Below are 503,155 nucleotides of genomic sequence, written 5' to 3'. Positions count from 1 at the left end.
TTTTGTGTTCTTAACTAATTGTTAAGTTTTTCTGTCACACAAGACCGCTTCATGTTGCATTTAGCAAACAATTATACAGGGGGCTGAAAATGGATAGCAAAAAATATCATTTACGGCTGTAATATGGAATTTTAAATGTTTCCAATCTAGGGAACAGCTAAAACGATATTTAATGTAAAATCGTATTTAATGAATTGCAGAGATCTGCAAACTACTTCAGAGGGTACAAATTGTAGTACTGTGCTCTCTGAAAATAGCCAAAATATAATTAGCAAAATTCGACGATCGCAGGAACAGGGAACTCATAAGTAACATTTAGCAAATAAATTAACTGCTCTCATTTCTCAGCTTCAAGCTAATTTGTTACTTGGTTAACATAATTCTAAGAAAAAATTTAGAATTTATATGAATGCATTAGAAAAAAATTCAAACTCACCAGCAAAGCACCTGAAAGGAAATAAAACTTCTTAAGTTAATATGTTCAAAGGTAATTAGCTCATCTTTCTAAATGCCGCAGAATTAAAATATAAATTTAGTTAATATATCATGCAAAAGGGAAGAAAAATTGATAAAATTTCCACATGAATAAAATACTGTAATAACAGAATAAAAAAAAGTATCAGTAATGAAGTGCTATAGAAATGTTATAGAAAATCCTTAAATTAGGCCGAGGCGAACTGAAATAAAATTAAGAGCTCTAAGTAAGAAAAGTAAATATGAATAATTAAGCTAAAAATGTTAAAGAATTTGTTAATAAAAGAGTATTATTTAGCATTTAGCAAATGACTGCACTGACTGTATTTCTACATTATAATTTCGATGTTTTGAAAAGGAGTTTTTTACGTGTATATCAGTTTAGAACTGGTATTTCCATGTAAAAAAATATCATCTCTGTTTATTCAAGGTAAATAAATCATACATATCATGCATTTTCAATAAAAGTTAAGTCTACAATTAATTATCTGCTCAACAGATTTAAAGAATAGCTTCCGAAACAAATTTTTGGTAAAAAACTAATATTTAGAAACTAATCTAATTTTTCTCTGAGCAAGCCCAATTTCACTAAAACGTTTTGTCCATCGTTGTTTATATTTAGAAAAATGATGCTCAATCTAATATGCGTTCGTTTTACTAAAGGAAAAATGCGCTTCTGAGAAAATTAGGTTCTAGCATTAAAAAAAATTAATATTAAGAGAGCTTGATTTATAGAATTGGAAGCCTGAGGCTAAACCTCTTACCCAGTTTCCACCTTCTCTAGTTATTTTCATTTGGTAGATATCACTGGTGCGAATCATTTACATTTCGTGCAGTCTACTTTTCTGAGTATTTTGCTGTCATAATTTGGGTTTATTATATACTTTTTAAAATACTGGTTTATGCATTTTAAAATCAGAATGATTTTTTAATCTGGGCAAAGAGAAAAGCCTAAAAGATTCTTACTGATTCTATTACAAACCGTAATTAATTAAATCCGGCTCTGTTCATTAAATTACAGAAATAATTAAATTGTTTAATAATTTAATGACCAAGCACAAGATCTTGCCTATAATAATTGCAGATCCTCATATTACATGTCATATGATTCTCATGTCACATGTCATCATGAGCTTGTAGAGACATTAGGTAATTCTTGGAAGCAGGAGAAATGAAAAATTTGCAATGCCATCGCCGGGAATCGAACCGCAGACCTCTGAATTACGCCCTGAACGTGCGGACCACTACACCACGAAGGCTCGCTAAGAAGGAAGAAATAACTTATAAGCTAAAAATGTAGTACTCACACACTGGTAGAGATTGGCTAAGCAAAATAATGTTAGTTCAGAATTTGAAGCTTTGCTAAATGATATCTGCTGTCTTTGACAGTGCAAGTAAATGATCAAGTACTTGATTTTTGAAGAAAATTTTAAATTTCATTCTTTTAAAACCAAGAATTAAAAAAACCAGTTAGAGTTACACATATTTTTAATATCATAAAATGATTCGGAGTACTGGAATACATGCCCGTTTTCCTTTGCGTAAATCCGGCTCTGTTCATTAAGCGTATCAAATAAAACTTGAAAATAAAATTTCATGTTTGCGAACATTTTTGTATGTCTTTTGCTGGTTTTCAATTAACAGGTAATGGAAACTGGCAACACAAACAAATATTATTCAGCTTTTTAATGGCTTAGAAATGTTTTAAAAAACGAAAAATTTCATTGTTTATATTTGTTACCATAGTGCAAAAACTGTCCATCCCAAACAAGATATTTGGCATTCGGTAAAGAATTATCATGTAGAACGTCTGTAAGCAGATTCGTATTGTTCAAGTTGCTTCAGGACTGAGGCTTCTCAGTAAAATTTGACGTATCTTATAAGATACAAGCAATATACTTTTACGTTCTTCTTAAAGCTGAAATGGTGCAGAAATATAGCTCTACAGTACATTATTTGGATCAAGATAGGATATCACAGTTTTATATTCTGATATCCTGTAGTCGACTGTGTGTGTGCGCTGGATGTGAAAGTATCTATACAGTTTCATAAAAGTGTGTTCGCAGCTTATAGGTAATATTAGATGCAAATACGTGAATCGCCTGAAGTTGTATACCAATTAGTATAGTATAATTATAATTTGCCACGAATAAAATATAGTTTTCTTAAAAACCTTTTTAAATTTGAATTTGGTATTTAGAAAATATGTTGTTAATACATAAAAGACATTTCGAACAAAGAGAGTATCAGTTTTTTTTTTTTTTTTTTTTTTTTTTTTTTGTTCCCATTACAGGCTAGGTTCGATTTTTAAATTTCTATACACTTTAGAACAGGTTTTCTGCAAGTGCATCGGTGTTTCGGAGTGGTAGTGATAGCTTTGCATTCTCAATCTTCTCAGGGATGCAAGTGTGTTTTAGAAAGAAGAAAAGGACGATATATTTTCAAAAGTCTCCAGATTTCAAATATCATATTATCTCACTATTGACTAACGTCACTGGGGAATGCTTCCCGAGGGTAGAGTTACAACAAATGCTTTAAGAGTTTCTCAAAGCCGGGGAATGGTTCTGTTAAAAGGGAATGTATGAATAAATGCAGCTCATAATATGTGTTTTTTATAAAACTTTCTCTGCTGTTTTATTTCACTCTCCTGAAGATGTGCCTCACTGTCACTGCATTTCATTACTGATGTGTTTCACTGTACTAAAGATCAGAGAAGGGAAAAGTATTTCTCCTGCTTTATTCTGTAGATCTGAACAGATTATTCCCTGTTCTGTTATTCGAAATAATATCAATTCTTTATTCAATCGGATAATCCTATTACCAAAAAATACTGAAATTCAGCAAGGTTGATTCGTCTCTGTTTTAATTGAACCTCATGAAAACTCTTCTCTAAGTACTAAGAATGCACAATATATCTGCCATTATGCGTCTGTGAGGCTGTGTATTTGAGGCTAAAAAAAGTTATTAAAGCAATAAATTGGGAAAAATAAAATAAAGTTCAGCATAAATTTCGACTCTTTATTTCATTTTTTTTCGAAATTTCAAACATCATTTTTTCTCTGGCATAAAAGTCGAATTTGGAAACAAACTGTCGTTAAACTGTATTCATATACCGCTGAGTAGTTTTGGTATCTAAAGTTGCTTATAAATATGTTAAGCATTTTCTTTGCATGTTTCCCATTCGTCTTAATGCTTGGAGAAAGTATTTAAATAACAACGAATGAATGTGAAATTTTAGTTCATCCTGTTTAAAGGGAAAGTTTCCCTAACTTTATTCGATCAATTTCTCAATATCGCTTCAGTAGAATGTTCTATTTAGCTATGCTATATGTAGGAAATAATTGTTAAAATTTGTATAAACACAAAATTCTTATAGCTCAATAGGGGATTCTTAAGTTTTTATCAGGTTAAGTTATGTTATTTGTATATGGCAAAGCATAGTTAAGAGATGAAATGCCTTCATGAAGGATTTTCTGAGGAAAAATGGCTCATATTCATGTTACACTTGAGAGAAACCACAAAAGCCAACCGTGAAGCCATTATATTCGCCTGGATTCAGACACAGAAAGAATTACTAGGATTCAGCACTCTTTAACCGCTCAACCCCTGGTGAGGCCAAGTCTTTTTCAGGAATCATGTTCAGGGCGAAATTTACATTACGTTTGTATAAAGTTTTAGATAAATTCTTTTTAGGCTTTCTACCTAATATTTTATAGCTGCATATGCAGTAGACACACTTTTAAAAATTTTCGGGTAATTTATGAAACGAATATTGCCTTAATATAACGAAAATTGAAATTATTCAGAATATTTTATTTTGCAAGTCACAGTATAATTACAAAGCAAATCCTTCTGCAAAATAGCTGAACTGCTATAAGTTTTCTTAAAGAACTGCAGAATTTATGACAGCAGAAGTGTAACTTTATGCTAAGTTACCATGAGTTAATAAACTGGTACGTTGAAAAATCTTAAATTTTTAAGAGTCTATAATTCTTAGTACTACTCTAAGGAAGACGAAAGATGACATATGAACTGCTTTTTAATTAAGAAATTAAAGGAAACAGAAAACTACAACGAAGACTACAACACCACATAATGTTTATTATTTACAAGGGTGAGGGTAAGTGTGAGAGTGTTAATAATTTTTAAAAGAGCTATATTAATCCTATCATGTTTTAAAAGTGCAATAAGTGATTGACTTCAGTGTTCTGCGCTCGTGATCCTTGCGTGTCTTGGTTTACGAATAAACCTTTCTTTAGACTGGCTTGTCGTGACTTTTGACATCTTACTGACGTTTTTGCATCATTTGAGGTAAATTGTCGAGCTAAAATAAAAACTTACGAAAGATTTTTTTTTTTTTTTTTGGCTTAAATATTCAATCCTGCACGATTGTCAATATTTACGGCTTTACAAAGTGCTTGAATCCAACCATTATAGCCTAAGATTTCATTTCTTTTGTAGAATCTCTTAATCGTAAATCTTATTATAATATTCGAATGATATTTAAACAGTTATGACAAATAATAATTGGCTTTTGTACCAGAAATAAATGTTTAACACACGAACTTCGGAAGCATCCTTCATCCTATGTTCTGAAATATGAAACGATTAAGTGAAATTTCTAATTTTTGCATAAAGAATACTATATTGGAATAAAGATTTATTCATATTTTTTAGTATTTAACTACTTAAATTTCTTTTAAATTAATTATTAAATTAAAGTATCTCTTAAATTTATGTATAAATAATATAGTAGCCCTAACTGAAATTATGAAGTTCAAGTAAAGAAGTTATGAATCTTTGTTTGAATGCTTGAAAGGAGAAAGTAAAGTACGGCAATAAAAACATAACTTACTGTTATAGGCATTTTTGCTCTAAAATTCAATAAACAGGATAACCAGCTCATTTTAGCTTAGCATCAAATTTGTGCTATCAAACACTTTAGTACTTAACCACATAGAATTTACACTATTGGACATTAAAATTGCTAAACCATAAAAGAAGAGTATAACAAACCTGAAATTTTTATGAAAGGTAGAATATGCTAGGACTAACATTTCACGGCATACGCGCATGGCAAGAGTCTAAAGGCACACCTAAAGACAATATGAAAAGTCAGACGGAAATGTCGATTTTTCATTCGCAAATCCCGTTTACTCAATAGTTTTTGTGTTGGAGATCATATTTCATCTCTTGTAATAAAAAGGGGTAGTCATATATGGTTGATACATATGCAGTTTACAAATGGTCCCAGAATTCGGGTGCAGGATAAGTTTAGCCTGCTGTGATTGCGGATTATCTTGCAGTGCAAATGCTATTTATGCTGGTCGAAATCCAATGACTAACGAAAATGTACTATCAATGAATCCAAGAGGCTCCTACAGAGCGACGTAGGAGAACTCACTGTCCCACTCACCACTGATCAAGATGAGAGATATCTTGTACACATCGAGGCCCCCATCAGTGGTCGAATTATTAAGACTACTGAATACTGGTAGTTTGATCTGTGTTCCATCTCAGGTGAAAGGGTTGGTTTTTGTGGTTTTTCCCATATGCAACGTAGATACCAGCTAGTCTCCCTTAGAAAGGTCTTACACGAAGCTATTCCTGCCCTCAGACAGATAGCTCTTCCTTGATTTACTATAACCGATTAATCTCGTCCGCATCGATATTAAGGATGCTATAGTCATATCATGCAACCTAGGTCAGAAAATATGGTGTGTTGCACAGCATCAAATATCCGCATATACGATGTAGTAACATTTTCAGTGTTAAATATTGTCAATAAGACGACTATTGCTTCGGCTTCTGTTAATGCTACAGCAAAAAAAAAAAAAAAAAAAAAAAAAAATCAGAGCTTATAGTGGTGCATTCAAAGATGCACGTGGATGCATCAATTCCATGACGTCGTTTTCTGTGACACTTTTTTTGTGCATAATCCTTCGTCTGCAGCATCATGCTAGCTGTATCCGTATTTAGACATTTTCGGAAGCATGCCTTCTTCTTCGTCTCATTATCCCAGCACCTGAATTGATGTTACAAGTTACCTCTGGTTACACATCCCTTTTACCTCTAGTCAGCACATGCGACACTTAGACCAGCCGCTATTACATTACTGAGGTTATAATGCTCGTGCTTTGCTATATTTTCGAGGCTTCCGTCGTCCTATCAAAAAGGCATTACGAGACCGTATATTTCCTCAATACAAGGGTGTCCGATTCCTTGCTTAGGCGGTGTGTTCTCCAAATCTCTCACAAACTGAAAACATACGAGCAAATAGTTGCAAAGAAAGAGGCACGATACGTCCATCAGGTTAGGCGCTAGACTTGTTGCCTTTCTGCGCAATTTCTGCGGCTGTTCAATTTTAATGCTTTGTGACCTCCTAAATTCTAAGCCTTTTTCTATTCTTAAATTCTGTCGACCATGGCACCTATACCCGGTTGCATCAGCTCTGGTGCCGTCTTTGATGCCCAGCCGTATAACAGTTGTTATGAGTACAAGAAGCGGATATTCTGAGCACTGATTTCTTCATTTGTTCATTTCACCTAACTGCTCTCTTCATGGTATAGTAGTTTTAATGACCAACAGTATGCTTCTGTTCTCCAATATTATGCTTAAATTAATGGAAATATGAAATTTTCTCATACCTACACAATATTTTGTATATGAAAAATCAGCATAATTATTTTAAATATTTTTTATTACTGCGTATGCTCAGAAACGAAAGTAACTTTAAAGTATATTTTATTTTACTCCTATTAATACTAGAGAGATAAAAATAAATTGTATAACAGAGTATTACCTCCCTTTGCTTTGCAACTCATTAAGAGCAAGTTACTGTTACATATAATTATCTTTTATTTGTGTTTCATTTATCATCGTATTCAAGATAACAACTTTTCCACAACTTTTAAATTCATCTCAGTTCAAAAATGAAAATAAGCCGTGCAAGTTGATTCATTCCGCTTTCTCAGCGTTAATTTTATTAAAGAGATTATGCACATAATTTCCCTTAGAAGTGCTGCTCGCCAAAGGATTGTTAAATCAAAAAAATTATTTGGTGACCAAAGTAAATTAATTCTGCTCTTCGCGCAAACGTTATGGAATAGATGATTCAACATTAAAACAGATACTTCATAAACATGCTTCTGTAGCTAAACATAGTTTTTTTATTTTCCCCGATATCACCGTTCCAAAGTGAGGCGCCCACCAGCGGCCGAGCGGTAAAGTCGCTGAACACTGGTAGTTCGGTCCGAGGATCGAACCCCGCGAACGGGCTGGCTGCATGGCTGTTTTCGTTGTTTTTCCCATGTGTAACGTGTATACGAGCCAGTTTCCCTTAGAAAGTTCTCTACGAAGGCATCCCTCCCCTTAGGCAGATAGCCCTCGAGGCTTTGCTGTAATTGAATAACCTAACCTACCACTGTGAGGCACATCTAATTTACCTAGATCGATTTATACTCTAGCCTGGTTTACAAAATTTTAAATGCAGAGGCAAAACAGTTGTTTCAGAGAAATATCTTAAAATCAGTTCTGCATTCATCTAACTTTTATGAATAATATCACTTTTTATGAATGAAGAATTTCAAACAGAAAAGAAAGACAAGACTCAAAGTTTCATTAATTTTTTATATTAAATTTTAATTTGATGATGGTATAAAGCATTGTTTAAATGAGTAATTACTTAATAATTTTGAAAGAAATCTTTTTGAATTACTGATTTTCTAGAAATTACCGATTTGCTACCCAAATCTAATCAGTTAAAATAATAATAATAATACATCAGTTGTGAATAACGTTTACATTTAAGCGTTCACTGTAAAATGCAAAGTATTCGCGAGGAATTAATGGCTAGTGCAAAGAAATTCAAGAAAAATTACAACTTTCGCTAATAAGGAAAAAAAAAAATAATTTCTAGTTTTCATACAGTAGAATGATTTAAACTTTTTTTTTTTTTCAATAGACAACTGTGAAAAATCAACAATACCTACATTATGTTACATATGTAAGAATAATTGATATTTGAAATCTTGTTATGAGTTTTGTTATAAACTACTTCATAAAAGTAACTGGACAAAGATAGAGAAAAAAAAAATATTCACTCCTTGTCTTTAAAAAGCGCAATGTCGGTTCGAATCCTGCGAACGGGATGGCTACATGGGCGTTTTCGTGGTTTTCCCCATGAGTAACGTGTATACGAGCCAGTTTCCCTTAGAAAGTCCTCCACGAGGACATCCTTTCCCTTAAGCAGATAGCCCTAGTATGCTTTGCCTTAATCTCAGTCAACCAAACCAGCTTTTGCTTATATTAAAGGTGTATACCCACCAGCTGCAGAGCGGTAAAAGTAGCTGAACACTAGTAGTTCAGCCTCGGCGAAGGGGCTGGATACATGGGCGTTTTCGGGGTTTTCCATGTGTAGCTTGGATACGGGCCAGTTTCCCTTAAAAAGACCTCCACGGGGCATCCCTCCCTTTCCGTGTAATGTCTAAGGGTGGAGCACGTAATAAATAAAAAAAATTACAGGTGTATGTTTTTTTATTTATTCCAGAGAGATTCTGTGTCAACAGGTATGCTCGCAACTATGCCTGTAATTCAGCTAATTAAATTAAGTTCACTATAGTCTTACTGGTGCACATTTTTAGATAATGATGTTTTCCAGTTTTATTTTTATCTGATCCCAGCTTCTGATGATCTGGACTACTCTCTTTGCATTTCTATGAAATTAGTATTCTTTCCAACGTGGATATTACAGGTGTGCTCTAAATGAGATATTATTTCTGAATATTTTGTTGATGACTTTCCCTTTTCCTGTCTTTTAAACTGCGAGTTATCATCAGTGGCCTTGATCTTACATATTTATAGGCTCAGGGTCATTGATGGAGTCGATGGTCGATCATTTTCTGTTTTAAGTAAGAGTACGATTTTTTTTAATTTTATAAAAGTGTTTTGTGCGCTGTTTCTTCGATTTTGAGCTTTCGATCGGACAGGTGCGAATTTTTCATTAGTATTTTTGACCAACAGATGTGCTTCTCTGTTCATAGGTATTTTTTTTTACCAGCAGATGTGCATCTTTGTTTTACTTAGATTCATTTTTCAAAAGCGCAACCAAAAGTAAATAAGTTTTAGAATGCCGAAAATGATTTTTATTTATAGACAAATGTAAGATCACTGCATGTTAAAAGCACAGTTTTGGAGAGAAAGCTATGGTGAAATTTTTTGTTATTTTTCTTATTTCTTCTTCTCTAATATGAAATGCAATACATAATTACTTCAGAATTCCTTCACTACTTTGTCGGAAACAATAAGAATTTTATTGCCATTTTTTTTTTTTACTTAATGCACAAAAACTTCATGAACATATGAAAAATTAAGTAAAAATCTGCATTAAAATGATTCTCGTAATATTTGTTGGTTTCCTTACTTCTTTTCTTACATGTGGTCATTATATCTTTATGACTGATGTTACAATTTTGTGGCTTGTCCAAGCAAGAAGGTTAGAAACAGAGCTATAATGGAAGACATCTTTCTACATCGCAGTGCAAGAAATGGCTACAAGTGATTAAGGTGTGCAAAGAAGCACCAGCACGTATATATCTCCCTTAAAAAAGTAATAGCGATAATAATGGTAAGGCTTAAAAGATTATTCCTTTTTGTGGAGTTTTTGAAGACATTTTGCAGGAGACATCATTAAAGAGAGTAAAGCCACTCGTAAAATAAAACAATCATTGTGCACTGACCTGATCGCTTGGTTAGCTTTCGAAATGATTCTGTTCTCTCTCTCTCCCCCACCCTCATATTGAGGAATACTAAAAAATTACAGATAAATGGATTTCTGTGCAGGGCATATTAAATTTAAGAGCAACAAAGTTTTTTCGTACTCTTATCTCCGAACGTAACTAAAATTACGTGTGAGGAATCGAATTTTAGAGTTTATTCCTTACTTTTCAGCTACAAAGTCTGAAATAATCTTCTTAAAGCTGTCTTCAGCTGTGTCAACCAGTGTTAATTTCTGCTGCAAAGGTGGGCGTAGTAAATATTTGCGTCTCTTGTTTAATTTCTATTTATTCTTAAAAGAGCTCTTAATTAATTCTAGAAAAGGTTCTATTTTGTTGTCTAACTACATCTGGAATGTGTCTAAACTACGTGTAATACGATTGGTCCTTTTTCTCTTTACGATTATGAATGTATGAATTCAAAGGAGAGATTTGATTTATGCGTTTTTTTAGCTGTCTTTGGATGATATGTAAGATCGCTAGGTCTGTTATATTGCAAAAGAAATTAAAAAGAAATGATCTGCAGCTTCTCTAGTCGGTCGAGGAAAATCTTTACAGTAATAAACGAAACAAAATCTTTTGAAAATTACAAAGAACTCATTATGAACGGTGTTTATTACCGTGTTAATAATTTTCTATTCATGAATTGTCGAGAAGTGGCGCATGTATCTTTCACTCTTATCTCTTAATTTCCTAACCGACAGGTGTAATGAAAGAGGATAATATTTCTAGAAGAAAACAAAAATACTACAGTGGGTTAACTGACTCTGAAAATCTAAGAAAATAACTTAAGTCCAGGATTTAAAAGCCAAGTCTATTTTTGTATGCTGATTGATGCTCTCGCGATTCATGTTTTACTGCATGCTTCGAATATAAAAACCGATCGCCTTTAATTCCCGCAGTTACAGAGAGCATGAGGAATATACCGTGTGAGGTGCCATATCTATTCACAGTTACGTGATATTGTCAACTTTAGATCAATGGCCAAGAATCACGCTATCACGGCATACCACTCAACTCCACCCACCATGCGGGAATCAGGGCTGCCGCAGCGCGCGCCACAACATTCGCCAAATGGAGTAATGCGCTCTCATTAAGAACCTTGAGTTTCGAGTGCCAACTACTCTTCAGACGATGGATCCGCAAGAAATAACTGTAGCAGAGATTAGAAGAATAATTTATAGAACGTTAAACAGCAACAAATATATAATTATTAACGGTACAATTGCTATAAGCATTTTTAAACGCCGGTTTCTCGATTTGCCTGTATTATTCGAAAATTTCGTTTTAAAGGCTAGAGATTTCAGTTAAAGATTTCTTAAATAAAGCTAATACGCAGGCCAGAATGTATGTATAATTTTAAATATGGAAATCTATTATATCTAACTTCTTGGAATTGCACCCCCCCCCCCGTATTAAGTCCCAGAACTGAGATTAAACGGCTTGAGATCATGCTATGAGCTTATCTGACTACTTCATAATATAATTAGACCCTTGGCAACTGCAAGAATTTCTCACATATTTTTGGGAATTTTTTGCAGTATAAAAGCATTTTAAACTTCTGTTTAATGCGTTATTTGCTTATTGCTTTTAAGTAGCATTTTGCGTTAGGGCTTCTTTACCAAAAATTAATATTATCTTAGCAGTATCTGTATTTAGTTAACATTACCTTTTTAGAAATAATTAATATCTTGAAAAGAATATATATTTTTCATATATCAGTAGTATATTAAGGCTTAACATAAAGTATAAAAATTTATGATGAATTTTAATAAAAACTAAAATGAACAAAGCAGGTGGATTTCTATACACTGTTAACTATGTAAAACTTTTACTTTAGTTTAACTTATCGTGTGTCACAAACTGCTTATTTTACTGTAAATTTAGAAAAAAAAAAAGTTTCAGTCTCACTAAAAGAATTTTTTTATCTAAAAATACGTGTATATACATAAATCAATGCTGAGCAAAAAAGAAAGAAGCGCTCTTAATAAAGTATAAATCTTATCATATTAAATCAATTTGTTGCTAAATATTTTTTCAGCATATTTTCCGTAAGATATTAATTTCCGGAAGTTTAGCCAACGTCGTTTTAAAAAGGAAAGAATTTGCACAAGTATTTGGCTTCTGAAAGCAGCCGAATGGTAAAACCCAATTCTAAGCTCAGCGTATGGACGTTGGCGCACTGAGGTCTACAAATTGCAAGACAGCTTTTTTACCCCTCATTTATACATTCTTATACTTACATCAACTAACAAAACTTTCTGAGTGATCCAAATAATGCATCAACATGTCCCGCGGAGAATTGTAATGAGCCATGCAGTTACTGTTTCGTTGGTCTGAGATTAAGAAAAATGTAGAGGAATGTGATAAAGGCGTTGTTAATCAGATATGGCTGTGATATATGTCGATATCCAAGCAGTAATGTTTAAGCTTTTAAATATATTTATTACGTTAGAAATTTAAGCTAGATGGAAATGGACATAAAAATCTAACCCACAAATTTGCACTGTATACAACAATGGAAAAATGGCACTTCCTTTTCTCACCAATATGTATTTTCTCGAGATGTGTGTCTGAATTTAATTTAATATTTATCCCTAGATAAGACGTAATCCACTTTAATAGCATTCAGTCCTTTTCCCAGAAAAAAAAAAAAAAAAAAAAAAAAAGATCCTTTTCGGATTATTTACTTGTTTTTCTAAAGGCTTTCAAGTTTTCTTTCGGTTAAAAGCTGTTTTTTTATAGAATGTAACTCGAATGAAAAGAACTCAGTTCTATTGTTGAAGATTGTTCAAGGAAAAATTTTTTAAGTAAGCTGCATGCAAGTTTTTTTAACCAAGAAACTGAAATGTGACTATGCAATTTTTAAGTTACAGAACGAGCTAACCTGTGATAATATAACATGTGAGAAATAAAAAAATTCATATAAAAGAATTCGTTTTTGATTTTTTTTAATAAAAAACAAATAATGAACCGAAGCAAATTTCTTATGGTTATATAAAAGTGAAACTCTGCGTGCTTGCCATTGAAAAGAGCTCTAAGAAGACATTTTGTCGAATGAAGAGCCAAATGATGTAACCCTGACCTCCTTCTGTACACTGAGGCGCTGAAGTGGAAGGACCCCTCTACGGGCGCCAACATCGGCGTGGCTATGAAATATTAATGATTCGTAGATCTCCGTTCGCGTATATATGCAGAGGGATGAACTAGTTGTGGGAACGATCGGCTGCTCATCGATCCCCCCTTTCTCAGCTTGCGTACCCCTATCAGCCTGAAATTACAGTTTGGGAATTTTTTTGTAATTTTATTTTTAGAAAAGAGTGAGTGGGAGATAAACGAGACACAGAATAAAGTAATGTAGTAATATTTTCAGATCTCAAACGAAGCAATAAATTTTTATTGTTCTATCCGATCAAGAAAGGAGTAGATTTAGGAGTTTATACTTTTTTAGGTTTTTATCTGATGTTTATTACAAGTAATAGCGTTTAATAATAAATACGAATATCTTGGTCACAATTACAAGAGGGGGGAAAGAGTGCGGGAGACATAAAAAACTGTGTACCTGATTTTAAATCCCTATGCTGGATTTAGCGTAAAAAGTCTTCTCAATTTTTATGTCAAAATAATCAGAACGCAACAAAATGCTGCGACAACAGAATGCAAATCCTTCAAATCTTTTCAACTCAATTTTCGGCGAACTCAGGAAACGAAGCCCTCTTGAAAAATGCAGTTCTCACTCGTTTAAACTATTTAAAGAAACTGGTGGTATTGAGAATTGAAATCCCAACATTGCCGTGTGCGCCTTATGAGTTACTGGGAAGCTTTGACATCACCATGCAAAAGAAAAAAACGTTTGCATGCTAAAGTTTACATCTCGGGATTCCTAAGATCACTATACGAAACAATCCTAAAACATTACCTTCATTGAATAAACACTCCCAGGAAATGCCTTTTTTAGATATGTTATAACATTGTGTCTCCCCCAGATAGAAGAAATCGAAAAGGATAAACAAAACTGCCATCTTTTCAGCAAGATAGCACACCTTAGCAGTACGTTCGGGATGTATCCCTTTCCCTAAATACCTTCCCACAGTGATGGAATGGTAGGAACATTCCTATTCATTGGTATGTGTAGGATTGTTTTGGTTTGGCTTATTTCATTACTACAAAGCATCTTGATATGTGGAGGACAACCAAAGTAGCTGATACTAAAGTTTAGTATCAGCTTCTTTGTACTTGTATATATAAATATGGAGTTAAAAAGATAGATAGATAGAGAGAGAGAGACGGTATCTAATAGTAAAAGTTGTTGAGCTTCTTTAAATGCCTTTCCTGATAAAACTGCTTAAAATGAGGTGTTTTTTTTTTTTTTTTTTTTTCGATGACCCTGTATCAGAAATGATCTAGATCAGAAAGGAGCCGAACAAAGTTTCAAATTTTGTAAGGTCTTCAACAGTACCGAAAGGCTTTGATTTACTGTTCTAACGTAAATGCATAGAGGACTTAGTCAAAGACGAAAAATTAATAAATTAATGCATTTTTGCTGCTTAGCCATTAATGCATATAGAGTCTTAATGAAATCAGTTTGCAAAGTGACCCTTTTGGATTAAAAATGACCAAAATAAATTCATTTTCTAATAATGTACGCACTTCTACATTGTTATAAAAATACAGCTGAGTTGCTTTTTAAAAAAAAGGTTAAAACTTATTTCAAAGTTCAGTATAAGTAAGTACTGAGACGATAGGAACTCAAAAGTGCTGATGAATGCCAAATCTTTATGCCACTGCTGTTACACGTGAAGTCTAATGTTACATACCATGAAGTTTCCAAAATTTATGTTAGTTTAAAAGCGAATGAAATGAATAGGAATAAAATGTAAGTTTCATTAATAATTATAGAATGCATCATTTTCATATGATATAAAGAATATATTTCATATATTCTTTGAAACCCAAGCAAAATAGTGTTTTTATAAACATTTTCAAAATAAAACAATTACTTAAAAATGTACAAATAAGTATTATCACCTATTTTTACCCTTTAATACTGTGTTGGACCTCCCATCTTCTTAATAACTACATCAGTTCTTTCGAGCATAGAATCAAATAATTTTCTGCATAAATCAGCATCTATTTTATATTGCTACACTATAATTATCGTGCCCTTTAGTTCCGTGAGACCTTTCGGGTAGTATCTTCTGATTCTTTTAATAATAACACCCCAAGGATTTTCAGTGGGATTCCATATCCAGAGAGTTATCAAGGCACGGATGCATATCCACACCCAGGCTTTCTATTTATCGCTCATCCTTAAAATAAAAATATAAACAATTAATTTGCGTAAAGCCATTTATATCAAAAGGGTAATTGAATACCGTACCTTTTTTTTTTTTTTTTTTTTTTTTTTTTTTTTTTGATGAGATGTAGCTTATATCCATGGCTGGTTTAAGCAATGTCCAGTAATTACTAAAGCAGAGTATCATTTCCAGTATGTAAGAGGATTTTTTATTACGAGATCAATATACAGATCACAATTTAGGATCATCGAGTGAATTATTAGCTGCTTGTACCTTTGGGAAACACGCATTTCTATACCATAAGCGGGTACGGCTATTTTGCAGCTTGGTTGCGATACTGTGAGTCAAAACACTCCGAAGTCGTTCTGAGGAACTTTGAATGTTAGAGAAAATCGACTATCATTAATGAAAATAATAATAATCAGACGTTGATGATCTCAGTCATCAACCGTCCATGAACGATGTTTTCAAACCCACAGCAAACATTTCCTTATCATCGCCTTGCTTAATACGGATTTTATTTTTTTTTAACTTGATTTTGGCTGTTAAACATAGAAATCAGCTTTCTGTAAAGGTCTTACAACCCGCTGATATGGAACAGACCTCTTTCTTTTGTTTGGGCAAGATGCAATGAGAATAGCTCCGCTGGCCTTTATCAATATGTCTTTAACACACTTCTTCTGACGTGATTACGAAGCCAGGCTATATAACTGTACAGATCTTTATTCAGGTACATAGCTTACTTGTACTCGTCATGTAGGTTTGCTTAACCACTTCTCTTTACAGATTCTAAACACACATTCATCATTTCATTTAGAGGTAACGAAACCCAGGAACATCGCTTCTAATGCATTCATTTAATCTTTTTTGTCTGCATTATTTCACTGTCTTTTGTTGACTCATTACGTTCAAAATATGGTTCCTTTTTTGTGCAATACTGAATTCCTTTTTTATGACTCTGAGGCGATATTCGTCCGAAATTGAAATGTTGTTTAAGCAGATAAATTAAGTATGTTATGTACTATGCTAACCTTTCTTTTTCGAACCAATGTTAGACTTTAATTTCTGTTCGATTATAAGCCGCTCATTTTACTCATCAAGCGAATACACGTGACATTAGTTATTGTTAGCTCCCAGAGTTTTTATAAAGATATACTAGGCTCTTTTATGGAGCACTTTTCCATTTCTTTCAGAAAATATTATAAAAGTGTAGGTCTTTCTGGCTAACAGAATAATAAGAAATCATTCGTATGAAAGAGTGTCGCACATTATAGTAAAATTATCTTTGACATTTGATTAAAAAGTTGAAATTTAAAGTGCAGTACATGTTCTGTATTACGTCAATGAATTTTGTAGAATTCGTGGTAAGTTTAAGATGTTAAATTAAAGAGTTGCAAGATTCCTATTTTTTAAGTTACAGCTAAAGTTGAGGAACCTTAAGAACTGATAAGCGAATAATCACTTTAGGTAGGTAGACAGAGAACAGATACTCAAGAAGGGTTAAATACACTTCATTATTCCAAATAAAGTTCACAGAAGACTCCTTCTTGGAGTTTACAATAAAGCCCCCATACGGGCTTGAACTCAGGAAACTAAGAAATAAAGCTTAACTAAAAAAATATAGCCGAAGCTATCAAGATTCTAACAGAGTTGGCCCCTTAACGCTAATTAACGGCGAAGCTATCAAGGGCCTAAGGTATAGCCGAGCGTAAAAATAGCTTTAGAGAGAGTATAACCAAAATACTGCCGCTGCATAGAATCTCTGGCTCTCTAACGAAGTCAGTAGAACTTCACAGTTAAATACTTCTTCTCCTCATTTGCATTTGACCGCGATTCTGAAAATACATTCTGCCCTGAAGCTGTAAGCTGAAATTCAGAGAGGACAGGAAAATAACTTTTAACTAAAAATTAACTGTTAGATAAATTAAGATAAACCTTAAAATGTTGTTAAATATTCTCATATGCCACTAATGTTCATATTTTCTAATGTGAATGTTCATATTTTTAATATATCTTAATATTCATAACATATGAAACCTGCCACTAATATTCATGCCATAAATATTCATATTTTCCCTTACATCACTTATTTTAGGGGTTTCATTTTCTAATAGCAGGCGAAACCAAATGATTTAGTTTTGCACCTTTCGTGTGCACCTCGAGCTATTAAAATTTTCGTATCAATTTCCATAAATTTAGAAGTAAATAATCAACGAGAAATTTTGAAAGAATAAGCAAACTCCTGCTGAAAGAAAAAAGGCTGTGAATAGAAAGTCGAGCAAATGTTTCAATACTCCAAATTTCAAAAATGGATGTATTCATTTCTAACTTTTGGTATAACTTGCATTTTGTGAGGCAGAAGTAAACAGCTCTTAGTTGGATCCTTTAATAAAGTGTGATGTTAAAGTGACAAAAGAGATTACTAGATTTCGCAATAACAGATTAATCTTCCTAAATCATTGACCTGAAGCTTCAGAAGCTGGCTCATCTCTATTATACAGGAAGGATGTCTTTTGGTTGGTTTTTCTAAGGAAAAATGGTTTTCACTCACAGTTTATGTGGAGAAGCCATAAAAAACCCCTGCATTTAGGATGTTCTAATTTTGTGGAAAAATATGATTGAAATTATTAGGATGTATATGGTTTGAGTGAAATTATTAGGGTGTGTATGGTTTAATCTTCGTTTCATTGATAGGACTACAAAATGATCATAACACTGAACAACTAACCTTACCATTTAAAGCAAGAAAAAACGACAACTTACATGTACAGAAGTATTTGGGGCGAGAGGAGCGAACCCCAAGCATTACGCTTACGTCTGCTTACTAAATTAAGATTATCGCCTTAAAAATTCTGCAGTCGGAGGAACTATCACACTCTATGTAGTCAGTTCATATTGTCAGATAAATTTTATACTAATAGGCTGTATCCTGAGAACTTCGAGGACTCCGCGAACAGTTTTAACTAACTTCAATAATTCTATATAACTTATGTAGGTCAGATAATCTGAATTTTATTTCTGTTCGTCATTAAAATATCTCTTAGCAGTAGAAATTTATTGGCATTCCTATTACCTTTCTACATTTGTAAAACACATTATTATTTATTACCTTTGGTACGGAGCAAATATCCGTCCATTTTCTACTTGAGAATAGTCAGATTATGTTTATAAGGTATTTTCTCCTTCCTTTCCGCATGCCTTCGTGGTGTAATTAGAAGCATACTCGAGAGGTCCAGGATTCCAGTTCCTGTGAGGGCATTGCATATTTTTCATATCTCCAGCTTTAAAAAAAAATAACATAATGATTCTACAATGGCTCCCGAACTAAAAGGTGGTGGAAGACTAGATTTGTGGATTGGGTCCCCTTTCTCCCAATCGCTTTTCAAAAGGGGAGTATATAAAGTATTTTCTCTCTCTTTTCCGCATGCTTTCGTGGTGTAATTAAAAGCATACTAGACCCGTTTTCAAGATGTTTAGAGCTCAAGTCCAGGCAACGATACTGCACATTTTTCATGTCTCCTGCTTCAAAAAGGCCTAATGACTCTACAAGTTAATTAACTATGAAAAAGGACTTGAGGAGTAAGAAGTTGCAATGCACTTCACGAAAGACAACTGAATAAATATTAACTTGGATTAGTTTATATTTTAAATTCGCACTACATTCGCTTAAATATAGAATAAATTAAATATAGAACTCATCTAAAACTATAAAAATCTACAACAATAATGTTGTGGACGATATTTCCTTAACAAGGCCATTACGCAGGTCTTTTATAAAGATAAATTTATTTACTCGCCTTACTGATACTCATAGATAAAGTGCTATTATTCAGTTGGCTAAGAATACGCTTTTGTGTGTGTTTTTAAATGTATGGATATTCCGCAAAATGTAAATGTTTAAAGGAGCGGAGATTATTCAAAAGTAAACAAGTATTTTATTAATAAGAATTCTTTTAGAGTTTTTACTTTTTTCACTTTCCTTTACTTATAACCAGAAATATAGTCTACTTATTTTTATAGGATGTAAATTTTGTTCCTTCCTTTCTTCCATCGTAAGGGGTTTATAACCCATAACGCCATCGCGCTAATTGGTTTTCCCTCCACAATTCTTTCAGAAAGCTGAACATTCCTGGTATTTACATTTTAAAAGGCAAAGTGGCGTAAAGTCTGAAATTTTGCATGCACCAAGCCGTCAGTTAATAGGTTATAAATACGAAACGATTAAGGACACACAGAGAGCGCGTACCTCAATTACATACTAAATTGGGGTTGGGGACTGCGATTGGCTCGGAATAACTATAATTATTCTAAATGATAATGATACGAAGCAGGTAGTAGTAAGCAAATTGTTGTGCACTGTACTAGCGCCCGGGCGCAGAGCCTTGTTAATTGACTGAAGGCAGATTCACTTTTGAGTGCCGATAACTTTATAAATCATCTTTAAGGATCATATATTTATCCGATGCTGAACATAAAGGTACTTATCGCTGTTACTTAAATTGAATCAGTTTATACAATTCTTTAAATAATTCCCTACAGCATTGCTGTGGGCAGAAATATTAGAGTTTTTCTCTTTTTTAAGCTTAAAATATTTGAATGTTACAAGATCTGTAAATCCCACCAGGTTTTCAGTAGAAATCCTTAACGTTCGTTAATAAATGCAAATATTTACGTATTTACGGTTTTTTTATAGTATCAAATAAAGTTATGTTAAATCTACAAATCGTGAAGCGAATGAAAAAAGTATTAATACCTCATTATTAATAACAAAACTGATGAAAATTAAAATTACTTCGTAACCATCTCACTTTGCAAATAATTTTTATAAGGTATTTTCTCCTTCTTTCCAGCGTGCCTTCGTGGTGTAACGGCAGCACACTCGTGGCGTATTCGAGAGATCCAGGTTCGAATCACGGCGAGGGCATTGCAAATTTTTTACATCTCCTGTATCAAAATAGTCTAATGACTCTACAGTGGCGCCCGAACTAAAAAAGTGTGGTGGACAAAAATTCGTCACCACCAGGATTTGACGACTAGGTCCCCTAATCCGCAGTCACTATTTAAAGGAGAGAATATATAAGATATTTTGTACCTCCTACCAACAGGCCTTCGTGGTAAAACGGTAGCACACTCAGCACGCATTCGAGAGCCCAGATTCGAGTCCAGACGAGGGCATTGTTTATTTTTCATGTCCCCTGCTTCAAAAACCCTGATGACTTTACATTTTATTAAAGCTTGAAACTAGACTGGGAAACTCAGCGAGCGTTTTAAGCTATGCACAAATGATTGTTCTGTTCCAAGACATATCATGCAAGGCGTTAGAAACTTTCATTATAGATATTAAAAAAAAGCAGGTACATGAAATAGAGTGAAAACGATGAATAGGAAATTAAGAGTGAGAGTTAAAGTAAGAGGTACGTAACAGAAGGTGTTATAATTTTTTTTCCCATTAACTGTGTTAATACTGGAATCGTTCAATTTTTAACCGGAAATATTAAAAAATTAAATTTGTTTCAAATTATATCAATTAGAGAGGTATATCAACTGAAAGAATGAAATCAAAATGTAAATTATTAAAAGCGCGTTTTTTTATTTCATACTAGGTGTACCCGCCCGGCGTTGCCCGTGCATTTAGAAAATGCAGATAAGTGAATAGCGCAGGAATAGTAGTGTAGGACATGTAGACTGTCTCTCTCTCTTCCCCCCCACAAGCTACAAAAAAGAAATGAATTGTAATTAATCGATTTAATGTATCGTCAAAACAGCAAACTAACGCTAGAATAAAGAAATCAATTGTTACAATCGAACGTTATTTGAAAACAAATAATAATATCAGTGAGTCAAAAAAACCGTGATTAATTAATTATAAATAATTTTTTTAAAATTTTTCTAATTCAAAAATCGAAAATCGGGCTTCGAGGTCTGGTGGCCAGCCCCTTTGTGCTTCCGTATAAAAAATTCCAGGTCCCTGCGTGCGATAGATTTGGCTGGAGAGCTCGGTCAGACAGACACATTACACTTGCTTTTATTATTATAGATAGATCAATTTGTTGAAGAATGAATGACAACAATGCAAATTTAGACCTACTTAAACAAAGTGAATTTTAATTTTAACCAACAGAATTTTTTTAATTAAATTGAGCTATTTACTTAAAATTTTAAATTTGAAATAAGTTAAAATTTTTAAACTAACTAACGAGATTTGTTAACTTTCATCTAGAAATTAAGAATAATATAAATTGTGGCACAAATACATTAGTATGAGAAACTAAAAGATACAATTTGGAACCAGGGACATTTGAATCCTTGGATAACATTAATAAGTTTTTATTTCTGATTCCTTTAAGCATTATAAAAGTATAATATGAACGCTAAGGTTATTAATTTTTACTTTAGCTTACATAAAAGTCTCATTTAATATCACGGTAGCAAATGGTGAATTAGCCGAACACAAAAGTCTCAATTAATATTTAGTTTGAATTCAAAATTTTCACAGTACCTGTTTGACGAAAATAGCCGATATGTACTCTGAACCAAATGACCTATTTATAAAGGTAAACGTGTTCCTGTTGCAACCGTGCTCTTGTTGGAAGTTCAAATTCTTAGAAAAAGAATGATGGCAAAGACAAAATTGTGCAACTCGTAGTATTTTAAGCATTTTCTTCTATTGATATTTAAGCCAGAGAAAAGTTTGTCTTATTTAGCGCCTTGGTGTAGGTACAGAACTAAGACAGTCCAATTTATAAAAGTCGTGCAGCTAGTAGAAATCTCGAAACTCCGCCACTAAGCTGTTATCCATGTCATAAGAGCTCAAAATGCTTTTAAATATGTACAGACATTAGGATTTTTGGAAGTCGGAGAGATAAAAAATTAGCAATCGCCTTCGCCGGAAGTCGAACCACGGACCTCTGAAATACCGGCTCAGTGTGATGACCACTACACGACGAAGGGCACGCTAGGAAAGTGGGAGAAATACCTGATATACTTTCCTTTTTAAAGGGCGACTGATGTTTTTAGGGGACCCAATCGCCAAATCCTGGGTGGGGAGAAATCATCATCCACCACTTTTTTAGTTCGGGCGCCACTGTAGAGACATTAGGATTTTTGGAAGTCGGAGGGATGAAAAATTAGCAATCGCCTTCGCCGGGAATCGAGCCACGGACCTCTGAAATACCGGCTCAGTGTGCTGACCACTACACCACGAAGACGTGGTAGGAAAGCGGGAGATATACGTTATAAATATTTGCAGAAACCTAATAGAAAATCTCTTTTTAGGGGTAGAGACTGTGACGGTAGCAAATGGTGGATTTGTCGAACCAATTGTAGCTTAGAATAGGTATAATTACTAGTTGTTTGAAAATGCAGTGCATGTCTTATGCAGGCTATAGGTATTAGAAGGTAGCATAAAAATAGAATGAGAGCAATACTTGTGCATTTGCATTTATTAGAAGACTGCAAATAAATATAATGATTTAATAATAATATCATAATAAAATAAGAGTCAGGTATATAACAAAATAATAGTGTCTGTTTTAATTTAAAGTCATTGTTTCTTGTTATTTTGTCGGAAAATATCGAATGCGATTACAGAAAAAAAAAAGTGTTTCAGAGAAGCGCTTTTGACTAACTGCTTCATATAAAACATCATTGTAACGTTTTATTACCGTCGGTGCATTATTTGCAGTGTAAAGTGTTGGAGACATAATAGTCGTTTCTTGATGTTGCATCTAAGAAGGTTAATATCATTTAAAAAGGTGTTGTATCTGGAAAAATACCCTTAGTAAATAGGTTCTGGTTCTTACTCAGTGCAGTAGCAGCTGAATAGTTTTCACGCTAGCAGATCTCAGGTAAGTAATGATCTAGCCATGATGGACAGGTGACAGGTGACAGCAGGGCCGGACACCCGGACGGCTTACAATGACTACTCGGGTGCTGTCCGGACCCTGCAACTATCTGTAGCTGAAACTTTAAATAGACATAAATATAGTAATTTACAAATAGACTTGATCGTGTAATCGCCATGATGGACAAGATGCTTGAGCACTTTTGCACGTGAATGTACATTACTGAAAAGAAAGAAAAGACTTCATTTTTCGCTTTTGTTTTAATGTTCGGCGTAAAAGTATTTCTATGAGATGATACCGAAGATGATGCTCTCTTTTTATGCATAGATATAAGTTTTAGAAAATAATTTAATACTTACGGTCGGAAACAAATATTTGACTTCAGGTACAAGAAACTGAGACGTACGGCTGAGTTCAGAGACACATATCATCATAAAATTTAAAAATTGAATCACTGAAGTTCAGGTAGGAGGCGATAATCTAAAACTTGCTTGAACTTATAAAAATGCTTGAATTATATGCACGCCAGCTTGCTGTATTTCTAAGTAAAGCATTAACGGATTTGACAATTAATTACTGATATTCAGACTGTAGTTTCTGCATTACCTGAGCCATCACAGGGCAAGAGCCATACACATAATTGCCACAGCTTGAAAACATTGTTGATAAAACAGTTAAGATTTTTTTGTGATTTGTATCTTAGATACCTTCCTTTGAATTTTTAGCATCCTGAAAGATCCTTTGAATTTGTTGGCTAATAAAAGAACAACACTTTTTACAAAATAAAGTCTTCATCTTTTCAATACAGAAGACATGTGCCTCTATACTTTTGTAAGAGCTGCGATCCTATTAGATATTTTGAACCATTGGGATCAGATCTGCAAGCAATAAATGGAATCACGCTTAAGTAATAGGCAAATTAGGAATATATATATATATATAATTTTTTTTGTGTTTGTAAATCACTCTGTGTTTTAGAAGGAATTATTTTATCTTCTCACACTTAGTACGATGTGTTATGACAAAAAGTCCAACAGACTGTTGGTGGTGGAATGTTTAACAGATATTGAGTTGCTTACTGACTTTGGAGGCGCTGTTGGTGAGCTACCAAAGAATGCAAATTTATTTAATCTAACGCCTACACTTGCTGTGCTATTGATAAAAAGAAAAAAATAAACCTGTTGAAAGCAATTGATAATTACCTTCATTTCAACATTTGATGATTGTAAAATTTTATGGCTGAGATCAGCTCATTTATCGTCAATGTAAATATTCTCAAGCACTTTAAATTCGGGTTAAAATTTTTAAAAAACAAAATGATTTTTTTTACTTTCATTTATTTATTTTTGTCCATCCTAAACTCTCATTATTCATTTGAAGTTCTTCACCGATGACAATTTCAAGTTCGTTTACTACAATCTTCCAAGATAATAAAGTGCCGATATTTAATCTCATAATTTCTGTGTGTCACAAATTATTAGTTTAGCACAATCCCAAAGAGAAGACACTCCCATTTTTGTCAGCTTAAGACAAGCTGCACTTTATGAAATGGTTACATAATTCAAATTTTTGTTTGAACATAATATAATTGACTTCCTAAGAGCACCATTAATGGCCACTGCATGTAATTCCTGTACAAGACAGCATCGTTCGTGTCGTCATAAGTGAATCAGTTCCATCACAGTATTTGATTGTTATCCTATACCTTACTTATAAAGATTTTTCTAATGCGCTGCGTGATAGAAGTATCATCATAAAACTTAATTTAGTTATGTATTTATGTAGCCCCAACTGACAAATCCCTATTAATCGATATAATAGCTATAAGATAAGAGCCATAGAGGCTTTAGAAACTCAACATATTCTCTATTGAATTCGTAAAAGCATATAAATATCCCAGATTTTACGCACAAAGTTTTATATAACTACAAATGCTTCGATGTTATTTTCGTAATCTAGGGAACCCGCTTAAAATGTTACTACTTCAGCTCAATCCGGGGAAGACGGTCTTCCGTGGTGAAACGGGAGAATTTCTTGATAAAGTTGTCGTCAAGAAAGGATTACTATTTCTAAAAAAGATTAAAGTCATCTTATATTTCAGTCTACAGTACGCAGTATCGAAGTACATCTCCTACTTGGCCTTTGTTCATTGCGGAAGAATTCTGCTACCTGGTTTTCCAAAATTTCTGTACTTTATCCCTTGCTGAAAAACTAACTGTCAAGTAATCACGCAAGTATTGAAAAGAATAAATTTTGTAATCTTCATTTATGAACGATGGACGACTACAGAAATAGTGCAATCATGTACAACGCTCCATGATTAAAATAATCTTACTGTACTAGGTCATTTTTCTATCCTTGATGACTGATTTAAGCAATATAGACATCGACTTATACTACTTTACTACTGTTTCACACATTTTGCCATCATGTGTTTAATGTGTGCCATTTCACATGTTAAACTAAAGCACCTGCTTTCGTGGATGTAACTAAACATTACAGCAAAGACTTGCCATGGCAGTTGGATAATTCATGCAAATGGATTTCTTGTGCACATATTATCGAAGCTGATAGTTCGAATTTGGAGTGCTTAAAATCTTTCTGCAATCATTTGATTCCAAATTCGCAATGAAGCCTGCTTTGTCAAAAGAAATGTGGGAACACAGAGTTTTGAGAAATGGCTTACCTTGCAATAATTGATAACAGAAAGGAATGATATTTTGCTAATATAAGACTTAGGAATTCTGTCGTCCAACAAAAAGGAACTTCTTGCTATACTTACCTGTTAAATTGATGTATTGCAGCACATTCCATTTTTGTACTATTTCTTCATAACTGACTCCAAGATGAAACATAATCTAGAATTTTTTCCGATGACATGAGAAAATTCATATAATTCGCCATTCATGAAAAAAACGCCATTCAAAACACTTCCTATATCTAGTCTCGAACATTTTATATGTATCTGTTTTGATGAATCTATATACATACACTTGTGTTTTGACAATCTTTCAATACGCACATTCTGTATGTTAATTACTCGTGTAACTCCATGAGATCTACAGAAAGTCTTTTTCTGGAATAAAAATTATTTTGCTGTATAATCCCTGAGAAAGAATCAATCAAACTGACAGATTAAAACCTGCTTTTCTACTCCAAGATTGCTCTAATATGAGTTCCTGTTACATCAATTCCTGATGTAGAGACATCTGCTCTGCTGAGCCATCTAGTGATTCACCTGCCTTGATTGAGAAGCCGTACACGGCCAGATCGGAGACATATTCACCTACCTCTTTAGAGTTAGATGCTGTTGAAAATGATAGAGAAGTGACCGCAACTTAAAAACTCTAACTCAGCACAACAGTAAGATTTTAGTATGTTTCCATAGGCTTTCGCCGAAGCATCGTCTTTTATTCTCTGAAAAACAAACTATTATTAAAAAAAAGAGGAAGAGAGATTCATTCATCTTTGGGAGACCTATGCTCCATTTCTAATCAATATGGATATTTTAAACATGAAACCGGAAATTATTTTCCTAATTATACATCATCTTTCGTTAGCAGATGAACTATATCATTTCAAGATCATTTCTCTTCCACATTGATCCAATGATGATTAGAAATCTTTCAACATATTTATAAGAGTGCTTATAGAACTAATATTTAGATAGAAATAACAATGAGATCGAATTTGGAACATTAATGAGCGTTAAAAAAGTCGCTATCAATAGTTCTCCCAACTTAATACCGTGCTGGCGATGAACAAACGTAATAAAATATGTACACGTATCTCGCAGATAAACAACAAAACTAGTCTGACAGCATCACAACATGGAAGAAAGCTGTTTCAAGAACTGCGACTCGCGTTGCTTTACGAATACCAATGGCTCCATTTGCAATGCTAATTAGGCTTTCTCCGCCCAAAGGAAGAAATTGCTGATCCCGATAAGATCACCGGCCGTTCATTTATCACACGTTCACACTTTTTTCTCGACATACATGTGTGTGTGCGTGCCTGAGTGTGTGTGTGTATATATATGCGTCGCGCACGTGAGCGAAGTAAAATCGCGCTTAACATTTCCATGCCTCAGAATGAGGCGGATTACCCACAAGACGCTTCGAGGAAAGAAAGAGGTACTGAAAACAATATTTCCTATAAAATCTGCCATACGCAAATGCGCTCATAATAAGTAAAATTTTACTGTTGTATTATAAGTTGTAATGAAATTTATTTTAAAGAGAAAAAAAAAAATGTGACTGTGGAAGTATGCATGAAGTTCTGCGATGTAAAGTAGCCAGAGCTCTTATCTACATGAAGGTAAAACTGACGTTTACAGGCAACTTAAACTGCGCTTTCCGAAACAAGTAGTACTAGAAATACATTATTAATATATAGGAATAGGAAAGATGAAACATTTTGAAAATTTTTCTACATTAAGCTTTTAATAAATTAAATTTAACTACTATTTATTTATACGAATATATGGTTTTGGTTTATTAGATTACGGCAAAGCACTCGAAGGCTATCTCCCTTTAAGGGAGGAATGCCTTCGTGGAGGACTTTTTAAGGGAAACTAGCTCGTATACACGTTACACCACGAAAACACCCATGCAGCCAATCCGTTCGCGGGATTCGAATCTCGGACCGAACTACCAGTGTTCAGCGACATTACCGCTCGGCCGCTGGTGGGCCCATATATACGAATATATGAAAAATAATCTGTGATTTGCTTGCGTACTTGAAAGTTAGTTAGATAGAGAATTTAGTTTTACGAGGTAAAACTTGATGCATCTTACTGTTTTCTTCCATGTTTAAGAAAACAGAAATGATTATGTAAAAAATTTGTTGGCCACTTTTTTTTTAATAACTGGGAAAAATAATTTCTCAGACGACATTTATTAGATAACTTTTACTTTCTACATCAGTTACTCCAAAATATCAAATTTCTAGCACTAGGAGAATATAACTAGCACTAGGAGATTTGACAGAAGTTGTTTTTTCTTTTTTTTTTTATATGGGTTTCTCAAATAGAGTAGGCACATAGCACTCACTAACATGTTATTGGCTTCACTTTTATTTGGCATTTACTTCTTTGCATATTTTTAGTTTTGTGCACAGTGATATAGTTTCATCCATCGGGGGGGGGGATCGGAAACAAACACGCATAGACAACGCATAGGGATGTGGCCCGAAAATCCATGATGTGATCACGATATTTCCTGATAGCTCTAATACGTATCTTCACTACACTTGATCAAGGAGAAACAATGCCAGTATACTTAATCTCAAATTAGCTGCTCGCAGCATATGGCGTAGTGACATGAATTTAGAATGTTTGTCCTTTACAAATTCTTACGTTTTCTTCTGTGCGAGTAAACTGATAGCTGTGCAGCACTGAAAATATCTGAAAGTGTACTGCTGAGCTACAAAACGGGTAAATTCTTCGTACCGGAAGTCCATTCACTTTCTGCAAAGAACTGGTTATTATATTCTATGTTTTAGGAAGTTCTTTCAGATTCTTTATCGTACATTTTTTTTTTTACTTCCCTGCAGATTTCTTCTATAGAAAAACAAAACTTTCTCAGACAGAAGGTAATTTCGTATAAACGAATGCTTAAAGCACAGAGGGAACTATCACAAATGGCATGTTCTCATTTTTCAATTTTAAGGACAGAATTGGGATAAATATGTGAAGAACATAAATTCTTTACACTTTTAATCTTTGAAGCAGAAATCAATTTCATAAATTTTCAAAGTTCCCTGGCCTTTCGTTTCGTGGATGAAATTGGGAGATGCTGCACACTTTTGTATTTCTTTCCTTTTCATGCTGTATAATCTGTGACAATTTAATAAGAAGATAAAAATTTAAGAGAATTGTTTAAACGACTACAGCTGTGCAAAAAATTCACCCAAAATACAAAAATATATTGATCGGCAAAAAATTAAATTAAATTAAAATTTTTTTTTTAAATTAGCAGAAAATACAAATTTTAATTTTTCAAGAGATTTAGTTAATAAAATACATTGCACAACCTAATGACTTCTGAGCTTGAAATAGTTTCCATTTCCGATGTTGTTTAAGGCAATTAAAGAACAAATGAAAGAAAATGTCTGAAGCAAACTTCCAACCGTACTTAAAAAAGAATCCCTCATTTAATGCTTCTTACATTTTCAACAGTTGAAGAATTTTCAGTTCCATATGATAAAACCTATAGTTCAAAGTTATACCTACTCTTTTTGTAGTAGTGAGATTTGTCACTCAAACCTAATATGTAAAAAATATCTTTGTTATGATTTCAGGCTCATCGGAGTTTTAATTACTTGTTGTACTGAAGCGAAGAATCATTTTACAGTAAGAAACACCCCGGTGAACGCGGCCTTCGGTAGGGTCATATTTGCGAAAAAAAAATAGTGCCCCCTATTTTGGACGATCGAACACGGTTCCCTGCACAGCCTTTCAAGCTGATAGTTTCCGCCTCGATGGAGGGAACTGTGTGGAAGAGCTGCTGAGAAAGGCAGACCTAAACTCCTCAATGAATAGGAACGAAGGAATCGAGGCAGAGAGAACGCTTGATTGATGGATACACCGGAGGCTGTACCTACGCATGTCATTCCTCCACGTGATCTCATCTGCTATTTAAATGGCGAGGGAAATAGGCGGAATAGAACTATGCATCTCAACGGTATCGGAACCACACATCTCTTTTTCTGGAATCACCATCCTAATGGATTCATTATTTTATCGTTTCAAAAGAACGTTATCAAATCCCTTACTAATTATCTAGTATCCACTGGGCATTTAACTAGAAAATTTATTTAATATTTTCAGATACGCGCTGCAATATGTATGGGATAAATTTGAATGAAAATGAATTTTCTTTTTACGTCAGCTTTCTCTCAGATAATGAAGATCCTTCCGAAAAAAAAAAAAAAAAAAGTTATAGTATTTACTTGTTCACGTTCCACAAAAGGTGTGTTTTAGAAACTTTATTACAGATTAAGTTAAAAAAGTCGTGTACCAGATATTAAGATTAAGCCGTGAAGCCACTTTACTCGAGTAAGCAGTAGCCTTTAATAAAAATGCTTCATTTGTGTAAATACTGAAAGATAGAATAAATAAATTGTAGACGCTTCTGGCTTGAAACTTTTAAGTTCACATTCCTTAATGACTTTCATCATCATTTCTTCTGTTTATCATAGAGGACTTGCGTAATAATTTCGATTTCATTTCGCGCAGATCGTGATTTCCTTGAAAACGCACAGAGAAAGTCTTAAATCTTTGAAATTTTTCAGGTATTTGCTTCATGAGGTACTGGTACTTATTTATATTTACCGATATTTATCAAACGTGTTAAGAAATTCCTTTAATAGAGCATAAATTTTTAAAGACTTGACACTGGATAAAAGCATTATTTTATATCAGAAATTCTCAATGCTGAATTGGCTTTACAAGGGTAAGAGTGGACGATATTCCATTTAAATTCAGAAATATTTTAGAATGAAACTTCGATTTTATGCTAATTCATAATGTTCCGGTAAGTATTAGTTTTAATTTATCCTGCAGGAAAAAAATTAACATTTTTAATGAATGAACTACAAAGTACTTGTTTGTAGATTTGAGCAGATTGTACACGTACAGGAAACTATTAATCAATTGGCACTTTCTTCTGTCATTTATTAACTTCATCACTATTGGCTCTTAGTTTTGTTGTTTGAGTTTTTATTCGATTGCGATCAGGAGACATATTTGAATATTCAAAATACAAATTATACCATTCTACACCTTTAGAATTTTAAAAGTTTTTTAAAAGTACGGCGCAAATGCAGTAACAAATCTTTATTCATTTCTCTAGCCAAATTTGAACATCACCGGGTTGGTTAAAGTCGACACAGGTCTGCTACAGTAAAACAGCTGTCTGCTACATAAAGTCCTGTCCAGATCTCGCTATCAAATCGCTCATTTATACAACTCTTCGTAATTAGTTCTTAGTCCCTACGAGAAAGCAACCGAATAAAAAGAAACAGGTTTCCAAGAAAGGTCCATGACGTCATATTAAAGCGTAAGAGGGGGTAGGAGAAGAGAAAAGTTCGTCGCTTTCTTTTTGTATCACAACTTTTATTTTTTATTTTCATGTTTTCGAATTGTGTTTGATGCGACGAGGCAGCGGCGATGAGATAATTTCGACTTCCTTTGCTAAACGAGGATTTAATAACCCAGTTAGGAAAGGACCGATGTACCCCTTCGAAGGGGAAAAACAGAAATGGTGACGTCACGGGTGAAGACAACAGTTACCGCTGGGGAACGCAAACAATAGAGGAGGAGCTTCTTTTTTATATTTTTATCTTGCATTTAGTATTAGCTGGCTATACTGATGGCATTCCATTTCTCCTAGCATGCGTCTGTCCATTCCTAACTTAAGAATAGTAATGACGAACTGCATCTCTCCTCCAATTAGGTCATGGCCCATGTTGAGATCTAGTTTTGTAACAGTTATAACATCACTACACAAAGATTTTCAAGGAAAAAGAAATTGCTTTTACGCAGCATTTAAAGCCTTCACAGATGCATCAAAATTACTTCGTCCAAGGATTTGACAACATTTCTTCCAAGGATCTGATGGAATATAAACAGATCAAAAGAAGGAGCTTTTAGTGACCTTGAATTGAATTTTGTAAATAGCTTTAAGTTTGCATAGTAAAGCAGAACAACTGTAAATATATCATTCAGGAAAATTCCACATATCATCCAATCGGAATACTGCCCTATTCAAGCAAAATGGAGAATTTAAAATGATTGATAAAAAAAAAAAATATTAAAGAGGAGAATTTGTAAGTGTATGCTTCTTTTCTCCAAAAAACAAATAAAAAGGAATACAAAAGGATCTTTAAACTTAAAAAATAAATCACAGTAACTTCATTTTTACTGTTCTTTAGATACTGACCTTATATTTAGTTAGATGCCTTGAAATTTTTATGTAGAATCTTCGAAACTGTGTATGTATTCTATGCATTAGACGTTTTATCAAAAACAAGAAGATTAATCTTGTATTTCTGATGTGATTTCTCTCCCATTCAAGTAGATTGGATATTTCCAGTGCATTTTCACAAAAGAACTTATAGAATCTAAAGAAGGGAGTTAATAATGCTACCATATCAATTGAAAGTTGCAAGTAATTTAATGAGGGAAAATTTAACCTGCTAAAACAACTTTCCATAAAAAAGGATGATTATCAGCCCCCCCAATCAAGATAGTAATTAGGCGACGCTGACTGTCATACCGAAGGGCCCGGTTTCGAATCTCGGAGAAAATATGGATGTTTGTAAACGTATAGTGTCTCTGCGGCATAAGAGCACTCTAAATATGCGGCGAGCTGAAAATCCTCTCGAGAGGTTGATGGTAGGGGAAGAGAAGGGTAGGAGACCCTCGGACCCGTCCCTCGGTGTGCGCTGCTTCAAAATTAGAAGCGGAACTGAGTAAAGACATCTATATGGTGATCAAGGCTCTTTCTAACGACAGGAGCAATCTTGACGTCTTGCCGCAATGAATTTCTTGGGCTTGCTGTGATACACAGAGCTGATCTGATGTTACTGTTGATCGGGTGGGATAAGAAACAAGCAAAAGGATGATTATCATGATTCCTTCAGCTGAATTTTATGCTACGTGATGCAATAAAAACTACATAGTATAAAAAAAGCATATATGAGCAATATATGTTTTACTACAAAATTTTCTCTCATACAGTGTAATATAAATGTTGCTGTTCTTTTGCTGTTAAGACCGCATTTACGCGCTCTCTTAAACTGCTCATTAATACTAAATGCACATCTCTCTCAAGTAGTTATCTATTGCTACAAAAGTTAAGAAACGAAAAGCATAAAACGAAGCATAAAAATAGCTAACCACCTAATAAGGTGTTTCTCCCGCCTTTTTAGCATGTCTTCGTGGTGTCCTGGTCAGCACGTTCGGATTGTATTCGAGAGGTCAGTAGTTCGAATCCCGGCGAGGGCATTGCTCCTTTTTCATGTCTCCTGCTTTAAAAAAAAAACCTAATAACTCTACAGTGGCGCCCAAACTAAAAAAGGCGGTAGATGATGATTCTCCCCCACCAGGATTTAGCGACTGGGTCTCCTAATCTCCAGTCGTTCTTTAAAAGGAGGAGTACATAAAGTATTTCTTCTGCCTTCTTAGCATGTCTTCGTGGTGTAATGGTCAGCACACTCGGTGAGTATTCGAGAGGTCCGTGGTTCGAGTCCCGGCGAAGGCATTGCTTATTTTTCATCTCTCCAGCTTTCAAAATATACTTAATGTCTCTACACACCTAACGGATAGAATATAATAAAATAAGTGGACTCGTAGTTTATTTAGGCAAAACAAGTCCCTGGGCATAGAGCAGCTGCCCTCATGGAAGGTTTTTCGAAAGGCATTGACTCATATTCTCGCTATGAAAGGGATAAACTATTGGATGTAAATGCCCTTCATTTTCGAATGCTTAGGTTAGGGTTATTTCGACGATCAAGACGAGGCATAAAAGGCCATCTGCCAAGGGAAGGCATACCTTGGTGGAGAACATTTTAAGAGAAACTGGCTCGTATTCGCGTTAAATATAGACCCGAGCAACCAGACCGTTTGCCGGGATTTTGAACTGTGGTCGAACTGCCAATGTTCCACAATCTTGGTAATCAACTGTTATTGAAACAATATTCCTGAATTCTTTTTAATGTATGAGATATTTCTTTTCTGAGGTTTTCAGCTACCAAGATGTCCTTTTGAAGCACAAAACTACCCTTTCTCTTTTTGAATATCACTTGATCACACGGTTAGATTCCCTTCTCTCCCCTGCTGTTATTCCTCGGAAAATCTGTGATTTCAGTTCAAGTAATAACAAATAATAAAAAAATAATTTAGTATTTTCGTTGATGATTTGAACTCGAGCTGTTATTCTAGTGTAACATACAACTGAACATCGTTGCACTATTTGTTAGAGATAGGGGTGTGTATTCATTATTCTGTTGTAAGATGGTTTGCATAATCTCAGAATGAAATCAATAAGTCACAATGCGCAGAAGCGTTGCGCAGAATTCAGTGGACAAATACATACAGGATGCAGTGGAAGATGATGCACAATTTCGAAAGAAGACTATATGGTTTGTTTGAAAACAGGGATACTCAGCAGCACAAATTCACTGGCTACTAGTGGCCGTAGGTGATGAGCAAGCTCCTTCGGGATCTGTATATATCTGACTGCATGCTCTTTCTCTGTATGTACATAAGCCGCAGTACAGCAAGAGTCCAGCTTGAAATTGACAAATTGAAGAAGTATTATTTTCTATGAGTTGCAACATAAAAAGGGTACTGGTAGAAGAACTCTCCATGCGATAGCGTATGTATATTTGAAAATGCGTGAACTCTGAGCTCAAAAAGTGCCCCACAGGCTAATTGATCTGCATAACAATAACTTGGGATAATGTACCGGGAATTATTGCACTGGACTATGCCCTTTTCGATGAGAGGAAGGAGAATCTGCTTGGTCCATGACTCACCAGCAATGATGGATTCAGAAGGCTGTCCATGAGTGTATACGCAGTATTCTTAAAGAACGATTTACTGCAGCCATCCGAAAATTTCTTGGGAAATGAGAGCGCTGCATTCCTTTGGATGGGAATTACCTGTAATATTCATTAAGTGTATTATGTCACTTTACTCATCGTAAACCAAATCTGTACAGAAATGCTGAAATTTTGAGTCTGTTTCTGAAGAACATTTGCAGTTTTTCTTTTGGATTCATAAAAAACAATGCATGTGTAACAGTTGATTTTAGTCATCTGTCTTTCCAAGGAATAGGGATGGCTAAAAATCGTAAGTGAGGTGGACCTCCTTCTTCATTATGACTCTGACGTTCGTGTATGGACGTTAACTGAAATCTGACATGACGCAGTAGAACTATGGCGCAGAGGAAAGAAACTGTGTTACCGTGTATGGGTATAACGTAAGCGATAAAAATGATTTAGTATTTAAGTGGTAGTGATTATGATGATAAATTAGATAATAATTGTAATTAATGATTGCTGCATCCCAGAAAAAAGATGATAAATGAAAGTGCTGTAAATGTAAACAACAATATAATGTTTCTAAAAAATCTGCAATTATTTTTTATTTGTACACATTTAATTTTATTTACCCGTTCATTGGTTAATGAAAAATTTCGTTTTTGTTTCATACTTTGTTTGTCTTACTGAAGAATGGAGTTGTGATAAATTCTATGGAAGGAAAGTCACCAGAGGTAGTGTAAGCGTAACGTGAACATTATAGTAAATGAGGAGAGAAATTTAATGTAAGCATGATAAATTTATTAAATTAATTAAGCTAATTTTACTAAATTATTAATTCTTTAGCATTTTTTCCGGAACAAATTGAAAAGTAGCACAAGTCAATATATAGTTTCTCATCTACCTTGAAATAAACTGGACAGTCTTTTAGATTATTTTCATACCACTGTTTTCTCACTCCTTTTATAATGATTACTAGTTTTCATAAACCAAAGAACGACGCAAAATCTGCTTCCTTATAAAAAAGCGAATGTTTTTCCAGAACTCGTGAAATCATGGAGACAAATTTGCTCTTTCTTATTTAGAATATTAAAAATGCGGTGAGCTATTTTCTACCATTTAATATCATTAGAAAAGTCAAAAATTAGTATATATCAAGACTTTTGCACAGAGTCTTTCTTTACGGAATTTCCTGGAATATTACTCCTTACAGTTTTATTTTCTCTAAATGACCAACGTTCTGGGGGAAAAATGGATAAGTTTATTATTCTTTAAAATTGGCCACTGGTAGTCAGTCGTTTTGGACGGTAACCGAGTATACGCAAACCACTTATTACTGGTCAACGAACATCACTTGTTTAAAAAATTAAGGCTTAGGTTTTACATGTTGGAAGAGAAATATCTTTTCTTTCATACTGGTAATATTTAATTTAAATATATATATATATATATATATATATATATATATAGTTATTTCCTTTCCATTCCGTAAAAAGAAGGGATTTGCATGAAGTAGGCAACGACATGTGTAGTAACGGCAGACAGATATATTATATCAATCATCAGGCCATCTCGTTCAGATGGTGAAAACTATTTAGCTTAGGTTATTTTTCCTCAAAGCGATTCACAGAAGAACGAGCTGGTTTCACGTTTGTTTTCATAGTTTTCTCCATGCATAAAGCAAGCAAAACCCACTTACTGTAGAACATTTCCATAATTCATAATGCCTTACGTGCATAATTTAATGCTTTACATAATCCTGCATTAATACAAATATTTTACATAATCCTCCATTCATACAAATGCTTTACATAATCCTGCATTAATACAAATATTTTACATAATCCTCCATTCATACAAATGCTTTACATAATCCTGCATTAATACAAATGTTTTACATAATCCTCCATTCATACAAATGCTTTACATAGTTATGCATTAATACAACTGAATTACGAAAAAGCTATAGAAATCTTTTCAATGATTTACTTCGAAATATATCACGTTTTTACTGCGTTTTATGAAACTCTGATTTGAAAACATCGCCCATGTTGAAACGCTTTTTATACATGACTTTTTTATTTTCTCTCGACACACTTCTTCATGTATTAATACGCAGTTCAATGAAAATAGCAAGCAACGTCATTATGAGCAACAGCATAAGCAATGAAATCAGAGGCACATTTGAAAGTACCGCTACCTCTACCGGTACACTTTTAGCTCTTTATATCTGTTTGGCAACATCTCGCTTATGAGAATGCCCAAGAAAGAATATTTTTTGGTCGAATTTTGTTGAAATAATATTTAAACAATCAAAAAATAGGTAGGTTTTAGTAAGTTCAGTATTGCTTTCAGTATGCCCCAGGAAAGGATAAAATAGTGAAAAGGATCTGTGGTATTTTATTGCTCATAGCTCTCGTCTACGAACAAAGTTTGGAGTACGTTCGATTCCCAGTATTATGAAATATCCATGCGACTCTTCTGAAATGGCACGAAAATGATTACATGGTGACTGTATGGATAAACATAACATTATAAACTTTTGAGCGTAATTTAATTGCTTTGACATCGATTCCCTGCTCTCGTATTGTTTCGGCAAAGTTCGTGGAAGAAACTAAATTGGAAATATACTTTCGTAAAGAACATGATTGAGGGGAAGAAATTGATCATCCGTTTTTACAGATATGCAGTTACTAAGAAAATGACAGCGTTACTAAAGAACATTAAAAAAGTGTGGATGTGTACGAAAATTTTAAGCTTTATAGTAATGCACGAGAAAATTATTTCTCCTCCCGCAGTAGCATTTCACCTTCAGGTTACCATCAGAAAGCTGCGTGGGCACAAATTACTATGTACAAATATTAAGCTTTAAAAAATATCAGCAGAGCAAAATTTGCAGTAAAAGACCTTGCCCTAGTGCTCTACAACTTGAAAAAAAAAATATGAAACTTGCCATCATTTAATGAATGAAAAAGACTCTTTTTATTATTAATTTCTGATATTGTGTATATTATATCCTTACAACGCGCAAAGGAATAAAATTCCTAAATACGTCAATCTTATAAGCTATACGAAATTTATCATGACCAAGTATAATTACAGTGACACAATTTTGAACGGAAAGTCGTTACCACAACTAAACAAATTGCGTTACATGAATTTTTACGCTCAACAGAAGTAAATTACATGATTTAGAATGCTTTTTAAAGATTTTCTTCAAATAGTAATCGAACGTGAGGACCCTCGGTCTGCAGTATCTTTCTTTCACAAGATCACCATAACTGTTGTCTGTTCTTTCTCAGTTTCCGCTTAAAATCTATTGATCGGCTGTTTCCTTAGAGTATTATCCAATCAAATAGTATGTCCTTCATTAAAATAAACGAAGTTCTTTTCTAATCTAAAATATATTCTTCTTCATTCTCTGTTACTTCTTAATAGTTAAGGATAAGATGTTTTACCATCGGGATTTGCAGGACGTCGTCAATGAGCCCTACAGATTTTCCAGGAAGAAACTTACGTTCTAGGCTGTAGTTTACAACACTGAATTTCTGGAATCTCTACTAATACTAACTCTGAATTTCCAGAATCTCCATCGACACGGACTTAACGCTTATTGTCCGATTCTCGTATATTCCGTTAATATTTTTCTTAATAACTGTTTAATTAAACATGCAAGGGAAAATATGCCAAATATGCCCGTTAATCACTTCAATTTAGATTTTAAAAATAACTGTTAAATTTAAACTTTTCAAAATTTGCAGTAAGAATAAGGTAAAATTACTACATATTTTTTCAGCATCATGCAGGCAGTTTATTCTGTCCCCCTCTGACTTACAGTTTACTTGAAAAACCGCATTATTTATGGGATGACCTAGTGCTATAAAATAGTCGTCTACGATTGCTGTCTGCATTAATATAACTCAAGTATTTTTCTTCGGTCGAACTGAATCTATATTTAGTATTTTTAGATTAATAATTATTCTGAATGAGCCTGCGAATTCCATACGGAATGTCAGTGCTCCATAACTGAATATTTCAATAGCATTTAAGGACTTTCAAGACTTTGTGGTGAAGCTCTTTAACAGAATTTCACGAATGAGTATAAAAGTATGATACTCGGGAAGAGAACAATTACGGAATGAGTTAAAAGCTGCAATTGTGGACACTCTGATTTCTTAAAATTTTTTCCTTGTAATTACTTCAGTTTTTCGGGTAATTTTATGAATTTATCAACATATGTACTGATTTCTCACATTAATTTTGCTACCCGACTTTAATAAACGATTCCCATTAGCTCTGTTCATAACAGAAAAATATATCATTATTCACTTATGATTTGACAACTGCGCAATATGAGTCCTTATCTATTTCTGTAGCTTAAAAATGCAATTAGTGTCATCAGTAAATGTTTATTCTAATTTAGAGAGTATACATGCCGAAATAATATCATTACATCATTAAAGCCAACAAAGAATAGCAATAAATGAAGGATATAAACAGCCGTAGAAAACTGAGTGTGATCAAAAATATAAAAAAAAGGTCTGTTTTGCCTCGGTTGGTTGACCGCTTGTTTCTTTTCTGTAGTTTGCCCTCCGAACAATCGAATATGATGGTAACTTTTTGCCGACGGCACCCAGAGCGATTTTTTAGTTCCGGGAATGAAAGGAAAAAAAAAAACATACATGCAACAGAACTTCTGAACAGCAGTCAAACTACTGAAGCGCAGTAATTTCAGGGAAGTTTTATTCCTTTTCGTTACTGAGGCTATCTTACTTAAAAAGAACTTCATTTATACGAAGTGTCAAATATAAGAGAACAAAACGTATCCGGGTTGTCAAAAGTAAATAAAATAATGAGACAGTTACTTTCTCAGCTTGTATTTCCTATGTTAACAGAATGATCTAATTGAATTTTCCTAAAAATCGTAGATCTTCTTCTGTCGCCCAGCATTTTTTAAAGTTAAATTTTAGCATTAGAAGATGTAAGAAAATAAGAAATTAGAAATCTATGATAACTTATCAAAATTTAAGTAACTGCTTAGCAGAATAGTTTTCAGTCTTACCTCTGTTTACGAGATGAAAACAAATATAAAAGGAGGAAACTATAAGGCTTTCTCATAAAAAGAAAACACAGTATTCGGGGGGGGGAGTAATATTCTTTGCGAGGGAAGGCCAATGAAAATATAGTTGTAAAGTTGTAGATACTAACATGAGAAAATAATCGTTTCATATAGTCAACAGAATAAGAGGCTGAAATTACTAAATTACATATTGCGCTAATTTTTCGTTTCCTTTGACGATAGTTTAATAACTTTTTTATAATAACTATTTTGAACGCTAGTAAATGTTATAAATAATGTTTGGAGAAATCGACACATTAAGTGGAATGGCTTTGAAAAGGATTGAAAATGGAAAGAATTAGTTAGAATGATGAACTAAACTTGTATATCTTGACAAATGCCATCTGCATATGGAATCTAGTAGATGAATTTCTTGTACCATCATCCACAACTGTACTGTAAACAGAAGATGAAACCTAGGGAAAAACAAACTAACCGGTATACCGATTTAAATCTCTCTTCTGGTCAGACATGTATTCGTGAACCAGGAACGCAGTAGGTTTTCTTTAACAGCAAAAAAGCATATAGTACTATATTAGTTCGTTAAGATTGCACTAGTTCCTTTCATTAGCGGTTTTTTAAGCACATAGTGTTTTATTTTTTCCTTTTTTTAATTTATAATAGTAGATTACAAAGACAACTGTAGACAGGACGAACAAAGATGAAAGAAAACAGAGTATTGTTTTCTCAAGCACATAGCAGTTTTCTTCAACAGATGTTTATAAGGCACGTATTAATTTTCGTCACTAGTAGTCTAAATAATAGTTTCTTTTACTGGTCGTTTATTAGTGTTTAGTAATTTTCTTCCCTAGTACTTTATTAAACCCGTAGTAGTTATCTTCATTAGTAATTCTGAGTAGTGGTTTTCGTACTCTTGTATTCAGTTCTATTGACGTGGGGACGAAGCCTTGTTATTCAACTGTTTATTTTCCGATGGCATGGACACGCGATCGAGACACTATATTATTATAAGCTCCAAGCAGAATGAAGTCATAACATTGTATAAAATTAAAGCATAATAACTTATAACGTAATGTAGTCTTTGCTATTATAAAATGTACACGACGTTGAAAGACTGTTTAGTTAATTATCATTGAGTCTTTTGAAGTACTAAAAAATCAGGAGAAGGCTGTATAGAATCCTTTATTAACTTCCATAAAGTTTAACAGGCGGCACCAACTCGTGCTTACAGACGCCAGCACTTTTAGCTTAAATCGAAAGTTAATGGTTAAACTTAAAATTGCTGAAGTTAAGTATAGCATAACGGCTTCACAGTTTAATTACCACGCAAGCTGGCCCTGACCAAAGTCGGCGTAAACAAGCTTAATGGCAAGAATAACTAGAATAATAATAGAATGACAAAAAATAAGCTTCAGAATTCTAATCGCTAGAGAATTAAGTTGGCTGCGCGGTTTTCAAGCAGTCAGAACACGTTCTAATTTTACTCTAAAAAAAAAAAAAAAAAAAAAAAAAAAAAAAAAAAGAAAAGAAAAAAAAAAAACCTTCCTTTAAATACTTCCTTCATTCTACCTAATTTGAATAACGCGCGTACTGGAAATCTGCATTCTGGCAGAGAAATGAAATGAGGCTTGATAAGAAAGGTACTTTAATTTAAAATAACTGATTCGAAAATTAGATACTCTACAAACTTAATACAATCCTAAAACATAATGAAATCAAAATGACTTAATATAATAAGCTGTAAATGTAACGAAAATTTTGAAAATTATGTTATTTTTAGTTACGGTGTAATTTGAGACACGCAGCAGATTTGCTGATGAGGTATTTCGATTGTAGTAGAAGCGAACATTAAAGAACTTTAAATTCCAAGAAACAAGTATCTTCTAGAAATGTATATTCTTAACTGAATGAATATGCTCAATGGTGAGTACTGAAACCCATTTCTGTATGCTCAAGATACGTTATATAAATTCCACGTAGTGTATACTTAAATGACAAAATTCTTAGCAAAAGGCATGCAAAATTCGGAGAGAAATTTGCATTTTTGATTTTGATCCAGCATTCGAATTCAAACGAATTATTCCTTAAATGTACTTCAAGCCAAGGAAACTACTTTAATTTCAGCATTATGCCATTTTAAGTATTAAATATTAATTATACCACTTACCATATCTTTTGAATAATAAGACATAGCGTACCTTAAGAAGCGCCCTAGATTTCTGAGATAGCTTTAGGAAAAAATAAGGTACCTTATATATAATTAAAGTCGATTCTTTCCCATAAAAAATCGTTTTCGAGTCCAAAATGTACTGTAATTTAAAAAATGTACCCAATAAATTTCGATCAATAACAAAAGATCTGCAAGTTGAATGAATGCTCAGTACCTGATACTAAAAACTAAAGAAATCTGATATTTTGTTAGAATTAAACCTGTTAGAAGTTTACATATTAGATGTAAGAGCATAAAAAATGTAAGCTGTAAGTGCAGTAATGTATTTTAAAGAATCAGAAATTTTATGAAAAATGTTCTTGACTTCTCTCTCTGAGTAAATAATTAATTTCTCATACTTAAGTTTGTCTAGTCATATGAAGAGACTTTGAAAAGTGTTATGTTTCAGTTGCACTTATCATATAAACAATATTTTGAAGGAAATTACAGCATACATTTATGCGACATTTCATCGCTCATCTTATCTTGGACTCTCAATTTCCCAATTAATACAGGTTTTTATAATCATTGGATCTAATTTAAGAAACTCAGAAAATTGTTTTGATATTCATTCACTATTTAAAACCCTTGTCTGATGCTATTCTTTTACAACTCTTAGACACAGAAATTATGACCTTTCCAACGTTCTTATTTCTGCTGTTCTTCTTCTCATCTCTCGATATGTCTGTTGAAAAAGCATAAAAAGTAATATTCTCAAACATTTAATTAATGTAGCTGTCTAAATATATAATTTTTTTTTGGTGCAAATGGAGAGAGAAAGAAAGGAGGAGAAAGAAAGAAAGGAAAAAAAAGAAAAGAAAAGAAAACCTGAGAACGAAAACGATAGCACTCTCATAGCAAGATTTAATGAAAACTTGTCGTTCTTTTCAAATGCGTCACAATTTGCAACCTGCCGAATACGACCTACTACGAGTTTCTCAGTTTCGAGTTACTTCCTCCTCCCATATTATTACTTTTAGATTAATGTGTAACGCTGTAGAGGCACATGTGTTTTCGTCATGCAGTACTATTTAAGGTAGAAATATTTATTTCCTTATTGATTTTCAGACAGCAGAGTTGTAGTGTGATTTTAATAAATATTTTTATATAGATGAATATTTAAATAAGTAATATCGAGGTACTAAGTTAGTGTCTACAGTTTACTACCAAATAGTACATTAAACATCTCAAAAACAGATAAAGTAATAAGAATCATTTTAAGTATCTTAAGTTATAACACTTTCTAGAAGGAAATAAGGATTTGTTGTTTACGCTTAGCGTAAAAATTAACGATTTAATATAATTTTTAAAATTTTAAAATTAAATTAATTTTAATTTTTAAAAAATATAATTTTAAAAAAAATTTAAAATAATCATTTAAAAAAATTTAACCACAGCCTCTAAGATTTCAAAATTTACATATGTTTTTATTTTTTCCGTGTACTGTATTGCTAATTATTTGCACGTTTTGTTTTTTTGGAGTCTGATCGAAATAATATTTTTATGTTTTTTAAATTTGCTTATGTTTTTTTCGCTATGATTTTGCTTCGGGCTATAGGAGTTGAACTAATGGCGACACTGATTACTTTGATCATTTTCTGAAATTATGTTAAACTTTAATATGTGTCTTTATATGTTCAGAAACAGACAATTTTATTTATTTATATCGTTGCACCAACTCCCTGATGACGATGAAACGAAAGTGCAAATTTCTGTTTAAATTTGTTAATATTTTACATGCTATAATTTTGTTTCGACCTGCAGAGGTTGGACTAATGGCGACACGGATTACTTTGATTGTTTCTCTGAGATTATGCTAAACTTTAATTTGTGCCTTTATTTGTTCAATAACAGATAGTTTTATTTATTTATTTCGTTGCACCAACGCCTTGATGACGATGCAGCGAAAGACGTAAATTTCTTTTTCATTTTTGGTTTTGGCGTGCTTTGCACCCTTTTACTTGCAGTTTGCAACTGCACTTCTGTTTTTGCCTTTTTCATATGGTTTATTCTAAATTGAATATGGGAAGAATGTATATATTAGAAGTAAGAGGAACGTTTAAAAGCTTATGCTAAAAAATACATTTGACTCCATAGTTCCTTAGAAAAAATGTAAAATCATTCAATAACTAGAAACAATAATAAAGTAGTAAAAGCAGTTTCGTAAAAACTAAATGTTAAAATTACAAGTCGAGATGATTTCAAAAATCAAAAAGGGGTGAGAAAAATTAATAAATTTTAACTCACAAAAACATATTACAAAAATACATGATATGTACAAAAAATTGCAAAATTGAAATCATCTCGACTTGCAATTTTAATATTTAGGGTACTATTCCGTTTCGCCGGCGCAAATCTCGCCAAGCAGACTTTGTTGGCGACAGCATGCAGTATACACATAAAAATGTGAACAAATGTTAGTTCTAAGAATTTTTTATTTTGAAGGCATAAACATTTTAATATAGTTTAAAATTTTGAAAAAAGCCAATAAATAAAGACAATTTGTAAAAAGACATTAATTTAAGAATTTACTATGCTTCATGGTTCAACAGCCTGATTCGCTGGTTCGTATCACATGGCCATAAGTGATCTCAACTCACGTAAACTACGCTACAAAAATCTAATTCTCTCAGTAATTATCTACATTAATTTCAAGTTAAATTTAATTTGGAATATAAGCTGAAATGCAAGAATTATTTCAATTCGTACGAATAGCTTACTCAGAAATTATGTAAAACCGCAGTGCTTTACTTTGCTAGTGCATTCTCATTAGAATTGATGAATTTAACTCTTGACTTTGCCTTTTCTATATTTTCGCCTTAGCGGTGTGATTGCATCCTAATTGACTTAATTACCGCGAATGGTCTTAGGGCATAAAATTTAACTATCTCGTAAAAATTCTATGTAATTGTATGCCAGTATTGAAAGAAGCAATCTGATAAGAAAAGGCTGCGATGTGTTTTGAAAATGAAGCGTAAAAGGTAACCAGCGAAGATATTCCTTTTGGCATCAGTTGTACCATTATTGGCGACTTTATCGTTTGCGCCGGCAAAACGGAAAAGTATACATTTAGTTTAGTAACTTTTACTACTTTATTATTTTCTAGTTATTGAATGATTTTACATTTTTGCTAAGGAACTATAGAGTCAAATGTATTTTTTAGCATAAGCTTTTAAACGTTCCTCTTACTTTTAATATTTTAAAAAAATTGCAGCTCAATGCGCAAAATTCTTGACCACTAAGGTCTCTCGATTCTATTCTCTACTTATATATTATATATACATTTATTTGCGTGCTGTATTATTCCCAAAATTATTTCTTTAGAATTCAGAAATTATTGAAAACAATGATAGTTCTCTCTTTTAATTATTGTTCCAATGGTGACAAATTACATTAATGTATTTAATTAATCTATTCTCCTAATGTATTTCTTTAAAAATGCTGCATTGCAGAAACTCATTCATTTATATGGAAACTATTAAAAATATGCTTAAGTTTATCTTAACCACTTCTAAGCAGACGGAGATTTGGAAGAAATGGAGCTATTTCACCTGCCCATTTTTCTACGTGTATAAGTAAAGACACATATAGTTCATCCAGATATGAGATTCTTTAATACCATGAAGAATTTTAGCAGAATAAAGCATGTCCCCGCGCTTTGTTCATAATTTTTTTAAAGTCAAATTTCCCAGTCAATCTTAAATAATGACAGGCTGAAATAAATTTCAAACCTCTAAGGGTAAAACTGTAGGTAGTATTTTCAAAGTACGCTTTGATTTAAAGGCCAGTAAATATGACAGAAATTTTTGCTTACTCAATAAAAATAATATCATTTATATTATATAATATGAATATTACTTTAAAATTACTCCTATAATTACCTCGTTTTATGATTCATACATTTGTTTGACAAGTTTCGTGTACATTTATTTAAATTAGAGACGAGCTAAAATGTATGGCCGGCAGATACAGTATTTCTGCATGATATCTGTACAGCGCTTCTGTGCGCTGTGTAAAGTTCTGCGTGATACCTGTGCTGCATGGCATGATATCTGTACAGGCTTTTCTGCATTCTCAGTGTCATTAGTTTACGTCTCTATATCCATGATTTCAGGCAGCCTCATAACTTAAAATCGCAGGATTTCAGATCTAAAGATATAACTGTCTATTCATATTGAAATTTACGCCATTTTCATCGAAAATTGAGACTAAGATAATAGGTATAATATTAAGACATAGAGCGATGCCACAAAATGTATTTCTTTATAATTGCATGAATGTCACAAAATCCAGTACCTTATCTTCTTCTATGGTAATGGTACTGTTTCGTAACAGTTCAGTCAAACAGATACTTTTGACAGCTGAATTTCAAAAGAAAAACCATATGCTCTTTATTTCAAGGCATAAGGGCGTCTGATAAATAAAACTGAAATTAAAAAATTTTGCATAAGGAAGTTTCTTAAACAATAATAATTTCATGCATTTTTTTCCTGTTAATTTCGTAAATATGTGTTACAAGTTTCCTGAAATACAATTTTTAAAAATCAATTAATTTCGAAATCACTCTGAGTTTTAATATATTCTATAACTGTTACCGATTATGATCAATAGTTTAGCTCGCAGTTGCTAATAATGCTTTAACCTTTCTAACTAGAATTTTTACTGGCGCAAAGAATAAGGAAGAGGAAAATTAAAACTCTTGTACTAAGTGCGAATTTAAGTAAATTTTTAAGTCAAAAAATGTGTACAAATTATATTTAAGCCAAAAAGAATTAGAAAGTAAAACAATTATATAGAAACTCCTTCAAAAGGAAAAATGTAACTTCCGAGAAATTCATTGGAAGTAAATCTTGTTCGTCCAAGGAACCGCAGAACGTATTCCTTTCATAAAGCAACAATGCACCTCCACCCTCCTCGCCTTTCGCACGACATTTCTGCGGCAAAATAAAATCGACCAACAAAACAAGAGAAGTTCTGCCGGAAAAAAAGCAATGTTCTGCGTGTGTTCTTCGCGTGACAAAGCGCCCATCTACGGGCCTCGTGACAATCTTCTGCCATACAGAGATTTCTCACGAGTTATTTAATTTGGCGTAAGCCTCCCTCAAACTACCCTTAACGACGTTCCCAAACGACCGGTATGCGAGTGGGAGGAGCTGCAGAATGGTCAGAATCTATTTGAGATCACCCCGATCTACCACGTATCAAATAAAACTTGGTCCTCGGGATAGGTTTGTGGTGCGGGTCACGCTATCTCTTCAAATGCGAGCGGCTGCCTGAAACTCGGGATCAGCCCCTACCCTCCGAAGTGTGTGAGCAAATCCTCATCTATGAAACAAATTTTAGGCTTCACAGGAGGATGTTGCGAGGGTTCTTATTCAAATTCCAATACTTTTAACGACTACCAAAGCAGTCACGCGATTGCTAGGCACTATTATTTCCTCCGAGATTTTCGATAGAGTACTCTTAAGACAGTAAAACTTCTCAGCTTTTCCTCTGTTTATCTAAAGATGTTCTTCACTTCAACGCTTTGTTGACTCATTTGTGAAACCATATAAATAACAATGTCTTCACAACGTGCCTGCAGTAGAAGTTGCTGAAAAAGAAAATTCACCAAAAGCTGTAAGAGAAAATTTTCTGATGCCTTTGTATTACCAAGATTGAAATGCTATCTTTTCAAAGAACCTAATTTGTATTTCCAGTCCGAAGAACAGATTTACTAATCTTTGCACTACAGGCAGTAACAAGTTTTGTTTCTCAGCTGTGCTTTCTAATTTTCTTCCAGAATTTGTTATAAAACACACTGCCTTGCAAATCCTTTGTTCTGCTATCGTTGCAGCTAATTAATTATCTTATTGACTGAAGTTGTAATGACTACAAGTCATTTTAACTCATTAGAAAATTTCATTGCAAACAGAAAAATAGTAGATAGAAGCTGCAACCAAATAATTGCATCAAAAGTTAGCAACTGCAACTAATAACGAACTACATGTCTCTTAAAATGTATTTCTGAATTTGATATTCACGCAGGCTTGTCTTAATTGAGCATTATATTTTTAACAAATTAAGTACTTTACATTTTAGAATGACTTATCTAAAACAAGAATACAATCAGAAATGAGTATGTAGGTGCAGTAAAACGTAACATAAATTAAATAAAATAATAAAGCGTCTAGTATTGAGAAAGTACAAGAGATTGTCAATTCCTTTCGACAGTACAATGGATGATGATTTCGAAATATTAGTCTAATTAAGCGTTAGATCTTTAATTAAGTAATGCAGTCTGCAGTTAGATTCGGATTTGATAGGCATGGAAATTTTGAAACTACGTTTTTTTATTAAAGCCAGGAGGATGAATAAAATTTATCAGAAGACTGAGCAAACCTAACCTTGGAAAAGTCGTGTGACAGCCCAAATAGTAAGAACAAAGATTAAGAAATTGTTGCACCGTGGTTTACAGCAAAATTACATTGCCACCACCTGGTACACAGGTTAATATGCGTCTTTTGAAAAGTTCAGAGAATGTAGAAATATCGAAATCTTCAATCACTAGAGTCCTCACCAGTGGCCTAGTGGTTAATGCTGTTTACTACTGAGAGTTCGAAGCGACTTCGATCTCAGGTGAACCGATTGGCTATGCAATTGGTTTAGCTTTGTGTAATATGAGTACGAGCCAGTTTCCCTTAGAAAGTCCTCCATGGAGACACCCTTCCCTCAGGCAGATAGCCTTCGTATGCTTTTTCTTATTCAATTAACCTAACGTAACTTCAATTGTCCCATAGGTAGATGAGGTATTATCAAAGTGTTTATCTGAAAGAAAATAGGTTTAAGTGTCTAGAGAGGATGATAATTAGTCGCCGAAATTTTTTGAGACTGAGAAAGATTAGCCTCAGATTCGTATCCAAAAGATGATGTATTTGTGCATGATTTTCAGTATGATACATCATCTGGTGTTGCCTCTAAGCAAGAAGACATCATATTTGTTGACCAGTGATGGCTTTTTAATTCACAATTTATTGCTTATTTGGCGCATATTTTCAGTGTATCATATGCTATTATGATTTGATACTGTGAAAAAATGAATGGTAAATGTTATCAAAGTTGCGTTGAGCTTTACCTTCTTTCGGTAGGTTAAATGTTTTAATACCTTCTGAAGCTTCCTTTGTCGCAAACAATTAAGACGAGTTTCTATGATTACCATATAAAATCCATTTTTTCATCAAGAATGCAATATGTTGAAGAAATCTTTTTTGTTTCCAGGAGAGAATAGAACACTTCGAAATTTCGCACATCAGATCAATGATACAACTAAAATCAAGCATTTTATTTCCTTACTTGGAAATTATTCATATAATGAAAGATAATTTAATACTGAACATTAAAGTCCTTCGTCATATATTGTGCTATTTAGATGAATCCCATTCAATCGAATCCTTTTTCTGGGGAACAAAGAAGGAAAAGGAGTAGTGACAAGGCTAATTTTGCAGGATTGTGCTTTCTGATGAGTTAATGTTGAATGATTCGTTCGGCAACAATTCATTTACCTAAAGTTTTATTAATAATTTTGGCTGCGGTCCTTGCAGCATAGATAAGTTGAACTCCATAAATAAAAGCAATTCTGAGCTGACATGTTTCTATGCTGATTTTTCTTATTTATTTTCTATTAACATTCGGTTAAGCCAACAGCTGCTGGTGTTGCCTCACTTGAATTTAGTCACCTTGTGTCGTTAGAAATTTACAGTAAGTACTGTTCTGGCAATAAACTACCTCTTCTCCTCTACTTCCTTTGCATCTAACCAATATTAAGACACCATTATTTATTTTACCTTCAAATTTAGCATAAGCAAACAATAAATACATTATAAAAATAAATGCATTGAGCTATTTATGCAATGGAATCCACTTCAGTGTTCTTTTATACATATAACGAATTATTAGCATAAGAAATATCTGCATAAGCATTGTCTGCGTAAGAAAATGCTGCTTTTAAATACTCTTTTACATAACCAAAATTCTTAGTCCCAAGTTAAAAAAAAAATGGATGCCATCTTTCGACTTGAATTTTTTGTTCCATGTGAAATATAGAACTTTAAATACTTTAAATGTTGTTTAGAATTTAATTGCGAACTACGTATCAAGTATTCATAAGCTCGCTATTCTGGAAATTAATATGATGCTTAAGATTGCATGTCGCTTTAAATGGACTACTGAAATTATTCGAGAAAGAACATGACAAACGAACATCAAAAGAGAAACAGAAATATTGGAATATTTCAGCTTAATATTCTTAATGCTGAAAGTAAGCATTCACTTGAAAAACAACTGATGCTAAATATGAAGGAATAAATACTACACCGTTTTGTTTAAATTTCTCAATTAAAATATGGAAGTTGCTGCTTTAAATGAGGCTAAACTTTTCTTACTGTTATTTTCTCACATACTAGATCTGTAAAATGGCTGAACATTAAATTTATACAACTAATTTATGAAATCATTTATGGTAGGAAATGAGAGAAATCATTTTAATTTCTGTCTCTTCCTAATACATATTCACAAACTGAGAAATCATTTTGAAGGCGAAAGGCAGAATGTTAGCACTGATATAGTTCTTCAAAGAAGTCCAAAGTAAACTTTCGATTTTCCCATTGCAGTTTATTATCATCGAAGTTTAACATGTGGTAAGCAATTCTTGGATAAAGTATCTATTAATAACTATAGATTAAGTAATGGTATAATGTTTTGTGGATATTTAAATATAATTCGCTCAGGATCAAACAGTGAACATCATATGGTGTTGACTATTAGCATCAGCTAAACAATTAACAGGTTGTAGAGACATTAAGTTAATTGGAAAAGCCAGAGAGATGAAAAATCAGCAATCGCCTTCGCCGGGAATCGAACCACGGACCTCTGAAATACCGGCTCATTGTGCTGACCACTACACCACGAAGGCATGCTAGGAAGGCGGGAGAAATACCTTATACACTCCCCCTTTCAAAGGGCGACTGGGTTTTTAGGGGACCCAATCGCCAAATCCTGGGTGAGGAGAATCATAATTCAACAACCTTTTAGTTCGGGCGCCACTGTAGAGGCATTAGGTTAATTTGAAAAGCCGGAGAGATGAAAAACGAGCAGTCGTCTTAGCCGGGAATCGAACCATCGACTTCTGAAATACTGACTCAGTGTGCTGATCACGAAGGCAAGCTAGGAAGAAGGGAGAAATACTTTATAAGGTGATTTATGTGCTGTAATTTGGACCTGATAAAGAGGGAAAGTAAGGTTAAGAGAGGCGAAATTTACAAGGTGAACACAACTATCAATTAATTATAAATATTTTCATAAGCAGAAGCTAAGAGAGATTATGGTCAGATACCTGCCACTGTGATCTGCGTGACCAAGCGGCACACAAAACCCATGCCATCTGATTGCAAGCTGATAATTGTCATTGTTCCAGCTCGCGTGCATTATTATCCAATACAATACTATTGTTCTGAGGGGCGAAGGCCACACACCACCCCACGTATTGTCTCAATACCTAAATCTGCTGACTGGCCGGACGATCGTCCTTGATCTCTCAGGAAGGACGGATGGAGGAAAGAACACGCGAAAAGGAAGAAGTCTCAGCCGTGCACGCAATATTATTATAAAGATTATGCAAAAGAATTGTCCACGTCTCGAGCTTCTTCACGAAAAACAAATTCCATCTCACTACGCAACATTAGGCCGAATATTCGCTTCGTTTATTTGTGAGATCATCTGGAACGCTTGCGTCATGAAACGAAATGACTGAGATAATTGACAGTGTGCCAGTGTTTTTCGAACCTAATAAATACCCGAAGTAACAATGACTGTTGGGCATGTTGCCACTCACACATGTTTGAAAACCAAGTTCGCGGGAAGAATTCACACTATGATTTTTGGCAGCATTTTTAACATAAATTCATAAGCCTGAAAGAGATAGTCGAATTTTTCAACTTTTGCTAGTACAGTTGTAGAGTCATTAGGTTAATTGGAAGCAGAAAAGATGAAAAATATGCAACCGATTTCACCGGGAATCGAACCACGGACCTCTGGAATACCGGCCCAGCGTGCTACCGTTACACCACGAAAGCACGCTAGGGAAGTGGGAGAAATACCTTATACACTTCCCTTTTTAAAGGGAGACTAGGGTTTTAGGGGACCTAGTCGTCAAATCCTGGGTGCGGAGAATCATCATCCACAACCCTTTTTAGTTCGGGCGCCACTTGTAGAGTCATTAGATTTATTTTTGAAAGAGAAAAAATGAAAAATATGCAACCGCCTTCGCCGGGAATCGAACCACGGACCTGTGGAATACCGGCCCAGCGTGCTACCGTTACACCACGAAGGCATGCTAGGGAAGTGGGAGAAATACCTTATACAGTTTTTAGTCCTTCTCTACAGTTTCGAATAATTTTAATGCTATCCCGAAGAAAAGATGAAGCAGAGGCTTCTTGCATTTTTTATAATGATAATACTAGAAGAGATATAGTATATACTACAGAATTAAGAATACCTTTTTTTATCAGCTGGCATATAATCAGAAAATAAAATAGATAGAATAAATAGATAGGAAAAAATAGATAGAAATAAAATAAATAGTAGAGTCATTAGATTTATTTTTGAAAGAGAAAAAATGAAAAATATGCAACCGCCTTCGCCGGGAATCGAACCACGGACCTGTGGAATACCGGCCCAGCGTGCTACCGTTACACCACGAAGACATGCTAGGGAAGTGGTAGAAATACCTTATACAGTTTTTAGTCCTTCTCTAGTTTCGAATAATTTTAATGCTATCCTGAAGAAAAGATGAAGCAGAGGCTTCTTGCATTTTTTATAATGATAATACTAGAAGAGATATAGTATATACTATAGAATTAAGAATACCTTTTTTATCAGCTGGCATATAATCAGAAAATAAAATCTCCGCTAGTGTTAATTTTCCGATATTAAAGTGATTCGAAGCTCCACACAAAAGATATTAAAAAAGTATACCAAGAACTTAAGAATATACCGATCATAATACTACATCTCTTCAAAAGAAAAATTTGAAGATGTAGATCACAATGATTTACCAGAGGATATAAGTATACAGAAAAACTTCTTTGTATAAAATGCATTCAGTTACATGAATGCTGCATCAGTTTTATACGTTCATGTAGCCGAATTTAAAACACAAAATTATCTCTGTCTCTTTACCGAAATTCTTCGATTCTCAATCAATCAATCGGAGTCTGTAGTAGCTTTCTCGGAAGAAGTCAGATTAATACACTGATAAACGTCTCTAGTTTGGAAAACCATTCTTCAGTTTAAAAGGCTACTGACAAGAGAACTTCTAGGGCTGACCTAGGGTAATGAATTTTAATCTTCTTTCAGTTTAAAATCAGTATTTCTGATATATTCAGCATGCAATTCAATTTCAACCGTTTCTGATTGAATATTTTTGCCAGCTAAGTAGTGTAGTTTTATACATTTGTCAATTTTATCATAGCAAATTACTACGAATAAACTTCATAATATTAATTGTTAATATATTCAAGCTTACCACAATCCATATACACATGATGAAGTTGTATTGAAGTTCTTTAAAATCATATTTTTAGAAATTTGTCAAAAGGCCAGTCTTTCGTGCAAAGGATGTTCAGGGAGGTGGTGATGTGTTCAGTTATGGCAAAGCACATGAGGGCTATCTGCCTAAGGGGGAGGGGTGCCTTCATGGAGGACTTCCTAAGGGAAACTGGCTCGTATACAAGTTACACATGGGGAAAACCACAAAAACGCGCATGCAGCCAGCCCGTTCGCGGGATTCGAACCTCGGACAGAACTACCAGTGTTCAGCGACTTTACCGCTCGGCCGCTGGTGGGCGGATGTTCACAGAAACTAAAGCTAGTATGCTTCAAATGTGATACATTTAATGCCTTGACGGTTTTCTTCTTTTTACAGGAAAATTCTATTTCCTTTCAGAAGCAATAAATGCTAAATATTTCCAATTACATTCTACTTAAATGTGAACAAATATAATTGAATTTTTTTCTAAATAATGCTTATGAGAACTATCGGTGCATTCGTGGATCGAGATCACCAAAGACCCAACAGCGGCTGAGCGGTAACAGTCGATGAACACTGGTAGTTCGGTCCGAGGCTCGAATCCCGCGAACAGGCTGGTTGCACGGGCGTTTTCGTGTTTTTCCCCGTGTGTAACGTATTATTTGAGACAGTTTCACTTAGAAAGTCCTCCACAAAGGCATCCCTATCCTTAGGCAAGTGTAAATGAAGTTTCAGTTCTTATTTCTTAAGATTGGGTTTATGGGATATGTTCTTAAGTCTGGTTACTATGCATTGGATTAAATGTTACTTGCTTCTTTCTCTTCTTCTTTCATCTAAAACTTGCTAAAGGAAATTAACTATATTTATTCTAAAGAGGATAGTAAAACAAAAATAGATTCCTTGCATCATCCCGCTTTATCTGTCAGTAAATTTAAAGCAAATTACAAAGCTCTGCGTGGTTTATCAATTTTAGATTCTGTTAAATTTAATTCAATCATGAGTAGACTATCAGTCCAAAAGTACAGAAATCAGTGATTAGGCTGTAGTAGTTAAAGTTAAGTTTACTTATTGCTCGAAAATTAAAAAAAAAAAATCGTGAGATATTATTATTCTGGTTTTGCAAAAATCAGAATATTATGAGATGTAAAATTAAAAAAAAAGACTGAAAGTATATTACAGTGGCATAGCGAAACTAAAGTGATGATAATTATTCGAACAGAGATGAGCGAAAAATTTATTCGTTCTTATATAATACGTGAAACTAAAACTTTAAAATAATACCAGGCGTTATATTGTTTTGATTATTTTAAATAACAACAATATCCGAAAAATATCTTAAAATTTTCTTATTTTTAAATGTATAAAAGTGTGTAATGCACATTAAACATCTAAAAGAAAAACATATCAAATTAAATAATTTAAATTACTAATTTACTAATTTAATACTAATTTTGTAAATTTCAAATGAATAAAAAAACTTACGTAGCAATTTAGATAATAATTATTAAAGCAATATATGCAGTTATAAACTAAATAAATAATTCCTATAAATTAAGTGCTCAGAGGAATCTGAGGGTAAGATATTTAATGCTTTCTTATAAAAGAAAATAATATTAGTAAAATACATGAAATCTTAAATGTTTCTAGAGAAAATATTTTGATGCATTTATAGAAACTATTAGGTATTTGTTTCGAGCAGGAAATGTGAAAACTATGGAAAGTCCTTGGAGGGATTCGAACCTCCCGATTGCCAGCTGGATGTGCACTGAAGCATCACACCACTGAAGCACGGATAAGGAAGGAGGAAATATCTTGCATATTTACTTACTTTTAATAAAGATATAAATGTTAGCTGATATAGAACTTAAAATATAAAACATATATTGTTACCAATTTTCTGAATTCATATCTCAAAATTAATGGCAAACGTTTCATTCTTAAACAAATGAATTAATCTGCCATACAGTTTAATGCTCCTTTGTGTATAATGATGTAATTGAAATTATAATATAGAAAGCATTAATCTCCATAGAAGTTTCTCCTTTTTGATTACTTTTTCTTTTCCTTAAGAAGAGTGTTTACTCACTTCGAGTGCCATCATTTCCAGCGAGTTGTGTGTCACACGGATATCGGTGACATTGCGAGGAGGTTAATAATACGGGTAGCAGCGGAACAAGGTAGTGGAATCACTTAACGCTGCACAACCACTTAAGACGTTTAGTGAATGAGAAAACAGAAAGTTGTAAATAACCGATGAGTCACTTAACAAGCCGTGAATCAGACAATAAATGCTCCACCCTCGATAATTACCGAACCTGTTCCTCTCCCGATCCTTCTCCTGACAGCTACAAAATTAACCCTTATCAACGCCTTGCTTTAGTGACGTCACGTCGCACAATTTCACCCTCACCCTAGTTCCCCTCTTCCTTCTGATTTATTTCCATCTTCCCTCTTTGAAGAACGTAATTTACTGTTTTTTAAGGTTATCGAAAGTGTTAGTGAAAGATTCGCCATTTCATATCTAGAGATTTCAAGTGTTGTGTGAAAGACAGGATGAAGGGAATTCGTCCAAATGTCTCCTCTTAACTGGATTTCCGGCAACGAAGCTAAAACATTGTTACTCCCAACTGACGAAAGAAAGTAAGGACAATTATCGTTTGAAACAAAATCACAAACCTTTATGTGATGGATTTATACTGCTTCTCTTTAAGCCATAACTATACAGTATACGTAGTGCGATCCGGAAGAAAAATCTAATATGCAACAAAGTGCTCATTATAGATGTAAAATGTTGTGCGTTATTAAAAGAATAAAAGATCACGTGTTCCCCCTCTCCAGTGGCCAATTGAATAGCATGTATTGGAACTGCCGAGAATAATGGATTTATTCTGTGGAAAAAGGAGGAAATTCGCATCAAGCAAAATATATAGCCAGACAATTGTAACAGCGATTTTGGTGGCTACCAGCATGGCCATTATTTTATGAAACTGTGATTGTGTTCCAAAATTTTACAGATATCAGACCTTAAATAGACTATCTTTGAGCTTCAAGAAGAATGTTGTCAGGCATTAGCGTAATTTCTGTACACGAACTAGTTACCCTGATCTTTTTAATTATATTCTTACATTTACTGGACTAATAAATTGACTCGAATTATAGTTATCATCACAGGAGTTGGTTTGAATAGGAATTTAAACGCTGATCTCAACTTCAGGAGCACTAGAATAATTATCCGTTTCAAATACTTACTATATACACTTTATGATATTTAATGTGGGGCACTTAAAAGTGATAAAAGTGAAAAGTGTTCTTGTAGTAGATTAGGAGCTCTAAAGTTAAGTATTCTCAACGATCAAGTCATAACCTCCGCTGCCCTTTTCTGTCTTCTATTCTTGAATGACGGTTATTAGGAAGCCCTCAATCTCGATGCAAGCTCAGCAGCAACTGCCAAATTACAAATGCCATCAATGCCCGAGTCAATGTGTATGATCTACCCAAATTATGCTAATTATCTCAGGCTTTACTCGTGCAAAGTGGCGCTTTGTAACCAATAGGAAAATTCGAGGCGCCAATTTTCTTGATCTGTTGCATGCCCAACTTGGCCTTAAATATGCAGGAGAGACCCGTTCTGCTGTGATTAAAGAAGAAAAGATGAGGAGAGGATTGAGACGAGCTTTAAGAGGGTCTGATAAACGATAGATCGTGCGTTAAAATGGGATACAGTTTGCCTTTTACAAGTGAAAGAGATTGGATACCCAGTCTTCATTCGAGAAAGACTTACTTTCGTTATGCATCTTTCTCACAGAAAATTCAGTTCGATTTTTTTTTATCAGGAGACGAATAAATGCGTTCTTCCATAAGTATATGTTAGGTAAGTAAAATTTTCATATTTACAATGTTGCAATGTCATGTTGTAATAGTATGTGAAGAAATAAATTCTCTATTTCTCAGTATCTAAAATGATACGAAACGTCTAAGCATTAGCCTAATAATTCAATCGGATGTTTTCTACTAGGTAAAGCTACGCTTTAAACAGATGGATATCTCATAAAGCGTTCAGTTACTGACGTGAAATATTCAGGTACTCACTTATTAAAGTCCGTAGAGGACTGCTCGTGAATTCAATCAATTTAATCTGAGAGTTAAAAAGACTGCAAGTGAAATAAATAGCATTTATTACTAATGCGTTTTAGAAGCATTTACGAATTACTTTGTTAGAAATTTTCTCCTTCATAATATGAGAAAACGAATTTTCAGGGTAAAGTATTTTCAGAGAAATTGTAAGAAACATTTATTCGTATTAAAATAATCAGACCTACTGATTATATTTAAAAAAGATATTTTATATATTGACATTTTATAAATTTTTAATTTATGATATTTCCATCAAGAGAAATAACCAACCGTTATTTTGTCTTAATCGAATTAAGAAATCTTTTCCTGCCACCATGAATAGACCCTCGGCTTTTCAGGCTGCAGTTTAATGCCTATGGTGACTGATGTACCGCAGCCAGTAATTACATCCTTTTAACTATGAATTTTCTTATTTTCATATTAACTGTATAGCATTATAATGTATTTCGCTTCAGGTAACATTTCTTATTTTAATGAGAAAATAAATTGTTTACTTTAAGCATTTAAACGCTTGTACCCTTTCTTCACTATGTAGTGGCAAACTGAAAATACAACAAACGGAAATATTTCTATGAAACGGAGATAATTAATTCTGAATTCGTGTATATTTATAATGAATTTTTCATTTTAGTATTCCCCTACCATCAAATTTAGAAATGCTAGAGTTAGATGTCTCATATGAGATAAGGGTAGGAAATTTCTTTCTCTCTCTTTTCCTTCCTGATTTTCCTGATTTTTCTTTACCTCTTGAAGATGTATTCGTGTTTTCAGTTTACAATAAAATTATTTCCACCGTCATAAATCAGTATTTCTGCAATGGACAATGCATACGATTTTTCATTTATCTTCGATGCTATAAAAAGTCCATTGCTCAATACAACGTTTAGTTAGTCTTTTAAAAAAATCACTTAATCCGGACGTCATAACAATCTGCAACAAGTATGATTTAGGGTCATAAGTGCCATAAACAAAATAAATTTCCTAATACCATATAAAAAGAAGTCGATTGAAAAAAATTCTAACTTTACATCTTATGCACATTACGATCGCATACATAATAAAATCTAATGATGATATTTACAATGATGATGATAATTACAACTATGATGATGATTATAATGAAATGTTTAGAAACGTATAAATTGCAATCTAGACTTTGATGAAACTCTAGTTTTCTCTCTTGTCCTGCGCTATAGCTGCAGGATTAGCTATTTGCATTTTTATTTTTATTTTAATACCAATTTGCATTTTTATTTTTAATACCAATTTGCGTTTTTATTTTTTTAATATCAATATGAATTTGAATTTTTAATTTTGTTTTTAAAATTTTTGTTTTTATTTTTCGTGTTTATTCTACTAATGAACTCTTATATTAGTTTTGATTGTATTTAGCTACAATGTTAGACCTTTTATTCACGGTTGCAATTATTAATATTGTTAGGGAATTGCCTTTTTTTTCCGATTTAATTTTAATTTTGTGTGCTTTAGTTTAATTTATATATATAGAGAGAGATAGAGATTAATTTTGGTCAAATAGTGATATACATTTTTAATATTTTTTAATGTTTGTATTATTTTACATTCGGAAAAGAAAAGCCGAAACCGCTTTCGGAGCATTTAAACTTGAAACTCTATTTGTAGTGAATTTTAATCTTGTTCAACAGTAAGCATTTAGTTTTGTTTCGAATAAGTAGTATATTTGTAAAATTATTATAATTTTAATGGTTAATGTTTTTAAAATTCTTAATGAATTAGAATGTGTTATTTGATTATGACAAAACACATGGAGTTATTTACCTGTGGAAAGAAATACTTACGTGGGAAACTCTCTAAGAGAAACCCGCTCGTATTCCCGCTACATATGCGGGAAGTCATAGAAACGTTCAATGCGATCAGCCCATTTTGAAGGATGTGAGCTATGTTCAATTACCAGTGTTCGGTGTTTTATACATTCAGCAGTTGCTTGGCCTACTATATAATTCCAAAGAGCTAAACAGAAAACTGTTAATAATTGCATTATTTTTCAAACGCATTGCATTGCAATACTGTCTAAAAGTTTGCTTAGAACCAAATTTATTATTAAACATTCTATTTTTATTAATAAAATTCTTTGTACAAGAGCGCAATCAAATTCTAAAAATCTTTTATGCTATTAGTTAGTTACACAAAACTGAATAACTGCTTTACAAACTTGAATTTAACTAAGCAAAATGACTTGAGATCAGCCTGATAGCTTCATCCATTTCAATATTAACATGAACATTGAAATGGCAGCAAAATTATTTGAGATTGTTCAAGGCTATATAATTAAATCTATTCTTTTTCTGTTTGAAAAGAATTTTCTGTTCTTGCTTATAATCTGAAAATGCAAAAATTTTCCATTAGTATCTGAAACCATTTTATGTATGTTATCAGTTAAAGTCGATAGATCTCAAGTAAATGTAAAATTATTTACGCAATCTAGAGATCTGAAAGCGCACGAAATTTTTCGAGTTACCGGGAGATCCAATTTATTAAAAACATAGCCCTTATCTCATACGTTTCTGAGAGCAGTTAAAAGAACAGAACGATAAAAAATTGACCGGTCAATCCGACGAGATGATGCCTATGCGTGTTCTGCGTGACATTAATTCCAACGTTGAAGAGTGTCCCATCATAATTAGTGTCAGGAAATCTTTATTTGGGTAAACGTTGACCACGCGAATGGACACTAGAGGGACAACTGATTACGCACGGAACTGTAGTCCAACAACTGTTGCGCTTTATACCTTTCACTGACATTTTTTAAAGAATCTAAAGACTAGGTGATTTAATCTTCCGAGCAAAATTTGATTAGTGATTTTGCTCGACTGCAAGAACTTAGATTTTCTGTTTTCTTTGTTAAACTTTAATAGTAAATAGCCTAACGAATATAGAAATAATTTATAATTTAGAAGTAGAGAAATCTTCTGGGAGACACAACATGCTTTTCGAGTAATAATCTAATATTTGATCAGTGTTGAAATTCGTTAAAATTGAGTACAGTTCCAAGTTTCCGATATGATTATGAGTTTAATACCTATAAACTGATTCTACCTCCCAAGTTGCAAGAATACATATAAACAGTAGGTGATAGACAAGAACAGGGTAAAAACAATTGCTTAAAACAAAACATATATTTAAAAATTTGTTGTTTGGTATGTTTGATGAAACTCTATGTCTTATTATAATACCCATCGCTCATGAGAACAAAAGTGTCCGCAGCCAAATAAGTAGTTTTCTAGAGTCTTTCAGCTGTAATTAGGCTGGTAGGTCCTAGGAAAAGGGCACCTAGGGCGAGACAGCCGGGCCCGAAATAGGCAGTAACCCGAGAAAATTGTGAGAAGCAGAACTTCTATTGACCTTAACGACTCACCCGCGTTTCAAGCCCTTCATCGAGCCATCTCTACCTCTAGCCGCCGTCGAAAGATACGGAAAGTTGCCCCCCTAATCCCCCTAAAACTTCTTTTAGCAAAGTCATTAGTCTCAATTTGTAGCCGACCTGAAAACAAGAAGCCATTAATGAAGCCGTGGGGTAAAAACAACTTTCTTTTTTCTCTCTCCCCGTCAGTTTTCCTTACTATTCCAGCAACGATCGACAGCAAGGCGTCTGTCCCTCGGGCTTTTATTGCTGGCCACAGCTTTCTCCACTTCACTAGCTTCAGCATTCGATTAAAAAAAAATATCAAAAAGAACGCGGATACCATATTTGAATTTACGCATATTGCACGTGCCATACAAACAGAGGTAGCAGTGGGGTTTGTTTACCTTACGGGCCATTAGCACATTACCTTCCCTATCAAGGAAAAAAAAGTCTTCATTAGATACGTATCTAAATTGCATTTAAAAAAAATATTACTCGAAGGTGCAGCAGAGTGTGTTTCAAAAGAAAATTGCTTTAACACTGTAATCAATTAAGGGAAATAATTGTTTAAATATTTATGAACAATTCAAAGTTTTCTTATGTTCCTGGAAAGCTATCAGGCTTACCTCTAAAGAGACAGTAGTTAAAGCCGAGAAAGAGAAATAGTTGGGTCCGGAGTTCGACTTCAAGCGGCGGAAGGCGTTGGTTGCTGGTGTTTCGCATGGTTTTCTCCTTTGCGAGTAAAACGAGTCAGTTTTCTAGGAAAAGTCTCTAATAAGGTATCTCTTTTTAAGCGGAAGAGGCCTTGAGTGTCTCGCCATAATTAGTTAAATAAATTTAGTTGAACCTTTCTCTAGGAATGTCATTCGAGCATTCTCTAGGGAAAGTGTGACTTAGTAACATTTGGAAAAGTCGATAACGTACTTTACGTGAATCACTATTAGACTGCCCAATAACATTTTCTTTTGCTAATAAAGTCTGCTTATTTTTGACAGTATATAAATTTTTCAAAATTTTTGCCTTGAATTAAAATAAAAAACCTGATATTACTTTTTCCGGATGCAAATAACCTTTTTTTTTTTTTTTTTTTTTTTTTTTTTGTTAATTAAGCACGCTTTTTAACCAAATGGGAATTTATTAAGCTTTAAATTTGTACGTTGCCAACTTGAAATGCAACATAAACGTATCTTAACTAATTTATCTTAACTAATTTGAAGTGAATTACTTCAAAGGCGTCATTCCTTAATTCTTGAAAAACAAGAAAAAAAAAAAAAAGAAAAAAAAGAAAAAAAAAAAAAAAAAAGGTGTCTTTGAACTGTTGAATAAACAGGTATTCTTCTGCAGTTAAGTTTTGTATACATTTTTATGCAATTTTTATTGTCTAAATAGAACAAATGTTAATTAACCATAACTTTAACTATGTGGAATGAGCTGCTGAAGAACCGATATATCTCATATAGTCAGTTACAAATAAGTACTACATGGCGGAAACATCTCAGTTATTCCAGTTATGAGAACTTCATTATTAGGTATTTTATTCTGTTTTGTTGAAAGCAAAGATTTTACTTTTACCTAGAATACTAATTATTTCACAATTCTAAATATAAGCTAAAAAAAAATACGGTATCTCAATCAGTTTGTAATACCATAAGCAATAAACAAAAATATTCAAATTAATCTCTATCAACAAACATATCCTTGTCCCTACAGGCAAAACAGCCGCAAGACGATATTTCTTTATTCGGATGTTATTTTTCTTTCGAGATTAACCCCTCATTTCAACTGGCGACTGTTGTATATTCTTTTGCTTACATAAGAGCCCAGCTGAAATTTTGGCATCTTTGAACAAAAGGTCCATGACAAATCTTGGCAAACATGCGACGTAGCTCTAAGCAGGGGGGATGACGTTGAAGATTCTATTCTCCGTAAACCTTTAGCCGGGGTTGCAAGACACAAAGATCACGCCAAAGTGTTTTGGACTGGCGCCTCAAAAAGAGAACTGACCCGAAGTTTGAGTCCATTCACAGCTGAAGGACACACTGTGAGCATCATGTAAAGTTAGTGGAAATTCTCTTGTCTGGTTTCAATTTAGAATATTATGAAATTTCATTTATGAAACTCACAGAGAGAGAAATAATTAATGCACGAAATTTTAAATGCATCGCAGACTTGTAAAAGCGAAGTTTTGACGAAAAGAGGTGTGACATAACGAATATTTCGTTCAAAATCAGTGTTCTGTTTTCCCGTCACCTTTTCAAAGAAAGAGCCTCGGGATTTAAGTAAGTAAGAGCAATTAATAAAATTTAAAAAAAATAGCATGTAACATCATAAAACCGCAAAAGTATTTTATTAAAAAAAAAAAAAAAAAAAAAAAAAAAACTTTTCGACAGATAAATAGAAAATTTTAATGACAGATACACAGATGCGGATTTTAATGATTGATCGACAGATAAATATAAAATTAATTTTGATCTTAGTATCAATACAAATTAATATTCCAGGGTTTTTGACAGAAAGCGCTTCTTCTTCGGTAGCAAAAAATTACTAATACAGTGGACTCTAGTCTGGGTACGGATTATCCAGCTTGCGGATTGCACTCAGTGCTATGCGGAAAGTCTCTAAACAATACACACGCACAAATTTAAGCGCGGGGAAAGTCTTTTATTAATGCAGACATCTAAGATTTATCTAATTTTGAAGAAGTTAAAATAATAACTGAAGTTATTACTATAACATATTTTTTTTAAATACTTTGGGATACAAATTCAGTTGTATGCCAAAAAATTTAAAAAGTAAAATTCTTCGAAAATGTAGATCGCGAAAAATCGAGGAATGGTTCCATAGTTGCTCTACTGAACCGGAGTTTGAATGTTTGAGTGATGCAGATATCGTTTCAATTGTCACAAGAACAGGAGAGGAATAAAGCATTTTTTCCTTCTTTCGGCATGACTTCGTAATGTAACGGTAGTACACTTAATGCGTATTCAAGAGATCCAAATTGGAGTCCCGGCTAGGGCATTGCTCATTTTTCACGACTCCAGCCTCAAAAAGCCTAATGACTATACAGAGGCAGAGAGTGATACTGAAGATACAAGCGAAAAAGATCCTAATAATTCATTACGTTACTTCCGAAAGAGCAATGACTGCTATTAAAATACTATTGGAATTCGTCGGCAAAAAGAGATTCGCATAAAATAACAGTATTTCGAAAAATGCGCAGCGAAATCCGACAGATATTTAACCGTTTTAAAAAGCAAAGTAATTACGAAGTAATTTTTTAAGAAATAAATGCATAAAGTATGCATAAAAACTGTTAACTTGATTATCCAGGTTTTTCAGTTACCCGTGATTTGCTTCTCCGGCATTAGCCCGGATAATCGAGAGTACACTGTATATAAAATAATATAAATTTATCACAGCTCGAGTACTTACCTTATCAATCACAGATTGCTTACCAGCAACCAGAATGAGTTACAAATGGAATAAATGATAAATCAATAAAACTTAAAATCAATCACATTTTCAGAATTTGTTTATTTATAAATTTGAAATTCGTATATTAAAAGAAATATTAAAGGGATATGAAATTATTTTTAGGGGCCTCTCTCTATGGCATTACTTCAGACTTATGTTTGAGTTAAAAGAAATTTGTCCCAAAACTTAAACACTGCTATATTTTGTTTCCTTTTAACCTTGTTCCCACATACTACATCGGAGCGATATGACCACCGAACGCTGATAGTTTGACCGGTGTTAATATTACAGTGACAGACTGGCTGAATGAAAGTTTCGTGTTTTTTCCACTTGTGTAACGTGCATACACGTCAGTTTTCCTTAAAATAGTGCTCCTCTTCCTTGCCAATTTCAAGCATAATCCAGTATTTTTAACTTAATTAATTAATAATTTTTCGTTTCTACATTTCCAAAGTAAAGTGCAGTTTGAAATAATTCAGTAGAATCAGTATTTTCTTTTCTTTTTTTTAATAAGTGCTTGCGTAGAAGTAAAGATTAGATTAAAGACTGTAAAACTTTCAGCCTATCTGCCTAGAAGGAAAAATACCTCAGTGCGGCTCCTTTCGAAATCAGCTACCATATATTTTCCTTATACACTTAGTAAAACAGTTAAAACTCTAGTCAAGTAGTCAGCTTTTTCCGACGACAGAAATCGAATCTAGCACGCAAATGCAATGAAACGTATTGAATTACTACTGAAGTAAAAAAAAAAAGTAAGGATATCTACAATCTGTCATCAAGGTCCAAACCCATTTAAGAAATTAAGTCCCTAAAGGGTATGTAACTATTTCGAGAACACATTAAAATGTGTTTATTAAAACTGCGTTCAATTAAAACTGCCTGTGTTCATTAAAACGTGTGTTCATAAGACTCTTCCTTGAAAATTCCTTTAATTTAGTAAAAATAGTTCATGATTTATGTTTCTATAAAGCAGGGTTTCTAACAAAATCAAGGGGCTACGAGAGGGAATTTCAAGGGATGTAATAAAAATGTTTAGTTTCGTTTAGTGACAGTTTCTTCAGCTATTGATTCTCTAGGGATGCTGCAAATTTTGTAAGGAATGCGTATAGTATAATCAGACATTTATTAGTGTACGAGATAAAAAGTTTGGGAATCACTATTTCAGAAAATGTTTTTCATACTTTTACAAAATTTTAGTATTTTTCATTACAATAAATTTTTAGCATCAAGCACTTGATTCAGTTCCTTTTTGGTGGCGTAAGTATATGAAGTCTTTCCGAAAGGACAGGCGATAAAGAGCCTCGTCTGGAGCTCTTAGAGGATCTCCTCGGTGACTTGGGAGCTCCTAGTGACTTGTGAGCTCCCAGGGCGTGAACTTGAACCCTCGCTGCGTGCTGCCCGCAGTGTTGACGGAGTCTGCCTGCTGAGTTCCGCCTCCCCCTATTCGGAACTCCCCCCATCCTACATCACATCAGCCGCTAATGGGGGCATCCAAAAGAGCATCCCCTATGCACTAAATGTCTATGACAAAAGAGAAAAAAAAAGTTGCGTAGAAAATATTTGCCATTTGCTGTGATCTTTCTTTTTTTCTTTCCTTTTTATTAAGAGGGTATGCACTTGAAACATTGGTTAAGACTGTACATGACGCAATTGTGACCATTACAGAAAAATCATAACAGACCATCAGCGAGAATGAATTAAGTACTTCAAAACAGGATCTCATGTATTGAAACGCAGAAAGCGAATAACCTCTGTTTAAAATCTGTTGATGGCTGTTAAGAACAGAAACTGTTTGTTTTCGCTCTTGTTATTTTAGTATTTGAATTCCTAACTTGTGTACTTAATAATTCATTAACTAGAAAATATACACTTCCTTAAAGAATACAAAGAAATTATTTTCTCGAAAAATTTCCATATACATAAACATTTCCATATATATATATATAAAATATTCCCATAAAATTAGTAGATATGATGCAAATATAGAATTTTAAAAACATCTTATTTATCAACTGGTAAGTAGTATTTAAAACAATTGCAGTTCAAATAAATATCGGTATAAGTTAGTGCGTAAAATCTTCATATTATTCCTTCATAATATAAAGATTCATTTGAAAGTAATTCCTTTATGCTTAAAATGTTGTGCTTTTAACTACAATTTTTACGAAAAGAATAGGTAAGCTTATTTAAAACAAGCTTTGCACTCGCATTCTTCTATTCAACAACTATTCCATTTGAATCACACATGGAATCCATCCATTGAGTGAAAGAACATGTCTTTGCATTGGTGTCCATTTAGGTCTTTAGTGCATAAAATATTCCCGTAGAGATAAATCTGCAGAGATCGGAAGGCTTAAATAATTCAGTAAAGTATATAATTACTATCAATTTCTCTCAGGTTCATTATCTAAACGGAACGAGTTAACTACTAAACACCGTTAGTTTCGTACTAATTTCGATACTTTTCGGAAAGAACTGACGCCATATGTGTTTCGGTGATTGTGTTTATACGCATTAGCCCACTAGCGGCTGAGCGGTTAAGTCGTTGGACACTGGTAGTTTCGACCTGAGTTCGATTCCAGGCAAACGGTATGACTGCATTCACGTTTTTGTTGTTTACTCCATGTGTAACGTGTATAAGAGCCAGTTTTCCTTAGAAAGTCCTCCACGATGGCATCCCTCCAATTAAGCAGATACCCCTAGTGTGCTTTGTTGCAATCTCAATAAGCCAAACATAAATCTTATGCGTATCGTAAAAGAAAGCTAGTCATCATCACAACATCTTTCACGAAGATAATATTCCACGGCCAGACCCGCAATGACCATTTATCTTATTTGCCATATAATCAGTTAGCTTAATTTTTAGTCTGGCTGAATGGGGCTTCTGTAGTCATCCATAATAGCCTAAATAAGATTACTTTAGAAAGACCTCCATGGAGGCATAATCATAGAGAGATAGTCTTTGAATTCATGTGCCTTAATGTAAAGTACCATAACATAGCGTGTCTATCAACTGCACGTCTTTTAATTAAGAGGGGTGTTATCAGTATACCAACATTTTTGAAACAAAACACAGCTTTTCGTTTCCTTCTTTTAATAGACGAAGGGGATCCCAGTAAAACAAAAGGCTTGAAAAACTACGGGGGAACTGCACGACTTCATTTTTACCTTCCTGACAATTGCCTGATATGTTCTTTTACTTTCCAAATTAAAATTTTATCTAGCTTTCTAGCTGAACGATTTTAAAGCATTGAACATGCATGTTTGACTTATTTCCATATACAACTAACGTTAACATATACAACTAACGTTAACTCTTCTGCTAAGAAAAATTTGATAGTGGTTAGCGAAGCTGGCTGCCGTGGCAAAGGGCCTGGGCTCGAATCCCAGAGAAGGTACGGATGTTTGTAAATGTACAGTGTCTGTGCGGCAAGGGGCATTCTAAATATGCAGCTAGCCAAAAGTTCTCTCGAGAGGTTGCTGGTAGAGGAAGAGGGATGGGAGACTCTCGGACCCGTCCCTCCCCTAAGTGCTCTCCATCAAAACTGGGGACGGAACTGAGCAAAGCCGTTCTGTCATCTGTATGGTGCTCAAGGCTCTTGCCAACGGCAGGCGCAAACTTGCAAATTCCTCTTAGGTTCTCTTAAGTTAATCTCTTAGGTACATATCTCTTAGGTTAATCGAAACAAAACACTTTTTTATTAAGTTTTTTAATTGATTCCTTGCCATGATGAATTTTGTGGGCTTGTTCTGATGTTACTGTCAGATAAGTGAGGTAAATCACAACAGCACTTAATAGCTTTTCTGCTATCGATCAATACTCGCCAAACAATTTTCTGTAGCACGATATATGACCCGACTTTCTATTTCAAGTGAGAAAGAGTACTTTTGTCATAAGCTCATTTCGATTGCGGTAAAATTTCCCAAAACTTAAGAAACATATTTCTTAGGTTAATCGAAACAAAACACTTTTTTTTTATTGACTATTAAAACCTTTTATTGATGATACTTACATTAATACTAAGAAAACGCTTACAAGGAATGAGAACAACACATTTCATATAACAGTGGCCAAAAGGTAAAGTGCATGCGTATATAGTCTTTCTCAAATTGCATGTATTTGATTTGTCTGTTGAAAACTGCTTGATGGATGCTGTTCTATAACGAAAAGTTCCAAAGTTTTTTCTATTACATATTTTAGCTTCAATTTGGCTTCAAAGCGTATAATTCATTAGTCATTTTCTCAAAGTCTCTTGAAAGGAGGTAAATTTTTTTCAATGTCGTTTTCAAGTAGTTCGAAGGCCCTTACAGGGATTTAACAGGAAGAAAAAAACTTTCGTGCAGCTGATTTTAAGGGGATAGAATATTACTCGTGCAAACTGATAATTTTTTTATTTTATCAGCAGTTGGACAGCACTGAATATAAGCATAGACTACCAATTAGTAATTTATTTATTATTCAGATAAATATACAAACAAATTATTTTCTTGAAAACTTTTTCTTCTTGTTATTACTTAGCATAATTTGAAAGCTTAATTAATACATTTTTAATCTTAATGGATTCAAAGCAGGTTCCGTTAAAAGGAAAACTTTGTTTAGTCCGATTAGTTAACCAGCTAGTTAATAAGCATTTAACAAAAAATCGTATTAAATCTATAAAAGGCAGATAGCTCTCGAGTTCTGTACTAGAATCAAATATTCCCAAATTAAATTTATACAAATGAGCAATAGAAATAATTATATTCTTCTCTGAGTTGGCGTAAATCTGGAGAGCGAAAAAGCTAGCTATATTAAAGGGTGTGTTTGGTTTATTTGATTACTCCAAAACATGCTGAACCTAGGAGAAAGAATGCCTTTGTGGAACGATTTTTAAGAGAAACTGGCTTATGTCTATGTTACACACGAGGAACATCATATAAACGCCGATGTAGCCAACCTGTTTGTGTGAAATCGAATGGAATCGAACCCAGCTCGAACTACCAGCGTTAATCTTCCTTTACCACTTGGGGCCTGCTCTATTAGAGGAGAGAAACTATCAAAATTAATAAAAGTTCATTGCTAGAATTTTTGTATAATATATAGCATTTTATTGACCTTACTTTTTAAGAACAACGATTAAAAAAAGTTAAAATGTTTGAACAGTGCTGAATAGTTTTATTCTTGTCATGCAATATGCAGTTATTTGATCGTTTAAATGGACTTTGAAGATTCGTTCCGTATTAAGATCAGTATCAAGCAAAAATTTCCTAGCATGATCAGTGTGACTGAAAAAGTGTTAAGAGTCATTTGTTAGATTCTTTTGTCTGTAGACTACTTTTAGGCTTAATATTAAGTAACAAAATCTTAATGGCATTTTTTTTTAACCATAACGAGAAGGAGCTCTACATTTCCTTCATTGACTTTTCTGCTGAAATTTTTCTCAATCCTACGGCAAAATAAATACCATTTATGAGGCTTATACATGAAACTAAACTCAGTTTTAAGCATTCAGAATCAATAGAACAGTAGAATATCAGCAGAATTTTTTTATGTGTCTTCTTGCAATTTCCTTTTTTTGGGGGGGGGAGAAGGGATAAAAGTGCTTTCTTTCTAGATGTTCTCTGAAAAAAGAAAGTTTGCATAGCCTTTGCTTTCAGCTGTAAACAAAGTTAGTAAATTGAAGAATTAATTTCGTAGAGCAGGGAAGTATGTAACTTCGCACTTCCATATTTAAAAATAAAATGGCTGTATTTATAGCAAATGAAAATTCACTATGCTCTATAAAATGGAATAAATATTATTTCCACGAATAATGGATTAGATTGCATTATTTAATTTTAGCAAAGCACACGAGGGATATCTGCCTAAAGGGAGGGATACCTCCGTAGAGGTGTTTCTAAGGGAAACTGGCTCGTATACACATGGAGAAAACCACGAAAACGCCCATGCAGCCAGCCTGTTCGCGGGATCCGAACCTCGGACCGAACTACCAGTGTTCAGCGCCTTTACCGCTCGGCCGCTGGTGGGCCTCCACGAATAATGAAAATACGAGTTGAGCTCTGAATCATTCACATATACATATGTTATTACTTTCATGTAGCTAATAATGATTAACAAAGATTCAATTAAACAAAGAATTTATTTAAAAGTCTCATAAAACTGATGCCTTTTTACTTCCTTGTACGAAGTAAAGGAAGTATTGTAATCGCGAAAATTTTCGGGTATCATATTACAACGAAAATATCCATTTTGACAGATATCGAATGCAGTTTAACGATGTTTTTGCGTGGCATCTGTACGTAAGAACAGAAAAAAAGGACTCTTTTTCCCAAAAACGGTTGCAAATAGGATTTAAAATTAATTCAGAAGAGATTTTTTTCAGTGACATCTGTACATACGTATGTATGTATGTATGTATCTGGCATAACTCAAAAACGAGCAGCATCAGGACGTTGAAATTTTGTATACAGGACTTTTATAACATGTATTTGTGCACCTCCCTTTTCGGTTGCAATCGGCTTCATCTAGCTATAGATATATAGAGTTAAAGATTCTAAAGTTAAAAGTAAATTGGAGTCAAAGCAAGGTTATTCTTCAACAGTATTAATATTAGCAATCGTGTATGAGATGTTTAACACAAAATCCAAACATATCAAAATAAAAATAAAAATTCATAGTAGTACAAACTCTAAAAATAAAAATGAAAACGCAAAAGGGAAAAAAATACTAGATAATAAAAATATAAAAATAACAATTAATCTCCTTTTACTGAAACTCCAATTCAGAACTCATTTGGAGAAAATTAATTAAACCTTCACAAAAGTCTATTAATATGTTTCGAAAACGTGTTTCGTTCTCCTGGTTCAGTTGAGATCAAAAACCGAAAAAGAATCTACTAAATTTTCATTTAAGACACTAAGATTCATATAAAACCGAAAACTCGAATTTCAAATGTACCGGGATTTCCACTACACGCCTTTGAAACATTTGGTAAAACGAATCAAAGCATAACATATTGCTAAAAACTGAAAGACTCTGAAAAATATATCTCTAATGAAATTCGAGGAAATAAGTTTAAATGAAATGCAAATAAAAAATGAGTATAATTTAATATTCCGTACAAGGAAGTCATGTGGTGTATACATCAGATTTTTATATACCGTTTTATATGTGTATATACATATACAAACATGCTAAAATAAATCAAGTAAGTTCTGATGAATTTTAATTTATAGTGACGTTGAGAGTATTGGCTTAGTGTGAAACTTGGTTTCTTATTAAAAGAGCTTACGTACCACTCTGATCGCCGTACCACTCTGAAGAGAAGAGACTAACGGCTAATGGCCACGTCGATAACCAAGTACTAGTCGGGAGGACACACAGTCTTCTCACTCACACATAGACACCTTCTTGTCTTCTACTACGGGACTATATAGCGCTGAACTTTACGCGTCTTCAGCACTAAGCAGCCGCAAGGGAGAAATATAAATTTCCCAAAAAGTTCAAAATAAAAAAAAAAAAAATGTTGTAAGAAAAGAGCTAAACTCCGCAATAAATTTGATAGCAATAGTACTATAAAAGAAATTGTAACATTTCCGGAACAGCCAGAACTTTGTATTTTAAAGTAAAAAGATCATGATACATTGAAGTGTAAGAGGAAAGAGAAAAGAACGAACAAAAGAATTTTAAAAATAAATAAAACGAGGCTCTACATATCTCCCAACACCATTTCGAGGGTTGTTGCCATGAGATAATGTAACAGAACGGATATATTTCTAAGTTTCTAAATTACGCAATAAAAAATTTAGTATAGCCAAAATTTGAAACAAACAAATTTGTATTATTTTGCAAAAGAAGTCTGTTTCATTAATGTAGTCTAATAACTACATGACTAAAAAGAAGTATATTGTTTAATTCCGACCAAAAATGCAAAGCATAATGGCTAATAACTAAGCAAATGGAGGAAATCCGACCAAAACTGCAAAGCAAAATCCTGTAAAAAATTAAAATAAAATACACAAATCAACAAATGTAATCTGTAATACATATCTCAACAGAAATAAATGTACTGCTGATTATCCAAAATTCTACACTATGAAAAGCATAACTAATTTGGTTAAAATTACAGCCAAGCTTAACTTGAAGAACCCGATAAAATCAGTGTTTCGTCCAGTCTGCCATAATTGACAATAATTCCTGCGAAACGTTTCAGCATTATAAGACAGACACTTTGGATGTGTGCTTGGGGTATGTCAATCGAGGCTGTTTCCAAATGTTGCTGTTTGAAATGGTATATCCACGATTTACGATTCTTGTCATGCTAGACTACTCGTTTTCCGAATATCTACCAGACAAGTTCGATGAACATTATATCAGCCAAGGCAGGAATATGAACACTCAAGGGAAAGAGTCATTACCTAGGGTATTTTCGCCTTTGCATGTTCTAGCACATCTTCCGAGAGACAATCCACGTGGGCACAGCCCCCGCAGTCAACTCCGGGCTTTGTACATGGTCAAGTTTTTATTTTCTAGGACACCTTGCGACACGGGTCACCACTCCAACAGTAAAATTCGCAGGCTGATACATTGATCATACGTAGGTCCTGACACGAATTCAGTCCCCCTTGAGAGGACTGAATGGAGCCAAACCCTTAAAGGTCATCTTAATAATATCTGTCATGTAGCGCAAGACCACAGCCAAGAAGACGACAAGACAGCACCATATGGTGTCTGACGAGCCTGATCCTACCATCGCCAGCGATAGTTCTGGTCTTCTAAAGACTGATCTTATACCCCTGATACTGAAGTTGCCTAGATACAGATCCTAATCAGCAAGTAAGATAATTCTTGCCGTCGATCCTCGGGCTGGGAGCGAATCATGTAGAAGTGCGAGCTGGTGGGTAATGAAGAGCAGCGGAACGTTGTGTACCGCATACAATCCCGCATTATCCTGTTTGTTTAATCTTAGCCATACGGAAGCCTTGAAGATAAGGGAAGGACAACAGGCTACATTGTAGAGTCATTAGGTTTTTTGATGCTGGAGACGTGAAAACTGAGCACTGCCCTCGCGAGACTCGAACCTGGACCTCTCGAATACGCGCCGAGTGTGCTATCGTTACACTACGAGGGCATGCAGAAAGGAGGGAGAAAATACCGTATAACATAACTTCAAGTACGTAGCAGTAACCGTTGAGCGTACTGGGAATGTGTGTTAAATGGAAGAAGGAGTAAAATCCAGTTCTTGATAATCTGGGCAAATATTTTAGGTTTGAACTGTTTGATTACTAATTGTATTAAATATTATATACATACTGTAAACGTTAGAGCATCATTAGGGGGGGTGTTAGTTTACTAGTTTAACTATTGGACTAGCACTCCAAGTTTTACAAAAATCTATTCAAATATTGCAACGATACTCTAACATTTCCAAAAATAAATAAATACTATTATAGTTAATACAATTATTTATTAGTCAAGCAATTAGAATTAAATATATTTTTGCAAATTATCATTCATATCTCAAAGAATTTAAAGTAAGTATTATCAGGTTCTGTGTTCCTCCTTACTTGCTGTGGGAACATTAAATGACCTGACTCGGAACAGGGAGCTTACTAAAGCTATGTTCAATAAATGTGGGAAGTAGACAATACGCACAAGAAGGGTATACGAAACCCTTTATTTTTCTCTCTTTACAATGAATTCCGGACTTCGGAATACAGAGACCAACCACTTGTGGTCTGAACGTAAGAATATACAAATATTAACTAAATTCTAACTAAACTAACTTTGGATTAATAAACAAGTGTCTACTTGAAGATTGGCCGTATATTAGCAGAAAGGCCGTATGTAGTACAGAGGACTGTTAACACTACGATACGTTTAAAATTATCAAGGGGATTAAACCTCTGACCGTGAAGGCAACCAGCAACCGAGTAAAACTGCTATGTCAAGCGGCCTGCTCCTAATCACTCCCTCCTCTCTCTTGCTTGGCAAAAAGCCACAACTTAAGTACTTGGCGTTCGCAATACAAATTTGCTTAAATAAGTTAAAGCTTTTAATTCTGGCCGGAAGTAGAAAATAAGAAGTGATAGTAAAGATTTAAAATAAAATAAACGTTAGTAAAACTTAAGATCCTTACATACTTCCCGCCAGAGTTAATTAGTTTGAAACTGAGGTCTAAAACGACCTTGTTGAAAACTTTTAGCTCTAGAATTTAACGCGAGGCCAATCTTTTACAAACATTTCTCACTAGAAACTAGAAATTAAAAAAAAAAATCGTTTTTTACATTATCAACTTCATGGACAATTACTTTTCATCTGTACTGCATCTAAACAGGAGCTCTTAGTTGAAATCTGGTTCCTTCCAGAGATCTGGAAGGAAAACTAGTTTAATGAAATGTTACACAATTAAATGGCAAGTAACATGAATATTCATATTTCTCTTAACATTCTTATTTCATTCATGACTTTATTTAATTCTCTCTCCGTGCTCTCTGACATGTGTTGTAAAAGAAAACACCAAACACGAACGTGTTTATATACAAGTGTTCAACACTACCGCCTGCAATCAAAACACTAATGTGTTAAAATTCAACATAACAAGACCTCATAACACACCTTATATTCATCTCTAAACCCTGAGGTACTATTCTGAAAGTGGCTAACTCTGAAGTGTAGCGTCAGAGAGCCTAACTACATTCATTGAACCTTTAACACATATTCAGAATAATTTTCTCTTTTTACAGTCACACGAATAAGTTAAAAGTTTTTGGCATTACTTTCTCTTTTAACATATCACAGTATTTCTTAACGCTTAAAAGAACAGTTCACATTGTATATAAGAACATATTAACATGCCGTTAATTTTACACATTTTAAAACATACATTAGTAGTACATTGTTAACTTCTATTCTTTTCCAAGCAAGTGCCAATTCTTCTACATTGAAATACTACATTTCAAAAGTCTTTCAGACTAAAACTTCTTTCTTGCCAGAATCTTTTAAATAAAATTTTATACAATAACTTTTACAATATTCAAGTATTTACACATTCCTATTATATATTAATTTTAGTTTTACTCGCGAGTAATTGAAAAACATAATACCAAAATAGGTAACAACTCATTTCTCGCCTTTTTGGCGATAAAGGTAGACCTCACATGAGGTAAAACGTCTTGAATTCTGCCACTTGCAGTAAGAATGAAAGATTAACTTAAGGTCTCAAAGTAACATAAAGTTTTACTTATCTTTGTGATATTCGGACATTCTTTTTTGTGCCCAGTCCAGGAAGGTAGCAAAGACTAGCGTTTGGTTCATCTTCCTTCTTTTGCGGGTTCGCCCTTCAGTTCCTTCCTCTATGAGCTTTCTTTTCCTTCCAGTTCGGTCACCCTTGAAGACCTTCTTTTTAGCCTCTGCCTGTGGTCTTGGCCGTTTGATGGCAGCTGGTCTTGGCGGAACCGGGACACTTCTCTCACGTTCCTGCTTGAATCTCGTTGCTGGCCGATCAAATTTTCCTTGTTTCTTTGCTTCCGCAGCAGGTGTTCCTTCCGCAATTCGTCCACATTTGCTGCATAGACTCCTGTCCGATGGGTAGATCTTCCGTTTGGGAGCCGGGTTATAGGTGCCGTTATTTCTCCTGGCTCTCTTTGCATTCGTCGTACTTCTCCCTTCTTCATTCTGGGGGTGGTCGTGCTCTCTCTTTTCTGGTCGGTGGAACGGCTTCTTTTTCTTGTTACTTTCAATTTTCCAACGGGGAAACTTTCTTTTCAATTGCTCCTGCCTCCTAATGGCTTGCCCTTGTGATTGTCGTTGTTCCACCTCTGCAGCTTTTGCCTGCAGTGCCTGCCGTGCCGGATCCTGCAAAAGATCTTTAAATATTTGCATTTTATTACGGCCATAGAATGGTTTTATCTGGTCAATGTTTGCGGAGCATGTTTCACCATTCCTGGCTTTTAACACCACTACAGCGTGAGTTATTTTTCTATGACATATGGTCCTTCAAATCGTGGAAAAAATTTGGCGGTTTTATCTTCTGTTGCTGAAGAAAGTGAATGCTTAATTTTTAATACTTCATCTCCTACTTTATAAGTTACTCCCCGTCGTTTCATATCGTAATAAAGTTTCTGTTTTCTCTGTGCTACTTCAGTGTTCTTTTTTGCTTCTTTAATTAATTTTTCTATATCACCCATTTTAAATTCTGGGGCTCTTTGTTGAACATAAAGTAATTTATCTAACGGCGTTATAATTTTTCTGCCTAAAAATAACTCAGCAGGAGTTTTGCCCGTTGTATCATGTTTTGCGGTCCTAAGGGCGAAAGCTAATTCATTGACATAGTTATCCCAGTTTTTATGAAAATTTTTAACATTACTACGGATAATTTTCACTATATTTCTATTGACCCGTTCCGCTATATTTGATTGCGGCAGACACGGGACCATTTTTAAATGACGTATGCACAGTTTTTGGCACATGTCTTCAAATATATTACTTACAAATTGAGGACCATTATCCGATATAACTTTTAGGGGCGCCCCGTATTTTAAAATATATTTATTTAAAATAGAATCAGTAACTAATTTCGCGGAGCCTCATTTTAAGGGAACAATTTCGGTCCACTTACTAAAATGATCAACCATAACAAGGAGATAGCGACTTTTATTTAACTGACTTTTTGGGAAAGGGCCCAATAAATCGATGCCAATTATTTCATTTGGAAATTCGGATTTAATGCTATTTAGAAACCCGGCCGGGCGGAAATTAATACAATTAACTGCTTGACATGTTGGGCAGGAGTGGACATACGCCCTTGTTAACTTTTGCAGTTCAGGAAAGTAGACTGCCTCGCGTACGCGTTGGATAGATTTTCGAATACCAGCATGAGAAACTAAAGGGCAGTCGTGTAACTCCTGCAGGATGTTTAATCTAAGACTAGCTGGGATAACAGGTCGAAATTCGTTGTTGGAATTTGTAGTTTTTGTATAAAATAATAGACCATCTATTAGTTCGTAATGGGCCGCCCTATTTCTTATCGCCACAATATCTTGGTGGCTAAAATTTTCAGGATCCTTTAAATACTCATAAATGTTTCTAAATTGAGGATCCTTATCCAGTTCCGTTATTACAGTTTCTCTGGAATTTATTGTACATGCTGTGAGCATTGCCACCTTTACAGTATTACCTTCTTCATCTAATTTTATTCTGGATAGGGCATCTGCTACGATATTTTCCTTTCCGGGGGTGTGCTTGATTACCAGATTATACTCTTGTAACTTGAGTGCCCATCTTATTAACCCTGAGGATAAGTTTTTCCCTGAGTACAATCTAGTTACCGCCGCATGATCAGAATACACTGTTATTGGCGCCCTTCCAAAATAGACTCGGAACTTTTGCACTGCTAATAGAGCTGCAAGTGCCTCTCTCTCGATCGCGGAATAATTTCTTTGTGTTTGATTTAAAGTTCGACTAAAAAATGCCACGGGCTGCTGATTTTGCGAAAGTACCTCTCCTACCGCATAATCCGAAGCAACCGCTGAAATTTGTAAATTCTCATCCTTTTCAGGAAATTTCAAAACAGGGGCTTGCGTTAATGCTTGCTTTAATTTTTCGAAAGCACTACTGGCTTCGGCCGTCCACGAGAATCTTGCCTTTTTCCTTTTTAATTTTAACAATGGTTCAGCAATAGCTGCAAAATCTTTTATAAAGGACCTATAATATGAACAAAGTCCTAGAAAAGAAGAGAGCTTCTTCGCCGTATTTGGCGCCGGATACTTTTGCACAGCGATTATTTTTGATTCGTCTGTCTCGATTCCTTTCTGAGATATTTTGTAACCTAAATATTTTAATTCAGGGACTGCAAATTTGCGCTTTTCGACATTAACTTTTAGACTGGCCTCATTTAATAATGAAAACACCTGCCTTAAATCCTGTACGTGTTGGTCGAGATTATCACTAGTAATAATAATATCGTCTAAATAGATAAATGTGGACTTTCCAAGAACAGGCCTTAGCACAATGTCCATACATCGCTGAAATGTTGCCGGTGCCCCTGAAAGGCCAAACGGCATACGCAGGAATGCACAAGTGCCAGACTTGGTTATAAAAGCAGTCTTAGGCACATCTTCCGGTCTAACCCCTATTTGAAAATAACCAGTCGTTAAGTCTAAAGTCGTCATGTATTTGGTAGAAGTTATGTTCCTTAGAATTTCTTCAATAATAGGTAACGGATATACCGGATATTTAGTCACGGAGTTTAATTTACGATAGTCAATCGCAAAACGCCACCTTTTTGGATGTGTTACTGGATAGTCATTGTTTTTCTTTCGTAAAACAACCGGGCTAGCATAACTACTTGAGATGGGCGTTATGATCTTTTTACGTAACATATCTCTAATGTACCTCTCTATAATTTTTTCTTTATTCTTATCATATCGGTATGGTTTGTGGCGAACTGGCAGTGAATCTTCGGTGTCGATACTATGGTTAGTAACTTGAGTAAATCCTCCAATATCACTAAATAACGAAGCAAATTCATTTACCACTTGTCGGATTTTTTGTTGCTCTTCCTTAGGCAGGTGGTCAAGGTTTAACATTGGTGGTTCTGTTTTTTCTTCTCGAACTGGTTTCATCGTCAACTTAAGGGACGCTTCGTTAAAATCCAGCGTTGCTTCTGCCTCTGAAAGAAAATCTATCCCTAAGATGATATGTGCTTGCAAATTCTTTACTATAAAAAAACATCACCTTTACTCGTTCGTCCTTGATACGGATATACAACGGTACTTTACCTACGCACTTACATTTTTCTCCTTGCGCCGCTAACACTGTCGTATTATCCGAATTATATATGCGGTATTTCCGAAAATACTTCCTAAAAAAATCTTCTGCCACACAGGAACACTGCGCGCCTGTATCCAGGAGTGCGGTGTCTGGGATGTTATTCACCAACACTTCAATCTTTGGAAGAGTCAAATTTTTCACCATCACTGTATTTAACTTGAAGGAAGAGGGGTTTTCTTGGCCTTCGGATTTCCGCACCCTCCCGTCAGCAGAAATCCGTTTTAGTTTAAATCTTGTTTTTTCCTTTCCGTGCTTTCCTTCTTTTTCCACTGGCCTTCAGACTTTTTTCCTGGATTAGTATTGAACTGTCGACGTTCGCCGGTTGTTTTTGGATACTCGGGTTTCAGCGTCCACTGATTCGCTTTGCTTCCCTAGCCATGTTCTTGACTTTGCTGTGGTCTTGGCGCACCAAATTGGTTTCGTTGTTCATACTGGCGTCTTCTTTCAATGTCCGCCGTTCTTCTACTTTCAAACTGGATTGCTAGCTCAAATAACTTTTCCAGCGTAATCGGATTCCTTAATTCAATAAAGTCTTGTACTTGGGGAAGTAACCTCGCCAAAATCACTTGAATTATCTCAGGATCCCGACGGTTTCCATACAAGAGTTTGAAGATGAATTTTTCTTAAAATAAAGCTTGAGAGATTTTTAATTCGTTTCTGGTATATGCTGAAAAGTTCCGCTTCTAGTATTGCACGATCTCTTACGACAGGGAAGGCTTTTACTAAGGCAGTCTTGAAATTTCGTAAGTATAGGTGGGACTTCCCGCTTGACCCAACAGGCTTCTGCTGATACATTTGAACCAATTAAGCGCTTTTTCCCTCAAAGCGCTGGTAGCTAAGGTGACTTTCTGGAACTCATGCACGGGATACAGCATGAAGTGGTCCTCCAATTTTTCCAAAAAACTGGTTACCGGTGAGTTTCCATTAAATGTTGCTTCTGGTTTCATCGATGCGCGCATGGTCTGGACGATGTAACCAAATCCTTCCAGGGCGGCAGCTGGCATTCCTGGATTCTGAGCCGTTTCTGCAGGCAGCACAGGTTCTTCGTGAAACTCGGCCATGGTTATTCTTCTTTGTCGGGCGCCAATATCAGGTTCTGTGTTCCTCCTTACTTGCTTTGGGAACATTAAATGACCTGACTCGGAACAGGGAGCTTACTAAAGCTATGTTCAATAAATGTGGGAAGTAGACAATACACACAAGAAGGGTATACGAAACCCTTTATTTTTCTCTCTTTACAATGAATTCCGGACTTCGGAATACAGAGACCAACCACTTGTGGTCTGAACGTAAGAATATAAAAATATTAACTAAATTCTAACTAAACTAACTTTGCATTAATAAGCAAGTGTCTACTTGAAGATTGGCCGTATATTAACAGAAAGGCCGTATGTAGTACAGAGAACTGTTAACACTACGATACGTTTAAAATTATCAAGGGGATTAAACCTTTGGCCGTGAAGGCAACCAGCAACCGAGTAAAACTGCTATGGCAAGCGGCGTGCTCCTAATCACTCCTTCCTCTCTCTTGCTTGGCAAAAAGCCACAACTTAAGTACTTGGCGTTCGCAATACAAATTTGCTTAAATAAGTTAAAGCTTTTAATTCTGGCCGGAAGTAGAAAATAAGAAGTGATAGTAAAGATTTAAAATAAAATAAACGTTAGTAAAACTTAAGATCCTTACAGTATTATTTAACACTCAAACATAATGAAATTCCTTAGTTTTATCAAAAACAATCACCAAATTACACCAATTTAATTATTATTTATTAAACTGTTAAAATTCTTAATATCTTACATTTCTAGAGACATCTATAATGTTAGAGTAGCAAACAGGAGAAATCAACTAGAGATACTTCTAATCAAGGTTACTGTACAAGATTTGCTCTTGCATGACGTCATTGACTCCTAGTCTGCTCAAAAGCGCCTTCTTTTCTATTCCTTTTGTGTTTTCGTTTTTGCTATTTCTGTAAGTAAGTGGCGTCAATGTTGGAAAGAACCCACCTTTGTTTGTCTAATGACCTCACTTTCGATTACACCACGAAGGTACGCGGTAAAAAGGAAAAAATTCCTTACACATTAAACCTTAAATGAAGTTGTAAAGACGATTATTTTATTACGCTTGATTTAAACACATTTTAAAAAATATTATTTCATTTATATATAGTAGGACTTATGAAAGGATAGTTTTAATTATAACCATAAATTATTTGCTTTTTAATAAACCTTACTCGCATTTCTAGCACTTACACCATGAAACGAGATATCACCCTTTCGACAGTTTTCGACTACAAGTTCGCATTCAAACTTAAAAAAACAGGGCGCATTAGGCGAAAAACAAAATTGCTATTTCTTTTATTAGTGCTCCCAATATATATTACTAACTAAATATGTGGTTTGATTTGAGCCACGTGCTTGGTTTTTAGACATTTCCCTTTACATTTTGGTCAGAATTGCATTACATTCTCCCTTCAAAAAAATGTACTTAGTGTACGTAAGATGAAAATTTTTAATAGCCTCAAAAGTCTTCTTTTTAATTTGACGGTTGCTCTTTTCCATTCTAAAAATAGTAAAATGCCTAAATTAAATCTTTCTGAAGAGCGCCATTTCAATATTAGACACAATACGATTCTTTTTACTTCCTTGTACGAAGTAAAAAGGAAGTATTGGAGTCGCGAAAAATTTCGGGTATCATGTTTCAAAGAAAATATCGATTTTGGCCACTATCCAATGCAATTAATGATGTTTTTGCATGACGTCCGAAAGTAAGGACAGAATAAAGGACTCTTTTCCCCCCAAAAATTTATAAAACTGATTTTAAATGAATTCTGAAGAGAATTTTTCATGGCGTCTGTGCGTACGGTACATCTTACATTTAGATAATTCTTCAAATTATATAAGTTTATATGCATTCTGAGTTATAATATGGACGAAATGTAACGCTGTTAAGTGAACCTAGTGCCAGAGTGTCGCTATGGTAAACAAATATAGTGAATTTTAAAAAGTGCATTTATTCTACTGTGGTTTATGCGCTATCGACGAAGTAGATTTAATTCAGTCCAATAAGTTTAAATGAAATGCAAGAAAAAATGCGTATAATTTAACATTCCGTGCAAGGAAGTCGTGGTGTTATACATCGGAATTTTTTTTAATGGCGGACACTAGCCATTTTTAGGCTTTCGCCGCTACTAAGCCCAGAAGTGGTGGTCATTTTATTATGGTAGTATCTAATAGACTGCCACTGTTATCTCCTATGATAGAACAGACAATTTAAATCTATGCCTTCTCCGGGATGCGAACCTGGGCCCTTTGGTATCACAGTCGGCTTCCCTAACCACTATACTGTCTGACGTATGTACTAACATAGCAGCAAAAGAGGAAATAAAATTTTTCATAAGATTATTATTAAACAGCAACAACAACAAAAAAAAAAAACAAAAAAAAATACAGGTCAATAGTAAGAAAACGATACTCTGTTTCTCTGTTTCTTCACTGGGGAAAGAAAAAAAAAAAAAAAAAAAAAAACTGAACACTATTGAATTGAACCAACATAAATCTAACACCATAACGTAAACTTCGTGTATTTTCGCTTCTGTTTTTCCTAAGAAAACATGTACTCTGTAGCATCATGTTTTCTGTGAAAAGTGCGTTTGTAATTATGGAATAATTGTCACATCTCTTATGCCAACTTAGCTAATATATTTTTACTTCAATAATGCTAAGAATGCTAACTGAATTTTGGTATGGGTATCTATAGCTGAACGAAATTAAGAATTTTTATAAATAGGAAATTTTTTAGCTTCTACTAGATTTAATAATTTCATTTTCTGCATAGTACGCTGCAAAATCAATTAATTAATCAAAAGATCAGGAAATACATATCAAAATATAAACATTTAAAAAATTTAAATGAAACAGTTCAATAAAATTAATAAAATTGATATAAAATGTCAAAAGCTGTCGAAAATTCCTCCCCCCCCCCTTAGGGTGATGGCCAAATATTTTCAACGGAGCTAGGTTTCCTGTATTATATCTAGATGATTATTAATACTGGAAACATTTAAGAAATTTAAAATAAATTGCCAATTAAGATAAATTAAAATGAAAACCCAATTAAGATCATTTAGTTAAGATGCTTAAATTGCTTTAAAAGTACAATAAAGTAAATTTTTTAAAACCTTTTATAAATTTAATTAACCATCAAGATATAACATGTTCCGATGGGACCCCAAAATAAAAATTACAAAAATTCTTGAAAAGATAAAAAATAATTCTAGATTAAGAAACTAGAAAAACCATTGGGTAAATGAAAGTTAACTGATAAAACTATAAATTAAATTTTCGAATAAGAAACTAGATTAACTTTTGGGTAAATCAAAAGCAAAGCACTATAAAAACAAAATAAAAATATTATTTATAAAAACAAAATAAAATATTATTTACTATAAAAATAAAAACAAAAATATTACAAAAAAATTACCATTGGGTAAGACAGGAAATGCTAAGCAAATGAAATTTATCTTTTAATATATTTTTCCAGCGGTTTTCTTTAGGCGTGATATAAATCAGATAGAGCTTCCTTCAGGAAGTCCTCCAAGAAAGCATTTCTTCCGAGGCAAGTAGCTCTCGAATGCTCACTATAAAGCGTAATCTAACTGAAATCTGTCTAAGAAAATCGATATATAGACGTCATTTTGTGTAAAGAAAGAACTGCACTTGCCCCGAATTCTTTTAAATTACATTCTTTGATTAAGTAATTTTTATAACAAAGAGGAAATTTCAGTAATCATTCAGACTTTCATTCAAACTTTTGCAGATCAGGTGGTCAGTAACGCATAAGGTATGTATGTTTTTCCGATATTTTATCTATTTAATGTTCTGCAATCCAATATTTTGAGAGTTTTCTTTTGTTTTCTTTAACGATATTTATTATAAAATCATACCTTAACGTAAAAGACCACGATCTTCTTCGAGCTTGCATTTCTACATATCTCAAAAAGAAATGCAAACTCTTAATCACGCGGAAAATAATGCAAAACAATCCCTTACTAAGAATCCCGAAAAATTATACATCATCTTTCACGAAGATCTCCATCTTCTTATACTTTCTAGAAAGTGTATTTAACATTAACTAATTGTTATGCTGTTTGAGGTTAAGAACCAGTCAATAAGACTGTCCAATCTGCTGATGTCTCTCCTTTGCTAGTAACAAAAAGAGTGTTAATAAGTTTGGAATATAATGTAAGAGAAGTTCAAAAATATTAACTGCAGTGAGAAGAAAAGTGGGAACGCTGAAAAGAAATCAACTTTTGATCAGGAGCGAAACCGTAAAAACGCTTAGAGGGGAATTTTTCATTTTATCTAAAGCTGTAGATCGCAACCACTGCTAGTAGAAGGATAACCCAGAGGAGGGTGCGCGTAATGTCCACCTCATAATTGATAAAGGAAAGAAGTGGGGGAGCTAATGCGGAAATGCCGTGCAGCAAAAATACGCTTTTTTCCCCCTTTTTTTAACAGCATTTTGTTTCGTACGTCAACGCCTTACCGTGTGCTCGATTTGTGAAAGAACCAAGCCCCTTTCGTCCCCACCAGTGATTAATAGCAGACTTTCCCTCATAAAGCTCACGAAATTCTTTTGTTAAAGGTTTTACGAAGTAGTTCTCAATAACTTCTAAATAAAAGATATCACTCGACCTTCTGAGATGCTAAGAAATGAATATTTAACAGCCCTTTTTTATATATTTTTTTGAATGACCATTAAAAAACTAAACGGCCTGCACTTAGGGTAATTTTGACAGCCCCCTTGAGATTTCCCCCCCTTTATAACTTTTATTTATAGATTTGAATTAACTCGTGCTAGAGCGGTTTTGAGCACGAAATGAAAGTTTAAGGTGGAAATACAAATCATATGAATTTACAAAACTAGATACTTCTTTTAATTTTCAGTTTAAATGAGTACAAAATAAAGTAAAATTAACAGTAACTGTAGATTTTAATTTTAATGCAAAACTTTCAAGGCCTTAAAAAAATCTGCAATGTCATTTCAATTTTTTTAAGCATTTAAAAGATCGGAGTAATTTTGTAGCCTTCTGTTCTTAAAATTTATCCTTGAAAATTGATTAAAACTAATCGTGGTCACGATAGATGATATCTACAATTATAATTTTATGATTTTAGAGACTAAACCTCTCAGTGAAATATTCAGTAGCTAATGTGCCAATTTTTATAACTTCGTGGATATTTTAGACTAAAAAGGGATAGCTATTTCATGAAATGCAAAGCTGATCTTAATTATCTTAATTAAAAGATGAAGGGTTAGCTAAGGAAGATATTTTGTACGTGCTTTCCGTAAGTCGGATAGATATCAAAGTCAGCATTTCCCTATACACTTTTAGCTGCCTAGCAGCTGTAGAATATATGGCTTCAGTATGCCGCCGCTGAAGTAGTGGGGAAATTTGGAAAGCATACGGTATCCTGGGCAAACTTTGAGGGAAACAAAAATCAAAGGGTCAAATCTTGAAAAAATGGGAAACTAAGAGCCCAACATACGGCTATTCTTCACATTTTTAGTGACCTAGCGGTTAGGAAAAAAGTTATGTTCAAATAAAACATCAAATTTAATTGAATACGGGGGCAATCCTGACATTTCTTTTTAACCTGTCAAACGTTGATCTTATGCACCTTTATATTGCAACAAATAATAGTTTGCTCATTTGTAACATAGCGTATAGGACACTCTATGCATTGAAACATCCCCCCTAAAATAAAAGTAAAATTTATAAATAATATTTAATATATTATGGAATTAATATTTATTATGTAATACTACCTCTATTCGAAAAGTTTATCACATTAAAAAGTGTATGCCTTTAATTTTATTCAACCTTTTGAGTATTCCGTTTCATACTGTGCCATTGAATTATTTTGATTCTTGAATAGGTCATTCTATAATTTTAATTTTCCGCTCGTTTTATTAGTTTACTTCAGATTACAAAATTATTTATACTGCTTTACTTTCATTCAGGTTATAATGTTATTAAGGCAATAACTTTATCATAAAAACCTTTCCCAGAAAAGTTAATTTTCTAGATTAATTTATAAATTTTCTAGAAATTATAGATTTTTATAAATAGTAACACTAAAATTCTCCAAAACGTCATCAGAACATCGTTAATTTTACCATTATTGCAATTCCTAACAGCAATACTCAAAATTTCTAGAAACCTTGAATTTTGTTGACATCGATTCGAGACATTCTAATAAGTCTTGAAGTTATTGACCTATGATCTTATGGCTTATTTGTACCTTAATTTATACGGATTTTAGTTCAGTGGTTGACTTATCTAAATCCTGTTATTAGTTTCCCTCAGCTTAAGCTTGTAGAGAATCATTAGGTACATCTAATGCAGCAAACGGAAAATGTACAACGCCCTTCCGTAGAATTCGAACACCGTACCTCCCGATTGCTACTTAGACGTGCTATCCATTTACACCATGAAGGAACGCAATAACGAGGACAAAATATTTTAAAAGCTGAGTGATAAAAATCGCGTATCACTGGCTGTTTTATCCTGAGTTTAAGTTCTGGTAATGTAAGACTTTCTTTGTATTTACTATTTTGGAAATTTCTCATGCTTGATATATGGAATATGCATATAAGGACGTTTTCCTTAGAAAGACATTTGAAAATGTATTTCTTCTCAGGCAGGTGAACATCAAGTGCTTTATAGCAATTAATTACTTATACAGATTATCACTATTTTTAAAAGCATTTTATTAGAAATGCATTTTGGGATGGATTTGATGTGATCTTTAACTAGTAATTCGGCCTTATATGAATGCGGTTGCATACTTTACATTTAACACAATTTTGCAAAAAATAGAAAACTGTGAAAAAGATGGGTAGAAAATTACTGCTGAAATGGGTCCTGAAATTTTGAAATGAAATTTGATTCTAGCTATGAAAGCTAGGATAATAAGTTTAATATTTACAGACATATATCTGAAATCCCTTCATCAGTTCCTTCAAAATAAAATTGAAAAAAAAATCTTTTAAGCTCTGTCCAAAATATGAGACATGAAACTGTGACTTGATTTAGAAAACACTTCATGAAGAAGCATTTTGCTTATTCTTTTAATGTTGCTATTGAAACAAATCGTAAAGTTAACCTCAGTTGCAGCCTTATATAAAAGTTTATTTACGACGTAAAAAAAGAAAGTGAAGCTATCACCTGTAATAATCGTCTATAGGCCTGAAACTAGCTGCATTACTGAAAGCATTTACTGAAAATATGTCACAGAAAAGGAGCAGCTAAGGCTAGAGAATACTGATACTTACCTCCTCCGTTCAAATTCTGCCCATCGAACGATTTACCATTAGATGTTTCTCCGAGAATAGTCGCTTTTCCTCAGAAATTCCAAGTCCTCTCTTCCTAAGGAGATAATTCTGAAGTGCTTTGATGCAATTAAACAGCCAGTCAAGAAATAAAATAATAAAAAAAAGCATTTTTCGAATAAACAGCCTACTATTGATGAGTTGTTCAAATTAAGAGTTATTTTCAAGTTCCAATTTAATATTACTCAATATTACTCAATAATCAAATTCAATACGCATCGCATTTAAATCCGTGATAAAAGAATTTGTAATTTCATTGCCTTATAAGCAAAGCCTTGTTATCAAGCATCTAATTACCTATTATTCATGCTAACTAACCACATTAAAGATGATTGCCAGGTACTTACAAATAATAAAACTATAATTGACCTGATTTGATCTTTTTTTATTAAACCTCTTATGTTCTATGCCACACCCACTCTCAAATTAGTATACCTAACTGCAAATAAAAGAAATCTATTCCTCTTTTCTGTTTACGATTTCTACCCCCCCACTTCAAACTTTGATGCAGTCTTTGACCTAATAACCTAGACATCATTTTTGAATGGATCATTCTCCCACGTTTATAACCAAGATATTTTAAGCTTTCATCAGATTAATGAAATTCCAATAATTATTAGTTATTTTGTTTCGTTTATAATTTTTACTGTACTTCTAAGGGAATAAAATTTTATCTAAGGGAATAAAAGTTATTTCTAAGGGAATTAAAATTATTTCCTCACATACCCGAAATTATTTATATATTCCTCTAGAAATACATATGAAAAAGCATACTTTTCATTCTTTCTTTAATTATACTAAAATGCAAGAATGTCAATATAACTCGTTTTAGTTATTATAAAATGAATGTGTATGGGTCTAGTGTCTGTAATATGAATGCGAGAGATTTAAGACATATCACATACGGGGGGAGGGAAGTCTTTTCATTATTATATCTACTGTCACTCCAGCATTGCCAAGCAGACCCTGCCAACAACATCAAATATTAAATGACTGGTAATAAGATTATCTGCAGCGATCACATCAGCTTTCATTATGAAGTTAGGAACCTGAATGAACTCTCATTAATAATAATATTCAATTGGAGACAATCCAAAAACAGCTGTCAAAAATACTGCATCACGTCTACCTCGTAAAGATTATATTTTGATGATATTTTACGCTTTTATAATTTGAAGTATAGTTCATGTGTGTATTATTGCAACAGCATTTCACTACGTTACGCTAGCAATTCAGTGAGCCAATAGTAAATTATCCCCAGTTTTTTCCAGACTACTTTTCTTCATTGTTTCACAAAGTAAAGAAGAAAACATATTTCATAGAGAAAACAAACCATTTATTTGTATTTTATGTAGATTTAGAGGATTGCAAAATTTCTATTTATAGATATAGAGTTTATATATCGACAGCATATCATATCCAAACGGTGCTTTTTACCTCATTGATGGATCATGGAATCTAAAATTTATCCTGTAAGCTAGTCAAAGCATAAGATGAAAAAAAAATATTAAAACTCGAATATATCGTAAATATTTTAAGAAATTAAAAAAGCATTATTTCCCAAGTAAGTTTTTGTCATTTAATAAAGAAATTTGTCAGTGCATTATTACTTTTGGGGAGCTAAAGAGCAGAAGATGTCCTTTTGCTCGTAGGGATATTACAAAATTATGTGTTTGTTTCCCCATGCTTTTCTTTCTTTCCTACCTCCATTTACTCATATCTAACTTACGACAGTATTATTGATAATAATATGTGTTTTCTTATCTTCATCCACGGAACACTGGTTTATTATTAACAAAGCAAAATCAACTTTTAACTTGGAGCTGATTTTATAGCGAAAACTCTACTCAATTCCGAGGGAGACAAACAACCATGTCTCTCTTCTTAAAAGCTCTAAGATATTCTGCTTAACAGAAAATTAACAACGTCAAAAATACCGATAAGCAAAGTCAACTTTAAAGTAACTTTGATTTTATAGAACACTTCATCGATTTCGAGAAAGTTAGACAACACGGTCTTTCTTGTTTAATTAGGAAATGTCTTCTATCAGATAATTTTTTCCTTGCAGGCAGAATATCGTTGTTCTTCCATCCACTAACTTAGATGGGATAAATGTGTTTAGAAGCAAAATTTAACTATTTAATGATATTATAATCAGAGAAAAATATTATTTCTTTCTGTTGATTTAAATGATTTGTTGAGTGAAAATAAAATATTTGCAACAAGCATATTCAGTTTTAATTCAGACAAAATATATCTGATAGTATTATTTTCGAGAATGATCTTGTACACTAATGATCCATTTTCCTTTTGCACGAAGATAATCCATCTCCAAGTCAGAAAAATATTTTCGGAAAAAATAACTATCCCTATATTTTGGTCGACTTTAAAAAAGTCTTTTTTTTTCCCGTCTCCTCTAATACTGGCTTTGTAGTCTTTTGAGTTTTGACTTACTATTTCACATAAAATCCCATCCTTAATACATTTATGTCCAAATTTACCTTTGTATATGAAAAAAAAATAATATTCTATGAAATATTCAATCCATGTAATCCATTTTTTGCAGGAAATTCGTGAAAGGCAAGCTTAATTAATATTATGCAATCAAGAGTGTTGACACAGTCTCTGATATGCAAGTCAAGGCGTTACATCATCTGAACGTCTTGACTTGCATATCAGAGACTAATAACGATGAAAATAAACGATTTAAGCAAAATGGATATCTGAGTGAATTTATGCAATACAGCATTTGATTTCAGTTTATAAATACTAAAAACGGTTTTTTAGGCTCCCAAGTATAATTTGAAAGAACCTGTATAGTGAGTCGCGAATGATCGGCCGTTTAGAAGCAGGGCAGATAATAATGGAAGCAGTGAGATGTGTGAATATTTCAAGATAGATAGTCTCTACGATACGGAAACAATTTCAGAGCTCTGGAACTTTTGTAAGGAGACCTGAATAAGGTCGTTAAACGAAAAAAAAAACTGCTTTTGAAGATCGATGTTTAGCAATCACTGCCTGTCGTAACAGGAAGTTCTGTGGAGCTCGGCAGCTTGCAGTCACCATTGGAAATGTTGTATAACGGCAAACTGCATGCAGAAGGGTTAGTGATGCCAGAAATCTAAGGTTATGCGTTTCATTGTCTTTGAAAAAAAAAAAGATCGCTTTAATTGGTGCAAAGAACATCAGAACAAGGAGTGAATGCCAGTGGTCCTATGTTTTCTTTACTGACGAGTCGAGGTTTAGTTTAACATCTGATTCTAAATGTAATCTAAATGTACACATTGGAGGAGTCAGGAACGTGAAATTTTCCTTGTAACGTTATAGAACGTAATCGTTCAGTAGTGCAGGCATGATGGAATGGGGAGGAATAATGATCGATGAATGTACACCCCCACATGTTTTCAACAGAGGATTTGTCACCTGCCAGAGATATTAGAATGAAGTCTTAGAACCTTATGTAGGACTTTTCAGAGGTGCATATGGGATCTGACGTTTTATTTATGGAGGAAAATTCTCATACACATAGAGCTTATTTTGTTGACAAAATTCTTGAAAAATGAATATGTGAGTGAATACTGTAGCCACCAAAATCTCTTGATTTTAACCCGTTAGAGAACTTATGAGTGCATCATGGGAAAGCAATTGCACGGAGACATCCTTCTGTTAAATGTATAAATGCATTGAGGACCGCATTATTGGAGGACTGAAACTTAAATCCTCAAACTGCGGTTAATAAAATTATTTCCAGCATAAAAACATGTCGTGATATATGTGTACATGCCGAGGGAAATACCATTCCGTATTAAATTTAAAAGCTTTAATTTTTTCCTGAGTTATTACTTTTTTTATTTTTCTGAACTCTTTTTTAACATATTATTACCACTGTTATTTGTTATAGTTTTATATCATATGGAGTGCTGTGAAATTTTTTCTTCGCATTTATGCGTTGTGATGTTATGTATCATTCCACACAAATTCATAAAAGTGTAATGCACAGTTTTTGAGAAATCCATGATTGGGGGAGGTCCATGAGAGGATTCATGAGAGGTTGTTTTGGATACGTGTGTACTTGACTGCGCTAAACGCAATCTTGTTTCCGCTGTCAAGATATGCTGATGGAAAAGTTATGAGGAAAAGCTATATTAAATCACACAGATTTTGCTTAAATTTATATTTAATTAATTTTTTTTTTACTTACCTATCAGGATACCTACTTAGATTTATTTCACTTCTTTTTATATAGAATGTTTCTAACCTTCAGGGGAAGCCTTCTCCATTTAATTTAGCTTCATAAGACGTATTTTAGACTATGAGATGTTTTTTTTAATTTTTTTTTTCAATTTGTGTACTTACTGTAGGATAATTAGTGACCCAAATAATTTGTTATCTACACCTGCTGTTTTATTGACTTCATTAAGATATCATACTTTCTTTATTGGGTTACTGGGAAATTTCTGCACGTTTCAAGACTTTATGAGAAACTGCTTCATCAGAGTGCTTTTTAAATTTTCGTTTAAGAGGAGATGAAACAACGCAAAATCTCGTTTGGATTTATTGCAGCTTTGAAAGCTGAGCAATAATGAGCCTTTGCCTTACTCTTCTTTTCTCTGCTGTCTGCTCTTCTGGTTCAGAGTTTCCGAATCATTTGCTTTAGTTCCATATTCGATGACTGTATTATGTAGGAGTGCAATGCGATCTGGCACTCTTTCGTAACGACAACATTGATCTCAGAGAACGTACTCAACCAATAAATTAGGCGATGGATTGCAAAAGTCTCACTTATACGCATGCTTGCAAAGACTTTTAGAGGTACACTAGATTATACCCATGTTCAAAATTAAGAGAAATTTTACATTTAGATGGTATCTCCAGAAATGGACAGATAGATTTTAGTGAAATTTGACATGGACATATATTGAAATAAAAGAAAAATATATACTCTATAACAGTCATAATGTATGTGCATGATTGCACGGAAGAAGGCCTACAGGTCTGAGGTTGCAAGATCGAGTGAAATAGGAAACGGAGGTTAAAGATACTGACTTGAAGATACTGACCTGAAAGATCATGCAGCTCTCAAAAATGTTACTTCATATTGAAAATGAGGCTGCACTTACGCTCCTGTAATAATAGGTTTCACTCCTGCAGCAATGCTGATTTCATGTCCTGAAGAGTTTGGGAGAGAGAATATGAGTTACAGGTGTTCTTTCAAAAGCGTCATGTTCTATAGGATTTAGACTTGGAAATCTAATTTTCCAATGCATTCGGTTAATAGGCTCACTCTCTAGAAAATCCTCCACCATATTAGCTCTATGTGAAGAAGCATTTCCGTCCATAAAAATGATCAGAGGGTGACTGCACCCGTGAAAAGGTAAGCATAGCGTTCTAAAATTTCATCGTCATGCTATTTGCGTTCTTTATATCTACTTCAGCGCACAAGACAGCTTGTTTAACATATGGAGTAATAAACATCAGCTTTCCAGGTATCAGGGGGGACAGTTATCTTCACAGATGAGTACCGATTCACCTTAACCAGTGAACAGAAGCTCTGTGACATATTTAATAAAATGCCCAATGATAATCCATGCCATTAATCCAGGTACAAGTCAGCATCGTGATGAAGAATGCAGGCTTCCAGCATTTGTTTCCTATGGTGCCTGATTATTGGATACGACCATCATGATAAAGAAAGCGGAATTCTTCAGAAAAGATCACTGGTTGCACCATTATAGGTGCAATGATGCACCATTTAGGTGCTAAAGCCTGTGCTGCAGTATCAAGGAAAGATGAACTAATCACCTTGCTCATAAACTGCGGCATTGCAGAGTTGTCGCACCATACGTTTGGATACTTGATGCTATAGAAGACACCCAATTTCCTGGCCTTGAGTACGTGATGCGGATCCATGTAAACAACACGTCCGATGTTCCGGGTGTTGGAGAGCAGCGGCCATTGAGATGCCGTACGCCACTATGTATGATCCTTCCTCACCCACTGACTGCAAATTTTCATAACAGTCACTGGATCTCGACCAATACGAGCAGAAATTGTGAGATAAGATAATCTGAAGACTCAGTTAGCCACAATTTTCCCACTATCAGAATCTTAGAAATGATGGTTAAATTCCTTCTTTTGATACGAGGCATAACATGACCTACAACATAAAAAATAACAAGTAAAAATTATTTGAGTGAAAAATCTTTATTTCAGTCTGCGGTTTTATACTACTATGAGATGTTATTATACTTCACATAGGTGGAATGCTGATCATTTGCATATCTCAGCATGTTTTAACTTTCAAGCAAGTTTCTCGTTTGTTCTGCGCTTCATCTTTCATGGTGTAGCAGTTTTAATAGCTAGTAATGTAAAATGATCATTCATTAATATAGAGTCATGAAAAATGATGTCTATATTAGTGAACATGAGAAACGGATACAAATGCTCACTCACTTTGTAGAGACATTAGGATTTTTTGGAAGCAGGAGACTTGAAAACTGAGCAACGCCATTGCCGAGAATCGAACCATGGAGCTCTAGAATACGCGCCCAGTGTGCAGACGACTACATTACGAAGGCTTGAGAAATTCCTTATATACTCCCAATTTTAAAGGGCGATTGGAGTTTTTAGAGGACCCAATCGCCGAATCCTGGGTGAAGAGAATCATCATCCAACACCCTTTTAGTTCGGGAGCCACTGTAAAGACATTCGATACTTTTTTGGAAGCAGGCAAGATGAAAAATTAGCAACGCCTTCGCCGAGAATCGAACCACGAACCTCTAGAATATGCGCCCAGCGTGCAGACCACTACTTCACGAAGGCACGCTAAGAAGCGTCAGATATTCCTTATAACACGACTAAAAATTATGCAATGAAATATCTTTATCTATCTTATAATGTAATTGTGTTGGTAAAGGCTGTCTCATGTAACCTTTGTTTAGTTGATTTACCCTGACGCACATACTGATAAATCCTCGTTGATATAATAAACAGACACGTGGAAAGTAATTATCTTCAGTGGCGTTATTAGAGCCGTCGAATAGGGGGCCGAAGCTCCAACGAGCCCCTGAATGTTCTGCTGAAACCGATTTACATACAAAACTTTAAATTTAAAAAAAAAAAAAAAAAAAAAAATCTGTAAACTGACTTTGACAAAACTTTATGAGAGTATTTTTAATATTAAGCATAGTTGATTTGTTTTTAATTCTAACTGTATGTACTTAACACAAAATATTAAAGATGATACAAATGCACAATAAGAACGGTTAAATAATTTATTGTCTCACGCTTAAAACTGATAAGACATATATATAATGCAGATACACAGTCCTTCAAACAATATAGAAAAGAAATTATTCCTTTGTGCTGTGCACATTAAAACATTAGTTCTTAATCGACTTGAAGTTTTATAACGTCTGAAAAATATACCTGTTAATCTGTAAAATATAAGAAAATGGTGCCCAACAAGGTGAGATGTTTAAACTCTAACGGTTGTTGAAAATATATTTTCAGTTAAAGACAGTAAATTTTTATTATTGCGTATTTTAATCAGTTAAAAAATAATTTAAACAGTTATGAAAAATGATGATCTAAGAATAGACTTCTAAAAATGGAAGCAGCACAATATCAGTCAAAGGTAATTAGAGAGATAAATGCATAACAAAAAGATCCTCTTTAGCTTGCAGAAGCAGTTTTTAAAAACACACAAAAACTCTATAATCGGGACACACAATAAAAGGCGTCCATAAGTTTCAGTTACATCGGATGACCGTTTTATACTCTTAATGGCGGGGGGGGGGGGAAATAGGCAGATAATAGCATAAAAATTTGTTGGGCAGCTTGCTGCATTTACAGGATGCATTGCAGCGAAATTTATTTTTCATGCAAAAGACAATCTACATGAGAGCTCCCACGGGATGTGTTTCGCTCATTTCAGCAACACGGGATGCCTGTTTGAAATGAACATATAACATTGATATAGGAGTTCCTTAGACTGGAGTCGAGTTTTCTTCACGGAAGAGCCCAGATTTGCCCGGAAAGAAACGTATACTCATCTGCAGGCAACTCAGAAGGCTTCCCAGCAACATACAAGAAAGACAAATTTTAAAGCCAGCGGAATGGGGGGGGGGGGTAATATCAGATGTCCACACAGACTTGCATATTTTTCGAGGTGGGTTGTTAAAATGATGTGAGAAATGCTAAAGGTGAAATATTGGATTCATATATGACACATTTTTAAAGCGGTTAAGCACAATGAAATCTCTTTAATGGAAAATTAATGCATAACCTCTTCGAGGGATCTCTGCATATCTGATAAATGGAGGTATCAAGTTAGTGGACGGACCTGCTCATTATCCGAATTTATACCCGACTGAACATATTCGAAACTGCTTACAGTACAAAATTTCAGAACTCCAGCCTTTTTTTAGGACATCACAGTAAAGCTAATACCATTAATGAGCAGCAGAAGTTGGATGTGCAAAGGTTTTCCAAAAATCGTGTAAACAACATGAATGTAATCGTTTCCGTTGAAAGTCCTTTCTGTAGTAGAATAAATTATTAGAGCAAACATTTTGCTTGATAGTTTCAACAAACATTTTGCTTGATAGTTTCAACAAACATTTTGAAAATATCAGAATTCTAAATAAGAATTGCAGAATCTTAGAATTTTTAATGCATATCTGCGATAACAAAGTGGAGAGTTTGTTTTCTGCGTGCGTGTATCGCATTGCGCGGAGACGAATGACATAGGTCCAGCTTCGAAATCTGACTCATATTTTGTCCATTCAGGATCTCTGGGTACCTCGAAACAGTGCTTTCAGATTTCGATTTAGATATTTTTTTATTTAATGATGGATTTTCAGTTAGTATTTGCTGATCATACTTTTTCTGAAATATGTTTTCATTAATTTCATTTTTGGAAAAGACGTTTCACCTGCTAAAAGAGTTAGTGATAAATATAATAAAACTAAGTTACTCAACAACTCAGAAGAACAGATTGTCATGTTCTAATATATAAAATATTTATTTATATTTAATCCTTAATGGATTGCAAGCCCCCAACAGGTATAGTGGTTAGCGCAACTGAGTGCCGTGCTGAAGGGCCCGGGTTCGAATCCCGGAGAAGGCACGGATGTATGCAAATGTATAGTGTTGATGTGAAACGACGGCACTCTAAATATGCGGCGAGCCAAAAGTCCTTGCGTGTGGTTTGGTGGAAGGGGAGAGGGGTGGAAGACCCTCGGACCCGTCCCTTCTGCGGGGTGCTCTCCATCAAAATTAGGAGCGGAACTGAGCCAAATTGCACTGTCACCTGTTAGGTACTCAAGGCTGTTGCCAACGACAGACGTAATCTAGCCCTCCTTGTCACGAGGAATTTCATGGGCTTGGGCTGACTACGCCAGACAGGTGAGCAAAAGCAACAGCATAATGAATTGCAACTTCTGAATTTCTATTCTGAAATTCCTTATAGTAATTATATTTGCAGTACATTAATGAAATCGTCTTTATATATTTCCTGAATTTTTGAAAGAGTTATTAAGGATTTTTTTTTTTCTGATCTATACTGTCATCGTGCTAAGCTTCCAAAATTAAAACTTCTTCAGATTTTGTAATTCCGTTGAACCTTTTGTCTTAAATAAATATTGTTGCGAAATGCCCAGCCACTCCGGGGTGAGATAGCTTCGCTGCAAAGTGCATCGAAACAGAAGCTCCTCCAGCGAGGCGGAGAAAGAACGCTGCAGGCTGAGCAACGTGAGTCAACAGCGGGCTTAGAGTTGTTAGAAAGTGTCGGGCAAAGGCAGGGTTACCAGATGGCGCGAGATCTTCAATTTGGCGATATTTGTTGAAAAATTGTCTATATGTCATAGACAGAGCGAGAACATTCTAAAATGCATTTTTAGCATTTTTCTGAGGAATATTCTCGAAGGTAAGTTAAAGCTATATCTATCCTGCCTGTACGGGGCGAAAATAGTGTCTTGATTTCAGAGATTAGCTAGAGAGCGGTTGACCTAGTCGGGAGTTGTACTTAATGCATATCTGTGAAGTTGTCTTCACCGTTATAGACTGAAGGCTGTGTTTCGGATTGTTTCAGTGTGTTTGTCGTAGTTTTTCGACGAGGTAAACCTGTTTTTGGAACTGTCCTGTGTCACAGTATTTGCTGGCGAGTAAACTGTGTTTAGATTCTTCATTCAGTGTTATCATCAGTTACTTCAAATCCTCGAACTCGTAGAACACAACAATACTCTGTTTACTCGCAAACTCCTTCCCCTCTCGCGCATTCTCCTCCCAGCTTTTTATCACAAGGTTCTGAAAATTTTATTTGCGTAATTTTGCCTTCCATAGGGCTTTCAGAAAAAGAGCTTTCTTAAGATTTAAAATGGATTCGTCTACGTTGTCGATGTTTGCTCATTAATTTGCTCGTGGATTTGGGGTGCATATTCTCTTACTGATGAATAACAGTGAACAGCATCAAGAGAAAGGGAATATCTCGAAGTAAATTAAAGTTCACACACTTGATAACTTTGAAGATCACTGCACATGGGAAGACAGACGGAACGGCGACGAAGATGATGGCAATGATGACGATGTCGACGACATGAAAACTGTAGCAGATGACATAGGCAGTGCCAACAGTATTAAATTATTTGAGGCCCAGGAACTAGCAGTGGACAACAGTAAGAGCCGCTGAAATTCAAGAAACAGAGAAGTGACTATATTGAACATCCTGCTCACCTCTAGTACGCATATGGCCAGATACCGATACATTTGTGAGATTTAGTTCTGTCATATCTTCAGGGCTACCGTTCGTCTTATCGTTCAATCCGGAAACATATATTGTTCACACTGTGCTATGTTTCCTCGATACCTAGGGTGTTAGAAATGAACACATAATTCATTTAGCAAGTTATGAAAATATTATTGCTTGTTCCGTAAAAATGTTTCCATGTAAGTAATTATTTATACGAATGCTGAATTATAGCAAAAAGAGAAAACAGTAGAGAGGGATTAGCTTTCGTTTTCTTCTATGTACGATGTCTAGTAAGTAATAATGCATTAACTCATTTCATCTAGGACTTCTTGACGAAATTTATTAATTTTGCTGGTAAAGCAGAGCAATCAGTAATCTTTCGAGAACAATTAATTGAATAATGTCTGTTTTCATTTCAATACCACTGATTTAAAGGTACAAGCACTAGTGCATAACACAAGGTCTAAACATAATTCTGCGCTGCCTACCTTCATGTAGATTAGTAGTGTATTTAGTTTGAGAGAATATGGAATAGTATATAAGAATTTTGTATATATGTAAATAATTTTAGTGAAATTATATGTAAATTGTAGTATGTCTTGTATAATGTATCACGAAACCATCGCTGAAAAAATAAGTTTACAGGGGTAAGTCCATTTACATTGAGGTAAATGATTATCTCTCCAAATTGACGAGATAGCGCCATGCTGGCACAAAATTTGACAAGTCATAGCCAAAAGTCGCCAAGCTTAGTGACCATCTGGAAGCATTTTGGTACTATCCTTATGTAACTGTAATTCTGCATATACTCCATCAATTTCGAGAAATCGAAGGTACTGGAAATTTTTCGGCACACGAGTCAAAACTGTATAAGACCGCAGCGAGCATCAGTTTATTCCAGAGTTTAGCACAGAGTATTCAGACTTCAGAATACTGAGAGATCACCGTGCCAGCTTTCGCATTTGACGTTTTCTGCATTGCCTTGTGTTCAACGTTCTTAGTAGTTTGAAGCGGTAACTACTGGTAGTATTCTGTCGTACTAAGAACAGCTGTAGAAGTACTTTCTGTGAAACGTTCCGCAAAATGCAAAGTGTTTTTCTTGGGAGAGGGGGCAAGAAATCTCATCAAGATTTCATCGGTTCTATGTGCATTCAATCGATTACGACCCTCTATGAACATAATAATTTTTGATTTTAGGAGTGGGGGTTAGATGCCGCTAATAAGACCGTTAAAGTAGAGATGACAGTGGGAAGAAAATAAGGCAAAAAGTCAAGATGAAATGTAAAGCAAAATTACTGCCATGAAGAAGACAAATTTGAAGCTGGCAGAAGTTGTAATATGGAAGGCAGAATAGACACGATAGAAAAACTGAAGAAATCGAAGAAAGAAATTTCTGCTGCTGAAAAACAAATTGGAGAACGTGTTGTTTCTGATGTGGAACAACAAATCGAAGGAAGAATTGTTTCTGCTGTCGAACAAATAATCGATGAGAGAGTTTATACTGTCGCCAAGAAAGTAACATACCTTCAAAATACCAAGAGTGACAGCTGAAGACAATTCAGACAGCTTTAATTTTCTACCGATATCACCTCGAAGCCTTCTAAAGCTACACATATGATGAAAAGACCCCTCGACAAGTGTACAAGACTCAGTTATCTATATTAGAGGACACAAATGGCTAGAAGTGCTTAAAAGGCTGTAACAGGCTTCAGTTTAAATGTGGCAAACAAAGGTCCAAATAAACACTATAGAAGCCCGCCACAAATGTTGAAACTTTGTTTTATCTCTCCCAACGTTTCGGATTGCCCATCAGAAACAACGGAAATTCTATATCTGCAGTACTTCGCGGATACATCTGGCATCCTGATATTAAGAAAACCCCGTGCATGGCTCATGATAAGGATCTAAAGAGCTGTTTGTGTCCGCCATGAAATTCAAAGAAGTCCAGCAAGCAACCCAATGAGTTTTCTACCCAGTCAGAGCTGCTCGTGTCCAGAAACTAGTGGATCAAGTGATGGCTCGTCTAGACGGTTTAACCAGGCAAGTCATTGCCTTAATTAATATGCTTAATATGATTTGCAGCAAATCGATCCTGAAGTGTTGTAACTGAAGTGGTGAAGGCCACATACGAAAGAACTGCAGAACATTCCAAGACATGGGAGCTAAGAGCGCTCCCAGCATGAAGCAGGGAAACTAATTAGTGGCCATCTTGCGGGCAGGATGTTATGAGATATTGAGAAACCCCATTTTTAAAAGCTCCAGTTTTTGCAGTGATTGCCCGAAGTAATGGACATGTCTTCATCATAAAACATATAATAGAGTTCCTTGCAATATGGCCATCGATGCAGGAGCCAATGTTACCATCATCCGAAAAGATCTGGATCAACAACTGGTAGGTAAATTAAGCAGAACGAAAACCAGATGACTGTATCCGGTGATAAAATAGACATCGAAGAAAAGTTTTAAAGTTCATCACGTTTTGACGTGCCGCCTACCATCACACGGCAAATGTGACAGACATTACAGACTCTTGTATTCTCGGATTAGACTTGCTAAGGAATGAAAATGTTTTATTAAACATTAACAATAATAACCGGCATCCTGCTCCTCTGAGGACATAACCCTATTCGGAACCAAAGATAAAGGAGTTAAATACGCTCACCAAATAATAGCTTAAGACGCTATCAAGATACCAGCAAGAGCCGAATTTTTCCGTAAACTCTAGAAATGTAAAGTGTTATTTTGTTTTTGAATAAAATTAATTTCATCAAGTTTTTATTTATTCTGTGTGTATTATCCATTACGAATCCACACAATTTCATTTTCTGTATGTTTGGGAATGCATGTAGCAGTATTATACGCGATTTACGCTAAATTATATTAGTAATTTATCAAATGATTGGCACTCTGATACAGTCACCATCATACTTTGAAAAACTTACTGATCTACATCTACACAACAGGAAACACAAAATGTAACAAAATACTGGGAAGCCAGATTTTTTTAGTTATAGAAGAATTCTTGAAAAAATTATTTCAACACTCTAACGTTTTTTCTAATGTTACATATATACATACACATGGAAATTTCAAAGTATTGTAATTTCGTATCCAAGCACTGTAAAATAAAATTATTGAATTATTTCAGATTGATGTTAAAATTTCACTCTGTTACACTGATCATGTAATTCTTGCATTTGTCAAATCCGGATTTCTGAAAATCTTATACGAAATAAATTCCCCAGAAATTTGCTATTCCTTTCCGGAGATAACCTATTTATTGAATCAATAGCATCAGTAAGGCTATGTATTTTATCTGCTTCTCAGCACAACATTTAGAGTCGATTTGTAAAGTGGAAAATGCCATTTATAGTCAGCCCCCCGTAAGCGTGGGATATTTTGAAGTAGGTTCTCTTTTGGAAAAAGGTGGGCGGGACTGCATTGTCCATCATCCCTTCTTTCTAGTGCAAGCTGTTGACGAACTGATGGCCTTAACAAGTTTCAGCTTGATGCAATGTCCTTTTCATTGTTGAATGCTAAGTAACAATGCAGGATGCTCTGTTGAGTGCGGGGAGGGATACAGTGGCGATTTTTCTTCGCTTACTTTTCCGCAGCGTAAAGGGCAGGGTCGGGGATTCAAATCCATTAGTCCTCGTGGTTACTAGATTGAAAATTGGAGCAACAAAAGGAGTTTTTTTTATTTACATTTATTCGGATTTCATATGTTCATGTCAAGTTCTTAGCTAATTCCGTGTTTGGGAGAAATAAGATGGAAGTTACAAACCTCAAGTCTTCTTTCCTCTCCATCTCTTTTCTCTTTTCACTACATATAACGTCACTCTTCTTTTAAAACTCATACTTTGAATTAGATGCTTCTTCCCCGATTACTTTGTTGAAAAACCTCTTTATTTCTGCTGCAGTTTTAAAAATTTCGCATAGCATTAGGTTTAGTTTGATTATTTTTGATTCCCCTGCATTGTACGATCTTTTATATCCCCTGACACATCCCGTGTCTTTATAAAGAAGAAATGTATTATCAGCCTGAAAACTTGTTTTTAAAAGCCATCTATATCTATTTCTCTACATCTGTTTTTCACACAGAAATACTTTTCTTTCTGTATGAGAAAAAGCACAAATTTTTGACAGCTCATTCAATGGTACTAGGTTCGAATTACTTTAAAAAGAAGCAATGTGAAAGTTAATAACATTCTAGAGACAGATCCTTGATATCTGATTTAGCAAGAGCCTGGAAAACATTTGATTCCGCTGTTAATTAAAATAAATTTTACTATTAAACAGTTAAAGCTTATAATAGTTTTATTTCCAGCTGAGCCTTAGACGGAAGGATTCAATAATTTTATTCCCAGTTGAAACTGATCAGGAAATATCCCCTCATTTCATTTGCAACACAGGCAGTGTTTTTACACCCCATTCTATAAATAAGAGAATGCAAAGTTAGTGCTTTCAACTGTATAAAACCTTTTCTTTTATCGTGTTCTATCTTGTTGGGATACGATTATATGCGAAAATAACATTTCAAACATATTTCTGTTTTATTTTTATTTTTATTATTTTAGTTAAAGCTTTTATCCCCATTTTACACGTTTCCACGACGTACCACAGAGCAGCTTGTTATTATCTTTCAAAAATCTTATGGATTCTCAAAAATCTTAAAATTCTTGTTATATTTCGTCATTATGTAGAAGCTACAAAATAACTTTATTTAATTCCATCTCTTTCAAAAGTAAAATGTTGATTTTTGAGAAAACTTCAGTGTATCACTTGCTATATCAGACGCTGTAAAAGACCACTTAAAAAAAAATATCGGATAGGTGCACTTCGTAATGTGCATTACTTTGAAAAAATGTCTGACTACTATTCTTTTTTCAAAAGTAAAATGTTGATTTTTGAGAAAACTTCAGTGTTCCACTTGCTATATCAGACGCTGTAAAAGTCCACTTTAGAAAAATATCGGATAGATGCACTTCGTAATGTGCATTACTTTGAAAAAATGTCTGACTACTATTTACTAACTGAAAAAATGGAAAATTTTCAAATGAGATATAACTCGTTTTAAGAACATTAAATACAAAATTTAGTTTAATAGCCATTTGCATTGAATTTCTTACTACTTTCTTATTTGAAATATGTCCATTTTAAGGTAAAAATATAAATTACGAAAAACCAAAAACATATAAAAATATGTTTGTAGCTGAGCTTGGATTAACTCACAGAGCCGTCAAACTTTGCGCTGCCACTCTATGAGGAATAAATTTTGCAGTTTATTTTTCAAGACGTAACAAAACTACTTTTAGCAAATTGGGCGAATTAAAAATAATATACATATTTTTAAAGAATATTATTAATTTTTTATCATTACTACAAAAGACAAACATTATTTCTATATACTATACCTTCATTATAATTAATAAATGATGTGCAGAGCAGCATATTATTTATTTCCGCTACAAAACTCTCAGTATTAAACTCAACAACGAAAAGAGGCATAAAATGATATGTAAATTCCCTAGTTTTTAGTAACAATTGTTTAAGCTCCCAAAGTGCTTATGGTTTCCCATTTTATCTGATTTAGCATCGGCCTTCACTTCCTTGAATAACAGAGATTATACTAAATATAATTTTCAATTGTAATCATCCCATCTTGTGTTTGGCGCGTTATAATCATCTTTGGTTTTTGCGCCATAATCACTCACTCACTCACTCACTCACTAAATATAATTTTTTACAAATGTAATAAAATGCTTATCGTATTAGGGAAGTGCTCCTACATTAGCACAAACATATAAAATAAAAACATTACTTCAATATTTCTGTACATATATATCCTACAGATTCATATTCAATACAATACCAATCTACTCAGTACCAATAGAATACACTGCAGTTTCTTTTGTATTTCAGAAAGAAATTAGCGAAATTTCAGAAGAAATTAGCGAAATTAATTTTTTAATTAAATAATTAAAAAAAGTTAAGTAAACTACCCTTTTGCTCAAGAAATAAGCGAAAAGGCAAAACACAGAATAAAACAAAAACTATTTAATACATATACGCGAAATTGATCCAAGCGATTGGTGTGGCATTACTGGACCACATAGCCAACAATAACGCAAAGACGTACAAAAATGCATGTAGTATGACCATCACATCACGAAAGACCAAATGGATCGGAAGAATGTGCAATGGAAACATTACGCTAATAACGAGTGTGATACCTTCTAGCTGAAATGCACGCTTAATAACGGCGAAGTAAGCTGGCAATAGTGTCGTGGATAACTTGTTGTGGAAGTATTCCTGCATTAATGCATGTCGGAGTTCGTGAAAGGTGCGTAACAGAACAGTGCGACCTGCTATTTGTCGTACCAACATGTCTCACACATGCTCTATGGAATTCACTTCTGGTGATCTATCAGGCCAAGGTAGATGTGAAATAGTTTCACTCTCCAGATAACTCCGCAACCCCACCCCCTCGAGCTCCATGCGGGTGAGCGTTATCCTCCATAAATATCGCGTCGGTACTCAATGCAGCAATGAAATCCACACAAAAGGATGTAGAATTTCGTCGCGATATCGGACGGCTCTGATGCAACCACCAGCAATCACTAGAGATCAGTGCGGCCGTTCGTTGCTCGTACAAGTTCGGTGTTCGATACAAGTAAACCTAAGATATAAAATGTCAATCAATATTCATTGGGTAAAGGCCCATATTGGTATCATTGGGAATGAGAGGGTGGATTCCCTGGCAAAGGAGGCTGCCCTGGGGGATGGGATCTCTGATGGTGATCTACAACATTCTAAAAAAGTTACAATTAGCAAAATGAAAGATCACATGTATATCACCTGGTCTGATCAATGGAATGTGTCTCCTAGAAGATCAGAGGCCTTGTCAAATATAATAATTAAGAAGAATATGCCTATATTTTGCGATAAAGACTATAATCAATTAGTAACAGGGCATGGACGCTTTCCTATGTACTTACAGAGATTCCACCTCCAGGGGGTAAATTTATGCCTTAAATGTGATACTGTTGGTGACTGCATTCATTTTATTGAAAGTTGTACACTCACCGGGGGGGGGTTAAGAGCTTTACATGGAATCGGAAATGTAAGAGAAATGATTCAAAATTATAAAAAAGGTGTAAAATTTGCACAAGACATTATGAAAGTCATCAATTCTCATAAACATGTCATCGGTATCTCTGATTGATCGAGCTAACATACTGAAAGCGCTCAATTTATGGAATCTACCCTTAAAGGGAGAGAAAGACTTTATATGCAAAGGTGCAGGGAAAACTTGAATGTTTTTATGTGCCGTATTATTCTTTTTAGTATACTAACTTAATTTTATTTTCTTTTTGTTAAGCTGCTAAATTGATTTTGTTTTTATTTGGATACGGCCGGCTCGCCGGCTCGTGTCATTTGTTGTTGGAAGGGTTGCGCCTGCTTTTCTCCATGAGGTTCAACAAACCAGGCGGAAGGGCTGCGCCCGTATAAAACAAAACAAAACAAGTAAGCCTGCTCCTCTGTAATGGTCTCTTTCGACGATGTTTGGCATTCGATAGCGTTTCCTTGGACCTCGCTATGTCATTGCTCTTCGGGAATCGTTCTGGATGTTAAATTGATATTCATCCGTAGAGACTGCGTGGCCCTACTGCTTTGATGTCCAACGGACCCAATTCATCTGCGCTCTGACGTGCGATGGGGACAAGAGAACACAAACCACAGGTCGTCGGGCGTACAGTCCACCTTCAAACAGTCTACGCGACATAGTTTGGGGGATTGGGGCGTCTTGCATCAGCAGAGATGCGACGCCAGCTGTCATGCAGTTAGTGATCTACGGCTCTTGCATATAGCAACAGGAAGCGATTGTCGGCCATTGTGGTAATCCTTCGGCTTCCCAGACCCACGTCTTCAACTGGGCTTTTGATTCCTTCAGTAACGATTCCACAGCCTATTGATGACATTACGATGCACATTCATCTCTTTCATAGCAGCGGAGTTTTCTTGCACCAGATTGTAATATCCCGGCAGCCGTCCTCATTGTGTAAATGGTGTCTTCGGTTAATGCTTTCCCCTTTGACTATCTCGGATTATACGGAACTATTACTGCTTGCGAATTGACGCAAAGGTCCGACATGCTCCTTTTTCAGGTGTGGTGATGTGACCGCGGGATTGCATTTTATGCCAATTTTGGTTGCCTATTTGCATTCAGCGATGAAACATCTACCTCATATGTAAATTCTAGGTTTTACATTCGTACCTTTTTCTTTTAGCATTTGTTGCTATTTTTTTAATATAAGTTTAATATTTAACGTAACTATACTGTCATTTTAGTAAGTCAAAAAAATGCAATACTTAGAAATGCAGCAAAAGAAATGGTTTCCTAATATTTGTTTTATTGAAATTTGTCATTCATTTCGTCGGATTTCATAAAATACCTTAGCATCAAAGTTGGTTACTCAGTTTCTAACATTTTTTTAAATTATAGCTTGCTATGTAACTTGGTTACTCAGTGTTTAAAATTTTATAATATAGCTTAGCACTTCTAAACATTTTCCAATGGAAATTTTCCTCTTTCTGAACGCTGGACTGTCTGTTTTATTCTTTCGTCTGGGACATTCTTTAATCTCTTTTAAGCGAGAATATTCATTTCCACTTTGTTAGGAAGAAAATTGTAACACACAGCTTCTTCCTTTAAACGCAGAATAAATTCAAATATATTGGGGCGACTTTTCCTTAAATTTCATTTATTTTGCTACTCCAGCTTTCTAAAACATCCGTTGTTCTGTGGCGTTCATGACAGCAGTTCCGTATATCACTAGTAAAGTAATGTTCGACCATATAATTATTGAAAATTTCTGTTTCTCCTTTTTGCAGAGATTCGTTATACATAACCATCCGTCGTCTACTTTAGTAAAGAGATGTGAGCTAGTGCAGAACACATTCGAATGTGAGATTTATTTTCTGAATAACTTTTATAGTGGTTTACTAAAACTAAGTTTATAAGATCTAGCCGTTTTAGGCCGCATAAACTAATCTAAATCCTACAAATGAACCTGTAGAATTCTCGCACAGACGTGAAGTAATATCAGCCTAGAAGAAGGGTGAAAATAATCTTTTTTATTTCCAACTATAAACAGAAAAGGCACGTTCTTCGTGATTTACAATAACACCGACGATTTGCGGTGGAACTTAAATGTTATTACATGAATCAATTCAAGTTTAGAATAGAATAGCGCTGAATTAGTACGTTAAGTTACGGTTAACTTAGGTTGACTCAGCAAACCTAACAGGCGTGACAATTATTCGAAATGGCCAAAGATAGTATTAGCGTAACAGCAAGATCAGCAACGAAACGCTGGCTAGCGAAAACACGCTCTGAATAAACTTCCAAATTCACTCCTAATAGTCACTTCACTTAACTTTAAATTTACATCCTGAGATAGAAATGCGAGAGGAAGCTGAGGAGATTAGGAAAGGTAACAAAAATTTGAATAAAAAGTTAGTTAACCAAGGGAAACTCTACAAGTTTTGCACCTTTATCCACAAGCATTGGCTGTGATGGGAGCTGCATCATTTCACGTCAATATAACGAAAAACTTTACAGTGCTAATAAAAATAATTCAAAATCGTCTTTAAATGATTTGGGGAACCATACGGTATTTTTTTACTCATTAAAGAAAACAGAAACTCTGATACATTTCTTTTTAGTCCAAAGGGGCTTTGTCCGTGAAGGACTATTGTTTTCGTTTTGCGATTTTGCGTTGGTTCACTATAAATGTCCGTTTCACTTTTCAAACTGTTGCCACTAAATGTTAGAGTCCTGCGTTATATTTGAAGAAATTAAATAATGAAAAATCTGCATAAATGTATGTATATTTCTCGCATTGTGATAAAACAACGGTACATAGAGCCATCGAATTTTGAATGACGTAATCCTATTGCGAATATAGGCATGCGAAAGCGCAAATTTGGAATTTGTTTCATTATCGATTTCATATTTTGTAAATCTTTAACGAATTTTTGATTAACAAACTGAAGGATTTCAAAGCGAGCAATGGCAACGTTGTACAGCAAAAACATTTTTATCTCCAACGCGTGAGACTGCGTATCGGAAATTCTAAAGATGTGCTCAATTTAAAACTATTTTGCGATATTGCTCTTGAACTGAATTTTATGGCTTAAGTGCGAAGAGCGTGATATTTAATAAATAAAGGTAACAGACAAAATGTTAAAAAAAGTCCCTTTGGACGTAATTTAAAATCTGAAACCTTTAAGATTTTTATATTTTTTTATTCTTATATTTATTTATCGGAGAAAAATAAATATATAACTGGCATTATATTTGTTACATTGTGGGGTTCACCCCTTTTATCTAACAGCTAAATGTGTAGGAACCTCGTGAACAGCTAAGCGAATAATCGCCTTAGTTCAGGAAGAGAGATGTAATCTCAAGAAGGGTTAATTACCTTTTATTTCTCAAAATAAGAATTAAAACAGTCGGCCCCCTTCTCAGGGCGTACAACAAAGCCCCCACCTTAGGCTTGAACTCAAAGTAATAAGAAATAAGACTTAACTAATGCTTAGCTAAAACGATATTGCCGAAGCTATTAAAATTCTAAGTAGTTGGCCCCTATATCCAATAAATTAGGGAAGCTATCAAGGGCCTAACTCCGAGGCTCTCTCCCGAAGTCAGTGGAACTTCTACTTAAATACTACTCGTACTCATTTCCATTAAACACGATTTTAAAAACACATTCTGGTAGGAAATTGTAAGCTGAAATTACGAAGGACAGGGAAGTAGCTTTAACTAAAATTAGCTATTATAAACTTAGGATAAACCTTACAAAATCATCAGAATTTCTAGCACCTACATGAATACTGTAAAGCTAACCAAGTTGTAATAGACATGACTTGAAAAGTCCGTCACCAAAGACTCTGTATCTGTTTTATACTACTCATAGTAGTTTTTTTTTTTTTTTTTAAATGCAAGAACTTTATTTTTTTTTACAGTCATCAAATAATAAAAAAAAATTCAGAATAATTTTCTGGAATAAAGGTGACGTCTGCTTTATCTTTATATCCAAAGGCTTTACGCGGATTCTACACATTGATTTTGTTAATTCAAAGTTTGGTACACTAGTAACGAAATCTAAATGTTTATCTAAAACATGGGCAAAGGTTTCTTTATATATCAACGGAATGGCTGCTAATTCTTCCCGACATCTTCTAAAACAACTCATTTTGTCTTTTTGTATTTCAGGTTTTGCTTCATCTCTTGTGCATATCAAATGTACAAAAAATGAAACAAAAAATTGAGTATATGGATTGAAGCATACATGACTTTTCTGACCAATGACTTTAACGTCGGTACTTATAAGAATATTTTCATTGCAATTGCTAAATCGGCAAACCTAATGCCTATTTCTACTTTGATATGTATGCTTCAATATCACGAACTAGGGTTTTTCGGTGCTTCTGGGGTTTCAATATACTCTATTTTTCTTTGTTAAAAGAACTCTTAATGTAATCAGTACAGTATAGTGAGACAAGCTAATGAAAGAAAAGAAATGAGATGGGGGAAAATTGTTACTAGAAATTGGTCTTTATAAAAAGGCCAAATGCGAAGATAGATTAATGCGAACCATGTAAGTCTTTTGTTAAAATGAAAGAATATGAAGTATCATAAACTCATCCCACTTTACGTTTATTTGAATTGGTGACAAACGCTTATATGGAAATGGTAATCAAAAGCCATATCAGTTTCGGGCTAAATGGAGAATAAAATCATCAAGCCTGTCTCAAAATATCACTCTGGCACATCACTCTTTTTCCCACTGTATTTGATAAGGGGTAATGCAGGTTATTTTCTTCTTGTATTTGATAAGGGGTAATGCAGGTTCTTATTAAAGTGTAATTTCTTTTAGTAGTTACTGTTATGAAAACATTCACTTTTAACAGAACTTTCGTACGAATTGCTAAGGTAGGAACGCGGTCACGCACATAATTGTATGTGATTTTAAAATTATTCTGAGAGACCCATGTGTTTCGTCCCATTCTAAGACGAGAAGGTCAACTTCATCTGAAAAATATTTCTACTTCCTTCTTTCTACCATTCTGTTAGAAATAACATTAATAAAATTACCATCCCTAGAAATCGTAGCATTTCGAAGGGCATCTAACACATTATATTTCCGGGGCAACTCTGTTTAGCCTTCAAAAGGCGGACCAGATGTCGCGTAAGGAGTGCGCTACAGACTAATGTCAGACTTAAAAATAAATAAATAAATAAAAACTGGCAGGTTACGAAGAAGCGATTTCTTTTATAAATCCCAAATTGGCAGTAAGATATCGTCATACACTACGTTGATACTTTACAACATCATTTCGCTTTAAATAAAATAATCCTTAATAGGAAAATCTCTTTGAAATTCTTTCCAATCTATTACATACTACTGATGGTTTTACAAAGAACGTTATATAATTTAGTTTTGACATTAAAGTTAAATCGGGTACCTTTATATATAAAATTTTCAACTTTTATATTGCTATTCAAAATAAAAACTGATGCACTTCAGAACAGGAATGAATTTAAATTAAAAAAATAGTTTGTCCTAATGTACATAAGATTTTGTTCTTTGACATTCTGCTCTCATATCGGCTGAATTCACTTGATGTATTAAATCAAGTGCAAAACCTGAAGATTTACAAATTTACAAAATTATTGCTAGTAAATAAAATATCATTAAACTCAACATATAAAAGATATTTAAAAAAAAGAAAAAAGTTATGACTTCTCTTCCCTTTTATTCCCACAGGCATAATCAAACTAAATTAGAAATGCAACATAACTAAATTTTTTAGTTATGCGAAGCGCAAACTATATAGGAAAAAAAAGGAAAACATTTAAAACAATTATTTTATGTATTTAATATTCTGAAATACTGTAAGTGAATACTGTAATATGTTAAAATAATAGAAAATATATCTTAATGCAATAAAAAATTATATTAAAATGTGTTAAATGATTTCAAAAATACTTATTGTGTATTAAAATATTCATCCAATAAAGTTTATATTACTGTTTTTCTCTTTTAGCTAATAGATTCTTTTTTCTCAAAAAGCTTAAATTTAACACAGTAAATTAACAATTTTTCTGCTAACGAACATTCATAGTAATTTTTCTGGCAACTTCTTTTCTGACATACCGCCAGCAGCATCTTCAGTAACTTTCAGCATCATTTCTAAATTTAATACTTATATATTGCTTTTTCAGCTATCTTAATTTAAATTTGCTGAAACTCATGCATACAACGAACCACGAAATTTGAACTTCGAATTTAACTTGATCGATTGCAATAACATTTAAAACAGAAAAATAACGAACTGCCATGGCACTACTCTAATATTGCTTTGTTATAAGTTACCAATAATGTGGCCATGAATTAAAAAGAAGTAGTGCCGAGACTTTAGAAATGTAATGATTCAGTTAAAGAGTAATGTATGATGGTTCAAACCTGTTTGATGAATTACATCAAACTGATAAAGGATAAAATTAATGTTTCGCAGTTTATGAACTCCCATTTTACAAAAATAATTTAGCTATTTTAATGGAAAAACGCAATTTTATTATTAACAATTGTGATTACAGAAATAATTATATCTTTTTTATTTGCTTAGCATACAATATACTTGAGTTTGATGGCGAAATTAAGCGTTTTAACTGTTGTCATGCTGGCCTTCTTCTTTAGAAAAAGTTTTGTCCTAGAGAATATTATAATTATCAATAATGAATTCTTAGAAGTACTGGTAATTCAAAGATGGTCGTCATAAAATGTAATAGTTGCAAGAGAATCATTTTATATACCTGTTTCTAGTGATCGTGCTTTTGCGAAAGTAATTTGAGATAGTCTTTGTCAATTCAACTAAAAATGAAACATACCTTATTTCTACAATTACTCTGCAATGATTGCAGTTTTTGAGTATATGTTATTATTTTATATGATTGTGTAAAAGCGGTGCGGGTGCGGTATTTGTTATACAACGCAAATTTTCATGTAATACAAGTATGATTTTGAGAGAGAGCAACATATATCTATCTAGTGAATGAGACTTAACCTCTGTAGCACTGCGCTGCAACCTCCAAGAGTTCATTTAGAATAGTTAAATCAAGCACTTGAAAAAAGAAATCAATTAACAAAGAGAGAGTGAAGCAAGCAGCAATAAATCAGTAGATCAATTAACGTCGATACAACTTCCAGGATGATCGATTAAGATAGCCTTGAAGCAGAGGTGCACCATTACGACTAATTGATCACGCGTAAGGACTGAGGAGTGTTATGAAATGCATTGTCTTTATCCATGTAGGTATATACACATTTACATAGATACACATACATATACAGGGTGTAACAGAACTGATGGTTACAACTTAAAGAGTTGATAGAACATTATAAAAGCAAGAATTTTAGCAATGCAGTACGTAGTGGAATGCAAAATGTGAACATGAAACGCAATAAGGGCGAACAAAATGGAAAACCATAAAGTCATTTTAATCACTGATATTTACAAGAAATAACAGTTAACTAGCGGGCAAGCCCGCCAGCTGAGCGGGCTGAAGCCCATTACTTCAGGGGATGGATGCCTTCGTGGTATTCGAAAGTTGGACCTAACTACCAGTGTACAGCGATTTTACATTTGCTGCGCCCGCTTTGTTAACGTATGCATGCAGAAGATACTGCATGCGGAAAACCACGAAAACACACATGCAGCCAGCCCGCTCGCCGGGATTAGAAAGTTGGACCGAACTACCAGTGTTCAGCGATTTTACCGCTCAGCTGCTTGTACGAAGTGTAATCGCGAAAATTTTCGGGTGTGATATTCCAACAGTATACTCGTTGTTAAAATTCCTTTATTTAAATTCTTTTTGGTAAACTCCAACTGCTGTCTATATATTTTATACTTAACATCTCTTTTGTAATTATGTTTCATAACAGTAAATATATACTGGCATTTAAATGCCTTTAAAATAGTAGAAAAGATTTAAAAGCATTATGTTACAATTTTTTCATGCTCGGAAGTAATACTTTTAACTGCGAGCAAACCTTTGATCTTAGTCGTAACTGTAACTGCTTTCGGCGGCGTTTGTTTACATTTTTCAAGCGTGGGTTTTCGAGCTGATCAGTTTTCGTCAGTTATCTTTGTTTACCTTCTAAAAATGTTCTTCGAAGGGTCTTCTAAGACTCTTGATAATATTTTAGTCGTGAATTTGTTCTATTTTGATTATACTGGTAATTTTTTTTTTTTTACTTATGCTATCATAATGCATACTATTAGCAAGTAGTATCATAAACCCAAAGCATCAGCGGTTCTAAAATAAAACTCGTGCATGTGTGAAGAATATTCATGGCAGATGGTCATTTGTAGATGCTGTTACCGCAGAAAAAATTGCTGACACTTAAAATTTAGCGGATATGACAAATGATAAAAGTCCAGCGTGAAAATCAATTGTGAATACAACTGCGAGTGTAAAGGCAGCTGAGTTGAAAACAACTTTTCAATCTACATCAAATTCTAATCAAAATTTGATTGAAAAGTGTTCCTATATTTTAATGAACAGCGAAATGTTTGTTGCATAATGCTACAACAGTTCTTCAGATGTAATATGAAAGGGAATGTTTGGCTATTGAACTCGTTTGCAAATTGTGTAAGAAGGTGTTAATTTTAAAAAATCAAAAATTGTAAAACCAAAACTTGCAGATTATAAAATTGCTGGTAAATAACAGAATGTTAAATAATAATATGTGCAATGCTATGGAAATTCTAAGAACAGATAACAATTATCAAAATATTTTGAATAATTAGGCAACGACCACAGGAAGTGTCATTTTTACTTCCGTGTGTAATGTAGTGGTGTAGCGTATTCAGCTACGGCAAAGCACTCGAGTGCAATCTGCCTAAGGGCAGGGATGCCTTCTTGTCGGCTTTTTAAAGGAAAGTGGCATGGGGAAAATAACAAAAACACCCATGCAGCCACCCCATTCACTGGGATTCGAATGTTGGGTGTTTGTAAAAGACGCAACTTTGTGGAACAAACTCATTTGCTCATTACAGTCCTATCCCTCGAGTATATCAAATATCATGTGAATCATGCCCATGTCTTGCATCTGCTGCACACCTTGTTCCATCATTGTGTGGATATAGCTCATATTGTGTCAATAGTGTTGTATGTGTCCAATATCCCCTGTATATACATTTGAAAATATATATGTACATACATATAAACCAAATTAGTTAGTCGCCTGTTTTTATCGCATTCAAAATAAATAAATAACAGAAAATAATTTTTAAAATCTACCGAGTAAGTATTGCAGATGGGTGGGCTGCACCCACTCAATTCTTTGCTGGTGTCTAAAATAGTTTCTGTGTGAAATTTGTGGAAATATTTTGTATTTAAATCAAAAACAGAAAAATAATTTTAAATCTATGATTAAAATTGTTTTTCTCACTTTCATTATTATTAACACGAAACCGAAGGGACTGAAGAATTTTTTCGTGTTAAAGGATACTGAAAAAAAAAAAAAAAAAAAAAAAAAAAAAAAACATATTTTCAACAAAATTAAGTTTATTAGAGTACATTTTATTTGCACAGATATGCATATAGGCATGTATTTAATAAAAAATCAATGAAACAAAATCATCCACAAGAACTGCATTATTCATTTCGTTTTCTTTGTCGGAATCTGCATCAATGATATTTTTTTAGCTTTGAACAAACTCCAAAATATCCTTGTCTCCAATTATTTGGGGCTGTACACACATTATCATCAACTACTGCAACTGTTGTTCTTTGGATAACACAGTAGGGCAGCACACAGAAACTTTTCCAAACGTTTCATAAAATGTCAGTCGTGTGAACCCGTAAAATATTTTACTGTACCTATGTCTATAAAAGACACAACTTTGGGAAAGACATTACAGGCCTATCCCTTGAGTATATTAAATATCATGCAAAACAAAATATTTTATATGAATGAAATCAGTTATTGCCTCAATAGTTCAAAGAAAAACAGAAAATAATTTTTAAAATCTACCGAGTAAGTACGCCAGATGGGCGAGCTACAATCCGTATTTATCTGAAAAGAAATAATAATAATAATAATAATTTCTTAGTTATAAGTTTATATTAAACACAAAAACTTGAACAGAAAAAAAAAAAAAATGTAAACAGAAAAAATTGGTGGGCTTTTGACGGCATAAACTGCCTGACACCTGGGGTCTCCTCTGCAACCTCATCGACCAGGGGGTTATTTTTTCTCCCAGGTATCAGCCCCTTCCCTGGTCTGCTGTTACAGAATCATAGACAAAATTGCATCACTATATATAAATATGTATATATATATATATATATTGATGCAATTGTATATACATATATACACACACGCACAATTAAGATATATATATATTTGTATGTGTTTACAAAACTGCAAGCAATGAATAAGAAAAATTATTTACAAAAATTTACATGTTCTATGTACACCTGAAAAGAAAAACATTTTAATTTGAATGAAATCATTTCTATATACACCTGAAAAAAAAGTATTTACAAGTTCTATGTACATCTGAAAAGAAATGTATAAAAACATTTTAATTTGAATCAAATCATTTCTATATACACCTGAAAAAGAAATATTTTTATGTGATTGAAATCAGTTCCATAAATACCTAAAAAAGAAAAATACATAAAATGTTTTAAAATTAATGAACGCAATTGTATGTAGACCTGAAAAGGAAAATTTATAAAAAATATTTACAACATTGAAAAAATAATACAGCTTCCGATTGCCTAACTACTACAAATTCCACTTTGTAACAACAGACATAAAAGCCGACTAATGCATAATTCTCAAACTGTTTCAGCTTCATCTTGACTTGCTTCAATTTATCCCAGTCATCCAAAAACCTCAAATCTTTTTCATTTTTGCTTTGGCTTGATTAACTTCATTTTGTGTTGCAAAAATCTCACTGTTTCAATGTCTCGAGTAACTTTTTTACTGCAGAACCTCCCTGTAAACAATATTTCTTGTGAATACTTTAGAACATGCGGGCATCAAACGGCCTTGCTTCTTGGTGTCTTTCACTAAAACACGAACATTCCTCATAGACGAACATCTTGAAAAAGCTACGTAAAGCATTCCATGACTGAAAACTGGTTGCGGTAAATAAATCCCAACTTTCTTAAGTGTCTGTCCCTGTGACTTATTAATAGACATACAAAATGCAAGCCTGATGGGAAACTGTCTTCGCTTGAGCTGAAAGGGGAGGTTTGAATCTGATGGTGAAAGTTCAACACGTGGAATGAAAACTCTCGATCCAGCATTCTGTCCAGAGATGACTTCACAATCTAAAACGTTTGGCATAATTCTCTTCACAATGAGCCTTGTTCCGTTGCAGAGTCCAACCGATGGATGTAGATTTCGTAGAAGCATAACTATAACTCCAACTTTCAAATTCAGACGATGAGGTGGCATTCCAGAAGGCGTCAGGCTGTGGATGAAATCCAGCTGATACGTTTCTTGTTCTTCTTCGTCATCGCAAATAACCGAGTCTGCACTGTAGTGCGTGAAAACTTGACCTGGAAACGTGGAAAGAATTTCTTCATTAAGCTTCAGAGCTTCCTCGTTCTTTGGACATAAAATCGCTTTACTGGCCAAGTCTTGTAAGTCGAATTCATTACCGCAGCCAAACATTTCTTCTACTATCGATCTGTTGACCACACACAAAGATGGAATTTCGATAATGTCTTCGTCCAAGCCACTGTCATTTTTAAGACGACCGTCTCCCAACTGCAGAAGCCATTCTGAAAATTCTTGTTCTTCCGGATTCAATCGCATATTGGTGGAAAGCGTGCATTGTTTGAAATGTGGCCACAAAAAGGAGTTCCTGAGGCAGCTCTCGATCGCAGAAGTTCGGTTTCCATGTGCGACAACAGGTAATGTTTGTCTCCAGTCACCTCCTAAAACTAAGGTTTTACCGCCAAAAGGAACATCCAGTCCGGTCAAGTCTCTCAGCAATCTGTCGACAGCTTCCAAAGCGTAATGAGGCGTCATGGTGCATTCATCCCATATGAAAAGTTTCGCAGTCTTCAAGTACCTTCCTTCAGCGCTATCTTGTCTCACACGGCACGAAGAATTTTCCAGAAGTGGAACGGGCAACTTGAAAGTAGAGTGTACAGTTCTTCCACCGGTCAACAGCACAGCAGCAATGCCTGTCCACGCAACGGGAATGGCAACGTGGCCCATTCCTCGAACAGCATGAAGGATCGTCCTAAAAAGGAAAGTTTTTCCAGCTCCGGCAAACGCATTAACACAAAATGTCTTCGGTGTGTTAGGATTCTCATCTCGTACAGCTTCCAAAACCAAGTCGTAAACTAATTTCTGTTCAGGATTCAACATCCCGTTCAACACTTCGGCTTGTTCGTTTTCATACTGGACATCGAACTGCGGGACTTCGAGAGAAACAGCATCAGTCAATGTTGGTTGCGGGAGACCAAGAGAACATAGCGAAACATTGTGCACTTCTAACTGGTCTTCTATACTTCTCAGTGCAAGGCTGAAACTGTCTTCTAAGGAGTAAGATCTTGCAAAATCTTCAGAAAGGGACTCTTTGAATTCATTCCACAAAGCGACGGGTTCCGCAGGGTTGCAGAAAACACAGATGAAGCAAAAAAGCTGTCTTAGCTGCGGTGGCATTTGAAAAGCTGATGCTTCTGCCAGAGTATTTTTCCATTCTTCGTCGTCTTGCAGCAGATGCCTTGCACGGCAGGCTTCCTTGAACCTTGAATACTCCACACCTTCGTAAGTTCTTAAGTCGGCAAAACTCTTCGCTCCTTTAACGTGACACAGCAGCAACCTCAGATGGAAACGCTCAACATCTTTCGGGCTAACAGAATACATTCTTGAAATGATGTAATCTCCAAGTCTAACTCGTGTCTGCCAGGCATGATTCCTCCAGGTGAAATGTTTAGGAATTTCGGCATACAGGTAACCATTCGCTTCGGGAACTGTCCTGTTCAGTTCAAACCATCCGGTGAGCATGGTATTTTTCTCGGCAGCTCTCTGGAAAGCATTCCTTTCTTCGGATTCGGCAAAATAGACGGGCTGCAGGTTTTCCAAATGAACCGGTAGTCGTATGATGGAGTGCGACTTAGAATGCATTCTTTTTTCAAACAGCCTCCACGCTGCTTCAGGGGCAGACACGTATCTTGCATTTAAGAAGCATTTGATCTCGTCCCACATTAAAGTTCTATCTCCAGATTCTTCCAGAACAACTTTAGCTGCATCATGACCCTTGTACACGTATTTGAACAAATACTTCACCGATTTTATGGAGCTGCATACTTCAACGTTTATGTGGGCGTTGTACTTTTTCGATAAATACGGATTGTAAGGAACGACCCATCTGTTATCGATGGCATGACCCTTGATCACGATAAAGTTTCCATCGTCCCTTCTTCTGTAGAGTGGGTAGCCATTCACGTTCTCTTTAGTTTCTGCCTGAAACGGTTTCGGAAATCCTTTCGAACATACACCATCACTCATGCAGGGAGAGTTTCTATTCAGTTCACCGCAGGGTCCGTGAATCATCGATGACTTCACAATGTTGTGTAGCTCCGGATGTCGAGTAGCATCTGGAAGTTCAGCACACACCAGCGAGTCGATGCACTCTGCATCTCTTATTTTGTCTTCTTCCGCTAAAAACAACAAAAGGTGCATATGAGGCAATCCTCTCTTCTGAAATTCGATGACGTGTATATCTGCAATGGTCGCACCTAAGATGTGATTCTTTGTCAAATCTTGCATCAAAGCCGTTTTCTTCAGGTCAAATACCCTCGAAACGATGTCCGGGCGATCGTGAGCCTTCTGTCCTGGGAATAAGTTTTCTGTTATTTCCGGCCATTTAGGGTTGCACGTGAAAGTCAAAAACAGATCCGGTTTACCAAAGTCGCGCACAATGGCCATCGAGTCCTGATAGTTTTGCTGCATGCAGCGAGGGCTTCCTATAAACGTTGACGGAAGTATAACCGGTATTCCAGGGCGGACGCCCGTCTCTTGACCAACTCTGTAAATGTGATCGGCAAGACCCATGTAAGTTTCCACTCTCAGATTCGTCTGATGGCTCCGGAGGTACGCAATCCTGTTGCCTTCAACTTTTACGTATGCATCCACGAGATACTGCTGAAACAATTTCCGGCCATACAAAATCGGGTTGTAGCAATCTCGTCGTACGGACACCCTGTGACTGTAAAACTGTAACTCTGTGTATTGCTGTCCGACTCTGAATCCTTGCTCGCCGTGAGGAAAGAAAAGTACGTACGTCATGGGTTCCAAGTTGGGATTTAAGGTACTGATGTTGATGAGACCGCCACCTCTCGGATGGATCACGATGTCTCGGTTTCGATGGAGGAACGCCGTCCGTACTCTTGAAGACGACTGCAACTTCATTTTCTTTCGGAGCATTGTAACGTCCCCTGTGCTCGCCTGCAGCAACACTTTCACCCTTGATGTACATGCGGATATCCGCAGCAGTTTCGGCACCTTGCTCTCGTACAGTTTCTTCTTCGAATTCCTTCAGCATCTTGTAGGCTTCCGCATATGGATTAACGTTCCTTAAAACTGTGTCCAACTGTCTCAGGAGTTCGGCGTTCAGGGCAACATTTCCAAATATGTTCATTCTCTGCCTGAGGGCTTGATCCGAATCTAAAATGTACAGCTGAGCATACTGTTCTTGACCGGGATGAGGCGGATGAAGGTGGCTCGTTCGATGATATATGGCACCGTGAATCCTGAAGCAGTAGGGACCCGAACCCGAAGGCATTTCTATATTGGCACCCAATGAAGCAAAACTGAGCAGGCAGTTGTAAGTACGTATGTTGGCAAAAAACTCTTCAGATAACGGGTGGTTCCCATTCATTAAATTGTGCCATTCTTCTGGATATCTTCTTTCAGCTTCGACAATTTTCCCATTGTTACAGCAGTGCATGTATCTTCCTCTTGCATTCCTTTCTCCCGTAAAGAACAATCCGTTGCAGAGATCGCAGGAAGCTTCCATTGAACCGGCGCTGTGTTGCTCAACATAAACTTCGAGTCCACATCTTCCTGCATTGTGAAGAGTGCTGCGTGAACGTTGTGCTGCATTCATGCGTAGCCTGTCTTCTCGTACGGACATTGTTTCTTCGGATAGGACTTGTCTGTGGCGTGCAGCGTCTCGCGTTCTTCGTGTAGCAGCGTCCTCTTCCGACTCTTCCGCTCGAACTTGACGATGACGATGAGAGTCCAGTCTGTGCCTCCTACTGGTTTCTTCTTCACTTTCTTGAGCACGCAAATTTTCTTGACATTGGGATTGCCTGCTGAGTCTCCTAATGGTTTCTTGTTCCGTTTCTGCAGCACGTAAATTTTCTTGATGTTGAGCTTTCCTGCCGAGTCTCGTAGCGGTTTCTTCTTCCGTTTCTTGAGCGCGTAGGTTTGCTTGCCGACGCGCTTGCGTGCTCAGTCTCGCAGCAGTTTCTTCTTCATTTTCTGCAGCTCGCCGTAAACTCTGTGCTTCAGCTCTTCGTCTTCTTGATGCATCTCCTGTAATGCCTCTTTTCCGTTTCGGCATTTCAGTACGTTAAAAAAAGCACTACTAAAATATTAACTCGACTCAAAAAATTGACTACGCAGATGAAAGAAAAAAATTGCTCATTAAACCAATACTGCTGGAAAAAAAATTAATGCATTCTATATGTATACAACACAAATTTTAAAATAATCCTAGACTAAATGAAAAATTTTCCACTTAAGAGCAAATTAATTTTAAAAAATCAAAAATGTAAAACAAAAACTTCCCTGTTAAAAAACTGCTGGCAAATAAGAAATAATATGGGTAATATTATGAAAAATTCCAAGCACAGATAAAAATTATGAAAATATTTCTAATAATTAGGTCAATCTGAGAACAATGCACATAAACAGAAAATGAAAACCTAAACACAAAATAAATAAAAGGTATAAATACAAATATAAATTAGGAACTTCTGAAATCAATTCTGAAATTCAAATAACAAACCTAACAAAATAACAAATCTAATAAAATATAGAACATTCGATCGCCTTAAAACGATAATTGTTATCGCACACAGGAAAATGTCAAAAATATAAAATGTAAATGCAATTTATCGAGCAACAATAACAGAAATATAAAACACGAATGAATAGATCTTTAAAAAAATACAAAATAATACATTAAATATATAAAAAGAGTCACCAAGTTAATGTTCCGAAGAATTCTCAAGTTCTAAACTAACAGGAGCATATAAAAGTCTAAAATACTACTTTAAATTACTAAAACTACAAATATAAGTGCAAAAAACAATCAAATATCCTGTAAAAAGAAATAAAGATTAAGTGCAATGAGTAATAATAAGAATATTTACGAAATTTGAAATGCTGGAAAAAATTGCGACGGTCTCCTTCCAAATCCAAAATTCGTAAATAAATTTTTTGTTGCCAAACCAGGAAACTAAACTTTTGATTCTATTTGATCTGTTGCCAGACCGGGAAACAAAACTTTTTATTTTATCTATGACGTCATTTACTCGACTTATCAAGGGCATAAACCAATCTACGTTCAACTAACGACAACTAAATGAAGAGAATGTTTCTATTTTTAGTTTTATTTTAGCTTTTCAGTTTATTCCTTTAAGTTATTTTATATTTTTATTCTTAGTTTGTTAGTGGCGAACGGCCTTGGCGTTCCCATAGCATTTTTATCTCCGACGACTGCCGAGACTGTTGCCACTCGGAAGACTGAGTGCCGAAATTATTGTTTTCGCAGTTTTTAATTAATAACTCCGCGGATTATTGTCGTACGAAGATGGGACCGGTATCGATGGATTTGTTGATTTTTTTCGAATCCGGAGATATGCGTTTCGAATTCCAACTCGGCGCCGTTCCCAAGTTATTCGAGAAAAACGAATTTGGCACTCGGTCAAATCCCTAAAACAGGGAAAACGGGTGAAAGAAAGTGCAAAACGTAGGAAAACGTAGGGAAAAAAGCAGTTTTTAATTAATATCTCGGCTAATTAAAGTCGCACGAAGATGCCGATGGTCAATATGGCGAGCCACGGGAATTCTGAATCCAACGGTACCTTCCGCTAAGCTCTACACCCAGCCGTTCTTGAGAAGATGATGTTACAAACACACAAACAGACAGAGGCACACAGATTTTAATAGTATAGACTAGCGGGCAAGCCCGCCAGCTGAGCGGGCTGAAGCCCGCTTATCATTGTTCGTTTTTAAAAGATATCCTATGTTAAATTTGGCCGGTATTGAAAAGTTGAACCGAACTACCATTTTTTAGCGGCATTCCGCGGGCTTCCCCCGCTTTTTTCACCTATGCATCCAGAACTTACCGCATACACTATACATATGCGGAAAATCACGAAAACACCCATGCTTCCAGCCCTTTCGCGGGTATTCGAAATTTGGACCGAAATACCAGTGTTCAGCGCTTTTGGGCGGGAGCCCGCCCAAAACAGTGTTCACGTGTGCATGCAAAAGATACTGCGTACACCGTACACATGCGTAAAATCACGAAAACACCCCTCCAGCCAGCCCGCTGCCGATTCGAAAGTTGGACCGAAATACAATTTTTCAGCGATTTTGCGCGTGCTGTGCCCGCTTTATTCACGTATGCATGCTGAAGATGGTGCATAAACGATACATATGCGTAAAATCACGAAAACAAACATGGAGCCTGCCTGTTCGCCGGTATTCGAAAGTTGGACCGAATTACCAGTGTTATGTGGCTTTGAGCGGGCTCTGCCCGCTTTATTCCCATATACACCCAGAAGATACTCCATACACTATACACATGCGTAAAATCACGAAAACACCCATGGAGCCAGCCAGTTCGTCGGGATTCGAAATTACCGCATTACCAGAACCGCATTACCAGTATTCTGTGCCCGCTTTATTCACGTATGCATCCATGAGATACTTTATATACGATACACATGCGAACAATCACGAAAACACCCATGCAGCCAGCCCGCTCGCCGAGATTCGAAAGTTTGAGCGAACTACCAGTGTTCAGCGGTTTTACCCGGTATCCGCGCGCTGTATTCACGTATGCATCCAAATTTTATATACAGTACCCCGGAATTCGAAAGGAGGACCGAAATACCAGTGTTCAGCGATTTTGTGGAGCGGGCTGCGTCCGCTTTATACACATAAGCATGGAGAGGATACTGCATAAACGATACACATGAGTTAAAGCAAGAAAACACCCGGGGAGCCAGCTCGTTCGCCGACACCGAAAGTATGATCGAACTACCAGCGTTAACAGGTTTTGAGCAGGCTGCGCCCACTTTTATCACATATGCATCCAGAAATCACTTTATACACTATACACATGCGGAAAATCAGGAAAACACCCATGCAGCCAGCCCGCTCGCAGAGATTCAAATGTTTGACCGAACTACCAGTGTTCAGCGGTTTTACCCGGTATCCGCGCGCTGTATTCACGTATGCGACCAAATTTTATGTACAGTACCCCGGAATTCGAAAGTTGGACCGAACTACCAGTGTTCTGTAGTTTTGCGCGGGCTGCTCCCGCTTTATTCAAGTATGCATGCAGAAGATACCGCATACACGTTACACATGCGAAAAATCCCGAAAACACACATTGAGCCAACACGGTCGCTTGGATTCGAAAGTTGGACCGAACTACCAGTAATCAGAGGTTTTGAGCGAATTTCGGCCGCTTTATTCACTTATGCATCCAGAAGATGCTGCGTACACGAGGCACATGCGTAAAATCACGCAAACACCCATGGACCCAGCCCGTTCGCCGGGATTCGAAATTAGGACCGAACTACCAGAGTTCAGCTTTATTCATTTATGCATCCAGAAGACACTGCATACACAACAGATATGCGTAAAATCACAAAAAACATGAGTGTAGCCTGCCTGCTCACCGGGATTCGAAAGTTACCGTATACCATCTCAAAGGAGCAAAGAAAAATCTTTAATCTAAAAAAAAAAAAAAAAAAAAGTGTGAATTTAATTTTTATTGGTGCGAACTTATTTAAAATATCATTTGCATTAAAAGATAATATCTAAATTAAGTGCACGTATCTAATAACATAAAAAAATATATTATTCCAAAAAATCAAATTTATTATTAAAAAAATAACAACATATTTTTAAAAAATAGCTTTTTCAGATTTTTTAATTAATATCCCAGCTGATTAAAGTTGTACAACTTCAAGAACGTCATCATTTAAATTTAATGTAATATAATAACTTTTATTCAATATCAATAAAAGAATTAACGTGACAATCATCCTAACCTGAAATTAAAAAAAAATTGTGAAAAGCAGCTGTTTATTTAAAATGCCTACATTAACGAAATATTTTTAAAATACAGTTAGGTAACATGCAATCGCGTGCTTTATTCAACTTTAGAATATAACCTTGATTTGTATCTGCGGCGATTCAAGAAACTGTTGCAATCGGAAAAATGAGCCCGAAAATTAGCGTTTTCACAGTTTTTAATTAATATCTCAGCTGATGAACGTCCTACGAAGATGAGAATGGTATCATTGGATTCGTAGAATTTTTTGGAATCCGCAGACACCTGCCTCGAATTCCAACTCAGCGCCGTTCCATAGATATTTAAGAAAAAAGAAATTGACACGTGACCTTTCGCCAGCACAAATTTCGAGCGGAAGCAATTGTCATCCCCCCGGCGCTTTCGAAAAAGCAATTTTATCTCAGCTAATTCCGAGACGGTTGCCACTCCGAAAAATGAAATAACGTTTTCGCAGTTTTTAATTAATAACTCCGCCGATTATTGTCGTACGAAGATGGGACCGGTATCGATGGATTCGTTGATTTTTTTCGAATACGGGGATATGCGTTTCGAATCGCTACTCGGAGCCGTTCCGCAGATATTCGAGAAAAACGAATTTGGCACTCGGCCAAATCCCTAAAATAGGGGAAACCCGTGAAAGAAAGTGCAAAACGTAGGGAAATGTAGGGAGAAAATCAGTTTTTAATTAATATCTCGGCTAATTAAAGTCGCACGAAGATGCCGATGGTCAATCCGGCGAGCCACGGGCATTCTGAATCCAACGGTACCTTCCGCTAAGCTCTACACCCAGCCGTTCCCGAGGAGATGATGTTACAAACACACAAACAGACAGAGGCACACAGATTTTAATAGTATAGATATTTAGAAGAATTGTTCAAATAAACGACCAACAGCTGCAATACATGCCCCACTACGACGATAGATCTCGTTCAAGAGACGAATATTGGCTCTCCTGAAGACTTTGTCGCCATAATTACAATCGCTACTGCAGAAATACGTCATATGCGGGACATCCAAAGAGTATGCCAATCACTTCGTAGTCGTAAATTAATTTTAAAATGAGAAAAGTTAAATGCATGAATACTGAAGAAGGTAACAATGAACGACAAATTTTTTTAATAGACAACAAGCTATCCCTAAAAGCATGAATTTACTATATCTTATAAGGTATTTCTCTCACTTTCCTAGCGTGCCTTCGTGGTGTAGTGGTTCTGCACGCTGGGCCGGTATTCCAGAGGTCCGTGGTTCAATTCCCGTCGAAGGCGTTTGCTCATTTTTCATTACTCCTGCTATAAAAAATATACCTAATATCTCTACAATCTAATATTAAAAAATATAAATTTCGTACTATTAATTGACAGAGTCAATTAAGAAAACGACAATTTATTAAGGAAATTTAAATGTAATTATTTACATTAAAAATTGACAACTAAACAAATTTTATTTTCGTAGAGATCAGACTCATGTTTTTGCTGTGAGATGCAAGACACCTGTTTTTGAAAAAAAAAAAAAAAAAAAGCGATTACCTCATACAGTTATTTAAAAGTAACCTCATACAGTTCAGATACTTTGCGAATTAAACTATTAAAAGAGCCGCCCAGATGGTATAAGGGTTAGGGGAGCCTACTGTGATACCGATGGGCCCGGGTTCGAATCCCGAAAAAGGCATGGCTGTAATTGTCCGTCCGTTCATAGAAGATAACCTATTAGGTGCTTCCGCCTAGTAGTGACTTAGCCTAAGTCGGCAAGTGGCCGCCAATGAAAAAAAAAATGCTAAAAATATTTGAGAATTTTCGATATCTGATACATTTTCAGGTATAACAGTTTAAAATGGTTTAATCTTGATCTGTCGTCACAAGCTTGATTAGATTATTGTAACTAACTATAAGTTTTGTCTGTTGTCAGATTTTCTAAAAAACTCTCAAGCCGTAAACCAGAATGGGGTGAAAAAAGGTTGCAGATTTCAGGAGAATTTAGCAGAACAACGGTTTTGTTGTTATTGCTGTTATCATTATTTTTCGTATTTACATAACAGAAAGTCAAACTTAGACACGCAGACGTGAAACGCGTCAAAAATCGAAGAGTAAAAAAATTTCGAAACCAACAATGAATTCGTTATATTTTTTATGTTACGAAGAAAAAATAGGCTGTGCAATTATAAGTAAATCAAAAGATTTCAGAGAATTTAAAGCTTTATAGGCAAAAGTGCTTTCAGTCTCACTGAATTATTCGAACCTGGACTTTTTCTCTTTTCAGAGCAGAAATTATTCACGCGCGCATTCTTCAGAAGAGGTCTTTACAAAATAAAATTTTCAGCGATTATCAGACAGCCATTAAAAAAATTTCTAGACCACTTTGATGTTAAGGTAGCTAGGTTTCTGATCATTTACAAATAATGTGGAAAATATTAAAAATTGATAATTATTAATCTATTTAGATTTTCATGGAGTAAATTAAGTAAATTTCGAAAAAACTTTAATTTTTGACGGAATAAATTTTTTATGGGAACAATAACTTCAAACTATGAATTAGCTAATTATGTAAAATTAAATGTTTGGCAAAATTCTACCTTCGGCACAAATTTTGAAATAAATTTCCATGCATTTTAAAAGACGAATCAGGCAAAGTACATTTTCCAAAATCGAATTAATCTTATCCATGAAAAATTACGCTTTTACATTTCGAAATACGTTTTTTTATTTAAGGTAAACGAAATCTATTGTCAAACTGGAACTAATATACGACACATGCATCAGTTGTAAGAGGCATAAGTCTGCTACTCGCATTTATGCCACATTCTGGCCTTGCCGTTAGAACTGTAGAAAAAACAAAATTGTTCTTATTGTAAATCCAAGGCAAAAGCAAAATTAGAAATAGTTATTTACTTTTAACGTACAGGTAAAATTATACTTATAATTATTTCATAGGCGTAATAATTTCTCTTATGTTTCACTAATTAGTTACAAGAGATGTTAGTACTTATAAAATTAATAACTATGTGACAGCATATGCATCATAAATTTTAATACTTATTCTGTTTGTTTCGATGTTTAAATATTTAATATAATTTTTTTACTAAAATACTGCATATACTTAAGGTCAGTCATACATTTGGAACGCATGTTCGCTTCATACATTTGGAGTAGCTCCTTCTCTTCTATAATCCGCAGAAATAAGAAATGAGATAGATGAGCAGAAACTTTCAGTAAAAAACATTCGGGGGTCAAACGTTCATTCTTCTCTCATTCTAAACACAGCTCGCATCCTAACCGGGAGAACTTTGTTTTTTGATGTTTTCCGAAACCATTGATTTAGAGTCGCATGCATCGAAGCCCGGTAATCAAAGGTGTCCCATTTCGGCTACCCCTAGTAGGGGGATCAAAGTGGGGAATGTCATCGATTTAGGATTTCCCCCATCTTCCCGAGAGAGCGAGAGAGGAACTTTTATTTGAATCCCCAATCGCCTGTTTTTTGTTTTCATTTCGATGGATCATAACGTTTCCTTTGGAGATGTCGCCATTCCATTGGACTATGCGATACAGGTATTATTTGATTCAAAACTACTTCGGATTGAAAGAGTTACATCAAATACGTCACGTTTCCGGATTTGAATTTAGTCTTTCGTTTTGAATGGAAGACGAAATACTACATATTTAAATTATACATCATTACTGGAATAAAAAAAATAGTTTCATTGTTACCGCAGATTCAGAGCTTCTTAGTTGTCGAATAAATGTTATTACACTCTATTTTTTTTCAATTACATGGTCAAATTTCAACCTTTTGATATCTGTTTAATGCAGTTATCTAATTATCCTTACACAGGCTACCGAAAAAGCTCCAAGTCATTCGAAAAGTAAAGCAGTTAAAAACATTCGCTACTTAAGGAGCTGAACCACTTTCGTCCAAAATATGTCGCATTTCGTACTAGTATATAAAATATCTTTCAAATTTTGCAATGTTTAAAATTAGTACTTAAAAAATAGTACTTACTACTTGTATGTAAAAAGGAGACGAAATATTCATTCTCATCTTAGTTTAACCAAATTTTGCAGTTCCTGTAAGTAAAAGGTCAGCTATCGTTTCGATGACTTAAAAGAATTCAAAAGCTGCATTTAAATATTAATTTATGCATTTTTTCTTACTTATTGTTTACTTCCGCTATTTTTAGGAACAATGTTGATCAATTGCAGTAACTGCCATATTGTTGGCTTCCTAGTCCTGTAAATTTATTTCATAACTTTCGTTGATACATATTACAATCTAACATCTTGCAATATTCAAAGCGAATATTACGTATAATATCAGGAGAATCTGATTAGAATATTTGGGGAATATTAACTTTATTTATGATACGAAAAATTCTCAGTGATGCGTGTAATCACATGGGAAACAAAGTAATTAAATTTTAAATTGAATGTTTTGATTAGTGCTCGTTTTAATGAAATGTCTTAAGAGGTAAAGAAATCTTTGGCATTAGTTGGGCTTATCTAAACAAGCGCTTATACAGGACACTATGATTTATTCCTATCTCAATGGCATTTTTAAACAAGCCTCTCTGTTTCTTTCAGTTCAGAACTCCATTATAAAGTTAAATAACAACAAAGTGCAAACTGTCTGAAATTGATCAGAAAGACAAGGTTATAGGTCACGCCTAAATTATGCGGGGGTAGGAAGACCAATATTCCGGCGTAGTTATAAATTCTTGTATACGTTTATTCACCTATAAAATGTTTTGCTACTTTTATAGTAGTATGTAACTACAGCTATTCATAATATCTCCCTCAGATGGGAGTCAAACCGTCATTTACATTGTTGTCATGCTGAAATAAAGAAATAAAGAGGCAACTTAAGCTCAAGCATTGAACTTTGGTCAACAAAATCATCATACTGACATCATTAGCTTTTTCTCACGCCCTATGAATAACTGTGCAGATTTTCAATAAATTATAAAATAGAGCTCTTCTTCACCGTACATACTCCACTGATTTCTCTCTCACTTTTCAGTGGTTTTTATCATCGCTTGTTGAAGCAGAAAAATTCATTGATAGCAGAGATATCGATCTCGCTGTCGACAACTTTATGATATAAAGAACAATCTTCCGTCTTTCATCATAGAATTCGAATTTTATTAAAACGACATTAAAGGTTCTTGGAGAAAGGAGGGGGATTATATTGGCTAAAGTATTATTGCTAAAATCTTGTCAGCATTTGTTAATCTGAATTCGTGCTGATTCAAAGGATCACATTCCAACTATTGTGCAATGAAAGAGTATCACTTGACAAAATGTATGCATAAATTATCAACTAAATATTCGGATTTGCTACTGATACCATTGTAGATGCATGTATTCTAAATTAAAATGGCTGTTTTAAGTTATTTATCTCTATCCACGACTATATAAATAAGCAATCCAATAAAATGCCGTTAACAATACTAGAAAACATATTGACTGAAGCAACACCTGACTAATTAGATCATATCATTGTAACGTATACTTGAAAAAGACATCTTTTTAGCTTCTTATTCGTTATTATAATATGAATGAGTGTCTACTCATAATGCTTTCATGATTTCTGAGACCGTTCGGTATCTTAACTAAGGAAGAAAAGGGTCAAAATACTTTATTCTTTTCAAGAGTTAAGTTATGAAATTATAAACATCAAGAGAGGCTTTGAGAGCGGCAGTAGTTGCAGGTGATTGGTGACAGGTGAATGTGGTCCGGACACCCGGCGACTTACATAGACTATTCGGGTATTGTCCGGAGCCCACAACTGTTTAAGACAAGCAGCTCCTGATTCTCCAAGAACACCGCATCGAAAGCTCATTTAGAGATGTTTTATATAAAAATGTACCAGGCATTGATTTCACTGAATTATACTAAGTCATTTGTTAGGAGACATGTTGATACGCTCAAATAAACTGAAGCATACCTGCATATGCGAGTAAAGCATTATATACATACAATCTCTAAGTTATTATATCACTTATACTGATATAGTAATCTTAAAAAATGTCCAGTATCTTAAAAGAACAATGAAGTACAGTCAACAGTAGCATCGAAAATGACGCGCTGCTATTTATGGCCAAGTGATTATTAAGAGGAGATGTGAAGAACAATGTAGCAAATCTTCCAAATATGTTTTCAAAAGTTACTTGCTGTAAGCATAATCTGAAGATAAACTGCACCTAGTTTTATGTGAAGAATAGAATTTAGTGGAACTCAGTCATTTGATATTCAGTTTCATGTCTGGATTGACTTTAATGCAGAATAAAAATCAACTAACTTTCAATTTATTTATCATTTTCATATTTAGATATTTGTCGCATTGAATTAAAAAGTAGTTTAAAATTTACTTTTCTTACAACTGCCTGCTTAAGTAAATCGTATATAACAGTAAGTAAAGTTATTTTTTCTTTTTTCGGGCGGAAGGGAGTACGTAAATTTATCAGGTTCAGTGTTTCTGCTTACTTGCTTTGGGAACATTCAAAAACCTGACTCGGAACAGGGAGCTTACTAAAGCTATGTTCAAAAAAAATGTGGGAAGTAGACAAGATACACAGGAAGGGTATACGAAACCCTTTATTTTTCACTCTTTACAATGATTTCCGGACTTCGGAATACAGAGACCAACCACTTGTGGTCTGAACGTAAGAATATAAAAATATTAACTAAACTCTAACTTAACTTTGGAATAATAAACAAGGGTCTACGTGGAAGATTGGCCGTATATTAACAGGAAGCCGTATGTAGTACAGAGAACTGCTAACACTACAATACGTTTAAAATTATTAAGAGGATTATACCTCTGGCCTGGAAGGCAACCAGCAACCGAGTAAAACTGCTAAGGCAAGCGGCCTGCTTCTACTAACTCCTTCCTCTCTCTCGCTTGGCAAAAAGCCACAACTTAAGTACTTGGCGTTCGCCAGACAAATTTGCATAAATAAGTTAAAGCTTTTAATTCTGGCCGGAAGTAGAAAATAAGAAGAGATAGTAAAGATTTAAAATAAAATAAACGTTAGTAAAACTTAAGATCCTTACATACTTCCCGCCAGAGTTAATTAGTTTGAAACTGAGGTCTAAAACGACCTTGTTGAAAACTTTTAGCTCTAGAATCTAACGCGAGGCCAATCTTTTACAAACATTTCTCACTAGAAACTAAAAATTTAAAAAAAAATTATTTTTACATTATCAGCTCCATGGACAATTACTTTTCCTCTGTACTGCATCTAAACAGGAGCTTTTAGTTGAAATCTGGTTCCTTCCAGAGATCTGGAAGGAAAACTAGTTTAATGAAATGTTACACAATTAAATGGCAAGTAACGTGAATATTTATATTTCTCTTAACATTCTTATTTCATTCATGACTTTATTTAATTCTCTCCCCGTGCTCTCTGACATGTGTTGTAAAAGAAAACACCAAACACGAATGTGTTCATGTACAAGTTTTCAACACTGCCGCCTACAATCAAAACACTAACGTGTTAAAATTAAACATAACAAGACCTCGTAACACACCTTATATTCATCTCTAAACCCTGAGGTACTATTCTGAAAGTGGCTAACTCTGAAGTGTAGCGTCAGAGAGCCTAACTACATTCATTCAACCTTTAACACATATTCACAATTATTTGCTATTTTTACAGTCACACGAATAAGTTAAAATTTTTGGCATTACTTTCACTTTTAACATATCACAGTATTTCTTAACGTTTAAAATAACAGTTCACATTGTATATAAGGACATATTAACATGCCGTTAATTTTACACATTTTAAAACATACATTAGTAGTACATTGTTAACTTCTATTCTTTTCCAAGCAAGTGCCAATTCTTCTACATTGAAATACTACATTTCAAAAGTCTTTCAGACTAAAACTTCTTTCTTGCCAGAAACTTTTAAATAAAATTTTATACAATAACTTTTACAATATTCAAGTATTTACACATTCCTATTATACATGAACTTTAGTTTTACTCGCGAGTAATTGAAAAACATAATACCAAAATAGGTAACAACTCATTTCTCGCCTTTTTGGCGATAAAGGTAGACCTCACATGAGGTAAAACGTCCTGAAATCTTTCACTTGCAGTAAGAATGAAAGATTAACTTAAGTTTGCAAAGTAACATAAAATTTTACTTATCTTTGTGATATTCGGACATTCTTTTCTCTGCCCAGTCCTGGAAGGTAGCGAAGATTCGTGTTTGATTTATCCTCCTTCTTGTGCGGGCTCACCCTTCAGTTCCTTCCTCTAGGAGCTTTCTTTTCCCTCCAGTTCGGTCACCCACGAATACCTTCTTTTTCGCCTCTGCCTGTGGTCTTGGCCGTTTGATGGCCGCTGGTCTTGGCGGAACCGGGACACTTCTCTCTCGTTCCTGCTTGGATCTCGTTGCTGGCCGTTCAAATTTTCCTTGTATCTTTTCCTCCGCCGCTGGTGGTCCTTCCGCAATTCGGCGACTTTTGCTGCGTAGAGTCCTCTCCGATGAGTAGATGTTCCGTTTGGGAGCCGGGTTATAGTTGCCGTTATTTCTCCTGGCTCTCTTTGCATTCGTCGTACTTCTCCCTTCTTCATTCTGGGGGTGGTCGTGCGCTCTCTTTTCTGGTCGGTGGAACGGCTTCTTTTTCTTGTTACCTTCAATTTTCCAACGGAGAAACTTTCTTTTCAATTGCTCCTGCCTCCTAATGGCTTGCCCTTGTGCTTGTCGTTGTTCCACCTCTGGAGCTTGTGCCTGCCGTGCTTGCCGTGCCGGATCCTGCAAAAGATCTTTAAATATTTGCATTTTATTACGGTCATAGTATGCTTTTATCTGGTCAATGTTTGCGGAGCATGTTTCACCATTCCTGGCTTTTAACACCACTACAGCCTGAGTTATTTTTTCTATGACATATGGTCCTTCAAATCGTGGAAAAAATTTGGCGGTTTTATCTTCTGGTGCTGAAGAAAGTGAATGCTTAATTTTTAATACTTCATCTCCTACTTTATAAGTTACTCCCCGTCGTTTCATATCATAATAGAGCTTCTATTTTCTTTGTGCTACTTCAGTGTTCTTTTTTGCTTCCTTAATTAATTTTTCTATATCACCCATTTTAAATTCTGGGGCTCTTTGTTGCACATAAAATAATTTATCTAACGGCGTTATAATCTTTCTGCCTAAAAATAACTCAGCAGGAGTCTTGCCCGTTGTATCATGTTTTGCGGTCCTAAGGGCGAAAGCTAATTCATTGACATAGTTATCCCAGCTTTTATGAAAATTTTTAACATAACTACGGATAATTTTCACTATATTTCTATTGACCCGTTCCGCTATATTTGATTGCGGCTGATACGGGACCATTTTTAAATGACGTATGCCCAGTTTTTGGCACATGTCTTCAAATACATTACTTACAAATTGAGGGCCATTATCCGATATAACTTTTAGGGGCGCCCCGTATTTTAAAATATATTTATTTAAAATAGAATCAGTAAGTAATTTCGCAGAGCCTCATTTTAAGGGAACAATTTCGGTCCACTTACTAAAATGATCAACCATAACAAGGAGATAGCGACTTTTATTTAACTGACTTTTTGGGAAAGGGCCCAATAAATCGATGCCAATTATTTCATTTGGAAATTCGCATTTAATACTATTTAGAAACCCGGCTGGGCTGAAATTAATATAATTAACTGCTTGACATGTTGGGCAGGACTGGACATACGCCCTTGTTAACTTTTGCAGTTCAGGAAAATAGACTGCCTCGCGTACGCGTTGTATAGTTTTTCGAATACCAGCATGAGAAGCTAAAGGGCTGTCATGCAACTCCTGCAGGATATTTAATCTAAGACTAGCTGGGATAACAGGTCGAAATTCATTGTTGGAATTTCTAGTTTTTGTATAAAATAATAGACCATCTATTAGTTCGTAATGGGCCGCCCTATTTCTTATCGCCACAATATCTTGGTGGCTAAAATTTTCAGGATCCTTTAAATACTCATAAATGTTCCTAAATTCAGGATCGTTACCCAGTTCGGTTATTACAGTTTCTCGGGAATTTATTGTACATGCTGTGAGCATTGCCACCTTTACAGTATTACCTTCTTCATCTATTTTTATTCTGGATAGGGCATCTGCTACGATATTTTCCTTTCCGGGGGTATGCTTGATTACCAGATTATATTCTTGTAGCTTGAGAGCCCATCTTATTAACCTTGGAGATAAGTTTTTCCCTGAGTATAATCTAGTTACCGCCGCATGATCAGAATACACTGTTATTGGCGCCTTTCCAAAATAGACTCGGAACTTTTGCACTGCTAACAGAACTGCAAGTGCTTCTCTCTCGGTCGCGGAATAATTTCTTTGTGTTTGATTTAAAGTTCGACTAAAAAATGCCACGGGCTGCTGATTTTGCGAAAGTACCGCTCCTACCGCATAATCCGAAGCATCCGCTGAAATTTCTAAATTTTCATCCTTTTCAGGAAATTTCAAAACCGGGGCTTGCGTTAATGCTTGCTTTAATTTTTCGAAAGCACTATTGGCTTCGGCCGTCCACGAGAATCTTGCCTTTTTCCTTTTTAATTTTAACAATGGTTCAGCAATAGCTGCAAAATCTTTTATGAAGGACCTATAATATGAACAAAGTCCTAGAAAAGAAGAGAGCTTCTTCGCCGTATTTGGCGCCGGATACTTTTGCACAGCGATTATTTTTGATTCGTCTGTCTCGATTCCTTTCTGAGATATTTTGTAACCTAAATATTTTAATTCAGGGACTGCAAATTTGCACTTTTCGACATTAACTTTTAGACCGGCCTCATTTAATAATGAAAACACCTGCCTTAAATCCTGTACGTGTTGGTCCAGATTATCACTAGTAATAATGATATCGTCTAAATAGATAAATGTGGACTTTCCAAGAACAGGCCTTAGCACAATGTCCATACATCGCTGAAATGTTGCCGGTGCCCCTGAAAGGCCAAACGGCATACGCAGGAATGCACAAGTGCCAGACTTGGTTATAAAAGCAGTCTTAGGCACGTCCTCCGGTCTAACCCCTATTTGAAAATAACCAGTCGTTAAGTCTAAAGTCGTCATGTATTTGGTAGACTTTATGTTCCTTAGAATTTCTTCAATAATAGGTAACGGATATACCGGATATTTAGTTATGGAGTTTAATTTACGATAGTCAATCGCAAAACGCCACCTTTTTGGATGTGTTACTGGATAGTCATTGTTTTTCTTTCGTAAAACAACCGGGCTAGCATAACTACTTGAGATGGGCGTTATGATCTTTTTACGTAACATATCGCTAATGTGCCATTCTATAATTTTTTCTTTATTCTTATCATACCGGTATGCTTTGTGGCGAACTGGCATTGAATCTCCGGTGTCGATACTATGGTTAGTAACTTGAGTAAATCCTGGAATATCACTAAATAACGAAGCAAATTCACTTACCACTTGTCGGATTCTTTGTTGCTCTTCCTTAGGCAGGTGGTCAAGGTTTAACATTGGCGGTTCCGTTTTTTCTTCTCGAACTGGTTTCATCGTCAGCTTAAGGGACGCTTCATTAAAATCCAGCGTTGCTTCTGCCTCTGAAAGAAAATCTATCCCTAAGATAATATGTGCTTGCAGATTCTTTACTATAAAAACATAACCTTTACTTGTTCGTCCTTGATACGGACGTATAGCGGTAATTTACCTATGCACTTGCATCTTTCTCCTTGCGCAGCTAACACTGTCGTATTATGCGAATTATATATGCGGTATTTCCGAAAATACTTCCTAAGAAAATCTTCTGCCACACAGGAACACTGCGCGCCTGTATCCAGGAGTGCGGTGGCTGGGATGTTATTCACCAACAATTCAATCTTCGGAAGAGTCAAATTTTTCACCATTACTGTATTTAACTTGAAGGAAGATGGGTTTTCTTGGCCTTCGGATTTCCGCACCCTCCCGTCAGCAGAAATCCGTTTTAGTTTAAATCTTTTTTTCTTTCCATGCTTTCCTTCTTTTTCCACTGGCCTTGAGACTTTTTTCCTGGATTGCTATTGAACTGTCGACGTTCGCCGGCTGTTTTTGGATGCTCGGGTTTCAGCGCCCACTGATTCGCTTTGCTTCCGTAGCCGTGTGCTTGACTTTGCTGTGGTCTTGGCTCACCAAATTGGTTTCGTTGTTGATATTGGCGTCTTCTTTCAATGTCCGCCGTTCTTCTACTTTCAAACTGGATTGCTAGCTCAAATAATTTTTCCAGTGTAGTCGGATTCCTTAATTCAATAAAGTCTTGCACTTGGAGAAGTAATCTCGGCAAAATCACTTGAATTATCTCAAGATTCGAACGGTTTCCATACAAGAGTTTGAAGACGTGAATTTTTCTTAAAATAAAGCTTGAGAGATTTTCAACTGGTTTCTGGTATATGCTGAAAAGTTCCGCTTCTAATTTCGCACGATCCCTTACGACAGGGAAGGCTTTTACTAAGGCAGTCTTGAAATTTCGTAAGTATAGGTGGGACTTCCCGCTTGACCCAAGAGGCTTCTGCTGATACATTTGAACCAATTAAGCGCTTTTCCCCTCAAAGCGCTGGTAGCTAAGGTGACTTTCTGGAACTCATGCACGGGATACAGCATGAAGTGGTCCTCCAATTTTTCCAAAAAACTGGTTACCGGTGAGTTTCCATTAAATGTTGCTTCTGGTTTCATCGATGCGCGCATGGTCTGGACGATGTAACCAAATCCTTCCAGGGCGGCAGCTGGCATTCCTGGATTCTGAGCCGTTTCTGCAGGCAGCACAGGTTCTTCTTGAAACTCGGCCATGGTTATTCTTCTTCGTCGGGCGCCACTATCAGGTTCAGTGTTTCTCCTTGTTTGCTTTGGGAACATTCAAAAACCTGACACGGAACAGGGAGCTTACTAAAGCTATGTTCAAAAAATGTGGGAAGTAGACAAGATACACAGGAAGGGTATACGAAACCCTTTATTTTTCACTCTTTACAATGATTTCCAGACTTCGGAATACAGAGACCAACCACTTGTGGTCTGAATGTAAGAATATAAAAATATTAACTAAACTCTAACTTAACTTTGGAGTAACAAACAAGGGCCTCCGAGAAGATTGGCCGTATATTAACAGGAAGCCGTATGTAGTACAGAGAACTGTTAACACTACAATACGTTTAAAATTATTAAGAGGATTAAACCTCTGGCCTGGAAGGCAACCAGCAACCGAGTAAAACTGCTAAGGCAATCGGCCTGCTTCTACTAACTCCTTCCTCTCTCTCGCTTGGCAAAAAGCCACAACTTAAGTACTTGGCGTTCGCCAGACAAATTTGCATAAATAAGTTAAAGCTTTTAATTCTGGCCGGAAGTAGAAAATAAGAAGTGATAATAAAGATTTAAAATAAAATAAATGTTAGTAAAACTTAAGATGCTTACAAGTTGAGATTATAGAATTAAGCAAACTGCATTAAGAATAAAATATGTTGGTGTTTTACATGAGCCCAAAGATACTGTGCGTGACTAAAATGTGAGGAATATAGAAGGATAAGCTTTCGATCAATTACATGTGATAAGGTGATCTCTCTATTAAAAGCGAAATCCGAATTTCCAAAAGGCTTGCCACAATGTTCCCTAGATTGCAGGTCTTAGGATAATTCAGCTTAGTCATTTTTATAAATAAGTTGACGATAGGCAATGAGTGGGAGTTTATTCGTTGGTCATACAATTGTTCGTGTGAGTGGTAACAGCATGATTGGCTATAGTACTGCCTCCATGACAGAGTTGTACGTCCTTTTCCCTTACATCAAACATAGCAGAAGATTCAAAATTTATATCTAGAGATTTGAATTACCCAGCTTCTTGTAAATGTTAGCTCAAATTTATAAGCCAAATCACGGATACAAGATTAGTCCTTTTGATTTCTGGTGATTTGAAAATTCCTGAAACGAAATTCTCTTTCGAAAATTCTCGAAAATCTTAAGGTTCTTAAAATAAACTTTAAAAAAAGTGTCATCCGGAGATTGCAGTCTGACACCCCAAAAATAATTTAACTGTTAAATATTATGAAAAAATTAAAAAACTAAACATTTTCACCGATATAAATATTATAAAATATATGTCGCTACTAAAATACATATCGCTCCGTACAACTGTATTTTGTGTTTTAAATATTCTGCACGTTTCGAGGTTTGAAACATGTTTGCATCAAACAGAATTTCTGATTTTTGATAGATCACGATTTCATGCTAAATTGAAGACATCAGGAAAAAGAATTTAAAAAATAAATGGTAGATTTCAACTGTTCCTTATCAGTTCTACTACTTTGAATTCTAGAAACAGGACTGTATCTTACCTGTTAAGTACTTAACATTCTAACACACCTATATTAGTATTTAACATTCTAAAACACATCTATATTAGCACTTAGGAAGAAAAGGGTCAAAATACTTTATTCCGTTCAAGAGTTACGTTCTGAAATTATAAAAATCAAGAAGGGCTTTGCCAGCAGCAGCAGCAGTTGCAGGTGACTACAATCTATTCATTTCTCTTAGAAACTGTTATTCATTCCTCGTAAGAAATTTAATAACTGTGAAAAGGGAAGTAGTTCACAAAGAATGAATTAAAACACCTACAACTTAATTATGTTATTATCAATTAGTAACTGGTGATGCATTTAACTTAACAGTTATGTTATTATTAATTAACAAATAGAAATCGAAAGTAGAAATATTAATAGCATAATAACATTTCATTAAATTCCAGTCTGAATCTTCTTTTGGAGTGCACTACAACAACAAATGTAAAGACAATCAACAAAATTACTATAAGGTAAAGGAATCCAAAAAATCATCGTTATTAATTTAAAATATGCACCGATTCTATTTAATTTTAATGAAATCAATATTATAGAATAATATATCTTTCAAGTATCATGTAAAATAAAAAAACACTAATATTACATTCGAGCTTTTCTTCTTGCCCGATGTTACCAATAATGATTTTCATTGCTGTTGCTGGGAGAATTTTAATTCGTTTGGAAGTTCAAGCAACGCGTAGTGTTCGAGGTGCTAAAAATGCTCGCTAAAAAAGAATCCGTTTTATTAAGAAACGTGTATGAAACGAGGAAAAACTTCGCAAAACAGTAAATATTTGACTTTTGTCTATATTTTTTATAATATTTTAACTGTGTTCAAAACATAACACTATTTTATTTACAGTTACTGGCAATTTTTATAAAAATAACATTTCAATGAATTTAGTCTAAGAATTTATCCTCTAAATAAATCTCAAAAACGGAGAAATTCTTCTTTTTTCACCTAAACGTTCGTTCAGCATTTTAAAATTCTGAGTTATTTTGCTGATTGCCTTCTAAATATTTATTTCGTTGGCTAAAGAACTGATATTGTCATCAACGGTTTTCATAATTTCCAAGCTTTATCAAACTGACTTTTATTTAATGTGATTCGTTTGCGATAAAAGTAGAACTTTCTAAACTAGTATCACATATGTAATTAAAAGTCATTGTACCAAAACCATTAACTTTAGTGTCGTAATTTTAGATTTCACTTCTAAATCGTTCATCAGTTTTTCTGAATTTCATTTTATATTATCAAATAATTGTCATATTAAAAGTTTAACCGAACGAAAAATAATTTGAAAGCAAAAGCAATTTTCGGATTTTCTAAATCAAAAGTTATCATACCAGCGGAGTTTTTTATTTTGGATTTTATAAGAATTTTTCTCGAGAGCACTATAATTTTAAGAAATAAATTCTTGAGAATAGGAGTTTGAGACTTTCTCACGACTTTTCACGAATTTTCGTGACATACTTTTAGCATTAGCTTCGCCATGCTTTTTAGTTATAAAGATTAATAGAGAGATTAGATTGCTCATTATAATTAGACTTTATTTTTCCCGAATAAATTTTGCTTTTGAGTTTACTTTCTATAAATAATTGGATATTATAATTGAATATAAATTTTCTATAATATCATTAAACTATATTTTATTAAATAAATCATCGAGCATTAAAAATTTATTAAAAGGGCACATGACAGTAAATTGAAGTTATTCATCATTCATACTTAAGAGCAGTAAACAGAAGCAGAAATTGCAGATCTTTCTAAACTAAGTTACGTTGACGTGCTTCATACAAAGCCCTATATGCACAATTTTTAACCAAACCATAAATTACTTCGTTCGTTGCCAAATTTTATCTTATTTAGATAAAAAAATGCTCATTTGACAAAGAGAATATAAAATAGAAAATCAGCAATCCTAGCAAAGATCTATAACAAAAAGGAAAAGCAACATCGGAGACTCTCTGGAAACGCACGTGGCTATTGTGAGTAACTCATTATCAGCATCAGCAAGTAACAAGCATAACAATGCAAATGAAAATCATAAAAGAAAAGAAAAAGAATAAAACAGAGAGATAATATCAAGATTATCTCATTCAAGGTAAAGGATATTTTTCGTTTTTCTTTTTCAATGTTCCTTACAAAACTCTCGCTTCTCTAATATTTCTTTCAGCAGAAGATTTAATCTCATTTAGACTAGACTGATTTTTTAATACCCATTTTAAATGAATAAATCCATTCTCACAGGGTATATTAAACCACTCGTAAATGCTACCAGTCTCTAACACATTTTTTCAGTAATCCAAGTGTGACTTTAATATAATTATTAAAATTAATTTAAAAGGAAGGCTGTTGTTTGGAAGATCTTTCATTTACAGTATTAAATACACTGAGTGTAGAAATTATTCGTACAAGAGTGGTTTCGCGAAAGAAACTATTATTTGGACAAACTAATTCTATCGAAACTTCTTTAAAATGCAATAACTAATAAAAAAATGCTTGTGAAGTACGAATACAAAAATTAATACGGAAAAGTCATTGAATTAGTTTTTAAACGTATAGGAAATTAAAAATTGGGGATTTATTGGTGCGTAAAAAAGTATTCGTACATGCAAACAAATGCAAAATTTTAGTAGCATTTTCTAATCGGTTTAGTCAGTTTTTCGTTGATAATTGAAGTTATTTATCTTGCGGGTTATATAAAATGATTGAGTATACCTTTAAATGTGATAAGAAACGTAAAATTTTAATATGGGTCTTCAAGGTGAAGAAACAAGTGCTTCCGAAAGAGAATTAAAGCTTCGTAAAGGCGGTAAATTGGACAATAAAATTTCAGTTTTATTCGGCGGACCACGTTCAGCTGTGCAAAATACCGCTCGTACAGGACTAACATATCTACTTACATTCATTAACAGACAATTTCTGGCATGTTCGTTGAAGTAAGATCAGAAAGAAAATGTTTCTAAGCTTATAGCAGAATTGAAAAACATGGGAAGATCAATATCTGTTCAGTCCCATTCGAAATACATGCAGAAAACAAGGTTTCCATGGCCGTGTTGCTATACAAAAATTCTTTGTGAGTGAGAACAATCGGAATTTACGATTATTCTTCTCCAAAAAATACGTGAATGAAAGCCCAGAGCTCTTGAAGAACATCACTTCTTTAGATGAAAGTAAATTCAATATTTTTTGGATCAGACGGGAGGCAAATGGTGTGGAGAAAACGAAAGAAAACCGGCGCCCAAAGAATTTACTACCAGCAGGAAAACATGGAGGTAAGGCATGTAGGTTTGAGGTTGTGTGAGTGCTTCCGGCGTGTGTGTGTGTGTGTGTGTGTTTATGGTAAAGCCTCGAGGGCTATCTGCCTAAGGAGAGGAATGCCTTCATGGAGGACTTTCTAAGGGAAACTGGCTCGTATACACGTTACACATGGAGAAAACCACGAAAACGTCCATGCAGCCAGCCCGTTCGCGGTATTCGAACCTCGGACCGAACTATCAGTGATCAGCGACTTTACCGCTCGGCCGCTGGTGGGCCGAGTTTTTCCGGCGTCGGTAATTTAGTCATCATTAACGGCATTATGAACCATCTGTTATATATTGATATTTTGAAAAATGATTTATCGTCTAGAGTGACAAAAATGGGTTTTGATGCTGCATATGTTTTCATGCATGATATTGATCCCAACCATACAGCCTAAATGCGTGACTCTGAATATTATATAACACCCCAAAGTTTATGAAATTTTCTCCTTAATCACACGAACCCAATTCCATTGAGAATTTATGAGAAATTCTTGACAAAAATGTTAGATCGAGGAACATTTCTAGTAAAAAATGACTTATTAACTGCTCGTAAACGAGAATGGGGAAGGAATCCATATCTAGCTTAGTAATGGCAAATTTGATCGAATCGGTGCTAAGGAGAGTCGAAGCCGTTATTCACTCTAAAGGATATCCTACAATGTATTAATTTAAATACATTTACGAAAATATTTAATATTTTGCATAATGTGCGAATACATTTTACATTACAAGATGATGGATTGTTTTTGTTTTGTAAATGTCTCATTTATGCATGCATTTATTTTCATGCAAATTTCAAATGGAAATAATAAAGTATATTTCATTATACCTATTCAGTTACTTATTGGGAAATTGAAGTTTACAGCTTTTATCAAAGAGGTATTTTTAGATCAAAAGACTTACAGTACGAATACTTTCTACGCTCAATTATTATTCCTTCACCCTTTCACAGTTTCACCCTTTCACCAGTTTTTCATATTTTCATTATTGGATTTTTAAACAGTATTCATCGAGTATTTATTTAAAACTATCGTTGAAGATGAAACAATTAACCTTTACGTTTCGTGTCGGATGTTGGGTAAATGGGATGGAATGAATACCAGAGTATGGTATTTTGCAGTAGATTAGAAATCCTCTCAGATAAATACCGCAGTCGACGTTGATACCAAAGGTTATCATTATATAATTATCATTATAAGGTGGTATATGAAACGGACGCTGACCGATCTGAATTTTTGCATTACAGGTGTATCATAAATGAACACACTTTATGCTGATTTTGAAATTTTTATCGATGCTGATCTTGATCAATTTACCATAGTCATAGGAATAACATCACAAAAGTTTGAGACACATCTTCATTATTGATAGGCATTATACACAGCAGTTTTAAACATAGTTTCATAACTTAAAGCATCATAATTTTACTTTTATTTCGCTGTAATATTCACTTAATTCGATGGAAACGCTTATACGGCAATTGTCCTTGAAGCGTCAAGTATCACAACCAAATCATCAAAATTTAATGTAGAAAATATATGCTGATGTAAGTGCAGCCACACATTTGAAATACACTGCTAGCCATTGAAATTGCTACATTAGGAAGGAAAGTACACATCAGAATTTTATTTTTTGCACTTATAGAGTATGATGAGGGGGAAACATGATTAAATTTGCAGGGGGTTGGGGGTACACACCATGCAGAATTCAGTACATAGAGCTAACACCTCAGGTAGCTATGACAACTGTAATATGGCTAGATATTGAGTCAAACTGAGCTTGGATGACAGGTATGGGTATTTTATTCCAAGCGACTTCCACTCTTCATTAATCATAGTGGTTGTGTGCTTATCTCTTTTCAACTTTCAACCAGATGTTCTCAGTGAGTGAGAGATTTGAAGAATGTGCTCGCCAAGGCAACAGTCAAAGAGTCAAACATCTTCTGTATTGAAATAAAATAGGATACCGTAGGCAACCGGCATGTGGTCATGCATTATCTTGTTGAAAGATAGTGTTACATAGAAAAAAAGAAGTTAAACTTTAAAATGTTGTTTAAATATTTAATTTGAACCTTATTGTTGAATCACTGAGACAGCTGGTGACGGACACATAAATTAAAATAAGCTCATATAAATCTTCATCTAGAGGCTGGTGATTGTACTTAAACCAAAACACATAAATTATCAACATTGTACTCAATTGTGTTACTCGGGTGCTTTTGACATTTATGGAAGTAATAGGTGAATGCCTGTTTTAGCATCTGACTTAAAATGACCATCTCATTGTTTCTGATATTTTGAACAACCTGGAAAAACGTACTCCATATAACCATGCTGATAAAAGAAAACAATGGGCTTAGAAGGCGAAAAATGTGGTTAGAACCATTTTCTGATAAAAAAATTCCAAGCTTTTTTAATAAAAAAGGCCTTTGCTCAAAATACGACATTATGTTTAACAATTGAAAGAGGCTTTAATTCCATTTAACCTTCAACACAAAGTACACTGTTTCGGATGCTGTCATTGCACTTATTTCTTCTGTATAGAGCTAGATTCAAATTCAAATATTGCCCATTTGAGGCATATAACATATCTTTTCCACGAATTCCTTGAATGGAGAAGTATACTGAGATAATTTTATTATGCTTTAACAGTTACCTTGCGTGAGTAAATTGTCAAAAAACATGATCAAAATACATCAATATTCTCTGACGAACAAGTTATGAAATTCAAATTGTTGTAAGAAACAAAGGATCTCTTACACCCTAGGTCAAAAAATACATTGCGAAGCACAAAAAATCTTTACTTTTTATCTAGTAAGAGCAATGAATAGATAATCGTGTGTTTGAGCGGCAAGTGAGCTCGAGTCTTCTAGTTTCTAGCTGGACCTGTTGAACACTAGACGATAACAGCTACAACAGGAGAAATTTCTTTAATTCCTACATTCTCTCTTTAGCCTAAACAGCGAAACTGGGTAGGAAGCTATATCTAATTCCATCAAATAAAGTATCCATATCAAGTTGGTGTGAATTATTGTCCATTACATTTTAGTTCTGGCACACTGTAAAGTAACTATGACTTTTGTAATAGCAGTTCTTGAAAAACAGTTGGGCCTTCGCCGGAAGATGATCTGAGGGTTTCATCTGGTACCAGAATCTACTGACCATTATGTTATGAGCGCATATGAGGTGAATGCCTTTAATTCCTTTCAGAGGTAATTTAGATTACTCTAATTTAAATTGTTAATTAAGAAGTACCCTGTTTGAAAGAAATTGCTAAACATTATCATAGCTTGCGAAATAAAAAATTAAAACATTAGATAAATAATTTACGGTCAAGTACTGTACAGCTATATTCCTGCGGCAGGGAATACTTTCATCGAAACTGCATGAAATTGGAAGAGGGAAATCTGCTTCACAGTACCAGAATGTGCTGCCCAGTTATATTACATAGAGAGAAAACACGAAAATTACCATGAAACCAGTCTTTTCCCCTGCCAAGAATCAAATCCGGCATATAGCTATGAATGTTACGAGATTTAAGCAATTATGCCACGCATAAGGAAAATATTAAAGGAAGGAAAAGTAATGAAATTATAAATATGGAAACTCATGATGTTTGCCAAAAAATACTGTTTACTTGCTACTTTGTTACTTTGTTTAGTTGAAATTTACTCATCTGTTATTCGAAGACTATCAGTTTCAGTCATTAGTTATTCTAGCTTAGAGTGCCTTTACCATATTAAACTCAGCCCTTATATTAAGCTGTGGTCTTTTTTTCACAATAAGCTACGGGTTCGGTTCCCGCAGTTTATTTGCGATCAACCCAGCCCCCCAAACTATATACACAACTCGGTACAAATGTAAGTCAGGGCACAGTAAGTTATTTTAAGTAATTTTAATGAATGTGATAATCCATGCATGTCACGTACTCACTCGCCTAACTTGGGCGAGCAAAAATAATCGAAGAATTGGAGGAGCGAAACTCGAGACGTGAGCGAAATCATAAAGATCGTTGGGTTGTTTCTCGGGAAGTTGGCAGCAGGCGTGAGAAAGCAGCATTAAGTTGATGAGGCAAAATTTAAGAAAGAAAAAAGTGGGGGTGGGTGCTTACAAAATGATGACTACCGAAACCCGAACCTCATCCGGTCACGTTTTCTTCTTCGAGTAAAGGGTTTCTTAATTTAGGCTCCCACTTCAGAAATCTAGTTTAGTAAATCGATGGACTATCTTCCTTGATGGATAAAGAAGGAAACAAATTTGGCCTTTGATATAGGCCTCTAAAGGCAATTAACTCTAGTATAGAGGTAATGAGGAAGCAGTGACATCTATGAGCACATTTATTATCTACATTTGTGAGTTACTGTGGCAACTTAGTGTACATTATGTAGAAAGAAATATATTTCACCCTTGAAATGCACGAAAGTTAAGGGCGCCAACATTTCGCTTACCTCAAATTACAGTATAATTTTTGACACCTCAAAAATTTAACGGTTAAAATCCTGCTTTTAACCTTATCAATAATGCAAACAGTACATTAACACACATTATGCATATTACTTATATTGTAGCCTGCTGTGTAACAGTAAAAGGAGCTAAAGGATAGAGAATTTCCCTGAATCGACCATCATTACAAGATGAAATGTCTCTCTCAGTAGCTGCAAGCTGCATCGCAGATGCTACACATATCGTTAACAGTAGGTCTTAAAAATAAAGTTTTACAACAAATGAAATGCTTGAAAAATTTCTTCAAATTTTATGACTTTTCTCTGTACCTTGCGAGCAATACCAGCATAACTACACTGCTGGCCATTAAAATTGCAGGAAATGGAAGGAATGATCTAACGAACTTCAAAATCACATGAAAGGAAGAAGAAGTTGGGATATGCAAATGATTAGTACTTCAGCGCATTTAGACGAAACATGAGAGAGAAAAGACATCTAAAGCACTGCATAAAAGAAAAGTTGTGTAGCGGATTTCTCATTCGAAAAGTGCTTTATAAGGTTGAAGTTTGCTCAGAATATCGTGTTATGCCTCGAATAAGAAGAGGAAATGCTTACCAGCAAGTTTCAGAATTCGGTAGTAGCAGGATCGTTCCTATCGAAAGTGTAGATTATCGTCCCATGATATCTCCCGTCGCACTGGTTGACATCCAACCTCTGTCATGCGAATATGGAATCCATGCATTGCTGAGAGTTATATTGAACGGCATGCAGGATCTCAAAATCACAAGATCTGGTGTAGTCAAGTAAAATTAAATAAAGCTAAAATCTACACCTAAATTGTTATGAATAATATAAATGACATATCTTGTAAATTCAGTTGCTCTTCCATGCTTTTAAAATGATATTTCTATTGAAATCTTTAATTGCAGCCCTGGCGCTGTGTGTGCTTGGACAGATCTCGACAACGTAAGTTCCCCCCCCCCCCCAATTTGCAGCTGCTAGAAGTTTACAACCCAAATCTATTGAGATTAGCCAGAAACTGTCTATGTCCAGAAATAAGCTGATTTAAATCTATACCATTTATTATTTTCATTTTTTATTAATTCGAATATTTGTTATAGAATTTTTATTTTTCACATTTTGTTTCTCATTCTCTCCTACTGTCTAAAATATTGTTACGAATTTTGCATATATATATATATATATATATATATATATAATTTTACTGAAATTATATATAAAACTGTAGTACCTCTTATATAATTTAACATGAAGCTCCACCGGAAAAACAATGTTGCAGGGGCAAGCCCATTTTAAGCATTAAGTTAAATTGCTACATCAACCTGGCGATGGTTTTGGCGACTATCCGGTCCTATATGTAACTGTAACTCTCTTTCCAGCAATTTGCAGAAATTTCTCTCCAAACAGGGGAAAACTATATAAGGATACTGGATGAATGGATGGTGTGATTAATGGCGCATAAACTTGCAGGTTATAATGCGCTGTAACAATATTCACACCTTTGGTAAACTTTTGCTTAATTAGAAGAATTTCCTGCTTGTCCAGAGACTAATTTTTCAGTTATAACTATCTGCGGAAATGAGTTAAGGAAATCCTCTGGTCAGTTTCCGGGCGAAACTGTCATTTTCTATGCCGCTAAATGACCAAAGTGCTAAAAAAAATAATGTCGTAAAAGACCCCCTTTGAAGCGTTCCCAAAGACTTTTAACTTAAAAGGAAAGAAAGGGTTTGTATGCGATTTTTTATGCAGAGAGAGACTTGAGTGAAGTCGCGCCAGCGACCGGGTTTTGTATTATGGCTGTACTGTTTTGATTATTTACTTTTTATAATTTACGAAACCTTATGAAGTTTTAAATAAATATTTAAAAGACAACTGCTCTTTTTCCTTCATCCATCACGGTGATCAAACGTTACAGCGACAAAGAAAACTATATAAGATCAAAGAGAGCATCAGTTTATAGTTTAATTGTTAGTTCAGAGTTAGTTCAGTTAGTTCTGAGTTCAGAGTTAGTTCAGTTAGTTCTGAGTTCAGAGTTAGTTCAGTTAGTTCTGAGTTCAGAGTTAGTTCAGTTAGTTTAGATGTTCTTTGAAATGTATGTGTTTAACGCTGTTAGTAGTTTGAAGTGGTAACTACTGATTTGGCTCTGTGATACTGTATAGAGCTATAGAAGTATTTTTGTGGGAAGTCCAAAGCTGTAAAGTGTTTCTTTTGGCAAAATAAATTTTATCAAATTATCATCGGTTCTGTGTGCATTCAGTCTATTGCGAACGCGTACGCAAGCAGCAATACTGTTCCATGATAATAATTGTCCCTTTTGATCCTTGGATGTTTAGGCTCTATTGTTCACCACTTCAAGACTGCCTCTTCGGCTAGTGCATCAGTCCTTACAAAAAACATACTAAATGCATTAAATAATTACCCTGAATTGCGCAAGATCACTATTTACTGCAATATTCACTTTACTAGGTTGGCGAAATTTGAAGGCGGAAATGACCACCGTCATATCGTGCGTTTTAAATTAATACTTAACAACATCTGAGTTGCCCAAATAATAGCAGCAGAAAGAGACTGATAGATTTTTTCATGAGCAACAAGTAACACATTGAAATTAATTTTACGGTTTTCTTCATGTTTGCTTCCATTTCAATCACTGCCATTGGTTCTATGCGACGTCTGCATATGTTCGTGTGTTAACATGTTAGTGGATTTTAAGATTTTATAAAAGTTTTTGTTTTATCTTATGGTAATAAATGATATGATATGCCAATATATATATATGCGTGTGTGTGTGTATACGTACCCACACACGCACATACATACATTTTATGGATTCATGACGCATCTAACTTTTCGAACTCCACATTCTTAGACTACATAATATGTCTGCTATACTGCTATATTTTTACTTGCTGTAAAACTTCAAAGTGTTTCCTGCTAATTTCTTGAAAAATATGCGCTTATAATTGCAACTACAAAATTCTCATCCTCATTCTTCAGATACTAATTATAGTGAATAAACGTCTGGTTGTGAGTGTAAACGGAAGAATTAAAATTGTTGTATGTGTCTATGTGTGGATGTGTATTTCATATTCCTTTGCCTAGATGTATGTACATACACACCTACACAAATATAAGGTATACACACATCTATACATTGTATAATAGTGTTGAGCATGTATTACAATCTATCGTATTATCAGTCTTCCACGTATTGTGCTTAATAATATGACTACCCTTAAATTTCTGTTCTAATAACAATGATTCTTTATTTCTTTTTTCATTCTTATTTGTTTTTCAAAGTATGAAAATGTTTGCTTTACCCTAAAATTTTATCACATTTTCTTTTATTTCTGCTTAGGAATATAGAGAATGATAAAGAAGAATGAAGAAAAGTACCATAAAGTTCTTTACTTTGATAGGGCCCGCCAGCGTCTGAGCTGTAAAATCACTAAATGCTGGTAACTCGATCTTGCTCAAATCCCCGTGAACGGGCTGGCTGCATGAATGTTTTCGCATTATTTACCACGCGGAATATTTATACGAGCCGGTTTCCCTTAAAAGACCCCCACGAAGGCATCTCTTCCTTTAGTCAGAAAGCCCTCAATTGCTGTGACGTTATTTAAAATTTTGATTAATACTAATACTATTCTTATTTGCAATACAGAATTTCTTCATTCGCATAAATTCTGAGCATATATTTGACGCATATGCAAATATTTATTGGCGCACAACGCACTAATACTCAAAAACTTTAAACTAAAAATATTTAAACTTGATAACACGTCTTTTAAATACTAATATACAAATGAAATCACTTAGAAGAAGCAATATGTTTTTAGAATGTCTTTTTTACCTCATAATCGTCTTTGCTCACCAACGGCTGAGCGGTAAAATCGCTGATCACTGGTAGTTCAGTCCAAAATCCCGCGAACGGGCTGGGTGCATGGGGATTTTGTGGCTTTGCTCATGTATAACATGTATACGAGCCAGTTTTCCCCAGAAAGTCCTTCACAAAGGCATCCCGCCCTTCGGCAGATAGCCCTCGAGGCTTTTCCGTAATCCCATAAATAAACAAACAAACAATTTCTTATGCACTTTTTCCCTCAGTAAATCCATCATTTTTTAACTGTGGCCCTACCAGTGGCGAAGTGGTTAAGACCGCTGAATGCGGGAAAATCGACCTAGGCTCTATCCTAGATATACGGGATGGCTGCAAGGTTGGTTCTTGTGGTTTCTCCTAAATGATACTAGTGATAGTAGTATAAAAATACGGGTTCTGCGACACGCGGTGTGCGGTGTGGGCGTGGTCAATGACGTCACAGAGGGCGGGGCCAAAGGCAACGTCATCACACCAAAGGGGCGTGGTTTCGAGTGGAGTTGAGTTGTTCGTAGACTACTGATTGAGTTGTAGACCTCCTGCTTTTCATTTAAAGTTAGTTTTTTTTAATTTGGCAACGGGAAATATTTTCTGCATCTTAATTTTGATGAAATGTCGATGCTGCCCTCTCTTGACGAAAAAGTGAATTATATGTTTTAGAAATATATTTTTTAAGTCTGGTGTTAAAATTATTCATTGCGCGACTCTGAAAACAATGTAAAAGAAACAAATATAAAAAAAAAAGACTTTCCTTTAATGAAACTACAAGATAATTTTTTTTTATTACTCAATTTTATTCTGATACTTTTATTCTTTCTAGTTTTCCATGAAACTTTAACTTATTTCTCAGGTTTTCTGTTCATAATAACATATTTATTTACTGTCATATTTTTTTAATACTTAACGTTTCTAATTTGTAATATTTTATTTAATTTCCACATACTAGTTTTTTTTATACCTTTCATACCATTTCAGCATACCCTGATTTTTAACTTATATATTATATTTCACAAACGTTCCCGCACATGCTGTTTATTTGTTACATTATTTAATTTTAGATGCAATTTCACACTTTTTTTAACGTTATAATGTTCAATATATTCTGAATTTTAACTTCATTTACTTTTTTTAAACCATTCTAGTATTCTATACACACTTTAACTTAGTGGTTTGAAATTCTATTTAAAAAGAAACGTTTATTTTTCGTGATCTTAGTTCTTTTACTAAATTTTCTACAGAATTTCTAATTTCTTTTACATGTTTAACAATATCTTCCTTACATTACCGAATATTTTTTTGAAATTAATGGGACTCAGTATGTTCCACGAAGAAAAGTACTCGGTTTTGGTGATGAAGGACTTAGTTACGAATTCTCTGGAACGAGCATTTGTGCAGAACCATGGACTCAAACTCTTCTAAATGTAAAAGATTATGTTGAAACGATAACTGGCAAAAAATATAATTTTGCTTTATTGAACTATTATCCTGACGGAGTGGCGAAAATTTCAACGCATAAAGACAATGAAACTTGTCTCGAACCTGAAAGTGATATACCTATCATCAGTTTAGGTGCAAAACGTCAAATGGTATTTACCAGGCGAAATTTCACATCTCGAAGCGTGGACTTAACTCATGGAACTCTCCTTGTAATGAAACACTCAACGAATCAATTTTGGATGCATGGAATACCCTCTCAACCTGACGTTAAAGATCCTAGAATTAGTATCACATTCCGAAACATAAAAATTTCGAAAATTAAAAAACGACGCTTGGAAGATAATGAGGATGAACTTCCAGAGGATGACTGGTTTGCCCACTATATGAAGTCTGTTCCTGAAAATATCTTCATGCCGAATAATCGAGAACAGAAAAAAAGAAAGTTCGAAGTTGATTGCACAGTGGACTCTTGGTTGGGGATATTTTGTGTCCATAAATCAGTTTGAAAACAGAATGAACATTCATCTACGTGAATGTGTGGAACAAAATAAAATATTATACCCTACTACACGCAGTGTTGTTATAACTCCTGCAACATGGCAAGAATTTTCTTCAAAAATATATGAATTTAATCTTGTCTATACGACTGCCAGCATCATTTGCAATAATGAGTTGGTAGTTTTCAACAAAGAAGGTGAGTGTATTTTTCAACAAGTTTTTAAACAAGATGAAAATTCTTTTAAACTAAAACCTACATACCTAAAAGTAAACTGTGATATTTTAAAAAAATTGAAAGAAATTATTCCTGATGTATCTAATACTTTATATAAAAGTATTTTTGAAATTATTTTACCGTTGCAAATCAAATGTAAAAACAATTGTTCGGATATGGTAAGTGATGATGATGAACTTTTTAAAGAACTCATAAACTCTATCAAAACTGAATTAAATTCAGTGATTAAAAAACTATTTAAATGCGAAGGTTGTATTGTAAATCATCCTTCACAAACAAGACATGATTGCATTATAATAAGTTTTGAGGATAGAATTAAATATATTGGGGAAGATATATTTTTATGTATTAATTTTAAAAATATAAGAGATTCTTTAAGGCAGAAAAAAATGTTTCATTTATTTTGTAATAGGTTTTTTGAATCGAAATGTTATGAAGATTATAAAAATGCACTAATATAAGTACAGCTATTCTATTTAAATTTCTGTCTTTGGTTGATGTTATGAGTATTTTTTTTCCTTATGTTTTTTTTAATAGAAATATATTGAAATTTTAGTTTTAATTTTAAAGCAAACATGTATATCAAATATCAGTAAATGGATATTGTTGTTAATTTGATATTAACTAATGAAAGAAAATTCTAAGTATATTTTATGTACAATACAGAAACTTGGTCTTTGGAAATAAATAAATGTATTTAAATAGAAAAGCTTCTTGGTGAAATGAATGTATTTTTATTTTTTATAACAATTTTTTTAAGTATTGTATGTTTACAGTGCAGTATATGCTTCAAGTGATTCACTCGTGTTGAAAATTTAAGAGTTTATGAAGCGATTATTCGCTGAACTTATGTGATATATTTGTAAGGTTTCTTGAATACGAGTAATCTGAAGAGATATTTGAAATCTCATGAAAGAAACATCAGATGTAGTGTATGTCCTAAGAAATTTAAGTTTGTAGTTTGAAAAGTCGCGAAGCTTCTCGTCTTAGAATTTTGTAGTGAATAATCACAAGTTCTTTTCATGTAAAAAGGATATGAAAACTTATAAAGTTACTTTTAAGAGTAAATCGTGATAAAAAATATTTAGTGAGCATAAGAATTTAAAACAATATGAATCTTTACATCGTATTGAATGTTCGGACATTTTTTCAAGTAAAACAGAATTTGAAGAAAATCTCACGAACCTTTTTTTTTTTACTTCTCTTCTTATAAATTGCATCCATTGTTTACAAGTGTTTAAAAGAAAAAGTTATCTCTTACACCACATTCGAATGCGACATGATTTGATGTGAATCTTATAAAAACGAAGAAACGTTGACATCGTTAATACATGCAAGTCTTCTAAAATCGCAAGTCTTAATAGTATGTTCGCAATTGAATCGATTTGCTAGAACATAGAAAATGATCATGTCTTAGATGTACTTCTTGAATATATAAAATTGTAGTTAGTAGGGAAAAAATGAGTTATGATGTAGTTTTACACTGAGTTATGAAATCGGTGTTTGAAATGGTAATCAATAGTTACATTTAAAATGTGTCGTGAGTGTGAAAATGCAGAAATAAAAGAGCTTTGGCGAATTTAATAAACTTGGTTCAATGTGGTTAATGGAAAAATTTGTTCCATGTGAATTAAATAGTGTAAGATATGAACCTCTTTCTCTCAATAGTTAATTATTCAATTGTAAGACAATTAAACTTTAAATATATATGCATATAGTACATGTAATGATTAATATTACATTGAATTATGTAAATAACTGATGATATGTGTATTAACATAGTGAATGTTCGCTTTTATGAAGTTCTAAGCGTTACTTTAAATATCATTCATAAAACTTTTATCTCATATATACAAACATGACAATATCTATTGAGTTTTCGTTTATTTTTTGGAATGTATGAAAGTTTAAATATTTTTTTAATTTAATGTAGATTGGAGTAAAATATCTGTATCTTTCTTCATTTCAATCGGTAATATCTGTATGCTGGTAAAGGTACGTATGTTCGTAAGAATTATACTGTGTCACATTTTTGACAATCTTCTTTCATTCATATTAGCTAATAAGAGAATTATTGAAATTAGTAAAGTAATGAAAATCAACATTATTGAAAGAAAGAAACTCTAAAAGCATTTACATTTCCAGAAATATATCAAAGTTCCTTTTCTTAAAAACACCAGGTGTATCGTAGTTTTTATTTCGTTAAAAGCTGAACTTGTAAAATAAAAATTTTCTATTAGTGTAAGGTAAACAAAAAAAATCAAGAGACAATCCGTATCATGAATGAAATTCAAGTCTTACATCAGATTAAAAAGAAATATTCTGAATCTAAATGTTTATGCCTATTTAGCACAAAATGTGTTTATTTGTCTGATAAATTTAACTAAAACTATTCTTATAACAGTATGTTGCCTCTAAACTGGGTAAAAATGTCAAGTATATTTTCTGATGGTACTGATATACTTGCCAAAGAAGTTCTAAAAACCTCAAATGTCGAAAGAGCATATGATAAGAGTCTCCTTTCCTATCGCTACGTCAGTTACAGGTTAAAGGGCATCTTGAATGGATGAAGGTAAAAATATAATAGTTCTATTTTGAAATGAGAAATAATTCGCTTTTTGTCAATTAAGGAAACTTGTGGTATTATTAAACAGAATGTCAGTGAAAGACATTGCGTTTGCATAGTGAATTATGAAGGTACTGAAAGGTAGTAAAGAAGGTGAATGAAAGAATTAATTTGAACAAATAAGGTAAGGCTATCATTAAAAGAAAAAACTGTTTAAAAGATGTATGTTAGAATTAAAAGTAAGATGTTAAAATTTAAAAAGATGTAACAGAGTAAAACCAAAGAATACTGGTAATTCCCATCTGGAAAACAGTAATTTGAGTACGATATTGAAAAAGTTGGTTTTAAGAATTTCTTTATGCATGTGATGCAAAACAGTTGCTAGTTTATCATGAGTGCTGACATAGATGCAATTAGTGCAGGAAAAATAGTAAAATTAGTATAATTAGTGTCTCTAAAACATGAAAAAATAATAGTGTGAGCAGTGTAAATTCATTTGAAGTACTGAAATATGACATAGACTAAATATCAGAAAATGTAAGAAATGTTTTGGTATGTGTGGATGAAACAGTGAACGTGGTTGCAAAATTAGAAATGAAAATTATCAACACACTTAAAGGTAATCGGGATTTAAAACTAAACATGATGTTAGAAACTTTGAAGACCATAAAACTATATGAGAAAGAAATGCATTTAGATATAAATGATATTAAACTGTAAAGTTGTGAATGGAAATTTCTGAGTAAAACCTGTAGATGATCTATTATGATCGGAGAATAAAACAAGTATTATAAAAATTGTAAGGAAATATTTGAATATGGAGTAAATGAAAACAATCCATATCGTTAAAATGAATAAAAGGAATAAAATGTTGGAATTACGAGTGATGAGACGGAAATAAAAACATTATAATAAATAAGTTAAATAAGAATTAAGAAATATAAACACAGAAGGGAAATCATGAACGTAAGAAAAGCAATTAACAGTTGTAGACTTAAGTTTTTTTTAAAAAAATATTCGGTAATGTAAGGAAGATATTGTTAAACATGTAAAAGAAATTAGAAATTCTGTAGAAAATTTAGTAAAAGAACTAAGATCACGAAAAATAAACGTTTCTTTTTAAATAGAATTTCAAACCACTAAGTTAAAGTGTGTATAGAATACTAGAATGGTTTAAAAAAAGTAAATGAAGTTAAAATTCAGAATATATTGAACATTATAACGTTAAAAAAAGTGTGAAATTGCATCTAAAATTAAATAATGTAACAAATAAACAGCATGTGCGGGAACGTTTGTGAAATATAATATATAAGTTAAAAATCAGGGTATGCTGAAATGGTATGAAAGGTATAAAAAAAACTAGTATGTGGAAATTAAATAAAATATTACAAATTAGAAACGTTAAGTATTAAAAAAATATGACAGTAAATAAATATGTTATTATGAACAGAAAACCTGAGAAATAAGTTAAAGTTTCATGGAAAACTAGAAAGAATAAAAGTATCAGAATAAAATTGAGTAATAAAAAAAAATTATCTTGTAGTTTCATTAAAGGAAAGTCTTTTTTTTTTATATTTGTTTCTTTTACATTGTTTTCAGAGTCGCGCAATGAATAATTTTAACACCAGACTTAAAAAATATATTTCTAAAACATATAATTCACTTTTTCGTCAAGAGAGGGCAGCATCGACATTTCATCAAAATTAAGATGGAGAAAGTATTTCCCGTTGCCAAATTAAAAAAAACTAACTTTAAATGAAAAGCAGGAGGTCTACAACTCAATCAGTAGTCTACGAACAACTCAACTCCACTCGAAACCACGCCCCTTTGGTGTGATGACGTTGCCTTTGGCCCCGCCCTCTGTGACGTCATTGACCACGCCTACACCGCACACCGCGTGTCGCAGAACCCGTATTTTTATACTACTAGTGATCTTCTGATACGTAAATATGAGGCAGTTCCCTTTAGAAAGCCTTCTACGAAGCCATGCTACCATTAGGTAAATAGCCCTTATGTGCTTTTCCATAAATCATTTAAATAAAATGGAACGCTTAAGTGTAGTTTTTAATCTTTAAATGTCATATCAGGCTTTCTAAAACCAAAATCTACTATTTCTTGCTCTACCAAATGAAATGGAAAATCATATGGCAAGTATTTTATTAAATAACAAATTAGTTTTCACTTAAGACTTTGGAACAGTTTCCTTGCTTTATACAGTGAATGACGCATTTCTAGTTTTCATCTATTCACATTTAACGTTAAAAATATTCAGACCATCTGAAAGAAATATTTTATTGTAATTCGAGCAAAAGAGCTCGTGATTCAAAGCACAACATCATACTGCATATAAATGTTTGCTTTCGCTGCTCGTTAAAAGCGAAAGCAGAGGTCCTTGTCATTCAGTAAAAGCGTTTTCTTCGGGAGCCGCAGAAAAGGGAGATAAAATATGGGCATCTGTTTCTTTCTTGTCTCACTCCGTAACAAAGTATGAAATCATTATTTTCCCCGTCCGACCCTCGTAATAACGTGAGGCCGATGAAAATCACAGGCATTTCCTGCAGAACTCTTGTAATCATCCTGCCCCAGTCTTCAGGCTTTGACGCCATAGCTCTGTTATTTAAAACGCTCGCTTCATGTCTGCAGATTTGGGTGGAATGAAACTGAGAAAGCTTCTAAACCATAGTTCTGCCGACTAGAATCGTGACTTTCTCGGCTCGATGCTGCTATTTTGGTTAACGAATAGGTCTATATTAAACTCATCTTGGACAACCTCTTTCATAAAGACTGCCACTCCCGTTTGTTCAACAGCTCACGTGCTTCTTTTTAAGGACTCACTTTGCTAAGGCTACTTTCAAAGAGCATGGTGGTCACGAACGTAGGAACGTAGTGGTCTATCGGACTTTCGCAAATGAATCCAGTCTCGAAATCTGAAATAGTTTATCCACAAAACGACCAATTATTTTCTTTCTTTCTTCTTGAAATTGAATCGAGTGACTGCTCTAAATCTTTATCCGTGTCAGTATGTTAAACCCGCATAAAGAAAAATTAGTATTTGAATTTTAACATAAGTACTATTTTAAAGAAAGCACAGCTCCGTTGTGATATTTGTTTGCTATTATATACAAAAACAAACTGAGTAAATTAGAAGCACTTCTTTTAATTGTTAAACTGAGGAGTGTAATTTATTTATGACTTTCTGTTCAATTTCTTTTAGGTCCATCCTGAAGAAGTTAACTCTTTTCTTAACATTATGCTTCCAATGAAATAAATATGACTATTTTATCCAGAAAAAACACGCTGTTTGAGAATAAAGTTAAAAAATGACATTTAAATATTTCAGAACTGAATACATAAATTAGTAGTTTTCAGGAAAATGATACTTTTTTTAAAAATTTTGTCAGTTAATTATTAAATATTAATGTAAATGTTGCAGCAGTATATTTATGAATATCGCATTACAAAAAATTTAAATTTAGTATAATGCATTGTATTATCATGCATTTATGTCAGAATTTTTAACAATGCAGTGCAAAGTCTTAATCAATACAAAAAAATTGCTCATTTTTTATGTTCTTTAAAGCGAGCTGTTTTCTCTCCTGTGCTTTTAAAGCCAGACGTGCCCACCAGTGGCACTACGGCTAGCAAAACAATGATATTTCGCTCCGGGTTCTATGATCAATGATTGAACAACGGGGTTTTCCCCACGTATAGAGTAAATACGGACCAATATCCCCTTTTAAGTCCTCCATGAAAGCATTTGTCCTGAGGCAGACAGCTTTTGCTTGCACTGTCGTTGTCGTAACACTGGGGGGGGGGCAACTTAGAATGATTCAGCAGTCAACTAAGGTACCTTATTGGGTATGATCGATCAGAAATTTCTTTTATAAATACCTTAACGAAAACCTTAAAGTAAGAGTTAACATGTAAATCAAAAGTTGAAAAATTAAAGAAAGAAAAACTTGGATAATTAAACTTTAAATGTTAGAATTCTTGATTATATATTTTCTTTGAGCTTCAGCTGGAGTAATAAAGTTAAATTTTCTAATAAATATTTTTTATGACGAAGATGACAAACACTATCGAATGGCGTAACTCCTAAGAATTTCCGTGTCTTGGCTTCTGATTTAAGAATGCTTATACAGCATTTTATTTGAGATTATCAAGATTTCACGCAATTTCCGGTCTCATGGAAAGAGTATCGTTCGGAGATAAAAACTGCGATCAACGAAACAATTGAAACATTAAGTAAGTTGTGGACTTTCCGTCTTCAAAATTTCCTTGAACTTCTGAAAAGAGATGGGAAAATGAATAAAATCGGTTTTGCTACGCAACCAGCCGTGCAGTTACTTTTTAAGAAAGCAGTGTTACACGCGACACACGTAATTCTAAAACAAAAGCCTGATATGACCTTGATAAACTTCTTTGATGCTTTTTGTCTTGTAATGCACGAAACAAATACTACTTTACAATAGACGAAAATTGTGCTACAGGGCGCTGCTTAACGAGTGTTAACTTCGTATTTATGGTTTAGAAATTAGAGAAAAAGACATCGCTCACATTCTTGACAAACTTTTTTAACTTCCCTTCTCTGTGTTCAGCTTAGTTTACTGAAAAACATCAGTTAGTATTTAAAATAAACAGACTGTGATCTGTAATTTTGAAATCTTCCTTAGGTTTGAGAATTCGACATCTAAGAAAGACATTAGATGGATTTGATTAGACGAAATGAAATTTCTTGAAATTTATTTAAACTAGAAATGAAGAGTTCTAGAGAAACAATAAGTTTTGAGCCTACTATACGGTAGGTAAAGGTTGTAGTATTTTATTTAATCAAACCAATGAGGTTATCGAGGTAGCTTAATTTTGGTTTGGTTTGGTTTGTTAGATTGTGGCAAAGCACTCGAGGGCTATCTATTTAACGGGAGGGAAGCTTTCGTGGAGGACTTTCCAATGTAAACTGACTAGTATACACACGAGGGAAACCACGAAAACACCCATGCAGCCAGCCCATTTGCCAGGATTTGAACCCCGCACCGAACTACCAGTGTTCAGAGACTTTACTGCTCTTGCATTGATGGGTGCAGCGTATTTTTTAATGAGTGAAACACGAGACAGTTAGAAAACATTAAATTTTTGTACCAAAGCACAAGAAAGCAATTTGTTAAGGGGAGGGATGCTTCCATGGAGGACTTTCTAAGGGAAATTAGTTCCTATTCACGTTATATGGGAAAACTACGAAAACAAGTCATGCAGCCAAACCGCTTGCCTAGTTTCGAACCCAGGTCGATCTACCAGCATTCAGAGGTCTTAAAAGCAAACACGGTTAGGTTAAGACGTTGGTTAAGAGCCGGAGGAGTATATAAAAAGTAAAATTTATTTTTTATATATAACTAGTATATAAGTAGTTTTTTATTTAAAAACACAAAAACATGAATATATGTGTTATTTAAAGCATTTTTATAACTGGGAGTATATATATATTTACTACTGATGATTGCAGAAACAAAGGCCGAATAAATACTTTGTGGGCAAGGTGTATACTATATCCATCTGTGATGTATGACTGAAACTTCTCTCCTCCCAGATTCATGGCTTGACGAAACATCTGTGAATTCACTTACTGGTGTATTATCTAATCCCTTTTCAAAAGTGACAAAACAAGAAATTTTTATGTTACTGCATTAACTATAATTTGTGGTTTTCGCTTACAAATTCTTATAAATCTAAGGAATCAGATTTTTATGTTAAATGTCTTGTTGCGTCAAGTCTTTTAACTCTAGAATGTATAATCTCATAATAATATCCAGACCGCATTGGATATATTTATGCCTATATATACCCCCCCCCCCAAAAAAATTACTAAATAGTGGCATTACAATATTGGGGAGTCTGTATGTTCTCAAAGGGAAAAAAAAAAAAAAAAAAAAAAAAAAAAACTCTGAGAATATTTTCTTGACCCAAAACAGTTGGGAGAAAATAAATCTTAAGGAGGTTCAAATTCCGGCAGAAAGTTAACATATGGTAGTTGAAAAGTTGTTTATTTCTTTCAGGAATTAAGCTGCTAACTCTAATTCAATAACTTTCTTTTTCAAGGTGTAAAATCCATTATATTCTTTTCCGAAATCTGCTTAAAGTTCACATAAGCAAAAATTGCAGTTTTACTGAAAAACCGAAGAAGCGTTCTCGATAAAAGATTGAACTTATTGGAAGTAAATCAATAAGCAGAATGGCTACAAATGCTTTACCTCATTTAGAATGTATATAATATTAAAAATTTTGACTGCTAAATCAAAATGAACAGGAAAGTGAAAATATACAAAACTGACTACATTTGACGATGCAGCTCTTTTTTGAAATTATATGAAATTTTAAAATTTCGTCAGAAAGTTCGCTATTCCTGATCAGATTTGTAGACCGACCACTGGCCGAGTGTAAAGGAGCTGGTTCCTGTTAGTTCGACATGAGTTCCTTCAAATAGGCATCCCTTCCTTCAGACAGACAGTGGTCTGTGTTTTGCCATAATGATATAAACCAAATCAAAGCTATCAAATTCGGAAGAAAATTCGCCATTGTTGGCCAGAAATCCTATTTTAACAATTACTTTTCGACCTTTTTACACAATATTAACAGCTAATTATTTTGTTATTGTACGATTTTTAATTTTTAGATTCATATATATTCTTTTGAGAAAAATTATAGTTCAACTTTGGAAGACCTTCCCAGTAGAAAAAAAAACGTTGATCCTCACTTCATCTAAAGGGATTCTGGGGTTTTCTGATTATCCGCAGCCTTGTTTCAACCATTCAGTAGAATTCCCGCATTTTTAGTCTATTTTCGAGTATATGTGCGATAATAATTAACTCATGCATCTAAGTACCACACTTTTGTTTTTGTAAAATGTTTTATGAGAAAATCTTTTACAATGTTTCTTATAAAACACTTATAAATGTGTTTCTTATAAAATGCTTTTTTATAATAGTTACTTGTGAAGAGTATAATACCTATGAACTGTAAAGGTAGCTAAACAAACCTTTAGTGCCAATTCACAAAGTCACCAATCAGTTGGCGTAATTTTGTGAAGGTGCGGATAACCAGATAGAACAAGGTTTCTTATTACCGATTTGCTTTTCTTTCGAGTTGTTATTATTATGCTTTAAAGGTATTTTTAAAAATAATGTAACGAAGTAATTTCAGCCATATGATATTTTATGTCTTATCTCCTTTTAACTAAGGTACATAATTACGCTTTATTCTTGGCAATAAAATAATCAAATTTGAATCTTGGGTGTAATATTTCATCTTCCATTTGTTGTTTCTATTTAAGTGCTTGCTTATAATTTTGTCATCCAAATTTCGTAAGCAAATGTAAGCATACGTATGAGAAAAAAGACTTATTGGAGAGCCTTGCAAGTAACAACTCAGAATCACTGCTGTTATAAGTGAGGTATAAATATTCTTTGAAAGAAAGTTCGCTTTATTTTTCAATAGTGCCACTTTCAAAAAGACGGTACCCATAAAAATGTTAGTTCTATTATTATTAAATTAAAAATAACGTAGTTTTAAATATGGCATTATTTTACTACATTTGCATACAGCATATTACAGTTAGCTTGGTTGATTGCAGGAAACACGCGAGAAGTATTTGTTTATTGCACTAAATGTTTGAATTTAGCCATTTCGCTAATTTGCAAGCTGATAACTTCGGGATTCCACCAGCTGTTTCTAGATTTGACCTAGATTTGGTTTCGTTTATTTAATTATGGGAAAGCACTCGAGAGCTATCTGCGTAAGGGAGGGGTACCTTCGGGGAGGTCTTTCAAAGGGAAACTTCCACGTATTCACTTTACACATGGGGAAACCATGAAACGCCCATGCGGCCAGGCCGTTCGCCGGATTTTGAACCCGGGCCAAACTACCAGTGCTCAGCAACTTTACTGCTCGGCCGCTAGTCGGCCATACATTTGGCCAAGATAAAGTTGACAAAGTCTATACCAGCGGCTGAGGGGAAAAGTAACTGGTAATTCGACCCAGTTTAATATACCAGCGAATGGGTTGGCTGCATAGAAGTTCTGGTGTTTTTATAAGATATAAAGTAGATACGAACAAGTTTCTCTTAGAAACGTCTTCCACCAAGTTATCCCTCCTCGTGGCCGATACATTAGTTTGCTTCACCTCAATAAAAAAAGAGACTGGCTAAAGTTAGGCACTATCCTTATTTAACTTTTAATGATTTTTTAAAGATTCTTAATAACATTAAGTATTCTCGAGTAAAGATTAACTACTAGAGTCATTCTGAAATTTTTTAGGTACAGCTAAATGATACAAGTTTAAACTTCCCAAAACTTAGGTGTATTCAAAGAAGTTTCTTCCAATATTAGTACACTTTTGTAGGCTTATTTTCCAATTCTTGAAATTGATGAAAAATATGCTTTTTCATAAGCCGCATATTGGAAATGAAAACGATGGTTACGTAAATTTTGTTTTACGTTTAAAAATAGCTAAAGATCACACATAGCAAGATAAAAGGAAGAGGGTGGATACTCTAACTCTCTGATGTGATTTTATTCAAGAATTTCGATTATTAAACTTCCTGAATAAGAAGATACATTATCTTGAGGAAGCCAAAAATCCATAATAATTTCTTAAAGACACTTAGTAATGTACCAGTTATCTGTAACTGTCTTCTGTCCGTTTAACTTGACAGCTTTGATTACACCTGTACTCCTGACGAAAACGGCATACATTAAATTTTCATTGCTCGTTGTCTTTTCATAATTGTTGGTTAGAAGTCATTTCTCATACTTTAGCTTCTTGATGTGTTCGAGCGAGAAATTAGTATGTACTTTCATCATCAGTTATATGATAATGCGTTGTCCACCATCTTTAAATAATGTTAGGATTTCTTCTCTGATTCTGGCACGCCCCGGATTTTGGTGTTCTGCTGATTTACGGGGAAGCAAACAACAAGCTAATTTTTTTCTTCATATGGGCCTACCAGCGGCCGAGCGGTAACGTCGCTGAACACTGGTAGTTCGGTCCGAGGTTCGAATCCAGCGAACGGGCTGGCTGCATGGGAGTTTTCGTGGTTTTCTCCATGTGTAACGTGTATACGAGCCAGTTTCCCTTAAAAAGTCCTGAACGAAGGCATCCCTCCCTTAAGGCAGATAGCCCTCGAGTGCTTTGCCGTAATCTAATGTACCAATCAAACCAATTTTTCTTCATATGCATTTCTTCACGATGGTTGGTTTTCGTAGTTTTCCCCATGTGTAATGCAGATACGAAACATTTCCATTAAAAATTCCTCCACGAAGGCATTTCTCCCCATAAGCAGATAGTCCTCGATTTGAGTTGTATTAATCAATTAACCAACCTAAAAGTTCTTCACGAAATATTTTATGTATGGCCGAGAATTCAATGCTAAATTCCTACTGGTAGGAATTATCGTTCATTAATATTTTTCGTATGGGTAAAGCATTTTCTGGGACTACAGCTAGCTAAGATCTTCCTCTATGTGTTATTTACCCAGGAGAGAATTTCAATATGTACGAAATTCTGTAAATCACCTGAATGCAGTGGCACGAGAGGGAGGTTTGGTTTGTTTGATTATGGTAAAGCACTCTATGGTTATCCGCCTAAGGGAAGGGATGCCTCCGTGGAGGCATTTTCTAAGGGAAACTAGCTTGTATACATGTTACATATGGAGAAAAACACGAAAACGACCAAACAGGCAGGTCGTTCGTCAGGATTCGAGCCCCGGACAGAATTACCAGAGTTCAATAACTTTACAGCTCGGCCGCTGGTGGACCACCTCGATGCAGACTCATTTCCGTGAGCTAACTGTAGGTGTTGAAGGAATTCTTATTGATTTAGTCCAACTTTAAAATTATAGAAAATCATATCTTGATAATGCTCTTGCGTCAGCTCCATTTCTATTTCTTTGAAAATTTGTTCTACGATTGATAACTCTCAATTATTGTAAAAAATCATCGTCTGGGAACATAAAAAAGTTCAAATTTACATATTTAGCAAATAATTGTTTTTTAGTTTATATTGTCTGCCTCTATCTCAAAAGATTCAAAATTGCCTACGTGTTGTCAAATGAAATGTGTATTTGCTATTTAATAATGCAACTGTTCCTTTTCCATCATTAGTACAACCGTTACAATATAATTAGAAATATATATGACGATTACTTTTTGCTTTGCAAAAATAAGATGAAATTAAATAAAAAATAAATAAGAAAATCAATAAAGAAAGATGTGTGCTCTTTAAAGGTACAAAAATAACATAAAGTAGATAAAAATATGATGATCTTAATACTCTAATATGTTTTGACCTTAGAAACGTGCTTTACAGACTCTTTGAAAAATTTCTGCGCGTTATTGTTATGTGTTACTTTACGCTACTATATACTTATCACCTGCTTTTTCACAACGGTTGCCACTGCAACACATTAACTGTTTACTCAAAAGTCAACAGAGCCAAGGCTTTGACGGTCAAATGGGATCTAAGATTTAATTTAATTTTAACAATCTTTCTTAATTTATTTTCAGTACTTTTTGTGACAATTATTATTCCCTTAGTAATGAATTTTGAAATACAATGTTTTATGACCTGTTGAATCACTTACAATCATCCTGTAGTTTCCTTAGTGATAATCATATTGAACACGTTTTGAAAAGGTTAACTCTCATAGTCGAACTAACCCAGGCAGCACGTCTCCAAAAATATACGTATAAATTTTGGTGAAATAAGGGTATGGTATTTTTTGCACGTTACTTTTACGAAATTTATACAAATGAAAAAGGCTGAAGTTACTGTTGACTCTTTATCGTTATTTTCCAGACGTTATTTTTACGAAAATTATACGAATCCGAATGTACCTTTTTTTTTTTTTTTTTTTTTTTTTTTTTTTTTTTTTTTTTTTTGTACACTGCTAAGGAGGACTACTGACCGGAAACAAGCCCTTGCAGTATGATGTCCGCCCTGCAGAAGCCATAACGGCATTTATTAAGTCTAAATTTAAAAAAAAAGATTACAGAGTCACATCTAGATAGGGAATACAAAGGACTACCTTGAATACATATGACATTCTTGATAGCATAGATTAAAAAAAAATACTTAGAAGTACAAAGCTGCATTGATACAAAACTGGAAAAAAAAAACAGTAAAATTTAAGACTAACAATGGAATTTCAAGCCTGCAGTTATACATCACACTGACTTACTATTATACACTTACTACAGTTCCGCACATTACTAAAAAAACATATTATGCAACACACTAACATAGTAAAACTGATACTACAAATAAAACACACCATATACACTGCTCGTATCAAAAATGTACACACTGACATAGTAAAGCTGATACTACAAGTAAAACACAACATATACACTGCTCGTATCAGAAAAGTAGACAATTTTGTACATGGTGCTGTACTGTAACGCTAAAACTAATCAAAAGAACACGAGACAATAACCTTTGGAAACAGTCACAGTGATAATTAGGAAGATAATATATTGTAGCAGAGTTAAAATACGAGTCACTTCAAAACATTAAATCCAGCAAAACATTTCAATACATATTTACAAAGTTCTACAACCAAGAAAGTCTGGTTCAATACTACTATTATACATCACACTTACTTATCATTATACAAACCTAAACTATTATACTCCACATTAATACAAAATAAATTATACAAGATACTTAATGGAATACTGTACTTACACTGAAATGAAATAGCGAATACTACAAAATAACAATCAATATACAATGTGCTTATCAGATAGTTGGTTCTGCGGCCACGAATATTTGTTGAAACTGTTACATTTTGCACAATACTAGAAACTGTAACAAAACATTTGCACACAATATTTCATGGTACTAGCCGAGAGCTCTATATATGTATTTACTATTATACCGCAAACTTAATTTGAAAACATAACACAACGCACTTACTACTTAACAGGTCAATACACTAAGACAATATGTAAATTGAAATACACAGAATACAATACAAAAATTAAGTAAACACAATAAAATTTAAAGATTAATAATGTTTCGAAGCGACACTGAAGTACAAATAGACTGACATTGATTGTGGTAATCTGCATCTAGGAGGTAACATGTTGCAGCAAAGTTATTCATGTACTGCACTAAACATGGCTGCCATGCATATACGTAACATAGGTACAATGGCATGCCATTAGAGAGTTGAATATTATCGTTTATAGTAAGATACCAAATTTGTAAGGTAAGAATTATGAAAGCTACTGATCTTCTATAGTTGTTGGTTTAGAATTGTCTGCTGTACCTGCTGTTGACACCGCTTCTGTTCAACAGAATTCACGAGCACAAATGTCCATTATTCGATGAATCTGATTAAATGCGAGCTTACTTCTCTTGAGGGTGGCTGACCACCTGGACCAGTGTGCTTCAGAGGTTTTTTTAAATGAAATGGTATCGTGAGAGAGCATTCGAAAGCAAAGTGATCCGGATCACCTAGTGTTCCACATCTACAACTGTCTGAAGTAGCTAATCTGAAGCGCCGTAAGTAGCTTGGAAATGGTCAGTGTCCAGTAAAGAAATGTGTAAGATGAGCACTACTAGTGACCAGATTCAGACCAACTTTGGGGAAGAAACGAAAGGTTCTGCGGACTGTGGTGGAGTTGTTCCATCTCTGTTGCCAAATTTCTAACATTTTGAGTTCGGTAATCTTTTAAAATAGTAAACTGGTGCTTTTAGGGGTGTTACTGGCATATTCAAGTCGTTAGCTGCTAGCTTAGCAAGCCTTTCGGCCTCTTCGTTTCCAGCAATGCCTACGTGCGCTGAAACCCAGCTCAAGTACGGTCGTTGGGACTCGGGGATCTGAAGTAGAGCATCCCTAATAATGTGGACAGAATCTGCTTTACTGCTGTGTTCTTTTCTGGCCAGTAGTCTCGATGCTGAATCACTCAGTATTCTGACTGGTCCTGTTAGATTTTGCTTAATATAATCTAATGCTGCCTTAATTGCTACAAGTTCCGCCTGAAATACACTATTGTAATCTGACAGCCTCTGTGACCAAGTAAAGCAGATAGTATTGCCTCGCATGACGCAGAAGCCGCTACTTGTGCCAAGCTCCGTTTTAGAACCATCCGTATAAAGACAAATTTCGTGCCTAGCCGGAATTAAGGGCTCTATGGTGACTTTGTCATCATAATTTATGTCCACCGGATGTCCCAGAGAATGAGGGGAATGATCCTCGTAATCACGAGAGCGGTAATGGGTAACCCACAAGATAAAATCTTCCTTTATGCGTAGAATCCGTGCTTGTCCAGCCTCCCTCTCCACGACAAGATCCAATGGTGGCAACCCAGCAAGCACCTGCAATGAATCTGTCGAGGTGGCCCTCTAAGCTTTAGTAATCATGAGGAGTTGGAGACGCTGAATAGAATTGAGTTTCCTCCTCAGGTTTCCATTGAGATGAATACCCCAGGCTGAAGACCCGTACAAAATCACCCTCTCTGTTATTGTGCGATACCAGATCTTCAACATATCTGGTCTAATGCCCCAATACATGCCAGTAGTTCGTCTCATGTTATTGGTAAGAGATACTACTTTCTGGTAAGAGTGTGTGTGTGTGTGTATTTAATTATGGCAAAGCACACAAGGGCTATTTGCCTAAGGGGAGGGATGCCTTTCGTGGAGGACTTTCTAAGGGAAACTGGCTCGTATACACGTTACACATGGGGAAAACCACGAAAACACCCATGCAGCCAGCCCGTTCGCGGGATTCGAACCTCGGACCGAACTACCAGTGTTCAGCGACTTTACCGCTCGGCCGCTGGTGGGCCCTTTCTGGTAAGAGATACTACTTACTAATCCGAATGTACTGAAAAAAAAACTACCGCCTTTATGGTATATTTCATTAATCACATTTGCGGATATTATACGAATCCGAATGTACTGAAAGAAACTACTGCCTTTATGGTATATTTCATTCGTCACTTGAAGAAAATGAAGTTTATTAATTCAAAATATTTAGTGTATTTCTGGCATTTTACTTTGTTTTCCTTTTTCCACAAACATGAAAAAGGGTATGCAAATATTTTTTTTTCCAACAGCATTTTAATGTGTTATCGAAATTGTTTCTGTTTTTAAATAGTCTTTACGTTTAAAATTGATTTTCCTCTGGTTAAAAGCTTCTACGAATTTGAAAATAATCATGATATTTTACATAAATTTAAATAACTTTAATCATTATTTTAGCATTCATGTATGAGGCTAAAATTTTTCTATGAATTTTAACATGTGAGCTAAATTTTTATGTGCATTTTTGCAAAACTATATATTTTCCTAATTTAAAGATTTTCAAAATAACTTATTTATTCTTATATCAAATTTTTGTTTATTCATATCAACACTTACATTAACTTACACAATTTAATTTCTTTTATGAAAATATTATTACCCATTTACCTGGAATAAGCTGTACATTAAATTTGTGTACGTACTGAGTTTGGTACAATACTCGCCTTATTTTATTTAGCAAATGTTGGCAATTAAATTGGAACAAGACTAGCAAATCTTTCATGCCGAGGAATAAAATAATAAATGGAACAGAAGATGCTCGAAAATGTGTGACTTCTTGAACAGTAGTTTAATGTAGACCAATGGACCATTAATTATTATCAAAGATATACTAATATTTTTATTTAATAATAATAACTCTACGAAATTTCAAGCTGAATCCTGATATTTTACATATATTTCAGTTCCTTTAATCTTTGTTATAAAAATCACATGAGGCTAAAATTTTTTAATTTTGAATGATACAGCGATTTTAATGATTTTTGTATGAGGAAAAAAATAAATAATATAAACAAATAATTATATTATATTTTATATTTTTCCTGAAACAGTTAAAGACATTCTTAATATGGAGATCTACAGAATAAGTACAACGGTCCAGTTAAATGAACTCAAAATTTATATGGTTAATTTAACGCTAAATTATAAATTTAACCAGATTTACGATTATACACTGAGCATACGCATACACAGACATTTCTATTTTTCGTAGAAAAATTGAATCATTACTTTAATACAGAGGTGCTGTGAATATAAGTTTATATAATGCAAAAATAAGTTTATTTCATATGCTAATTTAGAGGCTCTCTTAATATGTTTAATTATAAAGGAAAAAAAAGCGCTGCAATTCTCTTGTGCACTGACCAGTGGCAAAGCAGACAATTTCTACATCCGGTTGTGGCTGGATATTTGTGAAGTCAGCAATGGCAGTCAAAAAGAATGGTGAAGTCACAAAGAATATTGTCTATTCGTGGACTGGCGTTTGTGACTGAATCCATGCATGTTACTAATTATTTGAAGAAAGTAAGTGAACATTTTATATTTTCAGTGCTTAATAGTCATACTTTCTTCACCTATGTAAAATTTTATGAATAGCATCTGTGTAGGAAATTAATACATTTATAACGATGTTAGAGAAAAAGTCACATGATATAAATATTTAAAAACTTTAATAATCCTAAACAAATTAACTTTTTAAAATTTCATGTGGTATATAAGATAAAATAAAGAACATATTTATTTAGGTAATTTTGAATTTGCATAATTTTGTGAACGTATTTATAAATTAACAGTTACATTGTAAAAAGGAACTTTTTAAAAATGCCTCGATAAAGTATTTCTTTTGTAGAGGTGAACTGTTAGTACTGATATTTACAAGATTTAAAACTGAGAAAGATAACAATAATAGATTACAATACATTGCAAGATTCACTGATAAATGCAAAATTTTTACATATCATAATTATGTGTGTAACTAAAACAGATTTTTAAAACAGAAATTACTCTATTAACTTACATGCAAATTAATAATATTTTCTTTAACATGTTTTTGATAGACTTAATTTTAACAAATGAATTATATATATGTATTTAATAAAGAAATATTGATTATATTATCTCCTAATATAAATTTAGTAGAAGTATCAAAAAAGAGTGAACCCATATGTAGGAAGTTTAATTCCGAAAATTGTGTTTTTCGAACTAAATGAATTTAAGATCATTCAACATGTGATATATATATATATATATTTGTATTATCTGAAGATATGAATGCAATATTTGAGACATTAAACATTCATCTTCAAAAAAAATAAGCAAAAAAATCATCTTCGTAACTATTGGAAAAGGTAAGTTTTCTACAATATCCCTCCTGGTCGCGTAATGGCAAACTGCACATTTAGTTGATCAATGTTAAACGAATTTCGCAATCTGCGCATGCCCAGAGGAGAATTTGACGCAATTTCAAAAGAGGATAAATACAATGTATGGTTGATATTCTGTTATCTGGGCGTAAACAGTTCGGGTTTTTAAAACTTGTTAGTTTGTAAGTTGTTTCATTATTTAGAGTGTAAGTACCGATTGTAAATTAACAAATTTTCGTTTAAGAAGGATTTTAAAACAATAAACATTGCAAGATATATTAGCTGAATTTTTATTGAGTATACTTCTGAGGAATAAAAGCAAATGAGTATTTGCCACACGTTTCATTCATATATATTTTAACAAATTAAGGAATAAATCCAGTTTAAATTACTGAATTAAAGTCAAAGAATTTATTATAAGTAACTGATATTAAATGAACAAAGTAAACCAAACTGAAGTGAAACAAAAGCAAATGCAATAAGCAGAAACAAATTTCCATAGTATTGTAAACAGTCGATAAGATTTACATGACGAACAGGCCTTGTGTACGGTTGTTGCTTATGCTTAGTCCCCAGTATTTATTTCCTCTCACGTCTATGGTACGCCACTGAGCATGCGCGCTAAGCGAAATTCGTGAACATTGATCAACTCAATGTGCGGTTTGCCATTACGCCTCCTGGTCTATATTTAACAATTTTAAAATTTAGCATACTCATTAAAATAATCTAAACGTTTGATATTTTCTTTTGCACTACAGTCGTTTACTGAATTCGGTAATTAACTATATTGTACTATATTGTACTATATTAATTATATTGTAACTACATTGTAGAGGAGAAGACATCGGACTAAATTTTTACCAAAGTCATTCGCATATGCAAAGAAAACGTAGGGGAGATTTAGGTCAATTACTATCAAATATATACGTTTTTGTACCGCAAAATACGAGAAATATCTACGTTAATTTCTATCTAATATATACTTTTATATAAAGTAAAAAATCGGGGAGATTTACGTAAGTGTTTACTAAATATATACGGATACGTGAAGCAAAAAATTGGAGAGATTTACGTATATGCAATAAATATACGAAAATTATTACTAAAATATACGTAAATCCCTGAAATTTACGTATATTATACGTAAAAGTTACGAATGAACAGCAGTCTCTCTCGTAAATATACCTAAATTTTACGTAAAACTTACATATATTATAACATAAAAATATACGTAAATACCTAGTATTTGTTACTGGACACTTTTTATGATATTTTTACGTTCAACTTGAACGTTTTTTATACGAAGGGCCATTCGTAAATTGCACGTATTTTTCTCGTCTCGTGCAATTTACGAATGCATGCTGCCTGGGAAATTAACAGCACTAACAACTAGTTCCTCGTTACTGCCATAGAGAATCAAGCAACTTGTATGACTCTTTAGGGTGACTAGATATAATCCACATTCTGACGACGCCTACGTGCCCTTTGAAAATCGCAAAATAGAATTAACTCGACGATATCATAACGAGAAAAGTAATCAAATGTTTCGTAAGATTTCCCCCTAGGCTCAACCTTATGGAACTTAGTGGATAGTTCAGTTTCTCAATTTTTTCGAGATTTGAATCACACTAAAATTATAACGCATGCAGACGATTTTTTCATTGTGGAAGAAGCTTTCTGAAAAATAATCTCTAAACAGCTTAGAGAGTCTTCGCGATATTGATTAGGCAACACAGGCTCAATTCCACTAATGCGAACAAATAAAAGCACTTTCTAGTTTCACCCGGTGTGCTATTCTACAACGGATTCTAAATACTAAGATTTTGTGATGCTCAATTAAATACACAGTTCTCCAAAAAGGCAGCACCGTGAAGAAGAAGCAATATCACAGTCATATTTACTCGACAAATAATATAAGGTATAGATAGGTTAATTTATTGAGATTACAACCCCTTTAGACTTGTGAAATTGAAGAACTTAGTATTTTGTTAAGCCTCCATGGCTGAAAATAACTACTGCGACAGGTGTTGGCATTGAAAGGAAGGGCTTGGGATTTCTACTTGCCATAAGTCAAAGCAAGTTGGATCCGTACTTCACCAAAATTCATTTAGAGTAGTCGCTAGTGATACACATTGGGTTACTTGTTTGACAATTATCGACTACTGATGCTCGATTGTCAGCATTTCGAGGGCATTGAAGAACTTTTGAACGTGCGTGCCACATATGATCGCATATTGTCTTTTTGAAATTAGATCACAGGTAGTCTTGAAATAAAGGGAAACAACAAGTTTTAAAACTTCAGTAAAGTAGATCTGTCTAGTGAGTGCACCAGTAATGTGTATCAACGGGCACAGAAGTAAAAGGCAATTCACAAACCATAATTACCAGTGACGAACCGATAAGACGAAGCATAATGAAAGGGTCATGATGTCTGTCACCGAAGTGCAGCCAAACATGAAAACTGCAACTGTGTGTTGTGGGTAGAATCGAGAAAAAACAATGGTGTGCCATTTGTTTGTTCATTTCTGGTATTGAATGCACTCCATTGCAGCCGAAGATACCTCTTCTGCAGAGTCAGTCAGTAATCACAGAAATAGAAGCTTTGCTAAGTTTCCTTTCTTTCACAGACCACGTCGAATGATAAGTCGTGACATAGGTTGTTGGACATCGGATCCCAATTCTTGCGCTAAGATTCTTGATACTGAAACGTGATTGCTATGCTCAAAGCATGCATTTCCTCTCGGGCGGTGCACTAATAAGACTCGTCAAAAATTATCAATGTCGGTTGGATGTTCGCATCACTGTGGCTTAACTTTGCCCAACACTAGCATCGATTTTTTAGGTAGATAATCAGAATATCAAATTCAGAAAGTTGATTGGATGACTAGTATTTTTTGTGAGCCATATTGAAACTTTCAACGCATTGGAACAGAGGGAAAACACATAATTTCAGTTATGTGTTTTCAGTTTATGTAGAACGGTAGGCTCAAAGCAGCGTACCGTTCTACTTTTTTTAGGATGGTTGTAAATGAGGTTACCAGTGAACAGGGTTCTGCATATGCGTTGCAATACCTGTCGATATTACAATGCCTGTCGATAATATATGCTTTGAAATGCATTTGCTTGTCCTATCGACTTTTACCGCAAGGTGCAAATTTCAAGTTTATATGATGTTTATTTCAGAGAGAGTGGTGGATGTTTGGATAGCCAGCAAAATACGTTACACAGCTGAAATAGGTCAGATAGAGACATAACAGAAAATATGTTCTTCTGTATTCCCTATATCCTCAAACAAAATGTAGTGTAACTCACTGGCACTTTGCAGCAAATACTTTGAAACAGGCATTCCTTCGCTTTAGCTCAAACTGTTGTACCGCACAGTTACAGAACGAATAGCGCTACATGGTGTCTCTGTATGTGAAAACAATCTGATCTCACATGTGAGGTAAAATATAAAATCACTACATGACCACATGTATTGCCAATCTGTATAGCTTATTCCACTATATCGTCTGCTGTATTACAAGATTTTGTAAGCCTGCCCTTTTAGAAGGTATCTGAGGAAAGGAGGCTACAAATGCCAGAATCATAAGATCAGAACAGATATGCAGTTTTTGAGGTTCATACTTACTCTCTGGCCCACCAGCGGCAAAGCGGTAAAAGCCGCTGAACACTGGTAGTTCGATCTGGGGCTCGAGTCTCGGCGAACGGGCTGGCTGCATGGACGTTCTCATGGTTTTCCCCATGTGTAACGTAGATGCGAGCCAGTTTCCATTAAAAAAACGACCTCCACGGAGCATCCCTCTCTTTCCGTGTTGTGCCTAAGGGGAGCACGTAGTAAGCAAAAAAAAAAAAAAAAAATACTTACTCTCACGTCGCTTTTAGCAGCACAAGTCAACAAATGATTGACATACAATAATTCAGTTTGACATGCAATATAAGGTGCATCTTAATCCACCAACATACATTTATAAGGCTATCTTCACTATCGGTTATAAAAACAGGCATTTTAAGTAATTTTTTGCCGCCTGAGGGTGAGTGCGATAACCCATACATCTGAATATAGATTGTAGAATTCCCTATTCCATGCTTAGCTCACTGAACTACATGCTCTCATTACTTATGTTGAAATCCATCACTGTTTTATACAATCAGCTTCAAGTTTTGCAGGGCTTTTTGCTCACATATAACACAAGCACATCAGATTGCTTCTTCCCTTCAAGAATCATTGAAAGTAGATCTAAATTTTGCTGGTTTTCGGTATTAATGGGCAGTAAATAATAAACATGCAGATAAGTTTGCAAAGAGAACACTAAAAATGCACTGGTTTGAAAAAATTTAAGAAAGAAGTAGAGAATTTACATAGTAAACTGAGCTAACAGACTGAGCAGATCGAAAAAGCGATCAAGAGAGTGCCTAGGATTCCGTAAGATAAAGCATGAACATATAAATAGCATGGCATGCTACTGGCATGTGGAAAGGATCTAAAGCACGGGTCGTGGTGTATGCTGAGCATTTTAGTGGAAGTTACACCATGGGGCAAATCGATTTGAGGGATACTAAGTTGATATCTCAGTCAGATACGTCCAACAACAAAAAGATCTACACTATCTTTGTTCGAGATCCAGTTTTGCGAACTCGCAAGTCAAAGTCGAAATGTGACTAGTGTTGCTGAAAAGTCTTAAATCGTAGATAGCATTGTTACACGGGCTTGGACGACATTTCAAACTATAGAAACAGTTGTCCGAAAGTTTAGAAACGGTCATCCACGAACAACCACGGCGACGGAGGGCCATTAACTTCTCCTATAGGCGAGGAGAGGTGGTTAAAGTTGCAAGATATATGGATTGCACTGCCATGCGCTATATGCAAGATACACTCATGTCCATAAATTAAGGATAATGCAAAATCAGGCAAAGGAAGAGTTAGAAGCAAAACAAATTTGACTTATTTGTTAAGCTTATTTATTAGACAAAAGGTAAAGAGCAAAAAAAGATGCTATATGTTTGATATTATTAAAAAATTTAGCGATTTTTTTCTCCCTGGAGCAAATTACAAAAAAAAAAAAAAAAAAAAAAAAACCTATTTACATCAAACCAATATTACATGGTTGGTATGATTATTAATACATTGTTTGTCTCCCAGATGATACAATACAGTCCGTACAACGCGTAGGCATGCTGAGTATTAAATTATCGATCTGATCTTGGGGGATATTACACCACTCAAAAAGCAATGCTCTCCGAAGTTCCGGTAGACATGTAGGAGGAGGTTGACGGGCTGCAACTCGTCGGCCAAGCATATCCCACACGTGCTCTACTGGATTCAAGTCCAGTGAGAATGCTGGCCAGTCCATACGGGTGATATCCTCGGATTGAAGGCATTCGCTTACGATGTTTTCACGGTGAGGACGTGCGTTGTCATCCATAAACACAAATTGTGCGCCCATGGCACCCCGAAACAAACGTACATGTTGCTCCTGAATGACGTCCCGATAGATTTGACTTGTCATGGTTCCAATTTGAATATGCAAGGTCAGTTCTGGACCCAGAATAATTCCACCCCAAACGAGTACTCCTGCACCACCGTAACGGTGCCTTTCAATGATGTTTTCTTGGTGGTAACTGGTACCTGGAGTTTTCCATATGAAAGTCCGGCGAGAATCAGACTGCAAGCTAAACCTGGACTCGTCGGAAAACATCACACAAGCCCACTGTTGCGGTGTCCGCAATGCATGCTCTCTACTCCAGGCTAACCGCAGGCGACAGTGAGTTGCAGTAAGTGGAACGCATCCAGCAGGTCTACGAGCATATAGACCAATCTGCCCTAAGCGTCTGTACACGGTCTGCCTTGAAATTGTCGTACCAGTGGCTGAAGAGAGCTGACGAGACAGGTCTGAGGCTGTGCTCCGCCTGTTTCTTTTGGCAGTAACTGCTAAATACCGGTCCTCATTCCGCGTTGTAACTCTGGGGCGACCGGTGTTGTAACGTCTACTCACATTACCATCATCTTGAAATCGTTGCCAAAGCCTGGAGATAACACTCTGGGCAATTCCAAGTTCGTCTGATATTTCCAGTTGGGTACGCCCACATTCCAGACAGCCGATAATTCTACCACGTAAAAAATCATCCAAATGCGTCCTTTGTGTCATAACTATTCGGTTATTGCACTGAAATGCTTATAAAGCGCCTGCGAACAATTTTACTTTTTTGCCTGTATTCCTTATATATCACTCTCTTACACTCTCGTCATTGTGACGTACCATCGGTGTCATCTGGTTACTTCCTGAAATTTGCATATGATTCTTGAAGATGTGTGTAGTGATTTTACAGGTGATATATTTATTTTAGATTTCGATTTCGGCGTGACTCCGAATTATCCTTAATTTATGGACATGAGTGTATATGGATTGCGCTTTACCGAGGCCAAGAAACAGCATTCAGGTGATTGATTTACTCGACGATCACTCATGCGAGCCTACCTATGGGAAACGGCATTTTCTGTGGCCCTGAGATTGTAATATATAAACTGTAATATGAATAAATATGCGAATCTATTTAACGTATGTATGTATTTAATGTATTTAATAAACGTATTATATATAAATATATAAAATAAATATATTTATAGGAAATGAGTGCTCGTTACAGATGAAAGCTGATTTACTCTTACTAGTGATTTTGAATATTTATACATCAGAAAAGGACAGGAAGTATGCGATACCATTGAAAGGCACAGGCTTTTAGAGATGGTGGATTTCTCGATTGGAAAGGCTGGATTGGTTTGCTGGATATAAGGTCTTCCAAACAGGTTAAATACTGGTGACCGTTATTGTATGGAAATTCTCGTTCCTCACGTGCGTCTTTAGTGAGGTTTTTGTGGTTCCTGACTACTTGTCCAAGGGTGAAAATGTTGAACTTTATGGAAAAGCAGTTGTCATTGAACTGAGGAAGAGTGAAGATATTCGTCGCATGAAATAGCCTGCTCTATCATCGGCCCTTAATGCAATCAGGTGCGTGCGAGACATTCTCAGGATTCGCTGGTGACACATCGGCAATCGCCAGAAAAGATTCTGCAATAGCAGTCAGCAACATAAGAGAAATTAACAAGCGAATGTTACCTCAAGAGCTCATCTACGATCTTGTACTGCGCATCAGCAGACAGTGCACATGCTGCAGTCTCAGTCAGGGTTGCTCACATCCTTTACAGACATTATTACCATTATTTACGCGTTCCGCCCTAAGCACTACACGGAAGGGAAGGATGCCTTCGTGGAGGTCTTTCTAAGGGAAACTGGCTCGTATAAGCATGTTACACATGGGGAAATCCCCCAAAACGCTCATCAGCCAGCCCGTTCGCGGGATTCGAACCTCTTGGACCGAACTAACAGTGTTTTGGAACTTTACCGCTCGGCCGCTGGTGGGCCCTCTACAGACAGAGGACTGTTTTTTCTTGTCTGCTATCTATTGCATGGATATCATTCATTTTTGATTAAAGTCTCTTTTCATTCTTCTTTCTTGGTCAATGTCTGCCCTCGTCTTATATCTCGACGATGTTATAGTAAATTTTGCATTGATTTGAACACAGCTGCGCAGCGTTACATGTGAAAACCTGTCCTGTCTTAAATTTTTGTATATATGCGCATACAAGATAAGTAAGTCTCCAACATTGTTTCCCATTCCACATTTATGTTGGATAGAAACAAAAAAAAAGGATTAATATCTGGCAAGAGCTGTGCGACAGTGCTTTGAGTGTCACCATCAGGTTCTATCAAAGGTTCAAAAGGTTACAAAAAGACAAGTACAAATCAATGACACTAATTACGTAAATTCTCTTTCCGCCGAGGTGTTCGTCGATAACATCGCGGCAAAAGCACCGCGGACGAAAACGTCGCGGAGAAAACAACGCAAAGTGAAAACGTCGCAAAGAGAAAACATCCCAGTTCTAAAACATCGTAGTACAAAATATTCGGCGTCGAAAATAAAGTGGTTCAAAAACTTCGCAGTTTAAAAACATCGCCGTCGAAAATATCGTGGTAAAAAACAAAGTATCTACAAATCATCGCATGACGATAACATCGCAGACACGCTTTTTTCAGGCTTTAATAATTGTAAATGGGTATTCTCATGATGATTTGTGAGCGCAAGATGAAAAAGAAGGATAATTTCTACTTTCATATTTTTTATTCACTAACAAATTTTTGCTAATAAAGTAAGAAGGAAACTTAAGCGTAGAAAATTAATGCAACTTATAGCACTTAATAGAATTTTAAACCGACATAGTTAACTAACAAAGGTCATTAATAAATCATTTTTATAAAGTTTTTACTGGTAATTTTTATGAAAAGTATAACCTAAAAAAGATTAGAAAAAGGAAGGTAAGTAACTGCATCACCTTAAATATAAGAAAATTGCTAACTTAATTGTGAGATTATATTCTTCACTTTTGTTTGAATCTAATACGCTTATAGTGAAAATTATTTCTTATTTTGTTGCAGTTTCTTCTTAAAGTGTCACTAAAATTTTCATGAACAGCGTGCAGTCAGTTACTTAAATGTCGATTTGCTAGTTATGACGAAAGTCAGCTATTAATAGTTCAGTAGTGTTTAGATTTATTAGATTATGCCAAAGCACACTACGGCTATCTGCTTAAGGGGTGGGATTCCTTTGTGGAGTACATTTTCAGGAACTAGTTCATATGCATATTATACTTCAGGAAAATCACGAAAATCTTCACGCAGCTTTATATGTATATAACCTTCAGCCGATGACTACTCTTCCTAGAAGACGGTAGGAGAAATGCTACAATTTCAACGTACTTCTTATAGGCCTCCAAAGGATCTATTGCACTGAAACTGAAAAGATAGAATTTGTAGCATATGAAATTTCAACTTTGCACAAAAAACATTCAAGGCAATTCAACAAAGAACACAGTTTCAAATCCTATCTCACAGTGCACTACATTTCCAGACACAGCAACCAGATTACTCCAGTCTTACTCCAGTCAGGGCGTCTGGCTATGTTATAAATCTTCGGATCGAGAAAAGCCCTGCCATCAACAAAGTCAGTAACAAATGATTAAGAAGCTTTCCTCGAAAATAGGTTCAAACTTACAAAGGTAATCAACATTACCGGATTATCTGTACTTTTCAAGCACACATAACAAAAGAAGTTGGAAAATGCTTCGTTGTGCTTGTCCTGCTTAGAATTACTCTTGTTGCACCGACATAAAACAACTTCAGTCAGTTAAAATTTGCACGTTAAGACAAATCTCTAATGATCAGTGGTATATACGGAATAACTGATTATGAAGAGATGAATAACATTTAACTCCGAAATTTTTATTACCACCAAGCAAAGAAATTCCATGACAACCTATCACAGACCAACAAGCATCATATTATCAAACGTAATTGGATGTAAACAGTTTTGATAATATCAAACACCTCAAGGCAGTTCTAAATAAAGTATTAGTTAAATATAACGTTTAAGCTTATTACTTGTGATTAATTACAAATTTTTTTAGTGTTAATTTGATCACCATCTCTACAGTTTCCAAATTTCACAAGTGAATGTTTGCAGAAACATTTACTATTGCCGTGCATATAAATACTATTTAAAAAAACTATTAATAACTTTAAGATTGCATTCATTAATCTCACTACATAATTCGTAACATGTATTCTTTCTATACAGGTAGGGTCTCAAGCTCAGGAACTCGGATGTTGCATCCTTTATAGTATTAGAGAACCTACTTTAATCCCTTCAGGCTTTAGAAATACAGGAACATGTTTATAGTTAGCAGGATTTGGAACTTCATATGATTTTGGTTTTGATTGTTCCAAAATAGTAATATACCGTTTGAAAACACCTGGGTTTGGTATAATTGGTCAGCATAGAAAAAAAATATGTTTTAAAGAGCCGTAAAGTATTCTATAAATTACTGTGCAAAAGTATATGAGAGAACACTACATCGAACCTTATAACCTACCAGTGGCAAAGCAAACACGTAGAAAACATTGTATAAACCCACGAATCTGCTATAACACAGGCATCCCAGACAGAATCTCCATCTGTAAATCAATTAACATACACACAGTAAATCGTGTTTGCGGAAGTATTATCATCATATATTTTCATCTTCCTGTATTTTTGTCCTGCACCAAAATCGCATATGTTATGTAGTACTATTCGTACGTGACTGTAACATATATTCTAAGTATGCATTTGCCTTTTATTACGTAGTACTAGAAAAGTAATGCAAATCTGTACATGTATCTGTAGCTGTAATTTACTGCGTATAATATTATAACTGCAATTTGTGCAGTATTTGTAATTGTCTTATATATTGTATTTGCAATTATAATTTTTGTGTCAAATGATGTTCTTTTCCAGTTGTACATCGTGTAGCCTTGTCATGCGTGGATCTGCGGGACTTGCATATACGAATAATCTCAACTGCATCCACTTAATTTGTCCAAGCTATAATGTTACTAACTGCAACGCAATTGGCTGCGAAGGATTTCAGATATAGTTGGTTTGGTTTGGTTTGTTTAATTACGGCAAAGCACTCTAGGGCTAACTGCCTAAGGAGAGGGATGCCTTCGTGGAGGACTGGGGGACTGAGGGAAACTGGCTCGTATAATCGTTACACATGGGGAAAACCACGAAAACGCCCATGCAGCCAGCCCATTCGCAGGATTCGAACCTCGGACCGAACTACCAGTATTCAGCGACTTTACCGCTCGGCCGCTGGTGTGCGATTTTCAGATATAGAGTAAGTCAAAGAATGAATCGAAAAATGGAAGAGTGAAGAATTGGATGATCTAAAAACACGAACCGATAGTAAAAACGGTTATAATGAAGTTAAAGTGCCTTTAACTTATGAGAAGTTAAAAGAATTGTTAAAAAAGCGTCAGGAATTGTTTAATTTTGCAAGGGAGATTGAACCAAATGAAGGGGTAAAAAAAGGAGAGTTTATTGATGACACTGAGAAACTCTGCTCTCCTTACCGTGAAACTTTTAAAGAGATACGTCAGTCGGTGTTACAAGGAAAATCACTAGCTTTTTGAAAAAAATAATTTTATCACATATTTATTAAGCAGTAATAAAAATTCTTTAGATTAAAATTTCTTTTTTTTGTTTCAATTACATAGTGTTTACGTTTTGTTTAAATACACATACTCTTTTAAAGTGAATTATAAATGGCACATTTTTTCCACAGAAAGATGACTTTGCAGGGTGCGAATTTGACTTACGTGCAGTGTATTAATGACGTACCCCCCACGCATTCCGCAAAGATTTACAGCACACCTAATTTCCATTTTGTGAAATGTTGTGTTTTACTGCACTGTATTTCAACTGTACTGCATTTTAAATGCATATTTGAAACTGTAATTAATACTGTATAATTTACTAATCATTAAAATGCATAATCGCATCAATTAATCTTGCATCCGCAATTTGCATTACATTGTACGAGGTTAACATACAACATATTTTCCCAGCTGTATGCTTATAAATTCTATTTATGCTCTACTGCTCTGTATTAGCTTTTTTGTAGTAGCAGTTTTGCAGTTGTAATCAGAATTATATTTGCAACGGTAATCAGAATTTTATTTATAAGTGTAAACAAAATTTGTAACTGTAATTCCTGTTGTGAGGCTCTGTCACTCAGTCACATAATACGAAACTTCGTTCAGCTCAGTGTACTGTACTTTAAACACACTTGAAAACTTTGGGCGAAAATTATTGTATAATTTCAAGCTTTAGCGTTTTTACAACAGTAATAGGTTCTTCATGTGTCTGTGTAATCTGTGTAACATAATATTGTCCCTAATTACATAGGTGTATTTTTCCCTACTAAGTACTTTCTTGTGCTGTAATCTATATGCGAATTTGTAGCAATTCTTTTTTTAGCATTAATTTAAACTTCACAAAGCATACCACGAAGTTTACACAGGTAAGTTATAAATAAAATAAATAAACAAACGTGCAACACCACTGAAAATGGGGAAAAATTATAAAAGAAAAAATAACAAACAAATAAATAAATAAATAAATAAATAAAATAAAGTCGCAATAAACTAAACTGAGGATGAAATTCCGAAAAGTAGAGTGTGTGTGTGTATTTAATTATGGCAAAGCACACTAGGGCTATCTGCCTAAGGGGAAGGATGCCTTCGTGGAGGACTTTCTAAGGGAAACTGGCTCGCATACACGTTACACATGGGGAAAACCACGAAAACACCCATGCAGCCAGCCCGTTCGCGGGATTCGAACCTCGGACCGAACTACCAGTGTTCAGCGACTTTACCGCTCGGCCGCTGGTGGGCCCGAAAAGTAGAAATTGTCTCTTTAATTCAAAAAAGTTCTGATACAATTGGTGTCCGAGATACAGACAGGTACTTCAAGATTGCCTGAAGTATGTACCTTCCTCTACTGGACATGATGAACGCACTCAAGAAGAATATGTTTAACATCTTCATCTCCGCTACCACAGTTACACAAAACAACTGAAACAATTCCAAACTGCTTTAAATAACTCTTAAAATTGCCATATCCAGTGAAAAAATGAGATAATCTGTGGCAAATTGACCAACTTTTATTCTGTGAAAAATTGTAGGTCCATTGTAATTTTGGTCCATTCTGATCTTGCTGAGGCCAGATATTTTCTGTTTCATGTACAGATAGCATAGTTTCTATAAAAGCGCTTCCAGTGAGGAACAGGTATACGAAAATTTTATTTAATGTGAAGTTTTGTAGCTAGCTTTGCTAGAGTATCAACTCTCTCATTTCCAAAATTTCCTCAGTGTCCACGAACGTAAATAAAATGAATATCGATATCAAGAACTTACAAGGTGTTAATAATAACCTGAATTTCAACAGCACGTTTCTCTGAAACACTAATTTTCTGTAATAATTGTAGCGAAGAAAAAGGATCACTACATATAACACTTCATATAAAGGAATATAAAAGCATCACTTAAAACGAGCACTGATTTCAAATCACAACGATGATTTTGAATTCATTCCATGGCAAGGTTTAAGCATAGCAACTCAGCTTGAAAAAAAAGAGCATTTATCACTATTTATGTACTGTTTGAAAACTCCGTAATAATAATTAATAGTTAAAAACTTAGTAATTATGTTGAGTTTAATATTTGCAGCCGCAATATGTTTTACACTGTAACAATATTCTGTGTTTTGTAACTTCTTCTCATATTTATATTTGTAATTTATACGTTGTTATGTTTTATTGCATTGCATTTAAACCTTACTGCAATTTATATGCTTGTTGCAATTTGTATGCTCCAATCAATACAATAAATTATGTGATAATAATATTAAGGATATTAGCAAGTGTAATTGACTATATGTTTATGCGTAATTTACGTTTGTTACTTAATTAATGTTTTTTTTTAACTAATTTACCCTGAGTAACATTGTTTGTCAGTTATGTATAAGTAAGTTTTCTTTTAGATTGTGAAATATCAACCTATGTTGTGCTCTATCTCAGCTTCACTGTCAACATCATATGAATGTACAATAGTTATTATTGTATAATTTGTAACTGTAATTCGTATTATATAGCTCTTAACTGTGCGCCCCCCTCCCAAAAAAAAGGACAGTTCTATTCTCCCGTTCTACTGGCCGATTGACAAAGTTTTTCATGTCTCGAAAGCGCGACTTAGGATATATATTAGATTTATCTATAGCATTTTCCTAACGTAGGCATTTTGACACAAAATCGGAATTTTTCTGAAAAAACGTGCTAATTTTTATCCATATTTCGATTCTACGACTCATATTATGCCTAGATATTAAATTTTGTAATTTTTGCTGAGAAATTTTAAAATTTATCTTGGCGGATTTTTTTCAGTTTGCGCCAGGAATAATTCACTTAACGAACTTCTTAATTTATATCAACCTATTTTCCTTTCCTTTTTTCCATTGCCCGCGAGCGAAAAAAAGTCGTCGTTCATACTTCCAAATAATTTTAACAGAGTGCGTAAACCACATTTAAGTTATTATTGCTTATAATAAATACACCAAATTTCAAAAAGCGCCAAAATGTAAATTCCCGTATATCTTAGGAAATTTTGAATAAAATACACTCTTTTTTTGCAGGCATGCTAAGATGTACATCTACTTTAAGATGATGGCAAAAATTGTATAGGTTACAATTCATTCTTCGAAAAATTTATGAAAATTATCTTAAAATACAAATTTTAAAAAATAAATCCTAAAAAATTGGCGAATTTTATTTGGAATGAAGCTAAATTTCGAAATGTGAAAGGAAGAATCAAATAAGTTTAATAAAAAAAGAGATATTAATAAATATACACCAAATTCAATTAACATTGAGGAGCTAATTTTTTAAAAACTCCTCATGCGAGTTTTGCAAAACTTGGCAGTTTGGCATAAACTGAGTCGTAGAATCTAAATATGGAACGAAAAATGACATTTCATTTCAGAAAAATTCCAATTTTGTGTCAAAATGCCTATATTAAATCAATACTATATATAAATTTAATACATACCCTAAGTCCCGCTTTCGAGACATGTAAAACGCAAGCTGAATTTCGTCAATCGGCGCAGTAGAATAGAACTGCCCCCCTTTCTTTTTCGCAGTGTACATACAGCATGTATGTATTTGCAAAATACCTCTATATTACAGAACTTCGTTTTTACTCCCAATAGCCATCGCCACAACATTGGAAGGGCCCGCCAGCGGCTGGGCGTCGCTGAACACTGGTAGTATGAAACAGCCAGCTAAGGGCCAAGATTTCAAAACTCACAGGCAGAACGCAGTGCAAGCTCGCAGGGGCTGCTGTGTGCAGTCTGCTAAGGAGGGGGACCGAGACTTAACGTTATAATTTGATAAGAAATTATTTTTCATTTATTTTTCAGCGCTAGTTTCTATTAATTTTAGAATTTCTAGCTTTTGCATTTTTCTTAGTATATATTATTACGTAACTGCTCATACATTTGCACAATTTCCTTCTTATTTCCGAATTTAATGATTGATTCACAGGGCCTTAATTTTAGGTGTAAATTTTTAATTCTTATTTTACATTTCTGAACAACATACTCTGAATTTAATTTATTTTTATATTTTCAGTTCATAATGACATGATTATTTTCCATAATATTAATTGAATTATTAAATTTTTGATTACAGCCGAAAACATCGCGGACGGAAACGTCGCGGAGAAAACAACGCAAGGCGAAAACGTAGTAGGAGAAAAGAAAGCAAACAGAAAAAACATCGCAGTTCTAAAACATCGAGTTACAAAATATCATAGTCGAAAATAGAATTACAAAATATCATGGTCGAAAAGAGGTTAAAAAACTTCGCAGTTTGAAAAGATCGTGGTAAAAGTGAAGTACCTACAAATCATCGCATGACGATCGCACACATGAGTTTTCAGGTTTTAAAAGTTGTAATTGCATATTCACACGATGACTTGGAAGCGCAAGAAGGAAAGAGGAGATTTTTACTTCTATATTTCATATTTTTGAACGAACTAACAGATTTTTGCTGAAAAATAAGTAGGAAACTTAAACATTTAAAAATTGAAAATGAGTAGAAAATTAATGCAACTTGTAGCACTTAATAGAATTTTAAATTTACATAGTTAATTAAGAAATATCCTTAATAAATTCATCCTTTTTTATAAATTTTTACTAATAATTTTTCATTAAAAATACAGTCTAAAATGGTTAGAAAAAGGAAGATAAATAACTGCATGAAGTTAATTAACTATGTAAATTTAAAATTCGATTAAGTGTTATAAGTTGTATTAAATTTCTACTCATTTTCAATTTTTAAATTCTTAAGTTTTCTTCTTACGTTTTCAGCAAAAATGTTAGTTCATGCAAAGATATAAAATTCAGAAGTAAAACTACCCATGTTTCTTTCTTGTGCTCCCAGATCATTATGTGAATATGCAATTATAACTTTTAAAACCTCAAAACTCATGTGTGCAATGTTATCGTCATGCGATGATTTGTATGTACTTTATTTTTTACCACGATATTTCTGACGATGATGTTTTTAAGCTGCGAAGTTTTTGAACCGCTCTATTTTTGACCACGATATTTTGTATCACGATATTTTAGAACTGCGATGTTTTTCTCTTTGCTTTCTTGTCTCCCCCGATGTTTTCGCCTTTGCGTTGTTTTCTCCGCGACTTTTCTCCTTGCGTTGTTTTTTCTCCGCGACGTTTGCGTCCGCGATGTTTTCGTCGGACACCAAATTTTTATTGTTTTATATAATTTTACACCGATACTGTTTCATAACTTTTAAGTTATATTCTTAATTTTAATTTATTTACTAAATTTTACGACAGCAATTATTCAAATAAGGTTTTCCATTTATATTGTTATTTAATTTTAGATACAACTTTTAACTTTTCTTGTACTTTTTAAAGTTTGAAAATTTTTAACATATTCTAAATTTTAATCAAATTGTTATATTTTACGAATAAAGTTATTCAGATATGCGTTTTAATTTATTATATTATTTAATTTTAAATGTAATTTTTGACTTAAACATTTTAAAATTCATAATTATTAACGTACTCTAATTTTTAACTAATTTATTATATTTTCTAACGATATACATGACTTTTATTTAATTTTAAATATTATTTTTAACTTTTCGATAGTTTTACCTTTTTAGCAGTCTCCAACATATTCTTACTTTTAGCGTATTTCCTATATTTTCTGACCATGTACATGACTTTTATTTAATTTTAAGTGTAATTTTTAATTTCTTTCATATATTTTAACGTTCTCAATTTCCAAAGTACTCTAACTAATTGTTAACATATTTCCTATATTTTCTGACCATGTACATACACATTAATTAATTTTAGATGTAATTTCATGTTCTTAATATTTTTAATTTTCCGGCGGGCTCCGACATTTTCTTACAATTCTTACATTTCTTACAATTACAATTTTTATGATTTTGGATCGTAAAAATGTTTTTTATTTATTTTACATGATTCTTCACATATTTTACTTTCTTTACAAAGTTCAATATTTTTAAATTAGGAATTTTATTTTTCATATATTATTAGTCATTCAAATCTTTACTTAGTCTATATTTTACAGTTCTATTTTAATTTGCATATACAAATTTTAACACTTAACAGACTTACCGTTACTAATTCTGCTATTTTACTTCACTTAGGTATAATTATTAACTTCATTCGTTTTTCAACCTTAATAATTTCCTTACAATTTTAACTTTCCCCTTACATTAAAGAATTTAATTGATCACCTACCTGATTTTATCACACTTAAAACAAGTCTCCTTCCATACCTTTAAAGATACTCTTTACTATTATGTATATTTGAATTCGTGTTTTCAAATTGCTTGATCTTACCTGTCTTTAGTTTCGAACCTCGATTACTTTTAATAATGAACTTAACATATTCAAAATTTTTAGAATGGAGTCTCACTTGTAATTTTAGGATCATATTAACTGTTTCATACACTCATACTGAAATTTTCTTTATTTCTTATTTAACGTTTAATTTTATACTTTTTTGTATTTTTTGTTAATACACATCTAACCAATACTTACCATTTTAAATATATTGGTTGTGATATTCCTTCTTTATTGCTTTATTCCCCACCTAAATAACTCCGGCTATTTCTAATTTCATGGACAGCTTTGAAGATAAACTAACAATTATTTACTTCACATGCACAAAGAAATTTTTAAACCAACATTCTCAGAGCCGAATCAGAGGTGAATTACCAATTATAACCCAATTGGTTATGGATTCATTTTTTTATATTTTGTTTTATTGATATACTTCTACTTCTAGCATACAACTTTAGCTCTTTTTTTACTCAAACTTAATTCAGTCCCAACCTAATTCATTAGCCAACAATACTTATATTCTGTTTTATACTCCCTTGCACTACGAATTTTACGAATTGAAAAAGCGAACATTTCATTATGAATATGTTTCAGAATAGCATTGACATACTGAACACTTTGTTCAACAATACCTTAAGGTGTAATACGTTTGCGATATGAAGAACTATTATGCGATATCCATTTGTAAACATCCTTTAGGGTATCTGAGTTTTAACACTTATTTCAAAAGTTTTGGGAAGTCATTAGGAAGTATATTTGATATCATTACTCGATTTAGAGGTGACGTAATGTTATAAGGAAGAATTTTTAACTAGAATATTATGCCTATATATATATAATAAATAATATATATATATAATAAATATTTTAACTAGATTATTATGCGCTAAATATGCTTAAACACATAGATTTAGAATATTCTTTTACTATAATACAAAACACGATTTTTGTTCAGAAATGCCAGTTTTTATTAATTTATTTATCAAGGTGCACTTCCTTATGTGCAAATCTTATTAAAGACTACTATACCTTTCACAACGTAACCATTACCAACACACATATGTTTAGAATATGAAACAAAGGTACTAGTAAATACTGCAATCCATAATTATTGCACTTTTAAGTGCTTACTATTTAAAAAACACAAATATTTTTTTATTAATTGGAAATTTTAGTTCTGTTACCTTCCTACTGCTATTTATACTTTCAAACACTACTAGTTCATGTTTTTTCTTAAATAGTGCTGTCATGCATGTTGCTTGTTAGGTTATTATTTCATTTTAGATATGAATATGGGAAGTTATTAGATTTAGGTATATTTTTGATCACATTTATTAACTACTTTATACTGTCTTTTATTTGCATATCTTGCAGATATAGAAGTTAATGGTTATATTTTTTACTGTAAAACGCGAATAAATTTATACTTGACTTCAGGTAAAATACTGATTATGTTACCTTAACAACCACTTCCTAATTTATCATGACAGGGGCAATTTTCAATGCCTCTGAGATTTAACAGAAATAAATGTGATAATGCTGTTAGCACAAACGCTCTTTTTTACCTACATATACTTTTATTACTTTACTTTACTTTTATTTATGTCTAATTGAATTTTATTTACTTAAAACCTACTATTAATGTTATATATTTATAATAGCCACTTTCATAATTACTTTCACTTAAGGAAAAAAAATGATGAAGTCTTAAATAATCGTAACTTAGAATTCAAGTTATTTAAAAATATAGTTTAAAATGCTGAAAATAATTAAGGCTATTTATTAATTATGCATATTTAGACTAAAAAGAAAAAAATGTGTTATCTTCCGGTTTTCGGGAAATGATAAAATATTTAAACTTTAGATAAATACAAGGAATACAAAATTTAAAAAAAAGAAGAAAAATATATTAATTATTAAGCTTATTTTTCTGCATAAATCTATATGTAACACAAGGACATAATTACGACATTTTCACAACTGTTGCAAATAGGTAGAATTTGGCGAACATTTAGGCGTCTTTAAAACGTCGTGATACGATGCTTTCACAACCAAAATATCACCTGCGAAAGATGCAATAACGACGTCTATGAGACAAAACCTCATCTGCAAAGACGTCTTTGCAACGGTTGCCAAACAGTGGATGTTCTCGGACATCTGGGCGTCTTAAAGACGCCATATTGCAACGTTTTTGCAACGATATCCGCGACGAGTTTGCAACGTCGTTACGACGTTGCTGTGCTACTTGGGATACTTGTCATTGTTCTCAAAATTTAATTTGGAGTACTAGATTTCAAGAAACCTTTTCCAAATTATGCAGGAAACGATTATGTCTAGAATGAAAATGATATAAAAGTTGGTGTCGAATTCTAAATGATGTGTACAGTACTAAAAATGTTTCTCTTTTCATCTACTTTTGAACTTCTACAATAATAGATATCTTATGTAACATAATATATACTATTTGATAAGAGATAAGGGATAACTTAAGGAACATGTCGTTAATATTGTACTCCACGTACTTTTCGTTATCTATTCAATACTGCTTAAATTTGAATTCTTTTCCAATAATATTTTGTCAAATAACATACTGCGCGAAGTTAAAAACATTTTATAAGGTCTATTTTTTACTGCACGAGAATGTGAAACCTTAGATCCTTAGTTCCTTGGTGAGAAGTTTTTTTTTTTATTTCTATCTTTTTTTTTTTTTTTTTTTTTTTTTTTTTTTTCGAAATTTCGTTTATCGTACTGCCTGAAAATTTACTTGTTGTTATTTGTCTTTTATAAATGTTAATACTTTAATAACCTCCTGAGCAAGAAATTCTTCTATCATTGATTTCAATCTCATCTTGATTTCCCCAGTTTTAATGTAATGCTTCATAACATGTAATGAAATAGAATTCGTGTCTTCAGAGGTTTCTGGGAATATGAACCGAGAAGGAAAGAACTCGTCGCTAATTTAAAGAAGTTAAATTCTTTTTTAATAAAATATCAGCAACTAGTATTCTTAATCGTCCTCCTATTCCATTTTCCCTATTTAAAATAAATTATTCTTAAATTATTTTCTTACATATTTTAGTCTGACATCTGTATTTTTTCTTGAAGCGTTAAAGCTGTGTTAAATCATTAAAAAAATGTACACCATGTTATGAAATAAAAACATCAGCAAGAAAAATGATTTTAATAAGTTTTATTTAAGTTTGCATAGAATTTTTCAAACTTTGAACAGTGTATGTGAAAGTTCAGGAATAAATTTTATTTACTCTGATAAACACGTGATCCGAATTATCTTTCCTTTTCAATCAGGAAAAATCTCTTACATGTATATGATCTCTTAAAAATTTGGTAAAAAAGTCAAAAGGTCTCTTAAAAGTGTATTTTTTAACCTTAAGCAAGCAGTCACATTTGGAACGAAAAATTGGCAAGTGACCTTCATTTTCATAGTCTATCGCTAATAGATTCAGTTACTCATAAGCAAGGCGATTTTCATTTGGCAACTCATGAGCAAGGAGATATTCACTAAATGCTCAAACAAAGCAAAAAATTAATTCTCGTAATTGATTTGTCTTTTGATAATAATCGATGTAGTAGGTAACTGCGGTTACTTTATATTATTTATTTTCGTTGGAAGTATTCATTATATGTTTGTGTCGTTTACTAGGTAACTAAAGACCAGTAAAATAAAATATACTGAATCAAAAAAATCAAATACGGAAAGTTCTCCATTTACAGAACCATGCAAGTAAAGCACTCATTCTTGAATTTTCTTTTCCTGCCTTGAGGACTCTACTGCTTTTTGCCATCGTTGTAACAGGTTTTTCAGAATTTTATTAATTTGTCAATTTTATTGGTGTCATGAGTGAATTTCAAAACTTCTATTAAATGTAATTAGCTAGTATCTGTTACTAAAAGTATTTAATTCCTTATACTCATTAACCTTCTTTGCGCAATATCACATTTTGCCAATATTTAATCTTGAATAAAAAAAAAAAAAGAAAAGTAAGAAAGAGAAACATAATGTCGAAAGGAAGCATGAAAGTCTTAGAACTCGTTATAAAGATTGTAGAGACATTAGGTATGCTTTGGAAACGGGCAAGATGAAAAATTAGCAACGCCTTCGCCGGGAATCGAACCACGGACCTCTGGAATACCGGCCCAGCGTGCAGACCACCACACCACGAAGGCACGCTAGGAAGGCGGGAGAAATACCTTATAAGATGAATGTTGAAAAAAAAAATGAAAATAAAATTTTACGACAATTGCCATTCTAGGTTTCGGCAACAACATCCATATGCTCTTTGTGTTATACTTCTTAGGCAACTCTTAAATATACATTTGAAACTTCATGAATATATATTTCTCAGATTTAAGTCCAACTCAACTCCTGTAACCAAATTCTCTAAAAGTGTAATTAGCTTCTAAGCAACTAGATTATGAGTGAACTATATTCTTTAAAAGTTTTAAATAAAAAATCTGATGTGTACACCACATGACTTCCTTGCACAGAATATTAAATTATGCGCATTTTTTTTTTCATTTCATTTAAACGTATTGGATTGAATTGAATCTACTTCGTCGATAGCGCTTAAACCACAAAAGAATCAATGCACTCTTTAAAATTCGCTGTATTTGTTTACCACAGCGACATTCTGGCGCTAGCTTCATTAATAGTGTTACATTTCGTTCATATTATAAATCAGAATGCATATAAATGTTCTATTCAAATGCTGTAATAAATCTAAAACGATATGTAAAAGAAATTAAGCAAACAAGACAAAAAAAGAAACGGTTTTTTACAGACGATTCAGTATTTCTCATTCAATTAATTCATTTCTCACTTCCGACAAGGCAAAAATACATAAAAACGTAAAATATCTGTATTAAAAATTACGAAGTAAATCTTAAACACTTATTTTCTCAAATAAATTCCAGAATGGATTAAACATGATTTAATTCGCAATAATAAAAGAAGGCGTTATCTTTGTTGTTGCGAAGCTTAGTTTCTCTAGATTGGCAACAAATCCGCTATTTTGCCAAGTTTGAAATGTAAACAAACATGTCCGCCATCGCAAAATTCATTAGGCTTAGCTGCACTTAAACAGCTTTTAAATTGTTGATAACTCCACAAATATTGCATGCAGATTTATTAAGGCATAAAAAACTTAACCGGAAGATAAGAACAACATCATTCAATCATTTTTTAAGCAAAAATGCACAACTTACAAACATATAAGAGTAAAGAAACTGAGATCACTGATATATGTATATATATATATATATATATATATATATGTGTGTGTGTGTGTGTGTGTGTGTGTGTGTGTGTGACGTACCAGCTTTTGTCCGGAATAAAGAGATTGGTGAAGAATCATAGATGAAGTCGTAGCTTAAATTAACAGACGATAAGTTTAAAAAAATAGGATCCATTTATTATATTTCAGGAGAAAATAGCAGTTACAAAAATTAAGATCTCCAGAGTAAGTAAAAAAGAACTACTAATAACTTTTTGTATGAAGTTTACTGCATCGTTACATAAAAGAAAAGCCCCCGATATTCCCTTGCGAGTCCTTTTATAGCCTCTTGAAAGGCGGAGCTTCCAAGAAATGACGTCAGCCTCGTCAGCCATTCCAGCTCGCTTGAAATATTTCAAGAACATTCTATAACTGTACGTGTAGAAAAGGCGGGAAAAACAACTTGACTACGGGGCTGTGGATTTAATTCCACGTACTTTCAAATAAGAGACCTTCGCCATTAAAAATGAAATGAACATACAGTTAGAATTTTAAGTGTATTCTTACATATATATATATATATATGCATATATTTATATACTTTTGGTGCGGCCGATTGCAACCAAAATACGAAGTGAACATCTACATGTTATAGCAGTTCTACATACAAAATTTCAACATTATGAGGCTACTCGTTTTTGAGTTATTCGAGATACCTACGTACGTGCAAACGCCACGAAAATTTCTCTTCAGAATTCATTTTAAATCATTTTTATAATTTTTTGGGGGGAAAAGAGTCTTTTGTTCTGTCCTTACGTACAGATGTCACGCAAAAACATCGTTAAATTGCACTCGATAGCGGTCAAATGGATATTTTCGTTGAAATATGATGCCTGAAAATTTTCGCGATTACAATACTTCCTTTTTACTTCGTACAAGGAAGTAAAAATGTAACTTACCAAAAATAAATTAATGTCTTCCCATGATACGTACTCCTTCCTATCAGAGAATGAGATGAAGAAGAAATAAATATTACAGGAAGGCTACAACAAAGCAAAACAAAACACAAGTTTTTGCAAACGAGATTTATACCCCTCTCTCTTTTTAAATAGTGGATAAAATATTGGTGATCAGTAATACTGATTAATGAAACATACAGCCTGTTAATTTCCATATAGCTTGGTATTTCAGAGCTTAAAGTATGAAGCTTTAAATTCCATGAAGTTGTTTTTTACAGGATAATTGAATCATAGTGAAAGTCTTAAAGAAAGGAAATTAGAAATTAGTGATAAGATTGGTGTAGCGAACATATTCTTGCGGCATCAAATGACAAATCAGGATAAGTTTAACGTGATTAATTAAGTTTAACGTGATGCTAAAAAGCTTTTATTAAGCCCTGGACGGAATTCGGAAATTTTGTTTCTACCGAACATTACCGCGCTGCAGATTAAGCGATTTTTAGCAGCGAAATACACTTGGCAGGAAAAATGTCCCTTCTTAAACTAGAGATAAGACGAAACTCACTAAGCACACATGTACATTACAAAAATTATGAATAATTATTTTTATTTTGAGGTTTTACAACGCATTTTTGCGCCTATGGGAAAATAACGAAAATTATTTAAACAAGTCACCTACTTTAAAGTAATCCGCGATCTGCAAGTTATTTCAACGAAATTTTCATAGTTTGGCATGCTTCGTGACAAGTAGCTACTCAAATTGCTGCAAACACAAAAAGTATTTCAGAACTTCTAAACATTTCAAAAAATTGATTATTTTTAATGTCGACTGGGCTTTATGCATTTTTCAGTTTCCTGTTTGTTCACAGGGACGAAGTCATATCAAGAAATATGTCTGAAGGAAAGCTATTTCAGGATTTTCAGATATTTAATTTTCTCCTTTTTTTTTTTTTTTTTTTTCCTCTCCAGGATTTCATTTTTTATTACTTCTTTTCGTAACCTAGCTTCTAAATTTTGAACTTCATTTTCTTCTGCTCCCTCATTTTTTCTCCTATTCCTTAGTGTAAATATTCAGATTTCTATAATTTCTACTTTTAAATGTATGTATTTTGTTTATTTCCATGTGCTCTTTAAATCTTGTGGTGATCTCCCCTGGCTTAAGTTTATTAATTTCAATTAAAAAGACCTGCCAATCTTCAATCCCTTTATACAGCCAACTTTGAAAATGTCTATGCTTATTTTTAAGTTCATGATATAGATATTCTAACTACTTCTAATTATTCTTATATCGACCTTCCTTTGCATAAATGTTTGCAGATATCTTTAAAACACTGTTTATGGCTTTTCACACAGTAATAACCTATGGTCTTCCATTTTGTCTTTAAAATGGTGACTATAAAACTAAATTAGTCAAAGAGTCATCATTTACCACCAAGCAGCTATTTTCTGAAGTCTAATTTCGAAGTCTACTTCTTATGAAAGCGCAATATTTAAGAGAAAATTATAGCCCTGATGCTATTTCAATCTACAGATGAATTTGCTTAATTACAACGTCAGAAACTACACAGAATACAGCTTACAAATTGACACATAAAATTCAATTTCAAGAACGCAAAAACACACAATATATAAACCCAAAACACAAAGGTTTGCGACCTCTTTTATGTTTTTGTACTTCAGTCATTAGAGTAGAAATTTTTAAAAGAGAAAAAGGGGAAAACATTCATTATTGAATGCCTTTAAAAGTTAATCTATGTGTTTTATGCATATGGTTGGAATTGAATTAAGCTAAAGAAAAGATTTTCTTTATCTAATACTGTAAATTGTAATACATTCGTAATTTACTTCATAGATTGTTTTTCCTGTATGTATGTATGTAAAAGCACTTGTGTCTATAATCAACTATGTAACATACACATGTACACATGTATATTGTACACATGTATAAACATACATGCACATACGTATACATGCATAAAACCTACACATATATTTGTGACTTGAATTTCATGTCAATTTGACTTTTTGTGTTAAAAATTGAAGATTCCATAGCTAGATTGCAAACGAAGAGCCTCTACCGTCGGGTGAGACAAGAGGATTTTTTAAGTCTTGACAGACGCCAGGGGCGGATGAGGTGAGCTCCCGATACTGCATTGTTGACAAGTGACTGCGGAGTCGGCGTCTTTAATTAAAGGCCTGACTCTCTTCCCGCTGCAGGTAGTCGGTAGCTGAAATGATCTATTGCCTTTAGTTTCAAACCTTTCGCTGAAGACCTGTGCGTTTTTTATTTACGGGGCTGGATCAAGTGTAAAAAAGGAAGTGTTTCTTACTGATAACGTCATTCATGATGATTTCTTCACCATCGCCTCAGAGAGATTGGGATAACGAAAAGAATTTTATTTAGAGTAAGGTTCGCTTTTACCTGCTTCATCTACTTCACGATTATGTTTATACTTGACACACTTCTATATTAAAATGCCATTTAGACTGCAGGCAAAACTGTTATGCTCACAAATATCTTAACTAATGAACTTGTATCCGTTTTCGATTTGCATGTGTTGGATATGGAGAGTTTCTGTCTGCTTGCAAAATACTGAATATTTAATTTTTTGGCATTCATTTATATAATATAAGGCAATTTTCGATTTGATTTCGATTTATAGATTCTAGTCCATAGGTTGTATGTAATTCACCAGAGTTCTATTTATCAATAGAATGATTTTTCACACTGCAATAAATAAAAAGTACAGACAAAAAATACCAGCTCTGAAAACAACGTAATTTTTTTCCTATATAGGAATGCTTTATTAAAAATTTAAAGTCACGAGCAACAGCTTCACTGACATAAATAAAAATCCTTGCTTCTGCCTAATATTGAAGTACTTTTTTTTATTTGAATCCAAATTAACCATAGAATATAGCTTTAATTTACGTTAGAGCAAAGAAACTTGCAAATATTGAGGCTCTTTTCATGAAATCCCTGCAAATGGAATGTGGAAGAGGACCTTTTGCTGCTTTGCAAAGTAGCTACTTTCGGCATCAATGGATTAAATATTGGAAGGTTGTTCTTATTAGTTTCGGCAAATATTTCTTGTCGGAGTCTATAAATCCCTTAAGAGAAAAAATAAATAGCTACTGAAAAATTCTCTCGAATGGAAAGTTGTCCTGGTACAGTAGTGTCTTAGTGATAGGTATAAAGAAATACGTAAAATGTAGCACAACACAACCAGAATATTCCAAGCTTGATCTTCTCAATCTATATTGGCTTGATCTAAAGACTCATAAACGTGGAAAAGCTTCAGTATTCTAGACAGACCTAAAGTAGTTAAATATACATGGAAGGAATTTCAAGAGGTAACTTCGAATGATGTTTGAAAGAAACCATTTCCATATTTAAGGATGATATTTGAAACTTTTAATGTCGCATTGAAGAAAATCAGTTCAAATATTTCTGATAATCTGACTGGAATTTTCAAATGAGTGGCACGTGGTACATTCGGAAACAGTTTTGCCACCAAATGCTTCATTTAAGTTCGTAGTTGGTTTGAGCCTAAATATCCTATTTTAAACCCAAAACGAAAAAATGAGAGTATCTGGCTCGCTTCAGTGACACACATCAGCTTACAATTAAGTACACAATAGATAAATAGTGTTACTATTACATCATTCAGACTTTATTTTTTTCCCTCCGGATGTTATGCAGGGTAGGTTCTGAATGATTCTTCAGCACAAATAGCTTCAGACTAGGGCTTGAACTATTCTAGCTTTCTAGGGAAGCGAGAGTAATAGACCGAATTTCCAGTTATAAGGTATTTCTCTCACTTTCCTAGCATGCCTTCGTGACGTAGTGGTTCTGCATGCTCGGCCGGCATTCCAGAGGTTCGTGGTTCGATTCCCGGCGAATGCGTTTGCTCATTTTTCATCTTGCCTGCTTTCAAAAATACCTAATGTATTTTTGAATTAAATATATTACAGAGTAATAAATCTCAGAATCTGCACTCGGAGTTACTATTTCTCGATCTTAAAAAAGGCATTTGGTTCTCTGTGGTGGCCTGGGGTCTTAGATACACTTAGGCACATCAGATGCCCAAAACATATCTACGAAACCTTCCAATGCTTCTTTGCAGACAGAAAAAATATTATTATTATCAATAACAGACTAACAGAAAAGAAGCAAGAAAGAGGCTGTCCTCAGGGCTCTTGCCTTAGCGCGGACTTCTTGAATCTGGCTTTTGATAAAATTGTCCAAAACAAATGGTCCTAGCACATCAAATGCATGGCCTTTGCTGACGATGCGGCCTTTGTTGTTAATAACAGAACTCGAAATGTGCTTAAGAATAATATAAATAATACATTAAACTTCTTTAAAGAATTATATAAGCAACAAAAATTAATCATACCTCATGAAAAGTCACAAGCAGCTATCTTCAACAAACCATTACAGAAAAATTCCAGACTCCCAAAATTCCACATCGAAAATAAAAACATCAAAATCTTCAAATCTATAAAATATCTCGGCATTATTATAGATAATAAACTAAACATTTTGGATCATCTAGATTATTTCAAAAACAGAATATCTAAAATAGCAACAAACTTACGGAAAATGCAAGGAATTGGATGGGGCATAAACAGAAAATACAAAAGCTGATTTATTTCTCTGTAATCGAAAAAATAGCTCTATATGGAGCAGCACTTTGGGCAAACCCAATGTCTTCCCGTAAACTGAGAAAATTGCAAACAATTCAAAGACGTTTTCTTCTTAATTACATTAGAGTAGCGGTTCTCAACTTTTTGATTAACACGTACCATCTAAACAGAAATTGAAAACCTTTAGTATCACAACTACAAAGTACTACTACCACCACCATTCTTGAACAAAGCTCAGATCTCATAAATTTACGAATGTTAGAGAAAAAACTGAGTCAGGATGCTGGGGTTTTAATTTTTGAATTTAATGGTTAAAAATACTTTCCTTGTTTGCGTACCACATTTTTGTCTTGTGTATCACCGGTTGAGAAACCTTGCAATAAAGGATACAGGACAACATCGAATGCTGCATTGTGCTATATTGCTAAAATTTCCCCTCTCTTTATAGCAGCAGAAAGAGCAAGCAGCTGTACTGCACTTAAGAAAGAACTGCACCCATAATGGAAAAGAATTCAAAGTAGAATGTTACTCAATTCCCTAACACCCGTATGAGCGACGTCCTGCTGTGAAGGACAATATAACTCTCTGCATTAATAAAGAGTCATTCATGAACAATTCCCACAAATTTACACAAATGTCTCCGGCCTGGAATGTAGAAAGGGATGTGCCCTAAAATTATACCTCAATAGCCAGTCAACAGAAGAGAAAGCGTTTCGACTAAGTATAGAAAATAGTGTTTTCCAAACAGAAGCAATTGCGGTATTAGAAGGCATCAAATACAGTATTCACTACTCCTTTAAAACCTACCATCTTTTTACAGATAGCTTATCCGCCATGCACGCAATAGCCTTCCCAACCGATAGATCAAAAATAAGAAAGGAAATCCTCTACACTGCCTCTAACACAACCAACCACCATTTCATAATATCATGGATCAAAGCGCACGTTGGAAACGAGGGCAATGAAGAAGTGGATGCTCTAACAAAAGAAGCATCTAAAGGTATAAATTCAATGAAACTAATCGTTCTATGGCCAAGCTCCCACCTCAAGATGCAACTCAAAAATGCGTTTCAAAACGCATGGCGACACTGGTGGGATTCTGCCGAACAAGGCCGGCGCACATACGACCTATATCCATAAACTCCACCCCAAACATCATAAGCAGACAAATAACATGGCTGAGCTCAGGCCACGGCCCTTGTGCCACGTATTTCTACAAGAGGAATCTCGCACATTCAGAACTATGCGTATGTGGAGAGAGGGGCGATCTGGAGCATTGCCTGCACACGCATCATAACAACAACAAATCTGCACCTGAGAAGATCAAGACTAGAACAAAATGTGCATCCGTACGTCAAATGCGCAATCAGCAATAGCCATATGAGGAAGCGCACAACCCAAATAATGGATATTCTGGCATCAAGGGGTCTAGAACTTTGCAACACAGAGTGATCTCAGCCAAATCATTATGCAAAGAAAAGCCCTCAATGATTATTGTTTGAATTTCTAGTTGAAGGCGGTCACAGCAAATAATGAAAGCATTTCAAATGACCTCCGATCTCCATATAAATGGTATGAAGCGCCTAAGTACACCAGCAATTTAACGATTCAATATGAGTAAATCACAAATGCTATAAAAAATCAAAGTGATGATCAATAACCAAAAGTGTGCAAAGGAGCTAAGTATATAGATTGTGCTTATGAACGATGAATGGCTACATAAGATGAATATGCAATTAAATACTCTACTAGGCCAAAATAGATCTGGACTTACGAATGGACAACCGCTGACACCGCCAGCGGTGGCAGAGCTTGCGGTGTCGGTCGCACAAGACAACAGTAGCACCTGGGCACCATAATGGCACCGTGGGCCCGAGGAAGGTATAGCTAATCTGGATAGCTAGTGAAAGGTTCCTATACCTACTTAGATCAAATAATAGGTGGATCCTGCACTTATACCTAATCTAACCTAACCTCGGCAGAAGCCTGAATTCTTGATCCAGAGATAACTTGCTCTAGAAAATATCCAGTGCCAGAAACTCGCTTGAATGTAAATTGATTAGATTATCCACTGAAGTAAAGGCTTTAACTCCATAATCTGGGTGTACTTTCTAGAATTAGACTTTTTATTTTTCATTTTATGTGTCTGGTTCAATAATTTATGACTCTTGTAATTTCCTGATTGACAATGACATCATAAGACTGCCCAAGAAACACGGCAGTCGCCAAACTCGTACAGCCTATAAGTAGCTAAAATTCAGAATGCGTTTCTCTTGCTGTTAACATTAGATAAGTTTACTGAGATGACAGTTCAGTTTCAAAGTTGTTTTCGGCTGTAACATCGCGGCAAAAACATCGCGGACGAAAACGTCGCGGACAAAACAACGCAAGGCGAAAACGTCGTGCTACAAAACATCGTGGGAGAACACATCGCAAAGAGAAAACATCGCAGTTCTAAAACATCGTGGTACAAAACATCGTCGTCGAAAATAAAGCGGTTCAAAAACTTCGCAGTTTAAAAACATCGTCGTCGAAAATATCGTGGTAAAAAATAAAGTATCTACAAATCATCGCATGACGATAACATCGCAGACATGCTTTTTTCAGGCTTTAATAACTGTAAATGGATATTCCCATAATGATTTGTGAGCGCAAGTGATGTAAGCAAGGATAATTTTTACTTTCACATTTTTTTATTAACTAATAAATTTTTGCTGAAAAAATAAGAAGGAAACTTAAGCATAGAAAATTAAATGCAACTTAATAGATTATAATTTTTATGAAAAATTACCTGTAAAATCTTTATAAAAATTATTTATTAATGGTCTTTGTTAGTTAACAATGTCGATTTAATATTCTATTAAGTGCTATAAGTTGCATTAATTTTCTATGCTTAAGTTTTCTTCTTATTTTCTCAGCAAAAATTTAATATTTAATAAAAAATATGAAAGTAAAAATTATCCTTCTTTACATCTTGCGCTCACAAATAATTATGGGAATATCCATTTACAGTTATTAAAGCCTGAAAAAAGCATGTCTGCGATGTTATCGTCATGCGATGATTTGTAGATACTTTATTTTTTACCACGATATTTTCGACGACGATGTTTTTAAACTGCGAAGTTTTTGAACCGCTTTATTTTCGACGACGATGTTTTGTACCACGATGTTTTAGAACTGCGATGTTTTCTCTTTGCGATGTGTTCTCCCACGATGTTTTGTAGCACGACGTTTTCGCCTTGCGTTGTTTTCTCCGCGACGTTTTCGTCCGCGATGTTTTTGCCGCGATGTTATCGGCGGACACCCGTTCGAGCACCTGTATGCGAGGCATAGTTACTGTCTACCAGCGTACACGGAATGAAATTCGTGAAGAATTTATGGCCTGGAATCGTAATTTCTCCTCTTAAATATCCTGCCAATTGCGCAGATTAGAGGCGCTGTAGCGAAAACCGTTCATTCATTGGCAGCCAAAATGTAAAATTTTGCATTTTCCGTCGAAACCTGTATGCATATCAATTTGTGTCCAATTTGCTTTATATCTTCTCAGTGCGTAGTTCCTTTTTTTTTTTTTTTTTTTTTTTTTTTTTGGTCTTAGAGTATATTCAATGAAGCACAGTCATTACTGAAGCACTACGTGATTCTATCCCAACTGAATGGGACTATGCTCTCAAGTTTTACAGTATTGCCAACTTATGCTACTGAACAAATCGCCAATTACAGAGAAGAACATTTGAAAATTTGTTGAAAGAAGAAATGGTTGAAGAGATGAATGGCATTGTTATAATAAATTATACTGTGCATCCTATTAATTGTTTAAATTAAATAAATATTTGAATTGTAGTTCATTGTGTTGCTTTTAATCTCAAAATCATTAGATTCCTGAGTCACATCCTGTATTAAAAGTTTGCTGCTGGAATACGGTTTAGGTTAAATAACCCTGACGAAATTAATCCCCCCATGATTAAATCTATTGTCCAATTTTTAAAAATAATTTTACCTATCTCACTGCGTTATGCAACTCTAGCACGTCAGGTCACCAATCGAAAGATCCCGAGTTCGAATCGCAGCGACAGCAAACTCATGTTTCCATCGAAAAATCTAATAAATCTCCACAGTGGCGACCAGCTAAAACGGCAGCGGCAAATAATACTTCAGCACTTGAATTTGATAGCTGAGTCTCGCTTCCCTCTCCTCAGTGGCCCCTTTATTGGAAGAGACTATAAGGAATTTTCTCCTTAATCACTGCGTTCTCTCTTGCTGTAGCTGGTAGCAGATCCAACTGGTAATCAAAAGATCCGGAGTGAAATCCCGGAGAGAGCATCATTGAATTCTTGCGTTTCTCGCTCTGAAGAATCTTAATGTGCCTACAAAGTGGCACACAACTAAAATTGCGGTGGACGCTAGTTCGTTAACATCTGAGTTTGGCACATTGGGTCTCGTTTCCTTCTCTCCAATTGTTTTTGACTGGGGAAGAATTTAAGAAATGCCGCCTTCTTCCCTGTGTCTCTAGCAATGCAACCTGTAGCATGGCAGACTAGCAGTCATAAGATCGAGGTTGGAATCGAGTTCATAATGGTTTACTGAAAAAAAAAAAAAAGGCATTTTGGAGTACTGATTTCAACATATTAAAGGAATTCTATTTTCTATACAAATTCTCTATTATGTACTAAAATTTCTGTTCGTAAGCAGAAAATTTAATCACTAAAAACGCAAGCTTTATACATAACTACAGCAAGGAGAGTTTTGACATTTTTTGTTTCATATTTCTCGGACATAAATTAATCTAACAGTTTAAAGTTGATTTCATCTGTAATAACGAAACAGTAATATTCCAAAGTGCTTTAAAGAAAGTGAAATAAAAGCAAATATAATTTTATTTTCTTTGCACCTAGAACCTTTTCTTGCATGAGTTAGTATGAAATATTTTTGCTTCGTTGTTACCTTAACCTTCTTCGTAAGCGCATCTTTCGAGAATGTTGGCTAGTTGTGTCATTTTCCTTCCCCTCTATCATGACACAACGTCAGGCACACTGTAGTGAGTAACTGGAATTACCTGTAAACGCTACTGCACTCCGTTTCTGTCTGCTCTATGCTGGCTGTATTAACCATCAAGCAATATAAGCACGTGCTTAGGATATCAAGGAAAAGGGGGAAAACAAGAAAAAGGTCATTAGGTATTCAGGAAAGAGGGCACCAAAAATTTTCCCATTGCCGGGTTTGCTATGGAATGCATAGTGTAACTAAACCAAAACCAAGAGAGAGAAGAAATGAAGAAAAATGGCGTAAAACATATGCGGGAGCACCAAAAATCTTTTAAGTGCTTAGGGCTTCTAAATGTCTTCATCCGGCTCCATGTGACGTATTCTCTTGCTTAAAATAGCCGTGCTGCCTCGTATGAATCAGTCACAAAATCCAGTATAAAAGTCTTGTATCATATAGTCTTTGTACATTAAGTCTCGCTGTTGAAACAAATAACTAACTCTTTTTTTACTGAAAAGTGATCGGCAACAAGCTAAGAAACAGTTGTCTGGAGAATGAACTGGGACTAAAAATCGATCACGAAGAATGTTTTTAACTGGTAAAAAGACTTTTAACAATTTTTTTTTTTTTTTGTGATAATGTAGACTTGCTAAGGATCAAATTCCGCAGCTTTTTTCCCAATATTTAACCTTCATATTGCGTCAGCATGTAAGAAGCTAATTCTCGTTCAGCCGTATGCATACCATGATCTCCGGGACATATACATGATATTATGGACACAGAATTTAAATACTTGTTGTGACTTTTTCTGGAGTTAAATCGTTCATTCAAATGAATGTTTCCGTGGCTCCCTTTCTCTAAAATAAAGCAACTTTGAAAAAAATTAATTATAGCCTCCAGTTGAGTCAATACTTTTCTAAATTTGCATTGTAATTCATTGCATGTCCTTATTGTTTTTTTAAGTGCTTAAATGATGCTCCTTTCTTCTTCTTCTCCTCCCGTTTAAAACTGAACCTCTTTTTTTAATAATAGGCTGATATATCACCGCACCTGAATTCTTAATCATGTAGTTGGAAATAAAGCTTGTTTCGGGGTGACTATAGTCAGCGAGCTCTCATCTAAGGACAATTTTGGACCGCTAAGTTCCTCCACCAATTTTTTATATGCTTTCATTGTCACAGACGGAAGGGGAGATTTTTGAAATCTTGCACTGCCAGTTTTATTTTTATATCTAGTTACTTTTGTTTGCCATTCACTCTTAGTCTATTAAAATTGAAGTTACGAAGAGCTGAAATTATCCCTTTTGAACTCTAAATCTGTTTACTTCTTATAGTATCTGCACGCGAACGATTCTTCCGAACAGTTCGCTTTGAAGCAAAAGTTTTCCACCTCTGCAACCATCGATTTATGGGCCACCCCTTAATACTCGAAAAGGGCACTTTTTGAAGTATCGTGCCTTTTCGGTGCATTTCAGACAAGGAGTGCACAGGAACGTTCCATTATGGGTTTCTGTGAGGATAAAAATCAATAACCATCGATTTCGTCCTCGATGAGAAGACTTTTGAAAAGGGAAAAGAATGAAGGAAAAAGGGGGCGGAATTAGTTACAGGTTTCTTTTCTGAAAAAGAGAGTGGATTTTCTTTCCTATACTTTTATTTCTTTGCATTGCTTTTGATTAAAATCGGTTGCAAGTTTCTCGAATTATTTTGCCGCAGAGTGGAAATACTAATTCTTGCTGGGTGATAAAATCGTTACAATAATAGAAACAACAAAGTAATAGAAGAAAATGAGTTTAAATAATCTTTTGTAGTTTTACAAATGTACTTTCCTTTGAAAATTGTTAAAATTCAGTACTACTCACATTTGCTATACTTTTAAAATACACTTTTTTATTGTTATGAGGTTATACAATTGTTTATACATTCAAAAATTAATGCCGAATTAATATTTTAAAAAGTGGAAAGAAAACATCTCGTGTTCCAAAATGATATATCGTTCGACTTTTAATTTAAAATATAAAATCTAATGTAAAAGAGCTATCTATCTATGGAATAGTTGCCGCATTCTCTTTTTTTCTTCTTAAAGAATTTCTGAAAAATTCAGCTCCTATTATAGCATATATGAGGAGAAACAAGGAACTATTGCTCAATATGTTCAGTCTTATTTCGTCTATTCTATCAAATCGCGAATTATTCTTCCAGGCTTCAGAAACTGTGCCGAAGTTTACGTAGCTTAGTATTTTCACGGTTCGACTTTTTGTACGCATGAGACAAATATCACGAATTAGTCGCACAAGCCACCCTCTTGAAATTAACGCGTGTCATGTTTCTTGAAAGCCTTTATAAGTAAAACCCCGAAATAATGAAAATTAGGCGAATGATTTTCCATATCAAACAAACCGCAATTTTAGACACTCTCATATTTATCCTTGGCATATGAGCATTGTCTGCGTTTATTAATTAGTATTACTTTGAAGCTGAGATTTAAAAAGTTATGCTATTTCGTGAATTCCAGAAAATATACTCTAATATAACTTAATTTTAATATAGTTTACCGAAATCATGTATAAAGAACACCGTAGTGATAGAAAACCGCCTTCATCTAATGAAAAGTGACTAATTTAAAGTAGGCGCTTTACGTAAGGAGGACAATCATTAATCTTTAACTCATTAATCTTAATCTTAGAAACGTCATTTTGCAGTTAATAAATTCATGATTATTTATGATGTTCATTCAAAACTGTGTTGCAATTTATGCGGTTCATTCAAAAATCATTTTGCTTATTTCGGAATAAATTACAGTTTAAATTATCTCCGGAGACTAGATATTAGGTAATCAAATAATACAAGAAAAACTTTCATAAACAAAAGCCTACTTTCCCTTAATTAGGTAACTAAATATATTTATTAACAAATATATATATTTTTGCATTGTTATGTACGCTTTTGCTTAAAAATAATTCAGGACCAAATTGTAGATATATTGGTTTTATTTACAGAAACTCCACTATATGCTTATTTATTACATGCATATTTTCTTTTGCTGCGCAGCACGCTCCATAACGTGCGGACGCAGCTTGCTAAGTGTTAAAATGTACATACTGAGAGGTAGACAGCAAATGAGATATTAACATTGGAGATTGTGAATAGGTACGTATTAAGTATTTTTCGAGTTTATTTTTTTATTTCATTCGTTTTTCCTGAATCTTAGTTATTCTGTTAGCTTATTAATTTCATACCTACAAAGGCGGATGGGGCTTGTTTGACTCACGCGGCCAATTTGCAAAACAATGCTGGCATCTTTTCGCCCGTTGGCCACTGTTTGCCAATGTATGAAGATGTCTGGCACCCTAATGAAGTTCAGTTTATACCATGATGAATATGATCTTCTTCAAGATACCAGGACTCCATGTGAAGATCTAAGTGAATTGTCGCCAGTTAGGATAAATGTATTGGCACCTTTCGCAAGTTGGTTGCAAGAGCGACTGCTGCCCTTATGAAAGTCAGTTTGTATTCAGAAGACTGTAATTTTTTACCAAGTTGCCAGGACTCTTGCGTGAAGATCTTTATCTAAGAGAATAGTTGCTGAGTTGCATAAAAGTGCATTTTTACGAAATCGTCGGAATGGTAGGTCATGAATTTTACCCGATTTTATGCTATGAAATAAAGAATTAAATCGAAGAGTTATATGATTTAGAGTTAATGAAGGGTTAATGATGAAGGGTTCAGAGGATGGGCTTAAAACATTTACCATTCGTTTATCTTTGAATATTTTTTTTTAATGTCGTTAAATCTTTTTCTTCTCTTTTTTATTTTTTTAAATTTATCTTTTGTTGAATAATTCTGCAATTATGATTAATCTTTCATCCATTTTTAAATAATCTACATCAAGCAATAGGGCGAACCATGTGGCCACCAGCATCTAGAGAAATTTGCCAAATTTCCAATAGCCCATTCACCTCTGCATGCATATATTTTAATTTTCTTTCAAATTTTTCATCTCGTAATATTTTAATTACTATTTTCTTTCAAATGAATTTGTAAAACACATTATTTCCTATATTTTCTGACCTACAGTTTTGAATCTGCATTTTCATTTTTATTCAACAGTTCTTATTTCCTAGTCTTATTCCAGTTTCTTTAATCTGTTAATTTATATTATTTATCTTGTACATTACACACAGCCTTCTAATTGAAAACTTTTAACTTTACTTCATGTATTTCCATCTTGGTATCTGTTAATCCATTGGTTTGTTTTTGCCGTGTTTCCTCATTTATCATCCTGTTTCACCAAATTTTAAACATGTTATAATTTCTTTGAAATTTAGACTTTCAGTGAAACGTGTATTCACGTTTATACTTTAATTTCGTCGTTCTGATTTAATTAATATCCCTTTAATCTATCATTTGTTTCGCCTTTTATTTTCAAATTTTTAAAAATTTTTGATAGGATTAAAATGATAGGGTGATCTTAAATTCCTTAAAGATACTGAGTGACTATCATGAGCCATTTAAATATGCGCAACTAACTCAAATTACCAAAAATTGAGGATCATGATTAGAATTCCATATACATATCGTTCAAAATGGACTAAACAGTAAACATATTCCGTTTCCACTAAAATAATTATCATTAACTCAAAAAGGATTGACAGATCATTCTGCTGCATTTATAATTTCTTCAAGGTGGTGGAATAATTTAAATAGAAGAATTGTAGTTGAATAAACCATACTGGTATTCCAAGTTGAGTTTATTGCATTATGTAAATTTGCTTTATGAATAAAACAGAAATGCACTGTTAACTATTCCTACCCAGTCAAAGCGTCTAGAAAAGCTTGAATTCTTTTAAACGTGTTCAAGCCCCATTCTTTTTTTAAAAAGGAAGCTCAACTTTAAGATATATTGGGTGACATTTCAGTACTTAAAGAACAGATCGAAACACGCAGCGACAAAAAGCGAAATATTTTTTTCTGCTGTCAGGAGAAATGATAAAAATATTTTTTAAATTTAAATAAAGGTACTAGAAGTATGACAAGAGACGGAAAGGCCCTCCTCACGAATGTTTCACATTCAGAAACTTTTCTAGTCAACTAAAATACCTAAAAAATGATTGTCTGCTATTTGAACTATTAATGAAATCATGGGAAATTTCCCAAAACGTCATGAGATACCCCCTCAAGTGCGTACGTTGAGCAAGTGGATCGATAGCTGATGAAAAATTCTACGTTTTGGATTGCGCTTTGTGTAATGACTGATAAAGTATTCCTTCCTGCCTGTTTTTGAAGATAAAATAAAAGTTCTAAAATTTAAGCTTCTTCATTCAAAGAACTCAATTAATAAACTTAATCATTAATTAATTAGCAGTCTCTAAGAGATTTTCGATAAATTAACATACATAAACACGTTTTTTAATATTGCCCTACTTTCGTTTCCGTAAGTAAGTATTCGTGTTATAGTAATTTGCCCCGCGCAACATTAGTTATATATTCTTCGATTTATTTTTTTCCTTTGTATTGAAAAAAATAAAGAGCCGAATAGGACCCAAAGGCGAAGCCAACAGAATTTCCAAACAAATTACCACTCGATCGCTACCCAAAAAATAACTATAAGCCTAGATGTTATGGCTAATGTTTAGCTCTAATTTCTAGTTTTATTGGCCAGTAATAGAGAATGCTAAGAAAACTAAATTAAAAAAAAAACATAATTTGCGTAATACATAATTGCAAAAACAAAATAATTGCATAATAATAAAAACATAATAAGAAGGAAATTTTCGCCTTCCCTAGTGCGTCCTTTAATGATGTCATTGGTAGTACGCCCGCCTAGCAGTGAGAAGATCCAGAGTTCGAATCCCGGCGAGGTCATAACTGATTTTTCATAATTTGGGATTTTAGGAAAAGTATCTAATAACTCTACAGTCTTCAATATTCTTAAATAATTTTCATTTTGTAAAATGTATGCATTATATTAAAATAAAAGAACATAATTTCTCCAAAAAATAATTCCTTTGAATGATTCTCTAAAGATACAATATTTGCTCCTGTTATTTTCATTAGAGCTGAAATTTATTTAAAAAATATTGTAGTTATAGTATAAGCAAATATCTAATATAAAGATAAATCTCTTATACGTGCATTTGAATTGATGCTACGTTTAGTTATTTTTTCTAGATTTTGTTGGAAAATATGTACACGAATTTTAACTTTAAATAGAGTTTTATATGCAAAAATCAAACTCATTACTTAAAGACAAGAAATTTAAATCCATGTATTACAAGTTATAATTTTATGATGTTTTCGTTCTAAAAGAAATTGAAAAAAAATTTGTTGAAGTACAAAGAAAATAGACATAAAAATCTTACATTTTCGAAGAAATATTTATGAATACGTTAATTCCACGCTTAAATTTGTAAGGTTCCTTTAATTTGAATAACCAGTTACTTTATGTTTTAAATCTGTACTATCATTTCTCTCTTACCGTTTTCCCGACAGAATACATTAGTTCGCGCGTATTTATAGTAAGGTTTAAGATTGTAGTAAGAAGTAAGGTTTAAGACAGAACGCGTTCTCCTACTCTTGGCCTCGTTATTAGGTTTATTACTTTAGAATGAGCTCCCGTCTTCGGCATTACATTATAATTGCCGATAGTTGAAATCCAGGCCAGTGAATTTCTGAATCAGCTTAGTGTTAAATTGCTATGTGGGGCCTTTGGCTATTAGTTTATTTAAATTTAAGCTTTGCATTTGACTAACTGATTTTGAGTTCCTCGCCATAAATGTTGGCGGAATTGTAAGCACCAGGATTGCCTTCCATTCTTCTTATTTAGTTTTTAATAAAGTTTCTTTTACACCCTTGCCTACTTTCTGTTGTACTTAAAACAGCTATAAGTCACTTACCGTCTATATAGAGTTCATTGGATGTTAGCCAACAGAGTTAAACTTTAAAAACCGTTGATTCGGAAATCAAAAAGCCCGAAAGATATCAGAAGGAAACTTTTACCTTTAACACTATGCAGCAGCTTGGATTCTAATTTTGCAATGAACTGCCATCACATTAACAGAATTCATAATTTGAATTGAATACTCCAATAAGCATTCATAATTGACGAGTTTTCCACTAGAAGTAGTTCCCATGTCTAGTTCAAGACTTATTTACATTACTTCAAATGATACTTTTACGGAAATGAATTGTTTGCGTTTCCTGCGCACATTATCAATTTCTAATTAAATGCACTCTTATAAACTTATCAGATGTTAATTAACAAATTTTTAATATTTGTATTGCAGAGTAATAATATTCATAAAAGCTTTTATTTTCGATAAAATTTTGCTGCTGCTCAGTGTTATTTACTGAATAGACTTATCTATGATTTTCGTATAAAATCCATTTTTTGTTAGGTATTTCTGTTTTGAATAAAATATTTGTGCATCTATAAAAAGGCCAAGCATAGTTTATGTCCTTTTTCCCTTTTCCTTTTTTTAAGTGGAAAATAGTTATAAGAAATATACCTTTCTAAGTCGTTCACTTTCCTTCCAATGACTAAAAAATATTTTGTATTAATAAGAAAATAATATAAATATAAATAAATTATACAATAATCAAAGAAAGGGAGTTGCTTAGTATAATAGTATACAATAATTTTGTATGCTATTATAAAAAATTTGCGTACTGTTATACGGCTATATTATTCTAAGCTTGCATATTATTAAGTGCTTATTTGTACATTATTATGCGGCTACATTACAATACTAAACTTTTATATTATTAAATAATATGTTTGTATATTTTTATACGGTCTTATGTATAATAATATGCAATAAATTTGTATATTATTTTGCAAAACATTTGTTTATTTTGCACAATAATATACTAAATACTGAAATGTAGACAAATTAATGGACAGTAAATTGTTCATTCATTGTATCGCAATCAAGTTGAATTAGAAACTTTAATTATATTATGAATTATTCTTCAATATTAACCAATTCTGAAGCTTTGCCTCATAAATTACTCACAAAAGAGTGATATATCCTGATTAGAATATTTAAAGTAATGTTTCAGTATTTCATTTTGTAGGTCACAAATAATGCATTCAAATTTCGACAGCTTTTTACTACATTATACCGTAGTTAAATTCATATACTAAAAGTTGACGAGTTCGGCTTGGTCTATGTTTCATCTTCTTAATTAAAAAAAAAAGTATCTTTTATTTTGGAGACCATATTTTTCAAACCTCTGTTAGTATGAAATGTTCACAGCATATTTTATATTTGCATTTAAATTTGATTTATGGAAAGTATCATTACGCAATTATTTTGCACTAAATAGCTAGTAATAAGCATTAATAATCATATCTGGTTTCAGAATTCTGTTTGTGAAAATTCAGCTGGAATATTTCGTACGAGTTATGATATTTATTCCCCCCCCCAGCATGACAGGATTTGGCTGTATAGGGTTTCTGTTGTAACTGGAAGCTAGAATTAAGTTCTTGAAGATCCTACTATACTAATAGCAAGTCATCGCGAATTCAACAACTCACGAAATTTGTGGATATTTAAAGTAGCATAACAAAGTTAAATTCAAACACATAAAAGGAAGTCTAAGACTACACATAAAATAGGCTAATTTAACCTGGCTCTGATATTTTACCGTCGCGTATTTTAAAGCATCGGTTAGCGAGATGCTAAAGTCGGAATATAACTTTTAAGCAGAGCTGGCAAGAATACAAATAACAAGACGCGGTTGTCAGAAATTCTCTCAACTAAAAGATTCAGTACCCACAGCTGAAATACACAGAATACTAATTTACATTCCATTGATTACTACATAAAGAAGAAGTTATAGTGAAGACTTAAATCTTTATAACTGGTTAATTTACATAAAACGCCTTACAACTATTTAAAAAAACTATGGGAACTATCTGTGAGAAGAAATGCCTTCGTAGAGGACTTTTTACAGAAAACGTTAGACCTATTTGAACTATACATGCGGAAAATCACAAATTCCTCATGCAGCCAGCTCATTAAACTTGGAATAAAAACCTAGGGATAATTAATTACCTATATTGCTCTCATTTAATCATTAGGTCAGTGGTAGGCGTAATTCTTACGGAGCTCATTTAATAAGCATGATTAGCTTAGTCATAATATACGAAATAATGTATAAAATATTGAAATAAAATTATATATATAAACTAAACATTGATTTATGTGTTGAAACCCGCGTTACTTGCCCCGTTTACTCATATTCTGAAACACTGACTAAAGAAGACTAAGACAGTGACTTTGATGAAGCCTCATTAATCATTTTTTCGCCTTTTTTATTTCAGCATGTTTCATAATCAAAATTTAACAGTTTACACTTAAAGAAGACCTCATCTTTTTTAAAGTTTTAAGATATTTTCTTTGTAGAGTTTCTAACAAATATTTTCTACACATAATACTTATTTTTAGGTAGTAAAACTAGCCAATCGTCAGAATTGTAAAGCCATAGTTTACAATATCAACCCTTGAGAAATATTTTCTCTCTCTTCTACCTTCTACTAGATAAACGGCTCGATCTAACTCATAAAATGAAGAGACATCACTTCATTTTCCTTCACTCTTAACTCTGGCATTCAGATAATTTGCCTTAAGTACTGAGTGCAAATTTCGTTCGAAGATTTGAGCATAAAAAATATTTTCAATGCTGTACTGTAAATGTGAAATTATTCTGTATATTACAATAAGAAATAGGCAAGTATATGTTGTCTTCATATCTCAATGCTCAAATCTGTATTTCAGTTTACCATTTCAAGACATTTATTTACCATTTCCTAATTTTATGAGTATAATTTCTGATCTTCTCTTTCCATTCTTATTTGGTGACTAAACTGAAACTTATTTGGTGACTAAACGAAAGATCATTGCTCTGGAAACGTTTTAGCAGTAGTAGCATTTAAGAAATGAAAAGGTACCTACTTCATTATCACGAAATGTCAGCATCTATTAGACCTCAAATTATATGCCGACCTAATGCCCGGTCTGAAAGAAGCTGACGTGCATGAGCTTATATTCAACAAAATGAATTTTAATAAAATCTTAAAAAATTAACTAAATTTTAAATTTCACTTCCTAAATATCTGTCAAAATCTAAATAAAATTTTAAATAACAATGCAAAGGAAAACTTCAAATTCATGTTTATTTTCTATCTAAACTCTGAAATTTTTGTTGGCTACGCTTTGTAATTCAAACGTATTGAGAGCTAACTGCTTAAATATTAAGCCCATGTTATTTCAAACAATTCAAGGTATATCGCGTCTGATTCAGTGATTTAAAAATTAAATAACTTGCTTTTAGCTCAAATAAACGAAATCTGAAAACTTTCGAGGTTTCCGAAAAACACTTTCCACGTGAGATAAAAGTTGGAATTAAATAACAACAACCTATTCTCTTTTTTTCTGTCCATTAAATTTTTCTTGAAGACATGCAGAAAAAAATTCATATTTGTTTATAAAATTTTTATTTCTGGCCCCAACTTGACACTTTATAGCGTTTCTATCCTGATAAAATTTGTAATCTTGGAAGAAAAATAAATATACAATGGATAAAATATACAATTTTATTGCTCACAACATCACAAAAGTGTATAATCCTGTATTCCTCTTCAAAGCCTTGTAGTTTCGTCCATTTTTTAATCCATTGTTTAAAACATGGTTTTTGCAGTTTCATCTCTTAAATAAAATTGCTACTATAATTTTATTTACAACTTTAATTTAATAAGATTAATTTTCATATGGAAGCAACATAAAAAATTACACACAATTTCAAACAACAGGTATTGAAATAAGGTATAACTCACAACCGCAAATAAGCAGTTTTTATAAGCAGCCCATTAAATTGTATCCATCTATATAGCAATACGAACTCCAGCTACAGCAATCTATATAGCAATACGAAGTAAAGTATATATCAGAAGTGCCAACTCGATAATAAAGATTATAAGGTATTTCTCCCACTTCCCTAGCGTGCCTTTGTGGTGTAACGGTAGCACGCTGGGCCGGTATTCCAGATGTTCGTGGTTCGATTCCCGGCGAAGGCGGTTGCATATTTTTAATCTTTTCTGCTTCCAATTAACCTAATGACTCTACAAGATAACAACTCTGAAGCCTCATGAACGGTCGGCTGGCAAACTAAATTTAACTGACTGTATCTGTGTGGGAAATTGTCCCATCTTTCCTCAGTCACTTGGCCTGGCATATAAACATACAGTGACAAAGTTCCAACTTATTCATTCTATATTTTTTACCTTCAACAGCAGTCTCGTGCATGCGCTCAGTTCATATGGCTTTAAAACTATTGCATAGAGGCACTGAGATATTTACAAGACTGAAATGTATTCGCGAGTCGTGCAAAAATTTTCCTAGGGCCACATGCGGTCCGCAAGTCTCCGGTTTGAGACCACTGTCTTAGACTATTAATTCGTATTTGCTGGTGCTGAAACATTTATTCCCTCTTTTATTTTGCATTCACATTTTTCTGAATATAAATTCTATTTTTCATTCGAAAATTTTTCATTCTCCTATTTTTCATTTAAATGCACAATGCTAAAAAAATTACATTGAATAAGCCTTCGTAATAAATCGGCCTATTTTATAGGATGAAAGAACTAAGATCAAAATAAGGTGGAAAAGTCTTGAGCCCATTCTAACCCTGCCATATGTTAGCAACATAATAGACAGAATAATGCATGCGTTTTCTTCTGTTTAGGAGATGAGCCTTTTTGATAAAATTCCCTCAAAAATGTGGTAAATTTACATACAGAGAGTATTGGAAAAGTTGTATGCTTGACATTTTGGAAAGGAGATCGATATATCTTATCCCATTTGCAGTCTTTCATGTTGTTTATTCGTAAGTTCTTCCCCTTACGTAAAATTCCTGTCTTTTCATTTGGTTGGAAAGATTTCTTACAGTTGAATTAATACAGTAATTAATCAGTGAGGGATTTTCCATTATGAATGATTAAATTAAGTCTTTTGAAGAAAATACGCTATTATTTCAAATTTGAAAGCAATTTTAATTAGCATCTTGAATTCAATATGTACTTATAGGGAAATTTTCCAAAACTTATCAAATATTTTATTATTATGGATATTTTTAACTTACGCTACTAGCACATTTTACCTCAATACCTCTAAAAAAATTCAGATTTCGAATATGCTTGAGCGTAAAGAAGCCAATATTATAAATATAATCGATAACTTTTGATTCTCAATGTACAAAATAATCATATAATTTTTTAAAATATCTTTTAAAAGCTTCTATAAAATTTACAATTCTCATTTTTTGCTAAATTTGGGTATATATATATTCATTCTCGTTCGATTAAAATATGTGACTATTTATAAATTTCATCATTTTAATTCTAAAATGATAGATTTTTAATATATATAGTAAATCTAAAAACACTCTAAAAATTTAAAAGCCAACATTTTTCTCAAAAAATATTATGTGTTACTTTCACAATTGCATATGATTACACTTTTCACAAATAAGAAGAAAAAAGTAAAAACTGGTGCTCAGATATAAGTAATTATAGTGCGAAGAGTTACTTAATTTATTATAATTTAAGTTATTATTTTTTAATTAATTAAAACAATTCCGTTGCGTTGCAAAAAATGAACTCCATTTATTTATCAAATTAAAATATTAATTTTTTTATGATTTTCATTTAAAGAAGTGCTGCAAGGTGGCACACAAACAATCATTCTGTGGCATAAGGTACTTAACGACATAAGAAACGACTTTTATTAATTACAATAAAACAGTGACTGTTCGTAAAAACTATCAATTATGTATATCATAAATTACGTGAACTAGAAGTATTATATTAATTAGCGATATTGTTAAAAATAAAATAACGTGTGAATTTTTGTTTCTTTTTCAAATGAAGGGTCACTTATTTCTCATGCCATTTGTCAAGAATGGCTGAATCTACTGGCAGTACGTTTCTACCGGTAGTTGTTTCATCACATACACAAGAAAGGAAGCAAACCGATATAAAGCCTCCGAAAACGGGAAGGCTCCGTTCAGTTTTGATGAGAAGCGCTGAAGAGAGCAGATTGGAGGTTCTCCTACTCCTCTCTCCCTACTACCATTCTCTCGAGAGCACTTTCTGCACGAAAGTGCTTCAAGTGCCCCCTTTTTGCAAAGACTCACAAACATTCATCCTTTCTCTCGGATCATGCCTCTTTTATTTTCTCGCATTTGGGCCCACTCTCAACAATATGGCATAGCTCTCTTACCAGTGCCCTGACTCTCTTACCAGTGACCTGCTCTCTTACCTGCCCTGCTGGTAAGAGCCTGGCTCTCTTACCAGCAGGGCGACAATTATTAAGAATTATATATAACGGGTTAAAAAAACTGGACCTTTCCTTCTAGGTGGCTGATCTACAAAATTTAACTTCTGTTCTTCACATCTCGAAATCGCGACTATATTAGGTTTATACGTACCACTATTCTATGCTACATATTTTGGTACAAAATCGAACTTTTCTGAAACAGCATGCCAATTATTTTGGATTCTAAACCTAAAATTATGCACGAATAGCAAAAGTTGTAACAATCATACAAACCATTTCCGATATGTTCGAGTTTAAAACTTGGCGCTAATTTTCATACTGCCCCCCCAAAAAAATCACTTGTATGCTCAATATGTATTACCGTTTTAAACAAAATTTAAAGAGAATGAGAAGAGAATTTGAGTACGTATGTTTCGCATTTGTTTCGGCAGAATTTTATCGTTACATTTAAATTTAATTTCGAATGGCGACAGTAGTATACTAAAGTATTGCAATTATAAATTTTGCAATAACGGTTTTTATCTACGACATTAGAAATAATTGCTTAAGGTATTAACGCACATTTTATTTCTCACATTCAGGATATCAATACATATTTTCTGTAAAATTTTGTTCAGAGATGCAGATACATGATTTTTTTTAAATGATTCACTTTCTTACACTGATGGGCAATGCAATTTTATAGTGCTGAAGATCAGGGTCGGTACTAGGGCTTTCAGCGCCCTAGCAGCCGCTCAGAAAAAAGAGCTGTTTAATGCTTTATAACTTTTACTTTCTTTTCATTTTACATCAAATTTTTACGGGAATATACAAGTAATAAATTTATAAACAAACTTACTAAAATTTTTGTGGAAACTTTTATTTATTATATCTAAAGCTCCATACAGAAATTTCAGCTACTAACCTTACTTACGAGCTTGCTAACCTTACTTAGGAGCTAATTTGTGAATGCTCATGTGAAGAAACTGAACATTTCATTATGAATTTTAAATCCAAAATTTAAATAAATTACAAAAATCTATAATTTAAACAGAATCAATATTTTACAAATTACATATTAAAGTATTGGATAACTTAAGTTTTACACGTATAGTATCAAGTAGGAGAAACTCAGTTTCTTCTCTACCATTTTAGGTTTTTAATTTATCCTTGCTGCAACTAACTCTTTGATCACATACTCCGTCGTACACTTAAATATATGTATATATTTTTATTACCATCATTCAATAGCGTAACAGTTTTTCCCTAACTTTCATTACTTATTTCTAACAGATTATATAGGAAACAAAAGTTATGTTCGTAAATTTTTTAACTTCAGTTCAAGTACGAAACACATACATTGTCCTAAAGTATATAAAATATGTAATTCTCAATTTGTTTATGGGGATACATCATGAAGTTTGTAACGAATTTGCCACTTTCCTTTATCGAATTTCAACGGCAGAGCTAAATTAGGAATCTTTACCTATGTCTTTCTTACTAATATATTTTTCCTTAGTTTCAAAGATAGCCTTGTAGTTTGAAGCTATTCTGCATTCTAATAATGCGTTTTGGGCCTTTCAGTGTATTTTAAAACTGTAATAAGATTCTAATAATGTGGTTTGGACTTTCAGTGTACTGTAGTAGTACAGGATATTACCGTTAAAACAAATTAAATATTCGTACTTCATGATGTAATTATTTGTAAAATTTTTCTCCCTTCTTACCATTTGACGTCTTAGTTTAACTGTAAAGCACATCCGGCTAGCATCAGAAGGTCCGGAATTCGAGTCTTGGTGAGAACATTGGTACATTTTTTATGGCTCTTGCTTCGACAAAAACTAGTGACTCTACATATTTGCTGGCAGCATTTATTCTGAAAGGAACAGGGTGTTAAATAATCAAAAAATAAATTTAAATTTTTTAATTTTAATTAATATTTATAATTTATTTATCATGTTTTAACTTTTGATTTCAATTCCTAATTTCATTCAATATACCATAAATTTCTCATGAACGTCTTCTTTAGCCCTACTGTAGAGGTAAAACAACTTTCTTTTAAGTGCTCCCCCCCCATGATAATTTTTCTTGTTTTTATGAAAAGAAAATAGGAATACGAAGATTTATATCGTATTTGGCCTTATAAAACCTGGAGAATTCTTGGCCTAGGCAGTAATCAGGATCTTGCAGAATCACTAAAAGGTTTTCACTAATTTCAATTCCTCCATCAACATGCAAATTAAGACCGATATAGGATTATCAACTTCTTTGTGTATTTTTATGAATAATTGAATATTATTAATTATATGAATTATTAATTTAAACTGTATTATTTATTTACTTGTTTTTAGGGCTGATAATGTTAAATTGTTTAAACGCATTCATATCTGGAAGTAAATGAAAAAGTTTTCATATGATCATGGCAAATGATAAAATGATAAAACTTGTTGACGTATATTTCATCTTTGCCATGTTTTTTCATTTTAATTTGTCCTGTGAGAAAATAAAATTTTCTATCAAGAGGATCCAATTAGGCAGAAATCGTTACTATGTAAATCTAACACATTAGATTTATCATAACGGGTATTTCAGTAAATACCATTAAGAATAATTATTGTATTATATAAGTAAATGTTTGCTGAATAAAATTTAAAATTTTTACTTTATTTGTGTTATAGGGCGTACATGATTAATATTAAATTTGAAACAAAATAAACTGGTTGTCACGATCTTAACGACATAATGAGCAGAATATATTATAATTTTCTCGTATTCAGTTTTTTCTTATATAAAACGTGCAGCCAAAGAACCTGGAATATACAAATATATATATACCTTATTACAATATTAAATTTGTAAAATTTCCTTTTGACTACCTACCATAATAAATTAACAAATGCAGCAGTTTTCTTATAAAGCTCTTTCAATGTAAAATTCTTCACGACACTTGCAAACACCGTGCTTTCGTGTTTCTGGGCATTTTTAGAAAAGGACAGGATGTTACCGTTTAACTAAACAACATCTTTTTGAGGGGTTAACTATTGCGTTGAATATTATTAATAGTTTTATTCTCTAAATATCTGCGCAGAAGATCACAATCTTCTGGAACTCAAAATGTTCTTTAGATGACGATACTGTATAAAAAATCAAACTGAAAGACTAATTCTCATAGGTCTTTAATATTTGACATAGTTTCTTTTCATATTTACTTCACGTGAGGCAAAAATTAGTGAATGTTTATGCTTTTACTGGTATATGGTATAAGTCCTGGAAACTCGAGCACCACGTTTTACTCGAGAGTGTTTTGTACAGCCTAAGTGCTATTAAAAACTGCTGGCCTTTTAAACTGCTACTCCATGACGGCGGCATGCAATAAATGTCAAATTTGCATGAAAGGCACTACATGCTGGGATACGAAAATGATTATCATTCAAGCGCACGCATACACAGCAGATTATGAGCTCAGTTTTTCAGGCTGAACTGATCGCATTAAAAGCTGCACTTGTCTACGCACTGGAAAATAACTATTCCAGTATATATTCAGACTCAGCCTCTAGCCTCCAGGCAATCCAACGCACATGTAGTAAAAATCCACTCGTCAGGGCCATACAAAAACTCTTACTAAGAACACCTAAATACTATAGGCCTGAACTCCAGTGGGTACTTGCCCACACTGGAATACTGGGTAATGAAATTGCAGATGCAATAGCCAAAACAGCAGCAACTGACCCCCACGTTCGCACACTTGACGTGCCTCTCCCGGGTTCGTTCTTAAAAGATGAGCTCGAGAGAGAATTACTCAAACGTTGGCAACATCTGTGGGAGACAGAAACCACCGGCAGAAGAGTTTACAGATTTTTTCCAAAAGTCTGTCGGCTTCTAAAATCTGGCTCGTCTCACTTCACTCAGTATCTAACAGGACATGGTCCCTTCATGACTTACCTGCATCGCTTCAGACGACGCGAAAACGAGCATTGCTCATGCGGAATGGTAGGAGATCCGGACCACTATCTGTTCGCTTGCAGAGAGACCGTCAAATATCATCTTAGGCAACCAGTAGCAAACCACATCCATGCATGGGCCGAAGCTACTTCAAAAAATCGCAATGCATTGAAACGCATATGCGATTGCATAAACATTGCACTCAAAATCTCAGACAGGCTGGAGTAATTCTCAACCACCATCCTCGTCACAGCACAGCCCCTGTATGCTCTGTACCTGTAGTGAACTATTTTTATCTTAAGTTAGCTTATTCGGCTTTTCTTATTCCCTGTATATATTTATCTCCTTGAACTGTAAACCTTGAATTATGAACCTTGAACTATGTATTTTGACTTATTTTATGTATTGTTTCCACTGTTTTGCCTTTCTTTTTATTTTATGTATTGTTTTACTTTCTAGTATTTTACTTCTTATTACTTTTAGTATTTGTAACCACTTATCCATAACTCTGTAAATATGTAACTGAAATTGTTCTTCACACCCGCAATGCACCCTTCTTCCATCATCACTATCGTCTTCGTCCAGCATTTGTTTGCACTGTCCCCAGCAGTCGTCTTGAGCACAATATGTATTTATAAGTGTGTTTTTTTGTTCAAGTTATTTCCGTCAGCGGGGCTACCTGGCCGATATGCTAACTACCCAGTGGACCGGTTGCCTCGCTGTCGGTGGAAAGAAAGAAAGCAGATTATGAGCAACGTCATCTACACTGTGTATAAATAAATGCGAAGATTGCACAGTGGATTTCGCATTTAGAAATCGCATTTGATCGTTGATTGTCTATGTAGAGGTCGTCTTATGCCTCTCATAAAAAGAAGAAACTCCTACCAGCATCTGTTGGAGTTTGCCCGTGGCAGGTTTACGGCCTATCGAGACTACGGTTTATCGTTTCGCGACATTACTGCTCGTTGTTGGTAGTGATCACATGGCTGTCAGGCGAATATGGAATCGATGGGTCTAGGAGATTCATACTAAACGCCATGCAAGAACTCAGTGGCCCCGGGACACTAACGTCTAAGAGGATATACCTGTTGTCCTCTCGGTCTTTGCAGAGTCGAACAGCCGTGCCACGCACCTTGAGTCAAAAATTCTGCTTGTGTGCAGGACGATAAGTGTCTGCATGGAGAATGCAACATCTGCAGCACCACGGACTGTCAGTATGGCAACAATAATTGTTGCAGCAAGAACAGGAACGCCTATAGTGTTGCGTCGAATATCGTCATTGCGTACAGGAGTGGCACCACGCCGCCTTTTCAGACGAATTTCGTGCGTTTAGCATAAGGATGTATGCATTCGTATGTGAAGGCACCTAGGAAAATTGCCAGAAATCATTCGTTATTGTTGTATGAGGCAAGCACCTGGCTTGCTGGTATATGAGGTGTCATTGGGTACACATCCAAGTTACCTCTTGTTCACGTAGCCAGTAATGAAGACAGACGTGAACAACGCGCTTTTGTCGTGAAGGCCTTTTACAAAAATAATGAAAACTACGCGGTGGCGCAGCGTGTGTTTCGTGCTCACTACAATCTCGCTCTTCATGCCCCAGTTTCATCGGCGCATACTATCAAACTTTGAGGAAACGTGTAATATGGGGAGAAAGAGTCGTGGAAGTGTAAAACGCGTGTGCACACCAGAGAAAATTACAAGAGTGGGAAGAAGCTTTCAGCCGAAGTCCCAGGCTCTCTGTACGCTAGCATGCGCTACAACCTGACATATCGGATCACAGTGTACGGCGAATATTGCACAAGTAACTACAATACTACCCATAAAAAATGCAGATAGTGCAAAAGACGAATGCGGACGACCTCACAAAGAGACTAAACTTTTGCCGGGAATTGTTGGAACTCATGAACCCAGGCTGGTGCGACAATCTGATGAGTCCATTTTTTGTTTGTTAGGCTTTGTTAACAAGCAAAACTTGAAATGCTTCACGTGAAAAACCTGAAATGCTTCATGAAAAGCCACATCAGAGTGAGAAAGTGATAGTGTTGTGCTGCGTATCATCATTCGGAATCATCCAGCATTAATTTTTGAAGACGATCGCAGCAATACTGTTACTATGAATACAGAACATTACGTTCACATGTTGAACCATTTCCTAGGCGACAACTTACTGTTCCAACAAGACGGGGCCACATGCCATACCTCGCGGATTTCTATTAACTCGCTACAGAATATCTTTCCTGGTTATCTCATCTCCAAGAAGTGGCACATTTTCTGGCCTCCAAGATCCCCAGAGCTTTCAGCGAGTGATTTTCTTCCTTCGGGATCATTTGAAATTTCAGATCTTCCGGTGTGACCCACCACACCATCCAGGAATTGAAGAATCAATTTCGGAAGGAAGTTAATCGAATTCCAGTGCCAATCCTGAAAGATGAGCTAAAGACTTTGATAGTGTGTGAAAGGAAGTCATGATGTCACTTTCAAGTGATGAACATTTTGTAATCTGGCATGTCTGTACAAGATGCTCAAGTTGTTCAGAAACATTCATCACAAATTGCAAGCATTGTAAATTCATGCTGTATTTCTTTTATATCGCTGTGAATAAATTTGTATCGCTGGTGGAGATTTCAAAATTGCCCCTTTCTTACATATACAGTACTTATGTTTTCGCCTAGGAATAGAAAAAAAAAGTAGGATACTTAAAAAAAGTGAATTTTAATCCTAGTGCAATAATTTTTAATATTGTCTAGTTCAAGTAGAGAAATGTTTTTAATTAAAAGTAAATTTATGAAAATGGTAACAACGAAAATTCGTAAAAGTAAGATGAAACAATAAAAGACGAAAATTTTAAGAAACATTAACAAGTTATTTATTTTTATTAAAAGGAAATTAATTGACTTATCAAGGGAAATAAATCAATTTCCAATCAATTAACAGTAATTAATAGAAGCGATTGTGTTTTCTTTTGTTAAATATGCAAGAACCAATTGTAAAATGCCTAACCAGGAAGATATCGAGTCAAAACTGATTCAAAGTTTTAGTTAAGAAACAATCCTAAGATGAGAGATAATTAACTATTTAGCAGTTGGTCAGTTTGATTCAAAGTATAAGCCACGAACAAAGTTTAATTAATTACTTAGGTAAAGACTAAAAGGTCCTTGCATAAAAAGATTATACCTCGACACAATCGCTGTTCTTCATAGTAAAACAATTCACAAACTATATCAACATAAAAGGAACTAAAACAGTGTAAAAATGTAAGAAATAAGAATAGCTGTAAGTAAATTTTAACATTCTTATGACTCTAAAATAAATATTTCGAAATGTAAGACTTTTAAAATCTACTTAATTAATATACATTAGAAAGGCCAGAAATGATGTAAACTTACATGTTTGTTAAATTGAAGTCCCTATACTTATGTTTAGGAAAATTTTGTACTTGTTATAAAAATAAAAAAAAAAAAAAAAAAAAAAAAAAAAGTTTGACTCCTGTACGACAAAAATTAACTGAGATATTTAATTTCAAAATTTGTGGTGTCATTTTGAATTTGCATCTAAGAATCGATTGATAATAATTTGAGTAAAGTAAAATAATTTGAGTTGAATTTTCAGCCTTAAATATAATTCGATGACATTCTTTTGCTATTTGCTAGTATATTTACTTAAAATTGTGTTACATTTGGTACACCGAAGAATATTCACATTAAGTTATAAGGCAGGGGTTCTCAACCTTTTCTTGCGTACCACTCACTGGTGGTACGCAAGAAAAAAACAGGTGGTACGCAAAGCCGTAAAGTATTTTTAACTATTAAATTCAAAAATTAAAACACAAACATCTGATTGAGTTTTTTCTCTAACATTTGTAAATTAATGCGATCTGAGCTTTGCTCAAAATTGGTGGTGGTAATAGTACTTTGAGGTTTTCAATGTTTGTTTAGATGGTGCGCGTTAGTCAAAAGGTTGAGAACCGCTGTTATGAGGTATTCCTCCTGCCTTCTTAGCATGCCTTTGTGGTGTAGTGGTCAGCACGCTCGCCGCCTATTTCGAGAGGTCCGTGGTTCGAGTTCCGAAGAGGGTATTGTAAATTTTCATGTCTCCTGCTTCGAAATAACCTAATGTCTCTACAAAGTAATCTATATTTTTCAGAGTCTAAATGTACATTATTAACACTCATGTGAAGTTCCATAAGCTGGTATTCATAAGAAAAAAAATATTTTTCCTTTTTAAGCAATGCAAATAATATTAAGATTTGGCTATGTAGTAATATTGAACCCTCCGGTGATTTCTAGAATTCTTTGAAAGAAATCTTGATTTTTGGGGGGAGGGGGTGCATTGATCAATAATTTTCACAATAATCTGCATTGGAATGCTCATCAGATAATCGCTTAACATCAGAAACCTTTTTCTAAGCTATATTTTAATTTTAGTTTAGCTCTGTTGCAAACATTTTGTTCTTTTATTTCTATATGGCCTCTGATTAATGTTTTTAATTTTAATATTGAATTCTCGGTCAGGTTTGTTGCACGGGAATCAAACTTTTATGTTTGATTTTTTATAAAGAGTATAAAATTTTCCTAAATGCAAGTACAGATATTTAGTTATTATAAGATTATAAGTTAGATTGAATATAAAATTATTAACTTAATTTTTATATGAAAAATTTAATATAATTTTTTCAAATTGAAATATAAGAAGCCATGAATCTGATGTGCGTCATTTAAAACATTTTTGTAATTAACAGTATATGTCTAAAACTAACAATTACGAAAATAAAGGCAGGGTAATGACTTTTGTGGACATGATGTATATTTGCTTAAAACACAAGGCATATAACATACAATGTATTTTTCGAATAATATTAAAAGCTAAAGTTTACTTCTCTCCTTCTACATGGTGAGCTGCTGATGAGGGATACTTCGGAGTTATTCCAGGAACAGAAATCATTTATTCAGACAACAACAGAGAGAAAAACATATTTTATTACTATTTACAAAACAATTTAAATGATTGATGGAAATTAATTATAAACACGTTAGGTAAAGCTCATTTCTGCTTCCTTTCTCTAGTCATTTTACTTTCTTTAGTTTAATTCAGTCTCTAATTCACATCACTTCGTAATGCAGGAAAACTGCCGCTCACTCAACAGCCGAAGCACATATTTCTTTCGTTCCTTTTCCATTAATTTTTTTTTTTTTTTTTTAGTTTAAAATTTTTATTTATTTTCCGTGTTAACACTTTTATTGCATTTTTAACCGCTGTTACTTTCTGTCTGTTGTTAAACCTTCTGTTGTTGTGACTACTAATATTATTATAATTTATTTTTAAAGCTAAGCTGTGGAAAGTAAAGTCATTGCAGGGTTTACATTTTATAATATTTGTTGCGTGACCAATAGAAGTCTCTTATTAGATACAAATGATGTCACCTTCTTTGAGTTGTATCACTGGTCTAGTAAATCAGAGCAAGAACAAAATCTTCCTCCGTAGAACTTAAGAACAAAATCTTTCTGCGTAGATGGCCCCCATCAATGGCTGAGTAGTTAAGACGCTAAATATCGGTAATTGGACCAGATTTGGGCTCTATCACATGGTAACGGGTTGGCTGCCGGACTGGTTTTCTTAGCTTTTCTCATGTGTAACGTGACTATGAACTAGCTTCCCTCTGAAAGTCCTCCACGAAAGTATCCTTCCTTTTAGGCATATAGCCCTCGTGGCTTTGCTTTATGCAAATAATGTAACCTAACTTAACCTTGTATCTACGAAAATACGGTCAGACGACAAGTCTGCGACAAGACTTTATTGAGTCGCTGAGCAACTTTATCTCTTCGTGTAGACGGGTCTTTAAAAAGTGCTGCCAAATCTACAGCTTAAAAGTGCTTTTTACAGTTCAGTAGTTATTAGCGCTAAAATATGCTTTCAAATTATTCATAACTACCCGCTCGATATGTTTTTCATCTACTTCTGATTACCGCGTTTTCATTCGTATTTTAACAAATGTTTATCCATAAAAGAATTCAGAAATTATTCTTTTCAAGTATGAGTGTAACGTTCAATTTCAGTGACACATAATTGATAAATATGCTGTGGTTTTTAATTTTACCCCTTCCGAGTGTAAACGATTTACATAGAAATTTCTATAATTTGCATTTGGATACTTTGATAAAGTGGTATAACCTAATTTCTAAAAAGTAAAAATTGCAGTAATTTAGGCGTTTAATTAAAATGATTTTGCATTTATAATTTCTTTTTTGGTTCATTTAAGGGTATTTTTTTGTTAACTAAAGCAAGATTTATATTTTTGCAGTAATGGAGTTATTAATTAATTAATAATCTTAGCTAAAAGTATTTGAATGCTTTGTTTAAATCGAAAATAATTAAATGGAAAATTTTTGGTTGCTTACTATTTAATTTGATTTTGATATGTACTGGTGCTATGATGAATAAAATATCAAGTTAAAATTTCTTGCTGCTAGAAACTTACTTTTCGGTAATGAAGAACTTTGAATTACGTAATTTAGATTTTGATATTCGAATAGAAGTTTTTTTATGACCACACTGCATATTAGATGGCCCTTCGTTTTCTAAGGTTACTTCGCAAAAAGAAATTAAGACCGCGTTTCAGACAATATTACCTATATAAACCTGATGTATTTTATAAATGCTGTAATAGAAAGGCGTTGTAGATTTATATATCGTACACTGAGGTTACGTTAAGTAAATACCTTTCTAACTGAAATTTAAATAATTAGTTATGTTATGTTAAAAATTTATGGACTATTCTAAACCATTTCTATTTGCTGAGATGAGATATAAGACAAGCAGGATTTTCGACGTACATTATGCTAATATTGGTATTTAAGACAGAAGCTACAGAATTTATTCATAAATTCTCTGAATTAAAAAAAAATTATAATGTAAATGAAAAATTAAATTAAAATATGCATATACATCAAGATGTAGTTTCATTACTATTTCTATTTTATTACTGAAAAATGGTCTATAACCAATTATATATATTAACTACTTATGATAGAGGAAGCATTAAAAGAAATATAAAAGAAATCCATTTGATTTCTGAGTTTGGGACGTAAGTAATTTATTGCGGGCAAACAGAGTAATTGCCTTAGGAGATATACGGCTTTGCGGTGGACTTTCTATAGAAAACTGACTCATACTTACTTCAGAGATAAAGAAAACATTTTTAACTTTCAGTAGAGAGCATGGAAATGTAAAATTAACTTCATGTTAATACCAACCTCATTTGAATATGACCAGATCACAGAAAATCGTACGACTGCCTTACATATTATTAGTATAATAAATGAATTAGCTTGCAGTCGAAAGCGTATGCATACAATTATAAGTATGCAGTAAGAAAAAAACACTTGACTTCTACCTTCCTCAGAAATGGTGACATCATGGATGATTTAAAAAGGGAAGTTCGTGTTGTCACATTACATATGAGGAAAACTCAATCTTCTAACAGAGTCAGCTCAATTATAAGCATGGCATTCTGTGTGCTTGGTACTTATTCTTTCTGTCAGCATGTACCAGCAGTAGAAATTAATTATGATTATAGTAATAGCACTGTGTATTGCATCTTTAGATGTATTTAATTTCATCTTCAGTGCAAAGGATAATACTGGAAGGATGGAAGCCTTATGATTAATGCCATTGCATTACTGTCAGGGCTTCCAATGTCTGTTTAAGATCTCATCAGTTATTATCTTAGATCGCCCATTATATTTTTTGCAAAGATTAAAAATAAATAAAATAAAATAAAAAATAAGTTTATTAATAAATCTTTGATATCCCGAAATTATTGATGCTAACGGCATCAGTAATTTGGAGCTTTTATTTCTATTATGTGTTGTTGTGACTAATCTCACTTGTATGACCTAATAAAAATAAGTCCACGAATTTTATCGTGTCGGGGAGTACAAGTCTGCGTCTGTCTTCTCTGGTAAAAGCCTTCGGCACAACATAGGTGATAATATGATTTTGCCCAGCTCCCCCACCCAATTTTGAGGGACAGCCCCCGAGCGCTGTCTAAGAGTATCCCATCCCTCTTCTCCTACCACCAAAGCACACAAGAGGGCTTTTGGTTCGCCATATATTTAGAGCGCCCCCCATGCTCGCAAAGGCACTATACATTTACAGCAGCCATGCCTTCTCCGCGATTCGAGCCCGTCTTTAGGTACGATAGTCAGTGTCTCTAACCACTATCCTGTCAGGCAGCAGCTTCTATTTATTTTACTCCTATTTATTTACAGTTAAACAATGTATTAGCTTATTTAGTACACGTAATCTAAGTTAAGAATTAAGACTCTCTTCCAGCTTTCAAAGCTCTCAGTGACTAAACAGTTAGTGCGCATAGACAGTTCATGGTTTTCTAAACGTGCAACCTGAATACAAGCCAATTTCCTTCAGAAAGCTCTTCGCGAAGACTTTTTCGTTTGAGACAGGTAGCCTGTGCATACTTTGTCATCAATAAATTAATATACATTAGTTCGCAGTATACCTGTTTCCTAAGACGCGTGCATTCCTTAGAGCGTATCAAGTATATTTTGGGGTTCCTTAAAGCAGCCGAACTGAATGAACACTGACAAAGCGTGGGCACTTAAAGGTCTGTATGTGTCAATAATATGACATATAGAAACAATCATTCTTCTTAAAAACGAGTCAAGCTTCATATCAAACATCCATGACGCAGATCATAAACTTTTTCTTCTTGCTTTAATGACATGCTAGACATATCGTTGTAGCCTGTAATGTAACCTGTCTTTGCGTATCATTTCATCGGCCTTCAACCTTCATTATCACACTCTAATATTCGGCAATATGCGTGTATGTATGGATTAACTGAAAAACAGCTTAATTAATTTCTAAAAATAACTAAAAAACTTATTTAAGTACACTAAAAGTTGCTGCAAACAAAGTATTGAATATAATAAATAATTCAAGGAAATAAAAATTAATTAATTAATCCATGAGAGCCCTTCTTCCTCAGAAACTACCTATAAAATAACATAAAATACTCTTCGCAAGATAGAAGGTAAACAGATGTCTACAAAAACGAAAATAAAAGCATATACATACAGAAAAACCTGGAGTTTTTTATTAGTTAAGAATTTGTTATGAGATTATAATAGTTGTATAATTTTGAAATTAATATTTGTCTAATTATTAACTACAAGAAATTATTTGAAAGCTTAAGTTTCAAGAAATAAATAATTTTCTTGAAACTAATAATTTCCAGTAAATTGTCAAAATTTACAGAGTTAGTATTACGAGATTATTACTTGTCAACATTTGTTTTAACATTGCTTAGTGCAATTTCTTACTAATTTTAAACGGCTTTTTTTTCTCTTAATGCTTATCAGTAGTAGTGATTTAAGGCTATTTTTATGCCATTTAAGCGTTTATTTAATATTTTACTCTATTTATTTACTTATTTATGACAATGTATCCTGCAGATTATCATAAATTAGTTAATTATAATGATATTCTTAAAAAATTAAATAGTTAAATATTTATAATTTACATCAGATACTAGTTATTTTACTTTGGTTTCTGCCGCCCGTAGCATCTTTTTTATTGATTACATCATGGAAAATTTGCACTCAGTTTTACTCTTATTGAAATCTCTGCCGATATTTTACATTTATTTTATATATTTTCTGATAGCTTGATATGCATTTTGCTTTTTCCAAGTCATTCTCAAATATCGGAGTTACTTGTTCTGTATGTATAATTTGATATTTTATATTAAGAGTTTCTCATAAATTTGTTTTTAGTTATTATTGCTAATATTTATTTATTTATTTTAAAGAATGCATTCACATCACTATCAAAAGCTTGGTAGGAAATTATTTTGAAGACATCAAAAACAACTAGTATGTTTGTAGTCATAAAATTAAACGCAAACAGGCACCATAAATTTATTTTAAAAAATCCACAAAATTGAAACCTGAGCTTAGAAAAATGTTAAGTACAGTTAAAAAGCAGAGAAGAAAGACTCGTCTTCTTCTTGGAGCATTAAGAAGGAAAGTTTCCTGAGAGTAAAACTGAATGAAAGTCTTCTAAGACATCATCAGAATAATAAAAAGATGAGGCAAAAGCGAAATCTCAGTTTTTGCACGGCCCCTTAAGCGAAATGGGGACTTGATCTTTATTCACGCTCTCGAGCTCTACCGTTTCGGGATAGGGGTGGGAGTGAGATCAATGATGGGATGACAAGAGACTTAGCAAAATACAAGAGGGGGGGGGATTCATTCGCATATTCTCATGTAGATTTCAGATTTTCTTCGAACTTTTTTTCATTTTTTTCAGAGATTTTTCTTCTTTCGTCTCCCTCCCGTCTTTCTAAATCTCCAGCCGTATGTTAAATAGGGTTTTAACCCATCTCCACTCAATATTCTCAGGCCAGTGTAATGACAACTTGGGGAGCTTAGAGGACGTATTTATGCTTCTTTCTCCCACCCCCCCACAGCCATCACCTCGTTATATTTAGTAGAAACCGATATAATTTTTATTGCTATGACACCCTTCATTTACTATGTTTAGAATCGGTGTTCAAATCCGATTCTGATATCAGTTTTTTGAATGAGGAAATCTTGGAAATGCGCAATGAAATATTTTTAGTGTAAACATTTGTACTTTTGATGCATTATTTATAATCTGAAAATCAATTTCTACTAATTTCTTTTCAAATATTTGATGTTCAAATTAATATCAAAATCAAGTATGATAAGGATGAAGCGTTTATAAATTTATATTGGCATACTGTTCATTTTGTATTTGATTTTATATGCTTAAATTTCTTCCACGTAGCACGCGGTCTATGACTGAATGACTAAGCTTTTAAACTCATCGAATACTGGAAGTTTCGTTCCACATTTCAATTCCTAATAGGAAAAATGTCCGTTTATGAAATTATACCAATGTATAGTGCAAAATGAGCAAGCTTTCCTCAGAAAATCCTCCACAGGAGCTGTACCCCCAAGGCTGTAACTCCATAAACTTCGCATGCTTTAAATATCTGCCATTCAACTTAGCCTTATAATGAGAATTCGGAATATTTATCTAATTTCATAAAAAAAAAGGCCTATGACCCAAATCCACCAGCCTCCGAGCAGTAAAATCGCTGAAAACTAACAGTTCGTCTCAGTTTCAAATCCCTGCGAACGGGCTGACTGCATGGGTGTTTTCCTAGTTTTTCGCATGCATAATGAGAATATGAGAGAGATCCTCTTAAAAGTTCCTCTACGAAGGCATCTCTTACCTTAAGTAGATAGTCATCGAATGCTTTGCCATGACCTAAATAATAAATAATCATTAGTTCAAGTCATCTGATAGATAATTAGAGTATGCGAAAGATAATACATTGGGTTTCGCTTTGCATTGTGCTTCTTATGGCAGCAAAATTTAAATGATCGTAGACACGATTTTCCACTCAATTACAATCATCAAGAAACATCTTCCTCATTTACGCATTCAGGTAACGAACTACAATTTATCAAATTAGCGACCTAACAATTACAATTTAATTGAATTATTTGATCGTTTTCTAAAAAGTCGTAATAGATTTCAATATATCGTGAATAGTTCTTTGTAATGAAAGAACGATGGGTGTTTTCTCAATTTTCCCCATCTGTAAGGTGTATACAAATCACTTTACCTTAGAATGTCCTACCCTTAGGCAAATAGCCTTTGCGTACTTTGCCATAATTAAATCAATCAATTTATGCGACATAAAACTTTTGCAATATTAATAAAATATCGGAATATGAATAAGAAAATTATTTTTCCCAATTTAAATTAATTCCAATTTCGATTAATAAAATATTTAACAATATCAGTAAGTGAAACAAAGGGTACAGTTTATTTCGCATATATTACTGACTGAATTTATTTTAAACAAAGCGACCGCAACTATAAAATTAACAAAATGTAAGATACTAATAATACTACGTGAGTACTATACTAAGAAACTGAAGCAGTGTGCTGCGGACTACGAAAATCTTAAGGTTGATATTCTTAAGTATTCAAAAATTTTGTGGCTTCTCCGATTTCTATGTCTATGAGATGAATTTTATAAACTACAGAAGTTTGCGCAAAGAAAAATGTTGAACTTTTTAACAAAACAATCATATTAAATGATTGCTATGTGCAACATGTTAGCAGGCCATGTCCTTTTTTTTTTTTCGTCTGGTGTGTAGAATTTAAAAATCTCGCGAATTTTTTCGAAACTTGATATCTCATTAAAACGACGGTTTTGCCGTCGTAGGAGGTTGTTATTTCTGATTTACGATGTCTTTAAATTTAGATAAATCAATGCTGGATATGATTTTCCTTCTTTATTATTATTCTTATTATTGCTATTTTATTATTATTGAGTGAGAGATCTTGTAGCTTCAGCACGGGGGGGGATTATAAATTTCATATCTTTACAGTTAGACTTGAAGATTTTTCAATTAATTTTGTGGGTAAAGTTGTATAAGTACGGAAAGATCTGAATTTAAAGTACACTTTTTAAAGTTTTGTTCACAAATGAATGTTATTATTTTAGATCTTCTGTCCCTTTTCAAAGTGTAACCAAAAGTTTATTTTGTGCTTTCTCGGTTAATATCTTTCGGTCCAACTTTTGTAGACTTTTATTGCCAACAATCACTGTTCCTACAGCTCTAACATAAAAGCAATAGGAAAAAATTATTGTTGTATTAAAAACATATATACGAGAAACGACAGACGTTGCTAAAAAAAAAAAAAAAAAAAACATAAACACGAACATGTCTCTTTTTTTCGGCGCCTGTTTTAGGGTCACAAGACCCTAAATTCAACCCCCTCCCCACCCTACCCTATTAGAAAAATAATGATAATAATAAAAAAGATATCTTAGTGGAGAAGTAGACGGAAGTTCATACGACGGCGCCGCCGTGACTCTTTGCCTCGAGGCACGGCGAACGCTCCGCCGTGAATGGGCGGAGGAACGCCGGCAGTGAGAGGCGTGTCTTCCCCGTACTTCTCTGTCGACCCAAGAGGATTTTTTTTCTCTTCAACATTTAACATTTTCTTAATGTTCAAATTTTTTTAACGACAATCGGCATTCGGTGCAAACGTCCCCCTCTTAACCGCGGCTACGATTATTATGTCTCCTATTTGCAGTAAAGCATTGCAGTTAGAACACAAAATTTTATTTGGAAACGTATTTTCATGCGCGCGTTAAGTACGAGTAAGCTATGTCTATATTAAGCTATGTGTAGCTATGTCTATATTAGTACAAACAAAATATACTCATTTGTTTTCATAAATATATACGCATACAGTTAAAATTATTATTCATATTGTAAATTATATAGGGTACTAAGGCAATATTAGGCAAATAAAGAAGACATGAACTTGGAAAATTTTTAAAAAAGCAAAGGAAAATATAAAGTAAGTAATAAAGGTAAAAGAAGTAAACATAAGGGAAGTAATTGCCAACATAAATAAAGGAAGACGTGAACTTAGAAAATCTATTAGAATAATGAGTGTGCAAATCCAGTGTTATAATAACTTCAGTGTTATACTATATAACTCCATTAACAAATTTTTGCATGTTACAAGCTAAGTTATTTTAGTTTTCCTGTAAATAACACTGAATCAAGATTGACAGAAATCAGAATTAAATTTTATAGTGTTAAATTTTGGATACTGAAAATATTAGCTATATGTATATCATCGTTCTAAACAAAGTATTTTCGTGTGAAACAGAGGGAAAAGGAAAAATCTTGTAATTTAATACACCTGGCATTCAACAACTTCAAAGAAAATCTAACCGTAAAAAATTTTTTAAATAAAAAATATTTAAAAAGTTAAATATTGCAAAAAGTTCCATACCAATATTTCGTTTCACTTTTTAAATAACAACATCTATTCCTTCCATTTCATGAAACCCAATCTTAACCGTTTAAAAATATTAAACTCAAAACAAATTTCCGTTTTAAAAGTTCCATGTGCAAAGCTTTTAAAGATTGTGGCAAAGCATCTGCCTAGGAGGCACGATGAATGGTTTCTAAAGAAAACTAGTTCGTATTTACATTACGCGAAGGGGAAACCTAAGAAAACTTCCATGCAGCAAACTCTTTGCTGAGATTTGCAACCATGTCGAACTACCAGTGTTCAGCGATTTCGCCTCGGTCGCTAGTGTGCCAAACGAGTTGATATATTACTGTATGAACACAATTTAAAATGCAAATATATAGGTACTTGCAAATAAAAATAAAGGTGCTTGCAATGCATTTTATCATAATTATCAAGGTTTACTTCGAATTGCAGATGTTAGATTATCCAAGAAAAAATTGCTTTCCACCATTCACAAAATATTAGAAATCTACTTTGTTTATGACATTTAAGGTATAGCACTTGCTGTAAGATATTGTTAAAAAGTTCAGATAAATAAAACTTTCAAACGTTTAAAGCTTGCCATAAATAATTTTTAGGAGAAATTTTTTACCTAATCTTCCTACATCTTTTCAACATATAAAGTTATATTAACAAGTTTTCGACCTTATTAACATCATTCTGACATTTTCATTCTTGAAGTTTAAATTTTTACTCTTTTCTTAGAGTTTGTTAATTGGTTGGTTAATTAATTAGATGATACAAAGCCACAAAGTAGATTTGCCTTAAAGTAAGCCTTTCTAAGAAAAACTGACTTTTTTTCACTTTATACATGGGGTGAAACTATGAAAACCCAAAAGTAGTCTGTTCTTACGTAGGGATTTCGTAGCTGGAGTGAACAACCAGTGGTGAGCGGTCTTATCCACTTGGCTATCAGTGGGGGGGGAGGGCTATGGTTGACATCAATTACTGGAAATAAATTTAAATTTACAATTTACCATCTTGCGTATGGATTAAGAAATTCAAGAAATCCATTACATCTGTCTTATTATAATTAGCTGACTGAATACGCAATGCAGTTTTAATGCGATCATGTGTGAATTTATATAAAGTTTTACTTCAGATTTAAAAAATGATATATTTTCAACAAACTTGAATAATACCACAGCCTTTTCTGGGCCACTTAAAAAAAAAGGATTGTTTAAAAAAAGTGCAAACCACTCAGTGTTTTATTTACAACTATCTACTGCCTTAAAAGAAAATAAATTCGGTTTGGCTTAATGACTTGTTGTTTTATCTTAACTAAGATGCTCTTACCTAAAAAAAAAAAAAAAAATACGAAAAGAATGGTCAAATTTGTGCGAAAAAATATCGCAACGTTTTAATGGAACTACACAGATTGTCCATCTATCCATTTCTCGCCGCGAATCATTCGAGTGGTCTCCTTTTTTTTTACATTCCTGCCAACAGAAAGATAATACGGGATAAAACCTGCCAAATATCTTTAATTTCATTCAGTATTCAACTACATTTCCAAAATATTTGTCATCTGTTGTGAAAGAACCTATCAGATTCTCACGGAGGTCAGAACGAGGGACAACCGAAAGTAATGATTATGTACAGTTCTTCCTCTCCTCAAATTAGGGGTTCCGTTTTTCGGACGCCACATTTGAGGCGCATCTCGTCGTCATCTAAATATCCAACTCCCTGCCCGTATTGTGTACCAGTTGCAAACAAATACGCGTGCGGAAATAGGCTGTTATTATTATAACTATTGCTATCATTTAGTTGTTTCCTCCATCGGGGTTAAATGCGTTTAACTCTTCCTTAAGGAACCTTACTTGCTCTTCGTAAATATCGAAAAAATAAAATGCTTGTAGCTCTTCCAAGACTTAAAAGAATAAATAAATAAAACTGCATTTACTTTAATGCCTAGAGATAGTAGAAATTTTCAGCAATTAATTTTAGGAAAGTTGTCGACAAAAAGACATCTAAAAAAAATCTCAAAAACTTGCATATTTGTTCCTCTAAAAACATTTTAAGGAACATAATTTGTAAAAGAAAAATTTCGTTCAACTTTTTGCTCATTCAGATACACTGCTTTGAAATTCTCTATCATAAAACCACAGTTAATGAAGCCACAGTTGAACAGACAATGCAGAGTTACTTGATGTCTTATACTGAGATATAGGAGAAAATAGAATGTATTAACGAAATTCTATTCTACAAGACTAAGTGAGTTCGACATATATCTGTTCTGTAACCAGTAATTCGGCTGAAATGCAAAACTAATTATCACTGCCTAGACGACTTTTATTCGTATAAGAACAGAAATGCGACTTAGCTACTCATAAGAGTTAAAAGGAAACCTAATAAAAAGATCACTCACTATTTTTAATAATATGGATGTTGACCGTAATATGTGTTCAAACTAAAAATATACGTTTTATGCCGCGCTTTCATTTGCATGTATTTTCTAAGCATTTTAAAATTTATGAGTACTTTATCCTATGCTAGAAAAGAAAGATGCAGATTTCCTGAGCATAAGTAAATTTTCCTTTTTAATTCGGTTTATTTCCCATTTCTATCTTAAAAACAGTATAATAAATGTTTCTAAGTTCCATCATTTCAAAATGAATCCTTGCTGTAAAGGTCTTATGTAACACTTATGACTCAACTGCTAACATAACACTTCAGATATTAAAATATACGAACTAAAAGATTTACAAACCAGATAAAATAAAGTTGATCCAAAAGGTAAATCATTCTCAGCCTAACCTTCTAAATGGAATCTGTGCATTCTTTTCTCGCTTGCTACTCTGCTAATATGTCGGCATTCACCTTTCTTCCATTCAAATAATTTTTTTGCAAAGATACAAAAAAGCCATTAAGTGGTCAAGAACGACTCTGCAGATTAAGAACATTGAGCTGCATATATTATGTTAAGAATCTGCCCATCAATAATAAGAAACTAAATGCCAATACTAACTGCCAAACTAAACTGCCAATATATTTACACAACGTCACTCCGTCATATATCTACGTCTTCCACCATCAAAAAGATATACACATATATACCAAAGTAAAAATAAAGTGAGAACTAAAATAAAATACTCTAAAAGTAAACATTTTATTATGAAGGAAAACGAATTTAAATCATTAACCTCTTTTTTATGGAGAGCAAATAAAATTGCTGTACCCTCACTATAGAGAAAAATAAAACTAACAAACAGTTTAAAAGAAGGTTTCATAAAAAATAAGTAGTTAAGAAGGAAAGAAGCATTGTGTAAATTAAAATTAACAAAATTAATTCTTTTTAAGTAAATAATTAAGAGAGAAATACTGAATTGGAATACTGCCAAATACTGCGAGAAAAATAAAGATATGAATGCAAACATATAATGGAAATCGATTTGCTGTCTTTATCAGAAGTGATAACAACAAAAGCTAATCGAACAACCAAAACATCACGTTTCCGAATTACGTGATGAGTGCGGCAAATGGGTATATTGTAAAAATTTTATTAACTTAGTCTACTAAACATTGTTGGTATTCCTATTTTTCAATATTGGACTGCCGTTACGTGATTAACCCCACCAGCTGTCGAGCGGTAAAATTGGTGAACACTGGTAGTTCAACCACGGTTCGTTTCCAGAAGACAGGGCTGGTTGCATAGGCGTTCCCGTTGTTTTTCCCATGCGTAACGCGAAAAATTTTTAAGTTTGGAGAGGAAACATTGAACGACTTAATCCTAAGTAAAATTTTCTTTTCCTGACTTTAGCTGCCCCACAGTGTACCGAAACGTATTTTTTCTAAACTGCAAATATCTTGCTGTTTGCCCATTCATTTAGTGCTTTTATACTGTCTTTTAAATTAATTTACTGCTCCCATCAGTTATAAAATATTTTAATAGTCTGACTTCGTCGTTTTTTTACGCAACTTTAACATTTAGTCTCTAAGCTTTCTTCTAATTTATCATTCACGAGCAGACAAGTTATCAAATAATTATTTCTTGCGCTTTAAGTAGTACTGTGCAAGTCAAGACTGTTAAACATCATCGCTGAACACTGGTAGTTCGGTTCGAGGTTCGAATCCCGCGAACGGGCTGGCTGTATGGGCGTTTTCGTGGTTTTTCCCCATGTGTAACGTGTATACGGGCCTGTTCCCTTAGAAAGTCCTCCACGAAGGCATCCCTTCCCTTAAGCAGATAGCCCTAGTGTGCTTTACCATAATTAAATAAACCACACCTTCTAATTAAAATCTCGCTTCTAGTGTATTACTAAATGCAGCAGCTGTAAGATTAATACTAATAGATTTTTTGGCTTGTATATGTATGTAGTATTTAACATTTAACTGTGATGAAAGTGATGATGTTGATGCAGGGTGTTTTTTTTTTTTTTTTTTTTTTTTTTTTTTTTTTTTTTCAAAGAGCAAGTTGTAGTAGACTTTTAAAACAGTTCTTTATTTAGGCATACCATAACTGAAGCAAGCATTCATACAGTTCAAACGGTACAAAGTGGTCGCTCTTTTTTAAAATAGTCTAACACAAATTTTAAAATAAATTATAGCATTCCACCATGCATGCTGTCGTACTTAACTAGTAGCATGTCCGCTTAACAAATGAAAGGTCCCGTGCTTCGAGTCCCGGTGAATTTACATTTCCATTCTTACAGTTCTCCCTCCAAGTATTTAGTCTGTACAGTTTTCACATATTCTTCAGTGCATGTGTCTTCAGTGCATGTTTATAGAATGTACATTTAATTTAAATTTCGTATCCGAAGAAATCAGAATAAGAAGGCTTTTAATTTTATTTTAAGTATTTCAGAAGACTTGATTTATATAAATGTAAAACGTATGGGAATGTGCTTTAGCGATATAAGTCGAACAGAAGTTGAAGGTAATTAAAAAATGTCAACAAGTGTCTTCTTCCTTTTTCAATGTAAAAGTCGTGATTGTCAGATCCAGCCAAATCTAAAGTTAAGAATTCCATTGTTGCAAACATTACACATACTTTGAATTATGTTTAACTAGTATTTAAGAAAACAATTTAAGTATTTATAATAAATACTATTTTTTAATTTCAGCTTTTTCTTACATCACTTACGAAGTTTCAACAGTCTAGTGGCTGAATGTTATTTACTTCTGCAAAAGTAAGTGTTGTTTGTTGCTATCGCTATGGTTAAAATTTAAGCATATTTGAAAGTGCTGTGTCTATTAACACAATTGCTCCACTTTCCTTTACGTCATATCTAATTTTCTTACTCTTTTCCACATCATTACCTGAAATGTACTTTTCTGCTTGAATTTGAGGAATAATGTCTATTAAAACAGAGTTAAAAATTAAAAAATTATTAGACTAAATATAAGAAAATTCTTGAAGCTAACTGAATTTAAAAAAAGCTTTTGAATAAACTTTTTGATCTCGAATAAACTTTTTTTTTTGGAAAAAAAAAGTTTATTCGAGATCAAATTATCTAAATAATTTTCTGAATAGCTTATGAATGTCTGAATGTTCTGAATATAAAATCATATTTTTATAAGTAATTTATGTGTATTTTTTTCATATGCTGTGTAAAGAAATAAGCAATATATATTCCGTTTAATTATTGTTTATTTTCTTTTGCAACATTAAGATTATGTTACTGACCTGTACTTAACAAAAGGTATTATTTATTAATATTTCTTACTCTAAACGTAAGTCAATGAGAATAAATAACTTTTTTAGCGTTTGATTTGATTTATTTCCAAATTTAAGCATAATAAGAAATGAGAAGAAGCAATATTCCTAAATATTTAAATTCAGATGAGCTAATATCACTTTCTTGCTCAGTGTAAAACTTTATTTGTTTATTTTACAGGATTGAAGAGAAACTGCGTCCGTAAAATTCCATGAATGAGAAAAATGTTAAAATTATGAGTTCAAAAGTTTGGGGTCTATATTCATTTGCTTGGAGAACATACAAATATTTTTAAAATAACAGGTAAAAATAATTACTTGACTTTAAAAATAAAGTTTCATATGTCTCGCTAATCACTATATTGATTCAGAAGGTGTAAAGCCTGCTTATTAATACGAAAAGTATTAATTCAATTGCTAACATTTTAGCCCACGTTTTCATAAATAAAATCAATGCCGTTATATGAAATGCATTTTTACAAATTTAATTACGATTTTAAACATAAACCATATCACTCATTAAACGACTGAATTAATTCTCTTAAAATCACATCATTTTAATTACAGTTTAACATCGAGTTATTAACTGGAATCCGAAGCTTTTTCTAAAGGGAAGTCTTTCTTTAAGGATTCTCAATTTTTAAACAATCAGTTTAAATTTACTAAGATGACTGAAAATCCTGGAGCGAGATAAATGGTTTCCTGTGCAACGAGAGATCCTGAGACGAAAGAAATGATTCCCTGAGCTAAGGGAACCATTACTGAGCTAAGGGAACCATTACTGAGCTAAGGGAACCATTACTAAACTAAGGGAGCTAAGGGAACTTTGATCCAGTTGTTAGCTTTCCACAAGCGTGCACAGTGAATTGGATAACACTAACTTATATATGTCACATTTTGTGACATATATAAGTTAAAAATGAATATGCGAAGAGCAATAACATAAAATGGCGTAGATTCTTTAAGTTTCTGCCGGCGCAGGAAACAAGAAAAATCAGCTTTACACACGCGAGTATTCAAATTCCGGACCTCCCGATTACACATCAAACGTGTTTCGAATTGCACCACGAACGCACGCGGCAAGGAAGGAGAAAATCCCTTACAATGTTAGTGATATCCAGATGTTGAAGATACTTAAGCTACTGTTTCACTAGAACGAAAAAAAAAAAAAAAAAAAAGAGAGGCTATTGCTTAACGGTAGGTGTAATTAGGGATAGTTAGTTTATATTCATGGTTCATAAACTGATTCGATGAAGGAAATACCATTCTCATACTTCACATTTTATTATTGTCAAGTACCTTTTTGATCCATTCTAAGATTTAGGAACATTTAGGACCAAGCAGTAAAAGTAATAATGCGTACTGATTCTTCCATTTCTGTTCTTGCGGCATGTACCAGTTGATGTAACGATGGCACTAAATGTGTTGATAAAGTAAAAAATTAAGCAAAAGAGTCATGCCGAAATAAATTCGATATTTCAATTCGTGATATATTTTAACTGAATGCATTTAATGTAGTATCTAGTTACATTCATTTTTTTTTTTTTTTTTTTTTTTCATTTTACATACCAGAAACCATACGGAATATATACTGAAATTCAAAGATCTTGTACAAATCTTAATCTTATCTCTTTTTCAAATAATCACTTACTGTTTTAATCGAACATGGAATTATATTAAATCATTTATAATTCGTCTTGATATAAATTTATCTAACATTCTTCATTTAGGCTAATTTAATAAATACATGTAAATTAATGTGAAGAAATTTATTTAATATTTTGTAGAGACATTAGGATTTTTTTTTTTTTTTTTTCCCTTGGAAGCAGGCGAGATGAAAAATTAGCAACCGCCTTCGCCGGGAATCGAACCACGGACGTCTGGAATACTGGCTCAGCGGTGCAGAACCACTACACCACGATGGCACACTAGGAAAGCGGGAAAATACCTTATAATTTATTTACTTAATTAATTGAATACTTTATGAGATAATAAATCTTAAATAAAATTGCAGTGTCACACCCTGCTAAACGTCTGTTAAATAATTTTTATAAAGTATTCGATATGGCGTTATGTTAGTTTCATCACATTAACCCTGTACAAAAATTCCCTTAGCAACCTACAAATTCCTATAAAGTACTTAACATTTTGAATTGAAAACTTGGATTAGGACTGATAGCTTGCGTATTTTTATGGCGGTTAGAAATGGATTTTTATAAAGTATTCGATATGGCGATGTTGTGTCTCATCCTAATCTAAGCATTGGTAAATCCTATCTAAGCATTGGTAATCCTATCTAAGCATTGCCCATGAAAATTAGCAAAGAAACTTTATATTTCTAATTTATTTTTCTCAAGATAATAAAAGCTACTACTATTATTTAAGCAATAATTTCATATCTGATGCCATCTGTGGCATGCTGGTTTACATCTTTGCAACAGCGTGATTACGACTTGCAAAGTTATATTGATTTAAGTCGCAGATGTAAAAATGAAACTGTTAACAGAAATACATTTAACCTTTTCATAATTACAGGTTTTTTTCCGGAAATTTAAAAGTTTCACAAAATATCATAAAAAGCATTTTCTTGATTATCATTTAAAAACTACCCTTAACTTTGTACCTTAACTCCTTTTCTTCCAATATTCATCCAACCTGAAATCGGGTGCATTAGAATCTGGCAAAAATTTTCATGTGCAATGAATTGGAAAACCATACTGAATTTTACATCCATAACGCTTAGAAGAAAATGTTGAATATGATTATTATTTATGGTTCCATGAAATCATTAAACGAGGAAAAGGTACAATCAGAATGAAAGTGCTGCTTGACCTATTTATTGTAAAGTTATCTCTCATGAGATTTCCTATAGCGTTTTCTGATTTTCATAGCTTATAGCATTATGTATGGCATTCTATTCGTTTGAAATCATATAAATTTATAAAAGATATTCACTATATCACCGAAAAATGCACAAAAGAATAGCCCTTTCTACTGAATGTAAATTATATACACTCATATTCAAAATTAAAAGAACAAATAAGCTTTTACTAATTTCTCGAAACGTACTGGACAGAAATTAAGTGAAATTTGGTATGACACACAGCAAGATAAGGTAGCGGGAAAGTAAAAACTAAAGATTATGAGTAAAGCTCAAGATGGGAGGAATGTCTAAATTTGGCACTGTAAAACTGAGCTTATAATGAGATTAGTACGAGTATGGTTAACACAGATCACCACACAGACCTTTAACAGCCAGACGTCTCTAGCGCCATAACCACACAGGTCTCACAGTAAGTCATCATACTGTTAATGAGATTGTTGATGAATGTTAATGGCAGCGTCTTCCACTTTGGTACCAAAAAGTGGAAGTTCTTATCTTCTGGAAAAAGTGGAAGTTCTTATCTTCTGGAAAAAGTGGAAGTTCTTATCAACAGTTCTTATCTTCTGGATTGTTCTCGGCAATAATTAGAGAATTGCATTTGCCCTCCCCCGTGTATTAAAGAGGAGTACAATCGAATTCAAATCTGACGATCAGATTGGCTAAACCATTCATCGAATAGCCTCACTTTGATGATATTAATCCATCAGTTAATCCGACGTGTACTGTCGTCCATAAAGTAGACGATGATGTCGTCCATAAAGTGGACGATGCTGTCGTCCATAAAGTGGAACTGCGAGCTTAAAATGCCGGACATGGAGCTGAACGATCTCGATTTTATAACTCTGAGCAGTCAGGAAGCTTTTGTCAAATCCATGGAGTGGTATGCGATCTTCCAATATAATACCTACCCAGACTTTTACACCTCTACGTCTGTAGTGGTTCCTTTTCCTGCTGATTGAGCGAGAAAGTGGTCCTATTTCTCTCCAAAAAAACTGCATCAAGAAACGGCATATTCGTTGAATCTACATTCATCACATAGAAGAACTTAAGTCCACTTGGGTCCATTGCTGATATTTTTTGCACATGTGTTGAAGACAGCCTGTCTTCTCTTAAAAAGGTCCTTTCTCATGAAGCCTTCGGAATGCAATATTCTTTGAAGCCAAGGTTCCAGTTGCAGCAGAGAGCTCATTAAAGAGATATATTATGTAGTTGTCTACCGCAGCTTGCCTGGAAGTGGCAGATATACGAACTTTATTGGGCATCGTGGCTCATGGACGCCTTTAACAAGGCTTCAGGTCTTTTGGATATAGATTGGTGTCCTAAAACATTTTATATAACTTACCAACACCACAAGGCGCCATACTAGGCTAGCTCTTTTGCAACCTGACCTTAAGACTACATTTTCTTTAATCTACCAACGATTTTACACTTCCTTCTGTCATGCAAAATATTGACGGATATTCATTCTATTACACCGCCTTATAAAATGAATAAAAATTTGCAAGAAATTCTGTTATTATTGCCAATGTTTATAAGTAAGAGTATGAAGATACGATACGACACGACATGTTTTTTCTTACGTGGCTAAAAATAATGGATCTAATAAGCTCTGCTTGTACTACTATTTAGGCTTATGCAGTTAACTTCAATCTAGTTAGGTATCACTAAGAAAAGAACTAGAGGAAAATAAAAATGCCCAATTCTATTCGGGTTCAGAGAACTGTAGGCCCTATTCGCCTACACTTCTCTGAGCTGGAGGCGAACACCATATCTTCTCAGCCACTGGCTCCACGGAAAAAAAAAAAAAAAAAAAAAAAAAAAAAAAGAAGACTGTACTAAACTTATGATTATGAGTGGAGTAACGGAAGAAAACATCCAATGCTCCATTTACTGTGAGAAGGATGGTGTAAAGATTACTCAATAAGATGCAACACATGAGTGTAATTTAAACTTCCTGAGTGACTGACGATCTAGGAAGAGATTTATTCCGTGTTTATGGCAAAACTAGCAAAAATATTGTCAAATTAAGAAAATCACTTTGAGAAGCAAGGAAACTGTATTGAATAAGATCAAAGAAAGGATACCTTGATATCAACTGGGTTGTCTAGATTACTGCTATTGTCGCTTTCTAGAATAACTAAATATATCCATTATTTGAAAAAGCGTGAAACATAAAAGCATAAGAAGAATACATCAAAAGAAAATACAGAATAGATCATGCTGCACTGTAAAGACATTAGGTTATTTCGAAGCAGGAGAGAGGAAAAATGAGCAACGCTTTCGCTGGGAATCGAACCACGGACCTCTGTAAAACGCGCCCAGGGTGCAGACAACTACACCACGAAAGCACGCTAAAAAGGTGGGAGAAATACCTTATATACTCCCCCCTTTAAAGGGCGACTGGGGTTTTTAGGGACCCAATCGCCAAATACCGGGTGTGGAGAATTATGAACCACCACCCTTTTAGTTCGGGCGCCACAGTAGAGACATTAGGTTAATTGGAAGCAGGGGAGATGAAACATGAGTAACGCCTTCTCCGGGAATCGAACCACGGACCTCTGAAATACGGGCCCAGCGTGCAGACCATCACACCACGAAGGCGGAAGAAATACCTTATCTACTCGCCTTTTTAAAGGGCGAGTTAGGTGACCCAATCGCCAGATCCTGGATGTGGAGAATCATCCACAACCCTTTCAGTTCGGCCTCGGGCGCCACTGTAGAGAAATTAGGTTATTTCGAAGTTGATGAAAAATGAGCAACGCCTTCCCCGGGAATCTAACCACGGGCCTGTGGAATAAGCGCCCAGCGTGCTGACTGCTACACCACGAAAGCACACTAAGAAGGTGAGAAAAATACCTTATAGTAGCGGTTCTCAACCTTTTGACTAACACGTACCACCGAAACAAAAATTGGAAACCTTTAGTACCACCACTACAATGTAATACTGCCACCACCACTCTTGAATAAAGCTCAGATCGCATAAATTTACGAGTGTTAGAGAAAAAATTCAATCACGATGTTGGAGATTTAATTTTTGAATTTAATAGTTAAATATACTTTGCTTCTTTGCTTACCCCCTATTTTTCTCTTGCGTATCACCAGTGGTACGCGTACCACCGGTTGAGAACCCCTACCTTATGGCATAATTCAGAAAGCCCAGGTCAGCTGGAGGTGGCTCCGAACCGAATTTTCATATTTAAGCTAGTGTATTTCAAATAAAACGTAAATACAAATTCAAAGGGCAAGTACTGTCTTTGCAAAACCCAAGTGAGTTTATAGCATACTTCTGTTGAAGAAAGGCTCATGTTGCACTATAATAAAACTCGAAAACACACAAAAACAGAAAAGAATAGAAAATCTGAAAGCTTTCAGCTTTTAAATTACTTCCAAAGGGGCGTTTTTTAAAAATTTTATCTGTTACCTTTATTTATTAAATATCACGTTCTTCGCACTTAAACCATAAAATTCAGTTCAAGAGCAATCTCGCAAAATAGTTTTAAATTGAGCACATCTTTAGAATTTTCAATACAGAGTCTCGGGCGCAGGAGACAAAAATGTTTTTTCTGTACAATGTTGCCTTTGCTCGCTTTGAAATCCTTGAGTTTGTTAATCAAAAATTCGTTAAAGTTTTACAAAATTTGAAATCGATAATAAAACAAATTCCAAATTTCAAATTTGGGCTTCCACACCGTGTTCGCTCTGGGATTACGTCATTCAAAATTCGATGCCTCTATGTGCCGTTGTTTCATAAATATATATACATTTATGCATATTTTTCATTATTTAATTTAATAATAATAACGCAAGAATGCAGGACTAATAATAATAATGCAGGACTCTAACATTTGGTGACAATAGTTTGAAAAGTGAAACGGACATTTATAGTGAACCAACGAAAAATCGCAAAACGAAAACAATAGTCCTTCAGGGACAAGCCCCTTTGGACTAAAAATTGAATCTGTAGAGCACAGACTTGTATAAAAGATTCACTGATTTAGAATGGTGCAGTCTCGCATATTGGAACACAGTTTCAGAAGCAATTGACATGAAGAATGTAAAATATATACAAAAACTACATACATCAGTTAACATGCTCTAGAAAACACCCGCTTGTTATACCTACTGCTGTTGCAGCGCCGCCTATATGTACGAGTACAGTTACGTTATTCAACCAACGCTATACATTATTATTTGAGCACGTACTTGGCATTTTTTTTTTCTATTTCTCTTTTTTCTGTATTTTTTGATAAATTTGGAAAAATATGTTATTTTCTTAAATTTGAAAACCAGCGCATAAGAATGAAGTATGGCAGAACTTTCGTAAGCTATTTGTTTTAACAGGGATGACTTCATGGATAACTTTCGATAGATAAACTGGATTCCATTTATCTTTACAAGGAAGAACCTGGAAACAATATTAAGTAATTTTGCTTATTATGAAGCTGATGACCCACACAAAGCAAAACTAAATTCAGAGTTTTTAATTGAAAAATGTATAGTCTGACCTTGCGTAAAGAGAGGAGAAGAAAGGAGTTTGTAGAAAAAATCTTAAATTCTAGATCATAACTCACTTCGGCAGGGAACAAAATTACGAAGGAAACTGCGTTCTCGAGTTTTAAACTATAAAAGATATATCGTTTATGCAAAACGATAAAAACATAAAATAAAAAATATTTGCATGTATTTTATTCAATATTTCTCTTTTGACTACAGTATTAACAAGAGCTTTAATAATGGATATCCCACTATTTAAATATCTCATTTCTGAAGTTTCACAACCAGCATATCATGCAATAGACCTCCAGAATTTCTTTTTGACCTGGAGTTAACTGTGAGGTTTCTTTTTGATTGCAAAATTTATTTTGCATAATCTGCAGATTTGTTATGTGGCGTTTTTATAGATATGTTTGCATTTTTTTATTATTATAGTGGAAACAACGTTTTCTTAATGACAATAGAAGCAAACTAAATAACAGCTACACATATAATGATAGTAATAGCAGTAGTAGAAGAAAAAGTGAATCTAATATTAACAATAGGAAAAGGTAACTGAATCAACTGATTCTTCAAAGAATCATGCGTTTAAATATGAAGTAAATGAAATGAAATTTCAGAGTAGATATTTTACAATATTTTCCATCGATCGGGGAAAATCAGGGTCTATATCTTAAACTTTAAACGCAGTCCATATTCTCTGTAATGCATTCTGAATAGAAGATACCCGAGGAACTAGAAGAGGATAAATTAAAATGCAACTGGGAAAGGGAACCGAAACTGGCTTTTAACTAAGCAATTAAAAGGCCTATTAAACGGACAAAGAAAGCTTGAGAGGCTGTAAGGCAGATCATCAAGGCGGAATAGCAAGACTTCGTTTTATAACCGAGGGGTTCAGCTTTGTGAAAATATGCATCGATCCCTTTCTCAGACTACGCAGTTGCTGCAAACGCACAAATTGAAGCTCTGCTATAAATGCATTAACGCTTCCTACTTTTCAATCCAGTGTTTCGTTCGATAAGAAGGAAATATTCCGAAGCAATCTCGAGCAGCTGCCATCTGTAAGCCATCGCATATTCAATAAGTGTTATGAAATTAGCACTCACAAAATCCCTCACGGCCTTTCCCTTCTCAGAAAATGTAGTGACATAACCGACAGCAATGAATTCGACGAACAGAGAGACTGCATCGCAAGAGATGGCGCCTACGATTTAGCCGACAGACGGGGGAGGGGTTTTAATGCACAGATTGAGTGCGCTGTCTCCTCGTAAGTCCTTATTTAGCAGTTCATCGTGAAAACCACCATTCGAATATAGTTTATTGCCCAGCAAGCAATATTTGTTCGACAAAGATTTATACAAATAAATTCCCTCACAGACAGATGGAAGATCTTAAAAATTCATCATGCTACGAAGGCCTTTCAGTGTACCATTTCCAGAATATGTTTGACCAGTTTGCTCCTTATGGTTAGAAAAATTAAACATATTTTTTACATTCATTTTATTATTACGTTTTTTTTCCGTATTCCATGTATTAATTGCAAGGCTCCGGAATTTGCTCATTGAAGCACATTGCAAATTTTTTTAGTGCTTCCATCTCTAATTAACAAAATTACTCCAATCCATATAACCTTCCTGGTCCATCATTTTAATTTATATATATTTTCGAATTTTCTTGCGTAGTTTAGCTAAAAGCATTTCAGCTAATTCAGAACTTCAAGATGAAAAGATATTTTAATTAAACAATGAAAGTCTTTCAGTCACATTGAAAAACTGCCTACACTTTTACAGAAACTGATTGTATCTCCTAAAAAACATTTCTTACAGTTACACACTAATTGGGCTCACCAGTGGCCGAGCAGTAAAGTCGCTAAACACTGCTAATTCGTTCCGAGGTTCGAATCCCGCGAAAGGGGCAGCTGCTTGGGCGTTTTTGTGGTTTTTTTCCATGTGTAGCGTGTATCCGAGCCAGTTTCTCTAGAAATACCTCCTCGAAAGCATCCCTCCCCTTTGACAGATAACCCTCGAAGCTTTGCCTTAATCAACCGAACCCAACCTACACAGTAATTGTTTCTACTGTAGTTCTTCTCTTTTGTCCTCTAATCTGAAATAGTTTTCAAATTCAAAACAGTTTCTCCCTTACATTATTTTTTTCAAAATGCTTAATATTGGCGATTTTCATTTCATGCCTAGTAGGAATAAGAAATGTTTAGTGGTTGGAAACGGGACAAAACTTTTTAAAGAAACTGAATATTTTTTTAACTTTACTTTTTTTTAACTCCTTTTAAGATGATGAAAATAAAATTCAGGAACCATCAAATTTTTACGTTGCTTTAACGTCATTGCAAGTCACTCGGAATAATGTACATACTCATAAAGTCAAGAAAATGTTCAGCAAACAATTTTTAGCATAGAATTTTGTCTGGTGAAGACATATGAAAGATATCACAAGCAATCTTCAACATCATGTTTCATATTTCAAACTTAATCACATTTGTGCATGAATTAAAACGCATTATGCAAAGAAAAAGTTAACAAACTGTTTTACAAAAATAAATAAAACGTAAGTACTATTATGTGTAGTTGATTATAATAAAAATCATATAAGAAAATATTTTTAGTTCATTTAGAAAATTATTTAGGTTTCGCATTTCTTTCACGGAGTAAATAACGTAATAAGAATAATGCTATACTACTTTCATGCTTAGCGTTCGTTCTAACTGTATCTACACACACACACACACACACACACACACACACACACAAAAAAAAAAAAAAAAAAAAAAAAAAAACCTATTTTTCAATTAACATTTTAAAATGTAGTTCGGAAAAGAATTGTGGAGCCTCGATTTCCCTGCATATAAAATAACTTTAAAGCGCCTAAATGGAAATCGTAAAATTCTTAGAGAGTGTCTGACATCTTAATCTCGCGTACAGAGTAGTCCCATCCTCAAAAGGAAATTTAGGTAACAAGGTAGCTAATCAAAAATTTTGTGCATTATAGTGTGAGTAACGAAAAAAGAAAAAAAGGGAGAAAAGAAAAGGAAAAAGAAACTGAAAATACTGAAATATTTTTTACATTATTTTTTATTCAGCCTATTTCTAATACAAAAAACGATTTTGTAAGATTTGAAGAAGCGTTTTATAAGCAAATAGGTAAAACACGGAGATAAGTACACTATATAATAAGCAAAGAAAATTAAATGCATTTAGAAAGAAAAATTATGCAGTAGGTGAATAATTAAAATAATTATTAAATATAGAAATAAAAATAATGCTATTTAATAGACACAACTGCATAGCTTTTAAAGATTTACTCTCGCTGGCTGACTAATCTCCTGTTATTGTAGTCACTGAAGTTCAATAAAATACTGAAAATTGCAGTGAAAGAATACAAAGAAACACTGAGAAGTCCAAATTAGTGTGTTTTCTCAACGAGACGTGTGTGAAACAAAATGGTTAAAGCTGTTTAAAATGATAAAGTTTAAAAAAGAACCAAAGCTGTGAGTTATATATTAATTACTGGTGTAATTAAATTCCTTTTTCTGTAGATAACGTAGGAATAGCATAGAAACGTGATAAAATAACGTAGGAATAATAATAATAAAAATATCAATACACATAATAAAAATAACATAGGAATACGTAGAATAAATATAGAAAGGCTCTTTAGCTTTCACAGAGACCAGGCCAAAGTAATCAAATAAAAGACTATGTCGATACAGTTTTCTGGGCAGATTGCAGTTTGTGGATTGGAATATTAATAGGATATTGATTGCGGAGAGTAAAAGAAAGGAAAACACCTTACCAATACGTCTGCAATGGCGCTTTTAGAAGCCAAAAATGCCCCACCCACAGGAAACAAAAAAGAAAGAAAAAAAAAACTACAGGTTATTTGTCCATTTTAATAATGGCGAGATATTTGTAATGTCTTTAAATTCGAAATACAAAAAATGAGATGAAAATACTATATGTAATAGACAAAGAAGTAAAGACTACATGGACTGCATGGACATTCTTAATGCAATTCTTTGTGCGTGTAGGGGGGGATACTCTAGGAGTCGTAAAAACTGAATAGGTTTGCAATGGATTTTAACCATATGTAATGCACTTAAACATGCTCGTACGCGCTCGCCCTATTCTTTTCCCACAAACGATGTCTCCCCCCCCTTAGAAACAGATAGCATTATTTTGTTTTCTATTCAATGCAGCCTTTATTTAAAAATAATGATATATTTTGGAGTCCAATATTTTGCAATATTAATGACAGCATACTATATACTGCCTGTCATCAAATATAGCTTAAAAGGCAATTAAGACAGTTAAGTACTACTAAAGACTTTGAATCAGAAATGTCATATTCCATTTATAATGATTCCATTGATTGATTTGAATGCAGAAATTTAAAAGTTTATTGCACGTTTTAAATTTTTTCAGTTAAATTTTTAAAGCTTAAGAATGAGTAAAGCTTGAAACATCTGGATCTATATTTCATAAAAGCGGAAAAAAGCTTCTTTAGTCAAAGTATAGAATGCTTTCTTTTAATTTACTACTGATTTTGAATTATTCATGAAAAAAAAAATTAATTAATTAAAAAAATTCTGAAAGCTTTCAGATTTTACATTACGCCCAAAGGGGCGTTTTTGTAACGTTTTATGTGTTATCTTTATTTATTAAATATCATGTTCTTCGCACTTAAACCATTAAATTCAGTTCAACAGCAATATCGGAAAATAATTTTTAAATGAGCATATCTTTAGAATTTCTGACAGATAGTCTCGCGCGCTGGAGATAAACTTTTCTTTTCCTTTTTTCGTACAGTGTTACCATTGCTTGCCATTAAACAGTTGAGTTTGTTAATCAAAAATTCGTTAAAGTTTAACAAAATGTGAAATAGCTAATAAAACACATTCCAAATTTTCACTGCTAGATGCCCATTTCAATAAAGCTGTTGAAATAAACTAACTATCATTTAAAAGTAAATTTATGATCTAAAATGATAAGTACTCTAAACCTTGAAGATGAATGAATTCAAGTTTTTTATTTTCTCTTTTGAAATTGGCCTTTTAAATTCGCTTTTGTCATTTAATTACTTAGTTTTATTTAAAAAAAAGACATATTTGAATAAAAACAATACTACTTTTTTAAACAAGATAGTGCGCAGTTTTAAAATATTTCCGCCAATTTAGAAGAAAAACTATATTTATTCATTTTAAAATCTAAAATCACATTGAAAATGAGACATGAGAAACATCAACGTCTATGACATAAATGTTAGTCGTATTCCCTCTCCTCCATGGTACTTTAACTATGCCTTACATGATTTCAAACTCTTCTTTATTTTCTTCTCCCCTTTATTAACATCTTCTTTTTTTTTATGTAAAATAGTAGAGACATTAGGTTATTTTGATGCTGAAGACGTGAAAAATGAGCAATGTCCTCGCTGAGACTCGAACCTGGGCCTCTCGAATACGCGCAGAGTGTGCTAACCGTTACAAACATGCTTCGTGGTACCTTATAAAATACCTTATAAGTGCTTGAAATGATTTTAATTATTATTCGTTTTATTTTAATTCTAGAATCCTTCAATATTAAGTCGTTGGATCTTTCACGTGGATTAATTATTTTTTTTTAAATAAACTCTTACTCCAGATGATATACTCAAATTTTTAATCTTTTCACTGCTGGCTGTTAGGAAAAAAAGATTTGAAACTTTTATATGTCCAAATTTCGCATTGTAGTTCATATTGTTACGCATATTTCATACATATACTTTCAGAATTATGCTGTCTAATTTTTTTTTAAAGAGTAGTTTCTTCTTTTGTTTTGTACTAATTAATGTTATAGTTTGATTAGTCTTTTGTTGTAGCAATGGAAGCTAATTAATTATTCTCTTTTTTCGAATTTCAGTTAATTAAGTTCATAGCTCTTACAAAGTTCTCGGTAGCTCTTACAATTTCGTTTACTCGTTTTTATTCAACGAATGTGCTTAACAAAGCAACTGCACTTTCCTGCTAGTACTTTTATTTCTATCATTCACTTTTCAGTTTCGCAAGCACAAAAGCTCACATATTATGTATGTGCATACATGTATTATTACGCTGGGTAAATGTATATGCATACACATATATTACAGACAAATGCTTCCAATGTTTCGACCAGTGCATAATAAACTTAAAAAAATACCGGCAAATAATATACGCAATCACTACTCAAGCGATGAAATACAAATGTATTACGAAAGTCTCTAAGAGTACATCCACATAAATATTATATATACTGTTAACAATTTTAAGCAATAAAAAAACTGAAGTTAAATTATTTCCATGTCGCCTACTGAATTATATCACTTCAGAATAATTCTCAAGTATCACAAGATTTAAAATTTAATAATGCTAATCTAATCCACTTTTGCTTCAGCAAAAACTAAAATGCATTTAAATTATGCAATGTTCATAGCAGATATACAGATTTATAGATTACGTATTACTTTATCATTAAAAAACAGAGAATAATTCTTTCAACTTAACGTTTATAGGCGGCACAAATGTTGAAAAGCATAAAACGAATTCCAATAATCAACAGAAGAAATTCAATACGGTCCAAACCATCCATCCAGAAACTAAGTAGGACACGCACGCTAAACAAAGCATCGATATCGCAAACAAAACAGTTTTTCCTATTATGTTTGGACTATTAGTTTTGATCTAGTTTATCGAAAAAAAAATACTGGGATTACATAAACATTAGCAACTGCGTTATGTTATTGAGATAATAATTAGAAACCCCCCCCCGAAAAAACCAGAAATTAAGTATGCGCAAAACAAGGTTCTGAAAAGGTAGAACACACACATAAAAAAACATGCAGTACTCATATGAGCTTATAGGCAAAACGATTGATAAGCAGAAAGAGACAGCTGGGAGCAGAGGATTTCCTCTATTCACTTTTAACATTCAAATTTTAAACAATATATTCATTCAAAGACCTTCATAACGGATGTCATATTCGAGGTCATCTCCATCCATAGTCTGAAAGAGAGGTAATATACACATTTTGGCTTGGCATAATTTCTGCTCCCCTTGATCGTCAGGTTCATGGGGTACACTCTGTTATTTAAATTAAAATAAGATTATTTCTTTCGTTTTACTGCAATTTCGGAGCCCAGATCTGTGGACTGCGACTAGAAATCGATAATGAGAAGGGAATGTCTTAGTTAAAATTTAATGCCAGTTGTTCGAGGTTAGGGAGTCTCATAATCATCATATAATTTCCCATGATCGCATTTTTTAATGATAAGTGTAAGCTAAGGTTTTTTTTCTTGGAGAACCCTGAAAGAAGTCTGGGCCTAGACATCCAGACTGTCTTTATCAGGCTCTGTACCGGTGTATGATAATGATAAGCAATTCAGGGGTATATCCTGAATTATCACAAAGAACACGTGACTAATTACCACATTTAAAAAGTGTGTTAAATAATGAAAGTTAGAGTTACATGTATTCGAAAGTTGGCAATAATATGAGATGTTTAATAAAATCTTAAATATTGCATAGCATGTAAAATAATAAAATACGCAGAATAAAATTTTAAAATTCCCAAATTTATGGTCTGATTTGAAACTGTTTCTGGTAAGATGTACTAAGAGTTTATAAGTCATAATTCAATAATTATAATATGTCCTCAAGTCATAATTCATGATTAATGCTTGATATACGTAGATTATAGTACAATGTATTTTCCAAAAAGTTAATTATGTTAATTAATTATTGACTCATCTTAGGGTCAGATAGAAGTTGAACATTGGTAAAGTTAATGCCGATATTAGGAAAATCAGTCAATCTGTTAAATTTCACTTATCACGCTACAAAAACTACTGGCATTTACACATAGTACAAATTTACATACAATTCAATTTCCACTCTCACGAAAAAATATAAAGAGAATCCAACTCAAATGATTTGTAGGAACAGAGTAAACTATTTTTAATAAAATTTCGGGAAAACTGAAATTATAAGAAAGTTGGTAAATTCGAGAATCAAGCTTTTCATATATTTTCTTGAACATATTACAGTTTAGCACTGCAGATAAATCGATTTTACATTTTTCGATACGCATTCTTTTTTTTATTGGCTTTTTGCAACTTCAGACTGAGTTTTTTGAATAAAGTAAACTGAGAAATTAATATTTTTTTATATGGCATTCATTTTTAACTGCAATGAGTAAAATCATTCTAAGTGTTAAAAATATGCATACAAAGTTATGCCTACATTTTCAAGTCTTATTGGAATTTATTCATTTTATGCGATTTTATGTATTCTTGAAATCAACTGACTAATAAAAATCTCTAAAGGCAGATCTTGTTTCATGAGGACACGTATATAATTTATCTATCGATTAGTATTGTGTCACTTTTATTATCGCATGTTTATAAAGTTTTATGGATATTTTCATTTATTCATTTTACTGAAGATCTGTTCTGTATTACTTTCTTGTACGAAGTAAAGGAAGCATTGTAATCACGAAAAAATATTATATTTTAAAGAGAATATCCATTTCGACCGTTTCCGCACCCCTTTGGACGACTTTTTTGCTGGACATGTAAGTACGGACAGAATAAAAAACTCTTTTTCTCAAAACGGATTGTAAAATTGATTAAAAATGGTTCAAAAGGGATTTTTTATGATGTCTGTATGTAGGTATGTATATACATATGTATCTTGAATAACTCAAAAATGATTAGCCGTATCAACGCTGAAATTTGTATATGGGGCAGATATAACAACCAGTTGGGCACTTTCCTTTTTTTATTGTAATCGTCACTACCAAACGTATATACATATATATAGAGAGAGAGAGAGAGAGAGAGAGAAAGTATGTAGTGAAAGTTCAATTTACAAAAATATGAAAAATCTAAGAAGTTCAAAACTAGCGCCCAGTGCTGCTTAATTTTTAAATGAATGTAAAAGTTTATCTTTTGCGATGTAACTCGGAAACAGAAATAGGTAAAGTTTTGGTCTTCCCAGAGAAATTAAGTTTTTCATTCTGTAGATAGTACCAATAGTTAGTAACTGCTAAATAAAATGCGGCATGAATATTTTCTGTTTATAATAAAATTCAGTTCTACACTTTGTTTTATTTGGAGATTCACTATGCTCCAATTTGCTCACTCTGCTCCTGTCTGGAATGACAATTCTACTAAATAATTGAGAAACACCGGAACCGAACATTCGCTGAATTCAAGCCGTGACCTCAGCGGAATTTTTTATGTCTTGAACGAGATATGAATGAAACGTTAAAATTCTTGAAATGATAACTTACAATCGACCGTAGAAAAAAAAAGTTTCTCTAACATCATAAAGTATTGACTATTAGTTATCCTACATTATGTATTTCAAGTATATCTCGTGTTTTTACCTTTATATTTACTACATATGCCCGTAAGGTTTTATCATTTTTAAGTAATTTTCATTTTCTGGAGAATAAGTCTAAATATATGCTGAATTAAGTCTTTAAAAGCACCTCTGTTCTTTTTTCAGTCATGCTTCAAATTTGAAAAAAAAAAAGGAGGAGGAGAAAAAGATACTTCTTATAATATATAGGTTCAGCCCTTTATCATAAGGAACTTTGAAAGAAGCTCAGAAGTGATAATAAGACAACTTTAAACTAAATGTACAGTATAATGTAATTTTCGAAGCAGAAATATCGCCTTTGCTTTAACTAAAACGTAATGATAAATTGCGCTAAATTCAGTGATATACAACGATCTTTTCCTTCTTTCAGTTACATGCGATAAGGTGACCACATGCACATAGGGGAAGAATTCACCTACTATTTCACTCTGAAGGAGTAAAGAAGAGAAAAGTAAAAGTTCCGTTTGCCAATGTTAAAATACATATTTCGTTAATGATGCTGCACCTGGACAACACGCAGGGACAGAATCAGAGAAAACACGACGGCGCCCAACTTGTTTTGTTTTAAATTTCTGATGCTAAATAAAATTGTTATTTCAATGCAAAACTGTACTTTTAAACTACTTAATAAGAATTTTGTTATACGATTGAGTTAAAAAATAATAATTCTTTTCTCGCAATTTTAAACTTATAGACACGCGCTGAACGCATTACATACCTAGGACAACACCACTGAGTAATTATTCTTTTATTAACTTGGAAATGGGTAAATTATCGGAAGAATCAATAAACGAAATAAAGATTAGTAGGAAAATGCAAGTTTTCGTTCATAGCAATATCGGTTTCAGTTTCGTATGGTTAAGGTAGAAGTAATTTGATGCGAATAAGGTTTGGTAGTGAGTTATTCGATCCCGCTGAAAATGACATTGACTCCGACGGTTTTAGTTACCTGGAGTACCTTTTTGGTGTATTTCATTGTAATATTTGGAAAAATTACAAATATGACGAATTCAATACTGATAATCAAGGCATTTTTAACTCACAAAGGTTAAGTAGAGCGTATGGCTTCCTTGCAAGAAATATATATAATCTTACAAGAAAAAATTAATATTAATTTGAAGGAACATAACAACTCGAGAGCAGTAAAATTTCGGCCTTTTTTTCATAAAACTTCAACGTTTTTTTATAAAATAATAGAAGACAACAACTGAGCTATTCCCTAAATGGTTTCGATATAACAATAAATGAGTGGTGCATCCCAATTAGTACCAAATCTCAAGAATAGGCTTCATGTTTCAATCCATTTCATTCACTTCGTGCTCATTATAAAGCGAAGAATACGTGTTTACTCTCGTAAATGCTATTTAATACAAAGAAATTAATTAACAATTTACTTAATCCTATTACGCAGTCTTGAAATGGAAGCAGATGATTAATAGCTCTTGAAACGTCTCTTCAAAAGGCGTTACATACGTTACGGGATACGCATGAGAGAAGAATGCGAGAAAAACAAATAAAATAAACTCACCGATCCATTTCATGATAGTCTCTCTCCTAATAAAACTGATATACAAAAACCAAACAAAGTATTTCAAAATGTGTCATAGATAAGGAATCAAAGAATACATTTAACGGTATAAAAAACTGCAAGATGAGAGTGCTGTAAAAACTGTTTAAGAAATTAATGCGAAAGCCTCGCACTGCAAATATTTCTTCAGAGGAAATGACGCATGCAAATGTAAAATTCTAAAATGGTAATGAAAGGTATAAAAGTCCACCACATGATCACTGAAGACTCAGTGTGTTCAGGACACATAAAGCAGAAAACCCGATAAAAAATGTATTTTCATATTAGTAATGAGAGCAGAGAACATGTATTTTTACTTTTAACGAATATTTACTGGATATAAACCAAATTTTTGTTAAATTGCTTTCTAAACTTCGAATTCAATAATATTTTTCTTATTTGGCATAAGTTTTGCATAGAAATTTTCTTTCACATTCATCTTTGTGCAGATTTTTCTTAAAACCGTTAGAAACTTTTGATATATTTTGAAAACGTTTTTCCTTTTTGTATACGCAGAAAATTTTTTATAAATTAAACAATTTTAATATTAAAGTAAATTCCCAAATTTCGTGTTTTAAAAATCTGAGTTTCAGCACATTATAGCAGATTTAATTACACCAACGGGATATTCACTGCAGCCAAAACAATAAGCAACAAAGAGAAAGCGCGGAATAAAATAAAAAATATTTAATAGATATGAGTCAATTGATCCAAGAGGCTGGTGTGGTATTACCAGACCACATAACAAACAATAAAGCAAAGACATATAGAAACACATGTACGACCATCACATGAAGAAAGACCAAATGAATCGGAAGAATGTGCCATGGAAACATCACGCTAATACGGGTATGATGTTCTCTAGCTAAAACCCCCGAAGGAACCCGCATCAGCAGAATGTTTGCTGCAGGAACTGCTAGCTCAAAACCTTTTGTTTCTCAAATAAATGCAGAATAGGAGAGTATTATTCAATCAGAACTAGAAACACTAGCAGAAGCTTACAATCCAAATTCTTTGTTCTTATAGTAAAACATGGTGGTAATTCAGAAATGCTCTTGGTATGTTTACTATGGTTTGCAGCAGACACAATCATTATAAGAAAAATAAATGTAGTATATTACTTAAACATTTTAAGTGATAATGTCTCTTTAATGTAGTAGATTCTCTTTCCTACGGGTAACTTCTTTTTTCAAGATAACATCTCATTCATCCAAGTGAAATTCTTCAACCGTAGTATGAAGAACATGAAGATAAGTTACACGTACTTTCTGCCCTGTACAGTTATCAGATATGAATATCATTGAATAGCTGCCGTCTGTGTTCTAAAATCACACTTAATTCTTTCGAGAGCGAATTTAACGTCTTAAAAGAGTGATCACCTTTCTTGCTCATTTTCGAATAAAAAAAAACCCACCCTATGATTCATGTAAGTTTTTGCAATTGGTAGATTTAGATTTGAGTAGGGAAGTTTCATTCCATAACCTCATTCATTCCATTCCCTCCTCTGCTAACGAAGCTTTTGTCCAATATGGCGAACGCACGTATAGTGCTGTCCACGAGACAACCGGCTGTTCCTCATATCAGATGCTTTTCGGTCGTGACTTTCGTCTGCCTTGTGATTATTATTTGGTCACCCTCCGTATGCACTTTAATCGCCTGAGGAGCACATTCAAGATTTCGAGGTACGGCTTGAAATGATGCAGAATGTTAATCGAGAGAGAGTTAACTCAGCGACGGAGAACATGAAGACCCAATACGACACGAGAACTACAGGACATTGATTCAAGGAAGGTGACAAGATGTGGTTATCGAATCTGATTCGTCGGAAAGGACCTTTCTCTTAAACTACAGTCACCTTGGAACAGTTCTCACACAGTCCTAAACAGGCTGAACGACTTCGTAGTTCCGATCCATAAGTCACCAAATTCCAAGCCTATGTAAAACAAATATAAGAATCACCCTTTCAGTGTCCTTTTAGTGTGTGGAGATTCATTCGAATACCGGGTGATGTCTTTCACTCTCGAGAAAGATGAACGAAAAATGATCACCCCTTTTTTTCGGGTGAAAAGGAACCACCTTTTACTAGAGGGAAAAGTCGCTCCGCAGAGGTTAGTGCCCTTTTGCCAATACAGGAAAGTCGGATGTGACTTCTTAGGAGTCAAATACGACCCTTTCGAATTTAGTGAATTAAAGTGAGATCCTATTTTTTTCTCCCAGTATCACTCAAAGAACTGCAGCGATTTCTGAAGTTTTACCTCTCCATTCTGAAAAGATTTCAAGCAGTTTTGGTTTCCAAAGGTGCTCCAACATAGTATTAGTACACAATTTTTCATATTTAAGTGTTTCTGTTTTTTAGTTTTGTGTCTGTTAATTTTTGTTGTAACTCTTGTGTGTTACTAGGTTCCCACATTTCAGTTTTATTCTTTATTTTGGACCTGTTTTAACTGACCTGTGACAATTTAGGATTATCAGTTGAGCAATAGATAGGATTAACACTAACGAGCAGAAGACAAGAATAAATGGAAAGTCAAAATGATTAAGATAATCAGAGTGCTGCATGGGATTTTAAGTGTAAGAATTAAATAAAGATGTTTTCCCTTTCAGTTGAAATTCAAGTAAAATCATAAAATGAGAACGTAATTTTTACTCAGTTTTGTGCACTAAAAGCCTATGTACTAAAAAATTTAAGCTATAATTTTATAACAATATTTCAGATAGCATTTTTTTTGCTTTGAGCTAAAAGCTGAACAATGTATTAATTCGATCCATATAGAGATCATACAATGATAACTCTTTGAAAGTATCTGCATCTTTCTTTATTTGACACAGTTTCTGAAATTTTGAAAATACTGTAGAATGTTTGGTTACAAAGTAAGTGTCATAGTACGCTACATTATCAGAAAATTAAATTCCATGCATTCAACTGAACCGAGAGTAGGTTCTTGAAGTGAATTAAATTTTGCTAAATATTTGCCGAAAAATCGCTGATTTTTGAAAATGTTATGAAAATTTATATTAAGGAATTATTATTTTTTTAACTAAAAACAATTACTTCTCTTAAGCTATGTAATTAATCAATATCCCATGTTTAAAAAAATTCTTACGCATGGAAGGTGGTAATCCAGATCCAGCTTTGGTAAATTTTTTGACCAAAGAGATACATTATGGATTAAAAAAAGGACAGGCAAATAAAATAGTATTTATGGATATAATTATTGTCAAAGAAAATAAATTCTTATATAAAAATGAATAAACTCCTGTCAGTCCACAAATGAATCAGACGGGTGATATTGTTTAACAACTTTCGCCATTTTGTTTTCTTTTTTTTTTTTTTTTTTTCAATTTCAAGTGTTAGTTTTGTTGTGACGATTCTTAAAACTACTTGTAAATAATCATCCGTAATGCTTAATAGTAAAACCGCTTTATTGAGATTCATGATGGAAAAACTTTGTTTACTTACCTTGTTTGATCTAAAAATAAGCAACATTTACTCGAGCGAAATCCTTTAGTTTGCCGAATTCTTCTGAATGAATAGTATTGTAAAGCTTGCAGATTTCTTCACGACTATATAATTTTCTTAAATCAGTGTTACATTGCAAAGCTACTAATCTGAAGACTCCTACTTACAATACCAATTCCTATTTAAAATGGAACCCGAGCTATCAGAAACTTCTTTCAGCGTTTCAAAAACTGCCAAATCTTGCTAATTAAGTACTTACTAATGAAGGATGACCTATGATATAATAAATTCTATCTTTATTTGAACAAACGTAAAATTTATAGCAGTTTAGAAACTCCCAAATTAAAAATGTATCATTAATTCGAATTTGTTTTACTTAAAGAGACAACAAAAGACGCATTAAGATTTAAAAGATTTGATAGTCAATTAACATATTAAAATTTAAAAAGAAAGTTAAGCTAGCTGGATATTTTCATTTTATTACTTACGTCAGAGAAATATTCTAACACAATCACGGTTTAACCCCTCCTTTTCATTCTAACATACAGGGTGTCTTAAAAAGGTCGTTGCCAAATTTAACATGCTAGTCTGTCATACCATGAGAAACAAGATTTACATAGAATGCGAACGGCGACCGCTAGAGGGCAATGTTCACAAGCCCAGAGGGAAAGAAAGAAAGGATGTCGAAAGAGGTGTTAATATGACATGATTCAATCATAGAAGATGTACAAATTGGTTTCATTTGCCAAAGTCGACGCATGGAGTCACGGACCCTTTCAAATTGGGCAGGTGTGTCACGGATACGTCCCACCGCTTCCGCAATCCTGGTGACGAGATCCATGTCCGATGTTACGGTCACCTCGTACACCATAGACTTCATGTATCCCCACAGCCATAAATCCGAGGAAGTCAGGTCGGGAAATTACGGTGGCTATGCGACTGGTCGGCCTGTACCAATTTAGCGATCAAAATATGTCCTTCTAACGGTATTCCCACACAGTTCTGCTAAAATATGCAGGCGCTCCATCATGTTGGAACCAGATGTTTCGGAGTGTAGCTGCTAGAACGTCAACGAACAGATCCGGCAACACTCTTTCCACAAAACATTCATAAAGAACTGAGTTAATAATTCGATTCATTCTTCTCATGTAGCGTCCTCGCCTGAAATGATCTCACTTCCCACTCTTTCATAAGCCTGGGAACATTACTGTCTAGAGCTCGCCGTTCGCATTTTCGGATACAAGTTTCTATGTAAATCTTGTTTATCATAATATGACAGACCAGCATATTAAGTTTGACAACGACCTTTTGATACACCCTATAGAATTAGAAGATATATTTGAAATTTTTCATTTTGTTCAAAACGTGAGTCCAGCCACAACTAGCATTAGACCTGAAGTCAAGCAAATTGCTTACGAATCTTTGTTTTTATGAAATACATAATTTTAAAGATCAAGTGATTTAAACGGTTATTTTATTTTTTATGCGTATTGTTTGTTTAATAGAATTAAATATAATGATTAGTTATATTAAAATTTTATTTTTTTTAAATAAAGAAAAGACTTTCCCTCCTTCTTTTTATTTTTTAACGAATTATCTCTGCTTCTTGTCAAGCCAGTGCTCATATCCAATAAACGCCTCGTCTAATAATATTTCCAGTACTTTAGGAGCATGGAGAATTAGATGATAATGATCTAGATTAGGACAAGAAAGTATGTGTGTGAGAGAGAGAGGCGCACTTAGGTAAGGAAAGCATTTTGGTATTTGGCGCATATGAGAGTCTTTAACATAAGTAGTGTGTAGTCCTAAATGTGCAATCTGTGACTGCCTCTCGTTGACAGAATCCATCAGAAATCCTGGAATTCTTCATGGGTACCAATATTTCGTCATTTTAACTGTTTTGAGTAATTTGTTTTTATTACATAAAGCAAAATTTCTAATGTTTTGTAAAAAATGCATCCCAAACGGTTGGACATTCAGTTGTGGCTTAAGCATTAGCCTTCGAATGCCCAAACTCATTGGTCATTTCTCCACCTTAATCACCAAAGGCATTTCCTAACTGCATTACAGGTTGCAGACCGGCAATGTTCATGCAAAGGGGGCACAGGCATTAAAAGTAAACTACTATCCGGGAATCGAAAAGCGAGTCCACCGTCGTCGCAGACCGCCATTTCTAACCATTTCGGAACGGCAGTAAGAGCTGCACGAATAGATAGAAATTTATTTTCAATTAAGAAAATTCTGTGACTATTTTAAGAAGCAAAGTAGCTTTCTCCTACCCATGCAGATTCTTAAATATTAATAAACTGTAACAACACTCTATGAAACTCAGGAATTATATTCAATGCCGGATCTGATATTGCATAGAAAACCTAGGAATTTAACACAATGCCTGATAAGGGGCGTACACAACATCAAATGACTCAGGGCACTGCACAAAATACTGTTCCGATGGCAAGAGCATTTTTTAATCAAATATTAATGCTTAAAAATTTTTAATTAAAAACTAGATACATATTATTTTTTGTAAGAAAAATAACTTCAGGGATTTCTTTGAACAAAAAATAAGGTTTATTTAGATATTATAGAAAAAGATAAAAATTCAATATAAAAAGTTTGGTCCAGTAAAACCGCTGATGGGAATTATAGCTACTAAACTTATTTGCAACATACTACGCAGTTGACTTAACTGTAGACACTCAACTTTACGAGACTATAATTTATTACATGCGTAGCTCACTGAATCCACCAGTCAGTATTGGTTAATATCACGGACCTGGAGGTAAGCTATGCATGCTTTACATAAAACATGAAATCTTACTATTAACATAGAAAATACAGAGTGTGCGATTACATCCATAACAATTTTTATGGTAATACCATTTTCATTATCTAAATGGCTTATTTTGGTATCCAGCTAAAATATTTCAGGTATTTAGCAAATCAAGGAGTTATGATTCTAATTCTTAGTATAACAGCAAAATCTATTTTTATGGAGAACCGTAATTGTATTCGATGATAATAATAAAGAAATTTTAAAAAATTCATCGCATTTCTAAATTACTTCTAATTTATACATTTCTAAATTAAGTTTTTCATTCCCTTTCAACCCAGCTGATGATAATATGTAAAACAATCTATATTCACAGAGCGCCAAGCCATTTAATTGTTATTTTTGATGTTATTACAATCAGCCGCTTTTGCTTTGAACTTGACATTTCAATGCATTATATGGGCAGATTCTTGAATTTCATATGCTTAAACTTATTTTAATGTACTTCATAACCAACCATTAAATTTACAAGATTAAAAATTATTCAAGGTCCTACGGTTTTCCATAAAAAATGTTGACGGAAATGCATGATAGATAGCTAATAATACAGATACAGGAAGAAGCTTGGCCAGCATCTCTGTAGTACCACAAATGATTGAGGTATTGCTGATCCTAGCTAACTGTTAAGCTTCCACCCAATTTTGAGAAAGAACATCTCGAAGGGTGGCAAGATTCTGACTTTAATGGCAAGAAATGTTTCTGAAATTAATTAAAAAATTTATATTGGAAGTTTTTTGTAATTTTTTAATGCAAAAAATCTCTAGTTTGTTCAGCACAAAATATTTGCGTTTTAAAGTATAATTCACTTACAGCATTTCAGAAAATTAAATGTAAGCATTTTTTAGGGAATGGAGAGCTACATTATTTGTTACTTTTCTTTTTGTAATTAATTCCTGATTTTACAAAATTACATATTAAACTTCAGTTGAATGGCATAAATAACAATTATACGCTTTTATTTAAAACAATAGAAAAATGAGTTTTAAAGAGTGTACTATTTAAAACATAAATTATGGGTTTAAAACCCAGTTGATGAAAATTGAGAACGAGCTTAAGCAAATAGCAACCTTGTGTGCTTTGTCTAAATTAAATAATACAAATCTAAAGTAAAAGAATCATGACAAAAATATTTTTCCCGTCTACTGGTTTGTTTTTAAATTATTTTCTAAATACCTTCTAGTGTGTAAATCCTTTATAATATGTATAATAAAATAGTTGTTGCTCACTATAGTAACACTGATACTATAGATATAATATCTCACTATAGATATAATGAGATATGTAGCCAAAATTGGGATCTTACTTTCCCAGTTTGAACAAGTCATCCAAGCAAACAGCATACAATTTGTTTGTAATACATGATGAGACAATTTTCATTATCAAAACTTTTACTTTTTCGACATGGTTTTAATTCTGAAGTTCGATGCTTGACTCTACATTATTTTCAGCACTGTTGCAGTCATAAACTTAATCGTTTTGTTTATGCCAATACTTCCTATACATCTTTACATTAAGAGATATTCGATTTTAAAGAGAAACGGTATCTAAATAAGCACAAAACAGATAATAAAATCAGAAATATTTACTGCGAAAAGGAAACAATAGATGGTTTTTATTTCCTTGTTTCGTTAGATAACTAAGTTCAGCGTTTAGGAATGCTTCGTTGCATGCACTCATTGTTGGACGCAGTACAAATAAGCTAAAGAAAATAACGAAGCACATATAAACAAGGATTGCCGACAGCTGCAATTACAGCCAAACACGTTCTTTTATTTTACGCTGTTTTTCCTAATAAATAAATGAGGCAATTCAAGTACTTAAGTAATGTAAACACTGAGGTGTGTGTGTGGCATTTAAATAGTTAAAAAAAGTTTTTAGAACTTTTTTACAACATTTACAAGCAATAGATCAGGTTTAAATTTTTCTTCTTTGTACAATTTCGATGGGCACTATATTTTTAGTAAAAAATTGGAAAAGCTATATTCTGGCAAACGAAGTGTTCTGAGCACGCTTGAAAAGTTTATCTATTCTGTTTAAGGGAAAGTACATTTCTCAAAGAAAAAAAAAAAAAAGTGTTTCGTTTTTAGGTCATACATGAGCAAATTCCATGCCCGTTTAAAAAAAAATATTGCTTTCTATCATTAAAGTACAATCACGAAAAATAAACTTACTAATTATTCGCAATTTTCGATTATCCAAGACCGTTTGTATCGTGATAGAATGTTTAAAAAGTGTGTTGTTCTTTTCATGTCATTTTCAATAAACCTGTGAAAAGTTGACAATTGGTACATATTTCTTCTTCACTAACTCATTACGTAAAACGTAATATTATAATTGTCTGAAAAAATTATTCACTTATTTACTCAAAATTTAGCATTTCCAGGATTTGGCATGCTCAGCAGTGGCCGAGTGGTTAAGACATCTGAATACTGTTAATCCGAAACAGATTCGAACCAAAGAGAACGGGTCAAAGATGTATCTTTGACATTCGTGATTTTCCCCATTTGCAACATGAATACGAGTCAGTTTCTCGTAGAAAGCCCTCCACGAAGACATACAGATCCGAGGCATAGATATCTGCCTAAGGCTAGCCATGCAAGGGCTAGCCTTAGGCAGATGGCCCTCGTATGCTTTGCCATATTTAAATAACTTAATCCATAATTTAGTAAGCGGTGAAAAGAGCATGACTGAGCAAAACAATTATCTTCAGACTTCGCAAGGGAAAAGTAATATTATAATCCCATCATTTACTAAATCCAGAGTGTTATTATCATACCAGGATTTAATAAATGATGGAAAGAAGAATTAAGTAAAGTATCTTAAAAATCTTTTCCTTATAAAATGTCCTGCAATATTCGCGAAATATATATATTATATGTATATATAGTGTTACGAATTTGGTATTTAAATAGCTAATGTTAGTTGAATTATAAATTAAATGGTTTTATTTCCCGCGCAGTGCAGCGCTTGACTAATATTAAAAGAAAGCTAAGCCGGAAAATTGAAAAACAAGAGCGCGTGCATTTAACATTTAATAAATATCTCTTTTTGATTTCGAGAAAGTTCCAGAAAGTTCTCGCGCGCGATTTAAAAATCTTATAAAAAGGACGAAAACCTCTCAATTCAGTTAGTCAGTGATTTTAGTTAGCTTGTTGTTGTTTTAAGAGTTTGTTTAGAAAACTGCTCTTGTTCACTGTAGCGAATTCGCGGGTTAGCTTTCTGTGGCTGTTTTGAATTAAGTTCTATTGAACGTTTGAGTAGTTAAAAGATAACTACTGTGAGATATCGTAATACTGCACGATAATTTGAGGAAATTTAAGCATATTTGTTGTGATAATAATAAATTTTGTTCATTTTTCATCGGACTTGTGCACTCATTTCGTAATGAACCCGTACGCACGCAACAATTTTTGGCGTCAGGAGTGGGGTTTGAATGCCAATTACTAGAGCGATATGGAGGAACAATTGAGGTAGCTAATTACTGCTTTTGCTGCATTCCAAGAAAAGATGGAAGCTGGTCAAGCATCATTTAAAGAAGAGATGAAAGACTCTGTTAAAGAAGAAATGATATCGAGACAGGAATCCGTTCACGAAAAGTTAGAAGCTGGTCAAGTAACTTTTAAAGAAGACATAAAAGCTGTACAAGAAAAGATTGAAGCAGGTCAAGACGAAATGAAAAGAGAAATTGCCTGCATAATAGAAACCAAATTCGAGGCTATGGAAGGCAGAATAGACGCAGTTGAAGACAAAGTTGGAAAAATTCAGGAAAGAGTTTCTTCAGTGGAGCAACAAATTGAAGAAAGAGTTTCTACCGTCCAAGAGCAAATCGAACAACAGATTGAAGAGAGGGTTTCTGCTGCCGTCACCAAAGAAGTTGACACCTTAAAGAAATGCATAGCGACAGCAGGAAGCAGTTCCGATGGATTTAAATTTTTAGCCGTGCCTTCTCACTCCTTCTTAAAGTTATCCATTTATGATGGGAAGACATCCTGGCAAGTATATAAGACACAGTTCTTTATAGTGGCGGAAGCAAATGGATGGGATCTCCAGGCTAAGGCCTGTCATCTCGCAGCTTTTTTGAGAGCAGACGCAGCGGATATCCTTCAGACTCTTCCCGAAAACAAAAGGCTGGATTTCGAAATTCTGTCCGGCGCGTTAGAGCTGCGCTTTGGGGAGAAGTGTTTAAAAGACTACAGCAGGTTTCAATTAAAAACCCGTCAACAGAAGCCCACGGAAACACTCCAGGAGCTGGCCAAAGATGTTGAAAGGTTGTCCCATCTCGCCTTTTCGAAGTGCCCGACAGAAACAAGGGAAATCATATCCCTGCAATACTTCATCGACGGCATCCGGGATTCTGAAATACAGAAAGCTCTGCGAATGGCGGATGTGAAGGAAATAAAAAGCGCTCTGTTGTACGCCATGAAGTTCGAGGCAGCCCAGCAAGCAACTCGTAGAGATCGCTACCCAGTCAGAGCTGTGCGAGTCCACGAGCCAGTGGATCAACTGATGGCTCGTTTAGAAGCTTTGATACGGAGTAGTAAGGAGAACAAAGTGGCTCTAAGGTGTTGGAAATGTGGTATTGAAAGGCACATACGATGGTATTGCAGAACACCCCAGGGCACAGATAATAAAGCGGATAATTTGATAAGACCAGTGAACGCCTTGAGACGGAATACTGATGAGAATAAACCAACCTTAAAGTGTTGGAACTGCGGTGCTGAGGGCCACATACGAAGAAAGTGCAGAACATCCCATAGCATGGAAAATAAGAGAGGCGGGTTAAACAGACAATTAAATGCCATGGGATGGAAAAGGATTGACAAGAAACTAAAGTGCTGGAACTGTGGAACTGAAGGCCATGTACGATGGAACTGCAGAACACCCCGGAGCGCGGAAATTGAGACCATTTCCCAGCAGCGACGAAGGAAACAAATGAATGACCATATCGAGGAACGGAGGTTGCCAAAGAATGAAAAACCTTGTTTTAAAGCGCTCAAGATTTCTACAGTGAGTGGTAACAGCAACGGACTGTCCATCAAGGGGCATATCGATGGAGTTCCTTGCAATATGATCATTGACACAGGATCTAATGTTACCATCATTCGGAAAGATGTAGCTCAACAATTTAAAGATAAACTTATTTGGACGCCATCTTGTGTTACCCTTCAAACTGCATCTGGTGATAAGATCGACATAGCTGGGAAGTTAAACGTGAACATCCCGTTTGGAAGTGCCGCCTACCATCACACGGCATATGTGGCGGATATTATAGATCCATGCATACTCGGATTGGACTTCTTAAGGAAATACAATTTTGCCTTAGACTTCAAAAACAAAAAGCTTCAAAACAACATAACTATCCATCCTCAAAAGGGGTCATCGCCTGGAAACACCGACGTCTCATGTGAAAGACCCTACTCAGAAAGCTGCCGATATCATACTAGGGTCGGAGGGACACATCAGACTACCGGTTATTCTCCACCCCAGATGCTCTTCGGTCGAGACCTTCGTCAGCCTTGTGATCGTCTGTTTGTTCGCCCTACGGATGAGCCTTCGTCGCCTGAGGAATACATACAAGATGTCCAGGTCTGGTTAGAAGTGACGCACCGTTCCGCACGAAAGCGAGTCAACTTGGCGAAGGAGAAAGTCACCTTCACAGAGTTTCCACAGATAAGTGATCGATTATGTCTGGAGTCGATTCCGACGTACCATCGACAAGACATAAGAACGACACCAGTGTACATAATCTAACCAAGGTTTACAATTATAAAAGCACATAATCAACAAGGGAGGAATTTGATTAAACTACTATTTTCAGGGTACCTGCATAAGATCGACAGAAGCATAGGACTGACACAAGCACAGAACCGACACCAGCATAGAGTCGGAACCGTTCTTTGAAGTTCGTTAGTCAATATTGAGACGTACACCAATGAGATCCATAATGCCATCCACAATGATGGGTGGGCCCAAAGAATCTTACGAAAACTTTCCTTAGACCACACTGTTGCATTCACCACCTTATATTCATCATCAGATAGTTAAGATACTTTTGTTCTCAGATTTTTCTCGCTGCATCTGTCAACGTCCATCAATCCGATAAAGCAAATGCATGATTCATCTGATAAAGTAATCTTATGCCAATCAGTGAAGATCCACTGCTAATATCGCCGTACAAATTTCAGCTTCTTCTGCCTATGAGCAGTCGTGAGGATAGCTGTCTGTCTGCTGTGAAGCTCATATGCAACAACGTTTGCTGAACTGTTGTTTTGGATACAATTGCGGTGTTCCCCGATTTATTCGGGCAGCAATTTGCCTCATTGTAGCATGCCGATCGGTCTAAATGCGCTGCCCCAGCCGCCTTTCACCTCTTTCGTTTTCATTCATTTTGCATAATGTCACTTTTCCATTCATGGTACACTAACATCACAACACCACACCAACAGTTCAGAAACTGGACAGTTTCAGGAATGCTACTAAATAAAAAAAAAAAAAAAAAAAAAAAAAAAAAAAAAAAAACCATAATCACTCTTTTCTTATAAGATAGATAAATTGTTCTGTTTACTGATAACAACAATTGAAATGTTTCCCAAATACGTACAACACACATTATATATCTATCAAACTTGTTCCTGGTGCATTTTCTATGGCACTGATTATTTAGTCTTGATGACAAATGTAGGAAGTAGCCAAATTTATGCGAGTTGACCCTTTATATACAGGATGATTATAACTAAAGTTCAACTTTCAAAAAGCTGTAAAACGGAAACAACTGGTCAGAATGATATGGAATATGACGTGAATATATATGAAGTAATGGGAATTTGTCTGGCGAAGGGAAAAAATATTCCAATGTTTTTCAATAGTTGCCGCTGTATTCTTCATTCTATGCTAATTAAAAAACGTAACATGTTCACCACCTATTTGACTCAATAAAAAACACGGGATGCATGTATCCCCATTACTCTGAATCTCAGAAACTCGTCATAACTCTGTGAATGAAGGATCGCACTCTCAGCTTGTGAAGCTCTTTGTACAAGACTTGTGACTGTGCTTCAGCTGGCCTGAAGAAGTATCGTACATTAATGGGTATAAGATGCATCTTTAGAACAATATCTATAATTTTGAATATTGATAGAACATTGGAGATGGAGATGGAAATGGGCTTCATCTGTCCACCAATGATCCATAATAATGCATTGTCTACTTCCAACCGAGGAAGAAATTGTAAGTCAAAAGTTTGGTTCTCCTTTCATTCCAACACCACTTCTCGCCTCTTCTTGCGATGCTATAGCCCCATCCACTGACATCGAAGCAATTGCTTTCCTCTTTCTTCCAGATCTCATTTCAACCGAACAGGTAACTTCGAATTTACGAATCACCTTCTTCAGACCCTTAACAGAGATCAGACCAGAGGCGCATCTTATGCCTATCAATATCCCAAATTTCTTCGGGGCAGTTGAAACACGGTTTTTTTTACAAACGCTTCACGAGCAGAGCCCGGTCCTTCATTATCAGAGTCATGACAAACTTCTCAAGTGCAGACTATAAGGTATTTCTCCCACTTCCCTAGCGTACCTTCGTGGTGTACTAGCACGCTGGGCCGGTATTCCAAAGGTCTATGGTTCGATTCTCGGCGAAGGCGTTTGCTATTTTTCATCTTTTCTGCCTCTAAAAAGTCCCAATGACTCTACAAGTGGCACCCGAACTAAAAGGGCTGTGGATGATGATTCTCCGCACCCAGGATTTGGCGACTAGGTCCCCTAAAAGCCTAGTCGTCCTTTAAAAAGGGGAGTATATAAGGTATTTCTCCCACTTCCCTAGTTTACCTTCGTGATGTAACGGTAGCACGCTGGGCCGGTATTCCAGAGGTCCGTGGTTCGATTCCCGGCGAAGGCATTTGCTATTTTTCATCTTTTCTGCCTCTAAAAAAATCCTAATGACTCTACAAGACTAACGGCGATAACTGTACATAGTCTGTGTTTTTAATTCAATTCCACGAATTCCCATTGCTTCATGTATATTCAGGTCAAATTTAAGGTCGTTTTGACTAGTGACTTCTTCTTTTTACAGTCTTTTGAATGTGGAACTTTAATTGTAATCACCCTGTGTATATATCAAAATGTTTTAAATGTAGCAAATATTCATGTTTTGGTATTTATAGATTAAAAATTTTGCAAAAATTGCGAATTTAGGAATAGAATATTCATGAAAACTTTATCTCATTATAAAAAAAAATAAAATACTATAATTTTGACTCCCGTATGATAGAAACTGACGGAGATATTTAATTTAAGTTTGACGAGTTGCCCATTAAAAGGTCTTAAAAGTTTGACGAGTTGTCACCCAGGGTCGGTTAATAAATAATTTACAAAAATTCTAGTTTGAATTTTTGTCCTTAAGTAATATTCAATAATATTCTTTTGTGATATATTAGTGAGTAATGTAATGATCTATAATTTTACTTGATAGGCTAAGAGAAATTTCACAGAAGTAAACTGTAAGTTTTCAAACGCTTAAAATATGGTATTAAAACTCTCATGAAGATTTATTACTTAAGTGTTATAATCTAATAATCATATAAAAATTAATTAAATAAGAAATATTTTCAATTTTCATTCATGTAAATAATGCTTCAATTTGTCAATGTGCAGATCCTGAATCCTATGAGTTTTCCTAGGCCCACCAGCGGCCGAGCGGTAAAGTCGCTGAACACTGGTAGTTCGGTCCGACGTTCGAATCCCGCGAACGGGCTGGCTGCATGGGTGTTTGCGTGGCTTCCCCCATGTATAACGTGTATACGAACCAGTTTTCCTTCGAAAGTCCTCCACGAAGGCATCCCTCCTCTTAGGCAGATAGCCCTCGAGGCTTTGCCATAATCACACAGGCACAGTTTTCCTAGATCACGAATTCCATAAGATCCTGTAAAAAAGATCTTTTAAAAAATACATATTGATAAAATCTTTTTGCAACAATATGCATAGAAATGATCATTACTTAATCCATTAACATCAGAAACCTTTTTTAAACATTAAGATTTAGTTCCGAGCAGAATGATTTCGATCTTCACTTTATGTGCAGACATGAGTATGATTTCGGAACTTAAAATTAAATATGTCGGTCAATTTTTGTGCTCCAAAATTTATAACATTTGTTTATATTTTTATAACGAGTACAAAATCTTTTTAAACATGACAAAAGGAATCGAGAGATCTTATAGAAGTTAGATTTTATAATTTTAACAAAACTGATATTTTTTAAACTTAAAATTTCTAAACATGAATATTTACGTCATTTAAAACATTTTTGTAACTTGAAGTATATGTCTAGAACCAAGCATTTAGAAATTAAAGGCCACATAAAGATTTTTGTGTATATATAAATTATTTTTTAAACTTGGCCACACGGATTTTCAGACTTGTACATGTAAGCAAAATATATGCAGAAATACTTAAGTATGTTTGCATATAAATCTACAGGGTGTGGCAGAAAAAATCGCCACAACTTTATGGAGAAAGAATATGGCAAAAGTAAACATTTTTCGTAATGCAGTGCATGATGGAATGTGAAATATGAACTGGAAACATAGTAAATACGAAGAACATAGAAAACGAAAAGTCGTTTTAGTCACAGATAATTTACAAGAAATAAAAGTGTGTATGTCTATACAGTACCCGCCGTTTACTACTGTTGCTAATTAAAATCATTAAACATTGTTTTACATTTATTAAAATCACTTCCGTTCCAAGGACATTTGAAATTATTAAGCGGGATTAGTTGAATAGACGGCGATTTATGTATTGCAACTTGTGGTATCAGTTTTAAACTTATCCGAAAATTATAATTAAAATTTAATACCAAAATTTAGAATATTTACGCAGTTTTGCAATTTATTTAATTTTTTTTAATTTTAAAAACAAAATAGCAGAGTTTAACATTTTTAACATTTTTGTTACACTGATCTTCAAATACTGAACTTCATAGCAATTTTTACTCTGGATTAAAAATCAGTTATGAGCTAAAGTTATCCAAGAGTATATCCCATGATGATCGATATGTTAGTTTAAGCCGTAAGCTCATATACTTCCTTACGTCATCGGACAGCTACGTTCAGATCTGCCCTCAGGTACCAAAAAAAAAAAAAAAGCATCAAAATAAACATATTTTAATGGCTGCCTTTCTATCAGATGACATTTACTTTTGCGTCTTTCTAGCTTTAACTTACAGGATACATTGTTTAAGCTCCCGCAGCTGGCATTGTTTCTGGAACCAAAAACAAATGGCACAAGTTCCTTTTTTGAACTTTATGGAGATTTACTTTAAGGATTGACTCATCAAGATTTCTTCTGGACAGAAGAGGGAAACAGTAATAATCTTCTATATTTTAGAAAATATGGATCTTTTAGAGGAAGTTGTTTAACTGCATTAAGATACATTTTGTCTGAATGGTCGCATACTCTTATAATATTCTAAACAGGCAGTCTGTAATTATGTGTCACAAAGACAGGATTTAAGATGTTGCCTGGTTCCTAATTACTTTTGATGGAAAACAAGCCTGATTTAGAGGGATAAGATCAACACCGCTTTGAATTCCTGCAAAGAGATCTTTTTGAACAAATAATTCTTTGCATATTCTTTCAGAATTCTTTCTGGACAAGTAGCGCTTGGAGCCTATCCCCTTTCGTCACATTTTGCACACTCTTCGAAGTCAGTCTGAAGTTCTTCAGCTGCCTCTCAGAAATCCTCACGAATTAAGAACCGTCTTTATAGAAAAATGGCTCTACCAGTACTCGAGTACTGAATACTAGAAATTCTACCCGGATTCGATTCCACGCAAACGGAATGGCTGCATAGTTAATTTTTGCGGTTTTCCTCTTTTGTAACGTTAATTTACCTAAGCTAACCTACGAGAAAATTTTAATTCCTTTGCATCATTAAGTAAAATCAAGAGCTCTATAACGAACGTGTAGAGCGTGTTACATATTCATACACAATGACTGTGTATCACGCTTAATATTTTCCAAGTATACTGCACTAGATTTCTAATTTGAAAGGCTCAGGGAAAGGTTTTTCAACCTTTCCCTGAGAGTGAGCTACTTTTTTCGATCAGGCTAAGGTGTAATCTTCTAGTGGTTACGGAAAATTTTTTTAATGCAATGGCGGGTTCTTTCAGCATTGGCCACCCCTAAAACCAGAAGTGGTGATCATTTTTTTTTTTTTTTTTTTTTTTTTTTTTTTTTTTGTAGATGACCTAATAGGGCGGCCACTGATGCCTCCTATAAAAAGATTGACAGTTATAATGACGCCTTCTCCGGAATTCGAACCCGGGCTCTTCAGTACGGCAGTAGGCTTCACTATCCACTATACCGTCTGGTCGTCTGGTTAGGGAAAATATAAGCTCGCGATCAACCCCCAACATGAAGCTTGAAGTTCCGGTAGCTTGCAATAGACATGTATGTTATCCAAGCCCTTTGCTATCAAAATGTATTATGTTATGGGCTAAATGATAAATGAAGTCTTTTACACATGATTCACGCACAACGTGCCAGAGGACTTAAATAATGTTAAACATAGAAAATGCCGTGGTTCGCAAAGCAAATATTTATTACTGAGATATGCAGAGATACACGCAGTTACATGCAAGCAGAAATAAGTAAGTACAAACACTAGCAGCCATAAGCGGTTACAGGAACTTTGGAACTTTGGAACTTTGCGGTTATACTGGCTTTCAGCAGGAAATTAAAGTCCTGCTCTTGCCAGTTCCTGATGTGATCCCATGTGGGGCCTGACAGAGTAGAAAGCTGAAAGAAATTTTCTCTCGTGGAGGTAGAAGTGTGCTGGAGAGAGAAAAGGAGAAAAAGAAGCACTTTGCTCCTGTACTGCTACATCTTGGATGGAATCCGCCAAGCAGGGGCCGGAGAAAGAAACTTCGGATGACCTGTGTAGGATAGCCCGAATACTAACTGTTCATTCGTCGGAGCCAGTCACGCACCCTCCCAGAAACTGACCCCGATCGATGCTGCTTGAAAACCAGAAAACTGGAACTTAGAATTCTGAACTCAAGAGGTGGGCGGCAAATGGGCGGAGGTTTTTGTCTTCAGCCAGGATTTCGTAGATAAGAATGTCCGTGAAATTAGCGGGATTCACATTGATAATATTATTAAAAAAGTTGTTGTTTATTCTGCTGAGGTAGTCTTGAATAGTATCTGTTTTCAAGTCGGAGTGGAGAGCCCTATTCCGAACATAGTAAGGAGCTTTTGTGATGATTCTTAGTACCTTATTTTGAAGCACTTGGAGTTTGCTAACTTCGTTTGCTTTGTAGTTTGCCCAGGCTGGGGAAGCATACGTGAGAATGGGTCGGATTACAGTTTCATAAATCCTCTTTTTCAGTCTGAGGGTGAGGTTTTCATTCTTTAGGAGAGAGAAAAGCCTGAAAATGATCCCGTGTACTTTTCCGCTTACTCTAAGCATATGATACTTCCAATTGTAGTTCTTGTTAAGGGTAACTCCCAGGTAATTAGCTTTATCAACTGTAGGGATGATTTTGCCAAAAAGTTTAACCTCAGTTCTGACCCGTTTCCTCTGTCTGCGATTTCGAATGAGTAGAATCTTGGACTTTTCTGGCTGAATGCACGTTTTCCAGCGACTGCACCACCCCTCAATAGCAGAGATTTTCGCCTGAATTCTTGACAAGGCATACTCTGGGTTTAGAGACTTGGCGGCTATAGCTGTATCATCAGCGTAGCTGGCTGCGAGAACATTTGTATCCTCGGAAAAGCAAGGGAAATCGTTGGTATAGATGATGTAAAAAAGCGGGCCTAAAATTGACCCTTGAGGAATACCTGCGTAAATATTTTTGACACATGAAGTTGCATTTCCAACTCCAACGGTGCAAGTTCTATTTTCAAGGAAGGACTTGATAATGAGTATCAGATTTCTGGGGAAACCGAGATGAATTAGCTTATAGATTAGCCCTGGATGCCAGACGCGGTCAAAAGCCTTTGCCACGTCTAGCATCAGGATAGCAACACTCATTCTGTTGTGCATAGCCGCGCCGATGAACTCCGTGAGCCTGACTAACTGCGTTGTGGTCAAAAGTCCTTTCCGGAAACCGTGCTGGTGATCAACGAGAAAGTCCAAGTTTTCTTGCATTCTGAGATAAATAATACGTTCCAGGATCTTGCTTATGGAGGACAGCAGGCTGATGGGTCTAAAGTTTGCCGGGTAATCCTGTGTTTTCCCTGGCTTAGGGATCATCAGGATGCTTGCTTGCTTCCAGAAAAGCGGGAAATAATTTTGAAACAAACATGCATTGAGAATGCCTGTTAATTTGCATACGGTCTTAAAAGGCACGTTTTTCAGCATCTGGTTCGTGATCTTGTCCTTTCCTGGAGCTTTCTTTAATTTAAGTCCCTTAATAATGTTCTGCACTTCGTGCGGCGTGGTTAGTTTGATAAAAGGTTCCGTAGAAGGGGAGTGCAGCCATTGATCGTTAAGGTAATGAACTTGAATGTCCGAACTATGATCTGAGGTGAAGGAATTTGGAATGAACTGTTTAGAAAGGTGTTCCTCAAAAAGTTCCGCTTTGTCTTGATCGGAGTAAGCAAATCCGTTATCGCATTTAAGCGGTTTTCTGGCAGAGCAGGGGCGTTTTAGTGTCCTTGTATGACGCCAGATGGCGCCAGGTTCGTCGTTGATCTTTTCCATCTTATCCTGCCATAAGCTAGAACGATGGTCCTGAATCTTTTGCTTGATTTTCCTATTAAGCCTGTTAATTTGAGTTTTGATAGCAGGATCCCAGGTGAGATTAAATTCCTTTCGGAGATGATTTCGAAAGCAGATTATTTCGCGAATATTGGCAGGAAGCGTGTGCTCATGTCTGACACGGTCAACCTCAGTCGTAGCTAGGGACTTAGCAGAATGCAGGTACGAAGTAAAGTCTGTTATAGCACGTTCAATATCCGAAGTGCTTTGTAAGGAGTCACAATTAAAATCAGTGGTCATCAAAGTATTATGATAAAGATTCCAATCAGTATGCTTAATTGGCGGTAGGTTCTTAGCATTTTCCACTCCAAGGTAAGCAAGCACAGGTACATGATCAGAAGACATGTCACATGTTACCGTAATAGCCATAGGAATATTGAACGTCGTAATAAAATATCCAGAATGTCAGGCCGATGGTTGAGTATATTTGGCCTATAGGTAGGCTCATCCGGCACATGCAGAAAGACAGGGTAATTACACACAAAATCATGCACTATGCGTCCATTATAATTCGAGTTGCGGCATCCCCAGTCGAGATGCTTGGCGTTTAAATCGCCACCTAGAAAGGTGGGGGAGTCTGAGTTAATAAGTCTATCCAGAATTTCAGCACTGACTTTAAGCGTGGTAAAAGTCTTGGCATCGGAAGCACTGCGTGATACCGCGTCTACCTCTGAATCTTTCAACTGTTATCTTTAGCCTCATAAGATACTTTAGATTATTAAAAATGTCCTTGGTTTTCTCATTCCTTTCTAGCAAGATCAGGAATAAAGGCATGGGGGCAATTTCAGGACCTTTTCGGCGAGACATTTGTACAACCTTTTTAACAGCGTATCCTTCTGCAATGAGAGCATCTTGGATATCCGTAACTGGGGTGTCAATCGGAAGTGACAATCGGAAGGCTACGAATGACGACTTTGATGTTTTTGTCTTCAGCAAGCTGATATGAATGAAATTTAATTTTTTTGTCGTCAAGAAGGTCCGTGATGTTACGATAAGTCTCACTGGAATTGACTTTGATTTCAAATTCATCTACGGCTTTCATCTTTGCATTAAATTCACTATAGCCGGAGTTATCCAATAGATCAGTAATATCCTTCCATTTCCAGTTTGAATCCTTAATGACAATCGGCGGTAGCTTCGAACTTCTTTTCGGAAACTTAAATTCTTCAGATACATGAGCATCACTTATTTGCCCAGCCGGACACGTGACCTCATCTGTATTTCCGATAGGCCGCACCATGCTTTCCGTCAGGGACGTACTTGCAGCCGGCTTCTCGGAGGATTCACTAGATGGCGCCACTTTAGCGTGGCTACTGGTCGCTACTTTAGATGGGTTTGTGGAGGAGATTTCATTCGGCTTTTTCGATGAATCATCAGCTTTTGCAGCCCTCGGTTTCATCCTGCGTTTTACTGCAACATCGCCTTGGGTAGTTGAGTGAGTACTCCGTTCAGTACCATGGGTATGAGCTTTTTCGGGAGGAAGCTGAGTTAGCACATGGTATTTGTTTTTCAAATCCAATTCGGCTGACTTTTCAGGGCTGAGCGGCCGTTTAACACTGTGGCTGGGGGTAATCCATTCCATGCTTGAATCCACATCGTTAGAATGGTTAGACTCAGATTGAGAGGCCAAATCTCTTTCCGTGTTATGTATTATATCCATAAATCTGTTCAGGAATGCCAATTCAACTTGCTCATAGGGGGTCAGGCTATCATTCCTGGAAGTCAGTGCATGAAAGCGATCCACAATTTGCTGAATAATTGACATTTTCCAGATCAAGTCCAAGTCAAGAAAATTAGAGCTAGGCAAGAAAAAGGGCACGCAAGGACCTTTTACAGTCCCCAGAACACAAGGTTCAACGGGAACAAACCTTCTGTATGTGCCAACAAGTGCAGAAATATGCGAACAGTTAGCAGAGTAACGGCAATCAAGAGCGAGGAAAAACTCACCACCGCGAGCAAGCGGCAAATCACTACCATCCAGCAGCCATAAGCGGTTACAGAGGTCATATATATAACTTTATAACAGATCATGGTTTAACAAATAATAAACAAGACACAATAAATAACCAATCAAAAGAAACATACGGAATGGGATTAAGTTTCAGAATAATTCGGACCTGGCTGAAAGCTAATGAATGTATCGGACTTGACAGAAAGCTATACTTCCTTTTAACCAGTAAAAATGCGATTACAAATATCTCAAAAAATAATAATCTCGGCATGATGATAAATAAACATAATGATATCGGTTATTCTGTATAAATCACTTCGTTGTAACATACAGAAAATTTTCTTCTATAATTAGTAAATGCTGGCGTTGGTGTATCTGGATAGTTAGTAGACGGGCACAACGCCTGAATCACCTATTGTTTTGATGTTCCTCTACTTACATCCTTACCTGTAACTAAATGTTTATTCAACAAACGTTTTATGTAATAAAAATTCCTACATTTTGCAATAAGCTTTTCTCAAAAAATGCCTTTTAAAACTTAATTTTAGAAGCCGGTGCTTACCGAAAACATACAGAAGAAAAGTATTCCTAATTTCTTCCCTCGATGCAAGCAATATAAAGAACTAAGAATTTTAGAACCGTTCCTCATAAATATCTTGCTTTCACCGCAGCGTGATATAAATTAATTTCCAAATATATTCACACTGATCTATGTTCTTTTCCGATAAAGCACGAATGCGTCGCAGCCTTCCACATACGCTTACAGTTCAGTATTTTTTAGATGTCCGGATCATTTTCAAGAAAGCTCAATTTTCTTTTTTACCTGGTGTATGTACATGTACTGAAGCGTATGCAATATCAGAATTTCACCATTGCGGCACAGCTTTGTAGCCCCACATCAATAACAAAGCAACTCCTCTCCAATTTTGGTAGTGAACACACTGAAAAAGGACAAATCCAAGGGTTTTCCACCCTTCTTTCTCCACCGAAACCACTCGAGAGGGCTTTTCGCTTGTCAGTATTTTAAGTGCCCCCGTATCCCACAGACACTATACACTTATAAACACCCAAGCCCTCTCCCGTATTCAAGCTAGGGCCCGACGATACTGCAGCCAGCGTCGCTAACCACTATACCGATCAGGGTGGATGGTTTATGTACAGCAATTTCCTTGATAAAACTATGGGATTCTGATTCGCTCTCAAGATAAATCAATGATTATTCTAATTACTCCACTAACACAAGTACCACTAAGTGTTAGCAAACCTAGAATTTTATTTTTATGATTACCTATATTTAATTTAATTGTACTTTACTTTATATCACAAAAACAAAAATTTTTATTGTTTTTTCTTTAACTCTTTTTAATTTAATTGTGCTTTGCTTATTTCCATAGAAATTAGTAAGCTTTATTGTTTGTTTCTCCTTTTTGATACAAATGATGCATTATTACAATTCAATTCGAGGTAAAGAACACACATTATCTGCAAAAAATGCCAAGGTTATCTTTCATGTCGTCCCCCCCCCTCCGATCAATAAGGACACTTAGTAACTGCGAATTAAACCTCAGGGAAAGCGAGACAAGCGTTTCGCCTGGGTAACATTTGACAACTTACTGCATTATCTATACGAACAATAATGAGCAATGTCATTTGACAATAATACTAATAGGACATTGAAAGAGGTCGCAAAAATTAAATTACTCGCGACAAGCCAACATGTCCCTTGCCACTTGCTACTGGGATTCCAGGGAGGTTTCCTCTTTTGTTGCAAACTTGATTGGCTTACTTTTTATTACAATTGCCGACACCCGAGGGAAATGCAGGTAAGTATGCCGTTTAGCTCAGAAGCTAGTGGGTAATTGTATCGTCAAACGACTCTCAGTGGAAAGCGAAATTTGTCGGACGGAATTAAGATTTAATGTGGTTATCACATTGTAAATATTTTATTAAGATCATTAATACGTTCATAGAATTTCATCCTATCACGGGTTTAAAACACCTGGCGAACCTACAGTGATTACCCCTTCGGTTTTTATATTCTGCTATAAAATATTTATTCATCCTTAACGCTTCAGCGATTTTGAAATGAAACTTTCACTAAAAAATCATATCTCAGTGTTATTTCACTTTACTCACTATATAAAAAGACTAATGAAAATAAAATCTGAAACGCTAAAATGTATTACGAGAAACTAATGGCATAACGCAGTGCGATAATTCACAATATTTTGTATCTATTTTGTGTTAATATCATTGTTTGATTTAATTTTTTATGTTATAAAATATTTTTAGATTATCTAAGAATTTTAAAAACAATTTGTTTTCCAAAGGATTAAATATCAGACTGGAAGGAACCTTTGCTAAGTTATGCTACAGAGTTATGCTACTGATGCTACAGGGTGGTTACTATTTTGATAGTAGTTTTGTTCGTGAAAATAACTTTATGAATTGAACGTAATGTTAAGCACCTTTCTTTTATTGCCTTATCTGAAAATGTATATGCAGTTATATTTAACATATTAATCTAATATAATATCTTAATGAGAATGTCTCTCCAAATCAAACAGCTGTAAGTATTTTTTAAAACGTATTTTCATTCGTAGCGCAATTTTTCTCCATTTTCCCCGTATAATGTACCCTCTAGCACAGTGAAACTACCTTTTTATACACCAGGAATTCATTAGTTGTAATCTCATTAAATTTAAATTTATCACCAAAAAGAAAAGATGAACTCTCCTTAAATTGGTCTTTCAGAGTTCTTTAGATGGATATATTTACATTTACGTGTATACAATACCGCCAAAATATAGTATATACCATGTCCACGAAAGTCCTTACCTGACCTTTATTTTCACAACCATTGGTCACAGACATACATTGTTAGATACAAAAATACTTTAAATGAAGCAAATATGTAAGTTTCGACGTATTCAAATTTGAAACAATGGGTTTTATGAAAATTATGAAATCTAACTCTTTATGTACCCCTCTAGTCCCTGTTTGGTTTAGTTTATTTGAGTACGGCAATGCACTCGAGGCATATGTGTCTAAGGGGAGGGATGCCTTCGTGGAAGACTGTCTGAAGAAAACTGGCTTGTATACACGTTACACATGGGGGAAAACACGAAAACGCCCATGCAGCCAACCCGTTCGCGGGATTCGGACCTCGGACGGAACTACCAGTGTTCAGCAACTTTACTCAGCCGCTGGTGGGCCTTCTTCAGTCCCTATGGTTATATTCAGGAAAATTTTGTATCATTATAAAAAGTAAAACTCAACAGGTTTGACTCCTATACAACCAAAACTGAACGAGATATTTAATTTGATATCATTTCCAGTTTGCCTTGAGGGGTCGGTTAATTAAGTAATTAGAGTAATTCGAGGTAAGAAAAAAATATAGTTTTTGCAGCATTCTCAGTAGCAGGGAGAACTGACATCACAGATATAGCAAAATTTGACTTTTTCATACTCATGAATTTGAGGTATTTAACAATAATTGAAAATAATTTCGATGAAAGACTGATGAACGGGATATTTTATTCTGAATATATTATTAAAAACTGATGCACGGTATATTTTATTCTGAATATATTATTAAAAACTGATGCGCGGGATATTTTATTCTGAAATAAAAACTGTAATAGATAAATACAAATTAAGTGGTGATAAAATGGTCGGATTTGCAAGTGAGAGTGCAACGACTGCGAAAATCCTTAATATCTATGTTAGCGAAAATATCGCTAATATCTATATCAAGAAAAAGAATCGCTAATGTCTATGTTAGAAACTGTTTGAATCAAGTAAAACTGCTTTGCTTTTTCACAAACATTTTTCAGAGCGTTTTTTAAGTTTTAAAATTTTGTTTTTCCTTAAAAGAAATAAGTTTAATTCACCTCTGTTGTAAAAATATCCAGAACATATTATGCATAGATATATGTTTAAATCTTTGAAACATGGCAAATATTACTGTTTTTATAAATATCCATGAGATTACATATCCTCGTGGGAAAATACTGAAAGTGCATTTCAAGATTTTAATCGCTTTATGCACATTACTGTTAGTTAAACAGAGATTATATTTCAAGCCATCAGAAAGCTTACAGAGAGCTTACCTACAAATCTAATTATTTAAAATATCAAAGAATATGTGAATGTTCTTTAATATGATCCCAAATATCATAATTTTGCATTTTGAATTAATTAGTTAATTATATTAATTAAGTAGAGTTAAAATATATACAATGCTTCCAAGTAAGAAGAATTTACAACCATATTGTTTGAAGCAAAATAATTTCAACCTCAGTTAAGAACTAACCAAACTTAAGAATAAACTAAACTAAGAACTAACTAAACTTTCAGGTATTTTACATTTACATTTTTAAAGCTAAAAGACCTTCCTACGTTCATCAACTAGCTTTAAATGCGTTTACATAGATAAGTCTGAATTACCTCTAGGCAACCCTCCCTAATAAGGATGTAATATTTTTATTCTTCGTTAACTATTTTAAAGAAAAAAATGTACTTGAACTAAATTAATTTGCTTAATTACTTAGCTTAAATAGTAATTAGGCTTACTATAGCTTACTTAGCTTGTATAGTTGTTTTTGCACATGCATTAACTAGTCGTTTGTTGCGAGCTTAGTTTTTTTAAAGAAGATCTCCCAATAGCATTAATATTAATAAATTAATTTTAAAATTGAGACTAGCTATTTTATGTGAGTTTGCTGTTGAGATGTTTATTTGCATTTTCAGAAATGTGATTATATACTTTTCAGTTCCTGCATCAAATTTGCTGTAGCTTTCTGACTCTTCATTTTCCATTCCTGTACTGGCTAAAGGAAGAACTGATGCAGCGAATATAGTTCACCTTTCGTTGGTGCTCCTTTTTCTCCTTGGCGCCTACAACAACGCAAATTAAGAATATATTTCATAAAAATCGTGAAGCACTCCTAAAACTTCACTTTTTTATCTGCAAAAGTTATTTCAAATTACTCGTATTATCGCTTTGCAGTTAATTTGAGTATTAAATCTATTAATAATCTGTGGAAATCAAAAAAAGAAGACAATTAAATCTAATATTCATAATATACTCACATATACGAAAAATGAAAATATTTGATCATCTAAATTGATTTTATTACGGCAAAGAGGCACAAAGAGGCACGTTTGTGATGAACTTTGTCGGGGAAACTGGTCCGTGTATGGAGATAACATGAGAAAAACCCTTTGACGCGAGCTCGTTTAATAGTGGGAATAGATTGAGAGCCAAATAACTGGCACATCTTGAGTTTACTCAATTGACCCCTGGTCAAAATTTTCCAGCGTCCTATTACAAGGAAATTGCCGAGATAATTTTCCTTTGAATAATTTAGAAGAAGAAAACGCTCAAAACATTATAAAAGTTAAATAGAAAATCTCAAGGTACGAGAATGATAAAATTATCAGAGTTTAATAAATAGTAAGCATAGTATTAAATAGTAAGCATGAAATTAACTTACATAAAATTGTTAGTTTCATATCCCCTAAATATCGGAACACTCTTTATAGAGATCATCTTAGTGAAAAGAAAGCTGTTAGACTGAATTACTGTGAGAAATGTTGTTTCTCATTAACGAACTATGAGAGTTTATTACCATTATTAATATTATCGTACTTGTTAAAATCTCATAAAGCTCAGAATTTATCATCTCCGGAGACCCTGCATAGTTCTTATTTTGCCCCTGATTACGACACTATTCACACGTTAAACAGATTCGCCAATAAAATAGTACTTTTAGCGGCTGCATAGATAGTCAAACGAAATGTTAGAAATGAGCATAACTGTGTACAGTGTTTCAAGGCGTTCAGTTGACAAGCTCATAACGAGATTATTTGCCCTCAATGTGACAGACTTCTAACTTCCATGCAAGAATCAGATTTTCAGAAGCAAAGGTTATTACCGCTTTCATTGAACAGGGTAGGGAAATTTCGCTAATAGTATATAAATAATAACTATGAAAGCCAAATAAAGTACGAAATTAAAAATTGATTCAAATAGAAAGAAAAATTAATTTATGAAAAATTTTCCCACGAAGTGTACTTGACAACGAACTGTAGAAAGAGGTTCTATTTTGAGCGTTTATCGTTTTCGTAAATTTTAATCTATTGCTGCTACGTAGGAAACCCCAAAGACCCATAGTTTGCGAGTTAAAATAATAAAGTTTTACTAATATTCCTTGCTGTTTAGTGAGTAAATAAGATGTACTTCTGAATACTTTCATCATTTTCAGGGAAAATATTAAGCATACTTTGTCATATATGAATTCAAGAATAATTTCAATGAATTAATAATAATATACAATGTTTCCAACAAAAGTACAATTTCAACACATTAAACTGTGCCATTTCAAAACAAAGCGCTGTCGTATGATTTTTACGTAATGACTCAATCACTCACAAAATGCTTAAGCCGATAGTAATTTCCAGTTTGGGAACTAAACCTAAAGATGAATGAATGGGACAAATTATTCTGCACCTAAAACTAAATCATTCTTCACAGAACTTTAATCTTGAATAGTTGCATTCGCTCCCTACTTCTTTGTCTAGCTAGATTGCTGTCGCTGCTTTTCTTTCCCAACATCATAAAAGTGTAAAATTCAGGAAAAATCTGACGCGCTTAACGCCAATTTATCAGTGATGGCAAAAAGAAAAAAAAAGTTTTCCAACGAAAATAAAGAAACATTAGATCGGCCATGAATGCAACTATTTCTGTATGCATCTGCATATTTTCAACATGCGAATTATTTCAGACATGTATACAAAGGGAATATGGAATTAACTTAAATGGGTTAGTTCAAATATTTTGAATACTTTACAAATTGCTGGTACTTTGCTTTTATTAAATTTTACTAAACGCTGAAGTATTTTTCAAAATTTGCGGACACTTAAATAAATAATGCAACATGAATTTACAAATGTAGCTTCATTTTACTATACGAATCTAATAAGCAGACTTTTAGAAAAGAAAATATATAATCTGTTCTTAGTTGAATTAATTTACTCTGAAGTTTGATTTGAAAGATGGATATTTTAACTTAAATTAATAACGGTAAAGACCAGGCATGAAGCATCAGTAATCAGCATTGCAGTATGTTAACATGTTCACGGCTGACCTTCTTTTTCAGTGCTCAGTTAGAAAATCAAGAAAATCAAATACTTTTAAGCAGGAGATTCGAATACTAGGACCTTCAAGTGACATAATTTGATTTGCTAAAATTAAGTGTAAAGGCACTTTGCGAGTAGTTTTCTTTGTTAAAATAAGAAATAAGACATTAAAACTAGATGGGTAGAAGAATGCGCAATTTCTATTCAAAATGCAGTCACGCCAACTAAACAATGAAAAAATGTCAGATGTGGCAGATAATAAAGTGCCAGTAGGAACCGGAACCCCTTCCAAAAAATAGCCTTGGGGCTTTCCTGTCTTGTCGAACATGATGAGCGGTTACGACACTCTGGCAATGACACTTGATGCTGATGTCTCTCCCTCAGTCAGTTGAGTGACCTCTTCCGAGTCTGCCTATTCCTTTGCCCAATCTCCTCCCCTCTACGCTCCTTAGGCTTACGCGCTGTTAATTAATGAACCTCTAGATACGAGAACTAAGGACTGATTCATGCAGTTACCATTCTAAATCTATCTTACTCAAAGGGAAGGGGGGAACGCGCAATATTTAACAGACTTTCCGTGTACAGTACATAGAGGAAGTCGCATCTGATGTTGCATCGCGCCCATAAAGGGGGCCACGCTGGGAGAATAGTATCAATTTCATTTAATTTAACCAGCTTTGCCATTTTTCTAATCGATTTTGAGGGGATTCGAATGCAGAAGAGCTGTCCTAATAATTAGTTAAACGTACTTCACCTTCATACGTGTGAAGTTAATACTTATGTTTCAGGTTTAAATTAAAGCATATAAACTTTCATAAAAATAAAATAGACAGATGAAGATATTCACAAATAACGAGTTAAGTACGTAAATTTAAAGGAATATTTAATTTTAACGTGCTGTTGAAATCCAGCCCTCTCCATTTAAAATCTGATGGAATATCATATTATTGTTTTCTTAGATTAAAGAGAGAAAATTAAATGGATTTAAAATCGATATCAAAAAGCCCGCCATGTTTCATCAGTTGCCACGAGGAGCACCTTGTATTAGAAAAAATAAAGAGAAAAAAATGTGTGGGGCTTAAATGCAGTTAGCTGATCAATATTTATTAATATTTAACAATAGTTTTGCCCGAAACATTGTGTACAGAAGTTTTTTATTAACTTTCATGATTTAATTTGTTATCTTTAATGCTCATTGTTGCGCAGTTTGAATTATGTTGTAAAATAAAACAATAAAATAAGAGATCCATCTGCGTTTAATCTTCATTTAATATCATTTATTTATTATTTAGTTTCGCTTAATCTTTGTTTAATGCTATCGCCAAGTCTCAAAATGTGCATACAACTTTAAAGATGGATTTATTCTCCACTTTTTAATTCTGTCATTCTCATTCCCATGCAGTTATATCGTAACGAGTTTCACGCGTTCGCTTATTCGATTCGTTAGAGAATTTAGGGCTTACTATTTGCTCGTAAGGCAGATAATGTACGAATGCTTTGATGTAATAAAAAGAACTTATCTGCTTAGTATCAGTAGCGTAGTTGGTCAGCAAATAATAATGACGGTAAGTAAATAATGATAACTTTCGATATATTCCCCATACTATCCTTCAGAATATTTCAAGGATCACTGTTCCTATCAAGGATGGTAATAACTTAAAATTAAAATTATATGCATAATATTGAAGAAGTTTCAAACTCTTGCATTTCAAATGTTACCAGGTTGAATTATATGTAAATAATTGATAATGTTCCAGGGCCATTAGATTTTAAAAGATGAAAATCGTAAAATAAATTTTAAAAGCCATTTAATCATTGAAAAATGCTAAAATTCTAAATTTTTATTGAAATACTTCTGTCTCATGTATTTTCTTCATATAAATCAAATAAAAACAAAATGTTACTACCCTATTCATGTACTGTTTAACATTCAATGTACGTCTTAATACCAACTTTTATTCTGTTTTATTAAATTTTAAAAAAATATTCTGAGGAAAATAATAAACGGCACTGGAAACAATTCCTTGAGAGCTGCTTGAAAAAAATGAAAACGGTTTCTGAAATTAAGGCAGCAATTAATAGTTCTTTCTAGAAGTTCCCAGTAGTATAAAAATGGGGGTTCTGCATCAGGTGGATCAGTGGATCAGGGGGCGTGGTCAATGACATCACAGAGGGCGGAGCCAAAGGCAACGTCATCACACTAGGAGGCGTGGTTTCGAGTGGAGTTGAGTTGTTCGTAGACTACTGATTGAGTTGTAGACCTCCTGCTTTTCATTTAAAGTTAGTTTTTTTTTAATTTGGCAACGGAGTCATGGCGTCCTCTAGGGATGAAAAAAGAAAATAATATATTTAGGAATTGCTTATGGCGTTCTCTAGGGACGAAAAAAGAAAATAATCTATTTTAGAAGTTTCTTTTTTTTTTTAAATGTTCTATGATTCAAAATATAGGATTGAACTCTCAAACAAAATATCTCACCAGCTCAGTAGTTTGAAGATTTTAACCACTAAGCTGATGTGATACATTCAGATTCAGGTAAAAAAGCCTATTTAAGAAAATGGAATTTGTTTTTATTACTCAATTTTATTCTGATACTTTTATCCTTTCTAGTTTTAAATGAAACTTTAACTTATTTCTTAGGTTTTCTGTTCATAATAACATATTCATTTACTGTCATATTTTTTTAATACTTAACACGTTTCTAATTTGTAATATTTATTTAATTTCCACATACTATTTTTTTTCATACCTTTCATAAATTTCAGCATACCCTGATTTTTAACTTATATGTTATATTTCACAAACGTTCCCGCACATGCTGTTTATTTGTTACATTACTTAATTTTAGATGCAATTTAACACTTTTTTTAACGTTATAATGTTCAATATATTCTGAATTTTAACTTCATTTACTTTTTTTAAACCACTCTAGTATTCTATACACACTTTAACTTAGTGGTATGAAATTGTATTTAAAAAGAAACGTTTATTTTTCGTGATCTTAGTTCTTTTACTAAATTTTCTACAGAATTTCTAATTTCTTTCACGTGTTTAACAATATCTTCCTTACATTACCGAATATTTTTTTAAAAAACTTAAGTCTATAACTGTTAATTGCTTTTCTTACATTCATGACTTCCCTTCTGTGTTTATATTTCTTAATTCTAGCTTAACTTATTTATTATAATGTTTTTATTTCTGTCTCATCACTCGTAATTCCAACATTTTATCCCTTTTTATTCATTTTAACGATATGGATTGTTCTCATTTATTCCATATTCAAATATTTCCTTACAATTTTTATAATACTTGTTTTATTCCTCGATCATAATAGATCATCTACAGGTTTTACTCAGAAATTTCCATTCACAACTTTACAGTTTAATACCATTTATATCTAAATGTATTTCTTTCTCATATAGTTTTATGGTCTTCAAAGTTTCTAACATCATATTTAGTTTTAAATCCCGATTACCTTTAAGTGTGTTGATAATTTTCATTTCTAATTTTACAACCACGTTCAGTGTTTCATCCACACATACCAAAATATTTCTTACATTTTCTGATATTTAGTCTATGTCATATTTCAGTACTTCAAATGAATTTACACTGCTCACACTATTATTTTTTCATGTTTTAGAGACACTAACTATACTAATTTTACTATTTTTCCTGCACTAATTGCATCTATGTCAGCACTCATGCTAAACTAGCAATTGTTTTGCATCACATGCATAAAGAAATTCTTAAAACCAACTTTTTCAATATCGTACTCAAATTACTGTTTTCCAGATGGGAATTACCAGTATTCTTTGGTTTTACTCTGTTACATCTTTTTAAATTTTAACATCTTACTTTTAATTCTAACATACATCTTTTAAACAGTTTTTTCTTTTAATGATAGCCTTACCTTATTTGTTCAAATTAATTCTTTCATTCACCTTCTTTACTACCTTTCAGTACCTTCATAATTCACTATGCAAACGCAATGTCTTTCACTGACATTCTGTTTAATAATACCACAAGTTTCCTTAATTGACAAAAAGCGAATTATTTCTCATTTCAAAATAGAACTACTATATTTTTGCACAAACATTACCTTTATCCATTCAAGCCACCCCTTAACCTGTAACTGACGTAGCGATAGAAAAGGAGATTCTTATCATATGCTCTTTCGACATTTGAGGTTTCTAGAACTTCTTTGACAAGTATATCAATACCATCAGAAAATATACTTAACACTTTTACCCAGTTTAAAGGCAACATACTGTTATAAGAATGGTTTTAGTTAAATTTATAACACAAATAAACGCATTTTGTGCTAAATAGGCATAAACATTTAGATTCAGAATATTTCTTTTTAATCCGATGTAAGACTTGAATTTCATTCATGATACGGATTGTCTCTTGATTTTCTTTTTGTTTACCTTACACTAATAGAAAATTTTTATTTTACAAGTTCAGCTTTTAATGAAATAGAAATAAAAACTACGATACACCTGCTGTTTTTAAGAAAAGGAACTTTGATATATTTCTGGAAATGTAAATGCTTTTAGAGTTTTCTTTCAATAACGTTGATTTTCATTACTTTACTAACTTCAATAATTCTCTTATTAGCTAATATGAATGAAAGAAGATTGTCAAAAATGTGACACAGTATAATTCTTACGAACATATGTACCTTTACCAGCATACAGATATTACCGATTGAAATGAAGAAAAATACAGATATTTTACTCCAATCTACATTAAATTAAAAAAAAAAATATTTAAACTTTCATACATTCCAAAGAATAAACGAAAACTCAATAGATATTGTTATGTTTGTATATATGAGATAAAAGTTTTATGAATGGTATCTAAAGTAATGCTTAGAACTTCATAAAAGCGAACATTCACTATGTTAATACACATATCATCAATTATTTACATAATTCAATGTAATATTAATCATTACATGTAATATATACATATGTATTTAAAGTTTAATTGTCTTACAACTGAATAATTAAATATTGAGAAAAAGAGGTTCCTTTCTTGCACTATTTAATTCACATGGAACAAATTTTCCCATCAACCACATTGAACCGCGTTTATTAAATTCGCCAAAGCTCTTTTATTTCTGCATTTTCACACTCACGACACATTTTAAATGAAACTATTGATTACCATTTCAAACACCGATATCATAACTCAGTGTAAAACTACATCATAACTCATTTTTTCCCTACTAACTACAATTTTATATGTTCAAGAAGTACATCTAAGACATGATCATTTTCTATGTTCTAGCAAATCGATTCAATTGCGAACATACTATTAAGACTTGCGATTTTAGAAGACTTGCATGTATTAACGATGTCAACGTTTCTTCGTTTTTGTAAGATTCGCATCAAATCATGTCGCATTCGAATGTGGTGTAAGAGATCACTTTTTCTTTTAAACACTTGTAAACAATGGATGCAATTTATAAGAAGAGAAGTATCATGCTGTTTCAAAACATCATCATCAGCATATTTCTGTTTCTTTTGACACCGGCAACATTTAAAAAAAAAAGTTTCGTGAGATCTTCTTCAAATTCTGTTTTACTTAAAAAAATGTCCGAAATTTCAATACGATGTAAAGATTCATATTGTTTTAAATTCTTATGCTCACTAAATATTTTTTATCACGATTTACTCTTAAAAGTAACTTTATAAGTTTTCATATCCTTTTTACATGAAAAGAACTTGTGATTATTCACTACAAAATTCTAAGACGAGAAGCTTCGCGACTTTTCAAACTACAAACTTAAATTTCTTAGGACATACACTACATTTGATGTTTCTTTCATGAGATTTCAAATATCTCTTCAGATTACTCGTATTCAAGAAACCTTACAAATATATCACATAAGTTCAGCGAATAATCGCTTCATAAACTCTTAAATTTTCAACACGAGTGAATCACTTGAAGCATATACTGCACTGTAAACATACAATACTTAAAAAAATTGTTATAAAAAATAAAAATACATTCATTTCACCAAGAAGCTTTTCTATTTAAATACATTTATTTATTTCCAAAGAACAAGTTTCTGTATTGTACATAAAATATACTTAGAATTTTCTTTCATTAGTTAATATCAAATTAACAACAATATCCATTTACTGATATTTGATATACATGTTTGCTTTAAAATTAAAACTAAAATTTCAATATATTTCTATTAAAAAAAACATAATGAAAAAAAAAATACTCATAACATCAACCAAAGACAGAAGTTAAGTTTGTAGTTTGAAAAGTCGCGAAGCTTCTCGTCTTAGAATTTTGTAGTGAATAATCACAAGTTCTTTTCATGTAAAAAGGATATGAAAACTTATAAAGTTACTTTTAAGAGTAAATCGTGATAAAAAATATTTAGTGAGCATAAGAATTTAAAACAATATGAAACTTTACATCGTATTGAAATTTCGGACATTTTTTTAAGTAAAACAGAATTTGAAGAAGATCTCACGAAACTTTTTTTTTTAAATGTTGCCGGTGTCAAAAGAAACAGAAATATGCTGATGATGATGTTTTGAAACAGCATGATACTTCTCTTCTTATAAATTGCATCCATTGTTTACAAGTGTTTAAAAGAAAAAGTGATCTCTTACACCACATTCGAATGCGACATGATTTGATGCGAATCTTACAAAAACGAAGAAACGTTGACATCGTTAATACATGCAAGTCTTCTAAAATCGCAAGTCTTAATAGTATGTTCGCAATTGAATCGATTTGCTAGAACATAGAAAATGATCATGTCTTAGATGTACTTCTTGAACATATAAAATTGTAGTTAGTAGGGAAAAAATGAGTTATGATGTAGTTTTACACTGAGTTATGATATCGGTGTTTGAAATGGTAATCAATAGTTTCATTTAAAATGTGTCGTGAGTGTGAAAATGCAGAAATAAAAGAGCTTTGGCGAATTTAATAAACGCGGTTCAATGTGGTTGATGGGAAAATTTGTTCCATGTGAATTAAATAGTGCAAGAAAGGAACCTCTTTTTCTCAATATTTAATTATTCAGTTGTAAGACAATTAAACTTTAAATACATATGTATATATTACATGTAATGATTAATATTACATTGAATTATGTAAATAATTGATGATATGTGTATTAACATAGTGAATGTTCGCTTTTATGAAGTTCTAAGCATTACTTTAGATACCATTCATAAAACTTTTATCTCATATATACAAACATAACAATATCTATTGAGTTTTCGTTTATTCTTTGGAATGTATGAAAGTTTAAATATTTTTTTTTTTAATTTAATGTAGATTGGAGTAAAATATCTGTATTTTTCTTCATTTCAATCGGTAATATCTGTATGCTGGTAAAGGTACATATGTTCGTAAGAATTATACTGTGTCACATTTTTGACAATCTTCTTTCATTCATATTAGCTAATAAGAGAATTATTGAAGTTAGTAAAGTAATGAAAATCAACGTTATTGAAAGAAAACTCTAAAAGCATTTACATTTCCAGAAATATATCAAAGTTCCTTTTCTTAAAAACAGCAGGTGTATCGTAGTTTTTATTTCTATTTCATTAAAAGCTGAACTTGTAAAATAAAAATTTTCTATTAGTGTAAGGTAAACAAAAAGAAAATCAAGAGACAATCCGTATCATGAATGAAATTCAAGTCTTACATCGGATTAAAAAGAAATATTCTGAATCTAAATGTTTATGCCTATTTAGCACAAAATGCGTTTATTTGTGTTATAAATTTAACTAAAACCATTCTTATAACAGTATGTTGCCTTTAAACTGGGTAAAAGTGTTAAGTATATTTTCTGATGGTATTGATATACTTGTCAAAGAAGTTCTAGAAACCTCAAATGTCGAAAGAGCATATGATAAGAATCTCCTTTTCTATCGCTACGTCAGTTACAGGTTAAGGGGTGGCTTGAATGGATAAAGGTAATGTTTGTGCAAAAATATAGTAGTTCTATTTTGAAATGAGAAATAATTCGCTTTTTGTCAATTAAGGAAACTTGTGGTATTATTAAACAGAATGTCAGTGAAAGACATTGCGTTTGCATAGTGAATTATGAAGGTACTGAAAGGTAGTAAAGAAGGTGAATGAAAGAATTAATTTGAACAAATAAGGTAAGGCTATCATTAAAAGAAAAAACTGTTTAAAAGATGTATGTTAGAATTAAAAGTAAGATGTTAAAATTTAAAAAGATGTAACAGAGTAAAACCAAAGAATACTGGTAATTCCCATCTGGAAAACAGTAATTTGAGTACGATATTGAAAAAGTTGGTTTTAAGAATTTCTTTATGCATGTGATGCAAAACAATTGCTAGTTTAGCATGAGTGCTGACATAGATGCAATTAGTGCAGGAAAAATAGTAAAATTAGTATAGTTAGTGTCTCTAAAACATGAAAAAATAATAGTGTGAGCAGTGTAAATTCATTTGAAGTACTGAAATATGACATAGACTAAATATCAGAAAATGTAAGAAATATTTTGGTATGTGTGGATGAAACACTGAACGTGGTTGTAAAATTAGAAATGAAAATTATCAACACACTTAAAGGTAATCGGGATTTAAAACTAAATATGATGTTAGAAACTTTGAAGACCATAAAACTATATGAGAAAGAAATACATTTAGATATAAATGGTATTAAACTGTAAAGTTGTGAATGGAAATTTCTGAGTAAAACCTGTAGATGATCTATTATGATCGAGGAATAAAACAAGTATTATAAAAATTGTAAGGAAATATTTGAATATGGAATAAATGAAAACAATCCATATCGTTAAAATGAATAAAAAGGGATAAAATGTTGGAATTACGAGTGATGAGACAGAAATAAAAACATTATAATAAATAAGTTAAGCTAGAATTAAGAAATATAAACACAGAAGGGAAGTCATGAATGTAAGAAAAGCAATTAACAGTTATAGACTTAAGTTTTTTAAAAAAATATTCGGTAATGTAAGGAAGATATTGTTAAACACGTGAAAGAAATTAGAAATTCTGTAGAAAATTTAGTAAAAGAACTAAGATCACGAAAAATAAACGTTTCTTTTTAAATACAATTTCATACCACTAAGTTAAAGTGTGTATAGAATACTAGAGTGGTTTAAAAAAAGTAAATGAAGTTAAAATTCAGAATATATTGAACATTATAACGTTAAAAAAAGTGTTAAATTGCATCTAAAATTAAGTAATGTAACAAATAAACAGCATGTGCGGGAACGTTTGTGAAATATAACATATAAGTTAAAAATCAGGGTATGCTGAAATTTATGAACGGTATGAAAAAAAAATAGTATGTGGAAATTAAATAAATATTACAAATTAGAAACGTGTTAAGTATTAAAAAAATATGACAGTAAATGAATATGTTATTATGAACAGAAAACCTAAGAAATAAGTTAAAGTTTCATTTAAAACTAGAAAGGATAAAAGTATCAGAATAAAATTGAGTAATAAAAACAAATTCCATTTTCTTAAATAGGCTTTTTTACCTGAATCTGAATGTATCACATCAGCTTAGTGGTTAAAATCTTCAAACTACTGAGCTGGTGAGATATTTTGTTTGAGAGTTCAATCCTATATTTTGAATCATAGAACATTTAAAAAAAAAAGAAACTTCTAAAATAGATTATTTTCTTTTTTCGTCCCTAGAGAACGCCATAAGCAATTCCTAAATATATTATTTTCTTTTTTCATCCCTAGAGGACGCCATGACTCCGTTGCCAAATTAAAAAAAAACTAACTTTAAATGAAAAGCAGGAGGTCTACAACTCAATCAGTAGTCTACGAACAACTCAACTCCACTCGAAACCACGCCTCCTAGTGTGATGACGTTGCCTTTGGCTCCGCCCTCTGTGATGTCATTGACCACGCCCCCTGATCCACTGATCCACCTGATGCAGAACCCCCATTTTTATACTACTGTTCCCTCGATTTCCTTGCTTTGAGTCCGAGAGACTAATAGGCTGAACTGCCTTATACAGCGAAATATAAACTGAAAGACTGTTTGAGAATTTTTCAATTTATTTATATAGTGTTTATGAGGCTCTTATTTATACGGTTTATATTAATCACAGCAGAAGCATTTCAAAGTAACGCATAGTACAACAAAGTTTTTGTATTCAAATATCGAAGGTGGCTTGCTTAAATTTTAAAAGTCGACATTTGATTATATACTATAAAGCTAAGCAAACATTTCAAAATGGTTTTTAAATGGTTTTCAAAAGGTTATCATCTTATAATTTTATTTAAATTTCAAATACATGTAAATTGAACTTAAGCCATTTTACCGCGTTATGTGTATATTATAATTTAAAAGGGTAGTTAAAGTTTATAAATCAGCTTTTGTTTTCATCTGCAATTTTCTGAGCTCCAAAACCAAATTCAGTACTTCAAATATTCGTTTGCATTATAAAATAGTAGGTTAATGGATTATTGTTACATTCACTGACTGATACTGAAACCCAAGAACCTTTTCTACCATCATGGTATTCATATTTAATACATAAAATCTTTAGTATATAGTGCATGAAACGAAAATCGAACTCATTCCTTTTACATTCTTTCACAATCGAAGGGAAGGAGAAAGATTCAAGCTGAAGAAAACTTGAATAAATGTATAAATGGCAAACCTTAAAGCCAGTCAAAATGAAAATAAGTGTCAACTAATTTTAAAAAGCAATTCTAAGCAATAAATATTATGGAGATTAAGAAGCAGAAATATTTTAGATCCACTTTAAAATATTAAAATCAGATTAATATCCAAAATGATTCCCCATTTACTAGTCTGCTTTAGTAAAAACATTCATTAATCTGATCAAGGTATACTTCATAGACAGAAAATATTAATCTGATTCTGAATTAAACTAACTTTAATTAAGAAAAAAAGGTTAAATGCAATTAATTTTTCTTTTAATGACTGTGCAATTTTATAAAGCAAAATTACACGCATTTAATTAGCAGTGCTTTTATTGCGTGTTTTTATAACTAAGTATGCCATACATGAACTTAAATTATAAGATACACCTTTATTTGATATTATTTGTACTCACTACTATTTCAAAAATAAAAATGCATCAGAAATTGTTTTAATTCAGGACAAATAAATATATTTTTGCACTTATATATTCGAAAATTATTATGAATCCTGGCTAGGGAGATGTTTATACATCTAACTTTTGAGATAGGGTAGAGTAATGCGTGTTGAAGCATAATCAAATCCCATGCCAAAAAACTCATTATCTATCATCACAACATTCAGTGAAAGATTCGTCAGCCGAGGAGGATCTTCATTCACTTTAGGTTCCCAAAATGGGGTACATTTATACGATTCGCCACACCATTTATCGATCGTTCACCAGGCCTTGTATCTTCTGATTACACATGGAAACGGGAATGCTACAAACTGAGGGCAGTACGTGTTCTATGATCAACATACTTACACAGAAGAAAATACAAATAGGTGCTTTAAATACAAATATAATTATAATTTCATATAACATGCTTTTAAACAATATGCGTATTGTTAAATAAGCGTGTGTATGCAAAGGGAGGAAAAACGAACGAAACATACAAACTTAAAAACATGCACACATAGGAATATTAATAGAGGTTCGCTTACGAATTGTTTAGACTGAACTCATAGGAAACGAGATTTGACGAGAATAACATTTTTACGAATTAACTTTCAATATACACCCTTCGAAGTCTATAACACCTTTCGCCATATTGACAGAGTTTCTGGATACCTTCGTAGTAAAGAAGTGTTTGAATATTTCTTAATACACTCTTCAACTTCTAAACTTCTTAAATGCTCTCCACAGTCTTTTAGGGGGGATTTCCCTTTAGAAAACAGAAAATAGATCTCAAGTGTCAAATCTGTAGATATTTACTTTCATTTCTCCCGTTACATAGCGAAGAGTTCTTCGGCTGTTCGGGGATATTTCTCCTGGTTTCCTATCGTTGCTCGAAGTCAACCTACAGATGTTCGACTGGATTAAGATAACGGCTTTGTGCCAATGAGTTCAGTCTATTCACTCCACTTTCCGCAAACTATTCGGTTATGGCTTTCGAATTATGAACGGATGATAGCAATGTCAAAAAGGGTAATGACCAGTTATAGACTGTTGTCAGAGAGCAGGTAGCACAGAACTGTCTGATATTTCGAGGTAACAAGTAAACAAAGACCAAATTAAGAAAAACAAACGCACATCATGATACCTTCTCCAATCAATTTCGCATTAAAAATATTAACACTTCACTAGACGTTCATCTAGCATTTGTCAAGTTCATGCACCGTTTTGGTATTCCAATGATGGAATACCAAAACGTGTAACATGATGCATTAGTTCACATAATCCTTTTTTGTTGTTCTAGAATCCGCAAATGATATGTTTTGCCTCTCTGTAATCGATGGTGAGCATTTCGTGTAGTGCACATTGGTTTATGCGGTTCATCTCGCCTATGGAATCCAAGTACAAACACTTTTCAATAAACAGTATTGAAAGACTTCCAGATGTGAACCGAAAGCTTTTGGCCACGGTTTCTAACAAAGTTTTTTAGTTTGACTTCGCTACACATCCGAGGCTCTGTAGCTGTAGCATCTGTAATTTTTTTTATTTCGTTAATCAGAGTTGAGGTTTCATAACTCTTATCACTTCATCACTGCATTACTGAAAGTTGGATATGGCACCTGGAACCTATCAAAAATTTTTCAGATTTAATGACTGAATCTATGGGCATCGATAATCACACATCTTTTCAGCCTCTTCTCTCATAAGCCCATTTCAATAGCTGTAGTTAGTACTCCTTTCTACGAAGCACTCACGGTCTTTTTAAGGCTCGTGACATATGTGACATATGAATGATCCAAATTTCACTTTAAAGGGAAGTAGCTCATTAATGGCAATACAGTTTAATTGCATTTTGCAACGAAAACTGCACTTAGCTACAGATATCAGTTGCATAATACCAAATAAAGCGTTCCGTTTAAATTTCTTTCCGTAGACGGACAACATTTCAGAGAAATCAAAATGAGACACTTCTTTAAAAAAACTATTGAATGACAATCTAGCTTAGCAAGAAAGAATGTCTTCATTGAGAGCTTCGTACGGGAAATCGGGTATAAAGCGTTACTCAAACATGTTAGGTTGTACATGTTAGGCATACGTATATACATGTAAATGCTTTTGTATGCAATTAATTTGTAAGCTTATTTGTAATTGAAACACTGTTTGTTATAATTAAACGCTTTTAGACAAATGCTCGTTGCTCATTACACTGTCTGATTTTATTCATACAGAAATACAGATGAAGTACATGCATTATATACTGATTTTAAAAATATATTTTAATTCGTTTGGTTGCTAAGAATTAAATTACCGTACTGCATAGGTTGCCGATAAATTTTAAGTTTCTGCTGCTGGCTCTTCCTTATTTTTCTCCGTTTTCTATATTATTTGCTCATTCTAATATGTCGAAGACCATAATTTATTTCCCAAAGGCTGAAGTTATATGAATCAGTAAGTGAACAGCCCCTTTTCAGAATGCGATAACAGCCCCTTTCATGCTACACGTAACGATTTGTGGCATAGCGTTCACCAATACAGAGGACCATTTACATAAATACTATCATCGCTTTTCGGGTAAACATGCAACATAGCATGCCTATTCCTGTGTAATGCGTGTGGCAGTCGAAACATTTGAACAACACTTCTACAACGCCACATGTTGTCCTAGCCAAAATTTCCTTGTGTTTTACCAATAAATCGTTAGGATTTTTCCTCGGTGTCGCCACAAAGAGAACGCGGTATTTTATTGACTGAAAAGGATTTCAGGTATATTAATACATGCTGCTTTTAACATGCAGATTGGCTGACAGATAAGCTTTTTTGCAGGAAATACAGTGTAGCATTCAAATGAAGAAAGTGAATTGCTGCAAACGATGCTTTGATATCTAATGTAACCGAAAAGTCGAAAATTGAGAAATTTATTGACAGAATCTAAATTTTATTCAGCTTTCTTTTTAAATGGTTTGAAACTTTTATCATCCTATTATTTGTATTGGAGTCTTTATGATCTGATTACAGAGAGAATATGTAGCTAACGATATCCAAAAAAGGACAGCAGATTTTCTGTAATTTTTGTTTGCTAAACGTGAAGATGACATTTAAAATTCTTTATTAGCTCAAGTTTTGAAGATTCATGATATTATACTTAATCAAAGGTTATGCTGTGATAATGAGATGCGAAATGCTTATAAATACAAATATTCTTTTTTCTGAATTTTTTCTTTATTTAAAACTTTATTTTGGGGAACTTATTTTTAATTAATTTGGAAAATGTAACTATTTTTTCAGTTTCATTACAATTTTCATCACAAGTACCACAAGTACGGGAAGAAATTTTTCAAGTATCAAGGGTAGAGGAAATACATGAAAATTTGTTATTCACTGTCAGCAAAGGGAAGGGCTTTATAAAATAAGATTTTATCTAACTCATAAGATAATTAATTAGCTAAAAGAAGAAATAATTTATCATATAGTTTAATCTTAAGAAGAGAATAAATATTTTTTTGCAAAATAGATCTACAATTTTATATTGCGAATAATAAAGCCTGGGACACACCTTTATAAATTAATAAATATATGTGTTTATAAATAAAACAATTCAATTTGATTAATAGATTTCATGGTACAGGAGCCCGTGGTTTTTTATTTATAATATAAAATTATAGATGAATTCAATTGAGAAAATTACACTAGGTTATTTTGATTACACAAAGCTCGCGAACAGCAAATCTGCCTACACGTTTTGAGGAGCATACCCAGTTTTGACGAGCAGTACGCTTAGGAATGAAATTTGTAGTTTCCAAGCCACCTCCTGCCTTATTGTCAACCACTCGGAAGGACTTACAATATATCGATAGATTTTAAATCCCTCATCCCCCCCCAAATACTACAGTCACGATCGTTAATATTTAAAGTCGAGGCCAACAGAGTAGATATCGACTTCTGCTTAATCTTAAGAACAATAATAGGTTGAATCTTACAAACAGAACGTTTGCGATGATGAAAATTTATTCGCCAAGTATTTTCAATGATTTCATAAAGAATACTATCTTTAGTAAAGAATTGCTCTGAAGTCAAGTAATGCTCTTTTTTCCCCCCGGAATTTGATGGATTGTATTTTTCATTTATGATGCGAACAATTTTTTTTTTTTTTTTTTTTTTTTCATTCCTGAAGAACTCCCAGTCATGCCTCAAGTTAAATATTTCTGCTTATCCTTTGAATATTTAACAGTTAAAAACAATTAAAATAGCAGAATTAACTCTTTGCTGCGGTATTAAGAATTCGGCTACCTTTAATTTCATAACATTCTATACGATCACATAAACTGTAAAAAAGAGAGCATTTCATCATTATTAAGAAACTGTAAAGCAAATGATCTCAGCTATTTATTTTCTATTCAAATAAATGCAATTTACTTTTTATTCTGACAAGGAGAGCGCACAATTTTAGATTCATTGATTTCGCCCAAACGTTGCATATTGACACAAAAAGAACACATCTGCAAAAGCCTAATACGCATTTCTTTGCAATAAGCAAGCAACCACAGTATTTAAGTTTCTTCATTTGTTATAATCTCTGATTACGTTGTTAGTAATGCCAACAGGAACTTAAAAAATGAACTTCTGAATAAGTCAAGCAGATAATGGTTAGAATCATCGACCACTGCGTGTGAGCTCTGGCTATTTTATCCCCCCAAAAGACTGTAGGGACCATATCCTGTCAAGAACTAGATAAACTATTGCAAATCACTAACTGAAAGCTGGCCTACTTTTGGGTAGAATTCATGTACTGTTATTCCAGTCTTATCGGAGTCCCAGCAAAGTTGCCGTTTTTTCATGATTTCATTTTTCAGCTCAGCTTTCAAATGCAAGCTTAGAAATGTCACAACTTGCGTGAGTACGTTAGGCTTGGTAACTGCACTTTCAGTAGTTCTCTCTGTATATTATTCCAGCATGAACAGATAATTGCCGGAGTTTGGGCCTGAGATTTTTTGACATATCAATGAGCAGTTTATATGTCTATGATTAAAGGATTTTTATATCGGCCACCTTGAATGGGCAGCAGACTAGAGGCAGAATCTGTACATAGGCTTTTAGATCTAAATGCTGGGTGCCATGTCAGCTGATAGTAAAGAGATTTAGACAAGGAAAGCATTTACCATAGTACTGATGGGAAAACAAAGGATTTGTGTTATTTGGGTTTTTCATAAATTAAAAATAACTTTCTTTATTAAATTCCCGATATTACTTTCTCTCTGAGATTAAAATCTGCGTCATAACTGCAAAATTTATATCGGAAATTTTTATTGACCAGCTATTGCCAAAACACTACTGCTAAAATCTACATGTGGATGGCTTCCTTAAATTAATTCGTCTCCGCTGTACTTCTCACATCAGTATCCATCAGCCGTCACACATTGGAAGAACTTCCTGAAGAGTGAAATGTAGTACTTAGGAAAGGGCGATATGCAGTGGAATTGATAAAGCCATTTTCAACTTCACTTCCTGGCTTAGATCACTCAGATCACCCATTCCTTTTGAGTGGTGTAGTTTCATTAGTAGAGAATCGAGTTTAGGAGCAATAAAACTGTTAGTTTCGCAAATTAAATAGAGCAGCGTATTTATAAATCATTTGCAACTGATTTTCAAAGCCTGGGATTAAATCTGGAGATTAAATTAATTTAATAAAAAATAAAGCAGTACAGATACCATGTAAAGTCAAACCGTAAAAGTTCTCACATGCCATAAAATAAATTTAGTGAACGGGTTTTGCTGAGGATAATTAAAAAGGAAGGAAGCAAAATCTAAATTAAATTCAGAACAAGATTCTTTTAAATATTTTTAAAACGGGAAAAGACACCAGAAACTTAATAATAAAAGAACATCTGAAGAAAATACTTGCAACGTTAGAAAATAAAGTTGGCTTCAATTCATAGTTCCCAAAATGAACACATTTTTGCATGTAGCAGTGCGACAGACAGGAAAGTTAAGATATTTTATGACTGTTGATGTATAAAATGTAAAGCAGTTTTATCAATGACCAGAATTTCAGACAGGATTTTATACTGATTATGAAATTTAATGGATTAAAAATTTTTACCACATAGAGAAATTCAAGTTTTGTAATATTAGAATGGTTTATTTAAAATATTCTAAAATCTTGATTTTTACACATAGCAACAATAAAATAATTCTAATAAGTTTACGACAAACATGCACTAATCTAAATTTCCAAATTTTCTAAACCCACCTTTTTTAAGTCAATTCTACGATTAATTATTGTCCCCAATAAGCTAGCAAAATATGTTTATAATAACACAAATAAAGAAACGTCAAAAAATAAAAACAGTGCCATAGTGAAATTTTTTTTGTGGGTTATTTAAGTAGCGTAATAAATTATTAAGAGTGACGGAATCAATAATTAACAAATTGTACCCATTATTTTAAAATTCTTTTGAATTTAACACACACACACAAAATGTTCCGTTTTCTTAGTACTTTATGTGAGTTCCTGGGCTTCGTAAGAATTTTAGTATCAAAAACATAATCTGTGTGCTTTAAGTCATATTCATTAATAATTTCGTTGTGCAGCATTTTAGTCTTTAACCTATATTCTACAATTTGTAACCTATTTTTCACGAGAAGTATGTATTTTCATTTCTAACATTAGCTAAAAATGCGTTTTCTGTCTCGTAAAAATAACGAGATATACTCCTAAATTTCATCCATTTTTGCGTAACATATAAAAATCTCATGCAACATATTCACATCTTAAACATTAATTATTTTTGAACTTAACAAGAAATCCTTAAAAGTGCATAAAAAAAAAAATCTTAGTCGAGAGTAAGAAATGAATAGCTGTTCTGTTCCAATGCGAATTTTTGCACTTGTCTCGTACCTTATTTGCGATAGACAAATGGCATATTTATCAGGAAGTAAGGCAAGCCCCCGTGTGCGCTTTCGTGGTGTAAATTGCTAGCACGCTCAGTTAGCACTTGTAAGATCCTGGACGCCTATTCTAGGATCACTGGATATGCCTACAACTTGAGCGAACAATATTGACTCCATCAACCCTTATCGGAGAAAGCCATTCTGTGATCCTCAGTTGATGGGCGGGTGGGTTCATTTGACTTTACTGAAAGGAGACAAGGCTTCAAGGAACTTAGACCAATCGCAGTGCAGACCGAGTGACGAAATTTATAGCGCGCGCTGGCTGAAGTTTTAGGAATATTCTATTGTTTCACTAACTCACACGCTGCATTTTTAGTTCGAAAAAAATGGCACAAAACAGTATTATGACTAACACGCAGCAGAATATGCTGCTGTGTTATGTGAAGAAAATCCCGTTTTTTAAGGAAAAAGTTAACGCAGGAATTTAGAGCTAAGAAATAAAGAGTGATGTGGGATACATAGATAAGAGTAAATGAATTAAGCTTCAACTCATTTTAGAAATAAACAAGTTTAATAATTTAAATTTATAATATGATTAATTTGCATTACAATCTAGTAGCAAACTAAGTTTTTTTTTTTTTTTTTTTTTTTTTTTTTTTTTTTTTTTATACTTACATTAAAACTGTGTTTCCACGCAATTTATTTTACAGTTAATATTAGAAAAATATTTCTTTAAGTAAGAAATTAGAAAGAAAATATTTCTTTCTCAATGTTTCTTCCTCTTTTTTCATTTTCTGTTTCTATAAAAATTATTTCTTTCAGGAAAAGAAATAAAATTCATTCACTAGTACAGTATTGCCGATTGCTGCTGCATTCAGCTATCACACATGCATCAAAATGTTTTATTTTAAATAATTTATTCTATAATTAACATGAAAAAAAATATTTTCTCAATATAAAATATATAACCAAAATTATACTAATCTATCCTGTATGTGTGATTAATTCGTATTCCAATTCCTGTCACACAATTACTAATACTTTATTTTTAATATTATATTGCTGTTATTTTAATTTCTTATATATATATATAAGAACTGCTTATTTTAAATATTCTTCCTTCTCATAAGATTTTATTCTGTGATAATAATTAAAAAATAGTAATATTATTTTCACAATTGCAAGTACTAAAGTAAAAATAATCAGTGTAGGTCTCCTGCAATTGAAGTCTTTGTCAAACCAGCGTTTCGGCACATTAAATAGAAAATTAATAATTAACCTGGACTAACTAATAATAATCAATATCTCTTTTACAATATAAATATGAGAACTCTGCTATGAATAGTATTTATTTTATTTTATTTTATTTATTTTTTTTTAATTTTTTATTTATTTATTTATTTATTTTTTTTAAGTTTGCAAAGAAACAATGATTTTTTAATACTAATATATTACAAAAGTGCTATTCCATGAACAAACCTTCAGTCTTAATGCAGTATAATTCTGTTAATAAACCCACCAGCGGCCGAGCGATAAAGTCGCTGAACGCAGGTAGTTTGGTCCGAGATTCGAATCCCGCGAAAGACCCGGTCGCATCGGCGTTTTCGTGGCTTTCCCCATGTGTAACGTGTATACGAGCCAGTTTCCCTCAGAAAGTCCTCCCTTAGAAACCAGTTTTAATTCGTAATAAAATTACACACACACACACACACACAAAATCTGAAAGTCTTCAGATTTTATATTACTTCCAAAGGGCCGTTTTTTTTTAACGTTTTGCGTGTTACCTTTATTTACTAAATATCTTGTTCTTCGCACTTAAAAATTCAGTTCAACAGCCATATCATATAATTTAAAAAGAGCATATCTTTAGAATTTCCGATACATAGTCTCGCGCGCTAGAGATAAAAATGTTTTTTCTTTTTCTTTTCTTTCTTTTTTTTTTTTTTTTTTTTTTTTTTTTTCGTACAATGTTGCCATTGCTCGCTTTGAAATTGTTGAGTTTCTTAATCAAACACTCATAAATGCTTTACAAAATATGAAATAGATAATAAAACAAATTCCCAGTTCCAAATTTGGGCTTGCAGATGCCTATATTAGGATGGAGGATTACTTTATTTAAAATTTTATGGCTCTAGGTACCGTTGTTTTATCACAGTGCGAAAAACATTCATACATTTATGCAGATTCTTCATTATTTAATTTTTTTAAATATAATACAGTGCGATAATATTTGGTGGCAAAAATTTGAAAAGTGAAACGCCACAAAATAGCAAAACGCAATTAATAGCCCTTCTGGGCTAAAAATTATTATTAAAAGTATCACACTAGTAGTAGTACTGCTACTGAAAAAATATTATAAAGCTATTTTAAAGTTTTATAATTTTTAGAAAATTTTTATTTTACGGTAGTGTGAATTTCGCATAATAATAAACGACATTCCTTTTTGTGTTCACAGTATTGTTCGTAAGATTTTAAAATAAACGTAATTCTTGCTGTACATAAATCGAGTAGAAGCTTATCGGATGTCTATATTTGTATTAAATAAAGAAAGTTTTTGTGCTTGATAAACTTATTATCTTCTACATTTTTAAAGCGTATAGTTACAATTTATATCTATAATTTCAGAAGCAGTATAAATAACCTTTCTTTCAGTAAAAATTGCGTTCTTGTTTTCTGAATGTAGCTCCAAATACCCTCTCAGTTCATCGTTAATTAAAATAACTATAAATTTTGGCAATCTGAAATATACAATGAAAACTTCCTTCTGGCAGAGCAAAAGCATCAACATATTTTCTACAAATTCGCCACCGATTTAGAGATCTACGACCGTATTCTTCGTTTAAATACGAAAAAATTAGCGGCGAAAACACATACAAAGCCATTGCCTACTTAAAACGTCAACTGGACAACCCTGATTGAAGAAGGAGCAACACTTTTCCGCGCGCTTCCGACGACTTCCGTTCCCAGAGAATATAGGATGTTGGGATGTTTTTTCACTAGCAGCGACATCTGGCGGCCCACAAACTGCTGTCGACTCTCGGAGCGTAGAATAGGCGTCCTGGTTTGAATGCCAGCAACAGCACAGTTGATTCTTTATTTCCCCTACTCCTAACATCGTAATGGTCTCTCGACAAGATTCTGGCTAAGTTAAAGAAAAACGATCATATAATTAATTTTTGAAAAGAACAGTGGAATCTAGTCTTATTCTTTAAGATACACTAACTGAATTAAATTTCAAAATATTATGATGCATAATTATTATAGGAGCTTGCATGATGCACAAAATTACATCTCTTTTTTTTTTTTTTTTTAAATTCTTATTGGCGGGTACCTAGCCGACTTAAGCTTGTTCACTACTAAGGCCGAAGTCGTGGCCACTTTATTTTGGAAGCATATTTTAGGTGGGCCACAGTTACCTCCTAGGAAAAGAGCGGAAAATTGCAGTCAGGCCTTCTCCGGGATTTTCGAGCCCGGTCCCTTCGGCACCGCAGTAGCCCCCTAACCACTATACCATCTGGGCGGCAAAACATTAAAGATCTTTTGCTAAAATTAAAGGTGCTTTATTAAATTACACTTGTAATGCAACAGAAAATTACACTTCAGGCCGTTAAAAATGCAGCATCAATAAGAAAGCATGAATTTTCATGCTTTTAAATTTTCATGCTATGTAAATGATTAAAGCATAATACGTGTTAAAAAATAATTTTTAAAAAATGTGCCCTAGAAACCCACCGTGCAAATTGCCGGTCTTGTTCCCAAAATGATATAGTATGTTGCAATACTTTCTGTCTCCTCACCGCTTGCTTGCGTGGTGTAGTTAGAAACACATTCGGCTAGCATCAAGATGTCAGAACTCAATTCGCGGCTAGGGTACCGCTGATTTTCCTGTTTCCTACTCTGAAATAAATCTATTGACTCTACAAGTGGCACCCGAACTATACTGTGGTGTACAATAATTCATTATCACCTGGATTTGGCAACTTTGTCTCTTAATCAGTCGCCTTTAAATGGGGAAGAATGTGAGGAACTTCCTCTCTCCTCAGCGTGCGCCTTCACCGTGTAATTGGAAGCACGTCCAGTTAGTATTGGGAGATCGGGAGTTCGAATATCGGCGAAGCCCTAGCTGGGCTTTCATGTTCCCTGCTGTGAAATAAACCTAATGATTCTACAAGGTTGTGAGGAAGAACACGGCAGTTATGCAACAAATTTCAAGCTCTAATCGAGGAAGCCTTATTTTTACTTTTAACTACCGAGACTTCGATGCTGGGTTTTGAAAGTATCAGATTCGTATAAACAGACTGTGCCTTCCTTGGTTTAAGGAAGTATTAAATCAAGAGTATGAGGCATCATGACGGCTTCAATGTAAAACGGAACAGAGAGGAAACATTTGGTACGCCATGTAAGTGATTTCTCATTCCCATTAAATACATTGACCCAAAAATTAGGATCTATTGCTCAATATCCAGTGCGTACATTTATCCTGAAATGTCTTCTGTAGAAGCAGATTATCTTTTCTGAGCGTGCATTGCTTTGGGTACCATTATTTCTGCAGCACAGACACCTGCTAGTTCAGATGTACCAAGAAATTTAGGCACAGAAGAACGACTAGCATAGCGAATGTTTTCAAACGAATCTCAATATTTTATAAATCGCCATGGAGGACGATTTTGAATGGAGCAGTACTGCGGTGGCTTAGTGTGACATGTGTAACTGAGTGGCATATAGGTTGTGAACCGGATGTTATGCCATGGGCGGCCAATGGGCTACTGCTCACGACTCTTACACATTGTCATAATTTTGAACAGCCAGGTATCACTGAGTTGGTGAAGCCTACGATAGTGCTTAGTCTCCTGGGAATCCTTATGGAAATTCGCCAGTAGCACAGTGCGCGACCAAATGTTATAAGCAACGTTCAACAATACCTGAGTTGCCGCCATGTGCTAGTGTTAGCATGACTTGTCGTTTACCGGATTTGTCGACATTTTAAGTATATCTGACCCACGATCATAAAAAGCCTATCGCGTCCGACAATAAATAAAACCATACGGAATTAAGCATTTGTTTCATGTACTCTTCTGCTGCACAGGTTGTTATACCGTCTGATGCTCTAAAGATCCATATTCAACTTCAGACAACCGCTCAGTTTATTTTCAAGTATTTTTCATTCCTAAATGCATCCTGCTCTTTATATCTTTCACTGAAACTAGAAATGGGCGCCAAAATTCCTCATCGGTCTTGATTAACTGATTGGGAGTCATCCGATCCCCTTCTAGTAACAGTCAGATGGGGAAAGGGTGATATAAGGCAGCAGGATTTTCTTCTGTGAAACTTCGTAGAGCAACGAATGGCATATCAGTCCGGCTCACCGAGGGACACGTGTCCGAACGAAAGCTCGGATTTTTTTATCCTTTCCACGCTGTAGCCTTTGTAAAATTAATCATCATATCGAATGTGCCTTCACTTGTGAACAACAAAAGCATATAAAGACACTTCTCTCCAAGCCGGCACAGGTAGCAGAAACTATTATCGACTGCGGTTGCTACATAGTATGCCGGTTCTATTGCAGTCCAATCTAACAGAGTTATTTTTGTAATCATTTCATTCTTGTAACACAAGTTGTATCTTTAGTTTTTTTTTTTTTTTTTTTTTTTTTTTTTTTTTTTTTTTTTTTTTTGTCATTCCTGATATTGCCTTTTTAATCATCAGAAGCGAGAAGGGAAAAAGAAGCTTAATTTATCATTATTTTTAAGGCCTTCTCTTAATATCCTTGAGTGTCCCTGTCTATAGTTTAATAACTGATTTAGCTGAAATTCAGTCAGAATCTGTATCAAATGATGAGGCGTATTTCAGTCAGATTAAAGATAAATCTTGCGAAACTTTCAATAAAAGAAAGGTGATGTCTTTAGGATTTATTAAAGAAAAAAGACAAAGTTTGAAGTTGCATATTAAAAGGAATGAAAATCAATCATGAACCTGGAAGAGAAACTAATACTAAAGAAAACACATGTAGCCTGTCTTAATTTTACATCCCTATGCCGCCCTTACTGTGGTGTCTTAAGTAGAATCTATGTAGAACGAGCTCATTATTTAACGTAAAGGGAGGGTACTTTCTGTACATCCAAATGCATGCTGTTTTTGTTAAATTAAATCGTGTTAATACACATTTTAAGACAAAAATATTTATTTTTACATTAAATTAACATAAAATAATAAATAACAATTTAATTTTTAGTTGTATCCATAGCTCAAGAAGTGTCTATGGCATAATGCATAGGTATTAATCAAACGTGGCTCTGGATGCGACTTTACTGGAACCGAGATTAATTTGTCTGAAGGTGACCGTCATCTGGTGATGAAGAAAGAAGTGTGGATCATCTGGATTATGAGAAGATACAATATGACAGTGGAGGCTTAGCTGCCTTACTGAAGAAGAAATCAAGAGTCCTTAGTACTACCATTTTTTGGTCTCTCATTAAAAATGTGATAATAAAGAACAAATACTTCATTCAAATTGCCCTGATAAAGAATCGACTGAGTGAACGCAGCCTAATTGTGGCTATTTAATTTGACTTCAATCACGATTTAAATGTAAAAGAAAAATGTAATTTCGTAAGTTTTTAAACTGTTAATTTTTTTATAGATTTTCATTATTTTGGATTGAATTTTAAGTCCGCTTTTGTATTAACTGAACCATTAAACTTTGACTTTACTAAAAAAATAGATAAATATTTATTTATATTCTTACCAACAGAAGTAAAGAAATGGAAAATAAGCTAGTTCAAACAAATTCCTTTTCAAATATTCGAGATAAAGACCAAATAATGTACAATGTGAAGCATTATAAAATTAAGTGTGTACTTATTACCCATTCTCCGACACCGTAGACATCGATGACAAACACTAAGCTTTCTATTTATGCTTACTTAGTCCGTGAAGAAAAATGTCACGCAATTAATATGTTTGGATTGGTAAAACACGCAAATGCTTACATGTGAAAATATCTTTTGCTATGTTTAATAGTAATAGTAATGAGAAATGCATAGATTAAAAATATCTTCATATATAGAACTTTTTAGAAATATTTATTTTGTGTATGCTTTATTATTAATGTTATGTAAAAACCAATGATTTTTTTAAAACTGAATGAAAAGAAAAAGCGTAATAGATGATGCATTTATTTCCGTTTTGTCCACGTGGGATAATAGTGGCATGAGGGTGTTGGCAAGCATCTTATCTGTTCTAGCACATTCTTTTTGTCGTCACAGATAGGCAATAATCAGATAGATGCATCATGTGCTACAATCATTTTTTGTTCAATACCGTATTTCTGTTACGGTTAGCCCCCTTCTCTTTATCTTGTTATCTTGTTGCATTCTATTCTATAGGTGAAGATAAGAATTCTTCGAAAGTAAATTTTAAAAAAAAATAATGGAATACTTTGAAATCCAAAGAGATCCAACAAAGAGGATTCAAAGTTTGAATTCCAAAGGCGCCTAATTTATCATGAAGGACATTTTAGAATAAAACATCTTTAAAAATATTTAATGTGTCTGTCAACCTCTTAGGATATAGACTCTACTTATAAAAAAGAGATGTGAAAACTTAAACTATATTACAAAAGGTATAAAAGTACTATATTGAGATTAATCCCAACTGAGAATTAAGCAAAAAAATCCTTTCCTCTGAGGCTCAGTTGGTAGTACAGCTATCATGACGAAGTTGGGAATGAGCTGATTTAGTTCTAAGCCATTAAAAATTCAGAAAATAGAGATCTGCATACTTTTACATAAAGTTAATTTAAGAGTGAATATTTTAGGTTTGGATTGAATAAAATCTATAATAATGAGTCTTCCAATGTAAAACAAAGCACAATTTTGTGTCTTCTGAAACTACAAACTTCTAATGGATTATAAAATGATATTAATTATAAAATTTTTCCACTGCAAATATTACTACATATTGCGATTCCTTTTTATTGCGTGTATAAAAGAAACAACCATCAACGCTTAGATATATCGATTTTGAAGACTTATTCTTTGTTCTTTCCCAACAAAAGTCCGAGACGGAATTCTTCTCTACATGTTAAAAAAGACGAAAAAAAATTCTTCAGTTTAGCTGGTTCAAGACAAAGGAAAGTTTCCGTTGCTCCCCACGTTGTATTTCCTTCAACAACAAATCTGCTGAAGAATTATTCAAGTAAATACTGCACAAGAAAACTCAGCATTTAGATTTGCAAAAATGTCCCCTACAAGCAGTTTAATGATACCCTAACATGCAATTATTACTCGAAACGCTTTTGTTATACTCCGACATAAACCCGGGGCTTGGAAGAAACATCTTATAACTATTAGCAGTTCGTGAGGAACATGTAAAAGATTAAGTATTTTAATTACTCCTTGGAAGGGATTTTCTTTCGAGCGGGAAAGGAAGTTGGATTAGTTTGCTGGGTATGAGCGTGACCCGGGAGCAGCATTTGTTTGCACAAAGAGTAAAGAAAAACTTCTTTCCCGTACGTAATTAACAACTTGATAAACGTAGTTTTAGTAAACATCCAAAGACTAAGAAGCATAAATAAACGTCTTATATTTATTTAAGCAATTTTTTAAATCATGCTCTTTTTATCCCATTCCAGATAGATGTATTATCTAAAGCAAAAGTAGGAAACAGAAAATTTCATTCTTCTTTATATCTGAATTTATTTTAGAAGTATGTATATTGCATAGATTATTTAAAAAAAGACATCCAAATAATTATTTAAATATGCTGATACCTATTTATTATATGTTTAGGTAAAACATTGTGCATTGAGAAAACCAATGGATCAAGGACTTTTGCGATATAACGTACAATTTTAATATGCAAAGTGAAAAAAAATCATTGACTATACGTATATAATGCACATTTATTTGTTTAAACTGCATACCATATTATACATACATGCAAAAGTGCTACCCATGGGCAGAGGGCCTATACATCGGTAGCATATTCCTGATATATTTCATTACTTTGCCTGTAAAAGAACTGCGTATACAATGTATGTAATCATATATATACTATATAGCGTATGTATGTATATATGAGTGTGAGTGTGCATGCACTTACAGAGTGATTAGAAAAGGGTCTGGCAAAAATACACTGCATTTATTTTAAAACAACTACGAAATAGAATCATTATACGAGTCTTGTATTTCTATTATGTCACTTTAATATTCAGTTCTGTCCATTGTTACAGTTTTTGCAGAGAAAGCGTAAAGACTAGAGAGTATTAAAACAAACGTAACAATGAATGCAGCCGAGAAATAAAGCCAAAAAATAGGGATAGAAGACTCAGATAATTATTTTGTTTCATACCAGTTTCAAAATACGAAATCAGAAGATTTTGTAACGAAATGTGTGGGCGGAAATGACTGAATGAGCTGGTATAGGAGGCTTTTGAGAGGCTGGCAAAAACGTTTCGCTGGTGTAATTCTCCATGCCGTTTCGAGGGGTATGCATCGTTACACTAAGACTGAGTTCTCCAACATACATGTTATTCTATGGATCTGAAAAGGGACACATGCTGAGGTGCAACGGACTCTTTCGGAGTACCTCCTCTAACAGCTGCTCTGTTTCTAGTCTCAGACCCATACATAAAATGCATGTCAGCGAGCTCGGCGTTGGTGTAGCAATGCATAACCCTCGAAATCCGCTCGAGAAATAACAGTTTACGTCTGCAGAACGCTTTTGCCTGTTGCTCAACAATGCACTTTACATTTCAATACACCATTCCCGCAAACAAATTACTTTACAAAATCTCAAATCTGCTTATCTTGGTCTTTTCTGCCCGTCTTTTTGTGTTTGCAAGGTATTTTTGAACCACAATGTATATATTTATATCTATATATTACATTTTTATTTTACTTATATTCCATCTTTCGTTTTCATTTTTGTTCTGTTATACACACATATACAAGGTGATATCACATATATACAAGGTGGTTTTCACAATTCAGGGTCCTTTGCAACATGGTCTAATAAATGCGCATTAACGAAACTTGGAATATATAATATTTAAACTCTAGAGAGAAGAAACACGAAAAAACAAAAATAGTTCAAGCTTTTGCCGCTATGTAGCGCTTTCAACAAAATTTTATTCTCAAAAGGAAACTACTACACTTCAACACAAAATGCGAAAATAAGCTCAGTTATATTTCAGCTTTACTAGGTTACGTTAAATCAATTTAATATGGCAAAGCGCATGAGGGTTACCTGCCTAAAAGGAGAAATGCCTTCGTGGAGGACTTTCTAAGAGTAACTGACTCATATTCACATTACACATGAGAAAAATCACGAAAACCAACCATGCAGCCAGCCCGTTCGATACAAACCACAAGCTGCTGTTCAATTTTTAATTAGTGTTTATTTAATTGCCATTTAAGTTCTTGACTTTTGTACTGGCGATATTTCACTTTGACACTCATATAGCCTAAGACAGACCATTGGTTCAAAACAATTTGACAAGAAAAAAATTTTAATATTTAGTTACAGGTGAGACAGCGACACAGTTATCAATCAAATAATGCCTGTGCAAAAAGTTTTTATATTTTTCATAGCACAATGAAAAGCATAGGAATGCATCCTGAAAAAAATAGCTTTAACCACTTGAAATTTTTTTAACTGTAAAATCATGTTTTTTGCCTTTCTCGCTAACTATAAAACAAGAAAGAAATATTTAATTCGAATTTTATTTGTATTAAACTTTAACACAAATTTCAGATTGATGTAGCAGAACCAGATAATTTTTTTTGCATTTCCTAACATGCAGAGTGAGGAAACCCAAAATACCGTTTTAAGGCTAACTTCATTTTTCTCAGAGTGGACGAAGCACACATGTTTATATTTTTCGAGGAATGTGTTAAACTATGCAGGTTCCTTTCTTTTTCTTATCTTAGCACCCTGCCACTGTTTCCTCAACTTTTAAAGTCCTGCTCTATAATTTAGTTCCGGATCCATTACACTGTGACGTCACTGGAGTAAAGCACTCAAACCATCTATCATTCCAACACTACCGCCTACTTTTCTTAAAGCGAAGCCTTTTATTTGAAATTTTCTTGAGAGGAAGCTTTATAAAAAAAAAAGCAGGTTATCGAGGGACAAATGGCTTTTTTTTTTCCATTACAACTGGAAGTGTACAAACTTTAAGACTTCCCACTAGTTTGTGATCGATGGGAGGTTCTACTTAAAATGACAATAGTTTCATTCTTTACCATTTTTAAGTAAAGAAAGAAGCATTGTCCATCGTTTTCTGCATAAATAATTCTGATTGTTAAATTTTGGTAGAGCAGTAATTTTCCATTCACATAGCCTTTAAAGAAAACTGATAAGAAAAGGCTGCTCAATTACAAATCGAGATTGACAAATGAAATTATTTTGTAAGTCTAGTTCGCTTATAAGGGAACTGCGATATAACTTTTGACTGTTAACTCATAAACAATTGCTATTCTCAAATTATGGCAAAGCGATAAACTCAATTGTAGCTGGAAATAAATAACATAAGCTATTGAAATTAAAAATAAGTTATAAATGTTACATCAGGAGGATTGTCTCTTTCTAAAACACACTACTCATCATTATTAGCAGAAGCGTTCATTAAGTTCTGTATAATGTATTACTTACAGAAAAAAATTCTATTAATTCATTGGCGGCTATCAATAGCAACGGCTTCACGAAAATTTAATAATGGGAACATAATGCTTATTTTAAAAATTTAACGAATTTGTCATTTAATGACTTTAACAACAAGACTTTTGTTATGGATGATTTTTGTTTTTTCGCAAGCTATTCCAAAATTCTTTTTAACTTGGTGGTATATATTTACAAGAAATTTCTTTTCTTTTCCCCAAAAACTGGTTCACATTTACATTACAAATGCGAAACCACCACGAAAATATCCATGCAATCAGCCCTTCCTTCCAAATTCGAACCTGGATAGAAAATACCAGTGTTTAGCGCTATAATCCCTTCGGCCACTGGTAGGAAAAAATGAATTAAATCTAAATTTTAATACTAACAGGTTATCAGAAGTCTTCACATAAGCACTTTTCAACCCGTCTTGGCCCACCAGCGGCCGAGCGGTAAAATCGCCGAACACTGGTAGTTCGGTCCGAGGTTCGAATCCCGCGAACGGGCTGGCTGCATGGGCGTTTTCGTGGTTTTCCCCATGTGTAACGTGTATACGAGACAGTTTCCCTTAGAAAGTCCTCCACGAAGGCATCCCTCCCTTTAGGCAGATAGCCCTCGAGGCTTTGCCATAATCACACACACACACACAATCCGTCTTGAAGTCTACATTTTTGAAAATTGTTCAAAACTGTCTCTTCAAAAGATTTAAGAGGGCCCAATTATAAAGTATTTCTCCCGCCTTCTTATCATGCCTTCGTGTTGTAGTGGTCAGCCCGTTCGGCGCGTATTCGAGAGAGCCGTGGTTCGAATCCCGGCCAGGGCACTGCACATTTTGCATGTCTTCTGCTTCGAAATGATCTAATGTCTCTACAGTGGCGCCCGAACTAAAAAGGGTGGTGGATGATGATACTCCACACCCAGGATTTGGCGATTGGGTCCCTTAAATACAAGTCAAAACCCTTTAAAAGGGGAAGTATATAAGGTATTTCTCCAGCCTTCTTAGCATACCTTAGTGGGTCAGCACGTTCGACGCGTATTCGAGAGGTCCGTGGTTCGAGGCCCGGCGAGGGCACTGCTAATTTTTCATCTCTCCTGCTTCGAAATAACCTAATGTTTCTACACAATGAATGATCTTATATTCGTTTAATTTAATCTTTCCGGCTCCATCTTTTCTCGCAGACAATTGACTAGTAGCTTTCCCCCTAAATTAGAAATTTGGCTTCAGGGTCATTTTCGTGGTTTTGCCCATGAATGACGTGGATACGAGCCAGTTTCCCTTGGAAAGTTTTCCCCGAAGGCAACCCTTCCCTTAGGCAGATAGTCTTAGCGTGCTTTGCAGTAATCAAATTAGAAAGTAAAAGTTAAAATATCATAATATAAAATATGTGCTTAATATTAGAATAGCTCATTGTGAACTATCTTTGAATTCTAGGAACCGAATTATTCTTTGAAACTATCCTTGCCACGAGAATATTAGGAAGAATAAAACGGTAAGCACGAGGAAACAATATCTAGTGCCTCCGCACGAGGATTTTTATTTTTTTATTTTCTTTATATATTTTATTTTCTCCCTCCATGATCCTCCCTCCAAAATATTGTAAGAATTCGAAGAAAATAAAATCTTAATGCGTATTAAAAGTACTTGCAGAAAATAATAAAAAATTCTTTCCAGAACCTGATTTTGAAATGATCGATTTGACTACACAATTAATATGATTTTATTATTATTATTATTATTATTATTATTATTATTATGGCAAAGCACGCGAGGGTTATTGGCCTAATGGGAAGGATGCTTTCTTGGAGGACTTTCTAAAGGAAACTATCTTTTATCCAAGTTAGATGTGACAGAATTAATGTGATTGTGAAATACTGCAGAGTAAACGTTAATATGAACTGATGTTGCTTCAAGGAAGTTTGGCGAATTAAAGTAACAGTGTTTTAATTAAATTATGTGTTAGGAAATATTTCACTTTAACTATTACATTAGCATTATTTGGTACTTAAGGGTAAACGAAACAAAAGCTGAGAAGCATACAGGAAGCACAATACTTGTAAGTACTTGTATAATTATAAGGCTAAATTTCGTATTCTGAATTTAAGTCTTAAATTTTAATCCTATATATTAGATAAAAGGTAGAAAGAGAAAAACGTAACTTTCGGCAGGGAATATATGCCCGAATTATTATTCTATATACACTGGTGTGCAAAAATTAAGGACGAAGTCGGAAAATTAGCATATCAGCTGAACGAAGAGGCAGAGCGGACAGAAAGACCAATCAGGAGATTAAGTAAGGTGATGTACGGTAGCACATGCGCAGATATGCAGGTAGACGTAATGGAGGAGTGTCTGAGTAGTATAAAGCATGTTGTCGGTGTAAGATCAGTATTTCTGGCAAAGAGATTGCACGCCGTATAGCAGTTAAAATCACACCGAGTTGCTGCCTCAGCGAGAAATGGCGAATAATCAATCTGTTAGACGACATCTGGATGCTTTTACCCGAGGTCGAATCATTGGGAAGCTGGAGGAAGGCCGCAGTGTGACAAGTGTGGCTGCAGAGTTCGGAATTGCTCACAGCATCGTTTCACGACTTTGGAGACAATTTCAAACTACAGGAACAGCTATCCAGGGGTTTAGTAGTGGTCGTCCACGAGGAACCACACCCGTAGATGACCGGTATATTGCTATTACAGGCCAAAAGAAACAGGCGGCAGACAGCGCGAGAAATCGCTAGACACACGACACAGGCGACTGGACGACTGATATCGCGTTTTACCGTGGCCAGAAGACTGCACGGTGGTGGTCTGTTTGCACGACGCCCTGTACGGTGTGTACCTCTAACGCCTGCCCATCGGAGAAGGCGTTCTCTGTGGTGCCGGGAACACCGGAATTGGAGAGACAATGAATGGGGACGAGTACTCTTTACAGATGAGAGCAGATTCAGTCTGAGTAGCGATTCTCATCGCATACTCATCTGGAGAGAGCGGGGAAGCCGCAATCATCCCTCGAACATCATTGAAAGGGACAGGTATGGAAGTGGCGGTGTTCTCGTTTGGAGAAGCATCATGCTTGGTAGTCGTACAGACCTTCACATCTTCGACGCAGGTTCAGTCAACGGGACCCGTTATTGTAAAGAGATTCTTCTTCCATATGTGCGTCTTTTTAGAGGTGCTATGGGTCCGCAGTTCCTTTTCATGGACGACAATGCACCATGTCATCGCTCAGTAGCTGCCGAACAGCTCTTAGAGAGTGAGGATATTGAACGTATGGATTGGCCGGCATGATCTCCGGATCTCAATCCCATCGAGCATGTATGGGATTTTCTAGGCAGACGCTTGGCAGCTCGTACCTTACCAACAGTAACGATCCCGGAGCTTCGATTGGCGCTGCAAGACGAATGGGCAGCAATGCCTCAACAACTCATTGACACCCTCATTCTCAGCAAGAGCAGACGCTGTGAAACCTGCCTAGCAGTCAGGGGAGATCATATCCCCTATTAAAGACCGGATATTTCTTGCTGGACACCCATCACAGGGATGTTTCGGCCTTCAGTCGCATTGCGCTCCATGCTACTTTTTCAATAAAGCTTCTTTTTATCCCTCTGATTTCTCTTTTAGTAAGTGGTGCTTATATTACTCATGTCCTTACGTATTGGGGATCTTACGGTATTAAATGCGTTGATTTGGAAAGCTTTTGTACAAAGTTATATTGAAAAAACCGTCTCGTCCTTAATTTTTGCACACCAGTGTATACAAAAGGAAGAGTCTGTCTAATTGTATGTGTGTGTCTTTCGTTCGTGCTGGGCGTAAGTTAATAGACCCAGAGCTAGGAAATTTGGGATATAAGGGTGCATCTAGATAAGAGCCAGTGCACCTCAAAGCGAATTTTTTTTTCAAAATTAGAATATTTTTTTTTTATTTTATTTTATGTGTTTTGATGAAATCGCATCAAATCGATGGCACGCAGCCATTATTGCTGATATCAGCACTGTTGCCACTCGGAAAAATGAGGGCGATAATTCTGTGCAGATTTTAAATTTAATGTTTCTCTTGGATACTCGCATTTTGTCGAGAGGTACTTGGATACGACGTTTATGGAGTTTTTAGAGAGGACGTTAGTTTTTCGGTACATTTAAAAGCCAGACGATGGCTGGCCGCATGGCGGTTAGTCTACAATATATGTAATTTTTTTATAGAGCATCTTTCTTACATGTGTAATGTCTTATATGATTGGTTCGATCAACAAAGCACTAAATCTGCATATAGCTGAGTGCAGGATAATGGTATTATTGTGCTTATTTTTGAAAATTTTTAAATACGATTTCTAATATTGTTACGAATTTTGTATTTAGATAGGCAATTTTAATAGAATTATAATTAAAATTTAATTTTTTCTGTGTAATTTAGCGTAAGACAAATTTTAAGAGAAAGCTATGCCGTAAAAGTAAGAATACAGAAGCACGTGCATTTAACATTGAATAAATGTAATTGACCACTATGGTTAGCTGTAACCGTAATTACGCCCTCGTATTGCTTTCCAGTAATTTTGAGAAGCAGAAAGTACTCGAAATATCTCGTGGCCGGTTGAAAAACTATTTAATGCCTAAGCGAGAGCATCTGCTATCAGTTGTTTAGTTGCTTAGTTATTGTTGTTTCTAGTTGTTTAGTTCCGCGTGAACTGAGACACCCGAACTAGTTTTCTTTTTAGATGGGCTTTGCATTGCATTGTTTAAAGTTCTTAATAGTTTGAAGTGTAACTACTGATTATATTGTGTGATACAGTGAACACTTGCACGAATATTTCTGCGGAAAATTCCAGAGTTCTGAAATATTTCTTTTGATAAAAATAAATTTTTATTAACCTATTATCGGACTTGTGTATTCAATCTGTTACTAACTCGTACGCATGGAACAATATTGTATCTTTTAAATAATTTAACTAAATTATTTTATCCTCAAAAGTCATCAATTTTTGGCGTGTATTATTTTTTTTTTTCCTGGGATACCTATCCAAACCTCTTATTTTAGGTGCGCGGTGCTTATAAAGTGTCTCAAACAATCACTTCTCTCGAGTTCAGTGCTTCCCCAATATCTACGAAGTCCTTTCCTTCGGAGAAGTTAAACCTTTTCTAATCACAGAAAATGGCCACACAAACCATCGGAGAAATGTGTGCAGGGCAATTCCTACCGGCACAGAATATTATTTGTTACAGGTCATTACACAGATGAGAATTTAAAAAGTGAACGAAAATAATAATAAAAAAAAGTACGGTTGTCGCCAGAAAGTATCGGCGTTGGCCACATATCATCAAATACGCATAACAATAACAAAAACTACCAATGAATGAATGTTAAAAAATAAGGAGAAAAAATATCAGCAGTTAAATGTGGTGCTTGAGAGTAACTTGGCAAGGGGGAGGTGTTTTCTGCGTTCCTCTCCATTAAGCATTTCTCCATCCTTGAAGCAACTTGCTAAAGACCCAGACCCTCTCCGGCTGTGGTCATTAAGAACGAGCAGATGTAATGCCATCTTTCCGCTTTGGCCCTGCTCTGCATTCGAAGACCGTTCCAAAAATAATTAAGCACTTTTTAGAATCAGCGTAGCACTTGACCAGACAGGGGAAAGTATGCCTTCACGAAACGAGACCAATACCAGGTGGAAATTTTGGCATAAAATAGTCCTATCATTGCGTCGAAATTAAATTTACCAATCTAAGAATAAAATAAAATACATATGTAAATTTAAAAAATTATAAATACTTAAAACACTGAAATTGTGGAGATCAATTTTGTTATTAGTTAGCTTTCCATTGTTATATATAAGATTAAAGAAGGCTACTTCCAGTTAAACGCTTAGACAATTAAGGTCTTTATCAAAATATTTATGATCTCCATTGAAAGATAATTGAACTCTGAACTTAAATAGATTTTTTTTCATTTAACTATTTTTCAAACTTAAACTACATTTGATTTGATAAATGCTGGCTTCGTGTGTTGAATCTTACACTCAAAATTGGAAAGGGAAGGGAACTTGTCTTGAAATCTAGAAGCTTTAAATCTAACTCATCGACGAAGGGTTTACAGTCACAAATTTAAAACACATATATATAAAAATAAACTCAGAAATGTTTTTCTTTCAAGGTTAAAAAAAATTACCAACTCCTAAAAATAAAGCTCTACTATTGAATCAATAATATCTCTAACTCATTAAGAATTTAAGTTTTATAGGCCCGGTGTTTTTTTTTTTTTTTTTTTTTTTTTTTTTTTTTTTTTTTCAGTGTCTTCTCCCTGCATCTCTATTCAAACATAAAATGGTATAAAAAATTATTCAATGATAAATGCTTATTACTTAATATATATAAAGAATTGCAGTATAGTATATATATATATATATATATATAATGTTGTATGAACTTAAATCCATTTAGTGCGAATACAAGTTATTATTACTTGCGCAATTGCTGCAAAGTTAGTTAATAATAATTTATTTCCTAAACAGTATTGATTAATTGGATTTAATTCCAGTCCCCGTTAAAACATTTTTAACATTTTACTTTCAAGTTACATCAAAACATCTTTCAAAATCTAACTTACTAGTATGGATTCACTCTTTTAAGATAATCCTACTATAATTAAACTTAGGAGATAATATAATCAATTAATCAATATTATTTAGTAAATAAATTATTATTAACTTACTTTGCAGCAATTGCGCAAGTAGTAGTAACTTGTTTTCGCCCTATATGAATTTAAGATCATACGACATTAAATATATATATATATATATATTATAACGTTGCGCGCCTCCAACTTGCACGCAACCAAGAGGTGACTGTGAAAGCTGTATAAAACGCAGAGTCTTGTAAAGGGTTTAAGTCCCTTTTTATTCAACGTAATAAATTACAATTGCGTCCTCTTGACGCTTACAGACGGTGCCAACTCGGCAGTCAAATAAAAATAATAACCTGAAAAGAAACTAAAGACAAGATTCTAACTACGAGGCTCTCTAAAATAACTAACTCACCGCGTTTTATAATACCGCTGCTAATTCAGCAGACTTGAAGCTCACTGGAACGATTACCACTACTTCCCGCCAAGCACACAGGCCGCAACGCGGGGTTCTTCAATTCTCGCTAACTACCTCCGCGCTCGTGCAGTAAGAATATCACACCAAACTCGTTTCCTTGCTATTTAAATCATAATACTTCCGCTGATAATTTGAATCTTTGCGCGTTCTACTCAAATTTACATATTCTGGCATTGGCAGTTCCAGGGAAAAGTAAGGCTTGACAGGAAAGATAGTTTAAACTTAAAATAAATGTTAGTTAAAATAAATATAAACCCTACAATATATATATATACTACAATTCCTTATATATATATATATATATATATAGCGTACATACAAAAAATGTTTTTAATGCATATATATATTTCTTTTTTTCTTTTAATTTTTTTAAGAATTTCTTTTTGAATTGGGGTATTGATTGTTTAAAAGTTTGGTTTTTACATTTATTAAATTCTTTGTTACATTTATTAGATTATTTGAAATTTATTAACTATGAATTTCAATGTTTTCGTCTTTGTGAAACATTAGTTCTAAATTTCTTACTTTATGTCTTTAATATATATATATATTTATATATATGTATTATTAAGCCTCACCACTGTTAAATTCCATATTGGGTTAGCGAGCAAACGTATTAGAAATTTTGCAGCTATTATCAAGGCCAAGACAAAAAGGAACATATTTTAGCCATCTCATTTATGGCACTAAATAAGGATTGTTACAAAATTTTAATAAGAAGTACAGATAAAACAACTGTTTAAATGATTCACTTTCTTATGCTGATAAAAAAAGCACTTTTACATTACCTGAAATAAATAAAAAATCATATGTATCGTACATAAGTAACAAAGTGCTGTCATGTTTCTAATTTTTATGTGTAATGAATTTTGATAAAAATTTTTATTTGTTACGAACATGATTTTTATCGTTAACTGAAATTCATAACAGATTTCCGATGTATTAAAAAAATAGCTATTCGTTTAATCTGCTACGAAAAGCACTAGAGGGCTATCTGCCTAAGGGGAAGAATGCTTACTTGTTGGAATTTCTAGTGAGAACTGGCTTATAATCACAGTAAAAGAGAAATTTTAGGTTAGATATGTAAAGTCATTAGGTTATTTTTAAGCAGCAGATATGAAAATTACGCCCTCCTCGAGAATCGAACATTGGCCTCTCGAATACGAGCCGAGTGTGCTACCGTTACACTACGAAGGCATGTTGAAAAAAGAGAAAACCTCCCTTTTAAAGGACGACTATGGTGACGGGACCCAATCGACATATCTTGGTGGTGACGAATTATCGTCAACCACCTTTCTGTTCTGGCGACACTGTAGAGTCTTTATTTTAAAGCAGGAGACATGAAAAATGTGCAATGCTCTCGCCAGGACTCGAACCGAGCCTCTCAAATACGCGCTGGGTGTGCTAGCGTTACAACACGAAAGCATGCTACAAGAAGGGAGAAAGTACCTTATAGATATTCCAATAGTTTTTTTATAGGTGTTTCAAAAATGAACCGGGGGGAGCTATAAATTTTGATATAGCTCTTCAACTAACTCTTTTTATCCATTTTATGATTTTATTTAATTACATTTCTAAAATTTCATGCCCAGTAATAATTGCATGAAATTAGAAATTGCAAAGCATGTCACATTAAGTAACAGGATCCATAACTAATTTATAAGATATTGCAGACAAGCTAGTTGAAAATTTAATTTCATAAGCAAGTAGATTGACAGAAAATTTTATTTTGAAAACCCGACGACTTTCTTTAGAAATGACGCTAGTAACCTTTTCGAATTTTTTCCATGGAATAAAAGGAGAAGAATGGGAAATTCTTAAACCCGAAAAGGGAGAGGGATAGATAAGCCTCTTTACAGAATTTTTTAAGAACCGCTAATGATTATTTTTAATAAAAATGTTTGCTAGTTTGTTTTCTTTCTAAAATAGGACCTTAATTAATTAAACCGGTATCAGGATCAATTGACACACTTACTATGATAGTCCATTACGGAAAGGAAGAATTATTGACTATTAACACACATCTTTGGTAAAATTCGAAAAGATGTGTGCCAGAACCATTTAACTTGAATTTAAACATTAGTCATGCTTAACCGAAATGAGAGTGAAAGAAATCGATTTTTTTTTTACAATAAATATAAAAATATGTCAGACAGCTTTATTTTACTTCTATATAGCGCAAATATTGAACAGAATACTATAATCTTTACGTAGAATAAAATAAGAACTATAGTAGGAAAGTTCTGAATAAAAATAACAATCACTAGTTCAAGCTTTTTTACACTTTCTGCATTTCTTTTGAAAGCTAAGGGAAGGGGGGTGAACGCAAAGGCGATATTCAAAGTTCCGTTCAGTTAAAAGCTATCCGATATTTTGAAATCTCTTAGTTCCTTTATACATAAACACTATTTTTAGGCACATTACTTTTCAATTCCTTTTATTATCAAAAGAAAATTTTTCATTCAAAACGAAATTCATTACTTTGAATTTGGAAAGAATGTTTTTACTTTCTGGATAAAAATCTATTGCTCTTAATGCAACAAACATTGGAAAAAAATTATGAATAAAAATTTAAATAATAAGGAAACGCATTAAAAATAAATTCGAACTTCTGTTCTTTTCTTGTCGAATTTTAAAGATTGAATTTATGTCCTTTGTTTGCACACTGAGCGCCGCCTGAGATAACCACTGACTTGACTTTGTTGTAAAAGTCTTACAGTGTTAGTAGTCATCCTGGCAGAAGGGAAAATTTCCTCCGTGTAAAAATATACATATAAATATGACATGGGCATACAAGGCCTGTGAATAAGCATAGATATGTTGATTACAATCATTGTCTTGTACAAGTTACATATGATAGATTCATAAAATCATGACAGCTACGTGTACATTTAGACATTATATGAATTCATATTTACAATACTTTTACTGAGATAATCAAAATTAAACTTGTAATTCATTTACACATTGACTGGATTTTCAATATCATTTATACTGCTTTACCATATTATTTTTATCAAGTACATATAAACTGGATAGTAATATGCTTACATTACAATAGTTTTGCTCTAACAGTCCTGTTATTATTCTACGGGGTGAGCTATTTTCCTAGTGTTGATGTTACTGCAGAAAATTCATCTGTTTTATCATTTTGAGTATTCGAGAAAATTGAGAAAGGTGTTTTGATAGCTGCAATCTTCAAATAGCATTCATGCACGAATAGTTTCACTTGAGGGATTTCGGAGAAATTCCAAAGCTTTCATTTCGAAGCTATGTGAATAATTAAAAAGGAAAGGAGGAATACCACAGCTACACGAAAGTCTTTTTTATCAAAATAGTTGAAAGGGAACCAAAATGGTTAATGGGGGATAGAAATTCATTGGCGTGTATTACGAAAAAGCAATGTCGAGACAAATTCGTTATGACAAGGCCTTATGCAGTGCTGGCACGCTATTGACACATTAGGACACCGCCGCTAGTTGGACAATGTCGTCTCAATGATACGGCATTTGCTTTTATTTTTCTACCTTTTGTTATTTGATGTTTGTGGATGTTCGTGAGGTTGTTGCTGAAGGAGATAGCGTATAACATATGTCAGTAAACGATTCGCATTTGCTGCAGAAGTTTCGAAGTTAAAGTTACAAAAATAAAATATGTGATACAAAATGAAAGCTTTCGTTGGAATGTTTTGTCCTATTTGTCCACAAGATCGAATTTTTCTAACCTTACAAGTTACAATAAAAAAATGCTTGTTTTAAGAAAACAAACGTTACGAAACTGCAGTTAAATCGTTATTATGTACCCTATTTTAAGTTCAACATCATTTTGACGCAGCTACAGGAAAAAGGAAAAAAGAAAAGAAACATTCGTCTTTGATTAAGCATTGATGACTCTCACATTAACTTATAATGTACTTCGTTTGCGCCTTAACATTCGAATTGCGTATCATTATGCCGCTCCGCCACTCCGACAATGCATACGTTTTTTCCCCCAACTTGAATACTCGCAGGTATTCATCAAGGGTAGTAACAGCGTATGGTAATCTCATTCTGCGGATGCACCTCTTTAAAACAGAAGAATCCTTTACAGATCCTCGTTATCTTAATGACAACAATTACTTACTGTCAAAAGAACCCACCCTACGGAAGCTTAAGATCGTTCAAACTAATGACATTTGCCATTGTACTTTTGCACCTTGGCCGTGGCTTCCTATTCTGATGATTGGAAAGCCATGTTTCACTCTTCGCACTTTCATATTTTTCTTGGATACTTGATAAATTTGGAAAACCACTTGGGGTATATGAATAACTGAACAGTCGGAGTTTGATTTAGACTGCAAGGCGAACTGGACTTGGCACTAATCGATAGAATTATTTAGTGTTTGCTTGATAAATGGGAGAAGGAATGTAAAGAGTTCTTAAGTACATTTTTATAGTCACGACACACAAATTTAAATGCATCAAAAATTTTAACTTGGGAATCATTGGAAGTCTTTCCCATACCCTTTGTAACGTTAAAGAATCAGTCGAATAAATTAAACTGGATGAAATCCGAAACTCGTGTATTTCAGATTCTATTAGAAAATGGAAATTAAAAGAATTCGTTCGTTTGGGACTTTGGAAGTTCTGCTGCATTATTTTCATAAGCATGCTGTAATAAATATTGAATTCAGAATATAAGGAATGACGTCATTCCTTTCTGAATACTTTCAGGGTGTAAGCAATTAATACGCCCAACTAGAAATTCAAAGTTCCGTGGTTTGAGTCTTGAGGTGATTACTGATTCGCCACGTTTCCCAGGTTCAAAAACCATAATAATTTCTTCTAGGGTGTCCGAACTAAAATGTGGTGGATGATAATTCTGCACTACCTGGATTTGCCGGTCTCTGCCTCTCCCCAAGAGCCTTTTAAGTGAGGAAGAGTATATGTAATTATCTCATAATTGCGTGGGTGCTCTCACGCTATCGGTGGTTAGTGTGTTCAGCTAACAAGTGGAAGATCTGTGGTTCAAATTCCGTCGAAGACTTTTACGTTTTTTAATTTTACACTTTCCTGCTCCGAAAATCCTAACGAATCTCTACAAAAGTGCATACTTTAGCTATCAAAATAGTTTCTCCTCTTCCTTTACAGCTAACAAAATAATATCTTCCTCTTACTACACATAAAAACATATTTGTAAAAACATTTAGCCTCCTTCCCTTTCGCGTAAACAAAATGCTCTTAAATTTTGGATCAAAGAATCCACTTAGAATAGTTACAAACCCGTGTGATCTAGGTTAAACTAAATAACAGTAGATTTTTCTAATATTTCTGTGTACATTAATACAGTCACACAAATATCATTACAAATGCTATAAAACGACATACCAAAAAAAGTGAATGTTAAAAAAATAATAATAATAGCAGCATGAATTGGCATAAAATATGTAAAACATGTAGTTCTGCGGTTCCGAAGGTCAAATAAAATCATTTCCTTCAGCCGCGAATGTGAAAATGAGATGAAGAGTTTCATTTTTCATTATCTGGTCAGAAAATCTTTCAAATCTTATTTGTTTTCTCACGTCAGAATCTCTTCATCTTATTTTCGCCTTTTGCAGATGAAAAAGTTCTGTTTGAATTTCGAAAACACAGCTCTAGAAGTTTTGCTTAATTTATGCCAAGTTACGTTGCTAAATTGTATTTCCATCAGCATGCAATTTCAATCATTACAAAAGCAAACTCAATACGAAACACTTCATTTGTACTTTTACGTGGAATAAGAGCATTATGTATCACAAATTTATCAAAATAATTTTCAACCATTTGCTTACTGCAATTCCTTTAAGGTATTTCTTTAAGCTAAAAATAGGGTCTCGGGTACGAAATTTTTGCTAGAAGGTTTCAGTTTTCCCAAATTTCAAGCAATTACAAATTTAATTCACACACACACGCATATATATATAAAGAGGCTATTTACGTTAGGCATATTTTCATTTTATAACAGTTATTTTAAATCAATGTCAGTTAGTAGTAATATTAAAGGAAGGTTCCGCCAGAGAGGGCTAGGAATCCTATGTAGCACGTGTTTGCCTTCGGACTAAATCTCTCTAGAAGCTGTTACGTTCAGCCGTATATTACGTCGTACCTTCTGATAGTCGCCGGCTAGTTTAAATTAAGAGCAACTACGTTAGATAATTGCGTTAGCTTTGGCTAAGTCTCTTAGTTAGTTCTAATTTAGTTCTTATTTTGAGTTCAAACCCGAGTGGAGGCTTTGTTGCAAGCCCGAGAAAGGGGTCAACGGTTCATCTTATTTTGAGTGAAATAAAGGGTAGTTAACCCTTCTTGAGTCTACGTCTTAGTTGTTTGAACTCAGCGATAAGTCGCTAACAAGTTCACTAAGTTCCTTAACGTTCGTTTTAGTACAAAAAGAGTGAGGAACTTTACAGCGTTACACATGGAGAAAACCACAAAAGCATTCCTCTATCTATAATTTTATTATCATACAGTTTTACAGTTGAGTTACAGGCTCTGGAAGAAACTACGGTGTCTCAGCGGTTTTGGCACTTGACCACTAATTCTAAAAACAATTATAAATTGTAAAAATAACTAATTGTAAAAACAAGTTTTAATATTTAGACCAATGTTTTTCCCAGACAAGTTACTGAGAGTTATCGACTAGCAAATTTTATTTTTTAAAATTTTATGTGATTCATTCTGTTTGTGTGTATAAATCTTAGCTTGATTGAAGGATATGCATCCTTATCAAGCCTTATAAGCTTTTGCCCCTTATTAATATAAATTGAGAAGATATGAAACTAACTAGTCTAATTTGTCACCGTATTACGTATAATTTCAAAAAAACATAAGTACCATTATGATACTGTATTACATTCCGAGCCGAAGAGTCATTAATTAGTTTATAACATATATAGGTATTTACGTGCTGGCGTAACCACCTTACGTAAGTTACGAACATTTTCTGGTAAACATGTACGCAATGTTAACAGGCAATGTCGCCTTTCTCGCGTGTATTCTGTTTCAAATTCCAAGGGCTTTTAAGAGTGATAAATTATTTTTATCTTAACTTCAGTTCGAAAATATACGCTTGCGAGATTAGTCTGCAATGGAAGAAATTGCGGAACTTTTGCTGGAATCCAACTGCCCCAAATTGCTAAAGGGAACAATAGTTTTAAATCTATTCTTGAAGTGATGGCTACGACAGTTTTACCTAAAATCCCTCTCCTTCCTCAAACAAACTACTTAAAAGTAAGTTTCCTGATTAAATTGTAGGTTTTTTTATTATTTAATTAAATAAAAAATAATAAATTAAATAAAGAATAAATACCTAGCTTAAACGAAAAATATGCATGCAATAAATAATTTTTCGCAATTACCAGACATCATTATATTTCTTCTGTATAAAATTGCCAAACTGTGTCAGGAAGGTTGCATTAGTGCGTAATCACCTATAAATTATCATTATGCAAAATCACGAATTTTGTAATTAGTAATAAATGTTATTTCATTAAATTCATATAAATTTAAAAATGAAAGGTATTTTTTCCCATTGTTAACCATAATATTCTTTTTGAACTTTTGCTACCTGCGGGAGAGCGGTAAAATCGCTGGACTGATAGTATGACTCGAGTTCGTGTCTCGGCGAAAGGAATGGCTGCAGAGGAGTTGTCGCGGTTTTTCTCGTATGTCACGTGAATACAATCTGGTTTTCCTAAAAAAGACCTCATCGAAGACACTCCTTACCCTAGGCAGATAGCCATCTCGTGCTTTGACGTAACCCAAGTAACATAATCCTTTGCGGTAATTTGTAGATGGTTATGATAATCTCTTGGGATTTTCATAACTATTTACATAGCAAAAATAATACTACTGCCACTTAAAATACGCGGCGAGCCGATGCCCTCTCAAGGAGCTGGTGGTAGGAGAAAAGAGGTGAGAGACCCTTGTCCAGACTTCCGTAGTGTTCTCTCTCAAATCTGGGAAGGAACTGTACAGCTAGTGCGGCGGGACTATATGTGTATGACTATATCTGAAATTCTGGTGCTCCTCTCACTTCCATCTATGCCTAGCTAAAAGCTGTAGTAAAGAAGTTTATAATTATTAGATTTTGGGTGGGGTACGTCGACGTACTGCTGTGCTGTAAGGTTGCGACGGATGACAACGAAAAGGGCCCTACCATGAAATGGAACCCCAGACCATCACTCCTGGTTGTCGGCCTGTCTGCCGGAAGACAGATTGATATCACACCGCTGTCCGGGGCGTCTCCAGACTCGTCTTCGCTGGTCATCGGGACTCATCCCTGAAGACTATTTTACTCCAGTCAGTGACATTCCAGTGCGAATGATCCCGACACCACCGCAAAAGGGCTTGACGTTGTACAGAGGTCAATGGTAGTCGGCGCAAGGGACGCCGTGTTCTCAGCCCCCTTTCTGTGAGCCGTCTATGAATGGTCCTTGTGATCACTGAAGCATTAGTTGCACGTACAATGGATGATAATGATGCATCTGGGGCTGTGAGTGCTGCTCTAACGAGTGCTCGGTCTTCACGTTCTGTCGTTTCTCTAGGCCTATCGCTTCCTTCTTGACGCTGTGTGCAGCCATGGTTCACCCATTCCTGCCAACATCGTCTAATAGTGGCATCGCTCCTGCTCAAATGTCGACCAACCGCTTCTTAGTGTCCAACTACACGACCTCTCTCACTTCTAACATCTGCGCATATCGTTCCCGCACATGTATGCGAGGCATAGTAACTCTCTATCACAGTACACGGAATGAAATTCGTGAAGAATTTATGGCCTGGAATCGTAATTTCTCCTCTTAAATATCCTGCCAGTTGCGCAGATCGGATGCGCTGTAGCGACAACCGTTCATTCATTGGCAGCCAAAATGTAAAATTTTGCATTTTCCGTCGAAACCTGTACGCATATCAATTTGTGTCCAATTTGCTTTTTATCTTCTTGGTGCACCGTGGTGCGTCGTTTTTTTTTTTTTTTTTTTTTTTTTTTGTGTGTGTGTGTGTGTGTGTAAAAGTGTACATTGCATTCATATCTATTCGCTCAACCAGTAAGTATACAGATATTAGAGTCACACATTATTTACTTACCATAGTATATATGTATAGTCTTAGACGACTATGTCGCTTGAAAGATAAGAAGTTAAATAAAAGTCCTGATTTTTTTTTTTTTTTTCTTTTTAGCCCGAAGGGCGCTAGCCCAGAAGGACTATTAATTTCGTTTTGGCATTTTGAGTTGGTTCACTATAATGTCGGTTCACGTTTCAAATTGTTGCCCCCAAATATTAGAGCTCTGTGTTAAATATAAAGAAATTAAATAATACCTAGAGCCATTAAATATTGAATAACGTACGTTTCCACGCGAATATGGTCACCCGGAAGCCCGACTTTGGAATTTGTTTTATTATTTATTTCAGATTTTGTAAAACTTTAACGAATTTTTGATTAACAAAGTCAACGATTTCAAAGCTAGCAAAGGCAAAGCTTTACGGAGAAAAACACATTTTTATCTCCAGTGCGCGAGATTTCGGAAATTCTACAGATTCCTATAAAAAGTAATAGCACTCATTTTAAAATGTAATGCGAAAGGAAAGCACTCATCTTAAAATTGTTTTGCGATATTGCTATTGAACTGAATTTTACGGTTTAAGTGAGAAGAATATGATATTTAATAAATAAAGATAACACACAAAACGTTAAAAAAAAAGAAGAAAAAACCGCCCCTTTGAGCGTAATGTAAAATCTTTTTTAAGCTTTCAGATTTTTATATTTTTGTTGTACTTTTTTTCTACATTTTATCCCCAAGAGCCTTTTAATGGAAAGAATATTAATCAGATCAGGAAATATTAACGTTTTTGTTGTTTATGTATTTTAGATTACGATAGACGGCTACTTTCCTAAAGGCAGGGATATTATCCTGGAGGACTTTCTAAGGAAACCTGGGTACTATTCACGTTAGACATAGGGAAAACTTCGAACTCCCATGCAGACACTCCGCTTAACGGAGTAAAAGATTAATGAAACTGTTAAAATTAATATCTTTTTTAAGCAAGTAATTATGTTTCCTTCTGAAACAAATCATGTTTGTATCGAAGTAAATTTAATATAGTAGTATTTAAAATACTAAATTCATACACCTGTTGAATACACCTGTTGCAAATTTATTTAAAATGATTTCTAGCTTCAAACAAAATGCGTAAACAGAAAGTGACATAAGTTCTTATATATATATCTTCCCTTAACTTGTTTTCGAACTTAGAGAATTTAAGATCACACAACATTATATATATATACACTTCAGAAAGGTATGGGAATATCGGGAATTCGGGGAATTTCTGGTATAAAAAAGCTGAAAATTAATTATATGGATTTATGTAGGAAAAAGCTATAAACTCATAGGAAGGAAAATATTAATGCCACTGTAAAAAAAAAGTCAAAAGCTGTACCAATGACAATCGTATTAAACTCATCATCTTAATCCTCTCGTCTTTAGCTCGTCATATATTTATATTTGTCGGATATAATTCTTTGTTCCATAGCATAAAAGCGAGATTTTGTGTGGTTTATCTGATTATGGTAAAGGAGGTATCTGCCTAAGGGGAGGGATGCCTTTGTGGAGGGCTTTCTAAGAAAAACTGGCCTATATCTACGTAGGAAAAGCGACGAAAACGCCCATGCAGCCATGCAGTGGAGACGCATAAAAGTGACAAGTTTTCGATTTGAGGAATTTATTCAGATGCTTTTAAGAAATATTTTAAAGATGCTAGCAACTTTATGAAAGTCGGCGCGTGTTGGCCAAGGTAAGGACCTTCTTATGGGCATACCAATAGCTTGATGAAGATTGTTTCTTCCTAATGTAAGCAATTTCATTAACAATTTCGGGCAGTTTTATGCCAGGGCAATCTTGAGTCTCGGCAAATAATGGTCAATTTGTAAAACGGTGCCGGAACCTTTCTCAGATTGACAACGTCAAGATACCCTTGGCAATTCAAAAGACACCTTCGCAGCCCGATTACAGCACCCAGTCCGGTCCTGCCTTTTTTTCCCTATTATCTACTCTTTTCAAATAACTTTTTTCTCTGAATTATATTTCGTTCTCTGTTTTGTAGTTAAAATCTTATATATAAATATATCAAGGAAATATACGTCTGAAGATTTCAATTCAAATAAAAAGAAGATGGCGTAGTGAATCGCAGCCTTTCAAGAAAAACCATTAAATGCTCTCTAAGGAGTGATGAATCTGGAAAACAGATAACAGAAAATGAGAACATAACCTTTTACTTGTAAGTTGAGATCTTTCTCTTTAGGGAGAATAAATAACAATTTCAGCATTCTCTACTTCACTGAAAAAGGCTTGGATTTTGTTCCAAGAGCTTGCAAATTATAATTTTGATGAATGAAATACTATATTTTGTTTTACTTTCAAAGTTTTTATCAATAAAAAGACCGCAGATTTATAAAAGAACAGTGGAAAAGAATTTGAACAACTATGCCAGAATGAGCGGCTAATCAATATGGAGATTCTTAATTTACAAAATGAAATAATGAATTTAATATTTAAAAAAATACACCTAGAAAGATTTAGAAAACAGTATTTTATACAATTATTTCAAATGAAGAAAGTCTTAGTTTATAAGTTTGTGAGGAATACCCAAATAAAAAATATTTTTTAAAAATCTCTCTAAGGAATCAAGAAAGTAGCTTCAGTTTGGGCTACAAAGCACTACAAAGAAGAAAGAATCAGAGCTCGAAAACTGTAAATTAAGAAATGAATATGACTTTAAAAAAGTTGAAAACTGGTTGAAAAACAGTAACTGTTTCATTATTACTAGAGCACTAAAAAGCAATTTATGCAAAATTCAGTACTTGGAAGACCACGATGCGGATGCATTTGAGAACAAATTTTATGTTAGAGTCACAAAAATTTTTTTAAAAAAAGTAGAATACAGAAATTTTTTTAAAAACATCTGAAAGTTTTCAGATTTTAAATTACGTCCAAAGAGGCGTTTTTTTTAACGTTTTGTCTGTTGCCTTTATTTATTTATTATCATGCTGTTTGCACTTACACCATAAAATTCAGTTCAACAGCAATGTCGCAAAATAATTTTAAAATGAGCATATCTTTTGAATTTCCCATACACAGTTCGCGCGCTGGAGATAAAAAAGTTTTTTCCTCCTCCCGCAGAGTGTTGCCATTACTCCCTTTTAAATCGTTCAGTTTATTAATCAAAAATTCGTTAATGTTTTACAAAATATGAAACCGATAATAAAACAAATTCCAAATTTCAAATTGGTCTTCCAAATGCCCATATTCGCAGTAGGATTACGTCATTTAAAATTTGATGGCTCTAGGTACCGTTGTTTTATCACAATGCGATAGTATTTGGTGGCAACAGTTTGAAAAGTGAAACGGACATTCAGAGCGGTTCAACGCAAAATCGCAAAACGAAAACAATAGTCCTTTAGGAACAAAGCCCCTTTGGACTAAAAATTTGACACTTGTTTTCCTTTTTCTCAATGCAGTCAGGGGGGGAGTACAAATTTAAATCATATTGCAGAAGCTCACAGACAATTATGCTTAAAAGAATACAGCAAAATAAAGCTTGATTGTCCATTAATAAGAAGTTCTGCTTATAAATTCTTCCGCCGAAGTGCCACTTATCTTTCCTTATGAAATTTATTTTTCAAACTGTCGTCTGAGAAGTATTTTAGGCAGACTTGAGTACAGTTGTTTCGAGCAGAAAAGAGTGCAATAGGGAATTATACAGGAGAATTATGAATTATTTTAAATAGTAAACATAACTACATCATTCTTTTCTTCTATAAAGTAAGACTGATCAGAGGCTTGAAAGAGTTATTCTTTTCCTATATTTGCCTAAAAGACAAGTAGTTATTTAAAATCCATTTCTCACAATTTAATGAAAATAAAAGGAACTGAATTTTTGGGTTATGGCGCAGTATGTTAGGACTATCGGCTGAGGGAAGGGATGAATTCGTGGAGCACTTTCTGAGAGAAACGGACTGGTATGCACGTTACATATGGGAAAAATCACTAAAATTCTTATTTAGCCACATCCAAACAGTGACTAAGCGGCAAAACCGCGAAACATTAACAGTTCGACCAGCTTTGAAATCATGGTGAGCGATCTTGATGAATAGAAGTTTTCATTTTTCCCCATCTGTAGTGTTAATACCAGCCAGTTTCCCTTAAAAGGTCTTCCACGAAGCCATCTCTCCGATTAGGCAGATAGCCGCACGTGTTTTGCCATGCTCTAAGCAATCCAATCTAATCTCATGCAGCCAGCCCGGTCTCTGGATCACAAGTCAAACTGCCAATATTCAGCGCTCTGACACTGGCAGGCGTCAAATGAATAAATATTTATGAAAGATGCTAATGAATTTCCAAAGTTTTCAAGAAAGGGAACGCATTTTGATCTTCTTAAAGTAGGAAGTCAAGCAGAGTCCGGCACTGCCGAATAAGAAACTATTTAAAGGTAATAGCACCTCTAATTTATCAAAAAGGATGTCAAAACATTTAAGATTTAAAATTTGGAAGAATATTTTCAGGATTTTCGGTTAGATTGAGCATGCCGTTATGCTCAAATGCTCGACGGTAATTATTCACTCTCTGCCATTCAGAAAGACAAAAGAAAATGTCACAGAATGTAGACGCCTCGAAGACCTCGCCTTCATTTTGCGTGTCTTTCCCAAATAATATTTTACGCTAAACAAGGAGTGAAAGACAAATTTAAAAAAATAGATGGAAAGGATAACACGTCATCCCATCCAAAGAGTAGCTTAATTAAAACAAAGTTCAACCCATCTAGAAACGGAGAGAAAAAAGAAACTAAGAACGAGATTCCACGCATAACAATTAATAGCAATCCATCTTTTTACACCAGTTTCATTTATCTATGTCTAAGCTTCGCCCTCTGCAACACATAGGTGGTCCCCTCGAAACTCTCCCTTTGCCCCCCTTTTTGTGGTCATTAATTACGTGAAAGGGACCCACCCCCCCTGAAACGGAGCCACCTATAAGACGCGAGATTGCGAAGGAAAAGGGCTGAACCTTCATCCGGGTCATCATCATACTGTGGTCTGTATTAAAAAAAATTATATAAAAAAAAAAAAAAAAAAAAAAAAAAAAAAGACAAGAAAAACACGATTTATAATGTAGTTATGAGAGAGAGTTCGGTCGAGTAAAAAAAAAAAAAACTGTGGGTAACAAAATATATTCTTTTGTTGTTCATGTAAATGTGGGAAAAAAATGAGGTGCTTACCGACGCATTTTTACATTGCCTAATAAGCAAGGAGTTACGACTGCAATTCATTATCTCAGTTGAAAAAGATAAAAGAGCAAACAACTGCTTTAAAATTTGTGATACAATACAGATAATTTTGACAATAAACTTACATTTATTTCTGAATGCCTAACATTGTATTATAAGTTAAAAAATCAATCTCTCTCTCTCTGTTTTCCTTTTCCTTCCTTCGCTAATTATTATAGGGGATTTGAATGCTAGTATTAGCTTATTTTATTTCTTGCTAGTTAATTGCATGTATCTACAAAGCGAAAGTTTACGAGTAAAATCTCACTTCATTGAAAGATAAGCTGAATTAAACTCAGTCTTAATGAGATTTTCATAGTACGGCTAAACTAAATCGTGAAAGTTTGAATGTCCGTTAACCCTTTGATGGTCATGAACGAGCTCAACTCGCATTCTGGTTAAGCACCGCAGTGGATGCGAACGAACAAGCTCGCATTACAAATTTACAACTGACAGATATCGCGCATATTTCGGAAGAAAAAATTGCTTAATCTCGCAATCACCAAAGGATTAAGTAATAATAAAACGTGACAATATTCAATCAACCTTCTTGCAAATTCTAGCCTTCAAATTAACATTCTTAATGTTGATTTAGATTAAACGAATTCGCATTTACAAATTTACTGAGTTTTACTGATTCAATAGCTTTGAGTCCATATGTAATGATATTCTGACAACAGAGCTTTCCGAATACTCTTATTACGATGGTAGACAAATAAAATTTTTATACGTAGTATATAAATAAGACGACAGATATTTTATTTGAAACTGCTTAAAAGCATTCATTCCCTTTAACTTCGGGATTGGGTTCAGTTCAGTTAAAGAGGATCTACCGAAAAGAAATACTACTTTCATGTCATGCGAATGCGTTAAAGAAAGAATATGCATTGTACACTAGCGCTGTATTGAAACATGCCAACGTGCAATAAAAAATTAGTCAGGGAAAGAAACCTTAGTTTTGCATAGCTTTTACATAAAATTCTATTTAATTCGGAAGGGCGGGGGAATGAAATCGAAAGAATTTTAATATAAAGTCTCCACTAATCTTATGTTAGGTTTTTTTTTTTAACTTTAAATCGCTGTGTGTATTTTTGTTAAACATTAGAGCAAAAGTGGTAGTCCTAAATAAAATAATCTTTGCGATGATTAAAACCATTTACTTGTTTTATAATTTATTTTTACAACATTTTTTCCCCTATTGAATATGAATATACATGCAAATAGATATGTACAAGTGTGCATACATATTCAACAGACATACATCTATTTAATATGTATATACATGCCATATATAAATATTATGCGTATGTGTTGTATACATTTTCTGTGTACGGCAACAATGGAAATACTAGTATAAATTTTGCAAAATGAAAAATTTTAGTCATTACTTTCCATGCCAAAATTCTTCATTTGATCAGAATCTTAAATTTGAAATATAATAAGTGTAGTAGAATATTAGCAGATTGTTGTAATAGGATTTTTGGTCAGAGAAAAAAGGACCTGGTTTTTTTTTGTCACAGTTAGACATACGAAAAAAAAAATCATTATTACAAATGACAAAGACCTAATAATCAGCATTTTCCTGTGCGTTAAAAATGCATTTTATGACGTTAGCCATTGCATATACTTGGCCATTGCATATAACACATGCCCTTCTTTGTAAATTAACACTAATATCAGGTAGCATCTTGTAAAACTCATTTATTTTGAAAGCCAGATAAAATGGGCTGTTACTGGAAATTTTACGCTGCTAACAATGTTTTAATTTTCGGTTTATAGTGCTAAATACCTCTTTATCCATAACTGTCCTTCAGGAATTAGTATACACAGTAAATCCTGTTAACACGAAACTCAAGGGACCAAGAAATCAAACGTTCGTATTAAAAAAAATCATATTAACTGGAGACTCAAGTTTAATTTTGGAGTAGTTTTTTTTCTAAACATTAACCATTTACAGGATATAGTTACATAAGTACTACAGTATATTTTGTATGATGTCATAAAAAACGCTAAAACGAAATTAATTAACGTACTGTAACTTTTCCTTAAATGTACTTCCTTAATTTACTGTAAAAAATGCAGTCACAGATCATTTTTCAGTGAAATGTTCCTGCATTTTGCGCTGTTGCAGATGGGGACAAAAATGCCAGTCCCTTCGGATGTTGCAGCAAAACGTTCTGAAGTGTTCAAGCAGTGTAAGATTTCCTGGCTTGTTGGCGGAATGACATACTCCTCCTCACTTTCTCCTGATGACATTTCTTGCACCTAAGACGCAATTGCGTGCTCCATCGCGGCACTCGTCACCTTTTATTCCAAGGGAAAAAATTTTATTCGGAAAGATAGGAAAAAAGTCCAGTTTCGTCCATACTGTAAACATCAAACGAGATATACGTTTCTCTCACTTGGTCAAATTCATGCAACAGCTGTTCGCTCCTTCTTCGTTAATTTTATTTTTTTCACCACACATCATTGATGGTGACACGATGGAATTTATACAGCCAACCAGCAGGATAACTGAAATCTTAAATGCCTAAATTTTTTTGCAATCCCGTTTGTTTTTGACTGGTACCTTGAACCATTCTAAAAGTAAAGTTTCGACATCTTCATACTTACCACAGCGAAGTCGCTTAGATTTGTTCTCGGAACGCGAGGCAGCAGCATTCAAAATTTTTTTACCATCTTTAAGTATTGTAGATAAGGTAGATTTGGTAATTCCATACTTTTCGGCAATTGTACTTATCTTAAATACACACACCGCTGTATATTTTCTCTACCATTTAGTTTTGTTAGATATATGTGTGTCTTCTTTCTCTTGACCGTGAATCACTCACTTGCTGCTTGCAATTTAGCCTTAGTTGTTACGTCTTGAAAACTACCAGAAGGTCATCTACAGGTCTGTCGAACAGTGCCGCTAGAGCTTTCCAAAAATAAAGACATGTTGGAACGCGCGGAAAATTCATACGTAACTATACTACAGTCCACTATCTATGTAAATTCAATTCATGTCAATTCACTTAAATTTTAACTGTAATTATTCCTTTAATACGATGTGTCCTGCTGAGTTGTGGGAAGACGAGAAGATACTAACTCACCCCGGTGACCAGTGGAAGAAGACATGTAAGTAATTTACCTCAGTTACCCAGAATTATTCAAGATTTAACATTAATCATACTATAAGGTATTTTTTCCCTCCTTTCTGCGTGCATTCGGGTGTAACGGCAACACACTCCGCCCATATTCGAGAGATTCAGATTCGAGTTCCAGTGAGGGCATTGCTCATTTTTCATGTCCCCAGCATCAAAATACCTTATTGACTCTACAGTACTAGCTAATTTTTAAAGAATAAAAAGAACATCTGAATATAGAATTGCATTTATTGGTTGAAACGCATTGTTGACGCGATGTCCGCAATTGTCGAGCCATGATACTCGTGCTGGCTATGTTTTAAAAAACACAGTGTATCCTGTGAGGTTTTCAATGAAACGGAACGGAACATTTCTGAACATAGCCCTAGCAGATAAACAGCAGGAAAAAATATGAAAGACTTCGGAAGTTCGTATTAAATCAAAAAATGTGATTATGCAACGGGGTAAAAACACTCCGTAATTCATGCTAACCGAAATTCGCTTTAACAGATAAAACTTCTCGTAGAATCATGTAAATCGGTGCCGGGACCGAAATTTTGTTCATGTTAGCCGAGTGTTCACCTTAAGTGAGTTCGTGTTAAGGGGGATTTGCTATACATAAATTTCACCTGCTTTTTGAAAGTGCACTGAAATCTTAAGCGCAGCTTGCATAAAGCAAAGAAGCCGTTACCATTAATTTGCTCGGAAAAACAAATGTGAGGGTTCTCATCTTCAAAAATAAGCTAATAATAAATAAAGTCTAAAATAGTACTAACATACAATAAAAGAAGTAATTAAATGAAAGATATACTATGGATTGTGTGCCAAGCAAACAATGTTTCTATAAACCGATGGCTTCTGTTTCCAGCATCGTTACCCAGCTTTGTAAAGCAAGGGTAATGATGTGGTAGCCTAAGTCGTCTGAAGTTGGTGTAGTAGAAATTTCACGAGACTGGGGCATAGAAAAGAGAAAAGTACTATTTATAAAATATTCGTTTGAATACATCAGGGCAGGCAAATCTCTAATGTCTATTAATTCATTTATATTTACCTGCCTTTATAAAAAAATACAATAAAATAAAATAAAAAAGTCATAATACAATAAAATAAAAAAGGTTTGAAATCTTTCAAATTTTATATTACGCCCAATAGGACGTGTTTTTTTTCCCATATACATATACATACACGTTTCGAGAGCATTTGGGCTAGTGTTCCTTTGGACTAAAAATTTTTAAAAACAGGCTATCTTTAGAATTTCCGATAAACAGCGTTTCAAGCTGGAGATATTTTTTTTTCCTTGTAGTGTTGCCATTGCTCGCTTTAAAATCATTGAGTTTGTTAATCAAAAATTCGTTACCAAATATGAAATACACAATAAAAAATTTTAAAAAATACATTCAAGCAGATTCTTCATTATTTAATTTCTTTAAATATAATAATACGGCTCTAATATTTTGTAGCAGCAATTTAAAAAGTGATTCGCCGTTTATAGTGAATCAACGCAAAATGCCAAAACAAAATTAACAGCCATTCTGGGTTGATTGCCCCTTTCAACAAAACAAAAAAAAAAAAAAAAAAAAAAAAAAAAAAAAATTTTTTTGACTATTACTGCTGATATACAGGGCCTGAAATATGATAATGTATTTGTTTGTTTAAATTGAATAATTTTATTCTATATAGACGTAATACTCACAGAAAGTAAAAAAAAATACTCACAGATTATACTGTAAATACTCACAGAAAGCTGTTTTCGCTCTTTTCCTTCCTAAAAGCGAAAAATCCTTTTCAGATTTCTTTCGTTAAGCAAAAAGAAGTACAACTGCAGTCCTTTTGTAAAAGCGAAATAACGAAAAGTGAACATCGAAAAACGATGGAGGAACACATAAAGGAACGATGGTGTTACACATAAAGGTATTTAGATTAATTCGTATGTGCATGTATTATTCTAACTTTCACTATATTGAATTTATTGGATTCATAACAATTACTGCTTGAATACTTAACAGGAACATACTTTTCATTGTTAAAAGTTCAAAATTAGTGAATATCACATATAATTATGACTCATGAAGATTACTAAAGAAATTATTTCAAAAGATGAAATTTTATCTTCATCTTATGAAAAGAAAATTTTAAGTTTTGCGTTGATGAAAGCGTAAAATTTCTTTATGTTACTCTATATTGGTTAAGCATCAACTCCATGAGAAATGTCACTTTGAGAGAGGGGAGAAAAGAAAAATCTAAGAATAAATACTTCAAAAAGCAGAAATGAAATTAAAATATTATTCTTTTAGACTATTAGTAGTACTAGTTGTAGATTACGATTTTTTGATGCTTTGTGGAACATATTTAAAACTATCTAACCTATTTATGTAAAACATTTCTCTGAGAGATTATTTAAAATACATTTGGAATTTTGGAATCTTTAGAGTTTCACCGGAAAGGTGTGAAATTATAAGCATTTTTTTTAAACTCTGGTAAAATTTACAATGTGAAATTATCTAAATTTTTTTTTTAGAAATGATAACTAAAACTTACCTCTATTTAAATTGTATCTTTCGAGCTTATTTACTATCGTATTGTTAATATTATTAGGAGGAAATTCACTGATCCGAGTTTAATTCATTATTACTTTAGTTAAAGACATAGCATTTCAGATTTATATCTGAAATTTTTTATCTCATTTTTTAAGATTTCTAGTAGTCCTTTTTTATTATTTTTAAAAGTTTCAGTAAAAAGTAAAAATAAAACAGTTTTCAGTAAAAATAAAATAAATTCATGATTTAAGATTTCCTTTAATTTTGGTTTCCAGCTTTGAATTCCTCAGCAGCGTACAGGGATATAAAGTTACTGCGCTAGTTTTACTAAATAATACTAGCGCAAATTTTAGAGATTGGATTGTTTCCAACAGGTTTCTTCTAAAAATTCAAGATAATCATTCTTGAATGAATTTAACTTCCCTTATTACTGAATAAAATAATTTATAGCTATCCTCTGATTTCGGTCATGATAGATGTTAAAATGTTCGAATTCCCAATGTTTTGAGAGTTTTAAAATCTTTTCAAATGATACAAAGAAGGAAAACCATTCATAAATCAATAATAATAGTGCATAAAGAGATCTATCTGAGGAGATCCCTCCAAAGTACTTGGAAAACAGGCAGAAACACCCTTTATCATTTTCTTTCTTCAAAAATACATATGCATAATTATAAAGAACGATAAAGTTGTTGGAACCTGGTGATTCGGTCTGGGGCTCGAATCCCGGCGCACGCGCTGGCTGCATAGGCGTTTTTGTGGTTTTTCCCATATGTTACGTTATAGCATGCCAGTTTTCCTTAAAACGTCCTCCATGAAGGCACTGGTACAAAATTATACATGATGGAATACAGACATTTCAGCTTTCATGCTATTCCCTATTTTTCTACACGTGTGAGCATATATATACATGCAATGTAACCGATACATTTGCATCTAGATGATAATATAGACATATGATTTGTTTCTTTACATACGGGCAACAGGAAAATGAAAAAGCCGCTCCTGACCTTAAAAAAAAAGAGAGAGAGAGAGAGAGATTATTGGTAATAACACCTCTTTTTTTTATAGTCAGGAGCATATGCAATACGTATACAGTTATGTATACGTGTTTATAAATCTAGTTTTTATACATGTGTAAGAGTGAGCACAGGTTATTTGATGTTAAGAGATTATTGGAATATGGCAGAGCTGAGGAAGCCTACCTGCCTAAAAGGAGGAGTGCCTTTGTGGAGGACTTTCTAAGGGAAGCTTGCTCATATTCACGTCACATATTTAATATTAAGTATGCGGTGAAAACCAAAGGATATTACCTGGACAAGTTATATTATTAACTAGATATAGCATAGATATTCTAAAATACTGGATTCAAAACAAAAATTCAAAAAGAAATTCAAAGATATTTAACAAGAAGATTAAAAATGAAACTAATACGAAAAGAAATAACACACATATTTCTCAATAATTAAAGTGTAAGGAAAGTGATTAAAGCATTGTAATTCTGAAGAAATAAAAACTACACGTAGTTGCATTTTTTTTATTTGTTTTTTGTTTTAGGTTTAATAAAGCCTGTTAGTTTATTCAAGCAACATTAGGACTGCATCATTAGCAACACGATTTTCGGTTACCCAAAACTGTAATGAACAAATACAGCTAACTTCTCTTGCAATGTATGAATATGTCATTACCCAATGGGCTGATAAACTGAGTAACACTTTATTAAATTATTTGAGAATAGAATAGTTTAATTACATTTGTTGCTATTTGTTCACAGAGTGTTAATCCCTAGACAAATACTATCTATGAGGAGGGGATTTGGCTTACTCTGTATATATCTGTATAAAATTTTAAGACTCGTTATACCCATTATATGGATAAGACTCTTAATAATACAAATTCTAAAAATTATTTTCGGAGGCTGAGTCAATCTGTTTAAATAGGTATAAACAGTGTAATAGGTTGTGCCCACTCAAAAAATAAATCTGATACTGTACTGTGTTAATTTTTATATATCTGGATGTGCTTTATATACAAAAGTGTTCTTCGTTTTCGGGAGAAATAATTTCTCTCAAAGTTGAGGGTGAGGAGAAGAAAAAAAGAAAATAAAGAAAGAGAAAGAAAAAAATAAATGGAAAAAAAATTGGATACGCGCCTGCGTTGCTGTTTAACAAATTACCGTGCGTGCTGTCGAGCGTACGGGGTAACTGCATAAACACCCGCTTCAACAAACACTCGTCATTTGATCTCCTGCTCAACAGTGCTGATACACCTTTTCGGGTGTTGACACAGGTAATGCAGCCGATTATTTGACATCAAATCACTTTCTAAACATTAGTCGTATTTGATAGCAATTGTTGATTGTTTGTTTAATTGCTCCGTCAACTCGGCCGAGGATTTACGTTGACACCGAAAGTGTGGCTTATGCGCCAGAACAAACTCACCGCTTGGATGAAAATATGACATCGAGAGCTCTTTATGGCTTTTACTTCAACGAAGTAATTGCGTGTATAATTAAATGCGAATCTATTTTTTTTTTTTTTTTTTTTCCTCTCACAGCTCGCAAGACTCGGATACATACATACATAAAAAAAAAAGAAATAAAAAAACTGAAACACTTCTAAAAACTAATTATGAATGAAATATCTAACTAAAATGGAAAGAAATGTTAATTTATTTTTTGCTGTTATTATTATTGTTATTTTTTAGGTTTTACTACTTTATTATTTTTCTCCATTTTGTAGGAGGGAATGAGCAAATGACAGGTTTGCAGCTGAATGCAACTGAACGATGACCAACCCTGCTGTCGTCCCGAGGCCATCGATGCAAGTGGCCCTGGATGCGCTCATTAGGAGGGAGGATGAAAAAGAGGGATGGATCCCTAAACTATCGAAGAGCGGCTTGGACCGCCAGCCGGGAGAGAAAAGCTATGGGTCGCGGACAGTAGTCGAGTGGTTCTCGGCGAGATCGTGCCGACCACTTGTCACTCAATATCGCGGCCAACGCGACGAAATCGGGCGGCCGTTACTGCGGCCTACTGACAACATAATACGAAGACGCCAGTATCAGCTAAGAGAGTACTATTTCTCTAGCTACAAAATCTTAAGAACTGTGATCATTAACTGCCAAATTACTCTAACTCAAGCAGATGAGTGGCTCTATTTTAAACCCAGAAGAGTGGTTTATAGCAATTGGGTTATTAAACATTATTTGAGTTGCCGAAAACTCAACAACTTTTATCAAAAAAATCATAAATTACATTATGCATATAAAGAGAATGAGTTCCTGAAACAAGCTTGGAACCCAGTTTTCTTCAAATGGTAAACATTTATACAGTAAATTTACTTATTTATTAATATATATAGAAACGTTACAAAATGTAACTTAGCGTCATTTTAAAACAAAGTATTAATAAAAAGGTAGCGTATTGTTCGTAACGACTCGCATTTTTTTAGCCGTTGGGTATAACGAATGAATGTTGCAAAAGTTATAATTTTTACAATGAGTATTATGTTACAATGCTTCCTAGTGCATTATAGGTATCTCTGTTCAAAAATTTACATCCTAATAATTTCATTTTAAAACTTTGCAATTGTAATAAATTTTAAAATTTATTTTAAATTTAATTCTAATAAAATTAAATTTAAAAGCAAAATAAAAATTAAATAATTTAAACGCAAGTTATAAAAGCTTCTCTTAAATAGGCGTTTCTCTGTTTCAGTAATATCTAGTGCTGATGCATTTTTTACCTACCGAAATTTGAATTCTTTTCTATGAATCCCTGATAAAACCCCCTTAACCATGGATCTTATTAATTAATAAGCTAATTCTTCACCGCCTCTGTTTACTTCTGGATATATTTTGCATGTATATTCATTGCTTTTAGAGTGTATCTTATAAACAGTCTGATTTCCACAGAACTACTGCTTTCATTTTCTAACTCAATTTCATCGCTAGCGAATTGTTTACATTTTCCCATTTTCCTATATATCCGTAGACATAGAAACAAAAGTAAAGCAAATAAATATTTAAAACAAAAAAAAAAAAAAAAAAAAAAAAAGACACTAAACTTGTTTCAAATATAGCTGCACATAAGATATCGTTTATTATTTATTCTTCAAAAGATTATACAGTACAACATGCTTCATTTTTGATTTTTAGAAGTCGAAATCAAGCTATATCTGATATTTGTATATTCTGCTTGTAAATTTTTCCTCTCATTCAGTGCAATTCACTGATTTTTTCCGATTCTCATTTAAGTACCTATCAAACATTGTTGTGGGTAAGTTTCAGATAACCGCGTGTTTTAGTCTTAGAAACATTATTCCTCTAATTTTAAGTACTCTGGCAACAAAAATTCGAATATAATGTTTCTTTTAAAATTAGGCAGAAAAGCCCTCTTAGTTTGGAGTAGACTTTGTAGAAGCTGTATTGATTTCGTAGGCGATCAAGACAAGAATCAAAAAAGCATTGCCTTCTAAATTTGATAATGTTTCTTCTTCGCTTACTCCTTATGTTTTGAAAGTAAAATTTGATTCAACAGCGACCTTACTTTAATGGTATCTATCGCCTAGTAAATGTATTATGAAACCAGCTCCATATAACTATTCCATATAATTTTACTACATAATTTTTCAAATAAACAAAACTAAAAAAAAAGTTTTCAAGCATTTTGAGAAGGAACGATGATGCGATTCATTTCTGTTTACTATTGAAGCCTTTCTATTCAATAAGTCAATCACTTACTTGTAAGTTTGAAGCCTGCCCGCACTTTGCTTCAGTAAGCCAACTGCTTATTTACACTCGTCCTTGGTGAAATAGCTCTGTATATATCACTGTTTCAGTAAACCGTTTGGTTATTTGTAGTAGTCACAAATTAAGAAAGACTGCTAGCTCCTTTACTTTTAGAAACTGATGAGGAGTTACAAGCCAAGGAAGTCTAAGCTCTCTTTCCTAAAGTATGCTGAAAAAATCTCGTGATGGGATAAGAAATGTCAGGCGTGATAAGTCTTCTCAGATCTGTGTTTTCCTTTCAGCAAAACCGTTAAGTAAATTTATAAACGGAACTAATATATGCTTTTAAATTAAATTCAGACTCAGTGGGTTGCTGTAGCCCTATGTGTTTTGTTCCTAAAATATGCCATTTTAATCTTTTATTAGGAATATATGGTAACATTTAAAGGAAAATCTTCAATTCTCAGGCATTTCCCCCCTTTTTAATGCATGAAAACGCAGCTTTTAATTTGCATTACATATAAATTTCTTTTTCTTTTCTTTCTTTCTTTAATTTAATTTAATAAAGAAATAATATTAAACAAAAAATATTTGGCCGAATGTTCATATATGGCAGTCTTGACTCAGCTGACAAAATTCACAATTTTTGTAATTCATATTTCATCTGAAAGAAAGTAATATAATAATTTGTTGCGAAAGATAAACGAAAGATCTTTTCATGAATGTTCTATGTTTCAATCCAATAAACGTCTTTTTTCTCAAAATTAAATTAAAAAAATACTTTAATGTGTATTGACAGCCCTATTAAAATTTTGATCAATATGCAAAAGTCAAAACAATAATGTATCTGTTTTTTATAAATGCTATATTGATAAGTATAATTCTCCGTGGGTAAACAGGCATTTCATCATTGCTTCCATATGTCTCTGCCAGAGAGCGGCTAAGTGACTAACATCGCTGAACACAAGAAGTTAACACCATTACCCAGATAGTTATAAATGAAACTATAAAGCTTTGAGTAAACCATACATAATACCTGTTTGTACCATTTTAATAAATCCGCAGATCATACTAAATTAGTCAGCATTTTCAGTTCTAAATTAGTCAGCATTCATACACAATGCATTTAAAAAATTTATGTCATTACTGTTTTACAGACTATTATTCGGTTGCTTAAAGCTCTGTGATTTTGTATGGCAATAGTGCAAGTAAGAGAATGAAATTTTGGAGAATCCTCTAAAAATATTGAAAGAATTATAATTCCTCTAAAATGGTGCTTAGGAGTTTAGGAATACAATTATTCACAGCTTCAGTCAGCACAGGAAAAGGTATGGAAGCAAGGTCAGACGCAGATCCAAAGAAATTTATATAATCTGAGTAGTATGTCAAACAAGCATGAATAAAGAGTAGTGTATATGCGTGCGCGAACGGGCTTGATTGCTTGGTTATTTTGTTTACACTCACAATACACGTATAGGTAAAGGAAAGGTGAAATTAGAAAGGTGCTAAACTAGAAAAATACTTTTTTAAATGCAATCAAAATCAAGAAATTAAATATAAAATTAGAATAATATGCAAACAAATTTCCTAGCCTAATTTTTTGAAGAAGGCGTTAACAATTATACAAACATTTTTTTAAAAAATATTTAATGCATCAAAAAGTTAGGTAATATTTTTGTCAAATATGTTATTCTTCTGGAGTTACACCTAGCAGAAGGTAATATGTAATCTACAATCTTCGTTGAACCCGTTCTACCAGATGTAGAACCAAGTCAGTTTTACATATATATATATATATATATATATATATATATAATTAAAGTAAAGAGAACAAACGATAAAAGACCTATGTGGTCAAAAATATTGCGCATAGAGCTGCAAAATTTAGAAAAAAGTTAAAAGAAAATTCCTAGTTCGTGCGCTAAAAATTTGCTTAGATACTGTGGTTCCGTGAAAATATTAACATAAGTAAAATAAAGTGCTATGAAATGTGTAATAAAGATTAAATAAACAATATAAACACTTGAATATTTACAAATAAAATTCAATACTAATTGTAAGCAATATGCTAATCAGAGTAAGGCATATTTTAAACACATATTAAATATTTATTAGAGTGTGACAAATGGTACTTTCACAAAGTTTAAACTCTATAAGCTTGTAGGTCCTTCCATAAAATCTGTATATTTTGACTAATAGCAAATTGCTATTTATTTTATTTTGTACATTGGCATTACCAGTCCACTATCTATAGTTATTATTACACCTTAATGTGTTTCTTCAAGCGGACGCGTCGGGAAATTGGAACAGAGAATTGAGACTAAAGTTTATGGCGAAGTTTTTTCAATTAATTTATAAAAAGTGTTTCGTATACAGTTTCAATTGTCTGTTTCGGCGAAACGCGATATGGAGTTAGCTGAATTCGAAAATCATTAAAAATAATTTTGCCTGAAGAGCCATAATGAGATTCGAATTGGGCTAATCTACCATTTACCGCTTCTTTGTTTATTTATTTTAGCTTAAGTCATTTGTCACACTTTAATTCTAATGTTTAAAATATGCCTTACTTTGATTAGCATATTGCTTACAATTAGTATTGAATTTTATTTGTAAATATTCAAGTGTTTATATTGTTTATTTAATCTTTATTACACATTTCATAGCACTTTATTTTACTTATGTTAATATTTTCAAGGAACCACAGTATCTAAGCAACTTTTTGACGTACAAACTAGGAATTTTCTTTTAACTTATATATATATGGCAAAGCACTTGAGGGCTATCTGCCTAAACGGAAGGGATACCTTCGTGGAGGACTTCCTAAGGGAAACTGGCTCATATACACGTTAAACATGGAGAAATCCACGAAAACACACATGCAGCCAGCCCGTTGGCGGAGTTTCGAACTCCGAACGGAAACACCAATTTTATTACTCTGCCACTGGTGGGTCAGATCCGAGTCAAAGAAAGGGAAGTTGTTTATGCGCTTTGCTGTTGCATTTATCATGGAGAACTTAGTTTTCTTTACTCCATTAAGGAGTATACCTATAAGAAAGCCTTACATTGTCATTAATTGTCATTACATTAGCTTTTGAAGAGAATGATAAATAAATATTGGCTAATTTTAATGTCTGCGATCATGTCAAATATCTTAAATACCATATGCACTTGGACTCCTGTATCCGCTGTTTTGGTTATCCGTGGTTCAAAACAGAGTAAAATTTCTTTTGAAGCTTAAATAAACATCATGTTTAATATTACAGCCTATGACCAAATGCGGAACACAGCCACTGAAGTTAGCTAAGCAATTACATTTCTGCAGTAATCACGATTACTTTTATATTCGCTTTCCTTAACAGATGTAGCTGAATGGGAAAGAGGAATGAAGTACCTCATGTATGTTCTCAGGCTGCAGGTCGCTACTCAGAACTACGGTTTTCTTAACTAAATTTTTTGCTCACCAGAGTTGAGCGGTAAAGTCTTTAAACACTGGTAGTTTGGTCCGGAGTTCGAATGCTGGCGAACGCGCTGGCTACATGGTCGTTTTCGTGGTTCTTTCCCCATGTGTAACATGGATGCGAACCATATTGCCTTAGAAAGCCCTCCACGAAGGCATCCTTCCCCTTAAGCAGATAGTCCTCGTGTGCTTTGCCATAGTTAAATAAAACTAAAAAACAAACTTAATTATCTTTTCTCAGTCACGGCTATAAAAATATCAGCATTAGACCACGGCTATCAGCGGTGAAATTATCTGACTCTTCCCTCTCAACATGAGCGTAAGTTTTCCAGTTAAATTTCTCTCAGCTCTGTCTTTAACAATCTCCCTTTTCATAAGCGGCAGTCTATTGCAGCTTTTATACTCAGCAAAGTTTCATTTACGTTACAATGACTCCCATGCATAAGCTTAATGACGCAATCTGGACCTCTAAACTTGACAGAAGTCGTGATATTTTATCCATTAGAGAAAAAACAAAAATTCTAGAATTTGCATTATTGTATTAACAATACAGTATGTGATATAATATAGTGTACAGTATGTTTTATTATTATTATTATACATTTATATAATCTTACAGTGATAAGTTTCTCAGTTAAACTTAATCGAATTAATAGAATTTATATATAAAGCCTTATTATTTTGTTCTATATAGCGTTCGCTGTTTTCCGCGGTATGTCCTAGAATGAATTAATTACCCGCAGATGCCGCGGTATCACCTTAAAATGTATATGAATTAAGAACAGCTTTTTCAGAGACTTTATAATTCAATTAAAATAAGATTTAAAAAATTAAGAATTCAAAAACATTACAGTATTTAGCACTGACTAAAAGAAGTACACTTCTGTCACATATTTTTTAATCTCTTATTTTGAAAAATATTGCATCAATACTTTTTTAATTAGCATCTGTCGATCCTTTTTTAATGAAATGCTGTCGAAATATTTTGTATCTCTTATTTTGAAAAAATATTGCATCAATACTTTTTTAATTAGCATCTGTCGATCCTTTTTTAATGAAATGCTGTCGAAATATTTGAAATATAACATTTAATGTTATTTTTTAATAATTTATTTATCCTTCTCCTTGATCGGATCCGCTTGGATTCCTTCTTTGGTGCACGATATCTGAACACATAGCGCAGTGCAACCCACACTATAGTTCCAGTTTCACGAAATGATGAAGAGATTCAAATCTTGGTAACAGAAAAGCATCCGCATTTTAGGCATGAGAGACCGAGGCCCATGATTTTCGTAGATTGCCCGTAGGCTGCCCTTCCACCCCCTTATCCCTTATCCTATATATTTGCACCCGAGTGTCTTCAAGGTGCGTGGGGTTAAAGTTGATGTTTAGTTACGTTCACTGGAAGAGGGCTAGAATTAAGCAATTTTCTAGCGCTTTCTGCCCAAATAAATCATTTAAACGTGGACAGACAGCTGGAAGCTCGTATAATTACGCAGGGTTATCGCGGTTACCGACGTCGACCTGGCTCCAGATAGACCTCAAAATCTCGGCAACCTTTGTTTTTACCACCAATGTAATTGCGAAAAACTCACAGCGCACACAAAAGCATACTTTGAGATTTCAGGGTTAGAAAAGAATCCTAGGTATCTGAAGAATCCCGTTTCTTTTATTACAGTTGTGGGAAGGATTTCGAAGAGGGAATTTCATTTCCTACATCAGCAGAATTTTCAACTTTGAATGAAATGCCATTAGCGCAGTTTCTATGAATTTGAATTTCTGTGAGCTTTCTATGAGTCAGTTTAATTTGTATGAGTTTTTATCTGTTGTTATGCATTAAAAAAAAAGAGGGGATTCACATTTATCGTATTGATTACAGCGTCAGGTCTATGAGCAAGTTTACTAGCTAAAAGCATTCATTTGAAGCAAAATATAAAGCTCTGTTTTCATATGAAAAGGATAAATTTTAATGCTTAAAAAAAGTAATTGCTTTATTAATGATACACTACAGCTTAGGGACGTGTAAAACGTCTATAGCCAGAAAATACGCATAATGCTACAGTAAAAAATGCAAATTTAATTTTTCAGACTTCGTTCTCTTTATTCAGTAAAGTGTTTGATATTACATTTACATTATTAGAACAAAGTAGTCAGACGTCCCTCCGGCCTGTTACTCAAACTACCGAATTTTGCCAAAGTACTCCAACTTTGTAATAGGCTGAAAAATCTGAACAAAAATGCTCAGACATTCCAGCCTATTAATTTTATAGTATTAAAGAGTGAGTAACTTACATCTTTTTTCGTGAATGATACCTGTAAGCAAAATTCAGTTTTGTACAAATAGCTGGAAATAAATAAATAAAAATTCCTGCTGTGAGGTATAGGGTTAAAAGCATCTAAATTATTATCAACCATTAGAAAGAAAGAATGTCTTAAAAATTCATTAGCGTAGAAACATGCAGATTAAATCATGCGTTTCGCAAAGTCAACAAACTGACAAAATCTAAGAATCATGATATTGATATTCCGAAAGAAGATAAATCTGAGTAATAAGCGTTCTACCTTACATTCAAATCAGCCTGAATTTACGGGTGCTTATCTGAAGGTTGCTTTCGCAAGATTCGTGTCGTTTACAACCTCGAGGGAATATTTACGAGGATCGTTTCGCTGTAGCTATAAAGAGTGACCGACAATGTTAGGTGTCCCAAAAGTTCTTTCATCTAGCCGATTCTGGATGCATTCACTGTATTTCTTTTGCGTTTTTTTCATGCAACAGTGACTTCAAGCAGGTTTGTTATTAGCGGCTATGAAAGCAGGAAAGTAGGAATTTAGTAAGAAATGTTGATGCGGCCATTTTCTTTTCCATATTTCATCTCTTCCGAGGGGGGGGGAACTATTAAAATAACACTTTCAAAGATAGCAAACGTTACAGCACAATTTGTTTTCAGATAAATAGCGGTTTTGCCGCATGTTGACTTCTTTTACATTTAAGAAAATATATAACAAAAATTAAATTTGAAGCATCAGCCGAATATTTATTTTGGCCTTCGATAGAGAGATTTCTTAAAACCCACTGCATTAAACATGCTTACCACTCTTTATTAAATAATTTTGAAATCAACATAATTCTAGGGATTTCGAAGCGAAGAAGAAATAAAAACTAAGAATTTTATAAAGTTTTAAATCATTTATGAACTGTTACTAGAGTAGACAATTAGGTGTAAATAATTTCTGTGCTATTAACGCCATCCAGTGATCGAGTACCTAAAAACGCGAAACACAGTTAGTTCACCCTTGTGGTACATTTCCTGTAATAAAGGGTCTGGGTGTATGAGGTTATCGTGGTTTTTTTCATGTGCAACGCAAATACCGCTCGATTTTCTTTAGAATGTCTCCCATGAAGTAATCATTTTCATAGCTTTCATAATCTTATTTCCTTGTATGTACTTTAATATAGTCAAATAACTCAAACCCATGCAGATAATAGTCAAATTATAATGCTCGTTATAAGACTTCGTTGTCCTGTTTACTCTTTTCGATAGTCAGATTTTCAAATATCTTGCACATTCATTCTTCATTAACTTTTTCCAGCTACTTTAATTCTTTGAAACAATTTAAACTAAACTTGCCTTTAGGTTAAATCTGATGGGCAAAACAGAGAGAACATTAAAAAATTTGTATTTGCACTACTAGATATATCCTTAGTTACTACAATGTGAAATATTTTCTAATAATGCTTGGCCGTCAAACCATAATATGTGGCTTGGTATCTCAAAGGTACTTTTCAAAGTTTTTGTTATTACTGACTATTTACTTTAAGTTTTGAACATAAAAAAAGTGGAAACATGTTATTAAAAACTGGATCCGTCAAAAAAAATTTACTAAAGCATATTCCTAATATATGTTTCATTAGATTTTTTTTTAAATTCCAGTTCCAACACTCATTCTTTTCCTGGCTATCTTGTAGGAATAATGGTCAAAGAGTCGGCTGAGACTCGAGACTGGGTTCGAGTTCTCGGATGCTTGTGAGCACGCAGAGACGTTGCGGCAGGGTGGTACTTAAAATGCTTACGATCCGAAAATCCTCTCCAGAGGCTTGTGGAAGGGAATAAGCAGAAGGCAATCCTTTGATGCATTCCTCGGAAAATTCTCCTTCAAAACTGGGACAGAAATGTGCAAATTCGTGATGTCACCTATATGTTTCCCAAGGCCTAAGCCAATGAAAGGCACAATTTTTGTTTCTTGACCATGATAAAATTCGCGGACTTGATCTGATGTTACTGTAAAATATGTATATATATATATATATATATATTTATATACATTATATACATATATATAGAGAGAGAGAGAGCTAGCTAGCTAGCGAGATAGATAGAGAGATAGACATTTCAACAGATAAAGAGAGTTATATAGATATAGATGAGAGAGACTTAGATAGATATAGATATGCAATGACTTGATGATATAGATGACTTGTTGATTCCCGAACCGCGTACATAGACTGACAGAGCTGTGTTGATGGAAAGGATGGACTCGCAGGTAACAGGTGAGAGCGGGTCCAGAAAACCGGGCGGGTTACAAGGACTATTTGGGTATCATCCGGAATCTGCTACGCAGTTTCGAAAAGGCTATTACTACTTTTAGAATAGTGAGAGCAAAGATCCTAAATTAAAGAAAGGATTTAAGGGGTTATTGCTAATTTAATATATAAATCATAGTTATATATTTTTTACCTTACATTATAAGGTATTTCTCCCACTTCCCTAGCGTGCCTTCGTGGTGTAACGGTAGCACGCTGGGCCGGTATTCCAGAGGTCCGTGGTTCGATTCCTGGCGAAGGCGGTTGCATATTTTTCATCTTTTCTGCCTCTAAAAAATCCTAATGACTCTACAACATATATATATATAATTAAAGGAGAATACTCCTATTAAATTTCTTATAAAATTAAGAAAGCTAAGAAAGTAAAAGAATTACAATTTGAAGTCTAAAACAATTGCAATTTACGAATTCGTAATTTTTAAGTAATATTAAATTACTTTTTAAATTTTTAAGTGTTTAGTAATTTTTTTACAAGTATTAAATTGTAAAAATTAAATCGGCATGGAAAAATTGCCTTACTGTCAATGGCCAATAGTAGTGGATATGAAAAAAATTGTGACAAAAATTGCAAATGATAATTAAAACCATATAAAGAAAATTACTAAGAAATAAACTATTGAAAAGATAATGAAATAATACCGACTATATATATATTGATATATATATCGCTGAAACACACCCATATATATATATATATATATATATATATATATATATGTTACAAAGATAACTGGATCTTTATAAATAAAAAATAAAATTCTGATTAACCAACTCACCACCTCCCAGCCAAAATTGTTAAAACTAGAAATATGACATTTATAGAGGGAAAAATGATGTATGATATTTCGTGGAAAGTTGAGCAAAAGCTCGTTTTATTGCAGCATACTTTCGACTGTAAAGACACACATTTGTATTTTTTTCCAAGCTGTTATATTTGCTTCTCTTGACACACATACCTCCCTGGCGACGATGATCCAAGAGATGTAAATTACTTATATATATATATTTCTTTATTTTTTGCACCAATTTGTTTGTACCAATTATTGCGTTTTGCACTTTTTAAGCATTTATTGCACTTCTGCTCTTATTTCTGGAATAGCATATTTATACGCAGTGGTTTATTGCTTAAGTACAAAAGTTTGTTTTTTATTTTTATATTAGCGTGCATATATTTAAATATGTATTTAATTTTTGTTATATTTTTTTAATATTACCGGCACTTGTTACAGCTTACAGCGCATAATTCGATGTTAGTTTTAGAACTACTTCTTTGGTACATATATTCTATATCTATTTCTATATTTATATCTCTATATATAGATATAGTATATATGCATCTAGCATTGAATACTAGGGTCTAAATATCTGTCCCTAAAGGCAAATGGTTTAAAAAAATTAAGATGTAAGAAAACGTTTCGAAATTTTATTGAAAAGTGGGCAGTAGTATAGGTCTTTGTTAAAAAAAAAGGCAAAGCTTCTCAGTTTAATATGTGAAGAAATTGTTTAATCTGTTGTATAATATTTTGAATTGCATCACTGCAAAAAAAATTTCACTTCTTTAAGGACAACTGCTGATAAGCCTGCAAAAAGGAAAAAAAAATCTGAAAGTTTTCAGATTTTAAATTACGTCCAAAGAGGCGTTTTTTTAACATTTTGTGTGTTACCTTTAATTATTAAATATCATGTTCTTCGCACTTAAACCATAACATTCAGTTCAACAGCAATATCGCAAAATAATTTTAAAATGAACATATCTTTAGAATTTCCGATGCGGTCTCTCGCACTGGAGATAAAAATAATTTTTTTCCCGTACAGTGTTGCCATCGCTCACTTTGAAATCGTTGAATTTGTTAATCGAAAATTCGTTGAATTGTTATAGAATATGAAATCGATAATAAAACAAATTTCAAATTCAAATTACGCCTTCCACATGCTCATATTCTAATAGAAGATTACGTTGTTCAAATTTTGATGGCTCTAGGTACCTTTGTTTTATCACAATGCGAGAAACATACACACATTCATTCAAATTCTTCATTATTTAATTTCTTTGAATATAATATAGGGCGATAATAGTTGATGGCAACAATTTGAAAAATGAAACAACGCTTATCTTGAATCGACACAAAATGCCAAAACGAAATTAATAATCCTTCTGGGCAAATTGTCCCTTTGGACTTAAAAAAATAATAATAATCATTAAATTTTCAGTTCTTTTGGATTCAAAAAAGAACCGATGATGCTGACAATGTAATATAAGTTACTAAGGATTCAAAAATTGCGAAGAAATGGAAGAAAGAATTTGCGTAAGAATACCTTTCAGCAGCTTTGGAATGAAGGGTTACAAGTCCAATAAAATTAATGTTTTATAAAAATCTAGCGTTTTTAAGAACACTTATGCTAAAAATATTCGTGAAATTACAAGCAACACCTTGGAATTTTGGGACATGCTTCTTACCATGTGTACATTAAAAGGGATAAAGAAAGGGATCGATATTCTGAAGGCAACAAAAGAGATCCCTGGAAAATAAAACTAGCTGAGCAGTAAAATTCTCGCAGGGGATCTGACAAATGCAGCTCAGAATACTGAATTTCTTATACTTTTGAGACGAAAACCATTAAGTACGGCCATCAGCTGCTACTACGTAATTGCTAGGATTTTATGAAAAACTCCTCGTTCGATACTGCAATAAAAGTTATCATGTTCATTTGTATTTTTAAATTGAAAAATTTTTTTCATGAGTTCATATAAAAAAGGGCAAATCTATTCGACCTAAACTCAAATTCACTGATCCAGACTGAAGAGCAGATTCTTCCTTTCTAATGGAATATCTTATCATATGAATGAACCTAACTTTAAGCTTCAGTCAAAGAATCACTCTGTGCATTTTTTGTTCAAATGCCACAAAGCTCTTCTCATGAAAATGGAACAATTCCAGTGCCACCAGCAAGATTGCAGTCGGAAAAATCATGGTAACACCATAGACAGCAAACTTTTCATTTATTTATTTGTTCTAATTCATTAATTTAAGCATGAAATCGAAGACCAGATTACAGGACTTTTATATCCAAGAGAACTTCCAGATAGTGATTAACATATTCTCTGAGGATGGGGCCGATGCTCCGGAGGTTCTCCAGGTACAACTTTTTATCTCCTTACTCCAAAATATTTTCCAATTACTGAAAAATCAATCAGTAAGCATTCCTAATTACTGTATAATTTTTATTATATTCATCGAGTTCATAAATTGGTAAACTTTAGAGAGAATTCAAATATTTTCTACAGTGATCAAAAAGGCTAACATGATTTTAATTCTGTTGATAACCCAAATAAATGGAAATGATAGAAAATCTCAAAAACGTGACGTATAATCAGATTTCACCAAAACATTTTTAATACTTATTCTGAGAAGTATATTTTTCGGAACATCTAAAGTAAGTTGTAAAAGGGTTTAAACTTCAGTCTATAGTGGGATTATTTGGTATCGCGAGATTAAGAATGACAACATTTTTTATATATTCGCTTGAAATGTAGTTTAATCTATGTAAAAGTGTTTAAATGAAACGCTACAAAGAAAATAAGTTTTGAATCTACATTTTTGAAGATATTCAGTATTGTTTTTTATAATCTAAAGCGAAAGATGCTAAGTATGTTTAATATTGTTATAACAAATTAATTAATTAATTAATTAATTAATTAATTAATGAGTAAATTAATTAATGAGTTGTGAAAAATATGATAAACGTGCCTGTAATTACCTGTTCGCATCAGTGTTTGATACAGTCTCTGTGTTATTTTATTTTCACTTGAATGCTTAATAACTGATTAAAAAAAAGAGTTCAGTCATTTTTAATCATGATTAACAGAGTAATAGTGATGGAAAAAATTTCGATTTTATTTCAGTATTCTGAGATAAAGTATTTTAAACTGAGAGAGGATAAACTGCTTAATTTATTAAATTGGGATTGACATTCTGTTAAGCTTGGTAAAAGAGTGATCTAATATTACGCGACTGACATATTGTAATTTAAATATTATGCAAATAAGGGTAGATTTAATGGTTTTTGCCTATAGGCCGAGAAACGATATTTGAAAGTCAGTAAATAGTAACTTAATTAATTAAAAAAATGTGTTTATTTTAAGTTATGATTTCAAGGCATTCTTTGATTAGTTAAAAGGAATCATTTCTTGATACGCTTTACCTGATTCATAAAATGAGCGATTTCTTGATCCACAGTTTAGCATATTTAAATATTCAAATCTTCCTATATCGTCGTCATATCGCATCGTAAACTAATTTTATGATTGTGCATTGTTTCTTTGCTGCTTTATTTTTTACATTCAAATTATTTTGGTTCTTTCCCCCCTCGAGTTTCATTCATACTGTTGATGATTCATTAGCACCTTAAGATATAGAACTAACTTAATTTTATGAAGTTTCTTTAATATTTTAACTATGCATCACACGTTTAGTGTTCATGTTGTACACAGTCTCACTCTCTTTGAAAACGTAAAATGTAGACTCTACGTAGAAGACGAAGTAGCGAATACTCGCTAAGTCTTTGAAAAATAGTAAATGCTGCAGAAGGTTTTAAATAAGCTTTCTATTTAAAAAAGTTTATTTAAATAGAAATTTCTTATTATTATTCTTTAAATTATTAAAACAAATGCATGCACTTGGTGCTCACAATTCACCACCACTTGTGGCTAACAAAATGAACATAAAATAAAAATGTAAAATGCACATTAAATTAAGAAGGCTAACGACTAGCTGCTTAGTTATCTAAACAGCTAAATCGCCTGCACAAAGCAAAGCCGAGCCTCGAATATGAGTATAAATCTGCCGGGTGTCTAGCAGCGACTAGATAGCTAATTTCAAACACGCAGCATAAACTGGGAACTAACTCCGCTACTACTCTTTTTGAATTCTTGATACGCAGCTTAAATACTACTTCTGAAACACGTTTAGATTTACATACTACATCATTAAAAATTTAAATTCCAGATGAAAACTGAAATCAGGAAGGAAAGGAAAGTCAAACTAAAAATAATTGGTTAGAATAAAATAAAGTCTTTACAATTGCTGCACCAAAAATTACAGTATTATGCTCTTATTAGTATGAAATAAATTTGTTAAGAATGGTTTGACTTGAAAATGTGATATTATTAACATTTAGAAATTATAATTGTTTGATAAGTGTTGCATTTGCAGGTTAAAATAAAAGGCGAATTATTATCAGTGTTCTTGTAAATTGTAATTTCGGTTTCTGAGTGCATACTTTTTAAATGAGAGAAGGTGAGTATATCTTCATTAGATGCATGGACATTTAATATATGGATAATGAATATCTAGTGTACGGAAGATTAGATGTATGAACATCTAATCTCATTTCATTGTTCTATGAATTTCATTGTTCTGTTCAGTGTTCTATGAAGATGTACCAATCTTCATACAAGTCATTCTAGTCCTAGTCCTTATGGGTTTCTCTTTTTTCTCTGTCAAGTGTGACTTCTTTTGTATCAAAAATTTACTTGAGCTTGAATGAATGAACTGAACCTTAAGATTTATTATGAATAATGTTTACTCCATTGTGAAGAGTATGCAGTCTCTTATTCGACAAAGTGGTTTAGGCAAGGATGGAATAATTCATAATGAAGTTTCAGCTTTCCAGAGCAATATGCATCCGAAGTGATTTTTTCCAGTAGAAAATTTTAACAATTATTTGTGCAAAATGTTCAAGTATTTCTGAAAATACAAATAAATAATTAAAATAGCATAAAAGGACCTTCTAATCTTGGTCATTTTGGTCACTTAGTGCCCTAAAAAATTTGCTAAATTTGATGAAATTTTCATGTACCTTCTCAGCCTAGAAGAAAATGTTTGAAAGTTCCTTCGAGTAAAAGAGATTTAAACGCGCATATTGAAAAGTAATAAAGCATTTTAGTTTAGCTTTTGTTCAAAAGGCTTCACTGGTGTGCACTTTGAAACTGTTAGAAATTTGCATTCTTCCTTGCGGCTGCGCAATGCTGAAGAGTAAAAAGTTCAACGGTATATAATCCCGCGATACAAGCCAAGAAATGTGTGAAGACTCTGTGTTCTCCCGATCTATCCGGTGTGTGTCGTATTGGTCATCGACGTGGCCAGTAGCCGTGGTTTTCTCCTACGTTGTGCGGCGATTTGATGCATGGAGTCCTGACGTGGAAAATTGATGTCAAAGACAAAAATGAGAATAGGACTCTAGAGCCTTCTGAACAGCATTTATATAAAATTTTGCAAGGAACTGTAACCAAGTACCTGCGGACATAGCAATCAAGTTCATCACCTATTATTCATTATAAATCTTCCTTCTCATGTCATAGGTTGATATATCTTTTTCATCTACTTTGTTAAGCTCAGGGAAAGATCCATGAAATTTATGTTTCATTTACAGCAAGTATGTTCCTTTGAAAATCTGTTCGCATCAACCTTTGTTATGTGAAACTTGGTAGGCAACCAAGTTTCACACAACGTATTACCCTGAACATCACCAAAAACTAAAATCAGCAATAACATTACGAGGCTTCTGATCTTAGAAGTTTAAATTAGTGCGCACGTGTGCTTAAAAGAAAGAAATGATCCTTTCTCGCATATTCGAGTTGAATATGGATTAACACGAATTCGGGGAAGGGGAAGAGAGGCTAATTCAGCCAGTGCATACAAGCCGTATAAATTTGCAAGCAGGAAAATGCTTGCAAATTAGGTAATTTTCTTTAAGAGTGAGAACGATCAAGACCTGGACTTGTTTCTTGGATATTTAAGACTGTAACGGTTTTAGAAATAATAAGATAGCATAGCAGCATATTAATGTCTGAAAACGTATGGAGTTGTTAAAGTTAAAACGAATCGTGATAAGGGAGATGAAGAGATCGTATACATCTACCCCCATTTCCAAGCAACTACTTATGAGTGTTTCTTGTGACTTCGAAAAGCAGACTAATGAAGCTTTCGGAAAAATGATGGCGAGATTTGAAAGGTCTGTTGAAAGCAATTCAATTCAAACTAAGAAGCATTAGATCCAAAACCTTTTCTTAAAACTGTTAATTATCCTTCTGAAGAAGTTTAAGTCATTGCAAAATATGAAATAGTTATTAACTTAAAACATACAGCATTCACTCTGATATCTCTCTCTCATATTAAGTTTTATTGAGCACCCTATTTATAAAATTCTGATTCGTAGTAAGAACGTAAAATTTATACACAGATAGGAAAGTATATTGTGGTTTATGTAAAAGGAATACTATTGAAATCAATAACTCTGACGTCTTCGAAATACAGAATATAGTAATATTAGTACTCTAATAATCTTCAGTATTAATATGTTTTTGATATACAGAATGTTGTAATTGTAAAGTATTCTGTATGTTAAAAATACTGTAATCGTGTGTTACTGAACTTGTGTGTTGCAAAAAATATCGTATTTATGTTTTGATATTAATGGTGCTTAGAAACTACGGATATTAAAACTTTGAAACACAAATCTGGTATTCATATCAAAATAATATTCATATGTGGTTTTCAATGTCGTATATACTTCTTTTAAGGTTTTTGCTCAGAAATGGTATACTCTACCTAATTAAATAAAATTAGCCCGAAAAAGGTGGAAGAATTTTTAAGAAAAAAACACCGTATCCATGTTGCACATGGGAAAAGCCACGACAGCTCCCTTGCAGCTTAACTGTTCTCTAGGATTTAACCCGGGGTTGAACTACCAGTGTTCAGCGACCAGTGACATCTCGGCCGCTGGTGGGTGATATATATAGGTTCCGAATGATGATATTACATCGATTAATGTAATTAACTAATGATACGTGTATTATTATAAAAGCGTTGATTTTAAGTAAATCATAAGTATTAGACACGATATCTTAAAATTAATTTTTCCTGCTAAATGTACCAATCCTAAATTATTTAAGTACATATAGTTATTTCGTCGATATTTCAATAGCTGATGAAGCTATTTACAAGGAATTTCATCATGTATAATAAAGTAGCTTTAAATTTGCCTTAGAAAATATTTTTGAATGAAATGCTATTATTAATTAGCATATGAAAAGAAATGTAAGTGATTGATGGGTGGTTTAAAATATAGTTAGTGTAGCTTGAAATGTAAAACTGTTGTACAAACAAAAGAAGTAAACTATATCGTGTCAACAGTACCATCGAACCAAAAAGTGGATATAATAATGAAAAACAATGTAGCAGAAATAAATGAAATAGTGAATATGGCATAAAATTGTACATGAAAGTCGTAAATTCATTCTAAAATATTAAATTTAAAGCTGAAATTTGCGTTTCTATCGCGAAGTTCATTTGCTCCATAAAGGTATCCAAACTCGATATTATTTGTAATTTAGGAAATAATAAAGTGTATAAGAATCATGAAAAAGGTTACAGAGTTAACAGAGAAAATTAAAATATAACTGTAACGCTATATTGCGGAAGAAAACGGGAAATTGAACAAAATAATTAGAGAGAATGGAAACATTAAAATCGCATATGCGATAAATATCCTTTAATAATTAATCCTTGGGATAAGTACAGAGTGGTCAATAAAAAAATCTTCCTCGAAATACGAATCGCTCGTGGCCTATCCTCTCTGCCAATCGAAATGAAATTTCAGATAATGTTTATTTGAAGATATAAACTCGAGATTGCGATGATTTTAAAATAATAGGGCTCTAATGATTACAGTCACAGTAAACAAATTTTGATTTTTTTTTTTTTTTTTTTTTTTTTTTTTTTTTTAATGACACCTACTTTTTTTCTGCGCAAATTCATCAGCACATGAATAGAGTTGGAACGAACAAGTATGACGAAAATTGAGACTAAAATATTTGCAAAGAACATTATGTAGGTCCAATAACAACACAAAAGAGGACATGGAAGAAAAACTTTATTGGAACTACAAAAGATTTCAACGTGCCCACCTTCGCAGATTGATAACGCATTGCATGCGGACGATTGTTGGCAAGAATGACGAAAGTAACATTGCAGGCAGAATCCGTATAACCACTTTTTATGGCACCTTTCAAATTCTAACAAATCTCGAGATTTTAATGTGTACACTTTAGATTTCAGATAACCTCAGTATCAGAAATCCATCGGAGTGAGGTCGGAGGATAGCTTTGGTCAGAAACTGAAAAGTTACGGGAAATGACTCTCCTCCCAAAGTGCTGTTGCATCATTTACCGAACACATGTGGCGACATGTGGAGGAGTAATATCTTGCATTCATACAATGTCATTAATGACATTTCGCTACTGCAGTTCTAGAATTACGTAATTTTGAAACATTTATGTATACCAAGCACTTGTGATGGAGCACGTTTTCATACCTGGGGGAGTTACCTCTTCAAAGAAGTACCAATCGAGAACGAATGTACATGCGATGTCGCACCACACAGTCACTTTAACTTAAAATGTCGATGTAATATTAACTTAAAATAATGTAATATTAAATTAAAAATAACTTAAAATGTACATGCGAATGTACATTTAATAACTTAAAATGTACATTTAATTTAATTAATTAAATTAAATGTACATGTACATTAAATGTACATGTAACTTAAAATGTACATTTAATTTAATGTAATATTAAATTAAAAATAACTTAAAATGTACATGCGATGTCGCACCACACAGTCACTTTAAAGGCGCTGGTACCACATAGTGAGGGTTTTCGTCAGCCCAGTGAACGGAGTTCTTGGAGTTCACTTTCCCAGTTAAGGAAACATTCTCCTCATTCCGTCCATAATATCCGTAGTGACCACTATATATTCATCATATCCTGATGAGGAAAAAATTTGCAAAGTCGATACGCTGTTGCTCTTTTCCAGGTTTCAACACCTGGACGGCCTGAAATCCATAAGGAAAGATCGGCGGAACAGAGCGCAGAAGCTTGAGGACTGTGGTTTTCGGTTCATCCAAACTACGGGAAACAGTTCTTGCAGCATGCAATGAATCTGCAGTAATCGTATTATGCACTTCCGCACCAATTTCAACAGTGGCACACGGCCGTCCGGATTGCGGTTTATCACATATGCATCGAGTTTTCTCAAATTTGTTTACCATATGACACGCAGTTTTTACGGAATATAGGCCTCATCTTAGGTTATGTGAAGAAACAATCTTCCCACACTGCTTATTAAAGGTTTTCTATAAGTAATGTTTTGCACATGGTGTTCCGTAATTCGTGCTTTTACTGCATATCCCTCTGAATTATGCAAAGTACGTCAATGCACCTCTTTCATGTGTTATCAATCGTGCCTTACAATATTCTTTTTTGCAAATTTTTTGCGCCTGCAATTTTCATCATATATGTTTTGTTCCAATGTCATTTATAGTTTTCCAATGCGCTGATCAATTTGCGCAGGAAAAAAAGAGGTTGTTGCCATTCGAAAATTTCGACATTTTTTCACTGTAACGGTAACCGTGAGAGTTGTATTTTTTAAATATCCGAAACAATATCCGAAATTTCATTTCGATTGGTTGAGCGGATAGCTGCTAGAAGTTCATGTATAGGGGAAGATTTTTTTATGACCACTTTATATATTGCTGCATATTGCGAAGCATTTTTGGTTATTTTCTCACACACTGAGTATCATATCTATTTAGAATACTAAATAACATTTCATAATTCCTTTTCCATTGAAATGTTTCAAAATATTTTAAAGAAATATGTCATTTTTAAATGGTTTATTTTGTAACCCTGATAAACAGTTACAATTACACCTTGGAAAGAAAACTAAAGATTCACAGCCGTGTCATGTTAGGCACGCTGTATTAATAGGTCTGTCAATAAATTGTGACTAGTTACACATTTCGAAAAAAATCGAGTTGTTTCGTTGAAGTAACTTCTTACAATTTTAATTAATAATAATTACATTTTCGAATTAATTTTTTTAGTTAAAAAGCTAATTTTGGTATTCCGTTTTATAAGAATAAAATTATTTAGGTATGCTAATAAAAACATTTATAGTTTACTTCAAGACTTTTTTCCCCTCTCTTCTTCGTGACGACAGTTAAAATATCCGTTTACAAAATGTAATTAACTTGACGGAGTCTTAATGTAAATAGCAGTCGAACAGATATTGAAAAAATACAGCTTTATTCCACTCGTGGGGTAAAGAGTAAGACCACTCGTTTGTCAACGATAATTTTAAGATTTTTGTTAAGTATAAAGTAAATATAAACCAGTTTACCTTAAAAAGGACCCCATTAAAGCTTACCTAGCTTTTTTGCCAAAATGAATTAATTGTTTAATTTATGTCAATAACGCAATTACAGTAGAAGTGAATTCTAAAAAGCAGCATTTTTATCCTTGGTCCCATTTCTAATTCACGAAATAAATTTTAAATACAATGAATTAATTAAAAATAAAATAAAATGCCTTTGATGTCAATTAAACTTACCACTTTAATTGATTTTTTTAGCAAAAACAGTTAACTTTAAGTCGTTGGATATCTTACGAAAAGGCTTTAATGGCTTCCTCTCGAAATTTTCTCCTTATTTTTGTTTAATCACTCATCTCTTATAATATGTAAATTCATTATAAATATACTACGAATAACCCGATTTCCTCAAATTAAGATCATTTGACAAAGTGAGTGGCCCTTCGATTTTATTAGCATGTTAATTTAGTACGATAAAAAAGAATCAAATATTGCAAATATTGCAATGCATTGTTTTAAACAGATTAGCAAGTTAATTTACTTAACTTAATTTAAAAAATTTAAGAAAAAATTTCCGTAGTAGTTAAACAAAATGCGTCATTTTTTTTTTCACGTCGTCAATCCTCGCTACTGCAGTGTGAGGACAACACAATAGAACTGCAAAATGCTCACTTGTGAAATTATATAGTGGTGGTTTAATGCAAGAGAGACGATTTGCGTGGAAAGGCATGTATCCAGTTAATTTCTTATGCGGTTTCAGGGGCCCCCCTCTTTTCTTGATCTGTAATGTGCAGGCTGTTACACCGCTTTTCATTGGATCTATTAAAATGTGAACCAGGATAGAACCTCATTTTCCAACGCTTCACTAAGTTTTTCTCCACACTCGATTCACAGGATAATAGATCCCCATTGAATGCTTTATATTGCCCCAACCATATCTGTCTTATTTCCCTCGTTTTTACTAGCTGGAGAGCTTTTTTATTACCTGTTGCTTATCTTTCTAAGATCCTTGTGGATATCTCGAACGCAACGCCTACGTATTATTACTGTTGTTGTTATTCATGGGAAAGGAAAAGATCATGTGTTATGTCTCGTCCTGATACATCACAAGTTTCCTCAGACATTCACGTTTTTTCAAATAGTTAACGTTAATCGAATGAGAATTCTTTATTGCATATGCAAAGCATAAAATCTTCCATAAAACATGCAATATGCATACGGAAAGCATACCAATACAAATAAAAGTAAACCAGCCTTTACAAATCAGTAATTTTCAGCTTTAAAATGCGAATCATATGTAGCACGTTTTGAACATAGTTTTTAATTCGAATTAAGGAGTACTGTAATATTTTACTTCATAAAAACTGATAAAATTCACCTTTGTCTCATTGTAAATCAAAAACGTCGGTGCATTGCAAAAGGCAAGTTGGTGGCAAAGAACATAAGGACTGAATGCTTGAGGCAGAGACACTTTCATGAAGTACTTTCTAGGTGAAACTGGGTTGCATTTACGTTACACACAGGAAAAACACGGAACTCCATTCAACCGCTCCAGGATTTGAGTCAAAACAGATTTGAACTTAGATCGAACAACCAGAGATCTTATCCACTCTTGTCAGTGAGAGGCTGCTTGCAAAACACTCATTGAAACGTTTACTCATCATCGAGATTACGTTATTCTGTTTATGGGCTCACTGTCATCAGCCTTAAATGCAATGAGCAATATATTTAGTTAAATAGAAAGCAAAGAAAAAACAAAGAGTCACATATTGAGAAAGAAAGCAATGCACGTAATTTACTAAACCCTTTCGGAAAAGCGAGGCTTAAAAATTGACGCAAAATAGAATAGTTAAAATTTTTTAACAAATGTGGTAGGCTTCAAGGAAATTTAACCCAACCCATGAAGAGATTTCGGATGATTTCTTCAACAGAAATGTTTAATGAAGGATAGTCATTCGATATTCAATGGAAAATAATTAATTTTTCATCTGGACTTAATGATTTTGGTTGAAACTCAGAGACTTAGGTTGAGACTCAAATACAGTAATATCTTAGTCCATGGTAGGCTACCCATTGAACTTTCCGAAACTGGCAACAGTTTCCAAATGTTTCGCACTTGTGAGGAAACTCCCAGGGATTTATTAACTATTTTGACTGCGATCAGTCTGCGTGAAATTCTTAAACCTTGACTTTAAATTTCACTTCTTATTAATACAGATTGTTCCAACACTTAATTTGAAAGATACATTATTAAATTACTTCATTCTTACGAGAAATGTTACAAATACGCCAAGAGCTATGTAGGCATATTCTGAACAATTGGTGCCTTGAAGATTAAACTTGAAGATAAAACTAATCCTTGAAGATTAAACTAAAAGTAAATAGAATAAAGTCTGAAAAAAACTGACCTACTAAAAGTTTTGATACATGAGTTCTGTTATTAAAAATATAATAATTTTGAAAATAAAATTAAATAGAGAATGTGTGTAAAATAATCAGTTAAACCGCGAGAAACATAAACTCAGCACAATAAACTCGCACAATAAACGTAGGAGAGAGAAAAAAGAAAATTTTTAAATGAAAAAGAAAAACCAAAATGCAGTGTATTATTGTTGCCTGACAAGATTTAGAATCAAAAGTAAAATATACTATTTTTTAACAGCAAATGTTATCTGTAAGCTAAGATACTGAAGATTTATTATACGTAGTCAAAACATCAAGAAGAAAGGAATTAAGAAAGCTTACATAATAAGAGAAACTATGAGATCAACAGAATTCATTTTAAATCATACAGCTGTTGATTTAAAATGTGCAAAGATATGGTTCCATCGGCACGAAAAACCAATAACTAAAATATAAATATGGAAAGAAATAAAAAAATATAAAACACTTTGGATTCCAAAACAGGTTACATAAATATCAGCAAAAAATGCGACTGGGTAATTTTAGCTGAAATAAACTGTTTCGTGTAAATAACTATTTTCGAATGAAAAATGGGTCTAATTTATAGACAGTTTAATCAAGATAAACCAATTCGTTTATTTCAGTGTACAAAATATCGAATTCTCACAGTCACATTTCAAGACATGTTAGGGTTTTTTTCAAATGAAACTTTAGCGAACCATGATTTACTATTAAAAGACTAAGTGCCTGAATTGGAAATAAAAAAGTTCTGGAGTTTTGGGAAAATTCAAAGGAATTTTTCCAGAACACAGCTGAAGAATAAAGAAGATTTGGTTTGGTTTATTTTTGAATATGACAAAGCACTCGAGGATTATCTACCTAAGGGAAGGGATGAATGTGTGGAGGCTTTCTAACGGAAACTGGCTCATATATACGTTACTGATGGGAAAAACCACGAAAATGTCGATGTAGTCAGCCCGTTCGCCAGGACTCGAACTCCAGAACGAACTGCTATTGTTCAATAACGTTACCGCTCGGCCGCTGGTGGACTAAGAATACTGAAGAAACTTTAGAGATTTAAAACTTACACCTTAATCATAACTATCACTACAATTTGTCTCTCGAAACAAGCACTGTAATATTTCATTTAAAAGGAGTCGAAACCCCTATGCCGACAATGTTAAATGGGCCATTTTCAATGTACCTTTTCTCAAAATCTGCTGTAGGTACAAGTTGGAAATTTTTGTTTCATTAATGTACACCTATTTGATTATACTGAAATGAGCTTTTGAAACATTTTGAGTTTTAGAGTAACTTATAAAATATTGTATTAGGCATAGTAAAATTTAGCACTTTTAACACAGAAAAAGAAAAGTGAAAATCTTTTTCCTTGGTTTATCACAAAAAGCTCATTTCAGTAATAAATAAGCCATAAAAGTATACATTCCTGTAAGCAGTAGTTCCTGAGAAAAGGTACATCGTGTATAAAAAAATCACATTTGGAGAAAAACGCAATTTTATGTAAAAATCCTCATTTATCAAAGTATTCGATGATAAATTAAAACTGAATTTTTTGAAGTCCTAATTTTCATAGAGATTAAAGTAGGGTATTTTTAGGCATTGTAAAATTAATCTAAACACATAGAGAATCTGAAAATGCAAAAATCCCAAATCACCATTTTTTGAAGATTTTTTTGGCTCCCAACAGCTCTTAAATAAAAGTCAAACTAAATTAAACTTCTTAACTTTTTGAAATTCCACCAGCAGTATAATTCTTATTTTGTTTCTCATTCCTTTTCTCATTTACCTACTAAGTTAAAAAACATGTATATGTTAAGATATAAAATATGTAAATCAAGATTTTAATTTGAAATTTCAATAGCTCCTAGGCATTTTAATTTGGTTATTTTCCGTTTCGATTTTAAAAATAGTAAACTCGTATAAAAACTCTTTCTATATTCCGACATTTCAAAATTAATGCTCCGACTTTATTCGCATATAACGCTATTGACGCATATACTTGCCTAAGGTTTCAATAATTATTTGTTAACCGAAGCTTAATATTATCTAATAGGGATAATACTGAACTAGAACTAAATTATTCTGAATCGGGCTTTCATCTTAGACATGTGTATTTCTCCTCTCGCTTCTCTGGTTTCCAAAATTATTCTTCACTATTGTACTTCATTTCTTCAGATAATAAAAATGAGAAAATTCATTAAGTTAACGGGCGCGTTTAACGCCAATTTTATCTCTGTTTTCATCAAAAATACAAAAATATTTGTATACGACAACGATATATTTTGTTAAGAAATGAAAGAATCGTTCTACGGCCACGCTTGCAAGTACATCTGTCTTCTCTTCAAAATTATTTCACATACACTTTATATATTAATCTCTATAAAATGTGTAAAATGAAAAACACTGAAAGGTCGCAGCAATAAACAAAGAGAATTTTCTTCAATGATGATAATTAATTAATTATCAGAGATCACCCGAATCCATTTAAGTTAATTAACAACAAAATCTGGAATATGTAACAAAATATGTACTTCAGAATTTAAAATATAAAATTAAACTAATATTTACTAGGAAGCGCCAGAGCATGAATGACTTTTATTTATATAAACTTAAATGTAAGAGGATTTTCGTTACGAATTTTTTAAGTAAACAAAATATAAAGCTATAAAAATAAAAACTCTTAATTATAATTTAAAAAAGTACCATCAGCGGTGGGATAAAATTTCTGACATTACAGCAGGCATGTCACACTTTGTCTATAAGCTGTATCAGATAGTAATCAGTATGCAATAGTGTGGGACACAACGGGAAAAATTCCATTTTTAGGCTTAATGATGTGTTTAAAATGATAGCAAATATGTAAAACCTTAACTAATACTGTAGTTCTTTAGAGGGAGTTTACGGAAACCCCAGGTAGTTGACTGGATATCTATTATTTCTTTCCCAACACGGGCATCTTTTTTGCAAGCAGCTCTAGAAGATATGCAGACCTTATGTCCCATCAATGATTTTCAGAACAGAAATCAGATGAAGGTCTGTTAACTTGGATCTCGCTGGGGACTTGTTCCTTTTCATCACCCTTGAGAAAAGTTGTTTGCACTGATATGCACTACCAAACATGGAAATCACGTACGATACAAGTTTGCAGCTTTCTGGGAAGTGCACAGGCGCATATTTGAAATTTCGGATATGTCCTCTTCACTGAATTTCTTGTAATTATATTTATAAATGGGTTGGCGACTCTAGTCGTCGACTGGAAGGAATTACATTCTCGATAAATCTGATAAATCTCGATAAATCTGATAAATCTGAGTACATTCTCGATAAATCTGATATCGTGGAAACTTTCTTCGAATTCAGTTTTCAAGGTCTACGCTGGAAATTCTAGGCACATGTTTTATACAAAACAGACTCCCATGAACTTGTCTTATTCTTATAACAAATTGGAAAGTGTGTCAAGTCTTAACTTTTTAACTGTCTCTAACACAGCAGTATGTTACATTTGAATGTTTTTAACCTGATCATTTACGTTTGCAGTTATATCTATTCCTTTCAATTTCAACTACAAATTTGGTAAATATTTCATAATATCAACCATAAAAGAAGGATCTCGTGACCACAAAAAAAACCTTCAATCAACTGATTTCTTGTTCTTTGTTCCTAAAAGTGGCAAATTTCGTCTCTGAAGTTCCAGAATCTTTCAATAACCGGTAGAGCAGGATAGCCAGTGCAATTTGTGCAAAAAGGAAGCTGAAAATATTCGCTTCCGAAATCTCCCAGAATATTTGCTTTCTAAACCTTCAAGAAAGTAAAATATTGTGCCTTATTTAAGCTACGAGATTTTATGAATCTGATTATTTTTTTACAAGTTTCATAACATTTTCTGTGTTACTCAATTTTGAATGTAACACTTCTTGATGTACAATCATAGGTGCATAATTTGAGTGTTTGGCCACGATCTCCGACAAAGCATAGCTTGCTTGCGATATTTGTAAATTAGGCGATCTCTTCGCCTAATTTAGTAAATATAACGTGTTGCTGTCTCAGCCCTCCTTTCCCTTCACCATGTCTTTCCTCTTTAATTCCTCACATTCATCGAACTTAGGTGTATTGCAGATGGTGATGCTTCAGTTCTGCTTTTAATTCCTTCATCATGTCTTTCCTCTTTAATCCCTCATATCGATCGCACTTACGTGTGTTGCAGATGGTGACGGGTTATAGAACACTGATGATGGATTTTCCCATTAACTATACAATTTTACATTTCTGATCAGTACAAAAATTCTACAGTTCCATTTTTTTTTGGCATCTTTAATATTCATTGAAAGTTTTCCGTTTACTGCCATTTTGTTTACCTAAAAACCTTGAACTTTAACAAATGAACAGCTCAGTTTGCATTCACTGCAATGAATAGAATTACCTGGATGGCACTGTATGTGAATTTACCATGGAATCTTCAAAACAGAATGTGGAAGGTTGCGCGAAGTTTCGTGCGCTGGTCGCAAGATAGCAGGACTGCGTTAATGTTGCTCGAAGATTCATGAAAGAGCCCGGACATTACGCCGCAGGTTGAACATAAAAAAATTTACAGTTTATTCAGCATTACATCATTACAATTTTGTAAATAAGTAAATTAGGTTAATGGACTTCTGTAATGCATAACTAAAAGGTCCGCAACAATTTCAGATCAGTTCTCTGACGGACATAAAATATTTTTATAAAGAGATAGTTCTTAATAATCCTTTTTAACACCCGAAGTTGAAAATACGCTTCGATATTTGGTGTAATTCCAATTTTGATTAATATATTATAATTACATATATTTTATTATTTTCTCGGCATGAACCAAGGGCGGCCGAAAAATGAGTCAATAGCAGCATGCCGCCCAGTGTCTGACATGCCTGTATGTACTATAGAATTAAAGTGAACAGCATTTGAACACACACACACATTACACATTTTAAGGTAAAATAAATAGGACACACCAATGAATCTTAATTTAAGTAATTTAAATTGAAATATTTTTCCGTCAAGGCATAAGAATGCGCACCCTCCTACTGTAAATTGTTCAGAAATTTAACTGATTCATATGGAAAGATAAAGAAATACGAACATGCTCAGCTTCAAATTTTCAAAATTCACTTTTCTAACTACCACATAATATTATCAAAAAAGAGGCATTGCTAGATAAGACTGCAAATTTATATCGTCACACGCCGACGAGACACTGAAAATCAAAAATTTAAAAAAAGGAAAAGAAAAACCTATGTTGTGCATGCAAAATAAAATTTCAAATGCATTTTAATCCGAACAGGATAAGTTTCAGCCATCTCTGACTCTCAAATACTATAATTTCACAATTTTTCTATTAATTATTTCGGTTTATATGACAAATTAAATACTGTAAATTATATGCATGGTCATATAATCTTGATATATATTAAAGATATATATCAAGCTGAATTTTAAAAGTTTGCAATTAGTTCTTATAGCAGAAGGATTTTTAAGTCTAGTTCTTCGCCATATTTATTATTTTACCTATACCTCGTATTATTCTAATTCACATATTATTCTAAATGATTAGAAGCATACTCCCCAGGTATGTAAATTATGCATGACAATTAAAGTTCCCTGCAATCGGTATAAGAATGGAGAGTTGCTGTTAAGTATTGAAATTGTGTTAATTAACCGTTTTCGCACAGATGGATTAATTTATGGATAGAGAGCATGGCTATTTAGAATCATACGGTCACATAATAAACCATACCTCCAGAATTAATATGGTTTCCACACCTAACGCTTTCGATATTGCCTGAAGCACCGACAGAATTCTGAAAGGAACCCAATGCTTTGGACAGCTTCCACTGTTCATCACACGCATTTGCTGTCGCCGTGGTACTTAAAATATCAGAGATGGAGAGACGGATGGCATGCCATTTAGGAGAATAACGCAATAGGAGAATAACGCATTCTATCTACAATAGGGTAATGGTCGTTTCCATAACTTACAGTACCATAATCACAGGCTGAATGAGTTCAGCATTATGCATAGTTTGGCTATCTAGCACCTGCAGTTGCATTATAACGTGTCACTGGGTTCCAGTCAGTCTTGTTCCTGATGATGACCAGTTGCTGACGTTGCATCTCTGCTGTGTTAGAGTTCACTGAGATCCCTTTCTGACCAGCGAGATAATCAGCAGCCGTATGTGACATACAGTATCCAGCAATTCTTAGGTGGATACTATTTTCTACTTCTTTCTTAGCTCATGCACTAACTTGATATATCACCTACTGAATTATCTAGTTCATAATCGAACAATGACTGGCACGCCCCAGACCACTCACGGCACGACCTGAAATGAACTTTATAAATGTCTTGAAGCCGCATAGGTTGACATACTCTCCAAACAGATAACCAACGTCTCCTCTTCCTTTTTTCATATAAAAACAGTTATTTCCCCATATCATGGTTGCAAGATACACTGACTCTTTTATGATATTGAAATCAATCGCAGTCGTTGCAACATCTTTTTATATCATCAGGAATATAAAATTCCATAAATTCGGACATACAATCTAAATACCAAAACAAAAATTCTCAGTAGTCAGTATGATCTCCCCAAAGAGCAATACAGGCCTAGCAGCTATGCCTTATGCTGTTTATGATGTGACAGACTCAAAGCAGTTCTAAGCCCATCTAAGATTTGGAGAGGGTGATGAAAGCCAGCAACACGCCACCGAGTGTGGTCCACATGTGCTCAATGGGAATAAGGTCTGGACAGCGTCCACTAGTATTAAAATTTTTTCTTCAAGAAACTGGTGCACAGAGTGAGCAGTGTTAGGGCTGCCAGTATCAGTATAAATGTATCGTTAGTTGCGGCAGCATAAGAACGGATCCAGAATGTCGTTTTTGAACATCTGAAAATTGAGAGTTCCAAGTAACAGCACGTACTGATCAATGTGTTAACATGCGAGGTAACCATAAGCATGTTTAATTACAAAGTTATTTTTGGTATGTTTTCAGAGTGCAGCAAAATTTCCGCAACGATGAGCTTTTAGAATAATGTTATGCCATCAAAACTAGTATGAAATGTATTGTGTCCTCAGATCTGTTACCTGTATTTTGTATATTAAACTTTATGCAACGTATGCAGAATAAACTTATACTAACCATATAATGTCTTAATTTCGGAGTGTAGCTTTAGATAGTTGAGAGATTCGGACCATACCTGATTTGTCTATGCAAGCCGCCCGGGTCATCTCTCACCTCATCACCTCACTCCACACTCCTGAAGATACTCTATCCATTCAAGAACATATATATATCACTTTCCCATATGTTAAACTGAAGATAACGAGTATTTGCGTCCCTCTATTCGTAAACACAAGAAGACAAGAATCAGATGTGCAGATGGCCTGACTACGCACTCAATTCAAAATCTCTTTCCGGTGGCTGGAGCTACAGTCCTGTTACGTGCACTAAGTCACAAATACCGGTTATCTGCAGTAGTAGTAATTAATTATCTTTCTGATGTGATTATTTTACTGATTATCTTGCGACGTACACCGGTCGCAAATACCGGTCATTTGCAGAAGCGGTAACTGATCATCTGCAGAAGTAGTGGTTGTTGATTATCTTGTCCTACCTTCGGTAGGTCTTCTAGAGGCTGAACCAGTAGTTAGAAATTGATTCGATAACAGGACAACCACGGAACGGTCGACATTTAGCTATCTTGCAACTTCAGACTGTCGCTGACCTGAGTCTAGTCGACCTATGGACTCTACAGTGCAGTTCTGCTAGAAAATGTAGCTTTAAACTCACATTTACACTTTGGCTATCTAGAAATTGTTTTACATACCTTTGTTCATTGAAGAGCGATTTCCTCCTAAAAGGATGTATCGTATTTAAGTAAAGGAATGGTTTTAAGTTGTACTTTTTTGGCTAATGTTACTCGATGCAGCTTGCTTTTATTTGTAACACATACAGATTTCAAGAATTTTGAACTACTTTAAGCCGATTTATCGCGATTTTTCACTTCGTTGCGTAACTTTTGGAAACCAAGTTAATGACCACTCTGGCATGCTTTATTTCCTTTATAATTTATGTCAGAGGAGATTACTTTATATTGTGAAAAAGAGTAAAAGTATTTAAGTAATGAAATTAAATACATTTTTGTAATGTAAACTTAAAATTTAGTACATTTTTGTAACGTAGACTAATATATACTTGTATCGCCATAAACTCTATAAAGATTAAACTCTATAAAGACTCTAAACATGATTCGCTTTGATTTCAAATCCTGTTGCCAAATTGTTCTCTACTGCATTATTTTTTGAGTAAACGATATTTACTTTTTTTTCTGAAGAAAACTGTTATTTTACCGCACAATACGTAATGTTACCACACACAATACATAGTGTTAATTACCACAAAGCAAAACGTCATTTAATTTTCTTCGTTGTTTTGCCTTCCGGACGAATTGCATGCAGAAATAAAAAATAATCGGTTAGCATTTGGTGATATTCTGTTCATCTTTAATAATATGTGTTCATTGAAACTATAGCCTGTTGCAAATGCTCCCTAACTTCATCATTTGAGTTTCCTGTGTTCTCTAGAGAAAAATCAAGGCTGAAGCCCAGAAAATGAGTCTTAAGCTACTTAAGCAAATCATATTTAATTTTTCAAACACTCACTAATTAATTCCTTATAATTTTTCCCCTCTTGCTTGCTTAAAAAGTTGGTTACTACTTTTCATGAAAGACTTTCTGTGTACACGATAAGCCTTTAAAAACCAAGTTCACCCATTTCTTCCTTAATTTAAGAAATAACAAATATGACCTCATTAACTTTTTGGTAGAGAAAAGAGTATATTCCTTTTCTAAGCATAAAGTTTTAGTCTATTTTTTTAAGTTTTCAAATACTTTTTTTAATATCTATTGTCTTTATAAAGATTTTCATTAAGTTCCCAGTTTGATGTAAAGAGGAGCAAGTTCTTTTCTAGGTACGCAATGAGGACTTTAAAACTGCACTTTTAATACCTTGAACTTATATTTTTCTTTTTACATTACATACATTCAGGAAGCCTGTAAATAAAATAATGAGATTCGTCACGTAGTGGCTTACATGAAGGATGAGAGCGATCAACTTATCATATACCTTCAGTTCAAGCGGCAATTTCTCAGAATTCACATGCATTAAATTATTGCGTTTTATGAAGAGTTCTTCGTATGTGGGATCAAAGCGACAATAATTTTGTAGAATTCAGCAGGCTTATAGAAGCACGACTTCATCTAGAGTATAAGTTTACAGATGGCTTAAAGCTTTTACAGAAGGCCAAAAATCAACTACAGATCATCCTCACCCCGAAAAGGCTTCAACAAATAGAACATAAAAATTTGCTCTAAATCAGGAACCTTGTGCTACCAGACGATCTATTGTTTTCAATACTAATAGCAGGAAAGCTAAATTTAAATTACGTAACTCTTCATCAAATTTTGCTGAATGCTCATTCAGCTTGGCAATGTATCCTGTCTCATGGCACTTTCCATAAACAGTGTCTTCGTCTAGTAAAGGCATCGCTTTCTTTCCTCATCCTCCGTTTTCGTGTGAGCTCCGCCTCTAGGACTTTTCCTGTCCCCTAGACTAAAAATTTATTTAATGTGTCATAAAACTTGAACCACAGGAAACATTAAAGAAGCTGTGACCGATCATCTGAAAGCCATTTCATTTTCGAAGTTGCAGCACAGTTATGAAGAGGGAAACACCGTCTCAGGCTGTTCGTGGCTTTCCTAATTACTAGAATTACTTAGAAGGAGTTAGAGGAGATGTATATTTTAAATATAAATAAAAATGTCTTAGAAAATGTCTCATTATTATCTTTACAGACTTTAGGCATGTAAATTATTCCTCATCACTTTATCTATAGGAGAAGAGCTATTACTTTTTAAACTAACAGTTCTGTGAGTATAAAACTAACAATTCTGTGAGTATTTCTCGTCAGTTTTATTGCTGAGCAAAACCTATACACTCTCATGCAAGATTTTTGTGTGTGCAGCATAAACAAATGTGAGTGACAGATATTAATTTCCTGTTATGAAATAGGACTTCTTTAAAGATATTTTTCGAAACGTCTTTGAACACATCCCGTTGTTCAGGATTACGTTGGCGCCTCAAAACTTGAAGTGAGGGCCTAAAAGTATTCCATCTCAGTTTACAAAATTGCCTCTAAAAAAGGAGAAAAATCCTTAAAAGATAAGCTTTTAAAATTTGAGTTTTACTACTTTTGTTGAAAGATGTAGTATTTTGTTCCTATTTCTAAGAAGCTTCATCCTTTTGCTGTTGCCATGACTATCTCAGCTTGACATTAATTAAAGTTGCGAGTTAGGTCATTTTAAGTAAACTGATTGAAAACAAGCCGGAGAATGTCCTTTAAATTAGAAAAAGCATCAACAGCTAGTTCCGTTGCAGAAGTATGGGGCACGGTAAACAAATTTAAACTTCATAAGCGAAATCAGTACCTAAAAATATACAAGAATCTTTAAAATTTTTTCAAAAATAATCCTCAAAAGCAAAAAAGTAAGCTTTACCGTAAATTTTAGGGTACTACACTGCCGTTGCCTGCCTATAACTGCAAAAATGAAAATCATAATGACAATGTTTATTTGAAATTCTTAGAATTCCAAAAATATGATTTAAGTTTCTTTTGATGCGCAAACATTAATACCACAACTACTACCAATATTTCCTTTATAAAATTATCGGATATTTTCAGCTAAAGATACAAAATTTTGGCTAGTAACTGCAAATATTGATAAATGTTTTTAAAAGAAAATATGAAATAAGGTTCCGAATAAGCATTTCGTGACAAATTTAAATTCGATAAATTTAACTTTAATATCGAAAACAGTATCTAGTTCAAGAATCCGAAGAGCAAAAATAAGATGGCTTATAAACCAAAGAAAATTATTTGCTTTTAATCATAATAAATGTCAGTAGGTCAATGAAGAAACTTTTACTATTGTCATCTGGAAGTATAAATGTAAAACTTCATTTAAAACAGCATTCAGGTTCAGTGATAAATAATGCAAAAGGATAATTTAGGAAACATGTACAGGTAATGAAATTATAATATTTTGATAATTATTAAATATTTACAAAATTATTTAAAATAAAGGATAAAGAAAGATATCGAATATGTATATTCTGTTGTGTTAGTCAAAAAATTAAAATGAAAATCTAGTGGCAATAAAATCATTTTTCATCTTCGCGAAATTCTGTACTCCTAATCTATCTTCTTGTTCATGATGATTTCAGTCATCATGAGAAATTTGTTCACTTTCTCTTTGTTACGTGCAGTAGCCCCCTAATTTCATTCCATTAAAAATTTTAACTACATTAGAATATTCAAATATTAAGTATCATATAGTAATCTTAAATATAAAAATCAACATTTAAGCGATCTATTTTTTTGTACTTCGAGAAGTTTACACACCAAATTTCAGCATATATATATATATTGCTGCCAGCTCTGGGTTCATGGCTGTCTCTTTAAATAATTACTCCTGTTGAGCAGGAAGAAAATGACAATTAATTATAAATAATAACAACGCATCAAAAAATATCCACAAATAGCTCAAAGAGAACTCGTGTATTAAAGAATTCCTACTTACGGCACGAGAAATATCGCACATTCCCAAAATCACTCACATTTCCCAACGAAATTCAGCTAACTCTCTTTGAACAGAAGTCTCACAAGTGATTAAGAACTGATTCGTCCTGTCTCTCGGACTCATATTTATGGTATGTTTAACAAGGCTTCTGGAAGCTACGAAAGAAATCACTGCTGGAGCTTCAAAAATTCATTTTCCCTAATCTTCCAAAAAATGACCAAGGTGACAAAAAATCCATAAATGTCCCATTTGTTGCCAAATCTTTTCCGAAGAGCTTTTACCCGCATCTCTTGTAGTTGAGTTAATGTTGCGATTTAAACGCTGTGGGGCTCAGAATTAAACGATGTGCGATTTTCGACAAGAAATAAAGAATTATATACAAAAAATATGGCCATAAATTCAATTACACAACAATATAAACCCTAAAAGTATTATCTTAAAAGGAACAAATAATCAAATAAAACAATATGCATTATTAACAAATTCACAAAAACAACAATAAAATAAAGTTAATTCAAATATTTATAGAAATTTATGACAATATAAAAAATTATTTTAATAATTTAGTATCCAAACACTTTGAATTACGTTTCTCAAACCAGAAAATGAGCAATATGTATGCTTGATTAAGAGTAACTGTTAATTAAAGCATGTTTCCTTACACGGTGATAACATAAGAAAATCACGCATCATACAACGGTTTTAACAAAAACAAGTCTGCCAGTATTTGATTGGATAAAAATTCCATTATTTGTCCGGGTTTTGATTTCTAGCAACTGAATAAGCAAGCAACTTACATGGCTCTTTCACTATGTTTGCATTCCGTAGAGTGAATGCGAGTTAACATGCCTTACAATGTTTTTCTGAATGGTATCCTTCTTAGACGCTGGAATAATTTATAAATCTAAATTACATTATAGGTCTATTTTAATATATAATTTGAAATCTATACTAAGAAACAGACTAATTTCATGTGAGGCTGTATATAATAAAAGAGAATAAGTTACTAGGTAAGCAGCTGGAAGGAATATTTTTATCATTCTTTTAAATACCTTATTTGGATTTTATTTTCGATCTCAAAATTGGTTTCAAAATTAGTTTATTTTTATAAATATAAATTTAAGTGTGAAATATGTACACTCAAAATTAAGAGAATTTGCACATCATGTCGAATTTTTGAAACCTCAATGAACAGATTTTAATGAAATGGGGTATGAATATACATTTTTAACAGAGAAAGAGATGTACCGTTTAAGAGCCATTTTAGGTAAGCATGATTATTAGTAAAGATCATAGTGCAAAGATATCCAAAATCCTCGCTATGATATCGAATTGCAAATGATTCTAATATGAGATACGGTCCCTTCTCACAGCCAGATAGGTCACGCAGCATGAGAGCATGCTGGGCAATAGGCAGCTGGTTAGCCCTTGCGGCAGTCTATCCCACTCATGCGCAAGGCATATTTCAACTCCGGATGGTTTTCGGAGGGTCATGGAGAAATGAAATTTCCCTTCCAAGAGCGTCCCAGACATACTGTATAGTGTTAAAGTCAGGAAATCTGGCTAACCAGTTCACGCGGTGAATATCCTCACTTTCCAGAAAATCGTCGACCAGCTGAGTCTTATGTGGAAGAGAGTTGTCGTTTATTAACATGAAACTGGAACCAACCGCGTTTCTGAATAGTCAAGCATAATGCTCTAAGATCTCCTCTTTACACCTCATAACAGTCAAGGAACCTTTATCAAGCATATGCATGCAGAGGCGGCCTTCCAACATAATGCCTTCCCAAACCACTACAGCTTCACCACCATAATGATCAGTTTTCCTGATGAGGGAGGGATGGTATCGTGTTGCAGGTTTTCCTCAGATACAGATACGCTGAGAATCCGTGTTTAGGCTAAATTCCGACTCATTTATGAAAAGCAGGATCCTTCTCTGAAGTCTGGTCCAAAGCGCATGTTGTCCGCACCATGCTAAACGCGCTATCCTGTGTGCTGCAAAGAATAGGCCTTCTAGCATGCAACACTCTCTCATGAAACCTTCAGGCAATGCAACTGTAGCCGTGAAACTCGGTTTCCTGTGGTAGCATACAGCTCACGTGAGAGCTATGAAGCTGCAGCGGTTCTGTGTCGCCGCACTGAAAGCGCAAAAATAACAATCCCCATTCGTAGTTGTGGATCTTGGTCGAACTTGTCCAGGTCTATACTAGTATATACGTATAATATACATACACTTCGAGCTACAAAAAATGTATGAATGGCATAAAGCATAATGCCCAGAGAGGAGTAATATACAACATCGATCACAAGACGAACGAGAGAATTCAACCAACATACAAAGATATGTAGTAACAGAATCTCATCAACAAGGCTCCTCAATAAAAGTCAATGCCCAACGAACCAGAGCGGTCACAGTAATGGTAATTCAATTCATGACAGAAAATGCAGTTGCTCTCATACAGGAAGCGCAACTGTCCATGCGTACTCTGACAGGCCTTCTTATGGCCTGAAAAGAATTCTTCTCCGACAACGGCAAATCTTAGGGTAATAATGCAGGATGGTAGGCTAAGACGAAAGTTTGAAAACTGCGTGCAAAAGTGTGGTAGCGCATTGTCCTGTCGAAATGTAGTCGCAGGCAAGCCCTAAAGGTAAGGAAGGAGAACAGGCTGCAAAGCCTCAGAGATATAGCGTTGGATGGTAGGTATACCGATAATGCCTATTAGGGGGTGCGAAAAGGGAATCCAAGACCATCTCACACCGTAACATCAGTTGCAGGAACATTATGACGTTGCGTAACAGAACAGTAGAGCGGTCTTTCTCCACGACGTCTTCATACTCTAATCCGACCACCGTGGTACTGCAGAAGCGTGATTCGTCCGAAACCACAATGATGTCATGAAACTCGGATGCCCATCTCCGCCGTTCAGTTCACTACTGCAAACGCAAACTTCTGTGGTTTGTAGGTAAGTGAAGCAATGGACGCCTAATGGGCAGGCCATTTTACTGTAAACGACGTCGAATTGTGAGTGCAGACGCCAATTATTGTGTTACAGACTACATTCTTTGTGATATGGTTGAACATGTGGCAGTTTGCTACAAAAATACGATGCGCACAATATGTCCCTTTTCCTGGGAAGTAGAGCGACGAGGCGGCTGCTGTTGTTGCTATTCATTACTCGTTCCCTTCTGCACCTACCAATTTCATATTCGCATGATCGTTACTTAGCTAACGACCGACGCGATGACCGATTTCCTGGAACGATAATCAGAAATCTCTATATGCAACAATTTTGTTTCGTTTGAACTTAGAAACGTACTCGAATGCTGCTCATGTTTTTGTACGAAGCATACTGAATCTGCACACACAAAAAATCTCGCGAGAGAACCTTTATTCAAAACGGCAATCTTTCTTCTCCTTACGTATGGATTGAAAGGAACGCTGCAGTGGTCCATGATATGCACGTGCGCTGAAATCTTAATCATTTTGCATATTCTATCGAGGTATACACATGATGCAAGTTTCATGCAGTTTGGATGCTTCCTTCATGGTGTTGCATTTTGGATGCTTCCTTCATGGTGTTACATTTTGGATGGCCGGCAGTTTATTTTGCTAGTAGTTTATTTTGCTTATAGCTTAACCGAAGAAACTAAAATTTTCAGAATCGCGATAGAATTTGGTGATCAGCTGTCCCGCTTAAATACTCTAAAAGTTTTTAAAACAGTCAAAAGGTTGCTAATTTAAAAAGCAAGAAAAGAACCAAATTTAGGATGCTTAAGTTACTAAATGTAGGAAAAGCGCAAAAATAAGTTCTAAGAATGCGAAAAACTTGAGGTATTATAATTGCAAAAGAAAAGGACGTAAAGTGTCAGAAAGAAAAAAAAATAAATGCGAAAATCGTAATCAAGAAACTATTAAACAAAATTTTTCGCTCAGCATTGTCAATACAATGCGAAAATTAGGAGCACGTAACTGGTAGCTTGATGCAGGAGCAACCGTACGCATGTTCAATAAGAAAAGTAAATTCACAAAGTGGCAATAACAAATTTGTAATTGATACTTATGCAAGTGTCAACTCAACTGCACAGCACTTAATACTAAATAGTATATTACATGTTCCCAGTTTAAAAAATGAATTTAATTTCAGTTAACTCAGTTACTTAACTTTAAGTTAAGTGCGTATTTTAAAATAGCTACACATGATTTAAAGATAAAAATAAATACGATGCTTAACAAGCAACGAAACAAAATAGGTTGTACATTGTTAATCAACTAGACGTACCTGAGATTTGAAGTTGTAAGGCAAATATCCAAGATAGTAAATTTCAGCTGTGGCATAGTCGTTACTAAGCTGTCGTTACTTAAATTTAACCAATTTAAAAGCATTGTATTCAAAAATGGTTGTACATGGCTTAGATTAAAAGTGTAATAATGAATATTTATTTTGCTAATCGTGTTTAAAATGTAAACAAGCTAGGTTTCCTATTTAAAAAATGTAGGCGATAATAGTGACATTTTTGAAACCGTACACACCGATATTTTGTGGTCCAATAAATGTCACATCCTTAGGTGGTGCAAAATATTTTATAACGTTCATAGAAGACCGGTCGCGTAAATAATGCATACGCTTCTATGAAAAAGTCAAAAGCCCTTAAAGTATTTAAAAAGTAGAAAGTACGGGCTGGAAAACGGACAAAAGAGAAACTTAAAATTGTCCAAAATTATAACACCTAAGAATTCATAAGTGATGACTTCAACCAATTTGTGGAAAGGGAGGACACTAAAAGCTAATTTTCAGTCGAGTGCAGACCTCAAAAGAACAGGGTTGCAGAAAGCCAGTCTTTTACTAGTTGAAATGCCCAGGTGTCTGTTAAAACTGAAATTACTCAAGAAATTATGGCCGTGAATGGTATCTACAACTCTCAGCTACGGAGCTGATGCCCTCGTAAGAATAGATCCAAAATATCTGAAGGAATTTGGTCTAAAAGAAAGCCTACTGTATAGGACTTTTTGGATAAAAAGAACTAAAGCTTTTGCATTAACCAAATTCCAAAAATTAGGAATATTTTCTTAGATATTCAGAGAAAGCAAAAGCATATCGTCTGTAGAAACTTGGGATCTGTCAAGCAATACAAAGTCGTGACGAATTTTTGAGCTGCAAGAAACTAAAACAAGATCGGAAACTTCAAAAACTGATGAAAAAAGTATTTATCAAATTGGTTTCCACACCTGAACATTCGGAAACTGGAAAGAATTCTGAAATGCCAAATGAAGGTCTAGATGTTGAAGAAAATGTTATTCCAGGTAAAAACTCTGAAACAGAATCAAGAATACCTACATTTCTGAAAACAAGCAAACTGGGCAGACCAAGAAAAGTCTATCAGAAAAATAAAAACGCACTAGGTTGGTCAACTCTGAAATATTTGCAAAGAAAGAAACTGTAAACTTTATCAATACCTGATGCAGAAAAATGACCAGAAAATGTGGAAGAAACTTTATGAAGAACTGATGCAGAAAAATGGAAAGCAGCTATTCAAGTGAAATGTGATATCTTAATGAAAAGCAATACTTGAGAACTAACCAGCCTTCCAGAAAATCTAAATGCCGCTGACTGCAGATGAGTATTCAGAGTAAAGGGAAAATCTGGCAGCACCGTTGATCGGTACGAGGTCCGACTCGTTGGTAAAGAAATCTTCGCAAAAGTATGGAACTGATTTTACGCGGAAATATATTGCCGGTAGTTCGCTATAATTCAATGCACACGTTGCTCGCATTAGCTGCTGAGAATGATCAGAAGCCACGTCAACTAGATGTTCAAACAGCTCATTTGAATGGAGAAACTGAGGAAACGATTTTCATATTTCAACTACAAGGTTTCGTTTCTCAAAACGTCAACTGATGGACTTAAAGCAAATAGCAAAGGATGGGGAGTCTGTAACTAAAAGAAAATCTGTGAAAACCTAAATTCGAAGAATTAGCATCTGAGGTAACATCTTTAAGCACAGAAAATTACAGGTGAATGCATCGTAATTGTTACATATGTTGATGATTTAATAATTTTAACTAAAAAGGCATTATAGATGATACAAATTAAGAAAACTCTCAGCAATCATTTCAAAATGAGAGATTTGGGTAAAATAAACAGTGTTTAGACATTAACTTTGAAGAAAGAATTAAAATGCAAATATATCAATTAGACAAATTCAATACATAAAAGAACTTTTGGCCAAGCACGGTATGTAAGAATGTTAGCCTATAACAACACCGTTAGAACCTAACATTAATCTTTATGAACCATCAAACGTTGGCAAAGGAAATAAAAGTGCAGACAAAAATAAAACTATCAATCTTTAATTGGATCTTTGATTTACTTAGCTGTATATCTACAGTCTGACACTGCAAATTCTGTTATGCAAATGCTGCAAAACTGACAACGTATACTGCAAATGTTAGTATACGTTGTCAGTTTAACAGTAATCCAAAATAACTTCCCTAAATTCAAGCAAAACGTATACCATAGTATCTTAAACCTACGTTAAACATGAAATAATTTATCAAAAAACAAATGAGTCATAAATGTTATGTAGATGCCAATTAGGTCAAAAATACTCGTTTTAGAGGCATAGTTTAATCTTCCCAAGGTTGTCAGATTTCTTGGGAATAACTCAAGCAAAGAATTTTGACGGTATCAAGTAGTTACATAGAGTTAACCGAAAGAATTCATAGAGATAACTGAAGTTTGAAAATAAGCTATGCACTTGGCACTTTTTATTGGGAGAGGGCTTGGTTTTTGGAAACGGAAGCAGAACTAGCTGTGCTGTGGAATTATAAGTAATGTGCACAACATTTAGGGAAGAATACGGTTCATCATTCTAGAGCAAAATACACTGATGCCGTTATCCTTACGTTAGAGGTACGATAAAAATAAAGTAACTGATGTTAAATATAGGTCTATCAAAAATGTTCTCCGGTATTTTAACAAAGGATCTTAGCAAGGATAAACACACAAAATGTATGAATATGTTAGGTTTTAAGTTTTAACCAATAAATGAGTTTTTCTGCTTTTTTCTCGTTTTCAAAGCTGCGAGGGAGAGTGCTGGAAAATTGGCATTCCCTTTACTCCTGCTCAATACTGAAAAGAAAAAATTAAAAATCATCAGTGGAAACCCGGCTATGGCAGTGGTGCGGAATGGGGATATGATTATGAAGATAGAAAACATAAGCAGCTGTAGACGATGCCTGGAATATGGAGATACTGTATCGGCCAATACTCATTATATACCAAAGCACTGAATCGTAGCTTTATCAATTACAAAAGCCTCCCAAGAAACATGATGCTGCAAAGACATTGAAACCAACGTCACCATCTGTTTCCCAGTATTAAAAAAATTGTCTAACTGAACTTGTTTCCATGGCCATACATGTGTGTATATGTATTTATCATGTTATGTCTATGGACTAAACGAATTCACCTCACTTACACCCTTGTTTTCTCTGCGTGCGCACCCTGCTACGTATCACACCCATATAACAAGCATGCATAATGTTAATAACACATATAAACATATATAAAGATTAATTATTAATAGAAAATTATTAATTTTAAGTTTTATAATTTAATAAATAATTTTAATTATTAATTATTATTTATTTTATAATTTAATAAATAATTTTAATTATTAAAATTAATTAACTTTAAAAAATTATTAATTATTGTTAAAATTTTCTATAAGACAGATAACTGAGTAGTTCTTGAAGAAAACTTATGTGAACTGTTTATAATTTGAAGTGACTTAGTATTCATGTTTTCTTTTAACTTACGCTTTAAGAAATCAATGATAAATTTTCTTAATAAAACTTTTCAATTTTTAGTTGTACATCTAAATACAGAATTTCAGAAGAGCATCTCGCAATTACGTCATCTTATTAATGCCAATATAGTATGATTTGAGCGTGGATAACACTAAAAGGTAATAAAAAAAATCCCCCACGTAAAAGGTCATATCGAAGCTAGAGCTCTCAGATTGTTGTACATTGAAGACCGAAAAAGTATATTAGCCTCACTAATATAGTATATTTCTATATACGATTTTTTTGCTGAACTGCACATAGGTCGTCTTACAGGCTGTAAGAAAAGTGACAAATTTGGAAATGTTTGGCAATGAAAAATAAGGGACTTGTCTTTTGGGGGAAAGCAGCAGGACTAATTTTGTGAAAAATGACATTCTTCAGGGCTGTAAGAACATGTTTCTGACCTTAAAAGCTGCTTTAAAATTGCAATGCTCACAGAGTTTTCAAATAGGAACATTTCCATTAATCTTTAAAGCGGTATAAGAAATTATATAGACTGGTACAGACATGGGAGAAAATGTTCTGTTCATCGAAAGCTTTCCCTATCGAATTTTTGCTGTTAAGTTTGCCAAATCTATACCATCTATTTTGATTAGCTTCATATTTAGATTTGAAAAGTTTCCCTTGCCTAAGGAAAGATGAACTTTGTCCAAACTTAGGGCCAAAGATTAGAGAACGTCTAGCCCAGCATGCCGCATCCTCGTGTACACCAGATGAACTTTGGCTACATGTGGAGGCAGTTTGAGCTGTCATTCCTCAACAACCAAACGGCTTTCGCTCAATGCCGCGGTATGTAGTAGCGGTTTATTGTCAAACTTGTAGGCGTCATCTGGTTTTCTCCTGATCCTCACCTCAAAGATGGCTATATTTCAAATCAATTAACATTCATACTATGTGTACTCTCGAAATAAATTTGGCTTTGATATGTCTTGTCCATCTTCGTGCTGCATTTTTTATGGCCACTAGCGTAGTTAAAATTTCTTTTGGTATTTCAGAACTTAATATCGGGAGTTTGTCTACAATTTCAGAGAAAAAAAGTTAAATAACCCTGCGCTGTTTCGTTTGCTTTCATCATTGTAGAAAACAACAGCTCATTATAGTTACAGAGACTTTCAGCTGGTGAATTTTATATCATTTCATTCATGCTTCATAAAAAATTTTACCTTTTTTATGTGTCCTATTTCAGAAGATTTTGCGCTAAAAGCTGCAATGCTCGTTAAAGATGTTTTTATCTTTTTTAACCTATTTTTCAAGGTTAACTTAATTAATTTTAGAAATTTCGGGCTTCATAAACTTGTTCACAAACTTTCCGCTTGCTACTTCTCACATCTTTGACTGTATTAAAATCATTTTTACCTGAAAAAGAAATATTTCAAAGTTAGTTTTCTCTAGCTTGTCAATTTTTAAATTAAGGTTTGTCATCGTTTACTACTTGTAATTTCAGTGAAGCCAAAAAAGTAGTTTCGCTTACCTTGTTTTCCCCACAAAACGTGGAGACTTTTCAATTACTTCCTAGATATAAATCTCCTCTGGCTGTGGGTAGTTGGCCGAGACCACAGTGACCAAGACCTCTTAATACTAGTAGTTCGACCTGACTTGGTTTCGATCTCAGAAGAACGGGCTGTCTAGATGATTGGTTTTCGTGTTTTTCCCTATGTGTAATATTGAATACGAATCATTTTCCTTCAGTGTGTCCTCCACGAAGACCTCCCTCCTCTTCGGCAGAAAATCCTCGCGGCTTTGCCATTTCAAGTAACCTAACTTCAGGCTGCACGTTCATAACCCTTTTTATGAGCAATTGATATGTAGCAGGATTCGCAGATTGTGAAGGTTTACTTACTTCGTAGATAAGGTTTACTTCATCATCTTTACCTTGCACAAAACAGCATGGATGTTAAACACATATACCATGGGCACATAGAGGCACAACTCGAAAAATGAAATTTTGGCGGGTTTGGTTTGGTTTATTTGAATATGGTAAAGCAATCGAGGACTCTCTGCCTAAAGATAGGGATGATTTCGGGGAGGGCTTTCTAAGAAAAACTGGCTCGTATACGTGTTACACATCAGCATTTTGAAAAAAACCCTTTTAAAGTTTTCTTGGTTTTCAAAGGCAGGAATCACAGTTTTAACTAATTTATTAAGGAGTAAGCATTGCTAAAATGCTTCATAAAAGTTCTGTTGATAATAATAAATATAAAATATTGTAAACTTATATTATTTAATAATAAGTTTTATCAAATTGTGTTACTGGTGTTTCTATTTATTTATTTATTTGTTTAAATATCATGCTGAAATATATTGGAAGTTCATAACTCATAATAGAGAAACAAAATAGATATCAGAAATTAAATTTTATGAATAATGTTATCAATTGTGATATATGATCGACTATGTCCACTTTACTAAAGACAGACCAATCACACAATACACGGAATCGTTTTGTACAAAATAAAATGTATACGTACAGACTTTCCTTCGGACTCTGGTTTAGATACATCATTGTTTTCTTTTCCGCTTTCAGACGACAATTTTTTTTTCAAACCGAAGGGTTTATATTTGAAGCGATGTGAAGCAATAATATATTTCACATCATAGCTTTTCATTTTTGAATAAATCGTACATCTTTTTTTAATCTTCTAATTGTAATAATTTTCCACTGCTTTCATCGGAAGCATAAGCTCAGTGTTTCTGCAAAGAAAAACTAAAACGATGTTAGCTGTGCGTAAGAATAGACTGAGAAGAAAACTACTCTTTTAGGTGGAGAATACTTAAATTCCGGTTTTGCTGAAAAAGGACGTATTCAGGTACGTATTCAGACGTATCCATTACTAGATGTGTAAATGATCTGGTTTTCTAGCATAAAGCGCATTAAAATTAAACAGCTAATTGACATTCTATTAAGCACCATGGTAAGCTCTTGACTAGGATACTCGTTTCCTTTCATCTCATCAAAACTTATTAATAGGGTATCGATTAATAGGGTCTCGATCGATTAATAGGGTATTAAATGTCGTCCACGGAACTTAACCAGACAATCTAAAATGAGAAAGCAACATGAGGGAGTACAAAGGATGTTTACTGTATGTACTGTAGAAAGTGTCGTACCCCTTCTGCAGCAGCTCTTCAGGAAATGACAGATTTTAGCTCTCTCTTTCTAAGTGTGCAAAGGAAACCTCCTCTAGCATTTGTTTTCCGACTGCATAGAAATGTAACTATCTGGAATCAATTTACGGACAGCATAACGATTACGACAAGATAAGTTCCATCTTATTTCACTCAGCATGCAGACTATCGGCGGAACTATACAGTCATATTCTAAATGAAAACGTTATTTTAGGACGTACATGGCTATGGCTCCCAAACTGGACTAGGAATATGTACTGCACTTCCTGCTTATCAGAATAGAGTAGCTACTCACAGATTGAGCAGATTGAGCATAATGCGACGTTTCAGGCTGATCTTCCAGCCTTTTTTCATAGTTCACTATTAAAATTCAAGAAAGGAATACGTATCAGCGAAATGAATCCATTCTTGCACCCTTTGCAGGAGCAAAATCCGACACCTTGGCGAGTGCAAATAATTACTCATACTCTTGTCACGGATCCTGATCATGTTATTCGTTGAGAAGGTCCATGCAGTTAACATTGGGAATGAAAAGCAGATACTCTCGCAAAAAGTGCGGTGCCTTCTGATGCCCCCACTTCATTATCTTTACGCATCAGCTTCTTACCTGAAAGCAAAATTTCTCTTCCTTCATATGTTCAAGTAATAAAATTTTAAAGACATGATAAGCGCATGAAAATGTTATACTCTCTCACTTTCTTGTGCTTTGTGACTTCACTTTTTAACCCGCTCAAGCCCCATTACAGAATTGCTGTAATGGGGCTTGAGTCATTCCCTATACTTATTTGAAGTGCTTTTGCGAAAGCAAAACGATATTTGCATCTGTGCTTTCGAAGACATATATTTAATTTCCTGCTGTCACTGCTAATTGGAAAGCAAATGCTTTGAATTATTTTTTCATGCACATTATATATTTCTCGCCAGATAATAGAAGTGTATTTACTTCCTCGGTAAGCTTTATAATAAAAACTTCGAGGTTGTATGAATACAAAAAACTGTATTTCTAGATACAGGTTTTTAAAACTTAGAATGCTGTCAAAGGTGTGCTAGCATATAATGGAACGTAAAAATTAGCAGTATTCAATAAAATGATTCTGTAGCGTTAAGAACCCGTAATGTTTACAAAAATACTTTATCTATTTATTATTCAGTAAAATCTTCAGGCATCAAATATCAGTATTTCGCTACTTTATGCTACAATGAGTCTAGAAATTACTAAAATGTAATTACCACATAATAATATAACCACACCCCAAGCTATTATCAGGATATATTGCTTTAATTCTTATGTGCTCTAAAACAAGAAATTTTCTTCAGATTTTGCCATCATTTGCGCTAACTGCAGTGTGTCTCAAGAGGAATCTCTCCGAGATTCGTTCATACTGACCTATTCTATAAATTCAATTCTGAAAATTCAGTGATAAAATTACGGATGTATTAGAATAATTCTATGAACTCGAGCAAAGGCTTCTTAAACTCATGCAGTTGCAGAATAGTCAACCACTGGTAAGTTTCCCTTAAGAAAATCTCTACAGTTGGAATTTAAGTTCTTTTTAATTTAATCATAGTTATGCCTCCTTATGACAGAATGTAACAAAGTATTTAGTAGCGATGTCATTTGATTATTTCCTTTAATTAAAACAGTAAATGTTCATGTAAATATTAACAGAATTTGTGGAAGAAGGTAACTAAGCCCTGTTTCAAAAACATTCAACAATTGCCTCATTCTCACTTACATGTTAACACGGACGCTAGAGATTTAAATAAAAAATAAATTGCCTTACCACTTAAAAAAAGTGAAAAGTTCCTGAAAACCTTACAGGTTAAGAATATAGACATTTATCCTTACGTTATTTGGCATTTATCTGTTATAACTCTTTTTCTAGCAGTTGTAGGTACTCTCGTTGTGAAAGTACGAAACATGTCCACGTAACCCAAATTTTGAGCATTGACATATTTTTTGTATATATTGCAAAAATTAACTACAGATGAAAATAGTTGTTTCTGCTGTTTCCTTTTCTAAAGATAGTTAAATGGAAATAAATGAAGTTATATGTCTTTGTGTGTTAAATTTTTGAAAATGGCGTGTTTCATTATTATTGATGCTTATAAGATTCACGCTATGTATAAAAAATGCAATACTTTCAATTTAACAGACAAGATTCAAGAAATGTTGCGCAGTTGTTAAATAAAATGTATAGAAAGGATTTGATGGACATAAGAAAGAACATGAGATCTAATTTTTTCATTGATCTTTATATACGCCAGACGTATCAAGGTTATCTTAAAGCGCTTTTCGAAATGTGCTACAGAATCAAGTCATGAAATTTTATCATTTAATAAATATGAATAAAAAAGCATTATAGTAATTCCTTTAGATTATCAAAGAACAGCTACAGCAGAAGGGTGAGTTCATTTCTTTTCAGCTTACTTTGCTGTTCTGCCTTCCGTTTTATATCCACACAAATATGTCATATACCGCATGATTATGTAACGTCAGAAATACTTATTTTTCATAACATATACATATATAAAGTTTAAGTTTTGTGCAATAAATATTACTGACTGCTATTATATTATCGTGCATTTTGGATTATATATTTATAATCTAATAAACAGCATTTTCCTGCAGATGTTCTAGCAACTATTCTGATCTGAAACTTTAGTTTTGCTTAGTTTACTTAATCATTTACAGGCATTAATTTTATTTTGCTTGCACATTCAATTACATCAGCATAGGAAGAAACGAAATACGGCAATTACTTTTTTAAAAAATTTTTGTTTTAGAATACTGTGATCATATGTTCTTTGCAATGAAACTGACTTCTCGTGTATGGGTTTGGAAGACATATAAACCATTCCCAATTTATTTGGGCACAAGACAATGTCTTTCTAAAATTAGAAGTGCTTGAGCCCTATGGAAGGCCGTTAGAAAAAGTTAAAAAATAAATAAATAAAATAATAAATAAGGAATCATTAAAAAGAAAAAATGAGTTACAAATTAAATTAATTATCATTAAAAAATAAAAATTAAAAATAAAGAGTTAAAAATTATTATAGTAAATTAAATTAACAACAGATAATTAAGTAATACACTGAAATACAGCAACTCCTCTTTTTTTGGAATTCCGGCTAGAATTACGATTTTACTCGAAAACTGAGAAGTCTCGGAGTTGGCTTTGATGTGTCCTAGCTGAATTTAAGCCCTGTTTGAGTATTATAGGTAAAGTCATAAAAAATTAATTTGAAGGCATACAAAAGCAGGAAAGAATAACCCACAGTATAAATTAACAGAAAAAGATTTCTAATAATTTACCTATATTTTCAAACAGATTAATCGAAAGGTTAAATTTATTTGGTTACTGGTTACGTAAACTAAATCAGTATCCCAAACAAAAAGTATTTTTCAGTCGTTCCTCAATAAAACAAACCCAATTTTTTTAATAGCAACATGATCTATACTTTCTCCCTTATTTACAACTTTCCAACTTTAAATGAGTTATTAGTTGAAGCTCTTCTCCTTTTGTCCTTTACTGAAATTCCTTTAAAAAGGCGAATCTGTGCTAAGTCCCACAATTACAAGATAATCTTCGTGCATTTTACCATAATCACCTTAGCAAAAATATCTTCGATTGAAAAACATCAGTGACATTATATATTGGATTATTTAATTAAAAACGCTAAATCTATCTCCAGATGCGGAGGAATGCCTCCTGAAGGACGTGCTAAGAAAAAGTGGCTCTTACTTACATTACATATAAAAAAATGAAAGAAAATAATACCCAAATCACTCCCAGTTTTAATCATAGTGCAGTGACTTCTTAAGTAAGTTTTAAAATTGCTAATTACTATTAAAACTTTTCTATTCTTCGCCCAACTTTTGGTATTTGATATGTGCACTGATATTATCTTTGCCGCTTTTTTGTTTACAGCCTTTTAAAGCGTAATCGGCACATTTTTTTCTTGGTAGAAAGGACTAATGTTTGATTGATGGTAATATCAACAATTTCTATAGCTAAGAACATTTGAATAAACATTTGGGTGATACTGATTTTTGAAAATTCTTAAAAATTATAATTTTATAGCAGTGAAACACTTTTTTTATGATAATGTGCCGACAATTGGCGACTCCCATTTATAGCTTTTTCCCCCACATTTATTTTGGAAAATTTAACAAGCGTATTTCAAAATAAAAATTAAACTAAACTCCTTTACAAATTTTCCGTTTAGCTGTATGATTTAATTGAGAGAGAGCTATCCAAAGACTTATACAACACTCAATGATAAAGGTTAACCCCATTTTTTTCTTTCATTATACCATTTTCTAGTTGTCTGAAATGGTTGAGGAACTAGTTTAAGTATTATTATCAAACCGCAAATTCGGTAGAAACTCTGACAAGAAAAAAAAGAAGGATTACAAATATCTTCCTTAACGTAATTCAAAGATTGCATTAAGGAAGTGGTATGTTAGAATAAGGTAGGTTAGGCTGAACATATGTTTAGTTCTATGAGCAATAACCGCACGTATTGCGTGCTGTTTATTCCTAAAAGTAGATTGATGAACTCCTTTGCTATGCGCGAGTAGTCAGCACTTGAGGTATTCCAGACAATATTCTCAAAAATTGATTGTCAGAATAGCTAATAATATGATAATAATTAAGTACATAATTCTTGTTATCAGCTTTTGCAACTTTAATAATTTAATTATTAAAGAGATGTACAGCAAAAAGTATTACTAGATACTAAAGAAGTAAATTATTACAGAGATTCACAGGGATGAAGTGGGATGCTTCACAGGGCTTGCTTTGCACCACTTTTAAAATCTACATTAGATATACTATTGAATAGGGAGCTAAGTTTATTGACTCCTGTAACTCTCATAAAAAGCTCCTTGGCTTCCCTAAAATTTTAGAAATTTTAAACAACAGGGCTGTTAAGGCAGTACCCGTTCTTCCGCAGTTTAAGCCACGCAACTTCAAATTCGTCTTTAAGCATGGGTTGACCACAGGCAAAGATTTGCTTTGAAACTATTCGAAAGATTTCTGAGAAGTTTTGGTTTTCGGCCGATATATATTACTGCTCGAATTAGATTAGAAACTCTGAAAACATTTTTGAATTTGGAAAAAGAATGAGCAGCCAAGTTTTAAGTGTCTCTCCTTGACAGAAACCCTCAATGTTTTTACAAACCTATTTCAACCAGCCACCTTTTGTAGCCATATCAATAAAAGGATCGTCAATCTCGACCTGGTTCTTTCCGTGGGTAAGATTTACACAGATACATAACTCAAGACAAATTACTCTTGCTACAACTGATAAAAAATACCTTTCTGCAAATCTGCTGCGTATTTAGAAGGATGGTTCGCTGTGGAGTCTATTAAAATTCCTGCAGCTAGGATACATTAAAAAAACATTTTAATTTCAGCAGAACTCTTGGTAAATTCAACAATAACTTTGATGAAGCTGCTGCTGTTGAGGAAATTAGCAGGAGAATGGAGCCAAATGTAATTAATAGTCTGCATTGACTCCTAGGCTATCATTTTCTTCTGTGGACAGTCAAACAGTTCTTCATTCTCTTTTGGAAAATGGACGACACGTATAATAAATCTTTGGAGAACTGAGCGGGTATAAGGGCTAGAATTCCTCACTGATGACGTTGGCTCCCCATAGCCTAATTAGCTGTGAATGAGGCAAATTTTTGTCTCGGATCTTGCCATGACGCTTTTCAAAAACGTATCTATTATATGACTCTGGAAGACTTAGAAAATGCCCCGTTACATGGCCTGACGAACACTTCTACACTTCCCTGGTGTTAATGATGTTGCAAGTAATAATATTACAGAATATATTTACTTTTTAATTGCTGCAAAACTTTACTAGGCTGCTCAACAGAAGGTAATGGCTAAACAAAAATACGACACAGAATATTAAAATAAATAAACACAAAAAAGATACAAAAGACAAAAATAAATAACACATAAATAATAACAGAAATATAACTAAAAAAAATAAATAACACAATAAATAAGTTTAAAAAGATACGAAAGTCCTAATAAGATGCTATAAAAGACACGAAATATAAATATCTTGCATAACTATTAAACAATTAGACATAGAACGTTGAAATTTGGTATATGGGACCGCTATAACATCTAATTGTGCACCTCTGTTTTTTAGCGAAAACGCTTAATTTAGAATGAGTTCTTTGGTACTCTACTTTGGTTCTAAATCCCATCACTTCACGGAACTATTTGGGCTAACTTAATTTGCTACTTTGGCATCACAATTATTACTTGAGTAAAAGACGAAACACCTTCGTATTTATTAATTATTGTTCATTGAACGAGAGTTGGTTTGTTCTCCTTGAAAAGTCATCTAATTTCCGATCAATAGCGATAATTACTTGCTTTTAATTTAATTTCTTTCTCAAAGTTTGAAATTTTGTTATTCGTGATTTAATTCAAGTTCCCGTAAAGCATTTCTACGAATTTTCATTCAAGTTACTTTAAAACACAATTTTCGGAATTAAACTTCCTACAAATGGCTGATAACACTCTTTTTAGATACTTCTACTAAATATATATTAGGAGATAATATAATCAATATTTCTTTAGTAAATAAATTATTATTATCTTACTTTGCAGCTATTGCGAAAGTATTACAAAAACTTGTTTTCAAACTAAATGAATTTAAGATCATACAGCATTATATATATATATACATTTGGCATATATATATTATATATATATATATATATATATATATATATATATATATATAATATATATACACCCACCCTCCTTAAAAGTCTTTACCCAGCTTTTAATTTAGCAGTGGTTGGTCGTAATCATATACTTCCAGTTGCAGAAGTGTTTTAAATTACGAAAATATTCATGTTTTGTCAATCTCAAATTTTTTAAAAAATTTAATTTTGGACAAATAACGATATCTAATATTTAAAGCGGTTTCCCGGTTCTTACAATTATATTTGGGAAAGTTTTATATTCGTTATGAAAAAGTAACAATATAAGAAGTTTGACCCCCGCATACGACAAAAACTGACTGGGTTATTTAACTTCAAAATTTGCAATTTTTGATGACATTTTCAACTTGCCTTATGTAGCGGTTAATTAAGTGAGAATAATTCGACGAAATATGTTTCAATGAAGTGCAGCAAAAAGTATGCATAATTTAATAAGCCGTACAAGGAAGTCATATGGTATCTACATCAAATATTTTATTTTGGGAGAATTTTTTTTAAAAAATTATTTATTTATTATTTTATTTTTAGGGTATTTTTAAATTTTATGTGCATTTTCCGGCTATTTTTGAGAGCATTCTTAGTGAACGTTTAGGTGATCAGAATCAGGGCTTTGTCATTTCAGAATATAGAATATAAAAATTCAGCTAGGCCCTCGCCGGTATTTGAACTTTGGACCTTCCGACTACTAGCCGTATGCGCTTTCCAGTTACACCACGAAGCCAGGCTGAAAATGAGAACATTACTTATCTTCTCCCCATCTTAAAGGGGTAAAAAGGACCCAGTTGCCAAATCATGGAAGCGACGAATTATCGGCTTCAAAGTAAGAGTTCGGGCGCCCTTTTTTTTACCAAAATATGTTACCGAATAACTCATTTTCGGAACTGCTAACATCCACTTCATTTCGAAATGTGCTTCTCGTAGGAAAATTGCCTTGGACGCATATGCTGCTGTAATAAAATAACGATATCATGAAAAATGTCAGAAAAAAAAATAATAAATTAAACTTACTAAAAATGTCAAGAAATATTATTATACTTGATTTTGAGGCTATAAGTTTGAAATGATCCACCAACTGTTTTTTATTTATTGCCAATTTATTGAGTTATTTTTCAGAACTCTAAACTTACGAGGTTCTTTAACGTGAGTAAATAACTCAATTAATTCTTTGTGTATTCCATACTATCTTATTCGAAAATCTACCTAATAATTAATTTCTTAAATGAGCTGAAATGTATAAGGTGGCACGTGGTCAGGTGTTTAACTTTCAAAATGTTATTAAAAATATAAATGATATATTTCACACCAATCATATCTTTGACACTTTACGGTTACACTTTTCGGTTCGAGTTATTTTACGCAATACTTTCTGATGCAAGCATGGTTGTCACACAATATGCTGTTATCTGGTATGTACAGATCTCTGATTTCTGACGAGGCTCTTTCTTCTCGCGTACACTGTAAATTTAATATATATATATATATATATCCTAGTTCGGGAAGACAGAAGAACCACCAGAATGATGTCATGAAGAAAGGTTGACAGTATGAGCCGCTTTATTAAGCCATGGTTTCTAATGGCCCGTTTCCGTCAGAAATAACTAAACTGGTTATCATAAATTAAGCAAAAACACAAAAAATCACGATTACTGAAAAAGTTAAATGTAGAATTTTATGTAACTTACCCATAGTATACAACACATAATAAGGCATCAAATAACATAAAAAGAAATTACCAGACAATTATGGTAGTATAGAAATTAGCACATGTATAAAATGAACAAATCGAAGGTGTCAGTTTGCTATAAGAAAAGTACCTTCAATATGGAATATGATCGCCTCTAGAAGCAATACAGCACATACAGCGATGTGTGATGCTTTCAATTATGCGGTCTATCAGTTCCATAGGAAGGAAAAGCCTCTTGCAAAGTATTTGCAAGCGTGGCAAGGATCTGAGAGGGCGGATTGAAAGCAGCTAGACGTCTCCCTAAAGCATTCCAAACGTGTTCGATAGGATTCAAGTCCGGAGATCGAGCTGGCCACTCCATGCGCATAATTGTTTCCTATTGAAGATAATCATCTACGATGCAAGCCCTGTGTGATCTTGCTTTGTCGTCCTGTAACAGGAAAGCATCACCTATTGTCCCGGCATATGGGCGCACATAAGCATCAAGGATGTCATCTCTGTAAACCTGAGCATTCACGGTTCCCCTTGGAAAGACATGGAGGTCTGTGCGTCCACCCAAAGAGATGCTACCCCAAACACAGACACTGCCTCTTCCGTATGCATCTATTTCACGGATGTTTGATGGCTGATAACGGGTTCCAGGTTCTCTCCATATCAAATAACGCCTACTATCGCTTTCTAGACTAAACCTGAACTCATCCGTAAAGAGAACAGCCCTCCATTGATCAGGCGTCCAGCGAACATGTTGTCGTCCCACTGCAAACGGACCCTCCTAGGGCGTGACGTGAGCGGCACGCAAATAGCTGATCGCCTCGCATACAGACTACCCACCTTGGTGAAGCCTTCTACGCACAGTTGACATTGACACCAACCTTCCGGTGGCTGCAGCAACGGAGGATCTAAGAAGAGTCCGAGTAGCGGTTCTATTCCTGCATGCATATAATCTCAAATATCGGTCATCGGCGCTCGTCGTAGCAGTTGGCCGTCCTTGACTGAACCTCCTAGACGCGAATCTGTGGTTTTAAATTGCCTCCAAAGTCTATGAACCACAGAAGGACTCACATTTAGCCATCTGGCCACTTCTGCTTGACTTTGTCCTGCCTCTTGTCTCCCAATGGCTCTCCACCGTAGTACTGCAGGTAAATGATGATTGGAGGTCATTGTTACGAATTGACTATCTCAGATTTCTGATGTCACTATCACAGTGAAATATGTCGGCTTGCTCTCAAACATGGACTTTTATGCTCCTCGCAGATGACGTATTCCGAGTGCAGCGCCACTAATTTCCATATTACAGGTTTACTCAGCTACTCTTACTTGGCAACATATTCAAATTTTACACGGGTTGGCTTATTTTTGAGGGAGTTATCGCTATTTTTGGGATTTTTCTTTAATTTATGATAGCCAGTGTAATTCCATGCATTATTGGAATATCTTTAAGACTGATTTCAGGCCTAGAATGTTGCTTCTGTTGCGCCAATAGAAACCAATGGTTTATGAAAATTGAAGTGGAGCCACATACGTCGGAAATATTGTGCTGGAATTTGAATGGCAACAGTTAAGGATGATGTGACTTGTAACCGCTGTTCAGAATGGTATAACAGCGGAATTATCTTGGCGGCCACTGGATCCTGACTTTAAATCTTTAGACGTTTTCGGGAGGGATGATCGGCTTTACGAAAGACAGGATCTTTAGTTTAAGATCTGGAAATATAATGGATCTGAAAGCCAAAATTTATAAACTGTGTACACTAACATAAACCAGAGTTTTGCAGCAAAATCACTGCAAAAATGGCTATACGCTTTCAAACGCTTGTCCAACTGAAGAGCTGTAACAAAAGACGTGTAATTTAATGGACATGCTTTTGCAAGAAGCGAGTTTTTTCTGAATAAAATTTCCTTAAATCTGATTTTAAATTACAGTTTTGCTTTTATTTTAAATTATCAGAATATCCTACAACCCCTTTGATTAGGTTTTGTTTATTTTATTATGACAAAATATGCGAAGACTGAGCGCCGCCTGAGATAACCACTGACCTGACTTTGTTGTAAAAGTCTTACAGTGTTAGTAGTCATCCTGGCAGAAGGGAAAATTTCCTCCGTGTAAAAATATACATGTAAATATTACATGGGCATACAAGGCCTGTGTATAAGCATAGATATGTTGATTACAATCATTGTCTTGTACAAGTTACATATGATAGATACATAAAATCATGACAGCTATTTAGACATTATATGAATTCATATTTACAATACTTTTACTGAGATAATCAAAATTAAACTTGTAATTCATTTACACATTGACTGGATTTTCAATATCATTTAAACTGCTTTACAATATTATTTTTATCAAGTACATATAAACTGGATAGTAATATGTTTACATTACAATAGTTTTGCTCTTACAGTCCTGTTATTACTCTACGGGGTGAGCTATTTTCCTAGTGTTGATATTCAGTTGTAGTATTTTGAATTGCTATTAAAATTATGCTGCGAAGATACAATTCTCAAGAGAGGGAGAATTTCTTAGTATCTTGCTGAGCAAAGCCTGATTACCTCCTCTATTTTAGTTTTCGTCTACTTGTTGCCGCGGGTATTCTCTGCCCATTGCGGCCAGTATTCACTGCTTGGCATTTTTAAATGCAGTTTATCGGTTTGTGGGCAGTTGAAGAGGACGTGATCTGCATCACCTACCGCACCACATTCACACAAATCTGATGCTCGTATGCCGAATCTCTTAAGGTAATGTGGGAAGGGACCATGGCCAGTGTAGAATTGAGTTTGTGCTCCGCTGTATGTATTAACTGAGCATGTGACTTTTGGAAAGAACTTGTAGGTTCTCCTCCCTGTGCTTTCTCTTTCCCATCTTTTCTGCCATTCTTGAAAAAGGCTATTGAGCGTGGTTTTTTTTAAATAGGACTGCGGAACACTTACTGCGTTTTCCAATCTACTGGAGTCATTGGCAGCAGATTTCGCAAGCAGGTCAGCCGCTTCGTTGCCAGTAATACTCATATGAGCTGGAACCCAGATCAGGATAGGTCTGTCATCTGGTGGGATACTTAGAAGAATTTTCCTGAATATCTTGCACCAAAGGACTCCTTGTCTTGTGCCCTCGGATGGACTCCAAACTTGAGGCAGAGTCGCTAGGACTATCTATCTGCCTAATGGAAGGGATGCCTTCATGAAGCTCTGTCTAAGAAAGACTGGCTTGTATCTATATTACACATGAGGAAAATATATTAATATGACATTAATATGTCAATGCAGCCAATTGCATACAAAAAATATTAATTCAAATATCTGCTAAAAGTTACTGGAAGTGCATTTAAACTATTTTTTAAAGGCGCTTCATTTGTGAATTTCGAAATGTTAAATAAGAAAACATGCATGTGAACAAGGGTTACAAGGCTTCTGTTGATTACATTTCTCAGTCTTTCAATTAGTAACTGATAGACGACCGATGATTGAACGGGGCTGCCCACAGAAAATTGCTACCGTTATCCATCTTAATTACATAAATTGTTATTCTAATTCATTACATGGTTTGCTACATAAAAGCTTGTCCGAGAATCTTTTTTGCTCTTTTAAGGTGGGGGGGGAGTTTTAATTAAGAGTTTGTCATTAATTAAGTAACGTTTCAATGAAAGAAAAGAGCTATATTTAAACTTTTTAAGCATTTTTATTAAAATATTTTTCAAATCCGTAAAAAATAATATGTTCATGTTTTAATTTCAAGTTTTCAAGGATTATATTCCAGCTTTCCTGTATATGCCAAATCCAGTAATATAATTTTGAGTATAACAAGGGAAATTGCACCATCATTTAAGTGAGATTCTAGAAGATACAGTGACATTCTAAATATAATCAATACTAGCTGCTCTTTCTGAATTTTATGTTTCATTATTTTGTGTTACTTAACTATCTTACAGCCGTTAGTTTTAGCTTGATAGTCTCAGTTTGATCTTTTATATCAAGCAAAGTAAAAAAAAAAAAAAACCCAGCGGCCGAGCGGTAAAAGTCGCTGAACACTGGTAGTTCCGTCCGGTGTTCGAGTCCCAGAGAACGGGCTGGCTGCATGGGCGTTTTCTTGGTTTTCCCCATGTGTAACGTGGATACAAGCCAGTTTCCCTTAAAAAGACCTCCACGGGGCATCCCTCCCTTTCCGTGCAGTGCCCAAGGGCGGAGCACGTAATAAGCCCCCTCCCCCAAAAAAAGCAATGAAAGAAAACTGTTTAAAATATTTAATTGAGGTAATTAGATATTTGGCTCCGCTTTCTTTAATTACTTAAGGATGTAAAATAATTAGTGAACGTTGAATAGAAGACGGAAACACCCGTGTTACAATTAGCTCTTTTAAAAGTTGGATTTTATAAGTGAATACCAAGATCCATTTACTCTAAATGTTGACATTGGATTTAGAAATGTGAGTCAAAAATTAATTACTACCCTGAAAACTTTTTATTTCGGGGGGGGGGGGGGATCTTTACGGAGAAATTCATAACAAGCGCAATTTTTTAACCGCGAATACTAAGTAATACATATGACGTTTTTCAAAGGTATACTTGCAATTTAATTATGCAACCGACTGGATTTCATTTACTTCCTTGCCTCTTGTATACAAGACTAAACACAATTTTTTTTTTCTTTCAGATTAAAAAAAAAACCCTATAATTCTCCATTTTCAGGAAAGGCCTAACGGTATCACTGCAGCCAAAGACCAAATCTTTGATAGTAAGCTTATTTTTAGACCCCAAATTCATAACTGAATAATTTATAGAATTGGACCAAAAATTGCGTAAGTAAGCCAAAAAAGTACCAAAATGGAGTAAATTAAGGAAGAAACACATTACATATGATGTGTTCTTTCCTTAATTTCGCCAAAAAGTATTAAGTTAATATCAAAAAAATATTAATGTCTAATGTTAACTAACATCATGTGTGATATATTTTATTTATATTTTACTCACTCATTTTTTTACATTTTTACATTACCTTTCATTTCTTTCTTAAGAAGAGGGAAAATATTACTTCCAGGTTGCCAATTTGAATTTTGAATACGAAACAGAGCTAGAATGAAACTAAGTTGCTTTCTGAACCATCTATTGAATTCTGTAATAAAAGAGCCGCGTGTTTAATCGCGTTTAAGTTTAATGCATCCAGATTCATATGACAATGAATGGAGACTCTAATTTAGTATTAGTCTTTTTCATTGATAAAATAATTTCTCGTACTGCAGTGGAGAAGAATATTTCGAAAAGAGGATTTCATCTACACTTATTAAAATCTTAATTAAAAAGTATTTTTTGAACAGCAAATGAGAAAACATGCCTATACTTTGACAGAGCTTTTCTTAAAATAATAGCTTATACTTTCGCAAAACCCTCTTTTTCTAAAAAATTTATACGTAACGGTGAGCTGATGGAAATTTCCTTCATAGTAATTTTTATGCTTACTGACATTAAATGTCAATGGAATAGTTACCTTTAAATTCATTTCCTTAATGTTACTATAAAGTGATGAGCTTTTAAGAACTGTACATTTGTTCTAGTGAACTGGTTTAGAGCAATTATTATTGATCACTTTTACGCAGCTAAAAGGGAGTAATTAGCGATAATTAATAAATGTTAAACATAACCATAATCTGCGTTCTTCAAGTTCCAAAGTAATCCATTCAATCGGGTTATTTCAGCCCTTTTCCTTATGTACCACCATGTACAGACACAAATTATACTGACTCAAACTGTTTTTTCAGTGACTTCATTTTTAACTAATTTGCTTGAGACAATGTTCCTTGTGTTCCGTAAACAAGAAATAAAAATAAAAATCAGTAAAATAAACGAAAAGAATTTAGCTTACATGCCTACAGTTTCATAATTAGCTATTAAAACTACTAACAAATTAAAACGATAATAATAATTGCGTTAAAACGTCTGCATTCAATGTTGATAATTCTCATACTAAGCCCGAGTGGGAAAAATTACTAACACTTAATTACAGGTCCTTTTTTTATACTATTTAACATAAAAATATTCCAAGAAACATTTTTAAAGTGTTAATGAATTAATTAATTAATGAAGTGGAGCTTTGCAGTGAAAGTGCAGTAGCTGTTTCTTTTAAAAACTGCATGAATGAATTTTCTTGTTCAGCACAAACAAAAATCTATTTGCAGCTCACAGAGTTGCAGAAATAATATTTTTTTTTCCCATCAAAAGCAATAACGCGTAGGAAAAATACTTATGTACATTGAATTCAAGTACTCCGTGTAAAATATGTTTGACACACTTCTTTCCATGCAGTTTATTTATTTATTATTACTTTTTTTAACTATTTTGTAAATGACAGATGTTGTATCTCGTCTCAGACACTGATTCAGTAAACAGAGAGCAAGTCATCGTCATCACATGGCAGCTCATGCATAGGTCTTTTTCACTGCCGGTGCCCACGCTTTACTTTTTTTTTTTTTTCCCTCCCTTAAAGACCTTCACATCTTGATTGATTTTCCGATTCGTCATCGGAAAATGACATATCCGCTGAAAGCTATATTTTAGTGACTAAAAATTTAAGTCTGTGTACGCATTACAATAACGTATTAAACAAAAATAAATGTAAAATACTTACTATTATTTGAATTTTAGATTTTAAAGCAACAAATAAATCGCTAAAACGAGTATCGTTTCCCCTCTTATAATTCTGTTAGGCATGATTTTTCGTACACATAAATTTCTTTGTGCAATGTACACTAAAACGCGTTCAATCCCTGTTGAAAGATATATTATTTTTACGAATATGCAAACGTAAACACGAATAATTTCTGCATGTTCAAAGAAATGAAAGTTCAATGAAAATATTCAAAGAAATCAGCAAATCAGGGATGTACATTTCTTCTTCATAATTTCCAATCGAGAAAATTTAAGGTTCCTCCTCCCTTTTACCAATTCAGTTCTTCGAATTCGCTAATAGTTACTAAATTGGACAGGCTATTAGTTACTAAATTGTGGTATTATGTAATATCATATAGATAAATAATAATTTTTTTTACCAGTATATAATATATAACTTATGCGGAGTTATTAAATTCTTGACTTGTACATACCACACAGTTTTTTAATCGAGAGATTTCTGATAATATATCACAGTGATACCATACGCATTTTATACGTATAATATATTCCTTCATTAACGATATTCTAAAGAATTTATTTGGGTAAAGTGCAGAATCGCCCACTTTTTTATTTGTCATTTGTTTGGCGCTTTTTATAAGAATAAGAAGAATTGGATTTTTGTCAATTTTCTTTGACTTTTTAAGTGAAAACAGGTCGATGTGTACATGAATTAAGTCAAGTGAGTGCACAATGCCATTTTTGTGCAATTCTGGGATTTTTTTTTAAGTGAAAATAGGTCGATGTGTACATGGATACCGTGTATGTGCAATCCTTAAAAACGCGCCAAGCAGTAGGCGATTCTGCACTTTTCCCGTTTATTTGAAAAGAGAAATGCGATGAAAAGATATTGGTTCATTAAAGTAAACCTACATATGGAACGCTAACAAAAAATCCCAGGAGTTAAAAGCTAGAAGCTTCCATTTTCTCGCATTACGTTCATGCATAAAAATAACCATTATTAAAAGCGAAATTAGGCTTTTAACAAAGTATGCTTATGGACGAGACACGCGCGGGAACTTGAATGCCCGAAGAAAGTGCTCTATGCCATTTTAGGCGATTCCTCATTAAGAGCTCGTATTTATCTGCCAAATTGCTCGTTCAAGTGATTGTTAACATCCAAACAAACAGATATAACGTGTCAAACGAAGAAAAACTGTTATTCAAAGAAAAAAGTAATAATATTGCAGCTTTAATCATTACGAGCTCTTAACCTATCATTCGAAGGTCGAAAGATTCATTCGGCCGACAGGTGGCAGCAAACATCAGAGAATCTTTTCTCAAATACACCAATCCGAAGATGTCACGCAGACGGTGGGATAGCCAAATTTGTGAACAGAACCGAAGAAAGGAGGCCGAACCCGAGTCCTCGGAGGGCCAACGCCCTTGCGGTTGAAGCTTTGCACCGAGCAATCTAATGAGCGCTTTTTTTCTACCTGTAAGGGCGGAGCGCGACTGCGGGTTGGCTGAAAAGCTAGAGTGAGGGCGGAGCCACAAGTTGACCTTTGACAGCGCGCGAGGAGAATTCGGGAAGTGCAGACCCGCTGGCGGCACTGCCAGAAGAGATGGATGGATCTTTGTTCATTTGGCAGGTACTTTGACAGAAATTGATGGCTGACACGATTGATGTGAACAAGAATACCTTTCCCTCTTAGCGAGAAATAAGCACTGGCAAAACATACTTTTCTCTCCCTGTGTTTCGATGGGAATTCACAGCATTGCTTTAGTTGGATCACGTCCACTTACGATCTCAACTCGCCTGTCCGTGTGTTTATATTTACCGTCAGAAACAGAATAGAATTTTTCTTTCGAAACATAAGCCAAAGGACGTTCAGAAGAGAATTTGTTCCCTCATAAAGATTTAAAATTAAATTTTATACAGCTCTTGGTTCATTAACTCTAGAAAGAAAGTATGATATTTATGGAAACTAATGAATCATAAAGTAATAATTTTAGTATTTTGTATATTTTTCAGCTTTTAAATTGAGTTCCCCCATAAACTTCAAACTTATTGCGGGTGATCGCTTTCACGTGTATTGAAAAATGTCAGAAGGAAAAAAAAATAACGTATTATTTCCTCTCGCTTTTACGTAAAGGAAATTAAAAAACACATTGTGCAGTAGGAGCTGCTTCTAGTTCTCCAACTTTTATAACCCAGGGAAAAAGTAGTTTTTTTACTAGTGAACAAATGGCTTAAAAAGATTACGGTAATGGCAGCAAAGATCATTTGAACTATCTGATACGGAATAGCATTAAATGCGGTTGTAATATTTTGCTTTGTAGTGTTTCGGAAAAATATGCAATATATGCTAACATTGCAGTAAATGCAAAAAGCAAACAAGTGTTATAAAATATCATTATATTACCTAGAAAGCATATATTTTGCTACATTTAATTAAATGTTAATTAACTTAAGAATAAAACTGCAAGTTAATTTTGTATCATTTAGAATTACAGATGAAACAAATGCTTTTACAAATATCAATTTTTTTAATAGAGTAAAACCATTCGCGCCCTTTTATTTAAATACGATTTGTTAAAATGCACCACCTGAATTTTTAATACAAGACATCGAATCTACCGTTCTTGATCGCAATAACCGTGAAAATGAATGATATTTTGTTCTTTCGCATAGCTAATAATTTGTTTTGCAAAATCGATTCCAACAAATAAGAAAGTTCCAGAAAAAGAGCATTCAAAACTGGAATTCAGAAAGTATGCATGCTTACACAGACTTCTATGAAATGAATATGTATTTAATTTAGTAAGATATGTTTTACGCCACTTTATCTGAAAGACAGAAGGAAGGTGGAATTGTTCCTCTTTCATCATTTACAATTCTAATTTTCCTAAATCCCCCAAACGTAGACAGCAAATGCGCATAACAAAAGCGAAGAACCCCCCTTTTTGCACGTGTATCAGTGTTATGCAGTGCTAATTGGAATGCTAGGAGGAGAGTGCCTCAATGAGAGTATTTAATGAAAGCAATTAATCACTGCCTCGAAAAAGAGACCCGCGATATTCCCAGCTATCGATTGTCCGTTAGGGAGGCTAGTCATTTATCCCCGTACACAGACATGCTCCCACATGTGTGTGAGGTAACCGTGTTTCATTTTGCACGCTTCAGCAAACGCATGTAGACATTCAAGAAAAGATTTCTAGAGGCTGCCGACGCCCTCGGGTTGTTACCATAGTGACACGGCCACAATCGTGAAACCGAAACAGTTCCGCGAACACGTCGAAGAGCATCTGGGCTCAAGTTGCAATTTCGATCTGGCCTAAGCAGAGTTAGAAGAATACTCAGATGTAACATCAAGGATAATGCTGTAAAATACACTAAAAAAGAAAGCTGATGAAGAAAAAGAAAGAGAATATATAAATTAAAAACTGCAACAACACATAGCTGGATCTTCTCATAAATCATGCAAAATTACGATTTGATGTTAAAATTTATGAAAAAAAAAAAAAAAAAGAGTCCGTCATGAGAGAGAGAGAGAGCGATTTAAATGTGACTCTGAATTGAGTTTAAGAAACTACAGTAGGGGAAATGAGAGAAAACAATTACTTTTAACAAGAATTCTACAAGCTCCATGCGTACAATTTATTAAATTTTTATTTTATTTTTTATTCATTTTATTTTATTTTATTTGAAATCTTTCACTGCATTTTAAAATATTTGCTATAAGTACAAATCTTCGACAAATGTATTTCATAAATGCTTAATTTCAGTACTTGATACTCACTTTCATGAAGGTATCATCTTCTTTCCCCAACAAGCTGAACTTGATCAATAATTATTCATGATAATTATTTTTCAGAATCAATGGAAATAAAATATCTTGACATAAACACTTACTACAGTGAGATGCTTATTATATTGGACCATCTATATCAAGTTCATTTCAGACGAATTCATTAAAGGAGGTACAGTTCCCACTGCTGAAAATTACGCTGGGAGAAACTGAAAATAAATAAGTAAAATAATACTAGTAGTATTCTGGATGCCCACTTTCACACGCATTAGGATTACAATTTAATTTGTTATAAAAGTAAGAAAAATTTGTTTAAAGAAATTAATAAGGATGTAATATAATTTAAAAGTGTTTTAAGGGTATTGCAGTTCTTCAATCACAACTTAGATTTTGCATTTCAGAGTTCATTAAAACTCTTTATAAGTTTTAACTATATTAATAACGTTCCTGTTTAGACGCATAAAAAAGTCCCTTTCTTTTCTCTCTCTATTTCGCATGCCTTCGTGGTATAAATGGAAACACACTCGACACGTATCCGGGAGATCTAGAGTTCGGGTCCCAGAGAGGGCATTGAACATTTTTCCCGTCTGAAAAAAAAAAAAAAAACCTGATGACTCTACAGTGGATCCCGAACTAAAAGGTGGTGGACGATAATTCGTCACCACCAGGATTTGGCGATTATTTCCCCTCATCTCCAGTCGCCCTTTAAAAGGTATTTTCTTCCTCTATTTTGCGTGCCTTCGTGGTGTAAATGGGAGCACACTCGATGCGTATTCTAGAGGTCCGAAGTTCGATTTTTCACGTCTTCAGCATCAGAAAAATAAAACTAATGACTCTACTTAATAATACACAAATGGTATACTAATTAATACAAGCATCAAATATACTGTTTTCAGAAAAAATCTCTCAAAATCTGAAATTTTTATGATTACCGATTTCTTTGTAGAGCTTTGCGTATTTAGGAAATAAACATGTTTTCCCTTTTAAATGACTAGCTACAGCAACGTCCCGGATACTTCCCGTCAACAAGCGGAACAAATGTACGCGACAGCGTATTACCGAAATTTTCTCCAACAGGCAGTTTGAAACGAGATCTCTTATTTCATTTCAAAAAGAAAATACTAATTGTTTTCAAGATAATAACTGGTCCTTAATACTACAAAGAACTCTACTACTAAGAATAAAAAAATTTCCTTCCAGTTTTTCAGTACGAATTTCAGCGGATCATACCTTACTAGTACGAGGACCGCTGAGAAGCCATTTTTACATTATTACATTTTCGAGAAAATAGATGATAGTATAATTTAAAAGATATCCATCATAAATTTGTGCAATCGGAATTATGCAGTTTGATCAACAGTTGTGTAGTCGGAAATACAATGTGCACTTCAAAAAAGATTGAAAAAAAAAAAAAAAAAAACTTTCTTGCTCATATATAAATCTATATATGTTTAAATATAAAATGAAACACAATCCCAGAAAATCAAAAATGTAAGCACATTTTAAGTTTCCTAAATATGAGAACTGAACTTCAAATTACGTAGTTAATATTCGTAAACTAAATTTGAAAAATTGTGTTGTTTGGAATTTTTTTTTTTTTTTTTTTTTTTTTAAGATATGTGTATACAGATAAATATAAACTTTAAAATGAAAAAAAGGGGGGGCATACAAACTCTAATTTAATGAATTTAAGTGAGGTTTTCAAGATCTGAATATAAGGACATACTAAGAAAATTAGATTAAATCAGCGTCTTTGTTACCTCATTAAAAAATCACCGAATTACAGCGTCATTCGGAACAACAAAAGTGTCTTTTAGCCGTTGTTACCCTTATTTTGGGTAATGTTTATTTGACAGTCTACAAACAACAAGAATGATTTCTAAACATAAGTAAAACAAAAATACAAAGTATTTCTGAATATAATTTAATGAAGAAGAAACTGAACACAAACCCAAGAGAACTTACTGAAAAAACTTTCATTCGCTTGGAGTCTGTAAAAAGAAAATCCATCAAAATTTTGAGAATGTATTTTCTCGCTTCTGTTCCCTTGTTATAAACGGGCTGTAATATGAAAATGGAAAATAATGACAACTGATCCCTAACCCATTTGGAAAAGTGGCAGTGCAAAGTAGACATTAGGATAGTGGAGAAACTTACTTTCATTGTTCACTTCAGAATAATATAATGATTAAAGAACGTAAGTGTTGCATTGATTGTAAAATTTTAATTGCGTAGTATTTAATAACTTTTTCCTGAAAGCTAGTAATTCTAAAGTTTTGGAAGTTAATTTACTTCTTAACCCAATATTATTTTAAAATCTAATTATTAGCTCTTCCTCTAAATTTATATTTCTAATACCCAGTTCAGAAAACTCTTACGAAAATCGTAATTTAGATTTCTCACATTTATGAAATTCAATAATTTAGAATATGTTTTACACCTTAACTTAAAGCTACTAATCTAAAAACGAAACTTTTTAAATTTTAAACAAAAATTAATCTTGTTTCAGAGATGCTAAAAATATCCGTCTCCATTTTTTGAAAAATAAAGTAATTTCAGTGTCTTAAATTAGTTAAACTTTCACATTTGGAGAGATCAATCTATACAAAGGGTCGCATTTTTATATATCATTGCAGGTTAACTTCTTAAACACATATTTCCAATTTTTGACATTAGAGAATTGAAGAATCTAAAGTTTAGTCTCCAGTTTTCCGTGTCTTTTACTTTGTAATACCAGAGTACTAATCATTCACTTGGTCTGGTGAGAGTTTCCAGTTCAAAAAGTACAGGATTTTTAATATATTGTCCATGGACCAAACAAATTGCCACTTCTCAGAGGTGGCATAATGTCTGCACTTTACCTTTCAAATTAAAACTATAATTTGCTTAATTAACTGAGCAATTAAAAAGCTAATTACATAATCTTTATTTTGCTTTTTAACAAGCTATCTAATTCATGTTTTACGTGTATCATTCACTTATTGACAACTTTTATTTATAATTGCTCTATTGAACGTAAAATATTCCTAAAGCATCATACCGCTTGCCTCGGCACAAGATAAGCGTTTGCAGGTAGGCCTATCAACAAATTAAAAGAAAATATAAAAACAATCAAACAAAAAACTCAACCGCCATTGCTGCAATAGAGGTCATTCCTAAACATTTATGGAGGAGTAAATAAAAGCTGTTCTCGCACAATACATAGAATACGGAGGAGGGGGGGACCTAAGGAAAACAAATTTGAATAATTATATATATATATATATATAATTCCTGGATTGTGTGGTTTGACCTATGAGACTGGAATACAACTTCACTTTAGTCCAGTAAGACAAGGATAATGGGAAAGCTTTAATGTATCTATTACATAAAATAGTTAATTAATATCTAACTACGGTACAAAATTCACTTAGAGAACAGAGAAGGCCGACAATAAGCATAGTATTTTTTTTTCTTTTTTTCTTATACTTTTTTTCGATTGCAGTTGGCAGCAATGTTCATTGTCGTATGTCATCATGATCCGCAGAAAATAGGATTGTGTTTCTTGCTGGAAATAAATTTAATATTCAACTCACTTTCATTTTTAAATGGCTTAAATCGGAATTTAGATCTGCCATTTTATTCGAAAAATAAAATAGCTAGAAAGTTCTCAAAGATTTAATAAATAAATCATAAAAATTATACCATTCAGCCTTACTCTGAATATAATTCTCAGAAGAAGCGGGCGGTTTCATAGCATGCTACCCAGTTAATTTCGACTATTGATTTAACCACAGAAAGTGCTTCACGAAAGGCGCTATAGTCCTTTACTTATAATACGCAAAAATTAAGTAACTGAATTAAAATTTATGCAGGACCTTCAGATTATATACATACTGTAAGCAAACAATCGTACTTTTGAATCATGTGAAATAAAGCAGCTGTATAAATAAGAGTCATAATTCGTTTTATTTGATTAAAACAAATATGGACACTAATTTAATACAAGAAGTTAAAAGTCTTGAATTCCTTTCTAATTACAGTCTTCCAGATCATAACTAAGGTAAACAGCAGTTTTAACACACCGAAATATTCTTTCGATCAAATTATTAATTTGCCTATCAGTCTGATGTCAGTCCAATCTGTGGCCAAGGGGCGTTTTAAAATGAAATCCATTAAGTTATGTTCTACTCGGACTTAAGTTATTCAAGTAAATTAAGATTTTTAGACAATAGAAGATACGCAGCACTATAAGATGAGAATAATTTTTCTTTGTCTATCACGAAAAATGAAATTATAACTCGTTATTAATTATTTAGAATTATTATTATTAATTATTATAAATTATTATTAATTATTTAGAAATGCGGACTACAGTTTCAAAAAAGGTCTGTTTCTGAAAAATACAAATCTTTGCCCAAGTAGAGACACTCGGATTCGCGGGGAAATACGTCAATGGAAAACTTAAATTTCATTTCAGGTAAACCTACAGTAAATTATATAATAATAAATCATATCTACAATTTCAATTAAAAATTAAACTACGCTTTCGCATTTTATCTGAGTTAAAAGCCATAACATCTAATGCAGAGTTTTTCAACCTATTCGTGGGAATCAGCTATTTGTTTGTCCACAAGCGATAATGCACCGGTACATAATAAAAAAAAATCAAATCATAATTTAATAATGTAACGTATGAGTAATTAACTCAAAAACATGCCTCCACCAATTGGTAGCTCACCGATAGACGGATTGAGCCTGCCCGCTCTAATAAAATGCTACACCGATTGAAATAAAAGCAAATCGGTCACGAAATTGAAAATATTATTTGAAGGTTAAACTACTAAATAAATATATCATCACAAAGTATAAATTAATAACGAAAAGAAAGCTATGAAAATCGCTCAAAACCCACAGTTTGAATCACAAGTTGTTAAAGATATCACTAACGGCCAAGTGAATAAGAAGTCTTAAATACCTGGTAGTTCGTCTCAGGTTGGTTCTTGAACGAATTCAGCATTTGAATGAGTCAGCTGCATAGAGTTTCGATTTTTCATTTTATGAAACAATAATATGATGCAGTTTCTCTTAGAAAATCCTCCACGAAAGCATATATCTTAAATCAAATATACCTTCAGTGGTTTTGCTTAATAACTAGGCCACCCTGCCATTAAAAACAGAATGGCTATATATATTTAACTTGTTTGCAGCAACCTGTTTTACTTATTAAACAGCATGCAGTGTCTGTCAAAATAGATTGAGAATGAATATATATAGCCTAGTTGTATTAGATTATTTTTCAGAAATATTTGGTTAATTTTTGTCCCATTCGGTTGTAAACAGCTAGCAATTTTTCAGTAATTCACATGAAACTAATTAGGGGAACAAGAAAGAATCACATCAATTTAAAAACTGATTTGAAATTAAATAAATACAGCAATATTTGAGAGAAGTAGATTTCAGATACGCGATTTAAAATTTTTTCATAAATTCGCATTTTATGATCTGTTTATATTAGGTTTCTACTAATTTCTTGGATTTAATTTATTTCCTGCACAACAGTTTGTATTTTTTTTTTTTTTTTTTTTTTTTTTTTTTTTTTTTTTGGTACTGAGAAAATGCACAAATGATATAATAAAATTGTTTGTGAAAACATTTTTAAATTACTTGTTCATAGGCTTTCGGAGAAACAGTAAAAAATAAGTTTAAAAGTGCTCACTTGTCCGGAAACTTCTGTCGGGGGAGGATCAATTTCTAACTCAAATTACAATGTAGAAGATAAATATGTGTCATAAAGCAGAATGCGGATACTAGTTTAATGTTTGGGAACTCGCTTGCGGAGAGAAAGATACTAATTTCACTACGGTAACAGAGTTACTGTAAAAAGCAAAAAAAACTACCGAATTCAGGAAGAAGAGGAAACACGTATGCATTCCAATCGTGTGTGTTAGAATACGTACCAGGCCAATGGTGGAGCAAGAATTTTTGGCGAGCTCGAAACTTTTGACAATAAAAACGAGAAAAAGTTTGTTTCTACTACAAGGGGGAAAAAAGAAATTAACTGAAAGAGTTGTATGATTTATAAATATTTTCCCAATTCTCTCTCAAAATCGTGTTTCCAATGAACCCACTTTGAGGCAGGTAATCAATAATAGGCTTTCGATCATCGACTGATTCGATTTCTGACATTTCTAACGTACGCCATAAAACGTTCAGATCCAAAGACCAGGTTGTAGGGAAGTAAGTAATGTGCCCTCCCTCAAGCTAGCTGAAAGGAGAAATAATCAGCTATCATCTTCCACCTCATTCGATATCCCAATAAAGCTCTCGGTAATAAAGGAGGCGGCAAAAATTCTCTTAGTTGTGTGCGGTAAGGAGAAAGCATTGCACACTCCCCGTTTTCTTACATATAATTGCATCGGTATGGACTTCTCAAGCCAAGCCCGGCAATCTGTTTGGGGAGATTTTGCTTTTTATTTCAAGCAGAGTTTTTAATTTTTTTCCTTTTTTTATTAATGAGGCTACCAAGTCCATTAGGATCTACTCCCTTTTTATCGAAATATTTCCCCAATTTTGCGCAGCGAGCAACAGTTTCCGTTTATACCCCGAAGCTCTTAGGGTTGGGAAGTATCCACGCCAGAGTACCGAGAGCATTGGAACACAGAGATCTGTAATGATAGACAGAGAACCCACTCGCTTTCTTTTTTGTTCTCTTGTTTCATCTTTGTTTCCCCATTTCATCCAATGCATTCGTGTTTCTTGTGAAGATAATGAGCTCGGTTTGGGGGGGGGAGACATAATTCGATGAGAAACTTGCCGCTGAAGAAAGGGGAGCGGCTGATGAATGGATGCTGAGAGAAAATGTCTGGCAATTATGGGTCATATTTTACTGCAGATGTTTCAAAGGTGTACGTGACGGAAACTCAAAATCGAGGCTGACGAATTCGGCCAAACATTTAAAGAGTGCAAAACAGAAGGAATCGAGAATTTACAAGAAATGTGCAGAAAAATTGTACGCAAATAATTCTTTTTCAATTCTTCTCCTTTCTGATCAATTTCGACTGTTCTTCTGAGGTTTCTCTTGCCTTCCTTAATCATGCTATGAATTACATCAACGATTTAAATATCCATAAAAATATGATAGTTCATAAAGGTAAGAAGAGTTCCCTCTAATTTCCTCACACTAAAGTGATACATATTTATAAATGAAGAGTACCTTATTTGGACCATTCAGAATGTTTCGCGTGTTGATATCCTGCAATCGAACTGTGTGCGAGATATAATATCACTTGTAGTCACTGTGTGTGTAATATAAAATCACTTGCATTACAAAAATCTGTGCAAGGCCTCGCACGGATACTTTTGTTCGAATCAATAGAAATGAAAGAATCTTGTTTTTTGTCTTAATGCTTTGTAAAAATTCTTTTTAGTAACTCAGTAAACAATCCTCTTATAACAGTATCCATTTACATTTTTATCGTAATTTCTTCCATTAAAGTCTGAGAGGCATTTTACTAATTTTTTGTTCTAATAAGTAAAGTTTCAGGGAACAGAATAAATCGAACAGGAATAATTTATGAGTAATATACTTCATTCCTTTTACTAAATTATATTCCTTTATTCTTCTTTTCTGTTCCTCAGCAAAATATCTGAAATTATATCTGAGAAATCGAAATAGACCATTACAGTTTAAAACTTCTACTAAGAATTTTTTTCGGATTTTTTGTTTCAATCTTCTAAATTTCTCTCTCTATATATATATATATATGTATATATATATATATATATATATATATATATATATATATACTAATACAAAATGAAAAAAATAAATTGCAAGAAGAACTTTCAAAAACTGCTCATTTGCCGCTAAGAATGGGAAAAAAAATTGATTAAGTTAAAAAATTGCCTGTTTTGTTATAATATATATATATATATATATATATATATGTGTGTGTGTGTGTTTGTAAAACATAATCCTGATTTTAATATTTAATATCCCCTTAAGTCTTCAATTTAATTCAATTATTTCTTCTCTAGATGCTAAAAAATGCTTGTGGTAAATCTCTTTACACACAGAGTGATTCCAAAATTAGATCTTGCCGTTTGATTTTTATGTAACGCTAAGGACGCTGATACTTACATAACGTTTCAGCTAACAATAATGCTAAAACTTGCGAACTAAAAACCATTAGGAACCAATCAAAATAAAATCAAACTAAAACTGAACTGAACTTAATCTTCATCTTGAAACTCGGCACTTTTTCTCTACTTTTCTCTAGCCTGCTAACGTGCTATCCGTTGCTTCTCGTCCCGTCTTCAAATATATTACAAAAAGTGTGAGAAGTATTAATGAAACTATTCGAGATTGGGCATGCAGGCTGAGCAAAATTATCTCTGTCTGCATAAGAAAATGTTGTCTAATCTACAGTAAAAGAAGTCATAAATCGGCTATCATCTTCAACATCTGTGCTATCAATTAGAAATGATTTCATTACAGAGATTGATGGAAAACCGGGAAAAAAAAAAAAAAAAAAAAAAAAAAAAAAAATATTTTAACTCTAAACATCACCAAACTCTTGACCACGATGAGATATTTTTTTTTTTTTTTTTAATTAGATTCCGCCTCTAACTTCGGTAATAATAATTGTTTTATGTTTTATATTTTCTATCTGTTTCTTCAAAGAGGGTACACAACTAAAACTGACTTTAAAGGGAAAGTATAAAAAAATTAAAACTCATAAAATGTAGTCAAATTTTACTATAAAGACTGTGGGACCAATGAGATCACGATTTGGATAAAGGAATGTGTATATGTATAAATGTATGTTGGTTTATTACAATATATGTATTTTATATACGTATGGTGCGTATATGTGTACATGTATTTTAACTTATAAGTATTTCCACGGAATGTTTCAGAACTAGATAAATACAGAGATTAAGGTACAAATTCTAGTAAATGCGGCACGTAAATTCGTAAATCTTAGGATGGTAAATGAATGTAAATCAAGAAAAGACAGGGTGGAGAAAATAAGCAAGTGGAGAAAATGAAAATTTTGAGTTCTTAAGAAGAAATCTGAGTGAAAGTCAACTTTGAGGGGCGGGGGGAATCATTTTTAGGTATCTACGTACAAAGAATAATTGGAAATGGAGCTATCATTAATTTTCGATCACGAAGAAATAAATTATGTTTAGATTTTAAGGGTCTGATTTTTTTTAATTAATTAAAAGCAAACTGTAATTGCCTTTTATACAAAAGTATTTAAGCAAACATTAGTATTTGTTTCCTGAATGTATAATTTATATGAAATTTCGGAAATAAAATATTAGATGATGTACTTATCTCATCAGTGATGCTAGGCTTGCCAGTTATCCGACGCTTGTTATAAACAAATTCAGTTGTTCGAAATTCTACATTCACTGCTACCGGTGCATCATTTTAACCATACAGTAAGAAATATCTTATTTTAAAATTATTATTAAAAAATTATGTAAATATCCAAAATTTTTAAATGATTAAAGTACTCGTAAAAGACTGAAATGCGATCCATGAGAGAATTTTCTTGATTTGGTGGGGCTGTTAACAACAAAAATTGCCGGATAGTTATTTTGTTTGCATTTTTATCTACAAAGAATCTTATCCTATTTGATTATATAAAAGGCTGTACTTACAAACATGTTTCTTGCCTCTTCTAACAACAAAGATGAAGTAATTCTTTCTTAAGATCGAAAAACAAAATACCTAAGCTAGATTAATAATCATTATATGTAAGATAATAATCATCTAATAATAATAATTATATGCAACATTTTAGAATCTGAAACTGAATTTATTTAGTCACATCCACCTTTACAGCCGCTTACTGAAGACATATCTATAGCTTGGTTACGACTTTGTAATCAAAGTTCAATATAAATGAAATAAAACTAATTAAAGTCATGTAATTTAGGAAAAAAAATGTAAATAAAAGTCTTTAAAAATCGACAAATCTATGTACTAGATGTATACGAATTTATTAGATCAGAGCTGCAAGTCAAGCAAAGGTGTTTGTTTCAAGTCTATTCCAAAATACTATAATTTAAATAGAATTAGGCAAAATTATTTTTAATAAAAGGCTTAGCCCTCATTAAAAAAGCTAAGTTTATTTTTCTAATTACTTGAGAAAATATAAGTTAGTTGTAATTTTAAATCTAATCGGGCTGTTCAAATCTAGATTTATCGCCTATGTTAACAAATTTGAGAACTGTAAGCAAAATGAGTTTCAAATTTTTATAATAGGTACTGATGATAGTAGTCGAAATTCTAGCTCAAAGGTCAACAACTCATCACGTCAGTAATAGAAATAGGGCTTATTTACAGGAGCTGAATACAACGAAATTATTTTAATTAAACGAAAACGAATACAACGAAATTATTTTAATTAAACGAAATTATTTAATTAACGAAATTATACAACGATTTAATAAATTTCCGACATTGATTTGATTTATTATACTAGCCACGTTTGAAAGAAAATGCCAGGTAACTTTTATTTATGCATTCTTTTATAGTGAATTCTTTCAATATTTTGTAAAACATGAATAAAATTAAAATGCCTTAATTACTTTCACTTTTCCCCCTTCAAGAAAATCCCTTATAAAAAAAAAAAAAACAGAATGTCCCTCGTTTTTGCTAAATATCGGAGATTAACGATGCGTATATGCAGCACTTACAACGCATCAGCTATGGATTAAAATAATTATAATTTGCTATGTCAAAAAAAAAAAAAAAAAAACTAGTTGTCATGATGTTTAAAGATAAAGAAACAGTAATAATAAGTAATATTAGTGAGACTTTTCATTTATATTTCTGCCCGCTTTTTAAAAATCAACTAGGTCGAATTAAGAACAGATTAGGAAAGGCTTATATTAAATGTCATCCGTGTTAATGTCTTTATGTAAAACACATATTGGTAATAACTTAAGTTCTCTAAAGTAGTATTCCTTAATACAATACACATTATTTTTTAAAAACTGACCTTTGTCTAAACCACTACTGAATAAAATAAGAGCTTAACAACACGTATGTTCAAAACAATTTTCACTGGAATCTATGAAGGTCGATTCCATTTAAACATTTCTTATTTGTTTATAAACTATAAACTGTAAACCTGGCATTCGCATACATGAAGTTCATCTTCCAAAAATATTTTAGCCAAAGCAATAAATCGCGGAATTAATAATGTTTGCAAAGCTATACAAGTCATCCGGCTATTTTTTCTCACCTGCAATTACTGTAGCTATTACTTGCACATAATAACTGTGACTAAGAAAATGCGACATCTGTCAAAATTATTAATTCAGGAGAGCACGGAAGCTCTGCATGGACTTTGCGTGAGGAAAGCTCACGCAAGAAAAAGTCCAATATACAGGCATTCCTCACTTTTAGACGGTCCACTCTGCGGCGATTCTCTCTCCCGACCATTTTTAATTCTAATCAAAAGTCCCTTTCAGATTATATTGCTTTTTAATAGTTCTGTAATTGAACAGCTTTCGAACTGTCAAACCTGTAAGCACAACTTCTTTGAATCTAATTCATGAACCAATGATTAAAAATTGCGGAGTGCCTATGATTCAAAACCATGTACCTCCTCATCAGAATTACATAAACTAATTCATGAAGATCGAATTTCAGCGTTCGAATTTAAACATTGAGACTTGCAGAAGATATTTATTTAATCTGCATCAAAGGATGATCTTTCTGAGGTATCGCAGCGAAACAGATAAAAAGTTTTTAAGAAATGCTTCGAAAGGCCTTATTATTTTTAATGCCGTAAAAACAGTTAATGACGTGTCGAAACATGTCAAAATAGTAATTCTGAGAGGCCACGAACAAGAACTTTTCCTAAAACAAAAAGCTATTTCGAAGGATCTAAACGTCCAAGATTTTGTGCATTAGAGATTCAAGAATTTAAGGAAGACTTGAAGGAGATCACTTCAGATGTCCTGAACAGAGCTAGGCAATTAGAATTAGTTCAGTCCGAAGGTAATAGGGAAATGCTTCTGTCGCGGGTTGATGCTTGCTTAATAAATATCTCCTGTGAAATGAAAAACACAAAAGATTGTTAGAGTACAGCCCTGCCTAATTATCCTGTTCAACCTAGGATTCTGCAATAAAATTTTAAAAGTAAAATTATCGTACTACAGTGTGCATGATTGAGTTTTAAAAAAGTATTTATCTCAAATCTGAAGAAATTCAAAAGTAAACAAAGGCATACAAAACCAACCAGTATATTACAGAGAATTTCTCAGAGAAAAGTAAATATAGACATTAGACAAATTTATTACTTTCCTCTTTTAAGGTGCCATCCAAATAGGCGTTGACAATTATGCTTAATCTTTTAGGATTCAGATTATAAACATAAAGCAGTATCAGATTCTGTAAGATCTCCATTTAAACCCTTTTCTGCACAACACAGTAAAACTATTTATCAATTTCAATCGTGAAATTCAAATACCTCATTCATGATTATTTCAATAAATCCTCTTCTTTGAAATATTCATTCTCAGCATACATAAAATTCAAAATAAATTAAGTATAGTATTAATAAATACACTAAATGTAAGTCTTTCTTAATTCTGAAGTTTTTTTTTTTTTTTTTTTTTTTTTTTTTACACTATCTACAAAGTGTCACTCAGCTTTTATTCCAACTTACAACGTGTCATTTATAAACTGTATGCAGCACGTTATCTACGATTTTCAACATCCGAAATTCAGTTTCAAATAGAAAGCTGATACCTTATTCGAGAATTCTCAGATAGCCCTCGTGCGCTTTGCCATAATTAAATACACACACACACGAGAATTCTCAGAATTTGGAATAAACCTGTACTTCACAAATGTTAAAGTACATGTTCATTAATACTGAATACAGGAATTCGAATAATTTTCGGATAAACCTGTGCGTCATGAATGTTGATGTCGTGAATACTTAAGCTCAATCTAACGTACTTCTAGTAGTAGCGCAAGCTGAAAAGAGACTGAAAAATGGAAAATTAGTTTCTGAAAAGTAACGCTAAAATAATTTAAGAAATCTTCGCAGAACTTGACACCTAAAATAATGCAAGGCACAACAGTATTTCAAAGGTTATTAGAAATCTCACAAATTGTTGCTAGTGGCAAGTTTGAAAAATCACGTAATTAACAAATAAAAATCCTTTTGTTTAATTACAAAAATTCTCCTTTTGACAAGCACTTTTTTTTTTTTTTTTTAATTCTGGGTCTATAGCAGATTAATTTCCAGAGGGCAAAATTACGCTTCCCAAATTGGTCACAAACTTATCTCCGAAAATTTGTCTGAAAAGTAAAGCTAATGTAATCCAGGATAACAAGGCAAAACTTACCACTTTTAGAAGACTTTAAAAAAATATAAGACATGACAGCATTTGATATCTCAAAAATCGATGTCAGTGACATTTTTGAAAAATTATGTAATCAGTCAATAAAAGCCTTTTGATTAATTATGAAAACTCTCCTTTTTATGATCACTTGTTTGTTCTTTATTCTGCTTAATAGTCAGTTTAATTTCTCGAAGGCAAAATTATACTTCCTAAATCGGTCACAGACTTATCTCCGTAAATTTTATTTAAAAATTGGATTAGCTGTTTTTTACTTGAACATTATGTTTAAAGCTACGAAAATTAAAAAAAAAAAATCAATTCCAAAGAAAAACGGAAAATTTATTTAATGTATTTATCTTGGATAGTGCTTTTATGACTTTAATTTAAAAAAAAAAAAAGCATTTTCTTTCATCCGAACCACAAAATCATGGTATTGTTGATATGTTCAACCGAAGTACAAACTTTCAGCTCTGTTTCATATCAGATCTCTCCCTTATGTTTCCTAAAATGATATAAAATACTTATCTAAACTATCTTTTCAAAAATTTTTCACTACAATTAAAACATAAATTATCGAATTAATAAAGAAAGTTAGCAGTAACCATTTTAATAGAAAATAATTTTGTTTACAAACTAAATAGACGGAAAAGCTGTGCATCAAGTATACTTGAAATAAAATGAATTTATACACACCTAATGGTAACAGACAGTACATTTTGATAAACAGACAGCATATTTTGATATTTAATTGTCATTTAATTGCTGTAATTGTTGTAATTATCATATTGTAATAAAATGCTTGCTCAGAAAAAGAAAAATCTGTAATAATTCGGTTTAGTTTATATTTCTAGAGAATTGTTTTGAGGCATGAGTATTGGTTAATCCTAGGTATTAAAGTTTACTCAGACTACCGTGTCTCAGATGGTATTCGAATTCACTATCTGCATCATGAGACGCAGAAAATGTACTTTTACTAAATAATGTGAGAAGAATTTCAGTCCTTAATTAAATTGAAAAAGTTTATATTGTTTTGAAATAAGGTAATATACGTTGAAGTCACTATTATTTACCGAAACAGATTAAAAGAAATATTAAAAAAATACAGTCCATTCTCTCAAAAGATTGGAGAAATCGATTGTCTTCAGATAAAAATTCCACAGTATAAAGCATTTGTTTCCTTCAAAAGTCCCTTCAGCAGCACTGAATTAAGCATTCAATACTATTTTTACTCTGAGGATTAAATATAATTTCAGTTAAGCTAAGAGTTAAAAATAATACTGACAACATTTTGTCTTATAATCCATAAGTTAAATTTCTGTAATCTTAATAATTATTTTAGTTCTTAACTTGCATTGGTGCTCTGAGTTACCTTGGGAAAATAAAAATTTTGACCGCACTTTTATAATTATCCATTTGAAAGCTTGATAAAAAAATCGCTATAAAATCAGATGTTTTTAGCTGTATATTAAATTCAGTGGAAAAGTATTTTCGATAAAGAAATAATGCAAATATTTAATTAAAAAGAACTTCTTGAAAGTTAGTTCTTTTAACGAGAGTTAACCGTTTATTTCAGTGCTGTTCCTATGCTTCATTTAGAAGCTCCTACATAGCAGTGACTGAGACACTTAAAGAGAATCAAGGGAAGACTACTAGGAAAACAAAAAATTCGTTTTAGAGGAAAGGGGGGGAAGTGCCGTAAAGGGCTTGATTTGATCTTATCCAGAGACCGGGGACTCTCTTTATTGAATGATTTATTTTTACTCCATTCGGCTCTCATTGGCGCGCTGAGTCACCGCATCTCCCACGAACGCTGAATCCTGCCTTAATAGGGTCTAACTGGCACATCCTGTGATCTCACATCCTCCACAACAAGTTTGCTTCAAGTGGCATTCGAGACAGATCAAGAATGGCTGGAAAATCCTCAATTGATGCATGCATGGGATTATGTCAAAAGGAGTAGATTTAAGTTTCCCCAAAACGTATCTATTACCTATTTTCCCTGATTTTAAGAACAGAATATCTCTAGTGTCATCCAATAAATTTCACTAGACATTTTTTTTTTTTTTTTTCGGGAATAAAATCGCGTTCTATGATGTTCTATGATGTTAAAATTGTGTTAAATGCTAAAGAATAAAGAAAAGAGCGGGTAAAGATATTTTTAATAGCATTTAGTAGTTTAAATGCAAGAAAAATTAAATGTTAGTTCCCTTCTATGTTTGGTTTCCTGAAAACACTATACTTATATTCGGTAAATTTTTACATACATACATAAAATACATATAAAGATCAAGTTGTGCAAATTAGTGATCGAAATTTTTCGACAGCCGTCTACCTAGGTAGAAAAGCTTTTGTGAAAGATTTTTCTACGAGTAGTTGAATGGCATCTGCCTGTCACTTGGAGAAAACCATGAAAATATCGAAGAATCCTACCTATTCCATAGCCGGGAACACGGGACACAACGACAAGGACTCTGGGCTTTATCTGCTTGTTATAGTTAAGCCAAAAGAGGTGTAAGCTATATTTACATCATTTTGGAAGTGTTACATTCAATTTATTTAACAAGTATGTTTGTACAAAAGTTACGTTTCATGATTTCAAAAACAATGACAAATAATTTCTTTGCGATGCATTACAGAATTTTGCTTTACCCTCATATAATTAAAGAAAGATATTTTAAGCATTGCATTAAACTGATAACCCTTAAAATGAATTATGTCAAAGGTTCTATATTAAATTTTGATATTCCAGGAAATCACCCAAAATATTATGGTATTATTATCAATTTGAAGGGAGACCCCAAAAAAAGTCTCTTTCTAGAAAAACTTTTGAGAATTTGTCATTTTATGAATAATATCGGTATAAAGCGCTTCTTTCTCAGAAAAAAAATATTATTTAAAAAAATGGTTAATGCAGTCTGTTAAATATTCCTTTGTGTCAGAATAAAAGTACGTTCGGTAGCAACTGTAATCAAAATTATCTTTCTGTGCAATATTAAACTAATCGACAGATCTTAAATCAGGAAAGGCTGCATGCTAAATAACGTTACACTGCCACAACTGAAAAAAAAAAATGTGGAAATTGAATATTAAATTATTTAATATATAAAGGAAACAAATTTGAAACCATATTATTTTGCTTTTTCTTTTCCCTGATTAGACATTCATTCGGAATGCTGCCTAGACTGCACCACAGGGCGTGAAAGGACATTCCCACAAGGAGAGCAAAAGGTCTTTATTCATATAACAAAGTCGTACACCGGTGTCGAATCCGCGGCCTGAGGTTCTTTGCTGATTATCATCAACCTTAAACCACCACGCCGCTCCATCCTAATCATATGTCTCGTTAGCTGCAGTTGCTAAATACTCTGGTATTTATAACATTATAAAAGTACAGAGCATTTCGAAAAGTGACCCAGAAAAAGAAATATTTGGATTCTTGTAGAAACCAAACGTACTGCTAAAACTAATTCCTTTGCAATATGGGTTAAATAATAACGCTTGAATCAAAGCAACACAGAACAGCACCGAGAAAGAGTTCAACTAGGCAAGATTTTTTTTTAAACAAAAGTAATATTCAAACTTATAACCTTTCCATATCCAACAGAATTTCGCAAAGTAAAAGAAAATTCTTGGTTATGTATAATCATATTTTGTACCGTATGCTTCATTTCTTCTTGTATTTCCGTATTTTAGTTAGGTTTCTTTTACGTGTTTTAACTTCATAATAGTAAATTATAGAAAAAAAATTATAATTATATTACAAAAAATAAATAGTCATTAAAAAGAAAGTAATCTGAATTGGTAGCACCATTTATAAGTATTCAATATTCATTATTAAAACACCTATTCCCTGTGGTTTATGCAAATTTTATATTGCCTAAATTCAGTTTCTCGGGCACTGGCAGGGTATAAACTCTGTTTAAAAAAGCTTTTAATGGCATTTCGTTTCCCACTATCAAAGCAGAAGTTTTGAATTACATTATAGTTTCTTTAAGCGGATATTACAAAACATTTATAAAGTTAAAAACCTGCTTTCTCAAAACTTTAATTAAACAATTCTAATGCGGACACTGCATGACTTCCTTGTACGGCCTATTAAGTTATACACATTTTTGGCTGTACTTCATTTAAACTTGTTTCCTTGAATTATTCTAACTTATTTAATCGATCTCTCAAGGCAAGTTGAAACTGACATCATGCAAATTTTGAAATTAAATATCCAGGTCAATTTTTGTCATACGGGAGGGAGTCAAACTTCTGTTTTCTCATAACGAGTATAAAACTTTACCAAGTACAAGTCTAGGAACAGGGAGACCGCATTAAAAGTTTGATTTCATTATTTTTCGAAAATTAATTTTTTTTTAAAATTTGATATTGCCAAAACATTGATATTTTTGCACTTCTGTAACACTTCTGCACTAAAACAATTCTATAATTGGAAGTACATGACAACTACCAGCAATTGCGGAAACAAAGGCCGGGAGTAAAGGGCTGAGTGTGTGTATGTGTGTATATGTATTGAAAAAAAAAAAAAAAAAGCATTTATTCTGTCCGTTCGTACAGAAATCGCGGAAAAAGAAAAGAAAAAAAGGTCCAAATGGATTCGGGAATGATCAAAATGGACATTTCTGTTGAAATATGATATCCAGAATTACTTGCAATACTTCCTTTATTTCGCACAAGGAAGTAAAACCATTTCCTTTGTCAAATAGAAATACAATAAAAATTTTAATTCGAATAGAAAAAGCGGTAAATACAGTAATTAATATAAATTAATGCAGAATTTTGAAAAAAACGTTAATAATGATCCAACAGTGATAAATGCGTGATTTATATGCAATGATAATAGTTAAGTCTTTTGAATTTTCAATTTCACATTTTTTTAAAATTTACCTTCAGAGATTTAATGACTGAAATTAATCCATTTATTTCTTCACGCTTGAGTTTAGTTCTTCCAATAAAAGCACTATAAAATAAAATAGAAAGTAAATAATTGAAAATTAACTTTTTAAGTTCATTTCAGCCTCAATGCTAGTAATAGTTAGAAGGTCGTTTCGCAAATCAATCCTGCTCGAAAATACTCAGCCATATATGAGGTTAGGTATAATTAGCTAGGATTGTGGATAAGAATTTAGGAAGCAAACAAAAATCACAAAACAAATCCTTTTGGTTAATTTAATATTCTGAATTTTTTTAAAACGAGAACAACGAAAAGAATGAAATGAAATAAACTTTTATAATTAAGATAAAATAGCACGCCGAACAAGTATTAATTTAAAAGTCAAACAACAAAATTTTGCGCTTTGTCAGCTGAGGAGAATGGTTTTGCTAAACCTCGAAACTAGTCCTGTGAAAATTTGACGTAGTTCAGAAAATGCTCAATGGTATACCTGAATTTAGCAGTCAGTTCTCTGCCTTTAATATAGCTAGGAAATGATATATAACTCTGAACAGTATAATGTGAATTTTAATTTTGAGTAAAGCTTTTGCATTCCGTTCATAAACAAGCATTAAAATATTTAATCCGTTCCGCAAAAAGATTTGTAAACCTCTCCTTTTCTCTCTCTCTCTCTCTCTTTTTTTTTTTTTTTTTTTTTTTTTTTTAATAAATTTGCTTTAAATGGAAATAAAGTTGCGATGTGCTTCAATTGTGCGGCAAACAAAGAAGCTTCCATGCCAGCAACATCAGCCATTTAATCTAATTAACAATGAGAATTTTCTTTTTCTTTTTATATTATACAGTTAATAACAACAACAATGATAAATGTTTTAAAGTATTGTTGGAAAAAAAGATTAGCATTGAGCATGAAGCATTGATTTCCTTCAAAAACACTCACTCATGCAGAGCTCTTGAAAAAAAAAAAAAAAAAAAAGAAAGAAAGAAAGACTCACTTAAAGCCATGCTGCTGCAACTTTTCTTTTCCAGTGGGACTTTGCATGCATTTTCAAAAGCGGCACGTAAAAGAAGATTCAACTTTTTTAACTTGGATTCGAATGCTTTGACACTATAAAATTGTGCACAAATTCCTTTGTCTCATCAGGTGCAAATCTTAGGCATTACATACAATATATTCGTTTTACTCAGTATAACTTAATTTATTTCCAAAAAAAAAATAGAAATTTTATACTTAAATTAACTAATTTAAGATAAATTATATTTTATGAATTAAAAGATTTTTAATTTCACATTTAACTAGTGGCATTCTAAATAGTCAAATTCGATTACTATTTCGTTTTTAAAGCATCTATAAGCATGGCAATGCTGAACCATTGTCTTGACATAAAAAAATGCACCACTTTACATACTTTAAAAGTTTAAATTTTAAAGCAAACTTTAATAAGGAACCTACAAGCATGTTTCTCTAAGAATTTGCGGATTTGAATGAGACAGTAACTAACATATAATCACACAAACTGAATCTGCAGTTTGTTACAGTGTAATTGAGTTTTTGTTTTTTAACCTCTGTTACAGGCATATTGGTAAACACTCGCTATGTATTGAAAAATGTACTGTTTCCCGTTCTTGATATTTACTCAACTTCCAGTAAGAATTAAATTTATTTGCTTTACCTACAACAAAAATGGCTGAGTTCTTTTCCCAAAGTCTAGATTTACTTATCTTTAATTTAAAATTAAATTATGTTTTGTAGTTATATTATTCAGTACTTAAGTCTTCAAAACACGTGTTTTTAGAGTATGTGTCTCAACAATAATTATTCGAATATATTATGTATTGTAATGTAACAGAATTCAGCTTATTCGTACTGACAGCAAATGAATTCAGTTACCCGAAAGAAGGTCAACTCGAGAGACGTCCCGTATCTTTAAACTAACTAAAACATGTCAATAGAAAAATAACAAAAGAAAATTTCAAAACTGGAATTACATTCGTGGTGTAGTGTTGGTGGTGTATTTAATTATGGCAAAGCACACGAGGGCTATCTGCCTAAAGGGAGGGATGCCTTCGTGGAGGACTTTCTAAGGGAAACTGGCTCGTATACACGTTACACATGGGGAAAACCACGAAAGCGCCCATGCAGCTAGCCCGTTCGCGGGCTTCGAACCTCGTACTGAACTACCAGTGTTCAGCGACTTTACCGCTCGGCCGCTGGTGGGCCGGAATTACATTCGTGAATTTTCATTTTACTACAAAACCATTTTATGTTTTGTAAATGGTTCTCCCAAAACCACTGTTTTTTATTATTCCAAACCAAAAAATGCACACACGAGTAAATGGGAATTTTACGATCATTGATAGATATCTTGGAACTAAGAAGCAGAAATGTGTCTGTTAATAAGTGGTATAATTACGAAGAGTAATTATTAATCTAATTTTGTGACACTTTCGTAATAGACATCTTAACAGTGGAAATATTTCTTTTAATCAGTAATTGAACATATGTCTTCTTGCGATCTCAAAACTAATGATCTCATGAAATTAGTGCCCTTGTGATAATTTCAGTATGAGTTCTGCATTACTTAAGTCAGCGTCTAGCAAACTGAGCAAGCAACAAACTAACAGATGATCTAAGTTACATATAATTATATCCAGTTTAAAAAATAAGGTAAACCTTCATAAAAGTATTGACAAACAAATTAGCTAATGAGAATTTGGAAGATCATATTTATATTATAAAAGTTCTAATTTATGGAGCAAATTTAATAACGTAAATTAATCTGATCGACAATCGGAGACCACTCGTTATTAGAGGAGACTGTCAATTTACCTCATAAGCGCGACCATTTGGTCCAAATTAGACCAAATCCTTCTGAAAATTTCAAAAAAGGATAATACAGAAAAATTGGTGTTATAACAATTATAATGTTTCCTTTTTCTTAATTGTGATGATGCCCTTCGAACAAATATGCAAATTAGCTAGAATTTTCTTTTTCATTCCAACAATATATCAAATTACTTGCACCAATAGCAAAATTTAATAAATGCCCAAAAAAGATAAAATAATGAAGCTGCCACCTAAAATTCTTGCTCATCTAAATTTTAAATTCAGTTTCAATGATTAATATATTGTAAACAGACAAAGCACAGTAATAAAGTCCTAACTCCACATTTGAGAATGTTTTGCTGCTGACACAAAAAAATAAGAGAAATTTAAAAGTGCGTCTAATTACCTTTTAAAGAACATTTTTAGAGAAAAAAATGCTCCATATTGTAATACAGATTGTTTATTTTGTACATATTTTATTTCTATTAGCAAAGATTTAGTCCGTTTATAAATAGGATCAATTGCATTTGCTCCATGTTTAAATGCAGTCTAGCCTAAGTGCACTATGAATGAGAGTCTTGCACTCAATCTTTTAAAAAGAGAATGAAAATCACCTTGAACTTGAATAATTTTATACTAATTGAAGATTTAACATGGTTCAGTTTTCGAACCACTCTCAGAAGATTACTCGCAAAATTACTAGAAAGAAAACTCAAAAAATAAGATTTTCTAATTTGGGATATAAATTAAAGTTTTGCTCTCGTAAAAGAACCAAAAGAAAATGTTTTTATGTATTTTATAATACATCATCTATCAGCAATGAAAATAAAACTTCCTATAGTCTACAACTAAATGAATCAGCGTGCTATTAAGGCAGTGCATAAAATCAGAAGCATTAGGATATTTCCTTATGCAAAAAAAAAAAAAAAAAAAAAAAAGTCGAGATTATCTTACTTAGGATATATACCTTCATAGAGAGTTTTCTGTGAAAACTGACTCGTATTCCCATTACAAGCAGGAAAAGTCCCGAAACAGCCATTCAGCCAGCCAGTTCATTTCTTGGGAAATGAAGCCCCAAGAAACACCAGAATTCAGTGGTCGTATCCCCATAGTCACTAGTGAGGGAAGCAGCTGAGTGAGGAGAAGGTCATGAAGTTCAGGAGATGCGTTTACTGTTTGAATAAATCGTCACCTATGTAACTTTTGAACAATTAAATGAGAATTTGTACCTATGATAAGGCTTAAATCTGCTTACTAACGTTTTCAAATTTTGTTTCCGAAAAGATTATTTTATAGTGGATACTATCGCCTTCATCCCCAAAAAAAGAAATCATCTGAATTTCAAAATAAAACCGCAATTTTTCTGTTATAGTTTCTATAAGTTATAGGTCTTAGCACTATTCTTCTGGGTATTTTAAAATAAACTGTAAAAGGTTCTTTTAAATGTTTCACAGTTCTTAAAACGATAATACTAGTCTTTTCTTCTTTCAAACGAGCTGTCGTTTTAACAAGATTCAAATAGTTTTAAAGCCATTCAAGTATTTTTTAAATACGTTTGGCCAAAAGAGGGTTTTTCTTTGTATTATAACGAAACGCATGTACCTTTTCATTTGCTGCAAAATTGGTAGTTTCACTGAGCAGTTTGGCAAAAATTAGGAATTTTAAAATTCAAAGTTTCACACAGTTACCATGAATTAAAAACAGATCAAAGCGTAAATGCATCGTCATATTGTATGCATTTATACTTTGTTAAAAGTAAAGAAGAGCAGCCTGTTTATCACAAGCGTCATTTAATAAGGCATGAGAAGTTAAAATAATCAATCTATATAAAACTTAGTAAAAAAATATTGAAGCTTTGAGTAACAAATTGTGCTTAGTTTGTAAACTTCAAGTTTTCGTTTTCGAAGGCTCTTAAAATAAATTTTAAACTTCTATATGTTATGCAAACAAAAATTTATTTGGCAATTTGGCACAGTTTTCATATTCTTACAACTAAAAAACAAATAAAATTAAAACAATCCTAAATCAGTCAAAATTACGTATTCGAAAGTGATTATAAAATAAATTTTCCTTTTGACTCATAAAGTAAGAAAACAGTCTTTACCTTACAGAGGGAAAAAATAATTATGTATCAATTAAAGTCGTAGTTACCACAAATGCAGAGCCACTCATGTAATGCTTACAATTAAGTGCTATGCAAATATTGCTAGTTAAATTTCTGCCCAGCCAAACAGAAATTTCAGTTTCATTTTATGTAGTCACATGTGACACCAAAATGTATTTGTACCAAATTATAGTGCAGAATTTCTAAAATCTCTTAAACGGGCATGTAACTGTTCGGTATTCTAAAGTATATTTTTCTTATTTTCTGAATTAAATTCTCGTAGAAAATGTCTTAAATTTTTGCGGTTTATGGAACATACTGTACACAGTTGATAGTAAATGTCATTGCTTGTCGAATAAATGAGTTTTATTGAAAATGAAGATTTTTTTTTCTTTTTTGAAGAATGTTAGTACACAATGAAATTTCAAATTCAAAAGTGAATAGATAGAAATGATATCTTTCCTAAAATAATATAGCATAATAAATAATCTGCTAAATAATAGCAATTTTTCAAAGGTGTATGTGAACTGGAGGGACACACAATGCATAATTTTCAATTTGAAATGGGAGTTAAATTACTTAAGTAAGCATTAAAAACTTTGTTTACAAATAAAAATAATAATTCTATTCGTCACCATTCTTACATTGATAATATTTAAAAATAAATCATTTGATTGAAAGTATATTAGAATGACTAAGATCCGAATTCATGTTTACTACAAGTTTCAGCAAATGAAAATTTTTGAGAATGAAATCCTGATTTCACTCTATTAGAAATGATAATCAAATGTTTTGAACCAGAGCACTCATTAAATCCCTTGCTAAAAATCATAGGCTGCAAGGCTAAAATAGCTGGTTTCGACCTTTAAAAGAATGGACTCTAAACAAATAAGAGGCGGCACTGTTTACAAGACCAGTGGATAGCTAACTATAGTAAAAAGTATTTAGCAGCTATGCGCACCTGTGAACAAAGTGGAAAGATCAGATTATGTTTTAATTGCACCATATTTAAAACGGTGCACTTTGAGACTAGGGGATCGTCCACAGTAAAAATGGAGTTAACCTATGAAGTTTTCGGTTTTATATTCCATAATCAGGATCACTTGTAACTGAAAGACGGTTGACTCTAGAAAAATCTCAAACACGTGCACACGTTTCACTCATAGAGATGGTTTGATGGTTTAAGAAGGAAATCGCATGAGAGCTCCTGACATGAATCTGCAGTTTGCGTTTCAGGTTGGGATATCCATATCCAAGGTCTTGATTCGTATCCTAAGATCACAGCCACACATCCGTTGCGCTGGCTCACCACGCACATCTCGAAATTAAGCAGACATTTTGCGATTCGCGTACGTTTCGCAGTGGCAGTAAAAGCGTGCCTGAAAACGAGTTCTGTATCGAGTAAGCTCTGTAACCATCCGAGTGGCGACAAGAGCTTTTATGGCAGTGCAAGCAATCATAAACGTGCAAATTGAGCCGTAATCACCATGCAGTTGGCCCAATGGATGCCATCTGTTCTTCAATTAACCCGCTTCGCCTGGACTCTATCATTTCGTGATTTCACTCGCTCTCTTTCATTCATTGCCCCGCCCCACCCTCTCCAACAGAAGAACCTTGCTAAACAAAGCTACATTCGAAAAGGAGGACACGACTTAAAAAGGCATTTAAAAATGAGACAAGACAGAAGATTACCCCAGAACCCTCCCTCCCCGTGACAAATAAACGCCGTGATTATTGCAATTTCAATAATAAGCGCCGCAATGAGTGGATGCGATTTACAGTTCTGGTTTCACCAGCAACATGACAGCTCCTCCGAAAAGAAATGCTCGTAGGAGGGGGAAGAGAATCAAAAGAAAACCTTACGCTGCGCTCGGTATATTTATTTCTCCGTGTCCGGAATCGGGGGATGAGTTACAAATTGACAATCAGAAAGAACTTTCGATTCCTCTGCCGAACTAAATGCATATGTAATCGTTGCAAAAGCTTTCAGTTTTATCAGAATTCTTCACAACGATCAAATGTTTTCTGCATTTTCAGACAGTCCATTTTTTAGCCCTAATTTAACACAGGAGAAGGTATACTATTTGCAGCTCGCGAAATCTTACATCATTTAATGCGGACTTGCTACTGTTATTTGAATTAAAACTACCTTTTGTTCTAAAAACTGAATCGTGTATATATAATTATGAAGACTTGCCTGTTAGATCGACCGGATATTTTTGTTTGTTTGTTAGCATATTAGCAAAGATTCTTATTAGCAAGATTCAATCTTTAAAGAATTAAGATTTAAAGCAACTATCTAAACATCACAGATATCAATCAATTTTATTCAAGGAATTATGATTTCTGTTGCTTGATTTATTTTAGTAGAAACAGAGTTATGGAGCATTTAAATGTGGCAAAAATAGGATTAAGTAGCCCTTGAACAGAACTTGTTTATTTTTCTTAAAAATTATGCTGCATCACTTTCTTTAAGACGGAAAGATCCTTTAGACAATGCCTCGCATTAAAAAAGGGAATCAGTGAGTGGTTTTCCTCTTCCCATTCTATGAACAAAAATTTAAATTTGCAAAATTGAAAATCTCTCGGGAACAAAATTTTTAAGGAATATCTATAGATTGGGAGATATGGAACAAAGCACTTAAAATATTTTCAAAACCATTTCAACCCTTTTCAAAACCAGAACTATTTTCAACGTTTGATTATGTTGAAATCACACTCAATTTGCACTCGCTGAAATTTTTCTCAGTTATATTCAGCTGCTTACATAAATACTGAAAGATATCCAACTTTGGAGACACAGGAATTTGAGAAGAAATATATTTGTTTGGCTGTTTGTATATTACAAAGCTCACGAGATCTATCTGCCTAATTGAAAGAATGACTTCGTAAAGGCCTTTCTAAGGCAAACTAGCTCGTATTTACATTATGCATGGGATAAACTATGAAAACACCCTTGGTACTAGAGAAAAATATGGCACTAAACTCATTCTTCATCTACAAAATGTCGAGTAGATCTGAAAGAAAGTGTGTATGTTCAGATCAGAAACACTAGCTTGTATACGCATTATTTTCTTTCTTTGTTGGGGTTTTCGACATTCGAATGCAAACAACCTTACCTCGGATTCGGTTCAACTGGACTTCTAAACGAAGTTCTTAAGATTAAAGTGAAATAGTGTAACTGACACATCCGTTATTTAATATAACTTTTATTTTAATCCAAGATCGCTTTCATTAAAAATCAATGCGCGATTTATTAAAAAAATTAATTACGGGTAATTTATAGGCAACCCTTCTACAAATACCCTATATTTTATCTGTTAACAGTACGCAGCATGCGAAATACACTACTACAGAATAATTTAGGATAAACTCAACAAGAAAGTTGAGTGTAACCTTTCTAAAAGAATTTTTAGATAATACAACTTATTAAACGTAAAAGACTTGAGTCGTCCGTGTTTAATCAATCACCCATTCGGCCAACCAGCGGCCGAGCGGTAAAGTCGCTGAACACTGGTAGTTCGGTCCGAGGTTCGAATCCCGCGAACGGGCTGGCCGCATGGGCGTTTTCGTGGTTTTCCCCATGTGTAACGTGTATACGAGCCAGTTTCCCTTAGAAAGTCCTCCACGAAAGGCAACCCTGCCTTTAGGCAGATAGCCCTCGAGGCTTTGCCATAATCACACACACACACAATCACCCATTCTTCTTGCTACTATTTCACATGGGCTTATGGGGAATGAGAAGGAGTTCCTCTATTTCTTTATGATGCGTAAATTAATAAATTCTCAAGTCATTCACAATTTACTGGATCACAATGCTTTTTTACTTATGTGCGTGAAGTGGAATTTCTATGAAAGTCGCATATTTTTTACGATTCCGAAGCATCTATTAACATGTTTGCTTTAAACGCGGAAAGTTTTTGCATAATTTGCATTTCTTCGAAGTTTTATGTGACATGTAATTCATGCAATATGAAATAAACGCTTTACAGTCCTGTGTCAAACAGATTCTCTAATAGCAGTCATGCTGAATGAAGAGCATAGACCTGCAGATTAATAAATGATAAAATAACACTTTTGGATTCTTGAAACTTCCAAAATTTGAGGCTTCAGTTGACAGAATGATACATAAACCTGTTTTATAAGAATATATTTGTTATACTGATTCCTAAAGCACTTCAGTTAAAATTAGCCAAGTACGTAAATTCACCTGGTTGATTACTGAAATATCAGAATCTTCCTCGTGATCGTTAAGCGATATATTAACAACGCAACTAGGATTTCCTGAGATTCTTGCACCTAAGGCAATTTTAAGAGGTTCTTTACCGAAACCTTTGCTAGACATATTCATGTTTAAAATGACATTACAGCTTTTGGAAACTCTCTGCAGTGAATGACTAGAGATGGTCCCTAAACTTTCTTCGACTGAATCGAAATAAACAAAAGGAAAAAGTAATGAAAGAAAGCTCATGGTAGTTTTGAGATGCCCCAAGCAACCAAGAATCATTTAACACAATTTTGTCTTGAGATGATATGACCGATGGTGGGGTAAGATTAATGCGAATATCTGTAATTGGAGATGACGCGATCTATAATTTAGTGGCGCATATGCCCGCTTGCAAAACACGCATGGGCCTGGCATCTAAACGTTATGCAGTAAATATTTTTTTTTTTTTCCTGTTAATCATTCGAACTGAAGATTTTCCTGTTAATCATTCGAATGAAAGTATGCTGATTTCTATTGACGGACTGGTTTGTCTGAGAATTTTATTCGAATGCACAGCCTTCTGTTTTAGGAAATTGATGTTCTCTTGCACAGAACTACCAGATTAGGTTTATATTATAATCCATTACCTACTTCTAGTGCCGTGTTTCCTAAATGTTCTAGATGTCTTTCAAGTTCTATGCTGATTTAATTTTGTGTTCAGATTTCATTCTAAGCATTTTATGAATTCACCTTTCAATTGCTGCACGGTAAATTAATTTTAAAATTATGAATAAAAAGTGTCTTAAATACACATTTAAAGCTGCCAAACTTAGCTTTCAAATTAACTTTAGGATTCAAAATGTATTTTTACGGAAATTTCTTCCTCTGCTTTCTTATTCTTCATACAAATCCTCTAAAGGGAAATAATACTTTCTTTTGTAGATTAGAGAAAACTGCAGAAAAGAAGTTTAATTAAAAATTAGTTCTTATCTAATATTGTTATATTTTGCAGTATGTTACGCCTGTAGCGAAATGACACATTTGTCCTTACTTGTAAACCACTAAACAAACGTGTGTTTATAAACTTCTTTTTTATTATTACACAAGAAAATTATGCATTTTATGGCATGAAGTTTACACGGACGTTAAGTTTATTTTTCATTTTTATAATTTTTCTGTCCAAATGTTTAAAATAAGATAAAATCGTTTGTTTTAGGATTCATAACATTAATACGATACTTTAAATTCTCATTTTTGTTAAAGTGTGGGCAAAGATTACAGCGCGGCGAATCTCTTTCGAATTCTTCAAATATTTGTGCATTTTAATCCAGTTTAAGCGCAATATTACATTTTAACTCCCAGTGTCATCGGAATCTCGACTCAAAAAATGAGCAACTTTTTGACTTTATTCAATTAAAATAGCCCAGTTTAATTTCAATTTTATCAAAGATCATCATTTTCAGAAAACTAGATTATATTTGATATACATGAACAGTTTATTTATACAATAACCCGAACAGGAAGATTATCAACTATAACCATCAAAAAACAAAACTAAAAAGCATTAAACACAGCAAAAGCTAAAAAGTATGAATAAAAGGGGGGGAAAGCTTATGAAGGTGATGATTATGAATGAAGGAACATTATGATTCAAAAAAAGGTTAAGCATTGAATGCATTTCCGTTGAATATATTTAATGACTGAAACCTGATTCTATCTCCTCAGTTTCTGCACTTTACATAAGAATAGCTTAATCCTTAAAATTTAAGATCTGCATTTAACTGAGATGTTAATTAAATGATTAATTTTCTAGAAATATTAGAAAGACGCTATTAGGTGATATTTCCCAAACTTTCCTATGTGATGTATTATATATTTTGTTTTTCAACGCTTCGAATCCTTAAATATGATAATCTCAATCATAGCAGAGATATTTATAGGTGCAAAATCGAAACACATACGAAATTATTCTTGATATTGTTAATTATGATTACAAGAAAGTGACTCAAGACTTCTGAATTAGATTCGATTTACAAATACCTATGGAACATACTATATATTCTATTCTAAAGAGGCAAGAAATTCTTGGAGGAAGAGAAAGTTTATATTTTGGCCAAAAGATGGCTTTTCTCAACAGAACTGCTATGCAAGTTTACCATTCCGTACCGATTCTTGCGCGCTTGGGGAAGAAACGGTGTACTTTGTAGATGAAGTTACTTTATCGGAATGACAACAATAATTTAACTTATCTTCCTGAAAAGCCTGCAGAATAAGCCCATCACAAAAGCAAGTTAAAATGAGTGACAAAGAAATTTCGAAAGACTGGAGATTTGGGCGTCTAAACAGAAATGGGATGGCAGTTGATCGCGAGTGAATTTGTTGACGACTTATTAAGCAAAAGTCGTTCGCAAAATGTAGGCGCGGTCGAGCTATTTCTGGATAAAAATTTGAAGGCTATTTTCGAGTTTGGATTGTTTTATATCATTCTTCTAGCACTAGTTGCTCACTCTGTTTATAGGTTGGGAGTGGCTGGTATGGGGGAGATTTAGCTGCCTTCATAGGGCTGGAACCATTGTTTCTACGGTGGTCCGTTCAGGCGCGGCAGGGACTCTTAACGATGCTCTCAAGTCTGAACTCGAGCTGTGTGATCAGTAGAAATTCGATTTTCAAAAAGTCATCCTCTGATGTTTAGGCCCCTTTTTAAGACTCTGGATTCTGGTATTTAACCTTGTGTGAGTGGCTTGACCACCGAGGTCTGAACTTCACCTATAATGTTTTGTTTCCCACCGTTGTCCTTGCACTAGCTGAGCGAAGTTTGTTAGGCAATAGCAATTATCATTGGAGAATGATAGCATATCGACATGTCGGTATCATAGCAATGAGTATAGAGAATCTCGTTCGTCGTCGACAGTCAGATCTCAGGCTACGTGAACTGTGCTGATACGTTGAATGGCTGGAAGCGAGGAGAGAAATCATTGGTTAGACAGTGCAACATTATCCAGTAAGCATTATGATAAAATTTAAGGGACTAGGCGAATTCAGATAGGAGTGACATATTTTTTGCTCAAGCCGAGACGGTTTTGAGAAAATACAACAGTGAATAAAACCTATTTAAGTAGGATAAGTACCAATGATTGAAAAATCTAAATAAAGACGTTTTTAACAACAAGAAAAAAACAGTGGATTAAAAGAAATTTTTAACAATTCAGATGAACACATTTTTTTATTACGAAACTAATAGTATTTATCATTAGAGTGAACTTTCCTTAAAAATTCTTAAAACACAGCAGTTTGGTTCTTTGTTAATTTTGCAGCTTTGTAAATCTTTTGCGATTGATTCAGCTGTTCTGCCGATTTCTTCAGACCATATGATATTTATTACTGAGAAATACTCTTTCGACTGGTGCCAATATTTTTGGCATACTGAAAATGTATTCTATTATTTGAACAAGATTGGTCAACGATTTTTTTTTTTCCTTTTAAATGACTGAAAAAATGTATCCATTTTTTGACATCTTTTATTTTTCAATTTCATAATTAGCTGATCAAAAACCTTTTGCGATCACTACTTTAGCGAAACGTTGATATCGCAGTACTTGCGACAGAATTTTATTATCTAAACCTACAGTTTCAGACCATGTTAATATACTGTTGTCCCAAATGAAAGATGCCGCTCCACCAAAACTGCTTTCTCATAGCTCAGTGTAAGAAATACATTTGTTATCAATTTGGGGGAAAATATCTAAGCAACATTAAAAGTATTTTTAAAATTATTTAAACTGGCAACGGTGAGTGTAGCAAAGGGGATATTTTTAATTGCCAAATCGTCTTTTATACGAGGCTGCACTATTTATATTTCTCCTATATTTGGCTGTTTTAAATTTTTACCGAATAACCGGGACAGAATTGCTATCTGGTTCGGACGCAGGGACCATATCATCAAACAAGAACAGTCCTGGTCAAAGTGAGATATCTGGTAATCCTTCTTATAGATGAGTATTTAATTTTCTGTAGAGATAACTTTCTTTCGAGCAGTTAAAGGAGAAAAATGTGATTTTGCGGTCTCAGAACTTAGATAAAACATATTTAATGTGGGCCAACCATGTTAAATGATTACCGAGGGGGTAGCTCTTGGGTAGGAGATTTGCTTAGTCCAGAAAACTGGGTCATTATACATAAGAATTTGTTTATTTTTCGTTCGTATTAATTTTCCTTATGAAAAGAATAGCAACTGACTTTTGAACATTTATTTTTAACTTTCTGGGTCTGAAGCCAAAACTCCAGTGCATGTTGTGAGATTTCGAAGTGCATGTTTTACTGAGATGAAAGTTACATTTTGTGTAAGAATTTCTGCATGGTCTGCATACATAGCTAGTGTTCTTGACTATGTGGGTTGACGTTCGCGTCAATATAAGATAAGATAAGGCCTAAAAGAGACTCTGGAACGCTTGAATTGGTTGGCGTGAGGAGCGGATTTTACCAATATGAATGAAATGTCTGTCTTTAAGATACGAATAAATGATGGTAATGTTGAAATACAGGAAACCGATATTTATGAACCAGTGTATGAGGCCTCCCAGACAGAAGCGGTTATATATATCTTAGCAGATTCAAGAAATATTTCATCCGTGGAAAATTTATTATGTAGACCAGAAGAAATTTCAGTGACAATGCTCATTGATTTCAGTGATTTAGTTGGTATGCTACCGACAGCACGTTTATTAGCCGGTAAGAGACCAGTCACTAGGAGATTTCCTCAGGTTTTAAAATCGGGCAGATTATTGCAGTTGACTAAGTATTTGGATAATGATAGTCTGTTGATTATTTTTAACAGTTTGAAAACACGTAAAGGTGCATAATGCACTAGAGACTTCACTACAGACAGAATCGAACAGGTATGCCCAACCAGCTAGCATAATTGCATAATTACCCACAGGTTGAGGATCATCTTGTTTGAAATCTTGTCCATGCCAGGGCTTTTTTTTACTATTTTTTTATGTAAGAATATCTGACGGCCAACTGGAGGAAGCGCACAGCTGTGCTACAAAGCGCTGAGAATTGTGCTAGTGCACAGATGTGTCAGTAAGCAGACAATCGTACCAGAAAATTTGTCCAGTGTGTCAATAACACTGTTTTCTGTTGTGGGGTGTGCAATGTTCGTGCAGAGCTGGAAAGCATATGGATCGACAACCGACTCAGCTTTCTCAGCCTCTGTGTTTGCATTTCTTTGCGGACCATTTAAGATCGATATATTATTGTTGTAGTGGATTAGTAGTATCTTAAAAACATTAAAAACAAATCTTTTTTTTTTTTTTTTTTTTTTTTTTTTTATGATGTACAAGGTACAGATAGCGTTGGCTGTCATCGAAGTAGGAAAAGAAAAAGGGTTTTCCTTTTTCGACCTCGTGACGTGAACCCATTAAGATGTTTAATAACTTTACGGGACAGTAAAACGTCCCGAAAATGGAAATTGTTAAATAATGTATATATTTTAGTATTGTATTATTTTGTAGTGTAGATAGAATATAATTAGATGAATCAACTTCGAGTTTTTATTTCCCATGCATAAGCATTGGTCTCGATTCATCGTCACACTACTCATGTAAGTAAGTTTTGTCTTTTGTTTTCTGGATTGCTCTGTATCTTGGATGAGTGAAAGAAATATTTTTATTTTAATTGATGAGGCTATGTTTTAGTATTAACAATTGTAGCATTTTCTAAATTTTTATTTCGCTTCTTAGATTGAACTATCGTCAGGGAAAAGCGACTGTAAATAATCATTCCAGTTGAATTGCGCTTGTTTCCTAGTCAGGAGCTTAATTTCGTGATTGAGCTGGTTAAGGATGACTTTGTTAATCGGGTTTCAATATTTTTGCCATTCCTTACAAGCATTCCTTTGCTTGAATCTCTGCCTCATGATTCCTTGCTTTGGTGGCGATTATTTGGCATTTAGGGGCTTCTTCCTGTCCATAAGAACCCCACTACTGTTTCTAAGTGCTTCAAACATTTTATTTGTAAAGCTGATAATAGTAGCATCTAACTAATTCTTATCATGCATTATGGGCTTAGGTCAGATCAATTAGTAATATACCTTTTTGCGTGATATGTTATGAAAGTTGACATCTAGATCGATGATCACAGGGCTGTGATCTGCAGATAATTCAATGAAACTCACAACATGAACCTCCGTATTAGATAAAAGGTATCACCCTAACGTCTTGGCTTTTATGAATATGCAATCATAAAATCGGTCGAATTGGCAAAGCGATGGTTTCCAAGGTAAGTGTTTATTAGTATAGTTTGACTCGCTTCAGTGTTATTTAAAATATCCATTTATTATGATGCGATTGTTGAATTTAGAAAGTGTTTGTGTATCAGGAGCAACTTCTCCATCTGATCCTTTGTTGAGTGGAATGTCGGGGAAGATAATACTGAGTAGATGTGAGTTATGTGGAATGATGAAAGTGGCGAAAGAATTAGCTACTATTAAAAGCCATAATAATGTCACTGGGTTATGAGGAATAGAGCGCTAACTTAAAAAATTACTTTCTTCACAGTGTCGGTTTGACCTGATGCAGTCAATTCGATATGCGTCATAAGTACAAATATTGAATTTTGAATTAAAACCAAGGTTATGTTCTAAGAAGAGTATAATATCAGGATTATATTGATCTACAAACTCCAGTAGCTTAAAGAGTTTGTGAAAGAGGTCATCTGCGTTCCACTTTTCAATTCGCAAATCCCTAATGTCCATAAAGTAATCAGATTTAGTTATCCCATTAATTTTCTTTAAAGCGAGGTAAAAAGTATTGGATTTGGCATTTAAGTCATCACAATTTTTCATGGTGGAAGACTTATTCTTAAAAATCTTTTATCCTCAAATCCAAAAGCCTTCTGCAATTCAGTCATAACAAGCATGAGAACAAATAAGTTTGAAAAACTGCTATTACAACTGCTATCCTCATCTTAAATTACTATGTATATTATTATGGTATGTAGTAGCCATACCCTGACTATTTTTAGTATTCGATGTAGCAGGTTTAGCGATACATTCATATTTTGTTGGAGTTTCTTAGTTGTTTTAGTAATATGAGCAAAGCTTTCTCGCATTTTTATGGTCGTTGGAAACTTTTTGCATTGAACCTGCATAAAATCAATCTTGCAGATTTCTTTGCTTCTGATGTAAAAGGAATTCCGCTTGTTGCCCTCAAAACCGATTGGGTTATTGTCTAAATCTACGCCAAACATACGGCTGTTGCTTTTCTAATTTTGTGTGTCACTTTGAAATGTTTCTCGTTTGTTCTGTTTTAAAGATGCTGGTTGCTGTCTTGATAAGTATGAACAGTGATAGAATTACTAACGCTACGAAAATTGACTAAACAGATCGTTTCTGGAAGATAAGCCCTTTCTGCAACTAAATGCAATTAGGGTTCATCAGGTCCCATGCTGAAGACTCTCGGTATTAGGCAAAAGGTGAAAATTAGCCGTGAAATCACCTCGGAGAGAGGCTATAATAAATTGCTAGGAACCGGCATCAGTCCAGGAACTCAGACCTACTCAAAATGGACTCCTATGAACCCGATCTCCGAACCGGCTCACTGGGCTCTCATCAAACCTCGGGTGTCGGAGACAACCAACGGGGTGAGGCAACAAAAACTATAACTCCGTATTCACGGCCGTCACTTTAATATCCGCAGTCACTATCTTCCGGGGCAGAATAGGTTGCCGTTTCTGGCAGTAATAACCGGATACGTGTTATTATACCTCCCCAGCCGCTACTGTGACAGTATGATACTAAGCCAGTGTATGCAATCCTAGAGGGCTCTGAAAGATAAGTGCAAAGTTTGCCTAGTTAAGTAATCTAGTTTGACTAAATACAGTGGCAGTACAAGCAATAATAGCCATAAACCTAAAACGACTGCCATTGTGGTCTCAGTATTAGTAAGTATGAATGATTTGGATCAATGACTCTGATATTTCTGAAAGTAAAGGTAATTTTAAAAAGCCAAATAAAACCGCGTGAGTTAAGCTTATTAAAAATAAATATATTTCTAATGCTTATAGATATGATTTGTTAAATAGATTTATCAGTGCACATAATCTACACATAGTGCTGCTAACTTTGTTAGTAATGTATCTAATTCTGGTGATACTTTTTTATGTAAATAATATTAAGATCTTAATAATGTTGATAATAATGTAAATGTATCTTAAATGAGTAGCAATTCGCAACAGCAGACTTCCCTTGCGGTTAAGTCTGAAATTCCTCGCTTTATATTTCGGCCAGCAAAGAATGTTAGGTTCGCAGATTTTGTCAATTATTTAGCTGCATACCTTCTTAGGATCAAATTCATTTGCTGAATTCGTTGACGATATAATTGAAGATGACACAGTTGTTTGAGTTTCGAAACGTGAATTATTTTATCCCTTGTCCTCGGTGCGAAAGGTGTTGTAGTTCATTTCACTGTGATGTAAAATACGTACAGACATATTCGGGCGAAATACATATGGTGCAACGTTAAAACCACAAGATCAGCACCAGTGCGCCGATTCCACTTACCGGTTTTTGGAAAAGGTAACTGCCTAAATTGACCGTGGAATATTCTGTGTACAAAAGAGACATGTTTTAAGTTAACGGAAACGGTGAATACGTAGAATCACCACCATATGGGTACTTTGTAACGGCATGTGGCACAGGAACAAATGTCACATTCCGATTATGTGACTGTAGAGCGCAGATTCACCGATAATTTTATTTTCTCGTCTAGCCTTTTCCCGCTTGAGGAGCTGACAGATGTGATCCATTGTACACGTTATCCATGCGTACAAGACACGTATGAACAATACTTAAAACCGAAAAATCCGAATGAGTAAGGCAATTTGTTCATTCTGATGATCGTGGAGTAGCCTGTGTACAGACGAGACGTGCTTTAAATTAGAAACGATAGTGAATACGCAGAGCACTCGCTTATGAGTGCCTTACATAATACAGGTACAGTCGATTAAGGGACTTTATGATTTAAATCCACGGCAAGTTTTTTTAATGTAATACAAATCAAAGCCGATTTCCCTCAGAAAGGTATCCCTTCTTTAATCTGATAGTCCTCGCTAGTTATTTAAATAACTTAACCTCTATTTTTATTCTCAATTCTCTTCCCTCTCCCTTTCGTTATTTTTAGGAAGAGCTGACCTCTCAAAATACTGTAGGGTATATGAGAAAGCATTTGCAGTCAACTGAATCCGCAGCATATGATACTCCTTGCAGTAAACTAAATGTAAGCTTGAAAGATAATGGAAGTGTGCATTAAGTACATATCAATTGTTATGTGACTTCAAAATGATTAAAAATTATTCAATTAAGGATCTAAGGACAATTGACACTAAGTTCTATCCCACTTTTAATCGATAATCCCCTTGTAACTCGCACTGCTAAGACGACTTTATTAATTTATAACTATAATGATTAAAAAAATGTACTGGGGTATAGGAAACTTTCAAGCATTGAATAACAAATGTTTAGCTAATTCAGAAGTCAAACAACAAAAATCAGCGTTATATTTTCAAAATTTTCCCAGGACTAGTTTCGATGGTTTTACCGAACCACCATCCTCAGCTGGAAAACCGTCCAGCTGAGGATGGTGGTTCGGTGAAACCATCGAAACTAGTCCTGGGAAAATTTTGAAAATATAACGCTGATTTTTGTTGTTTGACTTCTGAATTAGTATTTATTCTGCGTGTTAGTGTGTCTTAAATATTTAGCTATTATCCCAAAACTAAATACCCTTTTCTTTTCTTATGTTTAAATAACATTCGAAATTCATTTTGATGAACAAAAGTTAAAACTAATAAAAAAATAAGGCAGTTTAAATATCTTGCCTTTAACTAAGAAACTAAGTTAAAAAATGTATTAGGACATCGAACTAACAAGCAATATTAACAGATAATTCTGTAAACGCTTTCTTTTAAAACGTCTGAAAGAAAGATTTTAAACTCAGAAAAGATAAAATTTAAGAGCTACTTTGTTAAAAAGGATCTTATCCGTGATTTATTTTGACATGAGAAAACTATACCTATTTATCTCTCAAAGTTTTAGTATTTCATCAGAATTGTGGAACATTTGAGAGATAAATAGGTAAACTGTTGCATGTAACCAAATTTACTGTTCATTATTATAATTTCGAAACACCGTAAAATACATTTATTTGGTAACAAACTATGAACAGAGCAGAGCATTCAAGACATTTCACTGAACATGACTTCCTTAGTAATGCTGCTTATAATTCTGAAACTATAACAATTTAATTTTAGAAGTCCAACGAACGTTTAGCAAGTAGGTTAATGAAAATTTGTTGAGAATGTTTTAAGAAAATATAACTTCCATAGTCAAAAAGCTAAGAAGAAAATCATTTCTCAGAAAAGCGAATCGAGGGATACGATTGCAGTTTGAAAAGAGCTATATTAAAAAGCTTCAAGACTCTTGGAATTTGACTATAGATAGATAGATAGATAGATGCACGGAAATACAATATTTTTAGTGTAATGAGAAGCAAACGGTTTGGTGGAAATTTTAGTGCTGATCTTTAAGTGAAAAATTTTACTCTTTCAGTAAAAAATGGTGGAAGTAGCTAGACAGTCTGAGTGCTGTAACGGTGCTTGCGACGTTGGAAATCTGCAATTTATTGTTGGCAAAATGGATGAATAAGCAGAGGAGTATAGACCTCAGTTCTGGTGAGAATGTTTGGCATCATTTGCAGATAAAATTAATAGGTTTAAAATTTTCAACAGAAATGAATTTACAGAAAGTCTCATCATAGAATGATTTTTTAAAAAATTTCTTAAAAAACCTGCGAAATCCTTGCCTACAAGAGTCAGTGAGGTCATAAAAAGGAAAAAAAACACCTTATTAAAGTAGGTTTTTTATGGTTAAAAAAATATACGTTTTTGACCAATATTTTTTCGTTCGTATACAAGCTTAATATTCATTAAACGTTTATTTTAAATTAATTTTCAGATCTTCCTATTTTGTTTAGCCATAATATATGGCATGTAAGAAAACTATTTCTTTTAAATTAAGTGCTTAATTAATCTTTCAAAAAATACTTCAAAACTTGTGCACCAGTTCGTTTTTGACTCATAGAATAGTTCCAAAGCAAAACATTTTAACAAAGTATTATTCTTCCGTACACAATCTGATGCACAAAATTATAGTGTTATTTATTTTGCTGAACCATTCTGCTTATATATAGTTCTAAACATCCTGTTTTGACTACTCACACCCACTATTTCCGGATAAACACCAGAATATGCTTACTGAAATTCGGGTTAATAAAACTCTACCTAAAATTAGAAATAAAAAGGATGATAATTCCGAAACAAAACGAAAAGAGACTTTATGCCATACATCCTTGAAATCAATAACGTTAATTCAAAATCTACGCCAATCTAAGGCTGTATTTTTGCCTAATTTTTAATTTTACTTTGGCTTGTTTACTTTCCAAACTCAAAAATTTTGCCATTGCTAGCTGTATAACCTTCAAAGTTTGCTGATTCTTTGCTGACGTATATCATGTTGCGTTTCTGCCTAATTTAAAATTTAACAGACACGTGTTTGTCTTCCAACTCAGAAATGTTGCCGGTGCTCTGTTTGCTTCCAAAGACTGCTGACTCTGTTTTAGCGGACCTTTAAGTGTTTAATGTTCCTTTTATTTTTTCCTTCAGAAGGGGGCCTAATTTTTAACTTTTATGGCGTGCTCTCTCTCTCACTCCCCTTTTTGTCTCTCTCAATTGTCTGACTCGTTACTGGTGGCTGTGTTTAATGTTGAGTGACTGATATATAACTTCTAGGGAGATCTTACATGCACTATAAGTTGTTACATTAAATTCCAAGCATATTGAAGAGAGTATTAGCTTTGGAAAGGCTCTGGATTTATTAGTCTATTAATTTTAGAGAATAATGAATTTTATGCAATTCAATTTTGTAAGATCAAATACTTATAAAATTCGCCGAGTATCAGTCATTCAGTCAGTTTGGCTATTAGCGAAGGCTGATTATCACGTCGATAATCTTTAACTCAAAACTGAGCAAAGAAAAACCTTTGTAACAGTTGTAATTTTTCGACTTGGGGACTTTATGAAAGATTATTGATTAAAAAAAAAAAAAAAAAAGAGAGAGAGAGAGGTAAAACCAAGCAAAACGAGCTACAAATGAGAATATACATCCCCGGGTTTGCTTAGTACCTTCGCGTATGACGAAATTTAAGTAAACGAGTCTTACTCCTCTTGCCTTAATTGTTAAGATTTAAGCAAAAGATAAATTAATTTGAAAGTCAAATTGAAGTTAGAAATTGATTCTTTACAACATGTTTTGGTCAAAGATGACATGCATGTTTATAAGCATGTAGTGTCTGTGTGGCATGGGAGCCCTCAAATACACGACAAGCCAAATGTCGTTTTGAGAGGCTGTCGTAGGAGAGGAGGAGCGGGAGACCATCGGACTTTCCCCGGGATGCTCTCCATCAAAATGTAGGTGGAGCTGTATAGTCAGTGCGGTTGTGCGACGAAATGTTCTATGTTTAAAATGTTATCTCAAGGCGAACAATTTTAATATCTTTGTAAGTGATGTTATGAACACAAAATATATTACTGAAAAAAGAGCAATGATAGCATTTCTTTACTGCATTGTTTTCCGACCTGTGTCTTCAGAATTTCTCTTTAAATTTTGCTTGGATATTTCTAGATTTCAATTTAACAGAATTCACTTTCCAAATTGAAAATTAAATCACAATTTGCCAAATCTAATTTTCGGGTTCTAATTTTAAATTCTGCAATTCTCGCAAGTACAGGGTAGACCACGAAAAATAAGCCGTTAATAATACGAGAAGATGAACATCAGTTTTTGACACGACATGCAGACTTACCCGCGGCTGAGCTGTAAAGCCGGTAAACACTGGTAGTTCGACCCGCGTTCAAACCCTGGGAAGCGCGATTAATTGCCTGTATGTGAGTTTTCTCGTTTTTTCCAATGAGTAACCTATAGATATAGACCAGTTTTCCTTAGAACTTTGTACGCAAAGGCATCCGTACCTTTAGGTAGATGACCCTTGCGTGCTTTGCCATAATCAAACAAACCAATCCTGATGCGATATGCTCAGAAAGAGTGAATGGGAAGGCAAAATAAAGTTGGAAATGATTTGATGACAGCTACATTTAAAAGTGGACCAGAAATTCACCTTTCGTCGCACAGGTGTAGTCCAATCGCACTAACTATACAGCTGCACCTCAGTTTTGATGAAGAACATCCTGGGGGGCAGTTCGATGGTTTCCCACCCCTTCTCTCCTACCACAGCCTCTCAAGAGGATTTTTGGCTTGCCATGTATTTGAGGGATCCCGTGCCGCACAGACACTGCATGAATGCCATCTTTGGGATTCAAACCCGGACCCATAGGTACGGCAGTCAGCGACACTAACCACTAAATTACTCAATTGCTGAGCAGTAATCTGATACTTAATGTATAAGGGAATTATTTACTAGACAAGCGAACTCTGCAGTGCATTTCCCCCCGGAGAATTCTGCACTTTTCACTTCTGCATACTATATTGGATCATCCGGAAAGTTCTGCGGTTCTTCGACGATAAATGCAAATGAAGTAATAAAAAAACATTAAAAATTTCATGTAATCACGTAAGCATCATTTTTATATGAATTTTATACATCTCTTCAGCAGTTGGAAAATTCTTTTTAAAAAATTCATTAGATTTATTCATAAAAGTTATTGAGGTGCTATGTGAAGTCTTCAAAGAAATGAACTCCAGACCATTCAAAGAATTTTTAAGTGACCTGAAGAGATTAAAATTCAAGAAGGCTAAGTCTAGTGAATATAGGGAAGGTGACACGGAACATCCTAGCCATATTCAATTAGTCTTTGTCTGACCTTCATCGAAATGTTGGTTAAAGGATTGCCATGATGGAAGACAACACCTCGGCAATTGGGCAGTTCTAGGCACTTTGGTTCAATTTCTGCTATTAAAACTGCCATTTGGGAAGAGTGTCTTTCCGAATTTATAGTTTAATTTGGTGATAACAATTCATAGTATAAAATTCCTTTGTAGTTTGAACATACAAAAGCCTCCTCTCGATGTTAATAAAGAAGGTTCTCTTTGGCTTACTCCATGACCTTTTCCTCGTAACATTACTGCATAGTATCCGCTTCTCATCTCCACTAAAATGATCCGTTTAATGGGACGGTGGACTTTAAAATAGCTTAAAATCAACCAAAATATTGAATTTGATTTTTAATCTCGTAATATTCCACATACGTAACTACATCGTATGCAAAAAACGGAATTCAAATATTTTAATTTTTAAAGAAGTTACAAGCATTTAAAATGTGTAAACAGCGTAAACTTTACCCTTTAAATTTTGGAGAAAATGTAAAAAAAAAAGTACTTCAACAGTTACTTACTGATGTTATAATTTATATATTTGACCAAAAGAAGTATTTATTTCTTAAAAAAAAAAAGGCTAGAAATGTCAGTATTGACAACTATTAATTATTTTAACTTATTCTTCTAATTTCTAATATAGGTATTAGGTTATGTACGTGCTATAGGCGTAGAACAGGAAGAAGCCAACTCGTTTTCCCTACTCGTTGCAGAAAAGTGTGATCAATGTCGCTTGAACCAAAGCAAAAAGAGAAGTTTACCTGCTTGGGAAAAAAAAAAAAAAAAAAAAAAAAAAAAAAAAAAAAAGAAATGAAATTAAAACATATGATGCGGGTGAATTTTAAAAGTTTCATTGGATATAATGCATAAATTGTTTCTACTTTTAACTTTGAATCACATACCAATTTGCGATATGTTTATTTTTCTCAAATTTAATATTATGAGATTAAAAATAGTTAAATGATATGAAAATGTCATCCAGTGTCTATATATTCATATTTAAAGTTAATTTGTTGTTTCTCATGACCATGCATTATAGGTAAGCTTGAAGAAAAACTTTTAAGTTCGGTTTTCTCAAAACAAATTTTTTCTCAGTTCGTATGTCTTGAACATGTTCCATGCGTCTCATTTTTAGTTAAAAATGAATGATATTCGGAAGAAACTATCTGGATATATATTACAGTAGATCTGTTTATGCATTTTTGGATATGAGGTTATTAAGAAGTTTAAACTTGTGATAATGTTTAACAAAAGATGACTTTTTTTCCGAAAACTGTGCTTAAGTTCACAAAAATCCTTTTTAAAAATTTCTTATCCATCATATTCAATGACGGATACACAAAAACTTTTGTCAAGTCTTTATAACTAACTTAAAGGAAAAATTAGGAAAAAATATTGAAAATTAGCTCGCAAGGAACATTTTAAATCTTTAATTAAAATAATTATTTGTTTTCATATTTTTTAATTTAAAATAAATTGAAATTTTGAACACTGATGTTATAATATGCATATGTATAAAATTTCTTGTTGAAAACACAAAAACTTAAAAAACTAATTTTTAAAGTCCACCGTCCCCTTAAAAAAGGAGCTTTATTTTTTTCACGAAATAATAACATGTAGAAACTACAGCAGAATGTGTATTCTGCTCTTTTAAAATACGGGGGGTACACTGCGGGGGAAAAAAATAAGGAACAGTTCTATATCTCCCGTTCTACTGGGCCGATTGACGAAATTCAACTTGCGTTTTTTCATGTCGCGAAAGAGCGACTTAGAATATGTATTAGATTTATATATAGTATTGTTCTAATATAGGTATTTTGACACAAAATCGGACTTTTTCTTCAATAACATACCAATTTTTTTTTTCATATTTGGATTCTACGACTAATACCAAATTAGTCGACTAATACCAAATTATGACAAAATACCAAGTTTTGTAAAAATCGTACGAGTAGTTTTTAAAAAAATAGCTCTCAAAATTTTAGCTCCTCAATGTTAATTGAGTTTGGTATATATTTATTAACCTCTCTTTTTTTATTAAATTTATTTGATTCTCTCTTTCACATTTCGAAATTTAGGTTCATTCCAAATAAAATTCACCCATTTTTTATGATTAATTTTTAGAATTTGTATTTTTAAATAACTTTTATAATTTTTTTTTTAAATTGTTGAATTATAATCAATAAAATGTTTACCATCATCTTAAAGTAGACGTATTTCTAAGCATACCTGCAAAAAAATTAGTTTTTTAGTCAAAATTTTCGAAGACATACGTGAATTTATATATTGGCGCGTTTTAAAATTTGGCATATTTGTTGAAAGCGATAAAACATCAAATGTGACTCAGACACTTTGCTAAAATTTTCTGGAAGTAGAAACGCGGTGACTTTTTTCCCGTCATGCACAATGTAAAAAGGTAGGAACGAGGCAGGACTAAAGAGAAGGGCTAGCTCATAGAGCGTTTCCCCCTGAAACAGGCAGTGAGGAGTGATGACGTAGCAATGATGCCATCCCCGTATTTATCCCTGTATTTATCCCTGGGAACGAGGTGCCTTTTTCTCCGCTCCAGCATAATGGAGAGAAAGAAAAATTGGTTGCTACACATTAAGAGATTCGCCAAGTGAATGACTGAAAAAATTGTGCCAAGATAAATTTTTGAATGTCTCCGTAAATATCGCACCAAATTTTACAAAATTTAATATCTCGGCATAATTTGAGTCATGGAATCGAAATATGAAAAAAAAATTGGTATGTTACTTCAAAAAAGTCCGATTTTGTGTCAAAATACTATGTTAGAGCAATGCTATATATAAATCTAATATATATCCTAAGTCGCGCTTTGGAGACATGAAAAATGCAATTTGAATTTTGTCAATCGGCCCAGTAGAACGGGAGGTATAGAACTGTCCCATTTTTTCTTTTGTTGCGCAGTGTACCTATATATCGAAGCAGCTTACGCACCAGATCTTCAAATCGTCGCATATTGTATTTTTTAAATACTATATAGTCTGTCTGATAATGCCTTAACTGTACAAGGTGGAGTTTTAGCGATAACTTCTTTTAAAAGGTTTTTGTTTAACAGCATGGTCGTCCAGAGCGGGCATCAACTTCAAGACTCAAATTTCCATAGTTGAATTTTCAAACCGCCTTTGAACTTAAATCATCAGAAACCCACCTGTTCATACATAGCATAAATTTCACAAGCAGTCTGATTAGTATTTTTTTTCCTTTTTTAAAATAAAAGAGCATAATATGATGAAAATGAGCTTCTGGGTTCTCCACTCTTAGCACTGCACTAAAGCAAGAATTATATTACATTACATGGCTATAATTACACAACATAAGCTAAAAGACCACATTTAAACCTTTGCTTCTATCGAGGTAACTTCTTATGTGCAGTAGCAAAATAATTAAAGCACACTTCGGTTATAAAAACGGCAGAACTTTCCAATGTGTATGATGCATTACTGCCAGCATTCTGAAAGTATTGTGCAATAGTAATGAGAAGCAATGCCACCTGCAATACAATTACTGGCATACCAATTTGTTGATATAGTGTAGGTGATATGACTTACTAACTTTGGTTGAAAGTTAGGAAGCATTATTAAAGTGATTATGTAATAAGTAAGCCCCAATCTATATCATCCTTTGTACTATACTTTATTATGTGCGTGCATTATGTTTACAACGTATATATTTGAATACACTTTACACGTGTATTTCGTATTATTTGATTTTTGTATTATGCATTATATTTTATCTCTGTTATACTTTTTTGATGTTAACAATGCCTTGTTTGCACATGTAAATATTTCTTTTTGAATTCAATAAAAGACGTCTGTTCAGCCGAGCATATAGACTGCACCCTGGTAGCTAGTAGTTTTCTCTCGCTGTGTTGGTAACCAGTTTCGCTAGGATATTTCAAGTATGCTTCGTTCGGGAGCCTATTCGGTATTTATCGCCACTAACCCCTATACCCACTGGGCTACAGTAAAGAGATGGTTAGGAAACAGAAAACATGGGACTACGGCCTCCTAAAAGGAGCGTATCACCTCCTAAAAAAAGCGAGCTACTTTTTCGTAGCTTTTTCTACCTGTAAAATATTTTGAGGAACTTCTTACGGCCAACAAAGCAATTAATGTTTGTGAACATTTTACGTGACAGTTTAATCTGTAAAGGGTTTATATAAAGATGAACAGTTATATAAAGCGTAAAGGTAAACAGTTTAATCTGTAAAGGGTTTATATAAAGCGTAATTGAACGGAAATTAATTATACAGAGTAACTAATACATATCCGTTTAATATTTGAAAGACCAGAAAACGCAACATTTTTATGAGCATTCTATGATCATTTATTGAGAATACGCTCAGAAAAAAAAAAGTTTTCAAACAACAATAAGTAACTCGACATTATATCCCATTTTTCCATCTGAAGAAGATTTACCTCAGAGGTTTCATTTTATTACTGCATGCAAGGAATTAAGTAATTTTTTAATAAAACTGATGATTAGAATTTTGAATTTAGTCAGATTTTAATGACAAGATTCATTGTTATCGTTAGAGATGTCTGGCGTAAAAGTAGAATCACTTCTTGCACAAAAATAGCGATAAAAGAGAAAAATGAAAGTGGAGAAGCGAAAATTAAGATACAGTGTCGTTTAAAATCGTTTTTAAATAGCATAACAGAAATTAATCAATGACAGGTGATTATTTTAACATTCCATTGCATAATGATCTTATTAATCAGATAAGTTTCTGTCTTACGTTTGAGACGGTCTCATCGGAATTTTCTCAGTTGTCTGCTACCCAATCTACTTCTATTACTCCAGCTGTTATTACTATACTTTAGCTAGTTGTTAACGTTTAAATCGTTATCCACGATGAATCCTCCGCACAGGAAATTTTTTTTTAATTCCCCAATTTTATGTAAATTTCATTATTTAATCCGAATATCTTACAAATTGTGTTTTTTTAAATGAATTGCTAATGCGCCTAAATCGTAAATCGCCAATTAAAGTATTTTATTTAAAACTTGCATTAGCTACTTTGTATAATAAATTTTATATTCATTATTCCTTTTCTATTTTCTGTATTTAGATCCCAAAGTTTTCATTGCACTTTTACCACGTGTTACATTATGCAAAAGTACCGATGATAGAATAGAGTACCAGCTCTATATGAATTATCACTTAATATTAGCACAACTTCTGAAGCACTCCACAGGTTAATTTAAAGTGCTATTATTTCAGAATTTATGTAAATTTCACTGAACGTTAGCAGTGACTTTGCATCGCTGACTTTATACATTTTAGACATTTTTATACATTCACTCAACTTTCCTGTTTTCATTTCATGGTACATTATTTCTTAGACTTCTATAGGCTACAGGATTTAAATATCATCCGAAAAAATGGTAACACAACTCCATATATTTCGGCGAAATATTACATTGATATGATGCACAAATAATACATTGGTGATTAATACATTGATTGATAATATATTGATGATTGATACATTGATTGATTGATACGAATAATATATTAATTGATTGAATATACAAATAAAACGTTAATGCACAGCCTTATTCATTCTCTTGTGTTCTGTAATGTTGATTATTATAGCAAACTTTAACAAAATAAATGATGACTGTTATTTTGTTTTACCATAACTCTTATGGTAAAAATTTAATGGCAAGTAGAAGCAACCGAAATAAGCAAATAGTGCAATGGAATATAGAAATGATGCGTTGAGGTGGCAGAGGGTGCTGTTGAAATCGGTAAGAGAACGTAGAATCATTACTCTTCGTGCTGTTTAGACAAGTGTCGGTGTAGTAACGTGGATATTGTCGAGATGCATTTTACCTATGGGTTGAAGACGGAACGGGAGTAGCTACTCAAAGGATGTACAGAGAGCGATTCCTAAGTAGGCATCTGCCAAATCGCCAGAGAAATCCTGCATATTGTACATTCTTTCAAGTCATGTCTTATTCATTACTTCTATTTTTCGCTCACTCAAAAATTTCATTTTCTGGTTTAGGTTTTTTTATCCTAATCTAATTACTTAAAAGCATAACGATTTTTCGTCTTCCCATAGAGGATGCTATAGTGATGAAATATTCCACCTAAGAATTTGAAATCGATTCAATAGCAATTTTCTTCTCCATAAAATTTTATTCAAAAACCAATACGGCTGAATTTTTTCTAATTATAATTGCTCTCATTAATGTACTCAAGCATCTCATCTGACAAACTTGTTTCAGATACTTATGCAAATGAGATTTCGGAGTAAATTGTGCTAATATTTCGGAGTAAAACATAAGATATCTCTTCACTTTTAAATAAAAACCTTCGAAACTTAGCTTCAATTTAGCTAAATTTTGCTTCACTAGAGCAAAAGATTCTTTGAAAACTCAAGGAGGCCATCTCTGAAGTAACCAGTACTCCTTAGAAAGTAAATAAACATTGGTACTGAACATGTAAAACAGCAGCCGTAAATAAATTTGTAGCTGACCTCTTTGACATGTTCCGCATACTTTTTTGCATTTTTGCCCCAAAGGGCAAAACTCACTTTTAAATATACTAAAAATCGACTGAATATTTTACTGTTTCAAGTTTTAATTTTCGGTTTCCGTATTCAGCTCCCCCCTCCCCACACACAGTATTGAAATGGCTTTTATAAATTTCTGCCTTATTCTAGAAACTTCGTAATTGAGAAAAATGTATCTAGGATCAATGCTTTAGGAAAAAGTCTGGTACTAACCTTCTCCACCACTCTGTATTAACAAACAGAGTCATATGCAATTAATTAAATATTTATCGATACACGAGGTAAAAAGTAGATTTCAAACTGTAATGCGAATATAATAATCGATTCGTTTTCTAAAATTATAATAATAAAATTTGAAAATAAACCTGAGAATTTATAGTGGGAAAAACCAATCTAAATCGCTTTGCATATCGGCATCGGCTCCCAATATATAAGTCAATCTGGACTACATAAAGAAACTCCTCAATCAATTTTTTTTCAATACCTGAGTATAGTTTAAATGTACGGTAATGCTCATCATTTTGGAAAATAGTATTAGAAATGTTTTAAAATATTTGAATTTCATACAAGAATTTTAATTTTTATAGGCTTAAACATTTAGCAGGTCATTTCATTCTTTATTTGAATATTTGTCAGTGTTAGCAGGTCAACTGACATTACAAACTGGTCAACAAACATTTAGCAGGTCATTTCATTCCTTATTTGAATATTTGTCAGTATTAATTATAATTAGGACTTTGTTAGAAAACGCAGGTATATTGGTGTATGCTTTTTAACTCCTTGTGAATGAAATAATTATTATATTAAAAGCATGGAACTATCTGAAACAGATAATTTGATCTGCCTTAGTTTCAGTTTCAAATATTACATTCAGTAAATTAAATACGAAATTTAATTAAATTAAGGATAATGAAAAATCAGGCAAAGGAAGAGTTAAAAGCAAAACAAATTTGACTCATTTGTAAAGCTTATTTATCAAACAAAAGGTAAAGAGCAAAAAAAGATGCTATATGTTTGATATTATTAAAAAAATTAGCGATTTTTTCTCCCTGGAGCAAATTACAAAAAAAAAAAAAAAAAAAAAAAAAAAAAAAACCTATTTACAAAAAACCAATATTACATGGTTGGTATGATTGTTAATACATTGTATGTCTCCCAGACGATGCAATACAGTTCGTACAACGCCTAGGCATGCTGAGTATCAAATTATCGATCTGATCTTGGGGGATATTACACCACTCAAAAAGCAATGCTCTCCGAAGTTCCGGTAGACATGTAGGAGGAGGTTGACGGGCTGCAACTCGTCGGCCAAGCATGTTCCACACTGGATTCAAGTCCGGTGAGAATGCTGGCCAGTCCATACGGGTGATATCCTCCCATTGAAGGCATTCGCTTACGATGTTTGCACGGTGAGGACGGGCGTTGTCATCCATAAACACAAATTGTGCGCCCATGGCGCCACGAAACAAACGTATATGTTGTTCCAGAATGACGTCCCGATATATTTGCTTGTCATGGTTCCAATTTGAACATGCAGGTCAGTTCTGGAACCCAGAATAATTCCACCCCAAAAGAGCACTCCTGCACCATCGTAACGGTGTCGTTCAGTGATGTTTTCTTGGTGGTAACGGGTACCTGGAGCTCTCCATATGAAAGTCCGGCGAGAATCAGACTGCAAGCTAAACCTGGACTCGTCGGAAAACATCACACAAGCCCACTGTTGCGGTGTCCACAATGCATACTCTCTACTCCAAGCTAACCGCAGGCAACTGTGAGTTTCAGTAAGTGGAACGCATCTTACAGGTCTACGAGCATATAGACCAATCTTCCCTAATCGTCTGTACACTGTCTGCCTTGGAATTGTCGTACCAATGGCTGAAGAGAGCTGACGAGACAGGTCTGAGGCTGTGCTCCACCTGTTTCTTTTGGCAGTAACTGCCAAATACCGGTCCTCATTCGGCGTTGTAACTCTGGGGCGACCTGTGCTGTAACGTCTACTCACATTACCATCATCCTGGAATCGTTTCCAAAGCCTGGAGATGACACTTTGGATGAAAGCCTGGAGATGATGGGCAATTCCAAGTTTGTCTGATACTTCCAGTTGGGTGCGCCCACATTCCAGACGGCCGACAATTCTACCACGTAAAAAATCATCCAAATGCGTCCTTTGTGTCATAACTATTCGGTTATTGCACTGAAATGCTTATAAAGCGCCTGTGAACAATTTTTATTTCTTTGCCTGTATTCCTTACATATCACTCTCTTACACTCTCGTCATTGTGACGTACCATCGGTGTCATCTGGTTACTTACTGAAATTTGCATATGATTCTTGAAGATGTGTGTAGTGATTTTACAGGTGATATGTTTATTTTAGAGTTTGATTTCCGCGTGACTCCGAATTATCCTTAATTTATGGACATGTGTGTACTTTCGTATTTCGCCCTTTATTTGCTAAGTTTGCCTCATGGAAATCGAGAGATGAAATTACGTGGCATGTGCTGTTTCTGAAGAAAGGTATTCAAGGGAGAATTCAACAGATTAAAAACAGGTGACGTCACGAAAGTAGGTAGGTAAAGTAGTGAAGTTTGATAGATCCGATTCAACTCTATAGAAGTTCGAGAATTTTTTTATTTTGGGGAGGAGGGTAGGTTTAGGGCACCGTTGCGTAGCATAAGCTAAACAACCTTTATAATAGTGCTGCCACCTTTATACAGGCGTATCTATGAAGGAGTCCGCTTCCTTAAATATGGTGCTAAAATAATGAACGTTAATCAGAAATTCATAAATAGCATCCTAAAATTTCTATGGAAAATTACAAAAGAGAAAGAAATAGGAGAATAATACGGTAAGTTCTGGAAAGCTATTCTTTTTTTTTTATTGATGATAAATTAGTTTTATAAGATCGTTTAGTTTCAGAATTGAGGGCTTTTCTCTCAGGGTTGTGTTCACAAATGATAGTCACAAATGAATTCGTTTAAAGACATTCGGGATAATTCAGACAATATGCATTTGTCTCGTCCCCTTTATCCAATATACACTATCCGACATTGAAAATGCAGCACCAAGAAGGAGTGGCCAAAAAGTTATCAGACGCGGTAAACAGAGAGAGACAGCAACGAACAATAAGGGGTCTTTATTTCGAAATCATATGCATAATACAGAGCGCGAACAACTTCGGCTCAGTAGGTTGTAGGACCACTCTGGACGGCGACACACTTAGTAACACGTCTAGGTACAGTGTTAGTGAGACTACGGATGGTGTTCTGAGAATTAGTTCTCTATTCCTTGTCAACCATTTGCCACAGTTCGTCTTCTGAATGCGGCAATAGCAGGATCTGTAACTGGCGTCTAATCACATCCCAAATGTGTTCGATTGGGGAGAGATCAGGAGAGAACGGTGGCAAAGGAAGCATCTGTACACCTTTCAGAGCATGTTGGCTGATGCGAGCAGTGTGTAGCCGGCCGTTATCTTGCTGATAAAGGACACTGGGCATTCTCTGAAGGTAGGAGAGTGTCACCGGCCGCAGCACATTATCCACTTATCGTTGGGTCGTCATAATGCCCTGAATATGAACTAAAGGTGACCTGGAATTGCGCGGAGACTTTCATTTGAAAAACAAAAGCGTAACTCATCTAAGAACATGACCCTGTGCCATTCCGTCGTCCACATCGCTCGAGGCCGGCACCATTGCAACGTCTATGATGTGGGGCCAATGGCAGTCTTCTTAACGGACGCCACGAGTGCAGGGCACTAGCCACTAATCGATGTCAGATGGTTCTGGTTTATATGGAAACATCCAGGATGTCTTGAACATGCTGCAGAATGGAGGCAGAAGTGGCTTGCAAGTGCGCCACCGCGGATGCACCGATCCACGCTTGCTGACGTCACTCTGGTTGCCACATTTCCTTGTTCCAACCATCTTCACCACAGCTGTTGTGGTATCATTGTGGACACGTCCAGGTGTGTGTCAACTGAGATCTAACGTATGAACCAACCTGCCCTTCTCAGCCCGATCACCATGCCCCGTTTAAAAGCATGCCTTCTGGAACTGCCTCGTTGACGACGGGCCGGCATTCTACACTATTGCAAGCGTCCTCTGAGACAAGAACAAATGTTCTACGATGATTTCCATAGCAGAAATAATGGCACGAAAAATTGAACATTCTGCAGGTTCCACACTTATATCTTCTTCAATGTGAGCTGGAAAGCTGCGCATTTCATATCATTTTCATAACTCGGTGACGTGCGTCTACTGTGAAATTTGCATAATTTTCGGGTCACTCTTTCTTGGTGTTGCGTTTTCAATGTCGGGTAGTGTATATTCCATCAAATCTTTGTATATATATATATATATATATATATATATACACAAAGACCTAATTAAATTAGGCAATTTTTTGTACTTAAAAAGGCCTAACACTTGCGTTAAGCTGCTAAGTAAGAAAATAAGAAGTTACTTAGTGGACCAAGTTTTGAATTAGTGTTGTAAAACATTTTATAGCCTCGAAATTTCACAACAAAATTAATAAAAAATAGAGAGCAAAATGATTCTTCTTACCTTGTATCCAGCGCAGCATCAAGCGAGATCATACCTGATTAACTTGTAATCCAAAATAGGTGTAGACGGAAATTGTAAGATCACAAAACACATTCTTTATTAATACATGAAAATAGGTAAAAATTCGTTAGTATTCCAAATATATACATTGAAAAAAAAAGGAGCTATATTATAGAGAGTGTCATATCACCGTCCTTTCCGGAAGGAGTAGGAAAAGTAAGTGTGAAGAATAAGTGTGTTACACAATTAACTCTTTTGCAAGGTTTCCAGTTCATACAGTTTATCGCGCTATTGGCGACAGTCCATTACTATATGCATACCAACACCCCTACTTGATGGGCAGGATCGCCCTTTGCAGCGTTTCTCGAAGTTTCTCGAACACAGGTTTGCCTAGTGGTTTGGTGAGTAGATCCGCAATCATGTCGGAGCTTCTGCAGTTGTCTAGGCTCAAGATCTCGTTTTGTTGAAGTTCACGCAAGTAGTGGTATTTCACGTCTATATGCTTTGTTCTGGAGCTATTTTTCTCCGTTTGTGATAGTTTGATGCATGATTTGTTATCTTCATAGAGAGTAATCGGCAGATTTTGTTTTAGTCCTAGATCTTTAAGCGAATTTAACAGCCATTGTGCTTCTTGTGCTGTATTAGCTGCTGCAATATATTCTGCTTCAGTTGAAGATAGTGCAATGCAGCTTTGACGTTTGCTGCTCCATGAAATGCAGTTATTTCCTAGTTTGAATATGTATTCGCCAACGGATTTTCTTGTTGTTCTGTCATTTTCCCAATCTGCATCCGAATATGCAGTTAGTATAGGTTCTTGAATTCTGTTAAAGACCAACTTAAAGTCTTTAGTTGTATGCAAATATCGAATGACTTTCTTGAAAGCATTCCAATCTGTGTTCCGAGGTTTTATGTTTCTTCTACTCAGTAGATTGACTGCACATGCTATATCTGGTCTGCTGATTGTTGCAATATATAATAATGCCCTTACTGCTTGTCTATATTCTGTTTTATCCCCTAGAAGATCATCTTCAGCTTCTAGTTTGCAATAATTTGTTTCCATTGGCGTATATGTTGATTTTTCGTTCTGAAGTCCAAACTTTTGAACTATTTCTTCGATTTTATTCTTTTGGTTTATGGCAAAAGTTCCATCCTTAAATCTTTCAATGTTTATGCCGAGGTAGTAGGTGACTTCTCCTAGATTTTTGATTTCGAATTTAGCGTTCAATTGTTGGATTGTTTCTATTACATCTTCTTCTCTTTCACTTCCTATAAGCATATCATCTACATATAATATTATATGCGTGAATTTTCCATTGACGGTTTTGAAAAACAAGCATGGGTCTGCTTTACTTTGTTTAAATGACATGTTCAGAAATATTTTTCCAATTTTCAGATTCCAAGCTCTAGCGGCTTGTTTTACACCATATATAGATTCCTTCAGCTTGCAAACTTTATTTTCATTTCTAACTCTTGAGCATCCTTCGGGTTGCGTCATGTAAATTTCTTCTTCTAGTTCTCCATGAAGGAAAGCTGTTTTGACATCGATATGTCTGACAGACATGTTTTTATACGAAGCTGCACATAGGAAGGCTCGTAGCGTTGCGTATTTTACTGCAGGAGTAAAGGTTTCATCATAATAAGATCCAAACTTCTGGCTAAATCCTTTTGCGACTAATCTGGCTTTGTATCTTTCAATTTTTTTCTTCTGCATTGAGCTTTGTTTTGAAAGACCATTTGCATCCTATTGGTTTTCTTCCTTTTGGTAAATCAACTAATTCCCAAGTGTTGTTTTCTTCTAGTGAATTAATTTCTTCTCGAATAGCTGTTAACCAATTTCTTTTTTCATTTTCTTCCAAACCTTGAATTTCCTTCCAAGTTTTGGGTTCGGAGGAGATTGGATATTTGGAATGGAATCCGTAGCGATCAGGAGGTTTATCTTTTGTCTGTTCGATCTTCTGAGCTCCAAAGGTTCTTCTTCGTGTTCTCTTATTTCTTCCTCTTCCGGTCGTTCAATTTTTATTTCTTCCCGTTCTGAGCTTTCTTCCTTAGAATTTTCTTCATCCTGCTTTAAATAGATGCTTACAGGCTCGTCAGTTCCAGTGTCTTCAATAAATCGTACAGATCGACTTATTATAATTTTGTCTCCAGGAATTAAAATTCTGTAGCCTTTACTTCTGCTGTCGTAGCCTGCGAGTATTTCTTCTATAGCAGTATCATCCAGTTTACCTCTTTTAGATTTATGGATGTAAGCAAAAGACTTGCACCCGAAAGTCCTCAGATGAGAGAGATTGGGTTTCTTGTTATTCCATAATTCGTATGGAGTTTTTGCATTTGGTTTTGTAGGCATACAATTCTGTAAATAATTTGCAGTCAGCACTGCTTCGGCTCAGTATCTGTGAGGTTGACCTGAGTCAGCTAAAAGACATCTTGTCATCTCCATCAAAGACCTATTTTTGCGTTCACTGACCCCATTTTGTGCTGGACAATACGGTACAGTAAGCTAGTGATTTATACAATGTTTTTAAGACATTCTTCAAGTTCCTTACTTGTGTACTCACCACCGTTATCACTTCTTAGCGTTTTTACCTTTCTCCCGAATTTATTGTTTGTAAGAGCAATGAATTGTTTTAGTTTAGAAATTACTTCATTTTTCTTTTTCATTAGGTAAATCATTGTGAACCTGCTGTAATCATCAATAAAAGTTGCGAAGTATAGGTATCCACTGACAGACGGTGTTTGTACTGGTCCTAAAACATCAGTGTGAACGAGTTTTAGCAGTTTAGATGCTCTGAATTTCGATTCTTCGGGATACGGAAAATCAGTTAGTTTACATTTTATGCACCGAATGCATTTGATATCATGTTTACAATTATCTAGTTTAATTCATTTAGCGAGTTCTTTTTTTACAAGTTGCTTGATTGCGTCATCGTTTCTGTGACCAAGGCGTCTATGCCAAAGTTGAACACAGTTCTCAATGCTATATGAACTGATGGTTCATTATTCCTGTCTATTGGTTTAATTTGGTAAAGATTGTTAATTGCATGACATTCTAGAATAATCTGATCTCCCTTCATGATCATACATTTATTTCCTTTAAACAGAATCGAAAGTCTTTTTTCCGTATTTTCTTAATTGAGATTAAATTCGTTTCTAATTCAGGAGCGTATAAAACTTCCGATAAGAGAACTTCAGTTATTTTTTGTTTAGCATTTAATGTTTTAAAACGGACAGTTCCTATCGCCGTTGATTTAATACATTGCCCATTCGCAGTTATACTATCTGATGGATTTATGGGTTTACATTCCGTGAAATATTTCTTATTATTTACCAGGTGATTACTTGCTCCGCTGTCGAAAATAAAACTCTCGGATGATTGATGTACGCTGTAATTAGTAAACAGAGCGACGTTGTCACATCTGGATTCGATTTCCGGTGTTCTAATTTTTGTTTGTTGTTGATTAATCGCGAGGTTACCCACATCCTTTGCTTGGCGTGTTTTAGAATCCGCGTATGTTTTCTTTGAGTTTTGGTGCGGTTCATTTTTTTTTTTTTTTTTTTTTTTTTGTTTTTGTTTCGATTTTAGATGATAACATTCTGATTTAAAATGGTTATTTTTATGACAAATGAGCAAAACTTTTCTCTCTTTGTCTTGTTTTGAAATGAGGCTTTAAATGCCTTTGAATCTGATGAATTATTTTCAACTCTCTTGTTAAATTCGTCAATTAATTTCCCTTTTAAGAATTCTGGATTGAGTTCCGATTCTGCTCTGGCTTCAAGAGCCGTAATGAGCGTATCGTAAGAACTAGGCATTGAACAAAGCAAAAGTGCAGAAACGTGTTCGTCTTTTATGTTCTCACCTATTGATTTGAGTTTATCCACTAACTCCAGTAATGTATTTATATGTGTTTGCATATTTCCGTCTTCTTCAAGCTTCAAACTGTAAAGCTTTCGCAAAAGAAATAGTTTACTTGAAAGATTAGACCTTTCATGTACCTGCCTGAGTTTTTCCCAGGTAGCCTTTAGCAGTAGTTTCCTATTTAATGTGAATTATTTGGTTGTCTTCGATAAATAAATTTATCATCGCGCGACATTCTCGATCCCGTTTACTCCATTGTTCTGTAATGAGGCTTGGAGGTACATCTTCGATTACATCGTAAATATCCTCCTTTATTAGTAGCATTTGCATTTTGAATTTCCATGTTGAGTAATTGCTGGACTTCAGTTTTGCAATTTTTGCATTTGACTTGAATTCAACATCTTTCTATCGTCGAAAAATTTATTTTCGGTTTTCATATGAAAATACAGTTTAGCTTTTACAATTTTTCTTTATTATTATTTAATTAAGTTATGATCTTTTCATAAGTCTCATAATCTTTTGTTGTAAAACATATTATAGCCTCGAAATTTCACAACAAAATTAATAAAAAAAATAGAGAGCAAAATTATTCTTCTTACCTTGTATCCAGCGCAGCATCAAGCGAGATCATACCTAATTAACTTGTAATCCAAAATAGGTATAGACGGAAATTGTAAGATCACAAAACACATTCTTTAGTAATACATGAAAATAGATAAAAATTCGTTAGTATTCCAAATATATACATTGAAAAAAGGAGTTATATTATACAGAGTGTCATATCACTGTCCTTTCCTGAAGGAGTAGGAAAAGTAAGTGTGAAGAATAAGTGTTTTACACAATTAACTCTTTTGCAGGGTTTCCAGTTCATACAGTTTATCGCGCTATTGGCGACAGTCCATCACTATATGCATACCAACAGTTAGCTCCTAGGAGACAAAGAAATTAAATTATTAAACTTAATAAAAATTGGTAGACCTAGAGAAAGTTGCAACAGATTAGCGAACGTTCTCTGCATTAGAATAACCTTGAGAGGCTTTACTGCATCCATAGAAAGATGTCACTCGAAGAGAGACGGTGCAGTAAATTCCACACATAATTTTATTCTTGGATAATTAATTTTGAGGACACATATTCTTTTTCATTTCACATCATCATTGTGGGTGCGCTCTGACCCCCAAAATTTTATACCGATTACATATTTAGAAGAATAGACAATAGAGAAGCGAGCGAATTAGCACCTTGATAGGAAGAGAGGTAGAAGATGAATTGCTCAATTATTCAAAATGGAAGATGATTAAGAGAAGGTACAAACAAGGGCGCAGCCCGGTCTACCTAGCAGAAATTTTGCCCTATGGTCACAACCAAGAAAATAATTTAATTTAGCTTACTTATTAAGAGAAAGTTTTCGATTCTTTAAATTTTGAGTTCATGTTCCATGAGTTCATCTTGAGTTCAGTTCCAGCATTAAGTAAGGCATGTGACATAGATTGATCTAGAAATGACAGCAGTCCAGAAAAGTTATTACTATTTTTAGAATACAGAGAGCCAATACCGAAATTAAAAATCAGGAATTAAGAAGCTATTGCTAAATTAAATTATAAAGCTGATTTACATGTTTTTTTTATTTTTATCTTATATATATATATGTGTGTAATAATAGAATTCCATAGTAAAAATTACACTTAAAATTCTAACTGTATGTTCTTTTTCATTTTTAATGCCGATGGTCTCTTATTTGAAAGTACGTGAAATTAAATCTACAGCCCCGTAGTCAAGTTGTTTTTCCCGCCTTTTCTACACGTACAGTTATAGAATGTTCTGGAAATATTTAAAGCAGACTGGATTGGCTGACGAGGCTAACGTTATTCTTGGAAGCTCCACCTTTCCAGAGGCTATAAAAGGACTCGCAAAGGAATATCGGGGGCTTTTTCTTAAATGTCACGATGCAGTAAACTTCATACAAAAAGTTATTAGTAATTCTTTTTTTATTTACTCCGGAGATCTTAATTTTTTTAACTGCTATTTTCTCCTGAAATATAATAAATGGATCCTGTTTTTTAAACTTATCGTCTGATAATTTAAGCTACGACTACATCTATGATTCTTCACCAATCTATTTATTCTGAAAAGCTGGTACATCACATTTTATATATATATATACATATAGCTTCTTAATCAAAACTCGTTAGGTCTCGGTAGATTTTTATGTGTATGTTTTAAAGCTTTTTTAATTAAAACTTCGTTAGTTCTCTGCAGCATTTTATTATGAGTATTTTTATGTGTATTTTCAGGCAATTATTTAAGATTTCGAAAAAAAAAAGCTAATTTAATAAGCTTTCGAGTCACCCATATTTAGGCTTTAAATACTAAAATAAGTTTTTTCATTTTTGAAAAAATTTGTTTGTTTTATTGTTAAGGGTTTCCCTTTGGTGTATACGAGTGTAATTATTTTATTTAGCCTTTTTAATTTTTAAGCATTTTGATTTTTCAGGTTTTTTTTTTTTTTCCGTAAACATTTGTTTGCTTTTTAGGTTTTTAATTTTTATTTTTTAGCTTTTTTATATTATTTCTCTTGTCATGTGGCTGCGAATGCATGTAGGGAAAAAATCTGAACCTTTGAGAGCGATTAAAATGTTATTTTAAAGTGACGATTTGACTCTGATAAAGCGGTTTTTAGTCTCAACTGATTCAAAAGAACGAAACATGTATTCGGAACTCATTAATCAACTTGTTTTAAGCTTCAAAATACGTTTCCTTTAAAAAGTTCTGTTGGAAGTGTTAAACAGAGGAGATTAATACATAGTTTCAGTTATTTATTTATTTATTTATTTATTTTATTGTTTCCATTTTAGTTTATGTATTTGAAGTTTCTCTTAATTTTACATGTACTCCTTTTGGTTACGCCTTTCCTGGAGAAAGAATTAGTTATGGTCTTCATAAAGAAGAAATTATAATTCTTCATTTTAGTTTGGACTTTTCTTTTTTAATTTTATTATTAACGGTTTATCAGCATTCGCGCAGATTCGTCCCTTGGCTTTTTAAAACTTAGTTTTAAGATTTCTTTTTGAACTTTCTTAAGAGTCATATATATATATGTGTGTATGTGCGTGTACAGATCATAGCAGCTTTAGCGCAAGTATTAGGCTTTTTAAGTACAAAAAATTTCTTTATCTAATTAGTTCTTTGAATTATATATATGTATGTATATATATATATTTACTAAAGAAATATTGATTAGTCAACTAATTTCCGATCAATAGCGATAATTACTTGCTTTTAATTTAATTTCTTTTTCAAGGTTTGAAATTTTGTTATTCATAAATTAAATTCAAGTCCCCGTAAAACATTTTGTTATTCATGATTTAAATTCAAGTCCCCGTAATGTAAACATGTAAATCATGAATAAATGCAAAGTAAAAAGCAGTTCAAAATCTAATCCATTTGCTTGCTGAAAGCAGAAACAAGTGATGGTAATAATGAAAAATAAATTAAAAATAAGAAATACGTTTGAAATTCATCCTATATTCAATTTGGATTGAGCCATGTGCAAAAAGCAAAAACCAAAAGCACAGTGGCAAACCGCAAGAAAAAGGGAGCAAAATATACCAAAATCAAAAATGAAATAAGAAATTTACATCTTTCGCTATTGAAGGCAATTGAAAGCTTCTCATGGTTTCATGTTTAAATAAATTATTTATTTATTTATTTATTTATTTTGGAAAGGGAGGTCAGACTGAAAATGATTTGCAATGATGATAGAGATTCTTCTGTCAAATGAAAGGTCTTCTGTCTTCAGGAAAATGATAGGATGCTTCCCATATTTAAGAGGCTTTTGTTAGGTCTTTAATTCTATACTAATTTGAGTTTATATATATATATAAATGCAAATAAAACAAAAGCTTACCAGCACATAGAAATTAGAATGCGAAAATACAAATAGAATTTAAATCAAGAAAAATATCTAATCTTGTAAATTGCAATAGGGAAAAACTAAAAAAATTATCAGTAAAGAGTTGAATGAGAATATAAGTAATATCAAAATTCTAATTTCGCTAAAATACCAATAATAACAATAATAACGTTAAACGAAATTTAACAATCATCTTTTAGTCAAAAATGCAGTTTAATTGTGGTCTGATATCAGTTGCAAATGCTTATGATATAATAATTAAAAATCTATTAGAAAATGGGCAGAATTTAAAATATAACAAGAAAATTAATAGAAATAAGTTAGGGCAGAATTAAAAATAAAGGCATAAAAATATTCTTCGGTAAAAGCGAAATAGTTATATCTTTAAAAGTTATCCCAATAAATCAAACAGTTGAAAATGATTATTCAAATTGAACACTGCACCAAAAATTTACTTAAAATAAAATTAATAACATTAAAAATAAGCTAAAATATATATGAAATTTGAAACTACAGATGAAATTGAAATCCACATTTACATTCTAGTGAAAAACTCAATAAAATCGCTAAATGAATAGTACCGAACATTTTAATAACATCAATCGATCATTCAGGTGTACGTTGAATCAATACACATATATAAATTAACACGTACTCTAATAAGAGTCAAGAAACAGGAAATAACAAGAATGCCACTATGATCCAAATTTACTCTACTGTTTAGATAACGGATGAAAGAAGAATGTAGTGCAAAAAACCCACAGTTACTGCTTCATGATAAGTTTGATTCATCTGAATCTTTTCTTAGGATCTTTGTTGATGTCTTAAAATGTAAGGTAAGGATTATTGTTTTGAGAAACCAAATCAAAAGGTGCCATTGGAGACGAAAACCTTACATTTGGCACTCAGAGCGTAGCTTAATTTAACTATATGTATTAGCGTTCATTAGAGATTGTATTTCTCGTACTTGTCTAAAACTATAATTATTAATAATGAGTTTTAACCACAATAACGCTACTTCTGCTTTGACGTTAACTTTTTATTGAATATGATTAGCGTTCCGGATGAACTGGAAAAGTTATTTCCTTTCGTTTGCAATTCTAACTTTTAAACTTACTCTAAGTATTTCTGAGAAACGGCTCATTCAAGAACTATAACGTAAACTAGCTGTCGTAAATTGATTCGATGTTTGGTAGATCTTGAACTTTAAGTGGGTAATATTCGAGAATTAAGAAACCTAACCGTGTGCAGAATTATTTAGAAATAAAAAATAGAATCATATGTTTCATTAGTTAAGAGACAGTTTTACAGTGATTTAATTATTTTAAACTGTTATTTAAACACGTACGTCAATACTGTGCATAGCTTAAATTTGAAAAATTCCTAGACTAGATCATATATATATGATGTACCAACTTTTGTCGTAGCTTAAATTATCAGACGATAAGTTTAAAAAACAGGATCCATTTATTATTATTCAGGAGAAATAGCAGTTACAAAATCAGATATCCGGAGTAAATAAAAATAATTACTAATAACTTTTTGTATGAAGTTTACTGCATCGTGACATTTAAGAAAAAGCCCCCGATATTCCTTTGCGAGTCCTTTTATAGCCTCTGGAAAGGCGGAGCTTCCAAGAATGACGTCAGCCTCGTCAGCCAATCCAGTCTGCTTTAAATATTTCCAGAACATTCTATAACTGTACGTGTAGAAAAGGCGGGAAAAACGGGGCTGTGGATTTAATTCCACGTACTTTCAAATAAGAGAACGTCGCCATTAAAAATGAAAAAAAATGAAGAAAAAAAAAAGTACAGTTAGAATTTTAAGTGTATTCTTGACTGTGTAAATTTTATTATTACATATATATAATATATATTATGAGCAAAGTTGAAATACTGTCACCTTCATGCTGCACCAAAATAACTTCATGTAGAATAAAAGTGTTACGTGAAAATTTTCCTACCGAGCTTGTAGATGAAGCTACAAGAACAGCCGCATCGTCAATACGATAATTAGGAGAAGCAGTTACAATCCTGGTTAGCGTGAGTTCAAGTGCCAGACCACGCTTTCATTTCTGTCGTCATCGAGTTTATGTTGGATAGAGGCACAGAGGACAGGTATCTGGTCTTAGGAAGATGTTCTCATATGCTTGAGGGTAGAAAAAGGCGGACACTGGACCCCTGATTCCCATTCCCGAAGTATCTCCATCAAAATTTAGATACTGCTTATCAAAATCATACAGTTACCACCCTCCACAAGCCACGACCCCACTTTCTCTTACCCATGATTCTTCGTGGGTTTGTCCTTTATCCTGATACCGAGTAAATAAAGCAGTAGAAAATTTCAAAATGGGCATATGAAAAGTCACCAATATGTACACTAAAGAAGTAGTTGGTAGTCTTATCCAGAATAGCAGTGCTACCGAGGAGGAGCGGGGCAAAAAACTGGGAGTATAAAGCTTAAAATTTTGAGAACGGCACATCTACTCTAACAATGACGTAAATATTTCGCAGCCTAAAGCTTATGCACTAAAAATTTTTTTCACAGCTAAGGAAAAATTTCACAGCTAAGGAATTTTTGTTAAAATTTCTGAAAACAGTCTGTCAAATGCGAAGCAGTAATACAAATCACTAGTGCATAACTAAATACGTTTTACATTATATACATTGAAGTGCCGGGAAAATGGATTCACCAGTATAATACGTAAATGATCCTTAATGGCAAAGTAGAACTGCGGAAATACAATGGCTCGTAGATCCCATGAGTACGAGGAAGTATTCTGTAGTCAATGAATACCATACTTAATGCAAAGTGGTCTGTAATTTTGTTGTATTGTATTCGGAATTGCAGGATTTCTGAGTTTCGCACTTAAAAGTAAAAATGAATAAATAACGTTGAACACTTTAAGTCCTCAAATGGAGTAGGTTCATAAATAATCATGTATACAAAAGTAGCGTTCGTCATTGGCCATTAATTTTGGATACTATTACTATCAGGCTGATTTTAGACAATCTCTAAACCAATTTTAATTGAAAACGTCTTGGAAGATATAATTCGAGAATTTCGTACACTTTTCGCCTATAAAAAAATAAATAATAGCTCGCACATGTTAATTTGTTATTCAATAATATAAGAAGTAATAAGTATAATGCAAAATATAAGCGTAAGACCACTCTTTAGGAAGGAACATTTAAAAAATTTTATTTTAGGAAATTTTCAAACAATTTTTCATTTTGCATGATATTTGGGTTTGTAACATCACAGTATCTTAAAAGTTGATCTGAGAATTACATTCAAAAACCGCCGGATTTTTGGTTGTCATTTACTCTGGAAACTTAAAATTACCATTAGATTACACTTTTTCTTAAAACTGGACCTGTTTTGAAACAGCATTGCAGAGTTTTGTGTTTTTTGGTAACATTAAATTACAACAAAACATTAGGATTTTTCGATGTCATTAAACTTGAAAAATGTACAATGATTCTACAAGCATATTACATGATTTTGAAAAGCTCCATTTAATCTATTATTAAATTCATTTAAACAGAAATAAACTTTAGTTTCCTGACTTGGAAACTAACTTGGTCTACCAAAAATTGTATCAATGTTCAGTAAAATTTGCTGAAACGAGAAATTTAGTATATCACCTATTACATGACAATGTTACCAAGAACAATTTTCCTTATCGTAAAAAAATTAGTAGATCTGTCAAATAAAACGATAATATTATTAAGTGCTAAATCCTAATTAAAGATAATTATAAGAAGTATAAAATGTTCTTTAACAAATTATCAGAGAAGAACTAAACGTGAAATCTATAATGTATAAAGGTTGTGAATTTAATCCATCTTGAAGCATTTTCATATTGCTAAAAAGTGAGATAATTTTAAGCAATATTACTTCAAAACTTATTCCCAATGAATTTTTGATAAGGGTTATGAAATGTTACATTTCAAAAGGCAGAGATTATTGGAGGCAAGGCATAGAGAAAGATAGAGATTATTGGATATTCTTAAGATAATAATTATCTGTTTAGATTACAATCATTCGTACAGAAAATCATTTTTATTTCTGCACTTGTTCTTTATATCAAGAAAAGGTCCATTTTTAAATCAAGTCTTAACTCAGTAAAAAATAACCAGAAACTTCTAAAAACATGTTTTTGGGAAATGGGCTCAAAGGGGCAGTATACGCAGCCACACGTCTTTTATGTGACTAAAATCTATATAAGTCAAATCTGTTGCTGTATCTTAAAAAGAATTTTTCTCCGAGGGATGAGGGTTGATGTACGATTTATTAAAGTAATAACTCAGATGCTTACTAATACAGCACCATAAACTCAATTTCATACTCATTTAACACTCCGTAATGGGACCCATAAAATCGTAATGGCTGCTAACTAAATACTCTGGAAAAGAAAGAGAGAAAAAACGAAAATATCATGAATAATAATATCCCTTCGCCCTAGAACATATAGTAGGTGTTTTTTTTTTTAAAGACATCCTTTTTTAATTAATTTTTTTAGCTCCTTGGGAACTCTGGTATTCGGCAAAAGTCTTTTCTATCCATTAACGAACCTTGATTTTAGTGATAATCTATAGTTAGGTATCATCGATGTCTTCAGGCACTCGAAGTCCTTTCCGTAGCGATGATGATGAGAATTCAACAGCTTTAATTTGGTTTGGTTTGGTTTCGTTTATTTAATTATGGCAAAGCACTCGAGGGCTATCTGCCTAAGGGAAGGGATGCTTTCGTGGGGGGGACTTTCTAAGGAAAATTGGCTAATATACAAGTTACACATGGGGGAAACCTCGAAAACGCCCTTGCAGCCAGCCCGTTCGCCGGAATTTGAACCCTGGACCGAAATATCAGTGTTCAGCGATTTTACTCCTCGGCCGCTGGTGGGCTCAACTTTAATTTAACAGTTAATTAAATTTGTTGTGTATGCAACTACACGCCAAGCTTTCGGACAAAAAATAAATTGGTAATTGTAATTTTAAACTTTTGCTGTGTTAAACCAGTTAAAATTAGAAAAGAATGGTGATAGAGTTCAAAAGACAGGCGACAACAGCCGGTATAACTCTACTCATATGTAAACAGCCTCCAAGATCTGAAAACAACGTTGCTGCATGATTGGGACTGACTGCCATTGGGACTTAAAAACTGCCTCACTTCCAGAATGAAGTCACATTATAAGAGTTATATGACTGTTAGAGGAAACAATACTCCCTATTAATTTCCTTTTTTATTCCGCTTTGCAACCTCTGTTTTAGATATTCTTGCCCCGATGAGCCATACAACCGATCATTTGTGTGTACCATGACTGGTATATCATATAGTTTTTGAATTATGTCTGCTTATGTTTTTGTCTTTCATTAAAATCTATCCATTAATTCTGGAGAAAGTAAACCGAATATGAAAATTCCCTTAATCTTTAAGTGTAAGTTAGACCATCTGTTCTCTAAGCGATAATACTGAGTTTATCCTGAGCTAGTATGTTATATCAATGCCTAGTTAAGATAGGACTCTTGGATGATTAGAAAACTTCTTTTGTTCGTTGTTCTCGACTAGACTACTTCTCGACCAACTGCAGACATAAAAGAAGGACTGTAAAGAGGATATTCCTCGCACCACATTTGGATTATTTATTTAAAATTTTAAAATATACCGACATTGGTTAACGGCTCAAGATAGCTCAGTTTATAAAGCACGTTTTCACGTCCTGGGTTTGATCCCCAGCCGATGTCCCAGTCATTGCATTTTTCACAACCTAATTTAGCGGCATACTCTAGCCAAATCTGCATTACTTATTAAAAGGTCTCGTAAAGAAACGAAAACTTTCAAAAGACAGTCATTTTCTTTTACTTTTCCTTTATTTCAGGGCTTGATTATTGGACGAAAAGGGCCGAGCCTGAGGTTTCAAGTTTTAGGGGCCTTAAAATCACCTTTTAATTTCACATAACCTTTATTTTTTCTCGCTAAATCCGGGAAAATGAACATTGGAAGTACCTGAAAGATTCCTGTGATATTCAAAAAGATATGAAATAGTCTGAGGATGGAAGAGGATTATGCCCATTTGAATTATGTTGTTCACATGCAAAGGCTCGAATATGATGATACTTCCCATCTAACGCAGTTTTCTAAAACTAGATTGTCGATCATGGAATTTCCTCTGAAGTTTGGACTTCTTCGACATCTAATATTCTCTGAATGCACATAACCTTGTCTCTAATATACCAAGCAAATTAGTATTCAATGACTATCGCCCCCTCACACACACTGTTTATTTCTCTCAGTACTTTAAGACTCATATATCTGAGTTCATGAAGCGACTATATGCTAATGTGTTTAGTCGCCCAAAATACATTACACATGATATCAAACGCCTAATTCTTTGACGCATTGTTCCTAGGAATTCGTTGTTGTATACGATTCACCAATAAGGAAAGCTATATACGAGGTGTGACACAAAGTGTGTAGCTTGCAAACAGAGTGGAGTTGGCAACAACTGTTTTGGTGACGTCATGCTACACTCCTCCTCTATCCATGCGGCCAGTTTCGACTTAACCGATCACGCCATTGGGGGAGTACTGCGTCATTAACTGCATTCTGCCGGAAAAATGTCTAATGTAAAAACCGAACAGCGAATCAACACCAAGTTTCTTGTGAAACTTAAGAAATCAGCCACGGACGAAACATTTCAAATGTTAACCTAGGCTTATGGAGATGAAACTTTGTCTCATGCACATGTATTTGAATGACATAAGCGGTTTTCAGGGGAAAGGGACAGTGTGGAAGATGATGAACGTGTTGGCAGTTGTGGAGTGATGGATGGCTGTTGCACCAGGACAATGCACCCGTTCACACGGCCCTATTTGTTAAGCAGTTTTTGACCAGCAGAAACATTACTGCTAGGGGATATCCTTCTTATTCACCTGATTTAGCTCCAAGCGACTTTTTTTACTTCCTAAATTTAAAAGCTTGCTTAAAGGGAAGCCATTTTACCTCAGCTGAAGAGGTTCAGGCAAAAAGCGGAAAATCTCCTGAAGGGCCTTCCAAAACCCTCGTTCCAGAACTGTTACCAGCAATGGCAGCACCGAATGCAGAAGTGTGTGAATGCTGAAAGGAACTACTTTGAATGTGATAATGTAACGGAGAACTGATTCTGTAAGTGCAACAATGATTTATTGGACCAGTCGCGTTTTGTTTTGTTTGTTTGTTTTGTGTGTGTGTCACACCTTGTATAATTCAAGGCTTTTTTTCTGCATCAAATCATACGTAATGCTATTTCATAAAGGAAATGGTCACAATAAAGAATTAAAATTGGAAACATAATCCGGAGAGTACCGAGAACCACTAATTCTTTGCTGGCACTTTATCAAAATGTTCCACTCGTTGACTAGTTTTGCAATCGTATAACCACACTATTTTACAGCAGAATGCAGTTCAAGTTTCCTTTTTAATTCACAGCTCGAGAAATTTATAGTCATTCAATACTAAGTAAAAACTGTAAAAAGGTGAATTTAATTTTTATATAATGCAAAAGGTGCGTTTCATTCTTCTCGTTAGCCTTAAATAATGAAAAATCCATTCCCCTCCGACTATGTGAAATTAAAATACTTTCATAAATAATAGTTTCCCCAAAGTTATCAGTAAATGTAATTTAATAATGTTGTCAAACTTTGTGCAGTCGTATAGCATACGGATCAGCTGAAATCTCAACAACCTAATTTCGGAGAGATTTGTGAATACTGTGTCAGGTGCGAAAATCAAATGGCGATAAAAATATGTAAATATCTGTGAGTCACCCTGCTGGTTTGGCAGAAGCCATCTGTGTAGCCTTGAGGCCAGATTCGAATCCTGTAGAAAGCATGAGTGTTCGTTAATGGATGATGGTATAGTGTTTTTGTGGTATGGGGCACTTAAAATGCTGTCGAGCCGGAAGTCCTCCCAATAAGTTGATGGGAGGGGAAAAGGGGTAGGGGAATCCTTCTACAGGGAAGTTCTCTTTCAAAATTAGGACAGAGCTCGACAAATTTATAACGACATCTTTAAGCTGCCCAAGCCAACGATAGGCTCAACCCTTGCACTCATACCGTGATGAATTACTCTAAAATCTACGCCAATCTAACGTTGCTTTCTTGCGTAATTTTAAATCTGCGAAATTTGACAAACTAGCGAACATAACTCGTGCTGCCATCTATCGAAGATGTACGTAAACATTAAATGTTGGGTTAAATTATCTCGTCAAAGTTACCGCGGTTTTTCAAATTTCTTAAGAATTACTGTAAACTAAAGGAATTCTAGGATTTTCTTGCATAGCCAGGTTCTCAAAGTGCCTGTTGCTTTTCTTTCTCAGAAGATTTTTTAAACGTTAATTTCTTCATAGGAAAATCTGTTTATTAGTATTTTAATACTAGTTTAAATAAATAGAATAGTATTTTAATACTAATAAAATTAATAGATAAATTTTTAATTAACTTTAGTTAATTTGTCACCGTTATTTTTAATTTTAGTTATAGTTATAAAATTTCTATATCTAAAAAAAGCGATTCTAAATATTTCAAATCTAAACACAATCTTTCAGAAAATTCCGAAATTTTATTCAGAACTTAAGACTACGACTCAGCATTCTACTAAAGGCGCGAATTTGAATTGATCTATTTCATAATTTAATAAAACGTATCTGTAAAATTTAATTTATAATTATCGATAATTTTATCACTTAAGCTAATAAATTAATTATCTTACAACTATTTGAAAGCAAATATTTAAACCATTGTACATTAGGAAACAGTTGTTTCAATTTCACTCATTTAGGGCAAAATTAATTCTTAAAAATCCTGTGAAAAAGGTCCCCTTCCCATTCAAGCTTCCCTACTGCAAGAATATTTTTAGTGAAAATGTTTGAACTTATATAAATTCGTCTATAGGTTCTAATCGAAACGAGCTAACTTAGCCGAAATTACGTGTTCGGATTCGAGTAATAATACTGCGAAACATCAAATCCTAGCTTAAAATAATTATGAAAATCTTCTAAAAAGTCTTTGTAATCTTAAAAGACGAAATATCAGTTCTGGCAGATACATAATTGAAATTTTTTGTTTGAAATCTTCTCTCAATCTTGTACAGTCCACCAGCGGCCTAACGGTAAAGTCGTTGAGCACTGATGATAGTCCGACATGGTTTCGATTGCAGGTGAACGGCCTCGCTGCGGGGGTGTTTTCGTGCTTTTTCCCATGTGTAATGTGGGTACGAGCGAAACATACAGAGAAAGAGTTTACCCAGATTTAAGACTCTTTCAAGACTAAAATTTCACCTAAACTTCTCTCTGAAGAAGAAACTCTCTCTCAGTTGTTATATTAAAAACACTATTTTGCAAAATGGAATTTATTTAATTTGAATATCACTCCGAAATTTATGCCCTATTTCCAAATACCAAATTTTGAAATACATCCATACAAAAGAGCGCTTCTAAATCTAACAGAAGCAATTTTATGAACGTTGCAATTTTTTAATACTGATACGTATGATAGTCCTTGTCTCTTATGTTGTGAATGCTGACAATTATATCAATAAAAATTATTTAAATAAATAAGGAGGATTTTTAGTGATCGCTGATTTAAAACACCTTGATATTTGCACTCTCTCTTATATATACATTATATATGGCAAAAAGGCCTGTGCGGAATATTAAAAAAAAATTAAATTAAGAAATTAAAATTAGCAAAAATCATTCACAAATATTAATTGGGAAATCTTTTATTTGAAACGAAACGTATCTCATCGTTTGTTTCAGTGTTAAAATAAACGTATACACCAACTATACAAATAACCTTTTCTCACAAAGGGTAGTAAGATATCCATTTCATGAAACTGATTCATCCGTCAAATTTTAGTTGGAATTAAGCAGAAGTGTACATCACATAATAATTTTCTGTTTTTACCACACAGATTTATGGCTATTAAAACTGCAACATAAACTTTGCTACTATTTTATTACGCAAAATATTATGAAAATTTAATGTTTCCAGATAGACACAGATAAATTCATCGAAGTTTAAAATTATTAAAAATTGTTTTCATAGTGAATAAAGACTTTTTTATTTAATAAAGTTTTAAACATTATGTTAAATGCTTTAAAATATTTTAGACGTTTAAACATATTTTCAAACGTTCGTAATTAAGATGTATATTAAGCGAAAATCAAGAAATGGCATTTTTGCCCATACTTCGTTTAATCACACTGCAAACATTTCCTATTTTGAACATCGAATTGTTCGCTGATTATGACTTTTGCTATTACTGTTATTACTACTATTACTACTACTACTGCTACTATTATTGTAACTATTATTTAAAATACGGCGTTTCAAATATATGATTGTTTTGCGCACATCATAAAAGAAAAAATTACGCCCTCTATCGAAGTGCTGAAGAAAATAAAAAGAAAGAATATAGAGTTCAGCGCAGGACTTTTACACGTGAAGCGCGCTGATCATATATTAATATATATTAAATATATATATATATATATATATATATATATATATATATATATCGGTTCCTCTACTCTTCATGTAATGTAAATATGAGACATTTTCCTTCAAATAATCCTTCCAAAAAACAATGCCTGAGAGTAAACAGAATCTAATTGCTCTCAGTAATAAATTACCCGAAAATCTTCAAAAATTTAGAATTTAGAATACATTTCTGGACATGCTTAACAGATATCGTGCAAAAGTAAATTACTTCTTGTAAGTTGCTTTTGTATGATTTCTGTTAAGGAACATAAGCTGATTAATTTAATGCGCCTAAATCCCGTTAATGAATAGTAAGCGTAATGCAGTATATGAATGCACTATAAGCAATGTATGAAGATAATTTTAGTGACTTTTTTCACTTCCTACTGTAACATTTCTTTTAACAACGAATAAGCTGCCATAGGAATAAATTTATGACAATATTTAAAGTAAAACAAAATCAGATTTTGTAGTTTTTCCAAAAACACACTTCGAAAATATAATAGTTATATTAAATTATTAAAATTACAAATAGAAAAATATAGAAAATTAATTTTTTTAAGTCGAGGAAAATATCATGCTTTTATTTTTAAAATTAAATTCATATTTATAAAATTGATTTTATAAATATGCATTCAATATGAACTCTTCATTTTACAGTTATAATTTTCGGTAAGTTAAAATGAAAAGCCAGATTTATATTAAATAACATCTGTTTTCTGAAACCTGCTCCTAAATATAAAATCCCAAAGAAGAGTTTTCGGACTGTGTTTATTATATATTCCACCTCAAAATGTTCAGGATTTTGTTGCAACAGTCGTTATCAATCCTTACATCAATTTATCATGAAGGGCTAATTAAGAATATAGCAGAAGTGTTTTGTACACTATGCATTAACACACATTGACTGTTAACAGATTCAAATATGGCTGTTAAAATAGCACATTAAAACAACTATGTACCTAATTTTCAACTGTAATGGTAATCAATTTAAATTTAGTATGTTCTTTCTAAAGCAGATAGGTCAGTGATTTTCGATATTTGTGGGGTTCAAAAATCAATCTAATTTCAAAGTATGGATATTATTTTTGTGTTAAGATTTTTAGTATGAAGATGCACAGTTCAGAGCGCTCACACTAAAAAGTTAACATAAAAAGAAACCAATCTTTTCTTTACCAGTATTTCTGTGATACACTTAAATATGTTAGCTAATCTTAGAAGTTTTAGAAAACCACAGACTTTAAGACTCTGGATTATGTTTCAAATGCTTCATATGACAATAAAAAATTCTTCATTTTAATGTAGAAATTCCAAGTCTAAATAAACAATAATTCAGAATTATTAGCCAGATGCTGAGCAGTCACAGTATTTGTGACACGTATTATCCTTTAAGTGGCCGATTTCAAATCACCACTTTTTCTGTCACTTTAAATGTTATGTTTCCTGACATTCATTTGTGAAACTATGCCGAAATGTGTCTGTCTTTAATTTCTGTAAAGAATTTTTTTCATTCTTTACAAATAGCCATATTTATATAACAGATTGCCAGTTATTGCTTTCTACAGGGATAAAATTTATGTTTGCTTTTGTTGACTATCACCAAAAAATTTGCAGAATGCAATAAGCTTTTTGTTTTTCTGTTTTTCTGTTTATTTTTACTCTTCTAAAAAATAGCGATTAAAAAAAATTTTTATAATTGGGTATTAAATAAATTCTGATAACGAAAGAAAGTGTCTGATATAACTTTTAAATTAGCGAACAACATAAAATCTTTAATTGCGCTTCAAATTAAATGACCAAACTAAATCAATTAATTTTGAAAAAGGTATTAAAAGAACTTACTGTAAAATCAAGGACAAGAAAAGCCTGATACAGGACAAATAATTCCTAAAAGCTGCATATTATATTTAATAGGATCCATAATTTATTTTCAAAGCTGTGAGATTTTTAAAAACAAGCGAAAACTCGAAACGATCTTTTCGATTTTAGTGCTGCCATCTATCGGCCTCATTGTCTTTATACCTTTTCTCAAGATGAATAATAAGCCTCTAAACATAAATCTGTTTAACTCTTTGCTGAAAATACGAAGGACTTTTAAAGAATTTCCTGTCAGACAAAACATTTTAAGTATGTCAGATTTCATTTTCGGAATGTTTCATTTTCAGACATTTTCGAACTGTCATTACCGGACTGTTTTGTAAAGATGTTATGTACACTTCAGGGATCAGAATTTTTTTTTTTTTTTTCTCATTTAAGTACGGTAATCCGTCTGCTAAAGTTTTACCGTAATTTGTTTAAAAAATGCGTTTGAAGAAAAGTGTCTGAAAAATTTTAAGTAGTAAGTCAGCAAAAATCCGCCATAGAGTCCTATAGCAAACCCCAGAAAAAGTGAAAGAAAGCAGATCACGAAAATTAATTACTTAGTAAGACTTAAACAAATGCCGAAATGCGGTGATAAAGCTAATGCAGGATGAATCAGTTATAACAATAAAGCTAATTACTAAGATTTAAATATAGTGGTCAAAAGAATTAAGATTTAACACATAAACAGCAAATAATTGCCCAAATGAGATAAAATATAACAGCAGACACTATGAAACTGATTACGTTTATAAAATGTTTCAGTAACAATATAAATTTATGTTTATAACACATTTTACATGTGTAATTACAGTCGGTGAATATACCATTTCTTTAACATTAGAAGTTTTATCCGCACTGCACCGAGAAAGAAATTTTTGTTTCACGAATTGTTTAGCAAAGCAACTGACCAGATTCTGTAACTAAATGGACAGGTAATTGGATGGACTAATTAGGATAGTGATGATGTTGGCTTTTTCTTGAAGTGTAATTTGCAAACTGGAAAATCAGTTGCAAATATATAAAAACACTAAAGAGAAAGCCAAACATAACCTTAGATGAAAAACTCTTCCTTTAGTAAAGAACATTTTTAGCTAACTATCGTCGACAGAATTAACGCGACGTTGCCAACAGGAATACGGTGACGGCACAAAAAAATTTTTAATCACCCTTTTTTTTTTATTATTTTTTACGTAGGACGGCACACTCAGAAGATTGGTCCATGTGTACAAATAAATGCTAATTCATCTCGCCTGCATCGTTCTTCCGCTCATTATAGATTCATCCATCGTCAGTACAAATGCCATGAAGACGAAGTATCTGGCAACACTCCTCTTGAAAGCTGCACACAAGAAAATTAAATTATATGATAAAAGGAGGACATTCCAGTTTGAAACTATTAAACTAATTAATTGGAACTCTAATATCTCTAAAAAAATTATAGGTAACACTTTTTATAGCCAAGTAATTAGAATTAAAAAATATTTGTTCTGAAATAGAAGATTTAAAGGAAGAAATAACAAAACTAAATAATGTTCAAGCTAATAACCAGGTTCCAACGCAATTTATTAATTTCTATATTAAAAAGTCAGGCATTAACTTTTCTGTTAAATTTTTTAATTCTTTATGGTATGATAATATTACCTTAAACACTAACTGGAGGGCAATGGAGGATTTTGAAAAGTTAAAGGATTACTTGTAAATATCAATTAATTATTTGTAAAAATGTATATTTTATCAATACTGAATTTTTTCCTTTTACTAATGAAGGGCCAACTCTTTTCAAAAGTCTCAATTATAGCCCGAATTGAGTGAAGATTTTTATCTAATTTTTCTTACTTTTGGTCAGTATTTGGTTACGTTAGTAAATAAAAGTTTTGATTAAACTTGTAGAACTTCAGTTTTAAATAATGCAGTCTAGTACAAAAAAAAGTTCTTACAATAATTTTCTATAATTTCAATTTGTGTTTAAATTTCTTTTTAATTTTCTACTTCAAATTAAAATTTAATTAAATTAAAATGATTATTCAAACTTTTAATTTTAAAAACATTTTTTTTTTTTTATTTTTACATCTTTTGCAGTTTGCAACATCTATTTTCACAACAGTAGCAGTTCACAATTTTTACTTTTTTACACATTTTAACAATGCCTCAAAGTTAGCAACATTTTTGCACACAAAACAGCGTTTTAGATTTTACATTAAAGTTTACAGCATAGGTTTTTACAATAGCTCTCACAGGTAGCAGCTTAACACTCAGCTTTATATTGTATTAGCGCCCTCTATTTTTACAGTTAGCAGTAACAAACTACTCAACTTCACCTAGTTTAGCAAATAGTTGTTCACACTTAGGAATTAAAATATGTAGTTCTAGGTAAGTTAGATTAAAACTTGCTATTTACTAGTATTTATTATTATTATTATTATTATTATTATTATTATATTTTGATGATTGTATATAGTTTATTTTAGGTTCACATGCATAATTCGTGTAGGGGAAGTTTTCAATAGGCAAGAGTTTCTAAATTGCTTTGGTTTTCTAAAAAAAAAAATTGATTTTTCTTATCTTAATTGACATTCAATTAATATTTTACTTGCTAAATTTTTCAAAATTCCTACTAGTTTTAATTTCTTTTTTGTAATTCACATTTGGTTTTACTTTTGGTTTTGAATTTTACTTTTACCCTTGCCTATATGGATGACGAAACACGAATTGAGTAATTGAAGAGTTTGGAGGCAACTTTCCCTTGATAAGTCTGTATCCTGCCTGCTCAACAATTAATCACTTATGCAATTTAATTTTGTTTTAGAAATTCCTTAAAAAATTTTTGAGATTAATTTTTGGAATATTATATTTTTTTTCATGGTTTTATATACGTGCGCTTAATTTACATATGCTTTTAGAATTTAAATGATATTGTAAATTAGCTCGCAGCAATAACTAATTTAATTTTTATTTTTGCAATTAAAATTTCTTAATTAAATTTTAAATATATTAGCTTTAAACGAATAGAGAATATTAGTTAAATTCAAATTTCATTCCTTACAGCAATAGCGCAAGAGAATTATTTAAATTTAATTTAATTTTACTATATTCTTGTGAAACACACACATATATATATATGAAAAATAAAGAATATGCAAAAGATTAAATTAGCAACGTAATAAAAAATATGAAAGCGAACTTCTAAATTTAATTCACTATAACAATCTTTTATTTTATATTTCATTTCGTAACTTCATCTCTCTGTACTAAAAATAGCGCAATAAATCTAAACTGCGCCATTCAAATTAATCACGCGATTTTACGTAACGCCTAATACAGATGCCTCTTGACCAATCACCAAATTTAAAACAAAACTTAAAACTGAAACTTTTGCCTTCCCCCTTCTTCCTCTGCGTTACTACTGCTACACTCACTCTCTTCTGGCTTACACTTACATCCTGTTAAGACGCTTTGCTGCAATACTCTATGTGTTGCTATGATAGCTTCTATCGGTATAGTATCAAAACTGTGAATGTTCTGGAAGTGTACGGCCATCTCTACAATATTTAGAAGGAAAATTTACGTTGGTAATTTAATCTTTTACACATATATGTATATATATAAGATAAAAATATGTAAATCAAAATTATAATTTAAATTAGAAATATCCTCTTAATTCCTCATTTTTTATTTGAGTATTTCCCTCTCTATTTATTCTAAAAATAGCAATAACATTTTCTGGACTGCGTGATTTCTAGATCAGTCCTTATTCTATAACCTGCATAATGCTGATGACGTGGCTAATTCAGAAATGAAACAGAAATTTTCTCTTAATAAGCTGCCATATTAGATAACTGCACACTTTGCGTCTTCCTATCGCAACAATATAAAAAATGTAAACGCTCTAAATAGGCACGATTTAAGTGCCAAGTGAATGGTGGCCACAAATGTCAATTCAAACAAAGACGAATATTTAATCCGCCTCGGCTGCCAAGTTTGCTTTTCAAATGGGGGGCCCACCAGCGGCCGAGCGGTAAAGTCGCTGAACACTGGTAGTTCGGTCCGATGTTCGAATCCCGCGAACGGGCTGGCTGCATGGGCGTTTTCGTGGTTTTCCCCATTTGTAACGTGTATACGAGCCAGTTTCCCTTAGAAAGTCCTCCACGAAGGCATCCCTCCCCTTAGGCAGATAGCCCTCGAGGCTTTGCCATAATCACACACACACACGCGCTTTTCAAATGGATCAGTAATTTATTCAATCAAAATTCCTGCTCCTCATCACTTCGAAGTTTGCTTTATTACAATGTATGATTGTTTCATTAGAAGGAGTCGAACAGGAGGTCGTAAGTGCTGATACATCAACGGAAAAAACAATTTGTCTCAGTAAAAAATTTCCGTGTATCAAGATGAAATTATTGCTCCATTCTTCAACACGAAATGTATCTACAAATTGGATGTATGGATCTTCAAAGTAATATGATTAGTCGATAATTTCTACCCTCAAGCCCTTCTGTTACTTTTCGCCGTGCTAAACATTTATTCTGTGCCAGCATAATACCATCTATTCAAAACCTCGTTTACATAAGATGCTCAATGGCAATATAATGAAATAATGGAAAGGGGGGAAAATACCATGCTATCAATGCTTCTACATCATTACATCTATGTCTTTTGTTTTATTACAACGAGTCGTTGTAATAACACATGATGCAAAACAGGCTGTCAGGAATTGCTGATTAACACCGAAGATTGAGCCTGGTAACGTACGATTTGAGACATATTTGACAGTTAGGAACATTTGTTCCCCCCCCTTTTCCCCCAAATTTTAATTTGATCATTTTTTTCTGTTTATTTCCCATTAAACTGATACTTTCGTTTTTATTTGCTTTGTTAAGATACGTTCCTTTTAGCCCTGTATTAACTATTCGCTGGAGATAGTTCTGTAGTATCGAATTATAATTTACCAATCATTTTAAAAGTAATTTAAAGATTCCTAGAAAATATCTTATTATATGAATTCCACAGTTTTGTTCCACACATCCTCGAAACGCTAAATTACGTTCAACAAGAAACTTTATTACAGAAAATATTCTTCCAAAAAAAACTTGTTTTAATCGCCTTTCTTTTTTGATGGTACAACTTCTGCTCAACTTTATCGAAACTAATTTCAGGTAAGTGTCTTTTTTTTTTTTTTTTTTTTCGATTCTGTACATTTCAACAATGATATTTAATGTCGCTTTCATTTTTCATGATCCTCTAGTTTTGTGTGGATATTCGGCCAATTATTAAATCCTGTAATTAAAGCAATTCCCTCACTAAAAAGACGACAGTAAAAGCAATCTGTTTTATCTTTTTTTTTTTTTTTTTTTTTTTTTTTTTTTTTGTCAAAATAGATAGCCCAGGGTCGAGTTATGATTTCACCGTTTGGCAAATTTTCTTTTCAAACGAACCTTTGAAAATGTGTGCCATCATCTTGGAGGGGAAAATTAGCTAAGAAAATTTTTGGTGCCTTTTTTAACCAAATAATCTCTTATATGTTGTTTAATTATCTCAAGCCAAGTAGCAGGGTCGCTTGTTATGCTCATTTGATGTTTCGATTCTTTATTTGTACAGTGCACTTGACTTACTGTACTAGTCTTTGTGATGATTTCCAGTCTCAGTATTTCCTCTTAAGAAAAGTTCTACTGATTCATCATTTATTCGGCTTTTTGCAATTGATCGTTAGCGTCATTCTTGCAATGTTCATCATTCTCAATATTTTGAACTTCTTCCGTTGATATGTCAGCAGATTCTTTGGCTCCTTGTTTACTTTTAAATATTTTAAAGAAGAACCTATTTGTTTCTCATCTGTACTTTTTTCATCGCATTTAATTTTCTTTTGATACTATCTTTAGGTATTTTCTACTTATATCCCTTTCTCATTTTGCACTTGACGTCTAGATTAAAATGAGGAGCAAATTTGCATACTTATTTAAATTAATCACAAAAAAATTCAGTGAAGTTTAAATTTTTAGTTACATTTCAATTATCAAAAAAATAAATTCTTTTAATTGTGGGTAAAGAAACTATACACAGCAATATAGTGTACAGAAAAGTAAATGAAAAACGATTGTAAAAGTAAGTTTTTTTTTACTAGATAATGCTTTGTTTTTATTTAAAAAAATTATTCTTTATCATTCAGAGGACATCACTTTTTCTATATTACGTTGACAATTTGCTTAACAATTTTAGTATTAATATGGAAACTTCATTGACTTCAGTTCAGTTCAAGCACGTCATTGACTTTCAGTTCAAGCAGTGAATGATACAGCATAATTAGTGTAAAAAAACATAAATGCACTTAATAATGATGTACTCTTTCAAATGATAGTCTGCATCCTGTGCTATTACAAACAAAATAATTTTTTACAGTGTCTTTACGAAACTAGAAGTTCTAAATTACGTTTACTTATGTTCCGATAATTTAATCTCTCTCTTTAATTTTTCACTGATGACTTTTCCACAAACTAGCTCTTTAGGCACTTTTTACATAATGAGAAAAGGCAACACATGCAATGCTGATAAGCAAACTGATAAGATTGCTGAATAACAGTAGTTTTGCCCTTGATTCAAATCCCAGCCATAGGCTTGTTGCGTGGATGTTTTAGCACTTTTTCACATGCATGACATAAATATGAGCCATTTCAACTCAACCTTTTGTGCCTTAGCCATAAACAATGCTGCCATTTATTTCCTATTTATTAAATGTTACCTACATCCATATTCTGCTTTCTTCAGCTGCAAGGTAAAATTAGTGCCTTACCTTATTACAATAATTACTGTACACTGGACTACATTCACAGTTCTCTCGTAGGCAAAGTTGTAGTCTGCTTCACAGTTTGAACTAAACTGTTCTGCACAGAACACTCACCTACGAGAAACGACAAGCCCGTGTATACGAACGTCAATAAAATATGAGCACACTAGAGAAATTTTCGAAGGTCGAGCAGACAGGAAGATTGAGCAGTGAGACCATGGAAGGCAGGCGAAATAATACCGATCAGGAAGTGAGATATACTCAGAAACAAGGAAATCGCTTGTAAAATTGCCACGGGAGGATGAATCCTCAGAAAAACTTTGGGTTTTAGGCGAGAATAATCGAAACTCATATAGTTTACAGGACGAATTACTAATGCATTCTGAAGTGATTTGTGGAGAAAGGCTGAAACAAGTATTGTTGCCCTTACGGTAATCGAGAATATATCTTGAAAATAGCATAACACTAAGGGAAATCGTGCGCATAACACTAAGGTGATCAGAAGACAAACCAATGTATCAAATATCCATTTTTCGGGCCAAAGATTAAAAGTGACTTATAAGTATACTACGAGAGCTGCTGGCAATATCAGCTTCGAAGAACGGGTACTTAACAGAGATCAGATTCCTATTTAGCCACTAAAGGATATAAATTAATATTTGTGACTTAGATTTGTGTTTACGGTGGACAGAAGCCGTGCCAGTAAGAAATATACAAGCAAAAACATCTTGTGATGTTCTTATGAAAATATTTACCCAAACAAGTTTTCCCCAAATTGTCTGCACTAACCAAGGCACTAATTTTACCTTGCAGCTGAAGAAAGCAGAATATGGATGTAGGTAACATTTAATAAATAGGAAATAAATGGCAGCATTGTTTATGGCTAAGGCACAAAAGGTTGAGTTGAAATGGCTCATATTTATGTCATGCATGTGAAAAAGTGCTAAAACATCCACGCAACAAGCCTATGGCTGGGATTTGAATCAAGGGCAAAACTACTGTTATTCAGCAATCTTATCAGTTTGGTTTCTAGTGGGCTAACAGTATCTGGAAACATATCTATTAATTTATCCCAAATTATAGCTCCCTAATGTTCTAGCCCAAGTCAGCGCCAAATTACGGATGCAGTAGAACGATGCAAAAGAATGCTGAATAAGAACGTTCAAGACCATTACCGCGATTGGGATTTATATCTTGCATTTTTGCTCTTCGCGTACCGTGAAGTTCCGCATAGCACCACTGGTATTTCAAATGGTATACGGTCGCCTACCAACAAGGCCGTTAACATGAATTAAAGACTTTTGGATCGATAAAAGAGATATATACCAGTCACCGATTCTCGCACCATTCAATCCTATTTAGACGACTTGCAAGATAAGTTAAGAAGTGCTCACGCTATAGCATATGGTAACGCGAATTAAAAATCAGTGATTACGCTCGTAAGTATAATGAGGTCACGTGAAAAAACATTCGAAGTCGGAGATCAAGTATTAATCTTGGGTCCATCATCATTACATTACTAAATAGTTGGCAAGGATTAGCCACTGAAGGAATGAAAATTGTGAATTGAGCTGGGAATGAATTTAGGAACGAAAAATGTGGGAAGCACATTTAAAAAAGTGATGGATAAAGTGATAAACCGACAAAAAGTACTGTCGCTCATACGTTGACAATTTGGCAGTTTTTTGAAAAAAAAAATTAATTACGTTGTATTTTAGAATCTGCCAGCTACTACCGTAATTATATTCCGAATTTTGTCCTTTTAGGTTACCTTTGGCAAATTTCGTTAAAAAAGTGCTCACTAACGTCTCACGGGCCAAAGACAAAGAAGCGATTTTTCAGAAATTAAAGCTACATCTTTTCGATATGCCATCATTATTAACTCCAGTACTAAATAAACCTTTCCAACTATATATTGAAGCGTCAGCTACAGCTATTACTGTATGTCTCTCTCAAGCATTCTATCAACAGAAAGAGAATTTTTCCGTAGAAAACTAACACTTTGTCAAAGCAGATTATCCACAACTGAAATGAAAGCCTACGTTGTTTTGGCAGCTATTCAGAAGTTCGATACACGAATTTTTTGAGCAGAAGTCCAGGTCGTATGTGACCATTATCCTCTCACATAGCTAACGCAAACTCAACCGCACAGAACCAAGCTCGTGCGTTGGGAGTCGGCTTTTCAGAAATATAACATGAAGATTTCTTACCGTGGGGGTCAACAGCACGGAAACATAGATGCTCTATTCAGATGCCCAACAACGACTCAGTGATTGTAGCCTCTTTTATAATTATTAGGAATTGCTGTCAGAGGTATAATTATCATGGTAACTAAATGTAACTGACTATTCTGTACATTGATGGTAAATGTTACATAAAATTTTGAAATTTTTAATGTTTTCATATAAGCTATGAATATGCAATGTGTTATATGCACTGCTGGCCATTAAAATTGCAACACCATGAAGGAAAGAAAATACAAAAACGATATTTATTTTATTTATTGTGCGTAAGCAGTATGGCATGAAGACAAAATGATTAAATTTGTAAGCAGTTTGTGAATTTACAGGGAAGGGAAATTAGAAGAAACAGCTGCCACTCCTGGCACTTACCCGGTTAGGCATGCAGTCGAACCAGGCTTCGATGACAGAAACGGGCAACTCATTCTATGCTGCTTCAAGTCTATGCTACATTTCATCAACCGTATTAGCTGGAGACTGGTAGCGGGCCAGTCTTTCAGCAACGCATGAGCAGATGTTTTCAATGGGTAACAGATCTGGAGACCAGGGCAGCAATCGAATACCCTGTGTATCAAAGAAGGTTAGAACACGACGTGTAACACGTGATCTTGCATTATTTTGTTGGAAGATGACGCTTGGCAGGCTTCGAAGATAGGGCAACACCACTGGACGTAAGATGTCAGAAATGTATCGATCTGTGTTCAAATTACCGTCGATCCGAACTAGAGATGTGAGTGTCTTTTACCCTATGGCTGCCTGCAGATTCTAACAGGAATTCCTCCGCTAGACCTGCAAGCGGAAAGGGAATCGTTAATTGCAAGACTGTTAAGGCTAGGTGAGGATGGAGTTCTATAGGAACAACATCACTTTGCTGAAGACTTTAAAAAACACAAGCCAGTGACGCAAGGACATCCGGTTGAAACACATCTAAAAACGTGTATTCTAGGCCACTATGTAACACCAAAAGATAATCATACAGCTATATTTACAGATGGCTCAAAAACCGAGACGGGTACTGGCAGTGCCTTCTGCGTTTTAAAAGGTAATACAGTTGTGTATAAATGGAAAAGAAGACTTGGCAGTAGGAACTCAGTATTCCAAGCTGAGCTGGCAGCACTTAAAGCAGCAATTAATTATGCGAAGAGGAACAGACTTACCCACATTACTATTTACAGTGATTCTGCCTCTAGCCTTGACGCAATCAAAGGTTACAAAAGCAGAAGCCAGTATGTCCAAGAACTTAGAAAAATCCTCCTCAGTCTTCTACCATCAGAAAGGCCATGCCTCACGTGGGTTCCGGCTCACGTGGGCATTAAAGGCAATGAGGAAGCAGACACCCTGGCAAAAGAAGCGGCAAAGGAGGTCTGAAGAATAGAACTGCCAGATAAATTACCTAGGTCTCATCTAAAAATATCACTCTAAAACAACTGATAGACAGATGGCAAGCCAGATGGGACACAGCAGATACAGGAAGGAGAACATATATGTTCTTCCTAAAAACAACGCTAGAGTTAAATTGCAATAGTGGTAGTCAGACACAGTTTTATACAGGTCATGGCCCATTCCTGACCTATCTGCATGGATTCAGCCCGAGTGACTCAGAAAGATGTTAATGTGGAGAGGTGGGAGATCCAGATCACTACGTCTTCCACTGCACAAACATGGCACAGTACCATATAAGAAAGCCAAGTCAAGCTTACTGGCCACAATGGGCGGCAAATATGAGAACAAACAAAACAGCAAATAAAAAGCTACAAGCGGTAATCAGCCATTGTCAGAGAAAGTATTCTCTAATACGACGATAAGTATCCCCAAATAGAAATAATCAAGTGCTTAGCGTTCTGAATCATAAAACGTATAAATCACACTAAATCAATCTGATAAGTATGCAGGGCACACACCTCGGACCTCTCAACCCAACTTAGATAATTAGGACTATGGCAACAACCTGCCTATATTCTTTAAAATGTTTACTTTTGCAATTAATGTACAGGTCTAGAACTCGCAAGACCAGATTGAACCAGTAAAATCTCCAACAACAATGAGTTTTTCCTACACTTACTAATCGTGTATTTAAATTACAAGTTTGTGATAAATAGGTTCAAGAAGGGCAAGGTCTACTTATGTTATCACCTCAACTTAAGTTTGTGAATGATATTATTATTGGTATGGCATTTTTGCCTTCTTAATTTTAATAAATATTCAACTTTTTATGTAAATTTTAGGATCTAAGATAAGAAGGAAATAAGGAAGAGATATCTGTATAAGATAAGGAAGAGATATCTGTATTTATGTGATCAATTGCATGTTTGAATCTCTTCCCTAGTGATCAGCATTACGTGCTTAATTATGTTTTTTTTTTTTTTTAATTATGTGCATGTTCTAAGGTGATAAAAGTAACTATGGAATTAACGTAAGTAAGTTTCTCTTTGTAATTATGTATCAGCATTATGTATTCAAGTGTTTGGAATCAGATATCAGTTTTACTGAGTATGGTGCTGTACTTTTCTGTTTATGTTCACTTTAAAATACTCAAGTCTGTATTTATTCCTTCTGTGCATGTACTATGAAGGTCAGTTCGTACTTGGCTAGGATTTAGACTACATAGCATTACTTAATGATCAGTTTTATGTATTATGTTTATCAGTTTTGGTTTTAGTTTTCATGTATTACGTATGCATTTTTAAGGTTATGTATGCAGGCATTGGGGATCAGCTTTCTGTATTTCTGTACTCAGTATCATGTTAGTTTTTTCACTTTAATATTCAGTTTTGTACTTATGTATGTATTATCCTGTCTGCAAGTATTACGAAAGAAAATGTAGGTGAATGGTTCAATTTGTAAAACAGCTACAGTTTAAGTATGCGCAAAGAACTAAATTATGCAGGAATTTGTTATCTTAGTGATAAAAGGTACACAATCTTTTAAATGTTCTTACATAAGAGTCAGGCACATGGAAAATAATCTGCGTTAAATTATGTTTGGGCGCTAGGATTTTTTTAATCATCTTTTAATCTCTCTCTCTTTTTATTTATTTTTTTAATTTTTATTTTTATTTATTTTTTTTTTAAGTTTACTATGTGCAATAATTTAATAGGTTACAACTTTTCTCCATGCAGGACCAACGATTTCACAAAAGCCCCATAAATATATGACAGTGTGTCAGGATAAGCACCCGCATGTAGACATTTAGCAAGTCCAGAAAATCCACGGCAGTTAATTTTTCAGGCAGAGTCCTCCTATCTTTACTTTATCTAACACACGTTTCTGTGTATTCTAACAGCGATTCTTAACAATCTTTTGATTGCTTCTTTGCTTAATTTTAAGTAGTTCCTAACAGGATGCTCTTTCTCCGTACAACAACATCTAAGCTTACATGTAGACTTTATAAGGCCGTTATAAGCCGTCTATTCGGCTGCGTTCCCGGAGCAGAGAGTAGACGGTTTCTGCCAGGAAGATATCACACTGTGAGGCTAAGGCCAGGTCAGTGGTCTTCTTTGGTGGCGCTCACTCACTCACACCCAATGGCTGGCCAAACCATCACACCAGGTACAGAGCCCCTACGCCGATATCGAATGCAAGCAGGTGACGTGCAGTCTCCTCGGAGCCTCCACACCTGTATAAGGCCATCAGAATACTGCACGTAGAAGCCGTGACTCGTCTGAAAAGACAACATTGTGCTACTTCTGTAACCAGCTTTGTCGTTCGGCATACCAGAGTCGCTGTCTCTCTCTATGCTGCATTTTCAAAGAAAGCCGAAGTAATGGTCGCCGTGCTGATAGTCCACGCTGCTACAAATGTCAACGCACCCTACGAGCGGATATTGGGAGTGATGCTATTTCTCGTGCAGTAAGGAAGAATTGCTTAATAATCCACATTTTATTTTGAGCTATTTATTGTATTGTGTTTCGTGAAATTTTGTAATAAATTGTTACTTTCTTACTGTTTAACTGGATTTAGACATAGATGAACATGTAGCCTGCAACATTTTACATTATTAATAGATATGTTTCCGGATACTGCTAGCCTACTAGAAACCAAAGTGATAGAGATTGCTGAATAACAGTAGTTTTGCCCTTGATTCAAATCCTAGCCATGGGATTGTTGCGTGAATGTTTTTGCAGTTTTACACATGCGTGACATAAATATAAGCCATTTCAACTAAACCTTGGGTGCCTTAGCCATAAACAATGCTGCCTTTTATTTCCTACTTATTAAATGTTACTTGCATCCATATCTTCTAGGAAACAAGATTTTTCCAAATTAAGGGTTACAAAAAATTATTTGGAACATCAATATTCGAAGACTGTCCTATTGTTTTACCAAGGCTATTAATAAAAGATGATATATATATCTTAGGTATAAATGATTGCTTTTTTGTGATAAATGGTGCTAGGTTGATAAATATGTAATAAATGACATCACGTACTCCTAATTCTAAAATGCACTATTGCATTGGAATGTTTTCCAGGAAAATCAAATTTTGTTTTAAATAATCTACTTTTATATGCAGATACATATACTTCACACACGAAATAAATAATATCTTGAAATCAATTTCATTTTAATTTTCAAATTCCATTTCAGAATCTAGAATATGAGCACTTTGAATAAAGGCATTTCTCACTAGTAACACAGCTACCGTCAAAAAAAAAAAAAAAAAAAAAAAAAAAAAAAAAATTAGAAATTTACCACACACTCTGTATAGATACTTCATTTATACTTCCTGCGTTACACTGATGTTATTAAATACTGCAATGTGATTAGTGCCAATAATCCTTTGCAACTTCTTTCATTTTCTAAAGCTTTTAGCATTTTAAGTTTGCAATTGTCCCACCAGTTAACGTAGTGAAGTGGTGTGGGAAAGTGACTGATACCGTAAGCTGTTTTCATTTCTGCTATTTTTGTTACATACTCAGCACTCTGTCTGCGAAAGGTCTTGCAAATCACTTTTCTCATGATAAAATTAAAGCATAATAAGGAAACCGGTTAGAGTAGACTGAAGGGTACTCCTTGTATTATCGCCATATTGTTGTTTCCTTTATGGTAACCTGAGTAGGTGAATGTTCCGTAAATATACTTTTACCTATAATTGGGTGCTCCTTTGACTTTTTAAGTGAAAATATATCGATGTACACGTGAACAAAGTTAAGGGAATGCGCAATGCCAAGTTTGTGAAATTCTGAGATTTAAGTAAAAATAGGTCGACGAGTACATGGATAAAGGTCAAGGGAGTGCACAATGCCTAGTTTGAACAATTCTGTGATGTTTCTTAAAGTAAAAATAGGTCAATGTGTGCATGGATACCGAGTTTGTGCAATTCTTTGGCTTGTTATTTTGGTTTTATGTAACAAAGCCAAAATAACAAGTTAAAAATTTGCACAAACTCGGTATCCATGTACCGCCAAAAATCGCCAATTTTCACCTATGTGACCTCCCACTGTCGAACAGTTGCATTGTAGAGACATTAGATATTTTTTGGAAGCAGGCAAGATGAAACATTAGCAACCGCCTTCGCCGGGAATTGAACCGCGGGCCTTTCAATTACGCGCTGAGTGTGCTGACCACTACACCACGATGGCTAGCTAAGAAGGCGAGAGAAATACCTTATATACTCCTCCTTTAAGGGGCGACTGGGGTTTTTAGGGACCCAATCGCCAAATCCTGGGTGAGGAGAATCATCATCTAACACTCTTTTAGTTCGGGCGCCACTGTAGAGACATTAGGTATTTTTGGAAAGCAGAAGTGGTGAAAAATATGCAACGCCTTCGCCGGGAATCGAACCACGGACCTCTCGATTACGCGCTGACAACTACACCACGAAGGCTCGCTAAGAAGGCCGGAGAAATACCTTATATTCTATTCAGCTTTTAATACACTTAGGAAAATGGTTCATTCACACTTTTAAAATAGACAGTTCTTTAAATATTACCTTAACACTAGCATTGAAGGACCAGAAATACATGCATCCAGTTAAAACATTTGTAATTATTTAATTTTGTAATTAAAATTGTAATTAAAACCAATTTGTAATTAAAACCATTTGTAATTAAAACCAAACAGATTTCACAGCAAATAAAAGTTTAATTTCTACCAATTCAGGGTTCCATGACCATTAAAATGAGAGCAGGGCAATAATTAGCTTCCTCCACAATGGCCTGAAATTCGATAAGTTTTGCTGCAGCTGAAATTAAATGCACTACATTTCATCAAATATTTCCATAAATACTAAAGCATATAGTACAATCAAATATTTCCAACCTAAAGCATAAAGTACAACTTATTTTTAAGTTAATCAAGAAATGATTTATCTAAACAGTGATAGTGATTTGAGATGAAGGAATACTTTATAAACAGCAACCTTAATTTTTCTGCTTTTCTGAACGTTAGAACGTTCTTCAGTTACAACCTATCTGCATTTATTTTTTTCATAGTCTGATACACTCTTGCACAAGGTGTTTTAAAAAGAACAAACATATTTCACTTGCTTGCAAAAATATTATGATATATGAGTGAAATTTAGGATAAATGCAATATATGAGAAAAGTTTGTTTCTCAAATTAAATAAATATATTCATTTTACTGGGAATGGAATAGATAAGGAAAACTTACAGACAGTAGATAATCAGTGGAAAACTATTTTAACACATTGTTGACCGGCCACGAGTAAACTCATGTCGTCTTGCCAAAACGTTGCTGACCGGCCACGAGTAAACTTCTGATGGATATACCTTTGTTTCGCATCAGCTTCAATTGCTCAGCACATTCTCAGAAATCATAGAGTATGTTTGTCGTTTAGCAAATCGCAAATTTCTTTAATAAAACCCGTCATGTCCCCTTGGTTATAAAAAAGAAATTTCTACCGTGACAGAACGTAATGATGAAGAGTCCTTCCATGAATTATATGTGGATAATTTATCTGAATATCTGAGTGATTCTGAAATAAATATTTTATCAGAAGTCCAAAAATGAATCTGATATTAGGCCACCAAAACGACAAAGAAGAAATGTAATAGAATCTGATACTGATAATGATTTGGAAGAAGAGTAGATAGAGGATAATATAACAACCGACCTTAGAGGATTATTTAAAGATACCTTGTGTAACTGTTCAACTTGATGATGCGTGGAGAATCAGAGAAGTAACAGCTTTACTTTCTGATAGAGGTTTCTTTAACTGTTACGCAAACCAATTTATACCACTCTCAAATGGAAGAATTC

General features: G+C 33.6%; 1 long non-coding RNA gene across 1 annotated transcript; it reads left to right on the top strand.

Moving 5' to 3' along the window:
• The first annotated feature begins 55,982 nt into the window (after positions 1-55,982).
• On the top strand, positions 55,983-350,445 carry LOC146993237 (uncharacterized). Its single transcript, XR_015038518.1, has 5 exons — positions 55,983-57,658; positions 241,549-241,614; positions 242,323-242,445; positions 345,632-345,753; positions 349,121-350,445. It is a non-coding gene; the product is annotated as an uncharacterized LOC146993237 (long non-coding RNA).
• The last annotated feature ends 152,710 nt before the right edge of the window (positions 350,446-503,155 follow it).

This window comes from Stegodyphus dumicola, chromosome X1 (assembly GCF_044657685.1).
Source record: "Stegodyphus dumicola isolate Sdum_Otavi_A_Nest chromosome X1, ASM4465768v1".
Classification (NCBI taxonomy): domain Eukaryota; kingdom Metazoa; phylum Arthropoda; class Arachnida; order Araneae; family Eresidae; genus Stegodyphus; species Stegodyphus dumicola.
Note: the sequence above shows the minus strand (reverse complement) of the source record. Positions and strands in the feature narration are given on the sequence as shown.